The sequence below is a fragment of the Gymnodraco acuticeps genome, unplaced genomic scaffold (assembly GCF_902827175.1).
Source record: "Gymnodraco acuticeps unplaced genomic scaffold, fGymAcu1.1, whole genome shotgun sequence".
In the NCBI taxonomy this organism is placed as follows: domain Eukaryota; kingdom Metazoa; phylum Chordata; class Actinopteri; order Perciformes; family Bathydraconidae; genus Gymnodraco; species Gymnodraco acuticeps.
The window spans coordinates 463096-998095 of NW_022991325.1; the positions used below are offsets into that span (position 1 = coordinate 463096).

Consider the following 535000-nt stretch of genomic DNA (forward strand, 5'->3'; position numbering starts at 1 on the left):
CGTGGTGTTGTTGCAGGAAGTCCCGACGGAGAATACTTTTGCTGTAGTACAGGTAACACATAACTGGTACGCAGGTTATGTGTGTAATCTGAAATGCGTACCGTCACTTGTGTCACAAAGCGCATTTGCGTACCGACGTACATGTTACGTATTGCGCCGAGGCTTCGGAGCGTGTGTCGAGTAATCTCCGAAGCTTTTTGTGAAGCATGTATCGAGGCTTGTATCGTTTTGGGCCAGTGACGTCATCGATGACAAACGAAGCCTCGCTGCCTGTCGATACCACGTGACTGCTTCAGAAAGCGATTCAGATCGGTTGAACCGTTGAACCACAACGCTCATAATACCCATGGATGTATAATAAGAACCATATTACCCCTCCTGTACCCGGGCCCGGTGACACGATGGAATTAAGAGAGCTCAGACCCTCACTTATAGAGGTCGGAACATGTCATAAGTATAAATAGATACAAGCATAAATAAATGTAGGAATAAAAACATCAATAAATACAGGAATACATATCTTGCAGTGTTTTCAGGGAGCTTTAGTGTGTGTGCTGTGGCTCAGCTGGAAAGCAGTTGACTCATGACCGCAGGGTCCCTGGTTCAACGACTGAACAATACGTATTTTTTGTTGTTTATAAAAGCTACAGCTAAATGAGAATGTAGTTAATAATGTATTCTTTGATATGGTTTAGCCTTTCTCAGGCTACAACATGGTTAAGTTTATGAATATTATTAAGGAATACAAATCCCTCTTTGCAATGTTTACCAGCCTCCTTAGGCTTTTCAATCACAATCATTCAACTGGAATAAATACAATATTGTTAACATGAAAATATGATTTAATGTTCGTTGTTTAGAGTTATTCTAAGGCTTTACTCATTGGGAACTCGGTATGAGATGATGGAGCACACTGTTGAGATGTCCAATCTGCCTGTTTTACACACTTTGACCAACAGGGGGGTTTGTGTTCAAATGAAGCCCATGATGAAGCCTCATGAGATGAACCCTTTTGCGAACCAATTGGCTGGAAAGCTTCAAAGCTTCATAAGGCTTCATCACGCCATCACTAATCACCGGACGACAGAGTCGGTCTCCGTGTGCACAGACAGGGCTGCTGTTAACGTCGGTCTGTACAACGGAATTGAGCCAAAACTATGCCAACCGGCTGCGGAGGGAGACTCCCCCCCCCCCCCCTTCACTGGAGAACTGCGCGAAAACAGCTGATCACAACGTTCACACTCTGTGGTCAAGAAGTACTCCACGAGCCCCCCCCCCCCCCCCCCACCCACCCTTCTGTCGACTTTCCTGAAGTACTCCCCCGTTGATAGAAATCAACACGTAATGAATTAAGACCCCACGGTTTGATGATTGATAGGTGTGTGGGTTGTCTTTCATTTTGACACGCAGAACATTTTATAATAAACATAGATACTGTATGTTAAATGGATATATCCGCCTTCTTTCCATTCCCACAACAATATACATAAATAAATGGCATATTTTGGAAAATAGTTCGAATGGTGATTAATCATGATTAATTAATTTTTAAGCTGTGATTAATCTGATTAAAAATTGTAATCGTTTGACAGCCCTAGTATATATATATATGTGTGTATATATATGTATGTGTATATATATGTGTGTGTATATATGTGTGTATATATATGTATGTGTATATATGTATATATACGTATATATGTGTATGTATAAATATATGTGTGTATATATATATGTATGTATATATATATACATATGTATATATATATATACATGTATATATATACATATATATGTATATATACATATATATGTATGTATATATATACATATATATATATGTATGTATATATATACATATATATGTATGTATATATATACATATATATGTATAACCATATATATATTCCTTTCATATTCCTTTCATAAGCCCAATTAGCTTCTATCAGGGGAATACCACACACACACACACACACACACACACACACACACACACACACACACACACACACACACACACACACACACACACACACACACACACACACACACACCTCTTTCAGGTTCCTCTGCTCCTCCGGGGACATAAAGGAGCAGCCTTTGTGGACCAGCTGGAGGCAGAGGCTGCAGATGGGACGGCAATGCTGGCTGCAGAAGAGCTCCATCAGCTTGTGGTGGTCTGGGCAGATGCGCTCGGACAGGTCGCCGACAGGCTCACTCAGCTGGTGGACTCTAAATGTTGGGTTTTCCCGGTGAGGCCGCAGGTGCTCCTCGCAGAAAGAGGCCATGCAGGTGAGGCAGGTCTGCGCCGCTTCTGCTTCCATACATGTATCACAGCGTATGACATCCTGGCTCTCCGCTTGGCTGTCCTCTGCTGTCCCCAGGTCGGCCTCGCTCTTGGTCGACCGCAGGTTGAAGGTCTCCACGACGGTGCTGAGGACCGTGTTTTTTCTTCAGCTCCGGTTTGGTGGGGAAGTGGGTCCGACACTGAGGACAGCTGTAGGAGTCCTTCCAGCTGGCGAGGATGCAGTCCTGGCAGAAGTTGTGTCCGCAGGGGATGGTCACCGGGCAGTCAAAGGGACACAGACAGATGCTGCAGCTCAGCTCTTCCTCCAGACTCAACAGAGAAAACGGACTCTTGTCCATCGCCGCCATCATGAAACTCCAGTGGGCTGGGCTCTGAGTTGCGAGGGAGAAACGAAACTTAACTTTTCAATTTCAGGAACACCAAGTTGCCTAACAGTGTTTTCCACACCCACATCATGTTCTTAGTGGCGTTTCTACAGTCTGTCTATGCAAACATTTCCAGGGGGCCCTTCCAACAGATTCATCTACATAATTATTATTTATTTAAATAATCTGACGTAAAAAAAGAAATATATATTCCAAATGTAAGAAGATTTTTCTATATATTATATATATACAAATAAAAACAATTACAACCTATATATATCTTGAAAGTTGTAACATTGTAAAAAAAAACATCAAGCTTTCACTGCAACAACTCTCAACATACAATCGATCATCTCACAATATTCCTGTTATAGAAATAAATGTGTAAACCAAGAAACACATAATATGTATCTGAACAGGTCGTATGTCTATACACTACATTTATTTACCCCAACATACCTGCTCCGCTGGTGCAGCTAACTAAGCTCTCTGGGAAACATTCAGGCAATATAGTGTGTGTTATCTCTGATAAGAGGGAGAAACTCATGACTTCTGACGAAGCCTGCCTCTCTCTCCCTCTCGCTCGTTCTCGCTCTCTTAACCTTAAGAAGTAGTTCTTAAGGTTAGGGTTAGTTTCCAAGAAACGAATGTTAGTCCATGTAACATGCCCAACAGGGACATCAAAGTCCCAGCAAGCCCTGTTACTGATTACAGTTTTCGGGCTTTGTCATAGCTCTCATATAGCCTAGAAGCCTATAGACCAGGGGTGGGGAACCTCCGGCCCCCGGGCCGTATACGGCCCGCGAGACCATTTGGTATGGCCCTCGAGGTAATTTATAAACACACGCAAAAAAGAAAAAAATTAAAGAAATCTAGACCGCAAAATAATTAAACAAGCGAGTGCCTGTTTTTCCTGGCAACGGTCATGGTCCTTGAACACAACACGAGCCTAACGTGTCATCACGTGGTATATGTCTCGTCTGACGGGGGTGCAATTCTGACGGAGAGCACCAGAACGCCGCTCCGGGACTTCAAAAAATGGCAGTACCCATAAATCCGTACCGGTCCGTACACATGCTGCAGTTTTTGCGTGTCTGTGTCTTTAGTTGAAAGCCCAGTGGCGATCTGTTCATCTGTCATCCTGATCATAACTTTGTTGTTATTAGCATCTGGTTAGCTAGCTATGCTAACAAATATAAGAAGCTTTTTCCACAACCAGTGAGGTAAAGGCACATCTTTATATGATCATTATAGTTATCAAAAAATAAGATAATAAAGTAAACAGGTATAAAATACTATATGACAGTAAAAAAAAGTTGTTATTAATAAAGAAGAATACAGTTTAAAAGGGGAGTGATTTGTAAAATATCCATAAAGAAAAAGTAAATCTGCTTCCAGTTCTGTTTCAAATGGGTGTTGAGAGATGTTTCCATAGATCTCTTCATGTTGCTCTCAAAGTGCACCAGATTGATGCTTTTAACTTCAATATTTAAAAACAAATCTTCCCAGGGGAGCATGCCCCCCTGGACCCCCCTAGAGGAGGTTAGGTTCCCCCCCCCCCCACTTAAATCATGTCCATGGATAGGAAACTAAATACATTTGCACACATCTTGTGTCCATATCTTTCTGTTTGGTGGTCATGCCACACCGTGCACGTGCATGCATGCGCGAGTCATGGTGAGATATCTGGATTAAGAGGTTGCTTTTTCTTTGCACAGAATGAAAGAAAGGTCAAATGAAATGGGCTGTGATTTTTAAGCAGAGGTCAATAATTTGTGTGGCCCTCGGAGGATGTTGAACAAATTGAAATGGCCCTTGAGAGGAAAAAGGTTCCCCACCCCTGCTTTAGACCTTTAAGCCCACAGACATGATTATAGCATGATTAATACATAATGTAAACTGTAATTAAGATAAACAACTAAAGTCGTAAATCTACCCAATTCAGAGGTTAAATTGACTTTTAGCCCACTATATTTAATACCTTTAGTTACTGTGCAGATTTGGATTAATGATGTGACATATAATGAACTCTTAAATCAGACTTTTAAGGATTTTACTATATGGCACACTATTTCAGGTATCCTAATATATAATTTTTGTAATGGCCATGGCATCGTTACAATGATATTGCAAGCCAATGATGCAAAGATAGAGTTTTACATTGTAAAAAAAAAAGAAAGTATATTGCTTTTAAAAATTGCTTTTCATTAGGCTGAATTGCAACTAGTTGCTAGCTGTGTGATGCCTCTACTTCTGAATAGATGAGAACGAGCAGGAAAAGCATATTTAATGGGATTCCCAAATGTTCATCAGATCAAGAGTAACACTGACATTTTGAGGATCAAATATAGTTTTCAATTTTCCTGTGAGGACAATATATAAATGTAATCTCTCTGCATATGAACGGCCCACAGATGTCTGAAGATATCGATTCTATCACTTATTGGTAAGAAATAACAGGAAGAATTTCCAAAAATGTACGAGTGCTATTTTAACCACCTGTGTCTTCACAAAAAGAAAAGAAACGTTTTTGATAGAGCACACTTTATTAATAGTAAGCATTGGTTTATTTATTTAGAGATTGATTTAATGTAAAAGAGCCATAATCACTGGAATTTTAAGACAATGGCAAACACCTGAAAACAACCACCGTACATTAAGCATTACACACAGGTTGGTTTGGTTTGACAGTTCAAGTGTTATACAACCCTCGACCATATATGATGCGAAGAACAATGAACACAGTTTCAGTAAATGCACGGCAAACAAACAAAATGATCATCACGTCACAGGAGTCTGCGGAGCTGTGTCCCAAACCACAGCTCTTCATTGTGTTGACTTGTGTTAACAGAAAACAGCAGATTTCATTATACAGGTTCAGACTTTACATGCAATGATGTACGGTTCCTTCACACAATAGCATGGAGCCTAATAATAACACTGTACCTGAAGTGCATTGCCTGAAACGAATCTGAGATATTTGAACTTATCCAACCATTAAGACTCAAAACTGAGATCACGTCCAAACTGTAGAGGAAACTTCTGTGTAGCATGCAGTGGAGTCACCGACTCAGGAAGGAGACACGGGAAGAGTCGGAGCTTTGATGTCAAACCACTGTGATTTATTTGGAGTTGGTACCAGAGTATTCACATCACAAATCCAAGAGTCAGAGGTTCTGACTCCACGGTAGAGTTGCCACGTCAATTCTGGAGAGCCTCTCTCTTGCCAGCCCATCTAACTGGTTTCGCAGAGAGTAAACAACATATTTGAGAAGATAGCCTAAACAGTGTGGGAACACTGAGCTACTTGCGTCGGACACTTATGACCTCGAAGATTTTACCTTGGAGTCCACAAATACAGAGAAGGAAGTGTCCCAGTGTACCCACAACACAGACCATCTGTGACCCAGTATTGACCGGTCACAGAATGGGAACAATAACATTATTGGCTAAGCAGCCTGTGTCCTTAAAGAAGGTAAACAGACATCAAGGTTTGTCCTGTATGTCACATCTTGGCGTCTATGACAATTATTTCCATAACACAAACCTTTACCAGTTTTTCAGCAAAATCATCAAGGAAAAACTTTCTTTTTTTAAAAACCTGTGAGGTTATTAGAACAGAGAACTGTGTTCAAACGGCTAACTTCACCGTGAACGTACCACCGCATGTTGTGTAGACAGATCTCTACTGCTAGACACCCATACAGTTTGTTGTTTCACACGATTTAGCACAAGATGAGCACCCTCGCGGGACATCATCATCTTACAAGCCGGGGTAAACTTTGTATCACACAACAAATAATTAACCCCTGTGAAACTATACAGCTAACTAGCTTCACACCACCTTACACAAAGCCAACAGACCAGGCTGATGGCTTGTTAGTTTAATTTGCCCACCATAGATGTGAAATTGTATATCAATGTACATCTATGGAGTAAAGGATGCAAGAACAACACCCGTTTCCTTTCCCTAAATTCTTTCCTCTAACGCAGTGGTCGCCAACCAGTCGATCGATCGCGAGTGTGGTGCGGCTAGATCGCGGACCGTTAAAAAAACAAGTAACAAAAGAAAGAAAAATAAAATAAAAATAATAATGTTTGAAAAATACGTTTTTAGATGTAAACCTATCATCCACCACCCCGTTAGCAGATGCCACTTGATTAACGTATATTTGAGACACTTCAATAATATAATACATTAACCGTGCTTTACGTGAACCTCATCGTGACACAAGAGAGGACGGCAAATTGGAAGCACTGCCTGGGCCGTCTTTTTCACTCAATTCTGCAATAGGTAGATCTCGCCTTTCACCTAGGCCGACGTCGGTTATCTTGGGCTTAAAAAGGTTGGTGACCACTGCTCTAACGTCACCAATAAAAAGGTAACATCCAATAAAAACAATCAAAAGGAAAGATTCATCAAAACTTGATGGAACTTGTCTATATGACTTTAATTCACATCAGCCGAAAAAGAGTTGAGGAAGTGACGCTTTAGAGCTGGGCGATAACGATATATGCACTTTTCTTGATAAACAAAATGTCAATACATGGTCAGTAGGGAAGCGATGCCACGGTTGAGGAAACCTTTTCCATCGGTTAATAAACTGGAGACATCACCTGTGTTATTGACTACACGGGAGATATAACAAGAAAAGATTGTTGAAGATTCTGATTCTTTTATGTTGAATGGCTCATCATTTAATCAGCATTTGTAAAACACTGTAACACCGCTAATACCAACTACTGCATTGTACTCTGCTCTCGCACATGGAACAGCCAATCACATCGCAGAAACTAATTATGTTCTAGCCAATCAACTTGCAACCTTACAGTGGCGTAAATTAGCAATTGAACGTTAGGGAGATAAAAACTGAACAATAATGAGAAAAAACCCTCCAATATTCTCATATTATAAGAGGCATTCATTTGCGGGAACAATTCAGTTTTTTTTGCAAATGTATACCTGTATAGTATCAAAGAACATTGGCGTTTTTTGTCAATTTCTGAGCTTTTTATTTTACATTTTCAACTTAATCTCTATCATAATTATTAGCATTTTTTAAAGTAGTCTGAAATGCACAAGCCATTAAACACGGATGGTTGATTATTGATTTTGGATCAAAAGGTAAAACGATTTAGAGACTGTAAGAAATATTTTAAAGGTCATCAGAATGAAAAACAAATAACTTGATCAAATGTTTTGCCATATCGCCCAGCCCTTAACTTCAATGCACTCCAAAACGATCGTACATTTTCCACATGCGGACATATGAAAACACTGTACTGACACATGCTGGAGCGTGACGTAATAATTCACTTCTTTATCCAGTCACAGTCACCATACAGGAGAAAGACTAGCACACACATGCTGTACGGTAAGAGTACAGTGCGCGGCGTTCTGTTTGCTTCTTCTAATCCTAATGACAGAAGTCATATCGATGCTCAGGTGTGTTCAAACCACCTGGGATGCAGTTTATAGACTGGAAAACACGAAGCATGTTGCTTTTACGTGTTTAGAAAAGCAGTCTTAATCGTTTTTGGTCACATAACCAAAAATTCAGCTGCTGTAAATCACAGCTAGCATAGCTAACGACAACAGCGATGGCGCTATCGTTTGCATGCGAGTCCATTTAAGTTTAGAAGATAAGGACTGTGTGCTGACATTTTCAGACAAACACATTTGAGTTATTCCTTCATTTTCTTTGTTAAAGCCAAGCTAAATCAGCGAGCACTAAAAGTGGGGACAATCAAGTTTCACCTGAACACTCCAACAGCACAAAGAACCATTTAGTTGCAACTTCAATTGATTTTGACTAAATGTTAGCTGGAGGTGGGTTAACAGGGAATGTCTTAATAAGTGAACAAAGCAGTGTATTATATTTCATTATTATGAGTGTATTTAGAAGAAAAGGCTGTGTATTACGAGTGTGCCCGCATCGCCAATTCTGTGCATATGCTCCTCATGCCTGAAGCTTGCACATAGAAATGGACGAGCCACTTGAGAAAATCCAGAAAGCTGGACACACAGCTTGGGCAAAGGGGAACACAAAGGTGTGGAAGGGATACGCCCTGTCTGCCACGTTATAGAACGTAGCAGTGCCCTCGTCACAATCCAACAGCACGCCTACGCGCTTGGGATCGGGATTGACCAGCACGGTCTCATTGCTGTTGTGCCAAGCGGACAGCTTGACGTTGAACCACTCGATACACCAGGACTGGTCGTTGCGGCCCAGTCGACTGGTGGGACCTTTGCGGTCAATGCTTCTGTAAGCCAAGCCTACGCCAATGAAGTTGTTGCAGCTCAGTCGCACTTCCCAGTAGTGGCGGCCTTGAGAGAAACTCTGACGAGCGAGCACCTGGGAGCAGACCGAGAAGCGTTCAGGGAAGTCGGGATAGTCTGTGTGTTCATCTGACACAGAGGCCTTAGTGAAGCCCTCACTCAGAGCGATGCGTTTGTGGGCCGTCTTTGGATCCAAAGTGAGAACTGTACCATCTGGTAGGGACAAAAATCAACATTTTCACAACAAACTTTGTTGATACCATAATAGGGGATGATGCCTCCTACAATCATACACTTACATTTCAAAAGTTCGGTTCTTTTTTCAGCAGATGTTATGCTTGGTGGAATGTCTGACATTTCTGCAACAGAAGACAACAAATTAATTTGTCTTTAGGCAAAGAAAACAATTGAAAAGAGCATCTTAAAAAATGGCATCTCCAACGATTAGCATTTAGGTCTGTTCACAGGTGTTGAGGACGACTAGTAGGTGAACACGTTGAAAAAAGAAGGCAGACTGGCTAATTGCCCGTTTGCAATTTAGGTGGAAGGTTTTGAGAACATTTGTAGAATAAAATCATCTGGTCCAGCTGAATCGATGTGAGTTTTTCTTACTCCAAAAGATGTTGTCATAGTAAATCAGTGGAGTACTCTTTTATTGAATGGCTTCTACCTGGTTTATTCAAATAAGCTGGAGGAGTACTGCTTCTGGGTTGGATTATCCCACCTAAATCCAAGAGGTTTTCTGTTGAGCGTTCTTCATTCTTTTGTCCAATATTGTCTTTTGGAGCTTTGTGAGATTTTGGTTCTGAAGATAAAAAAAGATAGTACATTTGTTATTTAACTGCAGTCTTAATTCTGAAGAGCTGTCAAAGGGATATTTCTGATGTTTTGAAACAGGGTTTGTATAAAAGGTACAGGAGAAAAAGGTCAGAACACCCCAGTCTGAAGAAACATACGGTACATTGAACTGCTGTGGACAGTGGCAGCAGCAAAACCTATTTTAGCCATCTAAAAAAATAAATAAAACATGTCTGTTGTTCGAAGCTGGGGACGTGCCAACAGCCTTCTACTGTATGTTACGTAGTGACTATAGAGAAATAAAACTGGCCTTCACTTCAAAACTGTCCCTTTAAGTCTTATTCAATAGCAAATCAACATGCACAATAATTAAAACATACTTCTTACACTAAACAACAAACAAGTACAAGCACATCACACACGTTCTCTCATTGATATAAATGGGGTGGACAACATATTAATAACAGGTCTCAGTAGGACACATTAAGAGTTCAATAGCACCAAAACTACCACATCCAAAATGACCGTTAAGTTGAATCAACACCTCCTTATGTTGTACTGCTGTTGTCTGCTGTACTCTATTTAATTATGTTTTTATTTCTCTAGTCTTGTTGTGGTCATTTAACATCTTGCCAAGGACAACAGTTGAAAATTAGCCTGCTGGCTAATACTGGCTCATTTACAGCAATGTGGATTAATGTGCACTGTCCTTTAAATAAATAAACTAAACTTAAAAAACCGAATATTATAACTTTCATAAAAAGGTAGAATTTGTTGCGCATAAACTTGAGTGTTATCCATATGTGGGACCAAATATAGACTATTTCTTACTTTGAGACTTCTCCTTTGGGCCTGCTTTGTGTTGAGAGCCTGGACCTGTCCTTTGCGGCTCTGAGAGAGGGAGAAGCAAAAGAATAGGAACATGTAATACTAGAGCCAGACGCAATCCTCATGTGTTCTTAAAAGCCCCTTGTTGTTTTCAAAACATACATCATAAGGCAAGTGAGAACAATTCATTCTGGTGATCCATTTTTTTAAAGTCTTATCTTAAAAAGGAGTCTTATGCTCATTTTCAGTTTAAAATGTGTATGTTGTGCCTCTACTGTGACATGTTTACATGCTTTAATGTTCAAACAGCTCTTTATTTGTCCAGTGTGTCGGAGAGAAATGTTTTCTCAATATTAGTGCTGTAGCGACGCGTCGACTTCAAAATATCGTCGACGACATATTTCCGCGTCGACACCATAGACTGTATATATGGTCGCCACACACACGTGGGTCACCCAAAGCAACAAGCAGTTCGCAATCGCACTTCTAACACAATGGAGACTGAAACGGCTACCAACTCCTCCTCACAGGATTGCGCACGAAGCCCTCAAACGAAAACATCTCGCCCCAGGTCTTCAAAAGCATGGGAATATTTTAAAGTTAGTCCAAAACGCAAAGATATTTATATATTTATATCTCACTGAGACTGCTGCTTGACCGGAAGCAGCAGCTAGCTGTGGTGGCAACCATTAGCAGCTAGCATTTGCTCTCCGATGTTTACATAAAAATGGAATTATGGATTATAAATTCAATAATTTTTTTATACATAGACGTTAAAAACCTATGGATTAACCGATTCAGCCGCGTTTTTTCTCATTTTAATGCCATTGAACACGTATTTTGATCAGATTGACAGCTACGGCGGTGAGACGATCTCCCTAGAAGCTCTGTGAAGGTACGTGTTGTGATGACTGTATTTGCTTCCCCTGTCGCGAGTCCGGATCACTCAGTGATGATACTATATACCTACATAATCTGTGGAGTCTCAGCTTTAATCGGATATCTTGTATGTGCAGCTACGATAAGTAATAAGGGTTATCTTGAGTTCTATGCCAATGTCCGTTAGCATTTTTCGCTCAGGGGTCATTTAGATAGCATTTTAGTTTGCTTCTTATGAGACTTATGTTTTGTTTTGTGTTGGTAAACATGGTTTGTATCGTCAGTTAGCTGAGATTATTTCCGTTAATCTGGTATAACACATTAATAGGTTCTTAAATATTAAGATCCCCTGAGACACAGTATCGTGGAAAAAAAATTTTTTACATTACTTTTTTTTACATTACGTTTTTTATGAATTGAACAACAGAAAAATAATCGTTCGATTAGTCGACTAATCGATCAAATAATCGCCCGATTAATCGTTTTCAAAATAATCGTTTCCCCCCAGCACTACTCAATATATAAAAAAAAAAGAAGTGATTTAGAAAGCTGCTCTTGTATTTGAGTCTTAGAAATGAGATCACTAAAATGAATTCACCTTGTGATAGTTGAACATCCCTGACCACCAAACGATTAGCACCAACTTGAGGAATATCTTGAAATCAAGTAAGAGTCGCATCATTTCTTTGATTTTCTGGATTTTTGGTTCCACCATAAACCAACTCACCTAAAATGCCAGGGTTAATATGTGCAAGTGCAACAAAGTTGTACATGAATGGCTTCACTATTCTTTCTCAATCCATATTCAACTGTAAAGTTTCCCACTTAGAAATGGACCTGCACTAGCATCTTTCAAAAGATTCCAATGACAGACGTTTTAAAGAGCTACGATATTCATTAAGATAGGTGGTGTGCTGTTCGACCTCTGCGAGTACAATGGTACAATTTAAACCTTTCTTACTTGTCTTTTGTCCTGCCATAAAATGGAGATCCCTGTTGTAGCCTGGTTGATGCTGGGGTGCAAAGTGGTGTGGATGTGACCCCATGTAAACTGGCTGGTATAATGACTCGATGAGGGGACGACCTGGACTGTGGGACCTGGGGGGCCTTTTCTGCTTTGGAAGATTGTTGAATTCTGAAAGAGAGAAGGTAAAATAAGAAGACATTTTGTGCACTCATTGTATCACAAAATGCAAAAGCATATTTGCCATACACAGATTTTCAAAACGTTATTTTATCAAAACTACAGTATTGTGTAGGATCTATATATGAAAATGATTGGGATGTTATATTATTTTGTTTAGATTCTTCATACGGTATTATTTTGAACACTTGTTCGACTTTATTAGCTGAACAGGGTCTGTTCTTACCAGACACGGCAGATGCTAACAGCTACAGACGATAACAGCTACTACAAATAGGATATAGGAACACCTAAATTGCCTTTGCAATCGTGAAGCAAATATTTGCATTTTTCAGCGACTTCAAAGCTGTGCAGACGTGAGTTTATCATACATATTGATATTGTATTATATTATAGGTTAAAAGCAGAGATTAACATACCAGATATGGGATGAGGTCCAGTGCTTTCCGTTGCTGAGCCATAAACAGTGGACAAGACATTGGAGTTAAATTCCAGTATCTCACAACACAAGCTCTCCAGACGCCCATGTTATGTTTTGCAACAAAAGTTGGCTTTATCATTATCCCATTATGCACCTCAAAATGTTAAATCTCCCATTAAAAGTGTAACTGCACATTCACCCGGTTTGCGTATCCGCAGTCTGTCCTCAACAGGCGGTTTAAACATCTCCGTCAGGTGCTCCTTCAGGTCTGCACAAAAGTCCTGCGTGGCTTTCACCTTCTTAGAATCCAGGTTGATTTGAGGGGTGTAAGGGTCAAAGCTGGCAGCCTTTGGCAGGTTGACTGACGCCTGGAGGCAGAAGAACAAACTGTTTTTATGCAATGCATTGGAAATAAGCTTTTTTATTTTCTATTGTGTATCTATTATGAGTGGAATACTGTCATTTAAAAAAAAAAGATAAAAGGTTGTGATTTTAAATATAACATTATTATAAACACTATTAAACAGACAGCGTGATTAGTGTCTTTGAAGGCTGTTTAAAGGATAGGTTTTTGCGGATTGATTGACTCACCTGTAGGAAGGCAAGAGTCTGGGACTGACTCAGCAGACTGATGATGTCTTCTTTAGCTTTACTCATATGAACAACGTTCTCATTGAACTTCTTTGAGAGACCCTTAAGCTTAGTCTGACCACTCTGCAGCTCGCAGTCAACAGCAGTCAGAGCTTCACTCTCCTCTCGGGCCAACATATCCCGGATCTGCTGATACTCAGCTGCCAGGGCCTTCTTCCTGTTGGTCGCTGAGTCCTAAGAGAATCAGAACACATCAGTAGGCAAAAGGAAAAGAGTAAATACAGGGGTTAGAGAAAATGACAGTTATATCACACAAAGCAACATCTCAGTGTTATGGTTTGCAAATGAACAATAATCACTTAATGTTTTCCTTTATTTATTCTTCTTCTTTCAAGAAACTCTTTTTTTGGAATTCATAAGAATTATAAATAATGAAATGTCAAGTATCCAGGACTACCTTTAGCTTGTCCTCCATGTCACCAATATGCGAAATAACTCGCTCGTTCTTCATTATTTTCTCGTCCAGGATAGCCAACTTGCCTCTCAGGTCGGACTATAAAACAGAGAAACAGGACACATTCAGAAAAGTATCATTAAGATTATTTTGTAAATTTAAACCTGTAACATTACTTGTCAAATCTCAGCATTGTGTGGTATGACATATAACGCTTTAATGCAGTGAACACACACACACACACACACACACACACACACACACACACACACACACACACACACACACACCACACACACACACACACACACCACACACACACACACACACACACACACACACACACACACACACACACACCCACACACACACACACACACACACACACACACACACACACACACACACACACACACACACACACACACACACACATCACACACACACACCACAACCACACACACACACACACACACACACACACACACACACACACACACACACACCCACACACACACACACACACACACACACACACACACACACACACACACACACACACACACACACACACACACACACACACACACACACACACACACACACACACACACACACACACACACACACACACACACACCTCTTTCAGGTTCCTCTGCTCCTCCGGGGACATAAAGGAGCAGCCTTTGTGGACCAGCTGGAGGCAGAGGCTGCAGATGGGACGGCAATGCTGGCTGCAGAAGAGCTCCATCAGCTTGTGGTGGTCTGGGCAGATGCGCTCGGACAGGTCGCCGACAGGCTCACTCAGCTGGTGGACTCTAAATGTTGGGTTTTCCCGGTGAGGCCGCAGGTGCTCCTCGCAGAAAGAGGCCATGCAGGTGAGGCAGGTCTGCGCCGCTTCTGCTTCCATACATGTATCACAGCGTATGACATCCTGGCTCTCCGCTTGGCTGTCCTCTGCTGTCCCCAGGTCGGCCTCGCTCTTGGTCGACCGCAGGTTGAAGGTCTCCACGACGGTGCTGAGGACCGTGTTTTTCTTCAGCTCCGGTTTGGTGGGGAAGTGGGTCCGACACTGAGGACAGCTGTAGGAGTCCTTCCAGCTCGCGAGGATGCAGTCCTGGCAGAAGTTGTGTCCGCAGGGGATGGTCACCGGGCAGTCAAAGGGACACAGACAGATGCTGCAGCTCAGCTCTTCCTCCAGACTCAACAGAGAAAATGGACTCTGGTCCATCGCCGCCATCATGAAACTGCAGTGGGCTGGGCTCTGAGTTGCGAGGGAGAAACGAAACTTAACTTGCGCTATTCTTGCACTAGTTTCGATTCCTTTAAAGGCAACATTTATATTCAGTTCGACCAATTTCCAGCAGTTTATCGTTAAAAACTTAAATAGTGACAAAACAAAGTATGAAATGTTAGAATTTAGCCTTCATTCGACTTCAAAGCTCACGTCAACATGAACAGGGAACTCGAAAATAATAATTTAGTTTAAATCTCCAACAATACCTCGAGTCCTCGGGTGTCCTTGTCGCTCTTCTTCTTCTTCTTCTTCTTCTTCTTCACACTAAGAAGTGAAGCTGTTCAGGAACTAGTTGTAATATCCTGTATGTGATGGCTCCTTCCTGTCTTGAGAGGACAATAAATACAGGTGGTGACAGCAGCCGTTGTCACTGTCACTACCATAGACTGTAGGTCACTACCGTCACTACCCGATCTGCAGCCCTGCCCGATCTGCAGTGCGCATGTGCGAGATGGTCGCAGTACCTCAAGATGGGCGGGAACTCAACATGGGCGGAGCCTCAACGCCCCTCCTTATCAACCTTTGAGGCACGTGACGAGCTTCACAGATGACGCGTTGCATCCTGTTTCCGGGGTAGCAGTTCTGTGTCATAAGAGGCTTCTCAATTCTTAAATTTCCCCTCCTCGACTCCCCTCCTCGAGACTTAGTCCCGCCCACAGGAGATGCGAGCAGAGGACCGAGGAGGGTAACCGAGGAGAGAGGAGGGGAAATTTGAGTATTGAGAAGCCTCTATAACATCAGAGAAGAGAAGAAGAGTTACGACAGCGGAGGACCAAAATGCTTGATCGTCACGTGGTTCAGGGAGACTCAATAGTTCCCCGGAAGTTCGTGGTGGGACATTTGAATGCATGATTACCGGAGATAGAACTACGGTAATAAGTAGTGAATAAAGGTTTTGATTTGCAATATGTATACAACATATCGATGTGTATGTAGTTACATCAATATTTGAAAAAGTTACATTTGCTAATATTTGAGGATTAAGATAAAATAAGAAGTACTTTATTGATACCAATTTGGGAAATGTTTGCTTTGCAGCAGCAAAAGACAAGGCATTGTACATAAGACAGTTAAAAGACTAGAATTAAACAATCGAAAATGTAAACATCTCAAATAGAAATAAAATAGCAGAAAATATACATAGTGTGAACAGCTATCTTACCTGTTAATACATGTTAGGCTAACGTTGCCTTGGTTAAAGAGCCTGTTGCTGTTGTTTATTGCTTTGAATTGTTTAAAACAAATATTATCTTCTTAAACTTGAATGGTAGTCAGGAGCATCACTTCCTACTGTTTGATATATTTAGAGGGAGGGAAGGAAGGTTTCAAAATTCAGATTAGATTCATTTCTACAATTTCTTTAATTCATGGTGGTTTCAGTAATCCCCTGGTAATTGAGGACATAAGTAATCTAAATGAGTAATGTCTTCTTTATGACTTTCAGAAAGGACAGGAGACCGACAGGTGCCTATCAATGATTGTCAACTGACAGTAAATAAATGGAATTCAATAAACATTGAATAGCATATCATGCCGTTTGTCTGTGCCTTTTCCTCTGTTGTCCTGGCATATAGTCTCCCCCATGGTTTGCTGTGCTGCCTGGGGATGCTCCAATCGCTCAGAGAAAGGAGTATGAATGTACGGTTTCCCCACTGACAGAGAGGAGGAAAGAATGTCTGGCTCAAGTCAGCAGGAGCAAATTAACTATCACAAAAGACAACAACAGCAACAACATATGTGAGGTAATCATATTTTTCACTAAACAAAGACCACACCATCGGGAAGCTTAACGTCTGTTTAATAAAAATAAGGAACAGGCAGAAGCTTGCAAAGCTCTGGGAGTTGAGACTCAGGTGCAGGGTGAGGGTCTCATTGCAGGTCTTCAGGCTCCATTGAATCCCCCTGGGGTTCTTGTGCTGAAAGAGGGAGACAGGAGAAAGGGTTAGATACATCTAGCAACCTGTAGGATGGGAAAACTCAAAAAAGCGAGAGAGATGAGTTATTGTTATTACAACGTGACTTCACTATTATTTAACAACTGTTTTTATTGGGGTCTTTTATTTGGAGTTAAGTACATTGTCAGAATAAGTGAGAAATTAATTTAACTTCTGTACTCAGACAGCTATCATACTGAATACATATTTACTGTGAATGTATGCAAAAATGTCTGGCATATGTGTGTGTGAAACAGTGAAGGTTCTACGGGGTGGCACGGGGTGGCAGCTGCCACATCAGAAAAATGCCTTGCCACCCCAGCTGCCACCCCAGTTGGCAGCTTTGTTTTGAAAGAAAAGTTGTGGCTCATCGGACATTTATGAGAGAAAATCTCTAATGTCCGAGTGCAAATGAATGCAGCACAAGACGCGAGCCTTGTAACCCCTCCCCCCCTGGCGCAAGCATGGAAATATGATTGGCGGCGATTTCATTTGAACGGGGGACAGCGCAAAACGAGAAGCATTTTGGATCCAAGTAGACCAGGGATGGGCAACTTTGATGGTGGTGGGGGCCACATAATTGATTCACTGGCCACCAGGGGGCCGCAGATTCACTTGGAACACACACACACAAATTCCATGTGTTGTATGTAATTATTAACAAATATACTAAGTCTGACATCTTCATTGACATTTTACAATCTTTCAAGGAGCATCCTCTAATAAACTCACTAAACAAATATCAGTTCACAGAAATGTTATTTAATTTTTAGAAGTGGCATGTTTGTATTGAACAGGTTATTAAACAGTGGAATAAAACTATTTTAAACTATTGGAAAGCACGGGAAATGTGTGTGCATTGAGAATAACCATTAAGATGACATAAACATGAAGTCATGAACACTAACCCAACTAGGGCTGCACGATATATCGTGTCGTGACGATAACCGCGATATGGGCATGCGCGATATCGCAGGATGTGACGATTTAAAAAAAAACTTAAGATCCAGACGTCCGTGACTAAAATCCTTCATCCGGTTAAATATAGTTTAAAAAATACCAATTGTATAGCATTAAAGTTCAAGAAAGGATGGTTTGTGGGAAGAAAAACGGTCTTTTCTTCAATTCCTGTATGTTTTCATATCGTAATATATATCGCAGGGGGGGGAAAAATCACAATGTCAGTTTTTTCCAATATCGTGCAGCCCTAAGTTGTCTAACTTGAACCTAAGACACTTGTAGCCTGTCTCTGCATTTCCCTTATTCCAAAATGAGGGGAATGTCAACACAGACACCTCTGCTGTTCCTCAGCGCCGTTCCCCCTCGCTCCCGCTGAAATTATGAATGAAAAGCGTATAGTAATCATAGATAACACGGCAGGGTCCGTGACAGTTTGTTTTCATCTGATTTCAAATAAACAAAGTCTTGGTTTTTAGAATATTCAACTTGTTTCGCCAAATTCAGATGATAAATACAACTTTGAAGCTTGTAAAGGCATAATTACAAGCAGTAACTTAACGTCACAGCAGGGAAACAAACACAATACACACAAACGAATGTGTATTTTATGTTAGTATTTCAAAAAATCTCCTGGGGGAGAATCCCCCCAGACCCGCCTGCAGGGGTTGGGTTTTCAGCATGTCAACTCTTTCACTTGTGGGTAAATTGCAGGATTGGCTCCAGGTCGCCCTTTTTATTTACTACAAGACAAATGTGCCTTTTTATTTCATACAGTTCAATTTGAATTGAGACAGGGAAATAATCTAAACCTCACGCGTGGCGTTTCACTGTCAAGGGGAGCGTGTATGTAATTACATTGCAAATACTGATTTGAGCCCCATCACTGTATGGCAGGGGTGCCCAACCTTTTTTGAACCGAGAGCTACTTTTAAAGTTGCCAGTCTGCCGAGATCTACCAGTCCAAATAGAGAGGCGTAGCCATTACTGACAGCCTACTACCAGGTAAATACACACTTCTACTTGTATAAAACTGACCTTTGTACGATGAATACTTCATAAAATACTGCAGATCCTTTATCTTACCTCTTTCTAATCTACACACATACAAGTATTTAACTGAAGTTACACAACAGTGTTGTTGATACAGAGTTGGAGTTTATTCACACGTCACACTACAGTGGGTAATGTTTTCAAGAAACATTGAACAGTGCTGCCACATATGATACAGGAAAAAAGAAAAGACACTGAACCCTTTCTTTGCCATTATATAAAAATAGTGTTGCTACAAAAGTATACATTGTACGGTGGCCGGCAGGTGCAAACGCGGAACAACGGCCCAAAACGCATACATAAGCAGGAAACACCTGCAAATAATGAAATGAAAAACAAACAAATCCTGAAAACAAATACAACAGAAAAACGCTGCATTTACAGAAATGTTGCAAACTAAATACAACACACAAACCCCGAAAACAAACGCAACAAAAAAACGCTGCAAATACCAAAATGATATGCAAAGTCCAAAGCACGTACAAATCCCAAAACACACACAAAAAAAACATTCCGGAAGTGCTCCAGGCCTCTAGGGGGCGCGCTACGTGGAACAGATTGATGTCTGACCAGACATAGAGAGAACGAACAAGAGTGATGGAAATCGAGAGGACAGAAAGTTCATTTAAGTGGAGAAAGATATAAGAAGGTAAGTTTTGTTTTTATACATAGAGCGTCATATTTATATAGCTAGCGTTAGCGTGCCTAACTACTACACCAGCTGAGGAGAGGAGAGCTTCACGTGAAGAGAAGATAAAGTGAGGGAAGAACATTGTTAAAAGAGATGACAAATCAAGTGCAGGCAAATAACACGGGCCATAGTGAGTGCCGCGGAAAAAGGACATTTGAATTCTTAGCAGTTTGTTTATATGTATATATTTGTGTATAGATGTTGCAACTATACAGAGCTTTAGCAATTACCTGTAACCAGGGGCGGATCTACCGGGGTGGCATGGGGTGGCAACTGCCACCCTAAACAATAGCCTTGCCACCCCAGCTGCCACCCCAGTTGGCATCTTTGTTTTGAAAGAAAAGTTGTGGCTCATCGGACATTTATGAGAGAAAATCTCTAATGTCCGAGTGCAAGTGAATGCAGCACAAGACGCGAGTCTTGTAACCCCTCCCCCGGCCCTGGCGCGAGACTGGAAATATGATCGAGAAGCATTTCGGACCCAAGTAGACGGAAGGAATGAGGTATTTGCGATCTACAATGACAGAGAAGAGAATGTCAAGTTTGGCTGTACTCAGCATTGAATCAAAACGCACTAAAGCTTTGGATCTTAATACGTTTGTGAGGCGTTTTGCTGAACAAAATATTAATCGCCGCATTCAGCTGTAATAGACATGCCAACTTGATGCTCTGCTCACGGATGACTCGATGAGCATAACAAACTATTAAGATGATGACCTTGTATGCGTGTGTATATTTTTTTTCTTTGAGGGGGTCTGCCCCCAAAAAACTGTTTTAAGTCCTGAGAAAGTAAAATCAGACGGTGTGTAAAACTACACTGCCCAGCCAACAGAAAGTAACCACTTTGATTTAACCAGGCCAGTAGACAAGGACTTTCCACTGGATAATAACTTACTGCAGCGATGTATATGTTTTAGCTGAATACACGTTTTTTTTTTTTAACCCTAACTGATGCAGTTAGTCACTTTTTTAATATTTGTTCTTTCTGATGTAAAGTCAAGGTTGTAACTGTATATCAATAATGATATAATTACTTGTTTTTCAAATTTGAAGGAGGGTGAGCAAGCATCTTGATGAACATTCATCATTAACTCCTCCAAAAAATATAGTTTATTCAATAATAAATGAATATGTGAATCATAACAGTGATTGACAGCTGATAGGAATAATATGATTGTTAATAGTATCATATTCATTCAGACAAACATCGATGAGACAGTTAATGAATGTACTTATTGCAGCAGTCTTCATAGATTTGGTACCCCTGCTGGTCTAAGATTGAAACAAACTCATTCAGTTATTGTTCAGTTAAAATTCATTAAATTACGTCTGCCACCTTATATATTTATATGTAAGGCTTTACTGATGTGCCACAATAATATCACCTAATGTCATTGAGTTAAAATATTAATATTGTGGCTTTCCAAGTTAACATTGATTGTAGGGGTGTAACGGTTCACAAACATTTCGGTTCGGTTCGTATCTCGGTTTTTAGGTCACGGTTCGGTTCGGTACGTTTTCGGTACAGCAGAAAAAATTATCACAAAACATTAAAAAAAATATTAATTTTTTTAATTATTATTAAACTGTGAATATTCACTCAAATAAATACAAAATATAATAAAATAAACATTAAGGTGCAGCATTTCGATGAACTGAAATAATCTGTATTTGAACTGTACTGTACTAGTACCTAAGCAGCCAGCTTGACATTAGGACTTGCTTGTCATTGTATTTTCATGTTTTTTTAAAGAAAAATTAACTTGTCCACATTGCTTGCCGAAAGGGCAGATCTGCTGGCACTAACAATGTCTCCTGCTGTGGAGAACACCCTCTCGCTAGGGACAGAGGTAGCAGATACAGCCAGGTAGCGCTTTGCTAACATGGCAACATAAGGATATTTGGCGTTTGTAATAGCTTTGGCTCGGTCTGAACTTGTTGCGAGTGGTGGAGGCTTAAATGCTAGTGGGAGTTGGGTTTGCACTTCAGTCTTTTTTCTTTTGGTACCGGTGATATTCACGTTTGGATGATGCCTTTTCAAATGAGTGTGCAAGTTTGATGTATTGCCAGCCGCGTAACCAATGTTAGTTGAACAATCCCGACAAACAGCTTTGGTTCAGTCCACCTGTCTTTGTCCGTCATCCTTGTACGTAACTGCTAAACCAAAATGTTCCCAAACTGGAGACTTCAATGATGCTGGAGGATTTTCGAGCTCAACTTTATCTGCGTTCGCCATTTCCTCAAATTACTGACTACATTTGAACGCATCCCTTTGACCAGCTCTCATAGTATGCCTCTCGTCCAATGAAATGACTTGGTCGCTCTATGATATATATACCTAAGATTACTTTCAGAAAGTTGTTCATGTTCTCAATTTTTTACATTTAACGTTATATTCGTTCGGTACCCTTCGGTTCACACGTGTACCGAACCGAAGGGCCCGTACCGAATAATTTCAGTACGGGTACGTGTACCGTTACACTGCGATTTAAATCAGCATATACTTCTGCCAGGGGATGCCACCCCTCAAAATCTCCTGCCACCCTCTTGCCACCCCATGAATATTTGTCTAGATCCGCCCCTGCCTGTAACTATGGTCATGCTAATAAAGCTATTGAATTGAGAGAGAGAGAGATGTGACAACATGTGAAGAGGGACAAAGTAATGACAGGAGAGTAGTGTGCATTAGACATGCTCAAGAACAAATATAGAGACATTCAAGGAGAGAGAGAGAGAGACAAAACACAGATTCAACGGTAAACATGATGTATCTTTCTATTTATTTAGCTAACCACTATTTAGACTATGTGTTTTTGATTAACTTGATTAAATGGATTTACTACATCAATGTATGTCTTTTCAGGCCGCCATGTTGAGTCCTTTCTGTGGCCAGCATCTGGGGACAGTTCAAGTGTTCGGTGGCTCCTGTGGCAAACATGTACAGTTTTTGGCAGAAGTTGAACACAACAGTAAGTTCACTTTTTTTATTGTATCTGTTTCAAATGCAAGAAATAAGGATTCAACACACTACTCTGTTTAGAATACTAATTGGCAGATGCATACACTAGTTATCAGCATGAAGGACACATTTTTTCATTGTCTGTTTATGTGAAATATGTAGAAGCCATCATTACATTTTAGACCAATGCATGATTAAATACACAAAACAGCTTATATTATACATTCATAATTGTGTATTAGTTCTATCTTTATAGAGAACATTATACATTTAGAATCAGATTTTGAGACAGTGAGCGGCTGGGAAAGTCACACCGCCATGGGGCACAAACAGTTGCTGACGTGATGTTTTCTTCATTCTCAGGCGTTCCATAAGGAGGGTCAGGAACTCACGCTTGGGACCACCAGTGTCCCCTCCATCCTCAGTTTGTCCCTCGTCATCAGTGAACTTAACTGACATCTCATGAGAGGGATCGAATGAGGCACCTTTGAAGCCGCGGATTGCTCCATCCCACACATTGGCTCTGTTAATATTGAACCTGCTGCAAGATGTATTTGTTATTTTTGCAGAGAGTTCTGCAACAATGTGTGCCGCAGTCAGGTATTCTGTGCTGGGAAAGACAAAGTGATGTATTGTAATATTAAATGATGAAGCTAGTAATAAGATTTACAGAATAGAATAGAAAAATTAAGTGGTAATAGTAACAATTAATACCTTTGCTCCATTTTGTCTTCTGGCTCAGACTGGCTATCAATAATGATAAGTGCATACACAGTTGTGTTTGCTGCAGTGAGAAGACAGTTGAATAATTACTTTCAAATACATAATATATGCATGACAGTCATATTTACAAAAGGATGTCGATCCTCTTCCTGTTTTTTCAATACATTGGATTCTAAACTGACAACAGCACTTTGTCATACTCCTGCACAATCCTTGTAAACATTTGAAATGGATGCAACAAAAAATATCTGATCTTTGAAAAATATTTGTGGGTGGTTTTTGTATCGTCTTCACTAAGATGTTGTGGGTGTCATTTGGAAATGTATAAGAGTATAATTGTTCTGCTTCCTGGCAATGTTACCCACTGTGATTGGAGGCTATACAAACAAACAAATGTAAAATAAAGATACACAGCAAACAACTGTGTCACGATGCAACTGTCAACATGGTTTACCTATAGAAGTGGTTCTGACCCGGGGAAGACTGGACCTCTTCCTGGAATGGGGTTGGTGCTGCATCCTATTTTTACCCAGGAAATAAGTGCACACAAAGGTATTTATTGATTTCATGTTCACAAATTCAAACCTACATGTTTAATTAGTCTTACCCGATCAGACGCTGGTTGTGGGTGACTGAGAGGTCTGATAAAGGTAAACAACAAATATATTCAAACTACTGTACTGTTAAAACATTCTGCTTCTTGTGGCACAAAATAATATGTTGACAATGTTTTATTTTACCCTGCAAACTGTTGTCCATTCGTGGAGTGCTCACTTTTGGAACATTTGGAATGTCCCACACCTGCATACAAACAAATGACTGACTGAAATAAAAATAAATTCACTTTAATTAAGAATAAATGCCACGATAAATCCAAACTGACCAAGGTACATTATATTATTGACCGTCCTTTAACTCTCACATTAGGATTTACATTGAAGCACAATAAACCAACTCCTCTCTGCACCTATAATATATCTAATCTATATAATGTCAAGAGTTACATTTAGGTGCACAGACAGTGCTGTCTCTTGACTTGCAAGCTCTTTCACCAAACAAGCTAACGCTAGCTGGGTAAATATGACGCTCTTTGTATCAAAACAAAACTTACCTTTTTATATATCGACTTTTTCCACTTCGATCAACTTCGGGCTCCGGCTTCAATTTGCAGCACTCTTGTTCGTTCTCTCTATGTCTGGTCAGACATCAATCTGTTCCACGTAGCGCGCCCCCTAGAGGCCTGGAACACTTCCGGAATGTTTTTTTTTTGTATGTGTTTTGGGATTTGTATGTGCTTTGGACTTTGCATGTCGTTTTGGTATTTGCAGCGTTTTTTTGTTGCGTTTGTTTTCGGGGTTTGTGTGTTGTATTTAGTTTGCATCATTTCTGTAAATGCAGCGTTTTTTGGTTGTATTTGTTTTCAGGATTTGTTTGTTTTTCATTTCAGGATTTGCAGCTGTTTCCTGCTAATGTATTTGTTTTGGGCCGTTGTTCCGCGTTTGCACCTGCCGGCCACCGTACATTCGGCTTACTAATAAGACAACTCAGATCTGAAGCTACACAGGAATCTGCTGCCAAAGTGCAATAAAAAAGACAAAATTAATAGAATCAAACCATTTTTTTGTTGCATTTTAGTAGAATATAAAAATAAATGCCTTTAAAATAGGATGCAAGCAACACTAGTTTATTAACCTGAATTGATAATAGACTATAATCAATTTAAACAGAACAGATCTTAATGTTTGCATTCTTATACCATTTTGTACAAAAGTTATAATGAATAAATTCAAACAAACTAAAACTTACAGCTGATTAATAACGGCATCTAACTTGAGTTTTTATCAAAAACCTGTTGAAATGCTACTGTTATTTTTACTGTCCCCAAAAAGCGCGTCAGCAGCCTCCAGGAATGCTTCTTTCACAACTTCGCCGTCTTTGAAAGACTTCATGTGTTTCGGCAAGAATGTGACTATTGCGATAAGATGCTATGGTAGCAGCCTTGCTCTTGTTGTTGGGCCTGGTGAAAATGGACTGCTGTGCATTTAGCTGTCCTTTCAGGCCCCTCCCCTTTTGGGAGCGTAGGGCAGAATTAGGAGGGAGTTCCGTCTCGTAGCGTTTGTGCACTGTTTTGAAATGCCGCTCCTAAATTACCCTTCTTCGATAAAGCCACGCTCGCATTGCAGATGAGACAGATGGACTTTGAATTGGAATAGATACAAAAATAATCATCCTCCCACTCGGAGTAAAAATTATATATTTTGGGCTTTTTTGCTTCTGCCATAATTGCGGTCTTGTGTGTGTGCGGACTGTCACTCCTGTTAACACGGACAACGTCAGCGAAATAGTGCCCACTGCCCACCAGCCACGCCCCAACACATGGGGTCACGCCGGCCAATCACAAAGCTTTGATGCATTCAAGACAGTGCATTATTCTGGCACAGGAACATTATGTTACAGGACATTAACGATAAAACAGAATGTTGTTGTTCTATTTTTAGACACATCTCGCGATCGACTGGGAATCTCCTCGCGATCGACCGGTCGATCGCGATCGACTGGTTGGGCACCCCTGCTGTATGGGTTAGGCGGCCCTACCATAGATTACCCAACACAAATACTCTGGCGCCGCCACTGTTTGCGGTCTACAATGACAGAGAAGAGCCTGTCAAGTTTGGCTGTACTCAGCATTGAATCAAAACGCACCTATAGCTTTAAATCTTAATAAATTTGTGAGGCGTTTTGCTGATCAAGATTGTAATCGCCACATTCAGCTGTTATAGGCATGCCAACTTGATGCTCTGCTCACGGATAAGTCGATGAGAATAATAAACTGTTAAGATGATGACCTTACGTGTGTAAATATATGTTTCTTCTTTGTGGGGGTCTGCCCCCAAAAAACTGTTTCAAGTCCTGAGAAAGTCAAATAAGACGTAAAACTTCACTGCCCAGCCAAAAAAAAGTAACCACTTTGATTTAACTAGGCCAGTAGGTAAGGGCTTTCCACTGGATAATAACTGCAGCGATGTTTATGTTTTAGCTGAATACACGTTTTTTAACCCTAATTGATGCAGTTAGTCACTTCTTTAATGTTTGTTCTTTCTGATGTAAAGTCAAGGTTGTGTTTGCAATGAAGTTGTGGTGCGCTGAACTGTTCTTTTGATTATTTTGATTTATGATAGTAATTACTTGTCTTTCAAATTTGAAGGAGGGTGAGCAAGCATCTTGAGGAACATTCATCATTAACTCCTCCAAAAAATATAGTTTATTTAATAATGATTGTTAATATGATCATATTCATACAGACGCATATCGATGAGACAGTTAATGAATGTACTTATTGCAGCAGTCTGCGATTTGGTATCCCTGCTGGTCTAAGAGTGAAACCAACTCATTCAGTTAAAATTCATTCAATTATGTCTGGCACCTTATATATCCATATGTAAGGCTTTACTGATGTGCCACAATAATGTCACCTAATGGTATTGAGTTAAAATATCAATATTGTGGCTTTCCAAGTTAACATTGATTGATATGACCGCAAAAGACGGCAATTCTGAAGTGGTGGCTCACACAACAACCCCAGAGCCACCACCTGAGCCAGGTGAACAAGGTATGTAAATGTCAGTAAACTTACAAGTTATGCGAACATGTAAGCAAAGCATAAATTATAGCTACGTTGACGTTACTTTGAATCGCGTGGGTAAGCTAAACCGTTAGCAAGTAGCTATAGCTAGCCAGATATATTAAATAAACACTTTGTCATACAATCTAAATGTTGTGTTTTTTAGCGTTACCTGGTGTTTTAAAAGAAAGCTCTCTGGGAAATGTTGACTTACTGTCAGTGTTCGACATGAAGCTAGAAGCTACCTTACAGTACACAGTTGATCCTGAGTCCTGTCAGTTAAAGTGTTTCATAGTTAGCTTAGCTAAGCATCAACCTAGCACTGAAATATATGGATGTTATGTGATAGTATTTCTGAGAAAAAGTCAGCTGAAATGGTGGCATAGTTGCCACTGTTGTACGTGTCGACAGCATGTTTGAACATATTTGCAGCAGTAAATGTGGCTGTTTGACCACTGACGTTGCCATAACAACACCTGAATTTAAATGTGCAACCTCTTTTTGTGACAGATTTTTGCATGAAATTATAATTCTTCTGATTTATATTTCCTATTGACAGCTAGTTTCTATGTGAACATTATGAGATGGACAGCCAGCTAACAAGCTTTTTATACAAATATTTGAGATCAAAGCTAATCCAGTGGGGCTCCTGAAAGGGGTCAAGGGACACTATGCTCCCAAATATTAAGCCTTGACCCCCATCTGAAAATTGATATGATCAAAAAATTATCTGCATTGTCGGAGGCCTTTTTTCCTCATTATCATGTCAACTTGTACAGCTTTCCTTAGTTTTGAATGCAGAAAGAGGACTATATTAGAGTATTAAGTGAAAATGACTATATTAAAGTGTTAAGTGAATATATTAAGTGAATTACTCAAACTGCATTTGTATAGGAATGATTCTGTCCTATTGGCAGATAACTACTCTTAATAGTGATATCTACAAGAGGTTTCCAATGTAAATTTAACTATTTTCAATTGGTTAGTATTAGGGATGACGTCATAATTCCTAATATCGGTCCGATATTAGGAATTATGACGTCATCCCGATAAACCCGATACCAGTATTAATAGCCCCGATAATAAACAATATATTTTTTGGGTAAGAAAAAAGAAAAAAATACTGCGGTGTGGGTGGATTGGGATGAGGGGCGCTTGTTTTTCACTCGGCTCCTCCCGTTTTGCCAGTACTGTGGTATTAGTGGTTTAGGAAGAGGGGAGTTTTTCGCAAATCGAGCGCTCCCTAACTCATGCCTGGCTGTGACGTAAATGGTGTGCGGCCGTGAAGCCAGGACAGTAAACAAACATGTCGTCGGTGGTATGGGCGTTGGAGCTATGTGCAACAAGGCATATGCTCGAACCGGAGCTGCCTGGACGCTGCAATCATGTTGCGCACTATCCATGCTGACTTTTCGTACAATGTCCCACTGTCTGGCTTCCTGCATAAAGTCAAGTGCTCGGCGCAGTTGTGGCGAAATGTCGCTCCTCTGTTTTCATTTAAAACAGCTCCGTATATCCGTTAGCGCAGCTAGCTAGCACCAGATGCTAACAACAATGCACGTAAGGTCTCTCTCTCGCTCGCTCGGGCCACACATACACACACCCTCCCGGTCCTCCAGATGGCCAGTCGGTGCCTGCCGGTGAGCGTGGAAGTGTGGTCTGCCACAAGCGGGCGACAGGAGCGGGGCTGTCAGCATCAGCTTGTAGATGGTATTTTAAACTCGATGCGCTCTGAAACTACGGGGCGGCTGAGGAAAAAAAATACACATGCGTTAATCGCGTTAAAATAATTAGTGGCGTACATTTTTTTTTATTATCGGTCTTGAGAAGCAGGAAGTTATCGGTATCGGTTTCAAAAAACCAATATCGTGCATCCCTAGTTAGTATTACATGTTGTGACAGTGTGGTGACACTCATTTTAATGAAGACAAATGTGTGTATCTTGAAATTCATTTATTTGACAGAGCTGGAAACTGATTGACTTACATACTTGTTTGTGTTTACCTACACAGTCATCACAGATGAGCCAAACAGAGTAGAGGATGAAGAAAGGAGAACAGGAGAAAGGGACACACAAGAAGGAGATACAACAGACAAGAACGACAATGGAGACAACAATGAACAGGAACACCAGAACAGACAAGAGTCAATGGGTAACATGACTGATTTAGGGACTGCAGATACAGGGCCAAGGCAAGTGAGACATCACTGCTTTCCATCCAGCATGTTTGGCCAGCAAAAGAGATCATTTCAACCGCAAACAGCAAGTGATGAGGGATTATTATGTCCTCCTTCCATCCCTTTTTTCTGTTTAATCTGATTACTAACAACTTCTAATAATTTGACATAGTTTATGATTTAATTGGAAAATGAAGTGTTTTTAAATAATAAACCCGTTTCTGATTCTGATTTTTTTTTTTACATATGGGTGTTGAGAGATGTATCCATATCTCTTGATGTTGCTCTCAAGCAGAGGTGGGGACTCGAGTCACATGACTTGACTCGAGTCGGACTCGAGTCGCATATTTTTGGACTTGAGACTTGCTTGACTAACATTGATAAAAGACTTGACTTTGACTTGGTATTCATGACTTGAGACTTGACTTAAGCTTGAGACAGATGACTTGAAAGGACTTGACTTTTTAAAATTAAATATTTGCGTTTGTTTTTGTATTGAGATATTAAGTTTAGTTTTTTCGAAACGTGATTGGGTGATTATAGTGCAGTGCGCGCAAACCTGGCAACCCACTAGACGGCAGGAGTGTCAGTTAACATGGCAGCGGCTAGGGTTACGGCCCGTCCACACTACAGCTTCAAAAAAAGCTTGGAGCTGGGCGTGTCTGAAGCTTGGGGATTTTATTCGAGCAACGCGACCAACAACCAATGACATGAATCTCCCGCCCCCGACATACAAAGCAAAAAACCCCGGGGATTTTATGCGAGCAATATATATATATATAAACTCCCCAAACAGGCGAAAACCTACCAGTTTCACCCACTGTCTCTGCCACCTCCCTCCATGACTGGTTCTTCCGGTTTGTATCCCGGTAGGTGAAGAGGGTCTGGTCATACAAAACCGGGTGATTTGCTACGGCGATAATTAGTTTCTCCTCCATCTTTTTTTGAAATATAGATATGAACGGCGGGATATCTCTCCCAGCTTAGACGCGGTTTGATTGGCTAGGGCTTGAGCTGTCAGATTTTCAGAAACGGGATTTGATTGGCTGGCGCTGGCTACTCCGGCGTCAGAAGTTGAACATTACTTCTGACGCCGGAGACGGACCGCTATGCTACCCACAATTCAGTTCGGCGAAAAGCAAGGCAACGTGACGTCACCCCATTCAAAGTGAATGGGCAGACGCGTTGGAAACCGTTTTTGAAGGTGTCGAAGCTGTAGTGTGGACGGGCCGTTACTCCAAAAATAGTCAAGTTTGGATTCAAGGATTATGTTGTCGATGACGCTAATAAGAAAAGAACAGCGGTATGCAGGGTCTACAGCATAAAGATCAGTGACACGACCACCACAACATCCAACTTCATTCGTCACTACAAAACAACCCACAGAGAAAGGTAGGCTACGTGCATGTGTTGTGTTAGCTAGAAAGCTAACGTTAAGTTTAAGCTACGTTAGACTTGGTTTCAAATCGATTAAGCATTGCAAAGAGAAGACAAAACGGTAAATGAACACTCGAACCACCAAGGGATTCATTTTGACTAACCCTGATACTGACGGGCTGTCAGGAGAGGGGGAGAGAGAGAGAGGAAAAGAGATGCCTCGTTTATTTTCCCTGTGTTATTATCAGAAATTACTGTAAACTTTTGAATAATGTAGTTCATCTACTTTTAGTAGTTTGTTTAAATGTTTTAATTATGTTGTTTTTGTTTGTAGAAGTGCATCATTCCTTGATTTATTGTACAATGAATCTGAACTTTTTGATCTGTTATGATGATAAACTGAAGCAATTTCTAAATTAACCCAATTAAGTGAGTTTTAAATCGTCCTACTTAGTTTATAAGGAAATTATGAAGAGGAACAAATTAAATGATTTGAAAATTATATCTATGTAGGTGCTGACGCTGTTGGCGGTTCTAGTGTTAACATACATTTAAATTAAATATGTGTAATGGCAAATGCCATATATGATTTCTGGAATTCTGCCTTTTTGAACAGACTTTTTGAGTCCTAGCTATGTTGTCTGCAGTTCTATGGTTAATATGAATCTAATATGATTGTCATCGGTCTAAATTAGATTTCAAATGATTAACTGTGTATGTAATGAAGATCATAGTGTGGGTTGAATCCATTTTCATAACCACTGTCTTTTAACTGATTTAAATGCGGAAACTGGGCTTATTCATCAGAATTTCGTATGACTTGACTTGCTTGACCTGAGCAATGACTTGACTTGCTTGACTCTCACCACAGTGACTTGTGACTTGCTTGATACTTGTAGGTCAAGACTTGAGACTTGCTCATGACTTGCACATGTAGGACTTACTCCCATCTCTGTCTCAAAGTGCACAAGATTGATGCTTTTAACTTCAATATTTAAAAAAAATCTTCCTGGGGGACCCCAGAGGAGGTGAGTTCCCCCCAAAATAGCACTTTATCTCTGCTTATGTAACTCCGGTGTAGTGTCCCCTCGGCAACAGATCACTCAGAGCTGGTGATTACTTTCCTGCATGTCAATGGACAGCATATAAAAAGGACACGTGAGCTGCATTGCTTAAGAGATCCTCTCATGCTATCTCTTTTACAAAATAAGTGTCCAGTCAACAACAAAACATCAGTGATCGTATCGTGGTAGTATATTTTTCACAAGCAATGTGAAACATTAAACTTATACAAACTGGTGTACAAAACTCACATACCTGCGTTGATCTCCTGGAGTGTCTCTACTCTTTCTTCTCCACAACTCTTGTCCACCATCAGAGATTGCAAACATTTCAGAAACAGCTAGAGGTAGGGGACAAACAACTTGTTCGCTGGGCATGTCAAAAACCTCCCTGCTTTGATCAAGACTTTAGGGAGCCTTACAGCCCCTCTAGCAAAGGGACTGGAAAGCAAGCTTTGAAAATGCAGTACCATCTACATGCTGTCATGTTCCAGACACTGCTCTCAACCACTGCACAAATACCTGCAGAAAGAAACAATTAACTTGGTGCAGGCAGTAGATTACAAAACAGCAGTTGAGAACACACTGAAAAGTTACCGAAGTAACGAGAAAGCACATGAGGTCTATGACAAGACCAAGGCCCTGTGCAATGATCGTGATATTCCCGAAACTGTGACACAGAGGAAGAAGCGTAGAAACATGGAAGACTTTGTAGTCGAGGCATCATGTGGAGCAATGTGAAACATTAAACATAAATAAACTGGTGTACAAAACTCACATACCTGCATTTCAATGGACAGCATAAAAGGACACGTGAGCTGGGTTCTGTTGGAGAAATAGCACCATGCTGCTCACATTAGCTTATTAGCTATTGATGATCACGTTGATAAATAAAATAAAACAAATAGCCAATCACACAAAAAACATGTTGCTGTGACTGTGAGCATTAAACAATTAACATTAAACAAAACAAACACAACAGTACGTTATTGTCCTAATAAAATAAAAACATACATTTTGTCCACCGACATAATACAGGCACCTTACCCTCAAGAGATCCTCACGTGCTATGAGAATCTCCCACAATCCATTGCCGTAACAAAGCTAATGCAGGCACACGTTTGTGACACCAGATGGCGCAATTGTGTATATGCGTGTCTTGCAGTAGAAAATTCGACTGTAGCGCCGCCACTGTGGACTAAGCCCCGAATGTTTCCAGGTCCAGGCGACGCCCCTGATGAACACATATGTCCATCAGACAGAGTGCTGCTGTGCCTCCTGTTATGGAGTCAGATTTGGGTCAATATTCTCGCGCGTAAAACAAGCTACTCACGAGCGGAAAATGTGCTTTTACACGCGCATAAAATGACCCTCGCGCGCAGATTAAACCCCCGCGAGCGGCTCTGCGCCCGCGAGCGGCTCTGCGCTCGCTCGCGAGAGAGACAGCCCTCTTGCTTGCTCGCGGGAGTGTCAGCCTCGCGGAGTCTGTCTACGCGCGCGTGAAAAGTTTCTGGCACTTTGGGGCGGAGCCACTGGACTTTGATTGACAGCTGCCAGGAAACCCGGGGTTGCCAGGTTTGATAAATGCCTGAACTACCAAGAGCCGAGCAGTGACGGCAGCAAAATCAGTTGGACGAGATTGAATGGTAAAGTTGTCCATAAAAAACTATTATATTCGTAAAGTGTACAGCTAATATATATATATATGATTCTGTTTTCTTCAAGGTTGTGTCTTCCTGGTCGAATGTACTTATTGTAAATCGCTTTGGATACAAGCGTCAGCTAAATGCAATGTAATGTAATGTAATGTACATTAATTTGATATAAAACAATATATTTTTCAGTGGGCTGTGTCCGTCGAAAACTGCTAGCTACTGTCTGCTGTACGCATAGATATATATATATAAACTAGTGCTGTCAAAATTATCGCGTTAACGGCGGTAATTAATTTTTTGAATTAATTGCGTTAAAATATTTAACGCATTTAACGCATGTGCAGAATGGCCCGCCCCATACGTGCGACCAGTGGCAGCGCCAGGGTATGGCTGGGGTAGGCTACACCCATACCAAGAAATGGCTTAGCCCCACCATGAAAAATGATGTTAAAGTAAGCAAAATAAAGTCTGCCAACTCGCGCTTAGTAAATTGCACAGACAGCAGTTAGTAAGATTGATTTCAGTAGCCACGGTTTTGAAAACTTTTGTCACGTAGTGATCGTCTTCTCAATAGAACATCTTTGATAACGGCGTGGTGTTGTTGCAGGAAGTCCCGACGGAGAATACTTTTGCTGTAGTACAGGGGTGCACATAACTGGTACGCAGGTTATGTGCGTAATCTCTCTGAAATGCGTACCGTCACTTGTGTCACAAAGCGCATTTGCGTACCGACGTACTTGTGAAGCTTTTCCAGAAGGCGGTTAGATCACCGGACGACAGAGTCGGTCTCCGTGTGCACAGACAGGGCTGCTGTTAACGTCGGTCTGTACAACGGAATTGTGCCAAAACTACGCCAACCGGCTGCGGAGGGAGACTGCCCCCCTTCACTGGAGAACTGCGCTAAAACAGCTGATCACAACGTTCACACTCTGTGGTCACGAAGTACTCCACTAGCCGCCGCCGCCCCCCCCCCCCTCTGTCGACTTTCCTGAAGTACTCCCCCGTTGATAGAAATCAACACGTAATGAATTAAGACCCCACGGTTTGATGATTGATAGGTGTGTGGGTTGTCTTTCATTTTGACACGCAGAAAAATGTTATAATAAACATAGATACTGTATGTTAAATGGATATATCCGCCTTCTTTCATTTATCTTTCCATTCCCACAACAATATACATAAAGAAATGGCATATTTTGGACATAGTTCGAATGGTGATTAATCTGATTAACATTTTTAATCGTTTGACAGCCCTAATATAAACACTAGATGGCTCATGGGAGATTTTCCAGCGTAGCTCACCGGCCGCCATCTTGCTACAGTCTACTAACTAACAGCTACTCTGGTACGCGCTATGGTAGCTGTTGTAAGGTGAGTGATCTGCACACAAATACTCTTAAATCGCTGAAATCTTGACTGATTTACAAACGGTTTTGTTTATTATAAACGTTATTAGCATGGCTATGATACAGGATGCTTGGACATGTTGAAATTGCAGCTTTTCTTTGTGTATGTGGTTGTATTTATTAGCTGGCTAATAACAAGAGGCTGTGAGTGAGACCTAGTATTAAGAAGTTCACCCAGCAACTTTACACCAGTGGGAGAGGCATAACTGCTCTTTCTTTTCAACATAACTTAAGTTACACATGATTTCTTCCAAGTGGTTTGGCTTGTTAAAAACATCTTACATTTTTAGATACATTATGATACAGGAAATTGCTGGCTTTGTGTTTACAGAAGTACCTGACTATGCTTGACTTTTGTGCAGCCTACGGCTGCTCTAATCGCCGCAGTCTGCAAACAAGAACCCGTGGAATCACCTTTCACGTGTAAGATATGACAATATTATGACTATAATTAGGATAATCGTTAATTACTTAGTGGATGTATGTACATTACAAGTCCTGCTACACAGGATCAGTGGGGCTATGTGAGATAATAGTATTGCAAGATTGATGTTGACCCAGCCTCTTTAGAATATGTTGCTACCCAGGGGCGGCGGGTGCTGTAGGCTATAGGGAAGGCTAAGCCTTCCCAAATATTTGTGTCACTGCATCCTGGTAAAATAAAAATATAATGTATAATGTGTGTGTCTTTGACATTAGCGCTGCTATGCAGCCACCTGTGCCCTGTACGAAGCCAGTTCAACAGACCCTGGATATGTTTGAGTTATCTTAACTAACCCTAACAAATGAGATTTCGCTAAGTGGTCCACGAAGCTGGTTATCAACTCGGTGAATCAAGCCAGGGTTTCTCTCTCCAGCTGAGAACGCGTTCACGCTACATTTGACCAATCACAAACAGGGACAAGTGTACTGACAGCGCAGCGTCATACTTCATTAATGAAAAGTAAACTAATATTAGACAAATATGAACTTTAACCATCCATGACTTAAACATATAATCCAGGATACGAGCCACATAGTTGCACCTGCAAGGAGAATATAGAACAACTGGTTAAAAAATAAACTACCGAGTGTTTGAAAACAGTTTTATGATACTGCCCCATCTAAGACACGAGTGGATCTGACTTTAATTACATTTGAGTTGAGTGTTTCGTCAACTTAATGTGTTGCTTAAAATAATACGTCTGCATACAGTATATGTGACAATGTAAGTGTTGCACGGCCAGATACGGCTCGAGAAGCTGACTCAGATAAGGAAATATTGTGATATTATATGATCGATGATCTGATTGATGATGTGATATCAGTGTGATATGAATGATAAGTGCGACACGTCGACGTCTTCTCTGCATACGGCAGTTTAAACTGTATTTCCTTTATCCTGTAATATGACTTGATATATTTAAACTCCACACACTGAGCTCTGATCGGTCAGCAGGCGGTGCTTTCACTGAGTTGATCTCTTTTCTATAAACGCCGGAGGCGGGCAGCGTCAGATAAAAAAAGAAGTTATTTAGCCTTCCCAAACCTGAGCCTCATGCGCCGCCTATGTTGCTACCATTTCTTTACACAATTATGTAATGTTTCTTTTGGACACCTTTTTTATTACTCTTAGTGTGGTTGTCTTATTCTTAAAGTATACATACATACATTACATACATACATACATACAATTACCCCAAAAATATGATAATTTCGGTGTGTATTTTTGTCCTTACCCTTAATGTTAAAGGAAAGAAGGGCGGACAATGTTGACAATAATTTATATATCTGGCTACCTTTCTCATGTTTTTAAGGTTTCCCAAAACCGGAGAGAGGAGGAGGCAGTGGGAACTCGCCCTAAGAAGGGACGGTTTTGTTTCCTCTGGCAGGACGCTGCTCTGCAGTGAGTACTTCAGGAGTGAGGACTTTGACAGGACGGGGCAGACTGTCCGGCTTAAAGATGGTGTTGTGCCAACAGTATTCAATTTACCAGCTCATCTTCAAAGGGTATGTGTATCATTGGCCAACAAGAATTCAAGGTGTATAAGATTGATTGATAAATATGTGATTAAATGTCACACTTTAGTTTTTCTTTCTGCAAGTTTAGGAATAAATAATGTGTTGTGTATTACAGCACATTTTAAACACTCAAAATGTCTTTAATTATGTTTATTTTAGCCGGAAGCAACAAGAAGCACAACCACTTCAAGAAGAGCGGAAGATGAACCTCAGCCTAATGTTGTGAGTATTCTGAATGTGGCCAAGACCAGAGAGATGGTCATTGATTTCAGGAGGGTGAGGACGTCTCTTCTACCCCTGTGCATTCTGGGAGAGGATGTGGCTGTTGTGGAGGACTACAAATACCTGGGAGTGCACTTAGACAACGGACTGAACTGGAGGATCAACACTGATGCTGTGCACAAGAAGGGGATGAGCAGACTCTATTTTCTGAGGAAGCTGAGATACTTCCACGTGTGCAGTAAGATGCTGGAGATCTTCTACCGGTCTGTTGTGGCCAGTGCACTCTTCTTTGCTCCGGTCTGCTGGGGGGGCAGCATCAGAGCCGGTGACACCAGCAGGATCAATAAACTAATTAGGAAAGCTGGGTCTGTCATCGGCATCAAGCTGGACCCCTTTGAAGCTGTGGTGGAGAGGAAGACACTGAACAGGCTGTTGTCCATCATGGATAACCCCACCCATCCTCTCCACCTGCAGCTGGACAGTCAACGGAGCTCCTTCTCCAACAGACTGCTGCAGCTCCGCAGTGCCATAACTCAACAAATCACCTCTGGCTGGAAGATAACTCTCTGCTCCATAGTTTCTCTTGAATATAACCACGTTGTACATTTTACACATATATAATCTATTAATATTTAACATTAATATTCCATATGCCTTATATTTATGTATATTATATATATAATATCCTGCCAAACTCAACATGTATATTTTCCTCTTTCTTTCTTTTCTTTCTTTTTCTTGCTTATTTCTAATTCATTGTAAAATGCTTTGTCCCTTATGCTGCTGTAACTAAAAATGTTTTCCCAAATTGGGATCAATAAAGTACCATCTTATCTTGTTTTATTTGCATGTGGAATGTCACTAACAAATGAGAGCATCATATGGCTTGTCATATTAAATCCTTTATCTCGGTGGTACCCAGGAAGGTCTATGATGGTGTTACTAGGAGAGCCCAATATAATTTGAGGTGGTACTCTGTGTAAAAGGTTTGAGAACCACTGGCCATCTCACTTGCTCTATGTCACTCATACACTTGAATAAACATGTGCAAACATTGAAACTACACCCAGGGATTGGCAACCTTTACAATCAAAATAGCCATTTTTGTCCAGAGCCTCAAAACATATTTTTGCCTTATAAGGGGAAAAGTTGTGTTTTCTGTTGGAGAATGTAAGAAACATCAGGCTCACAGTATTGATAAGTGAACATTTAATTGTTAAAAAAGTAACTTATTAATTTCCATATTACTATTATTTATATATTCGTATAATTGTGATAAATGAGACAGAACTGGCCTGTCTGTGAGCTCATTTTATGTTGGTTTGGTTCTTCTGATAAAGGTGTGAATATCTAAATAATATACCACCATATGCTATTGTCATTAGTTGTGTCCCTATTCTTCAAGCTAAGGCATTGCTAAATTAACAACTATTGGCTTACAGAGTGGTAACATGAGACCGATTTTTATATATAAAATATAAATATATTTTAATTTTATAATTTATTTTAAATATTAACAATATAATAAAAATAAATGGAAATATATACACCGGCAAATATTTAATATAAATACCTTGTGTGTGTGTGTATAGCTATTGCTTTATCTGCTTAATGTTATTTTCATAAGAAAGTCCATGACTAGAAGTATACAGTATCATAACTACATCTTTGATGTTTATAAAAAACCAAACCGTTTGAAAATTGGTTGAAAATTGAGCAAGCTATGGTTATTTAAATAGTAAACCATAATTTTATGAATGAGAGAACTGCCTGTAGCAAGATGGCGGCCAAGTGGCAACGTCGGTCTCCATTGGCCAGCAGCGCGGGTGAGTCATCTAGTGTTTATATATATCTATGGCTGTACGCACCTAGATTTTGCTGCCGTCACTGCTCGGCTCTTGGTAGTTCAGGCATTTATCAAACCTGGCAACCCCGGGTTTCCTGGCAGCTGTCAATCAAAGTCCAGTGGCTCCGCCCCAAAGTGCCAGAAACTTTTCACACGCGCGTAGACAGACTCCGCGAGGCGGACACTCCCGCGAGCAAGCAAGAGGGCTGTCTCTCTCGCGAGCGAGCGCAGAGCCGCTCGCGGGGGTTTAATCTGCGCGCGAGGGTCATTTTATGCGCGTGTAAAAGCACATTTTCCGCTCGTGAGTAGCTTGTTTTACGCGCTAGAATATTGACCCAAATCTGAATCCATACCTGTCATCATTAATGGACCTCTCTTTAAAATGACCGCTCAGAGGAGAGGAGTTCTCATTTTGCCTGCTGCTTCCCCTCCTCTCTCCTCGGTTCCCCTCCTCAAGTCTCTCTTGTCTCGTTAAATATCCTTGCGCGCTCTCTTCTGACCATATTTGGAAAAACAACCTTCTCTTTTCTGCTGCTAAAATACATCATTCTGATGTCTGTGGTTATTTAAACATTCCCTAATAAACGTTTTTGCAGGGTCAATAAGTGAGAGTTAAAGACAAAAGAGTGTGTTTAGTGTACAACACCACATGTCATTTCATCTTAAATTCACCTAAACGACGACATGCAGAGCTACGTGAAGAGCAGGTAGACCAACTGGAAAAGTACCACCATTCAAAAGCTTTCTGATGCGGGTCTTGAAACAAAGCAGATAAATGATGACCGTTAGTGGCCACAGGTGCGAAAGCTCTCTCCAGAGCTACTGGAAGCCCAATCTCAGGGCCGGGGAAAGTGGAGCAATATTCTGACCACGCCAAGCAACAGCCTAGATTAGAACAACCTCAACCTATACAAGTAACCTCGTAAGCCATGCTACTGATGCTGGACAGTTTTTCAGTGGCTGCACAATAAACGGCAACATACAAATTAATGTAAATAAATAGCCAAATAATGGATCAACGCTCTCTGTTTAATATGTTCGCTAGCTGTTAGTGTTGTTGCATAGCAACCACCTCGCACTATGTTTCGTGCAGAAGGCAACGGAGGGACTATTTTATTTTGAACATCATTATTTACTAATAAAAACTATTTAAATTAGAGTGTGTATTTTTCTTTCATATTGCCACACTTGGTAACCGTTTTATAAAAGCAATAGCTCACGACAGGCCGTGGTATATGCTCATTATATCACAGCTAAGGGGCGTGGTTCGGCCCGACGCGAAGCGGAGGGTCGACAACCCCCTTAGCTGTGATATAATGAGCATATACCACGGCCTGTCGTGAGCTATTGCTTAAGTAGCCAATGGGCGTATTCTTTCAGAGTTTCCCTCGGTTCCAGGGTATTCTAGAAGGCCCGCTAGTTAACTGGCTCGAGACAGAGGATCTAGAATGAATGTGACGAAGCAATTCATGCCGTTTTATTGTTTTTAACGTTGAAATTACAAGTGCAACAGGTGAAGATTAAGTTGTTGCGGAATTGTTGCGAGTACCCTTTTCAAGACGACAATTCAGTGAAAAGACGGGCATTATAATGCCGCGGAGGGGGGAGGGTGGCAGCAGGGGGTGTGTGTGTCTACAGAAGGTCCAGTTGTGATAGACACGGTTCGCCACTGTGATTGACATCTATTTTTGACCGTTAGAGCCAATAGAATCGAAGGGGAATTTCCACATACACACACACCTTACCATTGACAAAATAGCTATGTGCACTCAGTTTTGCATGAGAGCGATCTCTCGCTCTGACATCTGGAAACGGAAAAGCAGGTTTATTCCTTTGGATTATCAGAAATCATTTCAAAGGGACCCAGACACATTGGATTAACCTATGGATTAACTTCAGCAGCGTTTTTATTTTTTTAATGCCATTGAAGACCACTTTTGATCAGACAACGACAAAGGTGAGCCATTTTGCAGTTTTTAGCTACCTAGCGCCACATGTTTTGATGTCTGATCTTGTTAATATCTTCGGGAGTTCTTATCTTTTTTTTTCTTTCTTTTTTTTTACAAGATTGTCAACGGCCTTACCTCACCTCCTCTTAGACAGTTTATTAACATATGCACAACTGCAACTAGGGTAACAAGAGGTGCAGCGAGAGGAGATTGCATTATTCCACTCAGAAAAAGTTCTTTCAGTCAGTCTTCATTTTCTGTTAAAGCTGCTCAGCAATGGAACTCAATCCCATCTCCAATCAGAGACCAGACCACATTCACTTTATTTAAATCAAAACTTAAAATATGGTTAGTGAGGAATCAGCTCTGCCAACACTGACCCAATCTTCTGCTCCTTACAACCCACTGCCTGTGTTTTAACATGTTCTTTTGTTTTGTTTTATTTGTTTTGTTTTAATGTTCTGTATTTTAAATTGTTTTATTTAAGTATCCCGGTAATGTCTGTTGCATGTTTTAAATGTATTGTATTTACTTGTTTAAAATTAAATGTGTTTTAGGTTGACTTTTACTATCTGTCCAGGGTCTACAGATGAAAAATAGCCTCTTGGCTAACTCTGGCACATTTACAGAAATGTTCATTAATGTACACTGTCCCTGTTAAATAAATGAATAAATAAAATAAATCATGGAGTGATGATGTATGTACCGATCGATTCTGTGTCATCTCACGATGCGAATCGAGGGGTTGGACGTGCAGCTACGATAAGTAATAAGGGTGTTATGAGTGAGTTTCTGTGCAATAATGCGTTAGCATTTTCCCGCTCGTGGCTAACTCATAGCTTTGTGGGTTTAAAAAATAAAATAAAAATAAAGATCAGTTAGCCGCGTAGAACAGGTTAACCACCTAACTCCCAAAATATCCCATAACACATCGTTTTTCTAGATCAGATTACAAATCGCCTGAAAATTGTACAAACACGTGGCAACATGTGTGACGAATGTGTTGCGCTGGGCTTAAGTTAGCTCCAATGCAGAGATATTCCCGCGAGAGTGCGGAAAACTTAAATGTATTTATCTATTTCAAATATGGAATATTTCCAAAATTCCCCAGCTTAAAGGTGGGGTAGGTAATTTTGGAGAAACCAGCTCGAGTGCGAATTTGAAAATTGTGCACATGACCAATGAGGGCACGAGATAAGTTTGTGCACAGATGGAAGGCTGACAGGCAGGTAGGCCATCCAGTTACTTTAGCGGGGCCGGCTAAAATGATTGGTCTTGCGTTTTACAGTACTATGGCTTCCACAGATGACATTTTGTATGGATTTTTTGTCAAAGAACTTAAGATATTCATTGCTATCGGGATGTTAAGAGCATTCCATGGAATATAACAAAAAGTGTATCCCGAGCCGGTTTCTCAAACTTACCTACCCCACCTTTAACGTCCCATGGAAATTTACCGGAAATGTTCTGCGCCTTTGCAACCCTAGTCACCATTAGTGTGAACGGCTTGTAGTTTTCGGGTAATCCCCGCATAACCATCGCCATCATTAGTCCCTCACTCGGTGCTTCTCCCGCGCTCCTGAGTGCCGTAATGATCTGCTCAGCTCGGATAATGTATTCTGTAACCGTCTCATTATCAGCTTTCTTCAGCACAGTCATGGTTATGTACAAGGTGACAATCCGGGGCCTGCCTTTTCCAATGTAGTGCTCCCGTAATACTCTGAGACTTTCTCGGCCCTTGTCCTTCGTGTCTCTGAATATCAGTCCTAAACTGGTATTGTCGAGTAGCGGCGCTAACTCACAATAGGCATCACCATTGAGCTTGTCGTCTTGAGCCCTCAGTGCCGCGGTCAGCTCTCCAGTGGGTGCTCGAAGGATGGTCTCCTTCAATCCCACTCCGTGCATGCAACACAGCATCCTCTCTTCCCAGAGCTCATACTCTTCTGCTTTCCCGTCGAACACTTGCTCACTTGCTCTTCCTTGTGGTTCTATTCGCCATGGCTTTTGCGTTTGTAGCTTCAGTAGCTTAGCTTACATCCTTGTTAGCGTAGCTTTAGCTTACCTCGGTTCTCCCGATGCTAAACTAGCTCAACACGTGGCTAACTAGCTACTCCTATGCTAACCGTGCTAACAGGCAATCTTCTCGCCTCGTTATCGCACGCGAGCTTCGAACTGTAGAATAATTAATCGTATCTGGGCCCATAACCTTTTCGCAGATTTAGACTTATACCTTTTGTCTCTCTGCAGCAGAAAGGTGACTATTCTCACAGTTCAAGTTTAGCCATTCATCTCGGCGTTATTTATTAGATGCACACAGGTCAAGAGACTTGAGGACTGAACAAGAAGGACTCCAACTGTCACGCCCCTGTCACTGTCACAATCACGTGCTACAGCGCTACCCAATGAACACAGTAGTAGTCACAGCTACAGTGGGGCAAACAAGTATTTAGTCAGCCACCAATTGTGCAAGTTCAACCCACTTAAAAAATGAGAGAGGCCTGTAATTTTCATCCTAGGTATACCTCAACTATGAGAGACAGAATGAGAAAAAATAATCCAGAAAATCTCATTGTCTGATTTTTAAAGAATTTATTTGCAAATTATGGTGGAAAATAAGTATTTGGTCAATAACAAAAGTTAATCTCAATACTTTGTTATATACCCTTTGTTGGCAATGACAGAGGTCAAACGTTTTTTGTAAGTCTTCACAAGGTTTTCTCACACTGTTGCTGGTATTTTGACCCATTCCTCCATGCAGATCTCCTCTAGAGCAGTGATGTTTTGGGGCTGTCGCTGGGCAACACGGACTTTCAACTCCCTCCAAAGATTTTCTATGGGGTTGAGATCTGGAGACTGGCTTGGCCACTCCAGGACCTTGAAATGCTTCTTACGAAGCCACTCCTTCGTTGCCCGGGCGGTGTGTTTGGGATGTTTCAATGCCCTTGCTGATGGAAGGAGGTTGTTACTCAAAATCTCACGCCCCATTCATTCTTTCCTTTACACGGATCAGTCGTCCTGGTCCCTTTGCAGAAAAACAGTCCCAAAGCATGATGTTTCCACCCCCATGTTTCACAGTAGGTATGGTGTTCTTTGGATGCAACTCAGCATTCTTTCTCCTCCAAACACGTCTAGTTGAGTTTTTACCAAAAAGTTCTATTTTGGTTTCATCTGACCATATGACATTCTCCCAATCCTCTTCTGGATCATCTAAATGCTCTCTAGCAAACTTCAGACGGGCCTGGACATGTACTGGCTTAAGCAGAGGGACACGTCTGGCACTGCAGGATTTGAGTCCCTGGCGGCGTAGTGTGTTACTGATGGTAGCCTTTGTTACTTTGGTCCCAGCTCTCTGCAGGTCATTGACTCGGTCCCCCCGTGTGGTTCTGGGATTTTTGCTCACCGTTCTTGTGATCATTTTGACCCCATGGGGTGAGATCTTGCGTGGAGCCCTATATCGAGGGAGATTATCAGTGGTCTTGTATGTCTTCCATTTTCTAATAATTGCTCCCACAGTTGATTTCTTCACACCAAGCTGCTTACCTATTGCAGATTCAGTCTTCCCAGCCTGGTGCAGGTCTACAATTTTGTTTCTGGTGTCCTTTGACAGCTCTTTGGTCTTGGCCATAGTGGACTTTGGAGTGTGACTGTTTGAGGTTGTGGACAGGTGTCTTTCATACTGATAACGAGTTCAAACAGGTGCCATTAATACAGTTAACGAGTGGAGGACAGAGGAGGCTCTTAAAGAAGAAGTTACAGGTCTGTGAGAGCCAGAAATCTTGTTTGTTTGTAGGTGACCAAATGCTTATTTTACTGAGGAATTTACCAATTAATTCATTAAAAATCCTACAATGTGATTTCCTGGATTCTTTCCCCCCATTCTGTCTCTCATAGTTGAAGTGTACCTAGGATGAAAATTACAGGCCTCTCATCTTTTTAAGTGGGAGAACTTTCACAATTGGTGGCTGACTAAATACTTTTTTGCCCCTATACAAACAATATGGTACACAGTATTACATGGAGTCATACAATATACAATATACATGTCTCTGTATGTATGTTATACCTCAACAAATAGCCTATTTCTCTTTGAAATGTGATGGAGTAAAAGGATAGTAACTGTGATTATTCATGTTAAGTACCCCACAAGTAACTAAAACGTATAGTACTTGAAGGTGTAAAATGTTTCCATAAATACCAATATCACACACTACAACACAGACTCCCCTTGTTGTAAAATACCAACCATGTGCATGTGTGTATATATATATATATATATATATATGCCGCTAAACTGTGTAATATATACCTCGCTGCTAAATCCTCCGAACTGTTACAGGATGTGTATTTTGTAAAATGTATAACTTTTTTTATTATAATTTAAAAAAAAAAAATCTTTAATACTTTTTTGATGCATACTTTAAGTAACATTAGGCTGTCTTTGGCTCTTTTCTGCTGTAACAATGTAAATGTATTCTGATTCTGATTCTAATTCATATGTTTTTGTCACAGTTTGTTTCCCTATATTGCGACACTTATTTTGTTTAAGATTATTTCTCCTTTTTTTACAGACATCCCCAACCATAGTGGAATGCTGTTGTAAAGGATTGCATTGATCCGTGCATCAATACCTTCACCCAGCTTTGAGGCATCCAATGAGTGAAATAATCTTGTGGCTAGGAAAAATATGAAAAAATAAATCTCACAAAGAGTGACTTTCTTGTGTAATCATTATAATATCAAAGACAAGCGCTTTTAGTAACAATGTATAAAATCATTCAGCAGCAGAGGTTGGGGTGGAAACAGCATTTCTAACTAAGATGATTGCAATATTAAAGTTAAACATCAAGATGAACATACTATTATTAATTTAAAAAGTACATGGGAAACTTAAATATCCTGCAATATACCATTAGCAGAATAGGAACAAATGTGCCAACTGCCAAAACATTTCTAACATAACCAACTCAAACTACTGGAAAGAATACACATGGAAGATTTTCGTCTGTTACTTCAAGACACCCCAAATTCAAAGTCAGTATAAACAAAATCTCATTTAAAAATGCTGCAGAGAATGCGGGGCGCGGAGGGCCAACCATGGTCATATATTTTGGTCTTGTAATGTTTTGTGTGGCAAAGTTAATATTTTGTTTCTTAAAAGATTAAATCTTTAAAAACATGCTGTTTGCCATTTTTAAAGTTTGATGGAAGAAATTAAAATATAGGTCACTGACGTGGAGCTTTAGGCCTGCAATGCTTTAAAATGTTTTAGTTGTTTCAGTTTTGAAGAGTGAATATGGATGTTAAGTTCACAAATTAGTATGAATAATCTTAAACAAGAACAGGATCTTGAGCCATGATGCCTGTTTTTAAAGTACAGAAACATTCAGAATGCATGACGATTCCTTCAAAGGTTTTGTAATAGACCCCTAGTACTCTTAATTTATAAAGTAATAATAATAAATGTGAATGATTGAGCTCATTAGTGTCCTGACTGGCCCTCCTAATTTGGTCTAAAAAAAGTCAATGATGATCATTATGAACGGGTGTCCAGCCCGTATCAATAACATACCAAACTACAGGCTAATGTGAGATTCAGAAATTACTTTTAAAAATCATGTTTTCATGTTATAGTAGGCCTACCTTAGCTTACATGAACCTGTTTGAAACCTTAATGACCCCATGATGTGATTATGTATATCTTAAAACAACTATATTTAGATGTTCATAAATATCTACATTTATGTATTAATACATGTGTAGCAGTTAGACAAACATAATTAATAGATGATCTCATTATTACCTATTTTATATGTACTAAAAAATAAAAATAAAGTTTACTAAGCCCCCTTTTTGTTTTAATTTATTAATTAGACAAAATGATTTGTGCTTACAGTCATATACTGTTGTGTCCCAAATGGATAGACTAGGTTATTAATTAATTTGCCTAATAGTTGCTTAAAATGCTGCAATAACATTTGCAATTCGTTTTTCGGAGGCGTGTGGCGCAGTAGCTAGAGCCCATGGATGTATAATAAGAACTAGAGCTAGAGCTAGAGCCTTGGTCTGGGGATCAGGGGGTCACAGGTTCAAACCTATGGTTCAAACCCCACTGCAGTCAGCATGTCGTTGTATCCCTGGGCAAGACACTTCACCCCAAATTGCTCCTGTGGGGATTGCCCACAGTATTGTGTATGTAAGTCGCTGTGGATAAAAGCGTCTAACAAGTAACATGTAATGTTTTGTCATCTGCCATGTACGGTTACGGTATCAATGTCTCTCAGCCACCGTAGTGTCGTGTCAGGTGGGCGTGTCGTGTACTTGCTGCGCCGGTGCGTTTACAAGCCACGGCCAGCCGGAATTCCAACAGTAGAAGAAGAAGTACATTTTCCCCCGTGTTGTTAAAATGCTAGCTGCATGTTGTTGACGAGCATGAGACTAGCAATACCATGATTTAGTTTGTAAAGAAACACTTTAACTTATATCGCGTTTCATATATGAAGGAGTCGTTATACGCTGTCCAGTAAGTTGGCTAATATCTCTGAACAGCTAGCTAGAAAAGCCTTTTGTCAACATTAGTTCCTATGCTAACGCTAGCTGTTGAGGTTCATATGCGAGTGTGTCACTGAGTGTGTCTGCTGTTGTCAGACTGGAGGATGAAGGTAAAGATCCGACAGTGGAACGGTGTGGCCTCTTGGTTGTGGGTGGCTAATGATGAAAACTGCGGGATCTGCCGGATGCCCTTCAATGGCTGCTGCCCAGACTGTGAGTAACCGACTAACTGCGATGCTAACTGATGGGAAGTACTCCGATTATTTATTAACAAAAAAGTAACAATACTACAGTGTAAAAATACTAGTACAGTTCCTGCATTTCAGAAAATATCTGAAATGTTTGCTTAAAATTACTTTAACATTGAGTCAATCAAAATAGTAGGCGATTATTTTTCTGTGGATTTTTTACTGCTAATTCTACTAATAGCTTCAGCTCTAGTAATAATAAAGTACTGTGCAACTCCTGCAGTTAGCTTTTCCTTGATATGTCCTTGGATTTAAAGTCTTTCACACACAGTGACGTCACGAGCTACCCACAATGCAACACGCGCCATATATATATATATATATATATATAAATATATAAATACGCCATTTTCATGGAGGTGCAAATATCCTGGAAGTGCAAATATAAACAGCTAGCTAACTAGCCAGGCAGAGCGCACTAGTTTTTTTTTCTGAATTAACGACCGAAGAAATCGCTGCATGTCTTCGGATTACATCTCTGGACTTGAGGGGTGTGCTCTAGGTCGTTACCAGCGTAAACTAGAGCTGTGTGGGTTGTCGGATTGCCCTTACAGACTGCGTCGATTTTGGCTGCATCTACGTCTAATGTCTGGAAACACCAGGTGAATACCCCACTTGTCACAATAATATTATCATGCCATTGCATATATGTGGTATTTTAGAGTTGACTAGATATTGATTAAGGCAATAGACTATGATACTCAGTACAGGAAGCTTAGCAACACCTAGACGGTGTAGGCTAAACCCTTGGCCTGCTTGCACCTCGCGTAAAACGGCGGATACCGGAATTACGGTGTCGCCCTCGGCCCAATACCCGTATGTGTGTGTGAAAGAATAGGTCTATTCTGTATTTTAAATACAAAATAAATCCTTGTCTTCGTATATTTACAGTCGGCTCGAAAAGCACTGCAGAATATAAATGAGATTATCAATTAAATTCCTACTTCTTAATATGGTTATCAAACTGGTATGTCCATTAAATTGTAAAGGCTAGCACTTCCTCACATTGTACATGATAGGCTATAGGGCCTGAACCTGACTGACATTTTTATTCCACTGTTAAATAACCTGTTCAATACAAACATGCCACTTGTAAAAATGCAATACAATTTCTGTGAACTGATATTTGTTTAGTGAGCATATTAGAGGATGTTCCCTGAAAGATTGTAAAATGTAAATGAAGATGTCAGACTTAGTATATTTGTTAATAATTACATACAATACATGGAATGTGTGTGTGTGTGTGTTCCAAGTGAATCTGCAGCCCCCTGGTGGCCAGTACATCAATTATGTGGCCCCCACCACCATCCAAGTTGCCCATCCCTGCTTTAGGTTATGAGTATGACAGCTAGCACTCTTTTCTCACTGTTGTAAATGAGATGTAATGTAAAACATGTTTTGCAGGTAAAGTGCCTGGGGATGACTGCCCGCTGGTCTGGGGTCAGTGCTCGCACTGTTTCCACATGCACTGCATCTTGAAATGGCTGAACTCGCAGCAGGTCCAGCAGCAGTGCCCCATGTGCCGGCAGGAGTGGAAGTTCAAAGAATGAACCCGAGGTGCCGGAGAGAGGGGAGAGAGGGACTCCCTCACAGAGGAGGACATTTTTATATCAACTGTAAATAACTACGTTTTTGTAGTCCTTCATCTAACGTTATGCAAAGGACACATGGAACCTATTGTGCTCTGTTGACAGATTTAAGTATGTGATTAAATACAAATACAAACCCTACATGACATGCCCTGTACCTGATGCTGTGCATGCTACATGTGAGTGACATGACTTTCATTAGTGTGGTTTATTTACCCAGAAGCGTCTGGCATTGGTTTGGGAACATGCCGTGACTTGCATAAGCGTTTAACCTCCTTGAAAATTATTAGATTTATCTGGATTATAAATAATGCATTAGCCGCTTTCACACCAAGTGCTTTGCCGTACTTAGTGCCCCGGCACTTAGTACGCCAGGGCACTAAGTACCAATCGCATTCACACCGGAGTACTTTTCCCTGAGGGAAGATTACGCAAATGAGCCGCTGACGTCACTTCGTCTTCTTCTGCTTTGGGTTTACTGGCAGGCCGCAAACAACTTCACGGCGTATACTGCCACCCGAAGTCCCCGGCCGGAAGTCCCCCGGAGTTGGGGGACTGGCTTCAGTCGAAGCTGCTGGGACTCCCAGCAGATTCTGGCTGAAGCCTTCCGAGTAAAATCGCCAGAACGCCGACACCTCCTCATCACTCCACCGCTCCCATGTTTTCTTTTGTGTTGCCATAAGTTATTCCCTCTCCGTTGGTGCGCGGGGCTAATGCTAATAATGCTAATGCCAGCAAATACAATGGCGGCTTCAAAAAACGTTTCAGAGTTTTACGGGGCGTGGTTTGCAATTCACCCAGCCAATAGAAATTGGTACTTTTTTGGTACCACCTCTCTAGCAGGCACTAAAAATGGGGGTAAAAGTTCCCGGCACTAAGTACTCTTTTTGGTGTGAACGCGACATAAGGGGTACTAACGGAACTAAAGTGGAAAAGTACTCCGGTGCAGTGTTTCCGCCAGACCAGGGCTGAGAGGGCGTTTTGACTTGAGCCGTCCCTTATAGATACTATCTTTTTACGTTAGTGAGCCGGATCATTTGACTCGGCTCTCTTAAAGCGCCAGCTGTTTCGGCTCCCAAACGGCTCTTCATGTTACCACAGTTTACCACGGAGCCTCAGTTTCGCCGAGTGCTACTGGAGCACGCACGCGCGTGAGCTGCTCTAGCACTGCTCATCGCATCCAAATCGCGCACGTTACATGTTGTCCTGTAGCAGGCACCGCCGATGTCGGGGAAACGATCTTCAATACTCCGAAAAGAATCCCACCAGGCTCCTTTGCCCCTCCAACAGAGGGATGTCCTTTTTCCTTTTCGTCATTTCAAGCGATAAAAACTCGATCTTCTCTCGAATTATTAATATTTTTCAAATGACGGCAAGACGCCCCCCTGGCGGAAACGCTGCTCCGGTGTGAACGCACCTCTAGAGGTTTTTTTAATTTATTTTTTATTTTAAAAGACACCCTCAAAATGATTTTTCTTAAAATGTACTTTTCTTTTTGTAAGAAAAATAAATAACTAAAAGTACTTGGAACTACAACTTATAAATCTATAGTATGTCCAAAATATCATAAAAAAACAACATAGTATTTTATGTTGAAATATATTAAAAACAACATAGTAAAGTATTTCTAAAACATTTTCTGAAAACAAATGAGTATAGTATGTTGAAAATATATTAAAAGAATACATAGTATAGTATTTCAAAATTATATGAAAAAAACAACATTGTAAAGTATTTTTAAAAAATATCAGAAAAACAACTGTAGTATGTCGAAAATTACAGTAAAACCACAACCACCGTATGTCGATGATGTAACAAATAAAAAGATTGTATAGTTCGTCGAAAATGAGAAAAATATACATAGCATACTGTGTCGAAATTATGAGGAACAATAGACAAAGTATAGTATGTCAAGATAATATCAGAATACAAGATATTAAAATATGTCAAAACTATCCCAAAAAACATAGTATTATACATCAAAAATATCTATCTAATCTGATATAACTGTTTTTATTATATTTTTAACAGACAATACCATTTCGATTTTTAGGATATTTTGGACGTACTGTATTTTGGACATTTCTTTTCCCTCATGTTTTCGACACGATGTTGTTGTTTTAAATATTTTCGACAAACACTACTATGTTTTTAATTCTACTGTACTATGTTGTATTTTCCTTAAATGTGGACGTACGTATGTATACTTTCGACATACTATGTTTTTTTTCTTTTCTTTTGGACATTCTATGTGGGTTTTTTTATAATATATTCGATATACTGTACTATCTGTTTTTTATGATATTTTTGACATACAATACTTGTACAGTATGTTGTTTTTTTCGACATCCTAAAACTATGTTGTTTTATCTGAACATTTTGAAATATTATAAACGCTGTTTTCTTTGCATAATTCAACACTGTTGTTTTTTTATTGAAAATGTAAGCATACTATAAAATATCGTTTTTTTCTGAACATTTCGATATACTATACTTTTATTTTTATATTATTGACAGACTATGGTGTTTTTTCTAATATTTTTGACATACTATACTATGTCTATTTTTCTCATATTTTCGGAATTCTACACTTATATTTTATTTTAGACATACTATACTGTGTCGTTTTCTCCGATAGTCTATATACCATGTTGTTTTTCAATACTAAACTATGTTGATTTTTCTTATTTTGTCGACGTACTAAACTATGTTGATTTGTTTCTTATATATTGAAATACACAACATAGTCGGAAGTATAAAAAAATGACATAGTTTAGTACGACAATAAGAAATCAACATAGTTAAGTATTGAAAAAAAGAATCATAATATTGTTAGTTAGAAACTGTTGTTTTTTTCTTATATATTGACATACACCTTTCTTTGTTGATATTTTCAGCATGCAATTTATTGGGACATTTTTGACTTAATAAAATTACTATTTTTCAACATACGACAATAACTCAATATACATTTTTTTTAACATACTGTAGTACCATGTCTTTTTTTTCTGATATAACCAATACATTATGTTTTATTGATTGTTATTTTCAACATATGAAGTTTACTCAAATGATTTCGATTTGTTGTTTTTTTCTCTATTTTTCGACAAACTATACCATGATGTTTATGGCAAACAACAGTGTGACAGTATTTGTGACACACAGCTGGGAGCAGAGGAAATGGCAGACACACTTTTTTGATAAAATGTATTTTAAAAAGTATAAAAAACTAATTTACAGTACAAACAACTACTAAGTCTGAAAGTGACCATAAGTAACAAGTCACTGTGGGTTTAGAAATTAGATTACCACATTCTAGAGGCAGTCAACAGAAGCTAATGTTAGCTTTCGGAGTGCTAATGAGCTGACAATGTAACTATTTCATTCAGAAACCCTAATTCAAGTGTCGGAAACAAAACACACAAAAAATGAATCGAGTTCATTATGGTATAAAACGACGGGAAGCTCTTACAGGATCTCTGTGCTGCTGGAGACAGGGGGCAGCCCCCACCAGCTAAAGTCCCCTCCCTAGCCACCAGCCCATCCTCTGCCTCACATCCAGTCTTTGACCTCCAGAGCTGAGTCAGCGCACAACACCAGTGTGCTGCACTGACGTCACGTGTTCTGTCCATCCCTGCAGGACAGTGCCTGGACAGTAGATTCCAGAGGAGTGTGTGTCTTTAAAAGCCACGTGTTCTCAGTCATTGACAGCCAGGCAGAAGAGCTCCAGCAGCTCCTTGTTGTCCCGCTCGATGAGGTCTGCCGGCTTCTCCCCGCATTCGTTCACCAGCTCTATGTCGGCCCCCAGCGAGAGAAGGTAGCTGGAGGAAACAGAAGAGAATTCTGCTCACTCAAACATATCGAATCCTGCCGCTTTGCCAAACTCAATGCGGGTGTGTGCCGTGCTTCAGTGTCAGGAGGGTCAGCGGGGTGCAAGAATGCAGCAGATCCTCCAGCTTCCCTTACTTCTGTGACGTAGGAAAGCTGTGGTGTGTTTGTGTTAATACACGCTGGTACTGTATGTGCCTGCTAATACAACAACATGTAATGTCAGCTGCTAACGTTATGTCACCTTTGTTGCCCAAAAGTTCAAGCTATAAAGTTCAACTACATCACAAGAAAAAAAGAAAAAAAATGTGTTGTACAACTTAAAATCAAATACACCCTGGGTTATTGCCCCTACAATCTAATTTGATTAGGTATGACTAGTAGCATTTGGTTGCTAATTGCTAATATACATCACTCTTTTGATGTTTTAGATTTCACATGTTAGCCAGGTTAACATCCAAAATATTGCACCTTTAAAGGAATGCTCCAGTCATTAGATAATTAATCAAAACTTCAGTATTTAGTGAAACATTATGTTTAAACCATACCCTGAAGAAATCAGCGATATTCCCCGGTAAATAATGATTTTATAGCTCTTTTTTATCAAAACCTGTATATTCCGTCAGGCCGCTGCCATTTTGCCCATTTTCAGTAGTCACGTGATGGTCGTGACGTCATCCATGCGTTCACTTTGTAAACACACGAAAACATGGCGAAGTTTTGAGCAATATGAAGAGATTGGAAGGGGGAATTCAGCCATACAGGTTCGAGCCTACTTAGTACTACTTAGTAGATACAATGATTTCTCAACTGGCCGAACTGGTGTCCTGGTCGGTGATGACACCAGAAAGACCGATGGTACTGCATATCCATTAAGTAATGGTTGTTCAATAAATCCCATGTTATGTTTTATCATACTCATAGTAGTCGTCCGGAAACTTGAAATGTTCGCTGCATACATGCGCCTGTGGATCTTTCGGTTCGGGCCGGCCACATTTCGCTAGCCACTGCCTCCGAACGTACTTCCTACGCTTACCTTTTGGCAACAGATAGAACCGAGTATTCCGTGGATTGTTCCTATCAGAATTGTGTCAATGTTTCGCGATACAATGAGGCATATTTGAAGAGAGTAACTACAGTAAATAACATGAACATCAACGTGTCCTCGAAACCAAACGCATGGTTTACGTCACGTCCGGTAAAATGGCGCCGCCCACAGTGTTGATGTTATTTCGGTAATTAATCAGTTTAAAATCACTGATAATGTCATCGGATTAAAAAAAAAAAAAGAGAGACTGGCAGAGACTGGTCTGTTTTATCGGATGATAATTATTTAAAAATGAGTGTCATGAGCATACCATTCCTTTAACTCACTAAATGTTTCAATTGTACTTGGTTGCAATGTTCTTTTGTCCATGCAATAACTTTTACACCTCAACCAAGCATAACAAATTCTCATATCTAAAGGTCCCATGTCATGGCCATTTCTACTGATCATAATTCCCCCCCCCCCCCCCTCTTTTCTCTGTTACGGCCCGTCCACACTACAGCTTCGACAGCTTCAAAAACGGTTTCCAACGCGTCTGCCCATTCACTTTGAATGGGGTGACGTCACTTTTCGCCGAACTGCATTGTGGGAAGCAGAGCGGAGCTTTCCTGGCGTTTCAGGCTGCAAAAGTTGAGCAATGTTCAACTTTGGAAGCTTCTGAAGCTTTCGGTGGAAGCGTCAGCCAATCAAATCATATGCCAGTTAAGCTCTAGCCAATCAAACCGCTGCTTGTGTGTCAGGGGCGGGAGATTCATGTGATTGGTTGTTGGTCGAGCTTCAGACACGCCCAGCTCCAAGCTTTTTTGAAGCTGTAGTGTGGACGGGCCGTTAGAGTTTTATTCGCTACAGGGTGTACTTTGAGGGTTTGTGACTCTGCAGACCGTTTACATGCAGAAAAAGCTACACAACACACAAGGGGACGGGTAATAACCGGAAAAGCATGACATGGGACCTTTAAGACACATTTTACATTTTCAGCATTTAATAGAAATAGAAATTGGCATACAAACAGGCAGATGGAAATGCACAGTTGTTTCTTTTTCACAAAAGTTACTCAATTCAAACTTAAATAGAGCTTTGAACTTTTCACGTTGTATTATTTTTAAACAAAAGACTGTCTGCTTACCGTGCAATGTGTGGGAAGCCGTCGCTGCAGGCCATGTGCAGGGGGGTCCAGCCCTCCTCGTCCCGCTGGTGGATATCTGCTCCGTGCTTCACCAGCAGCTTCACACACTCCAGGTTCCCCGTCAGGACGGCCTCATGCATTGCGGCCATGCCTGCAGAGAAAGTCTAGTTAGAAATGACCCATCAGTTCAGCCTATGATCATGGTGTTAATAAATACAGAATAAAGGTTTACTTGATCAGGGTGGTGCAAATGTCTCTCACCAGAGTGGTAGATGGTGTCCAGACTGACTCTTCTGGCTCGCATGAAAAGTCCAATCCTCTCCAGCTCTCCGTGGCGAACATAGTCCTGGAAAATAACATCATTGGGGAAGTGCACACTGCGGATTTGCTTCAGAGTTTGAGAGCTCTTGCAGAGTGGGACCCCACACTCCTGCTGGGTGTAGGCCTTGTTTCCTCTGGTCTGGGAGTCAACGGGGCACTGGAAGTACTTCATCCTGAGCAGCTGATTTCACTTTTGCTTAAAAACTGGTGAAAATCCAACAATATTTTCAAGTTTTAAAAATCCAAGCAGATTATCTGAAAAGAGCTCAGAGGTTGTGCTGCAGGAAGATCAAGTAGTGCTTCTTCTGTGTCGTCCTTCACATCAAGAGGCCTCCCTGCGGGCTCTTTATACTCTCTGTGGGGCTATTTCAGGATCCAGTGGCGATGTTTGGAAGATGAGTAGGCCTCTGGTCAGATCCCTCCCACCAGCCGGTCCCAGGCCACTGATACAAGTCACGGTTTCAGACATGACAGCCAGGAACCTGTTGCTCTGAAGGCACCACACATACCCAGATGCAGCCCACTTTGAAATAGTTGTGAGGGGGGTCTTTTGGTAAACAGGGTGTTAAAGTAGTTCATATAGCGGGAGTGTGTCAGTGCCAGCTGCAGGGGCATGGAGGGAAAAGGGTGTTTGACTCTACACTCAGAGGATGGGTGGGTCATTTCCAAATTAGTGGTTTGCATTACCCTCTTTATTACAAGTTGGAAATACATTTACAAAACATGTCTGTGTGAGGCTTTAAAGAGTTTTTCTCTATCAGTATATGTTTTTTAAAGATATTTAAAATAAATGTTTTATGTTTACTGGATAAATAAAAATAGAAATCATTCACCTTTGGCTCTGGGAAATATTATTGGTATATCTTTTTTAAATGGACCGAAAACTTTGTCTGCTTTGCCTCCATAGCTCAGACCCCGCCCAACCTTCATTTGGGTCTTAACATCTGTGAAGTTTGATGACTGCATCTTGCATGGTTGGGAAAGTTATCCCAGTCAGCAGACTTATACTACTCTACCTCCTCTGCTTGTTCCCAGCCACAGCAGGTGTCTCCAGGAGCGCCCTCTGCCATGAAGACACGTACACACACTGAAGGTGAAAACAACACCAGTGTTGCTGGTAACAGGAGTCTCCAGGCAGTGCTTTAAACTCATGCTAACGTCAACAAGCTTTAAAGAGGCCCCATTATGGTTTTTGGGTTTCTCTGTCCTGTAGTGTGTGATAGTTTCTGTGCATGTAAATGAGGGAGTTTCTCTCCCACAGACTCCCCCCACCCCCTCGCCTGAAACACCTCCATTGGACTTCTGTTTCATTCTGTAACATAATGACATCACTATGTAACACTCACGCTTCTATTGGCTAGAGCATTGTTTTACATAGTTTAATCTAAAGTATAGGCCTAATATATTATACTTTTTTATATTGCTTCTCAAGGACAAGTCCCTCAAAAGTGTACTAAAGTAGAGTACATGAGTTAAATTGTAGGCTATGTAGTTACATTACACAACATTATGACTCTTTGCATGTCATCATAATATATGTTTAGCAGTGTATGCAATGTATGGTGTGTTATAAGAAATTTTCAAATATAGATGGAGTTTTTTACTGTATTCAGGGATTACAATGGAACTCAAAGGGCACCCGAAGACTTTATGCACCGTATAACTAGTAATATCTCATAAATTATAGTGGATTTAATGAAAAGCCCAAGTTAAGTTTACCAGTGTTTAATACTGAACATTTTGAAATTGGGAGCCTGCACTGCACTACATTATTTTTGATAATGTTGTTTATTAGGATTATCAAATCATATCTGTCAACTCGTGATTTTCCTCTCAAAAATACTAATATCAACATGAAAATTGAGCATAATAGGGCTCCTTTAAAAATACAAAAAAACAAGTGAGACACCAAGGGCTGTGATGAGGTGCTGGTCACTGGAAGCAAACTTCAAATTATAAAATTGTATTAAAAGTGTGAGACACTTTTCTTATTTCAATATTAACATACAGTTCGTATGTTTACCATGTTCATCTTAGTCTGGCGTGATTAGCACTACACATCAAGCACAGCTCAGAATGATGGGGAGACGATTCCAATGTTACATCACAAGTCAAAGTATAGAAGCAAATTACACTTTGATCTGATGATGGCTCTCGATGGAAATTAGTTTGTGGGATTCTTAAATAATACAATTATATATTTTATAATGTGTTGAGTTCTAGGCTGGACAAATATTGTCAAGTGAATGTGAAACCTCAGCGCTTGCAGGGTTCACATTTACTACTTTTCTTTGCCCCAACAATAGTTAACTATTTTGAGTTTGGACTATTCATCCATCAAATAATGTTCTATAAGGGTCATTATAAAAAGGCCATTTTGACAATTTAAGGACATGTTATTCACAAACAAGCAGAAGTTTATGCCCAGCATGTATTCTGTTCAGATGTAATGTTGCACGGTACACAGCTTGCCCCCTTTTATTGTGAAATCATCCATCCATTGGGGTGAAAGATTCTATAACAGGATTGTGATGTCATTTTCCCTTGCTAGGTTAAAAAAAAAAAAAAAATGACAATTGATTTTTTTCCCAATTTTTTTTTATTGGCCACCATTTCACGTTTTTCCACATCAATTTGGACATGATGGAATGTTTTAAGTTCCCCCACCGCTGTAGCTGTTGATCCCATCATCACCTTTACTCAAGCACCCCCCACCCCCCCTTCTGCCTCACAACACACACGCAGTCAATCACTCTCGGTTCATGGACAACCAGAAAACATGAACTAGTCATTCAGCTTGCACTTTATACACCATTCACACAGCATTCTCTCTTTCTCTCCCTCTCAAAGTCACACACGGCAGCAACAAGGGTGTTGGGTGGAGCCAAAAGGCGCTACATAATGGGTGAGAGCTGGGGCTGTGCACTTGTTCCCTCCCATCTCAGATACAGACACTTCTCTCAGACCAATCTGAACAGTAAACTCCCAATATCTGTCTGCTTTAGTAACCATAGTAACCACAGTGAATCTGATCAGGCATGAATGCAGTGCGACCCGTCACAACGGGCTCCAGAAATCATCCCAGGTCTGAGAGCGTGTCTGGGGGCCAACTCTGCCCCAACAGCTGGCTACAGCTGGGCACATCATTAACAATGACAAATCCTAAATTAATAAAAAACCTCAAAGTGAAAGCAATTAAATAAAAAAGGGGGGTTTTTCCCCCAAAGTTTACTTTTTTAGAAAAAGAGTCAGTAGCGGATATGAGGAGACTGAACCGAGGGATTATAAAGGAATGAAATGAAAAGTAGACTCACATCTCCACCTAAAGAAAGAAAACGATTGGTCTCCGCTACAGATGGGGGGGGGGGGGGGGGGGGGTTTAGCTACAGGGGTTATTAGCTGCGAGGGGTGTATTTTTAGTGAAGATGTTGCAAAATAAACACATTTTACAGGATGGCCCCTTGTCCCCTGAGAGTCCTTACAAAACCTCCACATAAAACTCTGGGCTTCCCTCAGGGGGAAACAACATCAGCAGCCCCCCCCCCTTACCTACAAATACATGTTACAACATTAATCAAGCTCATACCCACACTGAACATGGTAAGGCTTTTCTTTTTTCTTTAGTTTTTCTTAAGGGAGGAGGGGAGCAAATTCAACAGGAGAAAAGTAAACATTATGAAAACTGGATCTCAATGCCGTTTTTACATTTGGTTTAAATATACAAGGCAAACAGCTGATGTGGAGCAGAAGGCATTGAGGCCTCCCACGGAGGTGCTGCGCTCTTCCACAGAGTCCCCCCCCCCTCCCTCGGTGGGACAAGACGAGTCTGGCCAGATGTTGTGAGGTTGGAGCTGTGGCTGGCAAAAAAAAAAAAGCCCTGCCACGCCACTGATGGATGACTGAGAGGAAGTTAAAGGGGAAGTATTAATGTTCACAGGACAGGGGAGGGCCACGAGGAAGTGATGGTGGTGATGGTCGGAGGGTAGGGGCGGGACTCGTCTCCTCTCTCTCTCCTCTGCCAGCTCTTACAACTCGTCGTGACCGTCGTCGTCCTCGCCATCAGAGTCCATGTCCTGTCCTTCGTCCACATCATCTAAATCCTGGAGTGGACGAGCAGAGGGTTGTTAAGACAGAAGCATTCAGCGTGCAGGTCTTCTCTACAGCGAGCGCCGTGGCCGAGCTATACATTTTTATCATACAGATATTAAACTACGGCATCAGTGTTGTCACTACATTCCCTTCTATTCTTTACCCTCATACATTGTCCCTATTCCTGATGATTTTCAAAAATGTCAGTGTCAATATTTTGTCAACCAAAATACATTTCATGACAGTTACACCATATTAGAAGAAAACAATTACAAGGTATATTAATATAAATAAAAGCACCAGTTGTCGCATATTTGTGTCATATTTTAGGATGACACCATAAAAAGGAGATGTCATTCTGAAACAAAATCCTCAATTTGAATTGAATAAGTACAATTATTTTCTTTCAGTTCTACAACATAAAGAAATTAAAAAGGGATTTATTCTAATGGTGTAAGACTTTTTTAAATGATACTTCTATAAATGTAATTCATGGTGCAGTTGGATTGCTGATAGTCCTCTCTGCAGGAGAGTTTGAGTGAAAATGTTTTTTAAAAGACTAAAAGCCAAAAGATATTGATTGAAGATTTGCTTGGATGAAAACCATGTTTTGAATTGTCAAAAATGATTATCTATATCTTTTCTCAAAAAATGTAGACCTTTGCTCTAGAGCAGGGATGGGCAACTTGGATGGTGGTGGGGGCCACATAATGTATGTACTGGCCACCAGGGGGCCGCAGATTCACTTGGAACACACACACACAAATTCCATGTATTGTATGTAATTATTTACAAGTGGCATGTTTGTATTGAACAGGTTATTTAACAGTGGAATAAAACTATTTTAAACTATTGGAAAGCACGGAAAATGTGTGTGTATTGAGATGAACCATTAAGATGACATAAACATGAAGTCATGAACACTAACCCAGACATTAGTTGTCTAACTTGAACCTAACACACTTGTAGCCAGTCTCTGCATTCCCCTTATTCCACAATGAGGGGAATGTCAACCCGAATGAAAAGCGTAGTAATCATAGATAACACGGCAGGGTCCGTGACAGTTTGTTTTCATCTGATTTCAAATAAACAAAGTCTTGGTTTTTAGAATATTCAACTTGTTTCGCCAAATTCAGATGATAAATACAACCTTGAAGCTTGTAACTAGGGATGCACCGAATATTCGGCCACCGAAAATTATCGGCCGAAAATGGTTAAAAAGGCCCTTTCGGCCGAAAGGGTTTTAGCACCGAAAAAATATCACCGAATGTCAGAACAGGCTTACGTTGGTAACCTAACGTGTTGTTGTGATGACGTAATAAAGACGCGGCGACCATGCTCGCGGCTGGCTCACAGGGGGGGGGGGGGGACATTGACCTTTGTCATCGAGATTGCCCTGAGCCTTTAACAAATCGTATTAAATAATCTGATGACAGACTGTAAACAGAATAGCTGAAATGTTAACAAACTAAATAACTCAGTTTCCTCTAATCATTAACCCATGTTTGTATCATGTAGTTAACTCCGTGTGTTGCTGCTAGCATACATAACACCTGACGTGGAAACGTTACTCGTGATGGAGCTACAGAGCTGCTAGAAAGACGGTCGAACCCGGTACATTCCTCCGTCTGCATGCGGTGCACTTTTGCTAAATGTTAGACAAATTGCTCGTGCTTACATGCTAAACTCTTATTGCACTTATGGAACAAGTATTCTCCACATCGAGACGGGTAAAGTTTAACCACACTCGGAGCGCGTTCTCTCCGCCATCTCCGCAGTGTGCTCCGCTGCATGTAGCAGCTGCGTGTGTATACTGCCCCGCCCCCTCGCACACAGACGGGGGAGAGAGATATCTCGTCTGATCGAAAATACATCATAGACGCATTTGTTGTCTTTGCATATTAGAAACGCAGTTGGCGACACTAAGACTGCGATATAATGTTTTTTTAGCAATAATACATGACATATATAAATGTACTGTATGCATTCAAAAGTGCTGAATAAATGTTTTATGGACCCATAGCTAATAGTGATTATTATTTAAGTTAAGTTTTGCCATAATCATGTCTATTTCCATAATCAGGTAGCTGAACAAACATTGGTAAAAAATGTATACATTATATATATATATATATAATATATATAAAAGTATGACATGATAGAGAGATAGATATAGAGATATTATATAAAAAATGGCATACATTATATATATATATATATATATATATAAAAAATGTATACATTATATATATATATATATATATATATATATATAAAAAATGTATACATTTATATATATATATATATATAAAAAATGTATAACATATATATATATATATATATATATATATATATATGTATACATTATATATATATATATATATATATAATATATATATGTATACATTATATATATATATATATATATATATATTATCTATTCATCATTTTTCGGCCTTTCGGCATTCGGTTTTTCGGCCAACGTTTCCTATTTTCGGTGTATCGGTTTTCGGCCAAAGAATTTCCATTCGGTTGCACCCCTACTTGTAACGGCATAATTACAAGCGGTAACTTAACGTCACGCAGGCATAACAACAGCGGTGATTCTTGTGAGTGTTTCCCGGGAAACAAACACAATACACAAACGCGTCAGATTATTTGGCGGAATTTGGCTACCTAACGAAATCATGTACGCAGCTCGCGACGTAACTAGGAGTCTAGTGGACGGTATCAGTACTACAAGTTAAAAAAAAAACATAACCCTTATTAATTACGTTGTTTATAAATGAATCTGAGGGCCGCAAAAAGAGGAGGTGGGGGCCCCCGGGACGCCATGTGCCCATCCCTGCTCTAGAGTTGTTGGCAATGAGAACAAGAGTGAAAAACAATCCTATGCAGAGAGGGTAAAACCAGTATAAAGTAGCCTAATAATCAGATGTGCAGAAATACAGATTTTAAAACACATTGAATAGTAATGCAAAATAAAAACATAATACAACAGAATCTCTCCTTGAAATAGTTTAGGTTGGCTGCCATTGTTGGCATTATTTCATATCCACATCTTAAGTGATTACTTTCTGACAAGGTTTAAGTATTGAATATATTGTGGTTGAAAACATTGGGCTTTATTTTTAACAATGCAACTGTAGCATGAAGCCATTCCCTCAACACTGATTAGTCATGAAACAATGGATGGGAACAATCAGCCCCTGAACAGATGGATCCAGCAGCAGCTGTTGCTCTTGTTTTAGTCACAGCCATGTCCAGTTTCCTCACTAATGGAGCCCCTCCTCAATATGGGTAAATCCCCACTGGTGTTTGGTATCAGAATATCTGCGTTTGTTTGTGTACATGCATGTAAACAGTCCTACAGAACACTGACTGCATACATTTGTGTGGAAAAGACATAAAGATGATGTGAACAGATGTTCAGTCATCAGACGGCTTTGATCAGGATTTGGGATCAGGGGTTGAGGTCTCTGTTGATCTTACCTCTGCATCCATATCGTCATCGTCGTCTCCTGCGGGGGCGCCGCCATCTTTACCGCCGCTCTCCAGGAACTTACTGAAGCCCTCCAGTGTTCTCTCCCCGTTGTAATCGATCACCTGTTGACCAGACATGACTTTTGGTAAAACGTCAACGATTGTGTTTTAACTGGAGCCCAAGCTAAAAGTCTAGAAGATGCAAACACGAGTGCATGTGTACCAAAAAGAAAAACGCAACACTTGGGAGCAGATCCAGATAAACCAATAAAACTCATGATTATTTCCATTTGCAAAGACCAAATGTGTTGTTTTTAACTTGTGTTTCAGTGAATGAAATTGGAAGAAATGAAAATAATACAGGCTGGGACTAGTCCTTGTTGTGATGCAGGCTGGTCTAATTACCCATCATGTTCGACGAACTCATAGTTCCTCTCGAAGGAGGTGAACATTTGAGACAAAGCAAGCTTACAGTTTGAAAACCAACTGGTGATAAAAAAAAGAAGGAACATCTGTTGCATCTGTCACATTTTCCCTTTTGGTCTATATTAGCGTTTTTACACTACAAAAGATACGTGGTGAAATGCATCTCAGACCACCTCCGAGGGATTTGAATGTTTTGTGTCTTGATGACGCTTTCAATATAAATCTTGGGTAAACCGATCAGTGCGACAGCTTTAATAAAAAAGTAAGTGTAAACAGGGTCTTGGCCACTCATAAAATGTGGCATGCTTCCGGTTTCTCAAAAGTGGCACTCAAACGACCTCTGAACTGATCAATTATTGTCTGTGCTTGCATTTCATGACAATAATGACCGGCCTGCCACACAGCTATTTATGGCTCCTGTTCTTGAGTCTTATGTTGGTTTCTTCTAAGAAGGATCCTGAGCTTGGGGTGACCCAACGATAAAACACTTATTTCAGATGGCTAAACTGACAGCTGGCATGGTGAGAGGCAGGTGCAGGCTGAGCAGAGAGTGAAGTCATCAGGCAGGAATCTTTAAGAACCAAACCGCAACATAATCATGCAGAAACTCACGCGGCCAGCGATCTCAGATTCTAAACATGCTGCCAAATCAAGAGGCGCTAGCGAGAAGCCAATCCGGCCACGGCTTGGGCCAGGAGATCCTGAAGATGAGCGAGATGATGCCAAAAGATATTGTATTTCAGAATATCAAATGTTGGTGGGAAACGCTCACCTTGCGCTCGTCTCCTGCGGGGAAGAACTTGAGGGTGGGGAAACTGTGGACCTTAACCGTCTCGATCTCATTGGCTGTGGAGTCCATCTTAGCAACGACGATGTCAGCGTTGTCCATAAACTTCTCTCCCAGCTTCTCCCAGATGGGAGTCAGCTGTTTGCAGTGTCCACACCAAGGTGCATCTGGAAAAGTCATTTAGAGTTAATAACAGACTAAATATACTGGACACTCGTTCACCGAAGAGAATTAAAAATATCATGTGATATTTCATTACAGCCTCTTATTATCCATCCCAGAAAAACACACTACCTCTGTTTAAATCTGCACAGCTCTCCACTTTGAATATAGTATTTGTCATATTTCATTATATTTTACTGTACTCAGTTTCTCCATTTATTATATTATGAGTAAATGTTTTTGGTTTTACCACATATTCTTCTTTCTGCGTCTTTGCATGCAACATTTATACCAAAGCAAATCCCTGGTAAGTGTAAAGCCACTTGGTAATAAAACACATTCAGATCGTTTCATTTCATCCCTAATTTAACAGAACTAAATGGGGCATAGCTGGTGGTGATCAGACCTTGCTGTGAGCAGTTCTATGTAGGAACTGTTTTTCTATTTTCACAGTGAGGAAGAAAGCATCTTCTCACGGACGGGGTTCTCCTGAGCTCACGTTGCTCGCTAATGTTGCTGATCAGGCGAGGAGGACAACATTATTGTTCTTAAATCTCAATCCTCTGATCCATGAGTAAGATGCATGCTATCTTCTGTCTGGTGAAACAGTTGGCAATTGTGAAGTGGTGTAAAAAGAACATGGGTTTTACACCAAACTGCTCACAACAAGGTCTGAGGATTGTCTCCCGGGTCAGGAAGAGGCATTGCTGTTGAGTTTTTTATATTTTCGTTATGGCGCAACAAGCAGAATGCCATGTAGTTCCAGTATATTTCAGACAAGGAACACACCTCTATTGCCTTTAGCCCCAACACCCACACCAAAGCAATCCAGAGTAATAGATAACACTACAGATAAAAGGGAAACCTGGATTTTGTTGAAATGTTCCTTCATGCTGTGGTGAGACGATGCATGCAGCCTCAGATTCATGACCCTGTTCCCCTTAGACTGGCCAGGAAATCTCCCCCCCCCCCATTCCATTTGCTTTCATGGAATACCCCACTGAGCATTACTATAATCTGTATTTAAATAGACAGCGATGGAACATTTCTCCAAAAATAGTGCACCTTTAGATGTGGATCACTGTATAAAGAAACCATCCAGCAGCTATATTTAACAAGCCTTTTTTGTAAGGGTCTGGTAACCAAGTCAGAGGGTGGGCTGTGAGGGTGAGTGGGCATCAAGGCTTGGTATTTGGAAGGGGCTTAGCACGGGGGAAAGTAATAAAGGGAAACAAAGTCTCCCACCAACTGAGCAGCCGAGCTTTGACTGCAAAATGCCCCTCTAGTCAGGTGGACACCTTCACAACAGCAAGTCATGACAATTCAAGGGAAAGAGGAGGCTCTTACAGAACTCCACAAAGACGTTCTTGGAGGGATGGAAGACGATCTCCTCAAAGTTCTTTCCCACCAAAATCTTGACGGGGGTTTTGTCCCAGTCTTCAGGGATGTCCTGACTCATGAGGTGGGGCTGGGGGAGGAGAAACACCTCAATATGAAATCACGTTTCTCCATGACATACATGTGCTGCCATCACTAACCAGTCCTCCTCTCACCTTGAGTTTGCCCTCAGCGAACAGTTTGCAGAAGCCGATGATGCTCTCTGCTGTGATGGCCTCACTCTCGGGCTTGTACTTGGTCATCTCGTCCTCCAGGGTGATGAGGCGGATGGCGGGGCACTCCTCTTTCTTCAGGCCGAAGAACTCCAGGATGCGCTGGTTGTCGTCCACGTCGCTGTCGATGAAGATGAACAGGATCTGGGAAGGCGAGACGGAAGTGGTCATTCAAAACATCCTATCTGAGCAAAGTGTAAGATTCAATACTGAATGTAGGTCACATTTGGAAGGCACTTTTGAGACGGTTCACACACCTTGCCCTTGAATCCCTCTGCGGCTTTCTTAAATTCGTCCATTTTGTCGTCAAAGTCTTTAGAAGTTTTGGGCAGGAACATGAGGATGTGGGACTTGATTTCTCCACCGAAGATTTTCGGGGCGGTCTGCAGAAAACACAAATACACAAGTTTGACATCTAAGAATGATGCTTGTACTTGTTACAGACAGTGGTGTGAGTTGGGAAAAGAGATAATAATGGTCCCGCTGATGTGCATGGCTCATTACCTGCTCTGTGAACTCGATGACCAGAGGCAGCTGGTTGGACTTGACGAAAGCCAGGAGGTCTTCTTTGGTCAGCTCTCCGTCAAAGGTGTTGCGCCCTTCATCAAACTGCAAAGGAAACATGGAAACATTAAGATACACATATTATCAGCCCTGCCCCATAGACTGCCTGATATAGATTTACAAGGCAAACCACTTTAAAATCCCCTGGTAAAGCCCAGCTGGTGACAGAGCCAACAGCCCCAGTGGACTTGTATTAAGTGGTAAGAATAGCAGTGGTTGCCCAGCAGCTCTTATTGGCAGTGGCACACAATTGAAAATCTGGACATTTGGCCAGTGGCGTGCTGCCAGCCTTCAGGGAACAGACCAGGCTGTGAAACTTAAGCCACAAACTCTGCTGCAGTAAACAAGTGACGGAGGCCAGCTGTTTATTGAGACAGAGCCCCTGCTTTAGGAGTGTTTGTCTATCTGTCGGCAACAAGCACACGTTAGCGTGTTTGGATCGGGTTGGCGTTACCAACGTGGATCAGATGCCAGACAACAGCAGGGGGTCTGAGCCCAAGATCATCACTAACTCAAGGGCTGCGTGCAGAAACGCACACTAAAATATTTAGAATTGGTTGAATGAGATGCAGGAAATTATTATTTCATACTACAAAATTGTAGAAAAAACTGATAAAGCAGAAACTGTGTGAAAACAATTAGCTAAATATTAGAAATGAACTACACTCATAGGACATTAAATAAACATCCAGTAGCAAAATACACACATTTTCCCAACTCCTGGGAGGAATATCTGACTAAGAGCTGATAAGAGATCCAATATGTTCACTATTTGGTGCTGAGCAGGTATCGTTCGGTGAGTGTTTAGAGAGGTTTCCTGATGTGGGAAAACAACCTTAAAAGAGTGGTAAGAATTGAAAAAAAAGAAGCTTGCACTGAGCAGAAACTCACTGAAAAGGTTAAACAGAAAAACACCACATTATTGGTTGATTATTTTTTTCAATTCCTTAAGTCCACATCTCCATTAGAGAGGCTGCTTATGAGTTCCAAATATTTGATCTTCTAGCAAGAACACTCAAATAAATGTTTCAGCTAGTGCTGAACCGCCTCCAAGTAGAGCTATTACGCTGCAAGGCCAGTCATTTTCTGTTCTGAGCCAGACATTTTGAAAGGTAAATGACACCCTCCCTTTATCCGGTTGCTTAATTTCTTATTGACAGACCTACTGGACCTTGACCCAATTTGACAAATCTACACGCGGATTGAGATACTGTTGTTCTGATAGGCTGGTTAGATGATTTCTGAGGGATGCTTGTAGTTAATTAGTAGCATCACCTCTGATTTAAAAAGTACAAAATAGTGGAAATGCAATGATCTCCAACATGGAAAGAAGGAAAGAAGGAAAAATGGCATATTTGGACCTGACTGAGCTGCCATTCACTCATCCTCTGGTGCTGGTTTAAAGACGCACCATCACCTAATACAGCTCTTCACCCTTCATCACCATTAGCTCAACATGCTGAGGTCATCCACATGAGCGGGGCGAGCAACAGGCCCAAATGCAGGCGCACAACTAAAACCTCAGAGCAGCCGAGATTAGCAACGGAGAGCGGATACTGTGAGGTCGACAGCATCACATTACCGTCGAACACACTGCGCTGTCTCCAGCAGCTCGTCTGCTAACGATTACACAAGCTTATGCAAGGCCACTAACCTATTTGCATTACAACATAACTCCAAGTAAACATGTCAAATATTTACTAATGAGGAATCGGTCACAATATGTCTTATATGAACAGTTTGTCCTAAGGTTTGCATAAGCATCCATGTAAACGTGTACTGTGCCATCCATGCCAACTCACCTTCTTGAAGAGGACAACGCTGTCCTTGGACACCTCGAATTTGGCGAAAATGTCATCGCTGGTGGCCAAGGCAAAGGGGACGTCGTCTGTGGCTTCAGCTGCCTTCTCGAAGGCCTTAGCACCGTCAGATTCAACATCCTACAGACACAGGAAAACTTCAATTAGGATAAAGCCCTGTGTACGTTATCCACAGTGATTCAGATTTATTAAACGGCACTATTTTTCTTTAGCTTAATGACAAGGATTATACTAGAAATATAGGTCAAAAAGAAAAAAATGAAAAAGCCGTACATCAAAGCTTGATGCCGTACTATCTGACAGTGTGGGTATACAATACATCTTTAAATCTGCACAGTTTCAAGTTAGACTTAAATATATGCCACTTTTCTAACTGTGATATTGAAACACTAGAATGCCTGTTCTTTTCCTTTAGTTCAAACATTTTGGGATGCTTTCCAGTATTGGTTAACTTACAATGAGCAAATCCTTCCAGTCTTAACATATGATAATGTGAAATCTAGCCTTTTATTTGAGAAAAAAAGAGATTATTTTAGCTAAATATTTGATCCACAAATGTCAGCAAAATGTCGCCAGTATTTATTGGTTTCCTTAAACACAAAAATAAATCACTTCGATGTTGCAAAAATAAAAAAGCCCAACAATTTTACCTTAATTCCTGATTGACCACTTGTGGGGTTTTTTATGGCCTCAGTTTGAATTCATTTAATGGACACTGATGTGATGGGTCTTTTTCTGGTCTATTTGCAAAATTGATCAATAAAGTTGAAATTGTATTTTTTTACATCTGAACTTAAAGGTAGGGTAGGTAGGAATGGAGAAACCAGCTCGAGTGCGCTAGAATTTGAAAGTACGCAGATGAAAAAAATCTGCCCCTTCCTTCAGACTTCCTTACAGAGCCCCTCCTCCAACACACATGAACGCGCACATGACCAATGAGGGCACGAGATAAGGTTGTGCACAGATGGAAGGCTGACAGGCAGGTAGGCCATCCAGTTACTTTAGCCGGGCCGGCTCAGAGATGATATTTCTTTATGTATTTATTGTCAAAGCACTTCAGATATTCATTGCTATCGGGATGTTAAGAGCACTCCATGGAATATAACAAAAAGTGTTTCTGAAGTGAATCACCTAACCCACCTTTAAGAGATCAGAATCTTACCTTAAAGAATCCGATGACTGCCACCTCGCTGTCAGCGATCAGAGACTCGGCCTCGGTGACTCCGGCCAGGGTTGCGACGGCCGGGCCGGTGCGCTTCTTCAGCCAGACCACGATGTCGTCAGCCGTCCTGCCAGCTGAAACATAACACAACAACTCAAACACCGCCGTATGCAGACATCATGGGACTGGTCAAAGGCTAAACATTAAACTCTAAACATGCAGATTTGATTGACTTTATGCGTATAAGGAGAGAAGGTTGCATCTTTCTAAGCAGTTGAACAAACCAAAGAGATAACCTGACCTCAATTTAAATAATTAAATCCTTTTTATTAAGGAAATGCAGATGTTTAAGAGAGTTAACACCTGCCTTGGTGCGGGGAAAAGAGACATCCATCCCTTTATTGTCGTGTGCATTTTCAAGAGAAAACATTTAAACGGCAAGAACAAAACTAAAATAATAATCCTTTAGTTGATCAACAAAATTAATCTGTAACTATTTTGACAAACAGTTAATGGTTTTTAATGCCAAAAAATACACAAGGCTATTTCCTGCTTTTCTATGTTTTCAAATGATATTCAAGTGAATATAACCGTGGACTTTTAAAACACTGATGGACATTTTATAAAAATGTTCCATCATTTTATAGATTATATAAATATTCATCTAGAAAATAAACGGATTAAAAATCGATAATAAATATAATTATAAGTTGCAGCCCTATCTGCAATTAAAGTGGACTTAAAATAAACCTGGCTGTTAAATTGAAACTGATGCAACAGGGTTGCAATTGAGTGTTGGAGCGGTGGGGTTTTGTGGCAGTCATTTCCCTAACCTACTCCCTCCCTCCAAAACGGGCCTGGCCCAGGCCAGCAGAGGCAACGTGAAGAACTGCACATCTCTCTGCTGGCTCACAGTCAGCATGACAGGAACGTGTGGGGAGGGCCCAGCCAACATTTTGTCTAAGTAGAGTTCCTCAAAGCTGATTGGCTGACTTTCAGTTTATGCTGCTGTGCAGATCATATTACTAAGAGGGGCCAATAGGGCTGGCTTTTAATGGTCGGAGCAGATTCCTTCTTCTTTTGGACCCTTTCATGAGAATTAACTAAGAAAAAATATTCACTCTATGACAGGAGTTACTAAGGATTACATCACTATTTGAATAAATCTCTCATTTATTAAAGGTGAAATGGAATAGAGAAAACAAAAAGGTACACAGTGGGAAAAAGACTGGTTCATTTTAAATGGTTATTTGACTGAATCTAAAGAAAGTGATATGATCGTCATTAGATCTCAATCTAACATACCAGTATAGAATATATCAACAGACACTGTTTGCAGTATAACAAAATATGTATTCCCCCTCCACTGCTTCTAAGTTCTCAGTCATTATTATCAAGCGAGCAAGTCTGCACGAATGAAAATCACAATGATGCTCACCAGAGTACTCTTTGGGTGACTCCTTCTCTCCGCCCTTGAAGAACTTGATGGTGGGGTATCCCCGGACGCCATACTCCTGGGCCAGTTCAGTCTCCTCTGTGGCGTCCACCTTACCCAGGCGCACCACTGAGCCATCGGCCTTCAGCATGCCGGCGGCCTTGGCGTACTCTGGAACCAGGGCCTTGCAGTGACCGCACCATGGGGCATCTGCAGGGGTTAGGGGGACGATTAGCGGGGCACACACAGATGATTGCAATGTAAACCTGATCTTAAGGGTGATCACTGGTACAAACAAATCTTTCAGGATGAATTAAAGTTGACCTATACAATTCTTAGGAAAACTCCAGGTTTAAAAATATATATATGGAAAATTACATTTAGATTACATTTAGATCTTTCTGATGAACCATACAAAAACACTGAATAACTTGAAGACTACAAGCATTAGAATCATTCAGTTAGGACAATAAATTGATCCGTCAACTTAATGAAGTAAGCTTATTTAATGTGAAGATTAGATTCTTATATCCCTCTTAAAATGATAACTTTAATATGACTGTTTTGGACTGCTTGTCAAAAACAAGCAGAGGGTGTCAGCTCGGGCTTTAGATACATGACATTTAACAAACTTAACTTCATACAAATACACTCTACTATCGACCACTTCATTAAGTGGTATTCTGGTACGCTTAATGACAAGAATCTATTGAAGTTAGTTTGCAATCTTTTTTTAAAGTTTGAATTTCCGTTTGAGTCCAAACTGTTTCTTTGAAAAGGCCATCAGGATGGCTAAGTAGCAAACTGCCATAACATGCAGGATCATTTCATTACTACTGTGGTTTCACATGTTGAATGTGTAAGCCATGGTGTGTGCATGTGAAAGGTCTAAGCACAAACTCCACAGAGATAATCACCTATTCAGAAATGACACGTAAAATAAAATGACCTGCATTGCATCACCTTAAATTATTGACACAGTACAACACTTCCTTGTTCCAGTCCAACCAATATTAACACACAGATGAACTTTTGTAAAGTACACGTCAACCTAGCTCGGCCATCCAACTGAGGTCCCGCCCAGTTTACGAGTACGTGGGCAAAAAAAAGAAAAAAATCCTATATCCCTCCCATCCTGAGCTCACTGGAGAGCTTCTCCACGGCCATCTCCCACTGGTTCACTGAATTGTGAGCAGGTCAACAATCTGACACAAGTATAGCGGGGTGGGCCAGCAGGCAATGAAGAAGTCGCTCACGCAAACCAATCACATTATTATTATGGAAAATAAGTCAAGAACTGCATGAAAAGGACAGTGAATGAGCACAACAACTGAAACACATAGTAGGAAACCACAGCAGGCAATCGAAACTTAAAAGCCCCGTATTTCGTGACTTACAAATAGTGACTCCTTTTCACTTTATGCTACTTTCAGCGTTATTGCTCAACTGTTCGAACAGCTTTATACCGAAGGCAAATGTGACAATGCAGGCCCTGGCAGATCACACCAAATGCAATATGTTGCGGTACTATTAGCCATGTATATCCTTCAGCTATAGCCAAGTTAAAGCAAGCATATGAATAAACAAAAGTTGCAACAAATGTAAGTCTAGAAGTGAAAAACGAGTGGAACAAGTTTGGTGTTAGTGCGCTGTGCCAAGTTATGTATCCGCATCAGAATCCAGTCACTGTGCACAACGATATACGGTGCTGAAAGATACTGACAACGAGAAAACGCATTGTGATAAACAATGCCCCTTCATATTGTTACTCAGTTTTAAATACGGTGATATCGCTGGTTGTAAACTAAGTGAATTAGATGCACATAGATGCAACATTAAAGACAGACATCAGTTAGCTAGCCGCTAACAGCAGCAAGTTGTTACAAGTGTCAAAGTGTAATGCTAACGTTAACCCAGGGTGAATTAAGCTAGCTAGCAGGGCACCCGGTGAGTCTGTCGGACATTTAGCGTTAGCTGGAGATATTTAGTAGCCACTGTTACTTACAGAATTCCACAAGGATGTTGGGGTGAGCTTTCAGAGCCTCCTCGAAGTTACTTTTCTTCAGTACCAGGACATCATCTTCCTCAACGAGTTCGGCTCTGCTGGCCACAGCCAGTGTGCAGATGAGCAGAAGCTTCAACATGATAAGCGTCGAGTATTGTTCTTGGCAGAGAGACTAGAGCGGCAGACACCGTCGGCTACGGGTTAGCTGTGGAAGTGGTCTTAGTTTTGGTCTTCTTCCTTGTCTAAGGTTGGGAGAGTTGGGTATTTTGTGTCTACCGCTACTAACGTGGCACCGCACGCAGAAACCGGAGGGGTCAGCCGTAGTGCGCATGCGCACTTATCAGGCCGAAAGCAGTTCGTGTTGAATTGTGACTGGACCGCAGCAGCCTGCACCTGGAAGTGAATGCGAGGCGCTCCCTGCTCACATCAGCCCACTGATAACACACAGGGACCTTGGAAAACTGCATGGAAATCATCATATTCAAGCACCTACGCTATTTAAGCGGGAACAATAATCCATATTTAAGCATAGTTTAAATCATATGTTTGCTACATCATGCTGTATTCTTTTTTTGTGTATTCAAACGCGAGAACAAATTATATGTTCCATGTTTAATAATGTAAATGTTTCAACGATATTTTCCTGACTCTGGGGCCTGGGCTAAGTATACAACACTAACGAGGATAACACTGGGGAGGGGAAGTGTTTGGAAATGTGTTAGTGTGTGTTGCATAAGGTACAGGCCAAATTCTGAATGATGACTAACACTACACCATATCACCACGTCACGCGACGTTTTTAATATCAACTCTGCGTATACTCTAGTAAAAACCTATGGTAAAAACCAAAACATTTTAAAGGTGCGTATCCTATAGTTATTATGTCAGGGGAAAGGTAGGGTTAAACCTATGGGTAACTGATGTTCACCCAAATTAGAGAAAAAACTAAACAATTCTCACTAATCTCTGTGTACGGAGGCCCCAAAGTGTAACAGTAGGACAATTATTTTCCTGAAATACGATTGCAATCCCTCATATTTAGTGTATGTTAGAACATTTGATTATGGATTAATTTATTGAAGACTCATGTTTCGATTGAGTGATTGAATCTCTGGTGGCTAGCCCACTCTTAGCATAGATATTATCAGATGTCAAATGTGTTATGCACAACATGTCATAGAGTAGCCTCTATACAACTACAATACTATGGCTACTGCGGTTCAGCCATTTCTCTACAAATTAGAAACAAATAATGCAAGAAAATGCAATATAATAAAATAAAAATATGAGTTGAATGGTTAAATATGTCTTTAAAAAAACAACAACCTCTGATCGCTGAAAAGACACAATTAAAATGAATAATCTAAATTGAAGCAGCAAAAACAGAGACATGACTCTTGCAATGCACCATGTGTGATGTTACAATTTATATCTTTAAAAAGAACATTAAAATGGCATGTGTCATGCATTGTTTTATTAGACAAACATATTAAATTGAGCACATTAGTGAATGTTCCTGACAGCACACACTTTTTCAACAACACATTGGCCAATTAACCAAAACTCCATACACAAATTAACAAAACAAAAAGATAGCCTAAGCACCTTGTTTTGTCCTGAGTTAGATATAACTGGATTTTCAGTGCTGTGGTGTATATTGTTGAAACAAATTATGATATTTTGATTGTTGGTTATCATAAACCCTTACTGAAACAGCATGTGTTCGTAATGTTTCATATATATTTTTATATTCATGCTTTGGCCTGCCTGTGTTGGACCAGTATTATTTGCAACCTGCCCCTTGACACATAATATTCATTTTATTAAGCTGGTACACCATACAGAAGTACCTATACTGGTCCATTGAATACTTGCATGGTGAGAGAATAGTTTTTCAATTTCCATGTTTGCTGGACTAAAGAATAAGGAATAGTTACTCAAATGCATCATTTTGTAGTTTTCTCACTCCACAATCTTTGGGATAACTAAGTTAGGAGAAATTCTTACTCACACGCTGTTAAATTCTTTAAGGCAGTCTACGTACACACACATTGTATTCTATTCTTAAAAACAACAGATGTCAAACACTCGTTTTGCATGTGTTTGAGTAATCAGGCACAAACGTCATGCACATGCAGCCAGCATCTCTTTGGCTATGTCACTGTGACAAAAGTCGGTTCAGTTTCCTGGCAACAAGCTTTTCTGAGTGAAGCAATCATGTTAGGTCAAATAATTCACCATTAGCTCCCTAAGTCAACATCTCTGACTTTGGATCCTTCATACAATGTTTGTGATATGGTTGCCATAGAACTGTATATCATTTTGTTAAGGTCACTAATATCATGTTTACCTGTAGTCTTTGTACACAAGATGTTCAGGAAAAGACTTTGGAGTTAAAAATAGATTCATTCAGTACTTCACAGAGGCTTTGGTTGCTTATGCAGTAATAGTTATTGTAAAACAAATACTGGTTACAATTTAATGTTTCAGTGCCAGCATTACATTTGAATTCAAGCAAGGACAGAAAAAAGACAAATGGCCTCCCTCTCCTTGTTAAATAGTATACGTGTCATGAACACTTGGCTCTAGTCAGTTTGATGAAGCAGAGAGCTCTGCGAGACAATTGGGTGAATCAGTTTAACAGTATGTGATATGCACCTAGTTTAACCACATCTTTAAATCTGTCACAGAATGGAGACCAAAGTATCTTTATGCCCAAATAACTTCAAATGCATAATTTATATATAATGAAATGACCAAAGTAAATACAAAAGGTAACGTTTGAATAACAAAGGTTGTCCTGCTCAGTGGTGTTTGTACTGCACGTCCTTCTGTAATTTTCACTGTGTGTGATCTCCACACAGCAGAGCTGAAGTTACCTACTGTAACTCCAGCTTCTATGAGTATAGGCCTAGCCCTCTAAGGCTATCGCTATTGGGTAATCCCCTGCGCACCCGCACAGCACTGAAAACACTTGTAGTCCACGCCCACCTACGAGGTGGGCCCCACCTTCGGACTCACTTCTAGTATGAATAGGAAGGAGGCCCGACAATCTGCTCCCACACAAACAGCTTTTCGTCAGCTATTCGTGGAGCCAGTGGGGCCCAGAACTTAGAGGGCTACACCAATACTCATAGAAGCTGGAGTTACAGTAGGTAACTTCAGTTCTATTTCGTATAGGCTTCGCCCTCTAAGGCTATCGCTATGGGTTAAGGGCGAAGCATGATGTAGTCTGCGCCCCACTGGATCCGCACGGTACCAGAAGCACAGACACACCTGCTCAGATAATAACCCATGCCTATTGCGCCATGCGAATGGCGCATCACAGTCCCTTGAATATAGCATAACATGAATATTCTCCATGAGGGGACGAAGGCTGGGAACAATACAACCCTGCCGCTGTGAACAAGTAGAGACGAAGGTCACACTTTGTCCAGCGATAAAAGAGGGGGAACAAGGGCAGATCTCTGCGTGCAGACAGGCAGGAGAGCGCACAGCTGGATCCCTGACATCACTCTCTGACAAGACACTCAGAGAGGAAAAAAAGAGAACATCCCGCTCATAAGAGGGAAAAAGGGCCGCTCTCTGTGTGCCGAGAGGCAGACGAGAGGCGCACAGCTGGCGTCACTCACTCTGACAGGACACTCAGTACAGGGTGTGTCAGAGAGGAATGGGAGACATCCCTCAAATAAAATTGAATAAACGAACAGGGGGAAGACCAAGATGCAGCAATGCAAATGTCTTCCACTGACAAAACAGCTGAGCTGCCATCTCCTTGGATCCGGAGACATGACGGAGCCACAGAGAGGGCAGACAAATTACTCACCATTTTTGCTGATGTCAGCGCTAAAAGTAATGCTACTTTGGCTGACAAAACCTTAAGGGGAACCTGATCTAAAGGTTCAAATGGGGCTTTACTCAGTGCACGTAACACCAAAGCCAAGTCCCACTGAGGCACCAGTGTGCGAGGCACCAGTGTGCGTGACACAGGTCTGGGTCTCCGTACTCCTCGCAGAAAACGGCTGGGTGGCTGCTGATTGCTCCCTCCGCCTGGGAGAGAGCGTCCCCGTGCCACGGAATTTCCCACGGTCTGCCTGACAGCGTATGCTGTAGGCATATAAACCAGGACGCTCCTGTGCGCTCGGGGGCTATCAGGACCGCTGATAGCCGCTTCTCCCGCACTCGGTCCGGGAACCGAGGGGTCAGCGGAACTGGTGGGAAAAACGTATAACAGCACCCTGGGCCACGGCTGATGTGCGAACGCGTCTACCCCCAGAGGGGGGTGAACCTGCATCAACCTTTCCTTCCCTTGTCTACCTCTTCATCATGGAAGAACTGAACCAGTTGAAAGACTTAGTAACCCAATTGCAAAATGAAAATAGATTACTGCAAGAGCGGGAGGCAATGCCTGGTACTAGTGCTTCACCCGTTGACTCTGCTGTTCACCAACCCACCAACCGTGCTCTGGTAATTGAGCGGTTGGTTTATGTCCCCAGAAGATGCCAATGTTTAGAGGTCGGACTGGTATAAGCATAGCAGAGTGGGTGGAGGATGTTCAAGGGTGTATGCGGACTTGCCACTTGTCTAGGGCTTATCAAGCACTATTTCTATATGATCATTTGGAGGGTGAGGCAAGGGAGGAAATTAAATACAGACCTAGGGAAGAAAGGGAGGACCCCGACCAAACCATAGCCATATTGCAGGAGTTATATGGGTGTTCCAAATCCTACATTTCTTTGCAGGAAGGCTTTTTCTCCAGAAAGCAAAATGAGAGTGAGACATTGAAGGAATTTTCCCATGCCTTGATGTGTTCGATGGACAGGGTTGTGACTAATGCTCCTAATGGCCTACCTAATTCCCATGTTTTGCTGCGTGACCAATTCGTTGAACATGTATGTGATTGTTCTCTACGTAGGGAATTAAAGCAGCTCGTGCGACGCCACCCTAATGCCACCTTGCTTGAGGTCCGAGGTGAGGCTATTAGGTGGGAGTTTCCAGTTTGCTATGGTGGGAGGTCCTCATTCTGGGTCAGGTAACCAAGACTCGAGGGCTGAGTTGGCAGAGTTAAAGGACATGTTAAAACAACAACAGGAGCAGCTGAATCAGCTTAGTGGCATTCTTATTGCACTCCAGAATGTCCCTGGGCAGTCTTTTCACCAGGAAAAGCAGCCTATCATTTGTAGGAGGTACCGTAAACCTGGTCACTTCGCGAGGGAATGTGAGGATGAGAGAGTGTACCACCTGAGCATCTTCTCATAATACCCCGATGATTCGTGGTGATAGGCCGCCTCACCAGAATCAGCAATTGGGAAACTTTCACTCCCTGAACCGCTTAGCCAAAGTTCAGGTGGGGGCCTTGATGGCTCGGAGACAGCTTCTGAGAACCCTGACTCTGTAGAATTGATAGCAGCTTGTCCACATTTAACCATAATAATGGGAGGGGTAACAGTTCCATGTTTGGTGGATACAGGTTCAATGGTGAGCACCATAACAGAGAGTTTTTATGTCAAGAATATTGAGCCATGGGGAGAAGAGAAACTTCGGTCATGTAATTGGCTACCGCTTAAGGCTGCTAATGGGCTGGATGTACCTTATGTTGGCTACCTTGAACTTGATGTTGAGCTTTGTGATAAGGTATTTACAAAGCGTGGTGTGCTGGTTGTTAAAGATCCCACTGGTCAGGCATCATCTGCCCCGTGTGTTATAGGCATGAACATCCTTAAAACATGTTACAGGGAGTTCTTTTCACTGCATGGCTCTTCTCTTTTTGATTTGCCCTCTGTCTCACAGGCCCCCAGCCAGCTTCATCAAGCCTTTCAAAAGTGTCACCAAGCTCAGGTCAATGGGCCCTCTGATCACTCGAGTAGAGTAAAAGTCAAGGGCAGGAGAGTTTTCAGAGTCCCTGGTGGAACTATGAAGCTGGTTGCAGCGACTTTCTCCCAGCATCATGCAGGTAACAACGGCTTGTTTGAACCCCTGAGTGTTGGCTTGTCTGCTAGGTTGCTAGCTTCTCCAGCCCTGGTCCAAAAGACACAAGGTACAGTCTACATCCCTATAGTCAATGTGGGGGTTAATGATGTTGTCCTCTACCCATACACCATGATAGGTACTTTGAGCCATGCCCATGTGGTGAGTCTTCCCACAGGTGTCACAGAAAGTGCAGAACAGGTGACAGCCAGAGTGTTTTCACAGACAGTCACTAACTCAGAGCAAGAGAAGATTAATGCCATACATTTGGCTGCATTGTCAGAAGAAAATCAGTGCCAGGTCGGGTCCCTACTACAAAATCCTAGTGAAGTATTTTCAGCTCATGAGGGAGACATAGGCTGCACAAATCTGATCTCACATGACATTCCAGTACGCCAGAGGTACAGACGTATCCCGCCCTCAGAGTATGACACGGTTACGGCCCGTCCACACAGCGGCGTGCGTTGAAGCTTGCCGGCGGGCGTGTCTGAAACTCGACCAACAACCAATCACATGAATCTCCTGCCCCTGACACACAGCAGCGGTTTGATTGTCTAGAGCTTGTACTGGCATATGATTTGATTGGCTGACGCTTCTGCCGAGGCTTCAAAAGTTGAACATTGCTCAACTTTTGCAGCGAGCCACGTTCGGCGAAAAGTGACATCACCCCATTCAGAGTGAATGGTGAAGCTTTCAACGCACGCCGCTGTGTGGACGGGCTGTTAAAGCCCACATTCACTAGCTTCTTGAGTCACGGGTGATTAGGGAGAGCAGTAGCCCTTTCGCATCGCCTATTGACCTGGTCAAAAAGAAAGATGGCACTCTTCGGATGTGCGTCGATTACCGGCTGCTGAACAGCAAGACCCGAAAAGATCCCTTCCCTTTGCCACGGATTGAGGAATGCCTAGCCGCACTCTCGGGGGCCCGTTGGTTCTCCACGCTGGACCTGGCTAGTGGGTATCATCAAGTCCCTATCACAGAAAAGGATAAGATGAAAACTGCCTTCTGTACCCCATTCATACATGCTCGTGATGTGCTGTGGTCGCCAAGCCACGCCAGAGCCCTCACCGCCACTGCCCGTGAGGCAACCCAAGGTGGGCCTTGGCCGAAAGGGCTGCGAGGTAGCCTCCACTCGCTGCGTTTCACTCTGGCTCTCATCATGCGGCGCGTATACGATCAGGGGATGAATAGAGGTGTGTGCAGTGCTGTCCACACGAGGCGTTATAACGGCACTCATGGGCTTATTATGACCGTGTGTAGGAGATATATCTGGGACAGAGGAATGCCGCAAGCTCTGCAGTTTATTAACCGATAGGTTAAAAACAGCAGGCTTCTGCAGCGAGCCCTGCTGGCTACTAACCGACAGGTCAGAGGCAGCTGGCTTACACAGGGTGGGGAATATGTGAGAAACAGTTGTTACTGATGACACAAACAAACTGTTGGAAAATGAAAAGTTTTTATTTTCTTCACAAAAATCCCCCCCCCAAACCGCCAGTATCGGCCCTGCTTCTTCGGAGGCTCTCGCGGAGCAGACCAGGAGCGGGGGTGCCTCGATCCCCTCCGACTCCCCGCTGGGAGACCCTTTCTCTCGGGTGGCGGCAGTGGCGGCGCCAGAGATTTTCTCTAGGGGGTGCTGTGGGGTAGCTTGACGTTTCATAGAGGGTGCTCAAACATTTAGGGTTTCCCATTAATGCACCAGCGCTACAGTGGAACTTTCTACTTCAACACTCCCCACACGCACACACAGTGCACCCGCATCTGTTACAATGAAGGCTCGATAATCAGCTCACGGCATATAGGCAGGGGTAAAGTGATATTTTTACAAGTGGGGAGCGGACCTCACCTCGTCCTCACCTCCACTAGGGGGGTCCGGGGCATGCTCCCCCGGGAAGATTTTTTTTTAAATATTGAAGTTAAAAGCATCAATCTGGTGCACTTTGAGAGCAACATTAAGAGATCTATGGATACATCTCTCAACACCCATATGAAACAGAACTGTCAACAGATTTTCTATTTCTTTATAGATATTTTACAAATCACTCCCCTTTTAAAACAAACCGTTTGAGACCCACTGAGATAACTAGACTAAAGTTAACTATCTAAACCAGGGGTGGGAACATCCGGCCCCCGGGCCGTATACGGCCCGCGAGACCATTTGGTATGGCCCTCGAGGTAATTTATAAACACACGCAAAAAAGAAAAAAATTAAAGAAATCTAGACCGCAAAATAATTAAACAAGCGAGTGCCTGTTTTTCCTGGCAACGGTCATGGTCCTTGAACACAACACGAGCCTAACGTGTCATCACGTGGTATATGTCTCGTCTGACGGGGGTGCAATTCTGACGGAGAGCACCAGAACGCTGCTCCGGCACTTCAAAAAATGGCAGTACCCATAAATCCGTACCGGTCCGTACACATGCTGCAGTTTTTGCGTGTCTGTGTCTTTAGTTGAAAGCCCAGTGGCGATCTGTTCATCTGTCATCCTGATCATAACTTTGTTGTTATTAGCATTTGGTTAGCTAGCTATGCTAACGAATATAAGAAGCTTTTTCCACAACCAGTGAGGTAAAGGCACATCTTTATATGATCATTATAGTTATCAAAAAATAAGAGAATAAAGTAAACAGGTATAAAATACTATATGACAGTAAAAAAAAGTTGTTATTAATAAACAAGAATACAATTTGAAAGGGGAGTGATTTGTAAAATATCCATAAAGAAAAAGTAAATCTGCTTCCAGTTCTGTTTCAAATGGGTGTTGAGAGATGTTTCCATAGATCTCTTCATGTTGCTCTCAAAGTGCACCAGATTTATGCTTTTAACTTCAATATTTAAAAACAAATCTTCCCGGGGGAACATGCCCCCTGGACCCCCCTAGAGGAGGTTAGGTCCCCCCCCGCCCCACTTAAATCATGTCCATGGATAGGAAACTAAATACATTTGCACACATCTTGTGTCCATATCTTTCTGTTTGGTGGTCATGCCACACCGTGCACGTGCATGCATGCGTGAGTCATGGTGAGATATCTGGATTAAGAGGTTGCTTTTTCTTTGCACAGCATGAAAGAAAGGCCAAATGAAATGGGCTGTGATTTTTAAGCAGAGGTCAATAATTTGTGCGGCCCTCGGAGGATGTTGAACAAATTGAAATGGCCCTTGAGAGGAAAAAGGTTCCCCACCCCTGATCTAAACACTGAGAGAGTCCTTTACTTCACCTGAGCTGAGGTTATCTGAGACTCTCAGTCTGACAGGAGAGAGTTCTCCCTCCACCTTGTTGTTGAAAAAGCTCCTTATATCCGTTAGCTTGGCTAGCTAGCACCAGATGCTAACCACAACGATCTCCGGTAGATACCCACCCGCGAGCGAGAGAGCTCGCCTCGCGCACACACACAAAATGGCTCGTGACACACACACACACACACACGCACACACACACACACACACACACACACACACACACACACACACACACACACACACACACACACACACACACACACACACACACACACACACACACACACACACACACACACACACACAGAGCAGAGCTTGAATGAAACACAGAGACCCAGAAGTAAGCTACTTGTACTCACGAGGCCTATTATGTGCAGAATCCCTCTCGCTTTCAGGTGATTTTGATTGAGTGTCCACACGTGGACGTTTAAGGACTAAAAATTATCAATTTTTCACTTTGCTGTTAGCAAATCATTTGGCGCTCTAGCTAACAGGAAGTCACTCAAGTGTCACAAAGTAATTTAGCCTATGGGTAGGTCAAAAATCGAATGGGTGCTGGCCATTGGCCTAATCATATCACCTGTGTTGGCTTTATGTTTTTGGTCAAAAATGTGTTTGTTTCACATATGCATTGATGTAATCAATAATATTTCTAATTTAATTTAATAAAATAATAATTTAAAAAAAACAACAAAAAAACACATTTCTTTGGGGTGCTTAGGGGGTGCTTTGGAAATCCTGGGGGGTGCTTCAGACGTGGGACGGAGCCCCCGCGGCCGCCGAATGGACGACCCTGACGCCGTGGCTGCGGGTGCTGCGGGTACTGCGGGCGCTGCTGCCGCTGGGGGCGCTCGGTAGGCTGGAGCCAGCTGACATGCTGCCCTGTTCTGCGGCAGTTTTCATGGACTCCACCATGGCGTGGAACTGGGGTCCGAACAGCCCGTCCGGGCTGATTGGAGCATCCAGCAGCACTTTCCCGGCCATCTCTGGTACGAATGCTTGCTGCAGCCAGAGGTGGCGCTGAATCTGCGTCACCCAAGCCGCAATCCTCGCCGTGGAGACGGTGACAGATGCACACAGGGTGAGTGCTGTGCTGGCAGCCTTGCCTATCTCCTCCGAAGCCTCGGAGGGCATGGAGGGCTGCTCTGATAGTCACTATGGAGTGAGACAGCAGACAATGAGCACATCACAGCTGCTGGGCGACAGCTGCTGGGCGAGAGCTGCGTGTGCGTGCTCTAACACAACCCTGTACTCTTTAGTGTCAGGGCTTCAGTACCGGGGTGCTGAAGAAAAGAGGGAGCAGATTGTCGGGCCTCCTTCCTATTTATACCGGAAGTGAGTCCGAAGGTGGGGCCCACCTAGCATCATCTGCAGGAAACAGCGTTTGAGGCAGTGGCGGCCGGCCCATAGGGGCGCCGTCCCACCTCTTCCCACATACAAAAAAAAAATTTAAATAAGAAAAATATATATTGAAAAATAAAATATTGAAAAAAAGATATATATATATTTTTTTTAATGAACAAGGTAAATATCATACAATTGGTATCAGTAAAATGTATAATCTACAATAAAATCTCGTTTAAAATTGTGTTACGATGTCTAAAGTTACTGATAAGTCACATGTTTCCTGCCTGGCCTTGCCCGTGGCATTAGTTTATCATTACCGGGCGCTGTGCAAGGAGCACCCGAGCCAAACAGCAGCAACCAGCATGTTGCAAAAGTCTCAATAGTAAACTGTGCCACCGAAACATAATTTCAGCCAATCAGCGCCGTCAAATATTTTGGTCACGAGGGCGCTCACGTTGGCGCCCACGTTGCTTACGTGCGTTGACGTGAGTTGTTTTTTAGACTCGTGAGTGACCAAGATGTTGGATGAGTTGGATGAGAATGGCTTCGTGTGCAGGTGGAGTCGCCGGACCTCGGTCCCCGCCCAATTCCGTTCAAGAGCTAATCTTCAATCCTTTCGAAAGGAGAAGTTTGGGAGATAAACTGTTGCTTAAAGACCTTGGACCGGACCAACCCGATTTGTATATATCGCAGCAAGCTCGTGAAAAAGACAAAACGTATCAACGAGGCTTCTCACGTAGCTAGTACACCAGAAAGGCATGGCTAGCTGGATGCAAACAGGTAAATGCTGTCTTTTGTTTCCCATGCTTGCTCTTCAAACAGCCGGGGACAGATACGATCTGTTCAGAAACTAGACAAAAGTTAAACAAGTACAAACCACAGACTGTCTGTGTCATGGAGAATACAGTCGCTGGTTTATTTATGTCTGTATAGGCCGTTGTTGTGAGTGTGGACGGTCGGAGCATATATAACGTTAGCTTAGCCAAGATCCATTCAGAAAACAAGCATTCTAAAAGGTTTTTCGCCTGCCGTCTGTCTTCAGACTTGTCAAAGCATTAATTCATGGTTTTTACTAACCGGTATCAGTATGTTGTTACGTCGGCATCATTTAGAAACGTGTATTACAATTTAATCACGGTAAAATATGTTCATTTTGTTGTAGTTGTAGCTCCCGAGCGCGTCTTGTTTGAATGATGCGAGTAAACACAGCTGGCAGCCGCGGTGAAACTCGAGTGACTAGAGCAGGGGTGCCCAACCAGTCGATCGCGATCGACTGGTTGGGCCAGAATAATGCACTTGAACGCATCAAAGCTTTGTGATTGGCCGGCGTGACCCCATGTGTCGGGACGTGGCTGGTGGGCAGTGCACTAGTTAGCTGACGTTGTCCGTGTCAACTCAACAGGAGTGACAGTCCGCACACACACAAGACCGCAATTACGGCAGAAGCAAAAAAGCCCAAAATATATCATTTTCACTCCGAGTGGGAGGATGATTATTATTGTATCTATTCCAATTCAAAGTCTATCTGTCTCATCTGCAATGCGAGCGTGGCTTTATCGAAGAAGGGTAATTTAGGAGCGGCATTTCAAAACAGTGCACAAACGCTACGAGACGAAATTCCCTCCTAATTCTGCCCTACGCTCCCAAAAGGGGAGGGGCCTGAAAGGACAGCTAAATGCACAGCAGTCCATTTTCACCCGGCCCAACAACAAGAGCAAGGCTGCTACCAGAGCATCTTATCGTGTCAGTCACGTTCTTGCGAAACACATGAAGTCTTGTGAAGTTGTGAAAGAAGCATTCCTGAAGGCTGCCGACGCGCTTTTGGGGGACAGTAAAAATAACAGTAGCATTTCAACAGGTTTTTGATATAATAAAAACTCAAGTTAGATACCGTTATTAATCAGCTGTAAGTTTTAGTTTGTTTGAACTTATTCATTATAATTATTGTACAAAATGGTATAAGAATGCAAATATTCAGATCTGTTCTGTTTAAATTGATTATAGTCTTTTATCAATTCAGGTTAAGAAACTAGTGTTGCTTGCATCCTATTTTAAAGGCATTTCTTTTTATACTCTACTAAAATGCAACAAAAAAAGGGTTTGATTCTATTAATTTTTTTATTGCACTTTGGCAGCAGATTCCTGTGTAGCTTCAGATTTATACTTTTATAGCAACACTTTTTCATATAATGGCAAAGAAAGGGTTCAGAGTATTTCTTTTTTTCCTGTGTCATATGTGGCAGCACTGTTCAATGCTTCTTGAAAACATGACCCACTGTAGTATGTGAAGTGTGAATAAACTCCAACTCTGACTGTATCAACAACGCTGTTGTGTAACTTCAGTTAAATACTTGCATGTGTGTAGATTAGAAAAAGGTAAGATAAAGGATCTGCAGTATTTGATGAAGTATTAATCGTTCAAAGGTCAGTTTTATACAAGTAGAAGTGTGTATTTACCTGGTATTAGGCTGTCAGTAATGGCTACGCCTCTCTATTTGGACTGGTAGATCTCGGCAGACTGGCCACTTTAAAAGTAGCTCTCGGTTCAAAAAAGGTTGGGCACCCCTGGACTAGAGCGATGCGATAGGAGCGTCATATGGGATTAGTTTTGTATCATAAAGATAAAGCAACACTTTCTCAGAATAAAGCAAAACTATGAGTTTAAAAGAAAAAAAAACTGAGTCAAGCAAAATAAAATAAATTTCAAAAATAAAACTATAAATTGCAAACAAATCTTTTGTGTAATCATGTAAACTATAAGTCTTTTTTCTTTATTTTAACATAGGTTTTTGTTTGCAGTTCTTGTTTCTTCTTTCTCAATGATCAGACTTTTGCTCTCGCTGCAGCTTTCTCTTTTGCGCTCCCTCATTTTTTGTTTGAGATTCTGACACAAACCTCCCAGGTGGGCGGGACTTTCAGGGGTGCGTCCCCATTGGCTACTCAGTTTTTGAGTGACAGCCCAGTCCTCCAGCGATTGTACAGTGCTGCGGTGCGGTAGCTAGCTGAGCGTGGACAGAAGACCCCCAGAAGAACCTGGGCATTTCAATTATTATAATACTACAAGTGAAAATATATGTAAGTATTGATCATTTGTGTTGTTTGTGCTATACGGTCTGTTTCTTTATTGTGTTAAGTGAGAAGTAAAGCTGTGATATGAAAGTTAGCTTGTGCTACCTTTAGATCCATAACAATGCAAGCTAAGTAGCCTAACAGTTAGCTACATAGCTAGCAGTGAGTGAGCATTCAGACACCGGCGCACACACTCAAACGGACTCCTGTGCCTGACTCTACCAACAGGTTTTCATGATTCTGTTTAGATATGCAAGTATAAGCCATGATAGCTTATTTTATTAACACGCTAATTTGATATGAAAATCAATGGAGGCTGAGTTAACTTTGTAGGAAAACCTACCGTCCATGACTGCCCCTGAGCTGAGTTTTATTTGTTAACTTCATATTTTTCATTTCCTAAAACATTTATTTTCCTCTCATATTAACAGTGTGGATCATTGAGACAGCGTGGCGTCGAGAGTCTTATCCCGTTTTCCCACTTCCTCTGAGGGGACAGCACGGAGGGGGGGCTTGAAGAAAGACCTGCACCAGCTTCATCCACGCTGGGCGTTGCTGTTATCACTGGCTCAGTGTCATTTCATTTGACCAAATGGCTTTATACATTTAATAGATTTGATTATTATCCACCTTTTTGTTTTATGTCCTTTTATTTAAAACATTCTTTGAGACTTCATCTTCTGGTTCAAATTTCAATAAATGTAATTTGTATAATCACTCTTTTGTCTTTATTCTACATGAAAATGTTAGAGATTCCATTGAAATCTGTCGATTATTCATATCTTCCTCAGGCTAGGAATAGTATGTCGAATTTTTAATGCTAAATGTATATCATTTTCTCACAGGATATAGAATGAAACAACACCGGTTTTATCCATTGTGTATGGATGCTTCAGCTCTTCAGACCAACATAGTAAGATGTGAGCATGTTCCTAATTGTGTTGGTATGCAACCTAGGTCTGGTCTGTTTAATAAAGCAAATCTGCCACTTTTATATTGCAGAATTTGTTCAATTAAAGCAGTCTTTAATTGTTTGTCCTAAACATAGCAATATATGCTTTTGAAATTTAACATGTATACAGTGTAAATAATAGTATACAGTAGGGGTGTAACGGTTCACAAACATTTCGGTTCGGTACGTACCTCGGTTTTTTGGTCACGGTTCGGTTCGGTACGTTTTCGGTACAGCAGAATTTTTTTTCACAAAACAAAACATATATATATATTTTTTATTATTATTAAACTGTGGATAATGTATTCACTCAAATAAATACAAAATATAATAAAATAAACATTAAGGTGCAGCATTTCGATTAACTGAAATAATCTGTATTTGAACTGTACTGTACTAGCACCTAAGCAGCCAGTTTGACATTATGACTTGCTTGTCATTGTATTTTCATGTTTTTTTTAAAGAAAGATGAACTTGTCCACCGCAGTACTTTTCCCACAAAGGTTCATGAGAATTTAGTTCATGAGAACTCTTTAGTTCTCATGAACTAAGTACAGATCGCGTTCACACCGGAATAAATCCCTGGGGGAGGATTAGGCAAATTAAGCCGCTGACGTCACTTCTTCTTCTTCTGCTTTGGGTTTACTGGCAGGCCGCAAACCAGTTCACGGCGTATACTGCCGCCCAAAGTCCCCGGCCGGAAGTCCCCGGAGTTGGGGACTGGCTTCAGTAGAAGCTGCTGGGACTCCCAGCAGCTTCTACTGAAGCCTTCCGAGTAAATCGCCAGAACGCCGACACCTCCTCATCTCCACCGCTCCCATGTTTTATTTTGTGTTGCCATAAATTAGTCTCTCTGCGTTTCTGCGCTGGGCTAATGCTAATGCTAATAATGCTAATACGAGGATAATAAAATGGCGGCTTCACAAAACTTTTTGGGAGTTTTACGGGGCGTGGTTTGTAATCCGCCCAACCAATCAGAAATATAGCTCTTTTCTCACAAAAGAGCCACTCGAAAGTCCCTGCTCTCTAGCAGGGACTTTCGAGGGGGTAAAAAGGTTCTCATGAACTAAGATCGCATGAACCTTTGTGGGAAAAGTACCGCGGTGTGAATGCGCCTATTGCTTGCCGAAAGGGCAGATCTGCTGGCACTAACAATGTCTCCTGCTGTGGAGAACATCCTCTCTAGGGACAGAGGTAGCAGAAACAGCCAGGTAGCGCTTTGCTAACATGGCAACATAAGGATATTTGGTGTTTGTAATAGCTTTGGCTCGGTCTGAACTTTTTGCGATTGGTGGAGGCTTAAATGCTAGCGGGAGTTGGGTTTGCACTTCAGTCATTTTCTTTTGGTACCGGTGATATTCACGTTCGGGTGATGCCTTTTCAAGAGTGTGCAAGTTTGATGTATTGCCAGCCACGTAACCAATTTTAGTTGAACAATGCCGACAAACAGCTTTGGTTCGGTCCACCTGTCTTTGTCCGTCATCCTTGAACGTAACTGCGAAACCAAAATGTTCCCAAACCGGAGACTTCAATGATGCTGGAGGATTTTCGAGCTCAACTTTATCTGCGTTCGCCATTAATTTTCGACAGTTCCTCAAATTACTGACTAAATGTGAACGCATCCCTCTGACCAGCTCTCATAGTATGCCTCTCGTCCAATGAAATGACTTGCTCGCTCTATGACGCGTTGAACCCAATGTGAGAAAATTACTCTGAATGCTGCGACGCAGCACCTGAGATTACTTCCAAGAAATTGTTCACGTTCTCAATTTTTTTACGTTTAACGTTATATTCGTTCGGTACACTTTGGTACACACGTGTACCGAAACGAAGGGCCCGTACCGAATAATTTTGGTACGGGTACGTGTACCGTTACACCCCTAGTATGCAGTTTATATTGTGTATCACCTTTAGCTTAAAAATACATAGATGTGTTTTTTTAATCTATAAAATAAATAGACATATCAATCCCAAATTGGGAAATTATTTAACAGCAGCAGTGTGTTCAGGTATTACAATATTTAAAGTTGGAATAAAGTATGAACTACACATCACAAGTATAATGCACTGCAATCCATAAAATAAGTCCGATATGTTCATGAAAACTCCCCAGGAGACACCGACACTAACGTGGCCGAGTGGACTCCGGAGTTTGCTGCATGAGTTGCACTGTATGATCTGTGGTGTAGTGGGCTGTCACTCAAAAACTGAGTAGCCAATGAGGACGCACCCCTGAAAGTCCCGCCCACCTGGGATGTTTGTGTCAATCTCAAACTAAAAATGAGGGAGCGCAAACGAGAAGAGCTGCAGCGAGAGCAAAAGTCTGATCATTGAGAAAGAAGAAACAAGAACTGCAAACAAAAAACTTATGTTAAAACAAAGAAAAAATACTTATAGTTTACATGATTACACAAATGATTTGTTTGCAACTTATAGTTTTATTTTTTAAATGTATTTTATTTTGCTTGACTTAGTTTTTTTTCTTTTAAGCTCATAGTTTTGCTTTATTCTGAGAAAGTGTTGCTTTATCTTTATGATACAAAACTAATCCCATACGTTTAGAGCGAAGCGAATATTCGCATCGCGTCCGGTCTAAACGCAGCATCAAAGCGAGCTCCGCGCTGCACTGGAAACGCGCCATTACATCACCAGAAGTCCTCATTTAAGGGGTCATTTCTCCCTGTTACAGACGCTGCTACCTTGTGCCTTTAACTGTGTGTATGCAAAATACAGGGCCTCCAGACGGATGTTCGTGCCCAGCCTTTATCCTCCTCCCCCGGATGACGTGGCAGCAGCGGGCAGGGCTTGAGTGACGTCTGTCCAATCCCCGCGACTGTTGCGAGGTCGGGACGGCCACTGACAGTATCAGAAGGCACAGCTCATTTGCATACACACAACGTTAAAGGCACAAGGTAGCAGCGGCTGTAACACCCCCCCCCCCTTAAATCACAAACCCCACAGGGTTTTTGTGAACCATAACACATCATGACCACAAAACACATCATTCCAGCCTGGACAACGCATCTGCGAACACATTTTCTGACCCTTTCTTGTGGCAGATTTGCAGGTTGTAGTCCTGGACGATCAGAGCCCACCGCATGAGACGCTGATTGTGGTTGTACATGCGGGACAAAAAGACAATGGGGTTATGATCGGTAAACACTGCAACCGGCAAAGAACTGGACCCGACATAAACCTCAAAGTGCTGGAGAGCTAACAACAAAGCAAGGGTCTCCTTTCCGATAGTAGAGTAGCGGACCTGGTGCTTGTTGAATTTACGGGAAAAATAGCAGACAGGATGATCAACTCCATCCGCATCCTCCTGCAGTAAAACAGCACCGGCCCCCACTGCACTAGCATCCACCTCGAGTTTGAAGGGTTTAGCGAGATCGGGAGCAGCGAGCACAGGAGCGTGAATTAAGAGTGTCTTTGACATTTTAATGAACAATGGACAAAACTTTTTTTTTACTATGAATGTTTCATATCCATGTAACGGGAAGAAACTCAGCTAACTGATGATATGAACAATTTTTTGCAAAAAAAACACAAGACTAACGCTGAGCCTCTGAATCAGCTCTGAGCGAACAAATGCTAATGCCGTTAGCACAGAACTCACTCTGATAATCTGATAATCCGCAGCAATAAACCTCGTTTTAAGTTTTCAGATTTCAGAGCATAAAATAGGTTTCGCTTTAGGCAAACTGCGTGCGCATAGCCCCCACTTCTCAATGGAAACGTTGGTGTGTATCTGGAGATCCCCCTTTGATGCTATTGGCTCTAATGGTTAAAAAGAGATGTCAATCATCAAAATTGACCAATGGGTTCCAGATAAACGGCAAAAACGCCCATTTCCAACCAAATGACCCCAGAGGTGGAGTTCTTTTTTCTAAACCTCTCTAAAAAGGTCAAATGTCACTTATTTTGCATCAATCTTGATACAGGGTACTTATTATATGTTATACTTTGGATTCCTAAAGCTTTTAGTCTACTAACCCATCATCCAAGGGACGTCCAAAATATTTTTTGGACGGACACTATAATTTAAATTGTTTTACTATGTTCAATCTGAATTTTCTTTAAAATAAAAAACATCTATATTGATTCTGACTTTTCTACATCCAACTCACAGGTTTATCATTACTTTGAGAAAAAAAAATGAATTTTCCCCTTTTAGAAGTGAAGATATAGTCATTTGTTCTGGGAATTTCATTTTCGAGCCTGAGACCTGAAGAACAGGCTTGGGGCTTAACAGGTTAAGATGGTTGCTGGTTTTAGATGGTTTTAGCTGGTGTTAGGCTGGTTTAGTTGGTTTACCAGGCTGGACAAGCTGGCCAGCCTGGTTCAAGACCAGCCTGGTCTTAGCCCCTTTTTTTTTTTCGTGTCTGCAACACGTCTTTTTGTCCGGTCGGGTCTTGGAAGACCGGAAGCTGTGTGGTTCATAAAAACCAACACACTCTCACTCCCTAAGCGTCCAGGAGCGACGTTTGGTCAGTGTCTGTGGCGTCCAGTTGTGACGCTCCTAGGCTCCTTCAGCATCATAAAGGGACGCAAATAGCTTTCAACTGATTGCAATGTATTCCCATCTGCGGCGGGATTTGACGCTCATGGAAGCACGGCATTCGTTTGTGTCGGCTGCCCTTAAAGGCAATGTGAGCGTCCATTCCCATTGGATAACGGAGAATTGTACACCCGGAAGTAAGTATTCCTCTTACTGTCGATTGATTTTACAGTGATATCTGCACTACTCATCGACTAAAAAACACCAGATTATCCTTGTTACTTACACAACATTGATTGGTTTAAATTGTGTGCAATGCTGTTGTATTTTTCCCCTTCGATTCGGTGAAACAAATGTTTTTTCGGAGTAAAGGATGGCAGAAGACACTACACTACCCAGAATCCCCAGCTATCGTTTGGACTACACCATGTACTCTGTTTGACAAACCCCGTTTTTTTTCACCATTCATTCCAATGGCTGGCGTCTATGTCACGTGATCTTCAAATTTCTCCCTGCAGAAAAAGAAAACATGGCCGAACTTCGTTTTATTCTCGGTGGAAAATGCCTATTTTAAAGTTAGTTTGGCCATTAAAATGCGTTTTGATGTCATTTGATGCGAGAAATATGAGTTGTTATTTCAGATTATGTGTGCAGTGGATGTACATGATCATTAGTTTGCTAGTTATTACGAAGATTACTTCAGGAAATCGCGACGTTTTCATTGTTACCAAGGTGGTTGCTTGGGACGCTGCTATCGATATTATTTCTGTTATGTTGTGTAACTGTTTAATGGTGTTATCTTTATTGCTACCCCCTTCCCCGTCAATGTATAGTGTTGGTCCACAGCGCAAACATATTAGTTTAACAAAATCCGCATTCTAAAGATAGCCTACGTTATTTTCCCCTGTGCAATTCCAGTCTCACATCTCACAGCACATCGTCATTAACAAATACCGGAAACAGACCGAAAACATTTAAAAAAAAAAAAAAAAATACTTTATTCCGAGTGTGCTTGCTTTTCTCTTTGAAAGTCATCACATAACGGCATTGTAATACACATATCTGCCGTAGTTCTGTATTTATAGAGCCCTGATGAGAAGACTTCTAGACAAACATGAGGAACTGAAAACGTGACGTGGATCATAAATATATCAGCCATTAAACAACATCTTACATTTATTTTCACACAATACGTCTCCTTGCAGTATCAACACTAATTCGGCTGACTTTTATATTTGATCCAATTGGTAGATAGGCTGTATTTACACCATAAAGGTGCACAGCTGATATAAAGGGACACCTAGTGGTTAAAGCATGTTATTGAATTTCATTATTTTTATTATTAGATATTAATAGGATCCCTATAAAGTATATTCATTACTCGTTATTCTCTACTAATAGTTAATTAAAGACTGTATATAATGACTAGTTTGCACATCCCTTTCAAGATTTCAAGGTTTATTGACATATCATATAGGCCTACACAACTATGGTGTAGTTATGCATTGAATGAAAAACTTGGGTCGCAGGTTCCTCAATAGTGCATTACAAGACATCTATCAATATTTGTGCATACCTCCAGCAATGTTAACTATGTTGAAGCACTTATTTTAACTGATATTATACATAATGTATTATACTCTTATAAGATGTATGTAGATATTTAATCTCCGGCCTTGTCAGGTATTGAACAATCAATAAATAAAGAACACAGAATTGTTAAATATAAAACACAGAATTTGTGTGATTATACTAAATGATTTATAAATAAACACCACTGCATATTTACAACTGTTGCTTGCTGATGTAACGCAAATGTTCCAACTTGGGATCAATAAAGTATATCTTATCTTAAGCTGATCGATGGCTACTGCCATATTTGCACAATTTGCCTCTGAACCTTGACAAGTGCATGTTTCAGGCTTATCAATTAATGTTATGTAATGTAATGTTATCAATTAACAACAGGGGTCACAAACATAAGACCAGCTGTTAAATAAAGATCTTCTGACCTTAGCTGGCATGTGGGTATATATATTAATGCTGCCCATTATGGGCACAAGCAATTTTCACCCATTTCTTAATTATATGTTTTAAATTTGAGTGTTTCCTACCCCCTAAACCTCCAGGGATGTACACAGTTTAATACTGGCAACTTCTTATTATGGGAAATACGAAAACGTCTTTTAAAACTACAACTCCCAGTAGAGGCGTGCCATAGATAGAGAACATGTTGCGAAACAGAATAGCCAGCATGTGTAGTTCTGGGGACGGGGTGGGGGAGGGGGGGACGCGGTGGACCCGTTCAAATCCAGTTTTGGACAGTCTGCCGTGATTCCATCCCATTTCAAGTGCTGTTCGAGAATCGGCGTAACCCTCGGAGCACACTCTCCAATCACAGAGCTTGAGGACTATCACGGGGTTTGTCAAACAGAGCAGATGGTGTAGTCCAAACGATAGCTGGGGATTCTGGGTAGTGTAGTGTCTTCTGCCATCCTTTACTCCGAAAAAATATTTGTTTCTCCGAATCGAAGGGGGAAAATACAAAAGCATTGCACACAATTTAAACCAATCAATGTTGTGTAATTAACAAGGATAATCTGGTGTTTTTTAGTCGATGAGTAGTGCAGATATCACTGTAAACTCAATCGACAGTAAGAGGAATACTTACTTCCGGGTGTACAATTCTCCGTTATCCAATGGGAATGGACGCTCACATTGCCTTTAAGGGCAGCCGACACAAACGAATGCCGTGCTTCCATGAGCGTCAAATCCCGCCGCAGATGGGAATACATTGCAATCAGTTGAAAGCTATTTGCGTCCCTTTATGACGCTGAAGGAGCCTAGGAGCGTCACAACTGGACGCCACGGACACTGACCGAACGTCGCTCCTGGACGCTTAGGGAGTGAGAGTGTGTTGAAAACATGTTCTATGGTTCCATAATCTCTGGCTTTTTGGCCGTCACGAACTGAATTTCAAAATAAAATAACCGGAAACAGATACACAATCACTGAACTGATTACCCAAGATCCTCAGCTATGGTTTAAGCTCGGTGATTGGATGTTTTAGCCGCAATGCACGTTGGGATATGGTGTTTATGCGATATGAAATCCGAAAAACATTTTTAAAAAAAAGAAAATAATACTTTATTCCGAGTGTGTTTGCTTTTCTCTTTGAAAGTCATCACATAACGGCATTGTAATACACGGTTCGGCTGCATTAAATATTACACATCTGCCGTAGTTCTTTATTTAGAGAGCCCTGATTAGAAGACTTCTCTAGACAAACTGGAAGAAATGCCGCCAAAACTGAAAACGTGACGTGGATCATAAATATATCAGCAATTAAACAACATCTTCAATTTCTCTTCACATAATACGTCTCCTTGCAGTATCAACACTAATTCGGCTGACTTTTATATTTGATTCAATTCGTAGATAGGTTATATTTACACCATAACGGTGCACAGCTGATATAAAAGGACTTGTAGTTTTTAAAGATATTACTGATTTTCTTTGAATATAAGAATGTAAATACTGAGTCTGAAATAATATAGCAATATGCTGTACAATTATGTGAAAACATGAATAAAACTACATATCTTCAGATGTCATACATACATAAGTGTCTAAGTGTGATTATGGCTGTGTGTACCTTGTGTGCACCGCCTAGTGGTTAAAGCACGTTATCGAATTATTGTTTTAATGTGTTATATTTGATGAAAGAAATATTAAGAGTACATACTTTAATAGGGGGAAAGTAGAAGGTCAATGATAGAAAAATAGAATATAAAAAATCAAGAAGATACTGTAAGTGATCTCTACAATAAAACAGTTTAGTGCCGGATGTACAAAGATATTAATAGGAGGAAGTGCAACACAGAAAAAATAATTAACCTTTATTTAAACATTAAATAATACTTTAGATTAAGGTCTTCTTTTAAATAAGAAAAAAGCTTTGGGGGTATCTACAGATAAATATTAAGCCTGACAAAGTACTTAACGTCTAATATATTGCTTTCCTGCAATGTTAACTATGTTGAAGCACATATTTTTAACTGATATTATACATATTAATTATACTCTTATAAGATGTATGTAGATAGGATAAGAAATGTGCAGAATATGACAGTGGAATGGTGGAGGTATAGACACATATTGATAGATGTCTTGTAATGCACTGTTGAGGAACCTGCGACCCAAGTTTTTCATCTCCGACCTTGTTCCACATGTCTTCAGTCAGTTCTGGACCCCATGACTCTGTTCCACATGTCTTCAGTCAGTTCTGGACCCCATGACTCTGTTCCACATGTCTTCAGTCAGTTCTGGACCCCATGACCCTGTTCCACATGTCTTCAGTCAGTTCTGGACCCCATGACTCTGTTCCACATGTCTTCAGTCAGTCCTGGACCCTATTACTCTGTTCCACATGTCTTCAGTCAGTTCTGGACCCTATTACTATGTTCCACATGTCTTCAGTCAGTTCTGGATCCCATGACTCTGTTCCATATGTCTTCAGTCAGTTCTGGACCCCATGACTCTGTTACACATGTCTTCAGTCAGTTCTGGACCCCATGACTCTGTTCCACATGTCTTCAGTCAGTCCTGGACCCTATTACTCTGTTCCACATGTCTTCAGTCAGTTCTGGACCCTATTACTATGTTCCACATGTCTTCAGTCAGTTCTGGACCCCATGACTCTGTTCCACATGTCTTCAGTCAGTTCTGGACCCCATGACTCTGTTCCACATGTCTTCAGTCAGTTCTGGACCCCATGACTCTGTTCCACATGTCTTCAGTCAGTTCTGGACCCCATGACTCTGTTCCACATGTCTTCAGTCAGTTCTGGACCCCATGACTCGGACACTAGTTATACCAAGGCTCATTAGAGGTAAGAGTGGTAGGAGAGGAGTGGAGTTATCTTTTTATTTAGGCTGCAAGTCGACAAAGGTGATCAAGTGCTGATGCTAATAATGATCCGATTCATTTGATATTGATTGTCTGCCAATACTGAATCCTGATCCGATTCTTCTATTTCCCAGATAATACAGCTGCACCGTGTACACTAGCTCTATTTGTTTTTGCCATTGCAGGGGTAGACATTAAGGGTACAATTCCACTGGCCCAAGAGCATTCGTCCAAAAAATCGACTAATAATGAAGAAAATGAACACATTTGTTGCAATAGGAATTTATTTACAAACTACATCACTACTTGTACTACAACATTTGAATCATCAGTTCTTCCTCATTTTCCCCAATTGTTCATATTTGGTTTATTAAAATAATTATATTGTGGTCATTGTAAAAACATTTCTGCTATTATCTATCATTATTATGAGTATTATTATTTGTATAATGCGCTTTCTGCCTTCCTATCATTAGGAGTTAGACATGTAATGGCTATGTAATAGCCTAGATTAGAACCTTCATTATCTTAAACTGCTGGGACATTTCCCTATAGCGAATACCTTTATATTTGTTGTGCTCATCACTTACTTGTCAGAATAGGTCGGCATTGATGTACAGAGCCGACTGTTTTGCACCAAAAACAGCTGTTTGCTTTTCATCCAACAATATGACAACCGCCTCACGTAACGCTATGTTGTAGCGCTAATAAACGAAACAATTTAACAAAATTACTTGTACCAATATTTTTAGTGGCCCAAGCGGGCAAGTGGAAAGTACGTTATGCTGTCCCAGGATGTCTAAATAGTGCTTCCGGACCAGCGGGCCATTTTTAATGACGGGCCCTGCATTACAATTCACCATAAGCAATTGTTGACTGCAACGTCTATGCCAACCAACTGTAATTTGTAATGTATTTTACCATACTTTAACGGTCAAGTTCTGGGAACCACAGCAGCCCAAATGTTAACGTAAATGTCAAGTTTTCTTTTTACAGTGTACTTATATCTGTACATTTCTTTTCAGTTTGCTTCAAGAAGTGGCTTCGACAGACAGAGATGCAGGCCAGATTGGGAAAGGCTGGACACTACACAATGGGAAACATTATGTCATGAACAAGGAAAAACAGAAAACACTTTGTTGCCTTTTTCTTATTATACATTTTTGTTACCATTGAAATATTGAATTATATGTATTACTTTTATTTTAAATCAAATGCACCTGTTTTAGATAATATATTTATTTTGATGTATAGGTTGATTTGGAGGTTGGTTGTTATTTGTATAATTATTGTATTGTTACTGTGTATTTTATTATATTAACAAGCTATTTATTAAATTGAAATACTGTTGTGAACACTATTCAATGTCTTTATTTTGGTAGATACATGACACAATGAATCTTTGTAATATATTTATGTTCTCTGGTTTAAATAATCATACCAGTATTTAAACAATGTATGCTGGTCACTTGGAATCCTGGTAAGCTTCCAGCATGGTATATTGAATACTATTATTAAACATAAACTGGTGATAGATGGATGCTGGTGACCAGCCCAGCATACCAGCATACTATGCTGGTCTATGCTTTTCTTTTTAGCTGGCCAGGATGGCTGGTTTAGCTGATGGCTGGTTTGGCTGGTGTACCAGCTAAACCAGCCATCAGCTAAACCGGCCAGAATAGCTGGTTTAGCTGGTGCACCAGCCAAACCAGCTATCCTGGCCAGATAAAGTGTCCAAAACCCCTCTAAACTAGCCAACCTGTCTAGTCGGCTAAGTTGGTCTAAGCTGGTTTTTTCAGCAGGGTTAGAGGGCGAAGCCCATACGAAATAGAACGAGAGGCTATCAGTTTATTTGATCAAGGGCGGTTTATATATGCAAATATTGCCTTTGACAGCAAATGTCACAACCTCTTTTTATTATTTACTTAACTTTTATGTAGCTGGTCGTCCACTAACAGTTTTCTGTTTTTAATAAGGAGAGTAAAGAAATACTACCTTCCATACACTTTAATTACTCACTATGTGCTACTTTCAAGATAACATTGTTTTTATTGCATTTCTGTCTTATACAGGCTAATACAGGAAGGTGCACTGTTGATAAGGTTTTATTAAAATGCATGTGTTTAGGAAGAGACTTGGATTGCATGATCAGAGTTGTTGATGTAGTTTTGCCCCAGTTTACTATACTTAATCAAGACTGTTCTCAGTTTTTTGGCTGCCATGCAAGAATAACAATGTTTTTCAAGACTTCAAGGTAAAAGAAGGAGAGTAATTGAGATACAAATGGTAATTTTTAAGAAATAAAATAAAATGTATATGTATATGTCATGTGACTTTGTTTTGTCATGAGTTGAATTGGCATTTTCAAGTGTTTTATATTTACAAGTTGCTTGTACAGATTTCAGCGGCCAAAGACAAAGCACTGACAGCCGTGAGAGGGAGCCAACACAGCAAAGCTACTGTTTGGAAAACCAAAAGAAAGAGCTGAAGAGAGCTGCAGTCAGGTGGTCATTCATCTTTATGAGGGAGTCCATTCTCAAGTAGTCATGTGATCAATGGAGAATTCAAATATTGTTTTTAGCCACTCTCAGTAGACTTATCAGTAGAATAATATACAGTACCTTAAATATCAAGTACTCTTTATGCCGATGAGAGATGAATTTACAGGGGGTGGGACAGATTGTCCAGCAGGGAGGACAGCTTGGCTGCCATTCTCCTGTCTCCCACCACCCCCACAGTGTCCAGAGGACTCCCCAGGACAGCTGGCCTCCTTATCAGTCTGTTCAGTCTCTTCCTGTCAGCAGCAGAGATGCTGCTGCTCCAGCAGGCCACACCATAGAAAATGGCTGATGCCACCACAGAGTCATAGCAGGTCTGAAGAAGTGCCCCCTGCACCCAAAAGACCTCAGTCTCCTCAGCAGAAAGAGTCTGCTCTGTCCCAGCAGCAGAGTGAACAGACCAGTCCAGTGTATTGTTCAGATGAACACCAAGGTACTCGTAAGATCTCACAATCTCTATGTCCGTTCCCCTGATTTCAAGTACAAAATGATCAAAGTGTAGATTATTATGTATTTTTTACAGTACATTTGAATGAAAACATTGCAGGAAATGATGTCAAATATGGAGATTATCAAGCTCATCACCAGTATAATAAACCTGATATTTTTCTGTTTTTGAACTAAAACCAGAAATAAATGTAAGACATTCGATTGGAAATTGAGAAACTGGGATGGACATTTCAATGTGAATTATCGATATTTGCAGGCCTAAAGTAAATTGTCATTAAGTGAAGCAGTTGTTTAAATGTGCTAAGTACCTGTTGGTTATATTGCCACAGCTATTAATTAAGTATTTAAGTGTTTATATTTAAATGTATTTTATGAATGGATAAAACATCAACATTTAAAACAGTGATCGGCTCTGTGTTGCATTCTCAGAAGGAACAACTGAGCTGCACTGAAACAGAAGCAATTAAAAGCTGGACCTAATTGTCCATTGCACAAGGCAAGTTCAGTCATAAGCGGGATGAATTAAGAGCAGGTGGACAGAATAAAAGATGAGGACACGTTGAATGACGCACAGAAGCTCCAGCTCATGTTTTGACCAAAGTGGATACATTTAGGTCATTGAAGCTTAATGGGATGTTACTAAGGATGTTGGCAGAGAAAGACAGGGAGGAAAAAAGAGAGAACAAAAATCTCATGTATAAATACAGTTATTTAAAAAAAGTCTCAGTGCAGTTTCCATGCCAACACTACTATTGCAGGCCTCTGGAGTCCTTGACGTTATTGGAGGCAGGACATTCAATTACAGGCATCTTTGAATATTACGTGAGTTTATAATTAACAATGTGTACACTGATGTCTGAAACCGCCGGTGCTGGAGTGTTCCATTCATAATGTGTACCATGTGACAGGATACCATAGAAATGTATCTTTAAATGCAACAGTAAAGTGGTACATTGTTATATTGAATTAACAGAACAAATTGAGCACTTGAATGTTTTCTGACAGCACGTTTTGATTTGCAACAACACATTTAAATGTTATCAGCCTATCACATGGCTGTTATCATTGGTTATCATCTTCCTAGATATCGGTCTGAAGGGGCCTGCTGCTACAGAAGTCCTGAAGGGTAAATAAGGGGAAAACAGTTCTAGAAAATCCATGTTCCATGTCTGATCTAATTTGTTTTCTCTTCTGTGTTTATGACCTCACATTAAAAAAAAAGGTTTTACCATGATCATTTTGTATAAGTTCCATAATTTGTTCAAAGATTTTTGTTTTTTTAATACTAATTTTGGCCACATGAGTGCAGCACTACCACATCTCAGCCCCACCCCCTTTCCGATGAAAACAGAATCAGCGCCAATAAAATAGTTTCATTACGTCTTAAAGGAGCCCTGTCATGCTGCATTCGTCTGCCTCTATTGTTTTGTGTTCATTTGTTGTGACATTGTTCATGCTGCCCTCTTGGTCAGGTCGCTCTTGAAAAAGAGATTTTAATCTCAATGAGACTTTGGTTAAATAAAGGATATATATCTTTTCAGAGATAACGTTTGTATTGAGTGTGTCTACTGTGACATGTTTCCATCCTTTAATGTTCAAAAATCTCTTTATTTTTCTCATACTGCCTGTGCTGCAGCATCTCTTTTTACCCTCTGTCTGAAACCAGAGCCCAGTCTGCTCTGATTGGTTAGCTAGCCGGCTCTGTTGTGATTGTTCAAATGTCCCGCCCCTCAGCCTATCAGGTACATTGTGTCAAAACCAAGCGACAAACTCTGGGCCACTTCCGGGATGGGAATCAGGAAGTGCCTCAAACTGCAGTTCATTTAGTGGCCAGTAGGAGCAGTCTGCAGAAGGGAGCAATTTCCATAGACCCCAATGTTAAAATGCCCAACTTTACAGCAGAAATAAACATGTTTACATCGTGGTTTCAAAACATTTTATTCTCAGTATAGTTAGATTCCCCCTTCCTGTCTATGGATCCTGGAGTGAATTTTTTTTCAACTCATCTGTTTAATTAATATTCAGTCTTTAAAGTTATGCATAAATTAGGGCGTGGTCACTTTGAGTGACAGGTACGAGCCTCACTGTCGGCTAACAGCAATTTGTCAGCTCTGTAGGCTCATAGGCTAGGCTTTGCTAGTTGTATTTACCGAACTTGACCCAACGGACGTGTCCGTGGATTTCGTGTCTTTTGTTAATAAGACAATTAAAATTAAAATTAAATTTTAATTAAAATGTCTTGTTGTGCGGTTGATTGTACTAACCGACATTCCAATAAGTCTCTTTTGCACTTTTTTCGGTGAGTATAATTGTAATATTTTATATATATATAAATATGTCCAACCCGCTGGCATTGATTAGCAGGTGTATTTGTCTAGCTTAGCTCGTTAAACAGCGAATTAGCCGCGGTTGGTAGAGCTATGGCTCCGGCAGTCGGTAGAACTATGGCTCCAGCAGCCGTTATAGCTCCGGTCGGTAGGTCTACCGACTGCCGGAGCCATAGCTCTACCAACCGTGGCTAATTCGCTGTTTAACGAGCTAAGCTAAAACATACACCTGCTAATCATGCTAACGGGTTGGACAGAGCTCCGGCCGGGAGAGCTATAGGTCTTCGGAGCTATAACTGCGGCGGGCTGTTCGCAGGGAGGTAACGTGGTAGTGGCAGCCAAAGGAATTATGTACGCCACAATTGTTCTTATATGTTTGTGTACTAATTAGATATTATTTACGGGTGCAAACCATAGACCAGGGGTACTCAAATACAAATCTTAAAGGTCCAAAATAAATGTTTCAATAAGACAAAGGTCCATTTATCACGGTCATTCAAACTTTTAAACTATTACAACAAGATTCTTAACACGAGGTTGCAAAAACAAAAATAATCTGTATGCAGCAGTTTTCATTGTTATTGTGTCTGTGCTTGACCCCTCAGAGTCGCAGTGTAAGAGCTGCACAGTTATGAATAAAGGCAGCTGCACCCTCTTTCATTCAGCATTCCCATTATTGCTTTATAAATGTATTGCCCCCTTGTGTGTCCACTGAGGTTCGTCAGGCCCAACACATCTTCAACAAACTCCCCCTTTGCCTCATCATAAAAACTCACAAACACCAGCAACTGAGCATTGTCAGTGGTGTCAGTGGACTCACCCACAGCTAAGGAAATGCACTGTGCATTTTTTATTCCATCACAAAGCTGATGAATCAAATCACCAGCCAGTATTTATGTTCTTCTGGTTGCTGTGGAATCTGAGAGGGGGATTTGCTTGATTTTACCTGTTATTTCCTCTTTTTGTTTGCCTTCAACATGGTCTCCATCACTTCAGTCATGCATTATTTTATACTTCAGTTATTATCCAGTGGAAAGTCCTTACCTACTGGCCTAGTTCAATCAAGTGGTTACTTTTTTTGGCTGGGCAGTGTAGTTTTACACACCGTCTTATTTGACTTTCTCAGGACTTAAAACAGTTTTTTGGGGGCAGACCCCCTCAAAGAAAAAAAAATATTTACACACGTAAGGTCATCATCTTAATAGTTGTGTATGCTCATCCGTGAGCAGAGCATCAAGTTGACATGTCTATTACAGCTGAATGCGGCGATTACCATTTTGTTCAGCAAAACGCCTCACAAACGTATTAAGATCAACAGCTTTAGTGCGTTTTGATTCAATGCTGAGTACAGCCAAACTGACAGTCTCTTCTCTGTCATTGTAGACCGCAAATACCTCATTGCTTCAGTGCTTGGGTCCGAATGCTTCTCGTTTTGCGCCGTCCAGTTCAAAATGAAATCGCCGCCAATCGTATGTCCACGCTCGCGCCAGGACCGGGGGAGGGGTTACATGACGTGCATCTTGTGCTGCATTCACTTGCACTCGGACATTAGAGACTTTCTCTCATAAATGTCCGATGAGCCACAACTTTTCTTTCAAAACAAAGCTGCCAACTGGGGTGGCAGCTGGGGTGTCAGTTGCCACCCCGGTAGGTGAAACTAGGCTACTAGCTACAGTACAGATGGAACTAGATGAGCTGTTAACTCTCGCTCTGAATTTATTTATTTTAAATTCTCGCTCTGACTTAGACAGGTTGAAAGAGACACACACATTTTTCCCACCCGCATTCCGCGAAGACCCGCCCTACTGTGCCTCTGATTCGCAGATTGTTTGGGGGAAAAAAACGCTGACTGGATGCTGAATGTGATTGGACCAAAGCGTTGACAGACACAGGTGGAACACAGTGGAACAGTCAGACATGCAGAGCGCTGTTTGCAGTGGTGTTATGGAAATCTAAAAACCCCAATACTGTAGAGTACAAGTCAGAAAACAAACAAATGGTGAAACAGACAGAGTTGTCTTTCCGGTGATGTTTATTCGAATAAACATCAGATACAATAAAATATAGACACAGGTCTCACAGAGTATAGGATAGTCTGCGCGAGTGTGCGCAGTTCAATATTATAGCGAAGCTTATATAGTAGAAATGATGAGAAGGTAAGAAATCTGTCTTCACACGGTCACATTGTTATTAGACACCTGGCCTTGAGCTGTAGAAGTTGACACAGTGTGACTTTGTGTGAGTCTCAACCTAGTGGCCAAAACAGCTCTGTGGCCTTGAAGTAGGACAGATAGAGCAAACAGCACATCTAAACCAAATGAGAAGCATTTGGTTTTAACATATCAGGATATTAGGAAATTTCCACTACATTCCCCCCTTTTGATCATACTTGATCAATAAAAAACAAATGACAGGATAGACTGATATAACACATCAATGAATATACTCCATCACTGGTTTAAGTAAACACATCACAAATATATCATAGAAAACTGGCTGTTTTTGTGGAGGACAGACTCCAATATAATGTAAGCATAAGAGGAGAGTACACTTGATACACATGATTATATTGATTATATTGTAGTGTCGGAATCAGACTCTTCTGATTCTAGCTGGTCTATCTCACTGTGGCGCAAAGGATTGTCTTGTAATGGGATAGCAGTATACTGAACGAAAGCTAAAGATACCAGGCTGGAAAAGCCTTTCTTCAGTATTGGGATAATCAAACAGGTACAACTGATACATAGGCCGAAAATGATTATCAGGGGTGTAACTATCCTAGCCAGCCATGCTTGCCACCCCCCCGATGTAAGCCAGGCCCACCAGTCCCAGCCGCCTGCGTTGGATATGTCATCCGCTTTCATGTCGGCTAACAAGTTGTTAAGATGCAGCACGGTGTCAGTGATGTTCTTGGTGGCGTCGGGAATGTAAGTGCAACAGGAGTCACCGATCACATGACACAGGCCACCCTTTGAGGCGAACAAAAGGTCAAGAGCAAATTGGTGCTGCATGAGCATATTCCTAGAGGCTATTATGAATGGGGGCAATGCCTGGAAGCCTTGCGTCGTCTCGGAAGTGAGGTTCTCTAGTCGAACGTGTAAGGTATCTATCTTATGGGCATTGTTTACTGTACCCCACCATGGAAACAAGCCACCAAAGAATTTAGCTCCAGTGGACGTCAGCTCTCTTTTTACCTTGTGGTGGTCCGGGTGTTGGAACTCTGGGTAATGATGTGTCGTGTACATTAAGGACGTGAGGACAGTGACTGCTGGATTCAAATCCACTAGAGTGCATGTACCTATCCAGAGGGGAGCCAGAAGTTGATAGAGCTTGTCGCCGCACAACCAAACGTAATCTTGTGGCGAGCTAAACCCAGCATCACTGGGCCAGGCCAGTTGGAGGGAAATATGGTTAACATCAGGGAATGCTACGTTAGAAAGGATTCTTCAAGGGACACTGAATATGCAAGACGAGATATTGTAAACACTGTAACTGCACTGTGCTATCTTCCCCATCCCTTAGAGTAATGTTACCAATCCCTGTCTTGACCAGCCCCTCTGCCCGTGTGTTCGCCCTGCTCTCCCCATGTACCTCTTAGATATCTCGATTTCGGCTGACATGCTGTGTGCTGACCATGGATACATAAAATAGGACTAGTCCTAACACAACTATCATGGCAAATATGCAGAGGAACCATTTTATGATTGTCCAGGCTCTCCGGTAGTATTGCTCACGGTTGCGTTGTCGTTTTCCCAGACGAGCCGTCATCACGAGGTGGGAATGCTCCATGGGGTGTGTGTGTGTATTCCCTCGGTCGATGTTGTGACACGGACAGTCAGACTCCGCACACCGGTAACACAAACGAGGAACCAGAGAGCATATGGAACCGCTCAGCTGGCACTTGCCTGTGACACCTTGTGTGTAGTGTGTTTTGGTGTATGTAGTGCAAGTGTGGTGCAAGTTGGTGATTAGGACACATCACTTGTTGTCATCTACTTCTGTTGGTGATTAGGACACATCACTTGTTGTCATCTACTTTTGTTGGTGATTAGGACACATCACTTGTTGTCTTCTACTTCTGTTGGTGATTAGGACACATCACTTGTTGTCTTCTACTTCTGTTGGTGACTAGGACACATCACTTGTTGTCATCTACTTTTGTTGGTGACTAGGACACATCACTTGTTGTCATCTACTTTTGTTGGTGACTAGGACACGTCACTTGTTGTCTTCTGCTTCTACCGTTTCTCCTTTCCTGTGACTACGACCTTGCAGTGGCTGGCGTGGACCCACGTAGCTCTCTCTCGGCGACCTTGACCGCTGTCTGGTTGACCAGACGCAGGTAGGGGCCAACGATTGGATTTCCAGCTCTTTCTCCGGAAATCCTTGACCAGCACGAAGTCGCCGGGTTGGAGATGGTGAAGTAGACCAGTGGCAGTCGCTAAAGTGGATGACAGGTTAACATACAACATAGCAACATAGCATCCTCACACAAAGTTGTGGAGGGAAGAGGACATCCTGGAGCCTTGAGTCCAATCTGTGGAGGAGCCCCAAAAAGGATTTCAAATGGCTGAGTTGGCTCCATGTTCGTTCCCACATCCTCATGTACATCAGCACAATGGACAGAGCTCGTGTCCATGACAGACCTGTGTCTGCACAGCATTTTGCTAGTTTGTTTTTGATTGTGCCGTTCTCTCTTTAGCAAAATGTGAACCGTTGTTCTAATTTAAGATGTTCTCTGATGGGCTAAACTCAATTAAATCCAGCATTAGGTGCTCAAATGAATTTTGCATAATGCAACTTACCCCCCTTCACCCCCCTTGTGAACCACTCCTGATGTATAGCCTCTAACATCCCCCCTTTTGACACATTGTCCAACCCATGTGTCAAAAACAGCCCCAGCAGCCTTCCACCGAGCCTTCTCAACTGGTGTAGCTAGCTGCTGAAGTGACGACATGTTGTCAGTGAAGGAGGAGACAGGCATTCTAACAAATGAGTGTAAGGTGCGTGAGGTGCGAGAGGAATCAGACTCTTCCTTTGCGGCTGAGTCAGCAGAAAATTAGCAGACCCAATTTCTTAGGGAAACTGGGTCTGTACTGCTTGCAGAAATTGTCTACACTTCCAAATAGCCACAAAATCGTGCACTACCCCAAAAGCATAGCGTGAGTCAGTGTAAATAGTCACGGTTTTGCCTTCTGCAAACGTGCAGGCTTCAGTTAGTGCGATGAGCTCTGCTGCTTGTGCTGAGACATGGGATTGGTCCGGAACGGAGTACAGCAGAATCTGAAACAACAGAAAAACACCCCACCCGATTAGTGCCCCCTTGGTCGCGAGAGGCAGACCCATCAACATACAAAATGAGGTCAGCCTTGGTCAGAGGAACGTCTTTTAAGTCCGGTCTAGGTGTGCACACAGTCGTGTTCGTCACCTTCAGGCAAAGGTCAATAAGAGGGTTCTTACACCTTTTCCAAAATCAAATTCAAGCACTTTTCAAGCATCTTACAGCTGTTGTAAATTACATATTTATATGCACATACTCAAATGAGTATTTCCCTACCTCACATTAACTCAGATGTTCTTTATGCAATAAACAACCACATGTGTGTTTCGTGATAGCATTCTACACGAGGATGAAAGATTGAAGAAAAGAAAACTAAGTTTGATATTAATATCAAAATGAGTGATCTGTACATCTAAAAACCCAATTCAAGCGACCTTTCACCTCCACTTAATTAAATGCACTGGTTGCAAGATAAAAATGTGAATTAATTGATTTTAGATAAACAGTTTAAGTTGCAACTTAATTGTGTCATTTGAACTCTGATTTCTGCGTTAATTGACTTCACCCTAAATTCAAGTTGAGGTATTGTAATGCAATTGGCTTGATAACTTAATTGTTCTACACCTTGAGTTAAGGATTTCAAGTCCACTCCCACTTAAGATGCCTGGACAAGTTCCCACAGTTAAGACAAATAGAAATATACAAAGGACATTTTAAGGTGAGCGTCGTCTTTTGCCATTCAAATACAACTTGAAATTCAAACTCTCCTGATTGAAACATGTGTTGAAATAAACAACTGCAGTTCAAAAATAAAAAGTGAATTGCCTAATATTTTTGTTGTGGAATCAATTAATTTCTTTCTTTAAAGGCAAAAACATGAATAAGCTAAAAGGAAAACCCTATTGAATACAATATTATTTGGAGCAACTTAATTTACAAATGGCTGTCCACTTAAAAACATCTGTTCATGTTCAACATGTGGTAATTAAGTATACACAACTTAAGATTACATTTAAATCATACGGTAAAACAAGTTGGAACGTTTGGAGTAATCAACTTAAAAACTTGTGTTTATGCTACCAATTATTAAGTAAGTGGTAATTGAAAACACTTGTAGAGGAAACGCCTTTTCCCCTAACTCAAATAACTTTGTTGCTTTAACAAAATGTCATTAGAAGTTGTCTTAACTCAATAACCATCTCTCTTTGTTAAGCCAAGCATTTGTTTTTAGAGTGTACGTAGACTGGGCCTCCCATATAACCTGGCTGAGCCGATATAAAAACAATCAGCCAAATAACTTCTCAAAACATCATTGATTACTATTTTTTTAAGTACTTTTAGGTTGGCAGTGAACATAAGTCAGAGGTACCTGGTGTACTTTTCCTTCACTACATGTATTTAATACTTTTAGTTACTTCACAGATGTGGATGAATGGTGTGAAATATAACCAAGTGTTGAATCAGACTTTAGTTCCACCTGGAGTAAATCCACCAGCTACCCTGCAGTATACAAAGCCATTCAAGCTAGCTGCTCCTTCACCAGCTTTGAGAACACTTTCATGATCAATCATTATAAAACATATCATATATATTATTCTGAAATGGACCAATCTGCACGATGAATACTTTTACTGTCGCTACTTTCACTATATTTAGATGAGAATACTTTTCTACTTTCACTTGAGGAACATTTTGAATGCAGGACTTTTACTGTAACAGAGTATTCCTACACTCTGGTACTTCTACTTTTACTCAAGTACAAGATCTGAGTACTTATAATTTCACTAAAAGATCTGATACTTATTCCACCTCTGGCAGTGTATTAGTATTAATTGTAGCAACAAATCACGCTGAGTTGGAAAAATATAGCCTCACAATGGTAACAAGTGGAAAATAATATTTACCAATGTGTACAATGATTTGGAGGTAATTTTGACTACTCAAAACACCTGACTTATACAAAGGAAGACTGTGTTCATTCTACAATTACATGGGATTAAAGTAACATGTAGTTTTACTTGTATAATATTTCCATTTTGTATAAAAGACCGTTTGTTTTCATCTGTTTTAGAATAAACAAAGTATTGGCTTCAGAATACCAAACTTGTTTCGGCAAATTCAGATGATAAATACAACTTTGAAACTTGTAACGGCATAATTACAAGCAGAGAACGGAGTAATGTAACATCACAACAAGCATATTAACAGCCGTGTGTTATGAACACTGCTGTGGGTGTGCAAATCATGAGGTCATCAAACTGGCCTTGTATGAGAGCGATGCCTTTAGAAACTTGGAGAGAGACCAACCTTGTACACAATGCCTGGTTGTACACAGTAGCCTTGACACAAACGTGTGAATCTGTAAGGTTTACCCTTATATTCAAATGTGAACAAAATTGACTGTCTTTGTGTACAGGAACACTGAAAAATGCATTTGAGAGATCTTATTACAGTAAAAAAATGCTGCAGAGGCTGGAACTTAGGAAAGAATCAGATAAGGACTTGGGACGAGCGGGCATAGCTACATAGCATTTACAGCTGTAAATCCTGGACAAATCTCCACTCGTCAGGAGGTTTTGTCTCTGATCTTTTTGACAGGAAACACTGGAGTGCGTACCGGAATCGTTACACGGAATAATGACCCCTTGTTTAAACAGAGAGGTAAACACTGGCTGAATGCCATCAACAGCTTCACGTTTCAATGGGTACGGGGTTTGATTTGAACGGAACGTGGACATTAAACATACGTCATATCTGTGAGCTGCACAGAGTGAGTGTGGCACATCTGAAAGCGCGGCAGGAAGCTCAGAGATATGAGAATTACCCCATCATCCTCAACCAACAGCAATGTGCGCAGAACGGCTACGTTTGTGCACATTTTCATCTTATACATGTCACCTGACATATAGTACATAACATATTCTGTGTGTGTAGATGTCCAATCAGTGAATGACTCCAAATCTTTAACGATTGGATCCAAATCCCTCTATCTATCAGTGGGGCCCCTGGCTAGTGAAATGTGTGGACCGCCCCTGGGATTTGACACAGTTTGTATTGTGTGGGTGTGAGTGCAACAGGAACCAGCACTACGCAGCAAACTCCAAGCATAGTCTTAAGCATGAGCTCCTCATTCACACATTCTAACAGAAAAACTCATCATAGCATTTACACAGATTAACAACATTAACAACGTTAGCACGTATAATGCAAATGAGAAGCCTCCATGAACACAGCAGGTGGAAAAACACGTTGATCAGTCAAACGCAACAACGCCTGAGAATCAGGATATGTCAGCAGCCATTTAATACACATTCACACAGTCTTTATCATCAAAAGTTTTTGAACCATCGTAGGAGATGGCTGCCGGACTTTAAACCCCTCATTTGTGGAATAAATGAGGCCTAAGCCGAACCGGAGTTTCAGATCTCTGCCCAGTAAATGTATTGGGCAGACGGAGGATAAAAGAAACTGTTTTTTTACTGATGTGGGAAATGGATTGACTATCATCACCGTTATCTCCACTCTGAAGTGATACAAAAACTTCTCCTTTACAGTCACCCCAGCCGCTCCCATTGAGTGCATTAGTTAATGAGTGCATACATCTACCACTACATTTGCAATCAGGCAAATCTGCCCTTTTTACTATAGAACATCAACACCCATGATAGCTAAAGTTAGTGTGGGACATTTCTCAAATGCTGTTTCACTGTCATATTTCAAATATGTACCCTCTTTAACCACAGGCATGTCTTCTACATTTTCCAATTTTCAAAAGCATGATGTGTGTGTATGTATTCACTTCCCTGGTTCGATGATGCTGGCTGAATTTCCATCTCGCTCGATCGGGTCCCCTCCTCCCCATCTGGTGTAGGTCAGTCTGATTGTGAATGACGTCCTTGCTGTCCCCCTCTGCCTCCACTCGCCAGTGTTCTGTGAGCAGTCCCATAATCCAATGTTCAACACTGCCACACTTGAAACATCTTTCTCAAATGAAGGTCTTGCTTCTCGTCTTCTGCCTCGGAAAACCTCTTCTGCCTCTCCCTCGGTATTGTGACCGGCCAGCATTCTGCGTAGCTTGCGCTGTGTCTGTGAGTCTGTTGAGAAAGGCATTACTGAGGTGTGTTGCCCAAACACTTGCTTGGGCTTGGGTTTGTTTATCCCGCTGTTGTCCCCATCTACTTGGGCTGATGGGGGTGGCGAGCTTGGAGTTGACTGCATGGCTGGGGCTTGTAGTGGCGGTGGAGGTGGTTGAGGTGGGCCAGCCGGATTGCCAGGGTTGTACCCCGGGGGAGGTTAAGGATACCCAGTCGAGGAGAGGTCATTCAGGCCTGCAATGGAAGAACACAGAGATGTCTGGGGTTTACATGGTTTTGGAAATAATTTATTTTCCTTCTTTTCTTCACATTCATCTTCAACCTTAATATTTTCTTTAATGCCCAATGCCAACTGCCTTCTTTCACGGCATTCTGCTTAATCCTCCCAGTATTTATTATAAACACTTTCTGTGAGTGTCCAGTTTTCTATATAAGTCTTTTACTTTAACTTTATTTGTATCTCTACTTCTTTCTTGAAGAATAAATGTATTCTTTAGTTTCTTGATTTTTAATTTACTCAAAAACCTCCCTTTGGAAATCCGAACATTTCCGTCCATATATTTAATTTAGACAGACTGTCCTCACCATATTTTACTCTCATGACGTCTACAATCGGGCCCTCAGGAGGGTGTACAAGCCCCCTACTTTGCCTTGTTCCCATGACAAAATCACCATTTGTTTCACAGTACAAATCGTGCAAAAACTAATCGTAAACCCACTTTCTACGACGGGATAAACCCTATGTGATGTTTGTTTCACAGTACAACTCACGTAAAAAACTAATCGTAAACCCACTATCTACGACGGGATAACCCCTATGTGATGTTTGTTTCACAGTACAACTCACGTAAAAAAACTAAATCGTAAACCCACTTTCTACGACGGGATAAACCCTATGTGATGTTTGTTTCACAGTACAACTCACGTAAAAAACTAATCGTAAACCCACTATCTACGACGGGATAACCCCTTCTTCGAGTAGCCCTTCTCATAAACGTCATGGAGTTTTAATTACGTTTAACTTTAAACAATTTAGACATTGTACATCTCACCCAGTATTGGAAAGCCTTTCTAAGTCCGTTTGGTCTCGTGAAGTCAATCAGTTCCACCCCCGCCGCTGGTCCTCTCGTCCCGTACTGTTTTTGTCGCGGGGTAGAGGGAATCCGAGGATTCTGTAGCGACCAACCAGCGTTCGTAGGTGTTCCCAATCGAACTTGCAGAGACCCTGCTCGCAGCGCCAATTGTTATGGAAATCTAAAAACCCCAATACTGTAGAGTACAAGTCAGAAAACAAACAAATGGTGAAACAGACAGAGTTGTCTTTCCGGTGATGTTTATTCGAATAAACATCAGATACAATAAAATATAGACACAGGTCTCACAGAGTATAGGATAGTCTGCGCGAGTGTGCGCAGTTCAATATTATAGCGAAGCTTATATAGTAGAAATGATGAGAAGGTAAGAAATCTGTCTTCACACGGTCACATTGTTATTAGACACCTGGCCTTGAGCTGTAGAAGTTGACACAGTGTGACTTTGTGTGAGTCTCAACCTAGTGGCCAAAACAGCTCTGTGGCCTTGAAGTAGGACAGATAGAGCAAACAGCACATCTAAACCAAATGAGAAGCATTTGGTTTTAACATATCAGGATATTAGGAAATTTCCACTACAGTGGACATAGCGGATAATTTTGACTCGTTGCGAATGCGTTGTGGCGATGTCTCACATATAATACAGAGAGATAATACATATGAAAAGTATAATTTGCTCAGAGTCCGGAGACAGTGGTGGTTCGGTCCGGATCCGGACCGGAGTCCGTAGTTTGAGGATGCCTGCCATAGACTGTATAACCTGTTAATATGTTAAGTAAGGGATAGTGTGCAGCAAGTCATTATTGAAGAAAGCCCGACGCTAGCTTCAGAATATGCCTGGAACGAGTAGCAGTGACCGCAAGCTGGGTTGTTAGCTTAATACTGGGAGCATAATAGCTTAGCTTCTTAGCCTGAGCTAGGTCTGGAATTTCACATCCGTTGCCCTTATTTGGAGCAGGCTGGAGCAGGCGGGAGTTAAAATCGACGTCACTGTCGAGCCGTTAGTGGCCGACTCCGCCTACTAAGGGCTTCTCGGCAACTCTGCAGAATCCTATGGGTGACGTCACTAGGGTTGCCAACTTCCTAGTGATGGGCATTTAGATTCCCTTCGGGGACACGAATCTTTTGATTCAGTTCACTTTAAAGATTCGTTCACTGATTCGTTCACCGGTTCACGAACGACTTCTGGTGTTCTCATTCATAACACTCCGTTCGATGTCTCACTATGGGATGCGCCTCATCGCGGAGCAAACAGAAGCATCAATCTCATTACGCCAATCCTGTTTGGCTGGTGATCTTGACATCAGCGTCAGGGAATTCACCCCCTATAAGTAGCTTGCGCCACGACGCATGCGTCATTCAAACACCTCTTCTCGCTTCAGAGCACATCTCTATAGTAGCTTACAAGCTTAACGGTCCACAGACTGAACCCAAATATAACCATTTTGGTCGACGGGTGCTAGACGGCTACTCCTTCTGCTTCGCAAGAAGACGGTAATACTAACGCCAGTTAGTATTAAAATCGACCTCGCCGTTTCTTTCCCCGGAAAGTAAGGTAAGGTTTTGATTTTTCTCAAGCTAGCTACGTACCTGTTGCTAGCTAGCTTCCCCTTACTACCGACACCACGGTAGCGAGGACGCTTTTCTTTTTCTCTCTTACGGAGGAGAAAAGGATTAGAAGTATATTGACACACCAGTCATTATTCTTTGAGAACAAAGGACCCACACCGTCCCCTTTTTCTCCGGATTAAGGACGGGTTGGTAACACTTTTTCTCTCAACGACGTACCTGTTACGAGCGGGTCCTCTCCACGCCACGAGGCGAACAAGATGGACGCCTCTCCCCCTCACACCAGAGGAGTCAGGGACTCGGAGGCTCGGTCATGCAGCTGCGGGTTGAAGATAGCGGGCACAGACTCACACCAGGTCTGCTCGTCCGGCCTCGGGCTGGAACACGCCCAGGAGGCTATCGACAACCCCGGCTCGTGCGGGCATTGTGCCCGTTTCATCCGAAAGAGCCTCCACCGACGGCTAGCACACCAAGCTAGCTTGTTGGAACAGGACTCCCTCATGTCCACTGATTCGCCGTTTGGCAATCAAGACACGGGGGCGTCCGCCGCAGAGACTGAGCCCCTCACTGTGTCGGTCTGGGGCTCACTAACAGCGGCAGCTGCGGAACCGGGATCCCACGCCGTGTCAGGCCGGGACCCGGTGGCGGCAAGAGACGCGGGAACGGAGCCCCACGCCTCACCAGGCAGGAGCTCCCGGCGAGACCTCACCATGGTCTCGCCCGCGGAGGATGTCCTGGAATTAAACTACATGGAGGACGAAGAGGACACCTCTGAGTTCCTCCTGTCTGATTCGGATGAGCAAGAAGAAGATATCTTCATGTCATCGGCTCAAACGGCAAAGCCGGGAGCGATGGCTGCTCTCCCGGGCGATAGCACACCAGCTTCGCCCTGTCTGAGCATGGACCTGCAGGCCGCGTGTCAGCACGCTGCGTCCAGGCTAGACATCCCGTGGCCCGAACTGGCCAAGGAGACCGCCAGGTCCCGTTACGAGGCGAAACATTCTCCCCAAGCAACGAGGACAAGGAGGCAACTCCTCCCGGTCTTCCCGGAGATGTTGGATGAGGTGTCGGTCTCGTGGAGGGACCGACCCTTTAGCAACAAGGCCCCAATCCAGGGTGCCTCCTCCCTAGACTGCGACGGTATGGAGAGGCTCGGCCTGCTCCGCATACCGCCGATGGAACTGCTGGTGGCAGCCCACCTCCTACCGAGGATGGGCCCGTCACCAAGCAGGAACCCCACGCTGCCAGCGAAGGTGGACCGTTTCCAGTCGACCATGACTGAACGGTCCTACAGAGCCGCAGCGTTGTCCGCCAGGGCTCTGAACGTTTCCTCACTGCTAACCGCATACCAAGCGGAGCTCTGTGAGGATATGTCGAGTAATCCTGGACCGGCCGTTCTGGACGAGTTGGCCGCGGTCACAGACATTTGTCTCCGTGTCCAACGCTGCGCCGTCCAGGCCACGGGCAAAACAATGGGGATCATGGTGGTGCAGGAAAGAGCTAGATGGCTCAACCTCACCAACCTCCCAGACCGGGAAAAGGAGGATGTGCTTGACATGCCCATCGTTCCCGAGGGGATTTTCGGCTCCGCTCTTGCCTCCATGCAGAGGAGATGCGAGTCGAAAAAGAAGGAGGACGAGGCCCTCCACCTCTGCCTCCCTCGAAGGGCCCAGCCGCTGCCTTCGCAGAAGCAAGCGGCGTGACAGCCCCTCCTTCTCCCCTCTGTGACAGAGCTGGAAGTCTACGGTTCCCCAGCTCTAAATGTGTTCCCGCCGCCTCGAGAGATGCCTCAACACCATCCTCAAGTCCGCATAAACACATGTCACACACTTATTGATTTTCCTGTCATAAAACATTTTCCGCTGACGCATCCAGGCTTCGAGCCAAGGGCGCAGCTCGAAAAAATGAAAATAAAAACAATAAACAGTCCGTCAACTGTTCCCCTTCTGAGAGCAGCATGATTGTCCATAGTTAATCGCGATTAATCGCAAATTAATCGCACATTTTTGATCTGTTTTAAATGTACCTTAGAGGAATATTTTTCAAGTTTTTAATACTCTTATCAACATATGAGTGGACAAATATGCTTTATGCTAATGTTTATTATCATTTGAACAATGACAAATATTCTCATGAATATTAAACACAACAACTTCTGAACATTACAAATATTCGCCTCAATTCAACCTGGAACCTAATACAATACAAATGGTGTGTGTGTGTGTGTGTGTGTGTGTGTGTGTGTGTGTGTGTGTGTGTGTGTGTGTGTGTGTGTGTGTGTGTGTGTGTGTGTGTGTGGTGTGTGTGTGTGTGTGTGTGTGTGTGTGTGTGTGTGTGTGTGTGTGTGTGTGAGAGAGATGGATCGTTGGAGCTATATGCAACTCAAGGCATATGCTCGAACGGGAGCTGCCTGGACGCTGCAATTATGTTGCACTATCCGTGCTGAGTGTGCTGACTTCTCGTACAATGTCCCACTGTCTGGCTGCCTGCATAAAGGCAAGTGCTCGGCGCAGTTGTCGGCGAAATGTCGCTCCTCTGTTTTCATTTAAGCATCTCCTTATATCTGTTAGCGCAGCTAGCTAGCACCAGATGCTAACAACAACAATGCACGTAAGGTCTCTCTCTCGCTCGCTTGAGCCACACATACACACACCCTCCCGGTCCTCCCAATAGCCAGTCGGTGCCTGCCGGTGAGCGTGGAAGTGTGGTCTGCCACAAGCGGGCGGCAGGAGCGGGCTGTCAGCATCAGCTTGTAGATGGTATTTTAAACTCGATGCGCTCTGAAACTACGGGGCGGCCGAGGAAAAAAAATACACATGCGTTAATCGCGTTAAAATAATTAGCGGCGTTAATTTTTTTTTGGGTTAACGCGTTATTAACGCGTTAACTTGACAGCCCTAGTATTTTCACATCCCAGTATATTACCCACACAGGAAATATCTGAGATTCGCATTTCAGGAGATCTGTTATGAATACAGAGTACTCCCCTTCGGTCTGTCTCTCAGTCCAAGGGTGTTTGTACGATGTACGGAAGCCGCGATAGCCCCGTTAAGACAACAGGGTATTCGCCTGGCGACCTACCTGGACGACTGGCTGCTTCTCGCACAGTCGGAGCAGGAGGCTGTTACGCAGACAAATGTCTTCGTAAAGCACCTGCTCAACCTGGGTTTCATAATAAACACAGAGAATAGCATGTTGTGCCCCGCACAGACTATACTCTTCCTGGGTTTACGCCTGAACTCGGTGCCCTTTTCAGCTCGCTTGGCAGCGGAAAGAGTGAAAGCTTTCAGAGCTTGTCTCGCTCTTTTCCAGCTGCGCAAACATGTTCTCTTCAGATCATGCCTGCGATTGCTGGGGCTCATGGCGTCAGCCATCCTGGTCGTACGACTGGGACGCTTACACATGAGGGAGTTTCAGCGCTGGGTGGCCGCCCTAAAACTAAACCCGTGATTGGTGATGGTTACTGTGAAATGCGTAATGGCACTGCGCCACTGGCTGCACCCGACTTTTCTAGTACGAGGTGTGCCTATGGGTGCTGTCCTTTCACGGAAAGTGGTCACCACGGACGCATGTCTGACAGGTTGGGGAGGCATTTATGAAGGTCGCCCGGTGAGGGGTCTCTGGAGCAGAGACCTCCAGCGGGCGCACATAAATTACCTGGAGCTTTTAGCGGTGTTTCTCACCCTAAAACGCTTTCTGCCTTTCCTCAGGGGACATCACGTTCTCGTGAGGACAGACAATACGACCACAATATCGTATATTAACCGCCAAGGGGGTTTGCGTTCTCTCCAGTTACACACACTGGCGCGCAAACTGATCCTATGGAGCGGTAGACGTCTCCTCTCTCTGAGAGCGACGCACGTACCGGGAGTGATGAACCTCGGGCAGATCTACTGTCCAGAGGTATACCACTTTATGCAGACTGGACTCTACATCCAAGGATTGTGAGCCAGCTGTGGGTGCGTTACGGCAGAGCCGCGGTGGATCTGTTTGCATCGAAAGACAACGCTCAGTGTCAGCTGTTCTTTTCGATGCGCGATCTAAATGCACCGTTAGGCGTGGATGCACTTGCGCACAATTGGCCCCCGGGCCTTCTGTACGCGTTCCCACCCCTGGCTCTGATACCCCCAACTCTGGCCAGAGTGAGAGAGCAACGCCACACATTTATCCTGATAGCTCCGCACTGGCCAGCTATGTACTGGCTAGCGGAGATATATCAGCTGCTGTGCGGGCAGCCATGGCAGCTCCCACTACGCAGGGACATACTGTCCCAAGCGGGGGGGGGCGATCTTTCACCCACACCCAGAGCGCTTGGCTCTATGGGCCTGGCCCGTGAGTGGTACAATCTGAATACAGTGTGACATGAAGCTGACCCTGGCAGCTGCCAAGCGAGCCAGTGGCACTCATGCGCTATCTGTACAGACTTCATGCACTCAGTTCGCCCCAGGGCAAACAGAGTGTGGTTGAAGCCCAACCCTGCCTTTATCTTAAGGCGGTTGGTTCAGGTACCACATTTGACATTGAGGCATCCTCCCCGCCACTGTATTCCTCTGGGGAACAGCGGCCGGATTTGCCGTGTCCAGCCCGTGCTTTACGCACGTACAGGGACAGATCAAGGGTGTTTCGTCATAATGACCAACCCCTTGTGTCCTGGGCTAACCCTTATAAGGGCAAGCCTGTTACTAAGCAACGGCTCTCCCACTGGTTTGTGGAAGCAATTGCTTTGGGGCCCATACGAGTCAGAGTTCGCAGACACCCTCGGGTCCGCGAGCTCTTTCGACTCAGGGTCTGGCTGCATCCTGGGCTCTGTCCAGGATGTCTCCCATCAAAGACATTGGTGCAGCGGCGAGCTGGTCCTCGCCGCTCACTTTTGTCCGCCTCTTAACAGGCTGGACGTTCTGCTCCCAGTGTGACTCAAGCAGTGCTGGGCACCTGGTTGAGTCAGAGCTCTACCTGTTAAGTTCTGGTTGGTTTGGTGATTTTCGAGATAAGCTCGTCTGACAATACGGGAGCTACAATTTCCCATAGTGAGACATCGAACGGAGTGTTATGAATGAGAACTATAGGTTACTTACATAACCCCAGTTCTCAGAGTAACATGAAGTGAGATGTCTCACCAGACGGCCCTCCTTGCTATGGTGAAGCGAGAAGAGGTGCTTATTTTGAATGACGCATGCGTCGTGGCGCAAGCTACTTATAGGGGGTGAATTCCCTGACGCTGACGTCAAGATCACCAGCCAATCAGGATTGGCGTAATGAGATTGATGCTTCTGTTTGCTCCGCGATGAGGCGCATCCCATAGTGAGACATCTCACTACATGTTACTCTGAGAACTGGGGTTACGTAAGTAACCTATAGATTTGCACGTTCGCGAACGATTCGTCTTTGTACTTAATTCGTTCAGTGAGTCTTCACTACTGCCGAAGTCCGTAGAAGAAGTTTGCTGGCGTAAAATGTATGATATAGCCTAACTTAAATCCCAAAGCATTAAACTCAATTTGGCCGAGTTCAAAGTGAATAAAAAAATATATCCTATACATCGGTGACGATTTATTCATATTCTATGTACCCATCTATGTTTACCTTTAGCTAGCGGCTAAGCTAGTGGGACGCTACGGAGCCCAGCTATCCGCCCTCTGAAGCTTTTAGGGCCGACAGGGGGAGGAGAATGTCCCGCTAACGCTGTGTGTGTGTGTGTGTGTTTCACATTAGCGGGACGCTATGGAGCTCAGGTATCCGCCCTCTGAAGCTTTTAGGGCCGACAGGGGGAGGAGAATACAACGCTGTGTGTATTTATCGCTAAGCTAGCAGCTAAGCTAGCTGGACGCTACGGAGCCCAGCTATCCGCCCTCTGAAGCTTTTAGGGCCGTCAGGGGGAGGAGAATGTCCCGCTAATGCTGTGTGTGTGTGTGTGTGTGTGTTTCACATTAGCGGGACGCTATGGAGCTCAGGTATCCACCCTCTGAAGCTTTTAGGGCCGACAGGGTGAGAATACAACGCTGTGTGTTAAGCTAACTGGACGCTACGGTTCAGGTATCCGTCCTCTGAGGAATTTATGGCGGACAGGTTGAGGAGGATGTCCCGCTCCGGTGTGTGTGTGTGTGTGTAACGGAGCTCAGATGAGAGGGCTCTGATTACAGTTTTAATCCTCTGTCAAACTGCATGTTTTCTGCTATCTTTGATGAGAGATAAAATGATTTTCTGCCACAGGAGTTTGACAGAGAATAACTGAAAGTACACAGTAAAATAACTTCATAGTAGCCTACTTGTGGTAGAAGTCCAACTAGTAGGCTACTGAGTCCAACAGTAAAGTACTTCATTGTATTTGTGGTAGTTGTCTAAATGAGTCCAACTCTGTGTAGACGGAACATCCAGTATTTCGGAGGGGCCCTAACGGGACCCTCCTCTTGAAAGAAAGGGATATAAGTTAAAAGAACTGTAGGAAACTGTTCTGAACTGTTTCCGCCAGTTCTTTAAGTTCGTCGTTCGCGAACAGCTTCTCTTTAGCTTTTGGCGGAAGGCGGCGACTCAAACAAACAAATCGTTTTGTAGGAGGAATCAGTTCATCTCGTTCACTTCAAAGATTCGTTGAAAAAGAACAAATCGTTCGCGAACGACCCATCACTACAACTTCCAGAAATGGAGAAACAGGACACACGCATGTGTCCCCCGCGCACACAGATTTTCGGGTTTCTGGCGGATTTAGTTACTTTTTTTTGTTACTTTATTTCGGTTTTAGGGTTAGGGTTAGGTTAGGGTTATGTTATTTAATTCTTTTGGGGGAGCCAGCCCCTAGGGTTCGAAAATATTTTTGGGGGTCAAAACCCTCAAAATGCATAGAAAACTATGCATACCTATAACACAATACAAACACAATGGTCTTACACCTGCATTAGGCTACTACATCACATTGTACATCAGCATGTTCAAATCGGATAGGTGGGCACTAGGGACATCTGGGCACCTCAATGTACAATTGGCTATTTTGTCCAAAATGTTAAAAAATAAAATATTTGAAAAATGGTATTAAGTAATGCAAAGTATACATGATGTGAACATGCACGGTACATCATTATTAGACTTAATGTTATCCTTCAACCAACCATGTTCCCAGCATTTTCCCATCAATCAGCTGACTGACTCTCTCTCACACACACACACACACACACACACACACACACACACACACACACACACACACACACACACACACACACACACACACACACACACACACACACACACACACACACACACCACACACACACACACACACACACACACACACACACACACACACACACGTGCGAGCATTGTGCCTGCCCTGTCAACTGAGCGGTCCTAGCGCCCTTCGCATACAGCACATAAACACACAGGCACGCAGCCAGACACTGCATTGCGCGCAAACAGAAAAATATTTTTTATTTTTCCCTTTACACGGGAGTCCGGGACAAACAAAGTCACGTACGGGACACGCCCCTTTTGGCTCAAATACGGGGCGTCTCGGCTAATACGGGACGGTTGGCAAACCTAGACGTCACCAGTGTTGGGACTAACGCGTTACAAGTAACGCGTTACTGTAACGCCATTACTTTTGGCATGCCAGTAACTAGTACGCTAACGCATTACTTTTTAAATTCAGTAACGCAGTTACCGTTACTACATGGTGCGTTACTCCGTTACTGCATTAGTTTTTTTATATAGTCAACAGCCAGGCGAACAGAGATGAGAACTGTTGAATTATGAAATGTAATATATTAATTCTGTTTATTTAATACTCTTATACTAATCACTTCCTGTATTCCCGTGATAAAAGGGACATGCGCAATAAAACGTGTCACTTCCGTTTGAAGCACAGCTGATGGTGTATGTGTGTATTTATTCCTCTGTCACGTTAACTATGTTCACGGTATTCCTGCCCTAAGATCATGGCATCGCTAACAGGTTATGGGCCCAGGAGGGACCATGGAAGCCGGTGGAACCGTTTGTGTTTCGACGGAGATGAGAAGAACTACGAGTTATGGGAGACAAAGTTTTTGGGTCATCTGCGACTGCTAGGATTGAAGGCTGCCATCCTAGAGGAGCCAGGTGAAGAGGATGAGGCTGATGATCAGAAAAACGAAGAAGCCTATGCGGAATTGATCCAGGTACTGGACGATAAAAGCCTTTCACTGATCATGAGAGAAGCAGCGGACAACGGAAGAAAAGCGTTACAAATATTGAGGGACCACTACGCTGGGAAAGGGAAACCAAGGGCGATCAGCCTCTACACTGAACTAACGTCGCTGCAGAAAGCCGCTAATGAGAGCGTCACTGACTATATTATTCGTGCCGAAACGGCAATTACGGCACTGAGAAATGCTGAAGAGACTCTTAGCGACGGGCTGCTGATAGCCATGATTTTAAAGGGACTGCCAATCTGTTTTAGGCCGTTTGCCATCCACATTACACAAGGGGATGAGAAGCTAACTTTTGGTGAGTTCAAAACAAAGTTGAGGAGCTATGAAAGCACAGAAAAATACAATGCCAACTTGAGTGAGGAATCTGATAATATTATGAAAGCGAGTGGCTGGGTGAAGTGGAGAGATGGCCCCAATATCACCTGCTACAACTGCGGTCAGAAAGGACACCGGGCTCGTGAGTGTCGAAGTGCGAGCAGCAAAAACCAGAGACAGTGGTGCAGTTTTTGCAAAAATTCCACACATATAGATGCAAACTGCAGACGCAAAGAGAGAGACAATGCTAAACAAGCAACTGACGTTGAGGACCACTCATTTGTTTTTAAAGTACGTGACAGTCCAGTAACCGGAGTTACACATAAAGGGCTGATGGTCGACACCGGAGCAACGTCACACATAATAACGAACATCGACAAGTTTAAAAGGTTCGATGAGACTTTTCAACCGAAAGACCACTTTGTTGAATTGGCTGACGGGACAAGAACAAGTGGTGTCGCGTTGAAGAAAGGAGAGGCGGAGGTCTGCCTGCAAGACACGGAGGGACGACGAGTGACAGCGATGCTGAAGGACGCGCTCTATATACCGTCCTATCCACAAGACATTTTCTCTGTTAAAGCAGCGACAGCCAACGGAGCATCAGTGAACTTTCGTCAGGGTTGTAACCAGCTGATTCACCAGAGAGGTAAAATATTTGACATCAAGGAATATGATAGACTTTATTTTTTAAACACTGTGGACTGTGAAGCTGAGGACGATGCATGTTATGGATGTTATGACATTCAAACATGGCATGAAATACTTGGTCACTGTAACTATGATGATGTGTCACAACTGGAAAAAGTCACTGAGGGGATGAAAATTAAGGGTGGTATTGATCAATCTAACCTTAACTGTGAAGTGTGTACTCGAGGTAAATTTGCTCAGAGTAGGAACAGACAACCAGATGCAAGAGCTAAAGCAGCGCTCAATCTTGTGCACACTGATTTAGCAGGTCCCATTGAGCCAGAGGCTAAGGAGGGATTCAGATACACATTGGCTTTTACAGATGACTTTTCAGGGGCAGTATTTGTGTATTTCCTAAAAGCTAAAAGTGATACTTTCAAAGCCACAGAAAAATTCATTGCTGATGTCGCACCTTATGGTAAAATCAAATGTATAAGGTCTGATAACGGTACAGAATTCACCGGGACAAACTTTCAATCGCTCCTTAGACAACATGCAATACGACATGAAACTTCAGCACCTTACTCACCCCATCAAAATGGGACAGCTGAGAGAAACTGGAGAACACTTTTTGAAATGGCAAGATGCATGCTTCTTGAGAGCAATTTACCAAAGAAGCTATGGACATATGCCGTCATGACTGCAGCTGTAATACGTAACAGATGTTACAACAGACGTGTAGGACAGACACCTTATTATATGCTGACAGGACGTAAGCCGAACCTCTCGAAAATGAATATATTTGGATCTGTATGCTATGCATACAAGCAGGAAAAGAAAAAGTTAGACTCGAGGTGTGAGAAGGGTATTTTTGTAGGGTATGATAAAAACAGCCCAGCATACCTAGTCTACAACCCAGACACTGGTAGTGTTCGAAAACACAGGCAAGTGAAGTTTGTCACAAAAAGTATAGTCGAGCGACATACACAGACTGATTTTGAGGCAAGTGATGATGATTTTTATGAGAAAAGGTTTGTATCCACCAAGCCAGAAACCCAGGGGACTGACTCGTGTCCAAAAGAGACACAGGAGGCTCGAACTGAGACAGATGACACAAACACTCAGACAGGAAAGGGAGCAGAAGGTCAAAATAGAAGCTATCCCCAAAGAGAAAGGAGGAGACCTCAGTATTTACAGGACTATGAATGTAAAGTACAGTGTGACGACCAGAAGTATGTAAATATTGACTACTGCTACAGAGTAATGTGTAATGTACCAAACACCTTTAAAGAGGCCATGAATTCAGCAGAGTCAAAACTCTGGACTGATGCTATGCAGGAGGAAATGAATTATCTTAAGGAAAATGACACATTCACATTGACCACACTACCAGAGGGCAAAAATGCAGTGGGGGGTAGATGGGTCTATACAATCAAAGAAAACACAGAAAAGACTGAGATATATAAAGCCAGATATGTTGCCAAGGGATATAGTCAAGTGGCAGGAATAGACTATCAGGAGACATTTTCCCCGACTGCAAACATGACATCAGTACTAAGTTTGATGCAATTGGCAGCTCAACATGACTTACACCTACATCAGATGGATGTTAAAACTGCATATTTACACGCTCCAATTGATTGTGAGCTCTATGTACAGCAACCTGAAGGTTTTGAGGTCAAGTCAGACACAGATGAAAAGCTAGTCTGCAAGTTGAATAAATCACTGTATGGGTTAAAACAATCTGGAAGAAACTGGAATAAAATGTTGCATGATCATCTCTGTGAGAACGGTTTTGCACAAAACCCAGCTGATCACTGTGTCTACAGTAAAGGAATAGAAAATGAGAGGATCATTCTGATTATTTGGGTGGATGACTTAGTTATCGCAGCTAATGATATTCACACAATTAATACTGTGAAAGAAATGTTGAGCACAAAATTCAAAATGAAGGATCTTGGGAAACTTAAACATTTCCTAGGCATTGACTTTACTCAGGAAAAAGGAGAAATAAAGATGGGTCAAAAGAAATTCATTACAAAAATACTGGAAAAGTTTGGTATGACTAAGTATGGTACTTAAGTACTTGAGTAAATGTACTTAGATACTTCCTGTGTCACATGCGGAGACGGGCTGTGGGCGTGTTTGTGTTGTTTACTAACAAGACTATCATGGCGGCGGCGGAGCTCAAGTCTAGTTTCTCCACCTGGAGATATTCTCACTATTTCACTTTTGTCGAGCACAAAGAAAAGAACGTTTTAGTTAAATGTAAGTTGTGTCTTGGCGGGTCAAAGATCCTATCTACTGCCCAAACCAGTCATTCAAATCTCTTAAAACATCTGCAAAAACAACATGCTGGGACGAAGCTAGTAGCTAAGACCACAGAGACTCAGCCGACGCCACTCCACCTCCACCTAAGCAACAGCGGCTGGATTTTAACCAAGGGACTGCTGGCCAGGGAAAAGTCGATAAAGCCATTGCACGGTATGTTGTAGAACACATGCAGGCTATTGCTACAGTGGAGTCACCCGCTTTCAGGGAGCTAGTTAGCATGATAGCATGTCCGGGCGGCACACGGCATATGGGACGGAAAACGTTTTCCAACTACCTGGAGAAAGAATATACAAAAATGGAAAGCCAGCTAATATCGATGCAATCCAGATTGCATATAATGCATGTCAAGTTGATCAACAGATTGTATTATTCTCCAATGCAATAACAGTACTGAAAGGAAGGCTATAAGGGCATTAATGGGGGATTTTTTTTCAAGTAACGAAAACGTTACTTTTTATAGTAACGCATTACTTTTGGGTGTAAGTAACTAGTAAAGTAACTGAGTTACTTTTGACATGAAGTAACTAGTAATGGTAACTAGTTACTGGTTACTTTTGACATGAAGTAACTAGTAATGGTAACTAGTTACTGGTTTTCAGTAACTAGCACAACACTGGACGTCACGGACCCTACGTCCATTTATACAGTCTATGGTCGAAACCAATGGTCGAAACGCTAGCCAGTAGAAGCGCAACAGAAGTAAATAAATGTAGATGCTGCATTGAAATACAAAACACTGGCAAGCCAAGAAAATACAAATGTTAGTGTTATAGACTGACAGGAAATCGATCCCCTATTGGACATCTTCAACAGGTCACTGCTGCAGTCCGTAGTCCCCACATGTTTCAAACACCATCGTTCCTGTCCCCAAAAAGTCAAAAATCACCAGCCTCAACGACTACCGCCGAGTAGAACTCACCTCCATCATCATGAAGTGCTTTGAGCGGTTAGCCAAAACATTCATCACCTCCTCCCTCCCTGACTCTCTGGACCCCTTGCAGTTTGCCTACAGAGCTAACAGGTCTACAGACGACGCCATAGCCCTCACCATCCACACTACCCTCTCACACCTGGACCAGAGGAACGCATATGTGAGAATGCTGTTCATTGACTACAGTTCAGCATTCAATACCATTGTGCCTTCCAAGCTGGTCATCAAGCTCAGAGACCTCGGGCTCAACAGCGCCCTCTGTGACTGGATCCTGAACTTCCTGACGGGCAGACCCCAGGCAGTGTGGGTGGGAAACATCACACCCTCCACCCTGATCCTCAACACCGGTGCCCCTCAAGGCTGCACGCTCAGCCCTCTCCTCTACTCCCTGTTTACACACGACTGCGTGGCCACACACAGCTCCAACACCATCGTGAAGTTCACTGATGGCGACGAGACGGTATACAGAGAGGAATTCAGAACCCTGATATCTCGGTGCCTGGATAACAACCTCCATCTCAACATCAGCAAAATCAAGGAGCTGATTGTGGATTACAGGAAGCAGCAGAGAGAGGGACACGCCCCCATCACCATCAATGGGACTACGGTGGAGAGAGTCAGCAGCTTCAGGTTCCTCGGTGTCCTCATCACTGAGGACCTGACATGGACTCATCACACAAACACTGTCACCAAAACAGCTCAACAGAAGGTTTTCTTTCAACTTCTACAGGACCTGACAGGTCCTGACCTTCTGCAGGTGCACCATAGAGAGCATCCTGACTGGCTGTATCACGGCCTGGTACGGCAGTTAAAACGATCTCAACCATAAGAGTCAGAGGGTAGTGAAAACTTCACAGCACATCACCAGGACAGAGCTGCCATCCATGGAGGACCTCTACTCCCAGCGGCTCAGGAAGAAAGCCCACAGCATTATCAAAGACCCCCATCACCCCAGCAACAAACTGTTCTGTCTGCTGCCGTCTGGCAGGCGTTACCGCAGCATCAGGACGAAAAACCACCAGACTGTTTCATCCCATAGGCCATAAGACTATTTAACACCTGAGCTTGCAATACTTTTTATTGGGTTTTTAAAAAATTAGTTTTATGTCCGTACAGTAATTTTCGGTACTACGTCAACAATACATTTGCAAATGAAGCATTCTGTAAAACAACAGATAATGTATAGAGAGCCGAAGTCCCTCCCTTTCTGGTGGAAATCCATGGGACCTTATTTCGGAAAAATTATGTATCGAAGTCAATGGCGAGAGAAAAGTTATCTTTCGATCTCGTTTGAATTGTGCCACGAATTACACATATGATGTTTGTCAATCTTAAAAAATAATTTCCATGTAAAAAAAGTCACAGTTTGTCGTAAAACTGTGAAGTTACACTTATTTGTGTGTAAAACCGCTCAATGAACTATATCTCTGGTCTCGCACAATACACGTCACCAACCCCAGAATGAGGTATTAAATGAGGTGGAAATCATTACAGTCTGGGCATGTTGAGAGCTGCTAATACACAAAAGGGGAGTTAGTCGGTTCCGTAAGAGCCAGCATGCGGGACCGGCTGTACAAGGTTTCTGTGAGTGTCAGTGTTTAACGAGTGGAATGTGTAACGTTAATGTCAGCTAGCTAACATTAGCTAACAAGGTACACTCCTGTGTTTTGTTTTAGCAACTAGTTTTCTGTGTACCTTGTCCTTGCCAACACTAATGTTATCCACAGCATACACAGCGATCACGCAGTTTCGGGTCAATAATGTGGCCTTTTTGGCAGATTAACTAAAGGTGTGCGGCTGCTGCTGAGAGGAAATATCAGCCTGAAATTACAATGGGCTTTAATGGAGACATGTTGAAAGTTTTTGTCACTTCATGCCCTCAAGAGGCATTTTGTTTCATTGTTTTTCATTTTTCAAGCTACGAGATGTTTTCCTACGTTTTTCATGAACAATGATGTCCAAGGAGTGTAGGGTTTGGGAATTATGGCAGGTTTAAAACATTTTTTTGGGCAAATTTCTATGGCGTTATATTTGTGCCTCTATCCTGAGCACGCAATGAAACATGTTGAGCATAGAAAATGCTATTGAGCGCGCACTTGAACATTTTTGAGCACAGAGAAATATATTTTCTCTCATAAAACTCCTGCTCCATGCGCAAGCAGACCGCTGCACGCGCTCTCTCTCCCCCGCTCGCTCGACCTCTCCAGCCTGTGCGCGCTCAGCTTTGCCTGCGCTCGCTCAAGTTTTCACAGCGTTACAAATGTGCCACAAAACCAACCAATCGGAGAACTCGAGAAGGTCAATTCTGATTGGCTGGTCGTCTCCAATCATATCTTCCATCTGAGATGAGAGAGGCATTTTCGGTTGCCATCAGGCTGTTGACGTTCTTATTACACATCTATCGTTGACATTTACAGGACATGACAGACTCGAATGAAGAGAATAGTACGCAACAGTGTTAGGTGAGTTATACATTTCTAATTTTCTGATATCACGTTATTGTCAATGCCTGAGTTTGCTAGCTGGCAACATAGCTATAGGGGTAGTTTAAGCAAACAGCTAACAAACCATAGCCTACATACATGAACCCTTCTGAGGTATTGATTACTTGCAAGCATTAGAGGTGGCAGAATGACAAAACATATTTCTCTCTCTATCACAATTTTGGGTTGACCAGAACCTGGACCAACTTCTGTTTCCTGTTCTACAATGGGCATATGCTTGCGTTAATTTTCAACCGGACAACTAAACAGATTAGGCTAGGATACCGGACAAAGTTAGCAACACACGTTAACCATGAACAGCCTATTCATCCATTCTCCTAATGTTATTTCCTCCAACGTTGTGGAATTAGAGAAAAGGGGCTTCTTAACATGCTTTTATCCGGGGTGGAGGTAGTTAAATATAACATTGGGGCGTGTGCAGTGCTTGAATTGGAATGAAAAAGGTGCCAGTACTCTAAAATCAGCAACTTTTTCAAGTCAATTTTATATATACAGCCCACAAACAAGAATTTGGCTACTATAATGCTGGTGGGTTTGTCTCTTTACTACTGTATATTTTAGAAAGGTTCACTGTACTTAACATTTTTTATGATAGGCAGCGGATATGGCTAAAGCTCAGTAAGGTCAATATTAACTGAAAATATAGCAATCAAAGTCTAGATCTTCTGCTGAAGACACATGAAGCAGAGACCTTTCAGGTGAGAGCCCCTCTGGTGGTGTTCAACATTAATGACAAGGAAACAAAGCTCTGGTCAGAAGCATTTTTTATAAAAAGCTTTAACAAAATTAAGTATTTCTGTACATTTTGAATGCAATCTAACTTTCCAACTCAGAAAACGAAAAACGAAAAAGTGCCAAAAGTCTTCTCACATGGCTGAGCTGCTTTGCAATATACTTCACCACTGAAGAATACAAATATGTATAAAGTAAACTATGATGCAATCTAACTTTCCAACTCAGAAAAATGATAAAGAGCATGAACAAAGAACATGTAAAAACAAATGCAACATTTGCACAATCTAAAATGAGAAACTGTAACTGCAAGTAACAAAGTCTGAGCCATGGTAAAGAGTTACATTGAACACCAAGCTGATCAGATAACTCCCTAGTTGGTCTGAAGTCCTTCTATCTCCAGGATCTGTACAAATCGGCACATTATGCCAAAAGTCTTCTCACTGGGTGAGCTGCTTTGCAATATACTTCACATTGTTAGAAAAGGCTCCAGAAGGCCTTGGGGACATCAGTATCAGGGGCTGGAGCTGGACAGGCTCTTTCATCAGCACTGCTCCTTCCCTTTGCCAGCCAGAACCTCACATACTGTTCCGGATTGAACTGTCCTAGTGATGGTCCATTACATTTAATGAAAACCAGGCTGGACAGTCGGCTGACAGAGAGAGCATTCCTTTTTGCAGTAAGGATATCGTTCATGCAGCTGAATGCCCGCTCACACTCACTAGTGGAGACAGCGATGGTTCGGACTGCTTTCAGTAGAGGCTCCATGGCAGCAGGTGTACGGGATGCCCTGGTTTCCTTGTATTCGCGAAAGCCCTGAACAGTCTCTCTTCTGTCCACTTTCAGCACTTCGCACAAACGTAGCACCTCTACGTCCCCATACTGTACGTCTAACTCCTCTTCAGGCCAACTTCCAGGATGGATAACTTTCATGTCCTGGATTAGCTGATTGTCCCGGGCCTCCCGGCCATGTAATGGGATTTCTCTTGTGCTGACATGAGAGGAGGTTGTGGAAGTCATTCTGTGTCTCAGATTCTCTACCATACTGCGGAAAAACTGACCTGCATGAATCTGTACAAGCCTGCCATTCTCACGCAGGGCAACACCCTTGAAGGACTTCTCAGCTAGAGCTGTATGAACTGTAGTCATGTGTGGGCCAGGCATGGTGACCATGGATTCAAAAACTCGTATTTCTCGAGTTAAGAGCCTATCTGCTGTAGGCAGTGTCATCTCTCTTTTTTGGAGTTGCCGAGAGAGGTCGCTGAGCTCTGTGAGCGCATCGTACATCAGTCCCAGATTGCTGACAAACGTTGCAGATGTGAGCACATCATCCAGGCCCTTGTACTTTGCTCTGTCTCTGGAATCCATGCTCGTGTCGTTTGCAGCATTTGTGAAGTGATCATGAAGCACTCGGTAGTTTTCCCAGACTGCTCTGACGCTCCTTTCACTTGAAGCCACCCAGCGGATGGACAAAACACGCCCTATCACCAGGAGACGCTGTCCGACTGCTTGCGCACACTGCGCTAACTGCCTCTGATTTTTGGGGGAGGCATGGAACAAGGAATAGAGTTTGTCAAAAAAGATCTGGAAATGATTGAGCCCTGAGACCTCCTTGACCACATCCCCAACTGCCAGCTCTAGACGATGATTGGAGCAGTGCCACACAAACAGGCTTGGGAATTTACTACACAACTGGGTAGCAACGCCTGTTCTCTTCCCTAGCATGACTGAAGCCCCATCACATGCAAAAGAAACGAAACACTGACCTAAAAAGTCCTCGTTAAAATCTCTTCCAAGACACTCCATTAACGCCTTTGTGATGTCATCAGCCGTTGTTCCATCCAACTCGATCAGCTCCCAAAAAAAACGTTTCGGGCTCAGCATCAGCTAATGCTGAGCGTAGACACACAACAAGCACCGTTTTACCACTAATAGTGGTAGATTCATCGACCAAAACACAGAGTTTTCTTTGGTTTTCTGTAATGTCTTTTGCCATTTTTTTCTTCAGCTCATGAGCTATGTGGTCGATGATTTCGCCACAGGTTTTATTGGAGTGCAAAACCCTGCCCACGTTCAGCCCATTCAGTTTCTGTACATTCAAATCAATTGGCATGTCTGTGAATGGCCGGCTATGTTTGCCAATTTTATATGCCGTTCGAAAAACTCTGATAGTGGTGTCTAATTCAGATTTATGCATAGACTGCACTTGATGTTGAATAGTTTCACATGAAGCAGATGTAAGGATGTCAGCAGCTTTTACATGGGCTTGTGATTCTTTATGTTCTTTGATTTTTTTTCTCAGGCTAGCTTGTTGTTTGCCCTTGTCAACACCGAAATGAGACACTGCACACTCACCCCATTCAGTTGACAGTTTCAGTCCTTGTCCAGTGTGTATTCCCAAAGATTTGACATCTCTGCATATCCGACATCCTAGCTTCTTATCTTTAAGAAGGAGCCATGCATTGGTCTTGCAAAAATATTGCACCTGGTCCGTTGTCCAGCAGTCAGGTGCATCGCTTTGCCCGGTGTTGGTGGTGGCAGTTGAGCCAGCAGCAGCTAACATTAGAGGCTCTGGAGGAGGCGGCGGAGCTAGTGCTAATGCTAATGCACTAGAACTTGGAGCAGGAGGATCAACCAAAGAAAGCTCCCCATCAGACACAATTTCCAACACAGGCACAGCATTCTCTGTATTTGAAGTTTCTTCCGGCGACAACCACTGTCTTTATGCACTTTTATTAATCCACGCTAACATTTTAGAAATGCTAATTTGTGACGTGACTTGCTTTCCTTCTCTCGGGGGCGTGCCTGCTCTGTTCTATCACTCTACATAGCCACCCACTGGGTGGGAGTTGCACTGCATAAACACAACACACGTGCATCTAGGTATGTAAATTGTAAAGCATTAAAACATGGTTTTACTAACAGTTTTCAGTATGTTGTTACTTCGGCATTATTATTATTATTATTTTGAAACGTGTATTACTATTAAATCACGGTCAAATAGGTTAATTTTGACATAGTCGTTTCCACCACAGTATTTACATGGAGAAGATAAGCCCCGCCCCCTCTCCAGCACGTTCTGTTTGAATGACAGGAGTAAACAGCTGACAGCCGCTGTGAAACTCCAGCGGTTAGAGCGATGAGAATGTCCGTTCGGCACCTCATGACGCATCTACTGAGTACCGGGCGGCTGTATATATATATATGGATGTATAATAAGAACGGCGGGAGAGTGTTGAGTACTGGCACGGTGCATGAGTACCGGAGTACCGCCAGCATGCCGGTACTGAGCAAGAAGTGCCGGTACTCCATGGGTCAGAACCAGAAGTGCCGGTACTGCGTACCGGTGAGTACCGGCCCAATTCCAATCACACGCCGCGTGTGATTGTAATGGGCGGAGGTGGTGAAATGAGGATATCCATTTGAGTTCAAGCTAGTATATTATAGTTAACGTTACACAAGCTATTTTTGTGATACATCGCTATTGATATGGATTTAGAGTGGATATTTGAGACTTCCAAACAGTAAACAAAAATGTAACTTATGGGTGAGTGTTTTTAGCAGAGCCATATTGTCCTTGTGATTCTGTTAATTATTACCTGTCTGTATTATGTTTCAGCTCAGCTGATGTTGGATTGATGGCAAAGGGAGAGGGACTTAAGTGAGAGTGAAAACACAAGGTAAGTTTCAAATAGGTCAGCAATTTCCCATCCTATAGGTTGCTAGATGTATCTAACCCTTTCTCCTGTCTCCCTCTTTCAGCACAAGAACCCCAGGGGGATTCAATGGAGCCTGAAGACCTGCAATGAGACCCTCACCCTGCACCTGAGTCTCAACTCCCAGAGTTTTGCAAGCCTCTCCCTGTTCCTTATTTTTATTAAACAGACGTTAAGCTTCCCAATGGTGTGGTCTTTGTTTTGTGAAAAATATGATTACCTCACATGTTGTTGCTGTTGTTGTCTTTTGTGATAGTTAAATTGCTCCTGCTGACTTGAGCCAGACATTCTTTCCTCCTCTCTGTCAGTGGGGAAACCTTACATTCATACTCCTTTCTCTGAGCGATTGGAGCATCCCCAGGCAGCACAGCAAACCATGGGGGAGACTATATGCCAGGACAACACAGAGGAAAAGGCACAGACAAACGGCATGATATGCTATTCAATGTTTATTGAATTCCATGTATTTACATGGATGTTCCTAAAACAACACATTTAACATCATCATCATGCTGCTGCTGCTAGTCCTTTGACTCATTGTGCTGTCAGTTGACAATCATTGATAGGCACCTGTGGGTCTCCTGTCCTTTCTTAAAGTCATAAAGATTACATTAGTCATTTAGATGACTTATGTCCTCAATTACCATGGGATTACTGAAACCACAATGAATTAAAGAAATGGTAGAAATTATTCTAATCAGAATTTTTAAACCTTCCTTCCCTCCCTCTAAATATATCAATAAACATTAGGATGTGATGTTCCTGACTACCATACAAGTTTAAGAAGATAATATTTGTTTTAAAGAATTCAAAGCAATAAACAACAGCAACAGGCTCTGTAACCAAGGCAACGTTAGCCTAACATGTATATGTTAACAGGTAAGATAGCTGTTCACACTATCTATGTATATTTTCTACTTTTTGTAATGCTATGTTATTTCTATTTAAGATGTTTACATTTTCGATTGTTTAATTCTAGTCTTTTAACTGTCTAATGTACAATGACTTGTCTTTTGCTGCTGCAGCGTAAACATTTCCCCAATTGGTATCAATAAAGTACTTCTTATTTTATCTTAATCCTCAAATATTAGCACATTTTACTTTAAAAAAAAAAACAAAAACACATTGATGTAACTACATACACATATCGATATGTTGTATAACCTACATATTGCAAATCAAAACCTTTATTGACCACTAATTACCAAAAATTGCATTTCTATCCTGTTATTAATGCATTCAAATCGTGATTCAAACATGGATGTATAATAAGAACTGGATACAGCGTGGGAGGCGGGGCCTCATTCATTCCTATGAGAGTTGCTCATTAGCGCATGATGATAAAATGGCCCAACTTTTGAGAGAGTGAAACGTCACAGATTACCCGGCATGCCTGAGAAGTACCCGTATGTGCGCTCATAGCGCATGCGCAACTTTAACCAAAATGCTCGTTCACATCAAGCACGTCAATTTGCGTACACGTAACAGCACCGCACGTTCATGACAGCATGGTAATGGATTGTTATTATGATGGATTTGATATTAACGAGGCGGCAGTTAGCAGCTAGCGGCTAGCTAGTAATTATGCTAATGTGCACATCAATCGTTATGTACTTATATTACGCTGTAACAGGATCTAGTGATATCCAACAGAGCTTCATTTAGCATGAAAGAGTTATTGCACCGTATATATATATATATATATATATATATATATATATATATATATTAGGGCTGTCAGTCGATTAAAATAATTAATCGCGATTAATCGCATGATTGTCCATAGTTAATTGCGATTAATCGCAAATTAATCGCATATTTTTTGATCTGTTCTAAATGTACCTTAGAGGAATATTTTTCAAGTTTGTAATACTCCTATCAACATATGAGTGGACAAATATGCTTTATGCTAATGTTTATTATCATTTGAACAATGACAAATATTCTCATGAATATTAAACACAACAACCTGTGTGTGTGTGTGTGTGTGTGTGTGTGTGTGTGTGTGTGTGTGTGTGTGTGTGTGTGTGTGTGTGTGTGTGTGTGTGTGTGTGTGTGTGTGTGTGTGTGTGTGTGTGTGTGTGTGTGTGTGTGTGTGTGTGTGTGTGTGTGTGTGTGTGTGTGTGTGATGGATGGATCGTTGGAGCTATGTGCAACTCAAGGCATATGCTCGAACGGGAGCTGCTTGGCGCAGTTGTGGCGAAATGTCGCTCCTCTGTTTTCATTTAAACAGTTCCATATCCGTTAGCGCAGCTAGCTAGCACCAGATGCTAACAACAACAATGCACGGAAGGTCTCTCTCTCGCTCGCTCGGGCCACATATACACACACCCTCCCGGTCCTCCCAACAGCCAGTCGGTGCCTGCCGGTGAGCGTGGAAGTGTGGTCTGCCACAAGCGGGCGGCAGGAGCGGGCTGTCAGCATCAGCTTGTAGATGGTATTTTAAACTCGATGCGCTCTGAAACTACGGGGCGACCGAGGACAAAAAATACACATGCGTTAATCGCGTTAAAATAATTAGTGGCGTTAATTTTTTTGCGTTAACGCGTTATTAACGCGTTAACTTGACAACCCTAATATATATATATATATACACACAGTGCAATAAGCTTCTTAGTGCAATAATAAGCTACAGGGACGTTAATCTAACGTCGGTAATATTAACTTTATTTAATACAACATTTACGGTACAAGATTTAATCATACAGCCTAGGGCTGTGCGATTATGGCAAAAATCATAATCACGATTATTTGGGTCAATAATTGATATCACGATTATTTTGACGATTATTCATTGACCATTTATTGAACTTTAAAACAAATAATATTTTACCAATAAACAAGAACAAATATGTTGGACCGCACTTCCAAAACCATACTAAACATATATTATTAATATGATAAATAAAAATAAATTGGACCAAAATAAATTAAATCAAACATGATGCAGTGCACTGTCACAACCTACTGAAAACTCCTTAACATAGAGCCAACATTTTGGTAAAACATATTCAACATATTCCACTCAGGCTGGCCAACCGTCATGGTCCAGAAGTAACAGGAAATAAATGTTGAACTACAATTTAAGACCAAATAAAAAAAATGTAGGCCACCATGGCAAATGCTGGTAGGGCTGCTCATGTCATCTCTTAAAGATTTTTTGCAAGAAACAACAGCCTGTTTACATGGTCTGGTTTCAGAGATGAGCGCAGGCAGGTGACGATATTGCCACCTGTACTGAAGACCCTCAGCCACGCTCCGACACATGTGACGCCGGCCAATCACAAAGCTTTGATGCGTTCAAGTGCATTATTTTGGCACAGGAAGATTATGATACAGGACATTAACGATAAAACAGAATATTGTTGTTCTATTTGTAGACACATCTCGCGATCGACTGGTTGGGCACCCCTGGGCTAGACCATAGGTCTGTTGTGGTAGCAAAGTAGTCAGCTGAAGCCACATCTCTCTCAACTTCCCCACGGCATTTGTCATATAGTGCAGGCAGCGCAGACCTGCTGAAATAATACCGAGACGGCATCGCGTAACGCTTGTCCAACGTGTTGACAAGTTGCTTAAAGCCCTGGTTGCTAACAGTGCACATATCTTTAGCGATGTGAAATGTAATGGCAAAGTACTTGCAAATAGTGGAAATAGTTTTACCCTTCTTTTTAACGAGTTGCTGCTCTTGTTCTGACATCTTCGCTCTCGCTGAACATGAACACTCACAACACATGTCACTCCCACGTGGCCGAGTGTTCTTTTAGGGAGAGGCGAAAGCGCACCCAGCAAAATAATCGTATTTTGTCAATTATGCTGTTTTCATAATCGTCGCAAGCCATAATCGTAATCGCGATTAAAATACGATTAATTGCACAGCCCTAATACAGCCCATTTAGTATAATATTTTACAAGTGATGAATTACAGCAAACATGTGCAATATCCATTATTACAGCTCCGTGGGATGGCAGTAAGGCGATATGGGTCCGTTCTTATTGTGCATCCATGGGTAAAGATAAACGCATGTAGTGCTGAACACGTAACATGAACGTGCCGGGCGGCGCGGTCCCGTGGGTTAGATGCGCGTTCATAATGCAGAGGGAAATAACTCTCAGAATAATGTTATTAGCACATTTTTACAACTTGAGAAACGAATGTTTTTAATAAGGGCTATACAAGTGTTCATACTGGGTTGTTTATTTAATTAAAAAAAAATTATCCAACGAGTTACAGACCACTCTTTCCCAATGTAAGTCAATGGGAAAAAGTGTTTCCGGGCCCAGCAACCTAAAGGAAGTGTAGTACCGCCATTTGGCCACAACGAATATTCTCATCAGACTCCGGCGCATTTCCTGGGGGCTTGGATTCAAATGGCCCGCCACGAACTTCCGGGAACTTTCTGAGTCTCTCTGAACCACATGACGATCAAGCATTTTGGACTTCCGCTGTCGCAACTCTTCTCTCTCCATGGCGCTGGACCCAAGATGAAAATATTCGTGCTGGCCAAACGGCGGTACTACACTTCCGTTTGGTTGTCGGGGCCCGGAAACACTTTTTCCCATTGACTTACATGGGGAAAGAGTGGTCTGTAAATCGTTGGATAATTTTTTTTAAACTAAATAAACTACCCAGTATGAACACTTGTATAGCCCTTATTAAAAACATTCGTTCCTCAAGTTGTAATAATGTGCTAATAACGTTATTCTGAGAGTTATTTCCCAAGTTACGTGTCCCGACCAATCAGAGCACACTGTGCTCACAGGGAGGGTGGGGGCTGGAGCTATTGGAGCTACAACGAGCCGTTAAAGGCAGAGAGTGAAATTCAGTGAATACACATAGTTTACAGAGATGCTGTTTGAGAAACCAATGTGAGTTGCGTTTATCTTTACCCATGGATGCACAATAAGAACGGATCCATATCGTCTTACTGCCACTCCACGGAGCTGTAATAATGGATATATTGCACATGTTTGCTGTAATTCATTATCATACTACATGGGCTGTATGATTAAATCTTGTACCGTAAATGTTGTATTAAATAAAGTTAATATTACTTATTATTATTATAATATATATATATATATATATATATATATATATATATATATATATATATATATATATATATACAGTGCAATCATTCTTTCATGCTAAATGAAGCTCTGTTGCTTGGATATCACTAGATCCTGTTACAGCGTAATATAAGTACATAACGATTGATGTCACATTAGCATAATGACTCGCTAGCTGCTAACTGCCGCCTCTTTAATATCAAATCCATCATAATAACAAATCATTACCATGATGTCCTTTATATATACAGTCTATGATGCTGTCATGAACGTGCGGTGCTGTTACGTGTACACAAATTGACGTGCTTGATGTAAACAAGCATTTTGGTTAAAGTTGCACACTTCTCAGGCATGCCGGGTAATCTGTGACGTTTCGCTCTCTCAAAAATTGGGCCATTTTATCATCATGCACTAATGAGCAACTCTCATAGGAATGAATGAGGCCCCGCCTCCCACGTTGTATCCAGTTCTTATTATACATCCATGCCAATCAGAATTGACCTTCTCGAGTTCTCCGATTGGTTGGTTTTGTGGCACATTTGTAACGATGTGACAACTTGAGCGAGCGCATGCAAAGCTGAGCCCGCACAGGCTGGGGTCGAGCGAGCGAGGGAGAGAGAGCGCGTGCAGCGGTCTGCTTGCGCACGGAGCAGGAGTTTTATGAGAGCAAATATATTTCTCTGTGCTCAAAAATGTTCAAGTGCGCGCTCAATAGCATTTTCTATGCTCAACATGTTTCATTGCGTGCTCAGGATAGAGGCACAAATATAACGGCATACATTTCCAGCACCCCTGCACTCTGTTATGAGATCAAAGCACTCTAGAGTTAACGAGCTGCTCAATACACACTACTGTTAAAATCTGAAGAAGGCCTCTTTACCAAGCTCCAAACTAAGTTAAATATCTCAAAAAGTGTAAAAGATATGAAAAATCTGAAGAACAAGTTTTATAGCTGAAGGTCTTGTGATCATTTTAAAGTTGGAATGAAGTCTCTAAGTATGTATCGCTGAAAGTATGGAAGGAGAAGCATTTGGCGCAAGGTGTAGGTAAAAGAGGATTTGAAGGTTCCTCCCATTGTCAAAATATTTTGAAGAAGTTAAAGGTTTCCCATCATGTGCTGAAAATGCTGAATAGTTTGACACTTGAATGGTTTCTGTAGCTGAAAGTATGCTGAAGTTATTTAGAGCCAAAGTATTGGTTGAAATAAGAAGAATAAAGATTTGAAGAACTAGTGAAATGCTGTGGCACAGCATTCACACTAAAAAGAGTTTAAAAAGCTGAATATTTTAAAAAGTATAAATGTCGTAAACAAGAAAAGTCATAGCACAAATGTCCTGAAGGAGCTGAACATTTTAATATTTGAATGGTTTCTGTAGCTGAAAGTATGTGGAAGGAGTAGCATTTGGCGCACGGTGTAGTTAAAAGAGGATTTGAAGGTTCCTCCCATTGAGTTACATGTTAAAAAAAGAGTTTAAAAAGCTGAATATTTCAAAAAGTATAAAGTATTTTGAAAAACTTGAAGGTTTCCCATCATGTGCTGAAAAGGCTGAATATTTGTTATATTTGAATGGCTTCTGTAGCTGAAAGTATAGGCTGAAGTTATCGGACGGCAAAATATTGGTTGAAATAAGAAGAAGATATAAAGATTTGAAGAACTATAGTTGCACAGCATTCGCACTAATGAAAGAAAAACAGAAGAACTATAGTGGCACTAAATATCCATAAAGAAAAAGTACATCTGTTTACAGTTCTGTTTCATATGGGTGTTGAGATCCATATATCTCTTAATTTTTGCTCTCAAAGTGCACCAGATTGATGCTTTTAACTTCAATATTATATTTTTAAATCTTTCGGGACCCCCCTAGAGCAGTGGCGGTGCCAGATATTTTCTTTTGGGGGTGCTGTGGGGTAGCTTGACGTTTCATAGAGGGTGCTCAAACATGTAGGGTTTCCCATTAATGTCCCGGGCGCTAAAGTGGAATTTTCTACTGCAACACTCCCCACACACACATACACAGACTGTTACAATGAAGGCTCGATAATCAGCTCACGGCATATAGGTGTAAGCATGGGTAGTGCTATTTTTTTTCAAGTGGGGGGTGGACCTAACATCCTCTAGGGGGGGTCCGGGGGCATGCTCCCCCGGGAAGATTTTTTTTTTTTTTAAATTGAAATTAAATGCATCAATTTGTGCATCAAGTTATTTGATTGGTCGTGCTTTTTACAGTGCTACGGCTTCCACAGATTACATTTTTTTATGTATTTATTGTCAAAGCATTTCATATATTCATTGCTATCAGGAGGTTAAGAGCATTCCATGGAATATACCAAAAAGTGTTTCTGAAATAAATAGATTTTTTTTTAAATATTCAAATTAAAAGCATCAATCTGATGCACTTTGAGAGCAAAATGAAGAGATCTATGGATACATCTCTCCACACCTATGAAACAGAACAGTAAACAGATTTACTTTTTCTTTATGGATATTTTACAAATCAATGTCATGTTCACATAATAAAGTTACAATCTGAATGACGAACATGATATTAACCAACAAGCACAGAAAACACCTGTGAGGGGAGGAAGGATGACTGGCTTGATAGTATTGGTGCAATGGCGCCCCCTAACGGTGCATACAAGGAACATTACAATATTAACTACTTTGCAGACAGATATTATTCATAGAAAATACAATTGAACAGAATGAGAATGTTTTACATAACATCACGTGTAATGTGTCAGGGACTCAGGGTTGCCATGGAGCCTGATCTGTTGAGTTTCATAGATCACTTTAGGTCTATTAGAAATGAAGTTTGAATAAAAACACTAAAGCAAGTTCAACAGAGACCAGCTGGTGCTACGGACATCACTTTATCTGTTCTGGTGAGTAACCTATTCTGTCAAATGTATACATTTTATTTCAGTAAAAAAAACGTTTGAACGGTTTTCTCTGAATGTTTGGCATCAGTTAAGTATTTTTGGAATGTCAGTTTGTTTAGTTTCAGCCAACAGCCAGGCTGAGCTCTTTTTAACTTGTTGGTGAGTAAGCTTTAGTTAATATGTTAGGTTGTCTTATAAATGTAATATGAATGTTTATTATTAAATTATCTAAATATAATTTCAGAATTGTGCTTACGCTAATATCTGTTTATTTACTTTTAGCTAACAACCAGACTGTAGGAAGATGGAGACGAACGTTCCTGAACAAGAGTTCGGAAACGGCCGGGGCCTAGTGAAGAAATGCTGGGATGCCTTGCTTGAAAACAGCTATCTGGCTGCAGTTCTCTCGGCTGTGGCCCTGGGTAGGTGATAAGAAACTACATAGCTATCTTACCAACTTTATTTTGTTTGGAAATCGAAGTAGCGTTAGCTTGGTTAGCTAGTAATGCTATATAACGGTTAACGTCTATGTAGACACGGCATGTGCCGTTCAGGGGCAGAGACTATGCACTGGAAAAATGCTGCCCATAAATCAAGTTAAATTATAATAAAAATAAGGTGTTTTCACTTCCACTCTTTAACCTGCCAATAGGGCAAGTGCACATTTGCTTGGGAAGATTTGTTGAACAATTATTTAGAACTATATTTTTACCAGGATCAGGAAATGATTGGAAACGTTTTCGATGTTCTTGTGTTAGTTGGTGTGTTTCCAATAAAACTGTGTTTATTAAAATCAAGTAAGATTCATTTCTTGAAACAAGATGATCCATCTTTTACAAATACCACAGCAGCTTAAAAAAATGGTTTCATCTTCTTAAGTCTTATAGCAAGTGTACAGACATATTATGACTAGATATTAGAACAGTTTTACTTGGCAAGATTTCCAGTTCTTACAGTGTGTTACACATTTAAAGCTTTAGAAGTGGCTTTTTATTGAAATTAGAAACAAACCTTAATTGAAATAAAATAACAAATGTAAAAGATATTAAAAGCATATTTGAATGACAACATCAGTAAGATAAATCAAACTGTATAAAACACTGAGGAAATTGTTCTTTTCCCAAGGATTCCATTGCATAATCAAGTCATAACAATAACCTGTTACCAAGGCAACCACACCATCCTGTAACTAAATGAATCTGTAAAATAACTATAGTGGAGTAAAAAGTAAAACATTTGCTTCCAAATGTAGTAGAGTAGCAAATGGTCTCCCCAGGTTAAATCTAATTCCAGTAGACAATTTAAATCATTACAGAGCTGTTAAAAGAGTTGCCATGGTAATAATAACCCCATGTCAAATGTCTACCGCCCATTTAGTTTAACAAGAGACACTTTAATATTTAACTTTTAAGGTCATGGCATTCTGCCTGATAGTATGACATTAGTACAGTTTATGAAGATACATCAGAAGTCATTATTAGCAGTTATGAATGAAGAACATACATCCATTTTGAAATGGTCATTGACATAACTGAGATGAACAGGTTAGAATGATTATATATATATTTGAGTGGTTTTACACATTTTACAGAATGTAATTTTATGAAAATGTTGCCAAGTTCTATTGTTGCCGTTCCACTTTTAATGTTTTTTCTTGCATACAGCAACATTTCTTGTTCAAGTGATTGACAATGTGTCAGATGGATAAATCCAGCGGACAGTCCAACAGCATTAGAACTGCAAAGTTGAATAGATATATTCGTTAGTTGTTGATTATTAAAATAATCGATTGTCAATTTTAGTATTTTTTTTAAGAGAACAAATTGAACTTCTATGATTCCAGCTTCCTCAATGTGAATATGTACCGTGTGTCTTAACCACCCTATGACAATAAATCCAACATCTTCAGTTGGGGAGATAATCTTGGGCATTTTCAGGATTTTATGGACAATACAACTAATTCTTCAAGATAGTAATTGACAATAAAAAAAGTTAGTTGTTGCAGACCTAGACGTCAATGCACAGCACTTGATTTTAAGAAATGTATAAAAAGTGACCCAGTCTAAATGTGTTCCAGCCATAAAATGAGCCAAAACATACAAATTCAATACAGTCAATATAAACATGGAAACAAAGATCAAGAAATAGGAATTCTATAATCATGTGACCTTTTTTAATTACATATAATTATTCAAGAGCTACATTTAACCTGACTTTAACATAAGGTTTTAATGGTAATGGAGCTTTGTTGAAGAATTGAAAGTGCTTTACAAATTTCCCCCAAATGATTATGGATGGCTGAAGTGGTGAAAAGATGTATTATTGTATTACTAAATTGCCTTTTCTTTGCAACATTTCTAAAAAATGTCTCCGAAAATGGTCTCACAGGTATAATTGCGGGCTTGATTCTCAAGTTCTACATCCAAATCTCGGAACACGACAAGCAGTACATCGGCTTCCCGGGAGAAATCCTCATGCAGATGGTTCAGCTGATGACCGTGCCTCTCCTTCTGACCAATATGATAACAGGTAAGCCACAGCAGTATTTCTCACACTGTTAGCTCATAAAATAAGGTGAAAAATGGTGTGCATTCACAATTTAAAAATGTTGGAAAAGTAATTGATTGCTATTTTTAAGACTACACCCATATTACACAATAATACACCCCTACACCCTTATTATACCACGTTAAACCAATATTACACCCACATTACACTGTTATTCGACCACACACCATGTAGCAGCAAAATTACACCCATTTCTCACCATAATTACACTGTTATTACAACCCTATTATAATATTATTACACCCATGATTAATTTAATTGAAATTAAACACATTTATACACCCCTTTTACACCCATGTTAGACCATTATTACATCTGTATTACATCCAGATTATACCCATGTTATACTGTTATTACACCGCTGTTTTATTAAACAGATACTACAGCCATGTAACACCAATATTACACCCATATAAGACTGTAATAATTACACTGTTATCACACCCATTTTACACATGGACGCAACCTCTCAAATGACTGTATCCCACATGATACAAAACACATTTAAGGGTTCAAAGGAACATACTGCTCCTATAACCTCAATACCCTTAATTAAGGAGAGCGTAACTCGTGATGAAGAGTAGCCAGTGCCACAAGTCACAATTACAGCAGCATGGTAAATGCTAAAACTAACACAAGTAGATTAATGTTGCCGATAAACCTACTTATTAATGTTAACCTAAAGTTTGCTAAAATCAGCCAACTTAAGCTACTGGTTAGATCAGACCAACGTTTAATGGATTGATCAATGGTGCATTTTTATTGCTCTGGAATTCTACTTTTTACTTGTCTGAGTAAAACATTATTATAACCTCCCCTTAAATTGTCAGAATTGTTGTTTAATGTTGATAAAAATACATCCTGCTTCTTTAATCTTTTGCAAAGGCTTATTCGTGTTTTGAAAGCTACAACATACAGTAGTAACATACAGTGCCCTTTTTCTCCTTCTTGCCATTCATTTGCACTGAGCCACCTTTATGACACACGATCGCCTCCAAAACGATTTCTGTGTTAGAAAGTAGTTCAGAATAAAATGGTCTACTGTGTTACTCTGTGGATTGTTCAGATTGTTTCACGAAGAATGAGGTTCTGTTCTATTCTGGTAAAAAACGTGTTATCATGTCCATATTTGACCTTCCATTAAAGAAGTAAATATCCATGTATCCCATATGTTAGAATGAGAGGTGAATGAGGCTTTACTCCATTACAGGGATTCAGTTGGGTTGTGGGGTGAGCCCTCAAGCTTTCCCAATAAATATTCTAACCCCTCATTCGTACACCCGTTATCCTCTTTAAATGATCTGACCCAGAACTTCACCTATTTCATGAATTTCCTTAAACAAGTGTACAGTTAAATCCTGTCATCTGTTTACGCTGTGGTATTTTTATAACACATATTATATTATTATTATCATTTCCAAAGAAGAACTGTCATTTTTATGGAAAATAGGCCAGTTTTTAGACTCTTTAATACAGAGGTTTCCTGCTTTTCTCGCTTCATATCATAATAAAGTGAATAAGTGTGGGATTTACACGGACAAAACTAAACTTTTAAAGACATCACCTTTGACTTTGATAAATATTTCACTTTTCTATGACATTTTATAGATTCATCAATTGAGAAAATATTCAGATGAATCCATTTTCAAAATAATCTTTAGTTGCAGATTCATTTCAAAGAACTGAATACTGTCAGGTTTTGTATTTTTTATTTTTTTACTGTAATTAATAATAAAGTTTCTACCCGAGATGAACTTTTAGCCATTGCAGTTTTGAATTCTCAGAATCAGAGTTCCTTTATTTGTCCCACAGAGGGGACATTTATAATTGTTACAGCAAAAGTATAGATAGAGACAAAATAAAAATGAAAATAAAACACGTCATGCACATAATATTTAAAATAAAATATACATATATAAGTTGTTGCCCAGAAGAAGAATTATAGCACTGATTAGTTGTGTATCATAGTTGGAGGTTATTGCTTTTGTATCAGATTATAGAGGGATTAGAATGTTCATAAAGTTTGAACATTCCTGAAATGGACTTTCGAGGTTTTGCATTTAAAACAAGCCGTGATTATGTGAATAATACAATGTTTGACATGTCTAACACCAATGGTTTCTATTTAGAGATGTCATACTTTATGTGTCTCTATCTTCCTCACAGAGGTTTTAAATATCACTCCTGAACTGGAGTTTTTCATGACTTTAGCGTCCTGTAGCTCATGTTGTTGTTTCTTCCAGGTGCTTCTGGTTTTGAAGCTCACAGAGTAATCGCTGGACGTGCAGCAGCATACTTTCTCTCAACCACTCTCATGTCTTTGACCATTGGTAAGAGCAAGACTTTGGCTTCTTTTTATTCACATTTGCTGCACATGGCATTTGAAGTTTTCCTTTGCTTTTCACTTGAGCGTGTAAATATGCAATTTAGAACTCACTCTGACCGTTGTAATACAGCTATATCAACAAGGTTACATATTGACTTATTTCCAGGTTTGGGAAGGTTACTTAAAAATGTAATTTGTTACAATTACTAGTTACCTGTAAAATTGTAATCAGAAGCCTAATCTGAGTATCAAAATACAAAGGTAGTGTAGCCTGAAGCTTCTATTGGCTAGAGCTCCAACACATTGTACGTGATAGGCTAAGGGGCGGGACATCTCTGAGTGGTTGACCAATCACAAGAGAGCCGGCCAGCTATCCAATCAGAGCAGACTGGGCTCTGGTTTCAGACAGAGGGTGAAAAGAGGTGCTGCAGCACATTAAAGCATGGAGACTGTTAGAGTACAGGCAACAAATAGGAATGTGAAAATTAGCATAGTAAGGCCCCTTTAAAAAACATGAATCATTCACAGTATGATGTTCAAACCTGCATATATTATTGTGTTCTCACATGAACGGGGTGTTTTGGATTCTCATGCTCCACCATGGATTCTGTGTTGCAGGGATATTTCTGGTGATGATGTTCGAACCAGGGACTGCTCCTGCTGTTGAAGGAGAAGACCCAGAAGACGTTGAGCCCTTCTTCAATGTTGACTCCTTGATGGACATCATAAGGTGAGAAGAACATTTCTGCTTTCCCTGCATATTCAGTTCAGCAAGGCTTTTGAAACAGCTAAAACATTTAGAGAACTCAAATCCATTCATCGTCTCCTTTAGCAGAAATAATGATGTATTTCAGGTGTTCTTCAGTGCAGATCATGTGCAGCGAACTGGCCGTTTTAGCAACAAAAACAACTGACAGGGCAATGGAGGGGGTTTGAATCACCCTGAAACCTTGTTTTTCCTTTCTTCTAATTGTTCTCTTTTTCATTTCTTTTCTTGGGATAGCTTTGCCGCCATAATTCCAAAGTTCCATGCTCTCTGCTCATTTAAAAATGTATATATAAAAAGTATTCCATAGGGTTTTCCAATGGAGGAGACACCTGCCTTTAAATGGACTGTTTTCCTTTCTGCGGATTGATATGACTCCACTTGTCCCTTTACTTGTCTGCTATCAAAAAGAGCAGACTGCTGGATGCCCAAATCAGATTTGAGTATTCAACTAAGTCATTTAATACAGAAGTGTTGCATAATGTCTTGATTAAGACACAATTCCTTGGTTGTTTCACCATTTCCAAACATACTGATGGTGTGACTTATTTTGTGTTCACAGGAACATGGCGCCTAAATGCCTGATTCAGGCTTGCTTCAGACAGGTATGCTTCAATTAGGACAAACTGCTCATTTGTATTATTAATGTTGCTAAAACTTTATTTATCTTTTGTAGTACGAGACTGATAGGTTGGAATATGCAGTTGAATCGGATGAGTTCAATTCTAGCCTGGATACGGTAAAACAAATTCCTGGTCACTGTTGAAGATTGTTTTTTGAAGTTTACATGAAAGACGTTGATGTTTGATTCATGATCATTTTGCTATGACATTTTTCTCTTGTTACAGAATGTGACAGAAATGCGACTGGTGGTCAAATATGTCGATGGAACCAACATTTTGGGCCTGATTGTGTGGGCTTTAATATTCCGCATAATCTTCAACAGGATTGGAAAAGATGCGAAAGTCCTTGTAGAGGTCTTTCATGCCCTCAACGAGGCCACAAAAATAATTGTCGACATGATACTGAGGTAAGCTCGTACAACAAACCTTATGAAACGAGAAATACAGTTAAATTCCACTTCCTTTTCTGCTCACAGTTTTAGTGAACTTTTACCTCTGCTACTTTTGCTTTTTGACAATTTTTCAGGTTTTGGCGTCCAACGATATGAATCCATTATTATGTTGATTTATCATTTTCTCCAATGACAAAAACATAGCTGATTTCTTTTGAACTAATATCTACATATTTTTCATGTCATTGTTATCTTTCAGCTTCTTGCCAGTTGGAGTGCTGTTCTTGACCATAAGCCATGTTATTGAGTTTAATGTCGTGGAAACTATCTTCGAAATTGGAAAGTTCATGGCACTGGTTATTATTGGGTATGTTCCACCTTTTTTGGTAAAAAGTAGTAGCCTTGCGTTAAATAATATATCAATCAGGTATTTGATCTAACCTCACTTGTAGCCTTAACGAGTCATCAAGCTACAGTAAGCTAAAGCAACACATTTGTTAATTGTATCCACCAAAAGCTACTGGTTATACCAGACCAAAACACACATTACGCCTCCCAAAAAATGTAATGAGCAGCAGAAGGCAGCCATGCTCGACTCACTTCCTGAGACCGTGGGATTGCTGTTACAGTCTTGTCGTTTGAATACTCTTGCCCGGCAGCTGCATTGTGTAGACAAACTGTGTCAGCAATTGTATCAGATGATTCCATATTAATTGTGCATTCATTGTGTGTTTCAGGCTCATAATTCACTCAACAATAGTTTTGCCTCTGACCTATTTCCTGTGTACGAGACTTAACCCCTATGACGTTATCAAGGAGATTTTTCCCGCTTTAAAGAAGGCACTGTTCAGCTCGTCAAGGTGAGATGATGTAACACAGAGCTGATATTTCAACATTCATCATTAGATCTGCAAGCATATCTTTGAGATGTACATTTCTAATATTTTCACTAACTAAGCATGCATTGTGTGTTTCTCAGCGTGAAAACACTACCACTCACTACTCAATGTTGTGAGAGCCGACTCATGGTCGACAAAAGTGTCACTCAGTACATGCTGCCCATCGGGACCAACATCAACATGGATGGAACTGCCCTTTATGAAGTGGCCGCAGCCATCTTCATAACCCAAATCAACCACATCCACCTGAAAATCGGCCAGTTAATCGCTATTACGTAAGCCACTCAAAATCATACCATCATCACCATAGCAAGTTAAGAAGTGATAATATTTAGTGTGCAGGACATTGTAGTAAAAAGGAGCCTTGACAGGGTGTTTTGAATAAACCCTAAAGGGGCTTATTTAGCTATAATTACCTGTTTGCTGAATGTTATCCTGCTTATTACACGTCACTTGTTACGCTTTTATCCAAAGCGACTTACATACTCAACACTGTGGACAATCCCCACAGGAGCAATTTGGGGTGAAGTGTCTCAGGGACACAACGACATGCTGACTGCAGTGGGGTTTGAACCTGTGACCCCCTGATCCCAACACCAACGCACAACCCACTGCGTCACACGCCTCCCTGTATTACATGGCTTCTTACTAAATAAATCCATACTTTGATCCAAAATATTGCTTTCAACATGTCATCAATTAAAAAATGATTGTATTGTTTCCGCAAAATAAATATAGTCCATTATACTGCATATCCAGCCGTCACAAATCCAATCCAAGGGTCGTGCTTTCCACAAATATGAAATGAATGGTGTTTTCGAAAGAAGGAAGATGTATGTGTACGTTAAATTGACTTCTTTCTGCGGATTGATATCACCGCACATGGTCCCTTGATCAGAGCAACGGTCTGCTATCAAAAAAGAGTAGACTGCTGAATGTCAAAATGTACCAATCAGAATGCAGTATCCAACTGAGCTTTTTTATAATATTGGTTAAAAGTGTACAAGATGAGACATTTAAAAGCAATAGACTTGGTAAAGTTGTATGTGTCTGTGTTTGATCTGCAGGTTGACATCAGGAGTGTGCAGCATAGGATCCTCAGGGATCCCGGCTACTGGAGGAATGACCACTATGTTTGTTCTGATGGCCGTTGGTTTACCTGCCAAGGAAGCCACCATTCTGGTGGTTGTAGAATGGCTCCTGTAAGTTTAATACAAGTCATGTAGAAATGACTGGAGCTGCCTTTTCTGTTTCTTGACTGGTGCACCAGTTACAAGTACAAGTCATGCAATTAATATCTTACTTAAGAAGAAGTACAAAAGTATGGGCATTAAAATATACTTGAATAACAAAAAGTAAAAGTACTTATTGGGCGATGTAGCTCAATTCAGAGCTACATCGCTTAAATATTGGATTGTGATTATTGATGCATTCACTTGTTTGTCACAGCTAGTAAACGTGGAGCTTATTTTAATTACTTTATATACTACTACTGAATATCTTAACCTTAAGATAATATATAATATCTATATAATTATATATCTTACTTTATTTATAGTTCTTATTAGCGAATAATCAGAATCTGTAAAGTAACTAGTAATATATTTTATTAGATAAATGCAGCAGAATAAAAGTACAATATTGGCTTATAAAATAAGAATAATCAAGTAAAGTACAAATACCCCAAAATCAAGTACATACTTGATTAAATGTACTTCAACACATTATACCACTGGTTTTCTTGAAATGTTTATGCATGTGTTTCACAGTTGTGAGTGGGAATGCTAGGTTCCTGTAGAGGATGGTATTTTGTTATTATTAGCATACATTTTTTTGTATTTAAGCTATATTGTGTAAATATTTTGAAATTAAATTCAACATTTTCAAATTCAAAAGCAATATTAGACAGACAACAAGTAAGGCATACATTTCTAATGTATTGAGTGTGGGAAGCTCAATACACTAATAGTGTTTTTGTTTTGTTGTCTGAGAAAATGTGTCCTGACCGCTTTTAAACAGTCAATGGTCAGTTAAGATATGTATTACCTCTTTTATGCTTTATGCGGAATGGTTCGCTAACCAGCTAACATTCTTTTGTCCTTTTGGTCGGCCAGCTAAAGTGCAAATGGATCAAAGAAACAAAAATAAATCAGAACATCTGCTCAACTTTCATGGTCTATTGGTGTCTTTCAGAGACCGCTGCAACAGTGTTGTCAACGTCTTGGGAAACTGTATTGGCGTGGCAATCGTTCACCAGGTGTCAAAAGGACAACTGGGAGAAATGGAGCAAGGACCGCCAACGCCAAGGTACAAATCTATCTCGTCTTATTTGTTGGGTTTTGCCTTTACATTTGCAGAAAACGTGAAGTAAATACTTCCTTTAGTCTAGTGGCAGAGAGGAGCAGCAGGTTAAAAACCAAAGTATATCTTTTTTTCTGCTGACCTATTTGTGCTTTGCATGGCTAGGGTGCAGGTCATTGATGATGAGGAACTCAGCCTGTATCATGTCCAGGCTGAGTTCAACCCAGAGGAGCACTCCCAGGACGAGGAAGACATGTTCAACGCTCTGGAATATCAGTAGAGCTAAGATGACAACTACACTTGAGAAAGTTCAGAAAAATCCCATTAAGTTGTTGTCAGGATTATTTAGTACACATTTATTTCATTTTGTCTTAGTGTAGTAGTTATGTATATGGCACAGTTGTTAGTTTATTGAGTAGAAGGTTTTTAAAACTGTATCAAGCAAGAGGTTTACTGTAGTTATTGCACTAAATATATTGAATTTAATTAATGTAACAGATTAATGTATTGAATTGTATCGATGTATTTGAATTGAACTGGATTTATTTCAGTATTTATTGGTGAATAAAAATTAAAGAAGCTGCAGTCATGTATTTGAATACCTAAAAAACATAATCACCATATTCATTGACATTAAAAAATTATATTTTGATAGCATTCACAAACATAAATACTGTCTTTATATATAATTTAAGTAAAATCTTATGTGGCTTATTCATGAGTCATATTGAATATTGCTCTAAAATGTGTTGTGGTTCTAGTCATAAATGAATATGAATGTTAAAAAGTGCTTACATCTATAATTATACAATGCTAAAAGAAGATTATAGCATTTAAAAATAAAAACATGTTTAAATTGCATTTTTACACATTAGCATCATAAAGTGTTTCCATCATTTCTTTGCAGCTGTGCTGTAATGGTCTGCTAAACACCAATAAAAACACACCAACAAACAAGGAAATGCCTTTATTGCTACAAAATAATATTTACAGCTTAGGTAGTGTTGAATTATTCAACAGGTTGGACATTTAGAAAAGTTCAAAACAAAGTGTGTAAAGAAGCTGGGGGGGGAATGGGACAGATCACTAATCCACGGGCAGCTCCTGGTGGTGGTTGATCTCTGGAGGGAAGTGATTGATCCCAGGTTGTTCACTGTTGAGCTCAGCGTACTCTACTGACCCCTGCTGACACACAGAGCACCGCCTTTAACACCGTCACATCTGATTCATTTACTATGTTGGGGTCTTATTACAAAATCTACCTTAGTCTGAAATCTAATCTCAGTTAAAGATGATTTATCATGTTCAGGTTGATATTAGTATGTAGTGACATGTGACATGTCTCCATGCTTTAATGTTCAAAAAGCTCTTAATTTTTCTCATACTGCAGCACCTCTTTTCAGAGATGTCCCGCCCTTTAGCCTATCACTTACAATGTGTTGGAGTGCTAGCCAATAGGAGCACAGATGTGTGGAACACAAATTCTCCTGAATAAGTTAAGATCTGATTTTAAACTGTTTTCATCCATCTTCTAACTGTTTAGCTGCTAATCCTAATTTTTACTCGAGCAAAACCTCAAAATACTCGAGGAAGACACTCGGTTTTCTCCCATAACACAAACTTCCTGAGGAGCAGACGAACCAGAATAAGACTATTGACAGCCAAAACCAGCCCATAAATGACCAGGTTGGAAACTGAGAATGCACTGGGTACTGGGTAGTTAAAAAACTAAGTGTTTAAAGAAGCTGGGAGTGGGAATGGAACAGATCACTAATCACTAACCCACACACACAAAGCAGCGCCATTAAACACTGGCATGTCTGATTCATTTACTATACTGGAGACTCATTACAAAAAATACCTTCGTCTGAGGATCAGACAAACCATTAAAACTACTGACAGCCAAAAACCACATAATCTGCCAACAAGAAGATACACTGATCAAGTAATCTACTGTTTCTGGACCATGACAACACATCCTCAGATCATTACTTCACATTCCTCTCTTTAGCTGCCTCTTACTAACACCATGTAGGGACAAACAGTTAGTGCAGCGGTGATTAAAGCATGCTGGGGGACAGTGCTGGCTGAGATGGGCTAGGAGGTAATGTGACTGCTGATCTGATGGGGCGATAAGGAAGTAAGCCGGGCCCCAGCCCAAATGCCTTTGTTCTTGTCTGGAAACTTTGACGGCCGTTTCCCTCTCTGCTTGGAATCTCTGAGCTGGAGGCCACAGGGACACACGGACTGTTTCAGTCATGTACTACATGAGTAATGCTATTGTATCAAACTCCTTTTTTAACAGTCATTGTGCAAGATAATGCAATGTAAACATGTGTCACCATTTTGATGTGTGACTTAAATCAACAGAAAAATAAGTAAGGCCAGAAGGCTCTTAAAATATATTTAACATTTCCTTTTAATACTACATATTGGACACATCACATTTTTAACTATGTAAACTATGTAATGGTAATGTTGAACTAGTAATATTAATAATAATAACATAATAATAATACATGTTATTTATATAGCACTTTTCTTGGTGCTCAAAGCGCTTTACAAGCAAGTAAAGAAAAATAACAAGAAAAGTAACAAGTGCTAAACTAGGTGGAATAGTGGGTTAGTGGATTAGGAGTTGAAGGCAAGAGGGAAAAGGTGAGTTTTGAGGGCTTTTTTGAATGATGTGAGAGTGTTGGCAGATGGGACGTGGCTGGGGAAGGGGTTCCAGAGGGGGGGGCTGCTGCGAAGGCGCTAGTGAAGATTTCTTCAATGTGTTTAATTGCTTATTTTCTCATAAGATTATAATTGTATGAAAAGACATGAGTTATATTTTACAACACAAGCTTCAGACTTTAATGCATTACAGTTTATATTTATATTGTCAACAGTTAATCACTGCTGAGCTACAGATACAATCTTGACTTATTTTTTGTTTTTTAGCATGTAAATGGTCTACAAAGCCCTGTGTTCCTTCCAGAAGGAGTTTCTCTCTCACCCCCTGCCTCAAAGCCTCCATTGGACACCTTTGTTTACTTCTATGACATAGTGACATCACGTTGTTACACTCGTGCTTTTATTGGTTAGTGCTCAAACACATTGTACGTGATAGGCTAAGGGCTGGGACATCTCTAAGCAGTTGACCAATCACAACAGAGCCAGCCAGCTAACCAATCAGAGCAGACTGGGCTCTGGTTTCAGACAGAGGGGGAAAAGAGGTGCTGCAGCACAGGCAGGACGAGAAAAATAAAAAGCTTTTTGAACATTAAAGCACGGAGACATGTCACAGCAGATGCACAAGATACTGATATTTAACTGAAAATGAAAAGAATAGGGCCCATTTAAGTAAAATAACACAAACATTAGCATAACAAATATAAGACTATATACAAATAAAAGTATACATATTGCAGAACAGTATACATTATATGATTGAATTAAGTTCAGTGATGAATTGATTTTTTATTCACTTTTTTTTTTTTAAATGTAATGCCAGTGGAGTTTATTTGAATTACTCCATATATAGTTAGGTAGTTTAATCTACAGTAGGCCTAATATATTATACATACTATATTGCTTCTCAAGAACAAGTCCCTCAAAAGTGTACTAAAGTAGAGTACATGAGTTAAATTGTAGGCTATTTAGTTACATTACACCACATTATGACTTTTTGCATGTCATCATAACTTATGTTTAGCAGTGTGGATGTATGGTAACTGCATGAACATATATTATGAAACAATTTTTCATTAAAAAAAGCACATAATTAAAATGATAAAAAATAATTTAATGGTTCAGCTTTCTACTTACATAGTCATGATGGTCAGTGGCACCTGAAGGAAAAGCATCACATGTTATTATGGGTTGTGTGGCTCACCTCAGAGTAATTCATTAGTCAGTGAGCAGATATGATGATGTGGCTAAGCCTGCTGACTCATTGTTCCTCTTCTTTGTTTCAGCCAGACTGTCCTGTCCCTGACAACTGAATCAACATTTAGAATCCCTTCTCTTACTCTGACATATGCCTCTCTCAACCACTTGGGTTTCTTTTGTTATTGTTGAACAGGAAATATTAGGCCTCAGATGGACTGCTTAATAGAGACATCCAGCCAGTGGCTGTTTCTGCCAGCAATAGGAGGATATGGTCACGGTTCTCTAGTCTAGTTGGCCAGGGTAAACTGTCCATCCTATATCTGGCTGTTGGGCAAATAATGTCGAGTGGGTATATTGCCAGTAAGACTAAACAACAATGGATCCTACACAATAACATGTTATCAATTGCATTACGAAACATAGTCACTTACAGATTTGTCTTTGCAGCTTTGAACACATACACTGAACAAAAATATAAACGCAACACTTTTGTTTTTGCTCCCATTTTTCATGAGATGAACTCAAAGATCTAAAACATTTTCTATATACACAAAATAACCATTTCTCTCTAATATTGTTCACAAATCTGAAAAAGTCTGTGATAGTGAGCACTTCTCCTTTGCCGAGATAATCCATCCCACCTCACAGGTGTGGCATATCAAGATGCTGATTAGACAGCATGATTATTGCACAGGTGTGCCTTAGGCTGGCCACAATAAAAGGCCACTCTGAAATGTTCAGTTTTGCTTTATTGGGGGGGTCCGAAAACCAGTCAGTATCTGGTGTGAGGGGTAGGGTTAGGGTTAGGTGTAGGGTTAGGGTTAGGGTAATGTTGTGAATCGAGTGGCCCATGGTGGTGGTGGGGTTATGGTATGGGCAGACGTATGTTAGGGACGACGAACACAGGCCGCTGTCTAATCAGCATCTTTATATGCCACACCTGTGAGGTGGGATGGATTATCTCGGCAAAGGAGAAGTGCTCACTATCACAGATCTTTTCAGATTTGTGAACAATATTTGAGAGAAATGGTTATTTTGTGTATATAGAAAATGTTTTAGATCTTTGAGTTCATCTCATGAAAAATGGGAGCAAAAACAAAAGTGTTGAGTTTATATTTTTGTTCAGTGTAGTTAACCTTGTACATTGTACTGTTAGTTTGACTCCTTCCACCCGCCTCCCCCTTTAAGGATGTACTTATGATTAGAAACATATTTTTGACATGTCAACATCAAAAACAAAATTGGCAAGTTTCAGTTTATGAAAAAATAAGTTTTAGCAGACCAGGCTGAACTAAACCAAAACAGTAATATCACAAGCTGGAAAGCAAAACAGGAAGCTGAAAGAAGAAGAAATGCTCAGCAGAGCTGAAGGAGAACCAGAGTTGAGGGATAATTCTGGTTTGCATCCGCTTCCACCTAACAAACAATCATTGAATACCTTATAAATACCCTCAGTGCAGCTGTAAAGCTTTTTAAAGGTCCTATCATAGGTAATCCGATGTTCAATGCCAAAAAAAAGAAGATAACAACTAAGAAGACAACATAACAACTCACCATGTGGAGAGTTTTGGAGCTCGCTGTACACTGTGTCCGTGCCTTTTTTTGGTGGGACTGTAAAAAACAACACATGCTTGAACATCAAAAGACAATGTTGAGTAGTTACTGTTGTTTTTATTTATCATACGCAGATATCTAAAAGTAGGCGGGATGTGCCCATTCTGTAACTGCCATCTTCAGCCCGGGGACTTTGAGCACAGCCCTAACGCAGAAGGGGCCGGTATCAGAAAGCAGCCTGGCAATTAGCTCAACCCTTCCTGTTTATAACTTCTGCATAGCTTCTGGAAGTCCCAACAGTTATCTTTGCAGTTACAAACACTTGGATATGTATTAATTATGGGTAATTATGCCCCTCCCAGGAAGTGTGAGTTTTAACTGTAAAGGAATGTGGGCAAAGAAGAGCAACATGTTTTCTACAGGGAGGTTTGTAATGAAATAGGAGAGACTGTGAAGACTGGTTAAAAATAGAAGGACAAAATGTTATCAAAAATAGAGTTTGGAGGGTGAGAAGCAGAAAGATGGGAGATGAAGGCTGGGTAATGGATTTAAAAAAAAATGTGTATCACCTCTGGCAGGATCCAGTGGACGGGGATGCACCACCTCAGTGTATTCAACATCAGGCTCGTTGGACACCATGCTGCTCTCCTCGTCGTTGGCTGCACCAAAAACATGCACAAGAGTCTGTAAAACCTGCCAAACCCTCCGCATGACCTCGTTTTATTTTGATGAGGGTTTCCTTAAGGATAACAGTTCATTCTTGACCTTGAAAATAAAAGTTTGACCAAGTAAAGGTTGAGTTATTAGTCTGTTGTGTAACGGTCAGCTTTCATTCGTTAGCTAGGTCAAGAATAACATGGCTAATGTTAGCAAAATCAAGCTAGCTGATGTTATGACTCATGTCTTGTGCAATTGTTTAACTGCATTTCAGCATTTATCATAAATGGCCAGAGGTGAAAGAATCAATAAGTCCTCCAACTCATACGACCAAATAGGTCGATTGTTCAGCAGCTTATTACGACCTATAGTCACGTTTTAAAGTTTAGCACCTCTAGTGGTCGTGTAAGAAACAACAATTTGCGGCAATTGCAAACGCTCCGGAGGGTCGTATATTTACAAATAACCCTCTCTGGAAAATCCTAAATTGTAGAATAGTTTGGCCATTAAAATGCTTTTTGATTCGATTTCTAGCGAGAAGTGTATATTGTACTTTTAGAATCCACGTCCAGTGGATGTGTAGGATCTATAGTTTGATAGATATTACGAAGATGATTTTGAGGTCTCGCCAGGAGAACGTGTATGTCTTTCCCCCTATGTAAAGTTAGCGTCAACCCTCACCGGGTGAAAACAGTATTTCCGGTCTCAAAGTTTTCATATTAAAACCGTATTCCCCTCACTGTTAAATGATTTAACAGTGATATCTGCCGTACTCATCCACTAAAACACATCAGATTATCCTTGTTAATTACACAACATGAATTGGTTATGCAATGAATGAAAAACTTGGGTCGCAGGTTCCTCAACAGTGCATTACAAGACATCTATCAATATGTGTGTAACCTCCACCATTAAACTATCATATTCTGCACATTTCTTATACTATCTACATACATCTTATAAGAGTATAATACATATGTATAATATCAGTTAAAATAAGTGCTTCAACATAGTTAACATTGCTGGAGGTATACACACATATTGATAGATGTCTTGTAATGCACTGCGACCCAAAAACATTTTTGAAATCTTGAAAGGGATGTGGAAAATAGTCATTATATACAGTCTTTAATTAACTATTAGTAGAGAATAACGAGTAATGAATATACTTTATAGGGATCCTATTAATATCTAATAATAAAAATAATAAAATTCAATAACGTGCTTTAACCACCAGGTGTCCCTTTATATCAGCTGTGCACCGTTATGGTGTAAATACAGCCTATCTACCAATTGGATCAAATATAAAAGTCAGCCGAATTAGTGTTGATACTGCAAGGAGACGTATTGTGTGAAAAGAAATGTAAGATGTTGTTTAACTGCTGATATATTTATGATCCACGTCACGTTTTCAGTTCCTCATGTTTGTCTAGAAGTCTTCTCATCAGGGCTCTATAAATAGAGAACTACGGCAGATATGTAATATTTAATGCAGCCAAACCGTGTATTACAATGCCGTTATGTGATGACTTTCAAAGAGAAAAGCAAGCACACTTGGAATAAAGTATCATTTTATTCAAATTTTTTTTTGGGGGATTTCACATCGCATAAACACCATCTCCCAACGTGCATTGCGGCTAAACCATCCAATCACCGAGCTGAGGATCTTGCATACGTCTGTTTCCGGTATTGCTTATGACGATGTGATGTGAGATGTGTTACTGGGTTGGAGAATTGCACAGGGGAAAATAACGTATCTATGCCACAATTTTAGATGCGGATTTTGTTAAACTAATAAGTTTGCGCTGTGGACCAACACTATTGACAGGGAAGGGGGTAGCAATAAATATAACACCATTAAACAGTTACACAACATAACAGAAATAATATCGATAGCAGCGTCCCTAGCAACCACCTGTGAACAATGAAAACGTTGTATAGACACAATTTCCTGAAGTAATCTTCGTAATAACTAGCAACTAAAGATCATGTACATCCACTGCACACATAATCTGAAATAAAAACTCATATTTCTCCCATCAAATGACATCAAAACGCATTTTAATGGCCAAACTAACCTTAAATTAGGCATTTTCCACCAAGAATAAAACGAAGGTCGGCCATGTTTTTTTTTTTATGCGGAAAGAAATTTGAAGATCACGTGACATAGACGCCAGCCATTGGAAATGAATGGTGAAAAAAAACATAGGGATCTTACAATTTCAGAGGCGTTTTTGTAGAAATACTACGTCCCAAGTTGTGGACCAACGTAGTTATTACACGTTTAGATGTGAGACTGGGTTGGAATATACGACCCTCCGGAGCGTTTGCAATTGCCGCAAATTGTTGTTTCTTACACCACTAGAGGTGCTAAACTTTAAAACGTGACTATAGGTCGTAATAAGTAGGGTTGGGAACCGAAACTCGGTTCCAGATGAGAACCGATAAGAAAATGCCGGGTACCAGGTACCCATACAAAATACACAATTTCGGTTCTACTTAACGGTTCCTAAACGCGGTAGACCCTGTATTCCACCGGGTCCGTCTGCGCCGTGGCGCTGCGGTGACCCGGTGGAATACATAGCGGACTGGCCATCTGTGTGTTCTGGAGAATCACAGAACGGCCGGTCGTCAGCGGGCCATTGACGGCCGGCACCGCCCTTAATCTTTTTAAACGGCATCATGTAAATTGCGCTGACAGGCGACAGAGGTCCACAGTTGCCCCGCAGTGAGGCTCCCCCCGACCTCTAGTAGGCAGTTCACGAGCTTATGCCCCGGCCACAAGAGGACGAAAACCGTCGTTTGCGTTACTGTTTAGTGTCATATACTGTAGACCGTTAGGCCACACGAGGACGACCGAATACGGCACTAAACGACTGCGTAAACGATAACGGGTCCCAAGGTGGATAGAACGGCATACGCAACGCTCTGGGGGGTCCAACGGCTCCGTGTGTACGCCCTATACGATCATTTTCTGATAATGATGAGGCAATAGCCCCGCCTCTCCCCACCTCTGCTGCTCACCCCCGCATCAAAGTAAACTGCACACTGAATTCAGATTATTTATCTTTCTCTCGATATGGACCTAAACGCGAGTGAAGTCTAATCGGACAGGACGAAGACACGCAGCTCTGCTCACCTGCAGCTCCTCCCGCTGTGATGCGGCGGTGAACGGAGTAAAACACACATTTCAAGTCAGATAATCACCCTTAGCTATTTTAATTACCTCTCAAACTACCTAAACTAGTTATAAATATGTTTATTTTTTACTGTCGGCCGGGTCACTCATTCCTGGATCAGCTGCTGCATGAAACAGACACTGGCACTGTCCGAAGAGAGGGAGGAAAAAGAGAGGCTCCGTTATATTTTATTATTATAATATATAGATTCGTTATTCATTTGTTTTAAAGCTCAATAAATAACAAAGAAGACCTTTGACCGGCACTTCTATAATTTTGTCGGAAGATTTAAACTTTAATACACGTTGACTGGCGAAAAACTCTGCCCGGTTCCCTCGGCCCCCACCGCGGAGAATAAACAGAAGGGCAACCATGACAACCATGCTTCTTCGCTGCTTTTGTGGAGGAAGTTATAGCGCCACGTACAGGCTCCTGCATATGTACTGCAGCTTCTCCAGCGGTTGGAGCTAAACGGAGCTGTCTCGTGTGGGCAGACACTAGGCTTGTTTGAGACGCGTTGCGGCTCGCCTCGAAAGTAGACGAGAATAGCCGATCGCAGCCGGGGGAGGTCTCAAAAAGCTTGCCTGAAGTCGGACAGCTCGGAGTCGGCTTCGTCTTCTTCTTCTTCTTCTCTGGGTTTTTTGGCGGATTGCAAACAGCTTGAAGGTGCATACTGCCGCCTCCGGAGTCGGCTTGACTCGGTTTGCATTTATAAAGAATGCACACGTGTTTAATCGTTAATGTCAGATATTTACTAAGTAAATACATTTGTTCCTGCTCAAGATTAGATTCAACTTTATTGTTATTGCACATATTACAGGTACTGAGACATCGAAATGCAGTTTAGCTTCTAACCAGGTGCAACAAGCAGTGAAGTGAAAAGTAATGTACACAATCTACAGAATAGAATATAGAATGAATTGAATGATGAATAAACAGTGAGGGGTATGAATACACTAGATATACACAGCAGCCTGAGAGCAGTATGAACAGTGTGTATGAATATGCTAAGATATAGAAAGTATGAAAACGGTAAGCAATGTAAGTATAAAATATATGGATATTAATTTAATGATGATAAATATTGTGGAACAATGATGAAAAATGTGAATGGAAGTGGCGACGTAAAACTGACACAAAACAACAACAAACTTTTGCCCAGCCAATTGGAGAGTTTCATCACCAGCACGTGGAAAAAACCACCAATGAGCGCTAAGCTCGAGATACCAGCGAGTCGTTTCCCATCAAGCATTTCGCTTCCGCAGCCCGTGGAGAGGAACTGCGCCGCCTCGCCGCGCCTCGCTCTCAAGGCTGCGGGCGTCTTTGTCCCGCGAGATTTCAACGTCTCATGTAGGCGAGCCTCCAGAGCAAGTCGGACAAAATGACTAACCATCATGCAACGCACGAGCAAGACGTTGATCGAAATTGCGCAGGTCTGCGCAGGTCTCGCTTGTCTCAAACAAGCCTACTATCCGGATGTCTATTGCGTGTGGACGGAAGCTTTTTTGCGATTGCGTTTGCGTTAATCCTATGCGTTTAGCCGTTTTCGTCCTCGTGTGGCCGGGGCATTAGTCACTTCATAACACCAAAGATGGGTTCGCTCTGAAGTGAGGCTCCACTACACTAAAAAAGAAAAAGACAAGGCACAGTGTAATGCCTGTTAATAGCTTAGGCATAGCTCAGTTAAAATAAAGCACAGCTATTGTGCAATACATTAGTATTGCATGTATATTTTTTTTATTTGTAAAAATGTCAGTTAAAGCTTAAAAGAATAAAGATATTTTTGTTATCTAAACGTTTGACCTCTTTCTTTTACAATTTTGGAATCGAAACGGGGAATCGATAAGAACCGGAATCGATAAGAACCGGAATCGATAAGCGGAATCGGAATCAATACATTTCAAACGATACCCATCCCTAGTAATAAGCTGCTGAACAATCGACCTATTTGGTAGATTTTTGGAGGAGGACAGGCTGAAAAGAATTACTAAAAGTATACATACTACAGTCTAAAAACTCTTACAAGTAAAAGTACTGCATTCAAAATGTAACTCAAATAAGGTAAAAATAATTAGCATCAAAATATACTTGAAGTACCATAAGTAAAAGTACACATTATGCAGAATGGCACTTTTAAGCACAATTTGTATTTTACATCATTGTATTATAATGATTGAAACTTCAATGTTGTTCAAATGTTTATCATCTTAAAGGTCCCATGTCATGGCCATTTCTACTGATCATAATTCCATTGTTGAGGTCTACTAGGATATATTTATATTGTGCAATTTTCCAAACTCACATTGGTTTCTCATACAGCATCTCTGTATAGTAGGCCTATGTGTATTCACTCTCTGTCCTAAACGGCTTGTTGGAGCTCCTGCCCCCCCCCCCCCCCCCCCCCCTCCCTCCCTCCCTGTGTGCTCTGATTGGTCAGCTCGCCCACTCTGTTCTGATGAGTCCATCACCGTTACAGTGGAACATCAGTGATTATGTGTTACAATGGCGTTAGCAACCAGAAAATGACACCAGCAATCACAAACAGATGAGAATGCTGCGTGGGGTCTGGGTGCTGTGTTGGCGGGGCTCGCCAACACAGCACCTGGCTTGCTGCTGGTGTTGTTTCCTGGTTGCTGCGTGGGGTCTGCGGGACGGCGAGACACGGCGAGGCCTGAGCTCGGCCGGAACACACACACACCCGTAGCCTGGCTGTGGGTCTGTGTGAGTGCTCGGACCGGGCCCGGGCCGGGCCTCGCCTTGTCCCGCCTGATATATTTATGATCCACGTCACGTTTTCAGTTTTGGCGGCCATTCTCCTGTTTGTCTAGAAGTCTTCTCACCAGGGCTCTATAAATAGCGAACTACGGCAGATAAGTAATATTTAATGCAGCCGAACCGTGTATTACAATGCCGTTATGTGATGACCTCCAAATAGAAAAGCAAGCAAACTCGGAATAAAGTATTATTTTATTTAAAACGTTTTTTTGCGGATTTCACATCAACAGGAAGTCCGGTTAACTAAAATGTCCGTGCGGAACAATACCCCAACCCATAGATCCGTGGGTGAATAATGTCAATCACCAAATTACACACATCCCTTCACATTTACATTTTAATTTACATTAAAGTATTTCGTGAGGCCTTCTAAAATGTTTATAAATATAATTAGGGTTGTAGTCGAAGAGTTTTCCTGGCAACGCAATCGCACAACGGCACGTCCATTAATTCCACAACCACACACATGGATTAACATCGATTTAATACATTAATGTAGCCTTTGTTTCTGCTAAAAGAGGTGTCAACCAGCTGGGACAACAAGAAAATCGGCGAAATCGAGTGTGACTATAAAAAAAAAAAAATATTATATTAATATTGACAATAACAACTGACCGTCGGGGAGCATTCTCATTGCGTCTATTATCAACGCTATGGGAGGTCTATGAAGGTCTATGGGACGCCCTGCCCGTTGAAAACTGACTCTCAAGGGGTAGGCTACCCTGTCCGTAATAGAGTGACGGGGAGGGGCCCTGACCGTCCGTCAACATGTGACAGGTTGGGAGTGAGAACGTGTTGACAGTATAGAACAGATACGAAGAGTCCAGCTTACCTTCTGCAGGACGCCGCTCGCTCCACACACTGACTGCAGCTCCCTCAACTCGCACTGTGAAACACAGAAAGATACATATCTGATTATAACCAAGACTTATTTTACATTGTAAAATTGTACCATGTAACAATAATATGTAATTAGCAATACAATTACACTTTATGGAGCCACATGTAGATATCACTTTAAATCTAGGTGATGTGTGTTTGAAAAACTTATTAGGGCAGCGGTCCCGACAGTGGTTGTGATTGGCCCCGGTGCAAATATTGTTTTGATGCCCCCCCCATCGCCCCAAACATAAGCGCACACTGATGCGCTCACACACGCACGGACATACACAACCACTCAGAAGCGCCACATGTAGGCTATCAACAACAGCCTGCCCTGGCCTCAGACCACCACAGCCTGACAACGGCACAGCGAACTAAGAAGAGGATTAAAGCTGTTTCCTTGATGTTTGTCTCTGGGGAATGGGCCGGTAGGCCTACATGGACCGGTTGCTATAATATAGATTTTGATCTTGGCGTCGGGGGTCTCAATAGCGCCATGGAGTCCCCTATCGGTTAGGGCCCTTGGGGGAACTGTTGGACCACCGCCGGGCACAGCCAAATCCAGCCTCTCCTCCTGGCTGGCTGGAGAAGAAGGTTGCACAGCCACAGCCACGGATATAGCTTCACTTGTGGAGCTAGATGGCAATGATGGTGGTGAGCTATCGCTAACCTCCGGCTCCATCTGCATGTCAACATTGCTAACGTTAGCGCTTGATTTATGAAAAAAAAAAACGTCTAACGTCTAATTTTGTCAGTTTAGCTGTTATATCTCCTTGTTCTCTCCTGAGCGCCGCTCTTGTGCTTTGGTTTGCTGTACATTATAAATGCAAGCTATTACATTTTTTTATAATGCTGCCGAACTTGCTGCTGCTAGCTACAGTACAGTACAGCTTGATTAAACGGTGCGCTCGTCACGCAATGTATCACATGACATGAAAGGGAGCAAGGTCATTGGACAGACAAATTACGAATTAATTTAGGTTGCTTGGTTACTTTGAAGACTGCGTGAACCGGTCAATGCCATTGGGGCCTGGCTGGCTCTGCGTTGCACCGGCTGCACCGTCGATAGTTACGCCACTGGGTTCCCAACCTTTTTCAACTCAAGGCCCACTTAAGAATAAAAAAAATGTTTGCGGCCCACATTCAACCATAAACAATACAGAGGCTAAATAAAGTTCTGATTGGTCAATTCAGAACATGTGACACTTTGTAAATCCAGTAGAACAGACCGCTGTCAAGGACTGTAATGACCGTTGCTTCGTGGCAAAACTCTACAATTTAGCCTTCAGTGCAGACATTAATACTCTTAAAAATAAAAGTAACAAAGGAGCAGATTTCAAGTCTTCCTCTGGTAAATGGGAAATCTCCCCCTGCACATATTGTGCACAATAGGCTGTTAATCCAGCAGCGGCTGCACAATAACTTTGGGCTAAAACAACTTCCCAGTTAGTAATGTAATCTCTCAAACAACTCAAGCAAGGCTTATTCATTCATTTCCTCTACCTGCTGCATGCATTCAAACTTGCCTTCCCCAACGCAAGTAGTTTTTATCAACCCCCCCTCTTAAAATCTGTGCCAACAGTTTGTTGCACTCTATTCTTTAAACTTTTCAAGGAAGGTTTTGCATTCTTTTTTGGGATATGAATCAACTTCATGCAATGTTGGTATTCTTGTCTTGGACCTTTGCTTAGGATAGTCGCATCGTCTAGCACAGGGGTGTCAGACTCAAATAAACAGTGGGCCAAAATTAAAAAATTGGTACTAGTCGAGGGCCGGACTGGTTCAATGTTTATTGCAAAACGTATTGAAATAAACGTATTGCACATATTAAACCTGGAACTAACAAAGCTTAAATTATTGCCAATAAAAACAACATTAAATAATTAGTTGCATTAATTTCTTATGGCTCTATCTGCAGCTTTTCCCGAGTCATTTCTTATGATTACATTTTCCCACAGGCCAACAACAGCTTCAAAAAAACAATTTCCCTCAAAGAAAAAACCAAACATGCCCTGTTGTCGTGAGAGAAAAAGTACAAAAGGAAACATTCCACATTCCTACAGTTCATTGAAACTCAGTGTGCTGCTCTGTGATGCTAGTTCAGATACTTGGCATCTCATCTTGGGGGCAAGGTCATCAATGTTTGGGCTCAGGCTCTGAGCGGAGGAAACCCTCAAGATGGAGTGAAGGTGTGCGTGCAATATGCCAGCGGGCCAGATCTAATAGTAATTAGAAATGATCCTGTGGGCCGAAATTAAATCCACCAAGGGCCTGATTTGGCCCCCGGGCCTTGAGTTTGACACATGTGGTCCAGCACATACTGAAATAGAAGATTGATGCAGGTAGCAATAACTATAATACTAATCTCGTTCTTTGACTGCATTTCGTGCATTATCTACAATAGCAGGAGCAAAATGAAATGTACTGACACACTTCTAAATAAAACCACCATCTTTATTCTACAACCGTCTCTTCCAACCTTGCAGTCAACAGATCAACCAAAAATATATACACACATTTCCTGCGATGGTGATAAAATGTATACAACTCAGTCAGTGACAAAGATTAAACATGCAGAAAAGACAAACAGAGCAGTTGCAACAATTAAGGAAATGACATCACGAGGACATGGTGAGGGAATATACAAATACAGTAACGTTACATGTAAAACCAAAGGCCACCTAGATTGAAGGAGGAGGGGAGAGGGAGCAGCAGTTTCTGATTTACATCCTTTTTACTGAGAAAACACCTCAGTGTAGAAAGTGTCCAAATCACAAACAGGATTACTGTATCTTGTGTTCTTTTCCTTTTTACTCTCAAAGTCCTTTCTTTGAACTTCTGTTTCTTTGAAAGTAAATACAAATGTCCAGCCCAGTGTGGGGCACCTCTAGACTGTGGCTGGGATACTGTAGCTGCTCCTGTTGCTGATGTCAGCGGGAAGCGACGCCACGCTATCTCGCGCCCCATTGGTCACTCTCCCCTCCGTGCCATCATAGAGTGGCGCTGCGTCTGGAAGAGGATGATAATGCGCACTCTAAGCAGTTGGCAACAATTGATAATCAATGTCATGTACTACGGTTTAACTACTGAGGCCCAGTCGACACGTACATGGGTGCTTTTTAAACATAGACTTTTAATCAATCGCACAGTACCAAACAACCTTTTAGATCACTGAAAATAGAGATTTTATAAGACTGTTTTCAGTGTGAGATGTGATGGAAACCAGACTTTTAAAGATCCTTACGCCATTGTTTGATTTGTTAGACACAAAAAGAGGTGAAGTTTTGAACTCCGCACATTTTGCATGTTACTTTGAGTAACAAAGGGGTCAACATGTGCTATAGAGGTCACTGCTACACCGCCGCTAATGTCAGTGGTAGCCAGTATTTGTGTATTATCATCCTGATGGAGATTTTCTTTGAATCGTGCTTGTTTGAAGTTGCTTTGAAAAATACATGAAAAATACCCTGTTTAAAAAATACCTATGTACGTGTGGACTAGCCTTAAGCAGGTTGTTCCTGTGCGAACACAGCTCGTACCTCGGGTAGTTTACTTGCTACAACAACTGTATTCTAACAACATCCTACTTTTTCGGCCTCTGAAAATACACAGACATAAACACAATGTACATGCAAAATAAGTCAGAGACAGACGAAGACAATACTCTGAAACATATACGTGTTGTGCATGCACATCAATTTACACAGGATATCTACAACATAGACAGTTACATAAACAGAGGTGACCAGGTCACTGCAACATGGCCCTGCATGCGTTTTAGAACAATGATCATGGGATGAGAATGGATTGCTGAGGCTACAACAGGAAACATGCTATGACTTTTGAGAGAAATGACTCATGGCTGTTAGGATTATGACTAATGAGGACAGTCAGTGGTACACAGGAGAATATTAAAACCAAGCTACCTGTGGCTGCGTTATAAACCTCTGTGTCGTGGGTTAGATTCACTGTTAAAGAGTCATCTGATTTAGGGCGCGAAGGCTTTCTGAGAGATGATGAAAATAAAGTCAACTTGGGCAGTGATGTCAAGGAAAAAACGATTCAAGCCAAAATGATCCTAAGAATATGCATGCTGTAAAAACGATATGTAACACATTCTGATACAAACTTATAATGCACTCTAAACTATATCAGTGGTCTTTAAGTTTGGGAGATTTTGTACATTTTCTGTTTTCCTGTACTTTTATTTGCAAATTATATATATATATATATATATATATTGATATATTATATTCATATAATTTAAATTGTTTTTCACAATCACAATGCTACACACTATGTGTTATTTGATAGTTATAGGTTCAATATCAATGACGTAAATATCTGTACAAGGGAGAATTGCATATAAGGAATGAGCTGTTATTTGTTGCATTCATTTTTTTGCTCTTGAGCTGCTATTATTTTTCCTGGTGGGGGAACGATAAGGTTTTTTTATCTCATATTTTATTCTGCCAATAACTGTTCTTATTTATTACATTATATAACTCTACAAGTGAATATATATTCATTCATACTAATGTGCACTAGTACTGTATTACCATCATTTATTCAATCTATTTTTCATACATATTTCAAAAGATCATGGTTCTTTAGGGCGTAACCCCTCCTCTGTAGGCTCATCTTAATATCAGAACAATGGACCTTTGGCTAGTTGGAAAATACTGCACCATTTAACTTTACGCAAGACTTTTTATGGCGCAATCGCTTTCTGCTGCAATATTCCTTAGGGGTTTAAAAGTAACATTTATTATATTAATTAAATATTAAATATTGCTGAGTCAGGAGACAGGGCTCTGACCCAACATAACAATATCTGCCATCCTGCACCTATACACCTTTTTAATAAACACGTTCACTTAAACAGGAGTAAAGCATTTTGTGGTTTTGCAGAGGGTTCTTGTATTATTGCAAAACAATCAGTTTGGTTATTTAAAGGACTTCAATAAAAAGAATTAACGAATAGGCCCTCATCTATCAAGCTAATAAAACTAGATACACTGTCACTAACTTCCACAGTATGTGTCACATTCAGAGGAAGCAAGTAGTTTAGCCAACTCACACTGACAATTCAGCAGCTGCTTCTCTTTTACCTACAATAAGAGAGGAGAGGTGAGAAGAGGAGCAGGAGGAAGTAGGTGAGGGAAGTTTGATACATAGTTAGATATATGAGGGCTGAGTTGCTGGAGGACTGTAGGTCTCTCTACCTCTCTTGGATTTGAAGCACAGCACAACCACCACCACCAACACAGACAGCGCCAGCAGACAGAAACCCCCGATCAGCACTTTCTTCCACAACGCCAGGCGCACTATAAGAGAGAGACACAGAAACTCAGTGACAAACAAGCAGAAAAGGGGGAAAAAGAGAATGGAATACAATGAGACAGGACAACCCTAAAATCCAATGTTGTCAATGAAGCATGCTCAAATGCAAGGGGGTTTCTTATTTCCAAGCTGAGAGCTCTGATTCAAACAACCAAGTACAGCTGGCAGATATCTTCCCTCTCTTCCTTACATTTCGGTCTTCTGTAATTATCACTTTGTCCTATGAAGGACAAAGTGATAATTGTATTGTGTTTGATCATACGATATGAAACAATGCAATACAATATGATTCGATACTATATCATACAAAACAATACGATACGAAACAATAGGACATGATACAAAACTATATAAAACTATACAATACGATAGGCACCTTAAATTGAATTACGTTACGTTAAGATAGATACAGTACAATACGTTACGAAACGTAACGATACGTGACATTACGTTGTGTTGCGTTACGCTAGGTTACAATACATACGATACAATACGTTACATTATGCAACTTCATGTCAGCTCAAGTCTGACATGAAGTTGCAGCTCCACTTGCGACATGAACAAGGATAACTTTTTAAGACAAGATACAAGGAAACAAACATTAAACATGATATCATGATCACTGAAGACAACATGCTCGAGTCCCTCTAACGTACATTTTACCTGGGATTTAACTTCGACTGACTGACTGGTGAACAAAGGAGCGCTTCAGTCTAACCTTATATCGTGGGACCCAGTTTCTCCGATTTGATGGTAACAATTCATATTCGCTGATCAGGACATGGTTAGGGTCAGAGATGATGTTGTTGGCCAACCTGCATATGTTATTATGGTAGGTCGATTGATATAGTCTCTCAAAGGGTTGGTCTACAATCTTTGAGCAGATTCAGATTGGTGGAGCAGTTTTGACTTTAAAGCAGTGGACAAACACTTGTACAGTGTAGTATTGAGTATTGTATAACACTCAAAATCCCAGATGTATGAAACCAAAACAAATGTTGTCTCTTTCCCCGAAAGACCTAATGTGGCGGAGAACAAAAAAAAAATGTGTTTAATAAATCATTTTGGCCTACCCAAAGCCATACATCTGTTCAGTGTTTCCCATATATTCATTTTATGAGCACTGCTACAGCTTCACTCAGTCATTAATATGCTCTGCTCTTGTGCTTCACAGTGCAGGGCTTTCCCCACACACATGGAGCTAGCAGAGACAGAGGCAGAAACCTAGAGAAAAACACTGCAGACAATAATTTGTTTTTTGGGAGGGGTGCCTAAGTTGATTACATATGATGAAATGGAATAATTCAATGTATACGACAGTGCCATAGCTAAATGTGTTGGGTCTAAAGGTGTGTTTTGCTCCGCTCACCGGTCCCTCACAGCGGGCAGAGCTGCAGGTGCTGATCTCTCTCTTGCGTCCGGTTATACTTCACTCGCATTTATGTCCAAATCCATCAGATCTAGCTAGTTCTAGCTAACGATATGGCTGCTGCCCCACACGCAGATCACGCAGACTCAAACCTCATCTTATGCCCAAATTCCAGCTGAGAGGGTCTTCTCTACAGCTGGCCTGATTGTGAATCGCCTCCGCACCCGCCTCTCCCCTGAGTAGACATGCTCATATTCTTAAAGAAGAATGAGTATTGAATAGCTGCACTCTGTGCATAGGCCCTGTTATAGGTTGTTGATCTCTGTTGTAATAGGGTTACGTTACCCTGACCCGTTATGTTGTTCGTGTTGTTTGATCCCTCTTTCATTTAAAAACCAAGTTATGTTTTAAGCATGAAAGCTGTAGGCCTATAGCTGTCAACTGTTCACACTGTGATCACCAGTTCAATACATTTGACGAATACGACTTGGTTTCTATACTTATTTGAACATGTCTTTATTTATTTTTCAAAATTAAATGTCTTCTTTTTTTTTGTTGTATATTTGTTTTGGGATATAGGATATGTACATTTTGGTTAATCGGTTAACCGTTTCTTTGGGGGTCGAATATTCGAATATACATTTGCTTTCAAATTCCCATCCCTAGTTCAGAGTCATATTTGCATTTTGTGTCTCTACTGTGACATGTCTCCATGCTTTAATGTTCGAAGAGCTCTTTCTTTGTCTCTCTTTGATTGGTCAACCGCCTAGAGATCTTCCTCCTCATATTTTATCACGTACAAAGTGTTGGAGTGCTAGCCAATAGCGTGAGTGTTACTGAGTGATGGATTTATGTTACGGAAGTAAACAAAGGAGTACAATGGAGGTGTTTAGGGCAGGGGGGGAATGTGTGGGAGAGAAACTCCCTCAAAAATCTATATAACACACTAGAGGAGAGGGAAAACCCCCGAAGAATCACAGAGCCCCTTTAAAGAGGATGGTCCCAGTAAAAGTGCATGTTCTTGAGAAATAATCAGCCCTAAATGAGACGAGTTGTGTGACAGTTTTGTAACAGTTGTGTAACTGTTTTCCCCAAAAATATTTCTAAAAAGTGTTGCTGTTGTTTAACTCTGCCCCCATTTACTTAAATTCATCAATTTTTTATTTACCATGGAGTGAAAACATTTTTTTTGAAGAATTCCAGGTAACGCAGGCTGAGGAACGGATAGAATGATTATCACATTGTGGGTGAAGTATTCCTTTAACTAGGTATCTTTGATTTTTGTTAAATATCTCTCTAAAGAGACAGTTTGGTATGCCCCAGAGGTCAGGGTCACAGAAGTACAGGTCTGGACCAGTAGCAGTCCCTTACTGAGTGTAAAGATCGATTGGTCTCACCCTCTATGGTGACCAGGTCACTGCGGACCAGAATGTTGGCGTGGTTGATCGCCTCGCAGTAGTACATCCCGCTGTGCTCTTTGGACAACGCGGACACTCGGTAGTTCGTGTTGTTCATGTGGGTGGTGATGGTATACAGCGGATGTTCATTGCCAACACGGTACCACTTAAACGTGACCGGCGGAGTTCCATTTACTCCACATATGAGGTAAAGATGATCTCCCTCAGAGATTTCTGGTAGGTGGGGGAGGACGGTCAGAATCGGGTTTGTGAGCGGCACTGGAAAAGGGGGAGGAAAGAGGTGAGGTAAGCCAACAGTGTATATGAGTCATTAAGACATTACAAGAAATCACAAAATCACACTCTATCATTTGATTTAGGAATAGTATACTTATTAGTTAATTTAGATTAATAGATCAAAACCATTCTCATGTTTGTATGAGAGTTATGAATCTACCGCAAGCAACCGGTTAGCTTAGCTTAGCCACCTGTAAAACATCAACATTTTATTGTAGAAATCTGTTTTTGTTTAGATTAAACAAACTACACCTGATGTGTTATTATGTTAGTATAGAGATACTGCTAGGTATATTTTGTTACCGTTGGGCAATGCCAGGCTAGCTTCTTCCCCCGTTTCCCGTCTTAGTGCTAGCAAAGCTAATTGGTTGCTTGTGATAACTTAATATATCAAACAAAAATGAGTGGTATGAATCCATCTATCTCTTTGTCAGAAAGTGACTAGTATGTTTCCCAAAATGTCAAACTATTTCCTCAAACAAAAGGGACATTTTAAGTTAAATCTCTACATTGGAAGCAGCAGCTTGAATAATTGTTCTATGGCCGATGGGCGAACTTGATCTAGCTAAGACGATGTGACACATTAGAACGGACCAGAGTAACTAAAGAGACATTGAGGTGAGATGCTCTGTCAAATGCTGTCATAAAGGCCAGGAACTCGAGACATAAAACGTTTTAAAAGTGCTCAGAAAATGAAAAGGTGAGCATGCACAATTCAGGACAATTTGACAAACTCCATCTGCTGAAAACGGTAATGTAAAGGCTTCACAATAAGGCTCCAGTACTAAATGGATATTGAGGTTAATTTGTCCATAGTTTTAATGTATATGGCCGATATGGCAAATCCATTATCATGCGGTAAATACATTACATTACATGTCACTTGTTAGACGCTTTTATCCAAAGCGACTTACATACTCAATACTGTGGACCCCAGGAGCAACAACGCACAACCCACTGCACCACACGCCTCCCATCAAATTAATTGATTGATCTGGATTAAGCAACAATGATAAAGCAAATCAACCATTATACATGTAAAAATGGAGGAACATACTTGTTTTTAATATTTACCTATGACTGTAGCGTTGAGTCTTTTGCTGAGTGGGGCTTCTTTCTGACCATTCCTTGCTTCACACATGTACTTGCTTATTTCATCTGACTTTCTGACGGTGACGGTGAAGAGGGCTTGTTGAAAGGGCTCTTTGACGGTGGTTATGTTCAGTTGGTCGTACCCCCACAGCAAAGTGTAGTTTATCGGCAGGCTGCCAATGTCCGACTGACAGAGGATCTTGAAGGACTGTCCTATAACCACCCTGCCGACCACCGAGATCTTGGGAGTTGAGACAGCAACTGAAAAGAACAAGGGGAAAAATAAGACACACTGGCCAATGTTACCTCTAAAAACTAAACCCTGATCCCTCAGGGGCTTGAGTCTTCAAAGGCTCAACATTGTAAAAATAGGACTGGGCACAAATGTGCTTTTCCTAGTATGGCGGAGTCATGACAAACCAATAATTCAGTGGCGTAACTAGCAAGGGGCCCATGCAAAAAAAAAAAGAAACTTTAATATATATACAGTATATATTTTTTGGGGCCCCAATGGCATTGACTGGTTCACGCAGTCTTCAAAGTAACCAAGCAACCTAAATTAATTTGTCATTTGTCTGTCCAATGACCTTGCTCCCTTTCATGTCATGTGATACCTTGCGTGACCAGCGTACCATTTATCAACCTGTACTGTACTGTACTGTAGCTAGTAGCAGCAAGTTTGGCAGCATTATAAAAAATGTAATAGCTTGCATTTATAATGTACAGCAAACCAAAGCACAAGCTCCAAAGAGAAAGGACAGGAGAGAACAAGGAGATGTAACAGCTAAACTGACAAAATTAGACAGTTTTTTTGTCAAACAACGTCCTCGAAATCGAGCGCTAACGTTAGCAATGTTGACGTGCAGACGGAGCCGGAGGGTAACGATAGCTCACCACCATCATTGCCATCTAGCTCCACAAGTGAAGCTGTATCCGTGGCCGTGGCTGTGCAACCTTCTTCTCCAGCCAGCAAGGAGGAGAGGCTGGATTTGGCTGTGCCCGGCGGTGGTCCAACAGTTCCCCCAATGGCCCCAACCGATAGGGGACTCTATGGTGCTATTGAGAGCCCCGACGCCAAGATCAAAATCTGTATTATAGCAACTGGTCTATGTAGGCCTACCGGCCCATTCCCCAGAGACAAACATCAAGGAAACAGCTTTAATCCTCTTCTTAGTTCGCTGTGCCGTTGTCAGGCTGTTGTTGATAGCCTATACATGTGGCGCTTCTGAGTGGTTGTGTATGTCCGTGCGTGTGTGAGCGCTTCAGCGTGCGCTTATGTTTGGGGCGATGGGGGGCCCAAAACTATATTTGCACCGGGGCTAATCACAACCTTGTTACGCCACTGCAATGATTGGTTAGTACTTTTCTCGTTGGATGGGCTTTGTAGTTTGGATTGGTTTGGTTTAGGCATAATGAATACGATTGGTTAGGGCTTGGGGTTGGATTATCATGTTAAGCCAATCCAAGGCAGAGAAGGTTGTTAAGATGTTAAGACATTAACATAGAGAGGTGTGTGTTTAAAATGACTTTGTTAAATGCAGCCTCTGAAAGACGCATCACGTGAGCTTACCTTTAGGACGTACAGTCAGGGTTTCACTGCGTTTCACTATCTCCTTGGCTTTAGCTACACAGGTATAGTTGAAATCATATAGCAGGGCTTTGACAGAAAATACTCCGTTGACTTTGGAGATCAGTGGGCTTTCGGTTGGATCAAGAGTGTATGTCAACTCGTCCCTGTCGAGTCTTTCAGAGGCAGAGGTCTCACTTCTGCAGTTTAGTGTCATGTATTCCCTTTGAAAGACTTCAGCAGGATACATGGTGAGAGTGGGCACTGAAAACAGCTCTGTGGATAGATACAGAAAACAATTCATCATCTGCTTTCATATCACTTAGAGTGGAAATGCTTTTATTTACAACAACAAAATGTGTAAAAAGACTGTCAGACTAATAGAGTGCCACAGTGACGCATCCTAAAACCCGGAAGTAAGTTAGCATTTTACCACTTCCGGTTCCTTCAACAAAAAACAATCATAAATCTTATCAATAGATTCATGATCGATAGATTTATGATCAATAGATTTATGATTATAACCTTATAAAAGCAGGGAAGACATGTGGATATTATCCGGCTGAACAAAACGTGATCTGTCTCTTAAATGTGTGTCAACCACAGACCTTATTTCAAGCTATTTTCCAAAATCCTATGGAGAAATTGCATTGCATTTTTGACGAAGGAACCGGAAGAAGTTTACTTCCGGGTTTTAGGACTGTGGCACTGTGGCACTCTATTAAACAATAAATAATAGAAATACTGTTAATTGGATAAAAGAAATGAAAAGCTAAGAACTGACTATTGAGTGTCTGATAACATTTAACAACATTGTATCAGTTTTGGGGCTCCACAGGTGTAGCATTCATAAGAATATAGTAATGGATTCCAGCTGAACTGGGAAGTTAGAATTTCAAAGTTCCCAGTCCAATTTCAACTTTAACGCCCAATAAAGTCAAATGTACGCCTTGAAAAGTCAGCAGAACCTCACTAACCCAGAGCTCAAGCTCCTGGATGACATCAACCAGTGGAAGCTGAAGTAAGAGTAATACACCTATGTATATGTTAATAAATCAGTCATACAAAATACGGTTCAACTTTTATTTGTGGCACTGGCCATGTTGCTTCTAAGCTTACTATGGAGTTTGTATGTACAAATACAGCGTAATGCATTATTAACTGGTATTGCTAACAATGGCTAGCAAAGCTAACAAAGCTACTCAGAACTCAGTATTAATGCTAATTATTGATATTTAAGATGAAACACACATCAGTAGCTATTACACATTTATATGCAGGCTGCAGTTTGCACACAGGTCTTTTTCCTGTCCACTCACCAGTCACTGACACCGCCTTTGTGTCAAATTTCCTAACATTTCCCATCTCTAATCTGCACTCAAACTCCTCAGGGTCTTTAGCCAGAGCGACCATGCTGTGGTTGACTGTGGAGTATCCACTGCTGAGAAGCTGGCTCCCCTGGCTCAGGTACAGGTTGATACTTTCCGTGCTGCGCGGATTGTTTTTGACCGAGCAAAAGATGTCGAGTTTGTCTCCTTCATAGATCTTGGACTCGGGGAAAATCTCCAAAACCGCTACGATGGGAAGCTCTAAGGAGACAAAACCAATGAAGAAAAAGCTCTGAGACGCCTCAAATGTACTGTGGCCCTGAAGTGCAAGTCAAAACAACATTTCAGAAAACACTACAACATTTCATAAAACACGACATTTAAAAAAACACTACAGCATTTCACAAAACGCTACAGCATTTCACAAAACACTACATAATTTCAGAAAATGCTACATGTTTAACTTTTGTCCAGTTTCTGAACAGATATGAGGAGCTGTGAGCTCTGTGTGCAACAGCTAACGGCTGATGTTTTGGGACATGTTGCGCTGTCGGGTGCTGACCGATCACGAAGTGTCATTTCTTGACTGGCAGCAAAAACAACCAATCACAGCAGTGCTTCTCTGTCTGGCTCTGTCCAATAACAAACAACAAGTGTTCTCCCTAAAGGAATACCCTTTCCGTAAAAGTTGAAATGCTGTAGCGTTTTGTGAAATGCTGTAGTGTTTTGTGAAATGCTGTAGCGTTTTGTGAAATGCTGTAGTGTTTTGTGAAATGCTGTAGTGTTTTGTGAAATGCTGTTGTGTTTTGTGAAATGCTGTAGTGTTTTGTGAAATGCTGTAGTGTTTTGTGAAATGCTGTAGCGTTTTGTGAAATGCTGTAGTGTTTTGTGAAATGCTGTGAGGTTTTGTGAAATGCTGTAGTGTTTTGTGAAATGCTGTAGCGTTTTGTGAAATGCTGTAGTGTTTTGTGAAATGCTGTAGTGTTTTGTGAAATGCTGTGAGGTTTTGTGAAATGCTGAAGTGTTTTGTGAAATGCTGTAGTGTTTTGTGAAATGCTGTGAGGTTTTGTGAAATGCTGAAGTGTTTTGTGAAATGCTGTGAGGTTTTGTGAAGTGTCGTTGTGTTTTATGAAATGCTGTAGTGTTTTGTGAAATGTTGTTTTGACTTGCACTTCAGGGCCACAGTACAATGCTTTGAAAATAACAGAAATGTAAAGATGCTTCTCACCTTTGACTGAAACAGTGACAGAGAGGCTTTCTTTTGACTTGAAGGACTCTGGCGTTACAAGGACAGTATAGCCACAGTGAATTTTGTGGTAGCCAGTGCTGCTGAAGTGAAGCCTGGCCTCCGCCTGGTTGGAGTTTACCTGCTTCTCCTGGATCTCTTTAGTGTCTTCGTAGAAGTAAAAAAAAAAGGATCCTGTCTCGCCGGGCGCTGTGCACGTGGCTGTTACCTCCTCCCCTTCACTGACCACATCCTTGTTAATGTGGAGAAGTGGTTTTGACAGGCCTGGAGACCCAACATGGGGGAAGATTTGCAGTTTTAATCCAACAGCGGTTCAAAAAAGTAAACAAAATTAGACCATCGTCTACCAATGTTAAAGAATGTATCCCACTTGCTGTTGCACATAAACACTAAGACTTTAATTTTGAAAAAACGGTTTGAACTTCCAAGCATGGGATTTCGATTCCTGTTTCAGTTACAATATATGGCTTAAAAAAATGCTAATCATGCCTATCTCACTGTTTTTTTAGGAGAATGCTGCCAACAAGCGTTTAATTTAACAACATTTAAAAAACAATTCTAACACCATCAAATTCACCTGAACTTCTCAAACAACCACAGATAATACTGTATCCACATTATCAAACCGACCTGCTACTGTGAGTTTCTTGGCTCCACTCGTCATGTCTTTCTGCTCAATGCTGATCTTGCACTTGTATTTGCCGGAGTTGGATACTCGGGCCTCGGACAGAGGGTAAAGCAGATCCTCTGAGGTGCTTGTGTTCTTGGAGTAGATGGTGTTGCCGTCCTTGTATATTCTGTACTCACGACTCAGCGCCTCCTGCCCAGAGCTGCTGACGAAGGCCTGGCATCTCAGAGTCACATTGGTGTCCCGAGTCACATCTGGAGCGGGCTCGATGGACAGGGTGATGTCTCTTATCTTGAATACTAGGGAGCATATTCAAACAAATGTATTAGACTTAAAGGTCCCATGTCGTGCTTTTCTGGTTCTTACCTGTCCCCTTGTGTGTTATGAAGATTTTTATGCATGTAAACGGTCTGCGAAGTCACAAACCCTCAAAGTACACCCTGTAGCGAGTAAAACTCGAACACAGAAAATACCTGTCTATGCTGCCCCAGAATGCCTCGTTGGACATTTATCTTTTTCTTCCTGGGTACAGTGACGTGCCCATACCCAAATGGACCCATTGGTCCAAATGGACCAATCCGTGGAGCCGTTAAATCACGTCTGCGGAGCCACACACACACACTCAATCTTTTCTCAGCTGCAGCTCCGCCGATTTCTCCTCCATGAGACGGCGGGACGCGGCGAGGCTGTGAGTCGGTGTGTGAGCACACACACAAACTCCCAGTCAGGCCAGTGTGTGTTCGGGCTGGTTTCGGGCTGGGTTTTGCTGGGCTCATAGGGAGGGGGGGGGGGGGGGGCAGGAGCTCCAACAAGCCATTTAGGACAGAGAGTGAATACACAGACTATACAGAGATGCTGTATGAGAAACCAATGTAAGTTTGGAAAATTGCACAATATAAATCTATTTTAGTAGACCTCAACAATGGAATTATGATCAGTAGAAATGGCCATGACATGGCACCTTTAAAGCTCACCTATTATACTATATTTTAACAATATATTATAAGGCCATATCTACACAAAACATGTCTCTGAAGTGTTTTGCTCAAAATACCAAAAAGATCACCCATTGTTGCCATGCCTCATACCCCTCTATTTCCAACCGAGTCTCACGGCATTTCGTGTTATAGTCACAACATTAATTTAATATTTATTCGTGTTCACCAACACGATTTTTGCATTTTTTTCGTGTCACACAGAACGATTTTAAAAGCAATGCATTTCTATTGTTAGTATGTTTCGTGCCTGCACCACGTCTTTTTGTCCGGTCGGGTCTAGGAATACCAGAAGCTGTGTGGTTCATAAAAATATTTTCTTACTCAATATCTTACCCTAAGCCTAACCCTATCCCTTTTATTTAAAATTGTATAATGTCTGAGTTTTTTTGCCGTCCACGAGGAAAAGAAATGGGGCTCAGAGCCTCAGAATACTGAAATCTGTATTTTTTGTCATCTTTTTTTCCTTCTAATTTGTTATTATTTGGTGTAGGCACGAAACATACTACCAACAGAAATACATTGCTTCGAAAATCGTTTTGTGTCAGAATACTGAAATCTGGATTTTTTAAATCTCTTTTTCCTTCTAATTTGTTATTATTTACATTGTTTTAAAACCGTTCTGTGACACGAAAAAAATGCCGAAATCGTGTTGGTGAACACAAATCAATAGATTAATTACGTGACTATAACACGAAATGCTGTGAGACTGTGTTGCTATTTCAGGCCCGTTACAAAAGTGCTGATTCTGGGTCTGGCCCTTTAAATCTAACCGAGCTGCTGCTGGCCACGCCCCTCTGGAGCTGCTGCTGGCCACGCCCCTTTGGAGCCAGGCAAGCTGCAAGCTGCAGAGCTAGCTGTTCTGCCGGTGTCATTACCATATGTGTTCACCCTACCATATGTGTTCGGGGTCCGTCGCTTACCAATGACGTCACGCATTGGTAATCGCACGCTGATTGGTGTAACTAGGGGCGCTGACTAGGGTATACCGGGGATAACGGGTCACAACCGTAAGCGACCTGTTATCATTCAGGAAACGACAGCGAAGCATCTGGGGTGTTTTTTCCACATAACTGTTCACGTCACTGTTACTAGTATTTATTTATACATACTAGGGCTGTACCCAAATATACGAATATTCGTTCGTTGGAGTACTATTCGGATATTCGTTTTGTTTGTTTTTTCCCCGTTTTATTTTCAAATTGAATTTATTGAAATCTCCAATATCAACGTAAGAGCTTGTGCCTCTTCGGGGGGTGCTAACACTTAACCATAAACGTTATTGTTCACTTTCTCCGTCTTTATATGTAGATATTACTTTTCTCCGTTAATCTCCGTCACGTTGTTTCCAAAGAAACAACAACTTCCTGTCAACAGCGCTACCTCTCCTTAAAAAATAAAAGAATGTCCATAAATAGGAAGCCAAGCCAAATTACACTTAAGACATATACAACTGCAACGAAAGTAACAAACACAATGCGATATCCTTTTCAATTTCAAAGAACACAAATTGGGTTACATTCACAAATAACTATAAAACAACAATACTGTAGAATAACAAAATGAATGCCGTGAATACACCGAAATACACGTGTTGAAGCGGTTCGCTGCTGATTACTACGCCCCTTACTACATGTGACATAATGTTATTTTCAATACTGGTTACAGTAATATGACACTGATTACAGTTCGATCACTATGATTAAAGAAAAAGATGGTCTTTGAAATATACCTTGATTCCTTTGTTTGTCTCATGATCAGCTCAATTTAAATAAAAGTATGGATATGTGCAAAGTTTTACCATGTTCAGATACATTACCATTACCTGTGAATATCAGCAGGCTTTATGGTTTCCCTAAAGAGTACAGGTTTGTCATCTCTGCTAAAGAGGTTATGTTTTCTCAATTCAATCTTGTTGAATTTGTAACGTGAATATCTGAGCTTTCACACCCACACATTGTTACTTGCAGATTCCTCAGAAGCGGATTGAATATATTCATTTGAATCACTTCCTTATTTACTTCAAACCATCACTCAAGAAGGGTCATTGTGTGGCATATTTGAAATGACTACCACTGAAAGTACAGGTGGCTAACAATTGAATGTCAGCTTTGCACTCAGGAAGCTGCTGTCACCATGGAATTTCCTCATAGTGGTAACGGCATACCATAAATATGAGAGTAGCGTAAGGAACAATGCACATGGGCTTGACTGTACATAGTCAAGCCCCAATTTGTTGATAGTCATCTGATTGTTAAAAGAACAACCATGGGAGATTATATATAAGTAGATAAGGAAGAGCATCTTATAAGCAGCTGGGGCTGATGAGATATGAAGCCACTTAAAAAGGCCCACCTAAAAATATATCAGAAAAGGTGTGTCCTATATTCATAATATTTTTGCCAGACTCCTTTTGACCAAAACAGTATTTGATGTGGGAGAACACAGAAGTTGCATAACTAATTTTATATAATAGTTCCCTATTGGACAACACTGTCTATGAAAAAGCATTCACTTAAAGGGGACCTATCATGCAAAATGCACTTTTGTACGTCTTTTATACATGAATATGTGTCCCCGGTGTGTCAGGGAACTCACCAAGTGTCAGAAAACACAACCCTCTCTCTTTTCCTCCATACCCAAATCTCTAAAAACTGGGCTGCAACGGATCTGATACAGACTGATACAGATTTGAAATTGTTCTGACGTCAGGAACGAGGAGCTCCGCCTATATGGCCAACTCTCCACCTATCAGGGGAATGTGGGGTTGGGCCACGGCCTGCCATTGCTGCTCGAAAGCGCTGGAGACGCTGTAGTACATATGCCAGGCCTGTATGTGGCGCTGTAGTCTGCCACAAAAGCAGTGAAGAAGACTTGGTTGGACATGGACTTGGACATGGTTGCCCTTCTGTTTATTCTCCACTGTGGCTCTTTTTCTCCCTCTCCGAGGCAAGCGTTTGCGCCTGCTGCTGCTGTAATTCAATGCAATCCCTCCCCGTCGAGGCAAGCACTGTAATTCTCTCCGGTTTGCCACAAGCAGATGACAAACACCCACCTCTCCGCCTCTTCCAAGGGACGAGAGGACCGTGCGGCAGAGTTTCAGTTTTTTTCGCCGGTCAACATGTCCGTTAAAGTTTAAATCTTCTGGACAAAATTAGAAAAGTGCCGGTCAAAGGTCGTCTTTGTTATTTATTGAGCTTTAAAACAAATGAATAATGACTATATAATCACATAAGAATAAAACACGAAGGACAGAGATCTCTTTTTCTCCCCCTCTTCTGACAGCCCAGCAGCTGATCTCAAAGTAGGCTCCCCTCTCCTGCAGGGGGGCGTGGTCAGCTGCAGCTCATTTGCATTAAAGCTACGTCACAGAATCAGCCCTTGCAAAAACAGGGCTGGAAAGAGCAAATAGAGCGAAATGAGGCATGGCTAAAATGCAGGATCTGTTTGGTATTTTGAAAAAAAAACTATATTTATATACTTTATATAGGTATGGCCCTACACTATATTGTTCAAATATAGCATGATAGGTCCACTTTAAACTGAATAGATTTTTTTAGATGGGCTTTACTTTTAAGTCACTCTTATTTATTTTTCTGTTGCCCCCATTCACAGCAATCCAATGCTTAGCTTCCGTGCCAAAACTCTGTTTCTCCATACTGGCAGAGGAAGTACTCATCTTGTACTTGAGTAAAAGTAGAAGTACCACTTCAATGTAGGAATAATGTGTAGGAATACTGTAGCAAGAATACTCTGTTACAAGTAAAAGTCCTGCATTAAATGTTACTAAGTCGAAAAGTATTAACATCAAAATAAACTTCAAGTACCAAAAGTAAAAGTAGTCATTGTGCAGATTGGTCCATTTCAGAATAATATATGTTTTATAATTATTTATCATTAAAGTGTTATCAAAGCTGGTAAAGGTGCAGCTAGTTTTAGGCTCCATTTACACGGGAACGCAAACGCAAACGAAATGCAAACGAACCAACAGCAGTGAGCAGCAGAGTTGGGGAGAGGTGGGGCTATGGCTTCATCGTTATCAGGAAAATGATCGTATAGAGCAGGGGTGCCCAACCTTTTTTGAACCGAGAGCTACTTTTAAAGTGGCCAGTCTGCCGAGATCTACCAGTCCAGATAGAGAGGCGTAGCCATTACTGACAGCCTACTACCAGGTAAATACACACTTCTACTTGAATAAAACTGACCTTTGTGATTAATACTTCATAAAATACTGCAGATCCTTTATCTTACCTCTTTCTAATCTACACACAGGGTTGGGAGGGTTACTTTGTAAATGTAATCAGTTACTGATTACTGATTACATGGCTCTGAAAGTAATCCGAATACAGTTACGTGTCTTAAAAAAGTAACGTAATCAGATTACTTTTAGATTACTTTTGGATTACTTTCTTTTTCCATCACAGATGGGTATGTTTTGGTGAACAGGAGACACAAAAAGCAAAAGGAATGTGTTTTTACTGTTTTAATGGCTTATCAAGAGCACAACTGAAACACAACATCTGAAACGATGTAACAACATAATTAACTTTTTGGGGATGCAGTTTGGGATGTGAGGAGTGAGGGACACGGCTTAGAACGAGCGTGTCGCCTTCTGTCCTGCCAGTGTTGGCAGGACATGAATTAAAATGTCAAACTCGGACTTCATTTGAAGGACATTACGGCCAGGGGTGTAGAGCTATATTTGTTTAAGCACCGGATTGGCAAAACAGGAGAGTGTGTGCACCAGTCTGCCTTGATCTATGAATTCATGTCCGTGACTCTCACAGTATCTGCTGCCCGCAGCTGTTTTATAGAAGGAACACCTCCTTCACTTCATGAAATCTCTGCAGCACCAGGAGGCAGCGGGAGGGTTAACTCAGCCTCTGAGAAGACGAGCACGCAGTGCCTTTCACGCACCGCCTTCACTGTGTTTACCTTCAGAAATAATCATTAGTAAGGCTAAAGAAAGAGCGACCGCAGGCTGATGTGTTTTAACCACACACACGCGATTTAAACGCAGACTTGTGTTCCTCCATGTTTCGCTGTTATTGTTTCACTGAGCGGACCCGCGATTTTTTTTCAAACGCTTTTTTGGTCCATCTGCGGCGGTAATAGGTTTTGTGGGCTGTGATGATTCGGCTGTACCTTTAGTAATGAATATTCAATGTTGTGAGGAAATCTTTCCACCAATAATTCCAATAAGTAATCCAAAATGTATTCACTTCAGGTTTACGAAAGTAACTGTAATCAGATTACTCGTTTTTCAAATGTAACGCGAGCTGAATACAGTTACTTGATTTTTGTATTCTGATTACGTAACGCCGTTACATGTATTCCGTTACAACCCAACCCTGTCTACACACATACAAGTATTTAACTGAAGTTACACAACAGTGTTGTTGATACAGAGTAGTGTTGTCACGATACCAACATTTTGGTTTTGATACCGATACCAAGTCAAGAATTGTGATTGCGATTCTTTTTCGATACTTTTCTTTTATTATTTTCATGATCAATAAAATTGTAGTTTATCTGTTAAGTGTTTTCTTACAACATGGTCTCTTCTTTATACTTGAGTTTATGTGATTTCTTTGATAGTTAACTTTATATTTTATTAACATGTAATAGTACAGTAATATAAATAATTATTGACAAAATGTACATTGCAGATGTTAGCCACATTGGTAAGTTAGCTAAAAAGGTAGCCATATTAGACAGTTATCATTGCCATTAATTGCCTCGTCAAACTACTAAAACGTTCGTTTGTCACAACATAAATTACACTTGTTTTACTTAGATTTGAGGGCATGGGCTTGAGCATGATGTAATTATGTTATCTATCACATTCGCTAACCTGTCTGTCTTTAAATTCTTTAAACAGCTCTGGATGCCGGTCGGCGAGGTGCTTAACTAAGTTTGATGTGTTGGCTCCCTTGGTTTGCAGGGATCTAAAACATGTCTTACAGACAGGCCTCGTGGTGTCCGTAGACTTGCCCTCACTGTCAGAGATATAGCTAAAATACTTCCAAATTTCGCTTCTGGTGTCTTTTTTGTCAACAAGCCGAGGCGCAGCGGCAGTTGCACTCCCACTTGCAGCCACTTGCTCCCCGTTTTCTCACATGCTCTGGCAGCTAGCGCGTGCACGAAAGAGGGGAGGGACTTTGAGCGTGCTTGAGAGGCGCGGGACTGCAGGCACGGCTGCAGTGCAGGGAGTGGAAGCAGAGCGCGGAACATACACGGCTCTTATTAAAACGGCGCTTTCTCACCGGAGTACTTTTCCCCGTCATTCTTAAAGTACCGATACTAATGAAACGGAGGAATCGTAACGTTTTTAACGGCAGGGTATCGCGGTACCTTTCAAGTATCGGTACACCGTGCAACACTAATACAGAGTTGGAGTTTATTCACACGTCACATACTACAGTGGGTAATGTTTTCAAGAAACATTGAACAGTGCTGCCACATATGACACAGGAAAAAAGAAAATACTCTGAACCTTTCTTTGCCATTATATACAAATAGTGTTGCTACAAAAGTATAAATTAGGCTTACTAATAAGACAACTCAGATCTGAAGCTACACAGGAATCTGCTGCCAAAGTGCAATAAAAAAGACAAAATTAATAGAATCAAACCCTTTTTTTGTTGCATTTTAGTAGAGTATAAAAAGAAATGCCTTTAAAATAGGACGCAAGCAACACTAGTTTCTTAACCTGAATTGATATAATCAATTTAAGTTTGCATTCTTATACCATTTTGTACAATAATTATAATGAATAAGTTCAAACAAACTAAAACTTACAGCTGATTAATAACGGTATCTAACTTGAGTGTTTATTATATCAAAAACCTGTTGAAATGCTACTGTTGTTTTTACTGTGTGCCAAAAGCGCGTCGGCAGCCTCCAGGAATGCTTCTTTCACAACTTCGCCGTCTTTGAAAGACTTCATGTGTTACGCAAGAACGTGACTGACACGTTAAGATGCTATGGTAGCAGCCTTGCTCTTGTTGTTGGGCCTGGTGGAAATGGACTGCTGTGCATTTAGCTGTCCTTTCAGGTCCCTCGCCTTTTGGGAGCGTAGGGCAGAATAAGGAGGGAATTCCGTCTCGTAGCATTTGTGCACCGTTTTGAAATGCCGCTCCTAAATTACCCTTCTTCGATAAAGCCACGCTCGCATTGCAGATGAGACAGATGGACTTTGAATTGGAATAGATACACAAATAATCATCCTCCCACTCGGAGTGAAAATTATATATTTTGGGCTTTTTTGCTTTTGCCATAATTGCGGTCTTGTGTGTGTGCGGACTGTCACTCCTGTTGACACGGACAACGTCAGCGCACTGCCCACCAGCCACGCCCCGAAACATGGGGTCACGCCGGCCAATCACAAAGCTTTGATGCGTTCAAGTGCATTATTCTGGCACAGGAAGATTATGTTATAGGACATTAACGATAAAACAGAATATTGTTGTTCTATTTTTAGACACATCTCGCGATCGACTGGTTGGGCACCCCTGGTATAGGACGTATACACAGAGCCGTTTGGCCCCGCAGAGTGTTCCGTCCGCAGATCTATCCACCTTGGGATCCGTTATCGTTTTAGGGGTCCGTTTCCGCGGTTCCGTTACGGCCTCGTGTGAACGACGGGCTATACGAAAGAGAAAAGTAGCGAATAAAACCCGTTCCGTTCCTGTGTAAACAGCACCTTAATGACTTTGTATACAGGGTAGCATGGGAATTTACTCCAGGTGTAACTAAAGTTTGATTTAAGAGTTGATTATATTTCACATCATTTATCCAAATCTGTAAAGTAACTAAAGGGATTAAATAAATGTAGTGGAGTAAAAGTACAACCTTTTACCTCTGAATTGCAGTACAGTAGGGGTACGATGTAGAAAAACATTGAAATATTCAAGTAAGGTACAAGCCCCTATTATTGTACTAAAGTATACAGTACTTGAGTAAATGTACTTAGTTTACTTTATACCACTGCAAACTGGGTAACCACCATCTATTATACTATAATGCTGACAGTGGAAAAGAAGCTCATACACTTGAAAAAATAAAAAATAAAAAAAACGTTCCCTTTGTATGTATCTAGCCTAAATGTTGCTTGGTTTTTAAACAAAATGTTTTTAATCTCTTCACAGTTAGCAATGATGGTTTACTTTTTAATTCTAAGCCTCATGGTCTCTGGACTGATGACAGCAGCCCAACTGCGTTATTGACTTGGCAGAATGTGAACACTTTCATGGGCTGCTTCTCACTTCTCTTAAATGCAATCATTGCGTCCCTCACTTGCGTCTGGAAACCACGAGAAGGGAGAAGAAGCAGGGAAATGAGTTTTAAGAGCAATGGGATGATGTCCTTTCCTCGGAGCGTCACGTGAAGCGACATCTGTTTGTGATGACGCTGCACAGCTGATCTTCTGACAGCAGCCAGCTCTTTCCCCGTTTTTTTCACAAACACCCCCGCCTCTGTTAGCACACATTTACTGACATACAGTAAACATTTGTATCATCTGTTGTAGACCCAAATAAATAAAATAACTAATTCTCAAAAAAAGATAAACGCCATTCTTAAAATGTATAAACGAACAATAGTTTGATTAATATTGATTTGAGTGCACAAAAGAATGACAATTATTGAGAGAAGAAAAAGAGATATGTTATCTATCAAAACCCAGTTAGATTAACATTCATTGGATTGTCCACTGTTGTTCAGATATATCACATATTTTTAACTAAATGATACATTAATTGAAACAAAACACTGTTTAAGCGACCTTGGGCTGATGAAAGACGCTATATATATTAAAGTTATTATTATTATTATAATAAACTGAGGAGTGAGTCCCGTGAGTTTCATGTGTTTTCTTCACTCCGCTAGTAACTGCTCTCATGTCAAGAAGCATCAGATCAGTGCATGCGCTGCAGCATCCAATCAGTGAGCGATACACAGTAAGGGGGCGGGGCGAGTGGCTGAGGATTTCACCGGAGGATGGTCTGGTTGTTCCTCGATTATCGCTCCTCCGTTATTGCTCCTCGACCCTCCGGCACAAATAAGGGCAATGGGACGCTACTCAAGACTTCCGGTGATACAGAGGACCGAGGAGCGAGGAAATGAAAAATAATCGACCTGAGAAGAACCCATAGTCACCTGAACTGATCCCAAAGCAGCCATCAGTTTAAATGATCATGTATGATCAGGCCGTTGTGTCCTTGGGCAAGACACTTTACCCGCATTTGCTCCTGTGGGTAATGTCCGCAGTAATGACTCTTACATGTCTAATATGTGTAATGTGTACTTGTAAAGCGCTTTGAGCACCTGTAAAAGCGCTCTAATAAAAAAATGTAATGCATTATTATTATTATTATTATTATTATTATTAGTCCCCAGGTACATGCAGGCAAAATAAAAGAAAGATCCATTTGCTGTCAGGTTCATGAAAGTAGAAGCCACTGTGACTGAGCGAATGAAGGAGCCACATGTTGTCTTTCAGAAGTAGGCTAACTTTAAAAAGTGACAACAGTTCAGTGTTCCGAGTGTAACCACAGATAGAGAGCACCTGCTCACACGTATGTTTGAGCAGTGGTGTAAAGTAACTAAGTAGATTTACTTAAGTACTGTACTTTAGTAAAATATTGCGATACTTGTACTTTACTTGAGTATTTTATGCTACTATCCACCCCACTACAATTGAGAAGTAAATGTTGTACTTTTACTCCACTACATGTGTATACCTTTAGTTACTTTAAAGATTTGGATCAATGATAAGAAATATAATCAACACTTAAATCAGACTTTAGTTAGACCTGGAGTAAATTGGAGTAATGCACAATGAGTGTGAGTACTTTTACTTTTGGTACTTTAAGTATATTTTGATGCTAATACTTTTCTACTTTTACTTGAGTAACATTTAGAATGCAGGACTTTTACTTGTAATAGAGTATTCCTACACTCTGGTACTTGTACTTTTACTCAATAACAAGATCTGAGTACTGCTCCCGCCTGTGTTTGAGTTTTAGAAACAACAGGCTGCTGTGACTCAGTTGAGGTGGGGCAGTAAACAAACCTGCAAAACAAGAAGAAAAAAGGGCAGGAAACGCACTTTGTGAGACAAACAGGGCCCCCGGGGGACCTATCACCACTTCAGAGCCTCTGACTCTACCCCCCCCCCGACCAGCATCATTCAGCAGGAGCTGGCAGCGCCGATGATGAGGTGAATCAGAGGGGCCGGGCAGAGGGTCCGCTGTGTGCATGATGGCAGACCCACTGAGCCAGGGCTGGAGAGTACATCTACTCAAGAACTGTACTTAAGTGAACAATTGAGGTACTTGTACTAATTTATTAGTATTTACTTAGTATTAATACGTACTAAGTTAAAAATGATTTGGTGCTTACAATGGGCATTGCCAATACTTTTGTACTTTAACTTGATTAACATTTTGATTGCAGGACCTTTACTTGCAACAGAGTATTCCTCTGGTATTTGTACTTTTACTTAAGTACAAGATCTGAGTTCTTCTTCCACTTCTGGTTATTATACTTAATTAATGTCATGCTACTTTATTACTATACATCGACTACATTTCAGTGCGACCGGAGCCACTGGATGTACAGCTATAATTACTTTTCAGATTGAGATGTCACATTAAACACAATTGATCGCTTATAAAGTTTGGCACATTATTAAACATTAAACCAGTTATTCCCTTACAAGAAAAGCCAAAGAGCGATTGAGTACTACTGTACTGTATATGACGTAGTTAAAATGAGCTCCACCACGCAGCTGCAACAACAAAATGAGTTTAAATGATCGAATAATGTTATACGTCATCATCAGACAGTGGGATACTTAAGTATTAATCCTTCAGTACTTTTACTTAATAGAGAACATAAATGCAGGGCCTTTACTTGTAGTACATTATTTTCAGTGGTGGGTACACACATATTATAAGTAAAGTAAAAGAAGTAACACCACACTGTAGACATTATCAATTATTCCAAGATTCTCAATCATTCTTATTTTCCAAATAAACATCTCTTCTAAAACCTTTTTCTTTCTATTAAACAACATATTAATACTGATGGACAATAATCGTTCACACAAACTTTATCTGTTGAAACGCCACACAAATAAAAGACTACCATAGTTCTGGCCTACCAATTCTATTTATGAAACATATATTTTTTTTTTCTTCAACTTGTTGTTATGGAAGTCACTGATAATTAGGAAATAACATTATCGTAAAAAGCGTTTGTGTTTAGCGTTAATACATTTGACATCTTGTTTCAAGTTTGCTGTGTGTGTTTTCATTATTGCAATCAGTTGATACAATTGTTTTAATCATAATAAACTCCATAATCTTATAGTTTTTATTTTTCATTTATTCCTAAATTTGCCACACAGTCTTTATTATCACAAAGCATTATACTGTAGACACTGAAATTAGCATCTCTATACTGAATCCAGAATCCTTTTTGTTGTTTTCGTTAAAGCATCTTCCACTAAAATCAAAGATATTCTTTTCCATAAATATTTCAAGAAAAACACAGACCAATCCAAATACGGGTCATTATTTAAACCTTGAGCCCAGCTCGGACGATGCCTCCATCTCGTTCACAACAACCCACCCGGCTGACTCATGCCTTCCATCACCAACCAACTCCAGAGGACGGGGGGGGCGTGACACAGCAAACCAACACTTTCCTAACACTCCCTGCCACAGCATTTCCACCAGACAGCAGCGACCACACAGCTCTGATAACAAACACCACTCTTTTCCACTGACCATGTGTCTCAACTAGAAGTGTTGCCAACAACTGAATACAAAGTTCGAATTCAAGTTCAATAAGTCTGACAATAAATAAAACACTGGGCATTTGTAAACCCCACCTTGTGTTCCAAACTATTCTGTGGAAGTCACTCAGTCAGAAAAGTAAAGTATGTTTTATCTTAGATCATACTTACATCGCTGTGCCGTCACCACTCTCCCTGAATGGAAGTCTTGGAGATAAGAAAGTAAAGCACCAGGTTAGAAACAAATCGATCATCACCTCCACAAAAAGAAGTCCAAAGAAGCAGAAGATAGAAGGTCAGTGATCTTACAGCTGGACAGGAGCATGGAGGTAAGCAGAAGTAGAAGGCCCATCCTGTCTGAGGAACTCTGCTGGCTGTCCCGCTGGTTACCACACTAGTGACTGCTGGCTGTGTGTGGGGGGGCAGATCTGATTCTGATGGGCGGGAGCGGACATTAAGGTGGTGCTCTACATCAGCCAGTCAGTGGTCAGCCAGCGGTGGCGGTTATCAACCCCAGCAGCCGTCGGCTTGGCTTAATTTGACAGGAAGTGAGTGTTGTTTCCTCAGGATGTCCATGCCTCCCGGCTCTTGTGCCGTTGTGGAATGTTCTGCAGGTCTCCTTCATGTATGTGTGTTTGTGTGCGTGTGAAATGGTAGTCACAATAATGCTGTATTGCAGTACTCAGTCCTTTGACCTCCGACCTTTGCTGGCAGAGCTGTGCAGGTAGAGAGGTGAACAAGACAGGGATAACCGCCTTTGTTTAGCATAGCCCATTTCCTGAAGGGAAGATAATGGATGAGCTCAGCTACTATGGAGTGTTTTTAACAGACATAAATCTCAGCCGGGCTCTTACAGGACACAGGTAGGTGGAGCTGTCCAGAAGTAGGGTTGCAAAGGGGCGGAAAGTTTCCGGTAAATTTCCGGAAAGTTTCCATGGGAAGTTAAGCTGGGGAATTTTGGAAATATTCGATGTAAAATTAAACCAAAAAACATGACATTTCAACAGATTTTTTTTTTAAAAGTAGAAAAGAACAAGTTTTAATTATTTTATTGAACAATTATTAACTAACTAAGTTCTGATGAACCTTTGTGGGAAAAGTACTGCGGTGTGAAAGCGCCTAATGAAGGCTCGATAATCAGCTCACGGCATATGTGTAAGCAGGGGTAAAGTGCTATTTTTTACAAGTGGGAGGCGGACCTAACCTCCTCTACGGGGGTCCTCACCTCCTCTAGAGGGGTCCGGGGGCATTCTCCCCCGGGAAGATTTTTTTTTAAATATTGAAGTTAACCTGTTAAGCCCCGAGCCTGTTTTCCAGGCCTCAGGCTCGAAAATTACATTCCCAGAACAAATGACCATAACTTCACTTCTAAAAAGGGTAAATTAATAATCTTTTTTCTCAAAGCAATGATAAACCTGTGAGTTGGATGTAGAAGAGTCAGAATCAATATAGATTTTTTTTATTTTAAGGTAAATTCAGATTGAACATAGTAAAGAAATGTAAATTATTGTGTCTGTCCAAAAAAAACACATTACTTATAGAGGAAACCACCCTTGAATAATGCGATAGTAGACTAAAAGCTTTAGGAATCCAAATTATAACATATAATAAGTACCCTGTATCAAGATTGATGCAAAACAAGTTACATTTGACCTTTTTAGAGAGATTTAGCAACAACAACAAAACACTTCTGGGGTCATTTGGGTGGATTTGACCTATCTCTGGCCCCCCTTGGTCGATTTTGATGATTGACATCTCATTTTAACCGTTAGAGCCAATGGAATTGAGAAGTTCCACATACACACACACGTTACCAAATAAGGAGTGATAGTGACGTGTAGCCAGAATACCCAAAACAGGAAGCTGTCATGCACTCTGGAAGCTATTATTAGCAGCTAATATGAAAACTCAGTTTTTGACATAACAATTGAATTATGGATTATCAATAATTTTTTCAAAGTGACAGACACATTGGATTAACCTTCAGCCGCGTTTTTCTCGTTTTAATGCCATTGAACACAACTTTTGATCAGAATAACAGCAAAAGGTGAGCATATCTCAGTTTTTTGCTACCTAAAGCTACGTCGTGTGTTGTCTGGTTTTGCTTCCCCTGTCGCGAGTTCTGATCGCTCATTGATGATAACTATACTTCTAGAATCTGTGGAATCTCGGCTTGCTTGAAAAGCTTGTTTGTGCAGATCTGATAAGTATATCGATCGATTTATACCTAGAGTTCTGTGCTAAGTGCGTTAGCATTTTTTCGCTCAGGGCTCATTTAGACGCTTCTTGTGAGACTTGTGTTTTGTTTCGGTAAAAATGGTTCATATCATCAGTTAGCTTCGTTTCTTCCCGTTAAGTGAGTATGACACATTCATAGTTTATTACATTTTAAGAAGCCCTGAGACACAGTTTCGTGAAAAAAAAAGCCTGTTATGCTGGGCAATGGGGGCATAACAGGTTCGAAAATTACATTCCCAGAACATTAATCTGGTGCACTTTGAGAGCAAAATTAAGAGATATGGATTCTTTCAACACCCATATGAAACAGATTTTCTTTTTCTTTATGGATATTTTACAAATCACTCCCCTGTGACTGTGTAATGTAAGGTAGCTTCTAGCTTCATGTCGAACAGTAAGTATAGCGGCCAAAATCATAAAAATATAAGAAAGAAATATAAATCAAAGCAAAGTGCCGCTGAGGCACCCGTCAGCTAATCTTACGCATGGGAAAGAATCCAGATCCGAGCAAAAGTCGTTTCAGTGCGATGTATTATACACACGTCAAGCATTTCTCTTCCTTCTTACCCGATGGTAAAAAACCATAAGCCTACCGGGTGCGCCGCTCACTACCACCTGTTTCCCATATTTATAATGAGCAGGTATCCCCTCCCCCGGTGCCCAAAGGCTGCCTTTACAAAAACAGAGGCATAGTACAACTTATTTGATCAACTTAAATAAGAATTAAAAGGAAGATTTACTATAAACAAAAAAGAACAATAAAATAAATGGATAACTATTAAATAATATAAGCTCCTAGATATGGCTTCATCCTACCGGCCCCTAATTGTGATGCAATAGCAAATCAATTACAACAAAACATTCTATGGAGCCAGGTAACACCTTTAAATATTTTTAAACTACACAAAATATCTAATTACATTTCTGTTTATCATACAAAGTCTACTAATATGCATATATACATTCAACAAGTCATTTCAATTAGCCCCCACTTAGATCCCCCCCCAAAGTTCATGCTGCATCAGTGTCTTTTGTGGTTTCACCACTCACTGTCCCTGAGGCAGGAGACAATAGTCAAAAGGGTATCAGTGTAGTTTGAAATAGAGAAGTTTGTGTATGGAAAGATAGTATGTGTGTGTGCAGGGGATAAGGGGTAGGGCATTGTCTAGCTCTTGGCTCAGTTGGCTTCCAGGAGTAGACAGAGCTTACTAATGGGCCTTTGCAGGATGTTAGTCTTGGTCTGAACTAACACACTTCTGACCAGACCTTTGGGTCCGGGCAGGGTTTTAACCACACGGCCGAGGGGCCATGAGTTCCTTGGTGCTGTTTCATCGACGATGACCACAATATCGTTGGGTTGAAGATTCCTTCTAGTGTTGAGCCACTTTTGCCTTTGCTGCATGAGTGACAGATATTCTTTAGACCACCTCTGCCAGAAGAGGTCTGCAATGTATTGAACTTGTCTCCATCTCTTTCTGGTGTAGAGGTCATCTTTGCAGAAGAGTCCAGGTGGTAAGAGTGGTTTGGTTTTCAGCTGCAGCAGGGGGTTTGGCGTGAGGGGTTCTAAATCATTAGGATCAGCTGACACAGTTGTGATTGGTCTGTCATTGAGAATAGATTCAACTTCACAAAAGGCAGTTTGTAGCATGTTGAAGAACTGAAAAGAGTACTTTTTTCACCAGCCTGATCAGTCTTTCCCACACTCCTCCAAAGTGTGCTCCTGATGGGAGATTGAACAGCCACCTGACTTGCTCAGAGAGCAGGGAATCCTGGATCCTTTTGTGATCAAGCTGGTTTAGAGCAGTCTCCAGTTCTTTCTGAGCGCCTACAAAGTTGGTCCCACGATCTATTCTGATTGTTAGAATTGGTCCTCTTCGACATGAAAACCGCCTTATGGCGTTGATGCAGGAGTTAGTATCCAAGGTACTCACCCCCTCCAGATGAATAGCTCGACTCACAAGGCAGGTGAATATTACCCCCCACCGCTTCACCTGGCCTCGACCTCTTTTAACCACGGTGGGTCCGAAATAGTCAATTCCCACATGAGAGAAAGGTGGAAGGTCTGGAGCCACACGATCTTCAGGTAGGTCAGCCATTTTTTGTTCTCCAACTCTAGCTTGCATGCGTCTACAAAAAACACAAGCCTTTATTATTTTCCTTGCAGAAGAGTTGGCAGAGGGTAACCAGAATTTCTGGCCTAGTCTGGAGAGCATGTGGTTCCTCCCAGAGTGTCCGACCTGCTGATGAATATCACGTAGAATCAGTTTGGATATGTGGGAGTTTTTTGGAAGGATTATGGGTTTCTCAAATGTACTGGCATAGCAAATTTACTTATGCGTCCTACAATCCGTAGGATACCTTCATCCAGAATAGGATCAACTTTGCGTAAGGGGCTGTCAGCTTTAACATCTTTTCCTTTCCTTAGCAGCATCAGCTCAGATTCAAAGTAGCGCTCTTGTTCGTAGTGAATGATGGATTTCTCTGCTTCCTCCAAATCCTCCACAGATAGCCCTTGTTGTCTTTCTGCAGTTTTGGAGCGGGTCACTGGTGCTTTAGCTCTTTTTGATTGAAGCAGTCTTTTGAGTTTCAACAACCAACCAACTGCTCTCTGTAGTTTTTTCCAAGAGGAGTAGTGTTCAATGAGGTCGGTGGTTGCACAGTTATTTATTTTCAAGCTGTTAACAGAGATGTCCTTTTTAATCTCTGGATCATTAAGGAGGATGTGGCCAAGATCCTTTGGCATTTCGGGCCATTCACTTTCCTCCTTTGAAAGGAAGTCAGGGCCATTCAACCATCTTGTGGACTCCAAGAATGGTTCAATATTCAATCCACGTGATGCAAAGTCTGCTTGATTGTCCTTGGAACTTACATGCCTCCATTGGCTTTCTTGGGACAAGTTGTGAATCACAGCTATCCTATTAGCAACGTAGGTATGGAATCTTTTTGTTTGGTTGTGGATGTATTTTAGTACTGATGTACTATCTGTCCAGAAGGTTGATTTCTGTAGTTTCATGTTTAGTTCCTTCTCTAACATCCTGTCAACTTTTACAGCAAGTGTAGCAGCTGCGAGCTCCAGTCTGGGAATGGTGATTTGCTTCAGAGGATTGACTCTGGATTTCCCGAGAATGAATGACACATGAGTATCTCCTTTGTGGTTCGTGAATCTAATGTAGCTTGCAGTGCCATGCCCTGTTTCACTTGCGTCACAGAAGTGATGCAGCTCAGCAGTCCTTATGAGTCCAACATTTTCAGGCTTCATGCACCTGTTCACTTCAAATCTGCCCAGCTGATCTAGTTCTGCTATCCATCTTTGCCATGACTTTGAAAGGTGTTCTGGGATAACTTCATCCCATCCACACTTATCAATGCAGAGTCCTCTAAGGATTTGCTTGGCCTTGAGGATGAATGGTGAAAGGAAACCGAGGGGCTCGTAAATAGAACTGACAACAGAAATAACTGTTCTTCTTGTAGGAACTCTGTGTTTGATGGCAGCAGTGAAGGTAAAAGTATCTCTCACGATATTCCACTGGATGCCTAGAACTCTTTCTAGAGGTGTTTTTTCTTTGTCCAGATCTAGTTGCTCAACTGGTTTAGCTCTGTGCACTTCAGGGATGGTTCTAAGCACGTCTTGGCTGTTACTCACCCATTTGGTAAGAGTAAATCCTCCTTCGGCACATGCCTTCATTAGATCCTTGGTAAGGTCGATAGCTTGAGTTGTAGAAGCCACAGATTTGAGACAATCATCCACATAAAAGCTGCGCTGAATGGTTTCCAGTACTTCCATGCTGTATTTACTGGTATTGTCTCTTGACACTTGTTGCAAGGCAAAGCTGGCTATGCTTGGGGATGATACTGCACCAAAGAGATGCACATTCATCCGATAGACCTCCAGTCGTTTGCTGATGTCTCCTTGAGGCCACCACAAAAACCTGAGATAGTCACGGTGGTCTTCCTGTACTTGTACTTGGTAGTACATTGCTTCAATGTCAGCCATTATTGCAATTTTCTCCTGACGGAAACGAAGCAAGACGCCTAGAAGGGGATTAGTCAAGTCCGGACCTTGGAGGAGTTCAGCATTAAAGGACTTTCCTTTAAATGAAGATGAACAGTCAAATACAACCCTGAGTTTCTTCTTTCTTTTATGGTAAACCCCATGATGCGGTATGTACCAGAGCCTGCCGTCTGATCTTTGAAGTTGATCTTGTGGAACCTTTTCGGCATAGCCCTTTTCCAGTACCTTTTCCATGAAGGCTTTATATTCTTCAGCGTAAACTGAATCCCTCTTGAATTTCCCAGCAAGGTTGGTTGTACGATGTAGTGCCATGTTGTAATTGTTAGGCAGGGCCAAGTCCTTATCACGGAAGGGTAGAGGTAAGTTGTAAAGTCCGTTTTTGATGATTATTGAACTTTCAGCCAAGTCCATGAATTTCCTGTCCTCACATGACATCTCTCTTTTTTCCTCATATTCCTTTTCAGGGAAATCCTGGTTGTACTGTGAGACTAGCTGGTCCCTCAGATTATCCAGTGAAATTCTATTGACGGTTGCTGACATTGTTTCAGAAGTATCCATAGCAGTGTGAGATTTGAGGGGCCCATTGACCATTACATTACATTGCATTTAGCTGACGCTTTTATCCAAAGCGACTTACAATAAGTACATTCGACCAGGAAGACACAACCTTGAAGAAAACAGAATCATATAAGTACATCAGGTTTCATAGAGCCAAACATTTCAAGTGCTACTCAACTGGCTTTAGGTAAGCCAGTCCTTTATTAGTATAAAAGTGCTTCGTTAATAGTTCTATCGCTTGAAGTGGAGTCGAAAGAGATGAGTTTTCAGTTTGCGCCGGAAGATGTGCAAGCTATCTGCCGTCCTGATGTCAATGGGGAGCTCATTCCACCATCTTGGAGCCAGGACAGCAAACCCACGTGTTTTCGCCGATGGGAACTTGGGTCCCCCTCGCAGCGAGGGCGCAACGAGTCGTTTGGCTGATGCAGAGCGTAGTGCACGCGCTGGGGTGTACGGTTTAACCATGTCCTGGATGTAGGAAGGGCCAGATCCATTCGCAGCATGGTAAGCAAGTACCAGTGTCTTGAAGTGGATTCTAGCAGTTACCGGAAGCCAGTGAAGGGAGCGGAGGAGCGGAGTGGTGTGGGAGAATTTAGGAAGGTTGAAGACCAGACGAGCCGCTGCATTCTGGATGAGCTGCAGAGGACGGATGGCACATGCAGGTAGACCAGCCAGGAGGGAGTTGCAGTAGTCTAGGCGTGAGATGACGAGAGCCTGGACCAGAACCTGAGTCGCTTTCTGAGTCAGCTGGGGACGTATCTTCCTGATGTTGTAAAGCGTGTATCTGCAGCAACGGGTTGTAGCAGCAATGTTTGCAGTGAAGGACAGGTTGTTATCTAGGGTCACACCCAGATTCCTTGCAGTCTGAGTCGGGGAAACAACTGAGGTGCCGATGTTGATTGTTAGGTCAAGAGTGGGACAATCTTTTCCCGGGAGGAAGAGCAGCTCAGTCTTGTCAAGGTTGAGCTTGAGGTGGTGAGCAGACATCCACTGAGAGATGTCAGCTAGACAAGCAGAGATGCGTGCAACGACCTGGGTCTCTGAGCGGGGAAAGGACAGAATTAATTGGGTGTCGTCAGCGTAGCAGTGGTAAGAAAAACCATGCGGGCTAATGACTGATCCGAGCGAGTTTGTGTACAGGGAGAAGAGGAGGGGACCACCCATCCAAACATTGTCTTCACTGCATATGGTCCATTACCCTGACTGTGGATTATATCCCAGGGTTCCAAGGCTTTGGGAACATTCATCCCTATCAGCATTTCAATGTCTGCATCAATTTCCTTGATTTGGATCTGACTGAGATGAGGCCATTTTTCAAGATCGGAGTGTGTGAGAAGGTTTTCCTTTGAGACAGGAATCTTAGTTTGTGTATACACTTTGGGCAAGTTGATAAATTGTCCTCCATCTATGTTTCCTATTTCCAGACCTGTGATTTCATAACTTTTTGCATACCTTTTTTGTCCCATTGTGCGGAGTAGAATTTCAGTCTTTCGTCCTTTAGTATTCAGTTGGTTCATTAGGTTTTCAGTACAGAATGTGGCCGTGCTCCCAGGGTCAAGAAAGGCGTAGGTTTGAATATACTTGCTTCCTTTTGCTGCTTTAACTTGCACCGGAACAATAGCAAGGGCACAATCCTCACCGGCCCCTGTTGACTGATCAGCTGATACCTTCGCACTGTTGATGGATGCTCACTTTGGTTCTGTTCTACTGTTGTGCAGGGTGACTTGTTTTGAATTTAATTCATCAATATGCAGCAGTGTTGGATGTTTCCTTTGGCATGTTAGACAGTTTAGCTTCAATGTACAGTCTTTGCTCATGTGACCCTTCTTAAGGCAACCAAAACAGTAACCATTTGTCTTTAGATAATTAACCTTTTGGTCGTGAGGCTCTGATTTGAGTTTTAAGCAGTCCACTACTGCATGCCTGCCTTGACAGAAACTACATAGGGTTGCAGGGGCAGCTTTGATGTAGGTGGGTTGCTGCACCTTAAATGCCTGTAGCATGGTGTCATAATGTTCAGTTGCGGCGACAGCCGTGGCAAAGCTACTGCTCCTTTTAGGTGTTCTGAGGTCAGTTGTCCTATTGTTGGTGATTATCCTTTTAGTGGGATTTGAGTCTTTAATTTCTCCAAACACTGGGTGTAATAATATGTCAGAATGCTTTTCGGTGAATTCGACCAGATGTTTGAATCTAGCTCTGATGTTTTTCTTTTGAAATTCTTCATACGCTGTTGTGCGCCATCTTTCCCTGAGCTTATATGGTAGCTTGGATACAATTAGTCTTAACGTTGATGTGACGTCTAGCTCATCCATGTACTCCAAGTCCTGCATGGCGTTAAGGCATTCTCTTAGGTATAGTGAGTAGGCATGAAGAGATTTTCCATCATCTGGCTTGATAGCTGTCCAGTTGAGTGCCTTATCCAGATAAGCATTTGCAATTTTCATTTCATTTCCATAATGTCTCTTTAAAAGTTGCATGGCCTCTGAATATCCTCTTTGTGCATCCATGTGAAGACAGCTACGGACCAGATCTCTGGCTTGACCTGATGTAAACTGTTCAAGAAAGTAGAGCCTGTCCTGGCAGTTACTAGTTTTCTCTTCAATTAGGTATCTGAATGCATGCATGAAAGGTTGATAAGAGAGTGGGTCACCAGTAAACACAGGTTTTCCTGAGTAAAAATGTTGATTGCAGGATTTTCCAGTTGTGGGCTTGATGCACCATTTGCTTGCCGAGATCTTTTATGGAAATCTACAATTGTTCTATGTAGCGGAGTTTTAGGTACAGCAGCTACTTCAATAAATTCCAAGACAGAAGTGTCTGTATACGTTTGCTCCACATTGTCCAGTTTACTTTCTTCATCTAAATAAGCATTCATAGCATCCCCAAGATGATCATCCTCATTTGGGCTGAGAAGTACCCTCATTTTGGCATCTGCTGCTGCAATCTGTGATTCCATCTCCACCTTTTCCATTTTTGATTTGAGAATTGTTTCCTCCAGTCGCAGTGCATGCATGTCCTTTAAAGCAGCAGACTTAGTCTCCAGAGCTGCCCTTTCTGCTGATGCTAACTTAGCAGCAGATGAGGCCCTTGATGTTTAAGTCCTTTTGGAGGCATTGGAGATACTGTCAAGTGGATCAACTTGTAGTTGTGCAATACGTTCTCTTCTCCATGCTTTAACTTCCTTTGCAAAGTAATTAAAGTTCATCATTCTGGGTTCATACCAGTCTGTTACATCAATGTCCTTTTCCTCTTCAGATAAGAGTTGTTGGAGAGAATGATGCACTTTATTGAATTCATCCATAGCAGTTTTAAACATATCCATGATGCAATCATCAACATTTCCACCGTCAGTGAGCAGGGCTTTAGTTTCATTTAGTTTTCTTGTGCACACTCCAAGTTTCCCTCTGCGTGTGGCCGTGAGGGATTTTAAAAGATCCTCTGCCTCCGTGGCAGTTTTAGATTCAGTCATTTTTACTTGAGTTGCTTTTAAATTGTATTTAATACCTATGATCAGATTGCGTCTGCGTTAATCCATAACGCTGTTCTCCGCAGCGCGTAAAACTGGCTTGCACAGACGTCCTTATTTCTTTGATGAAGCGTTTAATTATTCCATCCATAACATTTGACACGTTTGGCTCCTATCTTCATTTGCATCCATTGATTAAATCACAACAAGCATGACTCATTCATTTTTTCCTCTGGTTTACTCACGAGTCCCACGCGCACTGCCTCGCTTAGCCTACAAACATTTCCAAAACGAGGCCGGCGTCTGTCCTCTTTTCCACGCGACTCACGGAAGTTTCAATAAGGAAATCCTTGTATCCCTCTTTGCAGCGGGCCATCCACAGAAAAATGGTTTCCAAAAAAATAGTATCCATTCATGAGGCGGGTTTTTTACTATATAGTGGCCAAAATCATAAAAATATAAGAAAGACATATAAATCAAAGCAAAGTGCCGCTGAGGCACCCGTCAGCTAATCTTACGCATGGGAAATAATCAAGATCCGAGCAAAAGTCGTTTCAGTGCGATTTATTATACACGCATCAAGCATTTCTCTTCCTTCTTACCCGATGGTAAAAAACCATAAGCCTACCGGGTGCGCCACTCACTACCACCTGTTTCCCATATTTATAATGAGCAGGTATCCCCTCCCCCGGTGCCCAAAGGCTGCCTTTACAAAAACAGAGGCATAGTACAATTTATTTGATCAACTTAAATAAGAATTAAAAGGAAGATTTACTATAAACAAAAAATAACAATAAAATAAATGGATAACTATTAAATAATATAAGCTCCTAGATTTGGCTTCATCAACATTTTCCAGAGAGCTTTCTTTGAAATCACCAGTTAACGCTAAAAAACACAACATTTATATTGTATGATAAAGTGTTCATTTAATATCTCTGGCTAGCTATAGCTACTTGCTAACGGTTTAGCTTACCCGCGCGATTCAAAGTAACGTCAACAACGTACCTGTAATGTATCGCTTTGCTTACATGTTTGTATAACTTTGAAGTTTACTGACATTTACATACCTTGTTTACCTGGCTCAAGTGGTGGCTCTGGGGTTGTTGTGTGAGCCACCACTTGAGAATTGTCGTCTTTTTTAAGAATTGTTTTTCTTATGTCCATCTTCAAAAAGTCAGAGTCCGACTGACAGTTTAAACATAGTCACAGGATAGGTACCTGTCAGCCAATAAGACACGTTTATTTCCATGCAACTCTCTGGTGATTGATCTGGTGTCTTGCCTCTGTTGCATTCACTGAACACGGGAAATTACAATCCTGCCGTCCTCTCTAGTGTCATGATGAGGTTCAGGTAAAGCACGGTTAATGTATGTTACAACCTGCCTTAAGGCTGGAACAAATAGGGAGGCCACACAGAGTTAAATGCCAAATATCTGTTTATTTAACAGGTTAAAGAAAAACACCTCTGATGAATAGTGTACGTAAGAATCAGACTGTCAGTAGTGTGAGCAGTGTGTGGGTGTGTGGAAGGGTGTTGTAGCATGTTGGAGGGTGCATCAAACCTAACACAGGTTGTAGGCTGAGGTTGCTGCAGCATGCCAGAATCAGAGACTGATCCTTGCAGCTGGGCAACCTTTATACCTTCTTGAGGCTCCGCCTCTAGATGGGCGGGCACAAACAGGACGACCCTCCCAGTACCTGCCAGAGGACAGCAAGGCAGGGAGCACAGCCAGGCAGAAGGGGTCGTCACACCCCCTCCCTTAAAATGGAGGACCCACTAGGATCCTCCAACCTGGGGCACAAAATCACAGACACAAAACACAATAGACAAAACAAGGTTAATCTTGAAATGTTCATACAACCTGCAAGCACATCTGTAGCATCTAGCTCAACCCCTCAGCAACTTTGGTACCTAAGAAGCATTTTAAGAGAGGGCAAACAGAAAAAACAGACACCCTTGCAAGGAGAAAAACACTAGTTAACCGAAGAGGTTATAGCCCTGGACATGGCATCAGCCACTGTATTATCCACACCTTTGACATTTCTAATGTCCAGATGAAAAGGGTGGAGGAAGAGACACCAACGTATAAGGCGTTTGATTAGATCAACTAATTCTGTTCGCTGTGGCTCAGTTACATGACTCAACATTTCATCCGGTAGAACTTGGCTGTACAGAGCCTGAAGGGTGGGATCGTTCTTTTGCTCATTCCCAAGGTCGCTACAAGGCAAAGGAAAGGTAGGCACAGGAAATACAGATTCTTTTTTCTTATCTTTTGTAAGGTCACAAACATTACGGCTGGCAGCACGTGTTACTGCGCCGGTGGCAGGCATCACAGAAGGGGTTTTGGGGAACTTCGCACCTTCTACCTGGGTGATTGGAGACCCAGGCCATACCCGATCACCAGCCAGGTCATTTCCCAAGATGATCTGTATGCCCCCCATAGGCAGAGAAGGACGCACTCCCATGACCACTTCCCCTTGCAGCAGACTGGAGACTAATGTCAGTTTATGCTGTGGAGCAGAGAAGACGGTTAATCCCATCCCCCGGACCTCAACACTGGAACCGGTGTCTGAGAGAAAGGTAACACAGAACCAACAATAAACGAGTCCAACGCCCCTGAGTCCCTTAATATCTTTACCGGTACCTTCTCTTTACTCCCGACCAGTGAAACAAAACCATCAGACACAAAAGCTTTATAACCAGGGTCTATCTCCTCATGTTCACTGACAGGAGCCTGAATTACTGATTCAGATAAAGAGGACTGAGTGTGTTTCCGCACAGCCGCAATGACACTTTCCCTTTCCACTGCACGTAACGATGCCACAGCCCCAGACGCTTTTGCCGACACAGCCCCAGGCCTGGACTTTCTCTTCCACTCAGGACAATCGTTTCTCCAGTGTCCTTTATTAAAACAGTAATTACAGATACGATTGGGGTCAAACTTACCCCGATTCCCACGGTCAATCCTAACTGGAAATGTATCTTTTCCTTCTGCAACACCTTCACTGTAGTGAGCCCCCTCACTACTCTCTTTGTATCCCGCATCTCCACGACCACGGCTGTCGCCAAAAAACACTTTATGGGTCAGAGTAAACTCATCTTCCAGCTTGGCTGCCTCTGAAACTCTGTTTACTTTCTGCTCATTAATGTAGGTAACAACACGGTGAGGCAAGGTACTTTTGTATTGCTCAAGCAAGATAAGCTCCTGCAGATCTTCCAGAGTTTTAACCTGTGAGGAAACACACCAACGGTTCAAACTAGTGGTTAAATCACGAGCAAACTCCATGTGTGACTGCTTCTCTTTTCTGAGTAACCTAAAGCGCTGTCGATATGCTTCAGGTACTAACTAAAATGCCCGAAGTACAGCAGCTTTCACCAACTGGTAATTGCTACTGTCTTCAGCAGTCATGGCAGCGAAAGCCTCCTGGGCCTTTCCAGTGAAGACACACTGAAGCAGAAGGGTGCGCTCAACATCAGACCAGTCTCGTGCCTCTGCTAGACGCTCAAATAACACAAAGAAAATGTCTTGGTCCTTTTCGTTGAACCTCGGAACTATCCTCAAATTAACAGCAATATCAAATGCTTGATTTACAGGAACCTGACCTACAGTTTCTGCAGCTCTCCTAGTCTCAGATGGAAGCTTACCTTCACTCATCAGCTCCAATCTATAGCGCTCCAAGTCTAAATTTTGTCTAACCTGAACTTGAGCCATATCCACTTCCTGAAGACGGGCATTTTGTCTCAACTTTTCAACCTCCACATCACGTTCCAAGTGTAGCATTATAAGCTCTTTCTGTTCTTTAAATGATAGTCCAACCCCAAGTCCAGACAGGACTGGAACCACACCTGAAACATTACCTGACTCAATTGACTGTTGGGAGGTACGCCCCAGAAAGACAGACAAAACACTTTTTCCACTAACTGTGCCTTTATTTCTACCAACAACTCCTCTTTATTCAACTTTTTGGGAAGTTCAAGACCGTAATGGTCAGCCACTCTCAAAAGCTGATCTTTTTTATAAGTACCCAACAAATCCTCATTTGGGGACTCAACAAAATCCTCAATAGAAGCCATTTAACTGTTTACTGACCAAGGCAAGGTTTTCCAGCAGTAACTGATTGTGAAAGACAGCTTTACATATGGAGACCCCACTCCTCTGGCTAACTACCTTACCAAATGCTTACTGAATCACTCAACCCTAGTCTTCGTGTAGAATTGTGGGAGGATTTTAAGCACAAAAGCCCAGTGACCCGGTTAATTCTCAGCAATTGAAAATCACCTAGGCAGTCATGGAGTGCACCCGAGCAAATGCTCTAGCCACTTACTACACAAAAATAACAAACAAAAACAAAAAAAGGTTCAATGGAGACAGCTTGTGTCTCTCATTGCTTATACCTAACAGGAATAAGGGTTCCAAACATTTGACAGCCTTTAACACAAAACCGCAATACCGGAAAACATAGCTTGCCTTGGACAGAAACACAACTGTGAGTAAGACCAACCTGACCTATTTTCCCCTACAAAACTCAGAGTCAACCAACAAGCTGTGTGAACACCCCCCGACTGAAATAGGTCACCATGCCCTTTATCCAGCACCGGAAATTATCCTGGACGATCCCCCACTTGTTACAACCTGCCTTAAGGCTGGAACAAATAAGGAGGCCATACAGAGTTAAATGCCAAATATGTTTATTTAACTGGTTAAAGAAAAACACCTCTGATGAATAGTGTACATAAGAATCAGACTGTCAGTAGTGTGTGGGTGTGTGGAAGGGTGTTGTAGCATGTTGGAGGGTGCATCAAACCTAACACAGGTTGTAGGCTGAGGTTGCTGCAGCATGCCAGGATCAGAATCAGAGACTGATCCTTGCAGCTGGGCAACCTTTATACCTTCTTGAGGCTCCGCCTCTAGATGGGTGGGCACAAACAGGACGACACTCCCAGTACCTGCCAGAGGACAGAAAGGCAGGGCGCACAGCCAGGCAGAAGGGGGGAGGGGTCGTCACATGTATTATAGTATTGAGGGAGAATTGTCCGGGGCAAAATAAAAAACATCCGGGGCCAGGCGACGCGCCTGATTAGAACTTAAGAGTTCTGATGAACTGAGTACTGGGAACTAAGTACGGCAAATTACTTGGTGTGAAAGTGCCTAATGCTTCTAAAATTGTTCTGTGTCAGAATACTGAAATCTGTATTTTTTTTGTTCTGTGTTTCCTTCTAATTTGTTATTATTTACCAGTGGCGAACCATCAGGGCCTTCAAGGTATTCAGAGAATACCCTGGAACACTCAGATAAAAAAATAAATAAAATCGATTTAATTATATAAATAAAATCTGTGTTGTTGATCTGTAATATTACAGTGTTACGTTGATTTGTTTGTCCTTCTCGGACCATACACTACGCATTTCAGTGGTTTTGTGTTAGAAAAGAAAGCAACCAATCAGATCTTGTTCTGGGTCTCTGGGTAGAATATCCTTCAACCAAGGTATTCTACATCCTTGATCCTTAACTGGCTCGAGACAGAGGATCTAGAACGAATGCGACGAAACAATTCATGCCGTTTTATTGTTTTTAACGTTGAAATGACAAGTGCAACAGGTGAAGATGAAGTTGTTGCGGATTTGTTGCGAGTACCCTTTTCAAGACAATTCAGGGAAAAGACGGACATTATAATGCCGCGGCGGGGGGTTGGTTTGTCTACAGAAGGTCCAGTTGTGATAGACTGTTATTTACATTGCTTTTAAAAACGTTCTGTGTGACACGGAAAAAATGGCGAAATCGTGTTGGTGAACACGAATCATTAGATTAATTTCGTGACCATAACACGAAATGCCGTGAGATTACAGCTAACTGCTACAATGTCTTTTTCATAGGAAGACATCGAGCAATTAACTAGCTAGCTGCTACCGCTAACACTGTCTCTTCCCTTTACAACTGAGTAATTCATCCTGACTCACGATCAAACCAAGCAAATTAGCTGGATAGTGAGGTAACATGTTTAACACTGTTAACATTAGTAAAAGGAGAAGTCAGTCAGTTATTAATAATTTGGAGCAGTTGGTTGATTTAGAATTACGAGTGTTGTTGCTTAAGCTAACTGGCTACATTCAGGTACAGTGATGGTTGGCTAGCTGCTAGCCAACTTGCAACTTGCCAGCTAGCATGCTGGGTGCACGTGATTAGCTGAAAGATGTTGACACTGTATTTCTCTCATGGCTTTACACAGAGCACAACAACGGTCCAAGAATATTTTTTTTACAACACAGACTATAATATAAGAGGAACAGAGATGATTGTTTTAATGGCATGAAAGGACACAAAATGGTGTTGTATTTGGTTTATTTCATCTCCTGTCTCATAAACCAGTCAGCAAAGCAGTTTATGTTCACAGAGACAAACCTGATTGTTTTCATTTTTCCTTTACTACTTTGTTAAAGTCTTTCTTTTTTCTCCAGATCTAAAATCTTAAAACTCAAAGCAGGATACTTAGAGATGAATGTGATTCTGAGCAAATGGGCCGATGCCAAAATACAGTGTGTTGGTTGAGTGAGTCGGGTGAAGAAGGGTGAGATAACCACGCAGAGTCAAAGAGCTCAGTGACGGGGGGACTAATGTGACTGCAGTCAAAACTGTTGGTGTGTGTTCCTGTTCTGTTCCACAAGTCCGTTCCTTCTCCTGGGAAACGGCTGATGCAGAGGGGTGATTTGGACGAGGCAGGAAAGAAAGGAGGGGGCAGCTGTTGGGGTGTGTTTACAATTAAAGGCAGGAATAGCAGGAAAGATTTAAATATGAGTGTGTGAGGGTAAGGCTGTATTCTCCCCTCCACCTCACTGAGGGTAAGGCAAACAAAATGTCAGCAGAATTAAAAACATACAAATTACAAAACAGAAGGAAAGTTAAATAAGCAAAGCTGCAGCCCCACAGAGGAAGACCGTCGATGGTGATACTGCACGAAAAACAAAACAAGGGTCCACCTTCTAACAAGAGAGGAGTCTTACTGAACAGCACCTAAGTGACAACAATGTCCAAGATCTCTGCAGCCGGTCATGTGACCGAGTTCACCTGTCCGTCACGCTGAGACATTGACCGGTTCGCAGGTGCTCGACATGGGTTTGAGGAGGCTCACAGAAAAAGTGAGCATGTTCAGGTACGCAGTTAAAGCTCTGACAGATGCAACTCATTTTTTGTGTCCAACTTTGCTTTACACAATCAAACCAAACAAAGCCTGGCAGTAAAATCTAAATCAAAACTAAAGATGGGAAAAAAAACAAGGCTCTATCAAAATAAAACATGATCTATACGGGGGGGCGGATGAGTCACTTAACATAAAGATCTCCAAGCCCACAGAGCCGTGTGCGAGAAGGTTGTGTAAACCGTTTGTAAAGCTGCCCAGCAGTTAGATCCAGGGTCAACATTTAAAAAAAGGGATTTGAGACCAGTGTTCAGGTCAAAATAAATACTTGAAGGGTTTCTCCTGCCATCTTTTGATTCCACATGTGGACATGAGATTAGCAGAAAGTTTAATCAGTCACAGGAATATAAATTACATTGACATATTTCCTGTCACTGTGAGTAGATGGGGTGATACCTCCTCTGATTGATGATGAGTCAACGAAAATTTAGCGGAACCTGGAAGTGGGTGTGTTTGTATTGCTATACTGTGGCACCTTTAATGCTGGGGGGGTTCTAGGTTTCGGGGAGGAGCTTGAGGCAGAATCATGGGAGGGTTTTTATTGCTTTGCAGGGCGGGTACCGCAGGCTAGCTGGCGGACTGGGTGCTTAGAACCAACTCCTCTCACTGAGCTCCAATGAGCGTATGTATCATCCTGGGGCCAATAAAGGATTTCCCTTTTTACAGGCGACACCTTAAAACAACAAAAACAGTAAAACAACCAAAAACACCCCCCAGGAAAAGGAGCTTGCATGGAAAATATGATTATGTTTGGCACGCTGGGGTCAAGGAAGCAAGAAGGAGAGCTGTGGCACGGGAGCAGGCATCTTTTTTTTTTTTTTTAAGTCCAAGGCTATGAGGACCCACTGTGGGGCACATCTGTGCTAAAATACACTTTAACACACAGACACTCGTCACGTCCGCCTGGTGGTCGGGGGGGAGCAGCGTCCTCCCTCTCTGGTCCGTCCCTGCAAACGTCTCGCTCCGAGTGCTGCGGCTCTGAGACGGACATTAAAATGAATGTATAAACACACCGGGGTCCAGCGTAGGGCCACTCTTGTGTTTCCTGCCCCAGTGAAGGTCTTTGAACAGTGTGTTATCCTCTGGGTGACCCCCCCACCACCTCCTCGGTCCACAGGTGGTTCAGGTAATGATGCTCGCTGTGCGCCAGGGAGGGGGGGTACCACTCCTTTTAAAATAGAACCTCTATTCTTCCGTATACGCTATTTAAATATACACACTCCTCAGCACAGCCAAGTCTACAATCATTAGCTTCATAATAAGAATATGAATAAACAGTGAGAATAATAATATCTATATAGATATATCGAGTTTTTGTCAGCAGCCATCACTAGAACATTCAGGGTGGTAATTGCATATGTACAACAAAAAACGTCATTTACATCCTTGAGCTCGAGGCTCAGGGTAGGAAGTCATATGGGGGGGTTGTTTTGGGTTGTGGGGGGGTGGTGGTGAATGCTGGTGTGTTATCTGAGCCTCTTCTCTGCTGAATAGATGGACATGTAGTAGTCGTTGCTGCCGACCGCCAAGTGGGGCTGAGTGGAGAGAGGGAAGATTATTACAGGAGGATAATGTGTGTGCGTTCACAAAAACTGAGCAGAGGGTAAAGTGTGTACTGAAGAAAACAACATATGTCGAGTGGATCAACTTAATAATTGGTGGCAGTGACTCTGGCCCAAGGGAGTTCACTTGGGAACCAGAGGGTCGCTGGTTCATCTCCCAGGAACGAACCAAGTACGAGTGTGGACTCACACTTTAAAAGGTACCAGTGTCCCTCCTGGGCACTTCCGAGGTGCCTTTGAGAAAGGCATCGGACCCCCACACTGCTCCCTACATATATACAGTATAGATGCTGTGTGTGCGTGGTACTTTGCACATGTGTGACGATTTAATATAGACTCGACCTGAATCCTCCACTTCCAATTTTTTTCTCTCATTTCCATAAAAGAATAAAAGAATGAAAAAAATAAGTCAAGTTATAAATGTCATAGATTAGGAAATGGTAGTTGTGATTTAGTTTAAAAAAAAATAAAAAATATCCATAATTACTTTGTATCTACAGTATCTACATACAGGGCCTGTTTGCAGTGAGAGCACTCTTGTGTTTGAACTCTTGACTCAGTAGTTTTCTAGAAATATTGGTTATTTGTGAAATAAACAGATCAAATCAATAAACCATTAACAAAAATAATTCTACATTTTTCATATATTTTTAGTTCCCGTGACATTTGGCCTTTACGCCCTAAAAATTATTACAACAACAACAAAGGAAAGTGGTCTTTCCCCTTGAGCTACTCTATACTATACATTAAGACTTTCCAATACATAATACACATTTGCAAAATATAATTCATTATTATACATTACTACCCAAACTTTGAAATGTTTGAAGCTCCCTGCCATGCGGTGTTATTTACCCAGTGAGGATGGAAGGCTAGACAGCTGATGGCCCCGATCCTCTGCCCCATGAAACCGTCATAGTATTTAATGTTGCTGATCACGTCTCCGTTAGCGTTGTACACGGCTATGAACTGGTTCATCGACCCGCTGGAGAGAAGGGGAGACACAACATCACTTCAAACATCGGCTGTGTGTAACACTGGACGTCAAGTAAAGTAAACACATAGTTAACGATATTGAACTTAGTGAACCTGCATGTACACCAACACACTCACCAGGCGAACAGGTTGGCCTGGGGATGGATGTCCAGCGCCGTTAACCCCTTCACTGTCTGCAGTACGTTGACCGAGTCCGGTGACCGCGGCTCGAAGAACCGGACGTCTCCGTTAACACTGGGGGGGGGGGGGGGGGTTGTTTACAGTACAGGCAACAAGAGTTCAACTGGAACGTCTGCATGAAATGTTACATGAGGAAATAACGGGCATACCTGACACTGATAATATGTCCGTCTGTCTCCTTCTGCAGATGAGCTTTGACCACCCAGGCTCCGTGCTCCCTGTAGGTCATCACGCGGCTGTACACACACACACACACACACACACACACACACACACACACACACACACACACACACACACACACACACACACACACACACACACACACACACACACACACACACACACACACACACACACACACACACACACACACACACACACACACCACACACACACACACACACACCCACACACACACACACACAGTTCAACACTGTTTCTGCATAGTCAGGAAATAACACCAGGAACAGTGCAGTGTTAGAATCTGCTTTCCTGCATGAAAATAAACCCAACTTTGCACGGTCCAGTTGAATGCCAAACTTCTTCGACTGTCCTGTGGTAATAGTCCTGATAATAGTGAAACACGCACCAACTAAAGTGGTAGAGTTGTATTTGTTGCTGTGATAAGCAGGAGAGGCAATGATAACAAAATAAAGGGTCTGGTTCAAATCTTAAAATAATTACTGTACTGTAGGAATACTGTTAAAATGTGTTCTAATTACATGTATTTATTTATTTTAACTTTGGTTCTTCTTTGTGTGTGGGTGACTATGAATTGGTTGGCTCTTCTTCTTAGTTTTTCTGCTGTCACAGACACATTGTTAGTTCTGAATTTGATTTACCGATTCTGCCATATCTGCAAACTCAATATAAAGATTTGAAAGAAAAACGTTTTTAAAAAGTTTAATTTTTGAATAATTTAAACAGTGTTTGACCCTGTTATGTTAAACTCTTCCTCTCATGTTCATGTGGATTTGGGATTATATTCTTATGTAAAACAACTAAAGATAATCCAAAACAGCAGTCTAAAGGCCTTTTCCTTCTGCTGGACATGCATTAAGAGTGAAAGCCCACTAGGTGGCACCATGGGATCGTACATGGAGAAAGCAAGAGTCTCCTGCAGGGAACAAATCCTGCAAATATCTTTTTAGAATTCAGCCTTACCTGAATACCCACAATGCACTCTATCACAGTCGGTCAAATACATCCTGCCTACAGGTGGGAAAGGAAGTGCATTTGATCTCACTAACATTGAAGGAACACGAACATTCACAACAATTTCCTAATTTTAGATTAAAGTAAGGACTTGTAAACGCCTTCATATATGCAACATTCCATCCTGAATGTTCGAACTTTCCCTGAATGATCCGTCCTCTGGACCGATCAACACAGCTGCTGGAAGATGCAACTTCACGCCTGAGGAGAGGTTACTTAAAGATTGATAGGCCTCTTCATTGTTTAACTGCTTTGTTTTCCCCCTACGGGACTGAGATTAAAATAATGTTTAACCACCTGGGGGGATAGGGGGCCACAAGGGTCCATTAAAGAGGGGGCTCGGCCCAAAGGGAGATTTACAGCACACTATATATAATAAGTATGGATTAGAGAAGTGAATAATGTAGCACTGTGTGGGAGTTTATGCCCACAGAAACTGCTGTGTGTGTGTTCTTAAAAGTATTTAAATAATGCAAGGAGATATTAAACTGAATATAACTAAATGATGAGAGCACATTGAGCTCGTATTAAAACAGAAAGAGGTTTTTTTAAATGATTATTTTATAACACTACACTCATTTATTTATGCTTTAAATCTTACAGCTTTTTGTTTTTTAAACGTGAATGAAAAACAAAGGAAAAAAAATATTTAGAAATAAAATGTAAAAAACCTTAAAACAAACATATAGTAATCAATAAATAGTTATAAAAAAACAGCCAAAAGTGATTATTAAACAAATAAGTTTCAAACTAAATAACTATTCATATGCATATTTATAATAATAATAATGGTTATGATTACAAAATAAATAATAATAACAATAATGGGTTTGATAATAATAATAACGAAAACATTTAGATTTTGACAAAGTTGATTGTAAAGGGGGCCTAGAATTTGTCCTCATAATTTCATTTTAGTACTAGTATTCCACAGTAAATCAGAATGAGAGGGAGTGTTACCAGTCGTTGGGACCCATCCTGCGGTCGAACAGGCGCACCGACCCGTCCCCCAGCCCGGCCACCACTAGGGAGCGCTGCGAGTCGCAGGACAGGCTGGTCACACAGCTGTCCGCCCCTGTGGGGATGTCCTGGTGGATACACACAAACACCCCCATCACATTCAAGATTCAAACGCTGCATTTTCCTATGCATAAAATGTACGGAGTAGTTATGAAAGGTCCCAGACTCCTCCAACATGCAACATAAATAAAAAGGAACAATAAAAAAGGTCCAAGAAGAAGAAGAAACAACAAACAGGAATAAAAAGGCGCAATAAAATGTTGTTGCTAATATGCATGTACATGCAGACTATATCAATGTACAAATAAGATACAATTAAATTAAATACTGTACAGTAGAATAAAAAACTGCTTATTCTTATATAAATATGTGAGCTGTAACAGATGTCTGCCATTAAAGGCTTGTACAGTAGAACAAAGGCAGCGCTGTCAATAATACAACGCTCGTTCCCCACTGAGGCTGGAGCCACACGAGAACGGTAACGCAAACAAACCAAAATCGTTATAAAAAAGTCTTCCGTCCACACGCAACAGGCACCAGAAACGTGTCCTTCCACACGAGACCGCTCGACCCGCTGGAGATGCTGTAGTACATATGCCGGGCATGTAGGTGGTGCTGTACTTCCGCCACAAAATACACCAAAAGCAGCGAAAAAGACTTCCGAGCATGGTTTCCATGGTTGCCCTTCTGTTTATTCTCCACGGTGGATTTAGCAGCAGAGGTGGGGAGAGGCAGGGCTCTTTTTCTCCGTCAGCAGCAGCTGATCTCTGATCCCTCTCTCCTGTCCGATTAGACTTCACTAGCGTTTATGTCCATATCGATCAGATCTAGCTAGTTCTAGCTAATGATATGACTGCCTGAGTGTCAAAGGACACCTAAACAATAAGCGACATTTTGACCGGAGAATTTGAGATTTCGGCAAATGGAAACTCTGCCGTGCGGGGGGGGGGGGTCTGCTGGAGGCACCTGCTGGGTGCACTGTCCTGCGAGATACCGGGACCTGGCTCGAAACACTCGGAAAACTGTTGTTGTTGGCGAAAGACATCAGCAATGACGCGGGTGACACGGGGGGGAGCAGGAGAGGTGGGGAGAGGCGGGGCTATTGCGTCATCGTTATCAGGAAATGATCGTATAGGGCGTACACACACAGAGCCGCTTGGCCCCCCAGAGCGTTTCGTCCGCAGATCTACCCACCTTGGGACCCGTTATCGTTATCTGCGTTTCCCTGTCGGCCTCGTGTGGCTGAACCGTCTATATGATAGAGAACTGTAGCGGATACGACCGTTACCGTTCTCGTGTTGCTCCAGCCTGAAGCTTCTGTGAAGTCGTCCATCATGTGATCTGCAGAGCGCTGGCATCTGCAGCCACAGGCTCTACCTGCACACCGTCCATCCATCAACACTGAGATTAGCACACGATCATTACGTGTGTATAAACAAAGAACAAACACACTAATGGTGCTGACTCTTCTACAGACTTCCATTAGTTTACCGAGACACAACAGCATGAGTATACTGTAAGCTGTGCACATTAGTACACATGTGAATACAGGGCTCCTACACTGTTTCAAATTTGAAATTCCAGACTTTTTAGTAGATATTTACTATATTTAAGTGGAAATAACTAGATATGAACTAGATATACTTAACATTTTTATTTTAATAAATAGATTCACAAGCCTGCCTCTCCAGCACAAAATATCTGGGCCCGTAGAGTGTGCACACTTTTGTTTTGTTCAAGACCCGCCCCCAATCCCGGCTCAGTTGAAAGAAAGGAGAGGGAGCTTTGTAACCCTAATGATCATAATAAAGGCTACAATTGTGTTTGTACTGGGAAGTTATTTAACTAAAGATACATTTCTGCTGATTTACAGAATAGATCAGTCAAAACAAAGGTCTTCAGCAACAGCCCCTCAGAGCCAAGTTTATTACTTTCACGAGTTGCTAAATGGACATGCGTCCAGCTGTATTGTCTGTGACAGACACACTCTCAGTACCTGGACCTTCATCTCCCTGTCCGTGTCCCAGATCCGGACCACTCGCACGTCTCCGGAGGTCATCAGGAGTCCCGTGTCCTGCTCCCAGTCCACCACCATGCCCGCACCTACAGAGTGGGACCAGAGCAGTTAGAATGACACACACACACACACACACACACACACACACACACACACACACACACACACACACACACACACACACACACACACACACACACACACACACACACACACACACACACACACACACACACACACACACACACACACACACACACACACACACACACACACACACACACACACACACACACACACACACACACACACACACACACACACACACACACACACAACATTAAACAGTTGACCTTTAAAAAAACTAATCACAATTAATGCTGTGTCAACAAGGTGCCAAGTATCCGAGTATAAATAACATATTAAATAAGTGAATATAATCTGTACACTATGTGAACTGCAGTTTTAATTTACGGGTTTTGAGTTAATTTGATTTATAAGTGAACCCTCACACACGTAAACCAGAGCATGTGTTGTCCCCCTGAAACACAACACACAGTCTGTGGAGGTCTCAGAGGGCTCCGGCTGCCACATGTAGCAAGTCAAATGACGGATTAGAGAAACAGCTTTCAGCACCAGCGTGTGACTGATATCAACCACAGAGGCTTGAGCAGAAACACCAATAGTTTTCTGTAGACAGCAGGTGCATGAGCAATAATAAATAACTGTTTTCAATGTATAAAAGTTATATGTGACTCATTGTCACCGAGTTTGTGTTTCTGATAAAAGTTCCACATGTTTAGAAATGTCATGCAGTTGGAAGCATGGTATAGCATCCTTCACGTAACGGGAGATGCAGACGATGACCCTAGATCAGAGCCTGTTAGCAGATTCTGGCTTAGATGACTCAAACGGCACTTAAGTGAGAAAGTGAGGAGGCAAGAAGCTGAAGACAGCAGGACCCTCATGTGATGGCATGTGATGACAGCGGGACCACCCTCTCTCTCTGCTGGCTGAGAGGCTGCAGCCTGGAGGTCCGCTCGCTCCCAGTGAAGGGCTTAATGCTCTGAAAGCTTGCATCATTTTTATGATTCATCACATCTTGCCCTCTGGAGGGAACACAGGGATTTTAGCCTTCGCAGACCATTTAAATGCACAACAACCTATATTACACCACCCATAAAAAGCATATTAGGGCCCCTTTAAAGCTGGTTCCAAAAGCAAGTTTATCTTTTAAAAATATTATGAAAACATGCACAACTTTACAGCAGAAGATATGTTTACAGCCTTCTGCAAAACACGGTTTTGATCTCTATAGCCAAATTCACAATTTCTGACCAGTGTATAGGGGGGGGGGGGGGGGGGGGGTGGGGAACTCACCTGTTAAATTGTATTAATGCTTAACCCTAAACTAAATTAATAGTGCAGACCCTTTGAGTGACTGGTGCATGAAGCCTTTGTGGCTTTTTCAAAAAACAAAATGGAGACAGTCACATGGATACCTCAAGGCTTTAGATCTAAAGTCTAAAACAAAATGGTTGACGTTACTGTGGCTAAGTCAACGCCTCCACCACTTTTCGCTTGTTGCTAAGGTTCAGTTGAGCTATGTCTAGCTGAGTTCGCAAAATTCTGCAATAAGGCAACCTTCAACATTTTTAAAGCCATGGTAACAAGAAAATAAATAATCAATACATGTTATGCACTAATTAGCTTGCTACAGAGCCGGAAGCTGCAGTTCATGTTTGGAAGAATAGTGAATGCTTTGTCAGAGGTAACCAAGTGGATCTTGACTTTAAATTATTTGTCCGAAAAAAACTTCTGTTGGATCCTAGTTGCTACACATTTGTAAAAATGTATCTCAGAACCACATTTCCTAAAAGCCTTGAAACAGAAAGCGAACATGCTATTTTGGAAACCGAAGTGAATCTGGTGAAGGACAATGGGAGAATAGAGGCTTGTAGGTCTTTCTCTCACAAGGATGCTTTTATTATCACAGACGCTACAGAAACAGCATCCTTTCCTCTCCTCTTGAATCTTTGACACCATGCTTCATTTCCTCCTCCACTTTCTCTCTGGGAGCCCAAACAAGAGGCCAGGTCACAATTGTTCCCTTCTTTTCTTGGTGGTTGGTTTGTCCATTCTGGGCTACTGTAGAAACATGGCTGTCCATAATGCCTGACCCTAACATAACCCTAATTCTAACCTGTGTAGGAATGAAGAGCTCGATTTAGTCAAAAGACATACAACAATTCTTAGTTACAGGTGGTTATACACTAATAAAGAACACAGTTATTGTATATTATATTCAATTTCTGTCAAAAAACATATCAATCTTACACTCTGAACCTTCAAGACAGGTCTCAATTTAAAGGATAATGCAGAACTTGCATCGTGATATCTTTCCAGTCCTCTTTTTCTCCTTTCATCCACTTCCTCTCAACCCAAACTCCCTTTATCCTAAATCTTTCTCTCAGTCCTTTTTCCTTCTCCCCTCTAGGCGAACAACGACTCCCTGACTCCAATCGAAACAGTTTTCTCAGAGTTTAGGGGTCAGAACTCAAGCATCTGAAACCTTAAACCCAACCTTTCAGTTTTTATTGCACGCGGTCAACCCTCAGCTGCTCAGAACGGGATACAATTCTGCCTTAGAGGGAACCTTTGTGGGTCTTAGTTACCCACACAGAAATCAATACGGACATGGAGAATAGATATGTGAGAAGGACGGACGGGAGCAAAGGAGTGTGGGCAATGTTCCCTCAGCTGTAAATCTCCATACAGAGGTGGAGGTAAAGATAGCTTCGATGTTCATTCTCTCTTTAAGCCTCCTCTCTTTCCCTCCCTGCTTCAGATCAAATGTTCTCCCCCAATAACATTATCAAAAACAATAATGAAATAGTTTGCAGAGTGTTTTTTCCCCTTGTTGAATCTTTAACAGCAACATCTTCTTACCAGCAGTACATCATCCTGTGCCAGTGTGCCGAGACACTCTAACCTCATTAGTGATATACTTATCTATTTCTTTGCATACATATCTTTGTTCCACTCCCCTGTTTTAATCTCTGGAGAAGGCATCGTGTTCTGCATTGTCTTTCTGCGCTATTATATCTGGTGATGGAGTAGCTCTCCTACACACTGCAGCTCATTAAACCAGTGTTGAGGACTTCTTGGTTCTCTCTTCCTTCATCGTGATGCTTTGAAGAGTTCTTCCAGGGCTAGGGTTAGAAACTGCTGCAGGATTACAGGGACCTGCCCCAGCCTGTGCCTCTCAGAGAAAGTGACGGAGCACTCTGACTGGCAGGGAGACTTCTCGGCTTTAGAATGGGTCTAACCTTTACAAACTGGTCCACAGGACCAAAGTTTCTTTGGCAAAAGGACCTACCTGTAAGAGAATGCAAGGTGGGAGAAATCAATGAGGATGATCCTGAACTTCGCAAGGAAGACGGGTCATTATTGGATCGCTTACAGAAATGCTCTGATTGGTCAAGAGCAGTTGCAAGACTGAAACGACATGCCAAAGAACACCAAGGTGTGAAACAAAGAACCAATGAATATACAACCATTCAAAGGCGAAAGACCAAAGTTACCTGACAACAAGACGTGCGCAGTACACCGCCTAAATTGTCTTGAAAGAAGACTAAAGAAGTCTTTCCAGGGTCAGATAGTAGGGTCAGAAAACTTAAATGACTGGTTAGCCAAACCACATTAGACAAAAAGGGTAAACCCACAATTAGGACTGTGTTCCTTGAAAGATCTGTACACAAGGTTGTTACTCTGCTTGAGGCAGAATAAGGTGTTTAATGTGTTGCCTGAGATTCCATGTTAAGTTGTTATCTACAGGTAATGTCTATTTCAAAGGGTAAAGCGTGTACTTTGTACAAACAATCTTTTGTGTGAAATCTCACGAGTAATGTGTGATTTGGTGGGAGTGTAAGTGCAGCCTTTACATGTTCATAATTTAACTGTAATGTGTATTTTCTATGTGTACTAATTATTATTGTTGTAATGTTTCATGCGTGCAATATTTTGTCTTTTATTTTGAAGTCCAAGCTCACGTCTCGTTATGCTGTTCTCGCGTGAGTTAAAGAGCGAGAACATGAGAAGCACCCTCAGAGTAAGATGCACGGATACTTACAGCTCCGATAGTTTTGTATTCTTATTTCTTATACATATAAGTTGTGAAGAGAACTGAAGAATACTTCCCTCTGTTTACAGAGCATGCAGCCCAACGAGGTATGTTGTTGTGCTTGTATCACTTTTATGTTTATTACCTTGCTAGTTATCTCACATGCTGTGCATGTTATTGTGTGTCTAACACGAAACTATGTTTGTCATTTATACTGTTTGTTTGTGTCGTTTTCACGGTGGATTCGGAGGAATAAACCCGTTATGAGAAAGCCACTTGTGTCTGCCTGTGCTTCAAGGGAATTACAGTGAAAACTCTGAGGTTCTGGGAGGTGATATACCCTACTTTATGAAATGAAGCTCAACCTACATGACATTGGCCCTCAAGCTGATTATTTTGGACAGGAGACGATCTTACATCATTTTACATAGGAGATTCCAAGAACTTGAAACTGTTACTGAATATATAGCAGGCCACTTTACAGACCGGAGAAGTTCCAATTGTGAGAATATAGAACATTACCGTCTAATGCCTCATTTACAAAGCAATGCTCGTCTTGACTCAGTTTTTGGAACAAGTTCATTTGTCTATTTCGATTTTTAATGCAGATAGAAACTGCCAGGTGTAGGCGGCATTTTCAGCTGATCGCTAGAGCAAAACTGCTTTAACTTAAAAAGCTTGCTTGAAACCTTAACTGAGGTGAAACCAAAACTGTATCAGGTATAATCTAATTGTTACTAAAAGGGAACCAGAGTCAAGAGCAGGTCAAGTTGAGTAGAGCTATGCTGTACTGAAGTGGAAATGCAGAGTCAAATTCAAAAGCAGAACAACTTCTGTATGTCCCTTACGTAAAGGTTTTCTTTGAACTTATGGCGCATTTCCATTGCAGGGCCTCGCTTGGCTTAGTACAGTATAGTTAGGCCCTGTTGCTGGGGCAGTAACGATAGTAACGCAGTGTAGGCGGGCCGTGACGTCATCTTCAATGCGAACCACAGAAAAACAACATCAGCCGTTAGCTCTTAGCACTCAGAGCTCACAGCTCCTCATATCTGTTCAGAAACTAGACAAAAGTTAAACAAGTACAAACCACAGACTGCCTGTGTCATGGCGAATACAGTCACTGCTTTATTTATGTCTGTATAGGCCGTTGTTGTGAGTGTGGACGGTCGGAGCATATACTGCGTTAGCTTAGCCGATCTCCATTCAGAAAACACGCATTTTAAAAGGGTTTTTCGCCTGCCGTCTGTCTGCAGACTTGTCAAAGCATTAATTCATGGTTTTTACTAACCGGTATCAGTATGTTGTTACTTCTGCATCATTTTGAAACGTGTGTTACAATTAAATCACGGTCAAATATGTTCATCTTGTTGTAGTTGTAGCCCCCTTGCCAGCGATTCTCTCTCTAGTTTAGCATACTCAGCCCGACTCAGCCTGGTTGTTGGCCCGCTAAGAACCTCGATTTTATGGGGCCAGACAAACTGTGAAATAGTACCCGCTAGCCGGTACTACGCTAAGTGGAAACGCAACCAAAAACGGGCCGGGCCGGCATGCTTAAACCGCGCTGTAGTGGAAATGCGCCATTAGACTCAGTAACACTAGGCAGAGGAAAACCATTTGGAACAAGTGAAAAGTTATTTCTAAGACCTACACAGCACCTGCTGGCAACTTTCAAACCCAAAACGATTAAACTGTCATGCTATTAAAGAATTTAGACCAAAACCGGATCCCAGACCAGGGCCATATTGTTATTGTTTGTATTTCCAAGTTGTACTGTAAATGTGAAAATAACGCAACCCGAAGTAACACAGTATCTGGTCCTGACCTGAGCCACTGACAAATGGTTTTGATTTCCTGCCTTCCTACTAAAAATGCGCTTCTCCAACAACATATAAGGGAAAACATGTTTCCGACACTTGGCCTAAACTATGAACGTCTTTGCTTTGAATCCCAGCAAAGGCTGCACAAGAAAATAGCCTTAAGGCTTTTTGTCACATTTTGACACTTTCATGTCAGGAGCCTCCATCCAACTTCACGTCCCCGTTTTTGGATTACGTTTGCAAAGCCCCGATGGTAACAAGGCACGAGGCAGGGCAGCCAAATGTAGAACAGGACACAGCGTCTGCCCCCCCCAAAGCCAAAGAGGAGAGGGCTGCCTTACTTTCACTTATGCAGCCAAAAGAAAAGGGACAAAGATAAATATGACACCAGGAAGAAAACAACTGTAATCTTCGACAACTTCATGGGTCGAGGAAGGGAATGGAGAGAAATTAAAGGAGTAAAAAAAAGTTGAAACATAATTAACAGTATGTGGATCAGGACTCTCAATCTAATCTGTAGAGATGTGAAGTCAGTGTGCTGTGCAGCAGCAGGAAAGCTCTTCCAGTCGCTGTCAGCCCCCGTCCCCTCATTTCCCCGGCTCCCTGGAGTTTTACTGGATAATCCCTTCGGAGACGGACTGGGTGGCTCTATGCTATTAAAATCACACAGAACTAGCACACTCCCAATTAAGCACGGACACCTTTGAGGCCAGCTTAAAACCTTTTAAAAAAAAATACATGACAGAAGCCATTTTGAGGCAAATGCTCTTGTTCTTTCAAAACGCATTGTATGGATTCAAGACAAATTTGCTCTGCAATTGACAGTTCTAAAATCCCTCCCCAAAACAGCGGTTGTCCTAACCGCTTAGCAAAAGTATCTAGGCAGGTTTGTCGTGGTTTTTTTCTCCACATGTTGAAGTGATGTGCTCGGGGCTACAGTCAGAGGAACAATACATTGAACTGTACAGTTTGTTAACTCCGTTATGAGGGAGCACAGAAATGCTCAAACGCAAACTCATTTCTGGGTGACTCATTACTGCACCATATCGTGGAAATGTATCTTTTAAGTGTCATTCAGTTCTGTTTAAACCTGATTTAGCTTTGGCTCACTACGGCTGCCACCCCAAGGCTTTTTCACACCTTTAATACACAGACTAACTTCTGTTCTCTAGCATTAGACAGACAGAAGGGAGCCACTGTGATCTTTGCCAGGCACATTTTCATACAGATGTGTATAGTCACAACTGTACCAATGTATATCTTACTTTACACGGTTATAGTCTGTGATGGTACATTTACATAAAAAAAGCTCAGTACAAAACCTGAGGACAACAGTTAGTCCTTGTTGTATCATAATTGTTAAGTTCATTATGAGAACATGAGAACACATTGTTAAAAAAATACTAAGAATGAAAATCAAAAACCCTGCCTGCACTTTAAACTTCATACCATGTGTTGTGCTATACATCAAAGGTATGCCGGCATAACAACAGTAACTAAGAGGAGCAGGTCTTCTCTTTGTTTTAGTTATAAGAACAGCTTGTTGCACAGGGCATGTTAGCACTTGTAGAAACACATCACGGCTGCCAGCGATGAAGCGATGAAGCGATGGAACAGATGAAAGGATGAAGGGTGGGGTGGTGGTCAGGGGGGGGATATAGGAAAACAAAGAAGAGGCACGCTGTGTACCGGATGTTTAGCCTTTGCTCAGGAGGTGAGGGAATAGAGAAGAGAACGCTGACACTCACCTCCTTGCTTACTCCTGTCAAGATAGATGGAGACCCTTCGTGCCAGACCTGCGAGCGGGGGACGGAGGAGGAGGGCAGAGAGGAAGGAGAGCGGGAAAGCAAAGCAAGCAAAACATTAGCAAAGAACCCCCCTGTGCATGCAGACCCACACCTCTGCATCACAAAGAGGGGCTGTGGAAGCTGCACAGGACCCCCAACCTCCACACCTGCAGGACACCGAATGTCACTTCCCTTCCCCACAGACAGAGGTGGTTAAAGTACTCAGATCCTGTACTTAAAGTGGCCCTATTCTGCTGATTTTCATGTTCATATGAGTATTTAGTGCCTCCACTACATGTCTCAATGCTTTGATGTTTAGCCTGTGCAGACCATTTACATGCACACAAACCCAACACACTACAGGAAAGGGAAAACCGCAGTACATAATAGGGCCTCTTTATGTAGTAAAAGTTCAACATTTTTACCATTGAAAAATTCAACGGGCTCATTCTGCACAATTGCTGTATTTCAATAACATAACGTATTAGAATCCAAAAGTACTTAAAGTATCAGAAGTGAAAGTACCCAGTATGCAGATGGCTCTTTCAAAGTATTGTATTAATAAAGAATATGTACAAGCATTCTAATATTGTAGTTTGTCAATTTGGAGCCGATTTTAGAGAAAATACACAATTGATAAGTAGTACTGCATCTTCCATCTTCTCCCGCTTATCCGTGGTCGGGTCGCGGGGGTAGCAGTTCCAGCAGAGAGCCCCAAACTTTCTTTTCCCTGGCGACATCAACCAGCTCTGACTGGGGGATCCCAAGGCGCTCCCAGGCCAGCGAAGAGATATAATCCCTCCACCTGGTCCTAGGTCTACCCCTTGGTCTCTTCCCAGCTGGACGTGCCTGGAACACCTCCCTAGGGAGGCGCCCAGGTGGCATCCTAACTAGGTGCCCGAACCACCTCAACTGGCTCCTTTCGACGCGAAGGAGGAGCGGCTCAACTCTGAGTCCCTCCCTGATGACCGAACTTCTCACCTTATCCCTAAGGGAGACACCAGCCACCCTGCGGAGAAAACCCATCTCGGCCGCTTGTATCCGCGTAGTACTGCATCTTGTGTATTTATATATAAAAATAAACTAGTTAATATGATTGTCAAATAAACGTAATGGAGTAAAAAGTTGAAAATTGTCTCTGAAATGTAGTGGAGTAGTAAAAAGTGATATTAAATGGAAATACTCAAGTAAAGTAAAATTATCCCAAAATAAGTAATGTACTTGAGTAAATGTACTTAGTTACTGTCCACCACTGCCCACAGGGGGCGCAGCAGGCCGGGTGAAGACAATCTGTGTGTTTGTGTGTTGGCATGAAAGTTTGGACGAGTTGGAATAAAGAAAAAATACCTAAATTAAAATAATTTAACTGGTTTGAAGGTGTGCTAATTAAATAAAGACGTTCATTCTATCACTGAAAACGACCAGCAATAGAAAGATTTGTTGTTGCGGCAGTCGGGAAAACTGCTCGCTGCCTTGTTCATCCTCCCTCAATATGAGGGGAAAAACACAAAACAATGTCAAAGAATGGGCAAAGAAACAAGCCAGACGAACACAGGCAGTACAGAGAGGGTCACTGATGAAGAACAGGAGGGAAACCTGTTGTTGGACCACAGGGACGAGGGAAGGGTGTGAAGGGGGGGAATGGTGTGTGTGTGTGTGTGTGTGTGTGTGTGTGTGTGTGTGTGTGTGTGTGTTCGCTGGCGTCTCCTCCAGAAACGCTCACACCAACCTACAGACTCGTATTTTGGCAGCATAAAGACAGAGTAATATTTCATCGGGTTTTACATTATTAATGCCACTGAGGCAATGCAAGGAATGGAAGAAATACAAAAAAACACAAGCTCATAATAACAAAAACAAGCTCATAATAACAAAAACAACATTTGAACCCCTGAATTTGAAGCTTGACTCTTCAGTGAAAGCTTCTCGGTGGAGCGGCTGTTTATTAAAATTGATGGCTCATCTGCAGGCGGACAGAGACTGTCACCAACGACACTTCCAGGATAACGAGCGCGCCATTAAATGTTACATTTCGCTGCGGGAGAGTTCTCCACAGGGGAGAGTCTCTCGGGGCCGATGGGTGGTGAAAGTCAGACAGACAGGCTGCTAGTTAAGGGTATCGTCTCTCCACAGATTGTGACTGTGTGGCTCTGCAGTGATGGAAACACAGTGTGAGGCACACACACCTGCTCAGATAGCCATTTAAACAGAGCCTGACTCAATGTTCCCAATTAGCTCTCTTTAACGGCCCGTCCACACTACAGCTTCGACAGCTTCAAAAACGGTTTCCAAAGCGTCTGCCCATTCACTTTGAATGGGGTGACGTCGCTTTTCGCCGAACTGCATTGTGGGAAGCAGAGCGGAGCTTTCCTGGCGTTTCAGGCTGCAAAAGTTGAGCAATGTTCAACTTTTGAAGCTTCTGAAGCTTTCGGTGGAAGCGTCAGCCAATCAAATAATATGCCAGTACAAGCTCTAGCCAATCAAACCGCTGCTTGTGTGTCAGGGGCGGGAGATTCATGTGATTGGTTGTTGGTCGAGCTTCAGACACGCCCAGCTCCAAGCTTTTTTTGAAGCTGTAGTGTGGGCGGGCCGTAAGGAGGTTATGTCCGTCAGTTAGGAGGATCATTTCTGATTTCTGAGAAACATTGTGGAAAGGGAGCTTTAGCCAAGCAAGAACAGATTATGTTTACATTTTGATAACATTTGCGGACATTACTATTTTATACTCTGTAAAATGTGTAACTATGTACATTTCCATTTAATCTTATCTAACAGTCACTTGTCATTGCTTTTTTTTTTCTTCTATTTATTTCTATACCTACAGTATGACGGAGTTGGCATATGTGATCCCGGCGAGGCTGACAACAAGTTGGATCCTGTTATTTTTGACTGATCAATGTTCATCCAGACAACTGACAAAAAAATAAAGAGCTGCCCACGTTGTGTCAAAAATAATCTACAACAGTGTGGAAGCAGAGTTCCATTTATGTCTCACGTTTCATTTCATTGCATCAGGTCTGATCAGTTTTTGTAAAATAACATACGAGACACTCTCTCCTGGATTTTACAATACGACTGTTTGCATCAGTTCAAACTTCTCTGGGCAATTTTCTGAATCTAAATGTTTTACTTTATAAAAATCTTTGGTAATTAAACTGTTCTATTGCTGTGAGGGAGGGATTTATTATGGGGTTGCTGATTACATGACATGACATTAATGTAATGTGTTTAAATTGTCTGTCATTTAAAAACAATAATTTGTGTTCTTTTTAACTTTATATTGTCATTCAAGTTTAAAAACTTCAACTAATGAAATTAACAAAGCTCAATTATTGTCATAACTGTTTTAGAGGGACCTTATTTCAAATCATTGCAAAAGTTGTTTTTCAACAGTTGAGTAATTTCTTGCATTTAAATAACTGTTTCGATGTGTTCCAGTCAGGCTTTCGTCCAAACCACAGCACTGAGACTGCTCTTGTAAAGGTCTTCAATGACATCCACTTAAACACAGACAGTGGCAGAACTTCAGTGTTAGTATTATTAGATCTCAGTGCTGCGTTTGACACTGTTGACCACAACATATTACTAGACCTACTAGTCAGAACTAAACATGGAGAAGCAGCGTTCAGTTATTATGCTCCAAATATCTGGAACAAACTCCCAGAAACCTGCAGGTCCGCTGCAACTCTGACTACTTTTAAATCCAGGCTGAAGACTTTTCTTTTTGTCGCTGCTTTTAATTGAACTATTCATATCTTAAACTGCACTAACTTTTATCCATGTATTCTTTCTTTTAATGTTTATTTTATTATCTTTGCTTTTCTTAATGTCTTTCATTTTTGTAAAGCACTTTGAATTGCCTTGTGTTGAAAGGTGCTGTATGAATAAACTTGAGTTGCCTTATTTCAGCTGTATGGTCATATTCATTTATATATGTTTTTCAGCCTGACACATTCATTTCATTTTTGCAGTGCGTGAGTGTGACTGGGAGGGGCGGGGCAGTACTGTGGGAGTATGGATTGGTGGAGGGGGGTTATGATAGACTAGAGAGTGGTCTTACTGGTGCCGGGCTGACCCCTGGTGGTAGGCAGCATGTCGGAGAGACCCTGCCACGCCGTCACCATCTCTGGGTTCTTCTGGTCTGCGAAGTTCTTCCAGACACGTAACGCTCCATCGTCTGGAGAAAGAAGGGGGGGGGGGGTAAAGAGTAAGAGCCAGGACAGAAATAGAGATGCAGTGAGAAACAGTCAGAAGAAGGTGCAGCACAACACTTGTTGGTACTCTTAATGGATTTTGAAGTGCATGTTGTGCAGAAAATGTTGATACAAACATGTAGGGCTCTTTTAGAACATGTGTTGGAAATTACACACACTGACAAAAAGATACAGAGCCAGCCTCAAAGTGTTACTAAAGAGGACGTATTCTCTTTTTCAGGTGTATATCAGTATGTAGTGTCTCTACAGTGACATGTCTCCATGCTTTCATGTTCAAAAAGCTCTTTATTTTTCTCAGCCTGCCTGTGCTGCAGCACCTCTTTTCACCCTCTGTCTGAAACCAGAGCCCAGTCTGCTCTGATTGGTTAGCTGGCCGGCTCTGTTGTGATTGGTCAACTGCTTAGTGAGTTTCCTCCCCTTAGCCTATCACCTACAATGTGTTGAAGCGCTAGCCATTAGAAGCGTAAGTGTAAACTCCCTCTGCATTAAACTTTCAGATTGTAGCCTTTGCATGCACAAAACACAAAACACTACAGACAAGGGAAAACCCCCAAAAGCATCATAGGGCCTCTTTCAGATATCCAGCAGCAGTAAATAACCCAATTAAAACTACCTTTCCTAGCTGTGAGTGACATATGATTGCAGCAATGATTATAATCTAGTTATTTAATAAATTATTTTGAAATTAGCCGTTAATTAAAGTACTTAAGTATATATATAATTTAAGTATATTGATGCCGATGCTTCTGTACTTTTACTTCAGTAAGATCTTGAAAGCAGTACTTGCTCTTCTTTTGGCTAGCGCTCCAACACATCGTACGTGATATGCTGAGGGCGAGACATCCTCAACACATCTCTCGGCCGTTGACTAATCACAACAGAGTCGGCCAGCTAACCAATAAGAGCAGACTGTCTGGTTTCAGACAGAGGGTGACAGAGGTGCTGCAGCACAGGCAGTATGAGAAAAATAAAGAGCTTTTTGAAAATTAAAGGATGGAGACATGTCCCAGTAGAGACACACAATACTGATATCAACCTGAAGATGAGCATATGTCCTCTTTAAGCTGAAACACAGCTACACTAAGACACAGAGACAAATATAAAACATGCACTCTTATGCAAGAGCTATTATAACCTATAAAAGTCTCTACTTGATTTACATTCCGTGTATTACTTTTTTAATGCTGTATACTTTTTATAACCAATGTCTTCCCAGATATCCTCCTCAGCTGACTGATGGAGAGAAGCCGAACAAGTGCACATTACATTTTGATGAGATGGAATCTAAATGTATTAACCCCCGAGCTTTATCAAGTTTGCAGGAGAGGGGCAATACATTACAGGGCTCACTCTCAGTTTAATGTAGCGCTGTTAAGACGAAACTAAATAAATGTGTGTTTCTGTTGGAATGTGGAGTTGTTCTCTACACTTCCTCTGGGTCATGGAGACAAAGCCGTGGAGGGTAACTGCTGTGTTGTGTTGATGAATGATAATGAATACACATGAGTGCTGTGTGTGTGTTTGTGGGGGTAAGAGTCAAGTGTTTAAGGCTTGTTGCTGCTTCGAATGAGTCTCGTTGCGATTTCCAAAGTTCTGGTGGGCGTGAACATTTGAGCTGCTCGCTCAAGAAAACTGTTTCTAATTGATCAGCCAAGGAGGATCTGTTCTCGGCTTGGTTTGTCTGAGATCAGGATAACAAGGTAATCATGAACATTTTTGAAAGGTTGTATCATGGGTAAAGGAAGAACCGTAATCATTTGGGAGTGGCTCACATAAGGAGATCAGGGTTTTGTGCAGCATTCAATAATAATAAATTGGTTCAAAATGTACCGAGTCAGGATCACATTTTTCTAAATACTGCAACGATTCTAGCACTGTTGCCATATCTCGCACGGTTTGCATACATCTTTGCATCCGCCCCCATAGTTAAAGAGTTCTTTCTTCGGCCCATGCTACACAAAGTTCCACCAAGTTTCATGAAAGTCGGGCCAGCAACATTTCCGTTATCGTGACAAACAGACAAAAAAAACCCTCCTTAGCCAAAGAAGTAAAGTAGGCTTGAATCTTCTTTGGGGCGTCCATGTTGTTTCCGTAGTATGAATTACAGCCAATGAACAGATTCAAATTAGAACAATGACTTCTCAACTCTGGAAATGGGACCATCTGAGGGGCATGCGAAGGAGATCTGAGTGTTACTCTGAGTGTGCCTCACCTGTTGCAGTGAGCAGTAAGGAACAGTCGTGTCCGTTCAGGTACTCCATGGCGGTGATGCGAGTGTAGCGAGGGTTTCCGTTGTAGAAGTAGTCCAGCCTCTCGCCCTTCTCCCAGTCCCAGAAACTGCAGTAACCAAACAGACAACATAGGATAAGACATGTTTAAACTGCTATGAATTTTAAATTGAAACTGACTCATTTGCATCTAAGGCCTGATTAAGGTTTTTATTCTCTGACCAGATGCTGTCCTTGTCGGCCACGGCGATGCAGGTGTTGAAGGGGTGGAACTTCACAACAGATGGTACTCCAGGGTTGCGGTTGATGAATATTTGATCATCCAGACGGGAAACACCTGTGTTGGGGGGGGACAAGACAGAATGGGAACATGTGTAAAAAGGAGGAGAATTTCTAGAAAGTATGAAATCACAGATTTGATTTTCACTGCTTCCCGCCTCCTGAAGCTTCTCCAGCGTCTAGCCTGTTTGTTCCTATTGAATATGTACATTTAAAACATATTTGGTTTCCTGTTACAGCTAACAATGTAATAGCTGCCAGAAATATAATAAATGTTGCTCTTCACATGATCCAAGTGAAAATAAACCCAATGATATAATGACCTGACCAATATTGTGATAAAATGTCCTGACATTTTACAACTGCTTGAACGAAAAATACTTGCCTGTACCTGCGGTAGAAATAGAAACTCCAACTTCTTACATAAGTAAAAGCAGAAATACTAAATTGTAAAACACAATGTTAGCAGTAAAAGTCCTGCATTCAAAATTGTAGATACCACAAATTAAAAATACTAACTGTGCAAAAATGATGATGGTGGTGCATTCATGTTTTTTATCAAAGCTGGTACATTTTTATTTTCTTTGTTGTATTCTGTTTTAGCTAATTAACTACATAAATAAAGCAACGAAAGCTGTTGGGTAGATTTAATGGGGTAAACAATTATTCAATAACCATCAGGAGTTCTGAAAAAAAATAAACCTGAAAAGATATTATATTATCAGTTTCTATTTTTTTTTACATTTTTGGTGGCTACCAAGCCTCAGTAACAGGCTGCAGCTGTTCAAGCCGTTTTCAGGCTTTTTATTTGAGATCTGGCCTCATTTATATACAAAGAACATGTTTCAATCACTGACAACTGTAATGTAAATGTGTAACATTAGAGCAAACATTGTTTTATTTGATATGATTTATCAACTATATAGTTTCTTCAAAATTAAAATTAGTAAATGTCTGAATTATCCATATCCTGCTCAGTGTTGTGTAAATTATTGAGTGTCTGAGTGTTTAGTGAGTAATTTCAGTGTGTGCTTGGATGAAATACATTTTCTTTTAAATCACATTCTTTTCATTTCAGCATGTTGTTTGGGTGTTTGCCAATTAAAGAATGTATTCTCTAATTAAGATGAGGCTGATAATGCCGGTGGGGAAAATTAGGATTTGTAGCTGCAAATAGGACGGGTCAGAAGCAAGGAAAAGCAGAAGAGAAATGCATATCTACTTTATGAAAGAGCTTTAAAACCAGAACATACTGGAATGAATGAACCAGTGTAGGAAAAATAAAAAATATAGTATTACAGCTATACAGTAGGACCGGAGGCAAGCAAGAAAAATAAACCAAACATACAGAAAATGAATCTGGTTGTGCCCCCCTTTGGTAGTTTGAACACAAAGGGAAAGTTCATAGCTTAACACTATGTTGTCATGGCAACAACACACAAGCCTGTCCTTGGCTACCTGAGCACTCTCGAGACCACCGTCATGAGATGAGAGAGAATCAGGAAACTCCATCATGAATTCTTCACGGATGGAAAAAACATGGAGTTGGAGGGAAAAAGATGCTGAGGCCTTTGTTTAAAAAATGAGCAAGACCCTAATCTTCATCATCTTCATCGATTAGCCTTTTGGTTGAGCTGTTTGAAGACACAGTCGATATCACTGCTGTAACATCTGAAACCACCCCAGGACTCCAGGACTGTATGCTACGTTTTGCGTCATAAGTGGAAAAAACACTGAAGTAAAATCAGGTTTACGAGACAGAATCTTTCTATTGCTCATCTTCTCTTCTTTCTACCCTCACTGACTCGTCTTGCCTCCTCTGTCCTCAGCCCCCCCCCCCCCCCCACCCCTCTAATCTCTATCTGGAGGGAACAGACTGAATGAGGGCAACCCTACTGCTTCTCTCTTTAAAAAAGAGGGGAATTTAACAAGCAGTCAGGAAGAGGGGGGAGACATCTGCGAGAGAGAGCCTCAGCTCTGACGCCAATCTCCTCGTGACTGTGTGAGTGTATGTATGTGTGTGTGTGGATGGGGCTGCCAATGACGTTGGGGTGTTAGCTATTCTCTTTGAGAAAGTCCTGAATTCACTTGAGGAGTTTGCTTGCACCCAAGGCTCTGTAAAGTGTGTGTGTGTGTGGGGGGGGCTATATCTGACTGTGTCGAAAGAACCGATAATTTAGTACCAAGTAGGTGCTGGCATTCTGAAACGTAAAAGTACACGTTTTACTGGAGGACTATCGGAGACTACCAGTGTTATGTCGAAACGATAACATTTGAAATAGGACATTTAACATTTCCATTGTGGTCATCGGTTCCTATAGACGAGAGCAAAGCTACGTCACTGCCTGGTGAGATAATGGCCCCGCCCACTTTCTGGTGAAGAAAAAATAATTGGTGCTAAGCGGATTGTGCAGAATGTTTTATCATGCCTTAAAGCTGCGGTGTCGTGTTTTGCATGTCAAACCTTTGGCAGCAATTACAGCCTCAAGTCTTCTTGAGTATGATGCTACAAGCTTGGCACACCTATCTTTGGGCAGTTTCTCCCATCATTCTTTGCAGATCGTCTCAAGTTCCATCAGCTTGGATGGGGAGCGTCGGTGCACAGCCATTTTCAGATCTCTCAAGAGATGTTCAATCGGGATCAAGTCTGGGCTCTGGCTGGGCCACTCAAGGACATTCACAGACTTGTCTCAAAGCCACTCCTTTGTTATCGTGGCGGTGTGCTTAGGGTCGTTGTCCTGTTTAAAGGTGAACCTTTGCCCCAGTCTGAGGTCCAGAGCTCTCTGGAGCAGGTTTTCATCAAGGATCTCTCTGTACATTGCTGCATTGATCTTTCCCTTGATCCTGACTAGTCTCCAAGTTCCTGCCGCTGAAAAACATCCCCACAGCATGAAGTTGCCACCACCATGCTTGACTGTAGGGATGGTATTGGCCAGGTGATGAGCGGTGCCTGGGTTCCTCCAGACATGATGCTTGGCATTCAGGCCAAAGAGATCCTTTTTGGTTTCATCAAACCAGACAATTTGGTTTCTCATGATCTGAGATTCCTCTAGTGCCCCTTTCACACCAACGCGGTTCCTGTTCTAGCTCCGTGCTAGAGCTTTTCTGGTTCGGAACCGGTTTTTATTTTCAGCCCCTGTTTTGTTCACACCGCCCAGAGCCCGATTTTCGCTGATTTTCTCCCCAACGGCGTTACGGCGCTCACAACAACAACAAGGGGGACTGCGTCGGGCCGATGATCGTGTTGCTTTTAATCATACAAAGCCAGATTAAATTAAATAACGACTTCTCCAACCTTATACTTTTCTCCAGAGTGCCGTGGTTAATTGTTTATCAATGTGTTTCAGCAGCATTTACCGACTGCTGCAGTGCTGCTCTTCCACCGGAGTGTATTCTCCCGTTAGCTCAATACAAAGTATTCACTGTCTGACTGTCACACAAGCAGCTGATACATATCCCCAATTCTCCTTAGCCTAAGTGAATGTGTTTCAGTCTGAATTGACGCTGTTTGGCATCACAACGCTGTTATGAAAGTTTCTCTGGTATAAAATGGGTGAGGTTAGCATAGCAACCAAAGCTAAACTGACTATCTTGACTACTTGTTGCTATCCTATTGTGGCATAAGCCGTTTTCTACAGGCACATTTTAGCGGCGTATTTTTCATTATGATTCTACTTGTGATAGTCGGACATTCTCCTTCAGCGCCTCGAACACACCATCGGACTCTCTGACTCCGCCCTGAGCTGGTTCTAGTCCTACCTGTCTGGAAGAACAGAGTACGTCTCCTTGGGAGGTGCGAGGTCCCAGACACACCCTGTCACCTATGGTGTCCCTCAAGGGTCGGTCCTTGGGCCCACTCTGTTCACCCTGTACACTCTTCCCCTTGGCCGTGTCATCAGCAAGCATGGAATATCATTCCATTGCTAAGCTGATGACACGCAGCTATATGTAAAGACAGACTCTATCCCACATGCTTCCTCACTGTCAGTGTCACCATCACCGTCACCGTTCCCATCAACATCCCTTAACACCTGCATTGAGGAGATAAAGGCCTGGATGCGAGAAAACTTCATGTAACTAAATAGCTCCAAAACAGAGGCTATTTTAGCACACCAAACCAGGTCCAGTCATCCCCCATAACCCACATGACCTTTTCTGTACAAAACATACCCCTCTCCACAGCAGTTACCAACCTGGGTGTAAGATTTGACAGACATCTAACCTTTGACACCCACATCAAACACCTGTGCAAAACCTCCTTCTACCACCTCAGGAACATTGCAAAACTCCGTCCCACACTCTCCCTGTCAGATGCTGAACAACTGGTCCATGCCTTCGTCTCCTCAAGGCTCGATAACTGCAACGCTCTCCTCATCGGGACTCCTAGCGGGAGCCTTCAGAAGCTCCAATATGTACAGAACAGTGCCGCTATGATCCTGATGAGGGTGAGAAAATACAACCCGTTCTTCATTCCCTCCACTGGCTTCCTGTCTCATTCAGGATCGAATACAAGATCGCACTACTGACCCATCAATGCATCCACGGGAACGCTCCTCCATACCTGAAGGAACTTCTCACATCTCAAACCTCCACACGCAACCTCCTCTCCACAACCAACCATCGGCTTCGCCCCCCGAGGACCAAACTCCGCACAATGGGGGATCGGGCTTTCTGTGCAGCTGCTCCTCGTCTGTGGAATTCCCTCCCAGACCACCTGAGGACTCCCAGACCACTGATGCCTTCAAGAAAGGCTTAAAAACCTTTCTTTTTAAAAAGGCTTTTGATTAAACTTTTTAAAAAAAATAAAAAATGTATGCCTCCTGTAGCACCTTGGGATTGCTGTGAGCAATGAAAGGTGCTTTATAAATCGAATTTATTATTATTATTATGACAACCTGTGCAGCCCATGTATTGATTCCATCCGATAGCTGCTATAACACAAAACAACACGTCTGCCTGCTCTCCACTATGATCAATGACAGTGAACAGATGGTCAAAGTAAGGCACAAATAAACAGAATCACACAAAGCCTGGTTAATGTTGCCTGACTTTATAAAGTGTGTTTTTTTTATAAGTGTGTTGCTCAGCACTACCGCTTGTTACAACTTTTATTTGCCGTACTCGCCATAAACTGTTAGCTCAGGTTAATCTCACCCCCCTCCGACGTAAGCGGTTCTTGCTTCTAGACCGACCATTTTTTGGTGCTTGAAAAGCACCGTTTTTCCGAGCTTAGAGGCGGGTCCCGCTGCGGTGTGAACAGGAAAAAACGGTGCTTTTCAGGCTCTAGCTCCGAACCGGCCCAGGAACCGCATTGGTGTGAAAGGGGCATAGGTGCTCCATGCGGGTTTTTATGTGCCTTTTGCTGAAGAGTGGCTTCCTTCTGGCCACTCTACCATAAAGGCCTGATTGGTGGAGTGCTGCACACATGGTTGTCCTTCTGGAAGGTTCTCCCATCTCCACAGAGGAACACTGGAGCTCTTTCAGAGTGACCATCAGGTTCTTGGTCACCTCTCTGACTAAGGCCCTTCTCCCCCATTGCTCAGTTTGGTTTGGGCAGCCAGCTCTAGGAAGAGCCCTGGTGGTTTCAAACATCTTCCATTTTCAAATGATGAAGACCACTGTGCTCGTTGGGAGCTTCAATGCTGCAGACATGTCTCTGTACCCTTCCCCAGATCTGTGCCTTGATACATACCTGTCTCTGAGGTCTACAGACAATTCCTTGGACCTCATGACTTGGTTTGTGCTCTGATGTGCACTATCAACAGTGGGACCTCATATAGACAGGTGTGTTCCTTTCTAAGTCCAATCTATTTAATTTACCACAAGGTGAACTCCAGTCAAGTTATAGAAACATCTCAAGGATGATCAGTGGAAACGAGATGCACCTGAGTTCAATTTGCAGTGCCAAAGCAAAGGGTGTGAATACTTATGTACATGTGATATTTCATTTAATTATTTTTAACAAGTTTTCAAAAAATTACGTCATTATGGGGTATAGTGTGTGGAATGTTGAGAAAAAAAATGAATCTAATCAATTTTGAAATAAGGCTGTAACATGACAAAATGTGAGAAAAAAAAAAGTTAAGAGGTATGAATAATTTCCAGATGCACTGTACATTATGATGATAATAAGGTCAACTTTGATCATAAATCTCACTTTAAGTGTCAGCCGTTCCCAGCTAGTCATCCACCGGCAGACTGACTGGACATAGATCCTCTATTGCAGGCCTATTCAACTATTTATTTACCGCAAGTAAAATGACAGAAAATGTTTTCAACAAAAAGGGGGCGGGGCCACAACGTGTTTGTGTTTTTACCGTTTTTTTTGGAAAAAAGAACTTTGGTTTTCACTGGTATTCGTAACGACCACTACATCTCTGGTTTCACTGGTTCTGACTATGGGTAGATTGCACTCAATCTCTGGCCTCACTGCATACTTACTTTCATGTCAGAAACAAAGGGGCACCCTGGTCGTGTCTCAGTCTGGAGTTCACCCTGATTTCCCCTCTAAATACATTTAATTCAACATGATTCTGGCAAGATTTCAGCGCTTATGTTCTGTGATCTTTGCACTTTATTTGACACACTGCAGGTAGAGCTTCTATCAGAAACGACTGTAGTACAAAAGGTAAGAATCCTGTCCTCTAAGCCAGGGACTTCTGTCTGTCCAAATATAATAAAGTACATAAGTTGTTGCATTTGGAGGCCAAGGACAGGCCAGTTTATTTATAAAGCACATTTCAACATGAGGCAATTCTTCCATCAAGGTTAAATTCTTTTTTATTGGAGTAACAGAATATATGGGACATTAATGAGAACTGTTTGCAGTTCTAATAAGTAATTACAGTTGCTACAAACCAAACTGAATAAATAAACATGAGGTCCCTGAAGCTAAATGACAAAAAGGAAATATATGCTGTCGAGTGATGACAAAGCAAAGTAGAAACTCTGAACCTTATAACCCCAATCCAAGCCTCAAAATCCTTGATAGCCACAACAATAAAATGAAAGTGAATTATGCTTGCGCATGCTTCAGCAAAGTGAATTTCTTCCGTCTTCACTAAACTTAAAGTGAGTGAAGGTGTGCTGTGCCATTTCATCGAGGTATTGATGCCTCTTATTGATGGCCAGTGGTCTCTAGTTAGTGAAATATACATATTTAATGCCAATTCCTTTGCACTGCCATGTGGTTCATGGTAAACCTCAGCGCTGGTATTATGGGAGCAACTTTGGGTCAAACTTGGTCATTTTTTGTTATTTTTTTAAACGCTTCATGGTTTCCGGATGAATCACCAGCCTTTATGTTATAACAATGACTGCCCTACTTCTTATCAATTAGAAATAGTTCAATCCAAATTGCTCCTTTCGGCATGTCTACGGAATTAAAGCGTAAGTCGCTTTGGACTAAAGTGTCAGCTAATATGACGTAAAACATATTTTCTTAAGCACGTTGATATTATTCTCTTTAAAGCTGTTACTGCTGACCCGTTTGCAAACAGTTGCTTATTTATACTTTGAACACCAACATTTGAGGTTGTGTTTCTGGCCACCCGGCCAATGCCAGTCTCAATTTCACTCTCTTTTTAGCGTTTGTCAAAAAAAGATCTTTCCAGCTAGCCTTTAGCTTGCTTCCTTCTTAAGCAGCTAGTTGCTTACTTTGCCGTTTTGCTGTTAAGTGCTGTGCAGGTGGTGAACTCTACAGAATGTAAGCTACTGTTGCTGACCATGTTGAAAATTGTGTTGATTTACAAACAAAGCTGAACAAACAAAGTCTTTAAAGATATAGCCCATTCACATTACACTTTAATCCACTGTTTCTATAAAGAGTACACTTTATTGAAGCTTTCAATGTTCGTTGTACAGTATGTCAAAGAAACAAATCATCATTTTAACATGCATGTTTCATCTAATTGTGTGTGTTAGTGTGTGTGCGTCACTCACCTTTCTGTGTGATGTTTCGGCTCTGCCTCCTGACGCGGGTGTTCCTCAGAAACCTCCACTGCCGCTCCATCCTCACCTGACTCTCCTGGTCATGCTCCTCTGGGATCTGAGAGAAGGAGTCAGAAATGTACTGAACTCTATATATACAGTATATCTTTAATGTATAATAATCTTACTATTACATTAATAAGTTAATATTCATATAATTATTATAGTGCACATATACATTTTTATACTCTGGCAATATTGTTTCTTGAATGCCTATCAAGCCCCTTTAAATGAAATAGAATTGAGGGATGCACCTCATCACTGCACTTTTGTAGACCTCTCCTCTCTTTCCTGTCATTCACTCCCTATTTCCTACGGCCCTCAAAGGTCTCTCTGGTCCCTCCTCTGTTGGAAGAGCCAGAACTCTTCTCTGGATGACAAACTCAACACTGGAGGTGGTTATCTGAAGTACCTGCTCAAAAGTCAAGTGAATTTCTGCAAGGATTTCTTGTTTGGAGTGATAAGAACAGTGTGTCATCAGGAATAAAGCAGATTTAAATAAAACTAAAGGTTTCCTTGATGATATCATTTAGGAACTGTCTTAAAATGTGAACATTGATTGGTGAGATATAATGGTTTCTTATTCTTACAGATATATGGGATTTATGTTATAATAAAATAGGGAAATATGACTAAGTATTTTACTGTCTACAGTACATAAATGCATATATATCAAGTAAATGTTTTATGTTACTAAAACATCTAGTAATCAAATGCAGAGGCAGTTATTAAATAAACACGTATATATATTTGTATGTATATGTTAGCTTAGTTCTGTACTTCTAGTCTTATTGCTAAGTTAGTCTAGCCAGTCCATCTGTCTACTTAACACAGAGACAAGATTCATATTGACCTTCTAATTTTGTTGTCAATGAAATGTGTACGAAATCTCACAAAATGTGTAGTGTATTCTTTACGCTAACCAGTCCATCTCAATACATAAATGTAAACTGATATTGTTATTTATTTCCTCTAAAAATATGGTTGAGCCAATTTCCCCGTACTGTTTCATTCTACTCTACACTTTAGACTAAGCTAGGCTAACTGCTCCAGCTCGATGCATAACAAAAACAGACAAGATTGATATAGATATTCTTATGTTGTTTCCTAAAATAAATTGTGTGATGCATTCCAGTCTGACCTTATGCTAAGCTAGGCTAAATACTCAATACAGAACACACTGAGATTTTCTAATTTTGTTCTCAGAAATAAATTGTGTAAGCAACCCTTCAGGTTCAGGTTCTTTATTTGTACCCGTAGGTAGATTTTGTTTGCAGAGAAAAAGACAAGGGATCCATCCTGACACACTCTAAAAACAAACACAAACAACAGACACATCTCTAATAAAAGGACTAGTAAAAAGTACAAGTACACCCTGCTCCGTCAAATCTCAAAACATTTCTAAAACATTTAAGAAGGAAATGACTAGTACAAACATGGACATTCAAAATTCATAATTAAATACATAAATAAAACTGTTTTTATACCGCTTCGTTCTACTCTTTGGGACAACTAACCTCCGGCCGAAGGAAAAAGCTTAAATTCTGAGTGCAGAGGGTGGGAGCCATGGTCTAATATGGAGCTGGATAACCGCTGTAACTGCCTGAGGTACAGGGTCTCCAGGTTTAGCTGTCTGGACCGCTTTATGATCTGACTCAGAGAGTTTCTGCTCTTTAAAGTCAGGTTCCCAAACCATGACATTAGTGAAAAAGACAGAATTGACTCGATAAAAGCACGATAAAACATGACCATCATGGTTTTGTCAATGTTAAAATAGGGCAGTTTCCTAAGACAGTAACTTTAAACAGTTTTTCTAAACTATTCCTCTACAGCTCAGTATCAGCCCACACTTTTCTTCTAAGACCATTTGGATCATTGCTAATACAAAAGTGATCAAGTTGTCTCATCACCCTACAGGCCCGAATACTTAGCTAAGTACACAGTTAAGTGAAGCTTATGCCTATACTTTAAATGACTCAAGTAATCAAGTTCACTTTATGCAATCACATCTGTTGAGGGAATTAAAAAAGTTATGACATTACTAAGTCTTGTGTAACAGAATGGCCTCCACAGATTTAGTCCAGCCTTCAGTTTAATGACTCCCTTCTTTAACATGACATTCAATATGCAGAGTGTAATATGAAGCTGATCTGTCATTTTTCAAATATTACAATTGTACATTAAAACTAGGCCTTTGCTATTAGTGTGCATATTTGACAGATGAATAAAGGAAAACAGAGGGTGAACAACAGAAAAAAGCTGCTGCAGTGTGTGTGATTTTAAATGCTGGTTCCAGTGTGTGCTTATTAACCTGTTAAGCCCCAAGCCTGTTTTTCAGGTCTCAGGCTTGAAAATGACATTCCCAGAACAAATGACCATATCTTCACTTCTAAAAGGGGTAAATTAATAATCTTTTATCTCAAAGCAATGATAAACCTATGAGTTGGATGTAGAAAAGTCAGAATCAATATAGATGTTTTTTATCTTAAAGTAAATTCAGATTGAACATAGTAAAAAACTGTAACATTTGTAAATGATAGTGTCCGTCCAAAAAAAAAACATTACTTATAGTGAAAACCACCCTTGAATGATGGGATGGTAGACTAAAAGCTTTAGGAATCCAAACTATAACATATAATAAGTACCTTGTATCAAGATTGATGCAAAACAAGTGAAATTTAGAGAGATTTAGAAAAAAACAAAACACTTCTGGGGTCATTTGGGTGGATTTTCCATATCTCTGGCCCCCCTCGGTTGATTTTGATGATTGACACCTCTTTTTAACCGTTAGAGCCAATAGAATCGAGAGGGGCGTTCCTAAAAGCAACCAGAATGCACAACCAGAATGCCCAAAACCACTCTCGTAGCTATCATAGCAGCTATATATGAAAACTCAGTTTTTCCCATAAATATGAAGATGGATTATCAGTAATCATTTCAAAGTGACACAGACACATTGGATTAACCTATGGATTAACCTTCAGCAGCGTTGTATGCGTTGTAATGCCATTGCACACAACTTTTGATCAGAAAACAGCAACAGTAAGACTTATTTTCAATTTTGGTCCCGTAAAGCTACGCTGTGTGATGTCTGGGTTTGCTTCCCCTGCCGCAAGTTTTGGATGCTCAGTGATGATACTAATACTTCTAGAATCTGTGGAATCTCAGCTTTAATCTGATATCTTGTTTTTGCAGATCCGAAAAGTAATAAAGTATTTCTACCGTGAGTTCTGTGCTAAGTGCGTTAGCATTTCTTTGCTCAGAGCTAATTCAGAGGCTTGTTATTACCCTTGTGTTTTGTTTAGCTAAAAATGGTTAATATTGTCTGATAGCTGAGTTTCTTCCCGTTAAGTGGGTATGACACATTCATAGTTGAAAACTGAGGTCCATACACACACACACACACACACACCCCCCCCCCCCACACACACCCCCCCACCCCCCCCCCCCCCACGGAGTGGAGTTTTATGGCAGCACTCAACATTTTGCAAACGCAGCATTCTGATTCTTGCTACGGCAAACTCCTCTCCTCCTCTCTTTCACTTACTAGTCCCATCCAATCATCTCTGTGCTTTTATCACCTTTTGTTGCCTCTTCTGGCTCCATCTTTCTTTTACTCGCCACGCTCAGACACGTTTCTTTGTTTTTTTACCTCCAACACCTCTGTTCTTCCTCTTCGCCCTCTGTGTATTCTCTTCTTTTCATGTATTACTTGGTCTTTTTTTCTGCGTTCTCTCTACATCCTCCGTCCCTCTTCTTGCCCTGAATGTCTTTGAGTTGTAAATATTTTATTACAAGTGAATCTACTTTTCTCTCTGTATCAGCTGCTCTGTCTCCCCTCTCCCGTGCTCACATCAATTTCTTATACAATTCCTATTCTACCCTCAAAACTCTCTCCTCTAGCTGACCCTCATTATTAACTCTTTCTGAAATAATTCCCTTCTTCTTCGGTTAACCACAACATAATGTGCTGATTTGTTTTACCCCCCTGGGAGGACGGCATGTTGAGGCTGTTCAAACAGACGGAAGCCTAATTTCATTTTACAAAATTCGGCAGGGACTACTGTGCACGGTCAAAAGCTCTTCTTTTAATCTGAAATTCTCCTCAGGAGGACATTAAGTTATGGAGCAGGGGTGCACAGTTATTCAGGAGAAGCGTGTAGCTGCAGCAGCAGGTGCTTCCTCACAGGGGGGGGGGGGGGGCCCGCTGTGGTCCACAGGACTTCATTACTTTCCAAAATACTTCACATGCGCCTGTCCTCAGATGGCTCGGGCTCTGCTGCATTGTAAAATGCCTCACTAACCTGGACCTATGACACCACTCCACATCAATATTTATGTGAAACTAAAAACCTGTCATAGTAATTCTTTGTTGCTTAGCAACCCATCTAAGCTGCTTTTGAATCACTAGTTTTTATGTTGGAGGAATACAAAAATAGTTTTTGAATGAGTGATTAAAGTAAGATGGACCTTTTTTTTGGTCTATTTTATTGTGTGTAGAAATGTCTGCATTTCTTTAAAGCGGTACGTTGGACTGGACTGCAATTGTTAAATGCATTTTATAAAGCGTTTGTCCAGGACTAACGACCCCTCAAAAGGAGTCAGAATCAACACATTCATGCAGAGGCTGCCAGAAGACACTCAAACAGTTGGCCATGCCATTGGGAGCAATTTGGGGTAAGTTTCAGTATCTTGCCCAAGGACACATGGTAACAACCGATCCTCTGATTGGAGCAGACCGACCTTCTAACTCCTGAGCCACAGTCCCCCCCCCCCCTCACACATGTTTCAAAATGATAAAAGTATGACTTTGTGGCCTATTGTTGAATCAAACACACACAGACACACTGATGGGACGGAGTGATAAGAAGAAAAGAGAGGACAGTACCTTCATGACGGGCTGAGCGAAGTACTTGGCGCTCCAATCACAGAGGCCCGTCTGCAGGGAGGCGCTGATGTAGTTCCTGTGGCATGGCTCGTCACCATCCTCCCTCGCCTACACACACACACACACACACACACACACACACACACACACACACACACACACACCACACACACCACACACACACACACACACACACACACACACACACACACACACACACACACACACACACACACACACACACACACACACACACACACACACACACACACACACACACACACACACACACACACACACACACACACACACACACAACACACACACACACACACACACACACACACACACAACACACCACACACACACACACCACACACACACACACACACACACACACAACACACGCACACACACCACACACACACACACATATATATATTTTCCCGCAGTTCAAAGAGTTAACTAAACAACAAAATCCCCCCCCCCACAGACTGGTGCGGCCCCTACCTGCTCCGGTCCCTTTTTCAAACATCTTGCGGGTGCGGGGGGAACTGGTGGGAGTGGGGCGCCCTGCCCTCCCGGGGTGGGGGTTGTAGGGGGGCCGTGTGGCCGGGGGCTCTCTAGCCGGGGGTTTGGGAACCTCGTTGGTCAGACTGGAGCTGCTGGTGCTGGGCATGGGGGGGGAGCCACTGGAGGAGCAGAGACTTTAATGGAAGGACAGGAAGTTAGAGCCCAACAGCGTCACCTTTCATGTCTAAAGATAAGTTCACACTAGCAGTAATGCACTATTTCACCAATTCAATCCAACCAATTGAAGGAATTATATCACATTTTATCTGCGAGTGAACTTCATACTGATGAATAATATATTGTTCTGATGTTCTGCATAGATTGCCACTGAGACAAAAAAACGAGTGCATTGCATACAGTATGTGCTAATGTAACTGTATAATATTTACCTCTCACAGACTGACTATAAAGTGACGCTTTTAATAGGAACTAGTTGATCGGCGGTGTTTGATGACTTCAAGCTTAAAGCAGGTAATGTATGCAGTGTAAGTTGCCATGGCGATTTAGCCGGGTTAAACCACCTTTGAAGTACGGAAAACTCTGGCTTTAGGTTCAACATACCTCGCTAACCCTCTAATCTGGCTTCATATATCCCCCTCAGATTCCATTCCATTTGTTTTGTTATTTTTGATTACAATTTAGTGATGTACTTCTGGCTGCTTCATAACATATTTTGTTATGTTCATTTACTTTTATAATTCTGCTACTCATTTAATTTCACCTTGGATGAGGACCTCTAAACATTTTATTTGTATTTTATCAATGCGTGCTGGCCTTTTTATTGAATAGGTTAGTTTACTTATTTAATCTAGCATTTTAATCTGCATTGTTCCTTATAAATAAAGGATTTGTGATTGTGAACGTAGCTTTAGTGTCAACAGAAACAAGTACGGAAACCGTCTGTTTTATATTTCATATTCATCATATCATATTTATATCCAGGGTTTAGCGTCATTATTAAGTCATTACTTGTATCACTTTTTCCTGTCTGTTCTTGTTCAGGCACCACATAACAAAATATCTTATGAAATGTAATGAATGCTGTGTGTGTGACTCCTTGCTTTGTTACCAGCCTTGAACTACGTACTAGTTTTTGTCATGAAAACAAAATGAGACATTTGAAGTGGTTTTAGTATTCTTCAAATGTAGGTTCCACTCTGTGTCTCAGTCCTGCTGGAAGGAAGGCTGCTGTATGCATTTGTTTCAGGCTTTATTGTGGTAATGTTTCTTTGTGTGTGTGTGTTAGCTGTTCTCTCACCTGGCCTGGTGGATGTGTGTGCCCTTGCTGGTGGGGCTGGCGGGGGCCGACTGGGTGAGAGAGCCCGAGTCCAGGATCCTCTGGGGCCGAGCGTTCATGGTTGCCTGGGGACAAAGAAAGTTTTAATTCTCACAAGAGACACCTGTGGTCTGAAAGCAGCTCAACACACCCTGCATGTCTCTAAAGGTCAACCCAGGGTTTATCATTCAGGTTATGAGCACGTTCACATGAGAGAGGCGGGGCCGGCGACATTTAAACCAGAAACAAACATGGAGAAGCATACTGTCAGGAGAGCATCATATGTCAACGATGAAAAGTTGACTATGATATTAGAATTTTTTTTAAATAAATTATTTAAATCATGTACATTTGTACTGTCCACTCCAAGTAGGGAATGAAATCTTACCCCAAGTGAAGGAGTTCAAGTATCTCGGGGTCTTGTTCTCGAGTGAGGGAACAATGGAGCGTGAGATGGGCCGGAGAATCGGAGCAGCGGGAGCGGTACTGCAGTCGCTTTACCGCACCGTTGTGACGAAAAGGGAGCTGAGCCAGAAGGCAAAGCTCTCTGTCTACCGGGCCATTTTCGTTCCTACCCTCACCTATGGTCATGAAGGATGGGTCATGACCGAAAAGAACGAGATCGCGGATACAAGCGGCCGAGATGGGTTTTCTCCGCAGGGTGGCTGGTGTCTCCCTTAGGGATAAGGTGAGAAGTTCGGTCATCAGGGAGGGACTCGGAGTTGAGCCGCTCCTCCTTCGCGTCGAAAGGAGCCAGTTGAGGTGGTTCGGGCACCTAGTTAGGATGCCACCTGGGCGCCTCCCTAGGGAGGTGTTCCAGGCACGTCCAGCTGGGAAGAGACCAAGGGGTAGACCTAGGACCAGGTGGAGGGATTATATCTCTTCGCTGGCCTGGGAGCGCCTTGGGATCCCCCAGTCAGAGCTGGTTGATGTCGCCAGGGAAAAGAAAGTTTGGGGCTCTCTGCTGGAACTGCTACCCCCGCGACCCGACCACGGATAAGCGGGAGAAGATGGATGGATGACCATTTGTGAGATACATAATCCATGCTGAGAGCAACATTACTGCAGCTCCTAAGTGCAGAAAGACCATACGGCTTACATTTGCAACTGTGTGAATGCTTAAATGATCACGTTAAGGATATTGTTTTCATTCCCAGAAATAAATATACTAACATGAAATTCAGCTTACTTTCATATCTAATAGGGTGATGGTTTATCAAAAGGTCATTGAAGCATTATCTAATGTGCAAGCTATATGTATTCCGTCTTTAACATGTTATTCTGTCCGATACACTAATGTGAATGTGTGTGCTTTAGTTAAAAGTTATTTTATAATCCCTCACAGCATACATACAAGTGATTCATCTGTAGCAAATTAGCACTTACAATGCACAGTCTGCGACACTGTGCACGAGGTGTGGCACCGCATCATGCGGCTCAATAGGCTGACACAGATAAGTGAAAATATGATGTGATATGAATGATAAGGGTATGCATTGCTCTAAATTGCTCAGGTTACTTATGCTGTGATGTCTATGATCATAAAATTAGTAAACTGGCTTACTGCAAATGTAATTATAGTCAAATCTTTCCTATATGGGCAGTTTTATTCTGATCATTCACACATTCAATCAGTATGCGATTTATTGCCAGCGGTCCTTACTGCATTTGGCAGGTTAAACTGTGTTTCCCTTAGTCTGGAACATGCCTTAATAGTCTTAATCTTCTTCATATTAGTGTAATATTATTTATGTTCTGATTGGTCAGCAGGCAGTGCATTTCTTTGTGTTGATCTCCAACATAACCTGCTCTTGAGAAGTGAAAGAAGTCTATTTTAAAGTGATGACATTTACCCTTGTTATAACTTCCTACACCAAAGATTTAATTTAGATTTAAATATATGCACCTTATGTCACTCAAACATTAAAACATCTCTTATTTTCTTCTAGTATAATTCAAAAAATGTTGGGATACTTTCCAGTGTTGGCCAACTTACAGTGACCAACATATTTTTAACATGTGAAAATATCAAATTTCAATTCCCATTTTGCAAAGTTTGGCTAAAATCCTCAAACTTGATGTCATTAAACGGAGCAGGAAGTAGAACTTGTCATTGTGCGTTGTCTAACGGCTGCTCACAGGGGAGGGGTAAACCTAATAAAGACAACAGAGGCAAAGCATCGTTGATGAATAGCAGAGATGTTGTTTACTCGAGCCAGGTGGAGAAAAGCGCTGTAAATCTAGTTAACAAAGGCAAACGCATTTGACTACCTCTGATTTCATTTCTATGCTAATTGCACGATTGCATCGAGTATCTTTTGTTTGTCTAAAAGGCTGAGGGGGAGAGAGAAAAGTTTTTAATGCAAAGTTTAAACACATTAAATCCACTTTTTTGCATTTGTGGCGGGGAGAAGACATCAGTTACCCGGGTTAGCTGTCACTGCTTCATTAAAAGGCAATTTGAAATGTAAAAAAGGGAAATAACGCCGGCTGAAAGGGTTATTATGGAAATAGCTCAGTCGCTAACGTAAGTACCTTTTCTAATCAAGCCAACACAAGGTAATAAAGGTAAAGGTAAATAAAGGTTTTATATGGAAAAGAGGGACAAACAGAGGAAAGCTTTAGACAGAAAGGTGACGGGTAGCTGCCTGTGTGAATGCAGCAGTGCACGGCAGACATCATGCAAAGACAATGACATGATCATTAAACAGCAAAACTGAAGTTCACATTGCAGCTTTAATCCTCCTGAAGATCTGGAAAGAGGTTGCATGTGCAGCTTTAAACCAGTCAAAGCTCAAACTAAAAGAACTTAAAAAAAACACAAGGCTACAGGGTGGATCCGAGTTTATCAAGCCTCTCCTGCATTACATGTTGGAGTGCATCCATCAACAACCTTGTATTTTGTCAGAGTATCCAGTATTTCATGCCTTAAAAGGATAGTTTGGATGTTTGAAGTGTTATATGAAGTATTATCCACAGGCAGTAGACAGAGGTGGACACCTTTTCTTGTATAAAGAGAACTGGACTTTCTCTTCTCAGTCAAATGAATGGAGGGAAAATAACTCTAGATTTGGCGTTCAGCACAACTCTTAGGACCTAAGGATTTGAATAAGGGCTATAGAACTGTTCCTAATGGGTAGTTGTTAGACATTAAAAAAATGTATCCACTGATTTACAGACATGTCATTCCCAATGTAATGTAGGTCAATGGAAACGTTTTTTTTTGTCCAAATGACCTCACTGACTGACACGGAAGGGGAAGTACCACTGTTTGGCCACTGGAAAACGTGTTCGCAGTTGGAGAAACAGATTGTATTTGCACGGGGCTAAGCAATGCACTGCTGCAGAGGAGGCATCAGCCACCTTAAAAAAAAAAGGCCCACCTAATTAATAACATATTTTCAACACTTTACCTTGCTGTCAGACAGCCCTTTCTAAGGATAAGCCATCACTCTTTCCAAAGCCATCAGATTCTATTGACAAATAGGCGATTTGACCGTGCAGAACACATGTCCTCGTGGAAGACAGAGCAAATAACACTGAGTTGAGAGGTAACATTTGGGGGCTGCATGAATTGGAAAAAAATACCTTGTGATTATTTTTGACTTATGTTGCAACTACGATATGATTTGCAATATCACAGGGAATAATCTTTTTTGAAACATTATTCATATTATCATTGACACATATCTTGTATCAATAAGGATTTTTATTTAAGTCGATAGAAAGTTTGTCGGCTTGGACTTTCTCTGCAGCTTCACTCAGATATTTAGCTTTTACAAAGTATTGCACTTACTGCTGTTTGGATATACTGTAGTCCCATATTTCAAATCATTGTGCACTCCTAGTCAAATGACTCTTAATGGAGTACAGTGGCTTTGAGTAAAGTGGTTCAATATGATAAATATTGTGTAGTTTTAATGAAGCGTGTTTTTCTTTTAGTCGTCTAAAATACATGTTGCAGCTTCCGTGCTGCTTCTGCTGTATGTTCCTATACAGTACCATCTACAGCAGGAAATACACTGACTATGGATAAGTACCTCATATAACCCCACTTAAAAAACATCCAATATCTCTGTAAGAAAAAGAACATTCTAGACACCTTTGATCAGATGCTGGTATGAATGTAAACTTGCGAGCTCATCAGTTGACTCATTATTGTTCATGGATTATTCTTCCACATTTGCAGATCATCAACATGTTGTGAACAAATATGCTACAAAACAACGCAGGAGGCAACACGCCTTATCTGCTGACTAGCTTTCCAGAACATGTGATATGCAAAGCGCCCGCATTAGCAGGAAAGTGGCGTAATGGGTCCTCACAGCTGCCTCTCTCCACACTCTGCTGTGTCATCCCACTTCCTCCATCATTAATTGGCTAGAATGTTAGTCGACGATGAAAAAGTGCGTGGATAGCACTGTAAGCAAAGGCTCTGCAAGGATGCAAGGGTGAGAGCTGTTGACGGCCAAGAAAAACCTCTGAATGTTCCGGTTCAATTATTGAAGGTGCTTCTGAAAGGTTTAGCTGGTGGAGAAAGTGCCAAGCACCGCCTTGATGTATGATGATGACATGGAAGTGGTCAAGTTGAGTGTCATGGGGTGTGTGAGAGGAAATATCTGCTGCATCAGGTGGGGGACTCGCCTACGGTGGCCAACAGGTGCCAAAACATTTCCATTAGGAGAAACGTGCTGCACTTTCAAAAACGGTGCAGTAAAAACAACACAAATGTGCCAAAACACATGCAAATAAAAAAACATCTTCACCAACTTCAAAAACATCGTTTACTAAAATCGTTGCATGAACAAAACGCAGCAAAAAGCTCCAAATGCAACAAAAACGGGGATAATAAAAAGTGATGCACACAGCTGGGGCCGAAGGATTTTTGGTAATAAAGTTGGCGAACATGACATATCAATGGAAACCTAAAATAACGTTATTTTTGGCTCATTTGAACAATGTGCTTGCATTATTCTTTCCAATATTATTGCGAAACTGCTGTAAGCTAGCTGTGTGCGTCACTTTTTAGTGCCCCCGTTTCCATTGTGTTTTGAGCTACTAGCAGCGTTTTTAGTAAACGCTGCACTTGTTTCGTCCAGTTGGTGAATGTTTTCTAAATGCTGCCCACATCTTGTCAAGTAGTTGACTTCAAAATGCAGTGCGTTTCTCCTAGTGGAAATGTTTTGGTCCTTTGTAATACATTTGCACTTGTCAGCCACCATATTTGTCGAATGAAAATGACATTCAAACTTTTTTTAAAGTGCATATAGCTTCTTTTATCCAGCAAGCCAGACTTACTAAAGAAGCACAGATGAGTCAGGATAGAATAAAAGAGCCAAGGCTTTTCACCCCGGAATCATGCAGCAAGAGGTGGCTATTACAAATCATTTAATGCTCTCATCATCCGAGGAGCAAGTCCATTTTAATTAGCTGCTGACCTTGTTCCTTTTGTACCAAATCAATAACATTTGACATTTAAAAACCTAATTAAAAGAGCTGGATCTCCCAGTTAGGCTGATGTTAACACTTGTGAACTTGGGATGGATGTGCTCTGATTAAACTGTCTCTGCTCTCTGCAAGAAATAATGTGTGCTCCATCTATGATAACTCATTAACTTCAGAAAGTAAGGCTTTTAAAAAGGTGCTTAAATTGTCATTCTCTTCAAATGTCACACTGTTCTCCCTCTTTTTTAGCATACAGAAAAGAGATACAACATTGATATTCAAAACGTATTCCATTGTGTTTTCTGATAAGAGTGTCAGACGGAAAACTCATCTTTTGTTTGCCACAGATGACGTTATATTGACCGGACTTCTTTCTGGGCATTGATATGACTGCATGCCATCCTAAATTTAGAGCGTCCTAGAATGACTCAAGATGTAGAATTTCTCTTCAGCGTATTCATGCCATGAAAATAGAACATCAAAACTTTGTAAGAAACTTAACTATGAAGTCAAACTGGAGTGATCTCATCCCAGTCAGACATTTTGCACAAATCAGATACAATTTTGAATTGAGAAAAAATTAAAGTCTCATGTAAGATAAAAAAAACAACAGTCATATAAATCAGGAAAAGTCAACATAATCAGGAAACGTCTGAGTCAAAGTAAACCTGTACACGTCAAGTCTCAAGTCAATGAAACAAGTAAAAAGAGGAGTACAGGTCACATAAGACAAGTAAAAGTCAAGCCTCACATCAAAGGAGACAAGTTAAGTCTTAATTCCAAAAGAACATCGCAGGTTCATTCCCAAGGCAAAGAAGACAAGTACATTTAAAGTCCCAAGTGAAATAGTCAAGTCAAGTCTCCAGTCAAAAAAGGCAAAAAAAATAAAAAATAAAATACAAGTTCAAATCAAGTCCAAAGTCAAAGAAAATAAGTACAAGTCTTACAAATATTAAGTTAAGGAAAGATACCAAATCAATAAAAAGACAAGTGTTGGATCATTCAAGACCTGTTCAATCAAGTCTTCTCTAATTTCATCTTGATTTCAAATCAATGTAGACAAGTCCAAGTTAAGTCACAAGTCCTTAAGAGTAAGTCAAAGTCAATCACAGGCCATTTGCAAGTCTTTGAGGTCTATGAAAGATGAGCATTCAAATGATAAGCTGTGTACAAACAGTTATCTCTGTAAGTGATTCCGATATATTAAAACACTCCAGGTTTAAAACTTAGGAATGTAATGTTTTTGCTTTCAGATTTTTAGGAAGGAATCTTTGTTAGCGTTGGAGTCTGGCTTGCAATGTGATTGAAGTCTTAAATCTTCAGCTCTTACAATTAACAGACGTGTGAAGGTGACTCAGAAGGTAAGGGGTTGGTGCAGATTGTCTATTGGAGGAGACACTCTTTGATAAATATGACACCACTGCTTGCTCAGCTGACTCTAGGTCTGCAGGTACACAATAGTGTGTTTTGGTGTTACACAATCAGCATAGAGCTCTAGCTGTAGAATAACAGGTCTTATTGCCTTTGATTGTGAATCAAGTCCTGTTGCTTTGTATTGCAGTCCAGTAGCAGTCTAATTGCAGAGGTGTCACTGTGAGGGGGAAATTGGTGTTGGTGCTCGGAAACTAGAGCCTCTCTGCCTGAGGGTCGGGATGGGCAGTGGACTGCCGTGGTTATTATGGCTCCTTAAGTTACAGCAGTCTCTTTGCTCTGACCTGCCGAGCCTCGGGGAGCCGTTGGCCCTTAATTGCATTTGCACAAAAGTAATGGCTTTCTGTAGAAAGAAAATGCCACGGGAAGGATGGTGTGTGTGTGTGTGTGTGGTTGTGTGTGTGTGTGCGCTGGAAACATATTTTTCACCACATAACCATGTGGTGAAAAGAGCTGACATACGGATACAGGGACCAAAAGTCGATTATTACACTCTAAAATATGTGTTGACCCTCACCTAAAAATGACTAACAGTCAAAAATCATCACATTGATTGTTATTTGATCTTTAATACATCCACTAAAAGTGCACCACATCTAAAGAACACACCGTACCTTGTATGCGATGCTGTTGAGGACCTTCATGGCCAGATCGGACACTTCAGGAAAAGGGTCTGCAGCGAGATGTAGCAGCACCCTCCAGATCTGAGTGTAAACACTGTTGAAGGAAACACCTGGAAGAGACACAAATAAATAAGTTGACGTTTTAAAATCTTTCCGGAAAGGAAATTCTGTTTGCAGGTGCAAGTTTTTTAGACAATACACACAGAAGATGAATAACCCCACCAGCAAATACATCTAGCTCTGGTGCAACCCTGATCACTGCCATCAAAGTTCATTGAAGCAGCGGAGCTAACAGCTAGGTGGTCGTGTACAATCATCTCATTAGCATCATGCTAACTGCCACGGTCCATTTCCTCTCCCGCTGTTGGGTGTGTTGAGGTGGCACAGGGGAAATGGCCTCCAATGTCAGGCCATTGACATCATTAATCAACACACACATAAATACACACACAAGCTACATTTCTGTCACTGTCGTCATGAATGCAAATGAACAGTCTCTCCTGTTATTATGTTTTGGCAATTGGCTAATCTTCAGCTTTGACTATAAATGAGCAATGTGAACACGGTCATCATTTCCACAAACCAAAGCCTTTTTAACTATTTAAAGATGAGGCAAATACTTCCATAAATCAGACAATGCAGACATGAAAAGATCTTTTTATACAGCTAAGGGCAACCATTTTCTTAATTGAATCCAGTTTGTTTATCTACATTATTCTACAGCGGTATAGTATCGTACCACATCATATCGTTTTGTATCAAATCGGATTGGTTTTCTTATCCAATCGTGTAAAATGATGGCGTATAGCGCATCGAATCATACCAAATGTACTGTTATTGGAGATGTTGTATTAAATGAGTCGTACAATTAGATTTATATAGATACATGTAATAAATGTATTTATAATGTATACATCTGTATTTGATCTGTTGTATTAGTTAGTGTGACAGGCATTATGACATGTTTAAATGTTTATTGATTGTTAAGTGTGTAGCTGGCAAATAGCATCTCTTCTCTTTTTTAAATGATTGTATTTTATGCATGGTCCTTCGATAAAGAGATATAATAATAATTGTATCCAATCATATCTTATCGAATAGTCTTGCATCGTAACAGACCGTACCAAATCGTATCATAGTTTTGTATTTGACCGTGTATAGTTCTTTGTGTGAGCAATAACCTCCTTCTCTCCATAACCCCTCCGTACTTTGGGTTTTTACCTTCTTTCGAAGGTGGTCTCTGCAGTGCACTGAGCTGTTTCTCCTTTCACCCCACCCTCCTGTTTCCTCCCGTCTCCCCTCAGATCTCCCTAACCATGCAGGTGGTCCTGTAAACCTGGACTCTTATCCCAATCCCTTTTATCATCTCACTGCTTCACTGTCCTTACTCCTCTGTGCGGCTGAAGAATGACTGAAGCCTGGACCCTCTCTCAGCTCAGCCCCCTCTCCAGAGAGTGCTGAGAGGGTTCAATGGTCCCACGCTTCAAAGATAACAGATGAAAGGAGAGGAGGAAGATGGAGGGCTACAGCTGGGGTATGCAGAAGGATACAAAAAGCACTAGAAGACATCTAAAAAAGGTGAGGAGCTTAGAGGCCAGAAGGAGTAAAAAGGGAATTCAGTGAGATTCAGCGGAGCACGGTCAGAAAGGCGAATAAAATCTACAAAGAATATAAAAAAAGGAAAGAATGAGGAGGAAAGATTGAAAAGAGAAGGAGAGAGCTAGTGACGTAGGTAAAGAGGTGATCAGGGTGTAGCCTGAGGGGCAGGATATGATTAGCGAGCGCTACCTGCTGCAGTAAACAGTTGATAAATGTGAAATATGGGTCCTTCCCATTGAACCACCGTGCTACATTATGGGTGCACACAAATTACCGCTGCATCTCTTCTATAGTCCACATGAGGGGCAGTGACGGCGGACATTACTCACGGCTCCCTGCACCAGGGGCTGTCCTGACTTGACACGAGACAGTGGTAAAGACAGTTCATTATTGTCTAAACGAACCACTGAAGAGGGGTTTATGGCCTCCTTAATTCTGGCAGATTACATATAATACTTCTATCACGATTTTAGAGCTGTAAATGGTTGGGGCATAAAACATGAATCGGAACATTTGAAAGCGGAGAGGAAAGGCATGTTTTGAATATATTCTGGAGGGGGAAATAAGCAGTGCAAGCAGCAGCAATTCATATCTGTGATGCTCTTTAAGTGGTGTCTCAAATAAACTGACAGGTAGATGCGAGTGGAAGCTTTAGATGTGACAAAATATAAACGTCATTGCAGATACAGAAAATGCTAAGCACACACTAACTTTATTCGCTTTTATAAGTTATTTAATGGCACTACATCACGCTTTTATCCTAGGCACTTTTCAATGTTGTCTCTCTTTCACCATTTCCCACAATCACAATGATGCAGGCCTGACCATCAGGAGCGATGAGGGTTGAGTGTCTTGCTAAAAACATAGCCTGTACCTAAGTAGTAGACGTAGTCAGCATGATACACTATAAAGACAAAAGTATTGGGACACCCCTCTTAATCAGTGAATGCAGGTGTTTCATTCAGTCCCATTGCCACAGGTGTATACAATCAAGCACCTAGCCATGCAGTCTGCCTTTACAAACATTTGTGAAAGAATGGGTTGTTCCAAAGAGCTCACTGAATTCGTATGTGGTGAGTCAGTTCGTGACATTTCTTCTCTCCTAGATATTCAATGATCAAAACCGGTATTATTGCAAAGTGGAAATGTTTAGGAACCACAGCAACTCAACCAGGAAGTGGCAGACCACGTAAAGTTACAGAGCGGGGTCGCTGAGTGGTGAGGCGCAGAGTGCGTAAAAGTGGCCAAAGCTCTGCTGACTCAATAACTGCAGAGTTCCAGCTCTGGCTTTAATATCAGACCAAAACTGTGGAGCTTCATGGGTTTTCATGGCCGAGCAGCTGCATCAAGCCTTAGATCACCAAGCACAATGCCAAGCGTCAGATTGGAGGGGTGTAAAGCACCACTGGACTCTGGAGCAGAGGAAACGTGTTCTGGGGAGCGACCAATCACGCTTCTCTATCTGGCGGTCTGATGGACCAGTCTGGGTTTGGCGAATGCCAGGAGAACGTCACCTGCCGGACTGCATTGTGCCAACTGTAAAGTTTTGTGGAGGAGGGATAATGCTATGGTTGTTTTTCTGGGGTTGGCCTGGGCCCCTTAGTTCCAGTGAACAATTCTCAAGGCTTCATCTTACCAAGTCATTTTGGACAATTCTATGCACCCAACTTTGTGGAAACAGTTCCAGCATGACTGTGCCCCAGTGCGCAAAGCAAGGTCCATAAAGGCATGGTTGGATGAGTTTGGTGTGGAAGAAGAGCCCTGACCCCCACCCCATGGAACACCTTTGGGATGAACTAGAACGGAGAGCCAGGCCCTCAGGTCCAACATCAGTGTCTGACCTCACGCTGCTCTACTGGATGAATGGGCAAACATTCCCACAGACACACTCCAACATCTTGTAGAAAGCCTTCCCAGAAGAGTGGAAGCTGTTGTAGCTGCAAAGGGGGGACCAACTTCATATTAATGCCTAAGAATTTGGAATGGGATGTCATAAAAGCTCCTGTAGGTGTAAGGTGTAGGTGGCCTAATACTTTTGTCTATATAGTGTATCTTCAATTGGTTTGTGAACTACCATAAAAGCCTTGAGTTGGGCATCTCGGCAGGCGCCATCTTGGGTTTTGCCCATGGCCAGCCATCATGTTTTTTTGGAACCAGAAAAGGGTGGAGTTTAACGCTAGACCAGATTTCTTTAGGCAAAGAAAACATTACAAAATACTTTCACAAAGTGAAAACACTGTAAAATGGTTATATTTGAAATAAGTGCTGTTAATCACAAGGTAGCCACTACTTTAATCTATAATCTAACCCAGTGCTTCTCAAACTTTTTTCAGTAATGTACCCCCTTTGAAACATTTTCTCAGCCAAGTACCCCCTGACCGATCCTGAACGTTTTTGATCGAAAAAGCCTGTATGAATAATTACAATATAGTGATGTTCCCTCAGTGTGTGATGTATTAACTCATTCGTGGTATGCATTACAACAAACTAAGGATATTTTCATTTTATGCATGAAAAAAAATAACATAACACTTTTATAAAACAGATTTTTCCAAGGAGTTTTCCAATTTAAGTAATATGTTATTGTGAAAAACTATAAAATACAATACACACATTTGACATGTTTATATGAGGACCCCCTTAGTGGTTCTAGGAATGTTTTATATAAAATTGTGTTTTCTATTTAACTTATTTTACTAAGATTATTTTTTTAATTAACCTTATTATTATTTTTTTTAAATCTCACGTACCCCCTGCAGTACCCCAACGTACCCGCAGGGGTCCGCGTACCCCCATTTGAGAATCACTGATCTAAGCTATAGAGCTGAGTTTAAAAAAAACCTTGAATGACCTGGTGCAGGACTGTGATTTCACATGCTGATAATAATAAGGAAATATACAGGGGTCATTGTTCTTTAGGAAAGGAAGATGACTTACAAGACTTAAACTAACCCCATCAGCTGGTCAGTGTCACATATCCAGTAAAATATCTTAACATTTACAGGATAGATTGGAACAACATTTGGTATAGTCATTCATGTTCCCAGCAGGATGAATCATGTTGGTTTTGGTGAGCTTTGACTTCTTATCTAGGATAACAATTGATCACATTGTTAATACCTAATGACTTAGGGAATTCCATTAGCTCTACTATTTAGCGCCAATTGGCTAGTTTCAGGCAGCCCTTAAAGGACATGGGAAGTGAGCATGAATTGGGTTCATGATGTTGAACTTGATGATATTATACCTGCTCGGCATTAGCTTATTAGCATTGTCACTGGGTGCATGTCAGCATACCAATCAATAAAACCTCCATATGTAATTTACTTTCTTGCAATTGCTAAAAATCACATAAACACATTTTGAACATCAACCTATTATTCTTCCTCAACCTCTTTTTCATTACAGCCACACAGAGATACTGGCGTTGCTGTTGCAGTGTAGTAGAGTGTGTATGAATTATAGTAAGAAGGCAAACACAAACAAAGAAATTAAAATACAATCAATAAATCACTGCTGCAACTCTCCACCCGACTCCCACACTGTTCTGTTATCCTGCTGGCTTCCTGCCAGTTAGTGTCCAGCAGCATTTAGCATTTATATCTGCAATTTGTTTTGACGCTACACTACGCAGGCCACTTTACCTCTCAACACTTATTTTTGTTGTTTGCAGTGTTGACTCACAGATGTTATAAAACTGAGAAATTGTGCTGCTGTATACTAAAAACATGAGAAACAAGTTCATACATTTTTAAGGCGAGATGAAAAAAAGGCCCCAGGGTGTTGGGGAGAAAACTTCAAGCAGAAACAAATTAAGCAAATGAGTAAACAAGAAACACATCCACAAAGACAAGTGAAGTCTTTGTTAAATGAGATATAACAGAAATATAATTGCCAATGGAATTTGATGCTAATGTGCACAGTAGTATATATTTCAGCTTTTTATTTTTGGTCCTAATGCTACTAACACCCATTCGTCTGCTCGGCTCTGCTTGTTTATACATGCAGCACGCGGCGAGGTGGGTGTCGTAAACAAGAGCGCTGGGAGGCTGGGACTCTTTCAGCTGGGGCGGGGGCACAGCCTGGTGGGCGCGGGGCCAATATGTCTTTTAACCTGCTTACACTGCGCCAGCTTTAAGAGACCAGAAGCAGCTTGAAAAGGTTTAACCCGACATTGACTGCTCAATTGTTCAAATAAAAGGGTAATGAGAGCGAGTGCGAGGCTCTTTTTGTTGTTGTTTTCTTCCTAAAAAGTCCATTCCTAAGCTTTTACTCCCTGTAAGGAAAACTTCTGTAGCAATGGAGAGTCACGACTCAGAGATCGGACATTAAGAGTCCCTATTCTGCTTTTGGGTCTTCCTTTTCCTTTAGAATATTTTATAGGTTTCTGTGCATGTAAATGGTCTGCAAAGGCATAAATCCCTGTGTTCCCTCCAGAGGGAGTTTCTCTCCCCCCTGCCTGAAACCCCTCCATTGGACTCCTTTGTTTACTTCCGTAATTTAATGACATCACTAAGTGACAATCGCGCTTCTATTGACTAGCGCTCCAACACATTGTACGTGAAAAACTAAAGGACGGTACGTTTATATAAGGTCTAGACCAATCACGGCCAGCCAACCAATCAGAGCAGACTGGGAAAAGAGGTGCTGCAGCACAGGCAGTATGAGAAAATTAAAGAGCTTTTTGAACATTAAAGCATGGAGACATGACCCAGTAGATATAAATAATAATATACACCTGAAAATGAGCAGAATACGTCCTCTTTGAAACAAAATATGTTCATGCTTATGAGCGCAACTCCATCCAGGTCAATACAGCTATGTTAAAGTTGATTTTAAAAGCAGTGGAAATGAGCAGTTTTCTGGAAGTCTTTCATGTCGGTAACACTAATGTTATGAAGCATTCATTTAGGGACCAAAGCAAAGAAAAATACATTTCATTATAGTACCAGCACCTTCTTTATGCCAAGTCAAATTCTCCGATCTCTAGAGCTCAATTTACTTTTCCATTACTGCTTGCAAAAACTAGGCCGTGCAAAAGTCACATACTGGGATGTAAAAGTGAGTTTTGAACCTAGAAAATGCGAAAGAGGGAAAAGGGAACCCCTCGTTTCACTTTCTCCTTTCCCGAGGGGTGGGAGTCAGTTAATGGTTCTCCTGCTCGCATACAAGCTGGCTGTCAGGGCGCATGGTGGAGCCGCCAATCAGCTGAGAACAAGGGTGAAAGAGTTCAGTGTACGAGGAAAAGCACTCTAAGAGCCTCAGGTGGCTCACAGGGTGTATCCCCCCCTCCTCTATACTGTCCTTTACACATCTGTAAACCTTCCTTACACCCGGGCTATTCTTGGCCTGGGAGCCTTTCTTCTCTGTCACCCCCACAATCTGGAACAAACTGCCTGAATCACGCGCGTCCGCAGAAACTCTTAGTATTTTCAAATCGAGACTGAAAACATATCTTTTTGCCGCTGCTTGTAATTGAACTGCTCATATTCACACTGCAGTTTGCTTTTATTCATGTATTGTATAACTGTTGTGTTTATCTTATTATTTTTGCCTTTTAAATGCCTGTTGTAAAATGCCATTATATAATGTGTTTTTACTGTATGTATTCTTAAATGTCTTATTTTATTTTCTAAAGCACTTTGAATTGTCGCGTGCTGTAAGCTGCTATATAAATAAACTCTCCTCCCCCCCCCCACACTATTCCAGTTGGCCTTTATGCTTTCCTATAAAACAACTATTATGTTCATGAGCATGGAACACCACAACAATTCCCTGATGGCTCCCACAAGATTGCTGACATCCTCGTGGATTCATCTTCTGATTATAGACACATGCATTTCCAAACATTTGGACTACCTATGTTGCAAATGTATTATCTCTTGGATTTACACACGGCATCTATTGCACGTCTGTCCGTCCTGGGAGAGGGATCCCTCCTCTGTTGCTCTCCCTGAGGTTTCTCCCATGTTCCCTTTAAACTGTGGGTTTTCTCTGGAAGTGTTTCCTTGTACGATGTGAGGGTCTAAGGACAGAGGGTGTCGTATTGTCATACTGATATTCTGTACAAACTGTGAAGTCCACTGAGACAAATGTAACATTTGTGATATTGGGCTATATAAATAAACATTGATTGATTGAAAAATAAATAAATGCATCTGCACCGCCCACAGCCGTTGGAACATTTTTTTCCCCAGACAATTAAAGGGCTACTTCAGCAATTTCTCATTCTACTTTTATACAATAGCGACCTACAATAGATAGAAATTCCATACAAATTAAAACAGCAATCCAGTATATGTCCTAGTACAAGTCAAACTCATAGACTATCAAATATGAACGTGACACCATCACAGAAACACAATCAGCTGGCTGCAAGCCAAATCTAAGGCTTCACCTGTCACTCAAAGCGACCACGCCCTCAATCAAATGAGACTTTAAGCCTAAATGCAACTTAAAAGGCTAGCTGTAGATTGACAATTAGCTATAGAAACCAAATGTTTTTTTGCATTAGGCTGTAAACATAATATTTTCTACTGTAAAGTTAGGAATTTTAACCACGGGTCAAGGACATCAGGGTTGCCTGAAGGACTTGACAAAGTTCCTCCAGAGATAAAGAAGGAATCCGTTTTTATGGGCTGACTAGTCTGTCACATCACCAATGCAATGACTTGAATTGAGCAAAACTTGTACGTTGTTTCCCTTAATATAGCAGGGACATGCTATCAAGCTACCTCAATCAGATTACCAGTGCTAATGCTACCATGCTAGGTTTAGTGGTGAAGTACTTTTGTTTAGTTCTCACCTATGAGGGAGTTGAGGGAGGAATAGGAGGACACCCGTCTCATTTTGTCGATGGTCTCAAAGGAGAGGATGTACTCGTCGTTGTCGGGGCTCCCCAGGGTGCTGCTGGCGCTGCTGCTGGTGCTCAGGTTACCAGGAGAGAAGGCTGCTGGTCCCCCTGAACCAAAGGAAAACACACAACTGTTACCCTCAAATCTGAAATATCACAAGCACCATAACTGTAATACGTGAAAAATAGGAAGAGGCTATCATTTTGTTTAGAAAGTACTTTAGCTGCTGTAATAGAGCTGTATAAATACAGTGTATTACTTTTATTATTGTCGTAAAAATACAATATTTAAATCTACATTTGATAAGGTGTGAGGTGAGTAAACAGATCTTGCATGGCGACACAATCATTTCCCCATTATTTAATTTCAGGCGTCGGGCTCAGTCGTCTCCTGCTGTAACTCTTCTGATCACCAAACATTACTATGGCTCATGAAAACCAATGACGTCATGCGTCCTCACAGCAGGAGCAAACGTGGAAATGGAAATTGGTTATGTGTGGAAATACACTCGGCAGTTATTGATGATAAACACGGCTGTATACTGGAATATAGGGAAATTAGAAACGCTGTCACCAAGTGCCACTGATTTAACCCCACTATGGGCTCATTACTCAGACAGGCAGTGGGAGACAGAAAAGAGTGGGGGGGCTGCAGCTGTCTGTCTCAGCAGTGACACAACAGGAGGTTAAAGTGACGGCAGGCCATGTGTTCACAAAGCTGTGGACATGGATGAGGATGACACGACGCGGCTGAAATGTTCACTTTACTTGCCGTTAGGATTATTTGAACAATTATTCTACTTATTAATTGTTATTTAATATTTCATAAAAAAATAGTTTTATTATTTTCTGATGGTTAAACTTCCTTATTTTCAACATTTCACCAGATATAAGACTTGCCAAAGTGCACTTTCTTGCAGATAGTTATCTTAAAGTCTTTGTTTAAATTGTATTATATTTCTTACTTGCGTGTAAAGCCTGTTAACAAGCTGCTCTAACAAAAACATTTAGAATTTGTGATCAATAGATTATGTTTAATTATATTTATTTGTAATGTATTCTATTGTTTCCTGAGCTCCTCCTGACAGCCAGCTGTGTTATAAGATAATATGAGTATGCTTGAAAACAAACGGCTGTGATTGGTTGAATCATTCTGATTCTGGCTCCTACACACGCTTTCTATATTCACCACCTCTGTAAGTGTGTTTGCCAAACTGAGCACCATTCTGATCCATCATGGGGGGGTTTTAAAGGCAAACAAAATGCAACTAAACACCAGTAACCTAGCAAACTGCAATATCCCTAAACACAATGGCATGTGGCGAATGGAAAAAGTTCATGGGAAATGGATAATAACCTTTTTATTCATTTTCATAAACTTGATTGTTTGATATGGATTTAGTTTGAATTACAGAATTGTGAAAAATAAATATGACTGTCAATAAATGATTCTCAGTAAGAAATGGTAATTGCTTTGGAGGTGTAAGGCATCTACATGATATTATAAAACGGACAAGTCAAATCAAGCAATCTGATTGGTTCTTAGCCGTGATATACTGAGCGTATACCACGGGTAGAATTGTAAGTTACTTTTCACAACAAGTCAGTATCCCTCCGCGTCTGAGAAAAACTGTATACCGTTGGGCTGAAAAGCAAACTGCCTGCAGTTTGCTTTTCAGACTGGAACAAGAAAGCAGCGGAGAAGTAACGGGGCAGAAACCCTCCTTTTTACGCAACGGTCCAGACATAGATATCAAACGGCAAAACATATTCAGTTGCCAGTTACTTTGGCATTAGGGCAGGGATATCTAGATACTTTCCAAGGTTTGACATAATGAATTGTGCTACTTTTAAAGCAAGCAACGATGTTTTCAAATCTGTAATCAAAGAGGTCCGCAAAAACGCTATCGACCAATCAGATTGCTTGATTTGACTTGTCAGTTTTATAAATATATTTCCATTTCTTCCGTTACGAAACAAACTAACAAAGCATAAGATGGAAACATTTAAGATTAACTTCGACCTCCGGGGGGGTCTTACTATGGAGGAGTGGATTGAGCAGTGCCTATCTCCAGAAACAAAAAGCACCTAAACGACGACATGCAGAGCTACGTGAAGAGCAGGTAGACCAACTGGAAAAGTACCACCATTCAAAAGCTTTCTGATGCGGGTCTTGAAACAAAGCAGATAAATGATGACCGTAGTGGCCACAGGTGCGAAAGCTCTCTCCAGAGCTACTGGAAGCCCAATCTCAGGGACCGGAGAAAGTGGAGCAATATTCTGACCACGCCAAGCAACAGCCTAGATTAGAACAACCTCAACCTATACAAGTAACCTCGTAAGCCATGCTACTGATGCTGGACAGTTTTTCAGTGGCTGCACAATAAACGGCAACATACAAATGAATGTAAATAAATAGCCAAATAATGGATCAACGCTCTCTGTTTAATATGTTCGCTAGCTGTTAGTGTTGTTGCATAGCAACCACCTCGCACTATGTTTCGTGCAGAAGGCAACGGAGGGACTATTTTATTTTGAACATCATTATTTACTAATAAAAACTATTTAAATTAGAGTGTGTATTTTTCTTTCATATTGCCACACTTGGTAACCGTTTTATAAAAGCAATAGCTCACGACAGGCCGTGGTATATGCTCATTATATCACAGCTAAGGGGGTTGTCGACCCTCCGCTTCACGTCGGGCTGAACCACGCCCCTTAGCTGTGATATAATGAGCATATACCACGGCCTGTCGTGAGCTATTGCTTAACTATACAACAGCTCAGTGAACTGGCCTCAGTAACCATGGTGACGGATGTTCACTGCTCATGGCTCTGTACTTTCTGAGCCCATCTCAACAGGCCTGCAGTTCAGCACCACGGACAGTTCCCAGTCCCACAGCAGCTCAGAGCTCTGTGCATCTGCCCGACTTTCTTTTAAATCTATGATTAAATACAATGTGCAAGATGACTGCTAACTGGATCTGCATCATGTTGTTGCTAACATCCAGGATGTAAAGAATGAAGAAAGGCCCGGACACACCAAGCTGACACCAAAGAACTGACACAGACGGACCCCCGACTGTTGTGTCGCCTCGCGTCTCTGCCATGTTTCGTACTGGAACACACCGCAAAGACTTCAGCTGAGGGCCAAGAAGCACGTATGAACTGCGCATGCGTGAGTGGCAATAACTCTCCTTACCAGCAGGCGGCGGTAGTGTGTATTCGTCATTCAAAAGAGGCAACAACCGGAAGACAGACTGCGTGATAACCGAGAGAAGAAGAACAGACTGCGTGATATAAACAAACAACAGATAGCGTGTGCGTTCCATTTTCACTCTACAACGAGAAGCTCCTGTGTCGAGAGCTGGAGTTAAATGAAATCTCAGATTTGCCTTCTTAATAGTTTGTTTGGGTCCCTCACTTCCGTTTCGCTTCTCATGCACTGATTCGCTAGCTGAACAGCCAATCAGAGTGATTTATTTTGCCTTTGGCCGTCGGCACGGCTGAAAAGACACGACGGTGCGGGACACACCAATCTGAGTAGGGCGTGTCGACGCCCATCGTTGGCCTGACGCCCATCGACGGCCAAAATCGGCTTGGTGTGTCCGTGCCTTTAGTCAATAACTAATGTGGATACTTACAGGACCACAGTGAGGCAAAACAAAACAAAGTTTAAAAGAAGTTTGAGCAGCAACTATGAAAGCTAGGGGGAATATCAAAGTGGAAATTGACAAAGCAGAAGCCAACATTGAGTTGCTGGGGGGGGAGCTTCATAAACAATGTACACTACAAGAATAATACGGAGATATTGAAGCGATACAAGGATTCACTCATAGTCAAATAAGAGCTTCTAAAATTGGTTATGTCCCCCGAGTATTTCTCAGAAGACACAAGCCATTATTGAAAAATAACTTCATATAAGTCACCTGCCATGTTTAACTAGGTCAAACATGGCAGGTGACTCTTCCTGATGGGTAACGCTGTTTTGACCCAAGATGTTGAAGTGTTACTCTATATGGAGCAAAAACTGTAAGTAGTCCATCATTTGATTTAAACAATGGATATCATGAGTTTGAAAATTGTTGAAAACATATGCTAGTTAAGAAATACTTGTACTTGTTTTAAGACACTATATTGTGTAAATGGCAGAAGCAATAGCAAACATGAAGTCCTACCTGCAGTAGTAATAGTCCAAAAGAAAGACTCATCCATTGCTTTGTACATTTTGGAACTTAAGCTCCTTTTAAGATCTTACATTTTCTGAAGAAAGAATTAGTAGGAATCTTTTTGGGAAAGGGTAGAAAATCCCTACTTACATGTTGGAGGCAAACATGTTGATAAAGCTTATTAAAAGACTACATTTCTGGACCAATTCTGGACTTTAGCCATAACATCATATTTGTAAGCCATGGAGGACAAGGATGATGAGAATGAGTTTCTTGCATGTGAGAGCTAGATTGTAAGAACTTCAAAAACCTGGGCTGTTATCTGTGCTCAGCTGCGGGTGAAAGCTCTTATTCGTGCTTACTGAGTGTCATGGCAATAATAGAATATAGAGGAAAGCCAGAGGACTGTTGCAGCCTAATGAAATGCTCTCAGAATCCTTTCTGTCACTGAGCTGAGTAAACCTCCTCCTTTGTCTTCAGTCCTCCTACAGATTCAACTGAAGTCCGGTACATCTGATTTATCTCCCAGCACCCCCTCCTACCCTCTTCGTTGAGGTTGAGGTTCTGCAAGCTCTTGTTCAGGTTACGGGCGGTGGTGGCAGCTCTGATGTTGGTGTAGGAGTTGACGGAGCGCAGGCGGGGGATGGCAGGGCTGTCCCTCACTGGAGTCAGGTTCCCGGGCTCTGGGGGGGAGAGGAGGAGGAGGGGGGATTTTACCCAAACACGTGAAATCAGTGTGTTCTTGTTAGAAAAATATCACTCGTCACCAGCTTGAGCTTCAATACCAGGATACATTTATTATCCTGGCAAGAATGGAAGTAGTCATCACATACAGAGCATCAACTAGTTCCTGAACAGTGTCCCTCACATGCTGATATACAAGAGAGGGAGTTACACGGTCACAAGATGGAAAATACCAGTTTAAGCAGTATTCAATGTTTGGTTCAGATAAGCTGAGGCCCACGTCAGAAATGAGCATGCTTGTCACATGTCTATCTCCATAGAGGCTGAATCACCATCACATAGCTATCATATGCCTAAAACAGTCCTGATGCTCTTCTAGGTAATCAGACATCCTGTCATGTACACAGCTACAGATGGGATACCTTTGTTATTATGTGTACTCTGATATTGGAAGAGGACATTCAGGATTTTCCCGACAGTTCTGATAAGAGTAATGTGAGAATAAGAAACATTCACACATTACCCTCTTAACAGTGGCACCAATCTTTTCAATATGCATTATAGGGCTGCATGATTCGGAAGGAAATGGTTTGGATTATTTTGACTGCTATATGCTTTACACTACTGGAGGCATTGATACATTTTTGGGCTGAAAAATACTTTTTCCCATTGACTTATATTGGGGAAAAGATTTCAATGATGTAATTTAATAAACTTGTAACTAAGTTACTGACACAGATTCTGTTATTGAAACAAAAATCAATCCTCAAGGTTCAAGGCTTTTATTGGTCATACGTACATAGCTACAGTAGATATGACGATGCTGTTATTTGATGGGGTTTCTGTGCCCCTGACTCTCTTTCGTCATGCTTTAAATGTTGCCCTCTCATTAAATAACTGCCGAAAGCTCACCCCCTATCAGCCTGCAACCAATACTGTGCATCCTGCGATTCAAATTCAAATTGCGCTTTCGATAAGCTTAGTGTCTTTACACTAACAATGAACAATGCAGGTATTTACTTCTTTATACAGGGACACATGCTTTGATTCACATGCCTTGGTAATGCTCTGAATATATTGGGTTCAATCTCCTAAACCTTAACTATGCGAGTATGCGTAGATAAAGGGAACCTTTATGAGTTTCTTAGTGTGTGAACCTGGGATAGTTATTGTACATACTGTATAACTTTGAAAATTCAATAAGTCATAAAATAAAATAATGAGCAACAATTTAAATTAAATGACGACGTATGTTTAGATTTTGGGCAGATTTTTACTCCATTGACTTTACATTACAGAAACATTGTTATAAAAAGTGCATAAAAAGACAAGGTACAATGTGTGTGTGTGTGTGGGGTACCTGCAGTGTTAGCTGGTGAGGGCACTGTGTAGTTCTTCTCCTCCTCAATGAACTGCAGGGCCACGGTACAGAAGTTGCTCTCATACTGGACCACCAGGTGACTCAGCGCCACCACCAGCTCCTGCACACACACAGGGAGAAAAGTAAACATAAGGATCACTTCTACTGATTGTAACTTCTTAAAATGTAACTTCTTGATATCTTTGAGCCAAGCAGGATTTTTCAAATTAGTAATAAATGTCTACCATAAATAATATAGATTATAAATGAAAAAATGGGTTTTAGGGGCGGTTATGGCTTAGGGGTTATCGTGGTTTGAGTAATACCATTTTTGTGTAATACCATTACATATGTTACACAATTTAAAATCCTATAACTGGATTAAATAGTAGTTCTTCAAAAATGTTGAAACCTTAGTTTCTACTTAAAGATATATCATATCAACATCCGTTTAATTCTATAACATGTTCTGTGAGAGAGTTTTGAGCGTCAGTGACCTTGCGGACCACCGGGCTGCCGTCGTTGATTAGCTGGGCCAGCATCATCACCACGTTGTGGTCGATGGTGGTGGAGTGGTCCGTCCGCTCACCAGAGTTCCCCACAAACGTCCCGAGAGCAAAGACGGCCGCACACCTCACCTGCACACACACACACACACACACACACACACACACACACACACACACACACACACACACACACAACAACACACACACACACACACACACACACACACACACACACACACACACACACAACACACACACACACACACCACACACACACACACACACACACACACACACACACACAACACACACACACACACACACACACACACACACAACACCACACACACACACACACACACACACACCACACACACACCACCACACACACACACACACACACACACACACACACCACACACACACACACACACCACACACACACACACACACACACACAGTCAACATCTCTTGGTTCAACAGAGTGTCAGAATTGATGTATTATTGCAGGTCAACCCGGAGAATAGCTTTGCATGGGCTCCCTCAACAAAAATCAATGGGCTTTTTCAATTGGATTTTAGAATATTCCAGAAAATAAGCTTTGTGCCTAACATGTTTATGAGATTTACACATTTTGTTAAGCAGGATAATCTCCACATATAAGTAAAAAGCTAACGTTAGGCTATAAACAAATTACATCAAGGAAGCTAATGTTCAGCGTGATGACGTTTAGCAGTCGTATTTACTCATTTTTTGGCACTGTTTTTATGACACAGAAGCTTTGGACATTCACAAACGGGGTAATTATTTGATGTCGTAGAAAAAGAAAGTACGATCAGTATGAAACCCACTGTAGAATAACAGTGATATGAGCTCCAGTGAGCTGCTTTTGTCACTATAACTCATTAGTTTCTCCACACGCTTTGTTGGACGTTTAATTCAAACTTGCCATCAATCAGGAGGACATTTCCGTGATGAATTGGATTCACAAACTGAACAAATCTCAACCAGCACAATATCTAATATGTGTTTGTTGTATCAACAGAATTTGTTTTAGTTTTTGTGTGCAAGCATCAAGATGTTTTTAATCTTTAGACATTCTACAGCACACAGATGTTGCTTTGACACAGTGTGCTTTTCTCAAATTAAAATGATCGGCTGTAACTTTTCAACTAGTTGTAATTTGAGTTAGAATAAAGGACAAGATGAGGTTTATACAGGCACTGTGACTTCAATCCAAATGAAACACATGACTATCATACTGAAAAGCATCTTAATGTGGCAAACTCACGCACAGAATTCAAACAGACTTGAATTCTTTCTAACCATTTATGCTTCAAGAAGCTCATCTCAATTGAATATTTCACCTCCTCCTTTCCCTCACTCGCGTCCCTTCCTTGCGTCTTAGCTCCGCCTCCGTAAGATGCGAGCGAGGGACACGAGGAGGTGACGCGAGGACAGAGGAGTCCTCAGGTATTAATTGGGATGTCCTCGTTCACTCAAACGTCACTCTTAAACGACGTCCGTTAATGATGACATGTGCACAGCTGTATACCCTCTCATCGGGCTTAACTGAATAACCCTTTAGAACCGGCCCATTTCTGGTTAAATATTTATTTAAATGAAGGAATCTTTCTCTTGTTAGTCAAGGAATGATGGTTGGTCCTGCTTTTGTGTTCCGTTTTGGTGTAAAATGTACATTTAAATAAAAATATAATGATAGTAATGTGAAAGCCTTTACTCTGAACATGTGTGTCCTGTAGATCCCCACATTCACCACAAACCCACATTCAGGACTGTGAATTTTAAATAATGTAACTGCTGAATATCTTAACACAAAACAATAAAAATAATTGTTATTTATCAAGATCTAGCCATTTATGAAATAGCTTTCTTAATAGCTATGTTTTAGTGACGTTCAAGATCATTAAACATGACTTAAATTGTTTAACCTTAAGAAATGAATTGCACATAATAATTCCCACGGAGCTGTGAGCACTTGTCGGTTTTCCTCTGTTGAAATGGACCAGCTGTGAAGGTGGGGGCGGGGCTTTTATGCTTGAGTAGTGAAAACACTTCCGCGTAGTCTGCTCTCGTGTATCCTCCCGCACCCCTCCTCGACTCCTCCGTGTGCATTTCAGCTATTGGGACGTCCTTCGACATGGCGTGTCTTGATCGGTTTCCGGGTCAAGTCCCGGAGGAGGGGAAGAGAGGAGTCGAGGAGGGGTATTGAGTTTAACCTAATGTGGCAACTTCAATTAGGGTACTTTTGGAAGCCGTAGTTAGTAATGATATTGTATTTCCAAGCCTTGTATAAAAACTCACACAACATATAGGAATATGGTAATATGTAGCTGTATCTGTGATTGTCCGGGATACTCATAAACAGTTTAGTGGCACCACTGTGGCTACTGTATGTTTTTTCATTTTAATAATCTGTGCAGGTTTTCAGTCAGTTTCTACATGTTCAGCACAATAAAATGTCAATCCTTGCTTGTTTCTTTAAATGACTGAGGACTAAACAATCTGGGTGCATTTGTGTTTTGCTTTTAAACACATCCTTTCCTTATGATTTGTCTATACCAGGGATCACCAACTACATTTGTCCAAGGGCCAAAATGTATCCAATAGACACTTTCGCGAGCCAGCGATTTTTATATATATAGCCCAGAATTTTTTAATTGTTGACTGGGGGGGGCGGGGGTTAGGGTTAGGGTAATGTTGTGAATCGAGTGGCCCATGGAGGTGGTGGGGTTATGGTATGGGCAGGCGTATGTTATGGACGACGAACACAGGCCACTCGATTCACAACATTACCCTAACCCTAACCCTACCCCTCACACCAGATACTGACTGGTTTTCGGACCCCCCCAGACCCCCCCAATAAAGCAAAACTGCATTTTTCAGAGTGGCCTTTTATTGTGGCCAGCCTAAGGCACACCTGTGCAATAATCATGCTGTCTAATCAGCATCTTGATATGCCACACCTGTGAGGTGGGATGGATTATCTCGGCAAAGGAGAAGTGCTCACTATCACAGACTTTTTCAGATTTGTGAACGATATTTGAGAGAAATGGTTATTTTGTGTTTATAGAAAATGTTTTAGATCTTTGAGTTCATCTCATGAAAAATGGGAGCAAAAACAAAAGTGTTGCATTTATATTTTTGTTCAGTATATATATTCTTGAATTGTCCGAGTGGGACTTTGATACTTTGTTTTTCAGATGACCCCCTCACCTCGGGGATGGGGTCCGTCAGCAGGGTGTAGAGCTTCTCGTGGGCGCTGTCCCGGACCCCGCACCAGCGCGCCGGGTCGAAGTTCTGCCAGATGCGGCCCAGGCAGATGGCCACCCACTGGCGGAGCAGAGGGTGGGGATCCGACAGCTGCTCCAGACAGTTGGCTATTAGGTTGCCTTGCAGACATGCCTCCTGGTGGGGGGGGGGAGAAGGAGTGATGAAAGTTAAAGAGTGTGAGAGATGTTCAGTAGGTTTTAAAACCAATGTACCATTATGAACCATGAAAAGGAAGACAATGTGGGGCAGGGGATCTCAGAGGAAGCGTGTGCAGACCTCGGGTCTTTCTCAATGTCGAGGAGGCTTGCTTGGTAGCGAGGCATTATCTTTCCTAGCCTCGGAAACGAAGAATTGTGGAACAGGCTAACAGGCTAACAGGTGTGCGTCATCCACTTTAAATGGAGCGCTATTTCCGCCAAAGATTTGGAAATTGGTCCGTGCGCAAAGCATTGTGGGGATTTTAAGACGCGGAGTCTACACATGTGCAGCCTCAAAATGTCTCGCTACGAAGTACGCCAGCCTCGGTAGAATTCCAAGTATGCTGGACATTGGAACAGTCCTTCGGCGGGACTCGATGACGTAGTATGCTTAAAATAGTGGCTCTGGAGCAGCTTTACTCGACATTGAGAAACACCCCTCATCTGTCTGCACCACACATGGTTTGATTCAGGGTAAAGATGTTCACCGCACTCATTGGCCTAAAGTCAAGCTGTTCAATGACTATACAGACCGCTCTTGTGAAAATAGTCATTAAAACACCTGTGAACCATGTGCATATGTTTTGGTCTCTGCACAACTACTGGACTTAAAATGTCAATACTCTGAGATAACTTGGATGCTTATAGAGCCTAATGCCATTACTGCAGTATTGGGTGTCCCTCAGCTACCTTTACCTAGGCTAAAAGCGGACATTATAGTCTTTGCAACATTACTGGCAAGACGCCAAATACTAACAAGATGCAACTCGTCTTAAGCGTCTTTGAGTTGTGAAAAACGCTATATAAATAAAATGCATCATCATCATCAACTCACCAACACCACCTTCCCACACTCTGTGGATAAAAGACATGTGTAATCATTTACTATGGGCTCAGAACAGTCTCATAATACACACATGCACACAGAAGGATTCACACTTGTGTTTTTCAAAGCACACACAAATGTGTTCCGTTTCATATACATGTAAATAAAATCCAAATACAGAAAAAGTTTTACATGTGTATTTTTGATCCTCACATATTTGTTTTCCGTTTAAAACCTCTGCACTTGCAAACACAAACTGCTTTCTGTGCACGGATCGCTGTGCATTCGTGTGTGGGTTTTTTGATTCGTACTTGTAATTTCTCTCATCTACAGCCAATCAGATGTCTCCTCCAGTCTAAGCCAATCACATGAGCGCGCCCCCACGAGGGTAGATTTATTGCGTTCATGACGTAGCGCTTCATGTACCATTTTGCGCTGTCCGGAGCTGACAGGTCCATGGAGCCTGCCTGCAGGCGCTAATCTCTGGACACCTCCACTCTCAGTACAGCGCCACTTTCCGAACAGGAAATGCACGCAAATACAAGCCTTTATATTATTACGGTACAGCGCCACTTTCTGAACCATTGATGAATGCTTGTGTACACAAAAAGGGAAGCCAAAACCGTTTTAAATGTGTGTTTCCTGTGTGGCGAATACAGCTGCTTTATTTATGTCAGTATGAAGTTGTTGTGAGTGTGGAGGGAGCAGCTACAGGTTAGCTTAGCCTAGTCGACCAGTGCACTACGAGGGGGAAGGGGGGGGTGGGCCCTGCCGGTCATTATCGGCCGATATTCACTCTTAATAGTTTGATCGGTGCTCTCTATAAAGGCCGATCAGGAGAGCTGGATCTGATCGATATGGACATAAACGCGAGTGAAGTGTAACCGGACGCGAGAGAGAGAGATCAGATCAGCTGCTGAGTCTGACGGAGACACGCAGCTCTGCATGATCACCTGAAGCCCCGCCCACTGTTTAGCGAGCTGACCAGACAGCGCAAAATGCGTACATGAAGTGTCATGAATGCAACAAATCATACCCTTGTGGGGGCGCGCTCCTGTGATTGGCTTAGAATGAAGGAGACATCTGATTGGCTATAGATAGAAAAGATTACAAGTACGAATCGGCTGACCGTCAGGGGAGTCTCAAAAAACCCACACACGAATGCACAGCGATCCGTGCACAGGAAGCGGTTTGTGTTTGCAGGTTCAGAGGTTTTAAACGGAAAACAAATATGTGAGGATCAAAAATACATATGTAAAACTTGTTTCTGTATTTGGATTTTATTTACATGTATATGAAACGGAACACATTTGTGTGTGCTTTGAAAAACACAAGTGTGGATCCGGAAATACAAGTGTGAATCCTTCTGTGCGCATGTGTGTATTATGAGACTGTTCTGAGCCCATAATTTACAGCTTGAAAACATCTGTCACACACTGAAAGGCTCCTCCAGGAAGTCATTCACAGATTCTTACCATAAATTGCATGGCAGTGAGAAGGAAGAAATCAGAGGAATTAGCACAAGTTAGGACCCTAACTCCCTCAGTGTGACAGCTGACCTAATCCATGACAAATGATCTTCACTAGTTCTCAATGTGTGGTTAAAACAGGAAAGGCATTTTTTCAATCCACCATACGCCGGTTTTTTAAGTTAAGGAGTGATAGAGAGATAATACGTCTGTGTATCCGCATTATTCAGAAGGGAATCACAGAGGCTTGGTCGATGCTTTAGCTAAGTGTCGGAAACTTGGCGGACTTCAAGACAATAATTCAGAAATCACCTTATAATAAAGTTTAAAAAAAACTCTGGTTTATCTTACCAGTTTGTCATGCATTCATTTATTACAACACAACACGTGTATTGGTTTAATCTCCCCCTTAAATACAAGTAAATATTAGTATTTTAAACTTGTAATCAAGATTAATCACATATTATTATTGTCATGGAGTGATATCACTAGTGTTGAGGTAGGGGCATTTCCTGGACCTGGAAACATTCGGGGCTTAGCCCACAGTGGCGGCGGCCGCGACGCTACAGTGGAATGTTGTACTGCAACACTCCCCACACGCACACACACAGTACACCGCGACTGTTACAATGAAGGCTCGATAATCAGCTCAGGGCATATAGGTGTAAGCAGGGGTAAAGTGCTATTTTGTATAAGTGGGGGGACCTAACCTCCTCTAGGGGGGTCCGGGGGGCGTCTATCGTTTTTCCAACCCAGTTTAGATTTAACCACGCCCACTTCCGCATTACGCAAGTATCGACGTAGCTCTATGCGATAGCGTCATAGACGCGGCACACCCGCGAAATCTGACCCGCGAAATACCGTCCTTTTAAACGCCGCATAATATACAATATAATAGTGCTTCTTTGTCAATATGACTGACGACCACACTTATGCAGTGCTGAGGTAATGTTAATTCATCATTTAATATGAATTCCTGATGGATATAAGAGGGATACATTAGCAAACATCTGTATATATAGCCTATATATAATGTTTCGTTTTTTTGTTTGTCATGTAACGGCCAACGTTTTGACCTTCTGTTTAGGATATAAAGGTATCTATTTAATATTTTATTTAAAGATAGACATTTATAAATGTCTATTTTGTTATATAATACAACATATAACATTTTACATTAATAACAGGCATGCTTATAACACAGTCAACCCTTATTCAGAGTGCCTAATAAATGTATATATTTTTTTACAGTGCAGATTTTGGCTTTTTTGGGACCATCGCACTTGTGTGTAAGTAACAAGTATGCTGTATAATCTGCAACAACTGTCAGGTGGTGTTATTGATTATCTTTGCAAAAGAGCCCCGACCAATATTGATTTTGAAAAATATCTTTTAATTGAAATGGAGCAAAAACAAAAGGGTAGAATTGATCATACCATATAATGTTATTATTGCAACTGTTTTTATTATATTGTGTTGTTTTGTTTATATATATATATATATATATATATGTATGTGTACAAATGAATTAATATAAAGTGTATAAATGTGAGTGTGTGTATAAATTAATGAATACATCTAATAATAATAATAATGCATTTTATTTATATAGCGCTTTTCACAACTCAAAGACGCTTTACAGTATGAGGGAGGGTAGACAAACAAGGACAGGCAAACAAGTAAGTATAGTAAAATAAATAAAATAAATAAAATAAATAAAATAAATAAAATAAATAAAATAAATAAAATAAATAAATAAATAAAATAAATAAAATAAATAAAATAAATAAAATAAATAAAATAAATAAAATAAATAAAATAAATAAAATAAATAAAATAAATAAAATAAATAAAATAAATAAAATAAATAAAATAAATAAAATAAATAAAATAAATAAAATAAATAAAATAAATAAAATAAATAAAATAAATAAAATAAATAAAATAAATAAAATAAATAAAAATAAAAGGCAGTCAAGAGGAAGTTGATTGAGAGGGGGGGGGGGGCTTATGGGTAGACAGAGTTGAAAATATGTGTTTTGAGGCGGGACTGAAAGACTGTGAGGGACTCAGAGTCACGGAGATCTTGGGGGAGGGAATTCCAGAGCCTATAGCTGCCACTGAGAAGGCTCTGTCCCCAAAGCTGCAGAGTGTGGATGTGGGAATGGATAGGAGTCCGGCTGCGGTGGATCTGAGGGACCGTGGAGGTTGATAAGGAGTGAGAAGGTTTGTGAGATAAGGGGGGGCCAGATGGTGGAGTGCTTTGTAAGTGAGGACCAGAACTTTGTAGTTGATGCGATGGGAGACAGGAAGCCAGTGCAGGTCTTTGAGGACTGGGGTGATGTGATGCCATGATTTGGTATGTGTCAGGAGACGGGCAGCTGCATTTTGAACCCGTTGGAGTCTGTTGAGGGATGTAGTGCTGATCCCGTAAAGAAGTGAGTTGCAGTAGTCGAGGCGGGAGGAAATGAAGGCATGGATTAGTCGTTCGGCTGCGGGGCGGGTGAGAGAGGGTAGGAATTTTGCAATATTGCGGAGGTGGAAAAATTAGGTTTTGACTGTTTGGCGGATGTGAGGTTCGAGGAAGAGGGTGGGGTCAAAGATTACGCCAAGGTTGCGTGCCTGATTGGAGGGGGAAACAATGGTGCCATCGATGGTGAGTGTTATGTTGGTGACCTTGCTGAGGGTGGATTTGGAGCCGATTAGGAGGAGTTCTGTTTTGTTGCTGTTCAGTTTGAGGAGGTTATGTTGCATCCAAGTTTTAATAGCTGTCAGACAGGAATCAATGTGGGTAAGGGGTGGGTTATGGAGGGATTTGGTGCTGAGGTAGATCTGAGTGTCATCAGCATAGCAATGGAAGTCCAGGTTGAAGTGGCGGAGTATCTGACCGAGGGGGAGGATGTAAATGATGAAGAGGAGGGGGCCAAGTACTGATCCTTGAGGAACGCCTTGGGTGACTGAAGCTCTGGCAGAGGAGTGGTTGGGGAGGGAGATGAAGTGGGATCGTTCAGTGAGGTAGGACTGGAGCCATCTGCCATCTGTGTGTATAAATGAATAAATACATGTGTGAGTACATATAAGTGTGTGTTTATATATATATGTTTATAAATGAATACATGTGTGTATATATATATATATAAAATAGTATCATTAAATAATGCTGTCAGATAAATGAAGTACACAGTAATAGTCAAGGTTATATTCAATATTGAGATTTATTTTTAAATATTGAAGTTAACTCTTAAGCAACCTGACGATACGAGCCATTTTTACCGAAACAAAACACAAGTCTCACAAGAAGCGTTAGCATTAGCCCTTAGTGAAAACAGGCTGATGCTACTTCCGGTGCTAACTAGAAAAAACGATCTTTAAAACTTAATATGGTCTGCACAAACTACATATCATCTGAAAGCTGATACTCCACAGATTATTTTGATATAAGTATCATCACAAACTCACTGAGCTAGCAGCCAGAACAGAACAAGAAATCAACAACAGTGTTCTAAACCATAACAATAATGATGTCTTACCGTTGCTGTTTTGTGATCAAAAGTCGTGTTCAAGGGAATAAAAACGCTGCTCAAGGTTAATCCAATGTCTCTTAGTCACTTTAGAATTGTTCCTGATAATCCATCATTACATTCATGGCCGCAGAGTAGGTATAACGTTTTGCAGTCCGGGGCTCCGGCTGTCTTACATGCTGTTTACGCAAGCCTCTCTCTCCTTGACGTAAGTGTTTAGCGGGGTTTACTAACTCCCCATCGATTCTATTGGCTCTAAAGTTTCAAAAAAGGTGTCAATCACCCAAATCGACCAATGGGTTCCAGAGATAGGATCCTGCGTAGCATGAATAATGCCAGCAGCGGCACCTTTACGCATAGCGCAGCAGAGCAGCTGCACATCTGCACCTCCACCGCACAGCGCTGACTCTCCGTCAGAAGATGAGGATGTACTTCGGCTACAATCAGACCCTGATTATGAACTTCAGGAAAGGTATGTATCTCTCTGTTTGTATCTATTAGTTGTGTATTTGGTGTAATCTATAGTAATTCCACACTCGCAAAATACAAAATGGACGCCGCTTTGTTGTTGTTGCGTTATTATTATTATATATATATATATATATATGTGTATACTGTTATTTCACACACGCTAAATGGAGTAATTATTTCTGATTTGAGTTACATTTTTGAAAGAATAAGCCAGTGAAGTAATCAAAGTAATTGTTTTTTCCACATTTGTTTTCACTGTGATGTAGACAAGTATTAAATGGCTTCTGGATCACAGCCATCAACATCTGCCTCATCCGAGCTACGACGTGCATCAGATCAGCATACAGTTGCCCCAGAGCCATCAACATCCAAGCTACGCCGCCGGACGTCTGCACCAGTACTAACTCAGCCTCCCTCTGCATCTTCTGATTCAGTGGACAGACTGTCAGGAGGAAAGTGAAACGGGCTGGTGTGTGGAAGACTAAGGTTGTTACCGTTCCTGACACTGTGATGGACTACAACAGAAGCATGGGCTGCGTGGATGTGTCCGATGCTTTGATTGGGTACTACAGCGTTCACCACAAAACCATGACATGGTAAAAGACTTTTTTTTACCATTTTCTGGACATTGCAGTGGTGAACAGCTTCCTTCTCCACAAGGAGCTGCACAAGATGAGGGGTGGCAGGACGAAGCCACACACCCAGAAGTCCTTCAGGGAGCAGCTGGCTGCAGACATGAGGGGTGAAGTCCCTGCAGCAGCACCACACCCCCCCCCCCCCCCCCCCCCCCCCCCCCCCCCCCATCATCACTCGTATGCATTCCCAAGTATTATGGGGAAGATGCCACCGCGCTCAGGAGGTGCTCTGATGCTGGCAACACAACGGTGAAGACCTATCTACTGCACTAAGTGCCTGGTGCCTCAATTCAAAAACACTAAACACATTCATGTTGTGTACATTTTTTCTTTTTTGCCAGTATTTACAAAAAAATGCTTGTGGTGTTATTTCGGTTTTAGTGTCGTTTTTTAGTGTGTTATTTTTTAAATAAATCTGCTCCTGTTGGAGACAAATGTATCCTGTTTCCTAATTGTTATTGTGTAAGTAAACCTTCCTAGAAGTGTTAGTCGGGTGATAAACATGTAAGGACTGTGGCAAAGTCCACACACACACACACACACACACACACACACACACACACACACACACACACACACACACACACACACACACACACACACACACACACACACACACACACACACACACACACACACACACACACACACACACACACACACACCATTTACATAAAAAAACATTTCATTTACATTTTTATTTTTTTATTTTATAAAAACTCTTGTATTTGGATGGAATGATTACCTGTAGTGATAATACAATTATTTTTATAGTATGGTACCTGAAAAAGGTCAAATGGCACTGATGGTATCCAAATGTGCCAAAATGTGCCCAAAGGTCAGTCATTTTTGCTAAACCTCTCTAAAAAGGTCAAATTTCACTTGTTTTGCCTCAATCTTGATACAGGGTACTTATTATATGTTGTACTTTGGATTCCTAAAGCTTTTAGTCTACTATCCCATCATTCAAGGGTAGTTTTCACTATAAGTAATGTTTTTTTTTTAGGCGGAGGTAAGAATTTACCTTTTTTTTTTACTATGTTCCATCTGAATTTACTCTGACACAGAAACATCTATATTGATTCTGACACTTCTACATCCAGCTCACAGATGTAACCTTGCTTTGATAAAAGAAAGTATTCATATAACCCTTTTAGAAGTTAAGTTATAGTCATTTGTTTTGGGCATAGCATTTTCGAGCCTGAAACCTGAAAAACAGGCTCAGGGCAAGCATCAATCTGGTGCACTTTGAGAGCAACATTAAGAGATCTATGCATACCTCTCTCAACACCCATATGAAACAGAACTGTAAGCAGATTTATGGATATTTTACCTTTTCAAACTGTATTCTTGTTTTACTGTCATATAGTATTTCATTTTTAGTGAGTTACTCAGATGAGTACCAGGAGACAGAGTTTGGTACTCACCCCACACAAAGCGTGGTCCTCCTCAGTGTCTCCTTCACTGTCCTCTATTTACACTTCTTGCATGCTAGATGATGAAGATGCACCTCCCTGTCTCTTTTTAAGCCTCCGATTTGCTTTCTCCAAAACTTGTTGCCAAAACTGTGAAGTCCTTGCATTTCCTGAGGCCAAGTTGAAGGATCAAATACTAAGATATTATCACATGACTTGAAGTCATATCTGATTTCAGATGTGGGAAGTTAGTACACTTATTCAAGTACTGTACTTAAGTACAATTTTGAGATATTTGTACTTTACTTGACTTTGATGCTACTTTGTACTTCTACTCCACTACAGATCAGAGGTACATGGTGTACGTTTACTCCACTACATGTATTTAATACCTTTAGTTACTTCACAGATGTGGATGAATAATGTGAAATATAATCAAGTGTTAAATCAGACTTTAGTTCCACCTGGAGTAGATTTTTAGAAATACTAACATATAAACTACGCATTATGGTACACTCTAAGAAAAAATTAAATACATCTGTTACTACCCGACATATTCATAATATTTTATTCCATTGTTTGTTTTTCACTTTGTTCTGAAGCTGAACGTGCTGCTCCACACAGAGAGAAGAGCAAAGAGGAGAGAGTCTGTGTGAATTACTTTAATTTGTGGGTACGGGTAGATAGCCCCCATTGTTCTGTGAACCTGTCAATCATCAAACCGGGGGGCATATTTCATTATGTGTTCATTTGTATCTGAAGTTGTACCCATGGCCAGGGCCTCCCTACAGGCCAATTACGCAAGCTGCATGGGGCCCCGCCCAGAGGGCCTCAGCTGCTGTGCGCAGTTCTCCGCGCACCCCCCTCTGACACGCGAGAGTGAGATATGACAAGGGGAGCACGCCTGTGAACCGACACCGTTGCAATGAATCGACATCTGACCAATCACGGCTTTGATACGGCCACAAGTGCAGGTGAAGAGATGTCGGTGAAAAGACAGTTTCAGTCCGGGGCAAGCAAGAGGGGAAACATGAAGAAACTAGAGCATCACTCGAAGGTGGGTTATTGTATGAGTCAAATGTACAACTTGCGAATGTTGTATAAGTCAAATTGCCAATTGCCATATTAAAACATCAGCTGCAATTCACGACATGAAGAAGGCAGTCTCTGCATAGTGTTATGGAAATAATTGTCATAGACGCCAAGATGTGACATACAGGACAAACCTTGATGTCTGTTTACCTTCTTTAAGGACACAGGCTGCTTAGCCAATAATGTTATTGTTCCCATTCTGTGACCGGTCAATACTGGGTCACAGATGGTCTGTGTTGTGGGTACACTGGGACACTTCCTTCTCTGTATTTGTGGAATCCAAGGTGAAATCTTCGAGGTCATAGGTGTCCGACGCAAGTAGCTCAGTGTTCCCACACTGTTTAGGCTATCTTCTCAAATATGTTGTTTACTCTCTGCGAAACCAGTTAGATGGGCTGGCAAGAGAGAGGCTCTCCAGAATTGACGTGGCAACTCTACCGTGAAGTCAGAACCTCTGACTCTTGGACTTGTGATGTGAATCCTCCGGCCGTTAACTCCAAATAAACCATCATGTGTTTGACATCAAAGCTACTGCTCCTACCGTGTCTCCTTCCTGAGTCGGTGACTCCCACTGCATAGCTACACAGAAGTTTCCTCTACACATAGCATATGGGCTAATGGAGATGCAGTTATTTCCAGCATTTTTTATTTAACATTCATTCAAGTATGGTATGCCTTTTATCTGCTACAGTTAAAGTTTACAGCCTAAAAAACATGGAGCATTTTTTCCCCTTTTATTAATTTTTATGTCAATTTGCACATTTCATGGTGACGCTCAGCCTCTCTCCTTAACTCCTAACAGTCATCATCATGTCAACCACAACACAGATAAATACTGAGAGAAATGTGTGTGTAGTTGTTGACACATTGCTGACAGAGGGAACTACATTTGAATACAGATTTAAGAAATGTCAGATTTTGAGCATGTTTTGTCTTGACTATATTACAACTATATTATAATAAAATAATATAGTATTTATATTATTGAATTAATGATTATTAGTAGAAGTAGTTTATTTGCATTAATTATATTTTAATCTTTTTGAGGCTAGTATTTGGCAGGAAATGCAGACGTATTCACCTGTAAACACATACTGAACGAAAGGCACATTTACCTCACTGTATAAACAAGTAACTGTGTTGATAATAATAATAAACAGGAATTATATTTGCAAAGTAGCCTACTTTGTTTCCAAAAAAAATGTGTTCACTCCTGTCGGTTGGGGGGGGGGGGGCCCCAACCGACAGGAGTGAACACATTTTTGGCCTCATCTCACAATCTCACAATGTCGCTTGGGGCCCCAAATTGTCCAGGGGCGGCCCTGGATGTATAAAGAGTATATACCGCAAAGTTATTCTCCGTGGGGACTTCCGGCAACAATCTTGATTCTGATTGGCCAGAAGACTCGAAAAAACATCAGCAAAGATGTTTTATTGAGAAGATGATCACTACGTGACAGAAGTTTTCAAAACCGTTTATGGTCTCCGGTACTTCCAGTCCAACGCCTACTGCATGCACAGCGTTAGAACATCGGGCCTTCAAAAATAAAAGTTTGACTTTTTTCCCAAAAAAAAACAAAACAATTATAATAATTATAATATACATTTTTTCTTCACTCACATATCTGCGACCCACTAGAAACGGGTCCGCGACCCACTAGTTGAGGACCACTGATGTAGAGTGCATCCTCTATTCAAAATGCTTTTAAAACTTTCGTCTTTTGTCAAAATCAATTTGATTCGCCTTCAGATTCCTCCACTTTGCCAGAACACAAGCAGAGACTGGATTGATCGTCAAGGACGCTGGACTTTGTGAAGAGCCAGAAAATGTGTGTGTCAAAATAACAAAAATAAAGGCCCTCTTGAGTTACATTTACTAAACAGTTCACATTAATGTCAAAGTTATTTTTCTTTTAAAGGCTTTCGGTGCAACAGAAATACTGCTTTGATTCACTTTTGATTTCCTTCACTTCTATTTCATTCTTGTAAGAATGTTTTGTTCTTTTGTCAAGATTTCTCAAGGTTTGAAAAAAGTTTAAAACTTTTGGAAAAATATACTCAAAAGAATATCTGAAAGTTGGTTTAAGACATTTGAATGCAGAAACATTTAGATTTTAAACATCTCCTATCATGCTATTTTTAGACGTATATTCTGGGTCTCAGATATATATACAAATATTTTAAAAAACATATAATGTGTTTTGCTCAAAATACCAAAATAGAAAAGAGGGGGGGAGATTATGCTGAGTATCTGATCAGGAGAATTCTACCCAGATACAGCTAAATGCTGCACATTGTTTCTGATAGCGACATTTCTGATAGGGCCGTGGGTGTAAAGCCAGTCCACATTTCAGATATGTCGTCATATCGGCAGCAAATCAGAATCAGCTCCGTTGTATCCCCGTTTTTAGAGATGTGGGTAAGGAGGAAAAGAGAGAGGGTTGTATTTTCTGACACTTTATGAGTTCCCTGACACACCGGGGACACATATTTATGTATACAGGACATCGAAAAGTGCATTTTGCATGATAGGAGACCTTTTAAGGGGTTTAGTTTTTTCAATCAGTGTTGAGCTGCTGTTTTATCTTCCTATTCAACTATTCAGCTTCGCCGGCTCCAGGGCGTTTCCACATTGCTGTATAATGGCCTGGCACTTCTGGTTAAAGCTTAATTGCTATTACCTTACATGATGTCACCAACTCTGACAACCTTTACTTGCCAAATAAAACATTTTAAAGCTTCTGTATGAACTATTAAGCTATGAAGGATGGACGGAAGGATTGATGGATAGATAGTTCTAAAGCTAAATAGCTAAGATGTGCTAGCTAAATAGCACAATGACAGGTTCATTGAGTTGGGCTCTAGGTTAAATCGTTTGTATAAATGTCAACACTGTGGACCGGAAGTTGGAACTCTTTGTAGATTACCTTCATTTTGGCACTTCCATCACTTTAGTACTTACAGTAGCTGTTCAACACATATGTTGTATGTGCTGAGATATCCAGATTGAGATATCAAAAAAATGAATAATCTTTTATCAGCAGCGACACCATGTGCACTTGTCTACTTTCTTCCCGTGCCTCAGATCACTTGTGCGTCGCCCCTTCATCTCTCATGGAGCCTCCCAGCTGAACCTCAGGAATATTAAGACGCCGTGCTCTGTGGCGTGTTCGCAGCAGCGATAGCGCAGTAATGAGCACTGTTGTTGAAAGTAAGAGGGATAAATAATGGAGCCGGGGAGCAGAAAGAGAGTCTCTGTAATGTTGGAGGGCATCTATTATTTACAGGCCTGTGAGAGAGGTAGGAGTGTTTAGGAACGGTGCTATAGAAGAGGAATGGCTGTTTCTGAACTCGAGAGCACATATAGCTTTTCTGATTTGTCACATTTATGTGATGTGGAGAGAGAAGCACTGTCAAATAACATTCAGAAGTAGACAGAGAAATAACTGCAGAGAGCAGGAGAGAGCAACAAAAGGGAGGGATGGTGGAACATTTCTCTGTGGAAGAGTATGCGTACTCCAAGAAACAGACGAGGCACAAAAGGCTTCTGGGATTGAACACAGGGGGCTAGGAACGGTCCAAAGTGACACTTGTGATGATCAAGTGTCACCACAGAGGTGGCTGGGTTTGGAGACGGAGATTAGAGAGGCGACTGTTGCTGACAAATAACCAATATCTCCAGGAAATACACAATGGACGAAAGAGCCATCTCTCAAAGTGACGGCTGTCCCTGGAAGAACCCCAGGAGGTTCTGGTGATGGAAGTAAATTAATATGTTGTGACGTTCTCCCTTGGGGCTTCTAGTAAACAAACGTACAACAGTGCAGAAATACACACATATCCAAACACACACTCTTACCTGTCCCGTGGTGTAGCTGTTGACGATAACAGCCAATATGAAGACAGCCATGGTGCGATGCTCAGCCTGGAACAAATGAATAAACTGTAAGATCTTATGTCCACACATCATCTTTCATTTTACTTTCTGAACCCATAGACTGGGCATGTCTTTTTGAGTTTTGAATTTTGGTTGCAACTATATTTTTGTTGTGGCTGTGTCGCCATCTTTGGCACCAGGAATGACACAAGTACACACGAATATGTCAGAATAAACATCCCTGAACTGAAACCACACAGTGAAAGGTTAAAGTTTCAAACCAGTAACATGTACAGCGACTTGTCAATCAAAAGGTAGCCCGGTGCTTACCCGGCTTTATCGTCTGTTTAACTTTTAAAGGGACCATCATTTACTAAATGAACATCATGCTATATTCAAGAAGGTTTCAAATTCAGACCATTAAAATAATAAATCAAGTGAGAAGTTTGGTCCTTTTCTCATAGACTTCCATACAATCAGACTTCTTTTAGCAACCAGTGGCCTCACCCCCTTCCGGCCACTAGAAATAATGCTGTTTAAGGTACTTCAGCATTGCCTTTACGTTTTGAACCACATATTGCTGAAGTGTAAAGACAAAGTTGATGGACAAAGTTTCTCTGAGGATGCAGGTCTCATTATCTGTCCAGAGAATGATCCATTAGATTTGTTGCTGATGTTTACATTTCCTCTTAATGCATATTTAAAAAAACAAACATAATAGGATGGAATTATTGCTTTTGGTTTTTATCTTTTATCATATGTTGCTGAATAACAATAAATGACCCTTGAATCTAAAGACAATCCCACATTGGTCACTTTATTCACAAAAGGGCTTGGTGGATACTCACCGGCATATAACTGTCGGCCAACACCGACAGAAAGTACTTGTGTCCGTTGTCCTTCACCAGGTCAGCTTGGCACGACTGCAGAGAGAAAGACAGAGAACAGGAGGAAGAGGAGGAAGAGGTTCACTTTACTGCAGAGGTTGAGTTTGTCTATTCCTCCCATGGCCCTGAATGCATGTCACTTTGTTCACTGAAATTACTGCTACTCCTTTTTAGCCATGGTTGTGTACTTATTTTATTACTAATGTGTGCTTTCTATTTGTATTATTTCATGTCTCTTTTGAGTGTTTATAATCAAGATGTTGTTGTAACGTCTGTTAAAATCAAGATGTTTATTGTCTGTGATTCTGAATCATTTATCTTACAGTCTACTACATACAGTGTTTCCCCTAGGATTACTGCTTTGGGGGGGGTGCTGCCTGAGCGGGGGGGGGGGGGGGGGGGGGGTGGCATTGGGAAATATATTTTTTAAATCCTCTGGAGCAGAGAGAGGAGCTGTGGATTATTGTTATTGATTAACGCATCAGTGTTTCTTACGGTCTCTACACACGGCGGCGTGTGTTGTCGCTTGCCGGCGGGCTTGTCTGAAGCTCGTCCAACAACCAATCACCTGAATCTCCCGCCCCGGACACACAGGCAGCGGTTTGATTGGCTAGAGCTTGTACTGGCATATGATTCGATTGGCTGACGCTTCTGTCAAAGCTTCAAAAGTAGAACATTGCTCTACTTTTGCAGCGAGCACCGCGAGAAAAGCTACGCTTTGCTCCCACAATGCAGTTCGGCGAAGCGTGACGTCACCCCATTCAAAGTGAATGGGCAGAAGGCACGCCGCCGTGTGTAGGGGCCGTTAGGGTCAAAAACACTAAACTCACAACTTAAAATGAAAGCGTTTAGTTTATTTAATAAAAGAGCACATGTTCAATGTGAAAAGTGACAGTAGATATAGATTAGTTGCAATTTGGTGCTATATATATATATTAAAAAAAAAAGAATAATACCGTTGGCGGTGACATACTTTAGTTTTCAGTCTGTTACATAAATTGCAGTACAGTTTACTCTCCAAAATCAAAGTCAATCGTTTGAATTTTACTTAATAAAACTGTAGCAATTTCATTCATTCAGATTTTCAATCAACCAAGAATAATGAAATCATTGTTAATTTGTCTAAATTCTGACTGACCCCAATTCATCTGCTTTAATAAAAGCACACAGGGTCTAAGATGCAAAATCATCAGTGCAATGACAATATAAATCATTGTGCACACTTCACACAAAATCAAATTGACTCTGAAACGTATGTTTTATTTTTCTCCTACTCCTTGTGTTTATCTTCATTTCCAGACAGATGGTATTTGTATAATGACAATAAGCTTGTGATGTAAAACTGCTTTCTAAAAATGTTAAACAATTCAGGATAGTAAGGAAATATAAGGCATTAAGTGCTTCCCAGAACGTACACTGTCCACGGCGAGGATTTTAGCCCAGATGAAGACCAGCAGAGGCCGCAGCTCTCTGGCCGAGCTCTGGAGCAGCTTCAGAACGTAGGGGAAGATCCCCACTGAGAGGGCCTGCAAACACAACCACACACACACACACACACACACACACACACACACACACACACACACACACACACACACACACACACACACACACACACACACACACACACACACACACACACACACACACACACACACCACACACACACACACACACACACACACACACACACACACACACACACACACACACACAGTAGTGATATAGCAGTTAAGATGGAGGCTTTGCTACTGAATGGTTTTCTTTTGCCTGAAATGTAAAAATGAAGACAATTGCTGTTTAGTTTGGAGTTCCCATGTCTGTCCTTTTTAGCTTAGCTTATATTAGCTTAGCATAAAGACTGGAGGCTGCTAGCATACTAAGATACTTGTATAAATCAGAAACCTGAAGCCACATGTCTTACATTGAAAGTGCATTTAGAAGAGATGTGTTAATGGCCTGTATCAACAAGTGTAATGAGTACGAAAAGGAAACCCTGTTCAAAATATCACAAGGGACTGACTATTGTCTTAAGTTGGACGAAGGAATGGGGAACTTACTCTAGTAAAAGAAGCGAATACAAAAAAAGGGTCTACATCCAAATTACACAAGACATTTTTCTCACATAAGGTAACACATATTGATGTTTTTCAAGGTACTGTTTGAAATTGGAAATTCTAATATTGTTACACCAGAACCTTTTGACTCCATTCTAAAAGGCGTAAATTATCAGCCAGGGTTTTTGCTGCTGAATAAAAACACAGCATGTTGTGCTAAATATATTGTTATTTGTAATGATTGTGTGGATAGTCCTCTTGCGAGAGAGGGTTTGGCTTTTATAAGAAAACATTCTTTTGTATATAAAAATTGCATTTATATGACGATTGGCCTTCCTACATAAATAATGACGGACTCTATATCTATAGAATTTCATGGTATGCTATGCCTCTCTGTGAGCATCTAGTCCTTAACGTACCAGACTGACGGCCCAGGGACCCAGATCCAGGAAGCGTCCGAGCAGGTCCAGAGCTCGAAGCCGATGCACCTGACTGAGGAGGACCTGAAAGAGAGCAGAGGTCAGAGGTCAACTGAGCTGCCTCCAAACCGAGAGGAAGCCTGATCAAAGAGGAAGAGGAAGAAGAGTGGGAGGAAGTGCAGAGAGCCTGGAGTGAAGCAGGTGGCTCTCACCACTAAGACACTGGCAGCAGGATGCTTGTTTTCTTTGTGTGTGTGTGTGTGTGTGTTGGCGTGTGGCTGCGTCCTCTTGGCTGTTTTTCACTTGGCATTTAAAGGAGATAAAGGTTTAGGACAATTCCCCAGTGTGTGTGTGTGTGTGTGTATACACTTGAATTAAGGTGTATAGCACTGAAGCCAAATGCGATCACGACGTAGCAGTTTTGGCAAAAGATAATATTTAAAGGAGGCATATGGTATGCGCTAAAAATGTATATTCTAAGTGTGTGTGTGCACACACAGTCTGTGTGAAGGCTGGACACCGGTCCACACCCTTATCCCCACAGTGTGTGTGGGAACAAGCATATGGAGGAACCCACGTCCACACACACACACACTTCCACCAACACGAGGTATTCTTAGCGCTCTCCGTGACTTCACCCTGCAGAGACCACCAGCCGGAGGAGGCGGGGGGGGGGGGCTGGGGGAAGACCGGCCCGGGGCTGCCTCCATCTCCAAGGAACAGCGTGGGAACACGGACATGTACGTGTGTGTGTAGGTGTGTGTGCAAGTGTCTGAGACATAGATCTGTGCTCTATAACAATAAGGAAAGCAGACACGCTCGATTCATCCAGGGTTCCTACACATTTTCTATTTTAAATCTCATATTTCCTGACTTTACTGTATATTAGGAAGGATTTTTGACAAAAGAGTACAAATAAAAAGATAATTATTCATTGTTTTTGAAAATGAATTGCCATGCTATTATCTTGCCAAATAATATCCACTGTAGCTCATACAAATCAACTAACAAGAAAAAGTTTTTCCACTGATATGGGCATTTCAATTACAGATATTTAGAGAGCCGATGAGGACCCCCGCCCCGGTGTGTGTGTGTGCATATTTGCCTCCTCATTTGCTTAACACCTTTAGCGCGATGAGTAAGTGTGTACGAGCTGCGAGACGCACGCGTCACCTTATGTGTGACATCACTCCAGTCCTGCCTGATGTGAATGTGCTGCTGTAACCGTAACAACACAACACAAAGAGGCGATGTAATCCCTTTGCAGAATCTGTTCATCCTTCCTGGATGAAATGGCTGTTGTCAAGACAACCCTGCATCGTATCTTTCATTCCTGCGCTCTGTTGTCTTCCCTTTGCTCATTTCATTAAACAGCATTCTTGATGGAGCCCCTCTCTGTTGCCCATTTTCTTGTAGCTCATTGCATATTTTCAAATGGAGCCAGATCGTAAATCTTCTGAGAATAGCCTTGTCTTTTCACTTTATTCTTGTGCAACTCAAAGAGATAAGACCTGTTTGTATGTCCATCCGTTACACCAGAGAGTGTAGAGGAGCTTTGAGAGGAGTCTGACCTTCAATCTGAATAATGTTGTATATTCTTCCTTTTTTTCTTTTTAAAAATGATCTTTTAAGCCACCAATGCCTTTAGTGGGGAGTTGAAAGGGGGGGCCACATAGTCGATGTCACACACAAACGGTTCCAGGTGGGATTCAGACCTGGGTCTGCAGTGGGGCATGAGTCCCAGTCAGAGGTCGCGTTAACCGAATATTTTCCGTCTATGACGGATTTTTTTTTAACAATGACGGAAAAATCTGAAAGCCGTCCGTCATTTTGATGGATTAGAACAAACTCAGAACAGCGCCACAGTTTCCTTACAGCGAGGCTCCGGTGTTATGCCGTGTTATGCATGCCCGCCCAAAAGGAAATTATACAGTTTCCAAACCTAACTTTGCCGAACAGAACTGAGTATTTGCTTTACGCTGTGCGCGATCCCGCGAGGTGCAATGGGCATGCATAACACGGCGCTAACAGTCCCCCGTTGACAGTTCACGAGCGTGCTCTCCCCCCGCCCGGCAGAGTTGTGTACAGGCCGACGGGTAATAATGGATTTTGACGAAAATATGTTACGATCCTGCCCGTCAAAATGACGGGCAGCGAAAAAAGTCTAGCGCAACCTCTGGTCCCAGTACACAGTATGGGCTACCAGCTATACCAGATTATCAATACAGCTGCACTATGTTGTGTAATCTTAAAGAGGACATACTCTGCTCATATCCAGGGGTTCATATCAGTATGATATTTAGTTTCTCTACTGTGACATGTCTCCAGGCTTTAATGTTCAAAAAGCTCTTTATTTTTCTCATCCTGCCTGTGCTGCAGCACCTCTTTTCACCCTCTGTCTGAAACCAGAGCCCAGTCTGCTCTGATTGGTTAGCTGGCCGGCTCTGTAGTGATTGATCAACCACTCAGAGATGTCCCGCCCCTTAGCCTATCACTTACAATATGTTGGAGCGCTAGCCAATACAAGCAGAAGTGTTACATAGTGATGGCATAATGTTACTGAAGTAAACAAAGATGTCCAATGGAGGAGTTTCAGGCAAGGGGGGGATTTTTAGCCTTTGCAGACCATTTACACACGAACACAAACCTATAGAACACACACACACACACACACACACACACACACACACACACACACACACACACACACACACACACACACACACACACACACACACACACACACACACACACACACACACACACACACACACACACACCACACACACACACACACACACACACACACACACACACACACACACACACACACACACACACACACACACACACACACACACACACACACACACACACACACACACACACACACACACACACACACACACACACACACACACACACACACACACCACACACACACACACACACACACACACACACACACACACAGCCTTCTGCCTGCCTGTTAACGGCTCCCGACAGAACTGCTGTATGGACGTGCTACGGCTCGCAGTGTGCTGATTCAGCAGGAAATTACCATTCAACACGGACAGCATCGCAACACCACTACGCTGTGATATAATACAAGAGCACAACTGTACAACCCTGGAGGATGGTGCTGGAGGGGGGGGGGGACATCCAGCTGCTGTAACTCAACAGCTGACGCACTCTGACCAGGGTTCTTCAGCCATATTCCAGCCTAATTAAAGCTTCCCAAACTAATGTTACACCCCCACAGGGAGCACAGCAGACACCGCTCCTGTCACTGACTTTTGTTGCAGGGTTGTAATGAAGATAACTGGCCAGAAAACGCAGAACTCAATCTAGAGCTAGAATTTTGCAGTGCATTTCTCACGCTGTGTTTTGTATGGAGGAGGGGGGGTGGAGATAAATAAAGGGAGGAGCGCAGTAAGAATAGAAGTATTGCTCTAAGGCAGGGGTGGGGGGCCTCCGGGCCGTATACGGAAAGCGAGACCATTTGGTACGGCCCTCGATGTAATTTATAAACACTCGCAAAAAAGAAACATTTTTAAGAACTCTAGACCGAAGTGCTCTCAAAGTGCACCAGGTTGATGCTTTTAACTTCAACATTTAAAAACAAATCTTCCCGGGGGAGCATGCCCCCGGACCCCCCTAGAGGAGGTTAGGTCCCCCCCCCCCACTTAAATCATGTTCACATGGATAGGATACTAAATACATTTGCACACATCTTGTGTCCATATCTTTCTGTTTTGGTGGTCATGCCACACCGTGCACGTGCATGCAGGCGCGAGTCATGGTGAGATTTCTGGATCAAGAGGTTGCTTTTTCTTTGCACAGAATGAAAGAAAGGCCAAATGAATGGGCTGTGATTTTAGTTTTTTTAAGCAGAGGTCAATAATTTGTACGGCCCTCGGAGGATGTTGAAAAAATTGAAATGGCCCTTGAGAGGAAAAAGGTTCCCCACCCCTGATCTAATGGGTATTTTCAAAGTCAGTGGTAGACTCTATGCAGGTGTGGTGTGTTTTTCATTTGCTCCTGTGTAATAGGAGATTGAAGCCCTATTCAAACAGTAAATATGCAAGATTGGTGGCTTTATCTATTTCTTAAATTCATGATTTTCCAAAAAATTGGTCTCAGTTACATAAGTCATTTATTGGTGAGATGGTAAAGTGGCAGATCGACTGTTAATAAGGTGCAAACCAAAACAAATTGCTACATCAGCTTTTCACTTCTTGAAAATGAATTTAGGCTTCAACTATTATGAAAGCGGTGTTAATATGTTGAGATTATCCTGCTGATTAGTACGTGTAGGTATCAAATGTGTTTGCCACAGATCTTATTTTTTACAATTTTCCAAAATCCAATGAAACAATCTCTAAGCCTTTTTGTCGTGGGAACTCTTGCCATTCTAACTTCCTAACTACTGCACTACTCTTTTTCTAAGAGGTAGATAAGCATAATGAAGAGATGCACAACATGTACATAAACTGATATTCTGGGAGGAAGTAGGAGTTAGATTTGACAAATGTATTTGCAAATAAATTAGCTGAGATTAGCTTTTTTCTACATTATTTTATTCAATATAAGTATGTATGGACCTCAGCTTGCTTTACACCCAAAAATGTATGTTATATACAAAATCCACAGACCAAACACTATTTAATGTGTGTGTGTGTGTGTGTGTGTGTACCTGCAGTACGATGGGGAGTTGCTCAGGAGGGTTTCTGTTCTCCACTCCCATGGTCAGCCACACCTGGAACGCCGTCAGCTGCTCCGCAAAGAAGGGACTGTGCTGTGGACACAAACACACACGAGGTTTATCACCATTGTATCACTATTCCTCTTCTCTCCCTGCCTCACACACACAGTAGTGAGCCAGTCCGCAGTGACTAGCTTATCATTTCATAAGAGCCCTGACACAAGGAGCTCAGAAGTGACACTGCACTGCAGTAACAACATAAATCCTGATCATCATCTCCCCCCCCCCTCTCAGTTGGCAGTTTGCCTGATTGATTGTTCGCCGGCTGCAGAGTTTTTGATCACCGAGTGTTAATATTGCAGTGGGAATTACGACAGCGCTGTGTAGAATTCTGATGGATGTAGAGAGGGGAAAAATCAACGCTTCGCGGCTGGATGGCTAAATTAATTTGTGCATAATCAAAGCTTAATAACTCAGTACACACACTCACAGTCACTGATACATGAAAAAGTGGTGTGTGGTTGTAAAAGCCCGAGTTTTAAGACTCCTCTATAGTGTGAAGGTATAATGGTGCATTTTTAACTGGGACCTTATGCTTCATTAGCATCTTCAATTCAGAGAGCTCCATGCTTTACTCAGTGTAATACTTAATTACCTACTAACTTTTAATACAAAAATACTAAATAAGGGTTACTGCAGAATTCAATAAGTTCAATTTCAATCTGTTTTAAACCTTTTTACCACAAAGAAAGCTATTTGATGTTTTCCAAAATAGTAACGCTTGATTAAAAAGCTGTTTTTCATTGCATCACAGATAACACATTCAAATAATTCCTATTGATATAAATAATTAAATGAACGTGAAACTAGATAAACTGCAGAAAAGAGATTGATTCTTTCAAAAATCATTTATTAATTCAGGTATTTCCTTAAAATTAACAGCCCAATACTGTAGCTACAGGACTGATGAGTGAAAAACTTCAAAATAAATAAATAAACACATTATTTCATTTCTTTTATGTATTTCAAATTTAGATTCTTTCTTTTTTTGTTTTACAGATAGTCATCAATTTATCTGAATCTTATTTGTCAATTTCGCTATCATTTGATCAATGATAATTTGTGACGTTATTTATTAAGATCTTTCAGTTGAAGATATGGTGGCCAACAGGTGCCAATACGCTACAATGTCCCAAAACACTTTAGGAAAAACGCACTGCATTTTGAAAAACAATGCAAATATAAAACACAAATGTGCCAAAACACATCCAGGGGACACTAAAAGGTGACGCACACAGCTGGGACCGGAGCACCAGTTGACGCTGGGGGATTATAAAGTTGGCAAACTGTCACTGTTGTTAGAAACTTCCCTACAATGTAAGGTTTATCGGCTTATTTTAACAAAGTGATCGCAAGATTCCTTCCGATATTATTGCAGATCTGCTGTAAGATAGCTAGCTTTCCTAGTCATTTCAAATATACTGACAAAGCACTTACAACTATGAATCCGACTAACTAACAACTCATTTCCATGTGTTTTGGCACATTTGTGTTTTTTTATTAGCATCGTTTCTGAAACTGCAGGGCGTTTCTCTTTTGTAAGGCATTTGCACCAGTTGGCCACCATAGAGTACGAAGGCAAAATCCAATTAAGTAAAGGAAGATTTGAGTATCGTCTGTGCTGTGTTTGTGATGTTTATTTTGTCTTTTGTTCCCATTTCAAGGGTTATCAACCTGAAAAGACAAAGAAAAATAAAGGATTTGAGTTATCCTCCAGCCTTTCAAGCTGAGGAAGACATTGACAACGTGTTCTGACCAAACGTCTACAACAGAGGATTGAACAGGCTCCTGTGTGTAACATTCACTGATAGTTTCATCTGCAGATAAAAAAACATTTTGTAACAAAACAAACTATTTATGACTTTTCTAAGTTACTCTAGATGGGACTTTTTAGTAGCTTCAAAGTCCTTTTAAACTAGGAAACAGAGTTGTATTTACCCCCAATAATGCAGAGTGGGTGGAGGTGGGTAAGTCAGCCCTGAGTCCTGCCTGCAGGCTTTCTTTCAGGCTGCATTGAGACCCAAGAAGCTAGGAGCAGTGGGAGAAAATCTGTTCATTTAAGAATCGAGATTCTAATCTTCAGATTCTGAGGAGATTCACAAATTCTAGTTAAACAGGGTGGTTTTGTGTACTATTTATTTTTGAGATTCTGAGCAATAAAAAGGCAGCAAACCCAAACCTAAGCATGTTAATTATGTAATAGGCCGCTTTTATAAAAAGTAACTATGGACATGAAACAATCTTCTATACACATTTATGGTCCAAATGGGTGAAACGGTCCTTTTAAAGGAGGTGTATCTCTCTTTCTGCAGTTGGAGGGGACAGTTCAGAGGCAATAACACGGGGGGGGGAATGGATTCAACAATTAGGTCTGAGAGACATTTAGGTTTATCCACTCAGGAGCTAACACACAGAAGGATTACCAATATTAATTTACAGTACAAACACCATTTTGCAAATTACAGGATGGAAGCAATGATTAGGAGAATAGCAGGAACGTTTTGTCTTTCTTTAAAAAAGAATAATAGTAGGACGTGATGCTTATTGCTATTTCAGTACCAAAAGCAGCAGAATAATAAAGGCTAATGATTGCAAAACATATTTAGAAGAACAGCAAGTGATTACATAGAGAAACACATACTATATGTGTTATTCCCCTAATGCATATGCAGGGTATATGCAGGAATCCTGAAGTCAATTTTTAAGACCCTTTCCATACATTTTAAGACCTCATCGTAACTTCGAGTTCTAACCGGTTACATTGGCGACACACTTTACCTCACATTTACTATATTGATTGTAAGATAGCACAACTAAACAGAGTGCAGACAGACTACTGAAGCCTCCTCTCCACATGAACTTCAACCTCTCTGTGAAGGTCAGGTTTAATGCAGTATGCTGCTTTGTTGCTTCTGTACTCTGTGCTCTTTCATTCCAGTCAAACTCCTCAGAAACCATTAGAAACCAGGATTTGACCAATAAACAAAACAATTGACAAAACTTTGAACTATGAAATATATTAAACTTTGGTGAGCTTCAGCGGGGTAATGCCATATAGGAGCTCCCTCACAAATACCCAGGGGTTCAATTGGGCTGGGGCTGTCCGGGGCTAAGCCCGGCACATAGGACGATGCTCTGACGTCATCACCCTCACACATTTGTCATATGTTTACAAAAAAAACGATATATATGTTAAGACTTTTCTCATTCTTAATATAGACTATATTTAGGGTCGATATGTGTTGACCTTTAAAATAGCAGATCGCTGTGACCGGATATAGTTTGGCTTAGACCCCGGCCCCACGAGGACGCATACAGTAAAACGCATACGCAAAAAAGTCTTCCGTTCACACGCATTCGATTCATTAACGTGTCCGTTCACACTAGACCGCTGGAAACGCTGTAGTACATATGCCAGGCCTGTAAGTGGCGCTGCTGCCGCCACAAAATACACCAAAAGCAGCGAAGAAGACCCCGGAGCATGGTTGTCATGGTTGCCCTTCTGTTTATTCCCCCCCCCCTCCCCCCACAGAGCGGAGCAAGGCAACGAAACTTAAAATAAGAAGCAGCATTTTATGGCACGCTATGCATGGGGCCACCTTGAGGGGGTTTCCCGAAATGTAGTTTCAGTAAATGAAAGGGTGTTTCATGTTGTCGTTGCTGTGGACCTTCTTAATACCTTGGAAAATGCCGTTTAATACTTTTTAATAGCCTTAATTTTCGCTAAATTGATTTATCAACTTTTAATACTTTTTAAGACCCTGCGGACCCCCTGATATGGTGCTTATTTTACATTTGAGCTGACTTTTCTTTGTGTTATTTCAGATTCCTTATTCCAGGTAACTGCATTTATTTTTCTATGGAATTTCTTTCATCGATAGCCTTGAAACCAACAAGCTAAACGCAAAACAGGCCTGGCAACAGGAACCAATGGGGGAAGAGCCTATCAGAGAATACATTAGCGATTAGAACATAAAACTAATTATGTAAAATCTTCTTTATATTTTCTGCAGCTCGGCATGCAGCAGTGTCAGAGAGCCGGAACATGAAGTAAACAGCTGAAGCACATTAAAGGCTCCTGAAAGAGGGGGCAAGACGGAGGGGGAAGATCTCCTTTAGCGGTCCTCAAGGGCTCAATTACGGGGCCGGTAAGTGTTTTCGGCCCGAGTGCGGGAGAATGGAGAGGAGGATCGAAAAACTGCTCCCGGGGGAGCGATGGAGAGTACGCCCACCTCCGAGCACCAGGTGGAAAGAGGAAGAAAAAAAAAGGCCCGGGTGAAAGTGCTAACATCGGGGAAAGAAGACAATTTTCTCTGCTCTTAGACTTTTTTGCGGATCAAGCAGCTGCTCTCTGCTGCGTCCATCAAACCAGTTGAGTGTGTCTGTGAGTTGACTCAGATATCTTAAGTCATCATCATTTCAATCAGCCTCGTGCAGCGTGTTTCCATCACACTCAGAATCTCACTCACAGTCCCTGCCATGTCAGTAAATACAACATAAAGTGGCTCAAGGCGCTTTCAGCAACTATTCCTTATTTGACACTCGCTGGAATTATTAGACCTGACGTTTTACGATGATATCCACTGGGAACGAGATTGTGTGAGTGTGTGTTCGAGATGAATAGATGGTGGTGGAGAACTGTTGATGTTTTCAGGCGTCAGTGGTGGGCAGATCCCAGATCAGAGCCATACATCAATGCCAGATAAGCATTGACCTACACAAATGGAGCATCTTTCCACCTTTTAAGAGAAGCTGCAAATCGCCGCAGGATCTGTAGGCCTGTCATGATAACGACTTCTGTTGAGCAACATATTGTCCCAGAAAACCAACTGTGATAAACGGCATCAAATCATGACCCTTTCATTACTCTGATATGATCATATTTAAGAATAATATTGAGAAGATCCATTCCAAAAGCAATGAACATTTCATTCTTAAGAATATTCACATGTTGTAATAAGAATATTAAAATACCCCAAATAAATGGTTGACTTTCAGGATTTGTCATGGACATATGCAATTTCTGCATAATCTTAAATCTAATAATGGCCATGAAACGGTGTATTCTGAAATCAAGCACAACAGCTAACCACAGCAAAACCACAACCATATATTGTACGATAAGTTGATCGTGTAAAAACGATCAAAGGCTGTGTCAATATATATCGTACAATACGTTGTAACTTTAAAATAATCCATCTCACTGTTTGTCGATAACGTAATGCAACGTATTATTGAAGTCCTTTCCATATACTGTACGGTCAATTGATAACATTAAAATGATCAAAGGATGTGTCCTTAATGGTAAACTACCTGACAACACTAAAATGATCAATGAACGCCTCAATATATTATATCATATGTCGATAACGCAAAAAGGATCCAGGCCATATCCATATATCAACAAATAACTTGATAACGTAATAAGTATTTAAGTCATGCTCATATATTGAAGGATAATATGATAACATTAAAGTTATTGAAGGTCGCGTCTATACATCTTAAAATATGCCGGAAACTTAAACATGTTCTAGTTCTTGTCCCTATGTCGTCCCGTGGTTAGATTAAGTGAGAATTGTCATGTCCATAAATTATACAGTCAGTTGATAATGTTAAAAGTATCAAAGGTAGTGTCAAAAATGTTACGAATACGTACAAAACTTTAATATTATAGATGGACTTATGTAAAATATATATAAAGTATGTTAAGTAGGTAACGCAAAAATATCTTGCTCAATTCCATATATAACAAATTACCTTGTTCATGTTCATTTATTCTATTAATTATCAATGACGTAAGAATGATTTAAGTCATGTAAAGATATCGCACAATAAGTCGATAAAAAAAAGAAAAAGATCAAGACCTTTTCCATAGATTGTTCGATAAGCCATTAATGTAAAAATATATCTAGATCATGATCATATAGAGTACAATAAATCGATGACAGAAAAATTACAGTTCATGTCCATATATATATATTAGGATAAGTCCCTTGACAGGCCTGTCTGCTGTCTTCTGACACACACACACACACACACACACACACACACACACACACACACACACACACACACACACACACACACACACACACACACACACACACACACACACACACACACACACACACACACACACACACACACACACACACACACACACACACCACACACACACACACACACACACACACACACACACACCACACACACACACACACACACACACACACACACACACACACACACACACACACACACACACACACACACACACACACACACACACACACACACACACACACACACACACACACACACTCACTCTGAAGGCGGTGCCCTCCTCAATGATGGTGGGCAGCTGAGAGAGGCAGATGTCCACGGCCAGGTCCCACGCCTGCCTGTGGAGAGGAGACACACAAACAACACACATTACGACATGCATTATAATACATTTTCAGAATAACATGAAAAACACAAACTGTGTTCCTATCTAAAGGGTACAGAGCATAGGTCATGGCTTTCCTTTTCCCACTCCACCACGCTCTCATTACCATTCTCCTCAGCTCATCTTCTACAGCACATATACCTCTAAATTCCCATCCGAGGTCCTGGAGAGGGCAGCAAGGAGCCTTTAATCCCTTTCTAAACGCCAGCATTCTCTCATGGTCATCATATCTAATTCATGGGGTTATGTAACTCACATCAAGCCTTTCTGTCTGTCTCTCTTTCCTTCCACTTTCCAGCTCTTTTTTCCTGCGGCAAATTTCGCTCAGGGCCTCGATGGGGCTTTTTCCCTGTGTAATGTGATGCTGAACGTGTTCATTCCGTCTGAGACTCATTGTGCTGCTTAAACAGCTTTTACATAAGCTGGGAGCAATATAATAGAGTTTCACTCTGAGTCGACAGCACGGCGTTAAAGGAACAATTAATCCACTGCTGTCATGCAAACATGTAGACATCTGGTAGCGTCTGGAGCTGATATAAAGCATTGCTGTCTGATTGGAAAACTAGACGCTCACTTAAATCCTTCAACCGTTTTACATTTTAAAAGTCAAGAAACAGGCAATTTATACCTGACTTCATGTCAACTGGTTCACAGGAGCATGTTCAGGCTAAACGGGAGCATTTTTTTATTCAGCTGTCGCAGCAGCATTCAACACTTTTAGCCTTCCAGCTAAAATGTCAACAGTGCAAAACACATTACTGCATTATTAAGAGCAGGTGGTACTCATTTTGCTGCCATATAAAAGTGTGACATAAGAAAAAGGACACTGTGAAAAAAATCTGATTGATGGTTAAACCTAAGATTATAAAACAGATTTGAAGCAAATCTGATGCTATCAAGCTAAAATAACATTAAAGAACAGGCATGCTACATTGAGATTTAAAGGGGACCTATCATGCAAAAGGTACTTTTTGATGTCTTTTATACATAAAGCCAAAACCCTCTCTTTTCCTCCTTACCCACATCTCTAAAAACGGGGGTGATCCAGATTTGCTGCAGATATGACGTAATATCTGAAATGTGGGCTGGCTTTACACCCACCTATCAGAAACGTCACTATCAGAAACAATGTGCGACGTGTTCTGGACGTAATATAGTCTTTGTTTACATTAGCAAGTATCGCTAATACTTAGAGCTAACGCTGTACTGGAGAGAGTATGTGTATAAAAGCAGGAAATAAAAAAAGGAACTCACCTTGTGGTAAACCCACAAGAGAAAAAGCATTTGAGCTCCATACTGTTTCAGAAATAATCCTTGATGTGGTTTGGAACATGATGGCATTTAATCACGGCAGCATTTAGCTGTATCTCCGGTAGAATTCTGAGCAGGCATTAGCTCCTCCTCCTCTTTTTTTTTTTCAAGCTAAGGACCCCGAACCTGCAGTTCTCTCACAGGTCTGCTGAAATAGGGGGATATGAGGGATGTCTAAAATGCATGATCTTTGGTATTTTGAGCAAAACACATCATAGATATGTTTTTATATATTTTTATATTGATCTTGAGCTGAGACCCATAATATATGCCTAAAAATTGCATAATAGGAGACCTTTAAGTGTAATATTTAGTGCATTATTCTTCTGTATTTAATTTATTTTGCTGAGCATCTGCTACTGTGAGTATTGTTAACAGCAGCGGCGCCAGTGGTACGTATTCATTGCAATGGAAAGTCATTTACTACATCTCTAAAAACGGGGGTGATCCAGATCCAGTATCCCTTTGGTAGGGTTTTTGTGAGGGAAAATATGCATAGGTAAAGATGAGAGCAGCGCTACGTCACTGCCTGGTGTCATCAAGGTTTAAACAAATAATTGATGCCAAGTGGAAAAAATGGTTCCATTGTGCCAAAAAACTGCCATGTTGTGTCTTGCAAAAATGTGTCCAAATGACAGAAAAAGGGACGGATGTCATTGTGTCATTGTTCCGTAACTAATTAATGTATTTGGCTTGTTGTGTAGATGAACAAATGCATCGTATTCCTAACTTTTTTTATTCACTGCAAGTCAAATAACAGCCGATATTTTCACCCAAAATTGGGCGGGGCCATAACCTTGATGGAAAGTACTCAGATGTGATTTTCTCATGTATGTTGGTTATACTTTGACAACACCAGCTGAAAGCCGATTATTAGAAGTTATCCAACCTCAGATCGAAGTGTTCCGTGACGGTGCCGCCCCCCCCCCAGTCATATAGTGTTTTGACTGCTGCTAAGTAAATGACTTCCACTCAATGGAAAACTCATTCTCTCTCCATCACACTTAACTTTTTTCAGAATGTCATCTACTTTGATTCTCCGTGATGAAGTAGTGCTGAATGTTCTTATCTCCCATGTCTGTGTATCTTTTATCAAATGTGTAATGTCCGCAAAATGCTGTGTCACTCATCTGCATTTGTACATTTTCATTACATAAGCTCTTTTCCTCCCTTTCGGGCTCAGTGTTACTGTGTGCATATCTGTCTATTATCCTTTGGTCTGTTTGTTTTGTAGGATTTTTTTATATGTAATAAAAAGTTAATGGCACAAAACCTAATTCACTCATTATTTGTACCTAATGGAACCTTATCTGTATATTTCCTATTTATACAACCACGTATCACATATACAACAATCTGTATATACTGTAACCCATATATGTGAATATACTGTAAACACATATGCAATTCAACAATTGAGCAGGCTGTCAAATACATATCTTGTATTTTTCTTATTTTGTATCGTGGTACATTTTTAGGTCCTCTCGAGTAATTCACAGATATGAGAAAGTACATTGAACGTTTTAGTCCAAATGAAAATTCAACTAAATAAACAGGTTTCAAGTTAAATGTAAGACTTTTTAAGACCTTTCTGAGACCTCATGAATGCAAGTTAAGATCCATTGTATTTGTTTATGTTCTAGCTGAGTCAGTCCCTGCAGCAATTCTAACACTTTCATTTCTAAGGTCCCTAATTGTAGGTCTTAATACAAAGAAAGCAAAGTACAATTAAATCCAAGTCAAAATCTGGATCTAGGGGGGAGTTTTATGTATGTGCTTGAGTTAATTCTGACCAGAGCAGAACAACGTTATCTGATTGCAGTGCGTATCCAGACCAGCAAATATAAATAAATTCTGCTGTTTTTTTGTAACTGAGCTACAGTAAAAGTTTTCCAACAAATATCCATCCCTGTTGGTGTTTACGTAATCCTACAGTAAAGAAACAAGCAGAGGGAGCCGCACCGTGAGAGAGGACAGCATCAACTGTTGATGACTGCCAATACCAATGAGTAACTCATCACCAAAACCTGTCTGTGTGTGAGTGTGTGTGTGAGTGTGTGTGTGTGTATGTGTGTGTGTGTGTGTGTGAGCACAGTGTGTGAGATGAGGGGACGGCTGACTACAGTGGAGTGCAGGGCACCAGTTGGCGGCTGACTCAGCTATTTTTCCTGCTGCCTGCAGAGTGGTGCATCGCCCTCACAAACACATAAAGTAGACCCACTCTTAACGGCCCACTCGGGAGTAATCAGCCATGGGTTTATCTGCTCTGCCTTATTCTGCTACATTTGAATAACAATGGCTGTTTGTGTTAGGGCACCAGCATCGATCAACCCGGGTCCCAAATTGCTTAACACCCCCTCTCCATAGCCCCACCCCCCCTCCTGCCCTTCTAGGCTGATTTAAACTTTTATTTTTCTACTCGCCTTTTATCTCTGACACTTCCATGTTTTATTGTTCCCTCAGTCTCTTTTCCAACACTCTTAAAACATCCCTCTGTCGTTCCTGCTTAATACTGCATGTGCTGCTGTGAAACAAAGTGCAACTCCCAATTTCTTTTGGCAGTAAAATGCAATAAAGACAACAATCTACAAGAATGGGTACCAGCCGAGAAGAGAGAGAGAGAGAGAGAGAAGAGAGAGAGAGAGAGAAGAGAGAGAGAGAGAGAGAGAGAGAGAGAGAGAGAGAGAGAGAGAGAGAGAGAGAGAAGAGAGAGAAGAGAGAGAGGAGAGAGGAGAGAGAGATAGTCGATAGAGAGAGAGAGAGAGAGAGAGAGAGAGAGAGAGAGAGAGAGAGAGAGAGAGAGACTACTGCCTGCTGGAGGAGCAGTGTTCTTTACAACCAGTGATGCCAGGGTGTTACACAACAAGTCGCTCCTGCAGGCGAATAGAGTGAGAGCTCTATCTTATTTTTTACACAAGCCAGATAATGAGTGGGAGAGATGGAGGGAGGCATTTATAGAAGAGCAAGAAGAGAAACAACAGATAGTGGCAGAAGTATTTGTGTAACTAAAGGGAGATAGATGATGGGAGAATGTTTCCAGCACGGGGTGGAGGAGCATGAAAAGTCAGCCATTAAAGTTTGAAGCTAATTGTATTGGAATACAATGGGCATTTCGTCTGTTAGGAGATTATGAGTCATTTGTTTATTTTATTTTCAGATACTTCCATTAATTACAAAATGTAAAGGCTTATTGTAGGTTTTCGTCTTTTCCATGCTTTCTTATATCTGTGAATACCTCGAGATGACCTAATTATGTTAATATAAATAAAGTCAATGGATTTTAAGCGTTTCTGTTTGTCCGTTTATCATTTTTGTGATGAGAAAATATGGGCAAATCAGAAAAGAAGCTCTGTTTTATTAATAATTTACAAAGGATCATAGTATATTATAATGCCCATAGTTTGAATACATTATATTATTATTTTGTAATTAAATCATAATATTTGTCATTATATGAATCAATGATACTATTAGGTTACCCTAATCGGTAAATGGGTGATTGACGACAGCTAGAGATGTCTGCGCCTCACTGAGTCTTTAATATCCCCAGAGATAAGGTTATTGTGTAGCTTTCAGTCAAAGGTGGAGGTATAAGGCTGCAGGGTGTGTGTGTGTGTGTGTGTGTGTGTGTGTGTGGGGGGTTAAGAGTAAGCGATGCCCATCCTCCATGCAACTTGTCTCGTGTCGCTCAGTCTTTATTCAGGCTGCTGTCAGTGAAGATGCTGCAGGATGAGCCTTGCTGTGAAGCAGCGAGAAACACGTACAGCAACACGTACAGCAACACTGGAAATCCTCAACTAACAGAAATAACTGAGACACAAATATCAAGGAAATTAAAGCATGAACGAGGTGTGTGCATATGCTTTGCAGAAGCAGATTAAACACCTACATGGTTTGGCTCACGCTTCCTCAACAGTATTTATTTTGAGAGTTGTGACTTATTAACACATTGACTTCGTTTTTCTGTTTGATATAATGAATGCGGCTTGGGGAATAAACGTTAACTACAACATTGGCTGTGTGTTTAAATGGATGATGGACTATGTTTGTGCTTCTTTTAAAAACTTGAATTGATTGGTGTGACTAAGTGGAAAATGACGCTATATATCCGAGGTGATGCTTCAGGCGGTTGTATTGCTTATTTAAGTGCAGTAAAAGGAATCCTATGAGCATGAGCTTTCTGTGCTGAATGACGGCTCACTTCCTGTTGGCAACATACAGTAGCAGATATATTAACTTGAAACAAAACAGGTAAGTACAGTAAGTTCGGTATTTGTATCTATGTATTATCTTGGTTACTCTCACATTATTTTCACAGTTCAATAATCGGACATTTTGGCAAACACACTACAGTACATTGCTGAGAGGATTGATTTGTGTCAGGCCTGGTCATTTCCGAAGAGAAAACTAAATTAAAGTGGACCTATCATGCTATATTTGAAACATATATTGTAGGGCCATACCTATATAAAACATGTCTGTGAAGCTTTTTAGTTTTAGTTTAGTTTTTTTCATGCATTTTGGCCATGCCTCATTTCGCTCTATTTGCTTTTTTTAGCCCTATTTTTGCAAGGGCCGATTCGGCTTTTGTGGCAGACTACAGCGCCACTTACAGGCCTGGCATATGTACTACAGCGTCTCCAGCGCTTACGAGCGGTCTCTCATTCCCCTGATAGGTGGAGAGTTGCCCATATAGCCGGAGCACCCCTTTTCTGACGTCAGAAAAATTCAAATAATAATCAGCTCTGTTGCAGCCCCGTTTTTAGAGATTTAGGTACGGCGGAAAAGAGAGAGGGTTGTGTTTTCTGACACTCGGTGAGTTCCCTGACACACCGGGGACACATATTCATGTATAAAAGACGTACAAAAGTGCATTTTGCATGATAGGTCCCCTTTAAGTATTACAAGCTACGCTAACTTTATGAAATGCTTCAAATTTCCTGTCACCTAAGAATATGTGGTTTGATCTGTTTACAGTTAATATGAGATCATTATGCAGATGAGAAACATATTTGGCATTCCATTACTTTTTTTAGGGAGTTTGTAAGTTGACGCCAGTTTAAAATGTTGATATAGTTTAGCTAACTTTAGCAAAGGTGTTGTGTGATTTTTGTTGCTGAGAAATAAGCCTCATCTCAATACCCTTCCTCGACTCCTCTCTTCCCCTCCTCCGGGACTTGACCCGGAAATCGATCAAGACACGCCATTTTGAAGGACGTCCCAATAGCTGAAATGCACACGGAGGAGTCGAGGAGGGGTGAGGGAGGAGGGGTGCGGGAGGAGATGAAAGGGAGGATACACACGAGCAGACTACGCGGAAGTGTTTTCACTACTCGCGTATAAAAGCCCCGCCCCCACCTTCACAGCTGGTCCATTTCAACAGAGGAAAACCGACAACTGGAAGATGAGTGGAAAAGCGTCATATAAATGTATAAGTGCTCACAGCTCCGTGGGAATTATTATGTGCTATTCATTTCTAAAAGGCTTTCACATTACTATAATTATATATTTATTTAAATGTAGGCTACATTTTACACCAAAACGGAACACAAAAGCAGGACCAACCATCATACATTGAATTCCTTGACTAACAAGAGAAAGATTCCTTCATTTAAATAAATATTTAACCAGAAATGGGCCGGTTCTAAAGGGTTATTCAGTTAAGCCCGATGAGAGGGTATACAGCTGTGCGCATGTCATCATTAACAGACGTCGTTTAAAAGTGACGTTTGAGTGAACGAGGACATCCCAATTAATACCTGAGGACTCCTCTGTCCTCCCGTCACCTCCTCGTGTCTCTCGCTCGCATCTTACGGAGGCGGAGCTAAGACGTAAGGAAGGGACGCGAGTGAGGGAAAGGAGGAGTCGAGGAGGGGTATTAAGATGGGGCCATAGACCAGTCACGGTCAAAGTTCATTTTCTACAAATGTGTCCGTTTGAATTTTTTTTTTTTTATTGTCAGAATGTCCGTAAGATGGATTGTGAAAAGTGGGTCCAATTTTCACTTCTGAGACTATGGGGCCGAAAGATCAAAACCTGTGCTCAAATTGACGTCTCCCAATCAAATAAAAAGACTCACGTGACACACATACAGGAAGTTGTCTCGGAGTACTTTGTATACTTTTGTTTACCGTTTGTTTTGTTTAGCAGATACAATATAAAAATATTGGAGTTGATAGGAAGCACTTTTGAGGAAACAAGTTAGCAGTGAGGCCTGCTACTAGTTTGAAACTGAATGCACAGAGCAGATAATAAAAGCAAGTTTCATCTGTAGTGCCAGTATAGCTTTAAGCTTTGTAGAGCAGGGCAGAAAGCAAAGCGGGGAGTATCTCACTTTGGCTAAACATGGTCTGTTTATCTAATTACCTATGGTGATAAGAAACATTACTCAACAAACTAACTGAACACAAAGTGCATTGTTACCAGTTGTTTTTTAAAGTAGATATCTCTTCTGTAAAAGGAGTTTTTATTCAATAAAAGAGGCAATCACTTTTTGGGTAAATAAACCCAGAGGCAGATTTGCCATGTGCTCAGAAGTGCCTGAGTTGAATACATTTATTTTATGCCTCCCTGGCTGTTAAAAAGTAAGCATTCAGATTATTAAATACTAAGTATACCATAACAAACTAAATGCGTCTCATCAGAGAATATTATCTGTTAGGTCTGTTCATCCTTTAACTTCAGTGTTTTAACTAACTTCCTCTTGCCTTCTGCTCTACAAAGCGTCTGTGTCTCTGTGTGTCTCTGTGTGTCTGTGTGTGTCTGTGTGTGTCTCTGTGTGTCTCTGTGTGTCTCTGTGTGTCTCTGTGTGTCTCTGTGTGTCTCTGTGTGTCTCTGTGTGTCTCTGTGTGTCTCTGTGTGTCTCTGTGTGTCTCTGTGTGTGTCTGTGTGTGTCTGTGTGTCTGTGTCTCTGCGTGTCTGTGTCTCTGCGTGTCTGTGTCTCTGTGTCTCTGTGTCTCTGTGTGTCTCTGTGTCTCTGTGTCTCTGTGTGTCTCTGTGTGTCTGTGTCTCTGTGTGTCTCTGTGTGTCTCTGTGTGTCTCTCTCTGTGTGTGTCTGTGTCTCTGTGTCTCTGTGTGTCTCTGTGTGTCTCTGTGTGGTGTCTCTGTGTGTCTGTGTCTCTGTGTCTCTGTGTGTCTGTGTCTCTGTGTGTCTGTGTCTCTGTGTGTCTCTGTGCGTCTTTGTGTGTCTGTGTCTCTGTGTGTCTGTGTGTCTGTGTCTCTGTGTCTCTGTGTCTCTGTGTGTCTGTGTCTCTGTGTGTCTCTGTGTGTCTGTGTGTCTGTGTCTCTGTGTGTCTGTGTCTCTGTGTCTCTGTGTGTCTGTGTGTCTGTGTCTCTGTGTGTCTGTGTCTCTGTGTCTCTGTGTGTCTGTGTCTCTGTGTCGCTGTGTCTGTGTCTCTGTGTCTCTGTGTCTCTGTGTGTCTGTGTGTGTCTCTGTGTGTCTGTGTGTTACGTGCCGTAGTGGGTGCTGGTGTTTGGGTGTGTGTGTGTCTTTCTCTCTCTCCCTCTATATTGTCTCCAGGTGAAGCTTCTCCTCAGGTGCTCCCAATCACCAATCAGGGCCTCCATAAAGGACCTGAGAAAAGCTGCAGTCACTCTCCCCTTCTTCTCTGGCTGCATGGGTGCTGCATGGTGTCTATGTCTCTGTGTGGGACCTGATTATATTTGTATCTTAATTTGCTTTGCAAGTTGGCTGGTGAGCCCGTTTTCTGCTTGTCCATCATTGGTAATTAAACCTCCCTTTGTGGCTTCAGAAGATCAGTTTCCGCTCTTTTTTCTCGTGCCTGGTCCTTTCTGTGCTTTGTTACTTCCCTTCGTACCCCTAGATTAGGAGGGAACGTAACACTGTGTGTGTGTCTGTGTCTCTGTGTGTCTGTGTCTCTGTGTCTCTGTGTGTCTCTGTGTGTCTCTGCGTGTCTCTGTGTGTCTGTGTCTCTGTGTGTCTCTGTGTGTGTCTGTGTGACTCTGTGTGTCTCTGTGTCTCTGTGCGTGTGATGCTTTGTTGTGTGTCTTACCACATGGCGTGCATGTATGTGGGGGGCAGGCGGGGGCTGCTGACCGGGGTGCAGTTGTAAGACCTCATTATCCTCTCGGCCAACAGGAAATTGCGAAACAAGCTGGCCACCAGCAGGTCCTGACGGAACAACTTCTGGAACAAATCTGAGACAGAAAGGCAGAATGGAAATGAGGCTTCACACCAGAGACAGGAAAGGACTAGAAAACTAGAAAAGACAGGACTATACAACTAATTCAACCAAGATCAGTGCATATATGCAGGGGAAACACACGTAAAGAGGCATTGGTCTCTTGTCGAGTAAGCTTTCATTTTCTGGTGTTTTGCGTTTGAGCATGCTAGTGCTTATTTTACAGCAGTTAATTAGTTTTTCACATTTGTTACTATTCCAGTTTATCTTATAAAGAGGCCCTTTTATGCTTTTTCCCTTTTTTTTTGTGTTTTGGCCAAAATGGACATTGACATCATAGTACTGTATAACTCTTGTGCTTCTTTTGGCTAGCGCTCCAACACATTGTACAAGATAGGCTAATGGGGGGGACATTTCTGACACAAATCCAAGCGGTTGACCAATCACAACAGAGCTGGCCAGCTAACCAATCAGAGCAGACTGGGCTCTGGTTTCAGACAGGGGGTGAAAAGAGGTGCTGCAGCACAGGCAGTATGAGAAAAATAAAGAGCTTTTTGAACATGAAAGCATAGAGACAGACATGTGACAGGGGAGACACGAAATACTAATATGAACCTGAAAATCAGTTTAAAAGGACCAATTTAAACAAAGTTTGTTTCATGATGTTCTTCAAATTTCTGGGTGTTTAGAATAGAGTCTGGTAGCTTTGAGGAGAGCATTTTCATTTTTTAAATAAATCCAAAGATTGTGCAAACGCTGATTTTTTAAATGATATATTCACTTCACAGGTGTTTCCATCATTTCCAAAGAGTTGGAGCAAATCAATATTAAATACCACTACAAGACCATTTATCTCTGGAAGGAATTTTGATTGTAACCTTTCCCACTGAAGACAAAAGCCAGTTAGTGGGAAAGACAAGGCCTGGAATGAGTGAATGAAGATAAAACAGGGCAAAAGGAGGACGTTTAATTAATTGCCACTTTGGAGAGATAAACAGGCTAGTTTCATATGCTTACAGAATATAGAGGACAGTGATATGCAGATTGGGTCCTGGTCACATTTTCAACAGCTCATTCATGTATTAACTTACGCCCCTTTCACACCAACGCGTTTTCAGCTCCGGCTCGGAGCTGGAGCCTGAAAAGTACCGGTTTTTCCTGTTCACACCAGAGGCGCCGTCTCTTAGCTCCGGAATCCGGTTCACTTCCAGCTCCAAAAAATTCGGTCTAGAGGCAAGAGCTTCGAAGCTAAGAGGCGGCGTCGCTTATGTCTCTCTTACGTCGAGGCGGGTTGAAGTAGATGCTAAGACCACAAAGAAGTCTTGCATTTCGCATGTGATGTTTGTAAAGTTCCAAGTAAAGTCGTCCCTTGTAAAGTCGTCCGATGCCTTCCATTTCGTTTCGTAAGAGGATAACCAAAGCGAACAGCGCTTTAATACAATCGGCCATTGTTATTGTTGTCGATGTGAGGGATTTCCGCGCGGTTTGGATTTTATGAAACAGGCACGTAAACGGTGACGTCATGACGCAGCAGCGGCAGCTCTGGGCGGTGTGAACAGAGCGGGAGCAGAAAAGGGAAACCGGAGCTGAACCAGAAAAGCTCCCGCTCGGAGCTAGAAAGGGAAAAGCGCTGGTGTGAAAGCCGCATTATTCACGTTAATGGGGCCAGGCCAGTTCCATGCCAATCTCTGGTGTGTGTGTGTGTGTGTGTGTGTGTGTGTGTGTGTGTGTGTGTGTGTGTGTGTGTGTGTGTGTGTGTGTGTGTGTGGTGTGTGTGTGTGTGTGTGTGTGTGTGTGTGGTGTGTGTGTGTGTGCGCGCGCGTGCGTGTGGATTAGGTGTGCAGTGCCTTCATTACAGGGATTCTCTCTCTTTCTGGGACGCTTCATGAACAGCAGAGCCTCAGGGTTTAAAAGGCTTTGGCAGCCATCAGCATTGTCACATTTCCATTCGAGCTGAGAAACAGTTTGTCTCATACGAGTCTTTCAGTGTGAGTGTGAATGTGTGTGTGCTGCATACAAAAGACAGGTGAGCAATTAGATATGTGCTGCATGCAAAAGTCACTGTAAAAAAAGAGGATAGTATGAAGGCCTGTGGGTAGTGTTTAGTCTCAGTGTGGGTGAGTTTTGCTCGAGTGTGTGTGTTTAACTTGCTTTTGCGGTCGCCATGTTGCTGTTAGAATGATACCCCCAATTACTGTGCTAGAAACTCTAAACACAATTAATCTTTTTGAAACGCCAAACTGCACTTCTGGCTTTTTATATCAACGTCTTCACTATTTTCAACCTCGAGGGATGTTCTGGAAGTTTAGTACTGCTGATGCTTCACTGCTGTTTGTATTCAGGTGCCCTAAATTGGGCTCCCTGAGAGCTCAACACGCTGTCATTCTATATTTTATCCCAGGCAACATGGCAACAAATAAAGATTGTTTTCAACAGTCTTAAAGCGTTGTGTTAAGTGTTTCTTTAAAAGTGTGACTATCACTTTCAACACTGGTAACAGCAGTATTTGGGGCTTATTTTCAAAGTGTTGCTTATTGTTCTTATTAGGCGTGCACAATTTGATAACAAATAAGTAGAGAGGATTAGTTTGACCAATATTCCAATTCACGATATTGAGCTTTTGATTATTTTGGAAACGTTACTCACATGATCAGGTAAGGACTCAATATTAATTTAAATTGTACTTTAACACTACTTTGGCCTTAACCAAATATTGTGCTTCATGGTCCAAATTGGGATTATGATACTATTTTGATTCCATCTCATTCTTAAAGAACTCATGGTATACTATTGCCCCACAAGTGCATTGCGTTCCAAAAACAAGTGGTTACTAGAGCCTCTAAAATCATATGTGTTAGTAAGTACAATGGGAGCCAGAGCCTTCAACTATTGAGCTCCTCTTCTGTGGATATAGCTTCCAGTTTGTGTTCGTTAGGAAGACCCCCTCTCCACAATTAAGAGTGGGCTTAAGGCTTGCCTTGAGTCAGCTCTTTTTAAAATGTATACATAAACAACACCTATTGTACACATGTCCGTCCTAGGAGAGGGATCCTCCTCTGTAGCTCTGCAAGGTTTTTTCCATTTTTACCACATTCATTTTGGGGTGTTCCTGGTCAGATGTGAGGGTCTGAGATAAATGTCAGTGTTTCCCCTATATACAAATAGCGGCGGCTATTATTAAAATAATAATAAGTGGTGACCCTTTTTGATTGTTTGTTAGGTGGATTTGTAGTATTTGTTCAATAAAGGTGTATTTTGCTAAATCTTGAGACATTGCCACTGTATGCACTAGGCCTCAAGAGCCTTTCTTGTGCTGGCAGACACATAGAAACATATTGGCGGGGCGCACTTTGCACGCACTAAAAAATTCCACGCGCTCCACGCTCACATTTTGCCTTAGCACCGCTGCTATGACTCCATCCTAGGGGAAACACTGAATGTAATCCTTTCAGTTTGTGTTCAGGAGGCAGACATCGTCTAACAGTCAACAGTAGGCTCAACACTTTCCTTCTTGATAAAGCTTATAGTAAGGGCTGGCTCAGGCCCCTAGTTGTGCTGAAATACGCTCAGTCTGTCTGGTATAAGCTTAGACTGTCGGAGGACTTTCCCCTTTCATTTTTTTCACATCTTTTTTTATTTTCTGTCTGCACTCATTCCCCCAAAATGCATTTTAGTACCCGTGGCATCATCCCTGGAGTTTGGGTCTCTCCCACCTGGAATGTTGCCAGTATTAAAGGTTATTTCTTGATCATAAGTCATGGCTGTGCTGAACCCCAAGTTATCATTTTTTGCCGGCACCAGGAGGATCGTTTAATCCTGCCTGGATCCATCTGTTTTTTTTCTTCTATTTGTTAACATTGTCATTTTTATCATTTGGATTGTCTATTTGCAAATGTATCATCTTTTTTCATCTATACACACAACATCTATTGCACATCTGTCTGTCCTGGGAGAGGGGTCCCTCCTCTGTGGCCCTCACTGAGGTTTCTGACATTATTTCCCAGTTTATTTCAGGGAATATTTGTGAACTCTTTCCCTGTGCCTTGTTAGGGTCTAAAAACAGAGGGTGTGGTATTCTGTATAAAATGTAAAGCCTCCTGAGACAAATGTGTAATCTGTGATATTGGGCTATATAAATGAAATATGATTGGTTGATTGATCGATTAATTGTGCCGCACTAGTTTCTATCATTTATATTAATAGCGCACTCAAATCACTCAACAGAGATCTCGCACAAGTTAAAAAACTGCACATCACCACAAAATAATCCACTTTGTCGTAAACTATTCTATTAAACAGGTAGCCTCACCTCTGGGCAGCACGTTCCAGGCGATGGTGTCCGTGATGGCGGTGAAGATCCAGTTGAGCTCTCCGAGGGGAGTGCGTCTGTCGTTGAGCCTGCCAGGGATCCTGAACACACACACAACACAGATGGCAGTGTGTCAGCCGCGCTCACTGTACGTCCCATCACTGACTCAGAGCACCAAGTAGCAACTGCTCAGTAGTATTATCACAACTCATCTGAAGACATTTACATTTACAGCCACTTAGGCTCTGACTCACAGAGACTGACAATGAGTGCACGTTTGAATATTCATGCCTGCTTGAACAAAGAGGAGATACTGAAGGCTAAGAGCTGAGACTCAGAGCAGCGTGAGGCAGACAGGATGTGTCATTCTGTTTAGATTACAGGTACAGGTACGGAGACACACTAATCCCAGAGGCAGTGGTTATATGGAAAGTACTTTGACTTAAGAAGTATCAAGAATAACGTGCAAACATCCAAAAGTATGTTGTCAGCTGGTTGTTGCCTTTATTTAAGAAACACCAGGTCCAGTGGCTCTTCCTATCACCCAAATGCCCAAATATATAAAAATCCAGGTGCGTCATTAAAATATATGAATAATTCAAAATACATGTTCCTGATTTAAAACTAAATTATGTTTTGCTCTTGTTTGAGTCTTATCACTTCAGTATCATTAACCATGGTTATTACACAGATTAGTTGACTACTTGATTCTGATTGGTCAATTTGGAAACTCAGTGGTCTGCTGCTAAGGAAGCTCGAATCAAGGAATGTGCAGTCATATCAATCGGCAAAAATAAGTCTGATTTAATATCAGCTGTGGCCTAATAAACACATTCGTTTTTTAATAAGAAAACAACATTGAATACTTTTTGACTATTATATTTGATAATAATGGAGAGCACATGATTTGAATTCATAATGGCAGACAGACAGGAAGTCAACCGTAAAGAGAAGAAGTTATGGGCTCTGACAGAGTTTAAGTACCGGTTAATGGAAAATAAAATGTGAACAGACTTGCACAGTTACAGAAAACCGCAATCTGTTGTGCCTTCAATTTCAAGTTTGGTGCTGTCGCCGCAGTTCCAGCCATTGGTACGCAGTGGAACGGACTATTTCTTGTTAGCAGGGGCAAATCAAGGGGTAATATTATTAATAATTGCTTTCCGTTTTTAAATATGAACTTGTTGTAGGGCTACGCTGTCTGCATACATTTAATATGTCAATTTATTTTGGTTGCAATTAGTTATTATCACCACCCCAAGCCTGTGAGATGGGTAGATTGACTTTACTGATCATTGGCTAGAATAGTAGTGTATTAAATGCGATTTTACTATATTTGATCCATGACTAGGATACAGTATACAGACAACTGTGTGTTAGAGACATGAACTGTGTAAACCCAGTTATAATTCATCTATTTGAACAGAAACCACCGGCGCAAAGTCGGGTATTTAAAAAAACATATTTTAGTTATTCCGTAACTTGAGGGTGGGACGCCCTGGAAATGAGAGCAGGGAAATCTCTTTCAAACAGAGACCAAGATGATGCCAAAGTAATCACTGTAGCAAAGCCGAGAAAATGACCTTTACTGTACCTGGGATTCTGCCTGATAATGAACGTAAAGCCGTGAGAGAAGACAGAAAGTCAAGCTTGCTCACACATGTTACAGTTAATGTGAGTAAGTGAGTCATTCCTGTCTTGTATTGAAAATGGAGGATATGATTTAAAATTAATGAACAAATCGAGTGGTGCAGTGATGATGTATTTTTGTGGGCCTATTTTGAGGTTAGCTTAGCAAGGGCCACGTCAAGAAAAAGCAATGGGATTGTTCAATTGGATTTCAGAATATTGCAGCAAATAAGATGTTTGGCAAACATATTTATGATATTTACACGTATTCCGCAACAAAAAAAAATCCCACTTCTGATTTTTGGAGTGTCAATGTAACCGCCAAAAAAAGGCTAACATTAGGCTATAAGGCAGGGGTGGGGAACCTCCGGCCCCCGGGCGGTATACGGCCCGCGAGACCATTTGGTACGGCCCTCGAGGTAATTTATAAACACACGCAAAAAAGAAAAAAAATTAAAGACATCTAGACTGCAAAAAAATGAAACAAGTGAGTGCCTGTTCTTCCTGGCCAAGGTCAGGGTCCTTGAACACAACACGAGCCTAACGTGTCATCACGTGGTATGTGTCTCGTCTGACACAGAGCCGTATAATAGAGTGGCGAAGTCACGCCCATCTATTTCCGGTCCATGGGACCTTATTTCTGAAAAATAATGTATTGAAGTCAATGAAGAGAGAAAACGTATCTTTCGAACCCTTTTGAATTGTGCCATGAATTACACATATGATGTTTGTCAATCTTAAAAAGTCATTTCCATGTCAAAAAAGTCACAGTTTGTTGTAAACTGTTAAAATATAAGACTATGAAAAATACGCAACTAGAAAGACTACAAATCCCAGAGTCATGTAAGTGATGTCATAACTGATGTCACAATTGTTTTCCTCCGCTAAATATAAGAGATAGCTAAGATAAGATAACTTTAACAAGATGCCTGTGTGCTTAGTATCAGGTTGTTATCATACCTTGCTCGTTCTTTCGCTTCCCGTCTGATGAAAGGACCAGGAGTGGCTGGATCAAGTTAGCTACCTAGCTAGTAGCTAGCACGTTAGTTAGCATTACAGCCTTAGCCTTGTCATTTTTATTAGCCTTAATATAAAGTAACCCAAAATGTTAAACAGTAAGAGTAGTAGTCATATTTCGTGAACCCTTTGAAGAGTACTGTCACACCGGTGTGATCATTCTATAATACACAACTTAAGCCCGGGGGAGAAATGCTAACGCTACATTAGCATCGGCGATCTTTTCTACTTCATGCTATCTGCACAAATGGTTGACATAAACATTAAAAAGACCAGGCAATGCAGAGAGAAAGGAAGGCAGGCAGGCAGCTTTGCATGACATTCTTCTGGACGTGTTTCATTGTGGTGATAGCAGGGTTGCCAACTTTGGGTACCTGGCTGGAGTGAGATTTTGGTATCATGGGTTTGATTACACATATGTGCACGAAATGACTGCTATCGTGTCAGTAGCGGGACCTTAGCATATATAGGATATATATACAAATACACAACATTGGACACAGACTATAAAGGGCACACAGTTTCATTCACTAATGAAAATCAAACACATGTTTGTTTCCACTGTTTTATTGTGTGCCTGTCGCGATAAGCAATTAATTGACTTATCGTACGATAAATAAAAATGAACTCGATAAATTGCCATTTACATGAGGATGTGACTAGCAGTTTGAAAGGTTGGAAATGGTCATACAACGGTGCCGACAATATTATCGTTTATCGCAATAATTTCCGTGAAAATGTATCCAACAAAATTAATTATCGTGAGAGGTCTATACATGAAACACATACACAAACAAATCTACAGACTTACTCCAAACTGCCAAATATATTAATTAACACACTCTCACTCTCATATACTCTTTGACTCTATTTTGGCCTAGTAGAACAATAAGCAGCAGACTTTTACTTTTTTTCATTTCTACTGGATCTTAGATCTGCGCATGCGCAATACGGGGCGGCAGTGGTGGCCACGGAGTATTTGTGTTGGGTAATCTATGGTAGGGCCGCCTAACCCATACAGTGGTGGGGCTCAAGTCAGTATTTGCAATGTAATTACATACACGCTCCCCTTGACCGTGAAACGCCACGCGTGAGGTTTAGATTATTTCCCTGTCTCAATCCAAATTGAACTGTATGAAATAAAAAGGCACATTTGTCTTGTAGTAAATAAAAAGGGCGACCTGGAGCCAATCATGCAATTTCCCCACAGGTGAAAGAGTTGACATGCTGAAAACCCAACCCCTGCAGGGGGGTCTGGGGGGATTCTCCCCTAGGAGATCTTTTGAAATACTAACATAAAATACACATTCTGGTACTCTCTTGAGAAGAAAATAAATACATCTATTACTACACGACATATTAAAAAAAATGAATGCCATTTAGTTTTGTGTTACTTTGTTCTGAAAGCTGAACCTGCTGCTCCTCACAGAGAGAAGAGGAAGAGGCTGTGAATTACTTTACATTGTGGATAAGGGTGGATAGCCCCCATTGTTCTGTGTGTCAAAATGAAAGACAGCCCACACACCTATCAATCATCAAACCGTGGGGTCTTATTTCATTACATGTTGATTTCTATCAACACGTAATGTTGTATCGATGTATATAGATATTTACTACAGCAAAAGTATTCTCCGTCGGGACTTCCTGCAACAACACCACGCCGTTATCTTGATTCCGATTGGTCAGAAGACATTATCAAAGATGTTCTATTGAGAAGACGATCACTACGTGACAAAAGTTTTCAAAACCGTTTCTAGTCTTCGGTATTCTTGTTTTGGCGTGAGAATAGTTTGGGCAGCGTGAGAGCGTGAGATTGAGAGTGAAAGGCTATGTCACACGCCAGATGCGTCAGAGTTGGCAACCCTGGTGATAGTGAGGGTAGTCAATCGTTTTGTTGACAAGACAGTAGTGACGGCCATCTTGGTGACGTGTGTTGTTGTGCAAGACCAGAGATGTAGTTCATTGAGCGTTTCACACAAAAAAATGTGTTACTTCACAGTTTTACAGTATGACTGGCAAAATGATCTTTTAAATTGACAAACATCATTTGTGACCCGCTCTATCGAAATCAGTGGGAAGTCGCAACGGCTCATTTCAAAATAAACGTGGATTTGTGTAAAAAAATAGTTTTTCGGGGTTCGGGTGTTTTGTTTGATTTTAAATAAACAAATTCTTGGCTTTCAGAATATGAAACTTTTATTTCCAAAATCACACGATAAATACATGTTTGAAGTTTGTAAAGGGAAGATGACAGCTCTCACTCGCACCCTGCTGTTCCGCAGCTTCCCCTCCCTCCGGCTGAAATTATGAATGTAAGGCGTATAGTAATCATAGATAACACGGCAGGGTCCGTTACAGTTTGTTTTCATCTGATTTCAATTAAACAAAGTCTTGGCTTTCAGAATATTAAACTTGTTTCGGCAAATTCAGATGATAAATACAACTTTGAAGCTTGTAACGGCATAATTACATGCAGAGAACGGAGTAACTTAATGTCATAGCAGGCATAACAACAGCCGGTGTTTCTCGTGAGGGTTTTCCCCGGGAAACAAACACAATACACTAGGGGTGTAACGGTACACGTACCCGTACCGAAATTATTCGGTACGGGCCCTTCGGTTCGGTACACATGTGTACCGAAGTGTACCGAACGAATATAACGTTAAACTTAAAAAATTGAGAACGTGAACAACTTCTTGGAAGTAATCTCAGGTGCTGCGTCGCAGCATTCAGAGAATGTTGCTCCCATTGTGTTCAACGCGTCATAGAGCGAGCAAGTCATTTCATTGGACGAGAGGCATACTATGTCAGAGGGATGCGTTCAAATGTAGTCAGTAATTTGAGGAACTGTCTAAATGGCGAACGCAGATAAAGTTGAGCTGAAAATCCTCCAGCATCATTGAAGTCTCCGGTTTAGGAATATTTTGGTTTCGCAGTTACGTACAAGGATGACGGACAAAGACAGGTGGACCGAACCAAAGCTGTTTGTCGGCATTGTTCAACTAAAATTGGTTACGCGGCTGGCAATACATCAAACTTGCACACTCTTGAAAAGGCATCACCCCGAACGTGAATATCACCGGTACCAAAAGAAAAAAGACTGAAGTGCAAACCCAACTCCCGCTAGCATTTAAGCCTCCACCACTCGCAGAGAGTTCAGACCGAGCCAAAGCTATTACAAACACCAAATATCCTTATGTTGCCATGTTAGCAAAGCGCTACCTGGCTGTATCTGCTACCTCTGTCCCTAGAGAGGGTGTTCTCCACAGCAGGAGACATTGTTAGTGCCAGCAGATCTGCCCTTTCGGCAAGCAATGTGGACAAGTTCATCTTTCTTTAAAACAACATGAAAATACAATGACAAGCAAGTCATAATGTCAAACTGGCTGCTTAGGTACTAGTACAGTACAGTTCAAATACAGATTATTTCAGTTAATTAAAAAGCTGCACCTTAATGTTTATTTTATTATATTTTGTATTTATTTGAGTGAATATTCATAGTTTAATAATAATTAAAAACCCAAAACTAATAGTTTATGTTTTGTGAGTACTAGTACAGTAAAGTTCAAATACAGATTATTTCAGTTCATCGAAATGCTGCACCTTAATGTTTTTTTTATTATATTTTGTATTTATTTGAGTGAATATTCACAGTTTAATAATAATTAGAAAAAAATATGTTATGTTTTGTGATCATTTTTTCTGCTGTACCGAAAACGTACCGAACCGAACCGTGACCTAAAAACCGAGGTACGTACCGAACCGAAATGTTTGTGAACCGTTACACCCCTACAATACACACAAACGCAAAAATACACACACACACACACACATATACAAACACTCTCGCGAGTTTCCCCCAGACCAGTAATCCAAACGAAAATATCTTCCCTCCGTAGTATTATGATAATTTGCTCCGCTAATAATCAGATCGATGGATTCCAGAGAAGAGGAAACTTTAAAGGCCTTTTTCTCAAAATGATGACTCGTGACAGTCATTATATAATGTGACATATTTCGCTTAATATTCGGAGTACAAAAACAATCCAGATATCATTAGAAAGCTAGGAATCTCCTCTTTCCAACAGTGTATACAACTCAAAATGTGTCTTCGGGTCAATGCGACTGATTTCGATGGAGCACATCACATGTGTAATTCGTGGCACAATTCAAACGGGATCGAAAGATAATCTTTCTCTCTCCATTGACTTCAATACATAATTTTTCCGAAGTAAGGTCCCATGGAGGTCCACCGGAAGGGGAGGGACTTCGCCACTCTATTGAATGGCACTTGTAAGGTTTCAGCGTTAGAGTTCTTTTAGTTTATTGTTTTGTGTTTATTCTTGTGACAATGCATTTTATTTTGGTATTGACTATACCCTCTTTTTTCAGGTGTCTAGACTTCCTGTCTTTGTGTGTCACCTGCTAGCTTGTTTGTGGTCTCCTGCTCATGTTTGTTTTCACCTGTGCCCCATTACCTGTTGTGTGTGTATATATAGCCCTTCTCTCCTTTTGTCTTTTGTCGGTTCGTCTTGTCTCAACACCAAGTCCATGTCTGTACTCCCTCGTGAACAATTGAGCAACCTAGTCGAACCTAGAGAACTTTTGAGTATCCTAGTTGATCCTAGAAACCTTTTTACTTTGAAAAGTCTTTTGTATAATAAAATATATTTTTGAAGTCAAGAACGAATCGTGCATCTGAGTTCTTGTGAGTCCTTCGTGTCAGCGCTGGTCTGACAGGGGTGCAGATCTGACGGAGAGCACCGGATCGTCGCTCGGGTTTTCCAAAAATTGCAGTACCCATAAGGAGCCGTACAAATGCCGCAGTGTTTGCGTGGCTGTGTCTTTAGTTGAACGCCCAGTGGCGATCTGTTCATCTGTCATCCTGATCATACAGTCAATAACTTTGTTGTTATTAGCATCTGGTTAGCTAGCTATGCTAACGAATATAAGAAGCTTTTCTCCAACCAGTGAGGTAAAGGCACATCTTTATATGATCATAGTTATAAAAAAATAAGAGAATAAAGTAAACAGGTATAAAATACTATATGACAGTAAAAAAAAGTTGTTATTAATAAAGAAGAATACAATTTAAAAGGGGAGTGATTTGCAAAATATCCATAAAGAAAAAGAAAATCTTTCATATGGGTGTTGAGAGATGTATCCATAGATCTCCTAATGTTACTCTCAAAGTGCTCAAAGTGCACCAGATTGATGCTTTTAACTTTAACATTAAAAAAAAAATCTTCCCGGGGGAGCATGCCCCCGGACCCCCCTAGAGGACGTTAGGTCCCCCCCCCCCCACTTAAATCATGTCCACATGGATAGAAAACTAAACACATTTGCACACATCTTATGTCCATATCTTTCTGTTTTGGTGGTCATGCCACTACCGTGCACGTGCATGCATGCGCGAGTCATGGTAAGATATCTGGATTAAGAGGTTGCTTTTTCTTTGCACAGCATGAAAGAAAGGTCAAATGAATGGGCTGTGATTTTAGTGTTTTTAAGCAGAGGTCAATAATTTGTACGGCCCTCGGAGGATGTTGAAAAAATTGAAATGGCCCTTGAGAGGAAAAAGGTTCCCTAACCAATTGACCTGGTCTGTGCAGTATATCACAGTGCGCTCACTTCCTCTTTTAACTTCTTAAACTCAAAATGAAGCGCGCCAGCAGTCACGGTTTCTCTAGAACAACCCTAAATAAGTTCAAAAGACATTTGAAAGAAAAGTCAATTTATGCTTAAGTTATTTCTTCCAATCCCCCCACCACCCCAGAAATGTCATCATCCAGTGTCACACTACCAAACTTTTTGTCTCCACTGGGGTTTGATGTTCATTAGTTTGTGCACTGGAGCAGTGCCAAGAACTTGTCTTGAGATAGAAGCCAAAAAAATTGTTATATCATTATCTTTAAAAAGACTGACACTTTATTATATAGTCGTAGCACACATCTTGCTCATCAATAAGCACTTATTTTGACTTCTACAGCATATTATCAGCACCAAAGTCCACCAGCAGCCCTGTAAATGACTTCTAAGTACACTCAGAGAGTCCCTGTCCTAAACCTCCCATTTCCACCTCTAAGTGACAAATAATCATGAGGCTCCTGGCAGGAACCAGCCTCCTGTATAAGCATGAGGGCCAGCTCCTGAGCTCTTTGAGTGCTTGCCAAAGGCGTCTGGCAAGTCAGCACTAAGGATGAACACATGGAAGCATATTGGTAAAATGACAGATAGATACTGGTGATGGATGAATGAGTCAATGCTTGTGTCATATTTTCCATTTGTAATAATATCTTGTTTCACCCATTTTAGTTGTGCTCTGTCATCCTGTTTTATTCATATTTACAATGACACATATTAATAGTATTTTTCATTTTTTGTTACACTCATTAGAAAAGTGCTAGGCTATATTGTCTAGACTAGAGCAAACACATGTCTTTGGTCAAAATTGAATTAAGACCAACATCTGACTTTCTGTTTTACCAGTTACAAAATAATCATACCATAGAACTTCCAAAAAACGAATTCGAAAGAAAGAGACCAAACAGACTCCATACTAACTAGATAAAGATATCTGGTACCAACCTTTTTCCAAAACTTTCTTAAATTATATTTGTAGATTTGTGTTTTCAAACTCAGAAACTTTAATTACAATACAAACATAAGCTAATAATATCATTATGGGGGGAAAAGTAAGAGCAGTTAAATAAGTTAGGCTAGAAGCTAACAAGCCTAGCTTAGCCAAGTACCAGTAGCTGCTGTCTTACATGATTTACTGTGGGGAAGTTACCTTTAAATCATAAATTGAAATGTATAAAATCCTATATTCATTAATTAGAGTAGTTCATCATTGCACATGGGTTTGTAGGCTAAACTAAATATTTTGTAGTTACTGCGTTCGTCTTTTGTAAGGCAGTAAAATAATCTTTGTAATTTACCATTTAACCAATGCTACAGTTAGTTTGAGTCTCAAGCAGTTGCTGAGACACTACAGTAAAAATCACACTTGATACTAGTAGGCATATGTTTTTTTTACCAGGGTGATTCAAGCAGGAAAGCCATAGGAAATGCTTCAGCCAAGGAATAAGAAACCTGTTCATTGTACTTTAGTTTGGTGGATACTGCAATGTATATAATAATCCTAAACAAAACGCAATGCCACCAAAAAAGATTCCTCCGCATGCTGAGGAGGTTGACGACATTAAACGATCGTTAGACATGTTGACGGAGGAGGTATCTGTTGTAAGACAGCAACAGATAGCAATTATGAGCCTGGTGGAGGAAGTTAAAGCCCTGAGGCTAGAAAACTCCGAAAAAGAAAAGAGGATATTCTCGCTGGAAAATCGGGTGGATGAGCTGGAACAATACACCCGAATTAACAACATCATAATCACTGGACTGGAGACGAAACCCCGCTCATACGCCCGGGCGGCGACGAGGATGACCGGAGGGGACACAAGCGAGGAGAATGCTACATCTGTGGAGATACAGGTGACGGCCTTCCTCAACACCAAGGGAATAGAGATTGACAGCGACAACATCGAGGCCTGTCAAATCAGCTGGAAACCTCATATCAATCATGTAAAAGCAAAACTGGCTAAAACTATCGCAATATTGGGAAAAGCCAGATACATTCTGGACTACAACTCATTGCATACTCTCTATAACACACTAATATTGCCATATCTGATTTACTGTGTGGAGATTTGGAGAAACACGTACAAAACCAACCTACAGCCGTAATGCACATTACAAAAAAGGGCTATAAGAGTTATCAATAATGTTGGATATCTTGAACACACTAATGTATTATTTTTGAAGTCACACATATTGAAGTTCATTGATCTGGTTAAATTTAAAACGGCACAAATCATGTACAGAGCCAGACATAATCTACTTCCTAGGAAATTAAAAACATTGTTCGTAGACAGAGAGGGGGGGTATCATTTGAGAGGAAATCTACATTTGAAACAACTCAAGGTCAGAACAACTCTGAGAAGTATGAGTTTAACAATCTGTGGGGTGATTTCATGGAATGGTTTGGAGCAGGAGTTAAAACAAAGCACAAGCATCATTTAGTTTAAAAGGATGCACAGAAACACTTTTTGGGAAAACTATGAGAATGAAGAAAGGTGATTGAAGATGAGAAATGATTGTATATGTATTAATGTAAATGTAAGTAGGAATAACTTGCATAATGATTTAAAGGACAATCATTGATCAAGTAAGGGTGGGAATTAATAAGCATTTGCTTCCTCCTACTCCCTTTCGGACACATATGATTTAATATTATTATTAATATGAAGACTTTTTTTTGTTTTTTTTGTTGAATATACAAATATTACCATGAATGTGGATAAATACTGTATTATAACAATACGGTATCCTGTTTTTCACATTTGTTATTTTTTATTTGTTATTTTTTAATCTGTTCGAAATAAAGACTGAAAATGGAAAAAAAATGAAAATGAATACTCTTGTTCATGAACTCTCTAAAACAGGGGTGTCAAACTCAAGGCCCGGGGGCCAAATCCGGCCCACGACTTCATTTTCTGTGGCCCCACAAGAGCTCTGAAAGAATATTATATGTTTATTATACGGTCACATGGCGATTTACAGAAGCACGTTGCCCATAAACTACATGTCCCACAATGTTTCTCAAATTTGACTTTTTTCTCAGAATTTGACTTTTTTTTATTCAAAATATGACTTTTTTCCTCAGAATTTGACTTTTTTCTCAGAATTTGACTTTTTTTGTCACTATTTTCTCTCCAAAATGTCACTTTCTTTTCAAAATGTCAATTTAAAAAAAAACTTTTTTCCAGAATTTGGCTTTTCTTTTTAAATCATTTTGTGACGTTCTCACTGAAGAGACTTGCAATTACTTGCCCTAGACTTCTGCTTTCAGACGTAGTTAATTATGAAGTTATTACCCTATCAGATAATAATCCAATGCAGAGGCAATCATGTAATATAATACATTATTTAATATATATTATATATATATGTATTTTGATATAGTCTTAAAGTTACAACCGGCCCTTTGAGTGCAACCATAATTCCTACGTGGCCGTGATGAAATTGAGTTTGACACCCCTGCTCCAAAACAATGTTGGCGTTAATCGAAAAGACCAAATCATACCTTTATTAGAAGTGTTCATAATGAGATTAGCACTGCGTGAAAAAAATAATAAAAAGATTCATGCAATCTATCCATAGAGTTATGAGCCTCAACAGAACTGCTGTAAATCTTTGGATTATATGTGATGAAAAGCCTCACAAAGCTGGTTCTATGGTAACTACTGATGGGGCACCTCTTTTGCCTTTGTGCTGTATAATGTTTGATAGCATGGATACTAACAAGGCAGAAATATTAAAAGGTGCTTTATAGCACCTCGTCTGGATCAATAAACAATTAGTCTTGATACAAGATGTATACATGGTCACAGAGTCCTGTTTTAAAAGGGATTGACTGTTGCTCTTATACCGAGCAAAATGCCAAACAAAGGTTGACCACCTCGAGTGTTGGCACTGTAAAGCTGTCTCTTTTTCTCTGGCATCTCTGTGGAGCGGGGGCATGAAGTAACTGCAGAGGTGCCATCACACTGAAATGATCCTCTCAATAATGGAGACTAACTCCAGAGCCCTCCTAGTGAGTTGAGCAGAGCTCGACTTCACACGATGTCAGACACCAAGGGGTCGGGCTTGCCCATTTGGGGGGTCGGTATTCACTGTGAAAGACTCAGAGGGAGGCTGTGAATAGGGATCAAGCCAAGAAAAAACCCAAGAGAGAGTGTGTGTGTGTGTGTGTGTGTGTGTGTGTGTGTGTGTGTGTGTGTGTGTGTGTGTGTGTGTGTGTGTGTGTGTGTGTGTGTGTGTGTGTGTGTGTGTGTGTGCGTGCGTGAAAAAGACTGCAATTGAATGTGAGGCAAGAAGTGAGGTCTGCTGCAGATTGAGAGAGATCTGAGCGTATTGTAAAGCAGGTAAAGTTCACAAGGGACGTCGTGACTCTCTTATCTAACGCCTTTTGTGATTGGATACAGCCAGAATGTGTGTTGGATGTATGTGGGAAGCAGAGACAGAAGGGTTCACAGATGGAGGAGAGAATGAAATTCAAATCAACAGTGCACAACTTCTCAAAGCTGACATTATTTTTGAATGCATTACGCAACAAAGGTTTGTATTATTTCCAGGCCGATGAGTGTTTGATAGGCGCTTTCCAACTGTGTTTGACCTTTAAAGGTGTGAATATGAGTAGTCAGTTAGTGAGATGCCCATTGGCTGTTTGGTCGTGCTCATGCCCACCAGTGCAATTTGGACAGAGCCAGATAAGGACGAAGGAAAAAATGCTGCTTTGGGTATAATGCGAGACCCCACACACATTTTTGAGGCAGAAGAATAACCATCCATACTACATCTCTCAAAAGAAAAGCAACAGTCTTATAATTGTTTTGTTGCTAGGATACCACAGTCATCTGAGAAGTCAAAATCTATCAAAGATTTAGTCTTAAAATGTTAAGCCCTAGGCCTTAATATGCTTTTTGGAGTTTTCCCTTTCCTGTAGTGTGTTATTTAGGTTTGTGTGCATGTAAATAGTCAGCAAAGGCTAACATTTCCTAATGACATCACTATGCAAAACTTGCGCTTCTATTGGCTGGCGCTCCTACACCTTGTACTTGATAGGCTAAGGTACATTTCGGAAACATCTTTAATTGGTCACAACAGAGACGGCCAGCTAACCAATCAGAGCAGACTGGGCTCTGGTTTGGTGAAAAGAGGTGCTGCAGCACAGGCAGTATCAGAAACATAAATGGAGACATGTCACTGTAGAGACAAACATGTTTTTATTGCTTTCTTTTTTATGTGCACACAGTCTTGTACACTGTACTTTTAGTTAAACTTGTCTATATCTACTTGAGTTTGGGAGATTTAAGTGACCTGATGTCCACGGAAAAAAACAAGGTTCAAAAGGTGAAAATTGCACAGTTAATATTGTGTTTTATATTCACATGTTTGCAAGTGTAGATTTCTCAATATCTGTTACAACTGGAAATATTCTGGATTATCTGTTAATGTGTTGAAGTTATCTTAAAGTCGCAGTCATTTATATTGTGTTTCCACAAAAGCAAATCTAACTGCGAACATTGACATCATCAATATTTGTTAAGCTTATAAAGCTGTTGATTTTCATGCTGTACATGCGGTCTTTGATTAATTGTAGGAAAATAATTAATTAGTCTAGCCCTAATTCCTACATCTCTGATCTACCTGCTGGTTCTGTGATATGTCATGCTTTGATGAAGCATCTCATGCTTTGATGAAGCATCCCATGAAAAACGTTTGACTTTGTTAGCGTTATGACCCAGCTTCATAGGGCAGAGAGGTGAGATGGAAAATGGCTTTGGTTCCATTTTGATTTTATGAGCTCTGAGACCATCCATTATTTAACTCTGAGGGACCTTAGCTGAGTCAACATTTAGCCCTCAGGACAACATGCTATGAACAAAAACCGCAACTTAAGCATCAAGCCTCACTGATTAAAACAGAAGCAGCATATTCAGTCATATTCAGGGCCAGAAGGAAAGCCTTATACTCTCAACAATTGAGGCATTTAAAGAGGACGTACTGTGTAATGCTCATTTTCACCTTTGTAGAACATTTACAAAAACCGATTTAACACACTACAGGAAAGGGAATACCTACAAAAAGCACAATACCTTTAAGTTAATTAGATCTCCTATTTATTTGTTTAAACTTATTTTTGACATCTCTTATCTCACATGTTGTTCGTTTTTGGATCTCATATGAAACCTCACTATTTATATAAATGCTTGTAATTCATATCAAAGTGATGTCTCTCGTGAATTAAACTTTTTATTCAATATTGTTAGGAATCAAAAGCCCCTCAAATCCAATCACAGTGGAGCACAGAGCGTAATGCAGGGTGGGTCAGCACTTTCTGCAGCACAACCCTTCCTCTTGACCTTACTGGTGATATACAGTATATAACCCCCCCTCCTGCTGTGTCTAAAGCAGACAGCTAACAAGAAGAGCAGAGCACAGGATCTTAAGAAAGCAAGTGTTGGTTTGAAGCAGTCTTCATTCAGGCCTGACATATGATTGGTTATGTCTGTAGCTTTGAATACAGATCAAAAGTTGGCATTTCCTGACAGAAACCATTCAGACTTTCATTTTGACTCCAGAACCATTGTTAAACAAGGAAATCTGATGTTTCCATTCAATGTAAGTAATGCGTTCCCCAGGCTCTGACATAAATTGAGCCCCTTTTACACATGCACTGAAACCCTGAGGTTATATACAGGGGTGCACATAACTTTCTCAGTGAGGTACTCAGATTAGTACCTGGAGTCAGTGTTTGGTACTCCAACTTCTGGCTCCACTCAAAGTTATTAGATGAAGCCCTCTGTATCGCGAACGTTGGGGGGTGCTAGTGGAGTACTTTGTGATCACAGAGTGTGAACGTTGTGATCAGCTGTTTTAGCGCAGTTCTCCAGTGAAGGGGGGTGGGGGGGGGGAGTCTTCCTCAGCAGCCCTGTCTGTGCACACGGAGACCGACTCTGTCGTACGGTGATCTAACCGCCTTCTGGAAAAGCTTCACAAGTACGTCACAAATGCGCTTTGTGACAAGTGACGGTACGCATTTCAGATTGCTGCCGCGCATGCGTACCTGCGTACCAGTTATGTGCACCCCTGGTTATATGGACACAACCTGTTGGAGCTGTTTGTCAGCACAGATGTTGAAATCATGAGGAAGGTATAGCCAACTGACTTTACCCTGGTAACTTCCTAGCCCATCATCTGTGTATTAACCCATTGAGCCCAAGTGGGAATAAAGATATTAGTTTTCTGAAGATGTTTATATACCATGTGCACAAAACCGGAAGAAAGAACATTGAAGGTTGAGGAAAAGGGTAATGATAAACAAAGACGCCAAGAAAGTGGACAGAGAGATTCGTGAATTACTCTGAGTAAGTGCTGACATCAAAGTTATCAGACACATTTAGGGAAAACAAGAGACTTGCTGGCAACCTGATTGGTGGTTAACAACGACACACCTCGCCAAAACAAAACTGAGTATTTCTGTTATCAGGTCTAAAAGTGAATTATAAGAAAGTTGTGATGTAGGTGGGTGCTAACAATCTAATTTCAGCAAGTGAGTCATGAAATACCTTTCCAGTCTTTCCACAAAACCATATCTTTATTCTAGTGAAGCAAATGGAAATGAGAAGTTGAGCATGAATGAGCGGTTCAATGTTATGTCTTGTTATGTAATGTAAATCCCACTGACAGATGTTGGTCAGGGCTGGGATGTCTGAATGAAAAACAGTGAGAGATAAACAGAAAAAATATCTTATTTATTCAAAGGCATTCATCCTCGCTCTAGTGGTTTCCTATCCTGCAGTAGCTTTACGCACAGTACTAGGGCATTTCCTGCATAATGCTTATCCACTGGAAAGAAAGGCTCTTTGAAAGAAGAGGAGAAGGAGTTGACTGAATAGGGGGGGAACAAATCAAAGAAGCTATATAAGTAAATGATTAATACGAAAGATGATTAAAAGGTAAAAGAAGGAAGAACAGTAAAAAATAAGACCCGGAGAGGTAGGAAACATGTCACATTATGGATAATCCTCATTAATCTTGTGGGAAACAAGTTGAGAGTAAACATGTATATTCCACACAAATGATTCACTGACTCTGGACCAATTATTGAGATTTAAAATAGGCTCAGAGGGCTGCAACAAACGACTCATTTGATAATCGATTAATCTATCGATTAATGAAACGATTAATCGACTATTCGGACTATCACTGTACGCCTTGCACAACTTCTCAAACGCTCTTATTTAGCCATCAACTTTTAGATTTAGCTTGAGGTTGTTTTAGGCATGTGGAAACTAACAATGAAGACAATAAAGATGAATATTTGATTCAAAAATACATATATTATTAAATTAACTAAACAAATTGTTTACAAAATTAACATTGCTTTTTATTTAAATTAAATAAATAATATTTCAAAAGAAAACAAAAGAAACAACAATGTTTTAACAAATCGTATTAAATAATCTGATGACAGAACTGTAAACAGAATAGCTGAAACTTTAACAAACTAAATAACTCAGTTTCCTCTAATCATTAACCCATGTTTGTATAATGTAGTTAACTCCGTGTGTTGCTGCTAGCATACATAACACCTGACGTGGAAACGTTACTCGTGGATGGAGCTACAGAGCTACTAGAAAGACAGTCGAACCCGGTACATTCCTCCGTCTGAATGTGGAGCACTTTTGCTAAATGTTTAGACAAATTGCTCGTGTTACCGCCCTTACATGCTAACACTCTTATTGCACTTTTGGTGACGAGCATTGTCCACATGGAGACGGGTAACATTTAACCACACCTTGGAGCGCTTCTCTCCGCCATCCCAGCCGTGTGTTGCTGCATGTAGCAGCCGCGTGTGTGTAAACGGCCCCGCCCCCTCGCACACGGGAGAAAGAGATCTCGTCTCGATTGGAAAGATCGAAAATACACCATAGACGCATATTTTTGTCTTTTTGCATTTTAGAAACGGAGTTGGCGACACTAAGACTGCGAGATAATGTTTATGTAGCAATAATACATATGACATATTTTTTAAATGTCTCCAGTACCGATAAAAAGACCGATAACGTTGGAGCTTAACGGCGCGTAAAACACACGTGATGACGTCACCAACGAATCGACGACTGAATTAGTTGGCAACTAATTTGGTCATCGATTTTAATCGATTAAGTCGATTAGTTGTTGCACCCCTAAGAAGATATATTACATCTTCAATAAATGGTTTCTGAATTATTACAGAAACAGAAATGTGTAACACATGAGGACACTCGTTTCTATTCATGACACTCATCTCTTCTACTTTGTACTTTTTGGCACCTGTTGCTGGTCTGAGTCTATAAAGCCCACTGAAACTCTGTTCATTTCCCTGAGGGATGCCTAACACCAGACCGCTAAAGTCAAACTGATTGGAATTAGCTGGTGAGTAAAAACAAAACTTAAGTTTTAAAAAGAGAAATTCAGAGCATCTGACTGAAGAGTATCACATGACTCTAATCTTCTACTATGCAGTGAATACTGTGCAAAAGGGGGAGGTTTCTTATTTAAGAAATTATGAGAGAAACACTTACAAATTTGCCCCATTTGAAAAATAAAGCACAGTAAGCAATAAAAGTGTGTTTTAAAAAATGTGCTGCCCTTGAGGTTAATGCATTATAGTCTGCTGTATTTATTCTCTTGAGAGTATAGCGCTTAAAACACAAGTTTGGACAGAAAAGTAGAAGTGGTAGAAAGTAGTTGTGTACCATTGTGAGTGTGAAGAACCACAGAATGAACACAGTTCTAGGGCAAAGGACTAGGACGAGTGTCACAGTCTCTGCATGAACTTTCTGTGGCACATTTAAGAAAAAAATCACCTTTAAGCAAACATCATCATGACACAGCTGAGACACTCTTCAAGTTAACACCTCGGGAGCCTTCCAAAAAGATGAGACAGAGAAATGACAGTCTGCTTTAGAAATACTTACTGCGTCTAAAACCACCTCAACCAACTTAGTTTATGGGTGTCAATTACACTCCCCCACACGGAAAGGTAGATGAAAAAAAAGAAAAGTACCCCTAATGTTTCTGTGACACTACAGAGACTATGGATGTGACGTTGATATCACTCAGAGTTCGTGCCTGAGAGCGAAAGATGTTCTGTGCTCAGCCCTCGACACCCCGAGGTTTACTGAAGATATTTAAACCTCTAAATTTGCCAAACTAGTGGCTGTGAGGGGGAAACAAAGGCAGAGAAATATAACTCAAGGATGGAAAACAGCAGAGAGAGGCCTGACAAAAAGAAGGAGGGAGACAGGAATATAGACAGAGGGGAGACAGACAGAAAGGAAAACAAGATAATGATTTCTCTTCACTGTACCCTCCTGAGAGCGGGAGACAGTAACAGGAAGAGACTTACTTTATTTATTAAGGATGACGGTGGAGTGCCACTTACTTTTCGATGAGGTCTAACGTCACCCCTGGCACCAACTTGGCACTCTTCTGCATACAAAACCTGGGGGGAAAACAGACATGGAAAGCTGGTGTTAAGAGTTGTAGAAAAACGAGAGGCGACTAGACAAAGCATTAGAACCTTGGGCCTCTACCGTACGCGCTTTACAATGCACGAGAGGGACTATCAACTAATAAAACCTTTAAATGAAAAGAATACAACCACTGGGCACTTTGTGTTTTGGCTGAGTTGCAGTTACAGTATAGGTGAGGCGGCCGGCAGAGTCATATTTCTGAGACGACTGGTTATTGTTTACTGTGGGTGGCCGTAAGTCACAGCAGGACGCCTAAACTCATCACACAGCTAGAGGAGAGCAGTGCTGTGTCTCCATTGGGATATTTCCTTTAGTACGCTGTCCTACACGGAGAACAATAAAGCAGTGTATGTGTTGAGTGTCATCTCAAACAGCTGTGCCCTCATCGGAAGTTCAAATCGACCCTGTTAGCTAGCTAATTAGCAAAGTTTGTTCACGGTACGAAACATTACAGAGGACAATTAACCCCTGTTACGGAGCCAAGATGGCTCTTCAGTGGTAAAGGTATTCAGAATATGCATCAGTGCAGGAATTTCTGACGCAAATACCTTACGTTACTTCAACTTCAGAGAGCTGTCTGAAAATGTAACTAACATTTTTATAAATGTTTCCTTTTGTGTTCGTTGTTGTTCTAAAGCAAAACTCAAATCAACTCTCAGCACTTCAACCAACAAGATTCCAATAGTTTCTTAAACCGCCACGTCTTGTTTACCCCCTAACAGCATCCATGAGTAAAACTTGACAATAGCAACTTCTTAAAATTGATTTTTACAAAGTTCAATCATTTTATAGTTGCTCTCTATAATCTCTGGAAGAAAAAGTAAACAACAACTTTTTATTCATTGACAAACTTTGAAACCAATTAAAGCATGATATACTGTAGGCCCAGGAATTAATCATGAAAGTATTAATTCAATAAATGAAGAAGGATACATTTCACTTCGAAAAATAAATAATAAAGTGACACCCTCACATAAGTCAATAAAATGAAGATGATCAGTGCAGCTTTAATAATTTAATTAATTAAAGCTGCACTGCACGTACTGTAATGGTGAATACGTTTGATCCACCAGTGATTGAAGCCACCATCAGGCTTGGAGGACAATTTAAGTTCCAACAATGCATGGATTGGGAATTTGTATCCAGCAAGTGATCCACTCTGACGTAAAGCATAGCTCTCACGTTCAAAGGTTCGTCCTGATGCTGGAGAATAATGAGATCCCACGGCACCACAGTGACTAACCGTCTTTTTAAAAAGAGCAGCACAGGCCTGAGTGTGCCGACACTCAATAAACAGGCAGGACTAAGTGTGTTATCTGGACAATTTGTCTTAATGATCTTTTTAACAAAACCAACGATGCATAGACTCTGCATTAGTAGATTTGTCAGGGACACGGCTAAATCATCGTTTTCCCAATGCAACATAATTCAAGTTGTTTACTAGTGAATTCCATTTAAATACCGGTGTAAATATATTGTTTGTTTTTCTGTCTGTGGGCTGCACTAGGGATAAGGCGAATTCCCCAACACGAACAGGGATGATTAACTAAAGATGGAGTCTGGCAGAAGCCGACAGACGGTCCGAAGTAAACAGAGCACAGACCGAGCGGGAGGTTGCATCAGCTGGAGCGTGTTTCACCACAACCCCTGAGCTGGGAGATGTGAAGGCCCTCAGGCATGGAGGAGAGGAGGGGGGAGCGGGAAGAAAGGGAAGAGAAGGAGGAGAGAGGAGAATTTGGTCACATATCTGATGTTATTGTCTCAGGAAAAGTCACGTTTGACCAAAACTGAATTGTAATGACGATGTGTGCTAATAATCAATCAGTTTCCCTCTGGCATTTTATTATAATTCCCAAACTATGTATCAACGGCATCAAGTGGATATGCTTACCTCTTAGTCTTAATGAGACGAAGATTCAAAAAGGAAATAATTAAAAAGTCAAAATGTATACTGCTTTTAGAATTTGCCAATGGTGTTAAAATTGGCATCAATCAATGATGTCGCTTAGATGACTTTAGACAGAGATGTAGATGTGTGAATTAGCATTACCACTGCGTGAGAGTACATCTTTATTACAAGCAGGTGGAGAAACTGTACTCCACAAGCTAAAACCAGACCATACGTCACTGTGAAGCTGAATGACATGAATGAACGGTGAGGTTGATGGAAAGAGCTTTTTATCGAGGCTAGCGCAGTGTCCTCACATGGTCTCAGTCAATTATCTGCCAACTGCACTTCAGCCGGATGATGCGTTCCAGCTATGAATTGCTAATAATAGGTGCATTTACAACATCTAAAAGGAAAAACATGTCACTACTTTATATTGTAAATGCTAACGTAGGTCACTGAAACAAACACAAATTCATTTCTGATGCTTCCTAGTGTTTCCTGTTGACGCGTGGTTAAACACACTATGTGTTTTTTTTGCAGTAGTGGGCTCTCAAAATGAACAACAAAAAGATGGAGCTTAGTGGAATTTTGTAGAGGATCAGTGGGTGAGCATTTGTCATTGCAGCCAGATTCACAGGTGTTTTTTTTTTATCAGAGGTCAATTAATCAGTTGGTCTTGTAATCTCAAAACAATAGAACTGGGTGAATTAAACTGGTGTAAACATAGAATAAAGTAGTTGTTACGCCTAAAATTGGTATTCTCACTGTGGTCAACAGGGGCGGGGGGGGGGGGTGAGCCTGTAAACTACCGGTTGCTCAGGTTGTTTCCCATGTACCTTAAGATCCAAACATTCAATCAAATTTTAGGATAAGCCAAAATATTCGCTAAGTTGAATACCAATGGACCTGGTGATACAGATGTAGCACCTAATTTCGGACAGTTTGAAACGCGAGGGCCGTGATTGGTACGTGATCTGCCCTCACTCAAGGGAAAACCTCCAGCTTGACTTGAGACCGCCCCCGTGATAAATAAATGTAATTATAATGAAGCCAGCTGCAATGGATCATTGATCCACCAGGGGGTGCAGTGGGGTTCCACACTGGAGCTCATGTGAAATAAAGTCAGATACAGTACGCTGGATGTACAGCGGAACTTTGTTAAGATCCATATGTCACGGATATCATACTCTGTGCTAAATAAGAGACATGTAATCATTTACAAAACATCACCATGTTGTTATTTAACAAAATAATGTTGTTTAGTCGAAAAAAACGAACGGGAGGAAATGCAGCCCGGCTCTCGATTTTTAATCCTAATTTAATCATCATCTTCACCACGATCATTTATGTTTATATTCGCCGAATTGACATGAAATCACTGACACATATGAATATACTGTATTCAACTTCATTAAAACGTTATTAACGTGCCTGAACTCAGTAATTCACTAAAAATATTTATATTTTAATGGAGCCTCGTCGGCAGATCAGGATCAGCATGAAGGGTGTTATTTTCCCCATAAGGAACAAGTCGCTGCAAATTATCCCGCTTATTACATGGCCACATTCTCAACAAAGTAACGACATGACTCCCAATATTAATTGAAATGCTTTTATGGATTTAGAAAATGTTTTTATTGATTTAAAAAATAGTTGTATTGATTTAAATCGACATGCATCCGCTAAGAAAAATTGTCCGTTGTTACCGTTTTTTTAAACAGTCTGAATGAAACGGCAGCTCTCAGCTGTGTATTTACAAAACTAATGGCCCATCAACCACAGCTCTCTCCGCCCCCTCCCCCACTGATCTTTCTTCTCCAGCAGCTAAATTAACTGTAGGTTACTCTGAGTGACAAGCTTACAGTTAGACACAACACTGTCATTGCAAGTGATCCTCAGTTAGTAGACTTTTATGTTCAACTGCTAAATTCGTTACTGATAAAAAAGGGCTTCTACTGTACCTAATTACCTTAACACTAGAACCGCCAGAGGTTTTTGTATAGGCCTACCTAAAACCGTCAAATCCCGCTATTAGAATGCAATTTTTAACAACATAGGGTGCTACATAACACACTTTCAGGAAAAGTCACGGACTGGGAGACTTTAATATTTTATTGAAAAAAAGTTACATTGCACACACACAACACACATCACACAAATTGACCCGATTGGCGGTTCTAGTGTTAAATAAACTCACTAATTAATGAAACCAGTTCAATACGCATTATTCTTATTCTTATCATTCTTTATGAGCGCAGAAATAGTCTTAAAATCAGACCTGTTTTTTAAATGAAATCTGACAGCAGGCTCTGATCACCTATGATAAATGTGCCACACCTAATCACTGGCCATTCAGCCACAGAGCTCCCTCTATACAAATCAAACTGTAGACGGTGGGAAAGCACCTACACAGTATTGTTTTAAATAATGGTCGGAATGTGACCTGTGAGCCTTCTGAATTACCGTGGGACAGCACATTCTAAACTAAAATGTTCAATCAATAAAGTAACATCTTATCTTAATAATATCTTCATATTAATAATAATAATAAAGACGAAATCAACACACAGCAATTCAAAGTGCTTTACAAAAAATGAAAGACATTAAGAAAATGGCATTTAAAATCAGTCATTAAAAAGAAAAGATAATAAAATAAACATTAAAAGAAAAAATACATGGATAAAAGTTACAGTGCAGTTTAAGATGTGAATAGTTCAATTAAAAGCAGCTATATAATAAATCATACAGTATGTGTCCGAAAGGGAGCAGGAGGAAGCAAACACAAAAATATACCAAAAATATACTGCATATTAAAGCAAACGATTGTAAAGGTAAAAGTATGAGCATAACAAATAAAGAAGTGTAATGTAAACATTTACATTATTATCATGATTATTTAAAATATAAAGACTATATATTATTGAATTACAAGATTAGATATACTTTATTTGATCAAAATATTGATGTGTTCAAATGCTGTTCAAAACACAACTGCAAGTCCATGAAACTTGTCTTTCTCTATTTGTGAATGAAGCGCCAACTCCTGGTTAAAACCTGAAATTGAAAATCTGGCAACGCCCTCTTGGAAAATAGTGGGCGGGCTTAACATTCCTCGATACTGGTTTTAGGCAGGTCGTAGGCAGGAAGCTGTAAACTGGAGTCCGAAATGAGGTGCTACATCTGTATAAACACTGATTAAAGCAGTTTTATGTTAAAATCTATGTTTTTCTGATGCAGTTTTGCTGAAATAGACTAAAGGGGCTGCGAGCTAAACACTCAATTTTGATGACATTTTAGTTTAAATTGTACTTTATTATGTATGTTTCATAAAACAAATAGTATTGGAAATTGTGGCTTATTATGTTATTGATGCGCATTTGCTCAAAGTATTGTGTTACTACCTCTGCCAGGATATTTGTCAAATTCTAATATTGTCCCAACCAACACCACCATCAAGAACTATGGCTGGTGAACTCAACACTCCTGGAAGAATAGAACATGGGCAGAGAAGAGGGACCAGAGGGTTGGAGTTCACAGATGAAGAGGAAATTGGGGGCTTTTCACTAACAGCACACTTTAATTGGACTGGTGAAGAAGCAGGAACGAATGTGTGGATGCAGAAAGGAGAGGGTGAAGGCCGGCATGTACATATTAAACTTTGAGGAAGGAAATTATGTGGATCTCGTGTAAGGAAACTACTACAGCTCCAAGGGTGGGTGGAGGAACAGAGTGTTTCCTCCGCTCCCTGCTGAGCCTGCTCTCTCCTACAGCTCATTACTCCTTCAATCTGCCTTCCTATCCCCAGCCACCGTCTCCGTCAGTCCTGGGCTGGAGGGAATGCTGGGTAATCTTGAATTTAATCTCTCATACCATATCCATGACATAGATCACAGTGAGTATGTTCTATTCAATTATCTAAATTATAAATATGAGCAAACCACTATTTGCTGTCATTACACCGCTTAACCGATCCATCCATCTTCAACTGCTTATGCGGAGTCGGGTCTTGGCGGAAGCAGACACACAGAAGGCCCCAAACTACCCTTTCCCACATCAACCAGCTCTGACTGGGGCACTCACACAGGCCCACGTGAAGATATAATCTCTCCACCTGGTCCTGGGTTTGCCCTCAGTCTACTCCCAGCTGTTCGTGCCTGGAACGTCCGCAAAGGAGGCCGCCAGGTGGCCACCTTACTAGGTGCCTAAACCAACTGAACTCGCTCATTTCTATACGAAGAAGCAGCCACTCCACTCTTTCTATCTACTTCTTCCCCCAGAACTTTTGTCAATTGGCTCCTGTTGATGTTTCATCTAGATGTCTTTTAAGAAGGTCCTCCAGGAGACTAAGGCAGCAGTACAGCGCTTCTTTGCTTAAAACCCCTCTTATATCATGTGTTGTTCACTATACACTTCTTCATCCTCTCTATGCATCTTTTCTGCCCTCTCCCACTTTGAGAATGGAAAGCGTTGCATATTTGATGATTTCTTCTGATGTTTTGGATAATTTATGTTTTAGGAGCAGACTCAGATTGATCAACATTAATCAAATGTTAATCTTGTTGTGGGGTGTTTTTTTTTTGCCCAGCTGACACAAAAGCTATAATAGCAGTTAGGTAAGTATCTTAAAACAACTTGTACTGCTCTTTTCCCACACGTGTTGCTACTTTTGGAGCAAACTTTCTGCAGCCATTTCTGAGTAAAAAAGTAGTAGGCTACAAACCGGTTTAATTGTATTCAAACCAGCCGAATCTGAAAAATGTAAAAGCAACCTCAATCAGCAACATGTGCCCACAGTATCAAGGCACTCAAATGTACTTTGATTACATTAGTACTTACTAATATGATAACGTGATTGAAATAATATTATGTTTGTTTAGAGAAGTAACTGAAAGAGCTGCTAGTGTCTTTGAAGCTATGCTTAATTTACTGCTGAGTCAAGGCTGGCGCTGGCAACATTTGAGTAGAGGTGCAAAGGGATGTCGGGTTTCTTTCTCAGAAATCACATGTGATTTGTTGACAAGACAAGCCATGGCAGAGTTAGTCTCATCATCATTAAAACTGCACCAACATTGTGGATTTGAAGCCAACAAATACAGTGAGCCAAAAAACATAGAAAAGACGCTAGTGAGGATGCTACTGGGGACCCTTATTATTGAGCGAATGTTGTGTCAAACAGACCCATACATGTAGTGGTAGAAATAAGTAAAGCGCTCAGCTAAATACTTAGTCAGCTAGCTAGCAATTTAGGAAGACGATGTCCCAATTCTTAATCCAACTTACAAAGCTCTAATTGGTTGACTGTTTCTACAATTGAAGCTACCAGTGTTTAATGAGCACAACAGAAGATCTACAAGAACAAATAGGAGATGTGAACACATTTGGAACCTGGTGCTGTGAAGGTCAAGGGTACAAAATGTTTATACAGTCAGTGACTAGTTGACATTGAAAAATATTCTTGCAGCTAATAAATCCAGCATAATGGTTTTGTTTCAAAAGATACATGGTTAGTATGTGTAAAGTCTTTTTTGTAGTAGCATACTGTATATGTACAGGATAATGACAGAGAAAACAAAAGAACATTTGCATTTTAACCTATTATTTACTAAATGTATCATTGTTACAGTTCAATAAAGGCTGCTCATTAAATTGCAAAGGGCTCCTAAGCCCCGACATAACCGCTTTTGTTTCATAGCAACATTTAAAATGATAATACATTATGATGAATGTGTTGCCTTTGAACATGAATAATGCTAATGTGAAGATGGAGAGGGCCCGTCTGATCTGAATAGAAACATGCTTCAAAACAGCTATCTGTTTGAATTAACATTAAAGTTCATTGCTAGTGGTATACTGGACATTAAGCTGGTTAAAAGATATTTCCTTAACGTGAGTGGTGTTGACCTCCCCTACAGCCCAATTCAATTTAAAAGGGATAACACACCCTAAAAGGTTATTTCTTAGGCTGGCGTCACACTGTCCCGAAATTGACACCAGATGGACACACGAATATGGAATTGTAAATTTCGCAACGAAAGTAACAAAAACAATGTAATATCATTTTCAGTTTCACAGAACACAAATTGAGTTATTTACATAATATGTTTACATGATTTTGTTGTGCAATAACACAACCAGAGAAGCGATCTGCAAGGAAACATAGCACACCGTGTCCTCATGCTCCTGTTTCACCTGCTTAATACAGGTATCATCACTGCTACTGATTTCGATAAGAGCAGGTCACAAATAGCAAGAAATGACAATTTCTACCTATAAGAGGAGGTGCTGGGCCTGTAAGAGGTGCTCAGGACTGACTGAGGAAGATGCTCTGAGGCTGGCCTTTTATATGTCCACGTTACCATGACACATGGGAAACGCTTGAACTACTCAAATTCGGCTGTCTTCGCAGACACCTTGGTCCCATCTCGATGTCATCGTACAATAATACGATGGCTACACGACGGCATTGCAAGGGCTTCACGTAGTCGTGTTGCCTTCCTAACACAATCGGGCAGCATCTTGTTTCCTTTGTATTGTCTTCGTGAGGCGAAAAATGCCCGATGGCACCGATGATCACACGAAGTAAAGACGAAGATGACACGATTTGACAAGATGCCCTCACCATGGCCTTACGAAGGGCAAAATGGACACACAAATTCAACACGAAAATTAACCTTCGCAAGGTCTTTCGGCAATTTTTTTGGCATGCCAAAGATTTTGCCACCGCTCACGAAGTTGCTGCTGGAGCCTGAGAAGCCTCACGAATGGCCCGATGTTGTTATGGTCAGAGCCGAATTTGAAAATGTCCTTTATCGTGTGTCCATCTGGTGTCAATTTCGGAACAGTGTGACGCGGGCTTAATGAAATCACGCAGCTCTGATAATATTTGTTAATCTCAACACATTTCTTCTTCAAATGAAAGAGCACAGCAACAGACTGTAGTGATGATGTCACCTAGAGACAAATGTGACAGTGAATCATGGAACAACTGTTGAGTCTGACAGCAGCGTGGTGAGGACACGATTCTCTGACCTCCAGCTGGAAGCATGACATTCAAATGAAACAGAAATCAGCAAATGTTAACTGATCATTACTTTAGGTATAATTAAGTAGACGTATGGAAAGTGTATAAAACCGAGTACATAAGTATTTTTTTTATAATTATCTTTCAAAAAGGCCTTTTTTCGAATAGCTTTTATGTGGTTTTATTAATGTTTTATCACGTTCTGCTTGTTTATTCTGTGATGTATAGCTGACAATAAGTGGGGGTTTGTGTGCTCTACATCAGGGGTTCCCAAAGTGTGAGGCGCAGCCGCCAGAAAAAAATAAAGAGAAACAGTGAAATCTAGCTAGTTAACTTCAGCTAAATGTATGCGAGCGGCAAAATATGGATAGATTTTTTGTGAAGTTACCTAAAGTGAGAGGAGACAGCGTCTGTCAGAAGACGGAGGAAGAATGACAATGATTATTTGAAGCCAGGATTTTCATGATGACACTTAAAGCACCCAGATATTGTTCTAAACTGTATTAAAGTAAACAGGTATTATCTTGAACTGTATTGAAGTGAACATGTATTATTTGGGACTGTTTAAAGTAATCCTATATATCTAAACCTTCTTACTTACACTCCATGACCCAGAGACCCTGACACACACACACACACCTCCTCCTGTCTTCATGCAGCACACACACATAAACTCCTTAACCCAGATATCAGCAACACACACACATATGCCTCTGCTTATCAGCATGCACACACACACACACATACACTTTCCCTCACTAACACACACACATGTTCTTTTTTCAAGGTTCCTTGCTGGGAATAATCCGAAGCACCAATATATCTGTGTACAATGTTTGATTGTTTTAAAAGAATAGCTTGTGTGAAATCTTCCCTGGGAAATTAAAGGAGTTGGGTCCGGTGGAAGATAAGAAGTGGATCTCCGCCCCAAATATGTCCATATATACTGTTGTTTCTTCATGCAAAATGCCCCCTGTTTCTGACTGGCTGGTCCCGATATCTGTATCGCACGGCAGTAGAGCGGGGAGCCCGGAGTGCTCTGTTTCAGGGCACTCTGTATTTCGTATTGTGTTTTTTACTGTATTAAAATCAGATTATTGTTATAACTTTTATGCCGGTGTGTTGAACTCCCTCTTTTATCAATCTGACCAGGCTCATCTAACGGACGGCGCGGAGCACAGGTGGGCTTTAAGCCATCACTATTGTGTTTTCTCCTACACACTCCACTGCCACAGTGTGTTATCTGCAACGAGGTGCTAGCTAATGACAGTATGAGACCATGTAAACTCCGGCGTCATATTGAGACGAAACACCCATGTTTGGTGACCAAGCCACAGGTCTTTTTTGACCGGAAGCTCAAGGAATTGCAGTCACAGAAAAATGTCATTGACACATTTAGCACTGTGAATACAAAGGCAACCGAAGCATCATACCGAGTGGCGTTACAGATAGCTAAGGCAGGTAAACCTCACAACATTGGTGAAACGTTACATACGTGCAACGTATGAGAAAGCTGCCATCCTTAACCTCAACATGTTTAAAACATAAAGATAAAGAGGTTTAAAAAAGCTTTAGAGAACCGCAGTGACGCGTCCTAAAACCCGGATGTAAACTCCTTCCGGTTCCTTCGTCAAAAACGCAATGCAATTTCTCCATAGGATTTTGGAAAATAGCTCGAAATAAGGTCTGTGGTTGAGACACATTTAAGAGACGGATCACGTTTTGTTCAGCCGGATAATCTCCACATGTCTATCCTACTTTTATCATTTTCGAAGCATAAATCTAGTCGCAAGAAGCAAAATGCTAACGTTATGCTATAAAGCAGTGACCACCAACTGGCGGCCCGCGGGCCACATCCGGCCCGCCAGACATTCTCATCCGGCCCGCACGACGGGGGTGACTGCGGCGTGGTTACTGCGTTCGCAGTAACCACTATGTGCAGTACCGGAGTCCAACAGAGAGGCAGCAGCTGCGGGACAGTAGACTGCAAAACCTTCCCTGCCTTGAAGAAGAAGTGATCCTTCGTTGTGAATTGTCTGGTTTGTGCGCTCCGCACCACAGCAGCAGCCCCGCTGCGACAGAGTCCAACAGAGAGGCAGGAGCTGCGGGACAGTAGCCTAGAAGCAGGGTTGGGTTGTAACGGAATACATGTAACGGTGTTACGTAATCAGAATACAAAAATCAAGTAGGCTAACTGTATTCAGCTAGCGTTACATTTGAAAAACGAGTAATCTGGTTACTTTCGTAAACCTGAAGTGAATACATTTTGGAATACTTATTGGAATTATTGGTGGAAAAGTTTCCTCACAAAATGTAATATTCATTACCGGCAGAGCTGTGTGCACACTGCACGGCGCTGCAGCATGTCCGTGACTGTGAGCGAGAGAGAGATGCAGCGCGTCTGTGAGGCCCCGCTCCCGCACGCAGATGAGAGAGAGAGAGATCTCTTTAAAATATATTGAAAGTTAGAAACGGAGATGGTTAGATAAAATGTGCAAGATAACGTTTATGTAGCATTTCTTTATTGTCGAAATGATGACATTTCATAATGGGGTCAAATCAAAGTGAATGGCCTGCTGCTGCTGAATGCCTAGGGCAAGTGACTGGAAAAAGTTTTAAAAGTTATAACATCGTTTCAGATAATAAATAATGATAATTCATTCTATTTAGGGGCGCCTTTCAAAGCACCCAAGGACACCTTACAATTCATAACATATTCTAAGGAAAGGTTTTAAGACAGTACAAAGAATGCAGTCCGGGTGATGTTATTTATGTGGGGTGCAGATGAGAGGGAGCTGTCCAGAATGACACCAAGATGTTTAGTTTGAGTTCTTGATAAGCCATTAAAACAGTAAAATACGTGTCTCCTGTTCACCAAAACATACCCATCTGTTATGGAAAAAGAAAGTATTCTAAAAGTAATCTGAATACGTTAAAGTAGACCCGATTCCAACGTTTAAGACACGTAACTGTAACTGTATTCTGATTACTTTCAGAGCCATGTATTCAGTATTTAGTAACTGATTACAGAACACTCAATTCCCCCCCCCCCCCCCCCCCCCCGGTCTACAACTTCAAAATTCTGGACTATATAAAAATCGCTGGCCTGCGATAGTGTCTATTGGATACATTTTGGCCCTTGGACAAATGTAGTTGGTGATCCCTGCTATAAAGGAACTACAGCAGGGTCGCTGCTTCAACGTCACGCCAACTTAAGATCCATATTCAAACATACAGATTGTAAATGGTACAAGTTGAAGCGTTTGTTTGAACAGTTTGCTCGAGGCAGGTACTTGCTTTCAAGCAGAACAGGGCAAACAAACTTAGAGGAGGGTTTACGTGTTCGGCGTAATGACGTAAAACGGACTGGACAACTTCTGTAGTCCTATTCAGCCACTTGTTAACAACCATCGTTTTTCGCGGCTGTGATTATGTTCTCTGAGGGGAGGCTCACCTTCCCACACTTTGGGAACCCCTGCTCTACATTAAGCATTTCACCATGTTACAAAGTTTCATTTCTTTATTTTTTACAAAACATGTAAAGAATAATACAAATGAAAAATAAAATAGAAAGAAAAACAAAACTGATACAAATACACTCATTCACATGCACACACAGACGAGCTAAAGATATTACTAGTTTATTTGATTCTGTATTTATGTGTTGTTGGATGAAATAACTTACTACATATATAAATTGTATTATTATTATTATTATTATAATCATTATTGATATTATTATTTGTATTCATCAGCAGGTTATTTGATGAGGTAGATATTCAGTGGATGGATGGAAATTATATATAAAGATGGCCGTCCAATAAGAATAACTGAATACAAAGTGAGATATTCCATTCCATGTTCCATGGTTTGATGAAAATCATGGTTTTCTGACCTCGAACTCCTGAAGAAGTCCAAGCGCCATGTTAGAATGCAGTCTATGCCACAATCATAACTCTTATCTGGAGATATTTATTTGGATGAATATATTCTTCCAGGTGAGTTTACAGAATGAATGCCAAAGAGCACTGAAGCTGAAGGATGGTGGTGATCCAAAGCATTATTGGTTTTTCCATTACTACGTCTGCCAACTGATTGTTCTCATTTCAGTACAAAGAGATGCTTCACCAGTCGCAGGTGCGTCACACTTTATCTGTGTTTATCCTACTATGGAGCATCATGGATGATTCACAATTTAAAAATCATTCACATCAGCTCGAAATTGTTTAAGAAATATATTATAAACAAAGGCTAACACGTGAACAATGGGGAAGGGGGATGGAAGTAAAATCCATCACAAAAGTCACTCTTCAGTATTGGATTATTAGTAGCATGTTAACCTTCCCGACACTACTTTTCGAGATCCTTTAGAAGAAATTAAAGACAAAAATTGACATTAGGCTTTAGAACAAAGATCAGCAATTTCACAACTCTGACCCGAGATTAAAAGATTCCAGCAAACTCGGGAGACCAGACGGAAAAATATTTGTTACCCTGGTCCCGGATTAATATTGCAATCTGCATAAAAACTGCATTTTTATCAGTTTGCAATGATATTTTATTAAGTTCAAAGACAGAAGCTACTAAAAGATTGGTATACAACTTGAAGAGAAACCTAAAATAACAAAGCGTGTTATCATTAGCTGCGATGTCTGCTTTAGAAAGTGGTGCCCAGCTGCATGAGTCATTCTGCTGATCCGGCCATGAAAAATACTTTAACTCTAACTTTATATACAGTACGGTGTGACGTCAGCAAACAGCCTTTAGAACAGGACAGAGTGGCGGTATGAGACTCTGCTTCAGTATGTATGCATGACGGGGTTTTGTGATGTAAACTCGTTGCTCTTTTCACATCCACAGAGATATGGCATATGCACAGTAAGATATGTGGTTCACCCTACATCCAAAAACAAGGGGGGTGTGGGGGGGGACTTTTTTATTTACATTTTAAAGTTATTTAGAAATTAAGACATAAAGTAACAAAGGGTGACAGTTCGTGTTAAGGCAACATATACCATTTAACTTCAGTGTTTAGTTTTCCTTGTTCTACCTTTAGGAGGTAAAATGGTAAGACAGAGAAGCAGCCACATTTATTTTGTGTGAGTGTGTGTGTTTATTTCAGTGACTGAAAAGAATAAAATATGTGGTCATGTGATCAACTGCTGCATGGCAGGGTTCAGCATGTGGGGCTGGGGGTGTTGGTGCAGGAGTGACAGAAGCAGACACTCCAACATCTGCAGCGCACGGATGGAACAGGTTCCTCCTAAATAATCTTTCTAGTGTTCGGGAATGGTCAATACTGGCTCTTTCTCTACGACCATATTTGTTCTAGAGGTGCTTTGGTTTAAACATTAATGTAAGGCCCAGATGACACTCCGGCAAAACTGTTTATTACAACACGGCTGCCTTCCCTCCTCTCTTGCCCTATATGTTGCTTCTTTCTAGTGGCTTTAAGAGGTAATTTAAGGGTAAATATGGTAAATTCTTAATTAATTAATTATTGTTTTCTCTCCTTTGATTTGACTGAGCCGAGAGCGGTAGATTGAAGGCGGGGCTTAAGGGAAACTCCAGGACACATAATCGAAGGGCCCAGATACGGAATCTACAGTCGCTCCATGTTGGCTTCATGCCACTGAGCAACTTTCATAGGAATGAACAGGGCCGAGCTTCCAGTTCTCTTGATGCATCCATGGCTTTCCCACTTACTTCCTGTTCTGGTAACAAGACCAAATATGGGACATTAATGTTGAAGGTCTATGGTAGAAGGTGCACTTATGTGACCTACTTTTGATGTAACCTTGACAAATTGTTTTGTTTGTTTTGAAATGCCAAGAGCTCAATGTCAACTTAAGTTTTTCCCTGTAAATCCCAATTTACAGGTTGTGCACCCAAGCTGACTGCAGTTTTGTTTTGTACGTGTTTTTGAATGGCTGCTTTCAGGTGAAATTATTTACTTTTTTGATGTAACAGACTGTTCTAGAGTGTCTATTATGTGCCTTTATTCATTAGCCATTAAATCCACAATACTGATGATCATTCATCAAAACTCCCATGATGTAAATCTTTTGTAAAAGTATCAATGGTCAACCCTACAATCCTGTCATGATATTGATAGAAGTATTTGTTCAAAAATATAGTGATTTTGGTTATCTTCATGATACTCGCCAAATATATTTTTTATTTGTTCACCCTTAATAAAGCAGCTTGCTGTCTTTTAAAAAATAACAAATGTGAAGTCACTCACATGTGACTTTACTTTTGACTCAAGGTAGGCAGTAGCTGGTACTAGTAGTTCTTGTTCGTTTGAAACTGACTTTTGTGATAGGCAGAGTAGCAAATGTGGTGTTCCATCAAAAGTTGAAATGTTTAGAGGTTATTTCAACACTTTAACCTTGAGGTGTTGTTACTGTAGATGAAAAGTTTGAGTGTAACTAAAGTCATGTCATTAGGATTCACCCTCTGCAGATCTTGACCACTGCACCAAACGTAATGTCCAAAGTGCTGACAGAGCAACTGTCAGACAGACTGACATCAGGGACTCCAGAGGCCTGCTCTCCTAGCATGGCGAAAATACACACCGTGCACTTTTCTCCCTTCATCCGTTGTTTCTCTTTCTTCCTTCCTCTTCAAACCCCTGGTGTCTCTATTTTCAGATGCTCGCCTCCTCTATCGCTCCCCATCCATTGCAGCAGTGGGGAAATCCCTTGAAGATGGCGCTCCATCAGTAATGATTTTCTGCTCAGCTGAACAATGAAAGGTACACATGCACTCAGTCTGCCTCGCTCCTTCTCTCTCTCCCTCCAAAAACCCCATCATCCATCCCTCAGTGCTTCTCATTAAAGTTTTAAAGCCAAGGTAAGCCAGCACATCAGTGAATCCCTCCATTCGCCCACTCTAAACCTGTCGAACCCCACCCCACCCCACCCTCATTTTCTCACCATGTCTCACTCTGGGGCTGTGTAAAAATTAGGAAGACAGCTCGGCATGTCTTTATTTAGAAAAGAATAAGCATGCAGGAGAGACGGTAACAAACTATGGGAAGGACGGGAGGAGGGAAGTGGTGAGAGGGTCTTCAGAGACTCGTAGAGAGCTCCGGGTCTCAGGGAAAGCTGGAGGCCAGGTTGATGGAGGTGCTGAACACAGCTGGTATGTTTAATCTGGTGAGGAGGTTTCTCCAGCGCTCTGACTATTCACAATCAAATTGGTTTTCTGTACCAAACCTGGCAGGTGTGTAATATGTCTGAAATTAGTAATGTCCCTCCCAGAAGCACACAGTGTTCCCTCCTCCAGGAAAACCTGATTGTGGCTTGCATTTTTATAGAAATCCAACATGAATTAAGATATAGTTGGTCTTTACAAATCTTTTTTTTTAAAGTTGTTTGAGTGAGTAAAGTCTGAATGAACTTGTGAATAAATGCATCATAAGTTTGAATATCCTCTTTTGGAGCCTTGGTGTTCATGTAACATTTATGCCTATATGAGTTTATCAAAATTTGTGAGCTATGTGAGGAAGTTTCATTTATAATGCATACACTTTTCAGTTATACATGACTAAATTCCCCCCGATTCATTTCTCTCCAAAAAGTGAAATGTATTAATACTGATGCTACACGTTTCCCCTGAAACTACAACATGCATTTTCTGAGGCAGAGGGGACTCACAGTCAATATTGTCCAGCAGGCTTTTAAAAAATGAATTCTCCTAAATGAAATGTTGGTAAGGGATATCAATATTAATGGCAGAATACTGAGACCTCATTATTCTGAAGATCAGGGTGGGGTGTGGATTTAGAGTGGGGAAAGATAAAGGCAACACTTCAACATTTCTGGCAGAAAAGGAACATTCGGCTTGCTGTAAGACACATCCTGAAGGCTACCTGTCATCCTCACTTTTTAAACTTATCCGCCTCTTTTACATTTATAGTTGAAAATGTGTTAAATCATTACTTTGAGTTAGTTTGAGCAAACTGAATTCAGTTATTAAAAAGCTGTACGGTTAAGCCATGATTTATGGCAGCGCAGGGGGTTTGTGCACTGCAGATAGAGGCTGTATGTGAGCAGGTAAAGTAGTGCATGGAAGATAAGGTGCTCATTAATACACAATTCAAGTGGGAAGAGGATTAGATGAACGGTTCTCAAGATATGTTGAGGATAAACACACAGAGATGCCTTCCTTCCTAATTTGATGTTTCCAAGTTGAAAGAATTGTTTTGAAGCAAAAAGGAAATAATGGTAATAGAAACAGACACTTTCTGCTGCTTAGTTCCAGTGGGAAACTGAAATAATAATAATAATGAGTATGTATTCTTTCCTTTAAAAATCTTACAAGGACAAACGCATAATCACTATCAAACAGGCATTGGTCACAGCAGTCATGTTTATTGTCATATTAGGTCAAACATTTCTTTGTTCTATTCAATTATTTCTGTAAATCCCAGCAGTGTGACTGCAAAACAACATCAACAATATCAAAACCTTGAAATCAGAATAGCTTGATCGAATTCAGCCATTATTCTTTTAATTATGTGCACCTGTGCTTTCCCTACTGCATTTCCACTGCATGGTAAACCACTCTATCAGAATCACTCTTTTTTGTTTTTTCATTAGTAAGAGTTGTGGATAGTACCTGGTACTATTTTTAGTACCACCTCGTTTGAGTTTCTAGAAATGTCTATTCTAGCAGGTAGATTCAGAAATGTTTTTGAAATATGGGACAGAACTGTTAGCTAAATGCAAGTTAGCAAGCTAGCTAGCCAACTTTGTTATGTCAGTCGGCTAAACACACAATATATACACACACTTCTAAGAAGCATTGCCAGTCTGTGAGTTGCCAGCTAGCTTACAGCTCAGTACAGTCGGTACAGCTGTTCAGGGTAATTGAAAAAATACAGTCCACCAAGAAAATGTACCCTGAAAAAAGTGCCACTTTCTGTTAGAACACACCGTAACAAGGTGGGGGAAGTACCTATCTCAGATTAAAAACCAAGCGTTCTTTTTTAATGTCCAGCAGGGGGCGACACCGCTTGTTTGCAAAAGAAGCCAGAATGTATCGAAGTCTATGAGGAAAAATACCCTTTTTCTAACAAGATTTCTTCGCTCAATAAACATTTACCTAATCATGGTCTCGTTAGTTTCAAATCTTCTTCAATAGAGAATCATGTTCATTTGGTAAATGAGGTTCCCATTCAAATTGAAATCAACAATAGCACACATTTAGTATGTTGTTACCTTGTGATTGACACTTGGCTAAAGAGGCAGCCTGTCAACTGGGATAGAGGTGTAGCAAGACCTTCTAGCTCCACCCTCTAGTACAGAAATGGTCCCTTCTCGCTTAAATAAAACAACATGGATCCACGTTGACTACAGCCACTTATTATGCAGTATACACCTTATGATCCTACCTGAGTTCTGCTACTCGCACCAAGCTAAATATATAGGAAAATATTTGTATAATACTCAAGTTTAATGTCTAAAACAGACAGATGGATGATTAATCTGTGTGTGTGTGTGTGTGTGTGTGTGTGTGTGTGTGTGTGTGTGTGTGTGTGTGTGTGTGTGTGTGTGTGTGTGTGTGTGTGTGTGTGTGTTTACAGGGGATCGGAGGTGATGCAATCACCTTTGCCTGGGTGTGCAAGCCCCCATGCTCGGTGCCCCACAGACAGCTGACGGTCTGATGCAACCCGTGGTTCAGCTTGAAGCTCCATCAGAACTCTCCTCTGAATCATGCATCAGGCTGCTTTACATCATGCAACTATATCAGCCTAGTCTGAACACATTTAGCTTCAATATCTTTCACCAAGTGTCCTCTGCGGGGATCATCAACCTTGCATCGCTGTGGGTGAGGTTGATTTACATTTCTCATTCAAGCTGAACATTTCTTATCAGAGCTGAATACTGAGCAGGGTCGGAGCTCAGAGGAAGGTTTGGACATATAATGATGTCCTCAGTATCAAAGAAACCTGCCACGAACTGGCTCAACAAACTGCTTCCTTTGAGGTTAACAGTAAAGTCGCTAAAGCCTACGCCATTTGCTTTTCTAAATTTGAACTTTTTTCAGTGTGTATACAGTGTTTCCCTCCTGCTCTACTGTTTCCTAAATGCCTATTCTGCATATGCTTATACTGTATGATGAACATTTTTAAATGTCAAAATAAAGTCAAATGTAGTTGCTTAGAGTTTTGCCAATTAACGCTGGTACTCTTTTACACTACAGTAACCAAATTATCACATTTGCATAATATCCCTATGAGAGATTGAATGGGACATAAAAACGTATTTGCATGCCAATGTTCACACAACATGCACTAATAATCCCACTAATGTATGCACGCAAACAGTATTAATTATAATATGTGCAAAATATCAAATGTCAAATGTCTCACTTTTCTTTCTTTTTTAACATACCACAAATGTAATGTCCTGTGAGTTAATTATGCACATATGTAATACTATCAGGAATCTTCTTTTTAAAACAACTGATTAGAACGATAACATTTTCTTTAGGATTGTGTTGTTTTGATAGGTCCATGTGCATGACAAGTTTTTTGCTGCATTTTGTACTTAACGACATGTTTCTACGGTGACAGTATTGCACTTTGCACCATCATTTGTGATTTATTTTACATTTTGATTATAATTTGTTGTTTTATTTATTCAGGAGGAAGTTGTTTAATGCCTCTGTTTTTATATACTGCAGGTTAACAGATAATTGGCTAAAAACAGAATCAGATAGCTCAGATAATCAAGATTCAGTATGAACTATTTATATTTATTCAAACTATAATATATGTTCATCTTCCATATGCTACGGTACGATTGCTTTGCCATGGACTAAAACTGCATTGGTTACCAGTGTGAAAATCATTTTCTAAAAACAGATAGCTTATGGAAATAGCACATTACATATAGCTATATACTAGCTTTGTTTGGATATGTATTCGATTGTGTACGGTTTGTGGGGGTTGCATTCTATCTATACAAATAGAAATGTTGGCAAATCCTCACAAGAGAAAAACACAGACGAGGTGTTAAACAGCGCAAACACAAGGATAACAGAGGATTCTGGGCGTGGGATTTAGAGAAAACAGTACCCCTAAAAGGTGTCTACACACCAAACTGACAGCAAAGAACACGTCCCGACGGAACGTCACCTCACGTCTCCTGCGTCTTGGCCATGTTTCGCACTGGAACACACCGCAAAGACTTCAGCCGACGGCCAAGTAGCACGTACGAACTGCGCATGCGTGAGTGGCAATAACTCTCCTTACCAGCAGGTGGCGGTAGTGTGTATTCGTCATTCAAAAGAGTCAACAACCGGAAGACAGACTGCGTGATACACAGAGAGAAGAAGAACAGACTGCGTAATATAAACAAACAACAAATAGCGTGTGCGTTCCATTTTCACTCTACAACGAGAAGCTCATGGGGCTTTCCCGAACCTGTGTCGAGAGCTGGAGTTAAATTAAATCTCCGATTTGCCTTCTTAATAGTTTGTTTGGGTCCCTCACTTCCGTTTCGCTTCTCATGCACTGATTCGCTAAGCTGAACAGCCAATCAGAGTGATTTCTTTGGCCGACAGCCTACTGATTCAACATGTCGAATCGGCGGCGGAAGGTGTCGGCACGGCCGAAAAGACACAACGGTGCAGTACACACCAATCTGAGTAGAGCGACACAACGCTCATCGACGGCCCGACATCTATCGACGCCGAAAATCGGCTCGGTATAAGGACCTTAAGAAGCAGGCCGGTACTGTGTGTTTAATGCTACAGCAGGACTGAAGGGATCGTGGGGATAACATTTATTGAAATGATCCATATTGAAAACTTTCTTTTAAAATGTCTTACCCGCTGAGAGAGACCATAACCAGTTCCTCTCTCGCTGTTTAAAGCCTGTTTGGGCTCATTATTGGAAAACACTGCTCAAATGTTAACAGTTGGGTGACAAAAACCCCAGCTCTTCCTTACTTCAGCATAAATGTAAGGCCATATCGTGAATGTACCATCTGGAATGTTGGAAATGTAAATGCTTAGTAATAAACTGTGCTGCAGAGAGAAGGGAAAGAGTTGGAGATAACGTTACCATCGGAGGGCGATCTTGATGGGCGTGGTGAGGCAGGAAGTGAAGAGGTCAGCTGGGAGGTCAGGGTTCATGGGTAGCAACTCGCTGGCCTCGCAGGCCGCCAGCTGGATGCAGTTCTTCATGGAGGGAGGCAGGGGCATCTGGGCCAGCGGGTGGCTGGGGTTGATGGCTGCCACCTGAACACAGAAAACATGACAGTTACCACCTGAGTCACACTAAGGAATGATCCCTAGGTTAAGTGAATGAATGCATTCCTGTTAAAATCATCATGGACACAGCACCGTACTCGCAGTAAAAATAAGTCTCTGCATTTACCCCATCCTAGTATTAGTAGCAGTGGGCAGCTATTATACAGCCCTGGGAGCAGTGTGGGGGTCTGGTGCCTTGGTGAACTGGCCTATAAAAGTACCAGTGTACTCTGTGTACTTGGTCCATTCTGGGACTAGAACCAGCAACCCTGTAGTTCCCAAGTTAAGTTGAAGTTCCCTTCAGACTGAGCTATTACCCAAAATATGTCCATGTAAAAGAATAAGGGTTGAAATATCAGCTGTTTTTTTTAAAACTGCAGCAATCACAGAAAGTGGTCTCACTATGAATCTGGTTTTCAGACCAAAACTTTAAAGGGATATTTCAGATTTTTTTGAAGTTGGTTGTATAAGGTAACTATCCATAATCAGTGTTTTCAATCCTCTAGATCCAGACATTTGGTCATGGGAATAAATGACAGAGGGATCAGAGGGAAGAGGAGCTGTGGGACAAACAAGGAGACTTTAAAGAAGGGAAACTCGTTTGTGGACACTTTTTAAGTCCGTCAGAGCCAACCAACACTTCCCTTTGTGACATCCCATTTGCTCAAACACATTTATGGTAAACATGTGTTTGAGCAAAATGTGGATGTGGTTCCCCTCTACCATGCAGATTGCTTTTCTCTTGTTTGCTCTGGGAGTGTATTAGATATAACTAAAAATAAGAATAGTCATAACATTGTGCCACATTGCAACATCGTGGCGTTATAGAGTAGTGCAAGAATGAGTCCCCAAAAGAAGTTTGCATTTGACCACTTCTGGTTCCGTCAATGTTTAACAGGATTTTGGTTAGATCAGCGTCGTATAGATAGATGCCTATAATAAGGTCTCAGGTTACCACAAGCTGAAGATATTTTCACATTTAGTTCTACGACAAAGTACGGCAGTTGCTAATTAGTGGCTAAATGAGACTACTGAACGTCATTATGCCAAACATCAGCCACCTTTATCCTGCTGAACAAAACGTGGCATTATCATGAACATGTATTCTGCAATATATGGAAATCCACTGGGAAAATCCCATTGCTTTTTGTTGAGGGAGCCCTTGCCATGCTAACTTCAAGGTGGCCCTACAAAAATATGTCACTGACTTAGACACTGCAATGGGTGCAAGGTGAGAGGACAACAGAAGAAAACAGAATGATGAACTGGAGACCAGATAAGACATTTGAACACAAGCAGGGCTGGACTGGCCATCTGGCATACCGGGCATTTTCCCGGTGGGCCGACGTGCCATTTTTTTTTTTTTTCTGAAGTCCCGGCCCATAAGACGGGTAGATTAGCCCTCTGTTTAAATGTTTTTAGTAATTGACACTGGACCGGCCCAATCAAATCTTTAATCACCTCCCCCTTTGGGCCGCTCGGTGTGCATCATTAAATCACGCCCCCCAGGAGGTGAGCCGGCCGTTGAAGCCTAACTGCCTTTTTTTCGAGAAAAAAAAAAGTTCGAGTTAGAAATGGAGAAGGCGAAGGCGAAGACGAAGGCCAAGCGAAAAGTGGGAGCAGAAAAATTGCGGGCAAGAAAAAAGCAGGCCCTTCCTGCTGATGCTGCTGCTTGTGTCAAAATAGCCGACATGTTTAGTACAGGTGCAGGTCCATCTTCAGCACCCGTGGCCGATATAGGTGGTGAGGAAGATGATGAGAGGGAGAGAGATCAGCGCGAGTGGGGAGAGGGAGGAGAACTCGCGGTAAGCAGAAGCTAAGACAATTAGGAAAAGATTATTATTAAGGTTATGATACTCTGTAGTTCTGGAACCCATTAATATCCCCTTGATGAAGCACTAATAAGACACATATTATAAGAGAAACATTCGTTAGCCTACAAGCTAGTAAGCTGGCTTTTTTAGGTTTTCCCTGGCAAGTTAAAATATAGCTTAATGGGACTCCGATACGTTGTCTCATTGAAAGAATGTCATTATTTTGTTAACCACCATTCATGAACAATTACTGTCAGCTGGCAGCTTGTTTTGTTTAGTTTATTTACTTATTTGGTTATAAGGGCAACAGTGGTCTTTTGGGACCTGAACAAAATGTTTGTATAGTCAGCTTTTTGTGGTAGTTTTGATTGACAATATATAGAATGAATAATATAGAAATAGATAAAAAATGGAGGCACACATGTAGTTTTGACCATTAACTGTGTGGTATTGTTATGTCAATGCCTATTTGTATGGACCTCTATCAGGGAATCCATTCATTCTGTATCATTGTGTTGAGCCAGGTAGCATCCCCAGAGGAGGAGAGTGTCAGCGAGAGTGAGGAGAGCAAAGAGCAGTAGGACATAGATTACTTTGCCCGCCCCGAGCCATCTATGTTACAGATGTTTTTAGAACAACACCCACAACAACATACCAGAAATCCAGTTGTGCAGAAGGTCTTCACCTGTAAAGATGGCACCAGCAGAAAGTGGCTTATATATTGCAAGGGACGTCATATGTTGTTTTGTTTTGTATGTCTGGCATTTGGGAAGAGGACTGACACTGGCACATTTATAACTGGAATGTCAGATTGGAGGCACGCACACCAGCGTACAGAGGAGCACGAAAAGAGCATTACACATTCAACCTGTGCTGAAGCTTTTTTCTTACGGTGCTCTAAAGCAGACATCGCATGTTTGCTGGCAGTCAGATGTCTGCTCATAGGGAACAAGTCCGAAAGAGCGTGTGGTGGATGTGGTGAAAGTGCTTGGGAAGAGGGGGCTAAGCTACAGGCAGGTGGAGAATGAGGGAGCATATATGCTAGCTTACAACACCGTGGACCCCCCCCCCCCCCCCGAGGAATGGACGCTGGACATAGTGCCCCTCTCCACAACAAGCATTCATTTTAGTTATTTCAGTCTAGTATATAAGTTACTTTGTGTGTACAGTATATATATACAGTATATATATCTTGCTAGTTGTGTACTTTTGTAATTTATGTGGGCATACCCCCCGAGACCCCCCTATTAGTGCTCGGTCACTGTTCGCTTTGTGAGAGGGTTTGAAGGTCTAATTTCTAATGATTGATAGTTACACATACTTGTGGTATGTATTAGTTTTGTTTGCCCCTGGTACGTAAAAAGGATAATAATAGCGTTTTTTTTAAATTATACTGAGTTATTCTTCTTGTCAGGAACCGCTACTATTCGTTTGTTTTATGGATTTGGGTCGGTCTGGGTCTAAATGCCAGGGCCGATTTGCTGTCCCAGTCCAGCCCTGAACACAAGTTCAGGACAGACTGAAAGAGAAAGAGGTCGGAGTAGAAAGAAGACCTCCATACTTGGAGTAAAAACTCATCTTGAGTCTCAGTGTGCACATGTCCCATAAGGCAACAGGTGAAGGAATCAGCCCCCTGCTACACCTACACCATCCTGCTCTAGCTGTTGTCATCATTTCCCCAAGCTGCTTGTGCTTCTCAGATTTGCCATCAAATCATCACACTCAGAAACTTTTCTACAAAGACAAATCTGATATTCATTTGAGCACTTCAGGCAACAGTCTTCTCTGAGAACAGGAATGTATACATTGTTCCCAGGGTGAGCTCATTCTCATTTGTAAGTGTTTACTATGAACGGAGATGTTTTTCTCCACGTATAAGCCGCTGTGTTGTGTTTACCACGTAGAAAATTGAAAACCATTTCAAATTGAAATCTCAATAAGAGTTAAACACCTTTCTGGTACAGTTATGAACAGCATGGAATAAGTAATGAGAGTTGTTTTTAAGGGATGTTCTCTCTGGTGCATTAAAACAGTAGGAAGATGTGATTTCAGAAAATACAAATTATAGTTTTTGCACATTTTGAGAACATTATGATAATGTTTTTGTTTTATCGATCCCAGTGAGGAAATGTTCCTCTTGCTTCCCCCTTAAGCAGGCGGTCTTTAGTGGTAAATCCTCTTGTCTATTCTTAAAACAGAATGAGTGGTTATTTCCACACAGAGCTCAGTCAATACTTGCAAATGTGAAAAATGGAGGAGGGATGAATACGGTGAGTTATATTTGGAGATCATTGTGCTGTTGTACTATAGATTTGTTTTCTAGGAGTTCGATATGGAGTGTCTTTTGGTAAGTACACTTTAATGATAAAGGCAGCAACCCAAGACTTACCTTTAACATCACTGACTGCATTTATTCTTGCATATATCATTTAGAAACAGATTAGGGAGAGAGGTTAGAGTAATATCATTGCTTGTATTGCCTCTTTCTTTAAAACAGTCTCAATCCAAGAAACACAAGAAACCATTATTTTTGATAAAAGTGGAGATTTTCATAGTTACCATTTTTTTTTAAATATAAATTGCATAACTCCGAGGAAGCACTCTTTATTATTAGGAAAGCTGGTCCACCTTAAAGGTATACTTACAGAAGCTCAGTCAGTAGGGACGTGCCTTGGGAACTGAATGGTCAGCAGTTCAAGTCCTGATCGGATAAAAAATATGGAGTGTTGACTGGTAGCTCGATAAGCACTACTACTGGCACGGCCGGGGTGTCCTTGAGCAAGTTGCTACCCCCTCAACTGCAACCCCAACCCTCTCTTAACAACCCCAACAGCGCCGGAACACTGGCAGCCTCTTCGCTCTCCCAACGCTCGTTATTAGTCTGGTCTATAGGTCCTGTTAGTCAGAGGCAATCTACACCGTAACACTACTTTATGAACCATTATAAGCGTTTGGGAGAACTACAATGTGATTAAAGTAACAAAGCCAAAGTGTCTCTAGAGGCGGGGCCCTGTTCATTGCTATGAAAGTTGCTAATTGGCGCATGAAGCCAAAATTGCCTGACTTGTGAGTATAAAAATATCCGGACCCTCTGAGATTCTAGGCCAATAGAGAATGCACATTTGCGTTTCACCAAGCCCCGCCTCCAAACTGCTGCATCACAGCAGTGTCACCAAGATCGAATTATCGATCTATCCTGGGTAGTTGATTTACCACAAAATGTCTTATTCATTGATTTACAGATGTCTTTTTCCCAATGCAAGTATGCAAAAGTATTTTTTGGGCCCAAATGACGTCACACTGGTGACACTGAAGCGTAAAACTACCGTTACGAAAATGTGTTTCAATGGCCCGGCTCACTCCTGGGGAGTCGCTCTAGAGCTAGAGTTTTGTGTATCAGTTCAGCCACATGGCGGTGCAACATAGTGAACTCCCTGTATTTGTAGTTTCAGATGATCAAACACGAATAAAAACATAATTAAGAATGCTTGTTTTCCATTTTCTCTTCATAGACAGCCAAAATACTAAACAGTGGCCCTTTAAGCAAGCCTGAGTTACTAATATTAAAAAAACTCCCTTCTGTACGTGGCATTTAGACATGTTTGGATACTTGAAGCCAATGCACTATAGGTTTGGCATGTTGAGAGAACATTTATTTCATTACTTTTTATCTGCACTTCCTGTAAGCCGCTTTGGATGAAAGTGCCACCTAAGAGAAATATAATCAAATGTAACCCTCCTCACTTTATTGAGCAGATGGAAAGCAAGACAAAGAGCTTGGCTTGGGTCACACAGCATTGTGGCTGTTACCTATCTGGAGACTCGGTTTCATGCACCGCCTGCAGGCGGTGCATGAAACCGTAAGATGTTTTTGGGGGGGGGGGTTATTGTAGCAGCTGGTTGGTTTTAGAGGCACTACAAATGTAGTTGTTAAGGTGTATTACTTTAGTTTAAGGTTATTTAGTTAGTGTACGTTTTTTTTTAAGGTTGTATATATCTGTATCTCTTAATTCTAGATGTATGGATTAAAAATACTTTCCGTTTTGTGTCTGGGTCTCTCGTTTAAGCTTCTGATAGATTATTAGGGTGTTCCATTTCACCTACCTTTAGTTTTTAGCAGCAGCCCCCCTACACTACTCTGTCCTAGTAAAAGTTGATGATCTGTGAACAAAGTCGGCTACCTGTCATAAAATAATATCTAAATTATACGGGCGTTCTGAAATTAAACCTTCACTGGACTCAATATGAGAGTGAGAGAGCATTTTGGTAATCTTTTATTGATTTTTCTTGAATTATTTGAGCTGGAAAATGTGCAACTTGTTTCAAAAGACAACCAGTCTTCAATACTTATAATGCCTACACATTTCCCAATTGAATTTTGCTCTGAAACATTTGTGCTGGATGTATAAGAATACTATGATCATATACTACTAGCCTAGCTCACTGAAGATAACCACGGCGGTTAACTGCAAGCTGTCACAGAGACCTGTTGAAGAGCTGCAGAGACCCTGAACAGCTGTTTAGCGCAGTGGGAAGTGCTAAAACTCTTTCTGTGTTTGCAAACACTTCTGGGGCTACATGCATACAGGCTGAGCAGAGGGACAGAGAGAAACGACTGTCTGGCACCGACTGTAGAGGACACTGAAAGCCCTCACACTGTAAAAAGGACACCAACAATTATATAAGTATGTACACAACATGAGTTATTTCATATACAGTAGAGCAGAGACATTCAACTGGCTTTCCCAGAGACTACTTTTGCAAAGTGACAGAAATTCCCTCTGATGTCACATGCTGTTTTACACCGCATAGCTCACTGTCTGATCCTACTTTGGACATCCTGAAAAAGTTACCATCAGTTAGAACTAGGGATGGGTACCGAGCCCCGGTATTAAACGGGCCCCGGGGCTGAATTATTAAAGACCGTGGTACCGTTAAGGTCCGACGTTATCGATCTTTTTATCGGTACTGGAGACATGTACAAAATATGTCATATGTATTATTGCTACACAAACATTATATTGCAGTTTTAGTGTCGCCAACTCCGTTTCTAATATGCAAAAAGACAGCAAAATGTGTCTGATTAATTTTAGTATTTTTGATCTTTCCAATCCAGACGAGAGATCTCTCTCTCTCTCTTCCGTCTGTGTGCGAGGGGGCGGGTCAGTTTACACACACGCAGCTGCTACATGCAACAACAATACACACACACGGAGGAGATGGCGGAGAGAACGCACTCCAAGGTGTGGTTAAACTTTACCCGTCTCGATGTGGACAATCCTCGTCACCAAAAGTGCAATAAGAGTTTAGCATGTAAGGGCGGTAACACGAGCAATTTGTCGAAACATTTAGCAAAAGTGCACCACATCCAGACGGAGGAATGTACCGGGTTCGACTGTCTTTCTAGCAGCTCTGTAGCCCCATCCACGAGTAACGTTTCCACGTCAGGTGTTATGTATGCTAGCAGCAACACACGGAGTTAACTACATTATACAAACATGGGTTAATGATCAGCTATTCTGTTTACAATTCTGTCATCAGATTATTTAATACGATTTGTGTACGAACATTGTTGTTTCTTTTGATGTGAAATATTATTTATTTAATTTAAATAAAAAGACATTTTCAAATTTGTTTAGTTAGTTTACCTTTTTTTTTTTTTTTTCAAAAGAACCAACAAGAGTCCCGTTAAAGGACCGGATCGATAAGCGGTATCGATAAAAGTAGTAGTACCGTTAAAACCTTAACGATACCCATCCCTAGTTAGAACTGGCCACCTGTCCCTCTGTACAACACTGACTGTCTGCACTCACCTCTGCTGCACAGCAGGAGCCACAGGTACAATTACTGCTGGACCTCTGTCTGGGGGATCCATCCTTTTTGTTGCACTTGTTAACATTTTTAACTTACGGCCCGCGATAAAAATTGTTTTCATTATCAATTAATCAGCAGACTAAATCAAGATTGATTTATAGTTTTTTCTTTATAATGTGTTCCTAGATTTCTAAACTCCAAAGTGATGTCTTTAAATGTCTCCAAATATGCAAACATATTGACTTTGATATGATATAAAAGCAGAAAAGCTCAACATTTGTGACACAGTTTGCGATTATTTTTCTGTTGATCGACTAATTAGTTATCCTAAGCTGGGGGCTAGATCATTGTTGAAAGTTGAAAATCACAGCAGTAGACAAAACCACACACCCAGCAGTAACAGCATAACTTCTGAAGGGAAACTCTTCTTTTGTCTCACAGCTTACTGCGTGCTGCAGCTGAGTATCTGATGCAAGCCAGGGTAAAACCACATTACTGGAGGAAAGCACTGAGGGGACGCCTTCGTCTTACAAACACAACGATATATACAACAAGGCTGCCTGGGAAACAAAACTGAAAAATACGCTTCTTAACTGTAGGACTTGGAAAAATGCAACAGAAAGTAAAGTCAGTTTGTATAGATAAGACCGCCATGTCCCCATTCAAATGCTCAATCCGGTTTCCAGTTAAACTAATCAAACTGCAGGAAGTGCCTTGTGATGAGGAACTGTAGATTTAGGTAATGCCTCCCTGCTCTTGTATATACTGCACAGCCTCCCTGCTCTCTGCTAGTCCAATAACTCATTAGCTGACTCTATAATAAGTGGAGGGAAAAGGCGGCAGCAGCTGAGGCTCAGATCTCTCTGTGAGACATTATGTATTTACAGGAGCACTCTATAAGAAGCTCTGCACACACATGAATAAATCATGATATTAAAAATACAGAAGAATAGTCTTAATTAATCGGGGCGAGTGTTAAAGTGTGTAACTGTGCATGTGTTTCCTTTTTGTTTTTTTTATCAACATGCATATTTTATTTCTCTTTGAAACGCTCACAGGCGTGAGTGGGAGTCGTGCAGATGGATCTGTGCCAATCTTTCCTAGAACATCATTCCTCTTCTGGGTCTAATGAGGAGAAGTCGACGCGCTCTCAGAGGCAGACATCCCCAACAAAGCGTTTTCAGAGGCCTCTCCATGTGTCAACCTGAGGAGAACTGTCGGAATCTGGAGGTGCCGGCGTGCCGCAGTAATCCTGACAATAAGCATTGCCAGCCGAAGCTGATTAATGCCGAGCATCTCCTGTAATTATCACATTAGCATACTGTAATCTCTCAAATTACCATGAACATCACCACGACAGCTTCCCTTTCTTTCTCTTCCAGGGGGAATATCAGGCGACAATATAAATGCTCAGGATTCAGTTTTTTTCCCCTTTAAAGAGTGACGCTAATTGATGTAATCCTACAGGGAGGGGGATTCAGATGTAAAGACACTTGATCACAGCAGGAGCACAGTCACGCCTTCACACGCACATCCTCCCAAAATGCAACTCTAGTCCAGCAATACATTTTAAAGCCACTCGCATTAATTATGCATTAAGATGATAGAAGGAGGCTTAATGTGAGCATCCTGGAAACGCTAACATCTAACACACAACATGCACACAAACAAACCTCACACACACCGTCCAGCATGTCCTAGCTGAATGCTGCAGGGCACACACACACACAAATATCTTTAGCCCCACGGCTAATGCAGTGAGCATGTTTGCTGAGTACAGGCAGGAAGTGATGAGATATTTAAAAGGAAGCAGGTGGCCCTATAACAGAGCACTCAGAGCGTCATCTACACACAACTGTAGGAGGTGGTTGGTATGGTGCGGCGGAGGAGTGTGAAAATACCACCTCCTCCTCCTCCTCCTCCATCTCTTCCTCCTCCTCTTTTCATATCATGCCATCATCCTCCTCCTTCATATCATTTTTTTTATCTTAAATCTTCTGAATCAACAAACAAATATAGTCCCTGTAGCGATCGGGCCTGTCGTGCTGTGGGAATCGTGTGTGTGTGTGTGTGTGTGTGTGTGTGTGTGTGTGTGTGTGTGTGTGTGTGTGTGTGTGTGTGTGTGTGTGTGTGTGTGTGTGTGTGTGTGTGTGTGTGCACATGTGCGTGTGAGAGGGAGGCGTGTGTGTGTGTGTGTGTGTGTGTGTGTGTGTGTGTGTGTGTGTGTGTGTGTGGACGTGTGAGAGGGAAGCGTGCGTGTGCGTGTGTGTGTGTGTGTGTGAGAGAGGGAAGCGTGGGTGAGGTGGGGACTCCCTGCTTGGATCATCTCCTGCATTATTAAAAAGTCTCCGGAAGTCAGCGCCTCTCTCGTTATCTTCCATTACCTCCACCCATTATGCACTTCCTGTGAGAAGGGCAGGCACTCGGGTATAATAACAAATATAATTGCTTATGGAGGTTATCCAAAGTTCAACCAGGGGACTGCTTCCGTTTATTTCCCTCCCTAAACACTCGAAGCTTCGAGGTCCCACCTTCATGTACATTTTTTGTGCAGCGATGACGGAGAGAGGTAGATTTGTGTCGTTATTATTTGTGTGAACTGATCGCCAATTGCTGTGGAAATGTTTTAATCTGTAAATATAAAACACCTGCAAAACAACTCAAAATGTATAAATTGATTTCAAGTAAATGACAATAACTTGTAGTGACAATTTCCAACCTGACATTTGTGAATCAAATATTCGTTTGTAAATCAAAAATGCATTTTTTTATCTCAATTATCTGTTTGTGGATTTGCATTTTACACACACACAGATTTGAGACAAACTTTCTGCTGGTCATAATGAAAACTCGTTGCAGTTAACATCCATGTCCATTCAAAATATCAATAGAGATTGTGTGAGATTCTCATAAATATTCAGTTATTGCCAAAAACATATTTGTGAGGTCTTTCAAACTCTATGCTAACACAGAGATACTTCACCATCTTTACTCCCAGGCCTTATGGCTTAGGATAGACTACAGTTATTAAACTGACGACATTACTAAGTAACACTTCAACAACCTCAGCTTGGGCCCATTTGAAACCACCTACCTATACTCGCTACTCCTACTATTTTTGTCAAAGTACACGCTCCAGGGAAAAAGTTAGGGGGTAGTTCACTTTCAACATGCAGTACTTTGGCCAAAAGTACTGCATGTATATTTGAATGTAGTTTTAAAATTGTGAACGTGTTGCTTTTAAAAATGGTCAATGTGTCAAAACTCTGAAGCATAGCAATAATTCAGTTATTCTACCCAAGTCCTTCCTATGTTCTGCCACCTCTAGGTAAGAACCTAGAGCCTTTTTGAGTGTTACCCTTCCTTTAGTGTGTCATATAGGTTTCTGTGCATGTAAATGGTCTGCAAAGGCTAAAATCCCTGTGTTCCCTACAGAGGGAGTTTCTCTCCCACACAAAAAGTACTTGTTTGATATAGATCACACAGTAAAACATTATTCATTGATATTGTATAAGATTGTTTCGTTCCCTATATTATCACATATCATATCGCAATTGCAATATCATTCCATATAATCGCAATTAGTTTCAAAATTGTGCAGCCATTATACCAGTGAAATATAATTAATGAAAGAACGTCAATAAATAATGTTGCAGAATAAACATTAATCAATTCAATTTCCTGAAACCAGATAACGATGATATTTGATGATATTTAGCAAAAACAAAGCAGTGATTTTATCGTGGATGGTGCAGCCACCTACGTGACCTCTGCACAACAAAACGAGAGAAGAAGAGCAGGAGAGGAAGAGCAGGAGAGGAAGCACCGACACTGTCAAATACTGCAGCGACTCAGCAGTTAGCTGCTGCCTTCACCTCTCACTGTAACGGGTAACACAGCGTTCACACCATCTCCTCCTTACTCTCGCTCTACCTCCAGTCTCCAAGCTCAGTACTTTCAGCCTCTACCTCTCTCCCTCGTTTTCCAGCTAATCTACAGTCTGGCTGAAACTTCTGCATGAATAATTGAGATGAATGACAGAGCCGTCTCATTAGGTATTCACATAACATGCCGTAGCCTGGAGAGAGAAAGCGAGAGAAAGCGTAATAAAAAGATGAAGTGTTGAAGGCACTGGGGCTGGTGTGTGTGTGTGTGTGTGTGTGTGTGTGTGTGTGTGTGTGTGTGTGTGTGTGTGTGTGTGTGTGTGTGTGTGTGTGTGTGTGTGTGTGTGTGTGTGTGTGTGTGTGTGTGTGTGTGTGTGTGTCAATGATTTAGAGCCAGCTGCCCGTTTGATTGGCTGGATCACTGCACGGAAGGATTTTCCGAGAGCGGAGAACCATGACTCGACACGCCATGACTGACACCACTTGGGTCTGCTTCGTAAATATAATACGAACGTACATGTGTCCGCGTTGTTTGCAGGTAAAATATCTCTGACTATTCATTAATAACTCATAAATACCAGCGGTTTATTTCCCGCTGTTTGCCTTACGCGCGTGTGTTTGTATGACTCACCTAATCTTTATTTTTCCAATTACAACCCCTGTACTAATTCATGGCTGCTGTGCAGTGACATGTCGTAAACCAGTGTGTGTGTGTGTGTGTGTGTGTGTGTGTGTGTGTGTGTGTGTGTGTGTGTGTGTGTGTGTGTGTGTGTGTGTGTGTGTGTGTGTGTGTGTGTGTGTGTGTGTGTGTGTGTGTGTGTGTGTGTGTGTGTGTGCTGCCCACCTCCAGCTCCTGCTCTCTCTGCAGGGCGAACTGTTTAAAGGACTTGACGATGATCCCTGCGTTGGAGCAGTCGTAGACGAAAATGGACGGGCTCCCCATCCACGTCTGCAGGTCGTAGATGGACAGCGGGATGTACTGGGTGTAGTTCTGATGGAGAAAGAAAAAGAGGAACATGAGGCATGGTGTTATTGCTGAAAACTCACTTTTATAGATCTGTGTTTAATTATTAACTAGTCATCTGTTTGATGAAGAGTGTGAGCTTAGCGGGAGAGAAACAGTTGAAGTTATAATAAGGGAGAGTGAGAGAGGATGATGAGGATACAAAAAGAGCCAATGAGTATAAAATAAATCCAATAACCACAGTGCTATAACGGTGTTATACCCGTTACCTAATGGAAAATGACATTCTTCACCACTGCTCAAACATCAAATCCCTCCCCTACTGATTACATTGGAAATAAGTATAAAGGTGGGAAATATGGTGGGAAAGGGAGGAGAAGAGGACATCAGGACCGGGGGTGTGCTGAGGACATGGAGGTAGGGTAAGCCCAGACAGCGGCGGTGCATCATTGTGAGTGGGTGCTTACTTATAGGACAGGGACATGAAAAACTCAAGATGTTATGTCTGATTTGCAAGTCCCAACCCTAACATCACAGCATGCAGTTAGCTGATGTGGTGGTGGGGGGGCTTTACTGCATCAAGTTCATCTCAACGGCACAAACCCCTCTCAAACTGGTCAATGATTTCAAATACCTGGGACATACATCCTATATCACAATATCATACATCATGGAATATGTGAAAGACTTCCAATCTCAGAAAGCCAAAGCGGTAGCATTAAAGTGGACAAAATATGACGATATGACCTGCTGAATGCAATACATGTTAATATGATCAGGAGACCTGATCCCTCAATGCTCCATCAACCTCTAGACGGGTGCTATACCAACCTCCTTCACAAGGTGCAAAATCTATCCTGGAAGACATACCCAACGTTACAGCAGATATATGGTCTGTAACCCAAACCCTGCAGCAGGTATAAGGTAACATCCCAGGTCTCAGGGAGGGCCTAATCCAACGGTGGTCTAAATTTGATGGCCAATCTGAACACATTTGTTATCTTGCTCTATTGAAGCCTTCAAAAGGGTCGAAAGCGAAGTTCTCAGAACAACCATGGACAAATGGAGTCGAATGTCTCAACAATTAACATATCATAATCATATTGCAAGTTAAGTCATTTCACCATATTAATTGTCCAAGTTCTCACATGATCCTATTTCGTAACTTGTAACACACCGTTAATCTCAAGCAGACCAATCATTGCTTAATAGTAAGATTTGACCTTTTTATGGTTTCATAATTTGACAGCTCTCCATGCATTAGTGAAGTAACTACAAGTGCCATAAACTCCTTTCAAATACAAATGATTACATAAGACCGGATGTTCCCACTCCATGTGAGCTCCTTATATGACTAACAAGTAGGGATGGGTACCGAGCCCCGGTATTAAACGAGCTCCGGGGCTGAATTATTAAAGACTGTGGTACCGTTAAGCTCTGACGTTATCGCTCTTTTTATCGGTACTGGAGACATGTACAAAATATGTCATATGTATTATTGCTACACAAACATTATATTGCAGTTTTAGTGTTGCCAACTCTGTTTCTAATACGCAAAAAGACTGCAAAATGCGTCCATGATTAATTTTAGTATTTTCGATCTCTCTACCCCGCCTGCTTGTGAGGGGGCGGGTCAGTTTACACACACGTGGCTGCTACATGCAGCAACACACACACGGAGGAGATGGCGATAAGACTTCTGTTAAAAGACCGGACGATAAGCGGTATCGATAAAAGTAGTAGTACCGTTAAAACCTTAACGATACCCATCCCTACTAACAACTGGGCAAACTAATGAGAGTAGTGTTTCATTTAATTATTTCCTTAATCACATTATAGTTGCATTTGTGATCTCAGCAACAGATAATTAGGGTTTCTAGGTTCTAGATGTCAATGGCTACTGCTCTCGTTTGTGTGTGTTACCTTATTGAAGACCCAGATCTCTCCGTTGACGGTGGGCCGCGGCACCCCGTGGCCGTTGTAGTGGAAAAGGACCCGCTCCTCTTTGGCGTTGCGTCTCAGCGACGTGCACAGCTTCTTCACCTCGTCCACTGTGGGGTCCAGGCTCTGTTTGTAACGCGCCTGGAAAAACATGAGGAAAGAGAGTGCGGTTTTAGCATGATCTATAGCAATATTTTTAAGCGGCACCTGAAAGATTGTTGAAATAACAATGATCCATTTATTTTATTAACACAATATATTTTATGTCATTTGGATTGTCTTTGTTGTTATCGTATTTGATCCTCCTCTGCTGCTCTCCCTGAGGTTTCTTCAATTTTCCCCCATTGGTTGGTTTTCTTTGTTGTTTTACAAGTGTCCAATTTTTCATCTAACTGTAAAAGACAAACAACTTCTATCTTTGACTAGACACGGTGTGCGTAATTTATTAACACAGCTTTTTACAAAGCTAAGTTGAATACTCAATTCTGATTGGTCAGAGGTTGTTTATTATCGCTAACAGACTGCTACTAAGGAGAATCAAGGGACTATGTGCAGTCAATACGCAGAAAGAAGTCATTTTAACGTCAGCTGTGGATAGCAATCTCGACCTTGGGATAATTTTTGAATATTCAGTTTAATATTTTTGGAGAAAACACATTTACGATTCATGATGGTTAAACCGTCCCCAGTAAAGAAAAGAAAAAGAGAACAAGAGAAGGAAAGAGAATAAATCGTCAGAGAAATCAACAGAAGAAAACAGACAGGAAGTAAACACTAACAGGAACACGGTGTGGGCTCTGGCAGTGATTCAAGTCTGGTAATGGAAAAGAGAATTTGAAAAGACTTTTACAAAAAACCTCCATCTGTACTGCCGTCATTTCAATGTACGTTGCTCTCGGGATCCTGATCCTCACATGAATGACCGGCTCATTGCACATTATCCCTTACTAAAAACTTAAGAAGGAACTGTTGAAAAACCATAGCAACGCACTGACACTGCCCAAATCTTACTGTAGCCTACATCACAGTCATGGCACATAAGATGATTGCTATTGTTTAACCACAGATAATGGTAAATGATTTCTATTGAGTCTGCTACATAACATACCTTTTACTGGCTGAACAAATATCTTCCAAGCTTGACATTATGTAAAGTCTTTTTCATTATTTCTAACATGTTGCCATTTAGCTCAAGCCACAAAGATGCCTCGTAAATATGTATTGCTGTAGTTTAATGACAAACAAAATCACACAACAAATGTGACAGTTAGTATGCCTGAAGGGCGGACCATGCGTTACATCTCTATTCATTATCGTACATGACGCAATAACTGCTGGTACTGGTGGTTTTAAAATGCATGTAACATATAGCAAACAAAGCCATGGGGGGAAAACAAAGACGTGTTCTACTACAGAATGTGACACATTAGGCTGGGTAGATGTAGATCACCCCATGTTTCCTATATATGTTTTCTTCATGTGTGCACCACAAGGCTTTCTGTGAGAGCAGTAGTGACTGCAATGAGTCCGTGTGATCCAGCCGGGACTTACATAAACACACTACTCATTTTACAGGCATTTCTATGGTTGACAATGGGGAGAAAATGACACATTCTCTTTAAGGGGAATGCAGCAGACTCAGGTCATGTGTTTGACATCTCACAGCAATAACATGTACAGTATGATGTTGAAGTAAGAACCAGCTTGTAATCTCAAGTTGACCTGATAGTGGTTAAGAGGCAAAGAAGAGTTTTTTCTAGGTTAATACATCAAAAAGTTCAAGAACAAGGAAGAACTATGATGTTATAACAACGAACAAACAGCGTACTATGATGTTATAACAACGAACTTGCTCAGCCTTTGAAACTGAAACCATTTTGCGAGAAAAATTGTTTGTTTTTCCTGGCAGAAAGTGGAATAACAGTGGAAAGAAATTACATTAAAACGTCGGCATCGGCCAAATAATTATTCTTAACATCGGCATCGGCCAAGAAATGTATCATCGGTGCATCCCTGGAGGAAACATTTCCTGAAGGTAAAGCACCCAAATATAAAGAATCAGAAAAAATGTAATGCCTATCTGAAAAACGTTTCCACAAAACTCCATGAACCTACTCGGGGAAACCCGTTAAATTATGCACAAAAATAAGTACATGGCAATTTGTCTGGAGGACAAAAGAGGAATTTATGTAATGTCTGGTTTTGTTTTCAACGAATATACAACCTTTTTTGTTACGTGTTCAATTTTTATGAAATAATTACTGGGAACAATATAATTGAACAAAAGGCATTGCCTCAAACATTTCCCAAAGGGATTATATCGTTACCATGTATTTGTATGCCTAGTTTTGGGGATATTTCGTGCATTCTGTTTTGAGAAGCCCAAAAATAAGTATGTGACTCAGTTATGGAGTGACTAAGGATTTGGCTCACTCGATGGAGACATTTTGTTTGCAAAGCTCCAATATAACATTGAAGAAAGACTCTGTGCTTTGAAAGATACAACAACAGATAATCGTAACCTTTCGAAAAGCCTTTCACGTGTTGAAACCGATTTTAGCTTTCAAGTATAAACCCAAAGAGCTGAGAGCAACATTTTATAGGATAGCTATATAAGCAAGTGTACATTGTGGGTAAAAAAGCATTCTTTACACTTCCAAGTGTGAACTTTGAACAAGCTGTTGATAGTAGGCAGGGTAAACAATATGACATAATATTGTAGCAGTTTTGGAAACCTCTTGAATTAAACTGTTTTACAAATGAGGCAGTTCAGTGCCTTTTGAGTGCATTTGAAGCACATATTCTACAATATACAACCAGTCTCAGTGCTTTTAGAAGACTGAGGGTGGAAAAGCTGCTTGAGAATTTCTAAAAGAATATTTGACAGAGGTTGTAAGCATTTGTTTGTGGTTCTTCATTTCATTTAATAAAGTGTGTGTGTGTGTGTGTGTGTGTGTGTGTGTGTGTGTGTGTGTGTGTGTGTGTGTGTGTGTGTGTGTGTGTGTGTGTGTGTGTGTGTGTGTGTGTGTGTGTGTGTGTGTGTGTGTGTGTGTGTGTGTGTGTGTGTGTGTGTGTGTGTGTGTGTGTGTGCTGCCCACCTCCAGCTCCTGTTCTCTCTGCAGGGCGAACAATACATTGCCCAAGGATGGGGAGGGAAAAGCTGTGTGTGTGTGTGTGTGTGTGTGTGTGTGTGTGTGTGTGTGTGTGTGTGTGTGTGTGTGTGTGTGTGTGTGTGATGGACATAGAGGTGTCAGCTGGTTATGTAACAGAGAAGCACCCTGTAGCCCAGTCTGAATCATAATCACACTCACCAAGGCCCTGCTGTTACCTCACTAACAGCCGGCCTCCTGTCAAATGGCTTTGAATCAAAGTAGAAGACATGTGTTAAGCCCAACTTTTCGCAAAACGTTCACAAAATCGAGAAAAGAAATCTAAACAATGTTGAGGAAAGAGAAAAGTTCACCCATCGAATACAAATCTGATTGTAGGAATATAAACAAACCCATTAAAAAGTCTCCAAAGAAAGAAAATATCCCCTTTATTTTTATCCCAAATGCAAGAAGAACCGGAATTGTTTTAAACAGGGGACCAGTTATCCTTCGTAGCAGTACATTTCATCATATTTAAGAAAGAGTTTTTCTTGTTCACCATTTGCCACCATATAAAATCGTTGATAATACTGCTTACTTTTAGAACAAAGCCATCATTTCACTAAGAGTGACAAAATCATGGTACAGAAGCAACAACATAGTTGTTGTGGTGGAGGACTACAAGTACCTGGGAGTGCACTTAGACAACGGACTGAACTGGAGGATCAACACTGACGCTGTGTACAAGAAGAGGGTGAGCCGACTATTTCCTGAGGAAGCTGAGATCCTTCAACGTGTGCAGCAAGATGCTGGAGATCTTCTACCAGTCTGTTGTGGCCAGTGCTCTCTACGATGGCTTCATCAGAGCCGGTGACACAAGCATAATCAATACACTGATCAAGAAAGCTTGGTCTATCATCGGCATCAAGCTGGACCCCTTTGAAGCTGTGGTGGAGATGAGGAGAACAGGCTGTTGTCCATCATGGATAACCCCACCCCCCCTCTCCACCTGCAGCTGGACAGACAGGAGCTCCTTCTCCAACAGACTGCTGCAGCTCCGCTGTCACAAGGACCGATACAGGAACACATTCCTGCCCGCTGCAATAACCCTGTACAACAAATCACCTCTGGCTGGAAGAGAACTAGCTCCATACACTAGTTTCTCTTTTATTAACTGGACTTATAACTTCACTGTACATTTTTCATTTATATCCAATTTAATATGTAATTAAATAGTGTTTTATTTGTCAGATAGTCTACATATTGTTATATTCATGGTCAACGTTTATATTTTCACTCTTTTAGTTCTGTTCTATCTTCTATTTTGAGATGTTCACATTGTATAATTGTTTTTTTTTTAAATACTTTTTTTAAATTTCTAAATATGTGTAATACTTTGTTTTTCATGCTGCTGCAACGAAAACATTTCCCAATTTGAGATTAATAAAGTATATCTTATCTTAATAAATCTTGATTGTCGAACCTCATATTGAGGAGGAACAATGCGGATTCCGTCCTGGTCGTGGAACGACGGATCAGCTTTTTACTCTCGCAAGGATCCTGGAGGGGGCCTGGGAGTACGCTTATCCGGTCTACATGTGTTTTGTAGACTTGGAGAAGGCGTATGACCGAGTTCCCAGGGAGTTACTGTGGGAGGTGCTGCGGGAGTATGGGGTGAGGGGGTCTCTACTCAGGGCCATCCAATCTCTGTACTCCCAAAGCGAGAGCTGTGTCTGGGTCCTCGGCAGTAAGTCGGACCCATTTCCGGTGAGGGTTGGCCTCCGCCAGGGCTGCGCTTTGTCACCAATCCTGTTTGTAATATACATGGATCGGATTTCGAGGCGTAGTCATGGGGGAGGGGGTCTGCAGTTCGGTGGACTAAGGATTGCACCACTGCTTTTTGCAGATGATGTGGTTCTAATGGCTTCATCGGTCTGCGACCTTCAGCACTCACTGGATCGGTTCGCAACCGAGTGTGAAGCGGCTGGGATGAGGATCAGCACCTCCAAATCTGAGGCCATGGTTCTCAGCAGGAAACCGATGGACTGTCCACTCCAAGTAGGGAATGAGTCCTTACCCCAAGTGAAGGAGTTCAAGTATCTCGGGGTCTTGTTCTCGAGTGAGGGAACAATGGAGCGTGAGATGGGCCGGAGAATCGGAGCAGCGGGGAGCGGTACTGCAGTCGCTTTACCGCACTGTTGTGACGAAAAGGGAGCTGAGCCAGAAGGCAAAGCTCTCTGTCTTCCGGGCCATTTTCGTTCCTACCCTCACCTATGGTCATGAAGGATGGGTCATGACCGAAAGAACGAGATCGCGGATACAAGCGGCCGAGATGGGTTTTCTCCGCAGGGTGGCTGGTGTCTCCCTTAGGGATAAGGTGAGAAGTTCGGTCATCAGGGAGGGACTCGGAGTTGAGCCGCTCCTCCTTCGCGTCGAAAGGAGCCAGTTGAGGTGGTTCGGGCACCTAGTTAGGATGCCACCTGGGCGCCTCCCTAGGGAGGTGTTCCAGGCACGTCCAGCTGGCAAGAGACCAAGGGGTAGACCTAGGACCAGGTGGAGGGATTATATCTCTTCGCTGGCCTGGGAGCGCCTTGGGATCCCCCAGTCAGAGCTGGTTGATGTCGCCAGGGAAAAGAAAGTTTGGGGCTCTCTGCTGGAACTGCTACCCCCGCGACCCGACCACGGATAAGCGGGAGAAGATGGATGGATGGATATCTTATCTTATTACATTACAGTAATTGGACTTTTTGTAGTGTGTTATATAGGTTTGTTGTGCATGTAAATGGTCTGCAAAGGCTAAAATCCCAAATTTCTCTCCAGAGGGTGACATCACTAGGTAACACTTCCACTGCTATTGGCTAGATTTCAAACCCATTGTACGTGATGGCTAAGGGGCGGATATCTCTAAGCGGTTGAACAATCACAAGAGAGCCAACCAGCTAACCAAACAGAGCAGACTGGGCTCTGGTTTCAGACAGAGGGTGAAAAGAGGTGCTGCAGCACAGGCAGTATGAGAAAAATAAAGAGCTTTTTGAAATTAAATACAAATACTAACCTGAAAATGAGCAGCATACGTCATCTTAAGACTGTTTACAATTTATATCAAAATTAAACAAGCTCTTTTATGACTATTTGACAGTAGTGTATGATTTTTGTAGTTTAAACTCTACAGAGCCCAAACTGAACAGACATTGATCAAAGATGCCACATTTCAGCTTCCCATATCTGGATGAGTTTCAATTGCAGTGTGATATCAGAGCTGACAGGCTGATTCAATTTGGGCATAATCAGATCAGAGCGCTGAATGCTGAGAGACACATCCCGGTGATATCAAGTGCTATCTGAATGGCATAATGCTGTTAGTGAAGGGGCCTGCAGTGATGGAGGTATAGCATTTGAAATCAGAGCTCTAGAGAAGAAGAGGGTGGTTGGGAGGCAAGCTTTTGGAAAGAGTGTGTCAAATGTAATGAGGAAATAGAGCAGGGAACAGGCAGGTGGGACAAGTGTTGACACTCACGGGCCGTTACCTGCCTGTACTTCAGACCAATCCCAAATGTGTTTAGATGATTTAGCAAAGCATTTCATTTACATTCCTGACAATCAGGAATATTTTATTCAAGTGGTCTGGAGAGATTAAGAACATTTGTGGGGCATTCTACCGAATTAGTACAAAGTGCGGTCCCACAACAAGAAAAACTATTTAACAAGACATAGATATGTAGGCTACTAAGAATATGTTATGGTCTATTTAAACACAAGGCATTCAATTAGATAGTGATAAGCTTAATATATACAAAAACATCATTTATAGAGTACTTTCTATTGGGAAGTAGCTGTCCCCAACCCTGACATCTACATTTCAATCTCTGTAAATAACACTTACATTTTTATTTTTTATTTTGTTCAATGGTGTATTTAGAAGATCTTTATGATTATATTCAAATAGAAGTTGGAATATTTAGATTTATTGTTGGTATCATTTTTTAATAAAAAAAACTATACTCAAAAAATCATGTCCCCAGTTTTCATGTCACTACCGAAACACAAGGGGTTTTAGTCCAATGGCTGAGCCTGATTTTTAGCCACACCCCTGCATTTTTGACTATGCAGTGACACTGCATCCCTGTCCCTCATGGCTGAATGGCAAGTAGCTATATCCCATACTTTTGATATAAATCTGTTCCAAAATCTGAAAATCGGCGTGTAACCTTAAGAATTGTCACTACCGAACACATATTATCTTCAATTAAAGTGGACCTATCATGCTATATTTGAAATATATATTGTAGGGCCATACCTATATCAAACATGTCTGTGAATTTTTTTTTTTCAAAATACCAAACAGATCACCATTGTAGCCATGCCTCATACTGCTCAAACCCCTCTTTTGAAGCCCCGTTAGAGAAACGCAGATTTTGGGTCCTTAGCTTGAAAAAAATTAATAAGAGGAGGCGGAGCTAATGCCTGATCAGAATTCTACCGGAGATAAAGTTAAATTCGGTTGTGATAAAACGCCATCCTGTTTAAACCACGTCAAGGATTATTTCTGAAATAGTATGGAGCTCAAATGCTTTTTCTCTTTCGCAGGTTTATCACAAGGCGAGTTCTTTTTTTATTTCATGCTTTTTAAACACATGTGCTCTCCACAGTACAGGTTAGTTCTGAGTGTTAGCGAGGCTTGCTAATGCAAACAAAGACGTCCAAAACACATCAGGCATTGTTTCTGATAGCAACTTTCTGTGGGTCCGCTGCCGATTTGACGTCAGTTCGGATGGAATCTGTATCCGCTTGTTGTACACCCGTTTTTAAAAGATTTGGGTACGGAGGAAAAGAGAGAGGGTTTTATTTTCTGACGCTGCGTGAGTTCCCCGACGCACCAGGGACACATATTTATGTATAAAAGACATCACAAAGTGCATTTTGCATGATAGGTCCCCTTTAAGTAAACTTGTTCTGGGTTTTATGCAAAGTATTAGGTTTTTATGTGTATAAACCACTTCAAATACGTGTATGCTAGCCATGTACTTGCTAGCATTCTTTAGTTATGCTCAATTTTAGCTAGAATCGTCACTACCGAAACAGTCACTACCGAAACATATGGTTACATTTTGGTAATTGACAGTAGTAACAAAATGGAATGGTAAGCAGGTAAATCCCACCATTTTGAAATAAATGTGTTTTAAAGTCTGAAAATCAGTGTGTTACTTTAAAGGTCTCTTATTATACTATTGTTAGGCATATATTATAGGTCTCAGATATATAAAAAACATGTCTATGAAGTGTTTTGCTCAAAATACCAAAGAGATCACCCATTCTAGCCTCATTCCCTTCTATTTCAGCCTGTTACTAAAGTGCTGATTCTGGATTAGTAGCTTAAAACATTCACACTTCAACATAAGGCATGTTATGAGTTAAGATTAAGCAATAAGGTGAGGGAATATGATACAACCTTGAGAACAAAATACTGCCGTCAAAAATTAAGTATATTGAGTTATCAACTAAAATGATATGATACTGATTGGTTTAATGTATGTTCAATTTCAACAATCATCAACTCTGGAATCAATATGATCAGTATTATTCATTTTACAAAGAAAGTTTGCATTATGATTTTTATGAATTGTATAAATTGAACTTTGATTAAAAATTCACTTTTAGTAATTTAATTGTGAAAACCCTCAAGAAATATTTGTTAAAATACTATTTAGAGAAGGGAAGGCAAAACAATCTTAACAGGATAATATAATACTTTTTTACTACAGTGTCAGTGTGAGAAAAAGTTTTTAGAGAGTACTTGTCCATGGACAAGTGAGTTTGGCAATGTACTTGTCCGAATACATTTTTCACTTGTCCAGAATGGACAAAAATTGGGGCCACTGGAATCTTCTTCTTCGTCATCGTATTTGACATTTTCCCACGGTTTTACCGACACCGTTAACGTAAGTCAGCGGTAAGATTTTACTGCATCACACATAGGGTTGGGTATCGTTTGGATTTGAACGATTCTGGTTCTGGTTTTCGATTCCGGTTATTGTCGGTTCTCAATTCCGGTTCTTTGAGAGGGTCAAAATAAGTCAAACTGGGAGAAAAATATATTTATGAAAACATTAAGTCAAATCTGTATTCCTATTTACAAATCACTTCATACTGTTGAACTTCTTACGGTTATTGAATACAATTATATAAAAATAATCTCTGCATTGTTTAGTTAGTTCTAAGTGGTGCAGTTTGAGAATGTACAATTGGCCCAGTCTCCTCTGATGTTACACTGCAACCTGCCTGTGAGACAAAGTCCAACCACACATGTCCAACACATAGGACATAACCTAATAATAATAATAATAATAATGACACATTAGATGTATAGCCTATAGGCCTAGCGCTTTTCTACAACTCAAAGACGCTTACACATGTCCTGCAATACACATGCTGCAGCTGCCCAGCTGCTCACTGTTTGTAAAAGTAAATAAATAGTATTTTCAATTCAATAATGTACTTTCTATACCCTGCTTCATAAACAATACTGACATCCCTATGCTCCTCCGAGTCTGGGGGTCCAGGGATGTGAGGACAGCGCGAGGACACAGACAGGGAGGCTGCTTCACTTCATAAAGGAAATGGCGGTCAATATTAACAACAAAGGAGCTAAAACGCTTAATAACCTTCATTACGTGTTAGAGAAAGAACATAAGAAAGTTTGACAAAGATGAGGCTGTTAATCGGGCAGCGGATCCGCTGTGTGTAGAAAGAGAGAGAGAGACGCTGAGCTGCACCGTGCAGCGATCAGCTGATACGTAGCATAGAGAGAGCTGCAGTCCGCGGGGCTCGGCCTCGCCTCCTGTCCTCACAACTCTTATTAATCCCGGTACCGGACAATTGTTATTTGTTCCTACTCGGAACCGTGTTTTGCTTCCCAACCCTGCCACTGTGCTACACTTCCCGCCCCGCCCCGTCTAACTGTACAGAAAGCGGCGAGATGCATTTCCTTAGGAATCGACAAGCAGAACCGAAACTAACACTTCTAAACGAACAATGGCGGACACGTACAATTTGCGAATGAGTTCTGCCTTTTGTAAACTGAATGTATCAATAATTTGTCAATAAATCAGGGCGAAAAACGTCACTTGTCCGCCGGACAAGTCAATTGAAAGATCTACTTGTCCGATATTGTAAATAACACGTCCCGGACGGTGGGACGTGTACTTTTTCGCACACTGAGTGTATGTACTATGTTTTGGTAGTGACCATTTTTGGTAGAGGAAGAACATTCCAATACAGTCTGAAAATACGATATAAAAATGTACGGTTCTTTTACTAGATATGTGTCATTTAGATATGGTACAAAATATATATGGACAAAGTTTTTGGAAAAAAACATACAAAATTTAAAAACATTTCCAACCTGACTTTGGTCTAATTCGGTAGAATGGCCCATGTATGAGACACCTATGAGAGTTCATTTAAATATACCAATGACAATTCCCTCAAAAAACAGGCTTGTGTTTGTGAATCATCTCCTTAAATTAAGGACGGGGGCATCAATGCCACAGGAAACACATTCTTTTTAAAAAGGTGCGTTCTGCGCTCGCTCCTTCGCCATTTATCATCATGTCACATCAACGGAACAGGCAACCTTTTCAAAGAACCGTATGCCTTCAAGATGCAATTAAAAATAAGCTGTAAGGTGCAGTGGGAGCCTCTCTGGCTGTCACACACATCCGGCTGCATTTAATGCAACAAAAGTGTTTGGTGACAGAAAAACAACTAGATGCAAGTCAGAACCTCCAGCAACATTTCAAGCTACCATTAAGATTTGTTTCGGAAAAGTCAAATTCACCTGTTGCACATCTTTGAAATATGTCTTCCTAACACTGGAGATACTCGTTGAAAACGTTGAAGAAAATTCATAATATTAAGAGTCATAAACCTTTCTTTATCAATGTGAATGAGTGTTTGAAAAAACTTACAGTAAAGGAATGTTACTTAATCCAGTGAATACTTTCATACTCCAGTGAAAGAGGAATGTTTACAAGTTGAAAGATGAAATAAGACTACGTAGCTACTACTACTTTTATCGATACCGCTTATCGGTCCGGTCTTTTAACGGTACTCTTATCGGTTATTTTGGAGAAAAAAACAAGTTAAACTAACTAAACTAATTGTGAACAAAACTAACATTGCTTTTTATTTAAATTAAATAAATAATATTTCACAACAATGCTTTAACAAATCGTATTAAATAATCTGATGACAGAACTGTAAACAGAATAGCTGAAACTTTAACAAAATAAAGAGTAACTCAGTTTCCTCTAATCATTAACCCATGTTTGTATAATTGAGTTAACTCCGTGTGTTGCTGCTAGCATACATAACATACCTGACGTGGAAACGTTACTCGTGGATGGGGCTACCGAGCTACTAGAAAGACAGTCGAACCCGATGCATTCCTCCATCTGAATGTGGTGCACTTTAGCTCAATGTTTCAACAAATTGCTCGTGTTACCGCCCTTACATGCTAAACTCTTATTGCGCTTTTGGTAACGAGGATTGTCCACATCGAGACGGGTAAAGTTGAACCACACCTTGGAGCGCATTCTCTCGGCCATCTCCTCCGTGTGTGTGTGTTGCTGCATGTAGCAGCTGCGTGTGTGTAAACTGCCCCGCCCCCTCGCAAGCAGGCGGGGGAGAGAGATCTCTCGACTGGATTGGAAAGATCGAAAATACTAAAAATAATCATAGACGCATTTTGCAGTCTTTTTACGTATTAGAAACGGAGTTGTCGACACTAAAACTGCAATATAATGTTTGTGTAGCAATAATACATACGACATTTTTTACATGTCTCCAGTACCGATAACGTCTGAGCTTAACGGTACCACGGTCTTTAATAATTCAGCCCCGGGGGCCCATTTAATACCGGGGCTCGGTACCCATCCCTAACCGCCCTTTCTTGGTTCACATCATACCTCTCGGACAGAAACCAGTTCATCTACATCAATAACTGCAAATCCCCCACCGCTACCCTCCCCCAAGGTGTCCCCCAAGGTGTCCCCCAAGGTTCAGTTCTCGGCCCCCTCCTCTTCATCCTCTAGGTAGAGGCTTCCCCTTGGTCACTTAATCTGCCGTCATAGACTTCAATTCCACTGCTTTGCCGACGACATCCAGCTTCTCATCTCCACCAAGTCCATCTCCACTGCTACCCACTCCATCCTGACAAACTGTATCACTGAAATCAAATCCTGGCTCCAACTCAATTTCCTGAAACTCAACTACGATAAATCTGAGATAATAATCATTGGACCAAAAATGCTCACCACACCTATCCATAACTTCACCCTCAACATAGACGGCTTCTCAGTTCAAACCTCCCCTCACATCCGGAACCTAGGCATCATATTTGACCAAACCCTCTCCTACAACAAATACATCAAACAGATCACCAAGAGAGTCTTCTTCCACCTCAAAAACATCGCCCGTCTACGTTCATCCCTCTCCCCCACTGCTGCAGAAACCCTCATCCACGCCTTCATCACCTCCCGTCTGGACTATTGCAACAGCCTCCTCTACGGTTCACCTGCAAAAATCCTCAACAAACTTCAATACATCCAGAACTCCGCCGCCCATCTACTCACCCACACCCGAATCCGTGAACACATTATCCCCGTCCTCATCAAGCTCCACTGGCTCCCCATCCCCCTGAGAATCCAGTACAAAATCCTCCTAATGACATACAAAGCCCTCCATAACCTGGCCTCATCCTACCTGACTGACCTCCTCCACAGACACACTCCCACTCGCTCCATGCAGGGGCCCCATGCAGCCTGCGTGATTGGCCTGTAGGGAGGGGCGGCCCTGGTTGTAGGTACAGTTCGGTTAGTTAGCGTATAACATATACGGCTGTACCGACGCCATTGTAAGACTGATGTTCCGCTCAGAGCCGAAAAAAGCACTGTTAGACATGGGCGGAGCCTCTCTGGTGGTTCACTAATCAGAACAGAGTGGCTGAGCTGACCAATCGGAGCACACTGGGCTCACAAGGAGGGGGGGAAAGGAGCTCCAACAAGCCGTTTAGGACAGAGAGTGAATACACATACTATACAGAGATGCTGTATGAGAAACCAATGTGAGTTTGGAAAATTGCACTGTATAAATCTATTTTAGTATACCTCAACAATGGAATTATAATCAGTAGAAATGGCCATGACATGGGACCTTTAACTCTCGTCCCAAATTCAACCCAAAATTAATTTGTATCCTCCCCGACCCTATTTTTTCGGGCCCCGGGACGACGGGATGTCCTTAAGCGCGAGCCCTGGTCTAGCCGAATCAGTTCACACAAGAATCCTGATCTTCCATGTCTACAATTCTGGTTCAGTAGATGTATTTGTATGTCATATATGACCTTTTGTTAATGGTACAGCAGAGGAACCAACCCAAGAAAGTAAAGTGCAGCACCCAGGTACAGTCCACACCAACCATTTCATCTGAAGACAAGCAAGCATTTGGCCAAATGTAGGAATAAGGATTAAGAAAAAATGTAATAAAGTCCTTTGTAAGATAAATACTGTGTCTCAATCTTGACCTCCATCAGTACACTGCTTGTTGGACACTGTGAGCACTTACGCAGTGTGTGAATTTGAAATGGGGAGCGTTGCCTCAAATTGCACAATGTTGCAAAGTCCTTACCGAAAGTAACGATTGACGCTGTTAGATAGTCTTCAGAGAAGCAAATCAAAAGGACTGCTTGAATAACCAAATATATTTAATGATGGCTTCTTTTCAACACCATTAATGATGTGCGTCTAATAATATTGAAAAAAACTAAACATGTTTAACTTTCGTACAATGCTGTTATGAGTGTACCATCTGCGGATTCATAGTGCACTGCATTTTGCCATACTTCCCATTGGGACGCACATATGCACTCAAATAGCCCATATAAGTACAGAAGTAAAAACTATGGAGACATAGCAAAGGTGAAGTATTTTAAGACTTCTTTGTAGGCCATTACCAAGAGACTAATGGCACTTTTCCACTGCAGGACCTAGCACGGCTTAGCACAGCTTAGTTTGGCCTTGGTAGGCCAGGCCCACTTTAAGCTGCGTTTCCATTACAGTTTAGTAACTGGGGTGGTTACTATAGTAACGCAGTGTAGGTGGGGCGATCGGCTGTTCAGCAGGCGGAGTGACACTGCGTAAAACTGCCGTGACTTCATCTTCAATGCGAACCACAAAACCAAAACATCAGCCGTTAGCTGTTAGAACTTAGAACTCACAGCTCCTCATATCTGTTCAGAAACTAGACAAAAGTTAAACAAGTACAAACCACAGACTGTCTGTGTCATGGCGAATACAGTCGCTGGTTTATTTATGTCTGTAGGCCGTTGTTGTGAGTGTGGACGGAGCATATACAACGTTAGTTTAGCCTGATCGATCCGATCTCCATTCAGAAAACACGCATTTTAAAAGGTTTTTCAACTTCCGTCTTGTCTGTAGACTTGTCAAAGCAATAATTCATGGTTTTTACTAACGGGTTCAAGGTTCTTTATTTTCAAACTAACATAGCTACAGAGTAATTATGTAATTGAAAATATTAGGTCACAGGCTTCTCCAACAATGCAACACAATAATACAGATAAGCAGACAATATTAAAGCAATATAGTGCGTGTGTGGGCATCAGTATGTTGTTACTTCGGCATCATTTTGAAACGTTTATTAAAATTAAATCACGGTAAAATATGTTCATTTTGTTGTAGTTGTAGCCCCCTTGCCAGCGATTCTCTCTGAACATTCAGCAGTCGAGAGTGTTTGTCACTAGTTTAGCATATTCAGCCCAGTTGTTGGACCGGTAAGAACCTCGATTTTGGAGGGCCAGAAAAAAGGTGAAAAAGTAGCCCTGAGCCGGAACTACCCGTGGTGGAAAAGCAAAAACAATCGGGCTGGGCTAACCGTGCTACGTGCTGCAGTGGAAAAGCGCCATAATGTTAAAGAGCACCCAATCATGACATCCAAAAATTCTCGTTCATCAGTTGACAGAATTTTGCCACATATTAAAAAGGTAAGCACTAACATAGTTGAGATAAGGTTGGGGTTCTGAATGTCAGTACCATTTTGGATCAGGTTCTATGTTGGCAACATGTATTCATAAAGATCTGACACTATTTTAATATGATTTCCAAATCATCTTACCTTGCTTTACTTAATTGCAAAGAGCCATGTAAAAAACATTTCAGTAACGTTGTATTAACTGGAGTCGGTGGACGCGCCGGCGCGTCCAGGTGCGCATAATTGTACGTAATTAATCATATATTTTCGATTATAAGGAGTAGAAATATGATTCAGATATCCGCGGAATCGCTGGAAGAGTAGCTTTCCAGCGGTATCTCCTGTGAGACTGTAACCAGGGCACAGCAGCCAATATGGCCGCTCAAAGCAGCTTGACTTTACACTGTGTGGGATTGGTGGATTCGTGTGTCCGTCAAGGAAATCTCGGCCGGCAGCCATCATAGTCTGAAATGACCAATGGACATCGAGAAATCACTAAGCACCTACCCACCAAGTAAACAAAACATAAACCACGTGTCTCCCATCAGTTTACGTCTGTGAGGAGAGAGAGAGAGAGACAGAGAAAATGGCTAAAACCAACTTTACAGTTGCCGACTTCGCTAGAGATTTATTTCGCTAGCAGCAGTGAAGATAGAGCCTCAGAACCTGAAGTCTTCGACTCTTCTGAAGAAGAAGAATACAAAGACAACAACAAGGATCCATTTGGACATGGGTAAGTGTAAATATTACAGTAATAGTGTACTGGCAATGTGTGGGGAATACCGCGAAAATGAACAATAGATTTATTGATATATATTTTGTATCGATAGTCATGAACTTTTTATTGGACAAAATAGACTCTCCATTAGCAAACGTTTACTCTGTGTTAACGTTATTTTGGTGTGTAAAAGTGAGATTACATGTGTAGAGGATTAAATTAATCATTTATTCGTCCCACAACGGAGACATTTAGAGTGACATGTTTTTTTGACGATTATTTTATCTTACTGTTCTGTACAGATGAGACTTTGTCATAGATTTATTTATATGTGTGCCTGTTATTATTTTAACGTCCTGTACAGATGAGACTTTGTAATCAGATGTAGCCTATGTATATGTGTGTCTGTGATTTTATTCTGAATGTAAAGTAACTGGAAATACCTGTGTGTGTGTGTGTGTGTGTGTGTGTGTGTGTGTGTGTGTGTGTGTGTGTGTGTGTGTGTGTGTGTGTGTGTGTGTGTGTGTGTGTGTGTGTGTGTGTGTGTGTGTGTGTGTGTGTGTGTGTGTGTGTGTGTGTGTGTGAGGAGAGACACTGTGATGGATCGTTGGAGCCATGTGCAACTCAAGGCATATGCTCGAACATACACACCCTCCCGGTCCTCCCGATGGCCAGTCAGGGCCTGCCGGTGAGCGTGAAAGTGTGGTCTGCCGCAAGCGGGCGGCAGGAGCGGGGCTGTCAGCATCAGCTTGTAGATGGTATTTTAAACTCGATGCGCTCTGAAATTACGGGGCGGCCGAGGACAAAAAATACACATGCGTTAATCGCGTTAAAATAATTAGTGTTATTAACGCGTTAACTTGACAGCCCTAGTTGTTTCCCAAACGTCAATGGCTATGCATGCATCTCGACCTTACGTAAATAACCCAGCCTTAGTTTTATTTGGTCATTTGTGCGTACATTCAAGTTAAATATTTAATCGCGATTAATCACATGATTGTCCATAGTAACAGCACATTTTTTATCTGTTCTAAATGTACCTTAGAGGGATATTTTTTCTTATCAACTCTTATCAACATATGAGTGGACACATATGCTTTATGCAAATGTTTGTTTATTATCATTTGAACAATGACAACAATTCTCATGAATATTAAACACAACAACCTCTGAACATTACAAATATTCGCCTCAATTCAACCTGGAACCTCTCTCATACAATACTGTGTGTGTGTGTGTGTGTGTGTGTGTGTGTGTGTGTGTGTGTGTGTGTGTGTGTGTGTGTGTGTGTGTGTGTGTGTGTGTGTGTGTGTGTGTGTGTGTGTGTGTGTGTGTGTGTGTGTGTGTGTGAGAGATCAAGAGAGACTCCTTCTCCAACCTCCCAAACTTTCTTTTTATGTGTGCATTGTTATTTGTGCTTGAGCAACATTTTACTTGAACTTTATTTCAATGAAATTGGTTGTAATTATTGTCCTACATTTTAATTTGTTTTACAGAGATGTTTCACAGCTGCCTGGGCCTAGTGGCCCACAGGCGGCATTTATCCAGCAGCCAGAACATCCATCTGTGCCTGCCCCCAGGTCAAGATCTACCGTGGCTCAAGGGCCTTCACCAGAGCCATCACCTTCAACCCAGCCAGCAAGGAGGTCTCGTGGAGGTCTCGTATAGCACTTGTACACCCCACCTACACAGCAGCCCATGCACCATCACCCCCACCTACACAGCAGCCAGACCCACTGTCTTGGAAGACAGACAAAGACCTTGACACTGTCTTGACATTTATAATGAATAGTTGGTTGAAAGTTCTGATGTTCAATATTGTAAATAGTTAGATTTTCCAGTTTCTTATATTTATATAAATAGTTGGTTGAAAAAAACATATTTATAATAAATTGTTGGTTGAAAAAAAAGGTTGAATGCTCAATTTGTATTTGTACACATCACATGAACCTTGGTATGTAATATGAAGTCATTATTCAGTCCTAATGTATCTCAGTCCCTGCTGTGGTGAAAGTAGAGTGATAAACATTTATTTTACTCAAAATTCGAATTTAATTTTTTTCATTTTAGACATGAATAACACATTTATATACAGTGTAATTCAAATATTTCACTGCTTTTGTGATCCTAAGACTTTGGTAACCAAATCTAAAACACCAAAACAATTCGATCACATGAGTAAATTTGTGTTTTCACAAAAGTTTTGAAGATTTTCTGAAAATCGGATGTCAAATGTTAAGCTTTTGAGCTACTTATCTCATCAAACAGTGCTCTAAGGTGAGTAATTTGCATATATAGCAATACCAGAGATTGTCCTGAACATTTTTGATATTTAACACATGGGGTGCCATGTTAGAAGAAATACATTTAAAAGGTGATTTAAGAAAACATCTAAAAATCGAGAAAATACCCTTAGACTCCAGAGGGTTAACAGCCAAATGTTAACGCGGCAGCTAATGAATGTTTCCATGATGGCGAAATGGTTAATGCCCGTGAAGCTGACAAAGATTGTTTGTGAGAGAACAGAAAATATCACTGTAAACACAACCATACTGTAGGTGTAGTTTTGGTAATCCAACAAGACCAACTGAGCAAAACTAATCATTACACTATGTAGGTAAATTACACAGTTGTTGTACGACTCAATCAGTCACTGATCCTTTAACACATCATCTCTACCACTAAGCAATAACGAATATTTGAATGACCAACAAGGCTATTGAAGATAAAGACACTCTTTACATTTGTTCAATGTCATTTAGATAATAATTGGGTTGATAATTCCTGATAGCAAGGTATGAAAAGATAACTCAAGACCCTTTAGATTCAAACAATACTGATTTACATTCAGCGTTCAGTCTGATGTGAAGAGACAATTTCCCTATAGCGGCAGATAAAGTCTCCTTATTCACATTTAGCTGAGAAAGTACAGCCGGTTTGATAAATAGCAGGCCTGTGTGGTGGTAGTCACTTCCCCAGTGACAGCAGTCGTGCTGGGGCCAGTGTGTCCGGGCTGAGTCAGTTCACAGCGGGTCGGATGGAGCAGAGGGAGAGATGACATGTCTCCTTACTTCTGCCAGTACACACCTTCTGCTGACTACATTACCCATTCAGCCATTTCTCAGTGCCTCAACTGCTGATTTGGAGGTGTGGATGATTGTACTTTTGAGGAGTTCTGGTCAGAAACACCATACAGTAGATACATTTTGATAAGTTAAATAACCACCTAAAGTTTAGTATCAAGAAATAAAATTGACCTCCAAGTATTGATGACTTTGTAAAGGCATAACGTGTTCCAAATGGCAGATGTAATGGTACAGAAACACTAATTTCTTCTTCATCTGTTCTGAACACTACTGCCGCAGCTGACTAAGTGACATGGGTTATGTAACTGGCAGAAGTTCTTGCTTGTGAACTACATGTTAAACAGGGTGACATAATACAAAAAAGATTTAAAAAACGAAATGCTTCAACTGGACAAACCGTTTCTTCCTTTCTCTAACATATTCAATGTTCTGACTTCAAAGAACATGAGAGGGGAACCAACAAAAAGTTTCGTCTTCTGAATGTAACAAACTTCACTTCCTTTACCTGACTCTACATACATTATGTAAACATATGCTTTCAAACGTAAAACATTTTTTATTCCAAAAACACATGTTGCTCTTAATTGAGTCAGAAAAGACATAACAACTGGTGAAAAGCCCAAAATAAAGGCCTCTAAAACGTGTTCTTACGGCCCGTCCACACATCGGCGTGCGTTGAAGCTTCCAACGCTTCTGCCCATTCACTTTGAATGGGGTGACGTCACTTTTAGCCGAACTGCATTTTGGGAAGCAACGTGGAGCGTTGCTGGCGTTGCTCGCTTCAAAAGTTGAGCAATGTTCAACTTTTGGCGCCTCGGCAGAAGCGTCAGCCAATGAAATCTGCCAGTACAAGCGCTAGCCAATCAAACCGCGTGTATGCTGGGAGAGACTACGCAGGTCATTTCCTCATATTCAAAAAAATGGAGGGAAAATTCATTATAGCGGTAGTGAATCACCCGGTGCTGTATGATCAGTCTCTGTTCATCTACCGGGATACAAACCGGAGGAGCGAGGCATGGAGGGAGGTGGCAGAGACAGTGGGTGAAACTGGTAGGTTTTCGCCTGTTTGGGGATTTTATATCCAGTTTACTTCGTTTTAACATTGCTATTGCTTTGTATGTCGGGGGCGGGAGATTCATGTGATTGGTTGTTGGTCGTGTTGCTCGCAAAAAATCCCCAAGCTTCAGATACGCCCACCGCCAAGCGTCAACGCGCACTGCTGTGTGGACGCTCCGTTAAAGAGCATATGTGACTGTGTGTGCGTGCGTTCGTGTGTATTTTACTCTATGGGGGAACAAGTGCTTGCTATTCTGGCTCCAAAATGGTGGAAAAAGCTCCCCATTGATATAAGGACAGCTTAAAGTCTACACATCTTGCGTCTCAAAAATGAAGAAAACATCAATTAGCCCTGTCAGGCGATATTTCTGACATCCCTTTAACAAAAGGAATTGGGTGCGCCTAATAAAACTGTCCATGATTGCTGGCAACCAATGTATTGCTCTATTATGGAAGAGTTCAGTACTGTACTTTTTCCGACTATTACATTTAAAAAACAGTAGAAGAAAGCCAAACAGCAGTAACCTGTGGTCCGACAGAGACACTGAGGCAGCTATTCTTATCCGAGCAGCCCGCCGCTTATTACCGTGCTCGCCTCTGCTCTAATCAACTGCTGCTCTCATTTCCAGCCACCTGCAGGGAGAGTAACACCAGTTGGTGATTGAGGAGGGATTGGAGCAGGCAGGAGTGCCACAAACCATTAGTCTGGAGACAGAGCTGGGGACTGCTGCTGTCTCCGACTCCGTGTGACGTTCTGACATTGTGTGTCTGTGCACTTCTAGTCGGGAATCTAAATTGGAGTTTTATTAAAACCTTTTCATTTTCCCCTAGAGTAATTATCTCAAAAAGGACTCATCCTACAGTGGCCTGTGCCGGATGCATAATAAAGTAACTTCTTCTTGGAAGAATGAATAAGCAACGGTGTCTGAGAAGGGATCATTAAAATGTTATAGCGAATGCGCCACATCATAATGTAAAGTGAAGTTACAAATTATTTGTATGTTTTAAAATGCTCTGGAATAATTTCTCTAGTGATGCTGGATGCTTGCTCACTACGGAAGTAAATAAATAACAACCTGTCAACAGCCTGTTTTAACTCGAATGTAATTTCTCTTCATATGTGATGTCCTTCTGTGACTTCTAAGAACAGTACATACAAAAAGTTATGTTTATGGATCTATAACTGGTTTGATGTAATGTAAAATTATAACAAACCAACTTTTATATGTTTTGGTTTGCTTTGTATTAATTCAAATATCTTTAAGTTTCTTTGGTTCCCAATAGGAATCTTTGTCAAGTCTGATAAATTGCCTGTAGTGATGTCACATGCCAGGCCTCGTTAGCCAGATATTCCTCTCTGTTTGAGGTTAAAGAGTCTATGCCACTTTAGCCGCTATTAGAAATGTATCACACAAGAATAATGGACCACAGTTGAGGGATTGTTGGTCTTCCTTACATTTCAAATATGTTGTCTATTGTTCTTTCCGTGTCTTTTCTTGACTTGGTCAAATTCAGGATGTCAACGATTTGTATTTCCGCATGATCAAATTAGATTTATATATTTATTTTAATTTTTTGCAACAAAATGTATATTTCCCGGCTGGAATTAAAATGTTGGGCAGTGGGGCAGTGATGGCTATGACACACATTCAGAGCCCTGGGGAGGATGTCATCGATCCACCTCAGTTTATAAATAGCTGGTTCTTTTGTACGCAACACAAGGGATCCAACCGCACATTACACACACAAACACATGTATGTTATCTGACGCACACAGAGGATGTGTGTCATCAGTTTCCTATAATAACTCAGCAGGAGCGCTGAGGGGTTTCATCAGACATATTTATAACACGATCAATGGATCTATATCCACGCCAGAGCTGGATGTGACATATTACCATGTGTATTTGGTAGTTGCTCTTTTTTCTTTGCTATGCCTGCATGTGTTTGAATGTGTTGTTCCTAATGCTGTCAGTCGATTAAAATATGTAATCGCGATTAATCACATGATTGTCCATAGTTCATTGCAAATTAATCGCACATTTTTTATCTGTTCTAAATGTACCTTAGAGGGATATTTTTTCTTATCAACTCTTATCAACATATGAGTGGACAAATATGCTTTATGCAAATGTTTGTTTATTATCATTTGAACAATGACAACAATTCTCATGAATATTAAACACAACAACCTCTGAACATTACAAATATTCGCCTCAATTCAACCTGGAACCTCTCTCATACAATACTGTGTGTGTGTGTGTGTGCGTGCGTGTGTGCGTGCGTGCGTGCGTGCGTGTGAGGAGAGACACTGTGATGGATCGTTGGAGCCATGTGCAACTCAAGGCATATGCTCGAACATACACACCCTCCCGGTCCTCCCGATGGCCAGTCAGGGCCTGCCGGTGAGCGTGAAAGTGTGGTCTGCCGCAAGCGGGCGGCAGGAGCGGGGCTGTCAGCATCAGCTTGTAGATGGTATTTTAAACTCGATGCGCTCTGAAACTACGGGGCGGCCGAGGACAAAAAACACACATGCGTTAATCGCGTTAAAATAATTAGTGTTATTAACGCGTTAACTTGACAGCCCTAGTTGTTCCCCAAACGTCAATGGCTATGCATGCATCTCGACCTTACGTAAATAACCCAGCCTTAGTTTTATTTGGTCATTTGTGCGTACATTCAAGTTAATCTCAAAAGAAACACTAATTATACATAATTGGCTTTGTAACAGTAGATAGTTTCCTGCTTCCTTTAATACACAAATGCAAGTAAGTCCTACTGCTTAATGATAATGAAATATGAAATCAATAAAATGTCTATTCCTTGACTGAACAATAACTGTATGCTGATATCGTGCAGTTTGCTATAAATGCAAAGGTTAGTGTGTTCGTGCAGAATTGCAAATTATTTCCTGTAATAATTACATTGTAAAACCAGCTGCTGCATAAGCAAAGCATTACAAAAAACCCTGAAGATATTCCTTACCAGAAGAAAAAAAAAGCTTTCTGCACACGTTTTGTACGCATGACATTAGTAAAACACCTCAGCAAGGCCAAATAAACTACTTATTCAGCGGTGTGGGTTAAATAAAACCACACCGGTGGTGCCTTGTGCCTCCTTAGCGAGTAATGAGTGTGTGTATATATGATAGAGAGATGCAAGCATGTGAACGTGAGCTCTCGTTGCTGTGATTAATGAACGTGTGTGTGTGTCTGTGTGTGCGTGTGTGTTTCCTGGCCTCAGGGCGTTAAGCTCCTTACACACCAAACTGACACCAAAGAACACCAAAAAACACGTCCCGACGGAACGTCGGCTCACGTCACCTCACGTCTCCTGCGTCTTGGCCATGTGTCGCACTGGAACACACCGCAAAGACTTCAGCCGACGGCCAAGTTGCACGTACGAACTGTGCATACGTGAGTGGCAATAACTCTCCTTACCAGCAGGCGTCGGTAGTCTGTATTCGTCATTCAAAAGAGGCAACAACCGGAAGCCAGACTGTGTGATACACCGATAGAAGAAGAACAGACTGCGTAATATAAACAAACAACAAATAGCGTGTGCATTCCATTTTCACTCTACAACGAGAAGCTCATGGGGCTTTCCCGAACCTGTGTCGAGAGCTGGAGTTAAATGAAATCTCAGATTTGCCTTCTTAATAGTTTGTTTGGGTCCCTCACTTCCGTTTCGCTTCTCATGCACTGATTCGCTAAGCTGAACAGCCAATCAGACTGATTTCTTTGGCCGACAGCCTACTGATTCAACATGTCGAATCGGCGGCGGAAGGTGTCGGCACTGCCGAAAAGACACGACGGTGCAGGACAGACCAATCTGAGTAGGGCGACACGACGCTCATCGACGGCCCGACATCTATCGACGCCGTAAATCGTCTCGGTGTGTAAGGACCTTTAAAGCCCATTGAGCATGCATGGAAATGACCTTCTGCTAGTGTGTGTATACAGGTTCCTTAAGACTAAACACACACAAATCCACCTCCTCCCACCTTCCCCTCCCCCACTCTGGGAAATGGAAATCGGAGTAGTTCCTGACCTCCTGCCTCATTCCTGGAAAACTCAGGGAGGCATCTGTCGCTAAAAATAGCTCCCACATCATCAAATCTAATAGCCTTTTTGGATGTAGCCATGGTGTTTTAACAATGAGTGAGAAAGCATCTCTCTCTGTGGAAAGGAGCAGTGGTTGCACAAGAAGCTCCTCTCATATTGCATTAAGCATAATGACAGAGCAAAAGGCTTAAGACGCCTTTATTGGATTGGCATTGTGTTATATCAGGAAAAGACAAAGTAGACAAAGCATTCACAGGACATTTCTCAAATAACTCGGTACGCCTTGTTCGGCTTCCCATATATGCAGGGTTGTTATGTTGCACTTACAAGAATTATGGTATTATATAAGTTCCAGCTACAGAAAAGCTGAATTAAATAGGAGAAAAAGAAAACAATAAAGCCAATGTACCGGCATTAACTAAATGCACGTGATGTGATAACAGGTATTTGTTTGATATTTTTTAGGAGACCGACATCATCACTGAATTTCTGAGTGTTTGTTTGATTCTATATTACACGGTCTACAACACAACAAAAAAAGCCTATGGGTAAGCCTATGTGGAAGCAAAAGTCCATGCAAGGAATATCATACATTATGCTGCATTCACACCTACAATGATTCTGTATTTAACAGGAATCTTTATCTGCTAAAAGAAATTCACACATTGTTAAATACAAAACAAGATTATAAAACACTGTCAAGCTGCCTGCCCAATAATCTTCTTACGTGATAAAATGGTTTGTGCAACAGTCAACACTGTATGTAATGTTACAAGTGATGGGAGGCTTTGCTTGGATAAAAAGCTCTGTTTGTATATGGCATCGGGTTTATTATGTACAGCAGTGGTTCCCAAACTTTTTGTGCCCAAGGCACACCAAAGGACAAGTAAAAATCTCAAGGCACACCTATTGTGCAAAATAGCCCTTATAACACGTGTTATCACTCATATCATGTAAAATATCTGTAAATGTGCATAATTATTTACTAATGCCAAATAAAATGTGACAAAGACAACTATATTACTCATTAAATATTTATTAACGAAATATTTCAGAAATTAATTTGAAACTTTATCAAATTAGGCTTCATCAAAGCAGCAACACACTCATTTAAACCAGACAGGTCACAAAATAAAAAATGAGGCAAAGGAAACTCAGCAGAAATTCAGCACAGAGAACTGTCAATGCAAGGAAGCTGCATTGTCCATGGTCCTGAACTACAAATTATAAATGTAACATTTCAGCAATCAGCATTGAAACATGTGCTATTGTAAATATTTTGCCGATATATTACACTACTTCGTTACTATCTACATAAAGTAACTCGTTACTTTACCATGTTTATGCAGCACTGCACGTGGAGATGTGGACGCACAAGTCGCGCAGATTACGTACATATAAACCTACAAAGTACTGATATAGTAAATTAAAAAGTAATTATTTTTTGTGTAGTTGTATATTGCAATAATAACGTATGGTTGTCACAAAATCCCACGGCACACCCTTTGGGAACCACTGATGTACAGTATATAGAAAGTGGGCATAGTCAATAGGCTTGTTTGAGACGCGTTGCGGCTCGCCTCGAAAGTAGACGATAATAGCCGATCGCAGCCGGGGGAGGTCTCAAAAAGCTCGCCTGAAGTCGGACAGCTCCGAGTCGGCTTCTTCTTCGCCGCCTTCTTCTTCTTCTCTCGGTTTTTTGGCAGATTGCAAACAACTTTAAGGTGCATACCGCCACCTCCGGAGTCGGCTTGACTCGGTTTGCATTTATAAAGAATGCACACATGTGTTTAATCGTTAATGTCAGATATGTACTAAGTAAATACATTTGTTCCTGCTCAAGATTAGATTCAACTTTATTGTTATTGCACATATTACAGGTACTGAGACAATGAAATGCAGTTTAGCTTCTAACCAGGTGCAACAAGCAGTGAAGTGAAAAGTAATGTACACAATCTACAGAATAAAATATAGAATGAATTGAATGATGAATAAACAGTGAGGGGTATGAATACACTATACACACAGCAGCCTGTGAGCAGTATGAACAGTGTGTATGAATACACTAGATATACACAGCAGCCTGTGAGCAGTATGAACAGTGTGTATGAATATGCTAAGATATATAAAGTATGAAAACGGTAAGCAGTGCAAGTATAGTATAAAATATATAGATATTAATTTCATGATGATAAACAATGTGGAACAATGATGAAAAATGGGAATGGATGTGGCGACGTAAAACTGACACAAAACAACAACAATCTTTTGCCGAGCCAATTGGAGAGTTTCATCAGCAGCACGTGGTAAAAACCACCAATGAGCGCTCAGCTCGAGATACCAGCGAGTCGTTTCCCATCAAGCATTTCGCTTCCACAGCCCGTAGAGAGGACCTGCGCCGCCTGGCCGCGCCTCGCTCTCAAGGCTGCGGGCGTCTTTGTCCCGCGAGATTTCAACGTCTCATGTGGGCGAGCCTCCAGAGCAAGTCGGACAAAATGACTAACCATCATGCAAAGCACTAGCAAGACGTTGATCGCAACTGCGCAGGTCTGCGCAGGTCTCGCTTGTCTCAAACAAGCCTATTGTGAAGTCATTCATTGGTTTGTGGACTAATGTTATGAGACCTCGAATATGGGTTGCGGTCAAATAGTCCAAAAATCAGCTCCTATCGTCTATCCCTATCGTCTATTCCTTGACCTCTGTGTGAAACGTCACGGGGTTAAGGGATAGTGGATAGGAGAATTCAAAAGGACTTAGGAGAAGAGACTGCGGTGCTTTGAGAATCCGACTGCACTTTCACTATCCGACGTATTTATGATGCGCCAGCGGACGTCATAAATGTGCGTCTGCTGCAGCCTATAATAAGAACGAGGGACTACTGTAAACTCATCTAGAGACTCTGCACCGTGCTCTGATGCTGTTGCTTTATGCTTTATGAACGTGGACAACAGAGAAACATATTCTTCATGACCAAAGTTGGAATTGAAATAAAAAAAGGAAAGTGAAACTTATGCTCGTCACCCTCTCCCTCCGGTCCACATTAATATAAATGATCCCAATACGTATGATTGATGAAAAGATCTTAAAATCAATACAAATTATGTACTTATTGTAAGTCGCTTTGAATAAAAGCGTCAGCTAAATGCAATGTAATGTATTAAAAACGTTAGTCCTTAACATCTATCACTGTGTATATCACCATTCAAACATCTTTTAAAAGTTTAAGAAACCCCACACAGCTGACTGAGCTGAGTAAACATTGTGAAATGTTAACTTTGATCATTTCAGTAAAAACTAACGTTCATATTTCTCCTTTTGATTGTAATACTGATGAACTTTCAAAACAAAGCACTTTGGCAACTTACCACATACGTTTTAAAATGCTTAATAAGCACCGTAACCTTCATGATATAATTTCTCGGTCATAATCGGTTGTTTCCGTGAACAGCCAAATGTTGTATGACGGCAAATGCTGCGGCCGCAAGGCATTGTGGGGAAGCATTTTCTCCTCTCCTTTCGTAAAGGGAGGTCCAGTGGTTCCTAAGCTAAAAGAGGTTATAAAGGAAGTTTGAAACCTCCTTTCCTATCATCTAGAGAATTCAAACAACTCTTGTCATGGCTGCCAATGAGGTACTTCCGGGTCATTTCACTCCGTTAGGAAGGTTCCTAAGCAAAACGGACTATTTGACTGTCCATTTAAAAACAAAATCCATGTGAGGGTTGAAGCAGTTGGGCAAAAACGTTGACACCTAGACCAAGAAAAGCTCTGGTAGCGAGGTGTCAATCATAAGATAGCCCCCTTCCTAAAGCATACCCTGCTTTATCATTTATTTTAATCTGAATAGGACCATCATTCACGAACGTAAAAGTACTTTAAACTAGCCACCGAGTAAGATCTTTTTTTTTAAAGTGTTTAAAAAGTCTCAAGATTTTCCTTCAAATATTGCCCCACCTGGGATTTGGATATTGCAAATAGCCCAATTTGGATTTTGATTCCCTATATTGTTTGGCCCTACTGTTTGGTTTACATCTTTTTTTCGTGCTTGATTCTGGTCGTACCATCATTCAGAATAAGAATGTTAGGGCCAACAAAACAATGAGTGAAAAATAGAGAAAGATGAGAGCGAACTATAAGATGAAGGGGGAAATGAAGGTTGGAGGGAGGGACTGGAAGACAATAATCATCGTCCTCTTCTTCCAACATCCTGAAGGAGAAAGCTGATAGTCTGCATGGATGAGATGATGCATTTAACCAGTGGGAGAGGAGAGTAGTAGGAGGATGGAGAGAGGCAGAACCGTATTAGATAACAGAAAGCTCATTAGACAGCAATGTTCAGTTATTATGTTACTACTCTGAAAGTATGTGCAATGCCTCACATTTATCTAGTTAAACACACTATGAAGAGAGCTAAATACTAAGCTTGTACACAATTGAGGCAATTCAACTGGGAATTAGAGATTTGAATCGAAAGACCTTCCTTTTAAAAGGATATGAATTACAGGGTAACTCAACAAAAGAAAAAATATGACAAAAATAAAGATAATGTCCTTTTCGTACCAAAAGGTGGCACTTAAGTCTACTATGCATCCTTGTGAAATTGGTGGTGCTAGAAGCTTGGTGATAAAGGGTTTGAATTTAATTTAACTTTTAATTGTCATCATTGTTCATCAGCGCATTCAGTAACATTTTGACTCTTAATTAAACCCATCCTAGTGTTAGAATCAGTCGCAATCATTGAACTGTATATACAACACAGGGGGAGCGTTGTGGGGTCCAGCGCCTTTGGCAGAGTCCAGTATGTACACTGGCATCCAGGTACCAGTTCACAATGGTGACCAAAGAGTTCAGAAGCCAAGTCCCTACAAGGAATATTTTTTAGGGGAGATATTTTCTATTTCAACTTTTGTCTTGCAACAGTATTCAAACATTCTCTTGTTTGCAGAGCAGGGTTTCACACATGGATGGTGAGAAAAACAAATAACTGTTACCCAATCACTTAACTGAAGAAGATCCCCCAAGTTTGGACATTCCGTAAAAGTAACTAGCTTTGTTCTGAAACTGCACCACTTACGTTCAGCTGTGGACAAAAGACTTATAATTTGGACACTCGTGCGTTTGTGGACATCCTCACAGAATGGCATATAAACTACAAAGATGATTAATTGTTTGATTATTGTCTTCATCGAAAGAAAACAAGTTCTGTCCCTGCTGTCCGTATGCAGAGAGATCTGAGCAGAGGGTCACCCGGTGCATCTTCTTCAGCCCATGAGACGAGATGAACCGTCTCGCCTAACTCCATCATCCTCATTCAGACGTTTGATTCCTGACACTATTGTGTACCTGACCCTGACCTCTGACCTCTCTGTGAAAGCAATGTCAGTGAATACAGTATCACATAGGGGTGTAACGGTTCACAGAATTCACGGTTCGGTATGTACCTCGGTTTGTTGGTCACGGTTCTGTACGGGTTCGGTACAACAAGAAAAAGCAAAAAAAAGTCGCAAATGTATAATTCCAGGTTTGTTGTTATTTATTTTTGAACGGTAGTGCAAGTTTCAGTTTAAAAACAAGGAACTCTAACATTTTGAATAATTAACTGTATTACACAGTTAAAAACAAACCACAAACACACTCAGATGGCCATATTATCTATAACTTTCAAAACACTGACCAAAACACACCTCTTCAGACTGGCTTTTAATTTGTGAATTATGCTGTGTTGCTGTTTTAATATTTATTTATTTTTTATTTCTATTCTTTATTCTATTTTATCATGTTTTATCAAACCACTGTAAAGCGTCTTTGAGCACCTGGAAAAGCGCTTTGAAATAAAATGTATTATTATTATAATTAGGGATGCACGATAATTATCGGCCCGATAATTATCGGTCCGATATTAGGAATTATGACGTCATCCCGATAAACCCGATACCAGTATTAATAGCCCCGATAATATACAATATATTTTTTGGGTAAAAAAAAAAAAAAAATACTGCGGTGTGGGTGGATTGGGATGAGGGGCGCTTGTTTTTCACTCGACTCCTCCCGTTTTGCCAGTACTGTGGTATTAGTGGTTTAGGAAGAGGGGAGTTCTTCACAAATCCAGCGCTCCCTAACTCATGCCTGGCTGTGACGTAAATGGTGAGCGGCCGTGAAGCCAGGACAGTAAACAAACATGTCGTCGGTGGTATGGGCGTTGGAGCTATGTGCAATTCAAGGTATATGCTCGAACCGGAGCTGCCTGGACGCTGCAATCATGTTGCGCACTATCCGTGCTGAGTGTGCTGACTTTTCATACAATGTCCCACTGTCTGGCTTCCTGCATAAAGTCAAGTGCTCGGCGCAGTTGTGGCGAAATGTCGCTCCTCTGTTTTCATTTAAACAGCTCCTTATATCCGTTAGCGCAGCTAGCTAGCACCAGATGCTAACAACAACAATGCACGTAAGGTCTCTCTCTCGCTCGCTCGGGCCACACATACACACACCCTCCCGGTCCTCCAGATGGCCAGTCGGTGCCTGCCGGTGAGCGTGGAAGTGTGGTCTGCCACAAGCGGGCGGCAGGGGCGGGGCTGTCAGCATCAGCTTGTAGATGGTATTTTAAACTCGATGCGCTCTGAAACTACGGGGCGACCAAGGAAAAAAAAATACACATGCGTTAATCGCATTAAAATAATTAGTGGCGTAAAAAAAAATGTATTAACGGTTATCGGTATCAGTCTTGAGAAGCAGGAAGTTATCGGTATCGGTTTCAAAAAACCAATATTGTGCATCCCTAATTATAATGGCTAATGTCAAACAAAAAAGAACGTCTTGAAAATATTACATCATAAATAATAAGAAAGTGTTTCAAGAGAGCATAGCCGTTGAAATATATATGCCAATAGCTTCCGTTATTTATTTTGGTCTCTCGGCTTTCATGTCTATTGGCTTCTTAAAAACAGCGGGGATAAGCTGTTTAACTGCTGTTGTCTTTCGCCGGGCTCCGGTGATTGGCAAATCTGGGTGATGCCTTCTGATATGATTTAGCATGTTTGGCTTGTGTTACCATTAGCATACCGTACCGCTGTCGAACAACGCCGACACACCGTCCTCGTCCGATCCACCACTCGCACACTCCATGTTATTGTAGTCCACAGGGAACCCAAAATGTTCCCAAACAGCTGATTTAAAAGAAGCAGGTAGGTTCTAGCTCCTGTGTGTTATCTGAACTTGCCATACTAACTTTTCTTCTTCTTGTATTTTGATCATTTTGTTGTGTTTTCTTCTTGTTCTTCATTTGTTGTTTAAGGGCGGCTGGCAAACAGCTTTTAGGCGCAATACCGCCCCCTGGATTATATATAGTATAATGGATATTGCCCTGAGTGACAGACTTTTTTCCCACTCGTAAAAAAAGGCGTATTCGTCGTGTGACTGCATGTGCCGTGACGTCCGAACCGTGTCGGTTCGGGACGAATACAGATATCGTTACACCCCTAGTATCACATGATACCAAGGACACTCGGAAATGATAGTGACTATCCTGTAAGCCATGCTGTGACCCTTTCTAACATCCCTGCACCTCTGACAATTCTGCAAGATTTTACTTTGTGCTGATCTGAGCACTCCCTCAAGCATCAGGAGGCTTATATGTTTTGGATTTACAGCTTCTGCTAAAATTCGGAGCAAATTACAGTAAATACATTGGGTGAAGTATCTAATCAGCAGGAAGGACTGATGGTGACGTCCTTAGTGAAGAAGATGAAAGGAGAAATGTAGAAGGGATTAGTTTTAAAGCGGTTCAGGCAGGTGAGAGGAGTTGATCTTGAAACCTGAGTTTTCCGCAGGAGATAAAGGACTATTTCTGTTCCTCTGACTGAAGTGACAAGGTCATTCCACTGCTGGGAAAGAGAACTAGACCTGGCGTCGCACTTCAGCCTAATTAAGGTGTTCACCCAGTCGCTAAATGCTCCAGATCAATCTCCTAACACGTGCCTAGTGTGCCCCTAATAGTGGAACAGCTTAATATAGAGATAAACTTCTCGTGTTGACAGCCGGAGCCTCTATCTGTCTTCATTATATTGGCTGCGCTCGTGGATTGGCTGTGATAAATGGCTTCCTCTGTACTCTCTTTTGCTGTTTTTCTGCTGTCTTTCATTCTGAACACAATTGCACTCTTCCATGACCATCAAACAGAAGTGTCTGTATGTATAATCTTTGACAGCTCTGAGACTATTACCAGGGGCCTTTTGATCCCCTGGCTGACATGTGAAATATGTTTAGTATGTTGGCCAAGTACCATATTCTTCTGGTAGACAATGGCCAGAGTTTTCTTCACAAAATATGTTCTCTAGAAAATGTTGTGAGACGTATTTCATTTTTTTAAACCTTTTTTTTTAAACTCTTAGACCAAACCGCCACTATAACATGTTTTCCTCTGTTTCCAATTTCCTGAGTGTAATTTACACCTTGACACAGAACAGAAGGCACTTTTGAAGAGGAGTTAGGACCCACATGGGGGTAGCACACATGGGAAGTTGCTTGTATTTTGGACAAAGGCTTGATGAAATATCATGCATCTTGGAGCAATCTCAGGTGTGATGAGAAACAGGAACTATATTATATCTGGTTCTTACTTGTTATGGTTTTGTATTTTGGGCACACTCACAATGCTGACAGACAAGGCAACATTTCACTGGCCAGGGTGACACGGTTGACAAGCCATCTTGCGGATGTCGAGCATGTTTGACAAACGAGACTTGCTAGAGTCACGGTGGCAGGGCTTGGGAAGATCTGAGGCTGAACTTTTCACAGAAGTGTAGTTACAGTATGAGATACTGCCAATTACGCATTCTGACTTGAGCCTGTCTAAAATCTGAGAAGACATACTGCAGTCTGTAAATGGATATCTGTCCCTAAAGCCTGGCAAAGCTCAGAACATTAAAGTCATTAGTAGGGGTGTAACGGTTCACAGAATTCACGGTTCGTTACGTACCTCGGTTTGGGGGTCACGGTTCGGTACGGGTTCGGTACAACAAGAAAAAGAAAAAAAAGTCCCAAATGCATAATTCCAGGTTTGATGTTATTTATTTTTGATCAGTAGTGCAAGTTTCAGTATAAAAATAAGGAACTCTAACATTTTGAATAATTAACTGTATTACACAGTGAAAAACAAACCACAAACAGTACCACACACACTCAGATGGCCATATTATCTATAATGGCTGATGTCAAACAAAAAGGTTTCATCAAGCTGTAAAACTAAAAAGAATGTCTTGAAAATATTACATAATAAATGATAAGAAAGTGTTTCAAGGGCGCATAGCCGTTGAAACATGGGCGTCGCAGCCATTATATGAGGGTGGGACAAGTCCCCCCCACCTTTTCAAATAATTAGTTTAGACTCCCCCACTTTTACCATGTGGAAAGTCCGTGAATCGGTCTCTCTACTCGCCGCACTGTGTAGAGCGCTGTGTCAGTGCTTCACTATCAAATCCATTCCACTTGCTTATTGAGAGAATGCCCAAATCAATGAAACTCCGTACCATGTTTTCACTGCTACTTTGTACCAAGGCAGATTCTCACATAGCGCGCGCATGTTCAAGGAGTGTTGTCATAGGTGGACAGCTCAGATCTGTTGTATGAAGCGATGCCGGTAGCGGAGGTAAGGCACACACACCAAATGTTCAGGACATTGTTAATACAGCGAAAATCAGCTGACGATCTCTTGGTTTGACATGTTTTCTCCCCCAGACAACATGGACATAAGAACATTGTTTTCAAAGAAGAGGAAAGTAAGTCATCAGCTGGTAGCAGTTAATCAGTTAACAGTGATGGCGGCGGAAAAAGCGTCTCACTTCTGGAGAGGAGTTTCGTCTTTATGTCATGATAGAGAGATACAAATACTGAATAGTTTAGATGAGAAAAGGCATCGAAATGCCAGGTTACTAGTATTTATCATGTAAACAGGGAATATGAATAACCCGATGTCTCTGTGCTCATCTAAACACCATATCCTCAATATGATCATAACCGGGATAATACTCATAAACGGCTTACTGATGTCCATGTAGAGACGCAGTCAGTGTGTTTTACTGGAGCCTCAGTTCGATGAGAGATTCGCCCAGATTTCTGAGTTCTTTAAGGTACTCTCTCTCAAAATGGTAATGTGCATTATGTTTTAATTATACTTCTTATCATTCAGAAGCTTTTTGTGTGAGTTTATGTTTTACTGAGTGCTTATAGGCAATTTCCATCCCAGTATTCAGTTAACTATTTATTTTCTGTGCACATTACATAGACTAGCTAATATTCTACCTACTGCTTGGGACTTTGAGTCTTCAAAATGTCCAATGACACAGACTGGGACTTACTTTAGAGTCAGTTGTATTTACATTCAGTATGACTTTCAATGATGATTCAATGTGAAAGAGTATACTGCTCAATAAATAATGATCACTTCACCACCTCTCTTGACATCTAGGCGCTTGAGAGTGAGTCAGAGGCAGAACACAGGGACAGTGGAGAGAGGTCCATTGCTGAGGTGAATGATGAAAGGGAAATTACAGTTTAGAGTAAATTGTGATGTGGACTCTCATCCCAGAATGTTAAGGAAATCAGTGGGGATATTGAACAGGAAACATTTCAGTCAAGGGGCATCATATGGCCAATATAGACATAAGAGCAACATTTAAGTCAATGATACCATTCCTAGGTGAACTTAACATCTGTATGGAGTCAGATCAGTCTCAATATTAATAAATGCTCCCAGAAGGATTCACAAATGTATTTTGCGATTTATATATAAATGACTCCACAACAATATTTCTCAATGCACTCTCAAATATTTATTGTTGTATGTAAATGTACAAAAAATGGGCATTTAAACTGCTTTTTATAAATTCAAAGACGGCTCTGATTTAATAATCAAATATATTTCCTTTCTTTACTACTGGATGAAATTACAAAATGTATCCATCATTTTCCTCATGCTAGTATAGCCACATAAAAGTATCAAACCACCTGTTAAAATACACCAGAATACAGGAAATCTATTTTTATTTTTTTTCCGTGGGGGGAGATCCCCACACCCCCCGTTAAAAATGTCCCCCCCACATTCAGGATGCTTCCTACGCCCATGCGTTGAAATATATATGCCAATACAGCTTCCGTTATTTATTTTGGTATCTCGGCTTTCATGTCTATTGGCTTCTTAAAAACAGCGGGGATAAGCTGTTGAACTGCTGTTGTCTTTTGCCGGGCTCCGGTGATTGGCAAATCTGGATGATGCCTTCTGATATGATTTAGCATGTTTGGCTTGTGTTACCATTAGCAGGGTTGCCAACTTTGGGTACCTGGCTGGAGTGAGATTTTGGTATCATGGGTTTGATTACACATATGCGCACGAAATGACTGCTATCGTGTCAGTAGCGGGACCTTAGCATATATATAGGATATAATATATACAAATACACAATATTGGACACAGACTATAAAGGGCACACAGTTTCATTCACTAATGAAAGTCAAAGACATGTTTGTTTCCACTGTTTTATTGTGTGCATAGGCCTGTCGCGATAAGCAATTAGTTGACTTATCGTACGATAAATAAAAATGAACTCGATAAATTGCCATTTACATGAGGATGTGACTAGCAGTTTGAAAGGATGTACTTGAATTATTATTATATATTATCATTATGTCAGTGGTCTAAAATGGTCATACAACGGTGCCGACAATATTATCGTTTATTGCAATAATTTCCGGGAAAATGTATCCAACAAAATTAATTATCGTGAGATGCCTATACATGAAACACACACACACAAACAAATTTGCAGACTTACTCCAAACTGCCAAATATATTAATTAACACACTCACTCTCATACGCTTTGACTCTATGTTGGCCTAGTACAGGGGTCTGCAACCTTTTTGACCAAAAGAGCCATTTTGCTCCTTTTTCCAAAACATTTTTTTGTCTGGAGCCGCAAAACATATTTCATAGTTTTTTATTGTTATATCAGACGAAAACTAGTTTTTTTGCATTTATTAGGCTATTTATTACATGATATAAAACTGTTAACCTCTAATAAGAAACAAAGAACTCTTATAAGGAGAATTAAAAATAATACACAGGCCTACTTTAAAATAAATTAAACAGCACTTGGGGAGTCCTCTGCACATTTGAAGAAAAAAAAAATATTATTAAAATGGGCCCACTTTGAAATAAATAAAACATATAGCTGCACCCTAAAAAGAGTTAAAGGTAGGGTAGGTAAGAATGGAGAAACCAGCTCGAGTGCGCTAGAATTTGAAAGTACACAACCGGAAAAAATATGCCTCTTCCTTCAGACTTTCTTACAGAGTCCCTCCTCCAACACACACGAACGCGCACATGACCAATGAGGGCACGAGATAAGTTTGTGCACAGATGGAAGGCTGACAGGCAGGTAGGCCATCCAGTTACTTTAGCCGGGCCGGCTCAGATGATTGGTCGTGCTTTTTACAGCGCTACGGCTTCCAGAGATTAATTTTTGTATGTATTTATTGTCAAAGCATTTAATATATTCATTGCTATCGGGACGTTAAGAGCATTCCATGGAATATAACAAAAAGTGTTTTCTGAAATAAATTACATACCCCATTGAATTATGACTGAAGATCGTCAGCTGTCTTCCTCTCCCTTGTTGTTCCTCGATACGTAAAGGCTGCACCACCGTTGACAACTTCTCTCTACATATCAAACATACCGGTAAACCAGCATCGTTTGCTGTGAAAGCATATAACTGCCCACACAGAATTAAATCCTGTGTTCCTCCGGTACTTTTCTTTGATTTATCCATAGTTCGCTCATCGCCTCCAAGAAAAGGTGCTCGCACGGGACCGTAGCAGGATGTGACGCATATTTTAGTTGACCTAATTAAAACCGTTTTGTTTTTTATTTATGTGTCACAGTATCACCTAAAAATACAAGATACGAAACATTTTCAACCATGCAACAAAATATAAATAGTCCTACAAATACTTTTATTTTATTTCCTTCTTATTTTTGTCTAAGCTCAAGGGAGCCAGAGCAGAGGGTTTAAAGGGCCGCATGCGGCCCGTGGGCCGCGGGTTGCCGACCCCTGGCCTAGTAGAACAATAAGGAGCAGACTTTTACTTTGTTATCATTTCTACTGGATCTTAGATCTGCGCATGCGCAATACGGGTCGGCAGTGGCGGCCACGGAGTATTTGTGTCGGGTAATCTATGGTAGGGCTAACCCATACAGTGGTGGGGCTCAAGTCAGTATTTGCAATGTAATTACATACACGCTCCCCTTGACAGTGAAACGCCACGCGTGAGGTTTCGATTATTTCCTCAATCCAAATTGAACTGTATGAAATAAAAGGGCACATTTGTCTTGTAGTAAATAAAAAGGGCGACCTGGAGCCAATCCTGCAATTTCCCCACAAGTGAAAGAGTTGACCTGCTGAAAACCCAATCTCTGCAGGGGGGTCTGGGGGGATTCTCCCCCAGGAGATTGTTTGAAATACTAACATAAAATACACATTCTGGTACTCTCTTGAGAAGAACAATAAATACATCTATTACTACACGACATATTTTAAAAAATGAATGCCATTTTAGTTTTTTGTTACTTTGTTCTGAAAGCTGAACCTGCTGCTCCTCACAGAGAGAAGAGGGAGAGGCTGTGAATTACTTTACATTGTGGATAAGGGTGGATAGCCCCCATTGTTCTGTGTGTCAAAATGAAAGACAGCCCACACACCTATCAATCATCAAACCGTGGGGTCTTATTTCATTACGTGTTGATTTCTATCAACACGTAATGTTGTATCGATGTATATAGAGATGTACTACCGCAAAAGTATTCTCCGTCGGGACTTCCTGCAACAACACCACGCCGTTATCTTGATTCTGATTGGTCAGAAGACATTATCAAAGATGTTCTATTGAGAAGACGATCACTACGTGACACAAGTTTTCAAAACCGTTTCTAGTCTTCGGTATTCTTGTTTTGGCGTGAGAATAGTTTGGGCAGCGTGAGAGCGTGAGATTGAGAGTGAAAGCGTGTGTCACACGCCAGATGCGTGAGAGTTGGCAACCCTGCCATTAGCATACCGCACCGCTGTCAAACAACGCCAACACACCGTCCTCATCCGATCCACCACTCGCACTCCATCGTTATTGTTGTCCACAGGGAACCCGAAATGTTGCCACACAGCTGATTTAAAAGAAGCAGGTGGGTCTTCTAGCTCCTGTGTGTTATCTGGGAAATCGCCATACTAACTTTTCTTCTTCTTGTATTTTGTTCATTTTGTTGTGTTTTCTTCTTGTTCTTCATTTGTTGTTTAAGGGCGGCTGGCAAACAGCTTTTAGGCGCAATACCGCCCCCTGGATTATATATAGTGTAATGGATACTTCCCTGAGTGACAGACTTGGTTTTCCCACTCATAAAAGAAAAAGGCGTATTCGTCGTGTGACTGCATGTGCCGAACCGTGTCATCCGAACCGAAACACTAATGACTAGGGGTGTTTGTCAGTTATAGGAAGTAGGAAGCAATTACTGCATGACCTCTGGAAAACGCTAATAACTTAAAATTACTCTTTTCCAGAATTAAGTATATAACATTACTTTGATTCTTAGATTCAAATAGAAAAATGGCAACAAAAATGCATCAACCTGGACGCTAATTTCTTATGGTTTTTTTATTATTGGGGACAGTAACAGTTGAAATGTGTCCAGTATTGAGTAGGAAAAACTTCAGAAATAACAGCAGTTAAACAGGCTGCAGTATAATCGTGATGAGAAAATCCTCACCGTCTATGTTAGTGTTTGTGAAAAAACTTTAGAAAGAACCCTAAAGTGATATAATTGTTGCCGTTTACCTATTGCTTGATATGGTCAGTTTGGTATTGTGGCATGTGACTTGTTGCTTGAAGACAACGGTGGAAACATAAGTGAGAAGACGTTAGGGAACAGAAAATGTAGCTTAGTGGGATCTTAAACATGGCTGAATACTTAGCTGATTTTGACAATGAGGATGAAACAACATTTTAGAACTGAGCTGAGACAGACCAGATCAAACAAGGTTTTATGTCTCTGAGGTCATTTCCATATGTTTGTCAGAACCTTGTAATACTAATCTGAGCCTGTCAGAAGTGGAAGAAAATGCTGCATTTCTGTTTCATTTCTGTTGCATTATTGCAGAGGGATTACATTTCAGCCTATTTTGCAGCTGCAGCACTCTTACTTGAAATTATGTTTACCCCATTTATCAATTAGACACAAATAAATGGAAGAAGACCCGGGTCTAGGTTGAAGAATATCAGAGTTACACTTGTAAATGCAAAAACATTTAAGCATGATATAACTTAACACGTGAGGTCTGGTAAAAACCAATCCCTTCTACTGTCAGTATAAAATAACAGTTATTGTGTAGTTAAACATTTATACTTGTCTTGTTTGGTGCCACTGACCAGCTCTGCCTCGGTTCTGTCAGTGCCCTGAGACAACATGAGTTATGGGAAGTGTCCTAGAAGCAAACTATCCTGTCACCTTACTGGTCAAGTGACTCATGTCTGCCTTGGTAACACTTCAACACCTCCATGTCTGGTTCTCCTTCTGAATCCAGGGGCATGAGTGCATCTATTGTGGCCACTTTGCTTATACAAGGATGGTTTAAGAGGTAAGGAACTGCTCAAGGGTAAGAGTGATGATTTCTCTTACAGCCTCACTGGGCCCCCTTGATGTGTTGCCAGTTCAGGGTCTAGATTGTCCTCATATACCAAGACAAAATAGAAGTTCTGGGCCGCGTCAATTAGCTGCTTGGGTCAAAGATTTAAACCAGGTAAGACAGAAAGGCCTAAGTGGGCAGACGAGAGAAAGAAGTTGTGTTTGCACATTCTTTTAGAACTACTGGACAGGGTTCATACACTTTTACAATGATTTTCAATGACTTTTCCATGACTTCTCAATTACCTTTACCTCATTTTCCATGACCAAAAAAAAATGACCTCTGAAAATTGTTTATTTTAACATGGAACAGGAAAATAAGGTCTGCATATGAAACATGTAGTGCCTACAGTATCTAAAACAAATCAAATAGTAGGCTTACTAGCTTCTACTCGCTAAAGCAACTGTAGTCAGGGATGCAAACTCATCAGGTATGAAAAAGGTGAAAAGGATCCGAGCCCCCCGACCCCACGGAATATCGGCTTTAAAATGAGGAATAACAGAGGATTTTAGCAGTCAGAACTACTAAAGCAGCAGGTAATAATAACAGAAACGCTAAAGAGTCACATCTAATAGAAATATATAAAAGCATTTATTGTAATTGTGTAGCAGTCAGTTTATAATTTTAGCAGCACTGTTGAGCATTTTGAAAATCTATTGTCATGCCTCTGTGCAAGGCTTAGTCTTTCTATCAGTATAGCCACTGGTGTGAAGTAACTAAGTTCATAAACTCAACAAGTACTATACGTGGGTACAATTTTGAGATAATTGTACTTTATTTAAGTATTTCAATGTTTTGCTACTTTGTTCTTCTTCTCCACTACAGTTCAGAGGTACATGGTGTACTTCTACTCCACTACATGTATTTAATACCTTTAGTTACTTCACAGATGTGGATGAATGATGTGAAATCTAATCAAGTGTTAAATCAGACTTTAGTTCCAACTGGAGTCAATTCACAAGCTACCCTGCAGTATACAAAGTCATTCAAACTAGCTGCACCTTTACCAGCTTTGAGAACACTTTCATGATCAATCATTATAAAACACATCATATATATTATTCTGAAATGGACCAATCTGCAAAACGACTACTTTTACTGTCGCTGCTTTCACTATATTTTGATGATAATACTTTTCTACTTTTACTTGAGGAATATTTTGAATGCAGGACTTTTACTGTGATAGAGTATTCCTACACTCTGGTACTTCTACTTTTACTCAAGTACAATACCTGAGTACTTCTACTTTTATTAAGTACAAGATCTGAGTACTTCTACTTTTACTCTAGCACAATATCTATACTTATACCACCTTTGTTTATAGCCTATGAAAAAAATGAAGGCTAAAGCTAACGTTAGCAGATAGTGACAATGTATGCTAGCTAGCTAGCCCAACGATTCCTTAAATGATATTGCGACAGAAAAACGTTCCAGTTCACATCACGCTCTGCCGCTCTGCTCTGAACACCTGAACGGCCCGTTCTAGCAACTGTTCACCAGCGGTGCAGTCTGTGCCACAGTGACTCCGCACAGTTAACGAACGCACCGTAGATAATGTAGCTGACCCTCATCCCGGAGCAGCAGAGTTCAGCCGGCCCGACAGGCAGGACGACTCGAGCACACAGCTCGCGCTTCATATATTAAAAAATAACACCATGCGCGTTATGATGGCACATAACAGCTCGCGACCGCAGATTATTTCGGCGATTAGATAAAATGTAAATTATATTTGACGCAACTTTAGTAACATTTCCATGACTTTTCCAAAACTTTGGGAAAAATATTGTTTTCCATAACTTTTCCAGGGTCTGGAATTTGCATTTTGAATTACCATGAATTTTCCAGGTTTTCAATGACCGTACGAACCCTGACTGGAGTAAAATTCTGATAATGTGATATTATATTAAAGATGACATGTTGAGAAAGTTGAAGGGATAAAACTGGTGTCTTTGACGAAACCTTTACTATGTTTAATTGATTTAGGCTTAAGTCTTGAAAATGGATGAACAATTCTAGGTCCACCCACCTAAAAACTATAGAGCTTATTTAGAAGTTGTAACTTGTTTTAGACCTCTGAAAGCCATCAGAGTCTTTTTTCCCTGGACGTACGAAGTACGTTTAAGTTTTTTATTTCAAAAAAAATTGTAAGGGTGGGCAGCCCCAGATTGAAAGTAAGTAGTACTTTGCCGTACTTAGTTCCCAGCCCTTAGTTCCCAGCCCTTAGTTCCCAGCCCTTAGTTCCCAGCCCTTAGTTCCCCTATGGAACTAAGAGCCGATCGCGTTCACACCGGAATAAGTTCCCTGAGGGAAGATTACGCAAATGAGCCACTGACGTCACTTCGTCTTCTTCTGCTTTGGGTTTACTGGCAGGCCGCAAACAACTTCACGGCGTATACTGCCACCCGAAGTCCCCGGCCGGAAGTCCCCGGAGTTGGAGTAAATCGCCAGAACGCCGACACCTCATCTCCACCGCTCCCATGTTTTCTTTTGTGTTGCCATAAGTTAGTCTCTCTGCGTTTGTGCGCTGGGCGAATGTTAATGCTAATAATGATAATGCAAGGATAATAAAATAGTTTTACGGGGCGTGGTTTGCAATTCGGCCAGCCAATCAGAACTGGGCACTTGTTTTCCCCCAGGAGAGTACCACCTCTCTTTAGGCGCGTTCACACCAAGTACTTTTCCCACAAAGGTTCCTGAGAACTCTTTAGTTCTCATTAACTAAGTACAGATCGCGTTCACACCGGAAATTAGTTCCTGGGGGTGGATTAGGCAAATGAAGCCGCTGACGTCACTTCTTCTTCTTCTGCTTTGGGTTTACTGGCAGGCCGCAAACAACTTCACGGCGTATACTGCCGCCCAAAATCCCCGGCAGGAAGTCCCCGGAGTTAGGGACTGGCTTCAGTAGAAGCTGCTGGGACTCCCAGCAGCTTCTACTGAAACCTTCCGAGTAAACGGCCAGAACGCCAACACCTCCTCATCTCCACCGCTCCCATGTTTTATTTTGTGTTGTCATAAGTTAGTCTCTCTGCGTTTCTGCGCTGGGCTAATGCTAATGCTAATAATGCAATGCGAGGATAATAAAATGGCGGCTTCACAAACGTTTTTGGGAGGTTGACGAGGCGTGGTTTGCAATCCGCCCAGCCAATCAGACACAGGAACCTTTTTCTCCCACGAAAGTCCCTGCTCTCTCTGAAAAGGGGGTAAAAAAGGTTCTCTCGAACTAATTTAGTTCCTGGGATTTTTTGGTGTGAACGCAACTAAATCGTAGTTCTCAGGAACCTTTGTGGGAAAAGTACTTGGTATGAACGTGCCTATTAGGCACTAAAAATGGGGGTAAAAGTTCCCGGCACTAAGTACTCTTTTTGGTGTGAACACGACATAAGGGGTACTAACGGAACTAAATGGGAAAAGTACGGGGAAAAGTACTCCGGTGTGAACGCGCCTAATGTGATAAGAGTTCAATTTGTATATGCCCCTCATTTGCCTGCTTGTGTTCGGATAGATTTTTAATACATTTCCACTTTTTTTGTTTGGGAGAGATTATTGATTTATATTTCAGCATGGGGTTCTGAGTTAGTAGGGAACTCACAATTGAATTCAGTTTTATTTATTTTATAAGTGAGCATGCTTAAAGGTGGGGTAGGTACATTTGAGAAACCGGCTCGAGATACACTTTTTGTTATATTCCATGGAATGCTCTTAACATCCCGATAGCATTGAATATCTTAAGTGCTTTGACAAAAAATCCATAAAAAAATGTCATCTGTGGAAGCCGTGGTACTGTAAAAAGCACGACCAATCATTTTAGCCGGCCCGGCTAAAATAACTGGATGGCCTACCTGCCTGTCAGCCTTCCATCTGTGCACAAACTTATCTCGTGCCCTCATTGGTCATGTGCGCGTTCGTGTGTGTTGGAGGAGGGGCTCTGTAAGGAAGTGGCAGATTTCTTCGGGCTGTGTATTTTCAAATTCTAGCGCACTCCAGCTGGTTTCTCCAAAATTACCTACCCCACCTTTAACTAGAACTGTTTTGGTGTTTGAAACTGTCGCCTACACAACCCCGCTTATCACTATCTCTATGAAATATCAACGTGATAAACCAATCTGGTCTTTAGTTGGATTTTTTGGGTCGAACCAAGCACTGCCTCACACGACTCTGCATTATGTTCTTTTGTCTTCTTCTTTTGAGCTCCTTGTGTTGCTTTACAAATAGTTATTTTCAAAGCCCTGTCCCTGTATTGTGGAGAAAGGAAAAGATGGTACAATAACAACAAATTGAAGAAGTGAAAGAGTTTTAGTGTGTAACTGGCCTAAAAGAAGAGCACAATGAGAAAAGAAGAGAGGATGTGAAGGTGCCGTAGTAGAGGGCAGAAAACATGTATAATGATCAATTGTCCACAGCCCTATAAACCCCTGTTATCCTGAAAAGACTCTCCGTTCTCTTTAATGATGCCGCGGGACAGGGAAGAAAAAAGAAACCCAGTCACACTCCGCATGGCTGGGCTTTATGGTTTTTGGAGGATTTTCCTGACTCTCTTATGTTAGAACAAGCAGTAGTATGGTTCACAGACTTTCAATGGTTGGGCACTTTAGCGGTTTGCTATTTCTTTACATGGCTCAAACTTTGGTAGTACTTTTCAGCAGGGGATGTGGCGTGAAGACTGGAGATATCACAGTGTATGGTCCATACATTGATAAGCGCCACTTGTAACCAAAGTTCAAGCTCGACCACAAAACATGAAGTAACTACAGCAAGTTGATTGGTGCGTCAGTCAGTCACAAAATGACTAATGTAACACTGACAGTAGAACGGCCTCTACCGATGAGCTGATTAAAAGGGAAGATACACGTTTGGTTATGAATGTTTATATATAGCCAAGGTAGAAATAACTTGGCTATATAATGTACACATTTTGTATTATTGGATGGATTTTTAGTATTTTCAAATAGTTATGTTTTCTTAGGTTTGAAGCGTAATATGACTTGTTGCCTTGCTAAAGTTGCCAGTGTGCAAAATGCAACTTCAATACAAAGCAAGAGGATTTTCTTGTGCTTAGACACTTCCACTACAGTCAGTTTGACATAACTGAAAGAAAAAACTGATCTTTGAGCATTGGGGATGTTTTTGCTGTACTGAACTCGCACCGCACCATTCCCCTAAAAACGGTAATAACCGAACAGTGTCTTCTGTGTAGCAATGCATCCCTTATGTGAATATGTTTTATGCTGTATAAAATCAGCAAAATATCCAGTGCTGGCATAACATGAATGCTATCATGGAGAGGCTGAGATCAGCTACTGTGTGGCGGCTAGAGAATCAAGGCCATGCATGACAGTATTACAGAGACTCAAAGACTCAAGTAAAGCTTTTCACAATGTGTATTATTCCGTCAAAACAAGCCAGTGAGTCAGAGCCTGTATAAAAAGAAGGATGGATGGATTTGCTGTTTTTTACTTTTGTATAGTTCACAACCATGCATTAGCTTTTTTTAAAGATCAAGAACTAACGCTCCATAAAGCTTGAATATCATATTGTAATACAGAATCAATCAGCTTTTTCTAATTGTAGTCCATAGATTCTGGAATCAGTTTGTCGCAGAAGTAAACAAAGGAGTCCAATGGAAGCGTTTCAGACTGGGGAGTGTGGGAAAAGGTCCCACTGGAGGGAACTTTTAGCATTTGCAAACCATTTACATAAACATAAAACTATATACCACTACGGGAAAGTGAAAACCTAAAAAAGCACAGTAAATCCTATTTAATACTGGTGAATTGAAACCCAAATGCTTAGAGCATCCGCCTACACAAACAAGACTCTTCATTTAATCCAATATTTCCCAGATGTGTGTTTGATTACCCTGGTAGAATAGGTAATGAAATCTTTGTCACATCATCTTTGGATCCGCCTAACAAGCAGTGGCCATCTGCCATCGAATAAAAATCCTCTTTTATATGTCAGGGTTAAGTGTGATTACATTTAAAGATGTACAGCGAGGCAGAAATCATGTTAGAAAACGAGCATGTTAAAATGCCACTGCTGGTCAGGTCCTTGATACAGATATCCCACACTGCCTTGGGAGATAAGGCACGAGAGGAGAGCAGGCCATTAGAGAGGGAGGGGGCGGGAGGGGGCCATATGATGAAGACAGGGGGACACTAATGATCTATGAGACAGCCGTCCTGTTAATTGGTGTGGAGTTAAAGGTGCAGGTCCCCACATTCACGAGCAAAAAGGGCCAAAGTGAAGGACAATGGAGTTGATTCACAGTGGGAGTGAAGGATTATGGGTGGCAGGAAAATGAGTGGCTATATCTCAATGTAAAGGCATTTTATTCTGTGCTAATGAGACCAGGGACTGAAATCACAATCTTCTGGGTGCGATATTGGAAGAACTTAATTGAAGCTACTATTTAAAAGAAAGATGTAAGAGGTTATTTGACTGTGCAATCTGATCATTTTAATTGTAAGAAGAACAAGGAGCCCTTTGCACAATTGCTGTATTGACAGCTATAAAAAAACACCACATCTACATCATCAAGCTTACAGACAAAAAGCTCAGTATTTTCAATGTATTAGTCTCACTATTCAGAGCTGAAAACAATTATTTCCCATAGCAACTCAGAGGGAACTTTTCTTCATAAGTAATGCCAGATTCTTGTATACGAGTGCAACTGCAGCAAGGACAGTAATCCCTATTAGCAGACGCTTTGTTGCTAATGGGAACACACTGTTGTGCTGCAGCTTTTTGAACAAAAATGTTGCAAAGGCTAGATAAATGCTAATGTGACCTTCATCTACAGCAGTGTTTCCTTTATATTCATTGTGCAGAGGCAACACACTGACTTTACCAAGAGTTTAATATTCCACTGTATGACAGATGTACTTTTCATAATCCTTCTCAAAGAAAAGCTGTGACAAATCTGTGTGAATGAAGGGGGGGATATACACTTGCCCTTGCAGTTCCTGGGGGTCTGGAGAATTTTGAGAGATGTTTTAAATCAAAGCACAGAAGAAAAGAGCATTTGAATGTCAAATGTTAGCTACTGCTGGTTGGGTAGTCATTTTAATAATAAAGAACAGAAGCATGCAGACCATAGGCTCTGGATTATCAGTGCAGAGAGGAAAAGCTGGGTGACAGGAAGTGAAGGAACACACAAATGTCTTCAGGGACAGGCAGCTTTTTTCACATTTTAAATTCAGAAAGTCAGACTCCGATTGGATCCGCCTCCAATTTGCACCATTGTCCTTCAACACACCACTGCACCGGTGCCCACACTCTGCTCAACATGCAGCTTTTTGGATGGGCGGGCACATGCAGTCACATTTTTACACATAACTACAATTTTAAAAAAGCGAAGTGAACTGGTGGGTGGTGCATCTTTAATCTCTGTCCGCTGAGTCAGATCCTGGCCTCCCATGTTGTCCCCTCCTGCTCCAGCTTTGTGCCAACACATAATAAGGTTTCAAAACACACACTCACAGCCTCAGGATATAATAATAATAATAATAATAATAATAATAATAGACACACAGAGGCCATTAGTCTCGGATACCTCATTCACACCAACGCAACTCCAGTTCAAGCTCCGTGCTAGAGCTTTTCAGGTTCAGAACCGGTTCTTCGGTTTAGCTCTGGCTCTTTTCACACCGCCCAGAGTCCGACTGGTGATGCGTCGTTGCGTCATCGTTTGCGTCATGACGTAACCGTTTGCGTGCCTGCTTCATAAAGCCAAACCGCGCGGATGAAATCAGTTGCATTCATTTCTTATGGCTCTATCTGCAGCTTTTCCAGAGTCATTTCTGTGGTTTAGTTATATTCTTATAAAAAAGTGTACTCGTGTCAATAAAGGTTTTTTTTAAAACACAACTGCTTCCGAGGTCGGTCTTATTTCTTAAGGTGGACTGAACCATGAGTGTGGAGTAACGTTGTATCTTTCATTTAGATGAACTGTAACCTTCACCCAGGTATGTAACAGCTGTTCTCAAATGAACACGTGAAGTAAAGTTCAATATTTATAGTTTTATAGATTTATAATGAGTTATAATGAGAGGTGATCAACGTGAATGCTCAGGTTCCACCTTAACATGCAGACACGTTGCTTCACCATGAGCAGAAACCTTTATATATACAGTCTATGGCAGAAACACTGAAACTCTTGTTAAGTTTCTCCATCGTTGTGTACAAACTGGATAAAACGCGGGCTTTTTGTTGTTGTTCAGGAGTTGATCCTGCCCCTGCCCCCGTCTCGACGTAAGCGTGACGTATGCGGTGCTTTTGCTCTGGCCGGACAATTTTTTGGTGCTTGAAACGAACCGGATTCCGGAGCTAAGAGGCTGCTCCGCTGCGGTGTGAAGAGGAAAACCCGGTGCTTTTCAAGCTCCAGCTCCGAACCGGCCCCGAAACACCGTTGGTGTGAATGAGGTATGAGAGCAGCAGACTCTCCACGAGTGCAGGCACAGAGAGGTGAGTCATGGTGCGCACAGAGAGCGATTCATTACCCCGCTTCATGCACAGCAGCAAGGCTCTGGAACCGGCTCTCCTCAATAATATAAAATCATTACTAAAGCTAGCAGTTACACTTTGGATATTTAACTTGATTCTGAATTCTTGCCAGATGAATTTGATGTTTTTCACCAGTGTTCCCTTCTCCAAGCAGATGCAACATGCTTTTAATATTTGGTTAAAGCAACAATTGATCTAATTAATTTATGGGAAAGCCGTTACGTAATCAATAAAACAAATTGCTGTTCTACACGCATGAAAACCCGTTTTCCACAAACCTGCGGGGGTCCTATCCAAGTGCTGACCTTTAAGCTAAGCACTGAAGAGCCAAAAACTACAGTTCATATAATGGGCCCTTGAACTCGATATACCCCATGTTAAAATGCCCAACTTTACCAAAGAAATTCATATGTTTAAAGCCTGGTGGAAAAAAGTATAGTTTTTTCCTCTCGACAGCTGTTTTCCCTATTTATGAAAACTATAGAACGGGGTTGGAATTTTTGTACAAATCACCTTTTTTAATTAAATTAAGTCTTGAATCATTTCATTTGTAGTATTATCTTCCCTTAATGTGTGAGTGTATTATTTTGTGTTATTAAATTTGGGGCGACTGAGGTTGCTATTTACATGATCATGCCAATTATTGGATTAGCCAATGAGTTACAAGATAGCGATGGCTAGAGTCGTCCACATTGAGCATCACAATGGTTAAACACATGGGATGTTTAAAAAAGACAACGTCCATATTTTATAGTCTCTGGTTCAAACCATTAGCTTAGTAGAGCATTAACCTCTACTACTGCTGAGAAGAACAATGACCATTCTGCAACGCCTCAGCACAAACTGGAGTTGTTCTAACCATCAACACAAGATGGCTTGAGACTATAAACTATAGCTTAGCGGGACATTCACGAGGTGATCAGCAGCAGTGACGGAGCAGATCAATAAGGCCTCTCCCATAGCCCACAAGCGTTTTGCCACCATGACAGGTAGCCCTCGTCAGGAGCATGTTGTTTGTAGATGAACTGGTGCGATGTCCATAAGTCTTCCAGTGGGCTAATGGTTCCCTGTGTGGCCCCTATTGGACTGAGTGCTCGAGGGGAGACCATTAAGATGGTTTCACGTTATTCACTCTGCAGCTTCCTCCACACGCTGGTCGCCAATTAAACTCAGATTGGATTGAAGTGGATTGGCAGCTGTGAGGGTCCCCCCTTGGGAATAATGTAGTGGATGGTGTGGTGTTGGTTATCGAGTTGCAAGTGTGATTTTATAACCACCAATGCTAGGAAACATCGACTTATTTTATCTGAGAAAACCAATTAATGTTATTTTATGTTCTCCATCGATTAGTCGATTGACAGAAAAATAATCTCTATGTTTATAATCAATATTTGTTACTGTCGAAAAACGCTGTTGAAAGCCCCTTTATATTATAATTTCCTATTTTCCTTTGCTCTATATTATATAAAACTGATTTTCTTTGTGTTTTCAACTGGGAAAACTAGACATTTATTACAGTTATATTTTGCTTTTTTATTTGATTACAATGTTGGGATTGAGTCCTACTCTAGATGAGACCAAACCAAATGCTAGCAACACATAAGCTGCATAAGACTAAATATTGTTATCCTCAGATCTTATTTTTTACCTCATATACTATGATTAATATCTCTGTCAGGCATGGGAAATGTTTCGGTTGTTTAACTGTTGCAACTCACAACAAGAGAACACAAATACCATGCATGCAAGATTTAGAAATTAAAATATCATCGTTGCCAGAGTATCTTTTAAAAATACAAATATTGCACACTGTTGACACCCTTTCATCTATACCCAGTTAATTATAAATTCTTTTTTCGAAGTGATAAAAAATTGGACATTACACAATACCAAAAGACAGAACAGTGGTGATGGCAGTTTTACTAACTCTACTAGACTAGACTCGTCACATGGATGTATCGATATCACTATTGGTTCGTTGGTTGGTTAAACACATACATGCAAATTGAAGTCCTTTAAAGGTTCCATGTCATGGCCATTTCTACTGATCATAATTCCATTGTTGAGGTCTACTAAAATAGATTTATATTGTGCAATTTTCCAAACTCACATTGGTTTCTCATACAGCATCTCTGTAAAGTATGTGTATTCACCGGTATTCACTCCGTCCTAAACGGCTTGTTGGAGCTCCTGCCCCCCCCCCCTCCCTGTGAGCCCAGTGTGCTCTGATTGGTCGGGACGTTGGAGTGACACAAAATAATGTAGGCTTAATAAGCCCATCTATTTATCTATCTATCTATCTATTTATCTATCTATGTATCTATAACAATAGTCTTCATTTACAATAGGCATACTTTTAAAACATACATCTATTGCAGTTATGATGTCATAGTAACATACAATTTTATAAAAACACAATTTGCTTACATCTTTGTTCTCTTTTGAGAATCAAACAAAACAGATTTAAATTAAAAAAAGAATGCAAACAAACAAGTGAAATGAACTAAATGGCTGAATTGCTTTGAATTCACTGGCAGGAGCGACAAGTGAGGAGGAGCAAAAAGTGAACAACGAGGGAGAGGTTGAACAAAGAGAAAGAGTAGAGGAGAGAGAGAGTAATGAACAGGAAGAAGACAGAGAGAGTAAAGAAGATGGAAGAGAGGCTGCAGGTTATGGAAAGGAGAGAGACATGGAAAATGAATGTTGACAATGTGTTGTGATCATTTTAGCCTCTTCTGCATGTCCAGATCATTAATAGTAACAATCAACTGATTCTTATTATGTATTACACTTTCAAAATAATTGATGCTGACATTGTCAGCCCACTGACATGGTTTGAAATCAATATATTATCCAATGTGTGACCCCCCACAGGACTTAAAAAGCACCTAACTAGATCATGAAAATCCCAAAAATCTCGGAGGGTATCCTCCGAACCCCCCTAGCATGTTTGGACCTCGGTATTTAGGAAATCCTGGATACGGCCCTGGCCTCTGGGTATTCACACGTCACAGTACCCAGGAAGTAAACAATGGAAAATGAGAAATCTCCAACGAGGCGTTTTGGGGAGGTCTTTTCAGTGTTAGAGTTTTACTCGCTACAGGGTGTACTTTGAGGGTTTGTGACTCTGCAGACCGTTTACATTCATAAAAACCTTCATAACACAAGGGGACGGGTAATAACCGGAAAAGCATGACATGGGATCTTTAATACTACACAGGGAAACGGAACAAATATTTGAAGGTGTTGCATGGAGGTGGAGTGGAGGAGTCTCAGAACCTGGACCAGAAGCTGGGAGAGAAACTTTGGGATTAGCCTTTGTAGACCATTTACATGCACAAAAACCTACACGAAGGGGAAAACCCCAAAAAAGCATCATATTCTTGCATTATTGCGTTTGCCGATTGAAAACATTTGTACTTAAAATTCGGTCAATTTACTTACGATGGATCAACTGGCCGACAGACCTTTGTTCATCATCTCATTATTAAGGGATAAAGAAAAGTGTTGTCATGACATCTGAGTATCCTAGACCAATACAAAAATTCTGCATTACACAAGCATTAAACATGCATTGCATTGTTAGAGACAACACCAAATCTCTTCACTCGTCCTCCGCTATGAAGTGTGGTGTTTCCACGGTGATGAGAAAACACCTCAAAGCTAATACGTAGCAATGTGTTTGAGCTGCAGCTCACTGATACATAATGCAGGGACAGTTAGAGGAGTGGACAGCAGGGGTTCACAGGCTGCAGTGAGGAATGGGGAAGTACATACAGAGAAAGACGGAGAACACGCAAAGATAGAGAAAAAAAACAGAGAAGAAGAAATGACTCTTATGCTGGCCAGAGATGTGGTGTAAAGCTGTTTGGCAGCTGCAACATGTTCAGCAAGTACTGCAGGACTTTGAAAAGACAATTTGACAAGACAGGCCTGCAGCTTTTCATCTCAATGACTTATACAATACAGCTTGATGAAACGTTTTTGTTTGACATCAGCCATTATAGATAATATGGCCATCTGAGTGTGTGTGCTACTGTTTGTGGTTTGTTGTTCACTTTGTAATACAGTTAATTATTCAAAATGTTAGAGTTCCTTATTGTTATACGGAAACTTGCACTACTGTTCAAAAATAAATAACAACAAACCTGGAATTATGCATTTGGGACTTTTTTTTTGCTTTTTCTTGTTGTACCGAACCGTGACTCGCAAACAGAGGTACGTACCGAACCGTGAATTCTGTGAACTGTTACACCCCCATGTTTGACACAAAAAACGAAAAATTCAATATACTCAAAATGAATGTTGGATAAGGCAAAGTCTATCACAAGTTATTTTACAAATGAGTGCATGTGTGATAGTCCTACTGTTGTTGTAAATCATTCAGCTGAATTCACACCTTGGAAACTCTAATGCAACCACGTGCACATCACTGCCCCTTAAATGGAATATGATGCCTATTATCAGTTTATCAACGAGACACTGGATGCATTTGGGGGCCATTACGGGGCAAACTGACACTGAGGCTGGAAGAAAATCCAGACGAACTCCAGCTAAAACAGTCCATAATGTAAAAAGAAACATGAGGAGACAACAAACACCTAAGTTAAAAACTAATAGGATGTGAGTATATACAGGGGAATACATCCAGCCATTGTCTATGCTAGCATGCTTAGGCTAACACAGAAAACACATCTCATGGAATCTAGAGAGTAGAAATAAGTATTCACAACTACCTGATCGAAATATGTAAATGTTATGGATATTTACAGATGCTTTTCATTAACTTGTAAATAATATTTTTTTGATTTCACAAATCTTTAGTTTGCATTTGTAAAGGTGTTAACACGGATTGACAATCTGTCCAGACAAATAATATTGAGACAACTCTACCTCCGTATCCAAATACAGCATGTATCGATGTACTAATATTGTTTTATGGCCAAATGCCTGATAACATAACCATCTAAGGCTGTGATTTGCACCAATAATTTAACTTCCCTGAGGTCAAAACACAGGTACAGGTATTGAGGTGTTATGTAGATGAGGTGTGTCTGGTTCACTGCGCTAACTGAAGTCCGGTTGTATCACATATGCTGCTGGACAGTTTGTTGGATAATCTGCATGAGAGTTCTCAGCTCCGAGCCAACGAGAGGCAAAAAGGCTTCGAAACATCATTTATCCAAAGCTGAATACACACGGGTAAAAAGGATCGGTACAAACATGAAGAGGCAAAGTGCAGATGGGCACGAGAGCCTTGATTGAAAGAAAGATCACTCTGATGTGGAAAAGATGTTGAAAAAGGTCAGATAGAAAGAGTTTTTTACAGTGATGTAGTGTTGGAGGATAGAGTGAGTGGGCAGCAGCCAAGACTGTGTTTGCTTTTCTCTCCATCCATGAGAGCTAATGTAAGAGCACAGAAGCAAACAGATAAATGGATTCGTGACGGCAGGTTGGCAGCCACAAACTCTCTGGGCAGCTCGACTGCATACCAGCACAAGGGAAATGTGACATAATTGATTTTAGATTTGTTTTAAGTTCTAATTTTTACCAACTCTTCCCATCTGAAACCAACCTATTGAAAGATGTATGGCACAGTGACAAAGCAGGTGAAATTGATTGCTTTGTCATGAGTTTATGTAAGGTGTGTTGGCGAACGCTGCTCTGCGGTGTGGAGCTGTGAGTCTGCTGGTTGGAAAAAAGAAGGAACAGCTTTCTCACCCTCCCACTCCTCCTCCTGCACTCCTACCGCCATTTGCTGCTGACCTCCAGAGCCTGAGCCTACATTCCTTTAGCTGCCCTCTCCGGAGACACATCTTCCTCCATCTCCTCAGGTTGACTATCTCACCAACAGCCTTCAACATCTTATTTTACATCATCATTTAAATATGGTTTTTGTGCTTAAGTAGGTTTCCCCAGTCAAGACACAACAAGCTGTCCTCTTTCTTTCCCCCTCGTCTTTCAGCTTAGCCTCTCCACCTGGCATGCAAACAATCCTAAATCTTCCTCAACTTTCACTCTGAGGTTAACAGACAGCTGAAATCTTACTTTTTCAAATAATCTCATACGACAGACATTTGCTACAAAAAGGGGAAAAACAAGAAGACATCCAATGCTTTCTGACCGGATTCAAGAGGTATTCACAGGTGGTTTGAAATGCAATTCAAATCCAATATCTGCCAATGCAACACAGCCCAAACCCTCGGATCATATTCCAAGTGTTTGATTATTTTTTTCTTCAATCTTGAAATTGCTAGCATACATTTTACTCTAGTCCAAATGCATCGTTACAGTGACATCTGATTTTGTAATGAAAGCAAATGATTGAGTGCCATCTAATGCTGCCTTTCAATGGAACCTGTCAGCTTGTTGTTACAAATTGGGAAGTTGTGCATACAACATGCTTGGCCTTCAAGTTGTACGGTCGGTAGAATAACGCGGCCAAATTGTTCTGCCGGTTTAGAAGCCACGAAGGCTAACAATTTAGCAAGCATGTAAGTTCACTCAGAAAATGCAAAGGCATAATGACAGAGAAAAAATATATAAGACCATTTGGAGTACTAACATATTCCTATTTTATATATACATACCCATGTATTACGAACTAAAAACTCTTCCAAGGCCAGCACCGTTTCTTTACAGCTGCACCAAACATGTCGATCTTAGCTTTCAGGAAATGTTTGCTCACGAGGTTCAGAATACCACATTTGGTGGACGTCATACAGATCTTTGGGTGGGGGATTCTTACACAAGTATTTTTAAGAAGGTGGGGGTCTGCCCTTGCCATATGCTCAAGCCCTAAGGCTTGATGCTGGAAAACCTGAGGTGCTTCTCATGAACAACAGACTGAGGAGCCTCTAGGAAAACAATGAGCTTGCTTTCAGCTAGAAGCTGAGCAGATTTACATATCATTTGAACTACCAGAACTACCACTGCTGGCACTGATAGGAATGCATGTACGCACATAAACTTGTAAAACTTGAATTTACAAGAACACATACAAAAATATGAATTACTCTAAAGCATGTGTTTTTGTCGGCATACATGCATACAGATGGTCTATTACAGTGGTTCTCAAATGGGGGTACGTGGACCCCTAGGGGTACGTTGGAGTACTGCAGGGGGTACGTGAGATTTATTGTATGTTAATGAGAAGAAAAAAAAGATAAATATACCAATTTTAGGAAAAGTAACGAAGTTTGAGCAGTGTGGGTTTTATATTAATAGACTAGAGTTACACATATTTCAAAACATGAAGTGTAATAACTGCAGGTTGCCTCCCTGTCAGAATGACAAAGATCCTCAGTGAAGCACAAGCCCATGTTTCTCACTAAATTGTAAGTACAACTTATTAAAAAGATCAGTTCAATGCAACTAATGTCGTCTTAGTGTTATTGCATGATGTTAAAATTGGTTTGCCATGAATTTAGTGATGGATTGTAAACATTTGAAATGTAGCATTTAAGTGTTTCTCATGTGTTGTTGTTTTAATAAATCAGACACTGATGGTGCAGCTTTTTTCCCCTAATAAATAGTTTTTGCGCTGATCAGGGGGCACTTGGCTGAATTTTTTTTTCAAAGGGGGTACATTATTGAAAAAAGTTTGAGAATCACTGGTCTATTAGACCTGACACGATGGGATATTTATAAAAGATCCAAAGTCCCATATCCATGATAACCAAATACATACAAGTGAAAAGCCACAGTAACCATGACAGCTGCAGTAACTGTCCTTTCTTTCAGTCTCATCACAATGTTTTGTCTGCCAGGCATGCACATTTTAGATTCTTCACATTCAGAACTTGAAACCATCAGAGAGAAGAAACTGATATCTTGAAAGTGATACCCAGAGAAATCATGGGGAAAATCAATAGATGCCATTGTGTCAAAAGCCCCAACTAACTACTACTATAGTAGTAGTGTGTCCAACATTTATATGGTTCGTGGACTTGGCTTGAACCTCAAACACACTCATTCGCTGACTAATCTGAAAACATCGACACAAAAAAATCGGAAACATATTTAAAAAAAATTGAAAGGCTTAATTGATGCCAAAGAAACAAACTTTAATTGTGTGTTGGATTGCTAATGATTCATATAATTTCATTTCTTCGTTTTTCTTGGAAGGCTTATTTGCTTTGAGTCTGTATGTATCCTTAGGTCAATAAGTATGCGGTCATTGTGTCATAATAAGAACATTCAAAATAATGGAATGAACCCACTCACCCTCGGTTGCCAGTTTTCATATTGCTTCTGCAGATTGGCCCCTATGGTCTCCAAGGCCTTCTGTGGACTCATGGACAGAGGATCTGGCAAGAAAACAGAGTAAAAACATTAATTCACACAAAGCAAAAACGGGTCAAAGTCACACACTCAATCTGAACCAAACACCTGGAAGAGATGCATGATGTTTCTGATGTAAATGCTTACAGGAGTAGTGTGGTCTTGGTGATGCTTTATTTTGCCATTAAAGTTGCAGCTTATCTAAATGATTCAGCTTTATACTGCTGCACCGGCCGAATGTTGAAATAGAAGTATATTGGTAAAATGAAACAAACTAACAACCTCTGAAACGATCTAAAAAAAATACTGCTGATGTATTTGCTTTACTGTATGCATCATTAAGTGGTGAACATTTGATTTTGTTATTATAAGAACATCCAAGAAATGCAGAAATCAAACCTGAAGCAAGACAATCTCCTGGAAATCTATTATTCACCACAAATTAAACAGGCTGTCTATAATATCCAATAAAATGAGTTAATCAAAAAATAATAGGCGTTCAAGTACTGCAATTTTATGTTTTGTGATACGATATTGACCCTATCAATTTTAAAGAATAGTTGACATGCAATGATTAGCAATTCCCAATTTACTCATGGCATAACATTTTTAATTCATATTTAATGCATATTGGCGTGTGTTCTGTATACTATGACAGCTTTTCTAAATTTGATTAAGGAAAACCCTAAATTACTAAATTAACCCAGATTTATCACATAACAAAGTTTTACCAAAAGTTGTTCCCGTAATACCAGCGAGGATGTTTATTTCCCCCTAAAATACAAGTTAATACTAGTATTTCAAACTTGTGATTTATCATGATCAGTCACAGATTTTAATTGTTATTAATGTGTTCCATTTTTTCATAAACTTTATTTTCCTTTTTCTTAAACAACACATAGTTTCAGTGACAAAAAAGTGCAGGTTGTCCATTGTTTTTTGTTCTAGCGCCGCCATTTTGGTGTCCGGTCACAGCAAGTCATTACAACAACAGAGAACACGGAGGAAGCAACAGAGAAAGACACATCGTGAATAATAAAGTTTGTGGATATGCCTGGGATTTGTTGTGCTGTGGGCTGTGACAATAGTCGCCAGAGGAACCCCGGACTACAGTTTGTATCGATCCCCAAAGACTTAGACCGTCGTAATAAATGGCTGGCTGCCATCAGAAGGGATCACTGGCAGCCGACATCTAACTCCAGATTGTGTAGTCAACACTGTTTCCGGTAAGCTCTTCACTTATTGTTATCTTTTAGCTTCTTTTGTCAGAAATACGTTTTGTTGCCGAATAATAATTACCGTTAGCAGTGTAATGGTAACATGGCACGAGTAAAATATTCCCAGTTTTGAAAGGACTGCATTAGTTTTGCTCTGTGTTCCTTTACACTTGAAACCGACTGCATTTGAATAAAAGAAACATTTCTGGCAGAAAACTGAGAAAGAAATTGCCGTTCTCAATATTATTGAATGCATGCCTTAAATTACTTGTGTATTTATATTACATGTATTATTGCTACTTTTACTTAAGTTAAGGATCGTAATACTTGTCATTATCTTATTAGGAGGCCTTATACACACATTAATATTCTACCATGTTTGCCTCTGTCTGCTTAGGAAGAAAAAATGACAACCCCATGAGTCCTGACTACATCCCCAGCCTGTTTGCGCACACGTCAGCTGGACAGCGGCAGAGAAGCATCTATGCCACCAGCAGATTTGAGCATACTCAGCAGATGAAAAGGACTTTGGTTCCTGATAGTGACCATGAGAATGTGGCACCTTCCAGCACCAGTGATGCCACTGGGCTTGACATCACCTTAGTTGAACAGGTAGAATGTGTGAAAGATGACCACAGTTACTCTCAAGCCATTCTTAGCTCAGGTATTGTGGAACCATGCTCAAATGCAGCCTGCCAAGTCAAGGCATTGACAAACGAGTGTGCACGATTCAGAGCTGAGGTTAATTGTCTAAAGGACAAAGTTAATGTGCTGTCTTTCAACGAAGAAGCCTTCAAAGGAAATGATGAGATGGTACAGGAACTAACAGGCCTACCAAGCTATGCTAAAATGATGGTTGTTTTTGGCTTCCTGTCTGGGTTTGTGAAAGCCGGTCCAAGACTGACTCCCTTTCATAGCTTTTATTAACATTGATGAGAATGAGGCTTAACTTACCTTTATATTTTTTTGTTTATCTTTTTCATATGTCTAAGAGCAGTGTTGTCAGAATGTTCAACAATACTTTAGATGTCATGTATGTCAGACTGTCACCACTTATATTTTGGCCCTCAACAGATCAAATTCAGGTTAGTCTGCCCATGTGTTTCAGGGATCATTTTAGCAACTGTACTTCCATCATTGACTGTTTTGAAATGTTTGTAGAGAAGCCAAATAATTTAAGGGCACGTGCACAAACATACTCCTATTACAAGCACCACAACACTGTAAAATATCTCATTTCTATAACACCACAGGGTGTTACATCCTTTGTGTCAAAGGGCTGGGGGGGGACGCACAAGCGACAAGTACATTACAGAAAACTGCTCATATCTTGAGAAATGATCACCAGGAGATGTTGTTCTTGCTGATAGAGGCTTCAATGTGAAAGACACGGTGGGACTGTATAATGCACAGTTGAAAATACCAGCATTCAACAAAGGCAAGCAGCAGCTGCATCCACTGGAACTTGAATCCACAAGGGGACTCGCTGCCGTCAGGATCCATGTGGAAAGAGTCATTGGCCTGGTCAGGAACAAATACACCATCCTTCAGAGCTGTCCCGCTGTCTCTTTGCCAAGCAGCCACTCAAGGACAACCTACTTCCCTTGACAAGATGGTAACAGTTTGCTGTGCTCTTTGTAATGTCTGCCCATCTGTGGTACCCACAGAATATATAGATACTATTTGTAAGTCGCTTTTGATAAAAGCGTCAGCTAAATTAAACAAAATGCTTATTGTGTATTCCCTTTTCTATGTATGTTGGATCTTCTCTCTATTATCTTTACAATTAATACATTAAAATGTCCAGTTTTGAACTAATAAACATCACTTTTTCCAAGTATTTGTTTCTTGAGGTTTTTTAAATACTCCTACTTATACTACAATGCATCTGCAAGTATTAGATACAGTTATTTATTGCACAATCTACAGTGTATGAATATGTAAGCTTAATGGGTAAACAAAAACCTGACCATGAAGACAAAAGCAAAAGACCAGTGTCTGACAAGAAGAGCTTATTTATTGTCAGCTTCTTAATGTCCCTCAGATGGTTTGTCAGAGGTTGCAGTGGGGGAGAAGCGTGGCACAGTAAACCATTTACCCAACAACTCTGGTAGTATCCCTGTTCTAATGAAGTTTACCACCTTTGAATGTGCAACATAAAACAATTCTCCATCAAACATGATGCGCTGTTTAAAACGTTCTTGAGGTGTCCACACAACAAAATCACAGAACATTACCTCTGCGACACACATTTGTGCCTGCACTTGATACATATAGCTGTGATTCAGCTTTAGGCTCATCACACCTCCCTCAGGGATGGTCAGGCAGAACCGCGAGTCTTTGGTGCATTCAAGTAGACTGCGGTCTTTAGCGCGGAAAGGACACTTAATTTCTAAAATGCCAGGCTCATGGCAAGCACAGGTCACGACACCATCTGGGGATGCACCAATCCATGGCAGCTCTGGGTTGAGGATGAGCCCTGATGCTGCAACATTGATGTCTTCATGGTAATCTTACCAGGTAAGACTTCGTGGCAGTGTCCTCGTTTTGTAAACCCCATCTGAGGAAAAGAACATGTTATTTTGGAAAAAGAAAAAAAAACTCATCACTTTAAAGAGTCCCTAAAATACTGTTATTAGAATGTTGATATCTTGTTTTACCCTCATAATATCTAGTTACTCAATTATTGTATTTATTCATGATGAAGTAGTGGAAAGAATGTATTGTTTAGTCTTGCTGCCTAAATGTATATATACCTGGTCGCTTCAGTGGAAAACTGAGGAGCGAGGATAGCAAACTCTTTTAATCAAAAACGAAGAGCTCTCTGTCTTGGCTGCCTCATGGAAGGATGACGCAGTAACTCTCCCTGCTCTCTGCTCAAACCAGACCCTCGACCTACTCTGTTTCCTGGTCTTCTCCTCAACTAACAAACACTCAAAAATAATTGAACTATCAAAAGAGCTGTAATTATCAGAAAGCAGTGAAGTTATTCTTAATGAATATAGTGATGTTTAGGATTTAGCATTGTGACACGCTTTTATTTTACCGTAAGCCATTTCTATTTCTTACCTGCTCTGGTGTGAGATTCAGCTCCTCAAAGACTTTGGCACCCTCCTCTAGCAGTGCAGGTAAATCCAGTACAAGTCTGCTGCTTTGATACAGACTGGTAAGGGGTGTTGGCAGATCCAGTTGTACAGTCTTTGGCGTGTATCTGTGGGAATGGCCTTCAATGACCGACAGGATAGCACTTTTCTTGGGCTTTGTCTCTTGTTCTTCACTTTGGTGGAGTTGTTCACAGAATAACTTGAAATCAGCAGCAGATGGTCTCATGTGCTGAAACAGGTCTTCGGTTTGAACTTGTTCTTTAATGGCGAAGATGTTAGACACCTCATCGTACTTCGCCATTTTAGTGCTAGGCTGTGTCCATGTGCATGGCTTCTCTGTGCATGTCTGGTTTTCTCTCTTCTCAACAGCAGCCACAACTGTAAACATAAGTGCTGCTGCGTGGGAACAAACCTCTCCTAACACTGCCATGCATGTACAATGCGCCATCACCACTGTCCCGTCCTCCTGCACCACAATCCATGTAAATGTTGGTTTGCTGTTCATAGCCTGGGAATGATTGACCTGTTGAGTGAAAAATGCAGTACATTAATTTTGTCATATAAAAGCTAAACTCTCCTGAGCTTGTACAAATGTAAGATTCAAAAGGTTTATTGTCAAATACAATAGCTACAACACAGATTGGCATTTAATATCTGAAGTCCCAGGATGTACAACATACAATATCCTTAAGACATAAAAAAACAAGTAAAGATAGAGCAACGCGAAATATAACAATAGTGCAAGTGACAGAGAATCGTGAAATAAACATGGACCTCTTGCTTATGTAAAACAAAATAAGAATTAATTTGTCATTGAAAGAAGAGTATTTTGCTTTAAAACAATATAGATAGCTGGAGTTATGATGTTAGCTAGAAATACCATTTGCTAGCAACTGGCTAGCAAGCTAACATCATCACTTTAGACATAAATACAACTATAATAACACGGTTTATGAATGTTGTTAAATTACTTACCTTCGCTGTGATCACATGTAGGTGTGTCTTCTCCACATGCCATATATTGGTGTCGTTCACCCACCCGGCAACGGCGTATTGATATGCATCTGTGCTCTTAAAAGCCTTCAGGCTCTCTCCGGTGAATGGAGATGGATTGTGAACAAGATAAATATATATGTCGGGAAAAGTTAGTTGGGGAAGAAACTTAGCCGAATTCAATAAACAAAATACAGTTGGGGGTAACAAATAGGGATCGCATCCAATAATCGCCGTCTTTAACAAATATCTCTCTCTCTCTCTTTCCCGTTTAAATGCGCTGTGTTTGCTGCCATGACGAGTGTAAACAAACTGTCAGAGTCGGTCACAAAGATGGCGGCGGGGATTCCGGAAATGACGTACTTGGTACCCATGAATAAGTCGCCTCGCAATTAGGGAAGCAAAAGCAACAGCGTTTGAATAATGTCTGGAAAGGACAATGTCGTCCGGGACGACTCCACAAATTGCAGTAAGAGGAGAAGGGGTACATTTTACTTTAAAGATCTTAGAAAACGTATCAAATATGGATGTCCAATAATTATGAAGATTTGGACATGTCCAGAAAGTATGGATGAGGGACCCTGTTACTGACTTACATCTGTTGCATAAGGGATCTACCCCTGGATAAATCTTTGCTAGCTTTTCCTTTGATAAATGAAGGCGGTGTAATACCTTGAATTGGAGAAGGCCATGTGTCTGGCACAAATTGAGGAAGAGTGAACTCTTTGAAGGATGGATTGCCAATTATCATCTGTTATTTCAAATGCTAGATCATCTTCCCACTGAGATCTGATTGTCGAAAGAGAGGGAGAATGCAGGGAGGAAAGTACATTATACAACACCCTAATTACTCCTCTATTTTGCACATGTATTGCAAGAATTCTATCTAAGGTTGTTTCTGCTGGTTTATTTGGAAACTGCGGGTATTTGCTACGTGTGAAATTTCGAATTTGGAAATATCAGAAAAGATGGCCGGGTGGAATAAAAAAAAATTCTGTCAACTGACTAAATTAGGCAAATACCTTGTTTATATACAGATCTTCAAAACTACGTATTCCTCCATTATTCCAGATCTTAACCTTAAGCCTGTTTTTCAGGTCTCGGGCTCGAAAATGACATTCCCAGAACAAATTACCATATCTTCCCTTCTAAAAGGTTTAAATTAATAATCTTGTTTCTCAAAGCAAGGTTACATCTGTGAGTTGGATGTAGAAGTGTCAGAATCAATATAGATGTTTTTATTTTTAAAGTAAATTCAGATAGAACACAGTAAAAAAATTTAAATTATAGTGTCCGTTAAAAATAATTACTTCTGGGGTCATTTGGGTGGATTTTCCATATCTCTGGCCCCCCTTGGTCGATTTTGACGAATGAAATCTCTTTATAACCGCTAGAGCCAATGGAATCGAGGGAAAGTTTCACATACACACACACGTTACCAAATAAGGAGTGAGAGTGACGCGTGGCCAAAACCGGAAGCTGCATAAAAATTGAATTATCATTGAATTATCATTTTTTTAAAGCGACAGACACATTAATTGGACACTATGGATTAACCCTCAGCAGCGTTTTTATCGTTTTAATGCCATTGAACACGACTTTTGATCAGAATAACAGCCAAGGTAAGAGATGTCTCGTAAATGCTCTGTAAAGCTCCGTGTTGTGATGTCTGTGTTTGCTTCCCCTGTCCCGAGTTTGGATCGCTCAGTGATGATACTATACCTATATAATCTGTGGAGTCTCAGCTTTAATCGGATATATTGTATGTGCAGTTACGTTAAGTAATAAGGGCATCTTTATCTTGAGTTCTGTGCCAAAGTCAGTTTGCATTTTTTTGCTTAGGGGTCATTTAGACGCTTCTTATGAGACTTGTGCTTTGTTTTGGTAAAAATGGTTCGTATCTTCAGTTAGCTGAGATTCTTCCTGTTAATCTGGTGCTAAACATTAATAGGTTTCATGAATGTTAAGAAGCCCTGAGACACAGTCTCGAAAAAAAAACTTTCACTTGCGCCTCGTACTTAAGAGGTTAAAGCAGAATCCATCACAGAGGGTGGGAACATACAGTGGGGCAAAAAAGTATTTAGACAGTCACCAATTGTGCAAGTTCTCCCACTTAAAAAGATGAGAGGCCTGTAATTTTCATCCTAGGTACACTTCAACTATGAGAGACAAACTGAGAAGAAAAAAATCCAGAAAATCACATTGTCTGATTTTTAAAGAATTTATTTGCAAATTATGGTGGAAAATAAGTATTTAGTCAATAACAAAAGTTCATCTCAATACTTTGTTATATACCCTTTGTTGGCAATGACAGAGGTCAAACGTTTTCTGTAAGTCTTCACAAGGTTTTCACACACTGTTGCTGGTATTTTGGCCCATTCCTCCATGCAGATCTCCTCTAGAGCAGTGATGTTTTGGGGCTGTCGCTCGGCAACACGGACTTTCAACTCCCTCCAAAGATTTTCTATGGGGTTGAGATCTGGAGACTGGCTAGGCCACTTCAGGACCTTGAAATGCTTCTTACGAAGCCACTCCTTCATTGCCCGGGCGGTGTGTTTGGGATCATTGTCATGCTGAAAGACCCAGCCACGTTTCATCTTCAATGCCCTTGCAGATGGAAGCAGGTTGTCACTCAAAATCTCACGATACATGGCCCCATTCATTCTTTCCTTTACACGGATCAGTCGTCCTGGTCCCTTTGCAGAAAAACAGTCCCAAAGCATGATGTTTCCACCCCCATGTTTCACAGTAGGTATGGTGTTCTTTGGATGCAACTCAGCATTCTTTCTCCTCCAAACAAGTCTAGTTGAGTTTTTACCAAAAAGTTCTATTTTGGTTTCATCTGACCATATGACATTCTCCCAATCCTCTTCTGGATCATCTAAATGCTCTCTAGCAAACTTCAGACGGGCCTGGACATGTACTGGCTTAAGCAGGGGGACACGTCTGGCACTGCAGGATTTGAGTCCCTGGTGGCGTAGTGTGTTACTGATGGTAGCCTTTGTTACTTTGGTCCCAGCTCTCTGCAGGTCATTGACTAGGTCCCCCCGTGTGGTTCTGGGATTTTTGCTCACCGTTCTTGTGATCATTTTGACCCCACGGGGTGAGATCTTGCGTGGAGCCCCAGATCGAGGGAGATTATCAGTGGTCTTGTATGTCTTCCATTTTCTAATAATTGCTCCCACAGTTGATTTCTTCACACCAAGCTGCTTACCTATTGCAGATTCAGTCTTCCCAGCCTGGTGCAGGTCTACAATTTGGTTTCTGGTGTCCTTTGACAGCTCTTTGGTCTTGGCCATAGTTTGTAGGTGACCAAATACTTATTTTACCGAGGAATTTACCAATTCATTCATTAAAAATCCTACAATGTGATTTCCTGGATTCTTTCCCTCATTCTGTCTCTCATAGTTGAAGTGTACCTAGGATGAAAATTACAGGCCTCTCATCTTTTTAAGTGGGAGAACTTGCACAATTGGTGGCTGACTAAATACTTTTTTGCCCCACTGTATGGTTCGAATAAATCGGTGATCGTATAGTAGGGATGCACGATATATCGCGTTGTGACGATAACCGCGATATGCGCATGCGCGAAATTCACATCGCAGGACGTGACGATTTTAAAAAAGGATTAAATCAACGATTTTTTTTTTGGACTTGCGTTATTAAGTAGGCAAATTAACTCAAACACGTTATGTTCCAATTATTTTGCTGCTTGCTGCAAAAGGAAAACTTGCGCGGCTCTCATGTCAGGGGTACTTGAGTGAGTGACATGCAGGCTCTGCATGCACAGCAAACCACCAATCACAATCAAATCTCCATAGCAAACAGACCCGGTGATTAAAAGGTAAAAACACTGAATAAAGTAGGTTCATGCGTTTCTCCAGGGCAGTTTGGCGCTGCTAACCGAGCTAGCTCAGCTTGTTGCTCTGATAACTTAAGATCCAGACGTCCGTGACTAAAATCCTTCATCCGGTTAAATATAGCTAAAAAAATACCAATTATATAGCATTAATGTTCAAGAAAGGATGGTTTGCGGAAGAAAAAAAAACGGTCTTTTCTTCAATTCCTGTATGTTTTCATATCGCAAATATATCGCAGGGGGAAAAAAAATCGCAATGTCAGTTTTTTCCAATATCGTGCAGCCCTATCGTAGAGACATCATATGTAATCCAAAACGTTTCCTACACTGTACCCAGATTCTAAGAGAATGATATACTAACGGATTCGCGTTTCATTTTTTAATCGGTTGACAGCATTAATTAAATTATAACCCGTGTATCATGATATGAATCACATGTTACCAATACACATCCCTACCAAACAAGCAGATTAATTTTACAGGCAGAGACACTTTCCTGCATAATGGCAGAGGTTAGTTATGATTGCAGCATCAAAGGATTTTACCGTTATAATAAAAGCAGAGTATGGAAAAGAAAAAGCAGCAGCACCTCAGGTTTAAATATTGATGAGAGTAAATCAATATGGCATGAAGAATAGCAAAATATAGATTGAAGAAGGCTAAAATTGCGCTCAGCAGGCAGAGAAGATGTATTGCAAGCCTGCAGGAGATACTGATATGCTTTATGCAAGGTTATTAGTGGTTCCTAGAGTCTCCAAAAGTACAATGGGAGCCAGAGGCTTCAGCTCTCCAGCTCCTCTTCTGTGGGACCAGCTTCCAGTTTGTGGGGGCAGAAACCCATGGACCCGGCAGGAGGACCACGGCACCTACCACAGCCACCCCTATGATAAAGACTTGAATACTGGTCAGTGGTCACCTGCCAGGTGAGAGACAGAAAAACTAAAATAACTAAAACTCTGGAGATGACGGCCCGGATGCTGAGTAGCATGCATCTATGGGAAAGCACTGTATACAGTACAGAAAAACTGAAGTAGGACAAGAGAGGTGAAAGACTAGACTCAGCAAGCCTGAGCCAGCCCTAACTATACGTTTTATGAAAGTCTTAAGCCTGCTCCTAAATATGGAGACGGTGTCTGCCTCTATACCAGGAGCTGATCCCACAGAAAAGTAGCTTGGCTCTGGCTCCCATTGTACTTTTAGAGACTCTAAGCTTATATTATGAGCTCTTTAAGATATGATGGTGCCTGGCCATTAAGGACTTTGTAGGCGAGAAGAAGACCTTTACATTATATTCTGTGTTCTATAGGGAGCCAGTGCAGAGGAAATACAGGAGTAAAATGAGTAAGATAAACCAAAATAAATGCAGCATTGAAGTGTTTTTGGGATCAACAACGTTTTTATTCTGTAAATCAAATGGTTATTGTGTAATTGGAAAGGTGCCCACCACACACACCATGCTCACTGAAATGCAGATGTCAGTCATTTTTAAGCATCTAGTCGCTGCAATTGTCATCAAACACCTGTTGTATTTAAAGACCTCAACTCTGCCTTTACTTTTTAATATTCCAAAACACTGTCTCAAAAACTGAGTGGCAGGTCTGCACAGTGTCAGTGTCCCGGGCCCTTTAATGTGCTCTCCTCACTTCACACAGTCAGGAAGTCTCAGCGGAGCTAAGCAATGGTTTGGAGGTTCGCTCTCGATGGAGACGTTTCTTCTTCTGTTGTTCGTGTCATTTGGTTTGATTCAGGTGGGTGGGGGCAGGTGGTTTCATCCTTAGTTCGCAAACATCTTATGAATTAAGCTCCCATGAGAATGATCTCTTTATTCTTTGTGTTGTCCTCCTGTCACCTGTGCGACTTCTGTTTTAAAGCATATAGTATAAAACATCAGCAGTTTAGGTTTGACCTTTTAACCCAACTTTATGGTCAATATACTTCCTTTAAAAAGACAATTATTCATAACTTGACTTCATTAAAATATAGTAAATATCAGATGAAAATATCTTGACTATCACTGGTATATGTCTAAATGTTGTCATGATTCTGTTATTAAAACATTTCAAATGTTGAATCTAATGATTTTTTTCCTGTGAACAACGTACTATGGAACTATCTGTTAGTTTTAAGGAATTCGATGAGATAGCCCCTTATTCTGACATTAAACACTTTTTTTTTAGAAACGGTCAAATTGGACCCGAGGACGACAGGAAGATGAAATGCTACAAAGTCAAAGCTAAACTTTTTGGAGTTGCCACTATCCTTGTATGGCTTGCCACTACGTAAATGTACTTTTGACCCATGGCTTTTCTGTTGTGTTAAACACTTACAGGCTGTTGGTCCAGTCCCTACATGTTGACACTTGGCATGCCTGATATTGTTTTCCTTCAGGCAGGGCCGGTCCTAGACATTTTGGTGCCCTAGGCGAGATTATGAGTACAGTTGCCTAGGGTGACACAGGAAGTAGTTTAATGTTGACTTGGAACCCCGTCGGCGGGGACCCTGGTTTTTTTTTTCACGACACTGTGTCTCAGGGGATCTTAATATTTAAGAACCTATTAATGTGTTATACCAGATTAACGCAAATAATCTCAGCTAACTGACGATACAAACCATTTTTACCAAAACAAAACACAAGTCTCATAAGAAGCATCTAAATGACCCCTTAGCGAAAAATGCTAACGGACATTGGCACAGAACTCAAGATAAAAGTACCCTTATTACTTATCGTAGCTACACATACAAGATATCCGATTAAAGCTGAGGTTCCACAGATTATTTAGGTATATAGTATCATCACTGAGTGATCCGAACTCGCGACAGGGGAAGCAAACACAGACATCACAACACGTACCTTTACGGAGCTTCTAGGGAGATCGTCTCACCGTAGCTGTCAATCTGATCAAAAGACGTGTTCAATGGCATTAAAACGAGAAAAAACGCGGCTGAATCGTTTAATCCATAGGTTTTTAAAGTCTCTGTATAAAAAAATTATTTCATTTATAATCCATAATTCCATTTTTATGTAATAATCGGAGAGCAAAAGTTAGTTGCTAATGGTAGCCACCAGAGTGGCTGCTGCTTCCGGTCTAGGCTATGTGGTAGTCTCACACACACACATTACCAAATAAGGACTATGTGGGAGTTCCCCTCGATTCCATTGGCTCTGACGGTCAGAAAGAGATGTCACGTCAAAATCCAGCAAGGGTGGCCAGAGATATGGAAAATCCACCCAAATGGCCCCAGAAGAGGGTTGTTTTTGCTAAATCTGTCTAAAAAGATCAAATATCACTTGTTTTGCATCAATCTTGATACAGGGTACTTAGTATATGTTGTACTTTGGATTCCTAAAGCTTTTAGTCTACTAACCCATCATCCAAGGTTAGTTTTCACTATAAGTACAAAATATCTTTTGGACGGACACTATAATTTACAGTTTTTTTACCATGTTCAATCTGAATTTTCTTTAAAATAAAAAAACATCTATATTGAATCTGACTTTTCTACATCCAACTCACAGGTTTATCATTACTTTGAGAAAAAAGATTATTAATTTAACCCTTTTAGAAGGGAAGATATGGTCATTTGTTCTGGGAACGTAATTTTCGAGCCTGAAACCTGAAAAACATGCTCGGGGTTTAACAGGTTAACAAATGAACAAACAACAAGCACAGTGTTATAGCTGATGAAATTGATTGATGATCATTGAATACGAATGTATACGTCCTCATGTAGGACATCGAAGATACTACAATGAGTGTAAAGAATAAGAGGTGTGACATCTTTAAACAAAGTGGTGCTATCTTTTCACATGATTTTCTACAGTGAGTTTATGTATTCGCCATTATAACAATTGCATCATAAATGCAACTAAAACCTCTAATTTCTGTATCTAGCACTTAAAATGGTCTGGCTTATTGAAAGCTCATATACTTGAAAGCTATGTTGATGTTGTATCTCCATGGTAGATTGTACAGATTCTGAGTCACATGGGATAAAAAAAAAGTCAGTTCAATAAAATGTAATGTAGTGTCAAATCCTGAGAAAGGCATCAGACAGCACAGAATGTACTAGTGTTGTCACGATACCAACATTTTGGTTTCGATACCGATAACAAGTCAAGAATTACGATTCTTTTTCGATACTTTTCTTAAAAAAAGGGAAACAGTCTTAAATGTAATTATCGTGCTTTATTTCACACCAGAACCATAACACAAACTTTTAAACAATGAGAACAATAAATAAAATAAATGACTAGAATCTGTATTAAATACAATTAAGCATCATCTATAAACAACTTTTTTGTTTTTCGCTTCTGGCGTCTTTTTTGTCAACAAGCTGAGGCGCAGCGGCAGTTGCACTCCCACTTGCATGCTTCTCGCTTTCTCGCATGCTCTGGCAGCTAGCGCGTGCACGAGAGAGGGGAGGGACTTCGAGCGTGCTTGAGAGGGGAGGGGCTGCAGGCACGGCTGCAGTGCAGGGAGTGGAAGCAGAGCGCTGAACACGCACTGCTCTTATTAAAACAGCGCTTTCTCACCGGAGTACTTTTCCCCGTCATTCTAAAAGTACCGATACTAATGAAACGGAGGAATCGTAACGTTTTTAACGGCAGGGTATCGCGGTACCTTTCAAGTATCAGTACACCGTGCAACACTAGAATGTACACATCGTATTTAAGGAGAACCCACTTTATCATCCCTCACACTTTGCGTTGTGTTTGAGTGCTTGGCATGTCATGTTGCCGAGTGTGTGTGCTCACCTATCCAGCACTCCAGCCGGGCGCAGGGGGAGGTCTTGACCACATCAGGAGGGTCCACTCCCACGTTGAGACACAACACCAGCGCCACACTAACAGTCTTCATCTGAGGGAGGAGAAACACAACATGGTCATCACATCATTCATCTATGAGCTAATAGAAACAGACCAGCAGTGATGGATAGTAACTAAGTAATTGTACTCAAGTACCGTACTTACCTAAAATGTTAATGTACTTTACTTGAGTATTTAATTTTTTTGAATAATTTGTACTTCTACCCCACTCCAATTCAAAGGTAAATCGGGTATTTTTACTCCACTCCATTTATTTCATACCATTAGTTACTTCACAGATCTGGATGAATGATGTGCAATATAATCAAGTGTTAAATCAGACTTTAGTTCCACCTGGAGTAAATCCACAAGCTACCCTGCAGTATACAAAGTCATTCAAACTAGCTGCACCTTTACCAGCTTTGAGAACACTTTCATGATCAATCATTATAAAACATATCATATATATTATTCTGAAATGGACCAATCTGCATAGTGAGTACTATTACTTCTTTAAATATATTTTCATGCTAATACCTTTGTACTCTTGCTTCAGTAACATTTTGATAGCAATACTTATAAACGGAGTATTCCTACACTCTGGTACTTCAGGGTATATGCAGGAATCCTGAAGTCAAATATAATACCTTTTAAGACCTTTTTTAAGACCCTTTCCATACATTTTAAGACCTCATCGCAACTTTGAGTTCTAACCGGTTACATTGGCGACACACTTTACCTCACATTTACTATATTGATTGTAAGATAGCACAACTAAACAGAGTGCAGACAGACTACTGAAGCCTCCTCTCCACATGAACTTCAACCTCTCTGTGAAGGTCAGGTTTAATGCAGTATGCTGCTTTGTTGCTTCTGTACTCTGTGCTCTTTCATTCCAGTAGAACTCCTCAGAAACCATTAGAAACCAGGATTTGACCAATAAACAAAACAATTGACAAAACTTTGAACTATGAAATATATGAAACTTTGGTGAGCTTCAGCGGGGTAATGCCATATAGGAGCTCCCTCACAAATACCCAGGGGTTAAATTGGGCTGGGGCTGTCCGGGGCTAAGCCCGGCACATAGGACGATGCTCTGACGTCATCACCCTCGCACATTTGTCATATGTTTACAAAAAAAACGATATATATGTTAAGACTTTTCTCGTTCTTAATATAGACTATATTTAGGGTCGATATGTGTTGACCTTAATTTAAAATAGCAGATCTCTGTGACCGGATATAGTTTGGCTTAGACCCCGGCCCCACGAGGACGCATACAGTAAAACGCATACGCAAAAAAGTCTTCCGTTCACACGCATTCGATTAATTAACGTGTCCGTTCACACTAGACCGCTGGAAACGCTGTAGTACATATGCCAGGCCTGTAAGTGGCGCTGCTGCCGCCACAAAATACACCAAAAGCAGCGAAGAAGACCCCGGAGCATGGTTGTTATGGTTGCCCTTCTGTTTATTCTCTGCGGTGGACGGCGTGTTCTCCTGCTGTATATCTCTCAGGTAGTCCACCAGCAGATAACACCCCCCCCCTGTCTGTCAGGCTGCGAGCGTGAATCTCTGGTGGCATTTCTATTTTAATATAAATGTTTTGGTCAGTATAGCCATTTTACCATTTGAATTTAATTTAAGCAAGTGTTAGTATATTGATCATGTGTTGTGATTTTTAACAGTATTTAGGTAGAGACTTTAAATATCCTCCTGCATTGTTTATCATGTGTTGTGTTACGTATGTGTATTATTACATTTTGCAAAACCAATCAAACTTTTTCTAAACAGACAGATTTCCAAGAGTGAGACAGAGGAGTTGACGTTCATAAAAAGAGACAGCAGGCCGGATTTGGGTCTGGTATGAATACCTGATGATATGAATTTAACGCAAAAAGTTGCAGATTACACCGAAGTCACGGGCAGCACGATTACAGCGAAAATTATGATCAAGATTGTTTGGATTAATATTGAGATCACAATTATTTATCACAATTATTCCTTAATTTAAGGTATAAAGTATTTGTATTGCACTTTTGTATTAAAAAAAAACATGGATCGCTGCTTTCACTTTTATGTTGGTTTGAAAACTTTGGATGAAAAAGAGAGCCTTTAAATAAGGTTCTCTTTCACCTTCAATGTAATGCATTAACTGTATAAGTCCTGTTGGCTTTCTACGTAAATTTCACAATTGATCATATTTATTTAATTGTACATCCCTAGAAATGTCCTGTCTTTAAATAAAATGAAGAGAGTAGAAGCATAACTGACTAAAACCAGACAAGTTAATGACCCATGACACAGAAGACCACTGAAACTGGAAGTAGGATGAAGGACAAACATTACATCTGAAATAAAACCATCAATTTATATGTCTGTCATATGGCAAGTCATATGGCAAGTCCTGACAACCACAACCATACGCGCGCGACTTGAATGAGGACAGTTAGGCAAACATGGCGTGGGTGTCCATGCAGAAGTCTGTTGCAACCTTTGATACAACGTGACATCATCCAGCATAGATCGAGGTTGGCGATTCAAAAATACAAGACCAAATCCGTAGAAGAGTACTTCGCAATTTGAACTGTGTATTTATAATGTAAACATGGGAATTGTCGCAACAAAGGATACAATAATTGCTGCTGGAAAAACTCTCCAGAGTTTATAATCTTGCCTCAGAGTATTATAAACAGCTAAGGAGTAATTATAGTATTTGCTCCACAAACTGGACTTCCTGGATCGTACTTTAACAAAAACTATGTTTGTCCTATTTTAAACAAACATACAGATACTCATTTAGAAATAGAATCACTGAACAACCCCTGTACTTTATATAGTCTTCTTTACCGCCATCAAGCTCAGTTTAGTCAAAATAAAATCATTGTAGAATGAGTTAAAATATATACTGCCTACAGCCAATGTCATATTTCCAAAGTCAAATCAATGATTTCCCGACATTTCTTATTTAGACATGAACACATGTTCTGAACAGATGTGTCATTTTAACACATCTATGAGTCTTAACACCCAAAAATGTACAATAGTGACAATATATCGTCTTCTAGCATTGTTCTCTTTTAAATAAAGCAGGACATATGTTGTAATACAGTATAGAGATATTCTTTAGGTTCAGATTTTTGGTTTAGTTTGTTGTAAAAGGTAACTCAGTGGATTACCGGTGCCTCGATTTCTCCTCTCAGCCACTTTTGGCCCCAGCAGGATACTGTTTGTTGATGGCACTGCTTGACCTGAGCTGACCCGTCACTGTTGCATCACTGTGTGAATTTGTGAATCAAAGTCTGGTAGTGTTTACTCTGAGACAGACGGATGAACTTCAGGCCCTGCATGTCCCCTTGGCTCCAATTATCTGTAGGTCAGCTACATGCAGGGTTCTTTAAAAAGGTCTCAATGCGTTTTCGCTGCTCTTTGGTAACAGTGTTACCGAAATCTGGTCAAATTCAGGGATCAATAAAAGGACAGACAGTGGTATAAAAAGAAAATAATGATTAAATAGAATTTTGAGGATTTTCAGTTAAAAAATGTCAATAAAAGACATTACTATAGCTATATGTCTGCCTGTTACAAAGACATGCAAAGAACTATACACATTAGGGGTGTTAACCTGTTAAACCCCATCCCTGTTTTTCAGGTCTCAGGCTCGAAAATGACATTTCCAGAACAAATGACCATAACTACACTTCTAAAAGGAGAAAATTAATAATATTTTATCTCAAAGTAATGATAAACCTGTGAGTTGGATGTAAAGAAGTCAGAATCAATATAGATGTTTTTTTATTTTAAAAGACAATTCAGATTGAACATAGTAAAAAACTGTAAATTATAGTGTCTGTCCAAACATTCTTTTTTACTTATAGTGAAAACTACCCTTGGATGATGGTAAGGTAGACTAAAAGCTTTAGGAATCCAAAGTACAACATATAATAAGTACCCTGTATCAAGATTGATGCAAAACAAGTGACATTTGACCTTTTTAGAGAGGTTTAGCAAAAAAAACTCCACCTCTGGGGTCATTTGGTTGGAAATGGGCGTTTTTGCCGTTTCTCTGGAACCCATTGGTCAATTTTGATGATTGACATCTCTTTTTAACCTTTAGAGCCAATAGAATCTAAGGGGGATTTCCACATACACACCAACGTTACCATTGTGAAGTGGGGGCTATGCGCATGCAGTTTGCCTAAAGAGAAACCTGTCTCACGCTATATGGATTATTAAAAATAATTTCAAAGTGACACAGACACATTGGATTAACCTATGTATTAAACTTCAGCAGCGTTTTTATCGTTGTAATGCCATTGAAGACAACTTTTGATCAGACAACGACGAAGGTAAGACATATTGCCGTGTTCGCTACCAAGCGCCACGTGTTGTGATGTCTGTTTTTGTTTATAATGTCGCAAGTTCTTATCATGGAGTGATGATATAGACACCTATCGATTCTGTGTATTCTCACGATGCTAATCGATATGTTGGATGTGCAGTTACGATAAATAATAAGGGTGTTATACCGTGTTTTCTATGCAAACGGCGTTAGCATTTTTTCGCAAGGGGCTAATTCAGAGGCTCAGCATTAGCTTTGTGTTTTGTGTTTTGTTTTGCAAAAAAAAAAAAAAAAGATCAGTTAGCTGAGTTTCTTCCCGTTACATGGATATGAAACATTCATAGTTTATTCAATCTTAAGAAGCCCTCAGACGCTGTTTCCTGCAGATTATGCGTTTTTCCGCCCGGGGGCGGGTCGATGGGGTTCAACAGGTTAATAGTTTCTAAGATGCATCGCGATGTGGACGAGGACGATTCTGAATCAATGCCATCACAGAAAATTATTGATTATAGAGTAGCAACGTTGCTTCTTGATTTTCCGGCCACAGCTGGACAATAACGTTGTTTTTTTTACTTTATTGAACAATTATATTAATATATTATAACAAGGCACATAAACATCAAGGTTCATTCTTAAATTCAAAATCTGAGGGCTTTACAATAAAGTTCTATAATAAATAATAAAATAACTTCCTGGTAGCAACGTTGCATTGAATTGTGTGAAACCGGGGCTAGCACAAATATGGTGGAAGGAGGCGAAAATCAACAACAAGTAATAAAGAACGGACGTAGTATTTTGAAAGCGGACATCTGGGCACATTATGGATTTTAAGAACTCAATGGGAAGCACGGACTGGAATAGACGCACGCTGTGTGTAAAGTCTGTCACACAAAAAAGCAAATTGGTCTGTGACACAGAGATCAAGGAACAGATGCGACAGCGGCAGAGCGACACCAAAAACTGAGCAGTCTGCTTTATCCACCAACACAAGCAACACCAGTCCCAGAATCAGAAAATAGAATGACCCGCCCTGAATCAGTGTGGTGTCGCTGCGGCTCAGAGACACACATGGATCTATGTTTTAGAAAAACTTGCGTTAGCGTCATGTTAAGTTTTTGGTGGAATAAAAAATGAAGTCTTGGATTGCAGAGTATGAACACCGTCTCGCTATATTAAGACGATAAATAATTGTGTAAAGATTGTGAAGGCAGCAGGAAAACTCCAGCGATCACCATCTGTTCCTCCTCACCGCCCGGTTCAAAATGATTGTATTAGTCCATCAAGTTTATATATTCCCGAAGTGAAACCTTTGACCGGTAAGGAGATCACCAAAATGATTGGGAATATGCTCTAAAAACTAGAAATGTCAGTTGAAATGTCAAGGGCAATCAATATAACAGTTCTGCAATATGTTCCTTTCTTGACAAAAATGAAAAACAGACAAACATTGTCATCCCTAGAGCTGCACTGCCAACATGAAAACCCCAAAGTGCTGGATAATGTCAAAACTGAGGTCTGCACACGTTACACTGCCATGGAAGTCAATGCAAGAACGCCAGGTGACATTTAACAGGTAGTGTAAGATACTGTCTCTTTTTTTCACACACACACACACGTACGTACGTACAGAGAACTTTATGAACACGGAATACCCCAGTTACTGTGAAAAATTAAACCAAGGTGACATAGAATATTCACTGCTTACAATAGAATGATATTCGCAAACAACCGTGATGCTAGTGGCTCTAAGTAAACAGCAAGGCTTGTTTATGCTAAAAGATGTCGGCATCCTTACAATGACAATGTTAACATTTCGATGTTTAAAAAGGTATGATGACCTTATAGTGGTCCTAGATGAAAGGTGGGGGGATCACCAAAGTTATTACAATTTATCATGAGACATGAACGTCCATATTACATTTTTTGGCAATCCAACGAATACATGCTCATACTCAACCAGCTGAAGAAGATGTGGTATGAGAAAGACATACACCTGTGAAAACAATGAATCCAAAACAATAAGCAATATGAAGGTACATGAATAATATCTCCATATAATTGATATAGCCCTCGCATCAACTCAAAATCAGGGGATGCCTGAGATTCAGCTGTCTCTTACCAAGTTATGGATCTCTAAAGGTGTCTTTAAATCGAATGATGGCTCAGGAGTTGTTTAATGAACTTCAGAAATAGGCTAAATGCCAACAATGGCCTCCCTAGTCCCCACATCTAAAACTCAGTGAGGGTTCATGGGACTTTCTGTAAAGATTTTCCCTTCCTTCAGCCTTCAAAGCAATGGAGGGTTTCCTTCAAGAATGATCTAATGTCCCCTGACACACAGCTCAGGACCTCAGTGACAGAAAACTCAATGAAGATTGAAGATGTTAGGCATGCAAAGGGTGGACTTCAATAAACAAGAAAATCTGTCATTTGAAAAAATAAAAAGACAATGTGCTTGTTTTCTATAAACTCAGCAGGGGTTGCAAAATATCTATACCAATATCCTCGGAAAATATATTTACGTATATCGAAAAAAATACTACAAAGACAAAGACTCAAGTGGGAAGGTTTGCCCTTTAAAATATAACAGCTGAAATGACAGCACACTTATGATTAGGGTTGGGTATCGTTTGAATTTCCACGATTCTGATTCCGATTCTACTTTTCGATTCCGGTTCTTAACGGTTCTCAATTCCGATTCTTTGAGGGGCAGGGTAAAAAAATGATTAAGTTCTTGTTGAGAAAAACAAGCATATCTGTCTTCTCAGGCATACCAGGAAGAAATGTTTGAACATTTTAAAACAAAATGCTTCAATCTGGTGCACTTTAAGCAGAATTACAAGAGACTAGATCTAGGGGGTACAACTCTAAACACCCATATGAAAAAAATCGGTTTACATTTGAATAATTAAATAAGTATGTGAGCATAACCAATAACCCATAGCCAATAACAAATGTAACGTATTTTATTTTTGTTGTTCATTCATATCTTATTTTACTATTTTATTTATGCATATTTTTTTATCTCCAGTTTAAAACGATATGTCTGGTTTACTGTCCTATAGTATACATTGGAATGATTTCAAACCTGTTTTATCCCAATCATTATAAAGGAGTGCCTTGAAAATATGTGTTTACATAAATTGTGACCAAACCGTTTGAACTTAGACTAAAGTGAACTATCTAAACACTCAAGAGTTCTTTACCTCACTGAGCTGTAGTTATCAGCCTCTCAGTCTGACTGGAGAGGACTCTCCCTCCACATCATTGTAGAAACATCTTCTTCTTCCGTTAGAGCAGCTAGCACCAGATGCTAATAACAACAGCGCCGGTTCCAGTGCACCCTCCCTTTCTCCCTCGCACTTTGGCTGTGAGCTGCGGGCGCCAGATAAGCCAACATCCCCCATTTTCATCACTTGCAGCGCCTATCGTACAGGGCGAATGAAATGTGTAACCGGGATGAAAAGGGTGTTACATTTACTTAATTAGGAATGTTGTTACATCAAGGCGAAAATTAGGATGAGCACTAACGGTCAAAACATTTGTTTTCCCTCCCAGAGCTGTCAGCGCACCGCCTCCCAGATCTGGCGCCCTAGGCGAACAACTATAACGCCAGTGCAACGGGCCGACCCTGGTCTCAGGTTACACTGTAGGAAGTGTAGGTACAACGCTACATTTCCCGCCCCGCTGCAGTCATACAGTAGGCTACGGAGAGCGGCGAGAAACATTTCCTCAGGCATCGAAAAGCGGAACCGAAATTCACATTTCTAAATGATGCCGTTGGAATCGAAATGTTGGAACCGGTTCTCGGTACCCAACCCTACTTATGATACATTTTAATGCAAAGACCAGAGAGGCAGACGTTACTGTTATGTAAGGTAAATGTCAAAGAAATCTGTTGACTCCCTTGAGGAAATGGTAAGCTATCATTTCATTTCTTCAAGTCAATATTTGTTTTTACTCAACATACAGAGACGCTGTAGAAATAAAGTCCATATCTTTATTGGTAAAGTGTGGTAAAGAGGCTAAACTAGTGTTGGTGTTGATTAGAATTAAGTGGCTCAAGATGGCGGGACAATTACCATCCTAATACAAAACAGTCTTGATGATATTATTTGTTCCTGTGTGGCATCCAACGGAAGCAATTTATAATGTATTTGATATGAATTTGCATAAGAATGATACAGATGAATGAGGGACAGTGTTTTTCTGTTCCGCCTCATCATCGGAGTGCAACACGGCGTTGGAGCGTAACGGCACACAGATGTGGTCCACATTATTGTCATTGATTGAGCTGCTTGTGTATTTCACATATCACCTCACTCATTGAAAACAAAAACAAGTAGACCATCTATCAACCAGGTTTGGAAAAGGCTGGCTGGGTAAAAGGTAAAATGCTGGTAAAGGATAACGTGCATGACTCACAGCAATGAATTAGTTCCTACCCTTGGGGAAACGCTCAGACCTTTTTGTTAAGTTTCCTTATGGAAAAATGAATATGAATTAAAGCAGGCAGAAAACAACTGGTGCAAAAGCATTCTAATGTCATTATTAATAATAATTAAATAATTAAAAAAATAATTAAATAGTTGATTAAAAAAATAATTAGGGATGTCCCGATCACCTTTTTTTGCTCCCGATCCGATACTGATCATTTGATTTTGACAATCTGCCGATACCGATTTTTCCCGATCCGATCTTTATGCAATGCATTAAGAGAAAAAAAGGTAACAGATAACAGCTGGTCATCCAACGCGATGAATTCAGCTATCTTGGCTGTTATTTGTTTGGCCTTTTCACTGTTCTGGGGCAGTTTCTCTTTCCTTTCAAAAGTCTCTGAAAGTGTAGGTTGTTTCAGTGCCGTTACCTGAGTACGCTGTGTACTCGTCGTGTTGTTGTTTGTGTTTGTTTCTCAGGTGGCGTATTAGACATTTTCTCTGTCCCGACTCCCGAGTCACCAGCTGAACGTAGCCTCTCGTTAGCTTACTGCTACTATTAGACACTGCGCCCACTCTGGTGCCAGATTTGAGAGAAATAAGCAACCAGGTCTATGAAAACAAGCCCAAAAGAAGCAACACATACATGATGTTGTGTAATTTTAAACCAAAACTAAGGCCTCAGGATGACTTTAAGACGTGAACATGGTCATTTTAGTTTTGTAACATTAAATAAAATACAAATATTTTAGAAAAAAAATAATAATAATTCCCGATCCCCGATTTTTTTCTCCCGATTCCGATCTTTTGAAAATCACGTGATCGGCTCCGATCCCCGATCACGTGATCGGATCGGGACATCTCTAAAAATAATTAATTACTTAATGATTAATAATGCCAATTACTAGCTTTTTCGAGCAGATGACATCAGCGGAGGGAGTTAATCATGTGACCCAAGTAGTTCTTTTACCATATAAGAGTATTTACTACATCATTATCACAACCTAAAGCATTTACAATGACAATTTGAATGTGATATCAGAAAATGTGAAAATTATCCTGATGAACTTTGTTTATTGTGCAATTAGTCTATTTTTCAGCAAATAAAATACACAAAAAAATACAAGGGTAGTTTGGTGGAGAGATTATCTTTGACCATAACTGTAAAAAAAAGTGGACAACAAAAATGTTTATATTATTATTGAATGGTGGAAATCAGAGATGGAGTACTTCAGTCCTGGACTTGTGACTCGACACTGATTGACGCAGACTCAAACTCGGACTCGTGAATTCTCGCGCACGATGACTCGAACTCGTGAACTTTTCGCCCACGATGACTCGAACTCGACTTGTACATTGACGCTCCGACTTGGACTCGAGCAAGTTTTGTCTCGAGTGAGATGTACTCTGCACCTGCGAGGCGAGTTCACGTACTGGGCGCGCCCCCGCTATTCCAGTCTAAAGATGTCCAGAGACACACCACGCATCGTGCTGTATGCTTTCACAGATTTTGCTTCAACATTGGGAAAGAGCAGCGCAAAATGCTCGTTATGTGGAAAAAAGATTGAAAAGAAGGCTCCATAACACATTATTCTAAGGATCGAGTTCAGACATGTAGTCTTGAACACTAGCATCAGAGTAATGTGATCTAATCAATAAATACATCTTTATTGATATCATTTGAACATTCACTATAATAATAATAATAATAATAAGCACCTTTTATACAAGAATTGTAGCCAAACTCGCTTCACAGCAGTTCAATAGACAAATTAGTATAAAATGACAGGATACAAGCAATGTAGAGGAGCTACAGCTACATTTCAACAAATATATCCACTAAGATTAATACATGAAGACTTGTGACTCGGACTTGGACTAGAACACAGGTAATGATGACTCAGACTCGACTCGGACACTCCTTGGGTGACTCAGACTTGGACTCGAACTCGACTCCGACTCTCCCTAGGTGACTCGGACTTGGACTCGGATTCGGAAAGTAGGGACTCGAGAGGGACTTGCACTCGTGAATTAGTGACTTGACTACAACACTGGCATATGTGTACTATCAAGTGTTGTGACAACCTTAGACCCAAGTAGGGTAGTAGTTGGGTAGTTGGGTTTGCTATCCTGGCTCCAAAATGGTGGAATGAGCTCCCCATTGAAATCAGGACAGCAGAAAGCCTGCACATCTTCCGGCGCAGACTGAAAACTCATCTCTTTCGACTCCACTTCGAGCGATAGAATTACTAACAAAGAATTATTAACAAAGCACTTTTATACTAATAAAGGACTGGCTTATCTAAAGCCAGTTGAGTAGCACTTGAAATGTTTGGCTCTATGAAACCTGATGTACTTATATGATTCTGTTTTCTTCACGTTTGTGTCTTCCTGGTCGAATGTACTTATTGTAAGTCGCTTTGGATAAAAGCGTCAGCTAAATGCAATGTAATAATAATGTAAAGTATGTCCAGTTTTATTCTCAGCCCACACAAATATTAGTGTTTTAAGACAGTTACGCGTTTTATACTAAATAAAATGCATTATACTCCTCTGTCAACTTTCTTAACCGTTTCACTTTCTGCAAGTCATGTCTTGCCAATTAGCTGTGAAAACAGCGTTATTGTTGTTGTCAGACAAAAAAAATGAACTGCTTAAACCCACGTAAATTCTGGTATAATTTGATATTCTTGTTGTATATGCCATTTATTTTACTTATACATGCACCATTATAAGAAAATGCAAATGCATTATGTGTAGACCTACTTGACAATGTACGTGATTCTTATTCTGATGAAAAGATATGCTGAAACCGAAAATAAAAATAGAGGAAGGAAAAAATAAACTGAATTAAATACTTTGGTACTTGAATATATTTCCATACTTTCAACAGCTAATGATCAATGAAATGAATAGTTTATATATTGAAGAAGGGAAGGAACCTATTCAGCAACAACAAGTATCTCTTTATCAAGAGCAGCCTGTTAATTTGACAGCTAGCAGTAATCTGATTATCTGATTTTATAAACCGGTATGCTGGACCACATGGATTTCCAATAATCTATTAATCTTATCAGTGATAAAAAGTGATATACTGAGGATGGACTGAGGACAGAATGAGGCGGTTAGTGGACACGGAGTGAGACACGTCACGTATACTGTATGTGCATGTCTTCCTGTGAGGGCATGTGCATATAATTGGTGGCCACTGTCCTCATTAATAACTGCACGGGACTCCAGGGGACTTCCCAGCCTATTCCCCTCTACTCCCCTCAGAGACTCCCATAATTCCCCAGCAGCGCTCACTGCTGCGATCAATGGCCCCTGACTATTCCATGTGTTAGGCCTGCAATGAATGAAGGTTATTAAAAAGGTGGAGGGCATTGATCTCCTCTGAGGAGTATTATAGCTAGCAGGCAGCAACAGGTTAGATATTGGACACTTCAGTTGAAAACCCAGAAAGTGTTTTTTTGTTTATTTAAAACAATATGTGATGTGGAATTTATCACATAATCAGTAGCAGTAGTTTCATTAAGCTTAGATTGTAACATTGTGCATTGTTTTCTTTTTCACCATGGATGACTTTTTTTGCGACAACCTTTTATGCAACCTCCAACTGCCTTTAGTTATTTGGATATTAGCAGGCGAAAGACAAAAACAAAGAACATGCCTAAAGCAGATCATACGAGAAGCACCAATTCATGTGTGTATTTGATATATTTAAATATTAGTGTACATGTATGCGGTGCGCTTTACTGTAAACATACTGAATACGTTACTTGCCGTCTCTCTACACAAGCATTTTAACCGAGGACACCACTTCTCCTTTCTCACATCGTTACACCCATTAGAATACATAATTACATCAACTCAAAAAAACGTTGCAAATTATCAAAAACGTTTACTGTGATTGTTCTGTCATAGAAGCTCTTAGGATGCATTCACACCAGCCTCGTATAGTCCGGTTGAATCGAACCCTGGTGCATTTAGCCGCTTGGTGCGGTTCATTTGGGTCGGTGTGAACACAGTCCGAGACCTCTTAATACCTCATTCACACCAACGGTGTTTCAGGGCCGGTTCGGAGCTGGAGCTTGAAAAGCACCGGGTTTTCCTGTTCACACCGCAGCGGAGCAGCCTCTTAGCTCCGGAATCCGGTTCATTTCGAGCACCAAAAAATTGTCCGGCCAGAGCAAAAGCACCACATACGTCATGCTTACGTCGAGGCGGGGGAAGGGGCAGGGGCAGGGGCGGGATCAACTCCTGAACAACAACAAAAAGCCGGCGTTTTATCCAGTTTGTACACAACGATGGAGAAACTTAACAAGCAGCAGTGGTCCACTGAAGAGACCAGCTACCTACTGGGAATCTGGTCTTCCGAAGAGGTACAGAGGAAGCTGGAGCACAATCGGCCATTGTTGTTGTTGTCGGTGTGAGCTGTGAGGGGTTTCCGCGCGGTTTGGCTTTATGAAGCAGGCACGCAAACGGTTACGTCATGACGCAAACGATGACGCAATGACGCAGCACCAGTCGGACTCTGGGCAGTGTGAAAAGAGCCGGAGCTAAACCGAAGAACCGGATCTGAACCTGAAAAGCTCTAGCACGGAGCTTGAACCGGAGTTGCGTTGGTGTGAATGAGGTATAAGTGAACTAAACAACCGGACTCTGGTCCGCTGAAATAGGTGGTCTCGGAGCGCTTGCTAGTGAACTCTGGAGCGGTTCATCGCTGGTGTGAATGCAGTCTGCACCAAAACATAGGAAGCGTAGTATTTACTTGTCACAATAACGCGGATGACTTCAAAAATCTTTAGCGAAAGATTGTTTCAAGACATCCGCGGTTGTTTAGTTAAAGAGTGAAGCAGAATTAAGTGTTGAATAGTGTTGTGTTAAGTAAAAATGCTCCGTCAACTACATAAAATTAAGAACACTTAATTGATCTCCAGATTAACAGCAGCATGAGAATAACCTGCCGAAAGTGCCGATGCCGATGCGGAGGCTCCGGTAGAAATTGCCGGGATTTGGGGTTTTACCCCCTTAATGTCTGACCAATGGTTGAACAGCATTTCCGTGCACATGACTTGTGTTTAAAGTTTATAGTCCATTTGAGTTTTGCCCGTGTGAACGCAAAGCAAACCGAACCTTCTGAAAAATGAAACAATGTCACAAACTGTGGTCTGGTGCGCACCAGAGAAGCGGACTATTAGGTGTGAATGCACCCTTAAACATCTCCCCTGTGCTCCAGGCAACTCTGTACTTGACTCATCAAATCTAAAAAACGATGCCTGGTGGGAAAAAGTGAAGTGATGGATTAATGGTTCCTGTTCTGTTCCCCTGAGCCATGAGCAAAATAGAACTGTGTTTAAAAAAGCTTTTAAAGTGAAAGGGATAAACCAGGACAATGTACACTGTCTACAATAAAACATTATGATCAAATGTGTCCCGCTCTATCGAAATCAGTCGCATTGACCCAAAAACACATTTTGAGTTGTATACACTGCTGGAAAGAGGAGATTCCTAGCTTTCTAATGATATCAGGATTGTTTTTGTACTCCAAATATTAAGCAAAATATGTCACATTATATAATGACTGCACAGAGTCATCATTTTGAGAAAAAGGCCTTCAAAGTTTCCTCTTCTCTGGAATCCATCGATCTGATTGATTATTAGCAAATGATCAAAATACTACGGAGGGAAGATATTTTTGTGTGTGTGTGTGTGTGTGTGTGTGTGTGTGTGTGTGTGTGTGTGTGTGTGTGTGTGTGTGTGTGTGTGTGTGTGTGTGTGTGTGTGTGTGTGTGTGTGTGTGTGTGTGTGTGCGTATTGTGTTTGTTTCCCGGGAAAACCCTCACGAGAAACACCGGCTGTTGTTATGCCTGCTGTGACGTTAAGTTACTCCGTTCTCCGCTTGTAATTATGCCGTTACAAGCTTCAAAGTTGTATTTATCAACTGAATTTGCCGAAACAAGTTTAATATTCTGAAAGCCAAGACTTTGTTTAATTGAAATCAGATGAAAACAAACTGTAACGGACCCTGCCGTGTTATCTATGATTACTATATGCCTTACATTCATACTTTCAGCCGGAGGGAGGGGGGGGGCGGCGCTGAGGAAGAGCAGAGTGGCGAGTGAGAGCTGTCATCTTCCCTTTACAAGCTTCAAAAATGTATTTATCGTGTGATTTTGGAAATAAAAGTTTCATATTCTGAAAGCCAAGACTTTGTTTATTTAAAATCAAACAAAACACCCGAACCCCGAAAAAATAGTTTTTTACGCAAATCCACATTTATTTTGAAATGAGCCGTTGCAACTTCCGACTGATTTCGATGTCACAAATAATAACATTAAGAAATAATTAGACCATGAAGAAAACTTTGACCATATTAGACATTGCCTAAAAGCCAGAAGTAACTAAGTATACGGTGTTCACTTCACAAAAGTTTCAACATCTCTACTAGAAGCCACAGAGTGTTACTGCACATTAATCCAACACAATTAACATTGGCAAAATAAAAAGTGTTAAATGTCGCCTTGTCTTCACAGAAAGAACATTTGAATCACATGGAGTTCAACTTTAGTGAACTTTGACGATCACATCATAGCCTCAAACAAGAGCAGAGATTTGTGTAGTTGACTCGATTTGGTACTGACCACATTCAGCAAAAATGTTGCTTTAGCAGGCCAAGCATATATGTTTTTAGTAACATATTTTAGTGTACAATGTGTGTGACCCAATCACAATGTTAAAACTGTGGAGCTCAAGCCACGAATGGCCACTGGCCTGAGGTAATATCGCCTCGGCAAACAATGTAATTCACCTGCTATAACACATGTAACTTTGCCCTTATCCTTCCCTTAATAGGGTGGTGCAGGAATGAATCCTAAACCTGGAAATGGGTTAGCATTTTAGCTCATCTGGGTTCCCTTGTCCATAAATTGATAATGTTTTAATGAGGTTTTGGTTAGATTCCAAAAATAAAGGTCTGTGGTTTAATACAAACTTTTAAGATGTTTGACGTTTTGCTGTAGGACATTAAATGCATCAGTAAAAACCCCACTGGTGAATGTCTGAAGATTTATCGGCCTTAAAAATTGTATTTTAAACGAGTGGCTAAATCCGGCCGAACGTGCGTCTGTCCACAGGAAGCGATTCAGATTCTTTACATCATGACATAAAGTGTTTACTGCTGCGATAACATTACACTTGAGCTATTTTTAAAGTGCTGTCAATATCTTGAGATTACCCTGCTGAACAACGTGTAATTATTATAAACGTGTGTTTGTGCAGATCTTATTTTCTGCAATATTCCAAAATCCCATTTCCTATTCTGGGTCGGCCTACAAAAATAAAATCACTGCACCACTCTTTTACGCCGATACAAAGAGAAAAAGGAAGATCATTCAAATGTTTCCCAATGGCCTCAATTTTCAGTGTCATATCTTTCTTGCTTAAAGAGCTTGTTTCATTTAATTTAGCCTTTTGTTCTAAAGACAGTTCAATAAATCAACCCTGATCTAAAAAATGTAATAATTTATTTGACCTTGCATTTGTTTTCATGCCCATGGCTGAAAGTCTATATGCTGCCTAATGAACTGAGCACATTGATTCTATTAAACTAATGATGCAGAAAATGAAGCAGCACAGACCTCCTGTCTCGTTTACACATTTTTACAATGGGATTGGATATTGATGACCTATAGATTTCATTACTGAAGTCATTGTGCATGATCAACAGCAGTCCAGATTAGTGCAAGCAACAGGTCATTAACAGTAGTTTGATGCCCATCTGATAAGAAAAACATACATAAACTTATTATGGGTAAGTTAAAATCATTTTTCAAACGGAAGCCAAAAAAGAACAAAACTTATCTGTCAAGAGTTAAGAGTGATTTGCCGAAAAACTAAGTTAAAAAAGGCAAATAACTATGTACAATTTTTTAAATCCCAGTTGAGAACATTGGGTCTCACTCATCAGCTGTTCTTAAGAAGAGATGTATTCTTCAAATCCAATCAGTTTTAACAAATGTTCTGACATATACCAATGTTTTGAATTTGTTCATTGGTAAGAAAAGAGCTCCTAGCATTTTTGTGCAAAATGATGGATTATTGCATTTTTCTTTACTTCTATGTTTGTGTAATGTAGGATTTGAATAACAGTAATATTTGTACATATGTAATCATCTTAAAAGTATATTTTTTTAAGTCCTGTGCTTCAACCTCTTTAGAATTCCACTTTCACCTATTTTAATTTATGTTTGTGTTTATGAATTAGTTTCACATGGCATGCATTTTCCATTTACGAAGATATTGGGATTATTAGGGATGCTCCGATCGATCGGCCGCCGATATTCACTCTCTGCTGATTGATCTGTGCTCTCTATAAAGGCTGATCGGGAGAGCCGATCACATGACGTAAAATACATGACACTTTTCTCTGTGCGCGGCAAAACAAGCTCGCCAAAATGGCTTCACCAGTCTGGCAGTATTTTAAGGTGTCTGATAAGGACAATAAAATAGCGGTATGCAACGTGTGTGAAGCAGAAATCCTGCAGCTCCACCTGCTGTGACGGACCGGTGAGCGGAGCAAAACTCACACTAAGAGTTAGACCTAACACAATTAGCTATTTTATCTACCTCTGGAACAAGCTAAACTAGTTATAAATATATTTATTCTTCACTGTCGGGTCACTCAGTACTGGATCAGTGAGCTGCATGAGACGATACTGACTGGCTGTCAGGAGAGAGAGAGAGAGGGGGGAGAGGAAGAGAGAGCGCTTCCGCTCATGTTATTCTCCAAAGTTAATGTAAACTTGAATAATGTACTTCATTTGAATGTAATAATTATGTTGGTTGTTGTTTGTGGAAGCACCAGTGAATGAGCCCCATTAACTGAGTTTTAAATATCACTTTAAATGGAGGATCCCCATAGGCCCCGCCCACTCGATCGGATCGGGGATCGGTATCCGCCGATACTGATTCTGGCGATCGGCCCCAAAATTGGCGATCGTAGCATCCCTAGGGATTATTATAAGATAACAGGTACATGAGAAAACATAAAGACTCGTCATGAATCTGGAGTTCTTTTTGAAAGAACAAGTTTAAGAAACACTTGAAAATATTAGAATGGTTTGCGAACACCTGTAGGCCATTTTCACGAAGCTTTTAACTAATTTAACAATTCAACACTGTGATGCAAGTGCTTCAACAACAATGTGCTATCACTGTGTTAAGTACTGCCCTGCTGTGGGCCTCAGGGAACAACTGGCCTGATGAGGAAAACTGAAAGATTGTAAAAGAATATCATGCAGGACATGATGAATCATAGTTACATTAAAGCCTTGTTAGTTACATTAAATGCCATTCTTGCATTTAAATAACTGTTTTGATGTGTTCCAGTCAGGCTTTCGTCCAAAACACAGCACTGAGACTGCTCTTGTAAAGGTCTTCAATGACATCCACTTAAACACAGACAGTGGCAGAACTTCAGTGTTAGTATTATTAGATATCAGTGCTGCGTTTGACACTGTTGACCACAATATATTACTAGACTGACTGGAAAACTGGGTGGGACTTTCGGACACAGTTCTAAATTGGTTTGAATCCTACTTAAAGGACAGAAACAACTTTGTTTCTATAGGTAAATACACATCTGAGTTGACAAATATGACAGGTGGGGTACCTCAAGGCTCCATCTTGGGGCCTCTTCTCTTTAACGTCTACATGCTACCACTGGCTCAGATAATGAAAAACAACAAAATAAGTTACCTTAGCTATGCGGATGACACACAAATTTACATAACCATTTCACCAGGAGACTATTCTCTAATTCAAACACTGAGTAAGTGCATTGAACACATCAATGACTGGATGTGTCAGAACTTTCTCCAATTAAACAAAGATAAAACTGAGGTAATGGTTTTTGGAGCCAAGGCAGAACGTATAAAAGTTAGCGCTGAGCTTCAGCCTGCAATGTTCAAAACAACAGATAAAGCCAGAAATCTAGGTGTAGTCATGGACTCTGACCTGAGTTTCAACAGTCACATTAAAACAGTTACTAAATCAGCCTACTATCACCTAAAGAACATATCTAGGATTAAAAGACTAATGTCACAGCAGGATTTGGAAAAACGTGTCCATGCTTTTATCTTCAGTAGACTCGACTACTGTAATGGTGTCTTCACAGGTCTCACTAAAAAATCTATTAGAAAGCTGCAGCTGATTCAGAACGCCGCTGCTCGAGTCCTCACTAACACTAAGAAAGTGGATCACATCACTCCTGTTCTGAAGTCTTTACACTGGCTTCCTGTGTGTCAAAGAATAGATTTCAAAATACTGCTGCTGGTTTATAAAGCTTTGAATGGTTTAGGCCCAAAATACATTTCTGACCTCCTGCTAAATTATGAACCATCCAGATCTCTCAGGTCTTCAGGGACTGGTCAGCTTTCTGTCCCCAGAGTCAGAACTAAACATGGAGAAGCAGCGTTCAGTTATTATGCTCCAAATATCTGGAACAAACTCCCAGAAACCTGCAGGTCCGCTGCAACTGACTACTTTTAAATCCAGGCTGAAGACTTATCTTTTTGCCGCTGCTTTTAATTGAACTATTCATTTCTTAAACTGCACTGTAACTTTTTATTCATGTACTTTTTATCCATGTACTTTTTATTGATGTATTTTTTCTTTTAATGTTTCTTTTATTATCTTTTCTTTTTAATGTCTTTAATTTTTGTAAAGCACCTTGAATTGCCTGGTGCTGAAAGGTGCTATATAAATAAACTTGCCTTGTTATGTCAGTGTGATTGAGTGGGATAACGTTACTTCCAATAAAAACCGATAAATAATGCAGTTTTGAATCTTATGCTTTGATCATTATAATGATATGACATGTACATAGAGAATTGTTTTTTCATCTACATGATGCAGCGCAGATTTTCACTTTTTGTCAGCATATTGTTTAGATAGATATATATATATTAGTGCTGTCAAAATTATGGCATTAACGGCGGTAATTAATTTTTTGAATTAATTGCGTTAAAATATTTAACGCATTTAACGCATGTGCAGAATGGCCCGCCCCATACGTGCCACCAGTGGCAGCGCCAGGGTATGGCTGGGGTAGGCTACACCCATACCAAGAAATGGCTTAGCCCCACCATGAAAAATGATGTTAAAGTAAGCAAAATAAAGTCTGCCAACTCGCGGAGTAAATTGCACAGACAGCAGTTAGTAAGATTGATTTCAGTAGCCACGGTTTTGAAAACTTACTAGGGTTCACGTAGTGGTCGTCTTCTCAATAGAACATCTTTGATAACGGCGTGGTGTTGTTGCAGGAAGTCCTGACGGAGAATACTTTTGCTGTAGTACAGGTAACACATAACTGGTACGCAGGTTATGTGTGTAATCTGAAATGCGTACCGTCACTTGTGTCACAAAGCGCATTTGCGTACCGACGTACTTGTGAAGCTTTTCCAGAAGGCGGTTAGATCACCGGACGACAGAGTCGGTCTCCGTGTGCACAGACAGGGCTGCTGTTAACGTCGGTCTGTACAACGGAATTGTGCCAAAACTACGCCAACCGGCTGCGGAGGGAGACTCCCCCCCCCCCCTCACTGGAAAACTGCGCTAAAACAGCTGATCGTTCACACTCTGTGGTCACTCCACTAGCCACCGCCGCCCCCCCCCCCCCTCTGTCGACTTTCCTGAAGTACTCCCCCGTTGATAGAAATCAACACGTAATGAATTAAGACCCCACGGTTTGATGATTGATAGGTGTGTGGGTTGTCTTTCATTTTGACACACAGAAAAATGTTATAATAAACATAGATACTGTATGTTAAATGGATATATCCGCCTTCTTTCATTTATCTTTCCATTCCCACAACAATATACATAAATAAATGGCATATTTTGGACATAGTTCGAATGGTGATTAATCATGATTAATTAATTTTTAAGCTGTGATTAATCTGATTAAAATTTGTAATCGTTTGACAGCCCTAATATATTTATATATATATATATATATATATATATATATATATATATATATATATATATATATATATATATTAGGGCTGTCAAGTTAACGCGTTAATAAAAAAATAATTAACGCCACTAATTATTTTAACGCGATTAACGCATCGAGTTTAAAATACCATCTATAAGCTGATGCTGACAGCACCGCTCCTGCCGTCCGCTTGCGGCAGACCACACTTCCACGCTCACCGGCAGGCACCGACTGGCCATCGGGAGGACCGGGAGGCGTCTATCGTTTTTCCAACCCAGTTTAGATTTAACCACGCCCACTTCCGCAAGCATCGACGTAGCTCTACGCGATAGCGTCATAGACTTCATCTTCGACAGTTATAGCGGTCGCGGTAAAGCAGGATATTGAATAGTTGGTTTTTGTCTTTCCAAAGGATTTGTTGACTGAAAGAAGGATTTGTTGACTGAAAGTAAACGATCCTATAAGCAAAGCCATATCGAAGAGTCCTGAGATTGTATTACTGGTGTTTTATCATCTATAAATAGCCTGTGTGTATATCCTCAAATGTCGTTTTCAGGACAAACAAAAGACGTTTTAAATATCTTAGCTGGTGTAAGTGCAGAATATTGAATATAACCTTGACTATTACTGTGTACTTCATTTATCTGACAGCATTATTTAATGATACTATTTTATATATATATATATATATATATATATACACACATTTATAAACATATTCATTTATACACAGAGATGTATTCATTCATTTATACACACATAAATATATATATATAAACAATTATATTGTATATTATGCGGCGTTTAAAAAGGACGGTATTTCGCTTGTCAGATTCAGATTTCGCGGGTGTGCCGCGTGAGGCAGTGATGTAACCATAGGGATGTAACGCCAGGTTAATGCTGTGACGTAGCGCCGCGTCGATGCTTGCGTAATGCGGAAGTGGGATCTAAACTGGGTTGGAAAAACGATAGACGCGACCGGGAGGGTGTGTGTATGTGTGGCGCATGCGAGCGAGAGAGAGACCTTACGTGTATTGTTGTTGTTAGCATCTGGTGCTAGCTAGCTGCGCTAACGGATATAAGGAGCAGTTTAAATGAAAACAGGAGCAACATTTCGCCGACAATTGCGCCGAGCACTTGACTTTATGCAAGAAGCCAGACAGTGGGACATTGTACGAAAAGTCAGCACACTCAGCACGGGTAGTGCGCACAACATGATCACAGCGTCCAGGCAGCTCCCGTTCGAGCATATGCCTTGAGTTGCACATCACCACCACACACACACACACACACACACACACACACACACACACACACACACACACACACACACACACACACACACACACACACACACACACACACACACACACACACACACACACACACACACACACACACACACACACACACACACACACACACACACACACACACACACACACACACACACACACACACACACACACACACACACACACACACACACACACACACCACACACACACACACACACACACACACACACACACACACACACACACACACACAGTATTATTGTATGAGAGAGGTTCCAGGTTGAATTGAGGCGAATATTTGTAATGTTCAGAGGTTTTTGTTTAATATTCATGAGAATATTTGTCATTGTTCAAATGATAATAACATTAGCATACAGCATATGTGTCCACTCATATGTTGATAAGAGAATTAAAAACTTGAAAAATATCCCTCTAAGGTACATTTAGAACAGATAAAAAATGTGCGATTAATCGCGATTAACTATGGACCATCATGCGATTAATCGCGATTAAATATTTTTTAATCGACTGACAGCCCTAATATATATATCTTTTATTTAGTCATTTAAAAGGCAGTAATGGAAGAAAATTATAGTTTTGAATTGTTTAGTTTCCATGTTCTGCATTAACAGTGTCTTATTCTAGTGTTGAAAATGTGAGATTATGTATAAGTACTAAGCACCTTAAAATGTGTTTCGCCTGCATTTTATTTAATTTTTAGCTGACATGCATCTTCTTCTGAGTGTCTTCAGAGTGTTCACTGAGCAACATGAATATTTGTATTTTAGGAACTATTAATTATGCAGCTCTAAGAACTTCACAGAAACTCAAGCCCGAGATCATTAACCCTGTAGCATGTTTGTGGTGTATACCGTCTGCTAGACTAAAGTTCAAATGAGATCAAAGCTCCAGCTTCCAGTCACAAAAATGTAGTAGTCCTAGTCATTTCCATTGACTGTACAGAGAGTTGGACAAAATTCTGGCTGCCATGATGTACTTCCTGCTGCCTCAGTTTTATTATATTCCCTCCACTGTCTTCTTGCATCTCCCTGTCTCAACAAAAAGGCCACCGAGGCAAAATCCTTTCCATTTTGCTATTGCCAATTCTCATCCACCTTCACGCTTCAAATTCTGAACAGCACCCATACGTATACAGTTCTAAAATATGCCTCTTTGATGTGATTCCCATGTCTGACAGGAGATGCTGGCAGGGTTTATAAAGGGTTGCACACAGCATTTGGGGCGGTTTTGGCGCAGTGGTTAGAGCATTGATCATCAGATCAAGGGGCGTTGGTGAACTCCAGATCGAAACCCGCCTCGGCCGCCACTGCGTCAGGCCGTTGTGTCCTTGGGCAAGACACTTTACCCGCATTTGCTCCTGTGGGTAATGTCCACAGTAATGACTCTTACATGTCTAATATGTGTAATGTGTAATTGTAAAGCGCTTTGAGCACCTGTAAAAGCGCTCTAATTAAAAATGTAATACATTATTATTATTTGTGTCATGCCCCTCTGACGTCATAGAGCTAAGACCCTCAGGGATTGTCAAGCGTAGTACGCACCAAGAGAACATTCTCATCAAGTCAACAGCTTTGAGGCAGTTCTCTTATTCAAAATAATGTTTAATGCATGGCGCCAGACGCCCCTGACTCTATGTAGATTCATGGATAAAACATATTTCTGTCTTACACGCGTTGTTTTCCTCTCACTTTATTTTCAAGTAAATAATAGGGACGCTTGTATCGTATTCCATACATACGTTTTTTTTTTAATATATAAATCAGAACTAGGCGAACGTGCGCACACACCCAGTTTTCACTTCCAGAAGGAGAAGAAAAAGAAGTCAAAGAAGAGGAAGGACATTTACTGACATTTAACAGAACGTTGTGTAGACTTAAAAAAAAAAAAAAATCGAAAAAAATTCCGAGCAGTACTTTTTACAATACTGCAAACGCCTGGTCTGGAGATTGGTTTATGTGTGGGAAATGGCATATGCATGTTTTTTGTGCAAAGCTTTGTCTTAACTTGTCCCTGGTAATCTGTGGCAAAATACATTTCAATATGCAAAAGGTATTTCAGTAACCACTTCCATAAAGGCCATATAAACCCTAACCCTAGTAAATTCGGTAGAGGTAGACCATCTAACCCAATTTAATGAAGATGCAGTTGTCTTGGGTCCACAATAATGCATCACATCTAAAAGTAAAGTTTATTATTTAATCAATAAATGTTAAGATATGTCACCACGATTTTTCTGTAGCTAAATGCAGTAAACAATCTCTCAAAGTTATGTCCTCTGCACAAAAGTTATTCAGTTTATTACAGACATTTCAACGGGGAGATTCCATCTTTGAATGAAACACAGTATTCAGAATAACACCTTGCTCTTTCCTGATGTGACAAGTCAAAACTAGTGTTTGCATACTTTTGCCTACTTAAGACATTTTAGGGTATATGCAGGAATCCTGAAGTCAAATATAACGCCTTTTAAGCCCTTTTTTAAGACCCTTTCCATACATTTTAAGACCTCATCGCCACTTGGAGTTCTAACCGGTTACCTTGGCGACACACTTTACCTCACATTGACTATATAAAGTATTGATTGTCCTTCCTCCTTATCTTCCAACCATTTGGACGCAGACTTGCATTTCCCCATAACGATGTTGTTTAACAACCGGCTTAAACGGACCTTCGCGCGCTATCAAGCAGTGAGCGTGCGATGTCCTGTTCAGATGACATCAAATCCAACGGAATGCCATCAATAAACTACACAGAATCCCACTACACACCTACGCCATGATTACATTCAGGCAGACTTTAGAATACAACCTCTTTGGACAATTTATATACTTATTGAAAACAAGCTACAAATGTAATACCTTGGAAAACGCCATTTCATACTTTTTAATAGCCTTCATTGATAAATTGATTTATCAACTTTTAATACTTTTTAAGACCCCGCGGACACCGTGCATTTTCTCATCAAGGCTATAAGGCAGGGGTATTCAACTAAAATTCAACGAGGTCCAGTTAGAGAAAAATCTCCCCATGCAAAGGTCCGGAACTTCAAAATGTCTAAGTTACTTCATGAATTAGTGTGATATATTGAAGTAGCCTGTAGCTTTATCAACGTCTGCATGTAATCAACAACTGACTGTCAATCAAATAAAGAAAGTACAATTCAAAAACAACAATATTTATTGTCTATTAACATTGAACTAGACAGATATACAGTAAATACTGTGGATATGTGTAATGTTCCTCTCGGGCTGCATTTCAAAATAAAATAGAGAAAATAAATAAAATAGCTTTTGAAAATATGTGCATCTTAAAAGTGCTTAATTTTAGATGAATAAAATAAAGTGTAGCAGCAGCTTGAGTTTCCCTTTTTCTTTGTTAACCGTTTCACATCATGACTTAACAGTTTCAGACGATTATAGAACAATATCAGTCTTTACACATCATAACAATTGAACAGTTTAAAGTTTCTCTTTCTTTCCCTCTTATATTGCAGTCCCTCACTCACTTTGTTTAAATTCAGTGCGAGAATTGAGCTGGAGCTTGTCCTGCCAGGAGTTTAAATCTGGGCTGACATGGAGTCAGGGCCATTCTCACACACATGCAGGTGCTCATTGGTTACAGTGATGCAAACACAGGTATGGTGAAAAAAGAGAGAACTATTCGAAGCAGGAAAAAAACAGCGTAATATACCATCTGACAAAGGCCTGTGCTCTAATGCTTCAATTAACTGCTATTCTTTATAATATACTCAGATCAATAGGAGACAGAGATGTTAAGTTATAAATCAAGGGTTTTTATTATTATTTACAGCAGGGGTGGGGAACCTTTTTCCTTTCAATTTTTACAACATCCTCCGAGGGTCGTACAAATTATTGAACTCAACCTCTGCTTAAAAAAACTAAAATCACAGCCCATTCATTTTGCCTTTCTTTCATGCTGTGCAAAGAACAAGCAACCTCTGAATCCAGATATCTCACCATGACTCACATATGCATGCATGTGCACGGTGTGGCGTGACCATCAAAACAGAAAGATATGGACACAAGATGTGTGCAAATGTATTTAGTATCCTATCCATGTGAACATGATTTAAGTGGGGGGGGACCTAACCTCCTCTAGGGGGGTCCGGGGGCATGCTCCCCCGGGAAGAATTGTGTTTAAATATTGAAGTTAAAAGCATCAATCTGATGCACTTTGAGAGCAAAATTAAGAGATCTATAGATACATCTTTCAACACCCATATGAAACAGAACTGTAAGCAGATTTTTCTTTTGGGATATTTTACAAATCACTCCTCTTTTAAACTCTATAACTTTTTTGTTACTGTCATATAGTATTTTATACCTGTTTTTCATTTAGTCTCATTAATAACTATAATGATCATATCAAGGTGTGCCTTAACCTCACTGAGCTGAGGTTATTTGAGCCTCTCAGGAGAGAGCTCTCTTCCACCTGGTTGTAGAAAAGCTCTTTAAATTCGTTAGCATAGCTAGCTAACCAGATGCTAATAACAACAGATCGCCACTGTGCTTTAGGGCTGTGCATCTTCACTGGTCTCACGATTTGATTACGATTATCCTGTCAACGATTCGATTCAATTCGATATCCCGATGCATCACGATTCATACCAATGCGTTGCATCCTCAATTTTCTATATTACTGCACATGGCTTATTTTTCATCAATGCATACATGCAGTAAATACATATGAACTCTCTTTTTATTATTTAGAAAGTGCTTCAGAAATCAATAACATAAATGTCTTGACATTCATTTATAAACCAAAATAAATGAATTGTATAGGTCTAGCCTCCCTATATCTGTGTGTGAAATTGTTCCATCCTCAAAAACAAAAAAAGAATGCTTCTGCAGTCTAGCTGCAGCTTCTAGCAACGGTCTGCTGTTAAAGAAAGGACACTGAATGTCCTGAATGTGGCATCACACACAGGACTTGAGTCTGAACACAGCAGACAACAGGAGTATTTACAACAGCATATAACAACTAAAATAGTGCATGTGGGTGCACACTTACATTCTCTGTCTTACTGTTACATACATCCCATGAATGTATGAGATTAAATTAGCTTCATTATATCTCAGTGATTAAGTGAATAATAAAGTTTCTATCAGGTCACTATCAGCCTGTCACTCATTATTTTCAGGGAGGGGGCGGGGCTTGGAGCAGCAGAGGAGACGGTGATCGCGGAAGCTTTTTTCCTCCTGCCTTCACAAACTTTACACACGTATTTATCGTCTGAAAATTGCTAGAGGACATTCATACTTTGCAATCCAAGACTTAATTAAATCCACCAAAAACCTGACATGATTGTAACGCGATTATTTTTGAAAAACATAAATCCCTGTGCCGCAGCGACACGGAGTGATTCAGAGCGGGTCCTTCTGCTGTTGGTTCTGGACTGGTGTTCTTGTGTTGGTGGATAAAGCAGACTGCTCCGTGTTTGGTGTTGCTGTGCCGCTGTCACGTCTGTTCCCTGATCTCTGCGTCACCGACCGATTTGATATTAAAAAACGTTATAGTAAAGCCGCGGCCGGAAAATCAGGAAGCAACGTTACTACGCTATAATCGATTATCTTCCGTCACTGCATCGATACCGAATCGTCCACGTCCGCATCGCAATGCATCGTAGAAACGATTATTTTCAACACCCCTACTGTGCTTACAACTAAAGACACAGCCACGCAAACACTGCAGCATGTGTACGGCTCCTTATGGGTACTGCAATATTTGAAGGGCTGGAGCGGCGTTCCGGTGCTCTCCGTCAGCACTCCTTTCAGACGAGACATATACCACGTGAAGACACGTTACGCTCGTATTGTGTTCAAGGAACCTGTCCTTGGCCAGGAAAAACAGGTACTCGCTTGTTTAATTATTTTTGCGGTCTAGATTTCTTCTTCTTTTTTAAAGTGAGAAGCTGTCCGTCAGTCGGACTGACTGACGGACACCCCCGCCCCCTCACCAAAATGAAAACTCTTCGGTTCTCCACGAATTACACAAGTCACCCAAATCAGCGTTAAAAAAGCGGGAGGCCCCGAAAAATCCCATATTAATGTATTGATTATAGGTCGGCGTCTGGGTCCGGATCAGGACCGCCTGTTGCCGACCCCTGCTATAAGGTAAAAAAAACGCTCCGAACGGTCGACCATCGATTGTTAACCGACAACTTTGTTCCAAAACAGTGTTTTCTCTAAAGGCTGATCATAAGTAAACAGTCATGTGTTGCATCTTTTTATAACTGAAATGTTTAAAGGAGCATGTCCCCGATAGATCACCTGCACTTTAATTCCCTCGGAGCGACACAACTGGAAAACACAATCCAAGCCCAACACTGTAAAACTTTCACCCCATGAACAGTGATCATAAAGGGCAATACTGCTGCTAATGATACAGCAGCCTTAAACAAGTCTTAATCATGTTATCACTAATAACAAAAAATACACTTTGTGCTACTGACTTCAACCTGAAGAACACCAGGGCAGCTTTTGTGATAACATACAATGTTAGTTGTGTATCCAGCAAAAGAAAAACAAGTGTACCAGCTGTGGATCAATACTGGTCAAGCCCTGCTCTGCAATCATCTTATCTCAGCAGGTCTGGGTTCATGATGCTTTGCTCTCTTGGAAGTCATATAATATGTTTACTGAGCCTGAGAAGTAAAAAATACCTATTACCACAAATCTGTTAACTGAATTCAAATCGTCTTTTAGTTTCTTAACAGGGACCAAATAAAAGTAATGTCAAATCAATGCAAACCTAATCCTGCTGGTTCCCTCCCTGTCTTGATGAAGGCCTTACCTTCATACTGCAGGTCTGACACCTTAATAAAGAAAACATGATCATTTAAGCTCCACCTCTGATCTTAATTCCTTCTGAGGCAAGATTCATCACTGTCAGAAACAATGTTCTGGGCCATTTTAATGGCTTTTTAATTAACGATCAGGACACCTTGTTTTCCTTAAAGGTGCCACTTGTAATGTGAAATTAGCCCTGACATTAGACTCTACTGTAATACACTGGTAGGTGCTCACACAGTATATCTGAAGCCCGTTATCATGATTCCACTTGGCAGGTGCAGCAAAGGTACACATGGTAATACTGCACACAGAGCAGGAAACCAAACAGCTGTGCCCACTTGCAACTACACCACATGTGTCAAACTCAAGGCCCAGGGGCCAAATCAGGCCCGTGGTGGATTTAATTTCGGCCCACAGGATCATTTCTAGGGGTGTTGAAAATAATCGTTTCTACGATGCATTGCGATGCGGACGTGGACGATTCGGTATCGATGCAGTGACGGAAGATAATCGATTATAGCGTAGTAACGTTGCTTCCTTTTTCCGGCCGCGGCTTTACTATAACGTTTTTTTTTCTGTCACTTTAATATCAAATCGGTCGGTGACGCAACCCCAAAGCCATAAATGCAGAAAGTTCTCTTTAGTTACAGCTCTCTGAGCACAGAGAAGTGAAAGGAGACATTCTTCTTACAAGTGTACAAATGAGGGTCTATGGCCCTGAAAGCGCTCAGAGCAATGAAAAATGTTACACAGCTGATTTAGCACGACTCTCTGATAGAAATGCCCATTTCAGCCAGCACCTATTACCTCTTTTAAATCAATACTCGAGTCACATTTAATGATGCCGCCTTATTAAACATTTTCCTGAAGCTCAACACTGGCGGGCACTACAGTGTAATCCACTGATGTCCTAACAGCAGCGGGATCTTACATTTTCATTTGGGGGAATTTCTACAATAGTTGCAGAGTTTTTGAGGGTTATACATGATAATATATTTGCCATCATTATAATGGTAGTGCCGCAAGGTGATGAAACAATGGGGTTGGTAGCACTGCAGTGGCTCAAACGACAGCTTTATGAGAGCTGAACACACTGCGGCCATTCATGAGGCAAAGCTTTGAGGTGTGTCAAAGCGAGTATAGGTTGCCTCTAGCAGAATACAATGAATTGGCACTATAATAAAGACTAGGGTGGCTAATGATATGCTGCTGCTTAAAGACCGATATTCTCTCAAAGCACAGTGTGAGGTGTGCATTTGATTTGTCTCTTTAATGGATTCCAATTTTAATAAGTAGCATTGTTTATGGACTATGCTAAGAAAGACTCTTCTCTAACTATTCCCTTTACAATCAAAGCAAAGCCCAATTGTAGAGGAGTACACCTCTAGCCTAGCGGTGGTGACATAAAGCCATGCGACCATGAAGTAGTCTGTTTAAAGCCTATCGTTAGCCATTTCATTCAGGGGTGTTCATTCAAGGTTCGACTATTATAAAAGTGTGGTCAATATGTGGAGATTGTCTGCCGAAAGACCAAATCTAAAATGGTAAGTTGTGTAATAAATCGTCAATTCTAATAACTGTCCTGGATTTGCTGTTAAAGTATTTCCAAATCATGACATCCCTTGTGAGACATTTTTTAAATAAATATGCAGCAGCTTTTACACAAGTCTGCATGCGTGTATTTCTTCTACAACTTTACAGACACAAAAAGCATCCTTAACCTGCTGAAGTACACTTAGAAGAGAACACAACTTACCCTATCCTTCATCCTCCAGCTCTGAGCTAACGCCTTGGAGCCCTCAATCTTCTCCGAGTGCCTTTTCTTCATGAAGGCCAGGGGAAGTTTCCAGTCATTCATGTCGGCCTCCTCCTCCTCTGTGAGGCCCACGGCCGGCGACTGAAGCAAGTCTGAGTCCATTTTCATCAGGGCCCTGCAGGGGAGAGCGCTGGTTAGTAACACAGATTTAAAGGATTTCTATCACCTCATGCTGGGCAGTTGTGGTGTGAAACTGAACAAAAACATGATCAGTGAAGGAAAAAGTAGCATTATAATCAAATTAATTGTGCAAAGATATTTTTCTCTGCTAATGAAATGCTGGATTCCCCAAGTGGCTGTAAGAACAAAAGACCAGTGTGGAAGTTGGCGTTGAATTCAATACTTTCAAGGCTCAATGGCTGCTGAGTTTATGAACCTGAGCCAAAAGCGTTCCCTCAGGTCATGTGATGATGGTTATAACTTATGGGTCATGTTTAATGCACTTATGCGATCTCCTGCTTCAATGAAAACCACAACAGAAACAAACCCACTCACATCTGGAGCTCCCTGACTATGAATTCACTGGATGACACCTCACATGCAATATTTTTACTGTCTTGCTTTAGGCATATTTTTTGCAATAATTAAATTTCTGTAGTGCAATAACTGCATTCAAACTAGTGCGATTAATACATTTGTTCTAATGTAATCAATTCTCATATTTTACTGCAATAATTAGATTTAACCAGGTGAAAAAAACAACATTGATACTAAATGTATGCAATAATAAGAATAATTCAAGGGCAGAAAGTGTTTACTTAAATAACACTTTAATTATCAAATACACTTATCTATTGAATACACTTTTCTAATGCAATTAATACTAATAATAGTTACATTTTTTAAGTGCAGAAAAACTGTTATTCTAGTGAAATTATGTGGCTGCTTTGTGCTGAAGTTGATTTGTATTTGTGGTGTATTTTCATTGCACTGGATATGAGTGGGGTTCTTATTTATTTGTACTCTATCATGACAATGAAGAGTTTTGCAGTATAGTATTCAGGTTACTATAACACAGAGAGGGCAGCACCTGGATGACGTCATGGTGGGGCTCGTGCAGCCCCACATGAGGAGTTAGTTGGGTTATGTTGATGCAGCACAGCTGTGTTAAACGGGACTTTAATGACGGCTGCTAGCGAGCAGGACAGTTAGCAAACAAACCAGCCAGCTAGCTTTGTGCTAGCTACACTAGCGCGGCTAATATGATAGCTCTCCCTGAAGCTGGCTCTAACTATCACATTCAGCTGTCAACTGCGAGAGAGGAGCCGGCAGCGCTATTTAAAGCGAAACAACATGAGCAGAGACATAAGTGAAACGGAGCATATGTGTAGAAATGGCGCTATTAGTGGCAGAGAAGCGTGCAGACCTTGGTGCGGAGGGAATTTCAACCCGAATTGGGGAAGCTCTTCGTCTCCGGACGATGACAGACACAGTGGCACAAACAATCCTTGTCAGAAAATTGTAGGGCAGCGTCCACAATCTGTACAATATGTCAAAGCCGTCAAAGCCAAGCTGGACGGGCGTGTGTTTGCAGGGGAATCTGCGGCTCCTCTCCCCACGGCGCTTCGCTATGGGAAGGGGCTGGAGATGAGGCCCATCTTCACGCGGACAGTCTGCCACAGCCACCACGCACCGGCCACACTTATCGATGACTGGGACCGTGAAGTGCTCTTCTGCAAACCATCAACCCCGGTAGCTGATTTGGTGTGAGGGTTTTCGTTATTCACACACAATCTCGTGAAATATTCCAGAGAGGCACTTCTTCAACACTACTGCAAGGGCGCAGCCATCTTGGGTTGGACCCAGAATGCACTGTTGGGGCGGCGAGGCTGTCATGTGACGTCACCACCGCAGCTTCATACTATTGCCTGTCACAGCAAAATATAAACACACGCACTACACACGACTACAAACCATAGATGCTACAAACACACGATATCGGGGGAAAAAAGTATAGTCTCATCAAGCTCTTTTTTTGATGACGTTGGACAATTACAAATGTGAATTTTAGATATTAAAATACCTTTTTTTTTTTAAGAAAAGAATTAAGATATGGCCCATAACAAGACAAGCGCTGCTTGTAAAAAAACAAAATATGAAAAATATTTTAAAATGTAAGGCCTGCACAAATTATTATTTTGAGACCGTAATGTTCTAAATGGATGTTTTTTTTTATTATTCACAATATTTAAACACTATGTTTACCATTTTCTCAAAAGACTACATTTGCAAAACCTTAAAAAAATTCAATATAAACAACTGTATCTAAAAATGTTTGTTTTTTATGTTGATGTTTTAATTTTCCATCGCATCATTGACATCCATAGCTAAAGGGTTGGAAACAGAACACGAAGGTGATGTATGGTGATGTTCATGGATGCAGAAGGCAGACAGTCAGTCAGTTCGGGGCCTCAGAAATGTGTCTCTGCTCTATGCAGATGATGAGGTTCTCTTTGAGAGTCAGCATTTACCATACAAGCGTCTAATCCTTTGTGTTGTCAAAGAGGCATTAATCGCACCTAAAGCATTTCGTTTGGTGGCCTATTACAAAACGTACCATGTCAGGGTATTACTGTTATGTTGTCCAGAACCAGCAGCCAAACTACAGGTTAGATATTTTAATAACTGCTATCAATCATGTATCATAAGCTTCATAAAAGTTGTAGGCTTTGGGGTGGACATCGGGTCAGAAGAGTGCCATCCTGTCATTAGTATGCCGATTATATTAACATGTAAATCACTCTCTTCTCTTCCCCCAAAGGTTAAACTAAAACCACTGACACTGAAAAAACTGTCAGCCTGAACAAAACTTTTAATAAAAATGCAATGACACATGAAAATAACTGAAAATAGTCACAGATAAACACACCAGAATGCATTAAAAAAATATTTGTTTCGGTGGCAGTAAAATGTTTTCCAATAGAACTGTTTTAATGTCAGCGTTTCCTTAAAGGTCTCCTATTATACTATCTTTAGGCATATATTATAGGTCTCAGATATTTAAAAAAAACATGTCTCTAAAGTGTTATTCTCAAAATACCAAACAGATCACCCATTCTATCCATGCCTCATACCCCTCTATTTCAGCCCTGTTAGAGAAGTGCTGATTCTGGTTAGCTTTAAAAGCTCATGCAGGAGAATTCTACCCAGATTCTCGGCTAAACGCTGCGTGATTAAAAGCCATTATGTTCCAAACCACATCAAGGATTATTTCTGAAACAGTATGGAGCTCAAATGCTCTTTCTCTTGCGGGTTTACCACAAGGTGAGTACCTTTTTATATCCTGCTTTTTTACACGTACTCTCTCCAGTACAGCTTAGCTCTGAGTGTTAGCGATGCTTGCTAATGTAAACACAGACCATATTACTTCCAAAGCACGTTGCGCATTGTTTCTGATAGAGCAATGTTTCTGATAGGGCTGTGGGTGAAAAGCCAGCCCATATTTCCGATATGTCGTCATGACCGCATCAAATCTGGATCAGCTCCGTTGAACCCCCGTTTTTAGAGATGTGGGTAAGGAGGAAAAGAGAGAGGGTTGTATTTTCGGACACTTTGTGAGTCTCTTGACACACTGGGGACACATATTTATGTATAAAAGACATCATAATGTGCATTTTGCATGATAGGGGACCTCAGTCAAGTCAATCATTTGTCACATTTCACGTTGAATGCCAAAGTTTACAGTCACTTTCCAAGCTGCATATAAATATATCCAGTAGTGTGTTATATCATCAAGAAAACATTACAATATTGTCGTATTTTTACACACAACAGATTTAATTCCACACTTCATTATTGCTGCTAATCATGTAATAGCAGTAACATTAGTGCCAAGCGACTGGAATCTGCTGATTTCATTGTCAAGTGAAGAGGTGCACAATGTCTCGCCTCTGTGTGATAAAAAATAGCCGGGGAGCAGCTGTTCTGAAATCCCTCACTGCATGTGGGAGTGTTTTAGCCTGTGCTGTATTTGAGGCGCAGATGTGCCCTCACAATGGTGACTCAGGTGCTGTTATTAACAATGGAATTTTTTCATTTTCATAATCTAAAAAATAGTATTGTTCACTTTGTCCATTGTTTAACAAAAAGGAGTTTTATTTACATTCTTTTAAACATACGTGCGGTGGAAACAAGCCGTGAATACAACATCTGACGTATTGTCGCTTTTTTTGCAATTAATAATCTTAATTATAAAGGCAGCCATAATTATTTCTGAATGCAGCTCATTTCCCAAAGCATTTTATTCATATTTACATTCTATTTATTTGATCATGTTTCAGCCTTGAACAGCTTCTCTTTTTAAATGAGATTCTATGGTGTATTGTGCTGTTATAGAAATGTCTTCTAACGTTTTCTATCCAGTGTTTTTTAATGAACCTATTTTAATAGCAGTGTGCATGCTAACTAAACATGAATTTTGGCAAAACCAAAACCTAAGAATGATGTTTTTTTTAATTCTATTTTCAATCAAACTCTGAGGTGATTTGTGTTTGACTCCAGTCATTCCTCTGTATAGCCTTCAGCTAACACTGTCACGCAATCATGAGGTCAACACGAGAATGCTCATTAGCACCAAAACGTGTTTTCCTATGATTTCGAGCCAAAGCAACAACTAAGGTGTTGAACACGATTTTGGTTTTGAAATGCTAAATAAGTCTGTCTTCTGCAAGCAAGAAGTTTGGTGTGCAAGTTGTTTTTAAGCCAGATCTCCGGGATCATTACAATCAGTGACTCCGTTCATTTTATCCCATTGTTTTCCCATTGTCATTTGATTTTCTTATGACAAAAATATAACAATTTTTTACAGTGTATTTAAAAAATATATATAAATGGAAGATATATACCCTGAATAATATGATTTTGATATGTTCTGGTACAACAATACGTCGATGTTTGCTGTGTACAACCCTGCTTTTCTCAGCACCAGCATGACTCAAGTGATCTTTGCTGTCAGACTTCACACTCATCTGTCAAACAGCAGGAAGTAAAGGTTTGTGTTTTAAAGCAGAGATGAAGCGGTCCCATCTGTCCCCGACTTAAATCTAACACTCAGTTTGTGGCAGCCGGTCGTGACATTACTGAGAGCCGTTTAATTGGGAGAGTACAATCAACATGTTTACCGGTTTGGTCTTGGTCAACAAAGAGATTTGCTCCACGGTGATTAATCAAACTTAAATCAAGCATTACACGGTCAGCCTTAGTCACAAAGGACAATGCTGTGCAGAGATGACTCATTGGGCTGTCAGCTCATCAGAAAACATGAAAACACTACACCAGATAGATCACCCTCTCAGTGCATTCGCCTGCGCAACAATCATCGCTGTGGCCTCTTGGCTGGCCACACTCACAGCGCAGGAACAATCGTACATCAAAGCAACTCATAGGTATATCCAACTGAATGTGTTCCCAGTGTCCACTACAGGGCGAGAAAAGCTATCCAATCTCCCAGGCGTAATGGAGGTTGGGACCCTGGGATTGCTGATGGCTAACAGAAGCAAGGGGGCAAGAAAGAGAAGATTGTTCCACTTTTTCCTCATGTAGGGAACACTATCAAGTCGGCTGGATCCTGGAAGCTGGGCCTGCTCCCAAATCAGGAAAAGGCTCAAAATCCTTGATTCATTTCAACAAAGCAAGAGAAAGAACGAGCAATAAGAACGATTGATGAATGGATTCAAGGAAACAAGAGTTCCAAGAGAAGAAGAGTTTCCATCAAGTGATTGTTCAATGGCACGCACATGGACTCAACAAGAAAACTGGAGTTGTGAGCTTTGAGGAAGCATTAATCCTGTTCTCTTGTGCGCTCATTTTTCATTTAGACACATGTTGTACAGGAACTATCTCACTCAGCAACTTATTTTCAATCAGCACTGTCATAAATCAAGTTCAACAAGAATTGAAATGTTTTACAGTTTGATTTCATGAGTGAAACATTAAAACAAACTCTTCAGAAAAAGTTTCAAGGAAGATAAAAGGTTACTCTGAGTGACTTTGTATTCTGCCCCAATCATGCATCCCCTTGCTGTTTTCAAGCCAAGTTTACAGTGCATCGATAACAGCACTGCTGAGGTGGTTAATGCTTTGTTCTTCATTGCATAATGATGATCAGTATTTACTTTCTAAGCAGCTCCAGTGCAAAGCCTCAGCCTTCATAACTCACACTCAAGGTTGACTGGGAATATAAATTGTAAAACTATCAAGACATTTTTGAGACAATGATTGCTGCGGCGTGGGCTTGAAATGGTATCAACTGGAGGTCGACGGTTAGATAGATATACATTAAATTATTGTCTTGGCTGTCAGCAACAGCAGGCAGATGCTGTGGCTGCAGCTGCAAAGAAAGTGCAGGTTTCAGTTAACATTGGATGTGAACTGGCTGGATGCCAGAAGCTGCAGCTGACTTGTGATGGCTGCAGGTTTGGGCTGAGTGCCGGAGGCTGTAGGTGAAGACTGATGGACATGACTATCAAATAGATTCTAGGCAAGGGCTGTGTCAGTCCCAGGGATTCGTAGTAAAGAGAGGGGGCTAGGGCTGGAATTTCTGAAATAAGGCTGCAGGAAACCGAGGTGTAGGTAGTAACTGTTACGATCTCAGGCACTTGGGATGTTGGACCCAATTGCAGACAGGGAGACAGAGGTAAAGTATTGTAAGATACTTTATTTTTTCATGACTGGCAAAAAGGAACAAAAAGGTAGCCACCAAAACTCTAGTCGAGATGACAAAAAACAGAGAACAAAAAATGAAGGCGCTCACGCAGTGAGGAATCAAAAACCTTTCATGAGTACCAGGAGCATAGACCTTACCATGACAATAGACAAGACGAACTGACACTGAACACTGGGAGACAGGGGAATTTAAACACAGGGTAACTAGACACAGGTGGGAACAATCAGGGGCGGGGCTTACACTGATGAGCACAGGAGACACACACAAGGAGTGACAGGTGAAAACAATCAGGAAATTAGACACACCAGGGAAACTAACGACAGACATGAAAACATAGGGAAAAGAGACCAGACAATATACAGGGAGGAAAACATGACAAGGAGAATGGAAAAACACCCACACCTAGACATAGAAACGTGACACGACATAATAATCCTGACAGTAACACAGCGATGAGATTCATTTGAATATAATGTTTGTTTCCCATTTCAATGCTGCATCTGAAATGAAAGGCCCAAAATAAATCTTTTTAAAAAAGAAAGAAAACAGAAAGCAAGATGAGAGTCGGTGTTGGAGCTTTCTCTTCACATTGGAAGTGAATTAACCCCCATCAAAACATATAGAACGTTTATTATAATTATAAATGTCAACAAAACAAGTGTTTTAGGTGGCTAGTAGTTTACATTTTTATTTAAATGGTCAATTAACAACTTCTTTTCCAAAAATATATAGAAAAAAATGACATTTTCAGGTAGTCTTAATGGTTTGTAAAATGATGTGCTAATGTCATGTCCAAAGGTTGATGTACTGTCATACACATGATTATTTTAACCCAAACTACGATCTTTTCCTAAGCCTAACCAAGTCTTTTTTTACCTAAGAGGACCTATTCTGTTCATGTTAAGGTTTCATGTTTGAAAAACTCCCTCCAGAGGGAACAGAGGGATTTTAGCCATTGCAGACCATTTACATGCACAAAAACCTATAGAACACACTACAGGAAAGGGATAACCCCAAAAAGAAAAAAATAGGGCCTCTTTAAAAAGGGGACCTATCATGCTAAATGCACTTTTTGATGTCTGTTATACATAAATATGTGTCCCCGGTGTGTCAGGGAACTCACAAAGTGTCCGAAAACAAAACCCTCTCTTTTCCTCCGTACCCACATCTCTAAAAACGGGGGTACAACGGAGCTGATCCAGATTTGCTGCCGATATGAAATAGTATCAGAAATGTGGGCTGGCTTTACACCCACGGCCCTATCAGAAATATCGCTATCAGAATCAATGCCCGACTGTTTTGGACGTAATATGGTCGCTGGTTGCAGTCTAATTGTCCAAAAATCGTCTTTTCCTATCCATTATTCCTTGACCTCTGTGTGAAACGTCACAGGGTTAAGGAATAGTGGATAGGAGAATTACAAAATAATGGATGATCTGTTTGGTATTTTGAGCAAAACACTTCATAGACATGTTTTTTATATATTTTTATATCTGAGACCTTTGTCTAAAAATAACATGATAGTTGACCTTTAAATCCCCCATTTTACAATGTTTACCTTGTGTTTAAATCTGTTTTGTAATATTACGTTGAAAGTGCAACCATTAGGAAACCCTCCTGTGGGTGATGTTAGAGGGTAGGAGTAAATAATGTGGTTGTATAAGTCTGCAGGAAGTGAAAGGTCCATTAGTTGCATTTTTGAGATATTGAGGCTGAATGTGGAGGTTCAGATGGGGCTGGTTGGCTTAGGGTTGTGTGTCATTTATATTGCCTTGTGTTTCTTCTATATCTTCTCTTAATGCCTATGTGTTGTGTAAATAATTGTTTTGTTGTTGAAAGGTGCCTACAGTCAAAGGCTGAGGTTGCAATTTAGAGGAAGTGACTGCAGGTAGAAGCGGATGACAGCCGAGTGCCATTCCAGTTTCCAAATGCAGCAGTTCAGCACATTTGCTGAAGTTGATGAATGATTCTCGCGACTGGTTGAATGCACTTATTGGAAGTTGCTGTGGATAAATGCGTCAGCTAAAAGAGCGTAATGTAATATTGTTATATACATGATGACTTTGCTTTTGCATTGTCGAATATTTAAGAGAAATACAGAAGCACTGAAATTCACTTTTTTTTCAAACCTCAACTGTTTCTGACAAACACACTCTTATTAAGACCTACCGAACAGCTTTGTCAATAATTGGCTATGAGAGATATGTAAATCACCCCTGTGTTCATGCAATTCCTCTTTAATCGCCAGCAGCTTCTCCTGACAAGATAATCGATAGCCACTTACACAGGTACCTATTCATTCCTGACCGTGTAGGCACCATGGAGCACACATCCTGCAGACATGTCTCCATTTAGCCTTGATCAATGAGTTCATTCACGACGACACCCAGTCAATTGAATGAATGTGGGTGTCTGCTTTGTGTGTCTTCCCTGCAGCAAAATGAATGTGCATGATGCTCACAGAGAGAGTACCTGCCACAGCATGAGCAGGGTAGGAAAGGGAGGTTTTACTTTGGCAAAATGTGTTTTTAAGTTATAGACTCCCTTCCTTCACTTACTGTAAGGTTTTGTTGTTTCCAATTCAACCCTGTTTCTGAACAATGCTGTTCCCTTACAACTAAACTGCATTACGTTTCGAGGAGAACGTATTTTCCCAATAACATGAGGTTAACGTGTAACATTGACGAAAAACAAAATCACGGTTTGGGTTTGAATAAGTACGCTTGAAAAGTGATTTTGAATATGTGACTTTATAATAATAATAATAAACATTCAGATAAGCTTACTTTTTGTTTCACATGGGACACCAACAGCATTGTCCCGCCTGTAAGCCCTGTGTTTGTGTGGCCCATGAAACACATCCCCCTCACATGGACTTTGCATGGACAGGGACTTTATGCTGCATGTCATCTTTTCTGTCTCCCCGTTAAACTCCTTCACTTAAAAAAGGCACTGGTTGCCCCCAAAAAAGAAATCAGAAGTCTATGAGATGCTTGTTTTTTGCAACAGTCCTTGTAAGTATGCAAAACATCACTAAGCCACCAGGGTTGGTGGAGGGGGTCTGGAGGACGGGCTTGGGCTGACAGCCCAGGGGCACGGCAGAAGACCAGGAAGGGGTCTCGGGCGGACGGCCCGGGTGCAAGAGGACCAGGAAGGGGTCTCGGGCGGACGGCCCGGGGGCAAGGCAGAGGACCAGGAAGGGGTCTCGGGCGGACGGCCCGGGGGCAAGGCAGAGGACCAGAAAGGGGTCTCGGGCGGACGGCCCGGGGGCAAGGCAGAGTCCAAAATGGGGGTTATGGAGGGGCGAAGGCCACTGTGGGCGAACTCAGGGGGCCGAGCATGAGGGCGAGGACCGCGGCCGGAAGAGTCAGGGGGCCGGGCCCGAGGGCGAGGACCGTGGCAGGAAGAGTCAGGGGGCCGGGATCGAGGGCGAAGACCGCGGCTCTCAGGGGGCCGGGCTCGAGGGTGAAGACTGCGGCTCTCAGAGGGCCGGGCTCGAGGGCGAAGACTGCGGCTCTCAGAGGGCCGGGCAGGACCCGGTGTCGGAGCTGGTGGGACAGGCCTCGGCAGGATCCCCCACAGAAGAGGACCAGGACACGGGATTTGCAGGATCCCCGGCAGGAGAGCAGTCGGCGGGGCCTCCAACGGCACAGTACATAGGATTGGCAGGACCCCCGGCAGGAGAGTAGACGGCGGGACCTCCAACGAGACAGGACAAAGGGTTAGGCAGGACCCCCGGCAGGAGAGTAGTCGGCGGGGCCAGGGTTGGCAGGACCCCCCGGCAGGAGAGTAGTCGGCGGGGCCTCCAACAGCACAGGACAAAGGGTTGGCAGGACCCCCGGCAGGAGAGTCGTCGGCGGGGCCTCCAACAGCACAGGACAAAGGGTTGGCAGGACCCCCGGCAGGAGAGTCGTCGGCGGGGCCTCCAACGGCACAGGACAAAGGGTTGGCAGGACCCCCGGCAGGAGAGTAGTCGGCGGGACCTCCAACGAGACAGGACAAGGAGCTGGCAGGACCCCCGGCAGGAGAGTAGACGGCGGGACCTCCAAGGGGACAGGACAACCTCCATAAGCCAGACGAGTTCCAGCATACGACTCCTGGACAGGAGCAGGAACTGGGGCAGAAGCACTGGCTGACTCCAGACGGACCACACCGAGACGTTTGTAGTCAGCAGGCTGGAAATCACACACCCAGAGGAAGTTCAAAATCCAGCCAGGCAAGAACTTCACCAAGTCTGGTTTCTCCATAGCCAACCGGTGCGCCTCTACCAGAGCGGCCTCCCTCTGCCGAACACTGGACGCTCCACTCCACCAATCACAGCAGCAAGCCAAACAAAAGGAAAAATGCTGTAGCTCCACCTCAAATGGATCATCTGCTGGGTCCATTTCTGGTCGGTTCGTTCTGTCACGGTTTGTGTAGGAAACAGGACCCAAATGCAGACTTAAGTGACAAAAATAATTCCTTTATTTCAAGGCTACCATATCTAGACACAGAACAGAACACTCACCGCAGAATTACTCAAAAACACAAGACGAACCGACAAAGACAGATGGAAAAACCAGAACTTAAATACACCCAGGACTAATCAAACAAACACGAGACAGGTGAGGAGGTAGGAGAAAACACAGAGGCACCAGGTGAACACAATCGGGTAATCAGGGAGGGAAAACAGACAGAAAGCAACAGGCAGGAAACGGGGGTGAACAATTTACAAAATAAAACAGGAAACCCAAAGATAGAAAAAGACAAAACAAAACAACAACACAGACAGATCGTGACACCCAGCTGACAAATTATAATGGGTAACAACTCTGATTCCACTGAACATAAATTCTAATTGAATAGAACACTTGAAAACACGCATTGAAGAGAGAAACCAACAGACAGGTAGTGGGGGGAGGAGAGGAGGACTGATTGATCTTGACCTTGTCTTTTGAAGTGATCACTTCAATAATGGTGATGTCACTTCTTATTTGACAAGGCACAGGCTGGAAGGATTTGTGACACTTCAGACTCGGCTCGTCACAGACAAAGAAAAAGCAATTTTGACACAAACACACAGAGGCCAGTGACGAGGCCAGCGCTCAGGCTTTGTCCCTGGGAGAATACTGGAGCCACGTGTTCACACTCATTATCTCAACAAGGCCACAATAGCAGTGTGAGGAGCACTTACCATGACGGTGACAAGCTGCTGCTACTCCTCGCCCTCCCAAACACACAGAGAGGAGCTGGGCGGTGTGGAGAGGGGACAGAGATCAGAACAGACCACTTCACATGACTCAGGTGGGTTTTTGGTTTGTGAAAGGGCAGCCGGTGTTGAATCATCTTCTGATCAGATTGAATGTAACAAAGCTCTGCTGCTGGAGGAAAGAGCTGTATGACCGGTGAAAGACAGAGGCCTCTATATGACTGTAAAAAAAAATGTTGATTTGAGATGTCACATTTTGATAATCAACCCAGTCTCATGGTAGTTCGTGAAATGGCCACGTCATTTAATCTATTGATTGTGTTCATGTGCACCCATTTTTATTAATTTGTTTGTCGCAAAGAACACATTTTAAAAGAATGTATTTCATGTGCCTGCACCACGTCTCTTTGTCGGGTAGAGTCGAGGCTCAGGAGACCTGAAGCAATATGGTTTTTTCTGTCTTTTTCTCATTTGTTTTCAACTATAACGGCTACTTTACTTTACATTTAGTCACAATTTTGTCATATGGGTTGGAGCAGTAGGTACCAAACCAAAGCAGCTGCAAATTATTTATAAATAAAGGCATTTTCTAGAAGACGTGGGTTTTTGTACCTCCAGACAGCAGCTTGTGGCTTTACTGTATCTGCTCACACCAAGAATCAGCTCACTTACTACACTAACTCAACCTTATTAGCCTCTATTCAATCATTTCATCCACTTATTTCAATTTTAAACTGCTACAGTGAGTTGTGGATAATATCAAAGAAGGGAGAATTATGATTCCAATATGATATGAAAAGGTACACAATGAAGGCAGTGTCTCAGGCTGATGTGGAGGAGCCGCTTCTGAAATTCAGATTAAAATGGCTCAGATGTCGTCACTCAAGGTCTTAAATGCTCACACATGCAGAAAATATCACCAAACAGAGAGACATCATGCTGCACAACTTGAATTATAATTGGTACGTAAACTGTCTAAAAGGATTTTTATAAAACACAACCCTTTGAGGTGTGATTCAAGTGCAAGCAACAGCACCTGGAGATCTATTTGTATTAGTACTGAGATTTACACAACATTATGGTTATAAAGCGGTGGGTTTGTGACGCCAAAGGAAATGACACTGGCACTCATCAAGAAACCCTTTGCATCTGTATTATTGATGTGCAGTTCATCGCTGTTGTTGCATATGAATAAACTGTGCGGTACAACACTAAGATCTCTAAGCTTTTCCTCAACATTATGAATAATGTAGACCTTTGAGGAGAAAGTGAAACCAAAGTAAATGTTAATGATGATAACATTGTGCTTTAATGAACTGCGTGGATAATGTATACATATATAATGTATTTCATAACTTTGAAAGATAATGTACTATCCCAATCTCTTCCATAGTCTTTTAAATGTAACTTAAAAAATGCCAATTTACGACAAGGCATTGTCAACAACATGACTTTCAAATGAGACCTATTATGCTATATTGGAAAAATATATTGTAGGGCCATACCTATACAAAACATGTCTGTGAAGTTTTTTGCTTAAAATACCAAACAGTTCACCCATTGTAGCCATGCCTCATACTGCTCATACACCTCTTTTGCAGCCCCGTTAGAGAAACGCGGATTTTTGGGTCCTTAGCTTGAAAAAAAGAAAAGAAAAGAGGAGGCGGAGCTAATGCCTGATCAGAATTCTACCGGAGATAAAGTTAAATTCTGCTGTGATAAAACGCCATCCTGTTCTAAACCACATCAAAGATTATTTCTGAAACAGTACGGAGCTCAAATGCTTTTTCTTTTACAGGTTTATCACAACGTGAGTTCCTTTTTTATTTCCTGCGTTTTAAACACATGTGCTCTTCAGTACAGGTTAGCTCTGAGTGTTAGCGAGGCTTGCTAATGTAAACAAAGACGAGATTACGTACAAAACACGTCAGGCATTGGTTCTGATAGCAACTTTCTGTGGGTCCGCTGCCGCAAATCTGTATCCGCTCGTCGTACCCCTGTTTTTAAAAGATTTGGGTACGGAGGAAAAGAGAAAGCATACCTGCCAACTAGGGCTGTGCAATTAATCGTATTTTAATCGCGATTACGATTATGGTTTGCGACGATTAGGAAAACAGCATAATTGACAAAATACGATTATTTTGCTGGGTGCGCTTTCGCCCCTCCCTAAAAGCCCACTCGGCCACGTGGGAGTGACATGTGTTGTGAGTGTTCAGCGCAAGCGAAGATGTCAGAACAAGAGCAGCAACTAGTTAAAAAGAAGGGTCGCGGGGAGATTCCCAGTCGATCGCGAGATGTGTCTAAAAATAGAACAACAATATTCTGTTTTATCGTTAATGTCCTGTAACATAATGTTCCCGTGCCAGAATAATGCACTTGAACGCATCAAAGCTTTGTGATTGGCCGGCCTCACCCCATGTGTCCGGGCGTGGCTGGTGAGCAGTGCACTAGTTCGCTGACGTTGTCCGTGTCAACAGCATGGATGGTCAACAGGAGTGACAGTCCGCACACACACAAGACCGCAATTATGGCAGAAGCAAAAAATCCCAAAATATATAATTTTCACTCCAAGTGGGAGGATCATTATTTGTGTATCTATTCCAATTCAAAGTCCATCTGTCTCATCTGCAATGCGAGCGTGGCTTTATCGAAGAAGGGTAATTTAGGAGCGGCATTTCAAAACAGTGCACAAACGCTACGAGACGTCACGGTGACGGTGTGACGTCACGTGAAACCACGTCACGTCACGTGAAACCAAGCTATTAGCTTGGTTTTCACTGCCACAAGTTCCTCTTCAGAGAGGGTCTTCAGTACATGTGGCAATATTGTCACCTGCCTGCGCTCATCTCTGAAACCAGACCATGTAAACAGGCTGGTATTTCTTGCAAAAAAATCTTTAAGAGATGACATGAGCAGCCCTACCAGCATTTGCCATGGTGGCCTAAACATTTTTATTTGGTCTTAAATTGTAGTTCAACATTTATTTCCTGTTACTTCTGGACCATGACGGTTGGCCAGCCTTCAACGTTTAACTGAGTGGAATATGTTGAATATGTTTTACCAAAATGTTGGCTATATGTTAAGGAGTTTTCAGTAGGTTGTGACAGTGCACTGCAACATATTTGATTTAATTTATTTTGGTCTAATTTATTTTTATTTATCATATTAATAATATATGTTTAGTATGGTTTTGGAAGTGCGCTCCAACACATTTATTGATCTTGTTTATTGGTAAAATATTATTTGTTTTAAAGTTCAATAAATGGTCAATGAATAATCGTCAAAATAATCGTGATATCAATTATTGACCAAATAATCGTGATTATGATTTTTGCCAATCCTACCGATTTGGGCGGTAGTCTACCGCTTTTGACATGTTTCTACCGCCTACCGACTTAGCTGGCTTTCCCTACCGACTTTCAATCTTCCCAAACTATAGCGAATAAAAATGACACTACATAGACACTGGACTCGACTTTTGGCGGACACCGTTTGCAGCGTGTCTGTGATCCCATCATACAAACAGTCCTCTGTGTTTCTGAAAGAGAAACAACGTGCAGACCGGGGGTAATGCTGCCTTTCCTCTGCACCCCCGGGGCTGATGGGTAATCACTCCCAAATGAGTGAGGGAACAGAGACGAGGCATTTGAGTCCTGCAGGGTTTCCCCGTAAATATCAATGTCTCGAAAACACATGTTGGTGACTGAAAGACATCCAGTGTTTGGTCTTTTCCTGAAGCATCCTTCACCTACAGTGTCTCAACTGAAAGAGGACCACACACACAAAATATAATACAATTTTGAGATTTGGGGATATTTATCTCCCATTCTTTTACTTTTTCTGACATTTTCAACACCAAACATGTCGTTAATGTCTCTGTTTAGTGAACTACATCAATCTGAAAGCCTGTACATTATTTATATCACACTTTATCAGTAGAAAAATGCAGGAAATGACTTTTTTAATGCAGTATTTTCTGATTTATGGCGCAACACAAAGATATTTCACTCTGTGCAAACCTTTGACTCTAATATGTCAACAACATGAAACAAGAATATGAACCTGGCTTTATCCAATGTTCACACAAGAGTTCTACATCCTGACACATCCCTCATCTACACTGTCTCAACTGAAAGAGGACCAGAAACACATTAAAAATATAATAAAATGTGGAGACTTTGGGATATTTATCTCCCATTCTTTAATTTTCGGACATTTTACAGACCAAACATGTCGTTGATGTCATGCATAAAATGATGCAATATATGGTTTATACATGTAATTACTGGGGTTCCATTTCTTCTGATTACCTAGTTTGGGCGTGCACATTTTCCGCGCGCAAACCTACCTCTTTTGGATTTGGAAAGGTCGGCATGTATGAGAGGGTTTTATTTTCTGACGCTGCGTGAGTTCCCCGACACATTTATGTATAAAAGACATCAAAAAGTGCATTTTGCCACTGCGCCCGGCCCAGGTTCGAGCAAGGCGACGGCACCACTTGCCACCAGCACTCATATCTAGTAATATAAACACCAGGGCTCCGCACGGATCTATAAAAAGGAAGGACATGAAGGAGAATTCACAAGGACTTAGAAAAATGCAATGCAGCTAAGAGAATCGAGCTGCACTATAGCCGATGTAATTGTGATGGGACAGAGGATAATAATGACCTTGGTCTGCTGTGGTGAAATAAAAAGGTTCCCTAGAAGGACTAGTTCACTACTTAGTACACTACTACTTTCAAATCATACAGTTTAAACATTTAAGCTTGTTATTGTATGAGGTAGACAAATGCTTAATAAGCACCGGTAACTTATAGTTTCTGAGTTTGTCATTGATGAGAAATGGTTGTTTTTGTGACCAACCGAATACCTGGCTTTAAATGCTGGTGCTAATCTCATTGAGGGAGAGCATTATATCCCATCCTTTCGTAAATAATAGTCCAGTGTATCCTTTGCTGAGGATATAAACGTAACACAAAAAACTGTTTGGCATTGGCAGAGGAGATTTGACAAATTTTCCATGGGCGCAACCCACATACTCAGCTCTGCTGCTCATCCCAGAAATGCATGTTCCTCACAAATGTGGCACCATTGGAAAGGTAAGAAAGCAGGCTTTCCAAAGGTATACGATTCATTGCCAAGAAGCATTGTTACAACAAACAAATCATCTACCAAACACACATTTCCTTACTTCTTGTGTTAAGTTTAGTAAAGGAAGCATTTTACTTTTTTCCTTAGATTGACAGAAAATGTAAAAGCTCTTATCATGGCTTCCACTCAGGTATTTCCAGGTCATTTTGCTGTTTGGAACTTTCCGGAAACAAACAAGACTATTCAACTCAAACCCAGCACTTTCCCTGTCCTCCTGGCGGACTGAGCTAACAGCTAACTAGCTTATTGTAGCTGCTCTGAGCAGCAGTTGGCGTTACTGTAGCAACAGGTAAAACTGTCCCTTGGGAAACTCCAGCCAAAATAAAAGGAGGGAAAACCATAAAACATTTTCTGTCTTAAAATGTGGTCCAGTTTCAGCTAAATCACGCAATTCTCCTGTGGGATAAATATAATAGAATACAAAAGCAGAGTGTTGTATTTTACAAGGACGCCTTGGTCACTTGATGTAATTAAGAGGGGGTGTGCAGAGAGCTCACTCTCCCTATTACTCTCTTCCACTCCAGACCCTCCTGCTTTACAGGGCTCCATCTTCACAGTGTTATTGAGTCCTAAAACATACCTACTCCCACAGAGCGGCGGCCACGCTCTGCCACTAAACGATAAGTGCTTAGGCTTGTCTTTAAGCCCGAGAGCACTGAGGGAACTGTTGCTCCATTATGGCAATGTATAACATTTTAAGAAGGCTTAATGTTTATTTTTGTCCCTGATGATGCAGTAGTCTCACAAAATGGCTCAGATCTATGAATGTGTGTGTGTATTTTGGAGCTACAAATAATCAGGACAAACTGTGACATGTTCATAGGCAGAAAAAAAGTAACCTTTGTTACCCTAAGGGAACAGCCTCTGTCTCAGAGGATGTAGCTTAAAAACAGGATGATCTTAACATTACATCATACTTCATTGAGCCAATGTTGTTATTCAATGTGACCTACAAATAGTGCAATCAACCATGAGAACATAAACTCATAACATACATAATCCTATGCATTTAGCCTTTACCAAATAATGTGCGTCTGGTGAACTACTCATTATTGCGATTTTCCAAACATTTCAACAATTTGTGCAGTCCTATAAACAACTTGGTTATAGGTTTATGAAGCAAATGTGGTTGAGAATAAGGACATTTGTTTGGGTTACCATCTACCCCAATCTCCTAACTAAATTGAGTAGTGTAGTGATGGCATATTGCTATGCTAACCTGGAAGTTAGCAACGCAAGGGCTCCTTTGACAAAAAGCTAAATGAGATTTCCCCATTGGATTTCGGCATATTGCAGATAATAAGGTTTGTGGCCAACTCACGTATATCATTTTGCTCAAAAAAAGACTATTCAACCCGAGGCCATCACTTTCCCTTTCCTCCTTGCAACATGGCTGACTGAGCTAACAGCTAACTAGCGGAGCAGTTACTAGGCTTGTTTGAGACACATTGCGGCTCGCCTCGAAAGTAGACGAGAGTAGCCGATCGCAGCTGGGGGAGGTGTCAAAAAGCTTGTCTTAAGTCGGACAGCTGGGAGTCCGAGTCGGCTTGACTGGCTGGGTTTGCAATGGCGGAAATTGCGTTGGCGTTTTTCGTTGCAGATGAAGTGGATGCAATAGAAATCCCACAATTATTATATCACTACAAATGAATGACTCAAGTGTCAGTTCATTTTGAAACAAATCAGTACAAGGGGGGTTGAATACATGTAAAAGACAGAACCACTTATTACTTTTCAAAACTACTTCCGTCAGTGGTCTTGACAAGTTTGCATTTATAAAGAATGCACAAATGTGTATATTCGTTAATGTCAGATATGTACTAAGTAAATGCATTTGTTCCTGCTCAAGATTAGATTAAACTTTATTGTTATTGCACATATTACAGGTACTGAGACAACGAAATGCAGTTTAGCTTCTAACCAGGTGCAACAAGCAGTAAAGTGAAAAGTAATGTACACAACCTACAGAGTAAAAATGAATTGAATGATGAATAAACAGTGAGGGGTATGAATACACTAGATATCAGCCTGTGAGCAGCATGAACAGTGTGTATGAATATGCTAAGATATATAAAGTATGAAAACGGTAAGCAGTATAGTATAAAATATATAGATATTAATTTCATGATGATAAACATTGTGGAACAATGATGAAAAATGGGAATGGATGTGGCGACGTAAAACTGACACAAAACAACAACAAACTTTTGCCAGCCAATTGGAGAGTTTCATCAGCAGCACTGGTAAAAACCACCAATGAGCGCTCAGCTCGAGATACCAGCGAGTCGTTTCCCATCAAGCATTTCGCTTCTGCAGCCCGTGGAGAGCAACTGCGCCAACTCGCCTCGCCTCGCTCTCAAGGCTGCGGGCGTCTTTGTCCCGCGAAATTTCAAAGTCTCATGTGGGCGGGCCTCCAGAGCAAGTCGGACAAAATGACTAACCATCATGCAACGCACTAGCAAGACGTCGATCGCAACTGCGCAGGTCTGCGCAGGTCTTGCTTGTCTCAAACAAGCCTACTGTGAGCAGCAGTTAGAGGTTAGCATGACCTTGATCAGGATGTCACCTGACTTCCTCCTTTGCTCATATATCATAATAACAAAACAAATCTCTACTAGTTTACAAAGACAACTCCCTACTTCTGTAAAGTCTAGGGTTCTATTTCCTTATAAACAACAACACAAATCTATTAGCCAGACATGCTAGCTCACTCCTCATCCCAAAACCATACAGCACAGGAAACCGATGAGCAACCAGAGACTAAAACATCTTATTTTCCCACACATCTTTCACACAAGCCTTCTGAAAAACATAATCATCATTTCAGGCTGAAGCTAACGACTTAACCCACTTCCTCTTTTGGACACATTTTGGCCACAAACGTGTTGAAGCCAAGGCCTAATGGGGCAAATGTTGTTTCTGGAGGGAGTCCAACAAGGCCAACACAAGCTGCTTGATGAACAGCGCTGTCGTTGCAAAGGCGCTAATGTGCAGGTTGGGAGAATTATGATGAGGTTAGCTTAGCTCCTAGTGGAACACATAATGCCACCGGTATTTGTTTATGTCACATCGGGTTTTAATGAGAGGGTAATAAGTTAGCGAATGACTCTCTGGTCTGGACATCAATAGAAAAAACGTTACAGTCTGAGAAGTTATGAGCAATTGATTATAGAGTTGAAGGTCGACGCCAAATCATTTAGTTCTGTGACTCATATACAAACATGTTGCGGGAAATATTTGCCCCAGATGAAGTGATTTACACGAGTTGAATCCACTGCTATGACTGGAGGACTCTGGGTGCATGTGTAAATGGATAAACTCCTTCAGCTCTGTCTGCTCCTCTCCATTCCTCCTCTCTTCCCATGCTCTCCCCAGTGGGAGGACATGCATCAGCACGCTCCACAGTGCAGGCGTCCCACAGGACAGCCCCCTCCTGACTCCCCCTTCATCCCCCCCTCTGTGGGGTGGTTGAAATGGAGACGTCAGTGCAGCACAAGCAGTGGAGATGCTCTGTCGAGGCTTCAGTTACCTGGCAGCACATCTTGATTCTCAGCGGTCAGAGGCAGTGAAGTGTGTAAACCTTGTGGAGCCTGGACAGAGCTAACCCAGAGAGCAAGATTATAGTTTTAACGCTTAAAAGTGCAGTTCCTATGAGCTGTAAAAAAACGGGATTGTGATCAAAGGGGGAAAAAAAGAGTGAATATTTTGAAAAAAATGCTGCTAAGACAAACCAAAGCATCGCATCATATCTCTCAGATGCGGGATAAATAAGCAAGCAGTTTGCTGCCAGTGTGTGAAATTGTTCTTATCTATCTCTGCCATTAGAGAGTGGGTTCTATTATACAGCTTTGCATTATTCAGTGATCCTGAGAGACTGATCAATATGGATTTCAGCCCTTTTTCATACCGGTCTCTGGAGTCCAGCTCGGCCTGGGGGCTGAGGCATGCGTATGGATCCGACCCAGCAGTCTGAACGCTGCAGTGGAAGAATAAACGGGTCAGTTCCAAATTAGCGTGTATATTTTGCCAAACATTAAAGCATAATTTCTAAACCAAAATCTGCTACAAAAAGTCCCACCAGAATACTTTGCTTTCAGAATGAGTCTGTAATCAAATAAAGTCAACAATATGGCTGCTGTCATGTCTCAGAAACTTATCATGAAAGTATATTCTTTATATTAGTTTTGTCATGTCCCTTTGTTCTGTCTTATTGTTAAAAGTATTCCTCCTCTCGTTTCAGAACTCCATGCTCCCCGCCCCTATGTGTCTCCTGTGTTCGTGATTGGTTTCCCTGCCCTGATTGTTTCCACCTGTTCCCCTCACCTTGTGTATAGGGCCCCTTCTCACTTCGGTTAAATGGAATCCTTGCTTCCCTCACTTGCGTCGTTTCCCTGTGACTAGTCCCTCCTACCAGGGCTGCTTCTCAGGTCGACTATTTTCATTTCCTCGCTCCTCGGTCCTCGGTCTCACCGGAAGTTGATTTGCCTGCGCCATCTTGAGTACCGTCCCATGGCTCTTATTTCTGCCGGAGGACCGAGGATCGAGGAGCGAGGAGCGATCATGGAGGAGCGATAACCGAGGAACCACCAGACCATCCTCCGATGAAATCCTCAGATACTCACCCCGCCCCCTTACTGTGCATCGCTCACTGATTGGACGAGGCAGTGCATGCACTGATCTGATGCTTCTTGACATGAGAGCAGAGTGAAGAAAATACATGAACCTCACGGGAGTCACTCCTCAGTTTATACCGTGTTTTGTTTCAATTCATGTTTCATTTAGTTACAAATATGTGATATATCTGAACAACAAAGTGGTCAAAAATCATTTAATTCATTTTTTGGAAACATTTTCATGATCGCTTTTTTCGTTTTACATTTTCATTTATTGTCATTTCCATTCAGTCAGTCATTACGTGCTATTGAAATATTAATGTACTACATATCCAAACAAACAAAGTGTGCAATCCAATGAATGTTAATCTAACTGGGTTTTGATAGATAACATATCTCTTTTTCTTCTCTCAATTATTTTATTTCTATTGTGCACTCTAATCAATATTAATCAAACTATTGTTCGTTTATACATTTTAAGAATGGCGTTTCTTTTTTGAGAATTAGATCTTATTTTATTTTATTTATTTGGGTCTACAACAGATGATACAAATGTTTGTGTCAGTAAATGTGTACTAACAGAGGCGGGGGGGCGTGTGGAAATAACGGGGACAGAGCTGCTGTCAGACGATCAGCTGTGCAGCATCATCACAAATGGACGTCGCTTCACGTGACGCTCCGGAGGAAAGGACGTCCCATTGCTCTTAAAACTCATTTCCCTGCTTCTCGTGGTTTCCTTGCGTCCCTCCATGCTTCCCTGGTGGGAGGGACTAAACGCAGGGAAACGATGCAAGTGAGTGAAGCAAGGATTTCATTTAATCGACCTGAGAAGCAGCCCAGGGAAGCATGGAGAGACGCAAGGAAACCACGAGAAGCAGGGAAATGAGTTTTAAGAGCAATGGGACGTCCTTTCCTCCGGAGCGTCACGTGAAGCGACGTCCGTTTGTGATGACGCTGCACAGCTGATCGTCTGACAGCAGCTCTGTCCCCGTTATTTACACACACCCCCCCGCCTCTGTTAGTACACATTTACTGACACAAACATTTGTATCATCTGTTGTAGACCCAAATAAATAAAAATAAAATAAGAACAAATTCTCAAAAAGATAAACGCCATTCTTAACATTTATAAACGAACAATAGTTTGATTAATATTGATTAGAGTGCACAATAGAAATAAAATAATTGAGAGAAGAAAAAGAGATATGTTATCTATCAAAACCCAGTTAGATTAACATTCATTGGATTGCACACTTTGTTTGTTTGTGTGGATATGTAGCACATTAACATTTTAATAGCACTTAATGACTGACTGAATGGAAATGACAATAATTGAAAATGTAAAACGAAAAAAGCGATCATGAAAATGTTTCCAAAAAATGAATAAAATGATTTTTGACCACTTTGTTGTTCAGATATATCACATATTTGTAACTAAATGATACATTAATTGAAACAAAACACAGTATAAACTGAGGATTGAGTCCCGTGAGGTTCATGTGTTTTCTTCACTCCGCTGGGAAACTGCTCTCATGTCAAGAAGTATCAGATCAGTGCATGCGCTGCATCGTCCAATCAGTGAGCGATACACAGTAAGGGGGCGGGGCTTGTGTCTGAGGATTTCATCGAAGGATGGTCTGGTGGTTCCTCGGTTATCACTCCTCCATTATCGCTCCTCGCTCCTCGATCCTCGCTCCTCGGTCCTCCGGGAAAAATAAGGCCATTGGGATGCTACTCAAGATGGCGCAGACAAATCAACTTCCGGTGAGACCGAGACCGAGGAGCGAGGAAATGAAAAATAAGAGAAGTGAAACGCAGCCATTGTGTTAGTCCCCACCTGTCCAGTGCCAGTTCGTTTCCTATTCATGACCATGTTCAAGCCTGCTCCATGGTCGTATCCTGTTTTCTCAAGATCACGATTTTTGCATTTAGTTTTTCCTCTGAAGAGTGATTTTGTGTTTCTTGTTTTTGTTACTGTGTTAATTCCAGTAAAGTCTTTATTTTTGAATACCACCCGAGTCTGAGTCTGAGTTGTGCATTTGAGTTCATGCCTCTGAGTTCACCCCTTGACAGGCTGCAACATATTCCAAAGTTCCTGGCAACAACTTGGATTGGTTACACTTTGGAAAGCTCAGTGAAAGCTGACTGACATACAGCAGACTAAGTGGCAGGCATAGGGTGACAATGAGAGAAAACATGGCTCAACATATGGTGCTGCAGCACTTTTTTTATCAGCAGATGAATATTGAATAGATACAGTATGTGGCAGCTGCACGTCCCTAACTGTATTGGAGGTGGGGAGCAGTGCTCAGCTTGATCATTAACATTACATTCTGCACATCAAAAGCATTCAAAAACAATCCATAGACACCGATTTGCTAAACAAGCATTGTATTGCTGGTGTCTGCTAAAGATAACGAATGAAGCATGACTTGTTGAGCACTAATGGTAAGTCTTTCTCGTTGTTAATGGTCATGTGCTGAGATAGGGGAAAATGTGTTACATGCCTGTCCTTGGCCCTGGCAATTAGGCTCTGCCGTGAACCATTTGTTACATCCGCTGCGTCTCGCCTTCAGCCTGGCACCTTGCTGATTACAGCTAGCTGGATCGATAATTAAACAAATTAAAGCATACTGCCGGGTCCATTTTCATCCCATCTCAGCCAGCGGCAGCAGCGACATCATGCACTGCTTTTATAAAAAAATACTCTTGCACTGCGACAAAACAAAAAGAAAGGGTTGCTAAAATGTTTCTATTTTGTTGGCATCAAAACTCCGACTTGTATAAAGATTTCTGCTGAAAATAGCCAATAATGTTACTTTGCGAAAGACAATGGATCAGACGTTCAAATTGAGATCATTGCTAGTTTTTACTAATATGAGACGTAGACATCAAGATGCAGTGTAAACGGGTTTACTTTCTATTTCAAATGAATGAGCTCCTAATTTTAATGCTGACTTAACAGTATAACCCAAACTCTTTTGCAAAAACATACATTTTTAAAGTTTACTTTATATTGAATTACTATACTTGTGTAAATAAGTTTCCAATCTTTAATAAAAAGTTGGTCAATGTGATAAAGTCTGTAGAATTCCACTAATTATTTCTTGTCTCAGGACCCTTTACCTTTACATGATCCAAAAACCTGAAAACTGAGCATGTTAAAGTGGGAAAACATCACACATTATCTCGCAAATCGCACCTATGAAGATTCAAGATTCAAAGGTTTATTGTCATAACATACAAAACTACGATGTAATTATGTAATGCAGTGGTTCTCAACCTGTGGTACGCGTACCACTGGTGGTACGCCAGCTCCCGCTAGTGGTACGTGGAGGAATCTGACATATAACAAATATTTATTTTATTTTATTTTTTTTATTTAACTTAAAGGTGGGTAGGTAATTTTGGAGAAACCAGCTCGAGTGCGCTAGAATTTGAAAATACACTTCCTTACAGAGCCCCTCCTCACACAACACACACGAACGCGCACATGACCAATGAGGGCAGAGATAAGTTTGTGCACAGATGGAAGGCTGACAGGCAGGTAGGCCATCCAGTTACTTTAGCCGGGCCGGCTCAGATGATTGGTCGTGCTTTTTACAGTACTACAGCTTCCACAGATGACTTTTTTTATGGATTTTTTGTGAAAGCACTTCAGATATTCATTGCTATCGGGATGTTAAGAGCATTCCATGGAATATAACAAAAAGTGTATCTCGAGCCGGTTTCTCAAACTTACCTACCCCACCTTTAACCTTTACACATAACACAGACATATAAAATACAGGAAGCACAACTAAGTAAACAAAAAGACGAAAAGCAGTCACTATATTGTGCACGTTTGGGACATTAAGGTACATTACTTATTACTGCAAGAGCAGCTGATGGTAAGGACCTCAGACAACTTCAATTTAAAACAGTGCCATCAGTTTGAGGCTTGATTGAATAACATTAATTACAATTTTGTAATTAATGTTATTCAATCAAGCCTCAAACTGATTTATTTAAATCATACTATCAAAATACTACAACAAATGAAAATAAGCTTGAGATAATTAAAACTGTGGTTTAAATTAGTTCTAATAGGCTATTGTTGTTTTCAGATTTAGAAACGAAACATTTTTTGTATTTATTTCTGGCGTTGCTAATTACGACCTTAACCGCGAACGATTAGCGAACGTTGCAAGCAAGCTAAAGAAAGAAGAAAGCTGAATGATGTTAAAAACCGTGGCTCAAAACGGGAGGTATTCGGAAGAGAGGTACTGAGGAGAATATTACCAGCAAAAGTGAACAAGTGAATGAAGAGGAGGACAGTCATCAACCGAGCACAAGTGCAAAAGTGATATGCACAGCCGCTGTGATGGAGGAGAGAAGTGACTCAGGAAGAAGGCATTTGCTCAAAGAATGGAGAGAAGGCTGAACAAGCACACAGTTGTCCTTAATTGTTATTTTTTTTCTTTTCTTTTTTACTTTGCCACCACAGAAATGGCAATAGCAAACATCAGCAGACTGAAGATGAGCTATTAGCCCTTAGGCTCATCTGCTCCTGGAGGCTTTCATTATTATTGTGGAACTGAATTCCCAATAGGACATTTTCTGTTACGATGTGGGTTGTTGCAGGAGGCCTACATTCACACTTTGGTATAGGTCCAGGAAATGATATGTGTGTACAGTTGACATTTGTTGTGTGAGAATAAGTTATTATTTTGTTCTTTATATATATATATGTGGTGAGTGAGAGAGAGAGAGAGAGAGAGAGAGAGAGAGAGAGAGAGAGAGAGAGAGAGAGAGAGAGAGAGAGAGAGAGAGAGAGAGAGAGAGAGAGAGAGAGGAGAGAGAGAGAGATGAGAGAGAGAGATAGAGAGAGAGGAGAGAGAGAGAGAGAGAGATAGAGAGAGAGAGAGAGAGGAGAGAGAGAGAGAGAGAGAGAGAGAGAGCATAATAAATAATGTTATTATGAATACATGTGCCTCCGAGTCCTGCATAGACTGTGCATAGACTGTATTTTAACATTGGTTATATGGTGGTACTTGGAGAGCCAACTATTTTCTCAGGTGGTACTTGATGTAAAAAGGTTGAGAACCACTGATGTAATGTATGAACAACTTGGATCGCAGGTTCCTCAACAGTGCAATTTAAAACAAATATATATAAATAACAACAATACAAATTAAAATTGTGCAAGCTCAGGTGTTTAATAAAATGTAAATGTAATTTATAGGTGACATATTTGGCTCATTTTCATATTCATATTTGCATTTTGGGTCTCTACTAGTATCTTTTTATGTGCTCTAATGTTCAAAGAACACACCATTGTTCTAATACGTTCTGACTGAAAAACACCTGTGTTCACCATTGGTCTGAAATGCTCCGTTTTAGCGCCTGTCTCTTTAAGCGCTCACCTGAAAAAATAGATTTATATATTTGGATATTATCAAAAATGATATACCCCTTCAACCCGCTTTATGATGCAAAAATACATGGAAATAACGCTTTCTGTAATAATGGACCTTCGAATAAATAGTTTATATAGTGATTTTATTCTGTTTAAATCTATTGACCCTTTGTCACAGGTGATAGGAGCAATGGAGTGCTGCTCACATTGCTTAATTCAGAGAGGTCTTGGCAGTCTTGAAGAAGTATCAAGTATTCAACAAAAAGAAAGACGGTTAAAGAAAATCTGGGTAAAACTAACAACCTGTTGCAGAAATAGGACGTTTCTTTTCTTATGATTTTTGGGAAACTTTTCTCTGAGGTTTGTGATTCTGAAGAAGATTACTCTGCAAAATGGTAGAAATCCAGCTGAAATTCATGTGAAGTTCACTTTGCTTGAAGCAGTTTCCACGCAGCTGAGTCGCTCCTTCCTACGTCACGGCCATCATGGCTGATTTGTTATCCCAACATGATATATGGAGGAGCGTTGCCCCCCCCCCCCCCTCCCTTCCATCGCTGTGCATCTTATTTATTCATGTGAGAGTCGCGGTGGGAGTTACATAAGAATATTGAATATTATTTCAGCGCCTGTCTCTTGTAGTGGTGGGGTTATTTTGTATAATTAGCTACAAAGCATCTCTACTGCTATCACTGCTACACATTTCTTCATCTTCTTCTTCTTGAAGAAGTGTATTGCTACGGTTTCTCAGTAGGTAATTAAAAGAAAAATACAATCGACAACGTGCTTTTGGAGTCGTGGTTTGCCCCGTTGTGCATTTTTTGGCGTGAAGATATGCGTGGTGTAGAAAAAAAGAGAGAGGGGGGGGGTTGGTGGGGTGGGGGTACTCCTACGGTGGGACAGGCTCCTGTAGAAGATGTGAAACCGATGTATTTAAGGTGGATCGATCATTTCGCCACATGATGGTCCCTGCCACATGCTTGGATTTGATTGACTAAATACATGTATCAATCATAGCACAACAAAAGTGTTGTTTCATTCTTTAAAAAGATATACTGTTCTCTATATCACAAATAGCTTGTTTATGATGATTTAATAAGTTAGTAACTCACTATTTCAAATACTTATGTAACTTATTCTCAAAAAGGGGGATCAGCTTTAAGAATATTTTTGCAATGTTCAGAAACAATATCAATCTTTTTATCAGGTATTTTTAGTTTGGAGTCCTTCATTACATTGTTATCATATGAAGGTCATTTTATATCCAAAATCAACTGTTCTTGTATTACCTTGTGCTCTTAACATATTGTTCCAAGATACCACACATTGAAATGATAATCAGTGTTTTGAGCAAAGTACGACTTTTAAGAGTCTAATAAACAGAAGTTACTTTTAAACGAAACCTTTTGGCGGTTAAATTAGTTAAATGAGTCAAATGTACTCCAGGCCCCAGCTTAAGGAACTGTAATGCTATTTTTAAGTAGGACATTTTGCTGACAGTTCTGTTAGCATCTTTCATTTAAGATAAGATCAGGGAGGGTCAACACTGTTTGCATATGTCTTGGTTATGAAGAGACCCTTTGGTCTAAACCCACCAAATGATTATGTATTGAACTGACATCTCTCTGATTATTACTTAAACCATTTAAAGATGATTAATTAAGACAACGTTAAACGCCTCTCCCATCAATGAAAGAGCAAGATGAAGGATATAATGACGTCATATCTGTCTACATCAGGTGTATTTGCCTTCACTTCCATTTCACTACACAGCCACAGCGTGTTCTCTGTGCTACTGTAAAGTGGCTGCTGCGCAAATACTGCGGACGACCTTAAATAAGGTGCTGGACTGTGTGCAGAGCAGCCCTGCCTCTCCCTCACTGATGCGGTGTCTACGCTGCCTTATGTCCGCTATATAAAGTGCACACAGCCGGCAGAGCTCACAGCTCCAGTGGACTGTTCCGTGGTGCTGAACTCTCTCACACACTCTCTGCAACATGACTGGAACCATGGACGGATTCTCGTGGAAACTTTTTATACTTTCTTGCCTGGTTGTTGTGCAGAGCTCGGCGCAAGACTTCGGACAGACGCAGTTTATTTGCACGTCGGTGCCCAAGGATATGGACTTGTGCGCGGCCACGATGCAGAACAGCGGGCCGGCGGAGGACCTGAAGGCCACGGTCTTGCAGCTGCGGGAGACCGTGCTGCAGCAGAAGGAGACCATCATGAACCAGAAGGAGACAATCAGGGAACTAACGTCCAAGTTGAGCCGCTGCGAGAGCCAGAGCCTCCCGGCGGCGGGACCCGGCGGGAGGCGGCCCGGGGTGAAGAACACGATGGGGGATGTATCCCGGGGCACCACGGACACCCTGGCCCAGCTGGGGCAGACTTTACAGACGCTCAAACAGAGACTGGAGAATCTAGAGGTGAGGAGGGGAGCGAAAAGGGAATTAGATGACCCTCCTGGTAATTAATAGGAAAATAGGGTTGAGCCTCTAATTCACTGCAATATTGTTTGCTTGGAGACACATGTGTTTTAGTGTTTAAATGACAGTCAGTGAGAAGCATTATGTAAAGTTAAGTCGCATTTTTGAGTAATTTGGCGCACATACAAACATAATCAGACTAGGAGCTTCACAAAGAGTAAAAGGGACCATCTTTGAGGGAGTTTAACTAAAGTATTCCCCGTGCCCCCTTTAACCCAGTGTGTCTCCCTGTGTCCGATGCAGCAGTACAGCCGAGGGAACAACACCGTGCAGGCGAACAGCCTCAAAGACCTGCTCCAGAACAAGATAGACGATATGGAGAAGCAGGTTCTGTCCCGGGTCAACACGATAGAGGAGACCAAACCGACCGTCAGGAACGAGACCGACCAGCGGAACAGAGTGGAGTCCACGCTTACCACTCTGCACCACCGCATCACAGACCTGGAGAAAGGTGCGTTTGGATTCTCAGGGCGAACGGATGTATTGCGCGCGCACAAAGATTTCCAAACATTGAAGAGTTCTAAACAAGATCAGGTGTCATTTAATGGTTTTAAAACAGCAAGGACGTGTGAGAAATCAGTATTACAGGACCAGTCATGTTGACGCGTTCACAGTGCCGCATCTCGCTGCGCACAGTGTGAAGGAGGAGAGGAGAGCTGCAATGCTTTGCATATCTCAGGACCTGTTAGAGCTCATGCTTCGCTGAGTTTCTGTTTTCCAAACCCCTAAACCTGAACAAGGTCCGCTGTGCAGAGGTCAGAGCCGGCTGGAAAGTTTGCAGCAGGGTGCGCCTCTCACTGGCGCGTTTTGCACGATCATTATATCGCGACTGGTACAGCGTCTCAACACTGATAGCAAATGGGCGAGAGACGGGGGAGATAGAGACACATAAAATCATAGTCAGAAGAGTGTATCATATTTAATCCGGAGTATAGGTATTTTTACGATTTTGGAGGAAAAACAAAAACATGTAAGGGTTATAGGGTCTTTCGAATCTTTCCTCAACTGACATTACTTTAATCATATACATCCTATAATCTTAACCATGATTCTACATACGTTAAAATATGTTCTCATTAACAAAGGTCTGCCTCTATGGTAGGTAGGGCTGCAATAATATGCTGTTTGGTTATATATCAAAGTCATTTCCAACTTAAATAATTGGACAAATTGCTTTGAGTCATTTTCTACTTAAATATGTATATTTCATGCTTTTCTTTGCTCCTAAATACCAGTAAATACCATTTTCTGGCAAACAATTTATTGATAAATCAAGAAAATAATCGAACTTTTTTCTTTTCAGTATATATTGTAAACAAATGTCATATGTAATCATCTTTAAATCATTTGGCTAATTAGTTTAATATATACAAATGTGAATGGTCTGGACCAAATAGTCTCTGAGTAACTGAGAGAAAAGTCAAAAGTGTTTCAACCGTCCCCAGTCTCCCTATAGAAATGACATAAGGTCGGTCACGGTGGAGCTGATTTGAACTATTGCTGAACAGGTTCATCAAATATGGAAATGATATAGTTGTAGCCCTAATCTATAATAAATCCCTGTCATCTCATCCACAGGTAAAGAAACCAGGCCCACAGATAAGTTTCAGCTCACCTTCCCCCTGAGAACCAACTACATGTACGCCAAAGCCAAGAGGAGCCTCCCTGAGATGTACTCCTTCAGCGTGTGTCTGTGGATCAAGTCCAACGCCTCCCCCGGGGTGGGGACGCCCTTCTCCTACGCCGTGCCGGGCCAGACCAACGAGCTGGTGCTGATTGAGTGGGGGAACAACCCCATGGAGATCCTCATCAATGACAAGGTGAGGGAAAAGTGATCATACGAGAACAAAATTATTTTATACAATTCTGCAGGATGTCGTTGTCGTTTTTTTTTGCATTTACTTGTATCATGTTTGTGATGGAGATCGTTTTTGGAGACTGGAAATAAAAATGAAGATGCTGGAACACTGGAACTAATGTCCTACAACACGGATGTTTATTTTAAAGGCTAAGGGGCAAACAATGTCACTACAAAACAGAACACAGTCATTTCTGAAATCGTCCCTTCCATGCATATTTAACTCATATCTGCCAGTAGTCATAACATGTCTGCACTCCAAAAGCAGAAGCAATACCCAAAGATTAAGAAGGACGTCCTTCACAATCTGGCTGATGTGACTTGGCAATGACCTAAGACCAAATGATTCCTAACATGAAAAGGACAAGTCGAATGTTTAAATATATAAATGTAGGTATATATGAATGGATATGGACAGTGCAACAATAGGAACAAGTTATAATACTTTGTGCTTCGATGACAGCTTCTCCTGTTCCAGAAATGGAAATGGGTTAAAAATAGGTGTTCATGTAGGTGAGCAACAGCGGGGATTTTTTTCTCAGATGGGAAGTGATTCAGCAAGAAGAGCAGAAGGTGTGGAAGCGACGGGTTTTCCAGGCGGAGTGTGACTCTGCAAGTGTGAAAGAGACAATTGTTCACGAGAGACAAATATATAATTGTGTGTCTCTGCTGCAGGTTGCAAAGCTGCCGTTCCTCATCAACGACGGGAAATGGCATCACCTGTGCATCACGTGGACCACCCGGGACGGGATGTGGGAAGCCTTCCAGGACGGGGTGATGCGGGGAAGTGGAGAAAACCTGGCACCGTACCACCCCATCAAACCAGAGGGGGTGCTGGTCCTGGGACAAGAGCAGGTGTGAATTCATTTCCAAATCAGTGATTCTGCAGTTATCTAATTCATTTAGGAATATTCATGAAGGAAATTAGATTGGTTGGAAATTGAAGAGGTGGCAAATGCTTTCCAATAAAAGGAGTTTGTAATTTATCATCCCTGGATTGGCAAAAATAAAAGTGCTTCATGAATTTGGCCTACAGTTTGACAAGGAAACATTTCAGATTTGACACAGGAAATTAGCTTGTTGCACTGTGGAAGAAATATCCAATATAAAGAGAGCATTTGGCCAATGACACTGCTTAGATAAATCCTCAATCCTCTCATGTTGTTTTATCCAAATCCACGTACACACACCTCTATACTGTAGACATTCCTACGTGAGCAATTTGGGGTAAAAGGGGCCCTATTATGCTTTGGGTTTCCCCCTTTCCTGTAGTGTGTTACATAGGATTGTGTGCATGTTAATGGTCTACAAAGGTGACAATCCCTGTGTTCCCTCCAGAGGGAGTTTCTCTCCCACACACAATTGCCAAAGAGGTGCTACAGCACAGGCAGTATGAGAAAAGTAAAGAGCTTTTTGAACATTAAAGCATGGAGACATGTCACGGTAGAGGCATAAAATACAAATATGAACCTGATCATTAGCATAATAGGGCCCTTTATGTATTTATGTATACCCAAGGACAGGACTGCAGGGTCTGCATATAGAACAAATGACCTCCTGATTGGTAAATCTTTCATATGTGCTCAAATGCTCATCAATGCGACCAGATAACACTTGAACTGTATCTTTGATGACTAACACTTGTCTGCGTTGCTCCACAGGACACGTTGGGCGGGGGCTTTGATGCGACGCAAGCTTATGTTGGTGAACTAGCAAACCTAAATATCTGGAATAGGAAACTTTCCATCGCCGAGATCTACAACTTGGCGACCTGCAACAGCAAAGCACCGGCCGGCAATGTGTTCTCCTGGACGGAGAGCAACATCGAAATATTTGGCGGCACGACCAAATGGACCTTCGAGCCGTGCCGTTCGCTCAACTGAACTGCAAGAGAGGCCTCTCTGTATTTCTGAGCTTTTGTCGTTCTTGTCTTCATTTGACGTTCGTTAGAGACTATTTCAGTTATATTGGTAAGCTTAAATCTGGGATTTCTATCATTCTTAGGTATTTATGTGCACTTTTCATCTTGAGGAAAAAAAATATCGTCTTGGAAGCCTCGGTGAGAAGGTTTTTGTTCCTCCTTTTTTTCTTGGGCGTTCAGTTGAAAGCACACCTAAGCTTTTTCGTTTGGCTGACTTGGACTGGCAGCTGGCAATCTGCGCCTTATGTTCGGACAATTCACAATCCAAGAGAGGAATTACATAACCGCCGCCCCCCCCCCCCCCCCCCCCCCCTCTCTCCTACTTCCCTCCGGAAAGTGGGAGATTACGCTGTCCATCCAATTATTGTCAGTGTTTGGCGCTGTGAAGTGATGTCTGGTGCGGTACAGCACCCTGCAAACCCCTCTCTGACCCTAACCCCCGACCCCCCTTTCTCCTTCACTGGCCCCGCCCCCTCCGGAACTTGCACTGTGACTGACTCCAGGAGAAGGAGGGTATGTTGAAGGACACTGCAAAGTCAGACTCTGGTACAAGTCAATTTGTAGTCGTTGTTCGCTTCAAGTGTTTCTGTAAGAATGTCGTTAAACTTGCCAACATTGCTACAAAGCCTGGGTGCCTTGGGCTGGTTCAAATCTTCAGCACATTCAGTATGTTCTCAGTTGCAAATTCAATGTTTTATTGGTTTCTGTTTTCCTTTCTGAGCTGGGTTGAGTTTCCTGTTTCTCTGGTAAATGTAATTTGATTACAGTTTGTTATCTGACATGACGTGTTTTGGCAGGTGTTTGTACTACTCTGTATAAGGAATGTTACAGTGTGTGTATAGTAACAGCATGAATGACGAGTGCTGTGAAAGTATTGTTGAAATCTGCTTTACTATCTTCTCTGGGTCCGGGTTTTTTACTGTATTGTTATATGCTCCAAGCATGGCAAAACTGAGAGATGAAGAATTTAATTTTTGTAATAAAATTGTGATACTTAATGTCACAGTGGATTCCTGGCTTTGGTTATGTGCATGTGAACATGTGTAGAGCGAGTGCATGAGAGTTAAAACCTTTTTAAACAAGGGGCATCTGACAGAAAGACAAGGAAGGCAGTGAAGGTCACAAAGAGGGCACTTGAGAACAGAAATTGTGTGTGTGTGTGTGTGTGTTGTCTCTTTTTTAGCTGACTGCAGAAGATAACTCACTCACTGCTTTGTTGTTGCTGCTGTGAGATGCCTGCACTAAACACAGCGAGGCTCACAGAGGAAAAAATGCTTTGTCATAGTGGCCTTTCAATGGCCAAGTTCAAGAGTGTAGTTTAAAGTAAAACTGCAGCTCCTTAAGTTAGACTTTTAGTTGGTTCACTCAGACCTGTTGCAGCAAACATTTAAATAATGAAGATACCTTATTCACATTTCTGAATCAGAATAACATGATTGGATCTTCTGCTATTAGACCTACTTTTTTTGTTTTACCATGAAACATTTCAGAAAAGCTCCTCACGATGAGCTGAAGTTATCTTTGTTTTTCAACACGTATTTTCCTCATTAAGAAAAAATCTTAAATGTTAATCACGTCATGTCGTGCTGAGTAATTTCTGCTCATACACACAACATTTTGTCTTATTCCCATTCTGATTAATCTAAAGAGGTGCAACTCCTGCGTGTTCTGCTTATGAATAAATGCATTGAGCCTTGACTGAAATATTTCTGGGGAAAGATTAAGACGTAGGTCCTTGAAGGCTTTCTTTTTCATGTCTCTTGTCTAAAGCTTGAACAGGTAGACTTTATTTACACTTCAACTGCTTTATGTCCTCTTAAGGTGGACCTTGAAGTGGAGTTTGTTTGGTTCAAACAGGATGGGTAAGGAGGGCAGAACCCACACAGATACAATAGAAGGAGGCTGGTACTTATAACAAAAAGCGAGCTTCATTAGAATAAAGCTTGTACAAAACAAAAGGAAAACAGCAAAACAAAACGAGGAACAAACCAAAAAAGACTTGACAAACACGAGAAGCAAAAGCAGGAGGCCACACAAGAAAAATCAAGATTCAGACAGAGACAGGAAACCAGGAACTACGGCAAGCAGAACATAGCAAGGGAAACATCGACGACAAACCCACAGAGAACAAAAAGGTAGACAGGCATATATACACACAGGACTAATCACACTGAAACAGGTGGAGAGGGCAGGCAAAACACAAGGGCAGCAGGCACTCAGACACAGGTGGATAGAATCAGGGCGGACAATCACAAAAAGCGGGAAAACACAGACAGGAAGTAAACAATCACATCAGGATCATGACAGATAGATTTGAAATGTTTCAATTCAACCACAACTGGCATCTCAACTTTAAGCATCTAAATCTCAATGAAAGGAGTTTTTCTTTAACTTTACTGCACGTATACTTCAACCATTAACTGTACACATTCCCAATAGCAATTTTGATTGCTTAGTTTATAGTTCATGTGACATTTCAGCTGCTCTCTCTCTTAAGCCCCTTCTCACTGGACGAAAACCTCACTAAGACACACTTACATAGCTTTCTGTCTCAGTGGGAAAGGCTACAATTAGCATTCATTACATGGACCAATGAATCCTCTAATTCAACCCACCAGACTCCATTGAAACATTTGACATGGTGATCTGTGTGAAACCAACTTCATTAAAACTCGTCAGTAACAATTACATCTGATTAAAACGTTCCTTGTCAGAGTTCTCACTGTTCCAACAATTACCAACTTGAGAGTGGGAAAGAGAAACTGAAGAAGTAACAGGCGGACAAGAGAGATATAACCACTGTATTTTTCAGCTGTTTACTAAGCATTTTTCCAATGGTATGCCGCATGACCCTGAATGCGACACAACGGTAAGAAAACATAAAGGCATACTTGTCTCCTGGCATTGGGAAAGGACTTTTATGCAAATGTTAAGTGTTTTCTTCCGTGTTTTGTACAAAAAAACGGTATATAAGTGCAAATTTGAATGAACCCGTTATGGCCTAGAGAATATTGGACCCCAAAGCAAAAGATTAGAGAGAGATGGTCAAAAACAAAAAGCTTTATTAAAGCAGAGGAACAGAAAAACGGTAGTGGCTGAAAACATCCCAGTTCTTGCATGGCCAGCATACTCACCGGACATGTCACCCATTGAGCATGTTTGGGATGCTCTGGATCGGCGTATACGACAGCGTGTTCCAGTTCCTGCCAATATCCAGCAACTTGGCACAGCCATTGAAGAGGAGTGGACCAACATTCCACAGGCCACAATCAACAACCTGATCAACTCTATGCCAAGGAGATGTGTTGCACTGTGTGAGGCAAATGGTGGTCAAACTAGATACTGACTGGTTTTCGGACCCCCCCAGACCCCCCCAATAAAGCAAAAATGCACGTTTCAGAGTGGCCTTTTATTGTGGCCAGCCTAAGGCACACCTGTGCAATAATCATGCTGTCTAATCAGCATCTTGATATGCCACACCTGTGAGGTGGGATGGATTATCTCGGCAAAGGAGAAGTGCTCACTATCACAGATCTTTTCAGATTTGTGAACAATATTTGAGAGAAATGGTTATTTTGTGTATATAGAAAATGTTTTAGATCTTTGAGTTCATCTCATGAAAAATGGGAGCAAAAACAAAAGTGTTGCATTTATATTTTTGTTCAGTGTAAGATCGTGACAATTCCCAGTGTTTGCACCTGTAATATGCAGCAGAAAATGTAGCATTGTGTTTGATGGAATAAAGTTCCATTCCTCAATGGGCTAAGCTCATGAATACATGCATTGAGCCTTGACTGAAACATTATTGCGAAAGGCAAAGTTACAGGTCCTTTCAGGGTTCCTGTTCAATAAATGTTGACTTTGAAGTGGATTTTCTTTAGCTCAGATAGAGAGTCTGCAACACCTTAATCTCCCATGATGCACAGCTGCCAGGGTCTAGCGCATTCTCAAAGATTGTCAAAGCATTAACACAAGGCACCAATACGATTCCTGTTGCAGTACAACTGTTTATTCTGTCCCTCAGCCACGTTGGCAGATGGATCTCAAAACACTTTATAAATAAGCCAAGTAAATGTACAGAAAATATCAAGACAACAATCACAAGATGATTTGTGGTGGTTGCCATTGTAAGAAAAACTTTCCAACCATATTCAGGAACAAAATAAAGTAATATATTTTTAGTATAACACTTTGAAAACCAGGAGGTTATTCTATACATGCTCATAATAAGTGGTGATAAGTATATTTTCTCATGTCATGTACGCAAGTACATTTTTGAGGTACTTGTACTTAACTTAAGTATTTACATTATAAGTGTTAATGTGAGAAACTCCCTCTGAAGGGAACTTTGAGATTTTAGCCTTTGCAGACCATTTACATGCACAACATCTTATATAACATAAAGGAGAGGGAAAACCCCAGGATGCATAATAGGGCCTCTTTAAAGATCTGAGTGCTTCTTCAACCACTGTTGTTAATCCTGCCTCATACAGACAGTGGACACACAGTTCTAATCACTAGGTCTGCTTTTCACATTCAGAGTCATTTTGTGCAGTACAAATGCATTTGTGCCAAAGCAGATCCAGGCAGCCTTAATTAAGCTTGATATATTTAAGGCAGAAAGATCAAGCTAAAGATAAATACAACAAATTACATATTGTATTTTACATTATATATAAAACATAAAACATGACATAGTACTATGGGTAAAAAGACAAAATGTCACTGTGTGTGCTGTCTGCATGAACATGTGTGACCATTAAAGAGGGTTTCATCCTCCAATTTCTATTTACAGTAGGTTAACATGTTGAATGATCTTTAGTAGTGCTTGTAGGCAGCTTACCTTCTAAGCTTACTTATGGCTCGAGCTTCATATTCAGCAAACAGATAATGAGAAGTACCAATCAATATTCTAATCTAGCTCTTAAGCTCTCAAATATGCCTATTTTTCAAAATGTCAAACTTTTGTTGACCACATAATTCTTGTTAAATATCAGCCATAAAACCTTAACTGTTTAAACTAAGAAAGCCACTTGAAGATGTTAAATAGCCTAACATTGGGTAAAGAGCAAACACAGCAGCTCTATTATGGACTTATGAAGGTTAACCAAATAGAAAGAAAGAGATGCAATCCCCAAACAACCACACAGTTACACATTGTCTGATTTATTTGATTCCGTTACCAAAGTAAGTGGAATCCAGTGATTTATTCCTGTTTTCGTTTAATGGAGGATGTAAATCTGCCATAACAAAACAGAAGGAGAGAGCTTTTTTAAAGGCCCCGTGAGTCAAGCCACTAGAGACAGACAAGAATCATGTTGCTACGTTATATCACATCCTCCACGGCGGCTGTTTTTTTCTCTTGGAGAGATTGAGTGGATAAAGACACGACATCTCTGCTGACATCTCATTAATTCATAAGCTGTCCCCGGTGGCAGAGGCAAGACAGGAATAATGCTTCAGTTCAGAACTGCAGCATTTCTCTTGTTAACATTGTGGTGACAAAGCAGCACCGTGTAATGAAAGTTTGGGGGTTGCCACTCTAAACAAATACAACTTAGGAAAACGCCTGCTGAAAGAGCGTGCGCTCCTTTAAAGTGCCGTAATGTAGCGAAGCCTTTGGACAATTGACAGTCTTATTAATTATGTCACTGGAGCGGTTTTACTGAGCTGTAAGACTTCAATTGGTCTAATTTGACTCACAGCAGACGCCTTAAAGTGGAGGGCCAACATCAAGCTCTCATAAGGGTGTGAAAGAAGAAAAGAAAGAGTCCTGTCATCCTTCTCCTCTCCTCTCCTTTCTCCCCCCATGGCGAGGGCTCCCACATACAGCAGGGAGTGGAACTTGTGGCATTTACGGATCAGCAGAGGCTTCCAGGGAGGATACAGGGAGGATAATGAGGCTTCCCAGGCAGGCTGGGATCAAGGTGAATGCAGGCTGCTCCACTGGTCAGGACTCACTGTGGGAAAAAACTCTCCACTAAACGATGACGTCTTAAACGCCATACGGAGAGGGCCCGATTATTTTACAGGAAGTTACTTTGAACAAGGAAGGTGTTATTATCCTCTCTATATATAGCCTGAATATCACACATATGTCTCAGTGGGCTTTATGGGCAGCATCAGCAGTTCACGAACCAAGGAAAATAATGTCCCTCTAAAAACCTTAGCACATGTGAGAAAACGTGAGGTCTCCTGGGAGAAGCAAGTCGAAGAGAGAAATGTCCTCCATGAATGAAGCAGGTGCTGTTGGGAAGATGTACAAATGTCTTTACAGCAGGATTAAGGTTACTGTGCACGAAAGGGAAATACAAATTAAATCTAATAAAATCAAGTGTCTTTAACATTCATTTTTGTCATTCATTATTTTACCATATATTTCGGTGCAGGGCAGAATCAGAGAGCTATTCTTTGAGACCAAAATGCAGCATTATTATTAACACTAGATTCAATTTTAAACCACACCAAGTCCCCGAGCTCGTTTAAAAGTGTAGCTATGGAATGGTAAATATAACTTGTTTCCTGCAGCTGTGAGAGCAAATAGGGTTATCTATGGTTATTCAGTCAGCAAAATGTTATGACTTTGTGCAAGGAAGTTCCTGATCTACTTAAACCTGCATATACATCTTTTTAACAGTGGAAAAAAAACATAAACAAAGCTGCTAAATTGGCACCTTTTGTGTTAAAATGGCTTAGAAATTAGTTAGCAAACAATTGATTATTGAAACATCAGGTAAGTATGAAGCAACATAATTCCTTCAAAGTTATTTTTCTGATTACCTGAAGTCTATAAGGGTTATTCACTGTGTTCACTCTTTTAGCTCCATTTTTAAAATCGTTCTGTTTGACATGAACAAAAGGGGAAAATCGTGTTGGTGAACACGAATCAATAGATGACATGTCGTGACTATAACACGACATGTCGTGAGACTGGGTTGGAGGGAAATACTGAACTGCTTAATTTAAGATTTAAGAGCATTTCCCACTAAAATCATTAAAGTTGTAAAACTCAAGCAATGAGCTTATGAAAAGAAACATACTTTAGCTAAAGTGTTCATTAGGAGCGTCCTTTTACACATTGTTTTTGAATGTTTTGATTCTAGCTCTATTATATAAAAACAGATTCAGCTATGCTTCAGCACAACACATTTCCAGATTTAAAATACAAATGAAAAAATTAATAAATAAGCTGTTAAAAAACCTGCTAGAAGGAAAAATACCTGATGCTTGCGACATTAGCACAAAATAGGAAGGGCATAGGAATAGGAATGACCACACTTTTCGAACCATACACCATGTATCAGTTTTGCTAAGTACCCAATGCAGATACCAACAATGAAATTGTGCATTGGTGTTGGGATCAGGGGGTCACAGGTTCAAACCCCACTGCAGTCAGCATGTCGTTGTGTCCCTGAGACACTTCACCCCAAATTGCTGTGGGTATTGCCCTCAGTATTGAGTATGTAAGTCACTTTGGATAAAAGCGTCTAACAAATGACATGTGATTGCCTTATGATCTTGTGGTGTGACAGTAAATCCCAGATTGTTGTAGTTTGCTTGGTAACGTGTCTTTTCATTTTGCTCGAATTGGTGCTAGAAAATCTAACTCTGACTCTTCAACACCCAAAGAAGAACATTTATTTGAAATGTAAAGTGGTGGAGTACAATCAGATCATCAGGAGGGGGTTCAGTCTGTGTGTAGCATTGTATCCAACTGCTACACTAACTACTTGCTACAGTGGATTCAAAGGCTTTTCAATAAGAGAAAGGTGTGCACTGTTATCTTAAGCAATGAGCTAAAAGAGACACACTTGTTTCCACATTATTGTAACCTAATGATATGATTATAGGATTATAATATAAAAACTGATTCACTAAGTTCCAGAACAGCAGATGTTCGTAATTCTGAATACCCCCAAAAATGTATTATGAGCCTGAGAATAAAACTGCGGGAAGTAAACATACATGCTAGCTAGCAACATTAGCATTGGATATTAGCCTAGCCGAAGTAATGAGCCAACTAAGATGTTGCCAAACTTTCCAGACTATACACCATATGTACCAAACCAAATGTTCCAGGTAACACTTCCCAATGCAGATACAAACAATGAAAGACACCATTTTGCAACTATAACCAAATATAGCTGTTGTTCTGGCACGTTATAGTAAGTCGATATGGTGAATTCCGATTCCTCTTCAACATTTAACATTTTCAATTCAAATGTAAAAGTGGTTACTTTTGGAGCACATTCAAGAGCATTGTCGCGACACACGGGCCGTTTCTCAATGTCGAGTAAACCTGCTGCAGAGCCACTATTTAAAGTATACTACGTCATCGAGCGGCGCCGAAGGAATGTTTAAATGCATGTTAAATGCCCAGCATTCTGCGCCACTCGATGACGTAATATACTTGAAATAGTTGCTCTGCAGCAGGTATACTCGACATTGAGAAACAGCCACAGCTTTACTGTTGTTGCCCTGCCTGCCATCATTATTATTACAGCCTGGTCCGTGCATTTATTCATTAATGCCATTGAACTTTACACCTCATAATATTGCATCAAGCTGCATATGTTCTGCTGCTAGGGGTGAGTGTGGCCTCTCATATTTACAAGCAAACTCTTAATGAGAAAAGAAAATGTCTCTGATATATCAGTATCTAAAGTACGTGAGCTTGTCTTGATTCCAAATAAGTCTGGACAATCCTGACAATTCAGACCCTGCTTTGAGATGCGGATGCCTTTTGAAGTGTGCGTTTGATCTAAAACCCTGCCGAGTGTTAAGCCAACTCTCCACAGACGGATGCTCCTGCCTGTGTTCTGGGCTCTCAGGTGTTTCCTATGTCCTGTGATGAGTTTCCCCCAGGTAACACCGGGTTTCCTTCAGTCACTGTTTTACATCAATAGGTGTTTATATTCCACCCGATGAAGTCATTAGTTTTAGATTAAGTTGTTCATGGGTCATGTAAGAATCATACATGATTGCTTTTTCCGTTGAAGCAAAAAGGAAAACATCATGACTGCAGCACATGACAGCACCAACCCTGTACGAAATCCCACAGTGCCACTTCCGTTCTGCTTTGATTTATTAATGCGCCTAGCCATAACCTACTGCCACCTACCCCTCACTGAATCCTTGATGAAATATGTATGGTTGACGCACAACAACAGGATGTCAGAGAGGGAGCTGGAGGAACAGTGAGGAAGGTGAAAGGGAGGAGTCGCCATTGCAGGAGGCCTGATCTCATTCAGAAGGTCGCCTCGGGTGAACTCCCCCATAGGAAAATGAATCTGGGAGGCAGATAAATAATATTCAGCTTATACCACTATACAACTATATTTTTAAGCACTCATACATTTGCAAAAAGCTTAATGTCAATAATCACAACACATTATAATACGTCATAACTGTTATTATTCATTTGTAATACTTTTTTTCAAAACTGACATACTGTAGGTTTTCAAGAAAAAGTAACTAGTGACCTCATAATGATAAGTTATAACAGCTTTATAATGTGATACGATATAATAATAATACAGGATATAAAATGCAGTTACTGAACAATCCAAATGTCATTAATAACAGGTAAGGTTACATTTCTAATTAGAAACCGTATCTGTAGTATTATTAATAACAAAAATAATATATAAAGTGCTTTTGCAATGTTAAGAAATGACTTTAAAATCAATAATAAATGAATATATTTTGTGTGTTAATGGTGGGTGGGCCGTTCAAAGGGTGTGTCCAAATGACATCAAAATGTTTTTGTTGGTGACTGTCACTGTCAATCAAATCTTATTAAGCTATCAAACTTGACCCACTCTACCATGCTGCACTGCGAAACACATCAAATGCACCCTATAGGACTCATCATTGCAAACTGTATAGCCTAACTGGATGGTCCACACTTAGTATGCGTAGGATACAGCATTGGTTTTTAATGTATAAAGCCATTTTAGGTAAGCTTCCACTGTACATATGTGCCAGATTTGCTCCAGTTTGTGACTCTTACAATCTCAGATCCAGTGCCTGGATACGGGTCCAGGTTCCTGCTGTGCGGACTGAGGCTGGGAAAATGAGTCTTTTTATGATGGTCCTTGGTCTTGGAATGACCTTCAATCACGCCTCAAACTGAGGGCACTTGTCTCAATAGCCTGTTTTAAATTGAAGTTGTCTGAAGTCCTTACCATCTCTGTATGTTATATGTCCGTGTTATGTGTACACATGTGTAACGTTGCTGCCTTCTTGGCCAGGTCAGCATTGAACATGAGATTTTATCTCAATGCTTTTTTATCTGGTTAAATTTTATTTATTTTTAAAAGCTAGCCCTGATCAGCATATTGTGTGAATGTTAAAGTCTCAGTAAAAAAACACCTAAAGAGGATTATCTTCTGTTGTTGTTGCTCATAATATTTAAAGCTACATTTTCAGGAGCTTTAATAGCTTCTAAGTGATTTATAAACATATTATATTGCTCCGAATATGTTCTGCACTTTCACACTTTACAACCCCCGTTTTCTCCCTCCAGTCCTTTCTCTCATATGCTCTCCTCCTTTTACTCTCTATCTTTATTTCTCTCACAGTGAACCCAACTCAGCAGGCGTATGCTTTTTCTTTATTTTGCCCTCCCGCATGCTCAGCCTCCCACAAAAACATTCCTTTTACTCTCTTTCTGTCTCTCATGTTCTCTCTCTCTCTCTCTCTCTCTCTTTCTGTCTCTCATGTTCTCTCTCTCTCTCTCTGCAGTGGGCGGTGGTGGCGAAGTCGATAGGGACTTGGCTTGGCAACTGGAAGGTCACCAGTTAAAGTCCCGGCAAGACCAAGTGCTAGTGCAAGTGTCCCTGAGCAAGGCACCGTTCCCTACACTGCTCCCCGGGCACCGTTCAAAATGGCAGCACACTGCTCCTAACAAATGCAGAGAAACAATTTCCCCTTGGGGATTAATAAAGTATATCAAATCAAATCAAATCAAAATCTCTCTCTCTCTCCATGTCTTTGGGGAGCCAGTTATATCCTCTCTCAGAGAAATGGAGGCCAGTGATTTCCATAACGGAGAGGCAGGGGAGGGGGCTTACATCGGTCTGCTGCATTGAGAACAAAAGTTGTGGACAAGAAGATGAGGAGATAAAAGGTAAAAGCAAAGTGACAAAATAATACCGGTACAGGTGAACAGGTTCATAATTGTATGTAGTGTCTCTACTGTGACATGTCTCTATGCTTTAATGTTCAGAAAGCTCTTTATTTGTCTCACACTGCCTGTGCTGCAGCACCTCTTTTCACCCTCTGTCTGAAACCAGAGCCCAGTCTGCTCTGATTGGTTAGCTGGCCGGCTCCGTTGTGATTGGTCAACCGTTTAGAGATGTCCCGCCCCTTAGCCTATCACGTATCATGTGTTAGAGTGCTAGCCAATAGAAGCATGTGGGTTTTCTCCGGAAGTTTTTCCTTGTACGATGTGAGGGTCTAAGGATAGAGGGTGTCGTTTTTGTGCTATATAAATAAAACTTGATTTGATTTGATTTGAAGCACAAGTGTTACATAGTGATGTCACTGTGTAACAGAAGTAAACAAAAGGAGACCAATGGAGGGGTTTCAGGCAAGATTTATTTTCAGGGACAAAGCTAAAAATCTTCAAAATGATACATTCACACTAACCTAAATATATATCCATTATTGTGCTTCTTCATTTAGGTTTGCTTTTATCAGTATTTGTCATGTTTGTAAAGCCCTGCTTGTCTCGCAAGCGTTTACCATATTACTTTATTGTCAGATCAAGTCTGACATTTTCTTGCATCACAGCAGCTCCATTTGTAACATCACATGTTCTGAGGTGAAATCGGAGATGCACCAAACATGACCATGTTCCGACCCTTGGTGCTTTACGCAAGATATGCTATCAGTAACTTGTGCCTCGCTCACCCTCGTCCTACAGCGAGCATAACCCTTGCTTAAGACTTGTGATGCCCTTTTTGTTACAATATTGAGGGGTCACATTTAAGGACTCAAAATGTGGAATCATGCTTCTTTCGCTTAAATCAGACATCTGTGTTCAGGGGTCCCGACTCTGAACTGATGTTAGTGCTGGTCCTGTGATCAGAGCCCTGAGCAGGGACAGAGGTAGTGTGTCACAGAAGAATAGATTACTCTAAATAAGTAGATAGAGAGCGACAGATGCGGTGAACAGAGAAGAGGATGTAAGGAAATGAATGGAGAGAGAACAAGAAGATGTGAAAGGGGAAGACAGATCAAATGGAGCAAAGTGAGGCAGAAAAAAAGACAGAGGGAGGGAAAGAAGAGACGGGGGAGGTTATGAGAGGCTGACGACAGTGAAACGAGTGGAAGCTGCCACTGGGTACACATACATATTCCATCTGTAGAGCTGCCATTCTTAGGAAACACCAATACCCCCCCATTCCTCACCCTCCCTTCCGTCCAACGCAGCTCTCCTCTTTCCTCCCTTTCTCCCTCTCTCTCTGCCAGAGCACCGCAATAGCAGTATGAATAATTGAATGAGCCTGAAACGGGATTGAGAATTTCTGTTGCGGTCGAGTCTGCTGATGCAGCAGGCGGGCTTCATGTCAACACCATAATAAAAAAACACACAAACATGATCCCTGACTTCCCTGTTTGCCTCAGCAGAGAAGTGAGAATCCACTTAAATAAACATACATACCTGTGTTTAGCAACTGTGAGGACCAATGATTGGGAGCAGCCTGACAGGATTCACCCTTTGAAAAATAAAAGCAAATAAACACACACACACACACACACACACACACACACACACACACACACACACACACACACACACACACACACACACACACACACACACACACACACACACACACACACACACACACAGGAAAGTAGCCTGTGTTGCCATCTCACTGTGGGGATTTAAGTTAAGGAGAATATTCAGCTACAGATGTACCGGAGCATTTCTCAGCCTTGTAATGCGTGACATTGAGCTGACGTGTGGAGTGTGAGAAGCAGAGAGATATTCCCAAGAAGATTTTAACCGGAGGGGAATCTGTGCAGGATCGGATCAACCCGTTATCCGAGAGGAACAAATTGTAGAAATGTACTATTTGTGAGAGGAAGACAGGCGTTCTCTGTGTGTGTGTGTGTGTGTGTGTCTGTGTGTGTGCGTATGTGTGTGCGTGTGTGCATATGTGTGTTTGTGTGTGCGTGTGTGTGTGCGTGGATCTGTTTTGATGTGTTTGTGTGGACAGAAAACAGGTACCTGCTTAAGTGCCTGTGAGATAAGGAGCAGAAGGGAATCTTGTCTGTGTGTATGAAAGAGCAGAAGGGTGCGTCCACTGGGTGTTGTCAGGTCGGACCAGAGCTATAGTTACAGAGTGTGTGTGGGTGTCTCTGTGTGTGTGGGTGTCTGAACTTGTGGATATATGCTCTAGTTCCGGCTTAATTGGCCCAAATCTGCCACTCTCTACAGCAGGTTCCTCGTCCCTCCATGTGCCCTCCTGGGAGAGAGGCAACATAAGTGACGTATTATTCTAGCACTCTATCACACACACAATCACACACACCTGTCCACACGCCTCAGCTCCATCTGGGAACAATGCCAACGGACGTGCAAAGTAATTAGGTCAACTGTGAATTTTTTCATTCATATTCACATGCATATAGTATACTCCTTTATTACATAACATGTCACCTTTTTATACTGCATATCTACACTGTAGCATATGACAATAAAGCCTTTTGAACCATTGAACCATACATTTGAACACATTATGATATTTAGGGGCCATTGCAGGTAATAGATAAATTACGTAGCTGAGGGCAGAGGGTAATATTTCATGAAAAATGTACAAGAATCATCTATGTTCTCTGAAATAAAAGCGAAACGATCATGCAGTGAAAATAGAAACACAAATATAATTTTTTTTAGTCCATGTTAGCATTTTTCTAGAGAAATACCGATAATGCTAACGTATTGATGTTCAGCAGTTTATCATCTTAGTTTTACCTGTGAGCATAATGACATTTGCTTATTAATTCTTAGCACACAGTAAAGCTGAGACAAATTAATGTAATTAGTTTTGCAGATACTTGGTCATAAACCAAACTGGACAAATTATTTCGACATAATGATGGTGCTTGATGAAAGGTTCTTACAATTATTCCTGTGGGGAACATTAATGTCTGAACCAAATTGAATATCAATGTTAGATTCCTCGTAAAGAGACACAAAACTTGAACCCGCTATGCAAGAACACTGGGACGGAGGTGAAGTGTCAAAAAGACTAGATTTATTCAAGTCCTCAAAAAACAGGCAGGGGACAAAGCAAACTCTCAACAGAGTGGGAAGAACGTGGAGCAGGGCTGAGACGGAGGTGGACGTGGCAGGCAGGACGGAATGGAATATGGAGTTTCTGGAACAGGCACAAAACAGAACAGGATTAGTATATGAAAAATCCAACTGGAAGAGTATACAAAAAGACTAGCAATTCTAGTCAGCCGGGACTGGAGTTTACCACTGTGAGTATACGAAGAACTGGCGAAGTCTGATGATCGAACCGGAGTTTTAAGCAGCAGCAGGTGAGTAGTGGTAATCAGTGATGATGAGAAACAGGAGCGGAGGTGAGTTGGCGGGAAACGGAAAGTAGGTCAACCACGCCCAGCCAGGAAGACAGACAAACAGATAGACAAACAAACAGAAAAAAGGAGAAGGAGATATCGCAATTCCTCACAATCAATCCATCAAGTAGTTTTTGAAATTCACTAGAATAAAAAAGGCCACCTCATTTGGCATTGAGGAAAATCTGAGCATCAAAACAAATCACAAGACCAACCTGCGGGTGGTGTTTGTTGAGAGCAATACCAAAGTTAGAACAATTCAGATAAATAATATATAAAAAAATGGTTCTTCCAATCGTAGGGTCTGCCCAGTGGCGTAATAGGTTGTGATTGGCCCCGGTGCAAATATTTTTTTGGGCCCCCCCCCAACTCAGCGTTGCTGGTAGTGGTGGTGTAATAGATCTCGGAGAAACACCTGTTTCCTTGATGTGTGTCTCTGGGGAATGGGCCGATAGGCCTACATGGGCCAGTTGCTATAATATAGCCTTTGATCTTGGCGTCGGGGGTCTCAATAGGGCCATAGAGTCCCCTATCGGTTGGGGGCGGGGCCCTTGCGGGAACTGTAGGACCACCGCCGGGCACAGCCAAATCCATCCTCTCCTCCTGGCTCATGGCTGGAGAAGAAGGTCGCACAGCCACGGATACAGCTTCACTTGTGGAGCTAGATGATGGTGAGGCAGGTGAGCTATCGTTAGCCTCCGGCTCCGGCTGTCGCTGCACGTCAACATTACCAACGTTAGCGTTTGATTTCGAGGACGATGTATGACAAAAAAAACTGTCTAATTTTGTCTGTTTATCCTTTACATCTCCTTGTTCTCTCTTGTCCTTTCTCTTTTGAGCGCCGCTCTTGTGTTTTGGTTTGCTGTACATTATAAATGCTAGCTATTCAATTTGTTATAATTCTGCCGATCTTGCTGCTGCTATAGCTGTGTAGTACATATAACTTTTGATGTTGATTAAACGGTTTGCTCGTCACGCAAGGTATCACATGATATGAAAGGGAGCAAGGTCATTGGACAGACAAATAAAAAAATAATTTAGGTTGCTAGGTTACTTTGAAGACTGCGTGAACCAGTCATTGGGGCCCCAAAATAAAATATATATTTAAAAAAAATGAAAAAAAAAAAATAATAATTATATATCTAAACATTTTTATTTATTTTTGCATGGGCCCCTGGACGGCTGTGGGCCCCGGTGCAATGCACCGGCTGCACCGTCGATAGTTACGCCACTGGGTCTGCCTGTGTATTCTGCAACATTTCATGTCTAAAGTGTGGTGTGTACATTTAGGATGTATAGGCAATCTCATCAAAGAATTTGGTACTGAAAAATGTTATGTTACCAACTCTACAAAAAAGCTGGTGGATGTTTAGCCGGAAATATCAATCCGGTCAATTATCCGGGAAGGGATTCAGACTTTTCAGTTTAATCTGAACCAAAATTGTAGTTCAGTCAGACGACTCATGTGTTTCTTTATATGTTTATTAGAAGCAGCATATAGTTTGAGTTTGGTGTCTAGGCTCAATGCTCATCACTCCACAGATTTACAAAGAACATTGAGTGATGATTAGATAACTATCCCCCGAGCCTACAGGTGGATGCTGGGATGGAAGCTGGGGTGGTGGTGGGGCAGGCGAGCAGCAGCAACATGAAACACAGCAGCAGTAGCAATGTGAACGCAATTGCAGGGCACAAACGCAGCAGCAGCATAGCGAGGCAGAGGCAGGCAGACCTGGCAGCTTAAATAGAGCGGCATGTTTAGGAGAATGTGTTGGTTGGTTGTAAGAGGGACGAGGTGCGTCACGTGTTAATGTATCATTGGTGCTCGAGTTGACTGCCTGAACTAGCTTGCAGGCTTCGCCCCATTAGTGAAACTTCCCCAGAACACGATCCAAACCTAAAAGCCGAACCTCCAACCAAAAGAGGCCTCTAGGATGATCTACTTCAAGCTTGGTCCTGTTTGTTTCTAAGCTAAAACAATTATCGTGATTGTTCTGAAATATGGCCCTATTACAGACTGTTCTGGCAGGCTATCTTCATGTATAAGATTAGCAGAGCTATTAGAGTGATACAGTGATGACATTTTTATATGCCGACCCGGAAGTTAGCATGGCAAGAGTTTTTACGACAAAAATCTTTTGCCCTATATGAGAAAACAAGATCTGTAGCAAACACACATGTAATCAATACGTTTTGTTCAAGAGGATAATCTCCACGTAATACAGTGGCCAGTAAAAAGCTAAAATTAGGCAAACTACATCATGGTGGCTGGGCGGGCTTCACCGCGCTAAGCTAAAGGTGGACTCAGGTCGTTGTGAGGACGTTTAGTGGTCTCATTAATTCACTTGTTAGCAACAGCTGTTTTTATGACACAATGACGCTTCAGACATTCACCAGTGAGGTGTTTACTGACATATTTTATGAAAAAAACATAAAAATATGATGAGCTTGTGTTACCCAAAGATATTATTTCAGTCTACTTACTACAAACCAATTCATAAACACATTGACTTAGACAAAGGAAACGGAAGAGCCAAAATGCTTAGTACTTTGGGGTTATACAGTAGGGCTCCTGCACCACTCTGATGCTGAATGTATTGCTGAGTGAGAATGAGAGAAAGAGAGACAGAAGGTAGATGCACTCAGAGCAGACAGCCATTTGAGCAGAGGAGAAGAGACATAACAGTAAAGTTGTCAAGTGGTAGAAGATGTACTGTTTGGGTACCTGTCTATGAATAAACACTGCATCTCTTCAGGACCCGTGTTAAGATACCCTGGTGATCATCAGGTTATCCCATACTTGTTATTTCCTCAGAAGTGTACTCCTAAAACCGGTTTAGGTTTAGGTTTCTACACTGAACAGAAGGTGCTGCATTAAAGAGCACAGCGACAGAAACGCTGCAGATGTAGCTCTAAATCAGACATCTGCTGTATTTAAATGATAATGTAAAGCCAACAATTAGGGAAATTAAAGCAAAATCTGTGCTGCTAAATGAGCTTTACTGAAATGCTGGCATTATACTAGAAAGATTCATCTGAGCCAAGTGAGCTAGCTATAATGCTAACAAATGCCCTTGTGGTCATAACAAGCACATTAGTGATTACTCATTTAGTAGTGAAGACTGCTCGCTGCACATGATTCATCTCTGCAATAAGCCTTATTGGCAAGGATAATGTTTGGAGTGTTGCTACTGCAGCAAAACATTACATAACACAACATATAAATAAGTTGGAATTACATAAGCAGCAACTTTTTCTTGGATCAGTGGCTGGGGAGAGAGAGCTTGTCACGATATTCATGTCATGTCACGTTTATTATGTCTAGGTTTGGGTGTTTTGCTGTTCTCCCTGTCATGTTTTCCTCTTGGTATATTGTCTGGTCCTTTTCCCTGTGTTTTTCCTCCTGTCGTTAGTTTCCCTGGTGTGTCTAGTTGTCTGATTGTGTTCACCTGTGGCCCTTGTGTTTCTCCTTCCCGGCTGTTTCTCGTCTTGTGATTACCCCTCTCTGTACAGTATTTAGTCTTGTCTCTTCATGTGTTCAGTGATGGTTCGTCTTTTGTTTGTGACTGAGTTCACCGTGGAGTGTTTTGTGTTTCCATGTGATATGTTGCGATAAGAGCCCTTGAAATAAAGGTATTATCAGTATTATCTGCGTTTGAGTCCTACCTGCTTCACTCCTCGTATTAGTACGAACCAACCATGAAATGGGCCCAGCAGATCCGAATTAGTGAATTTTTCCTTTTTTTCCCGGCCCTGGATCCGGCCCCAGCAGCCATGGTTCCGTGCTCCAGTACCATCCCACACAGCCATGGTTCCGTGTTCCGGTTCCGTGGCCAGCAGCCATGGTTCCGTTTACAGAACCGGCCCACACAGCCATGGTTCCAGCCCCAGCAACCATGGTTCGGGCCCCAGTACCGGGCCCAGCAGCCATGGTTCCGGCCCCCGTTCCGGCCCCAGCAGCCATGGTTCCGGCTTCAGTACCGGTCCCAGTACCCATGGTCCCGACTCCAGGACTGGCTTACCGGCCGACGCCAACTCCCCGAGTCCTGTCGGCGTACCGGCCGACTCCAGCACCTCGTCTCCTGTTGGCTCTCCAGCCGACGCCAGCTCCCCGAGTCCTGTCGGCGTAATAAAGGTATTATCTGCATTTGGGTCCTACCTGCTTCACTCCTCGTATTAGAGCTGGCGGATGATAGAGGGAAACAGACAGAAATAAGGGAATCAATGTGATGATTCAGCAAATTGAATTAAAGCCAAGCAGAAGGCATCTGGCTGTGAAGCTCACAATGACAAGGCAAAGACAGAAGAGACTTTATACTGTAAGAAGTCAGGAGGGAAAGGACCCGGGTTCTCTCCTGATAGATGCTGATAGTGTGGACGTGGAAGAAAAGAGTGATGTTAAAGATGGAGAACAATGCGTTTTTAAAATGTTGTGTTCACCTGGGCACTGTGAGATGGATGACAATTGATTCAGGCTGAGAGAGGCACCAAGAGACAACCATCAGTCTTGTGAAGGAGAGGGAAATAGTAACAGGTGATTATAGTACATTGCTTTAACTACAGTAAATATTTTTTAAAGTAGCCTGAGTACTCAGGTATCCACTGTAACAACCATATCTAACCGACACGTATTCCATCTCTAAGTCTGATAAGGTTTTCCTCGCTGCCATCGAGTTTCATTGTCACACCGTTGCCATAGGGTTTTTTCATTATGATAAAGATTTTGTTCTGTAGTTCAGAGCTGTGATTATGCTTAGAAAATCACCCGACTCTACAAGAACCAGCACAGTTTCTGTCCAAGTCCAACCTAGGCCTGAACCACTGTAGCAGTTTTTAACCAATTAAAAAAACATAATATTTTATTTTTAAAGCAACCTCAAGCGAACTAAATTATTTTCACTGTGATAACAGATATTTGTGACACAATCTCAGACATGGGCAAAACACACACCATACATTATTCATGACGTTGCCCAGACTATATTACCTGCATTTTAAAAAGAAAAACACTGAGAATTTTGAGAAACCCTTTTCAAGCTGTGGGGGAATTTTGAGAGAAATTACAGGCCTGTCCTATCGTCTTCATAGAACAGGCTCTGCTGTATTATGAGTCAATCCCACACACTCTCCTGCTGCTGTAATAGTTGGTAGCTCACCAAATGTTTATTTATCCACGTCTGAAATAACTCTTGCTTGAGTAATGGTAACATTTTATTGGACTATTATGTTCGTTAGGTTTTCGTCCTGACCCCGCCAAGGACGCTGCAGACAATGTAAGCTTCCTTCCAACACCTTGAGATGGCCCTTGGTTCATGTCTGTTAATGAATATTTGTTGAAAATAAGAAAACATTTGAATAACAGCAGACTTTTCCTTTGATATACCAATGTAATGAACCCCCAGCTAGCAGGGAACGTTCTCACAACTTTGGCTAACGTTACCTACAGGTTCTAATAATGTTTTAAAGAAACGTTTTAATCTGATGTTCAAAGAACCTTTTTAGGATGTTTATTATTTCAAATAATGTTCCTATAAGGTTTAAGGTTAACTAAGAGATAACGTTTTAACTGCAACATTCAGAGGATGTTATTGAGGCCTGAGATGACAGAAAGTTTTTTATAAAACGTTCCTTTAATGTGATATGTTCACAAAGGTGGAACGTTTTGCCTGCAACATTCTGAGGATGTTTTTTGGACGTTGTTGAGGTAACATATTATAGATGTTCTCTTAAAAAACATTCCCTCAATGTTACATGATAACAAAAGAAGAACATTTTCAAAGCAACATTCGGATAGTGACATTATATGATAATATCTATATATAGACAGTGACGTCAGAGTCTAACTCCCGCCTGCTCCAGCCTGATCCAAATAAGGGCAAAGAGGCGGAGCCGAGGCGGGACCTGCTGCCACCGAGCTGGAAGTTCCAGAGCTAGCTCAGGCTAAGAAGCTAAGCTAAAGGAAACCTTTATACAAAATACATGAAAAGTTATGTTAGGTGTGTAGGTACAGACTGCTTAACAAGCAAAACATAGAACTTAAATTAGTGATGCAATGCTGAAATGTATAAATGTGAATAATGCCACATTCACTTAATAACGCATGAACAACTTTTACAAATATTTCTATATAGTCTGTGTTGGTAAATGTCATCTACGTTGCACATTTCCTGCTGAAATACATGCATACCAAGTTGCTGCGTGGCACTTTGGTTTTGATAAAACAGTGTAGTTCCACTATATAAACGTTACATTCATAATCAAACGAGACAATCTTAGCTATTTTTGTTATTCTTAATGCTTGTCATTCACACGTTAATAAAATAAGTAGGCTACCGATACATAGCAGAACAATTGTGGCGATGTTCAGCTTAATAAGCCTTGTTCAACATAATTTCTTTAGCTAATACTACAGTGGGCTGCAGGCGAACCAAGTCCGCATTTCGCTGCATTCCTTGATCTCCAGTTATAACACCGGGCAGCCAGGCTACGTTAGCTCCGGCGGCGGGCGGGCTCCGGCGGCCTCCACTGGGATAATTGGGTCCCCTTTTAACATTTGCTCCGGTTTAGCATTATGGGTGTCATAGCCATAGAGGCTGAATCATAAACTAAACTGTCATAAATCATAAACTAAAAAATATATCAAGTACAGTAACTACAACTAGCTAACGCTGTAGCCTAGCAGAGTGGACAAGCTGCTGTTGGCTGACAGTGAGGCACGTACCTGTCCATCAAAGTGACTAATTTATGCAAAAACGTGAAGACCTAATATAAATAAAAGGGTCGCGTTATAAAACAATTCACTCACCAATTCATAATCATTAAGGTGGAATCTAACTATATCCCGAATAATTTGTATTGCATCCAGGGGTAGGAACATTTATTTCTGCTGTAAAGTTGGTCATTTTAACATGGGGGTCTATGGAAATTGATCCTTTCTGCAGCCATCGCCTATCAGCCAATAGATGAACTGCAGTTTGTGGCACTTCCTTATTGGCCTCCCGGCTCTGCCCCAGAGTTTGCCGCTTGATTTATAACGTCAGCAGGATGTGTTCAATGTAGTCCAGTAAAATGCAGTCTTTAGCGAGAAATATCAATAAATACAGTTGTATTAAGGAGGTGTTTTAATGTCATATTCACTTAATAACGCATGAACAACTTTTACAAATATTTCTATATTAATACAATACCGTTTTAAATGATACGTATGTTTTAATTATGTTTGATTCCATTAATTTAATTAAAAATGTTTTAATGAATTCTACTGAAATGATTGTTACATTGTCATCATGTAACTATTTTGTTCTTTTATTTGCCTCCCCAGAAAACAGTCACACCTCCTCTTGAAGACATTTTGCCTCCTGCTATCAACTTCAGGTTCACATTAGGTAAGCCCTTGAGTGTGTCAGACTAAAGTTGTTGTTTCAGAGGTTAATTCAAGACGTGGTATGTTTACATACTAAAATAATGAGCATCAGGTAAACTTACCCATTTCTATTTTTTTAATCACAGATGGGATGGAGATGTAAACTATGCAGTACTAGTGTCGCTACTCAAAGTGATATTTTAAAACTTTATCGACCCCATCATGGAACCTTTGGACAGAAACGTGCCTTGCCCTGCACTCATGTAGACTGGCCTGCGCTCTCACTTATCAAGATAAAAGTTAAAATAATCATCTGTTCTTATTTATTCTAGGACCCATGTGCCACTTTATATAAATCTCTGAGCATGAGGTGGGGTTAAAAATAAGTAGTTGGACATTTTATGAACTATATCAATATCATGACTATGTGGTTCATCTTTTTTGCAAACCAGCCTTTTTTTTATGGCTTAAACCCCGTGTAATGCATGTGAATAGCACCTCTGTTACCGTCTGTAAACTGGCTCATTATGATTTCAAGACGGATTTGATTTTTGTTGTTGAGGAAAACACATGGTGTGTCCTGATTTGTACTCAATTTAGTGTTTCGTTTGTACAGGGAACAGCAGAGGTCGAAGTGCAACAGGCTCGTGATGCACAACATGAAGTTATACATTGCCCACGAGCCAGATGCAGTTGGAATAACCATCAAGTAATAACCATGTGTCTCCATGTATGTTAATGTGTTGTGCTTTTAAAAAAAGTTGTTACTGTTTTATGAAAACTGTTTTGAAATATTCAAATTTTAATAAAATGTATTAACATGTCCATAACGTTCCCTTTTTTAAATCTATTTGTTTAATCTGCAATGTTTCAATGCTATCAAATATTTAAACGGTTGTCGTATAAAGGTTCCGGCAACTCAATTGTGTTTTATAATTGACTTTATTTATTCTTGTCTTATGTGGTTCTTAGCAGATTGTTATTTGCATTGGTTACACTTAATATATTGACTTTTAATTGTAGGCTGAACTCATCTTTTCACATGCTTGGAAACTGTTGACTCATTGTTTTTAAGTTTTAGCAATGTAATACGTTCTTGAGTAGAGGAAAACTAAAAATGTATGTTTCACCAACTCAAAAAATGCAAATGTTGACTAAACTCTTAAAATTGCTTGGAAACTGTTGACACATATTTTTTATTTTTACCAAAGCAACAGTTTTTACAGTGCAGGTATACTGACGCTTTTCAGGAGGGAAACACAGACAGAAATGCAGTTAATATTTCATTTGTGAAGAGACTTTCAGCAGGAAGAGCTGGAAAACACCGTTTGATAAACCAAGACGTGAGATAAAACGGACTGAAAGCACTTTGTCTTCTCTATCCTTGGAAGTCATTCATCTGATCTGAGAGAATCTGAGATCGTTTTGGACCATATAAAAAAACAAATTCTGTACCAAGTTATCTGTGACAATGTCTACTTCAGTACCCTACAGAGAAGATGCTGTTTGTTTGTGCTTTATAAAAACGTATCAAACCAAGCCATGACAGATGGATCCATCTGATATACAGGAAAGGCTGGATGTTAGCATTGTGCTAAAGAGAGCTAGAGAACTGAGGCTCCAACTCAGTCTGAAAAATTACGACAAGACGTGTTTGAAATTTCATTCAAAAGTATTGGGTTGATCTGGTACTCTCCATTACTTTTGGATTATCTCAATATCAAATGCAATGCAAATAAATACAAGAGAAAATTACTTATACAGTACAAAAAAGCAGAATTAAAATCAGAGCTGACAGAAAATGCTCCGTTTTGGTTGAAAACACACAGTTAAGCTCACACACACTATTTTATGAACATAGGTTCACCAACAGAACAAATGAAGCAAAGAAAGTGAAAAGCAGATTCAGGCAGTAGGCGTATAGATTCACACGTAAATTATTAGCCTACAAAACAGTACAGTTTACAGAGAAGAGATAACATCTGATCCTTTTACAACAAACACTATATGCTTTTTTAAAGGTTTTTACTGTGATTGTATTCCTGCTAATAATCCACCATTTTAAATGTAACAGTAATCCGGTTGCATATTTTTATGTAACTAAGGGAATACAGGTTCCATTTTTTGTATCCTGAGAATATAATCCCGTTACATGTAATCTAACACCTCACTTGAATGACTTGAGACTTGACTTGAATTTGTGTGGATTTTTTTTAGGCTGGACTTGAACTTTTCATGAAGGATTTGAGACTAGACTTAAAGTTGAGATGATTGTCTTGAAACCAAACTTAATCAGATTGTCTGATGTCTGAATGTGTCCTAATGACAAGAAAATAGATTCACAAAGAAAACAAATCTAATTTGAAGATTTCACAATACCTTTTGTGATGGCTGTGTCTCTCTTAAGAGCTGCAGACATTCTTAATGCTGCAGACACCTCCGTCTCTTTCATTTCAAACCTTTATTTAATCAGATTGGTCCCTTGAGATCATAGATCTCTTTTTCAAGGGAGACCTGCAGCAAATAGGTTCCACATGAAACATAAAACAATAAAGGACATCATACATTATATTTACAGGATACATTTACATAGTTATAGACATTACAAGTGCCCATAGTATCAACGAGCATTTCATTTAGCCTAGCTTTAAAAACATGCAGAGGAATGAGATTGCTCAGTTTCAATTCTTGCTGAAGATTGTTCCAAGCAAGTGGAGCTGCGCACATAAAAGCTGTCTTACCTAAGACAGTCCTTGCTCTTGGCACATCTAACAATACTAAATCATGCGATCTCAGACAATAGCTGCTTGCAACTCTCTGTGTTATCAGAGAGCAGATATAATACAGGACTTTACCCAACAAAGCTTTATAAATAAACATGTACCAATGACTGAGCCTCCGTACAGTAAATGATGGCAAACCTGCCTTGGCATACAGGGTACAGTGATGAGTAAGTGCTTTACAATTTGTGACAAATCTCAGTGCGCTGTGATAGGCGGCATCTAACTTGACCAGGCAATGGGCAGGTGCATTCATATAGATCAGATCACTATAGTCCAGCACAGGTAAAAAGGTCACAGAGCCTTTTCCTGGCCTCAAGCGAGAAACAGGACTTGTTTCTGAAAAATAAACCTAGTCTAACTCTCAGCTTTTTAAGCAGGTTATTGACATGAAGTTTAAAAGTAAGACAATCATCAAGAAAGATACCTAGGTATTTATAACAGGTAACCACTTCAAGTACTTGTCCTTGGATAGTAACAATATCCAAAACAGGCTCTGGTGTCTTTTTAGCTTTAGAAAAGAGCATTACCTTGGTTTTATCAACATTTAAAAGAAGCTTAAGTTCAGCAAGCTGAGTCTGAATAATGTTAAAAACAGCCTGTAATTTAACACCAGCCTCCTTAATGGAGGGATCTGCACAGTACATCACGGTATCATCAGCATAAAAATGTAAGGTTGCTCCTTCGACATTTTCACCTAAACTGTTGATATATATGGAGAATAAAAGTGGACCTAAAACAGAACCTTGAGGAACACCATTAGTGATGTTTAACCACTCAGAAGACAGCCCATCAAAGTGAACACATTGGGACCTTTCAGAGAGGTAGTTTACAAACCACCCCACTGCATGGCTGGATATGCCGATACTGAGTAGCCTCTGCTTTAAGATGCGATGATCAACGGTGTCAAACACTTTTGAAAGGTCAATAAATAGAGCTGCACAACTCTGCTTATTATCTAAAATACTCGTAATGTCATTTACCACTTTCATTGTTGCAGTGATGGTGCTGTGTTGCTTTCTGAAGCCTGACTGATGTTTAGACAGGATATTATTTTTACATAAAAACTCCTTTACCTGTTCACTCACTAGGCGTTCGAGCATCTTCGCCAGAACTGATAATTTAGAGATGGGTCTATAATTGTTTAAAATAGTTGCCTCCCCTCCTTTTAGTAAAGGCAGGACATAAGCTGACTTCCATACTTTTGGAATTGCATTTGTGCTGAGGGAGAGGTTAAAAAGAGTAGTGAGAGGAAGAGCAATAAAATCTGCAGCTATATTTAAAAAGAAAGGTTCTACGTTGTCTGGGCCGGCCGGTTTCTTAGGATCTAGCTTGGTTAAAGCTTCACGAACAACATTGACAGTAAAAGGAGTAAAACTAAAAGGGTTTTCCAGACCACATTGTTCAGAGTCACATACTGTGGTGTTCACAGAAGCAGAGTTAGAAACAGAATCAAACAGAGAACCGCAGGACACAAAATGCTCATTAAAGCAATTTAGCATAGTGCTAATATATATATATATATATATATATAGTGCCAGATGCTGTGGTAATGCACGGAGGTAGCTCATTACGGATCTCACCGGTGGATATCGATTTTATGACTTTCCAAAATTTCCTAGGATTATTTAGGTTTTCTGTGATAACTGACAGATAGTACTTTGACTTTGCACTTTTGACATTTGAAGTGAAGCTATTCCTTAGCTGCCTAAAACGCAGCCACTCTACCTCTGAGCCTGATTGCCTAGCCTTATGCCCAGGCCTTGTTTCTCTCATGAAGGAGACTGGACAGATTAGCAGAAAACCAAGGATTGTCTCGTCCCTTTACTCTAAATGTACGCAGGGCTGCATGTCTATCAATGATCTCCATGAAACCAAGATAAAAATAAGACCATGCTTTGGAGGCCGTGGACTCAGATGAAAAGAGAAGTACACTCTTTGCTCCTCTTCAGAGACCACCTTTGCTTTTACCTGTTTGCTCTTCCTTTGTTTGGCTCTGCTGCAAATCTTCAGAGAAAAATGTCTCAAGGGCAGCCCTGCTTCTCAGCATAATGTCATTTCTCCTGGTTAGAGCTTGCACAGTGTAACATATTGATTTCTTAAGCATGTTTTTTATTCTTGTTCCAGGCTTTCAAATACAGTGGGGCAAAAAAGTATTTAGTCAGCCACCAATTGTGCAAGTTCTCCCACTTAAAAAGATGAGAGAGGCCTGTAATTGTCATCCTAGGTACACTTCAACTATGAGAGACAGAATGGGGGGAAAGAACCCAGGAAATCACATTGTAGGATTTTTAATGAATTAATTGGTAAATTCCTCGGTAAAATAAGTATTTGGTCACCTACAAACAAACAAGATTTCTGGCTCTCACAGACCTGTAACTTCTTCTTTAAGAGCCTCCTCTGTCCTCCACTTGTTAACTGTATTAATGGCACCTGTTTGAACTCGTTATCAGTATAAAAGACACCTGTCCACAACCTCAAACAGTCACACTCCAAACTCTACTATGGCCAAGACCAAAGAGCTGTCAAAGGACACCAGAAACAAAATTGTAGACCTGCACCAGGCTGGGAAGACTGAATCTGCGATAGGTAAGCAGCTTGGTGTGAAGAAATCAACTGTGGGAGCAATTATTAGAAAATGGAAGACATACAAGACCACTGATAATCTCCCTCGATCTAGGGCTCCACGCAAGATCTCACCCCATGGGGTCAAAATGATCACAAGAACGGTGAGCAAAAATCCCAGAACCACACGTGGGGACCTAGTCAATGACCTGCAGAGAGCTGGGATCAAAGTAACAAAGGCTACCATCAGTAACACACTACGCCGCCAGGGACTCAAATCCTGCAGTGCCAGACGTGTCCCCCTGCTTAAGCCAGTACATGTCCAGGCCCGTCTGAAGTTTGCTAGAGAGCATTTAGATGATCCAGAAGAGGATTGGGAGAATGACATATGGTCAGATGAAACGAAAATAGAACTTTTTGGTAAAAACTCAACTAGACGTGTTTGGAGGAGAAAGAATGCTGAGTTGCATCCAAAGAACACCATACCTACTGTGAAACATGGGGGTGGAAACATCATGCTTTGGGACTGTTTTTCTGCAAAGGGACCAGGACGACTGATCCGTGTAAAGGAAAGAATGAATGGGGCCATGTATCGTGAGATTTTGAGTGACAACCTCCTTCCATCAGCAAGGGCATTGAAGATGAAACGTGGCTGGGTCTTTCAGCATGACAATGATCCCAAACACACCGCCCGGGCAACGAAGGAGTGGCTTCGTAAGAAGCATTTCAAGGCCCTGGAGTGGCCTAGCCAGTCTCCAGATCTCAACCCCATAGAAAATCTTTGGAGGGAGTTGAAAGTCTGTGTTGCCCAGCGACAGCCCCAAAACATCACTGCTCTAGAGGAGATCTGCATGGAGGAATGGGCCAAAATACCAGCAACAGTGTGTGAAAACCTTGTGAAGACTTACAGAAAACGTTTGACCTCTGTCATTGCCAACAAAGGGTATATAACAAAGTATTGAGATGAACTTTTGTTATTGACCAAATACTTATTTTCCACCATAATTTGCAAATAAATTCTTTAAAAATCAGACAATGTGATTTTCTGGATTTTTTTTTCTCATTCTGTCTCTCATAGTTGAGGTATACCTAGGATGAAAATTACAGGCCTCTCTCATCTTTTTAAGTAGGAGAACTTGCACAATTGGTGGCTGACTAAATACTTTTTTGCCCCACTGTACTCTTTCTCTCATGACGGACAGGGATATGTCACGACTCACCATGTTAGGAACATTATTGGTTCAGTGCACTGATCCCTACAATTTACCCTTACCCTCCCTTATGTGCTCTTTCTTGCTCTACGATAAGATAAACCTTTAATGATCCCTGTAAGGAAATTCAGCATCAACAGGAGCAAGACACAGGATTGGACAGGTAAGAGTTCAAACAAGGATAAAACAAAAAAATCCAACCAGTTATTTTGAAGCATAAAGTATTAAAAAAAGATGAATCTATTTTTACAGGGGTCGTAGGCAAAGCCTTGTAAAACTGTGAATTTCTTTCAACCCTAAATGAAACCTGGTTGAAAGACAGGGCAATTATAAAGTTAGAGAAACATTTAAAGAAGAAGATAAAAGGAGGTCAAAGTTGATGGAGCCAAAACAAGAAGAAGGAGGAAACAGAGAGGCTGCTGGGAGAGTGGTGGCAGAGCTGTCAGAGGAGGAGCACAGGATCACTGCCCTCTGAGTCTTTAGGCTTAAAATAACAAAAAGGCAAAGATGGCGACCCATTTTCAACTGAAACCCAGACAGTGAGGGTTTCCAGATGGTAACACTGTGGTGCTAACAGAAACCAGCCGAGGAAGAAGAAGAAGATCTGCCAATACATTGTATTATAAAATGTTGCTAAACCCAAGGCTTCAAAGCCATAGTAAACAAACCAGTGGGTGAACTCATGCTGACTAAGTCTACTTATTATTAGGATAATGGTTTTCTTTTTAACAGTGGGGCGTTTAAAATACTACAATGAAATGTTTTCCACTACTGTTATAATGAAACATAAGCTTGCTATCATACGGTGACTACGACAGCCCAAAACCCTTCCGTTAGGAAATGTGCACTACACTTTCGAAAGTAATGCAAATGTGCCAAAACACATGAAGAAACATCTTCATCAACTTGACAGTTGGCCAACTTTATAATCCTGAGCATCAACAAGCGCTCCGATCCCAGCGGTGTGCATCACTTTTCTGTTGTGTTTTGAGCTTCTTGCAGCATTTCATTTATGCAGCGCTTTTAGTTAAAGGTCCCATGACATAGCCATTTCTACTGATCATAATTCCATTGTTCAGGTCTACTAGAATAGATTTACATTGTTCAATGTTCCAAAATCACATTGGTTTCTCATACAGCATCTCTGTATAGTCCAGGGGTGCCCAACCAGTCGATCGCGATCGACCGGTCGATCGCGAGGAGATTCCCAGTCGATCGCGAGATGTGTCTAAAAATAGAACAACAACATTCTGTTTTATCGTTAATGTCCTGTAACATAATGTTCCTGTGCCAGAATAATGCACTTGAATGCATCAAAGCTTTGTGATTGGCCGGCGTGACCCCATGTGTCGGGGCGTGGCTGGTGGGCAGTGGGCACTATTTCGCTGACGTTGTCCGTGTCAACAGGAGTGACAGTCCGCACACACACAAGACCGCAATTATGGCAGAAGCAAAAAAGCCCAAAATATATAATTTTTACTCCGAGTGGGAGGATGATTATTTTTGTATCTATTCCAATTCAAAGTCCATCTGTCTCATCTGCAATGCGAGCGTGGCTTTATCGAAGAAGGGTAATTTAGGAGCGGCATTTCAAAACAGTGCACAAACGCTACGAGACGGAACTCCCTCCTAATTCTGCCCTACGCTCCAAAAGGGGAGGGGCCTGAGAGCACAGCTAAATGCACAGCAGTCCATTTCCACCAGGCCCAACAACAAGAGCAAGGCTGCTACCATAGCATCTTATCGCATCAGTCACGTTCTTGCGAAACACATGAAGTCTTTCAAAGACGGCGAAGTTGTGAAAGAAGCATTCCTGGAGGCTGCTGACGCGCTTTTTGGGGACAGTAAAAATAACCGTAGCATTTCAACAGGTTTTTGATAAAAACTCAAGTTAGATACCGTTATTAATCAGCTGCAAGTTTTAGTTTGTTTGAATTTATTCATTATAACTTTTGTACAAAATGGTATAAGAATGCAAACATTAAGATCTGTTCTGTTTAAATTGATTATAGTCTATTATCAATTCAGGTTAAGAAACTAGTGTTGCTTGCATCCTATTTTAAAGGCATTTATTTTTATATTCTACTAAAATGCAACAAAAAAATGGTTTGATTCTATTAATTTTGTCTTTTTTATTGCACTTTTGCAGCAGATTCCTGTGTAGCTTCAGATCTGAGTTGTCTTATTAGTAAGCCTAATTTATACTTTTGTAGCAACACTATTTTTATATAATGGCAAAGAAAGGGTTCAGTCTTTTATTTTTTTCCTGTGTCATATAATAATAATTAATAATTCCTTACATTTATTATAGCGCTTTATCAATGACTCAAAGCGCTTTACATATACACACATTACACATATATGATACATGCAATGGTCAGATACTGTGGACAATACCCACAGGAGCAAGTTCAGGTGAAGTGTCTTGCCCAAGGACACACCGGCTTTACAGACGCAGCAGCGGCGGGTTTCACCCCTTGATCTGATGATCATTGCACAGCGCACTGCGCCACACCTCGAGGTCATCGAGGCGCTTTTACAAGTACACATTGGTATTATACATGTACTGTGGACAATACCCACAGGAGCAAATCCGGGTGAAGTGTCTTGCCCAAGGACACAACGGCCTGACGCAGTGGCGGCAGGAGCGGGTTTCGAACTGGAGTTCCCCAGCACTCCCCCTTGATCTGATGATCGGATGCACCGACCACTGCGCCACCCGTCCCCCAATATGATATGTGGCAGCACTGTTCAATGTTTCTTGAAAACATTACCCACTGTAGTGTGACGTGTGAATAAACTCCAACTCTGTATCAACAACACTGTTGTGTAACTTCAGTTAAATACTTGTATGTGTGTAGATTAGAAAGAGGTAAGATAAAGGATCTGCAGTATTTTATGAAGTATTCATCGTACAAAGGTCAGTTTTATACAAGTAGAAGTGTGTATTTACCTGGTAGTAGGCTGTCAGTAATGGCTACGCCTCTCTATTTGGACTGGTAGATCTCGGCAGACTGGCAACTTTAAAAGTAGCTCTCGGTTCAAAAAAGGTTGGGCACCCCTGGTTTAAAGTTTAAACATTGTCACAGAGGAGAGGTACGTACCTGTCAGCCAATAAAACACGTTTATGTCCATGCAACTCTCTGATTGGTCTGGTGGCGTCGTCTTGCCTCTGTGTTGCATTCACTGAACATGGGAAATTACAATCCTACCGTCTGTCCTATAGGTAAAGTAGGTTAATGTATTATATTATTGAGGGAGAAGTTGTCCGGGGCTAAAGAAAAAACATCCGGGGCTAAAGCCCCGGATGCCTACCCCAGGCGACGCCCATGAATAGGCCTATGTGACACCGTAAGCGTTGCACGGCCAGATACGGCTCAATAAGCTGACTCAGATAAGGAAATATATGATACATTATTATGTGATATGAATGATAATGGGACACATCGACGTCTGCACTCACAGTGCCGCGGACTGTAGGCTACGTAATTTTACTTTGATCCGGTTACTTACTTACTACTACTTACTTACTCTGTTGTGGCAGATATTTAAGTAAGCTTTCTTAACGCTAATGTTATAATAGTCAGATTGCTCTGAAGATGGGAGGGGATATTCTATTAATTTTCACGTTCACACAGTCGGTGATTTTGGCCAGCCGTCTTTCCTGCAACGGCAGTTTAAACTGTATTTCCTCTGCACACTGAGCTCTGATTGGTCAGCAGGTGGTGCTTTCACTGAGTTGATCTCTTATCCTGGAACCTCGCTTACCACTTACGTCACGTATTGTGATTGGCTGTACGGTAATCGCACGCTGATTGGTGTAACTAGGGGCGCTGACTAGGGTATAGAGTGACGAAGTCACGCCCATCTACTTCCGGTCCATGGGACCTTATTTCGGACTTTCGATCCCGTTTGAATTGTGCCATAAATTACACATATGATGTTTGTCAATCTTAAAAAATAATTTCCATGTCAAAAAGTCACAGTTTGTCGTAAAACTGTTGAAATATAAGACTATGAAAAATACGCAACTAGAAAGACTACAAATCCCAGAGTCGCGTAAGTGATGTCACCATTGTTTTCCTCCACTAAGAGATAGCTAAGATCAGCGCCATATAGATAGAATCTATCTATATGGCGCTGGCTAAGATAAGATAACTTTAACAAGATGCATGTGTGCTTAGTACCAGGTTGTTATGACCAGCAATGGGTCTTGCTCGTTCTTTCGCTTCCCGTCTGATGAAAGGACCAGGAGTGGCTGGATCAAGTTAGCTACCTAGCTAGTAGCTAGCACGTTAGTTAGCATTACAGCCTTGTCATTTGTATTAGCCTTAACATGAAGTAACAT

General features: G+C 41.1%; 10 protein-coding genes across 17 annotated transcripts in view; 3 read left to right on the forward strand and 7 right to left on the reverse strand.

Annotated features, from left to right (window-relative positions):
* LOC117562517 (E3 ubiquitin/ISG15 ligase TRIM25-like) overlaps positions 1-3527 on the reverse strand; it is a 25905-nt gene extending 22378 nt beyond the window's left edge. Inside the window, 3 exon segments of the mRNA XM_034240357.1 lie at positions 2055-2450; positions 2452-2679; positions 3133-3527. Coding sequence (XP_034096248.1) covers positions 2055-2450; positions 2452-2658 — 603 coding nt within the window. The 5' untranslated portion in view covers positions 2659-2679; positions 3133-3527.
* A 1673-nt stretch (positions 3528-5200) lies between these two features.
* On the reverse strand, positions 5201-15815 carry trim25 (tripartite motif containing 25). 2 transcript variants are annotated; one of them, XM_034240370.1, is made up of 11 exons: positions 15572-15815; positions 14709-15332; positions 14072-14167; positions 13615-13848; positions 13223-13391; positions 13022-13054; positions 12420-12593; positions 10583-10642; positions 9678-9758; positions 9253-9312; positions 5201-9166 (listed from the first exon to the last, which is right to left on the reverse strand). In XM_034240370.1, the coding sequence occupies exons 2-11, from the start codon at positions 15309-15311 to the stop codon at positions 8634-8636; spliced, it is 2043 nt and encodes a 680-aa protein (XP_034096261.1). In that variant the 5' UTR covers positions 15312-15332; positions 15572-15815; the 3' UTR covers positions 5201-8633. The 2 variants fall into 2 exon arrangements, with proteins under 2 accessions (XP_034096261.1, XP_034096260.1); XM_034240369.1 differs by having other exon boundaries at positions 9624-9758.
* A 31510-nt stretch (positions 15816-47325) lies between these two features.
* anapc11 (APC11 anaphase promoting complex subunit 11 homolog (yeast)) lies at positions 47326-49583 on the forward strand. The gene is made up of 3 exons (XM_034240376.1): positions 47326-47519; positions 47645-47761; positions 49201-49583. Exons 2-3 carry the CDS (start codon positions 47653-47655, stop codon positions 49344-49346), a joined length of 255 nt encoding a protein of 84 aa, XP_034096267.1. The 5' UTR covers positions 47326-47519; positions 47645-47652; the 3' UTR covers positions 49347-49583.
* Positions 49584-50827: 1244 nt separating this feature from the next.
* Positions 50828-58010, reverse strand: ppp1r27b (protein phosphatase 1, regulatory subunit 27b). Its single transcript, XM_034240351.1, has 3 exons — positions 55649-58010; positions 55388-55538; positions 50828-53206 (listed from the first exon to the last, which is right to left on the reverse strand). Exons 1-3 carry the CDS (start codon positions 55878-55880, stop codon positions 53083-53085), a joined length of 507 nt encoding a protein of 168 aa, XP_034096242.1. The 5' UTR covers positions 55881-58010; the 3' UTR covers positions 50828-53082.
* A 278-nt stretch (positions 58011-58288) lies between these two features.
* p4hb (prolyl 4-hydroxylase, beta polypeptide) lies at positions 58289-73579 on the reverse strand. 2 transcript variants are annotated; one of them, XM_034240350.1, is made up of 11 exons: positions 73252-73576; positions 71250-71456; positions 69812-69945; positions 68632-68769; positions 66770-66874; positions 66523-66648; positions 66209-66409; positions 66003-66123; positions 64479-64660; positions 63290-63403; positions 58289-59808 (listed from the first exon to the last, which is right to left on the reverse strand). In XM_034240350.1, exons 1-11 carry the CDS (start codon positions 73388-73390, stop codon positions 59734-59736), a joined length of 1542 nt encoding a protein of 513 aa, XP_034096241.1. In that variant the 5' UTR covers positions 73391-73576; the 3' UTR covers positions 58289-59733. The 2 variants fall into 2 exon arrangements, with proteins under 2 accessions (XP_034096241.1, XP_034096240.1); XM_034240349.1 differs by lacking the exon at positions 58289-59808 and adding an exon at positions 63107-63228 and having other exon boundaries at positions 63259-63403; positions 73252-73579.
* Positions 73580-141578: 67999 nt separating this feature from the next.
* On the forward strand, positions 141579-152338 carry LOC117562542 (excitatory amino acid transporter 3-like). Its single transcript, XM_034240391.1, has 14 exons — positions 141579-141895; positions 142175-142314; positions 144281-144421; positions 146704-146790; positions 147405-147516; positions 148115-148157; positions 148229-148291; positions 148401-148582; positions 148827-148934; positions 149305-149427; positions 149547-149741; positions 150534-150668; positions 151660-151773; positions 151933-152338. The coding sequence occupies exons 2-14, from the start codon at positions 142197-142199 to the stop codon at positions 152045-152047; spliced, it is 1536 nt and encodes a 511-aa protein (XP_034096282.1). The 5' UTR covers positions 141579-141895; positions 142175-142196; the 3' UTR covers positions 152048-152338.
* A 381-nt stretch (positions 152339-152719) lies between these two features.
* On the reverse strand, positions 152720-192211 carry si:dkey-237i9.8 (platelet endothelial cell adhesion molecule). Of its 6 annotated transcripts, none has more exons than XM_034240381.1 (16): positions 192062-192211; positions 191924-191959; positions 178957-179253; positions 178309-178590; positions 177072-177341; positions 175756-176028; positions 174168-174446; positions 172797-173075; positions 169913-170014; positions 169768-169798; positions 168614-168693; positions 164638-164691; positions 157764-157853; positions 157195-157251; positions 155578-155600; positions 152720-152949 (listed from the first exon to the last, which is right to left on the reverse strand). In XM_034240381.1, exons 1-16 carry the CDS (start codon positions 192102-192104, stop codon positions 152854-152856), a joined length of 2292 nt encoding a protein of 763 aa, XP_034096272.1. In that variant the 5' UTR covers positions 192105-192211; the 3' UTR covers positions 152720-152853. The 6 variants fall into 6 exon arrangements, with proteins under 6 accessions (XP_034096272.1, XP_034096271.1, XP_034096273.1 ...); XM_034240380.1 differs by having other exon boundaries at positions 152720-152952; XM_034240382.1 differs by lacking the exons at positions 168614-168693; positions 169768-169798 and having other exon boundaries at positions 152720-152952.
* A 16142-nt stretch (positions 192212-208353) lies between these two features.
* Positions 208354-470678, reverse strand: rptor (regulatory associated protein of MTOR, complex 1). Its single transcript, XM_034240379.1, is given in 37 exon segments — positions 208354-210758; positions 211641-211770; positions 211899-212015; positions 212111-212197; positions 214140-214267; positions 216196-216302; positions 223905-223952; positions 228004-228120; positions 230370-230494; positions 230608-230722; positions 238606-238711; positions 243542-243649; positions 244052-244066; positions 244068-244248; positions 245373-245476; positions 252881-252999; positions 261294-261449; positions 266053-266193; positions 267555-267675; positions 268052-268192; positions 271301-271492; positions 284843-284908; positions 285709-285783; positions 287163-287273; positions 288224-288307; positions 292920-293021; positions 299314-299389; positions 308760-308904; positions 313198-313298; positions 331901-331960; positions 352983-353158; positions 365527-365673; positions 367570-367728; positions 424092-424174; positions 438078-438180; positions 468795-468969; positions 470221-470678. Coding segments are annotated over 36 exon segments (4083 nt in total). The 5' UTR covers positions 468963-468969; positions 470221-470678; the 3' UTR covers positions 208354-210689.
* On the reverse strand, positions 427288-430613 carry LOC117562534. The gene is made up of 3 exons (XM_034240378.1): positions 429445-430613; positions 428435-428992; positions 427288-427925 (listed from the first exon to the last, which is right to left on the reverse strand). Exons 2-3 carry the CDS (start codon positions 428972-428974, stop codon positions 427788-427790), a joined length of 678 nt encoding a protein of 225 aa, XP_034096269.1. The 5' UTR covers positions 428975-428992; positions 429445-430613; the 3' UTR covers positions 427288-427787.
* A 27036-nt stretch (positions 470679-497714) lies between the features above and the next one.
* Positions 497715-503830, forward strand: LOC117562494 (neuronal pentraxin-1-like). Its single transcript, XM_034240328.1, has 5 exons — positions 497715-498293; positions 498597-498804; positions 499932-500173; positions 500887-501066; positions 501873-503830. Exons 1-5 carry the CDS (start codon positions 497865-497867, stop codon positions 502092-502094), a joined length of 1281 nt encoding a protein of 426 aa, XP_034096219.1. The 5' UTR covers positions 497715-497864; the 3' UTR covers positions 502095-503830.
* The last annotated feature ends 31170 nt before the right edge of the window (positions 503831-535000 follow it).

Coding starts and splice junctions, on each gene's coding strand:
- p4hb (XM_034240349.1), bottom strand. CDS start 73,390: ATGTTGAAGCTTCTGCTCATCTGCACACTGGCTGTGGCCAGCAGAGCC. Junction 69,946..71,249: donor GTCACCCAAAGAGTACTCTG/GTGAGCATCATT, acceptor GTTATGTTTCAG/CTGGCAGGACGGCTGACGAC. Junction 66,410..66,522: donor CAGAGGGATTCAAGGGCAAG/GTGTGTGAACCG, acceptor TCGCCTTCCCAG/ATCCTGTTCATCTTCATCGA.
- si:dkey-237i9.8 (XM_034240380.1), bottom strand. CDS start 192,104: ATGGGCCTTCTACTTCTGCTTACCTCCATGCTCCTGTCCAGCT. Junction 178,591..178,956: donor CAAGAAACTCACAGTAGCAG/GTCGGTTTGATA, acceptor TTGGGTCTCCAG/GCCTGTCAAAACCACTTCTC. Junction 174,447..175,755: donor CCTGACTGTACGTCCTAAAG/GTAAGCTCACGT, acceptor TGTTCTTTTCAG/TTGCTGTCTCAACTCCCAAG.
- trim25 (XM_034240369.1), bottom strand. CDS start 15,311: ATGATGGCGGCGATGGACCAGAGTCCATTTTCTCTGTTGAGTCTGGAG. Junction 14,168..14,708: donor AGCAGAGGAACCTGAAAGAG/GTGTGTGTGTGT, acceptor TCTGTTTTATAG/TCCGACCTGAGAGGCAAGTT. Junction 13,392..13,614: donor AGACTCTTGCCTTCCTACAG/GTGAGTCAATCA, acceptor TTCTGCCTCCAG/GCGTCAGTCAACCTGCCAAA.
- ppp1r27b (XM_034240351.1), bottom strand. CDS start 55,880: ATGAAGTACTTCCAGTGCCCCGTTGACTCCCAGACCAGAGGAAACAAG. Junction 55,539..55,648: donor GGACACCATCTACCACTCTG/GTGAGAGACATT, acceptor CTTTCTCTGCAG/GCATGGCCGCAATGCATGAG. Junction 53,207..55,387: donor GGCTTCCCACACATTGCACG/GTAAGCAGACAG, acceptor TGTTTCCTCCAG/CTACCTTCTCTCGCTGGGGG.
- LOC117562534 (XM_034240378.1), bottom strand. CDS start 428,974: ATGAACAGCAAACCAACATTTACATGGATTGTGGTGCAGGAGGACGGG. Junction 427,926..428,434: donor TGAATCTCACACCAGAGCAG/GTAAGAAATAGA, acceptor TCTTTTCCTCAG/ATGGGGTTTACAAAACGAGG.
- LOC117562494 (XM_034240328.1), top strand. CDS start 497,865: ATGACTGGAACCATGGACGGATTCTCGTGGAAACTTTTTATACTTTCT. Junction 498,294..498,596: donor AGAGACTGGAGAATCTAGAG/GTGAGGAGGGGA, acceptor TGTCCGATGCAG/CAGTACAGCCGAGGGAACAA. Junction 498,805..499,931: donor CATCACAGACCTGGAGAAAG/GTGCGTTTGGAT, acceptor TCTCATCCACAG/GTAAAGAAACCAGGCCCACA.
- anapc11 (XM_034240376.1), top strand. CDS start 47,653: ATGAAGGTAAAGATCCGACAGTGGAACGGTGTGGCCTCTTGGTTGTGG. Junction 47,762..49,200: donor CAATGGCTGCTGCCCAGACT/GTGAGTAACCGA, acceptor CATGTTTTGCAG/GTAAAGTGCCTGGGGATGAC.
- LOC117562542 (XM_034240391.1), top strand. CDS start 142,197: ATGGAGACGAACGTTCCTGAACAAGAGTTCGGAAACGGCCGGGGCCTA. Junction 148,292..148,400: donor TCAATTCTAGCCTGGATACG/GTAAAACAAATT, acceptor CTCTTGTTACAG/AATGTGACAGAAATGCGACT. Junction 148,935..149,304: donor ATGGCACTGGTTATTATTGG/GTATGTTCCACC, acceptor TGTGTGTTTCAG/GCTCATAATTCACTCAACAA.